Source organism: Lutra lutra, chromosome 1 (assembly GCF_902655055.1).
Source record: "Lutra lutra chromosome 1, mLutLut1.2, whole genome shotgun sequence".
Taxonomy (NCBI): domain Eukaryota; kingdom Metazoa; phylum Chordata; class Mammalia; order Carnivora; family Mustelidae; genus Lutra; species Lutra lutra.
In genome coordinates, this window is record NC_062278.1 from 13,287,813 (window position 1) to 13,864,528 (window position 576,716).

At 44.9% G+C, this 576,716-nt stretch overlaps 1 protein-coding gene across 1 annotated transcript; it reads left to right on the plus strand.

The window, feature by feature from the left end:
• Nucleotides 1–8,228: 8,228 nt before the first annotated feature.
• Nucleotides 8,229–391,839, plus strand: TIAM1 (TIAM Rac1 associated GEF 1). The gene is given in 31 exon segments (XM_047721169.1): nucleotides 8,229–8,395; nucleotides 85,454–85,502; nucleotides 247,943–248,120; nucleotides 258,300–259,273; nucleotides 273,674–274,121; nucleotides 279,408–279,580; nucleotides 296,577–296,801; nucleotides 298,585–298,770; nucleotides 304,722–304,868; nucleotides 307,630–307,704; nucleotides 310,192–310,362; nucleotides 316,340–316,444; nucleotides 323,555–323,636; nucleotides 329,237–329,323; nucleotides 334,427–334,651; nucleotides 349,108–349,211; nucleotides 359,572–359,676; nucleotides 360,621–360,689; nucleotides 361,014–361,139; nucleotides 366,195–366,303; nucleotides 370,179–370,358; nucleotides 370,452–370,570; nucleotides 375,592–375,700; nucleotides 380,388–380,446; nucleotides 381,008–381,110; nucleotides 383,215–383,302; nucleotides 385,626–385,798; nucleotides 389,305–389,440; nucleotides 389,442–389,526; nucleotides 389,528–389,566; nucleotides 389,568–391,839. Coding segments are annotated over 28 exon segments (4,698 nt in total). The 5' UTR covers nucleotides 8,229–8,395; nucleotides 85,454–85,502; nucleotides 247,943–248,120; nucleotides 258,300–258,310; the 3' UTR covers nucleotides 389,775–391,839.
• The last annotated feature ends 184,877 nt before the right edge of the window (nucleotides 391,840–576,716 follow it).

Consider the following 576,716-nt stretch of genomic DNA (forward strand, 5'->3'; position numbering starts at 1 on the left):
AGAGAGCGAATGGTCAGGGAGAGGAGCAGAGGGAGAGGGACAACCAGATTCCATGCTGAGAGACAGCAAAGCCCAATCTGGGGGTCAGTGGACTTGAGCCAAAATCATAAGTCCAATGCCTAACTGACTGAGCCACCTGGGTGCCCCGGGCAGTTGTTTTCAATGTTGTTCTTCCTCTCTGGTGGCTGTCACATTCGAAAAAGGCTGATGTACTTCCCCAATGTTATGTGAGGATGAGTTACTTGAGGATTTTGTTATGACGTAGATCCGGATTCGGTGTGTCTGCGATGGGGGCCGGGACCCAGCCCTCTGACCCCCGCGGAGAATGCTGCTGCTGGTTTACGGAGCTCGCTTGGAGTCGTCAGGTGTAGAGAAACACTGAAGGGTTGAATGGTTGTAGGGGACACTACTGGTATGTGTTTTAGTCAAGGTTCTCTAGAAAAAGAAAGCAATAGGAGATCTTCACATATTCGGAGACCGAGAAAGAGAGAGAAACATGTATGGGGAGGCGGTTTGTTACATTATAGGAATTAGTTCATGTGATTACAGAGCCGAATGAGTCACATGCTCTGTCACCTGCCAGCGGGAGGCCCAGGAGAGCCGGGAGAGCCAATGGTTTAAGTTTCCATCTGAAGGCCCACAGGCTCAGATCCAGGAAGAGCTGAATTTTCCGTTTGAGTCTGAAGGCAGGAAAAAACCAGTGTCCTAGCTTATACAGTCAGGCAAGAGGAAAGCCTCCATACAGAAGGGTCAGCCTTGGGGTTTTGTTCAGGCTTTCACCTGATTAGATGAGGCCCACCCCTTTGAAGAAGAGCCAAACTTAACTCAATCTCCTGATTCAAATATTCATCTCCGGCAAAACACCCTCATAGACACACTCAAAATAAGGTTTGTCAAAATATCTAGGCACTCTGTGCCCCAGTCAGATTGACTCATAAGGTGAAGCACTATAAGGTGAGAGGGGGTATTCTTCCTTGGGGGTCTTCATGGCTCCTGCGTGGTTTTGCTTATCTTCTTGGAATTCTTTGGTCAGAAGATCCAGATGTGTCCCTTGTCAGCTGGTGTTTGTTGATGCACGGGATCGACATGCTCTCAAGGGCAACTCCCCACATAACACTTGGGCTTGACCCATGAATTCTGGCATAGAAACAACAGATGACCTTCACATTTATGTTGAACCCTTTAATATGGTTGTCCTGGGTGCCTGCTGTGTGAAAGGTCCAAACTGGGGGTCACGGAGGACCAAGAATGAGACCCTCTCTAGTGTAAGAGGTTTGGGAAGGACGGGCTCTGTAATTTGTGAGCCCGAAGTAAAATGAAAATGCAGAGCTCCTTGTTCAAAAATTGGGATGGGAAAAAATTAGGATTTTTAAGACAGCAATAACAGAGCACTAAACCAAATGTGGAGCCCTTCTGAGTGCAGGACCCCGTGGGACCGCACAGGTCATACGTCCCTTGGGCTTGTCCTGGGTAAAGTTGGCTCAGGAGCCAGATAGGGTTAAGTGTCCTGATGGAAATTCTGGGGTATTGATTGGTGCCTCTTTTTGTTTTCCTTCCTACTTTCCTTTCTTCTTTTCTTTTCATTTCCTCCCTCCCTCCTTCCTACCAGGTAATTTCAAAAGCCTTCTCACTTTCAATGAAATAGTATGTTCATCATCCATTATACTTCTCATTCCAGACATTTATAAATTAAACCAGTTTGTATCACTTTTATGGCACTTGTAAATCCCATTAGAGTGTCTAGAGTTAGAGTCCTATCTACTAAGTCTGTGTTCTCTGGATGGGTGTGGGGGTATTGTAGGTCCGAAAGGTGGGGCTCCTGGAAACACTCAGCCCAGGTTTGGAAGGGGTTTGCCAGCTGTGCGTCAGAAAACCCAGCAAAGTTCTAGAGGAGTGGACCTCAGAAGAGAACCTCTCTAGCAATGGCTTCCTAAATTCAGAAGGCAGAGGTTTACCCTCTCTGGACCTATTATCAGAAACCTGGAGGGGGCGCCTGGGTGGCTCAGTCGTTGAGAGTCTGCCTTTGGCTCAGGTTGTGGTCCCAGGGTCCTGGGATCGAGCCCCATATCAGGCTCTCTGCTCAGGAGGAAGCCTGCTTCTCCCTCTCCAACTCCTCCTGCTTGTGTTCTTTCTCTTGCTGTGTCTGTCTGTCAAATACATAAACAAAACAAAACAAAACAAAAAAAACTTCGAATTCATTAGTTACCTGACTGGTTGGCTTGAGAATATCTCAGAAAGGTTAAAAAAAAAAAAGAGGCCAGTAAGATAGGACTAAATAGATTTTTTCCATTTTATTTTTTAAAAGATTTTATTTTATTTGAGAGAGAGAGAGAGAGAGAGGGGATCTCAAGCAGACTCCCCGCTGAGCGTGGTGCCCACCTGGGGCTCCATCCCAGGACCCTGAGATCATGACCTGAGCTGAAATCAAGAGTTGGATGCTTAACTGACTGAGCCACTTGGGTGCCCTAAACTTTTCCATTTCAGATTTTAGCCTTATCTGCTAATCTCTCTAACTCAGGAGTAGGGGGATTAATGGGCTAAAGGGGTCTTGGCAAGAGACTGACAAATTTATCAACAGATGCTTCAGGAAACCAAATTCTCATCTCTCTCCTGGTGGGTTTCAAGTAAATGAGAACTCAGCCAGTAAGTGCTTCTGTAGCAAGTTTTTATTGAACACAGGGTTCAAGCTCCAGGAGAGTAAAGCATACCCTCCAGAAGCTTAAATTTGTTGGAGACAACACTACTCTAGTGGTGCCCTCTTTCCCATGGGGGAAGCCCAGCTAGAGAGAGGTGTTCTTATGGGCTGCCTCTCATTCTTTCCTAAAGAGGGCCACCACAACTAAATGACAAAAAAGAAAATATTAAACTCCTCGTAGTGGGGAGTTCAAGAGGCTAACCTCTGTTCAGTCCATGAACCTTGATTGCTTTCTATGGGCCAGGCTCTGTTCTAGACACAAGGGGTACAACAGTGACCCAAACAGACCCCAGCGGTGCCCCTAGGGAGCCCTGTTCAAATGGAAGGCCAAGTCAGGAACAGAGGTGACACAAGGCTGCTGGGAGTAAGGATGTGGGCTCATGTCTGTGCTGTAGCCTTACTAAGGAGGGCCACTTGGAAGATACCTGCCTTTGTATTTTGTGAGGCTTTCGGTCAACAGCAGGGGAGAAATGTTGACTTGTGGCTGGAGTTGAGGTCATGTACTAGAAACGTGATTTCTGCCCGTTATCTTATCCTAAACCCTTATTCTGCCTTTGACCACTCCATTTTTCCCCTTCATGCTAATGCTGTTTTCTTCAGATGTCAAGAGTGTCCTCCGGAGATGGGAAGCCAGAAGACTCTGCCAGATGGCATTTGTCTGTGTTTTAATCAAAATGCCCCCTTCTCTCCGCCACAGTGGGAAGCAACCAGAAATGTGTGAAGTGGACAAGAAACGGCACAAAAACCTGCAGCAGCTTTTGAGATCAAGAAATGTAGCCAAAGCAGGGCACCTGGGCGGCTCAGTGGGTTAAGCCGCTGCCTTTGGCTCAGGTCATGATCCCAGGTCCTGGGTTCAAGCCCCACATCGGGCTTTCTGCTCAGCAGGGAGCCTGCTTCCTCCTCTCTCTCTCTGCCTGCCTCTCTGCCTACTTGTGATTTCTCTCTGTCAAATAAATAAATAAAATCTTTAAAAAAAAAAAAAAAGAAATGTAGCCAAAGCAGGGCACCTGGGTGGCTCAGTGGGTTAAAGCCTCTGACTTCGGCTCAGGTCATGATCCCAGGGTCGAGCCCCACATGGGGCTCTTTGCTCTGCGGGGAGTCTGCTTTCTCCTCTCTCTCTCTGCCTGCCTCTCTGCCTACTTTTGATCTCTCTCTCTCTCTGTCAAATAAATAAATAAAATATTAAAAAAAAATGTAGCCAAAGGCGGGATGAGCTTAATTCTGTTCATCTCTGTGGCAGCATCATGACAGTGGGAAAGTCTCCTGTGGTCGGCCCTGAGCTGATTCGGAGAGCCCAAGCCCTGATGTGTTGATGTAGGTGGGGCTTGGGGAGAGAGTGGATGATGGGAAGAGCCCAAATGGTGGTTTCCTCTATACCCACCTCCCCTTTATGGACAGGGCTAAGCCTTTCTCATAACGTCTCATTCAGGGTTTTCAACCACTTAATGAAATGTCATTATTCCCTTTTTAATTTCATTTCCTCCCTTCCTTGCTCCCTCCCTCCTTTCTCTGTGCCCACTGTGGGGCTTGAATTCATGATCCTGAGATCCAGATTTGCTCACTCCACCAACTGAGCCAGGCAGGCGCCGCTCACTATTCCATTTTAAAGATCAGGCCACTGTGACTCAGAGTCTTTAGTTAACTTGGTAAAACCCAAGAACTAACTTTTATGAATGCATACGGTGTGCTGTGCGTGACCTCTTTTTAACCCCCTTAACGTCTTTACGGGTTAGGTGGTTACTCCTATTTTATAGCATGAGAAAGTGAGGCTTGCAAAAGATTTAGCATGGTGCTCAAGGCTTCAGAGCTGGAAAGTGGTGGAACTTGGGTCCAAACCAGCCAGTCTAACTCCTGAGTGCTCTTAATCGCTTTTCAGATGTCTTAGGAGCATCAGGAGCTATGCCCAAGGATACCAGATGGCCATTCAGGATTCATCTGATGTTCACCTTGCAACAATGGCACCTCCTTAACAGCAGGGCCAAGATGGCGGCAGCCCTGAGCAAGGCAACGCAAGCTCGAACCGGCCACTGACACAGGAGGCCTCAGCACGTGCCACCCCATGCATCTCCAGTGGAAAATGTTTGTTTGTTTATGTATTTTTTTTTAAAGATTTTATTTATTTGTCAGAGAGAGAGAGAAAGAGAGAGAGAGATCACAAGTAGGCTGAGAGGCAGGCAGAGACAGAGGGAGAAGCAGGCTCCCCACCGAGCAAGGAGCCCGATGTGGGACTCGATCCTAGGACTCTGGGATCATGACCTGAGCTGAAGGCAGCTGCTTAACCAACTGAGCCACCCAGGCGTCCCTGTTTATGTATTTTTAAAGATTTATTATTTTAGAGAGAGAGAGCATGAGCAGGGGGAGGGAGCAGAGGGGGAAGGACAGAATCTTAAGCAGACTCCTTGCTCAGCATGGAGACAGACTCGGGGCTGGATCTCACCACTCTGAGATCATGACCTGAGCTGAAATCAAGAGTGAGACGCTTAACCGACTGAGCCACCTGGGCACCCTGGGAGATGTTTCTTTCATAAACATTGTTTAATATTACTATGTGCCAGGCACTCTTCTAAGCTCATGACTAATATGAACTCATTCATCCTCATACCAACCCTATATGGTGGGCACTACTGTCATATCAGTTATAAGGATGGGGAAACCGAGGCACAGAGATGTAAAGTAACTTGCCCAGGGCACAGCTAGAAAATGGTGGACTGTGAGTTGAGAGTAGGCAGCCCCACTCCAGAGGATGGCCAAATGCACTTCTTAACATACTTGGGGGAAAACATTAAAAAAAAAAAAAATATATATATATGTATGTATATATATGAATGTATGTATATATTCTTCCAATATGATGACTTGTAACCACTTAAGAAATTGATCTTTTCTCCTGAAATGAAAGTTTTGCCAAGGAATGATTGATTCTCCATTGAGAAGCTTGGGCAAGGTATTGGCTGAGATGAAGGTAGTTTTTTGAAATGGTGTCTTTTGGAAAATCTCACAAACTTCACTCGGAAAGCTCCCTGTAACACCCATCCTGGCACCTGGTGGACATACCACTCTTTTTTTTTTTTAAGATTTTTTTTTTTAAAGATTTTATTTATTTATTTGACAGAGAGAGATCACAAGTAGGCAGAGAGGCAGGCAGAGAGAGAGAGGGAAGCAGACTCCCCGCTGAGCAGAGAGCCCGATGCGGGGCTCGATCCCAGGACCCTGAGATCATGACCTGAGCCGAAGGCAGCGGCTTAACCCACTGAGCCACCCAGGTGCCCCATTTTTTTTTAAGATTTTATTTATTTATTTGACAGAGAGATCACAAGTAGGCAGAGAGGCAGGCAGAGAGAGAGGAGGAAGCAGGCTCCCTGCCGAGCAGAGAGCCCGATGCGGGGCTCGATCCCAGGACTCTGAGATCATGACCTGAGCTGAAGGTAGAGGCTTAACCCACTGAGCCACCCAGGCGCCCCCACTCTTGATCTACTATCCTAACCATTTTTTTCAAAACGGATGCCTTAGAAGCACTTCAGATCTTCCAAGCTCTTACCTCTAATTATAGCTCCTCTCTAGTTATTGATTAAATATTTTTGAGTGCCCCAAATATTCTGAGAACTGTGCTAGGCATTGGGAAACAGCAGAGAACAAGACAGATGAGATTCTGGATGGAGTGGAGTGCTGTGCTGGTGGCAGAGGACATATTTAACTGGCAATTTCAGCCCCAATACAGGGGGAAGTGGGAACCCTGGGGGCAGGGTATGTGGGTCTCTAACTTTGACTGGATACAGGAGGTTTCCAGTGTCTACAAGACCGCTGCACAGTTGGAATTCAGCAAATGTCTACTGCATGGACGCATTGCCTGCAAAACTATGTTCTGAAGAACGGGTAGGAGCTAGTTACATGACGGGAAATTAGAGGGGCCAGGAGGGGGTTGGTATTCTGGACAAAAAGTGAGGAGCCCAACGGTGAGGGAGCAAAAATGAGATTTTTCTGTTTAGAAGGATGATTCTGCAGAGGGGATACTAGATTTCAGGAGGGATGGGGTAGAAAGACACTGGAGGCCTTTGATGTGGTCTGGCAAGAGAAGTCCGGGGGAGGGCATGGATTTGGCAAGTAGGTGAGAACAGAGAGGAGAAGGGGGAGGGAGAAGTCAAGGATGATTCTTAGTTTTCCGGTCAGGTTTATTCTCTAGGACACAGGCAATGGCTTTTGTTTTCAACCAGATAACCCCGGGGAGTCCAGGCCCCCCCACTCCCCCGTTAAGGAATATTCACCCCAGGCTTTGTTCTTTTTTTCTTTTTTTAAAATTTATTTGACAGAGATTACAAGTAGGCAGAGAGAGAGAGAGAGAGAGAGAGAGAGAGAGAGAGAGAGAGGAGAGGAAGCAGGCTTCCCGAGAGCCCGATGAGGGGCTCGATCCCAAGACCCTGGGATCACGACCTGAGCTAAAGGCATAGGCTTTAACCCACTGAGCCACCCCGGCGCACCCGCCTCTCCCGGCTTTGTTCTTAATGGTGAAGTCCAAGCTCTTAAAGGGAGGAGGGGGCACCGTCCCCATGTGGGGAAAGCTTTGTTAGTCTCTACCGTCACGTCCCGACTTCTGTGTCCCCCACAAGCTTGCGAAAGGTAAAGGGCAAGCATCATTTCCGGATTTTGCAGAAGGGACCAGGAGTTCTGTGTGGACCTTGCCCGTCCCGTATTCTCCCCAGTAGGTGAATGTAGGGCCCAAGCCCCGCGCTGTGATTTTAAGTTCACTCGCTGGGTAAGGTGAGTCACCTTGGGGAGTCCAGGGCTCCCCAGGATTCGGTTAAGGCCACCGTGCCCCACCTGGAGCCCGGCTGGTTATAACATACCCCAGGATCCACAGGGAAGGATTACGTTATGGTTTTTCTGCCTCCCGTAAAAAAGTTCCTGTCTCCCCCTAGAGCCAGGCACACGCCTCCCGAGCCAGACCACGTGTCGCAGGTACGCTTTTTGGCTCTTCCCCTCCCCCGTTCCGTTCCCCTTCCCTCTCAGCCTTAGGTGGCAGGAAAATCCTTTACCTCCGACCAATCCCACTGATGCCGAGCCGCGCGCGCGCGCCAACTCGAGCTCCTTCTCTGTACGTCATTGGCCACCTCCACCTATGCAGAGTGACAGGCAGCTTCGCCGACCTATAGCCGGAGGAGGCGGAGGCCGCTCGGCCCTCCCGAAGCTGCTTTGTTAGGGCTCCCTCGCCGTTCCCCAGCCCGCCGCGCCTCGGCTGCTTTCCACTGCTTTCCCCAGGCCTCGCCGCCGGCGCCTTGCGGGGTGGCAGCGCCGGGACGCGCGGCGCCCTCATCCTTCCAGCCGGGCGCCACGGGCCGGGATGCAGCGCGGGTACCCAGCGTGCTCCTGTTGTCACTCTCCTGCCCAACTCTGAACGCCCCGCTCCTGTATCCGCCGCCTCTGATTGGGCGTCTGGAGGCGGAGCGATTGTCAGGCGACCCAATCGGAGCTCGGTTTCCCACGGGCTCCCGTGGCTCCGCCCCCGAGGCCGCCGGCAGAGGAGCCCTGACAGCTCCCATTGGCAGACGGCGAGCGGGCCGGAGAGCGGCCGGGCCGAGCAGCGCCGCCGCCGTCGGGCGCGCAGCTCTGCAGCGCCGCGAACGCCTCGGCGCCCGCAGCCTCAACAGCCCGGCGTCCCCGCATTGTCCGCGGCCCCGTCGCGGAGATCCGGGACGAGCGTCGCGGGTGAGTACCGCGCTGGAGGGCGCGGGCCGGCTGTCCGAAGCCGCCCCGAGGGACCGCGGTGAGGATGCCCTGAGCCGCTCTGCCCGTGGCGGGCACGTCCTGACCCCCGTCTCCCGCACACTGGGGCTCCCGGCGGGTCCTAGCTCCCCCCGATCGGGCTTTACTCGTATTGTTTTCGTGTTCACACACTTGGAAGGTGAGGAGCTGGCGACGCGGGAGGCTGGAGGAGACATCCCTCGCGCGAGGGAGCTGTCGGGAGGGAGATGAGCTCGAGGCGCCCAGGTGCCCGGTGCCGAATGAAAGTGACAGTGTCCAGACGTTGGCATTCGGTCCTCTCGGCAGCAGGAGGTCGGCGCTGACCTGCGGCGGCGGCGGCACTTTGTATTTGTCGGCTGATTTTTATCAACTTCGGGGAGGGCGTGCGTGTGCGTGCGCGCGCGTGTGTGTCTGTGTGTGTGTGTCTCCGTCCCTGACTTGGGCACCTCCAGGCCTGGGTTTTCGGCGACGTTGCCGGCGCTCACCTTGGCGATCCGCGCCGCCCTCAGGGCCGGACACCCGGGGCGGAGAGCCTGGGGACCGGCACCTAGGGCCGGGGACCCGCGGCTGACCGGGGAGGAGGCATTTAAAGAGACATTCTGCGCGCGCGCAGACAATGGTCCGGGTGCGGGCCCCGGGGGCTGTGCGTGGAGTCCCGGAGCCCGATCCTGATCCCGCCTCGCCCTCTCGCGGGCTCTGCTGCTCCGCTGCTGCTGCGCGGCGCGGCTCATCGCCCGGTGGGGGACCCGCGTGGGGCCCGCTTTTGTTTACAGACCTCGCCATTGGGCTAGAGCCGCGCGCTGCGCTCCCCCGGCCGAGGCTGCAGCCGCGCGCCCCCTCCGAGCTGGGAGAAGTTGGTGCGTGCTGTCAGGTGACGCCCCCTCCCCTGGCCTCCGGGAGAGATGCTACAGGGAAAAGACGACTAGACGGCGCCTTCGCGCCCAGTCCCGCTGCGCGCGGCGACCCCAGGCCCCGTGCACCCAGAGGCGCCTGGTCCAGGCTAGGAGCTCTCCCAGATTGACGGCCGTCGGGGCGCTGACCGAGCTAAGCTCACCGCCCTCCTAGTAGCATCCTCTGGCGTTGCCTCCGGATCAGCCCAGGTTGATTCCGAGCCTGCCTTTTCCTGCGTGCTGGCAAGTCTTGAAGGACGCGCGCGAGCCCTTGGGGACACTGGCCAATCCATGCCCGGTTTTCTGGTACCCACGCGGCCCCGCGGAGCAGCTGTGGGCATCCTTGAGTCCGGGCGGTAGCGATCGGCTTACCCATGCATGCTGACTCCCTGCACACTTTGAGCTGAAGAGGTTGAGAGCCTGGGCGCTGAGATCTGACAAATTCGGGCTTCAGTATCTGCTCAGTGTCACTCGCAAACTGAGTGATCCAGGCCGAGCTACTTAGTCTCCCTGCGTCTCAGTTTCCGAGTCTGTAAAGTGGGGATAATGTGTATTCCCCTTTGTTGGAGGGATGGGGTTGGGGGTTTGAACGACCATAAAAATCGTCAGTTTAGCACACCGACGGCCACAAATGAAACACTGGAATGTTGCTTCCCTTTAGAGGGAATCTTTTCCAGAGGATAGACCGCTGTCTTTCCCTCTTCTGCTGTTCTTTCCTGGCTTCTATTTTATTTTAGAAAGCTCGAAGCACTGTTTTCAGCCTCAAGGATTGTTTTACTTGGCCTCAGGTTTAATTATAGTTATCTAATCGCTTTCAGCTCCTTTTTTCTGTGTTTGAATTTCCATTAGGTTTCAGTTGTTTCTTCTTCCCTCCTTCTTCTGGAGGCAATGCTGAGGCCCAGGCCTGGGTTTGGAGGAGGAAAACTTGTCTAGGTGGGACTCCATTGCCGGTGTAACAAACGAACCAATGGCAGCCGAGCAAAGCGTTCAGCGCCCGGATGGAGGGAGGTTTGAACAAAGAGATACCTGGAGGCAGGGAGGGAACACTTCCTGGTAGAAGTGAAATTTGAGCCAGGTCTTGCGGCAGAAGTTTAGTAAATCTTTGCTTTCTAGAAAATGCTCTTTTGTACCCGGCTGTAAAGAGCCCGGCCAGGGAGGTTGTCTTTGCCTGTAAACACCAAAGTTGCTAAGTAATTATCTTTGAATAGAGGAGAAGTAAACCCAAGGTGGAGGCTGTGGGCTAACCAGGGTAGGTAGAAGGGCGAATTGATTTCATCAAGTGTCTTCAAAATACCATCAATGTGTTTTGACTTGTATTTCCTCTGCCCACCAGCTCAGCCTTGCGAATCTTTTTTTAGGGCAGAGAGGAGTCCGTTTCATACAGAAAAAACAAAAGCAAGAAAAACTCCTCTACAAGCCCTAATGAGAGAGTTGCAAAGAGACAATCTCAGGCTTTAGCTACAAAGTAAGTATTGAGAGAAATGTTTCTAGTTTCAACACCCTTTTGCTGGTTGGGGCAAATCACTGAGCTAGGTCCGGTAACCTGTCCTTTGAACATGGACTTCTGGGGTCTTAGATGGCCCAGAAGAGCATACAGACCAACAGAAACCAGGTGAGGGACTTGTAGTCTGTCCAGGGGGTGCGGGAGCCCCCAGGGAATTCTCCCGATGCCATTCTGCTCCCTGGGCCTGCCTCAGTCACCCCAAGGTGGTGGACTCCCTCTGACAGAAAGAGCCAGTAACGTTATTGCTAGTTATCAATTAATATACGAGATAACCTATTTAATGTTCTCCCAGTGACGATTCTGAGCCTTCTTGCTCTTGTTCTGGGAATTCTCTGGCCCGGAGGGATGCTGAAAGGCAGCTGTGCCCCCTGCTGCCGTCGGGGGATCAAATCAATTGGGGGCCTAGACTTAAAAGGGAGCACGTGGTTCGGAAATCTCATTAGCTGACAATTTAACTCCTCTCTAATGCTCATCTGAGGAGCTGGGACAAAGACTTCCTCTCCTTTCCCTCTGTAAGTTCTCCCTCCCAGCTTCCTTCTCCTCCCCTCCCCCCAGACCTGAAAGGAAGGGCCGCCCTGGTCCAGTCTCCTCCCTGCCAAAATTTGCCAAAATTCCTGCAGTTTCGGGGTGGACTCCTGAACCCCAGGGTTTTATCAGCCCCTGGCCAGAAATCCCTTCCCCAGAGCTTTGTTGAGGGCCTTCTGGGTGTGCTGGTTGGCCGTTGGTTCTTTCCACAAGGAGCTTGTGGTCTGCTGGAGAAACATTTTGTGGGACTGGGCTTTCGTGGACACGAGGAAGGCAGGTGAGGATATAGAGATCGCGTTGAAACTTCCACAGAAGTCAGGGATGGCAGGATGTTCTGTCTGAGCGCGGGAGGGGCGAAGGTGGGAAAGGGAATTCGGTTCCTGTGGGCAATGTCCAGATTCCTGAACAGCGCAGGTAGAGAAAGATCCTTATTTCCACCGTCTCCAGCCATTAGACTCTTGTGTCGAAAACATTGCCTCATGGGGGCCGTGTGTGTTCCTGTTTTCGCCTCCCCGACGTGTGTGTCTAGATACATACACATTTTCCTTTCTAAATTAAGCAGATGGGTAGAGTGTGTGTTTCCGAGTATGTCTGTCTTTTTGTTTATATTTTTCTCAGTACAGGACCAGGAAGAACAGGCCTCAGCAAAATTTTTCAGTTTTTTACAATTCCAGACTTCAGGTCATTTCATCCCTAAGTGTTCAGTTTTCTATAGGTAATCACTCCTGTGTTTCACCAAGAAAGTTCTCATCATGGTAGGCCAAATCACTTACTTAAAAAAAAATTTTTTTTTTTTTTTGTGAAAGATTGAATAAAGGAGGCACTGAAAGATAAAGCAGTCCTCAGCCAGGAACAGAGTGTTTTGAAAATAAAACAACACTCCAGTGTAAAAGGTACGGGATATTAATAGGTAGGTGGGTTTTTTCCTTCTAGCCCCTTCCCCACGCCTGTCCCTTCCTTCCCAGCCCTTCCAGCATAAGACTTTCACTGTTCCTGAAGTCTCCAGGGACCTCATTAAGAAATTCATAAAGGTCTAGACTGTGGTTACAGAAAGATTCCTCCTGTGCTTGTGTGAGATTCTTCTAGAAGACCTTGGAGCTCTTTTGCTCGCTGAGGAGGCTCCTCCCTGGTGGGCCGAGGCTGAGCCCAGAGGCTCGCATTCCCCTGCAGGTGGGGTCTCAGTTCATTGAAACGGTAGCAGAAGTGAGTGGAGGGGTGCCCCACACTGTCACGATACAGGACGCGGACAATTGTTGCTTCCAAAGCGTGTGGAACAGAGTGATGATGCCGGGAGGAGCTCCGTGGGAGGAAGGTTCTTTTCAGCTGAGTGCATGGAGCGTTACAGAATGGGCCAAGGTCCTTTGAGTTCTGGTGCTGTCACAGAGTTCCTTTCCCTAGAAGGACACTTGGATGCTATTGGGGGGGTGGGGGTCCTGGAATCTTGCGGCCTTCCAGCAAAACCCAAGTGTGAAACGAAAGGCACTGTATGCTTTTCTGCCCAGCGCCACTATGGATTTACGAATGAGGGGGGTTTTAACAAAAGCCACCTGTATTATTTAACTTCAGTATCTGCCCTCACAGAACGTGAATTTATTAAAGACCAACAGATCGGGGCGCCTGGGTGGCTCAGTGGGTTAAAGCCTCTGGCTTCAGCTCAGGTCATGATCTCAGGGTCCTGGGATTGAGCCCCGCATCCCCGCATCGCATCCATCGCATCCATAGCATCATCCATAGCATCGGGCTCTCTGCTCAGCAGGGAGCACCCCCCCACCTGCCTCTCTGCCTACTTGTGATCTCTGTCTGTCAAATGAATAAGTAAAATCTTAAAAAAAAATAAAGACCAACAGATCAGTATGCAGATGTGAGAGGAATTGAGTGGTTGGAAGACAGTGGACCTGGGTGCTCTGCCCCCTCCCCCCATTACCACCTGCTTTGGTCTGGGATGGGCTGAGAGATTAGGCTATGGAGGTTCAGTTGCTTTTCCTTAAAAACCCCAAACACTGTTATGTCCACGGAGGAGACAGGATATTCTGCAGAAGGAACCTGTCTTGGCAATCCTGCAGCCCAGAGCTGTCCTGTCTTCCCACTTGCCCTCGCCCTCCTTCCTCCTTGGCCGGGAGCTGCTAACCTTGTAAATAGAGATCAGTTCTGGTTCCTCTTCCTGGATTCCTCTGTCCTCTGCCAAGGTGATAATGACTCTGGAAGGCCACCAGGTCAGCTCTGGGGGAGGGGGAGGTTGGGGTCCCAGAATGGGTCTGGGAATTCTCTTTGTGAAATTATTGGGACCATGGACATGGAGTCTGGAGTTTCCTACCCTTTGCTTTTCAGAAAGAGAGTGGAGGTGGGGTTCATGGCCACAGGTTGAATCTGAGGGGCCCTGAGGAGGGGGGGTAGGGTCTGTCTTGCCTTCCCTTTCCCCCAGCCACGTTGGAGGCCTCCGACATCTTTAGGATTCCAGCCCAAAGCCTGACCAGCTCAGGCGTCTTGGGATCCAAGGGATAAGATCTCTTGACCCCACCTTGTCCCCTGGGCTGGGTGGAGAGTGCGGTCCCTGGCGGGTGAGTGAAGATACCCAGCGGAGAGGTCTGGGAGCCTGTGGAAGCCTCTGGAACTCATCAGCCAGGTTTGGGCAGCATTCTAGAGACTCAGAACTGTGGGTTTATTCTTGTTGTGAACTTCTTATGTGGATTTTGGGGTTTTTGGACTTAAAAGGAGCCTGACCCAACTGAAGTAACGTGTTAGTTTTTACCTTTTTTTTTTCCCCCCAAATGTGCTTGTCCTTCTCCTCCCAGGACATGAGGATGTCCTTGGTAAGTGAGGACACTGAGCAGGCCGTAGGCCCCCTGGGTTCTGAGACCTGCGGGGGCCATGGGGACCCCTTTCCCTGCTCCCCGGGTCCCGAGGACACTCCTGTTGTGCCTCTTACCTATGGTCCTGATCAGATTTACCATCTGATACCCTCATAAGCGCTCTACTTTAGCTATCCAGAATCAAGTCCCAGGTGTCCGAGTTGTGACTCTTGTGATGTCTGAAATCACAAATTCTGCTGCGTTCTGGAGGTGGGCTGTGTGTTGACCTTCACTCTTCCGCGATTAATGTGTGTTTATTTATTTTTTATTTATTTTTATTTATTTTTATTTTTTTTTAAAAGATTTTATTTATTTATTTGACAGAGAGAAAGATCACAAGTAGACAGAGAGACAGGCAGAGAGAGAGGGGGAAGCAGGCTTCCCGCTGAGCAGAGAGCCCGATATGGGGCTCGATCCCAGGACCCTGAGATCATGACCTGAGCTGAAGGCAGTGGCTTAATCCACTGAGCCACCCAGGTGCCCCTATTTTTTATTTTTTATTGTTTTGAAGATTTTATTTATTTGACAGAGAGAGAGAGAGAGAGAGAGGAAGGGAAGCAGGCTCCCTGCTGAGTGGAGAGCCCGATGTGGGGCTCGATCCCACAACCCTGAGATCATGACCTGAGCTGAAGGCAGAGGCTTATCCTATGGAGCCACCCAGGCACCCCCAATGTGTGTTTAAACAGGGGTCCATTGTTGGGGGGGCATGGAGAGTTCCATATGTACTTTCTTTCATCTGAAATGTCCTTTGGATCCCACTGTTCTTAGGTCTTTTTTTTTTTTTTAAGATTTTATTTATTTATTTGATAGAGAGAGAGAGAGATATCACAAGTAGGCAGAGAAGCAGGTGTTGGGGGGGAGAAGCAGGCTCCCCGCTGAGCAGAGAGCCCGATGCGGGGCTCGATCCCAGGACCCCGGGATCACGACCCAACCTGAAGGCAGAGGCTTAACCCACTGAGCCACCGAGGTGCCCCCATTATTAGGTCTTTTGAATAGTCTTGCCATGGGGAAGCTGGGACCAGAGGATGGTTCTTACGCTCTGCCGTCCAGAGGGCTGGGGCTTTGTATGCGTTTCTTGTTCTCTCAAGGATCTAACATACATTTCCAGTTTGCTTTAATCTGGATGCAGTCTCTGGCTCAAATATATTTAAATCACAGTTTTACTCAGCGATGGGAGTCCAGTTGTAATTTTTTCCCCCGCCGCCAAGCGTATTCTTCTTTCATCCATGTTCTTAAACTCTGGGAATATGCCAAGTTTGATTTCTTTCTAAAAAACGAGGTGTAAATAACTCCATCTAGCACTGACGAACTCCTGGAACAGGCGAGCTTCCACGAAAAGCGTTTTGTTCCCATCCCTTTCTGCTCCCGCCCACTCCTGTACTCTCCAGAAATGATCACTTCTTGTTCACTTTTGTTTTTTTGTTCTGGTCGCTGTCTTTGTATCTCTAAATAATGTGCTAGTACCGCTTGAATTTATCTACTCTCTGCTGGGATACAGGACCCATTAGCTGCTTCGTTGCTTCCTGCTGCCTTCCTTCTTTCTCCAGATTTTTGATGGTTACATTATAGTTCTTATGTTGATCATTCTTCAGGCTCTGTTACGCCTGTAGATCTCTAATTTAGCTGCGTCAACTGAAGACTGACTTTTTTTTTTTTAAGATTTTATTTATTTATTTGACAGACAGAGATCACAAGTAGGCAGAGAGGCAGGCAGAGAGAGAGGAGGAAGCATGCTCCCTGCCGAGCAGAGAGACCGACACGGGGCTTGATCCCAGGTCCCTGGGACCGTGACCTGAGCTGAAGGCAGAGGCTTTAACCCACTGAGCCACTGAGACGCCCCCCATGTAGAAGCTTTTAAGTTTGATATAGACCCACTTTATTTTTGATTCTGCTGCTTGTGCTTTTAGACGCGATTTCCAGAAGATCATTACCAAGCCCCATGTCAAGGAGCTGTCTTACTTATGTTTTCTTCTAGGAGTGTCGTGGTTTCCGCCTTACACTTAAGTCTTTAATGCATTTCAAGTTAATTTTTTTTAAGGATTTTATTTATTTATTTGACAGACAGAGAGAGATCACAAGTAGGCAGAGAGGAAGCAGAGAAAGAGAGGGAAGCAGGCTCCTTGTAGAGCAGAGAGCCCAATGTGGGGCTCCACCCAGAACCCTGAGATCATGACCTGAGCCAAAGGCAGAGGCTTAACCCACTGAGCCACCCAGGTGCCCCTCAAGTTAATTTTTGAGAGTGGTATAAGAGAGGGGTCAAGTTTCATTCTTTAGCATGTGAATATCCAATTTTCCCAGCACCATTTATTGAAGAGACTGTCTTTTCTTTCTTGAATATTCTTGGCTCCCTTTGATTTCACACTTAAAAAAAGAACAATAGTCTGTTTACTTAAAAAACTCTGTGTATGATTCAGTCATTTATTTATCAAAGCTACATGAAGGAAATATATGCAGAGTAATTAGAAAGTGAGCTGTCTTTGGGCATCAGCTTTTGGGCTTAAATTTCTGCTGGGTGATATTTCCTATTGTGTTATATGTTAGGACAGAAGTTCTTAACTGAGGGTGGTTTTGCTCGCCAGGGGACCTTTGGCAATGTCTGGAGATATTTTTGGTTGTCACGTTGGGGAGGTTATACTGGTATCTATCTAGATATAAGGAGATACTGGGCATCTAGAGGCTGACCCTTCGTGATGCACAGGACAGTCCCTAGAAGAAAGAATTATCTGGTTGGTAGTCAGTAGTACTGAGGTTGAAATTCAAAAGACGCAAATTCAAAAGACACAATACTGCATTCAAAAGACACAAAAACTATGAACACATATTCAAATTTCTTGGGAAAGGAGTTTAAGTTTCCTAGATATTTGGAAACGAGATGTCAGATCAATAATGAATAATCTGAAGCATCAGGTTATTTTGGTTATTATTTTAGTTGGAATAAATTAATAAGGTATCCTTTTTAGGATAGAAGGGTCTTTTTGTTGTTGTTGTTGTTGTTGTTGTTTTTTAGAGGGAGGAGAGAAGGGACAGAGGGAGAGAGAATGAGAATCTTAAGCAGGCGCCACGTCCAGCGATCAGTCCCACAACCCTGAGATCAAGACCTGAGCCGAAACCAGGAGCTGGGACACTGAGCTGCCTGAGCCACCCAGGCGCTCCTAGGATAGAAGGTTTTAAAAATTGGATAATAAACAGATGAAGACTGCAACCCAAGAAAGAAAATTGGATAATAATTTCAGGGGTTTTGAGCTTCTCAGTGATTGAGAAATTCACCCACTTAATGACTGCCTAGTAGTGCTAATAACAATGTAACAAACGGCTTGTCCTTAGCCCTGGGCTTGGCGGTGGTTAACCTTACGGGAGGAGCAGTCTTCGCAGTCTGATCATTCCAGTGTTACTCCTCCTAAGTAAAGCTCCTAAGTTCATGCAGCATTAAAGACATTTTCAGAAGAAAAGTCCCATGCAAGATCCACTGTGACATTTTAGAAAAATTTTTTGAATGTTAGAGTAATTAGCTCATCTTGAAATCTCTGATTAGAAATCATCATTTCAATCTATGAATATCAATTGAACTTTAACATGGTGTCGTAATTAAAAAATGAAAACCTCATAGCTGGTTTTCATTAATTAATAATTTAATAGTGTATTTTTTTTTTTTTAAAGATTTTATTTATGTGAGAGAGAGCATGAGCGGGGTTGGGGGCGGGTAGGGGCAGAGGGAGACAGACAAGCAGACTCTCCACTGATTGGGGGGGGCTCGATCCCAGGACTGCAAGATCATGTCCCAAGTCGAAGGCGGATGTCTGAGCCACCAGGCACCCCAACAATCTATTGTTTTTGAGTTGATTTAAAAAAATTCATCCTGGGGGCGCCTGGGTGGCTCAGTGGGTTAAAGCCTCTACCTTCGGCTCAGGTCATGATATCAGGGTCCTGGGATCGAGCCCCACATTGGGCTCTCTGCTCAGCGGGGGGCCTGCTTCCCCTCTTCTCTCTCTGCCTGTCTCTCTCTGCCTGCCTCTCTGCCTATTTGTGATCTCTGTCTGTCAAATAAATAAATAAAATCTTAAAAAAAAATTATGAGTTTTTTTTTTTTTTCCTCTTCCTTTTCCTCCCTCCTGACAGTTAAAGTTTAATGTGGGGATTGAATCTGCCTACAGCCTTGGTCCTGGGCAAACCATCCAAATTGCCTTAAAGAAAAAGATTGCTGGGAGCCTGTCATTACGGGGTTTCAGCTTGCTTTGAGTAAAAACACCCATGATGTCGGGGTCCTGGGATCGATCCCCACATGGGGCTCCCTGCTCAGAGGTAAGGATGCTTCTCCCTCTCCCACTCCCCCTGCTTGTGTTCCCTCTCTCGCTGTCTCTCTCTCTCTGTCAAATAAATAAATAAAATCTTAAAAAAAAAGTTAAAAAAAAAGAACACCCAGATGTCCTCTCTCTTCGAGGAAATGGGGTTTAAAACCAAATGGACGTATTCATAAGGTATTGCTAGTTAACATTAGGAACTTGGAGTCTCCTTGCCAAAGACAGAGGGATCTAAGTTAACGGCCCATTCTTTATATCAGGACTAGTTAACAGCTTATTAGAGTGAGAAGGGCTAAAATTATGGACAGCCTCTGAATTTTAATTGTGCTAATCCATGCCGTCTCAGCCTGTGATACAGCGGTTCTGGGTCCCAAGTCAGGAAGAGTGAATTTATGGTCCTCCTAGCAACTAGCATCTAGCAATGTAGAGTGCCTGAACTTTATTAGGGGGGCATGGAGCCTGCCCCCCAACATCTGGGGGCCCAGCCCACAGCCACGACAGCTAAGAGTCACAGGGGCTCGGGGAGACGGGTTCCAGGAGCATAAAATATGGACTTGGTTGCTATGTTAAGGTTGTTAGAAAACCATACATGATTCGGGGGAAAATGGAACTCTCTCAAGGAAATATTAAGGTACAGTTTTTCCTTTTGGAAAGTTACTTTCTGGAACTCAGACATGGAGAGCTTAATTAGGACTCGAGGCAGGTTGCATAGTTTCATATCCTAAGGATTGCAACAGCCTCTGTGGGTCAGATCTTTGAATTTCCTCCTTTAATGAGAAGAATATCTCTGACATCTAGCTCTGTTGAAATGGTTAATGGCTTTTGATCACCTGGGTTCATCTTTTTTCATTTTTCCCAGACAGTCCATGGGTACCCCCCCACCCCCACTTTTTTTTGGTCTGTCTCTGATTCTTCCCAAATATCTCATCAGTGCCTTTTTTCTCCTTTTAAAAAATTTATTATTATTAATTAATTAATTTGAGAGACAGAGATCATAAGTAGGCAGAGGGGCAGGCAGAGAGAGGAAGGGAAGCAGGCTCTCTACTGAGCAGAGAGCCTGATGCGGGGCTGGATCCCAGGACCCTGAGATCATGACCTGAGCTGAAGGCAGAGGCTTAACCCACTGAGCCACGCAGGCACGCCCCCCCGTTTCTCCTTTAATTACAAAGTATTTCTCTTAATTACATCGGGTACCAATAATGAAAACTATGTAGCCAAAATACCAACAAGAAGTATCTTTCAGTATTGACATTGGAGAGAGACTTCCTTTCTTATGAAGCTTTTGCAGTGAGTAGGGTTCCTTTGACAATCAGAAAAACCGTGCTGATTAAATCCACATTCACCTTTGGGTTGGTGGTGGGCAGTGGGAAACTTAATCTCCCAAGTCATATTTTCTTGTTCCATAATCCACTTACACATGGGGATTAATAGCAAAGTGCTGCTCTCTAGGACCTGGACAATGGGAAGAATAGAGAATATTGTGGATTCTGGCCGGAGTGAGCAAAGATGAGAAAGCCTGTAGGGCGGCCCGAAGCCCAGTGATTAAACATCAATGGAAGGATTAGCCCCATTGTTGACAGATCCTTTCAGGCTAGGATTGAACCCAGACCCTCAGTCATTAGAAAGTTGTTGACTTTGTAGTGGACCGCATCCCTTTCTTTAGAAGGCTTCCCCAGAGACAGTGGTCTTACAGCCACAGTTCCCAACATGGCTGTGCCTTTTGACCTCAGTTTTTTTTTTTTTTTAAGATTTTATTTATTTATTTGACAGACAGAGAGAGATCACAGTAGGCAGAGAGGCAGGCAGAGAGAGAGAGAAGGAAGCAGGCTCCCCGCTGAGCAGAGAGCCCGATGCGGGGCTCGATCCCAGGACCCTGAGATCACGACCTGAGCCGAAGGCAGAGGCTTAACCCACGGAGCCACCCTGGCGCCCCTTGACCTCAGTTTTTTCCCCTACGATTGCCTCCTTGTCCATGAACTGTCTGGTCTTCTCTGAAGGGTCCTAGCAGGGATGATTTTCAGGTCAAGTTTAATTCGTGTCTGTGTTCGTATTTTAGGGCTGCCGCAAGAAGTCCTTCAGACTGGTTGTCTTAAGATGGTAGAAGTGTCTTGTCTCATAGTCTGGTTGCTAGAAGCCCCAAATCCAGGTGTTGGCGGGGCCACGCTGCGTCCAGAGGCTGTCAGGGAAGGGTCTTTTCTTGCTTCTTCCAGCCTCTGCGGGGCCCGGGTGTTCCTGGGCTTGTGACAGTATGACTCCCAATCCCAGCCTGCTTCTTCACACAGCGCTTGTGTCTTGGGGCTGAGTGTCTGTGTCTAGCTCTCCTTCTGACTCTCCTTCTGTCTCTCCTGACACCAGCTATTGGATGTAGGGCCTGTCCTTGTCCATATGACCTTATTCTCACTTGATTAGATCTGCAAAGACCTGGTTTCCAAATAGGGTCCTATTCATAGGTGCTAGCGGTTAGGACTTAAAACATGTCTTTTTTTTTTTTTTTTTTGGGTGGGGCGGGGGGACGCAGTTTAACCCACAGGAGTGTCCACGCAGTACTGCATGAGACTGTTCAAAGCAGCGAAGGACACGCACTGTGGATGTGCACTTACTGCTAAGACATTAGGTTTTCCGAAGCTGATGTGTCACCATGTATCTATTATTATCTATTAATCGATTGATTATTTACCAAAGTAGACTCTATGCTCTACGTGGGGCTTGAACTCAGGATCCCAAAATCAAGGGTGCCTGGGTGGCTCAGTGGGTTAAACCTCCACCTTTGGCTCAGGTCATGATCTCAGGGTCCTGGGATTGAGTCCCGCATCGGGCTCTCTGCTCAGCAGGGAGTCTGCTTCCCCCTCTCTCTCTGCCTACTGCTCTGCCTACATGTGATCTCTCTCTCTGTCAAATAAGTAAATAAAATATAAAAAGAAAAAAAAAGTTCCCCAAATCAAGAGTCACATGCTGTACGGACAGAGCCAGCCAGGTGCCTCTGTGTCAACATGAGTGCAGACTTTTTTTTTTGGTTAAATATTTTGTTTATTTATTTGTCAGAGGGAGAGAGAGAGAGAGCGAGCGAGTGTGCGCGCACAGGCAGGGGGAGTGGCAGACAGAGAGAGAAGCAGGCTCTTTGGAGCCACCAATGCATCCTGAGTTCAAATTTTTTTTTTAAAGATTTATTTATTATTTATTTTGACAGAGAGAGATCACAAGTAGACAGAGAGGCAGGCAGGCGGAGAGAGAGAGAGAGAGAGAGAGAGAGAGAGAGAGAGAGAGAAGCAGGCTCCCTGTCAAGCAGAGAGCCCGATGCGGGACTCAATCCCAGGACCCTGAGATCATGACCTGAGCCAAAGGCAGCGGCTTAACCCACTGAGCCACCCAGGCGCCCCCTGAGTTCAAATTTTCAAAGGTCCTTTGGTCCCAGCCCTGCTTTCCCCATTTCATCTCTCAAGACTGTTTTCCTGGGGCACCTGGGTGGCTCAGTGGGTTAAAGCCTCTGCCTTCAGCTCAGGTCATGATCCCAGGGTCCTGGGATGGAGCCCCGCATCGGGCTCTCTGCTCAGCCAGGAGCCTGCTTCCTCCTCTCTTTCTGCCTGCCTCTCTGCCTACTTGTGATCTCTGTCTGTCAAATAAATAAATAAATAAATAAATAAATAGAATAAAAAAAAAAAAAAGACTGTTTTCTCAAATAGTTTGAGCCAGTGAAACAGAAGTCCCTTTTTTCCTGGGTTATATCCTATCCTATCCTTTTTCCTTCCTTCCTTCCTTCCTTCCTTCCTTCCTTCCTTCCTTCCTTCCTGTGTGTTGCTCCCGTGGTCTCTGCATCTGGGCCTTTCCCATTGTTACTTGTCAGATCTCCCTCTTCTTCCAGGTCTGGTTGGAATCCACCATCTTCATGCACTTTCCTTGGTGTCCTAATGCCCAAGGGCTCTTTCAGACGTATTTTCAGAGTCTACCTTGTGTCTCAGTGACCTCTTCTTGGACTGCAAACTCTTCGAAGTTTGGCTCTCAACCGAATCTATTGTGGCTTTGACTGCAGCACCACTGTGGAGCAGCTTGACTATGTTTGGATAAACTCGCCCCCGGGTTTCGGCAGCAGCAGTCAGTATATGGGCACTGTGCGGGGGTCATTGCCAAGACGGTGGGCCGTGGAGGGTGGCCGCCAAGACATAAGCCCAAAGCAAGAAAGGTCTGTACTCAGGAGAGACGGGTGACAGGCAAATTCTGTGAGGATCCACTGGCAAGAGGAAGGTGTCTTAGTTGCTGGTAAGCGGTCTTCTGCTGGGATGACTCTGATGCTGTCGTGGGAGCCAAAATTAGACAGCCCGCGTTCTGGGGCAGGGGAAAGATGGGTGGGCTGGTGTCTTCGTTCAGGCCACGGTATAACGAAATGTCACAGACTGTGGATTAAACAAACGTCTATTTCTCTTAGTCTAGAGGCTGGAAGTCCTGAGATCAGGGTGCCCTCGTGGCTGATTCATGGTAAGGGCTCTTCTCCTGGTTACGTCTTCTTATACTTCCCTCCTTTCCGTGGTGCATGCATTCTCAGAGAGATCCCCCGTTTCATTTTCTTTTTATTGGTTCCTCTGAGGGGCCTCTACCCTCCTGACGTCATCAAAACCCGATAATCTACCCAGCTTCCAAATACCATCCCACTGGGGATTAGATCTTCACCACGTAGTTTTTGGAGGATGCAGACCTTCGGTCCATGGCACTGAGCAGGCACCCAGGTACGCAGTTTGGAACCAGGAGAGAAAGAGAAACCAGAAAAGCCCAGATCTAAGAGCCTTGTGCCAATATGCCTTTGATTCCAAGGTGAGGTCTTGGGGACCTGGGCTTAGTTAAAGCGTACTGGGGTTGGGCCTGGGCAGCCCAGGACCCCGTAGCCTGCAGGTGGATGGGGAGAATTTGTGCCTGGAAAATCATGGAAGATCTAAGCAGTGGGGCAGGGAAAACAGTGAAGGGCGGAAGTGTGTGGTCTTCGGAGAATGCCCTTTGGCTGGTAGGTAGGATTTCTCAAGGACACAAGCCCAGAGGGATACCGAGAGCGGAAAGGCGATCTTCATGGAGGGGGCGATCTTCACGGAGGGGTGCCTTGGAGCTTGGTTCGAGGCTTGTGGTGGGTGTCGGGTTGAGGGCACAGTGTTCAGTGCATGTGACCCCAGAGGGACAGATGAGGGCGGCTGGTTCCGGGGAAAGTGAGTGCGTCACTGGCTGAGATGTGAGGAGGGTCCTTGAATGACTGCTTCGGCATCCTGGAACGACTTTTCTGGGCATGCGACTTTTCTGGGCATGCGGGGCTTCTAAAGGGAGTTTGCAATGCAAACAGATCAGATTGGTCTTTAAAATGCCTTTTTATTGGGGTGCCTGGATGGCTCACTCGGATAAGCATCTGATCCTTGATTTTGGCTCCCGTCACCATCTCAGGGTTCTGAGATCAAGCCCTGCATTGGGCTCTGCGTCGGATATTGGCGTGTTCTCTCTCTCTCCCTCTGCCCCTCCCCCCTTCAAACAAATTAAATAAAAGAAATAAAATGTATTTGTATTTACTGCATGATGATTGTGAGAACAAGCAAGTACATTTAGAAGGAGACATTCTCCCACATTCCTACTGTAGGAACACGTTGGTTGCTTTGGGTTTTCTCTGTTCCTTCTTATCCGTAATTGTTGCATCCTTTTTACGTATTTGTAACTCTTGCTTAGATACGGCTTTGTATTTTGTTTCTTTTCACATAATCCTGTGTTGTCAACATGGGCAGTTTCGAATGCAGCGTCCCCAACTTGTCATTTACGGTGATCACACACCCCAGCGTGCCCATCATTTACTTAACATTTTCCTATAATTGAATATTTATGCTGTAGCTTTTTATCACTATTTTAAATGCTTTTTTTTTGAAGTTCTTTAAGTATATAGTGCTTTTCTTTCTTTTTTCTCTTTTAAAGATTTTATTTGTTTGACACACAGAGATCACAAGTAGGCAGAGAGGCAGGCAGAGAGAGAGGAAGGGAAGAAGGCTCCCTGCTGAGCAGAGAGCCCCATGCGGGGCTCCATCCCAGGACCCTGAGATCATGACCTGAGCAGAAGGCAGAGGCTTAACCCACTGAGCCACCCAGGCACCCCTCTTTCTTTCTTTTTTAAAACTTATTTTTTTTCAGGGTAAATTCCCAAGATGTGGTATTTGTATTAAACACTACATTTAAAAGAAATGCATTGAGCTGCCTGCTCAGCCGAGAGCCTGCTTCTCCCTGCCCCGCCCCGCCACTCCCTCTGTCAAATAAATAATTCATTTAAAAAAATGGCTGTTAATTTGAATTGTCAAACTGCCTTCCAGAAGTCTTGATCTGTTCATATATATGAGCATATTGGACTCACCACAGCCCAACCATCACTGGCTCTTAATTATTTATTTTGTTACTGTTCTTCCAATCTCTCTCTTCCCTCTGCTTTTGGAAGGGTGGACTTTTTGCATTTATTATTTCCAACATTGTTTTAAACTTTTAGAAAACACTGTTGTGGGCTTCTCTGTTAAATCCTTAGCACACCCTGGGACAAAACAAATAAACAAAATAAAACGAGGAATAGCTTCCTTTGGATGCCTCCTCTGTGAGACGGTGAGGTTGAAGGTCTCCGTAGCTTCCGGCGCCTGGAGTCAGACATGATTGTTCTGGGTTGGTTTTTTCTTTTCTTTCTTTCTTTCTTTCTTTTTTTTTTTTTTTTTAAGATTTTATTTATTTCTTTGACAGAGAGAGAGAGAGAGATCACAAGCAGGCAGAGAGGCAGGCAGAGAGAGAGGGGGAAGCAGGCTCCCCACTGAGCAGAGAGCCCGATGCGGGGCTCCATCCCAGGACCCTGAGATCATGACCTGAGCCGAAGGCAGAGGCTTAACCCACTGAGCCACCGAGGCGCCCCGGGTTGGTTTTTCTTAATTGTGTTTAGAGACTTTATTTATTTATTTATTTTTAGAGTTGCTTTAGGTTCACGTCCAAATTGAGCAGAAAGTTCAGAGAATTTCTGTGCCTCCTGTCCCCAGATACGCACAGCCCACCCTGGAATCAGCATCCCCCAAAGGACTGTGTTTGTCATGTTTGTTGCCCTTGATGAACGGGTGCTGATGCCTCTTGGTCACCCAGGGTCCGGAGTTCACATTTCGGTTCACTCTTGGTGTTGCGCGTTCTGGGCTTGGACAAACGTGTAACGATGTGTACCCCATTAAAGTATCGGGCAGAATAGTTCCACTGCCCCGACAATCCTCCATGCTCGGCCTGTGCCTTTCTCCCTCACCCCCTTGCCCCTGGCCACCATGGATTGTTTACCGTCTCCACAGTTTTGCCTTTTCTAGAATGTCATGCAGTTGGATTGCGGCTGGTTTCGAGGAGGCATCACTCTTAGAGTCACTCCTTGGGAGTTTCTCCCCACTGTTTCCTGCCCTTCCATCGTGGTTGCCTCTAGACTGGGACTTTAGTCAGAAGGTGTGATGCAGCCCTGCAAACCAGGACTCCTCTGTGATACCTGGGCTGAGGAATGTCACCTGAGCCTTTGCTGTAGCTCTCATGATGGTGCCAAGAGAAGGACAGGCGCCCGGCATCTGAGAGCCTGGGTTCCGGCCTCCACTTTTGAGCTGGTTGACCTTGGTGTATCCACTTCCCTTCCTGAGGCTGACCTCGTCTGTTCCTTCGGTGGGAAGCAGGGCCCACTCTCGGCTTCTAGAGGTGACATAGATACAAGGTTGCCTGGCCTTTGTCAGTCAGCCCCAGAGGAAGGCACAAAAGTCCCTCGGGAGATCCTGGACAGCCTTCCTCTCGACGGAGAAGTGAATTGTTGGGGAGTTGCTCCTCGAAGGAGATGGAGGTCGGCCTCCCCGAGTCTCCCGCTGATGGCCCCTGGGGCCTCAGAGTGTGACCGGATTTGGCGATGAGGCCCTTAAGGAGGTGGCTAAGTCAGAGTGACGCTGTCCCGTCGGCCCTAACCCAGCCGGCCTGAGGCGTCCTCATGAAGTAGAGGGAACGTGGACACAAGAAGGCAGTGGGATGCTTGAGCGGAGGACAGACACCATGACCAGGCCTCTAGCTGCCAGGTGAGGCGAGAGGCCTTGGAGGGAACCAGGCTGATGGCCCTCGGGCTGGGGCTGCCGGCCTCCAGGACTGTGAGGATATAAATCTCGGTTGCTGAAGCCTTGCACTTTGTGGGGTTGTGTTACGGCCGCCCTGGGAAGCGAACGCGGGACGAGAATATGCATTTATCCCCCCTTCCCCACCTCTTCTCATTTTCTGTGTCTCTGCACTGTCCCTTCTGAGCATTTCTTAAATTTTTTTTTTTTAATTTATTTATTTGACAGAGAGAGAGATCACAAGTTGGCAGGGAGGCAGGCTCCCCGCTGAAGAGAGAGCCTGATGCAGGGCTCAATCCCAGGATCCTGAGATCATGAGCTGAGCTGAAGGCAGAGGCTTAACCCACCGAGCTACCCAGGCGCCCCTGTTCTGAGCTTTTCTTATTGGACTTACCCCGGGGAGTTCATGGGACGTGCGGATTGGCCGCAGTCTTGAGTTTTATACTCTCTTATGGGCCAAGAATGAGTAGTCTTTTTTTTTTGTTTGTTTTCTTTACAAGTCAATAATTAATACTTTCATAAATGGCATCTATGACTGACCGTTATCCTGGCTCCCTTTTATCCATCCTGATCCTTGTGCTGGGCCTTTTTTGCTACTTCACACGTTTCCGTTCGAAAGTCCCTGCAGGTGGGCGTCACCGTCCCATTTTACAGATGAGAGAGTAGGGAAGCGGCGCGAGCAGATGGCGTGGGCAAGGCCACGCGACGTGGGTCTTGTGGCTCCCTGAAAACCAGGCTCACTGGCTGATGATGGCACCTGGGTGGCTTGGGGGGTGGGGGGCCTGGGGATTGGCCAACTGCCCCCACGTCCCCGTCCCAGGCCACTGCCTTCCCCACCCCCTCTCCTGAGCAGCTCGGAGTGCCCACGTGACCCCATTCCATGGGAGCAGACTGTTCATGGAACAAGCCCCCCCCCGCATTCGCTTTTCTCCTCTCATTTAATGCAATCCAATAGCTCCGAGAACTCTGTCAAAGGTATTTTATTTAGGCCAGGCCATTTAAGAATGGGAGAAATTTCCTGTTGAGAGGTTTTATATATGTGGTGTGTGTGTGCTCCTGCAGGCAAATGGGTGTTTAAGTGCGTGTGAGGCGAAGTACAGCAGACTCCGGAAGTCTGGGGACCACTTAGGTCTGTAACCCTCACTCTCACACCAGCTGTCCAGCTCTGTGAGGCCTTCTGGGTTTCCCATTTACGGGCCCTTTTACTGTTATGACACCTGTTTAAATCTGGTGTTGCCATCACGGGAGGCCTGCTGGGTGGCTGCCTCGAGCGGCCCGACGTGGGCAGGCCGCAGCTCCCGCCCCTTCTTGTGGAAAATCCATTTTTGGTGTTCTGTTTCAGGGAGAAAGGCATAAAAAATATTTTCTAGGACTCCTCCCCCCTTTCCTGCTTGCGGCTAGGATTTCAGCCTTTGACAGTGGAGGCCAGATCTCGCTGGAAACAAAGGCAGCACTAATCGGAACGTTGTCGTCTGCGCATTTCTTTTTGGAAACAAGATGGTCTTTTAAAGCATGTAACGTGGACCTGGTTCCGTGAAATTCCTTGACACTGAATTTGCATGGCAACAGAGTTCCGTGTCATCGCCCTTAGAATTGGTGACCTCCTTGGGGCCGGGAGAGCTCTGCAGACGGGGCGATCTCACCCGCGTTTTGCAGGCGGGAACGTACCGGCATGGGTGTATGTCACTGCTCATTTATTGAAAGGGAAGTGCACCACGCGTACAGAAAAGCGTACCTTGTTGGAAGTGTCTGGTGTGACAGATTCTCGCCAACCGCATGCTCTTGGCTATAACCAGCACTCAGATCCAGACCCAGAATGTGCTGAGACTCCAGAACCTTCCTGGGTGACGAGACGGGAAGGAGTCTTCCCCAGAGCGTCCCGATGGAGCACAGCCCTGCCCGTGCCCTCATTTAAGACTTGCCTCCGGAGCTGCGAGACCTACCTTTCCGCCGTCCTACATCCGTCTGTTACAGCAGCTCCCGCTGACGGATGTGCTCTCCTTCCCTCTGTCCTGGCCACATCCCCCACCCCCAGCCCTTCTCCGCAGTCGTGTTTTACTTTGCATTTCATCTCTCCCTGGAGGTCGGCCACCCATGTCTGATGGTGTCAGTCCTGCTTTAGAACCTGTCCCAGTTGCCCCAGTGTTCGCTGGGTGAAGCCCAAGCTTCTTGGCCTGGTGTCTGGGCCCTCCTCCACCCCTCCCGCCTCCTGCTCTCCCCGGCCTTGCCCGCTCAACCCTGGGCAGCTGCCGACAGGTGTGTGTGTGTGTTTGCGTGTGTGTGCGAGTGCACACACGTTGTATCTGCAATGAAGAGTGCTGGATGGGACTTCGAATCTGAGGCATGTCGGAAGCTCTTCTGGGCTCCGGTAGTCCAGCACTGTCTTCCTGATTCTGTTCAAAGGTTCTTGTGTTTATACTCCCTTCCTGGCCTCTGGGGCGTCCAGATTACAAGCATCACGCACACGTCCACAAACACAGCGTGCTCCCACACGGGCCGGTACAGGGGTGTCGTGGTCGCACCAGTGCTTGCTTTGCATCGTCTGCCTGACCACTTACTAACTGCATAACCTTGCTCTGTGCCTCAGTTTTCTTTTTTTTTTTTTTTAACCAGAAAAGATGATCTTTATTGTAGGTAGTATTAGACTTCAATTAAAAAAAAAAGGAAAGGAAGAAGATATTTTGGAAGTAGTACAACCTCTCTCTCATCCCCAGTGGTCCACAGAGAGGGTGTGCCTCAGTTTTCTTATCTGTCGAATGGGGACACTACCAATAGCTACCTGGTAGGGCTGTTGTGAGGAGAAGTGAGTTAATTCCTGTAGATGTTTCCAGTGGCTTGGCACCCGGGCAAGAAGTTCCAGAAGCGTCGGCCCCAAACCCCTCTTCTTCTTCTTCTTTTTTTTTTTTACGATTTTATTTATTTATTTCACAGAGGTCAAAAGTAGGCAGAGAGGCAGACAGAGAGGGAGATAGAGAGAGGAGGAAGCAGGCTCCCTGCAGAGCAGAGAGCCCGATGTGGGGCTCGATTCCAGGACCCTGGGATCATGACCTGAGCTGAAGGCAGAGGTGCAAACCCCTCTACTGAGTAGGGTTTTCTCCCCTTCTGGTTTATGCTTGCTTACCTTTTTAAGGCCCCAGGCAGGCACCATTATCTCTAGGAAGCTTTCCAGGCTCTTCTCTGCAGGCATCATCACCCATTGTCTCCTTTTAATCTGTGTGGGTGCTCCTCTTCCCGGGGGGCCCTGAAGTTCTTGAGGGCAGGTCCAGTCTGGATCCTGTCCTCCGCCTCCCTGGCGTCGGGGCTGGCACCCCGGAGGCCTTCAGTGCGGTGCTTGCTCAGGAAAAGAATAAATAATGACCTGAGTGCCCTCACGAGTATGGGGATGTGCCTGGGCTGGACCTCAGACCGTCCTGTCAGCTGCGGATGTGGTCAGGTGGCTGTTCTCATCCCATGGGGAGGTGTGGACAGTTTGGGCCCCACAAGCAGTCAGAGCAGCAGGAAGGAGCACAAGACGCGGGTGGAGAAGCAGCCTTGGGCTGACTTCACAGTTAGGGGGACCTGCTGCTCTCCACGAGCTCCTGTGGGACCTTGGGGTGGACGAACGCACGTATTTCCTGCCTCACGGGCCTCACACGGAGTTGTTTCCCCACTAAGCCCTACAAAGCTTCGTGTCCACACCTTTCATGAATTTTTTTTAAAAGATTTTATTTATTTATTTGACAGACAGAGATCACAAGTAGGCAGAGAGGGAGGCAGAGAGAGAGAGGAGGAAGCGGGCTCCCCACTGAGCAAAGAGCCTGACGCGGGGCTCAATCCCAGGACCTTGGAATCATGACCTGAGCTGAGGGCAGAGGCTTATAACCCACTGAGCCACCTAGGCACCCCCCTTTCATGAATTTTAATCAGAGTATTGAAATAGCTTTCGTTTTAAGGTAGAAGGAGAAAAAAATTGGGTTAGCGAGAACTTCCCGGATCAACTTAGATCAACAGAGACGCCGATAAGAAAACGTCCAGCACCGTAGATAGTCTAACCGTGATTGTTCCTCTAGGGTGTTTGGGGTGGTGAAGACCCCAGGGACGGGCAGGCAGAAATGAAGATTCTTACGAGCTGATTTGGGATTCTTTGGTTTATCCTGGGACTTAGAACAGGACGGGCCATGAACTCAGGGACTCCGTTTCCTGTAGTTAAAGACGTTTGCCTTCCCAAAGCAGGCACTGAGATTTAATGACTTTTTAATAAGGCACGGGGCTCCGCAAAAGAAAACATCCCCTGGCTGGCGTGTTGGGGGCTTAGACGTTAATAGTGAGTTTGGACACGTTTTTGTTTCAGCCCCTAGCGTGGTTTTTCTTCCTTAGGAGGAGCTCAGTAAATATTTTGTGTTTTCCATTATATTGAGGGTGTTAGGTTTTTGGATCTGAAACTCAGGACCGTGAAGGGGTTCTCCTGATTCCGGGAGAGCCGGGAATCAGGAGCTCTTTCCCATAGACCAAAGGGCATCTTTGTCCCTTGAAAGGACTGTGAGAGGAAAGCTCAGTGAGTCCTGGAACTGGGCATATACAAGATCAGGAATCCCTCACGCTTGGAAAATTCTGTGTCGAACTTCATTTCCTCCTGGCCACACATTACAGCCAGAGGGGCTCTAGTGGTACTGACCGCTGTGGTGACCACTGGCCACATGTGGCTATTGGGCCCTTGGGATGTCTGAATTAGGATGTGCTGTAAGCGTGAACTATAGACCAGATTTTTTAAAGACTTAGGAAGAAGGAGATATAAGTTATCTCAGTAACTTTTACTTCAATGACCTTTTTTTCATTGAAACATTTAAAAAAAAAAGATTTTACTTATTTATTTGACAGACAAGAGATCACAAGTATGCAGAGAGGCAGGCGGGGCGGCGGGGTGGCGGGGGAGCAGGCTCCTTCCCCTTCTGGTCCCACTTTTCTCTATTTCTTTGGTGCTTTTTGTCTCCGTACTGCCTGCCTGCCTGCCTTCCCTTCCTTTTCCTTCCCCACCCTTCCCTCCCTTCCTCCCTCCCTCTTCCCTTCCTTTCTTCCTTCCTTCCGCTCTCTCTCCCCCTTTTTTTTCTTCTAAGGTATGGGTTACAAGGAGAAGGCCTGTAAAACACATGTTCACCTGGCCCGTCTGTACCCTTTCTTTTTCTAATAAAGCCTTGCCTTGGCTGACTGTGACTTTAGACTTTTCTTTGCCCACCTCTGTCCTTCCTTCAGCGTACCCTCCTCGTGCAGGGGGCCCCAGGGGTGGAAGGGCCTCACGCGGTCCCTGGCGGCTGGCTCAGCACAGGCTTGCCTTGGACAAGGGCCAGACCCAGGGCTGGAGCGGGGCAAACGCTGTTCCGCCGGGGAGCTGATTGGACGGGGGCCCAGGGTGGAGTACCCCATGGGCTCAATGGAGGCCTGCTTTTACTTAAGATATTCTGAAGAGTGAAGGGGGAAGTAAACAGTGTGCTAATTAAATCTGTAGGTGGCCGTAAATTTGGAGGTGTTGCAAAGCCCTCTGCACACAGAGAGGACGTTGGGAAAACACAAAGAGCTATAGAAAGGTGAAGCAAGGCTCGGGGAGAAGAGATTCTGCCTGGAAAAGTACAAGCCACCATCTGGAGAGCAATTAGGCATGGTAGTGTGCTCTGTGGGGCGTAAGTCAGTGGCGCTGTGGCTGACTCGGAGCCAGCACTGTTAAGTCCTGTTTCTTGTTCTTGATAGTTAGTAGCCCTCGTTTATTTATTTATTTTTAACCCCTAAGTTTATTACTCAGGAATCGAGCCAGTCCTACTATACTCAGTGTGTATGAGGCTTGGCCTTGCAGGGTGAGCGGATAAGAAAGAAAGCGTTCCGTAAATCGTTTGCCCCTCTGCTTACATTTCCCTGGGCTGTGCGCCTCTTGGGTGACCGGGGTCTAAGGTCTTGGAGGTTGGTTCTGAACGCTGGAAGTGCATGGCAGCTGGCCAGCCGGTGGGACCAGTGCCTGCCTGGTGCAGATTGGAAGGGGTTCGAGGGGTTGGCCCACCAGGAGGACACACACAGTTTTACAGAGTTCCATCAGCCTTTGTGGCCTTGGTTCCTCCTGGGACTTTCATAATCCTACAAATAGCTTCAGCGCTCCCGAGCTGGCGTCCACTGGCGGGTGTGGACCAGAGAAGCCATCTGGTAGTGATGGGAGACACGACTGCCTCGAGCCCGAGGAGCCGGGTTTTTTGGTGTTCGATTTCTGTTTGGGTCTGTGGGCCACCTTGGCCACCTTGGCCACCTTGGGCCACCTTGGGCCAACCTTGGGCCAACCTTGGGCCACCTTGCTTGATTTTTTTAGCCTCCATTTCCGTATCTGTCGAATGGCCACCGTAGAGTTAAAGAGATGTTCCAGATGGAGAACTCACGGGTCAAGTTCGGCTGGATGGACATTAGCCACACTGGAGGAAAGTGCGGGCCGGGCATATTCAAGACCTTTTCAGTATATGCACGTCTGCATGCAGCTGCGTTGTGGCCACTGCCAGCCTCTGCATTTGAGGAGGGACTCTTTTGGGGAAAAGGGTGGGGTAGTGGGGGACCTGATTTGTTTCCTTTGTTCTCTTCCGGCCCAGACTGGGCAGGTGGCCCTGACCCCACAAGGTCTCAAACTGCCTGAAAGGAAATCCATTTGCAGATAGAGAAGATACACTTAGAGATAAAGGAGACAGTGTTTGCTTTACGGCTTCCTCCTCTGCCTGGCTGGCTCCAGGTATGAGAGAGCTGGTGACTGGACCATTCTTTGGGGTTCCTGAAACCTTACCCTTGGAACTCAGATCAGACTGTAATTACTCTGGTAATTGCCTCCTCATTGTTTTATCCGCCTTCTTGTTGTCTCTCCAACCCAGTGGGACCAATGACCCTTTGAGGACAGACTTCATGACCTCTCTGTATTTCCCACCATGATGGGACTCCCTAAAATTTCATTTCTGTAATTTCTGTCCTTCCTGTCTCCTAAAAGGATAAGATGAATGTATGAATTTTTACCTTGGGAACTATTTTTTTTTTTAAAGATTTTATTTATTTATTTGAGAGAGAGACAGTGAGAGAGAGCATGAGTGAGGAGAAGGTCAGAGAGAGAAGCAGACTCCCCGCGGAGCCGGGAGCCCGACGCGGGACTCGATCCCGGGACTCCAGGATCATGACCTGAGCTGAAGGCAGTCGTCCAACCAACTGAGCCACCCAGGCATCCCTTTTTTGTTTGTTTTTATCTTGAGAAATATTTTATGTATTTTTACTATTTCTAAAAACTGTTTTAGAGGAGCACGTGAGGGAGTGTGTGCGGATGGGGGTGGGGCGGAGTGAAAGAAGGTTTAAGCAGACCCCCTCTGAGTGCGGAGTGCGATGACTTGGGGCTTGGGGCTTGATCCCCTGACCCATGAGCTCATGACGGAGCCAAAACCAAGGGTCGGATATATAACTGAGCCACCCAGGCACCCTGATCTTCAGAAATATTGGAAACTGGTTTTTAAATTGTTTATTTATTTATTTATTTATTTTTGAGAGAGAGAGAACGTACAAGGGCGGGGTGCAGATGTAGAAGCAGACTCTCCACCGAGCAGGGAGCCCTGTGATGCGGGACTCAAACCCATGACCCGAGCAGAAGGCAGACAGATGCTTAACTGACAGAGCCACCCAGGTGCCTGAGAAATATTTATTTTTTTATTTTTTAAAGATCTTTATATATTTGACAAAGAGAGAGATTACAAGTAGGCAGAGAGTCAGGCAGAGAGAGAAGGGGAAGCAGGCTCCCCGCCGAGCTGAGAGCCAATGCGGGGCTCGATCCCAGGACCCTGAGATCATGACCTGAAGCGAAGGCAGAGGCTTAACCCACTGAGCCACCCAGGCGTCCCCCCCAAGAAATATTTTAAATGAAGCTCATGTTCTTAGTGTACTGATGCCCCTGCCTGTCCTGGAAGAAATGTCATTATTGATTGTCACCATCCTTTCTTCAGTCCCTGGTGGCTCCCGTTATCTGTTCCTCTCTGTGAATGAATGACTTGGTGTTTAAATACTGTGGTTTCCTCCACCTCCTTGTACACTGGGAGGCTTAGAGGCACCACCGCTGGGGGCTTCCCATCTCAGATATATTAACGTGTGTGTCAGCACCAGCCTGCTGGACTTGCAGAGTGACCAGACACGGAGCTCCCACTCCATTTCTGTTTGTGTGGAGCAAAGGACACTCTCCCTTAGGGGGAGTTTGTATCAGAAGGGTGATGGTGGGCTTGACCACAGGGAGACTGTGGACCACAAGTGGTTTAGGAGCAAGGGGGCTGGCAGGTGGGAGATGGGGAGGCGATCCCAGCATTGCATTGGAACTGGTGACCTCTAAGGTCCTTTCCGTATCTTACGGTTTTGAGATAAGTGGCAGGGTGGGGTGTGTTGCGGGGAGGTGGCTGACACATGGGGGACAGTAGCCCAACCTCTTCTGAGAGTCCTTAAACCTCCCCTGGTGTAAATGATTAACCTTGGGAGAGTCGCTCTGAATTCAGTGATGCTTTAGGGCAAATGAGCAACTGGCAAAAAAAAAAAAAAAAAAAAAAAAAAATGCGTTTTGCTGCTTTTTTCTTTCCTTGCTCTTTGTCTCATTGTCCTTGTCTCCATCCTTGTGGATACTCAGTAAGTGTTTGTTATTTAAATAATAAATTGTTTGCAGTTTAAATTGTCACTGCCTTGGGGCGCCTGGGTGGCTCAGTCGGTTGAGTCTGCCTTCCATTGAGATCCTAGGGTCCTGGGATCGAGTCCCACATCGGGCTCCCTGCTCAGCGGGGAGTCTGCTTCTCCCTCAGCCTGCGGCTCCCCTTGCTCGTGCTCATCCTCTCTCTCTAACAGATAAATGAAATCTTAAAAAAAAAATGAAAACAGTTGCCTCTGCCTGAAGTCTTTAGGACGTACTTTTAGTGCTTCCCATGAGGCATGGAAACCATGGCCCAGGCTTCCTGCAAAGTGGAGGATGGGTAAGCGTCCTTCCGTGTTGTGCCTTCCCAAAGGATCTAAGAACCTGGGTCTCCCCCACCCCCGTCTGCCTTCCGGGAACATGCCTGTGTGTTTGCAGGAATAAGTTCCTGTGGATATGATGATGGTTGCAGTTCTAGATGCACTGCAAGGAAGTGCCGGCTGCCGGGTTAGCAGACGCAGGAGGTGGGGTGAGTTTTTTTGAGGGGGGTCTTCCTTGGTATGCAGACTTTCCAGCTCCAGCTGTTGCCGGGGTGACTGTGTTTGGGGAAGAGTGTGTTAAATTGATTGTCTGTGCTGGAACCCACTTCTTGGGTGTCTGCTCTTAAGTGGGTGGCCCAGGCGTCTTTGGGAGTTCTCGGAGGTTTGACAGAAGACCAGGAAACAGAGACCACAAGCTTTTGAGAGTCCTATAGATAATCCACGAGGGGAAAGTAGGTGGGGATCTATGGGACCCCCAGACTCACTGAAGGTGGCATTGGAGGTCTGGGTAAGATTGGGAAGCACTTTGTTGTTTATTTATTTATTTAGCTTTATTTATTTAGTTGTATTTATTTAAGTAATCGCTACACCTGATGTAGGGCTTGAACTCACAACCCCGAGATCAGGAGTCCCATGCTCTGCTGCCTGAGCCAGCCAGGCCTGCACCCCACCCCCAGCCATTGTTTTAGAGTGCAGGGGAGACCTGGGGCCTTCCCCATGGGACTTCCTCTCTGAGTGATCCCCTGAGCGATTCTTTTTCTATCCACATTGATGTAAGGGATTGAGAAGGTCATTAATTTTCCAAATGAACTCAGCTAGTAGAGCCCCTGGCCGTGGACATATAGTTCCATATAAGGGGAACTAGAAGTTTCCACCATGTAGTCTGGGTTCATCGGGAGTCCATGGAGACCGGTGATTGGGCCTTTGGGTTCTTTCGCTGGTGTTCCCTGTTCTTTACTGCCCCTCCTTGCTTCTCGTCCTTCTCTTCCCAGTCTGCTGCTGGGAGTCCCTGACCCTGTTTGGTTCCTTATTTGCCCAGAGCCAGCCAGGGGCACCATGTGGGAGCACACCCCTACCAGCCAGGCCCCACAGGACAGCACGGTCTGAAGGCCCAGGTGCTGAGGCCGGGCAGACCAGGTTGGAAGCAAGAACGTTCACGAGGCTGAGGTCCTTAGCATCTGCCCCCATCAGAGTCTTTTTTCCTCTGCAACGTGGCAGATAGTAAGAGCCCCTCATGGAGGGCTTCATAGCCCAGACTGGCATCAAACTGATTGGGTTTGAATTCTGGCCCCACAGCTGCTACTCTGTGACTTGGAGCAAGTCCCTGGACCCTCCCTCATTCGGTGCATCTGCAAAATTGGGTACAAATAGTATCTGTCTCCTTGGGGTTGTTGAGGGTGGTAAATGGCTCCTGGATGATCAAAGTCTAGAACAAGGGCAAGGCAGACACCAAGTGCCGTGTAGCTTTTTTGGTGAATGAACGACCTAAAGGGACGTTGCATAATAAAATGAACATAAAACACCTGGACACAGTACGGGCTCAGTGCACTTTAGTTCCTCTGCTTATTAACCTTGGCAGAGCGTGAACCCATTATTCCTTCCGATTTCTAATGAGAACTTCCATTTTCCCATTTCAAAGCTCTTGGGATCAAAACCATCAGCAGCGCAGAAAGGGAAACCTTGGTGCTCCCTGCACCTAGCAAGGAAGAGCATTGGCCTTGGAACTGGAATTGACTTAGGTAGGGGTCTGCCCTACCCTAACCGTGGAACTTGATCCTGTCTTGGCTTTTTTTTTTTCTTTTTTTCTCCCATCCGAGTGATGGGGATTATGATGCCTGGAGGGTACGTTGGGTATGTGTTATCGTCTCTACCTGACTGAGGACCAGACTGGGCATCAGAGGTTTGCCCACAGCCCTACGGTTCCTGAAGAGCTGACTGCAGCCTAGAGGCTCGTCAGACGGTGTCCGGGATGTCCCAAAGTTCTGGACCTGCAGTCCTGCAGCTGCTGCTCTGAAATCATGTTCTTTTTGTCCTTAATTTCAAAGTCTAGACACCTTCCTTAAAGAAGTCCTAACTGGGGGCTTCCTCTGACTTTCTCCTTCCTTTGAGAAGTTCTTCTGTTTCTATCAATGCATTGTGTTCTGCAGACCCCTTTTAATGGCACGATTTTTTTTTCCTGTAAAAGCATTTAAGTAATGAACTGTTCTGAAGTTCATTAAGCCCTATTTGGCAAATCCCGCACCTCATAAAGTTTCCAGGGACCCTTTTCATGTCTTGGTGTGGCTCTGTTCTTTCCTAACATTCGTAAAGAGCATCAAATGCAACAAGGCGGTTGGTTTGATGTCCTTCTCTGTGCAGGTCCTTTTGTAGGGTGTGAAAGGTGGAGAAGAGGAGTCTTCTTTTGCAGAGGAGTTCCTGTCCTTGGGTGCCATGAAGAAGCTGTCTCTAGCCCTGAATGATGATGGCCTACTGGGGATGCTGGAGAATTTGCTGAGGTTCCTTCCACAGATAGTGAGTTACGATCTTTGTGGTTGTCACTGAACTACTTGTCACGTTGAGATACTGGGTAATATTAGGTACCATAGCAGAGAAACGGAAGTTTAATTTGTTATTTAAATTGGTCAGTTCCAGGGGCGCCTGGCTGGCTCAATAGGTAGAGCATGTGACTCCCGATCTCTGGGTTGTAAGTTCAAGTCCCGTTTTGGGTAGGTGTGGATATTACCCAAGAATACGAAATCTAAAAGTAATTAAGTAAATGAATGGGTCAGATCAAAAGACCCTTCCTCCCCGTTTTCAATTCTTTTTGTTTATTTTCTTCCCACCACTTACCACCTGTTTTTGGTTTCTAATATGTTCGTGCCAGTGATCCCATTTGGATAAAACTACTGGCAAAGGACTGCTCGAGTTGAGAAAAATGGGAACCCGAGGTCCCGAAACAAAGCTTCCCTTGGAACATAACTGAGAAGATTTCATAATTTTGTGGGAGGGTCATGACAAATAGTTTCTGAACAGTTAAGAGTCTTTGCTCACCTTTATTCCTTCAAGAGGCTCAGTTGTGCGTTTTTTTGTTATCGACTGTGACGTGAAGACCAGAGCTCCCAGAGGTGAAGTTATTTGCCCAAGTTCACGCACCCAGTGAATGCTGGAGATTTATGCTCTCTGGGAGTTGAGAATATGATCTTTAAGAAAAGCTCTATAAAAACTTCTGATTGAGGGGCACCTGGGTGGCTCAGTGGGCTGATCCTCTGCCTTTGGCTCAGGTCATGATCACAGGGCCCTGGGATTGAGCCGCACATAGGGCTCTCTGCTCAGCGGTGAGCCTGCTTCCCCCGCTCTCTCTGCCTGCCTCTCTGACTACTTGTGATCTCTGTCTATCAATCAATAAATAAAATATTAAAAAAAAAAAAAAACCAAAACAACTTCTGATTGAAATGAAGACTTCCAGTTTGATTTTTTTTTTTAACCAACTTTTTGTCATTTCCAGACCATACAGTAGAAAGCCAGCCTCATCAAGAATTTTAGGATGAGGGTACGTATTAGAGAAGGTGGTGCAGTTGTGGTCACTGAGAGGAAACCAAGCAGTCTGTCCGTCCTCAAGTTCAGGAAGCAAGCCTGGGGCTCTTGATGCGTGAGTTGGTAGTCTTGTGGAAGGCCAGGAGGCAAGCCTGGATCATTTATTAAGCACCTGCCCTGCGGCCGGCTGTGTTCTTTCACTGGAGCTGTGGGTAAAGCCCTGACATTTGTAAGCCATGGGTCCTTTCCAGGATTCACTGTCACCCTATGAAGCGGGTGCTGCTTCACCTATGGAAAAGGGGGCGGATGCCTGGAGAGTTTTTAATGGGTCCCGCAAGGGGAGTCGTTGGGTGAAGCCAATCTCGAATTCAACTTTGGATCCCAGACCAACCTTCTTCTCCTGGTCCATGGCTCAGGTTACATAATGTTTTTTTATGTTTATATGCAGTATAAATCTCTAATCGGATGGCTGGGAAGTGCTTTTAGCTGGCTTTGTTGCTTCAGCTGCCTGAAAGGAATGGCTTTCGTAAACATGGAGAGGGAATTGGATTTTTACTTTGTGATAATTCATATTGCAGAAGTGGGAACAGTCATTATCACGGGAATTCCGTTAATCCCTGAAGCTGTGGGTCTGAAGTGAGTTGGCCTGCCCTAGGACAGTCACATTGTTTTCCCTTTTGATATTTAATACCACATATGCCCCCCTCCTTTTTTTTTTTTTTAAAGATTTTATTTATTTATTTGACAGAGAGAGATCACAAGTAGACAAAGAGGCAGGCGGAGAGGGAGAGAGGGAAGCAGGCTCCCTGCTGAGCAAAGAGCCCGATGTGGGACTCGATCCCAGGACCCTGAGATCAAAGGATTGATCAAATCAAATCAAAGGATTTGGCCCGAGCCGAAGGAAGCGGCTTAACCCACTGAGCCACCCAGGCACCCCACCCCCTCATTTTTTTAAGGAGAAATTTCACAAATGAAAATACTTTAGAACTCAAAGGAAAAATAGAACCCTCACCCATAAACTTATCAATCTGAAATAGCTATTGTAGTGTTTCTGGTCTTCTATTGTGGTAAAATGTATATAACATAAAATTAACCATTTTAACCATTTTTAAGTGTTCAGTTCAGTGGCATGAAGTATTGTCATATTGCTGTGAGATTTCGCAGATGAAATTTCCATACCCATCAAACACTAACTCTCCATGCCCTCCTCCCAGAGTCCCTGGCTGCCCCCATCCTACTTTCTGTATCTGTGAGTTGACCTCTGTAGAGATCTCCGATGTGTGGAATTGTGCAGTGTTTGTCCCTCCATGGCTGGCTTATTTCACTTAGCATCATGTCATCAAGGTTCCTCTGTGTTGTAGCAGGTGTCAGAATTTCTTTCCTTATTGAGGTTGATAATATTCTATTGTGTGGGTAGACCCTGTTTTGTTTATCCAGTCTTCTGATGATGGGCGCTTGGGTTGTTTGCATATCTTGGCTATGTTGCTGTGAACTTGGGTATACTAGTGTCTCGAGTCCTTGCTGTCATCTCTTTTGTGTATACACCTGGACATGGAGCTGCTGGACCCGGTGATGATTCAGTGTTTCATTTTTTGAGGAACCTCCATACTATTTTCCACCGTGGCTCTGCCATTTTGTATTCCCACCAGTGGTGTGCAGAGCTCTGATTTATCCACAGCCTCATGGTTCCTAGTTTTCTGTGTTTTGTTAATGGCCGTCCTCATGGGTGTGAGGTGGTATCTCATTGTGGTTTTGGTTTGCCTTTCCCGAAGGATCAGTGACGTTGAGCATCTTTCCATGTGCTTATTTTTAGTACTGAACAAATTAGTATACCTCCTGGTGTTTACCTCAGCATCTGGTTTTGTTCATGCGTGTAATTGTCATTTACACAAAACTATGTTAGGTATCTTCTGTATTTTCCACTAACCAACATCATCGACAGGTTTAGTCTTGCAGTAGAGGGTGAAGGTATATTTCAGACTCACCTGATTGATAAATTTAGTGATAATTCCCACCACCCCAAATTCTTTTCCTTAGAAAACCTGTGATCATTGGTTTTAGGAGCCCTCTGTTGGTGCTACCACAGGGCCATGTACGTTGTGACATTTCGGGTGGACAGGGCTGTGGGGTTTAGTACGGAGTGTCAGGAGCTTGAGGGCGAGTTACAACTTTTCTTGAAATGCTGTTGCCCAGAGGATAGAGGGCACTTGTCTGCTTGTCTGTGACGTGTATGACCGCGCAACTCCGACCCTTCAGTGAATGGGTTATTTGCATTGCTTCCGTTTCTGGGTGGAAGACTGGTCTCTGGGATGAGCACCCTCTTCTCCCTATGGCAGTGTGCTTAACTTCCTCTTGTCTTTTATTTGGAATCTGGAGAATGTTTTTCATAGAAACAATGTTACCGGGGTGACTGTTTCCCAGGTTACTTCTAAAGGCCACGGGAACCCGCATGTCGATTTGCGGGAGCCAGCAAGGCATGGTGGGAAGATCTGATGGATGGACGTGGCACCTGGCTTGCTCTGACCCCGAGTGATTGGGAGCCCACTGTCCCATCCTGCTGAGCCCAAGTTCCCGTGTCCATAGGATGGGGGATAATACCGGCTAGCGTGAGAAGCAGCAGCGGATTCACGAGTCCCTTAGTTTCCTAAGTCACACACTTGGTGGCTTAAAACAACACTCATTTATTCCCTCCCAGTTCTGCCGGCCGGAAGTCCATCAGTATCACTGGCTGAAATCAACATGGTGGGCGGGGCCTCGCTCTGAGGCTCTCAGGAGAACCTGTCCCTTGCCTCTGGCAGCTTCCTGGGCCGCTGACGCTCTGTGGCTGGTGGTGGTGGCGTCACTCAGGCTCGGCCTCTGTGCTCCCATTCCTTTGTCTGTGCGTCCTTCTCCTCTTACGTCTGAAATCTCCTTCTGCCTCTGTTTCATTAGGAAACGTGTGATCGCATTTTGGTTAAGATCCTTAACTCAATCGTATCTTTTCTCAGAGGAGGTAATAGTCACAGGTTCTGGGGATTAGGGTTGGGGGAGAGCTTGGGGGACATTCCTTCCAGGGTGAGGGAAAAAATGCATAGTGTTCCTCATCAATGTTTTTATGTGATGGGATTGCCTTTTTTTCCTTAAAGATTTATTTATTTACTAAAAAATTTGTTTACTTAGAGAGAGAGAGAGAGAGACAGAGAGAGTGGGGGGAGGGGCAGAGGGAGAGTCCTTCAAGCAGACTCCCCACTGAGCATGGAGCCCCATGTAAGGCTCGATCTCCTGACCCTGAGATCATGACCTGAGCTGAAACCGAGAGGTGGACGCTCAGCTGACTGAGCCACCCAGGTGCCCCTGTCTGAAGTTCTTCACGTGGATACCTGAGATCAAGTGATGGAACAGAGACTTGTGGCTTTACCCTCACCCTTGGCATAGGGCCAGGCCGAGACAGAAGCCCAGTACCACTGACTTACAGTTCTGAGGATGTTCTGCTCTGCTGCCCTGACTTTCACTCATTTTTATTCTAACTTCCTTTTGTTCATCTTCTCCTTCTCTTTTACTCCTCTTCCCCCTTTTTTTTTCCCTTTCAGACCCTGTGTGGATGCCCACGGCCTGTTGGGTTTTGCCCCTAGCAGGTGTTGGGACTTGGGGTCAGTAGCTCTGATGAGGCAAGAAGATGTCATATCAGATATTGTAGGTTGGTCGCACTTAGGTAGGTCCCACCCTTGGGGAGCCCAGGAGGGGGAGGCAGCTCTGCTGTCCCCATGGAGCCATCGAAGACCCCTTCTGGGACGCAAGCAGGTGTTGTTCCCAGCATTTCCCGAGTGTGCTTTGACCTGCCCAAGGCAGCGAACCTTGTACAGTGGCCGTGCCTGGAAGCCTGGCGTTCATTTTTCTTAAGTCCCTTGTTCTGTGAGAGTTCGGACTGACTGGTTTTATTCTCAAGGATTCCCAGGTGTTGCCGCCAGTGCGTGCCTGAACATGGACATGGAGATTTGCTAGCCTGTGAAGTTGCTGATTACACACTGCCCTTTCCAGTTCTAGAAGAAGTGCAGTAGGTTAATTCAACGAGCGTGTGTTTCTTGGGTGTCTGGCTGGGGCCGTGCTCTGCGGGGCTTACAGAGACGAGGCTCCCAAGCCAAGGCAGTGGAAGGGGAATAGCGTGTGGATCAGGATGGTAGCAGGTGGGGGCCAGCGTGAGCGGGCATTGGAACCCCCGGACAGCTCGTTGGAGGGCGGACCGCTAGCTCACAGCTTCCGGGGTGGACTGCAGGAATTCTGGTATTGATGCTGCTGGCTCAGGGACCACACTTTGAGAACCGCCATGCGCTGGGCTTGTGGAGGACAGGGCATCTAACTCAATGGGGAGGCCAGGAAGGCTTCACAGAGGTGGGTGTTTTCTAGCTGGGCTTGGGATGAGTCTGATTTTCCTAGATGGACGGAAGAGGATGGGGCATTTCAGGCCAACGTGTGTGTGCGCGCGTGTGGCGAGGTAGGAAATGACACGGTGGGTCATGATTTTGGAGGGTTTGTCTGTGGCTAGATTGTGAAGAAATGGGGAAAATTAGAGAATAAAGTGTAAAAGGCTTTTTTGGTTGAGGGCACAGGAATCTTGGGTTTCTGTCAAAGTGTAGTCATGTCTCTGGAAAGCTAAGAAGGAGTGACCCAACGAGGTAAGGACCTTCTGCTTGCATCTTGTGTTGGAAGGAACCTCGAGATGAGTTTGGAGACTCCAGGGATGAACACTATAGAAACGAGGAGAGCTGGAAGCAAGACGTAATGCGGCGCAGTCTCCCTTCCTGTCTCTCCCATCTCCCATCTTCCCGTCTGTTCCATCTTGAACAGAGTTGGCTTTGTCCTGTCGTCTCTCCCAGCCTGTCTGGCTGCAGGAGGCCCGTCTTCTTGCGGGGAGAGAGAAGGCAGCTCAGCCACTCTGCGGGGACCACACCCAGGCCTATAGGCACAGGGTCTGCAGCTCAAATCCTGAAGGATTTAGGGACTGTAGTTGTTTCAAAATTGGAATCAAAAGGAGTTTTTATTTTCTTTCTGCCCAGTCACTTCTCATTTTCAGCATTTGCATTCCTTGCCCTAAGCAGCTGGTGGCTCACCTTCCGAAGCCTGGAAGCCAGAACCTGGAATTTGCAAATTCTCCCGTTCAACCAGTTTGGTTAGATACTTGCCTTTTCAGCTGAAAACGGTTTTTACTTTCTTTAGTGCTGGGTTTGCATTACACTTTGGGGCAAATAACTTTGATCCTATAGTTTGTTCTTTTTCTAAAAAAATATTTTATTTATTTATTAGAGAGAGAGAGAGAGAGCGCGCGTGTGGGCACATGCAATACCTGCGAGCCCTCGTGCATGAGTCAGGAACGGGGAGAGGGAGAGGGAGAAGCAGACTCCCCACTGAGCAGGGAGCCTGACATGGGGCTCCATCCCAGGACCCCATCATGACCTGAGCGGAAATCAAGAGTCAGGTGCTTAACTGATTGAGCCACACCACCCAGGCGCCCCTCTATAGTCTGTTCTTAATTTCAACTCTCAGAGATCATGCGGTGGAAGGAATTGGGGATGGGGGGAAAGGGTGGGATCAGAGCAGCTTTTGAAATACAAGGGGATTCCTGTGGCGGCCCCCCCAAATGTCCCTCTATTGCAGTCCTTTGGGAGAATGTGCCAGAACCAGGCAGATCTGGTTTGATGTAAAGAAAACAGTCGATAGGCATGATTCCTATACAGGAGACTCCTTTAAAATAAATTTAGAAATTTAGTCTTCTTTTTTTTTTTTAAAGATTTATTTATTTATTTATTTGACAGACAGAGATCACAAGTAGGCAGAGAGAGAAAGGGGGAAGCAGGCTCCCTGCTGAGCAGAGAGCCCGATGCAGGGCTTGATCCCAGGGCCCTGAGATCATGACCTGAGCCGAAGGTAGAGGCTTGAACCCACTGAGCCACCCAGGCGCCCCAAAATTCAGTCTTCTCATAAAGTATGATTTGGTTTCTAAGGAGCTTATTTTGGGAGTATGATTGTTCTGCTAAAGAAGAATGGCCAGGACAGAGAGGGTGAGAGCTTGTAAGTTATCTCCTTGGGTGCCTGTGCTGTCCTGATTAAGAGTTTGGATTGTGATGGATGTTAATTACACTTAGTGGGTTGATCATTTTGTAGCATATGCATATATTGAATTGTTATGTGTATACCTGAAACTAATGTTGTATGTCAGCTGTATCTCCATTAAGAAATTAATTACTTAAAGTTTGCATTTTTTTGAGGTAAAAGCATCGAAACTCAATAGGGGCTCTGCTTAATAATGAACATGGCATCTGAGACGGAAAATTGAGAGATCAATTAAAGCAGCGTAGTCTATGGGCAACTGGGTGGCTCAGTCAGTTCAGCATCCGACTCTTGATTTCGGCTGAGGTCACGGTCTCAGGGTGGTGAGATCAAGCCCAGTGTGGGCTCTGCGCTGGCTCTGAAGCCTGCTGAAGATTTACTCTCTCTTCCTCTTCCTCTCCCTCTGCCCCTTTCCCCCGGTTGCACTCATGCTCTCACCCTCTTAAAAACAACAACAACAACAATAACCCCAAACCAAAAGAAAACCATAAAGCAGCATGGTCGGTGGGTAAGAGCACGGAGCGTAGTTTCAGTTGCCTGGACATGAACAGTGGCTCTTCACTTTGGGGTGGTGGCTTCTCATGGTCTTTGTTTCCTCATCTGTAAAATGGGCATAATATAGTTCATCTATCTCATAGGGTTGTTGTGAAGATTGAGTTCATATTTGTGAAGATCTTAAAATAGTGCCCGTGGCATGGCACTTGTGTATGTATGGCACACATGTGTACATGCCTGTTAAACAGAAATAATTCGTAGAGGATAAGAATGATAAACAAGAGTAAATGTTAGATTTCACTGACTTTCTAGAATGGACCTATTAGGGCTCTGGAAACCTGGCATAGTCTTAATTGTCCAGGCTTCTGCGGTTTGTTCGAGAACATTCAAGGTTCTCTGAGTTTAGAGAAGATTATTGTAGACTTTGGAAAAGAAAAGGAAGTGCTGAGAGTTTTCTTTAGAATTTAGTTTCTTAAGTTCAATATTTGGGGAAAAAAAGAGCAGGAAGAATCTTGCAGAGGGTCATGTCCCTGGTTTTCAGACTGGGTCACATGGCATTTGTTGGTTTATTTAGGGCTGTTGAGATAACTTTTAAAAAATTGCAGTAGATGGGCGCCTGGGTGGCTCAGTGGGTTAAGCCGCTGCCTTCGGCTCAGGTCATGATCTCAGGGTCCTGGGATCGAGGCCCGCATCGGGCTCTCTGCTCAGCAGGGAGCCTGCTTCCCTCTCTCTCTCTCTCTCTCTGCCTGCCTCTCTGTCTACTTGTGATCTCTCTCTGTCAAATAAATAAATAAAAAAAAAATTGCAGTAGAAAAGAAAATTTCAACGCATCCTACGTAAGGAAGGCAGGTGTCTGGTAAGACAGTTTTTTGTGTTACATACCTGGGTGTCTGTAGCAGGTCGCCGTGTGACATTTCTTAGCGTTGGACCTGCCTTGCTAGCCGCCTCTGTATCCGCGGGGCTGGGATAGTGCCTCTTGTCTGCTTCTGCCAGTCACTGTCAACTGCTCATCATTTTCGGATGGATTCTCAGATTAGAGTTTTCATTCTTCCCTCCCTTACTCCCTTTCTTTTTTAAGAGAGAGAGTGTGTGTGCAAGCATGAGCAGGGGCAGGGTGGGGTGGGGAGCAGAGGGAGAGACAGAATCTTAAGCAGGCTCCATGCCCAGTGCAGAGCCCAGTGCTGGGCTCAGTCTCACGACTCTGATCTGATCATAACCTGAGCCGAAATCAGGAGTTGGACGCTCAACCAACTGACCAACCCAGGTGGCCCCTTGGATACATTTTCTTAATATTTTCCCCTTGCCCTAGCAGCCAGGTGTAGGCTTGGGGTTTCGTTTGTTTGTTTGTTTGTTTTTTAAATTTTAAAAAGATTTTATTTATTTATTAGAGAGAGAGAGAGAGAGCATGAGCAGGGGGGAGGGGCGGGGGAGAGGGAGAAGCAGACTCCCCGCTGAGCAGGGAGCCCGATGCAGGGCTCCATCCCCGGACCCTGATACCGTGACCTGAGCCAAAGGCAGCCACTTCACCAAAGGAGCCACCCAGGCGCCCCTAAGCTTGGGATTTTAATAATTTTGGAATATTTCATTAGTACTATTGAATTTTTCTTTTTGCTCTTCTTTGCTTGGAAAATTTGGTAGATTTGGGGTTGCACAAGATCAGTCCGGGATGGGAGCCGCCCAAAGAAGGGTGTTTAGGGATGTTACGGACAACCAAGAGAAGCATTCCTCAGCGATGTAACTGTTAGGACTGATGACATCCCTTTGAGGCTTGGAGTCTCTGTGCCAGGCACATGGTACTTTATAATAGACCTCATTTGATTTTCATAATAGTAATAGCTGGATATTATTATCACTACCCTCGTAAATGTAATGGCCCTGAGGGCATGACTTGGCCAGGGTGGGGTGGCTGGTGAGTGACAGAGCTGGGATGGGACCTGAGCCCAGGCCTTCTCTGCCTGTGGATACAGAGCTGATGGTCACCCTTTACACGAGGTTGTAGATCAGATTCTGAATTTTATTCAAAGCTAATAATTTTGATTGGGCCTTTCTTTCGCTAAGAGGCTTCAGGGACCCTAACCTTCCGTTCTACCAAACCGCTCAGGCTGGGCTGCTAGGCTCTAGTTCCCTGGGGTTGCTAGTTAATAAGCTACCGCCCCCCGTGGGGGAGTTAACACAACACACCTGTATTGTCTGCCAGTTTGGGAGACAAGAGCTCCACGATCTGAGGTGTTGGTGGGCTTTGCCTTGTTCCCCCTGAAGATTGTAGGGTTACTGTGTTCACGCCTCCCCTAGATTCAAGGTTGCTGGCAGTCCTTGGTGTTCCTGGAGGCACGTCACTCCCGTTTCTGCCTCGATAGCCACATGGCCTTCTCTCCTCTTGTCTCCTCTTAAAAGGAGACTAGTCGTGTGCTTGGGCCCCCTTCCCTCCAGTACCTCCTTAGCTAATGCATCTGCAGTGGCCAAACGGTTTCCATACAAGGTCACTGTCTCGGGGCTCTGTTCCCCCTCAAAGTCATGTGTTGAAGCCTTAACCCCTAGTACTTCAGAAAAGGACTACTTTAGAGATGGGACTTTAAAGGGTGGCTCTTAGGGTGGGTCCTGATCCAGTCTGATTGGTGTTCTTATAAGCTGAGGAAATTTGGGCGCACACACAACAGGTGTCAAGGACACGCTTACACACACAGACACCTCAGGAGAAACCCATCCTGCCGACACCGTGGTCCTGGACTTGAGCCTCCAGACTGTGAGAACCTGAATTTCTGTTGCTAAGCTCCTGTATGTGGTACTTCGTGAGGGCAGCCTGAGCCAACAAAGTCACATTCATAGGTGGGAGGGGTTAGGACGTCAATTTTGGGGATACAGCTGAACCCATAGTACCAGGGCTCGATTCCCCCGCTCAGCTTGGGACATCCTCTGATGACCCTGCCTTGGACGATGCTAGTTCTGGGCTGGGGTTACATGGAGGGGTGGCTGTGCCCCCCTTTCCTGCCGGGGCGCTAATATACCTGCCTGAGAGAAACACACACTGCCTGCGGGATGTCGAGGGGCCTGGCAGCCAGGGCAGAGAGGGTCCGCCAAGTCACCCCGCAAGTTCGCAGGGTTAGAGACACCGGGAGCTTGACGACTGGAAGAGCTGCCCTTACAGATAGTTCTCCTGAGGGAGAGGGACAGGTAGTGCTCCTGTAAGGGCAGAGCCTCTCACTTTTGTCCCCTTTAAAGATGATCCTCTGATGGCTCAGACAAAGCACTTGGGGACGGATCCAGAGCTGCTTTTTGCCAGTCTCTCCTCGCCCCGCCCTCTCCTGGCCCCGCCCCTCCCTCCTTCTGCTTCCTCGCTCCGCCCCTCTCCTTGCCCCGACTCTCTCCTCCTGTCCCCTCCCCTCCCCCTCCTCTCCCTTTTCCCTCCCTCCTCCCGCCCCTCCTCTCCTCCTGGCACTCTCAGGTCCTCCTGGGGAAATGGGAGAGGCACAGCTCCCCTGGGGACGGGGACGGGGATGAGCCATCGCTATGAGACGCCTGGTTATTTTTGCTTCCTGCCTGGGTGTGGGCGTTTGTGTTGACAGTGGCGGGGGAGGCGGTGACGGGTGCTGGAACAGTTGGGTGCCCGTGGAGCGGGTGGGAGGTGGCGCCTGTGCCAGGCAGGTGACTTGGCACTCACGTGGCCCCGGGGCTTTGCAGGACTCTGGGGGAGCTGGATTTGCTTCTCCGTGTGCGGGGGTCCCATTCCCTCCATGTCACACGCAGAGGGGGCTCCTGGATCCCACCCCCAACACGCCCAAGGGGTGCAGTGGTGGCTATTTTCACTGGGGTGATCTCCATCTCAGCAGGAGGGTTCGGTGGCAGTCCTGAAGAATCTTGCCCAGTGCTCTCCATCCCCTTATCTCCGTCAAATATGCTCCTAGTGATTTGAACATAAATCCTGGGCTTACCCTGACCGCCCCACCCCCACTCCCACCCCAGCATGGCTCTCAACTCAGCACTGGCTGCACTAGAAATATGTGTTCATCATGGGGGGGCGGGAGAAAGGGGACAGAGTGAGTTACTAGCATTCAGCCCAGCTGGCTCAGCTAAGGTCTTGCAGTACGTCCCGTGGCCAAAGGCCAGCAGTTTCTCCACTGCCCTCCTGTAGGGACCCTCTGGAGCTGCCCCACCGGGGTGAGTTGAAGAAGACCCTAGGAATGTTGAAACCCCGAGCCCTTCAGGGTTAGCGGCACTGATGTGGCCCGAGGCACCTACTACGTATTCTACAGGTTTGGAAACGGAGATTCAGGTCAATGGGCCTGGATCAACCTGTCTGGATCATACGTGCCTCTTCGGTTAGAAGTTTTGAGATCAAAGTCTTGTGCTCTGTTTTTCTATGTTTGCTCCCCCCACAAGAATCCTAGTCCAAGGCTTTCCCCAGGTCCCATCCTGGCTGGTTTCCTAGGGCTGTGGTCACGAAGTAGTATGAGCTGGGTAGCTTGAAAGTAAGATTTATTCCCGCATGGGCCAGGAGGCTAGAGCGTGAAATGAAGGTGTTGGCCGAATCTCGCTCCATCAAAGACTCTAGGAAGGAATCCTTACTTGCTTCTTTCTGGTAACTGGTGACCCTGGCATTCTTCGTGTTCTCCCGCCTGGAGCCCCGTCATCTCGGCCCCTGCCTCCATCTCCAAGCTCCCTCCCCTCCTGTCTATCTCCTTCTCTAAATTTTCTCTTATAAAAACACCAGCCCACCCAGATGAGGGCCCCCCCGAATCTAATGTGACCTCATCTTCACTTGCTTAGTCTGCACAGAGACCCTATTTTCAGATGAGGTCACAGTCACAGCTACCCCAGGGGTGAGACTTCACGATATATTTTGGGGGGGGGTCCTAGCAGCCCCTCTCGCCACGGCGGCCACGGCGTTGCTGCTCTTCCTGGCCTTCCTAGCATATGACTGATGTTAGAGGCGCTGCCTGCTTCAAGTTTATTATCTTCTATCTGTTCCCCTCTTCGTTTGAGCTCAGAGTTCTCCTTTCGACTCCATGTCCCCCTTGCCTCTTCCCTGATAAATCTTTTTTGTCATTCTTCTCTGCCTTGTGAGGTCTTTTTTTTTTTTTTTTTTTTTTAAGATTTTAATAATTTGAGTGCAAGTGGGGGAGGGGCAGAGGGAGAGAGAGACTCTCAAGCTGCCTGCCCACGGTGCGGGGCTCGATCTCACAACCGACCCTGAGATCACAACCCGAGCCTCCGGTGTTCAACTGATTGAGCCACCCAGGTGCGCCTCTGTCAGGTCTAGATGACAACATACTTCTGTCTGGACATTTCTATTTTGTGCCTTTCTGGGGGACGTACACACTCTTCCTAAGATCCGGCGTAGCGCTCATCATGGAGCCAAAACAGGTTTTTGTTTTTTTTTTTAATTTTTTTTAAGATTTTATTTACTTATTAGTCAGAGAGAGAGAGTAGAAGCAGGGGGAGAGGCAGGCAGAGCAGGCAGAGGGAGAAGCAGGATCCCTGCTGAACAAGGAGCCCAATGTGGGACTCAATCCCAGGACTCTGGGATCATGACCTGAATTGAAGGCAGCCGCTTAATCGACTGAGCCACCCAGGTGCCCCCCAAAACAGGTATTTGCCAGTATCTGTCTGTCACGTAGATTGCAAACCCTAACAAGACAAGGGACCATGAGTTTAGCTCCTGACTGATTGTACCCCTGGTACCTAGCCCAAGGTCCAGCATGTGGCTTGTGTTTTAAGATATTAGTTGGATAGGGTCGCCTGTGTGGCTCAGTCAGTAAAGTGTTCGGCTCAGGTCATGATCCCAGAGTCCTGGGATAGAGCCCCGTGTTCAGCTCCCTGCTCAGCAGGGAGTCTGCTTCTCTCTCTCGTCCCTGCTCATGTTCTCTGCTGCTGTCTCTGTCTCTCAAATAAATAAGTACACAAATAAAATCTTAAAGGTGATATTCATTGGATAAAAAAGAAAACTCGCTTTTCTATTAATTGTAGTTAGGGAGAAGCGTGTTATAATTTTTAAAAGATACATGTGTTGCCAAAGCAAGTTAAAAATAGAATTACTGTAAGATCCAGCCGGTCCACTTCTGGGTATATATACAAAAAAGTTGAAAGCAGGGACTTGAAGAGGTGTCGGTCCCCCCATGTTTGTAGCAGCATTGTTCACAACAGCCAAAAGCTGGAGGGAATGTAAGTGTCCCTGGACAGGTGAATGGATAAAATGTATATATTGCAATGCAATATTATTGTTCAGCTTTAAAAAGGAAGGGAATTCTTTTTTTTTTTTTTTTTAAGAGACATAGAGAGAGAGAGAGAGAGAGAGAGAGAGCACACAAGTAGGGAGGGCAGAGGGAGAAGGAGAGAGAATCTGGAGTCCAGCATGGGGCTCGATCTCATGACTCTGAGATCATGACCTGAGCCAAAACTAAGAGTGGCATGCTTCCCTGACTGAGCCCCCTAGGTGTCCCAAAAAGGAAGGAAATTGTGGCACGTGGATGAACTTTGAGGACATTATGCTAGGGGAATTAAGGTAGCTACAAACAGAGAAACACTATATGATTCTATTTTTCTGGGGCCCCTAGTCCAATTCAGAGAGACAGGAAGTAGAATGGGGGTCGCCTGAGACTGGTGGGGCAGGAGGAGATGGGGAGTCAGTGTTTCCTGGGAATGGAGTTTCAGTGTTGCAAAGTGGAAAGAGTTCTGGAGATGGATGGGAGATACGGTTGCACCGTGGGAGTGTACTTCAGGCCATGGAACCATTTACAAATGGTTAAGATGATCAATTTTATGTTCTGTGCAGTTGGCCACAATTAAAAAACAGATACGGAAGCATGCACACACACACGCGTGCAAAGATGCGTGTATATGTTCTGAAAGGGAGAGGATGGGTTTCAAGAGCGTGCTCTGGAGGAAGGGAAGGGAGATGGGAATGGAGAGGCTGCCGGAGGCGCTGGGGATGCCTGCCGGGAAGGAAAGTAGCTGGGCTGGGGGAAAAGCATCAGGGTAGTTATCAGTGTCTGGGGTTATAATCAGAGCTCTGTCTCCAACTAGCTGTGGGATCTTGAGCAAATCAATGGTTTCCCATTGTGGGCATCAGCTTTTAAAAGGAGCTGGAATAGTAACCTCTGAAGATCTTTCCAGCTCAAAGCTTCAGAGGTTTTAAGCCTCGAACAAGGCAATGCTGATTCACTGGTGTTTTTCACAGTTCTCTGCAGTATCTACGCGCAGCGAGTGCTCTCCTGATTCTGGCTCCAGAGTATGTCTGTTTGAAGCAATCCTCTTTCCGTCAGGAATTCCTGGATTTTTAATGGCACCAGTTAGTTTGGCTTAAGAAGAATACATTCAGTTTTTTTTTTTTTTTTCTTGATCTCTCTCTGCTCATTTCCATTTGCCAGGTCTTCTAGCTTCAAAATTACGTTGGTCCTTTTTCTTTCCTTATAACATTTGTACATCTTGATCTTGTATTCTTATTATGCTGACAGTAGTGTCTCTTGGGCGCCTGGGTGGCTCAGTTGGTTAAGCATCTACCTTCGGCTCAGGTCCTGGGATCGAGACCCGCATTGGGCTTTCTGCTCAGCGGGGAGCCTGCTTCTCCCTCTGCCCCTACCCCCCTGCTTTTGCGTTCCCTCTCTCTGAAAAGTAAATAAATAAATAAATAAATATTAAAAAAATAGTATCTCTTTGTATGAATTATGTTGAATCCTTATGGCAATGCTGGGAAGGGGATTCGAGATCTCTGTTTTATAGATGAGGAGGCGGAGTGGTTAAGTACTTTGCTTGGCCTTGACATCACCTGGCTGGTCTGTGGTTGGGCTGTTATTGCCCTTGGTTTGTCCCCAGCTCTGTACCACAGGATACTGCCCCAGGCTCCCGCAGTCCCTGTTCCTTCTGTATCCTGGATCCTTTCATGGTGGGGACCATTTCTTTTTTTTTTCTTTCTTTTTTTTTTTGGGTACTTAGAAGGTCTCCTGTACTGGCCTGTCAGAGACTAACAACATTTTTTTTTTCAAAGGTAGCTCCCGGATGTCTTTTCCTTAAGAGGCATCATTCTTGTCTCCCTGTGTCAGGGAAGGACTCTCTGTTGTGCTGAGCAGACCACAGGTCCTTAGCTACTGGGGAGAAGAGTTGGAGTCCTCGGAAATTTCCTTTGTGGATGGAAGAGCAGTTATTTATTTATTTTTTTGGCAAAGATTTTATTTATTTATTTGACAGAGAGAGGTCACAAGTAGGCAGAGAGGCAGGCAGAGAGAGAGGAGGAAGCAGGTTCCCCGCTGAGCAGAGAGCCCCATGTGGGGCTCGATCCCAGGACCTTGAGATTGTGACCTGAGTGGAAGGCAGAGGCTTAACCCATTGAGCCACCCAGGCTCCCCGGAAGGGCAGTTATTAAACAAATTATCGGATCCAGGGAGTGATGAAGGCTAAGGAGCTGCTCCTTTAACACCCGAAGAAGCAAGGATCACCCCGGGTCTGGGCAGAGAGAAGCCAACATGTGTTCCTGCGTATGTCTTCCGCTGCAGAACTCATCAGCTCCTTTTGATCGCAAAGACACCCCCAAGGAGAACTAGCTTTACATCCAGTGGTTTGAGCTAACTTAAGAAGCAGGAGGTTTCCCAACTTTGGGAGTTTTTATGGCACAGTCTTTACAAAACTAGCAGAGGACGACCCTGGATCCTGGCCACCCATACCGCTTTCATTTCTTCCAACTGGCATTTTTGAACTTGGAGGGGTTGGGGGCGGGGCACTGTTCTCCCAGCAGCTTCTGAGAGGCCAGGTAGAGTCACCTTTTTTCGGACAGAGTGGCAGCCCCTCCTTGAAGAGTATAAGGTGAATGAGTGACCCCAAAGGGTTAGATTCTTTGCCCTAAGCGGACACGCCCACTCTTAGGGATCTGTATCTGGCCTGCATCTGTGCGAGGACGAAGTCAGGCCTCTCGTTCACCTACAAATGCCGCTCAGGTCGGGCTCAGCGATCGTCTGAGCAGGACCCTGCGGTAATACAGTGGAGGCTGCTCTGTAGCGCATTTGTAGGCGAGCAGGAACCTGTAATTCTGCGAGCAAGTCAAGACAGACCAAAGGCCAGCCCTCAGCTCACTCCCGTCTCGCTTGAAAAGAGGTCATGCTTCCCTTGGAAGATCGGGGCCCTTGTTCACTGTCGGACTGGCCCTGGTGTGAGAGGAGAGACAGGGACTCTTTTAGCCATTTGTAAGGGTTACCTGATAAGTGTTGAAGATCCGCTCTCGAAAGTGGACACGCTGGGCTCAGCTCCTGCATTAGACTATCTGGAGATGCCAGCGTGTTGGATCGTTCTTTGAGTTTCTCTGTTGGAAGGGGCCGTAGTTGGGCCCTTACATCTGATATTTGAGAAAACATCAGCGCTCCAGCACCTTGGCCCCAGGGGTGATCTTTCGTGGAGTGGCTGGGTTAAACGCTTGCTCTGTGTTCTTCTGTCTTTCTCTATGTTCTACACCCTGTGCTGGCTTTCTTCCCATTCTATACCAGCAAGTGTCCTCAGCCCCAGGGCCCCCAGGATGGAAAGATGGTCTCCCGGAGACTTGGGCAGGGGTGGGCAAGAGATACGCTCATGAGTCAGATGACATGGCAAGTCCCAAGCTGGTGGTCCTCCCGCACTGGGGCCCTTGGGTCACCTCTGACATTTGCTTCGTGCTCAGGGAGCCTTCGTTTATGGGACAGAACCTGGGATCGGTCATTTGAGGTGTGATGTGTGGAGTTGCTCATTCAGAGGGTGTGTTCACACTCCCCAAACTCAGGAGAGCAGACCTGGCAGGGTGAGGGCTGGGAACACTGGGAACAGAGGGAGTGAGGTAGCCCGCTTTTCTGTGTAATTGATTTGATTGCTTCCTTGTGTGACTGCACGTGATCAGGACTGGACGCTTGTACTTAGATAGGACCACAGCTAGCAAAGCCTGTTGCAATGTTCATTTTGTCTTTTTTTTTTTTTTACATTCTATTTATTTATTTGACAGAGAGATCACAAGTAGGTAGAGAGGCAGGCGGAGAGAGAGGAGGAAGAAGGCTCCCTGCTGAGCAGAGAGCCCGATGCAGGGCTCGATCCCAGGACCCTGGGATCATGACCTGAGGTGAAGGCAGAGGCCTTAACCCACTGAGCTACCCAGGCGCCACTCATTTTGTCTTTTGAAGACTCACCTGGCATAGGTTTGGGGCTGAGTTCTGGGCAGGCCTCCTGGTATACCCGTGTGTTCGTGGTTGCAGATGGGGCGGTATGGGGAATGTCTTGCTGGGGACCGAAAACCCCGTCAGCCCATGAACAGGAACCATTTTTGTGATTTTTGGCCCATTCTCAGTGCCCCAGTTCTCTTATCTATAAAATGAGCAGAGAACCCAGATGATCTCCAGTAATGAGATACTCTGATTCCAAGATTCCAGGGCTCTCCTTTCTGAGATTTTCTTTGTCCTTGTCTTTTACAATTTTTTCCCCCTTTTTTGGATTGACTGCTACCAAGATGAGTCCCGTCATCTTAGCTCCACTAAGAGGTTTGACTGGGAGGGGTTCCTTGCCCAACTGATTGCCTCTCCTGAAACTTCCTTTGCCCTCCCTTTGCTGGAGATGCTGCTAAGTTGTGTGGCCCACATCGGAGAGTTTGATCCTTGAATAATTAGGATCCGAGTGTACAGGGAAACTATGGAATGCATTCAAGGCCGCCCTCCAGGGTCAACCAGGAAACCGAAGACAGATGATCTGGGCAACAGACATCTTAAGGGAGCTTCCTAAATGGAGCAGAAGCTTCTAGAACCCCCCTGACCCCATTTATCTCAGCATCACAGTTTCCTCTTACCTCCAGCTGAAATCCTACTCTTTCTTCTGTCTTCCGCCCTTGGGCTTGGTGCTGCCCTGGTTTCGGCGGGTAGTGCTGCTGCTGGTGGAGGTAGAGACCAGCGCCTTCTTACACTGCTGCCTTCCCAGCAGGGACTGTGGGTCCTCGGGAGTCCTCTGCCTTCACTGTTCTCTGAGACATGTTGCCTGGTGGACTGGTTTGGTAGCTTGTTATTAGGACCGGCCCTGCCGAGTCATTAATTCTGCAGGTGCATTCCTGACCCTGGCAATTTCCCTGGGGGCTTCTAAACATCTGGGTGGAAACTGGAAAGTCTGGGGAGACTAAAGTGATGTCCAAAGCCCACTTGTATAGTGGTTACTCTTTTTTTTTTTTTTTTTAAGAGATTTTATTGAGAGAGTGAGAGAGCATGAGCTGGAGGGGGAGGGGGAGGGGCAGAGGGAGAAGCTGGCTCCCTGCTGAACAGAGAGCCCAAAGCGGGTTTCGATCCCAGCACCCTGAGATCATGACCTGAGCCACCCAGACACCCCTGTGGTGGTCACTCTCAGTGAGCCTTCCTGCAGTTGAATCTTACCGGGGCTGGTAACTGGGCGTATAGCCTGTTGGACGCACGTATGCAAACACATGGCCTCTTTGTTACGGGTGAAAACCACTTTGTGGATTTTGTGGCTTCCGGCGAGAATACCAGTTTTGTGTTGATGGAGCAGCAGCTTGTCTTGGTCCGTCTGGGCAGCTGTCCTTGGCTCGAAAACGATAGACATTTGCTTCTCAGAGGCCTGGAGCTGCTAGTCTGAGATTGGGGGTTGGCACGGGCAGGTTCTGCTGAAGGGCTGTGGGTGCTTGCTGCTGGCTGCATCCTCATGGGGTCAATGGGGCAGGGAGCTCTGTGGGGTCTCTTGGAAGAGAGCTCATCCCCTTCTTGGGGGCTCCAGACCTAAGCACCTCCCAGAGCCCCACCTCCTAATTCTATCACACTGGGTCTTAGGATGTAAACAAATAAATTCTGAGGGACGCAAACATTCAGAGCAGAGCACACGCCACGGGTAGAGATGAAAGTCCTCACGAAGGGCGTGGACTTGGGGGACTCTGGTTGGGTGAGTCAGGGTCAAGCATCACTTTGCTTCCTTCTAGCCCCACAGATTTCTAGAAATTCGTTTCCTGCATTGGATTGACTCTGGCCCCCCTCTCCTTTCCACCCTGCTCGACCCATCGATTACGGTTATCAGACTGTTTAAAAAAAAAAAAAAATCCAGTGCTTTCCCTGCCCCAGCATGGCTGGTTGTCTTCCTGAGGGGTCATGTTTTGGGGTTTCCTGGGAGGTGGGCTGTGTGTGGGGAGCAAATGAGCCTTTGCACTGGTGGGGCTTGTGGTCCTGACCTTCTGAAGAGCGTTAGGTCATTCTTTAGCCGTATCTGCATTCCTCTGGGAGGTGTGAGGAACCCCGATTGGGGGCTGTCCCCAGTAGGAAAGGGGCAGGGAGGAAAAGGAGACAAAAAGAAAAAAAAAAAACCCAAAACACAGGAACCAGGAAAACACTCCTGCTCTTTCTTCTGCAAGGCTCATGACGGAAGGTCCCCTTTCCCCGCACATTATTTGTACTTGTAGAAGTGTCCTGTTACCTCAGGGAACTCAGGAATCTCATTTTTCCTTAAAAGAGTGGGAGGAGAAGAGGAGTCGATCATTTTCTGACCTGGCCTAACAAGGCACCACGAAGCGGGTGGCCCACAACGACGATTTAGTCCCTCACTAGAAGACCGGGGACAGGGTTTCAGCAGGCTTGGGTCCTTCTGGAAGCCCTGTGGGGCGATCTGTTCCTTGCCTCTTGCTAGCTTCTAGCGGGAGCTGGCAGTCCTGGGAGTGCCTGGGTGTGTAGGTGCGACTCCCCGATCTGGACCTCTGTGGTCCTGTGTCTCTGTGACTCTCCATGGCTTCTTCCTCTGTGTCGTTCTCCTTCTAGAAGAACACCTGTAGGACAAGATTTGGAGCCCAGCCTCCTCCAGTGTGACCTCATCTTAACCAATTACATTTGCACTGGCCCTTTTTTGTACCAGGTCATAATCTAAGTTACTGGGGGCTTAGGATTTAAGCAATCCAACCCGTAACAGAGATTTTCTGTACTGAGCCTAGATAAATGGGTGGGAGAGACTCGCCTTGTTGGCCATGGGTCTGCTATGTGGCTGGTGCTATGCTTGGCACGTTCAGCTTCTCCTGCGTGAATTAACTGGTTATGACAGTTGTGAAGGTGGGTGTTGTTATGTCCATTTTATGGATGAGGCAACTGAGTCCCAGCAGTTAAGTGGCTGCCCCGTAACGTGCAGCCTGTCCAGAGAGCGCTGGGCTGGAATCCCGGTTTCTGATGGCGAGGTGCTCTGGGCATTTCCGGCTTCCTTGAGTCTCTGCTGCCGCTCATCTCTGTTCACATGTGTCCCCTGCAGGTGCGCGTGTCTTCTTTGAGCATGGAGCCGCACGCCAGGTAAAGGGCGTGAGTCATCCTTACGTTATTGGTGACTAATATTGTCTCCTAGTAGGCCGGGAGTCATTGTCTTACATTTCTGGGGGAGAAGGATCCTCTTTTACTGAACCTGTACCCTCCTCTCTGACTATCCCCTTTTCCCTATTCAGAGGCACTTGTCAGTTAATTTTCTGATTGCAGTTCACGTGGCAAACAGCCCCCCAGAGCACTGGACTGGAGCTGTAGTTTTCCTGAAAGGAGAGAGAGATCTTGTGGGGTTCCTTGCCTGGTGTTCCGACAGCCAGGAAGACAGTGAGCTCGCCGCATTCACAGCCTGGCTTCTCTGGATGCCATATCTTCTTCTTCTTCTTCTTCTTTTTTAATATTTTATTTATTTATTTATTTGTCAGAGAGAGAGAGAGAGAGAATACAAGTAGGCAGAGTGGAGGCAGAGGCAGAGAGAGAAGCAGGCTCCCCACTGAGGAAGGAGCCTGATGTGGGACTTGATCCCAGGACCCTGGGATCATGACCTGAGCTGAATGCAGTATCTTAACCGACTGAGCCACCCAGGTGTCCCCTTTTTCTTCTTCTTCTTTTTTTTAAAGATTTTATTTATTTGAGAGAGAGAGAGACAGAGTGAGAGAGGGAGAAACAGACTTCCCATGGAGCTGGTAGCCCGATACGGGACTCGATCCCAGGACTCCAGGATCACAACCCGAGCTGAAGGCAGTTGCTTAACCAACTGAGCCACCCAGGCAGGGGCCCTGGACGGCATGTCCTCTTATCTTACTACTGTTGTCTTTGAACTTGTTCAGTCCCTGTGAAGTTTAACAGAAGTTTACCATTAGGCTGGCAAGGAGGTCCACGTCCCCCTTCTGACTTGCCGACACTGCAATCCAAGCACGATCATCTCGGAAACTCTTACATATGGTGGAGATCCAAGAGTGCCTTTACTTGAGAGGCACAGCCCCTGGAGGGCTTGCTGGTCGTTATTTCTGAGGAACGGTGGCTGCGGGTGGAGGCAGGTGGAGGCTGTTTATCTTCGGGGCTGTCCTGCTGAGGAGTGGGTTTCCACCAGCTCCCAGAGCGATCACCAGGGCTTAGCAGGTTGCGGCAGTCAGAAGCAGGACAGACGTGGCCATGTGTCAGATGATTAAATCTTAGAACGAGGAATAGGAGCTCGGGGAACAGGGCTACGGGGAATCATCTGTTGTAAGTAAGTCATGCCGTTTATTTTAGGGGAAATTTCTATCCAATTTAGGCTGAAACTTGATAGAACGTGCTTTTCCAAGCCCCCAGCTCTACTTGTCTGGAATGAGCCCTTTCTAAACAGGCAGCTGTCCAAGCACAGCGGCCCATGGGGTCATATCTGGGCAGCACCCTGCCAAGTGGCTGTGATCCTGTTCGCTGTGTTTCCCTGGTCTAAGTTACCCCAAACCATATGCTTGCGTGGTTATTTTCCTCGAACGTTTTTAAAGGTCATTTGATTTTATTTACATATTTGACTAGGTAATATATTCACATGGTTCAAAATTCAGAGTATGTATATAAGAGTTTATAATGAAAAGCTTCCCTGCCACCCAATTCCACGCCTTTCTTCCCAAAAGAGAAGCTCTGAGATGTTTCCAGTTGCTTGTGAGTTATTTATAGGTACATTACACACAAGTGACTGCGTATGTGTGGGTGTGTATCTATAATCTGTCTACGCACACACATATATATCTTTTCCCCCTTTTCCTCTTACACACATGGTAGCATTCCATACATTCCATTCTACAGGGATTTTTTTTTTCACTTAACAGTGATTTTTAAAGATCTTATCAGCATTCGATTGCTTCCTCATTCTTGTAACTATTTGTTTTGCTTTTAGTTCAGACTTACAGAAACGTTGCAATAAGAGTATAAGAATATATGTCCTATATGTCCTTTACCCAAATTCACCGATGGTCTGTATTTTGCACCATTTACTTTCATTCTTACTCCACATGTGTGAACACATAGCATACACATTTACACCGGCACACATTTAGCCTCATGCGCGTTTATATATGCACACACACAGATTTTTTTTCTGATCCATTTCAGAGCACGTAGGGAGCATCATGTCCCTTTGCTGTGTGACTTCTTCAAGTGTGTCATTCCTAAGAGCCAGGACGTCCTCACACAGACTCAGCCTTTTTATTTGCATTTTCCTCTGAGTCCTATTTTATATTTATATTTTATGTTGGTTATATGGGTATGTGTTGTTTGTTAATTTTTAGGACCAACTACCATGGCTTTTCTTTTGTAAGAGTATAGAGGAATCACGATGTTTTTTCTCATTGAGTGGATGAGGTGTTCATTCTTTCTTGGATCTTTGCTGAGCTGCTTCCTCCGGGAGAAAGAACATTCTTTTTTTTTTTTTTTTTTTTAAAGATTTTATTTATTTATTTGACAGAGAGAGATCACAAGTAGACGGAGAGGCAGGCAGAGAGAGAGAGAGAGAGGGAAGCAGGCTCCCCGCTGAGCAGAGAGCCCGATGCGGGACTCGATCCCAGGACCCTGAGATCATGACCTGAGCCGAAGGCAGCGGCTCAACCCACTGAGCCACCCAGGCGCCCGAGAAAGAACATTCTTCTTTGGGAATGGGTAGAGGGAGGGCTCTTGATCCTGTGGGCTTGTCAACTCTCTGCCTCCTGATGGAACCGCTCGGAGAGGAAGACAGGCGGGAAGTGCTCCTCTTGGACTCTTTGGATCATTCTTGGGTGCCTAATGTGCATTAGGAGCCTGTCCAAACTACAGGGAAAAAATCAGCCCCAGTCCCTTCCCCTAAGAAGTCTAACTCAGTTTAACAAATATTTGTAGAGTGGCCTCTTGTGTGGCAGCTGGGACGCCAGCCCTGGGTCGACACTCCATGCTTCTGCCCGAGTTCATGCAGAAACCTCCACTCCCCCTTCTCCAGCCCCAGCCCTCCCCAGCCCTCCTCACCCACGGCTGCTTGAATCCCTTCTCTAAAGGGCAGCTCCACTGGGTCATGGCCGCTCGCCTAATTCCCATCCTTAAGACTCCGTTTCCGATGACACCTCTCTGGTGAAGTCTTGCCTGATCTTTCTCTTTTAAAGTCCTCTGCCAGCTCATATCCCTTTAAACTTTGTGTGCCTTAAGGTAAATATTTTTTTTTTTTACCCCTCCCATGCCCCTTGTTTTCTCATTAGATTACCCTCTCTTAGAGGGGTAAATCCATTCTCCTTCCCACTCTCCCTTATTTCCTGTGTTCTAGAAAGAGTCCAGTGCCGCCTGGGCTGTGTCTGAAACATAGCAGTGCACCTGGCACACAGTTGACCTTCAGGTATTTGCAGGATTGAGCTTAATGGAAGTAAGATGGTCATTAAGTGGTTTTGGTAAATTTATAGTTTCAAATACTGGAAGTGTTTGGGAATGTTCACATATGCATTAACAGCTTAATTAAACAACTTCATTAAAAGATGTACGTACATATGCTGTCAACGTCATTAAAAAGGCCACTTCATTAAAACACACCTTAAAAAAAAACCACACCTTAAGGTTATTTATGTACCCAAATTCACTGTTTTGTCTTTTTGTTGGGCATCTGTACACTTTTGTTCAGAACACACACACACACACACACACACACACACACGTATATATGTATACGTATATGTGTATATATATATATTGTGATACCTGGATTTTTTCTCACTTAACTTTTCATATATACATATTCAAGTTATTTTTTAATGCTTAGTTTCAGGAAACTAGTTCTTAAAGAATAAATTCGCCGGCAAATAGCAGAGAGATTTTCATTCTAGTCAGATGATGTTATCACTTCTTAGATATCAGTTTTCTGACGGTAGAGAGCCTTCCATGAAATTCATAACTCTAGCAAGATGATTTATGTACTGCCTATTATCTACCACTTACGCCACTCACCAGCCTCCATTCCCGAACAAATTGCTTTGAAAATGTTCCTTCCCCAAGTCTTACAGATTCATGAGTCAGTTTATTTAAAGTCTAAATTTGGGGAGGCCTTTTAGCAGCTGGTAGTCTATGATTTGCTAAAGCAGAAGAGAGAAATGTGTCAGGTCTTTGGAATTCTGGCTTGCAGTGCTCTTCTTGGGTGGCCACAGAACCCCCAGTTCTGCCTCATGAATATGTCTTACAGGATCTCAGCTGTTTACCCTCGGTGGGAGCGGACTACGGTCAGGGTACTGAGGATGCAGGAATGGGGACAGAGTGGTGATTGACAGGAAGTCATAGTGAAGGTTCCAGTCACCTGTCCTCTCACGGACTTGTCTGGGAATCTGGTCTCTTTTGGTATTAAGGTGTTAGTATGATCCCGGACTCCTCGTAGTGAGTCTTCTTATAGGATTCTATCAGTTAAGATATTTTCGAGCCAGAAACAAAAGAGCCAGCTCAGAGGATCGTAAACATTTAGTATCTCACATGATGATTCCAAGGTTAATTCAAAAATTCAGCATTGAGTTCTTTATGTTTTTCTGTACCGCCGTCCTCAGGGTGTTTGCCTGACCCCTGGGCTTATTTCCACACAGTGGCGCGGGTGGTAGCTGGACTTGGCAGCAGTGCAAGTGGGCGCAGAGAAACCTGGCCCCCAAGTAAAGCCCTCTCCCCACCTTGCCTTTTTTCTGTCTGCGAGGAAAACGCAGACCCAGAACCGCCTTTATGGCATGTCCTCTTCTATTGGCTAGAGCTCGGTCACATGGCTAGCGCTGACCCAATCACAGGCAAGGAGCGGTGGGACGCTCCTGATTGGTTTGTGTCGCGCCTCATTCAGGCTCGGAGAGGCTGTCCTGCTTCAGTTGTGGCCCGGATCGTGAACTTGAGTGGTCCCCGTTCTCTTGGTGAGGAAGGAGGCTCCCAGCAGCGGCTCTTGGCAATGTACTAGGGATTTATTATTATTATTATTATTATTATTATTATTATTATTATTGTTTATTTTAAAGAAGACTTTATTTGTTTATTTGAGATAGAGATCGAGCCTGAGTGGAGCGGAGGGGTAGAGGGAGAAGCAGACGCCCTGCTGAGTAGGGAGCCCCATTGGGGGGCTCGATCCCAGACCCCAAGATCATGACATGAGTGGAAGCAGATGCTTAACCCACTGAGCCACCCAGTTCCCTGGAATTTGTGTTTTTTAAGAATAAGTCTACGTGGGGGATGCCTGGGTGGCTCAGTTGGTTAGGCCGCTGCCTTCGGCTCAGGTCATGATCCCAGCGTCCTGGGATCGAGTCCCACATCGGGCTCCTTGCTCAGCGGGAGCCTGCTTCTCCGTCTGCCTCTGCCTGCCACTCTGTCTGCCTGTGCTCACTCTGACAAATAAATAAATTAAATCTAAAAAAAAAAAAAAAAAGAATAAGTCTACGTGGGTTAAAGTCTCTGCCTTCGGCTCAGGTCATGATCTCAGGGTTCTGGGATCCAGTCCCGGGTCAGGCTCTCTGCTCAGCAGGGAGCCTGCTTCCCACTTTCTCTCCCCCTGCCTTTCTGCCTACTTGTGATCTCTGTCTGTCAAATAAATAAGTAAAATCTTAAAAAAAAATAAAAAGGAATAAGTCTAGGCTGGCTGATGGTCTAGCAAACATTATTTTATTCTTTGCCTTGCCCAGTGGTGACGTTTGGACATTTTGAATTTCTGCATTCTGGGGTGTGATATCTTAAACTTTAGAGATTCTTCCTGAAACTTTAAGATAACTGCCATCGTTTTTTATGACCATGGAACACCTGTGCATTTTACACAAGGTGGAGTTAGGGCCTCACAGTGGCCCCAAATCATGGTGAGGGGAAGAATAAACACCTTTTTTTAAAAAGTCAGGAATAATAACGTGCAATGGAATAAAAGGTGCAATGGATAAAGGGTGTCTCCGCAGAGCGTAGGTTTTTATGGTGGAAACGGACTTTAAAATAGTACAAAGACAAATTATATGGGGGAAAAAACTGGAAAAGTAGACGTTTCTGTGTATCTTAGAGTTCTTTTTCTTTTTCCCTAAAACAAACGTTCACATTAGACCCGGGATAAAACATTCTTCTTTTTTCCTGTCACTCCTACAGGTTAATAAACCCGTTGAAAGGAAATTTTAATGAGCTGGAAACCTTATTTTTCTGGAAGTTGTCTTTGAGCATTTCCGGCATGGAAACAGTCAAGCGTGGCGGGGGGTCTTGACCTCGTGCCTCCACAGCTCTCCCTGTCCCCGTACTCTCTGCTGGGAGATAGATGAGCAGCTGACAGGCTGTCTCAGGTTTGGGGCAGTGTCTGTCCTCAGGAGCAGATCCCTTGCAAGTGTGCTGCATGCATGGCCTCCTAGGGATCACTTCCCCACACGGGCTGTCATCAAGGCAGTGATGGGCCCAAGTGACCAAGGGTGTCCCCTCATGTCTGCCAAGGGGGTTCTGCATCTCCTTTCTAGCACAGTTTTTGGAGAGAGAGAGAGGATGAGCAGGGGGAGGGGCAGAGAGAGAAGCAGGCTCCCCAATGAGCAGGGAGCCCCACGTGGGCCTTGATCCCAGGACCCCGGGATCATGACCTGAGCTGAAGGCAGATGCTTAACCCACTGAGTCACCCGGTGCTGACGACAGTCTTGAAACCTGTGCCTGGCAGGTATTTCTGTTTTGCTGACCATTTCTTTTCTGTCCATAAAAGGCATTTTTGTTGGAGAGAATGGAGAAATACAGAAAGGCACAGAGAAGAAAACAGAAGATGCCCAATTCCCACCACTTATAGATTATGGTTGTTCATGTTTCCATCCATCTTTTTCCTTCCCATGCATTTCTCCGCCCTCCCTCCCTCCCTTTCTGTCTTCCTTTCTCTTTTTCTTTCTTCCGTCGGCATGTAGGGAAGACCGCCTGTGATGGAGATATAACATTGTACTTTTTCTCCCAGTTACTGCACGGTGTGGGATCAGACCGGTCAATTCAAACCCCCGGTCCCCTTCTGAGCAGTATGTGATCTTTCTGTGCCTCAGTTTTCCTAATCTGTAAAAGGGGGTAATGGCTGTTGAGGACTGGTCGTAAAAAATCTCGGTGGTTTGCCCAGTCCAGGGTCCAGCATTGATGTCTTGGCAGGTGTTCCCTTGTGTTTCGGTGACCAAACTCTATCCCACCAGCCACCCCCACCCCCAGCCCTGATGCCTTGCTCAGCATTAAAGTAGGGCTGAAAACCTAGTTTTCAGAGAAAGGAAAGCAGGAGGTCCCAGGTAGCTTAGGACATGGCTTCTTGCCCTTGGCACCACTGACCTTTTGGGCCCTGTGCTTTGTGTGTGAGGGACTGTCCCATGCTTCCTAGGGCTCTACCCCCTAGATGTGCCCCTCCCCCAGCTCCAGACATTGTCAGCACTGCCTTGGCTTGAGAACCACTGGGCTAGACTACTCAGGATTTGTCACCCGCAGCTACCCATGGCCACCCTGAAACTGATAGGCAGCCAGGATGAGTCCCCTTGAAGGTCAAGCATGGGCTCTTGACTGCCCACATTCCCAGACTCCGAAAATCAGGCATTTTGTCTCAAGGTGCAAGCTGTAGGATCCAACTGTCCCAGGTAGGATGACTCCAAGGGAAGATCTACCCCTGGTTGTGTCACAGACCACTGCCTGTCCTTGCTCGACTCCAGGGGGAGATGCCTGCAGTCCTAGTGAGTTATCAGGGGAGTGGGCCACACAGCAGGAGTTCCTGAGCAGTGACGTAATTCCCCTTCTGTCCCAAGTTGTGGTGGGCAAGGTAGCATCCCACAAAGTGCTTCTAACCCCACAGACCCCCAAATCAACAACCATTGGGTTCTCGTGGTCCTTGGATGTCCCATGAGGAAGGGTGACTCAACCCCTTCCCTTCTCAGAGGGAGACCAAGGCAGCAGCAGGAACCCTCCCTCCGCTTGGCCGGGCTGCTGAGCTCAGTGACGAGGACTAGTCAGATGGAACCCTGCTCGGTTCCAGTGCACGGCTGAGCTCAGGGCGGCACCTGAGGACACAGGCCATTTGTCAGATGTAAACCACGTGCTTTGTAGATCTTGCTTCTGTGGGCTGCCCGAGCTGCTGGAGACAACCGGGCCCCTGTTGTTCTGACCCTCAAGGATGGCCTGGCCCAGCTGGATGGCCACTTCTCCCACTGGTGCTTCCCTGCAGAGGACTGAGCCGTGGCACGGTGGCACTGCGGACTGCCAGGGGACAACGGGGGGTGTTCTGAGGCCACCGGCTGCTGTCAGAGAGCAGGGACTTTCATTCTTCCTCAGAATGAACCGAAGTGGAAAATGGCTGGTAGGCCAGTCTGGATGGGCTCCCTGGGGCTGCACGATGCTTCCCGGTACACTCCAGGTTTTAGGTTTTATGATGACTAGAAGCGTCTTTGAATTGTAAATCTCATCATAGAGAGATGGGGTGGGGGTTGCCATTGATTGCTACTCATTGACGGACAGCTTCTTCCTGAACCCACAGAGGCCTAGATGATGTGGACCGATACCGTTCTGGGGGAGGGTCATCCAATGGGAACCTCTTGAACCTCTGTACGGTTAGGTGGCTGAGCAGGGAGGACAGGCTCCTGAGAGGGCTGTGACCGGCACTCACCAGCTGTGCGACCTTGCCTGGGGCACATGTCTCTGTGACTCAGCATCCTCATCTGCAAAATGGGGACGGCGGCAGCACCTGCCTCTCAGGAGTGTTCCGAGGACTGAGTGTGCCTAGACCAACACGTGGCCCGTGGTTAGCATTCAGTAACTGTTGTCTAAGTTGTCTACTCTGTGCGCATTCTTGGGACAGAAGACATGCAAAGCCCGTCCCGTCAGGAGGGGGTGTAGGCAGAGCGCAGGCTGTCTTTGGGGATGTGGGAGCAATGTGGAGGTTCCCGGTGAGGTCCCGGCTGGTAGAGTCCCCCAGGGGGACTATGGCCGCTCAAGGTTTGAGATTCTAGGTGTCCCTCTGACTTGTAATTCTAGAGTCAGCCTTTGGCTTCTCCCTGCCCCCGTCTCCCCCTGCTCAGGTGCCAGTGGTATTAAACAGCTCTTAAACAGTAAGCTTCTCTGCCCCTGGATGACCATTGGGATTTTATAGGCTCCTTGGAAATCCCCATGGATCCTACAGTGTTCATCCAACAGCACAGCCTCTAGAAATCTGATTCATTGCATGGCCTCTGCCGGAAGAGATGAGGCCGGCTGGCACCCGAGAACCACCCACCGAGAACCTGCCGGGGCTGCTGTCCTAGACCAGCTGGAGGGGCGGGCTGCACGTGAGTGGTGGGGAGGCAGCCGGGAGCATGGACTTGCTCTCGGCTCTCTGCTCCTCTGTGGGGTCATTATCCCCAGGGTGGTCTTTGTGCCCCACACAGCCTGCCTCTCCACTGGTGGGCTTTTCTCTGTCTTGTAGAAGCTGTTTTACCTATAGGCTCTGTTCCTGGGCCACGAATGGCAAAAGAAGGAAATAGCTCTGTCTAGCTCATCACCTGGCCATAACTGGCAGGGGTTGGGGGTGGGGGGGCTTGGAACATGAAGATTACGTGGCTGGGGTCAGGGTCCTTGGTGGTATATAGACACCCCCCCCTTCCTGGGAATCTGAAATTTCAGGACATATAATGCTGTGGCCTTCAGGGGTTGACTTACGAGTAGAGCCTTGAGCAGGTCTACCCGGGTAGAAGGTGGCAGATGAAGGATTGGAGACCCCCAGTGTTTCACTCCTGCGGACTTCCCACTGGATCCTTCCTGTTCCTCTCCCTGACGTTCACGCTGGTGGAGAAGAGTCAATGATCGGGGGGCGGGGGGTGGGCGGCGGACACCTGGGGCTGGAGCCACTCACAGATGTCAGGCCCAGTGAGCTTGATGAGCAGGTACTAAAGCCTTGATGTATCGAGCTCGTCGTACCTGTTGGGTATGTGCCCTCCGATGGAGCAGGGAACAAAGCAGACACAGCCCCCACCCTTGCAGCCACAAGGCCATGGCGGTGGAGGGGGGAGATGAAGACCAACAGGTGTTGGGGGACAACGTGCTTGCTGTGATCAGCCTTCTGGAATGCCTTAGTTCACTCCCTCCCTCCAAGGCTTTCCAAGGGTCTGCAGGTCTTGTGCTGGACTCCACTTTCCCACCTGCGGGGACAAGGCACGTGGTCCATGGGCCTCTGTGCGGATTTGCTAGGCTCCTGTGCTATCCACTGGGTCTGCGTTCATCTCCCCGCATTCCCCGGCTATGCGGTTCTCTCGAACGCTTGCGCGACCCACCCCGCGGCTGCCTGGGCTAGAGCAACGGATCTGTGCCCTTTGGGAACCCAGTGCAAATGAAAGAGGCTGTCACAGAGCAGCTGCTTCTCCTAGGAGACATCCACAAAGCAGGGAGTGAGTCCCACCACGCTGAAGCTGCGACATGTGTTTGGAAATAAAGAAGTTTTAATTAGAAGGAGCACTTCTCAGCCTCAACCTGGTGCTGGCTGTCTTAACATCGAGACGGAAATAAACTTGCTCCAGCTTCTTGGTACAAGACCCACTCTGCCATTTACACGCTGACTCCAGGGTTGCAGCGTGTGGCGCGTGCATCTTTTCGAGAGCTTGGACTTCATAAAACAATGGCGAGGCATGGAGTTGGCCCCCGGGATGGTGGGGTCTGGAGCACCGTTTGCCCTGGGACCCATTGGTGTTGGCCTCATTGTTTCACTTATGTTCGTAAAATGCCTCCTTCTGTATAAATGGAGGAGCCAGGAACGGCTGCGGGGCGTGGTGCAATGCCGCGGCTTTTGGAGCTAGCCCTGAGCTCATAGTCTCTTTTGTCTGCCAACCGTGTGTCCTCGGGTGGGTGGTTTAGTCTCTGAGCTTCTGTACGGTTACTGCAGAACTGGTGTAGCACCTTCTTTACCAGTCCAGCAGTGGGGATTCTAGATTATATCCGCACAGTGCTGAACGGTGCACATTATTATTACAAGTTAATGGTGAATGCTGTTCTGACCTTGCTCTGGGTCATGGCCAAGGTCTCCCACAGAGTTCTCAGCATTAGGGTGGCCTTGACTGCGGATGCTTCTGGCTCGTTAAGGATGGGCAAGCCTGAAATTCACCATGTCAGATGCATGGGGGCCAGCAAGTGGGTGTGTCCCTGAATGTCAGCCTTCCATTCGTCTGCCTTCTGTCCTCCCCGTGTCCACGGCCCCGCATTCTCCCCACCTGCCTCCCAGCTAGAGCCATCACACATGCACAAACAAAATCAAGTGGCTAAGCCTAGGGAATAAAAAAATAAGCCCTTAATAAGCCCTTTCTTGGTTTCCTTATGCCAGTGCCAGGTGATGAAAAGGCTGGGTCTTGAGGTGTGTGTGTGAAGCAGAATTTCCAGTTAAGATACATGATTAGCGGCAGGTCCCCCCTTGGGCTTTAGGTTGGATTTTATTATTGAGCTGAGGAGGTTATGATGGTCATTCAAACTCACTTTCTTCTTAATGAAGGATTTCCATTCCTGCCCCCCCCACCCCATCCTTCCTGCCCCCCCACCCCAGGATCCTTTTAAAAACATCTCTGACCTTTCTGCCTCTACCTGTACCCCCAAATACCACTGGACAACCAGATTCTCTCACAGAGCAGTCCCTTTCCAATCTTTGGGGGGCATCTCTAATTTTAACTTGCCCTGAGCTGAAATCCCTCTTCCAGTGACTTCTCTGATGGCCTGATAGCCGGCAAGTATCTGAAGGTCATTGCTGTGTCTTGCTTGTACCTCTCTTTCAGGCTGAAATTTTGCCATTTTCTCAAGCTCTCCGTCCCTGGGCTTTGTTTTTAGACCACATGGGGCTGTTCTCCAGATTGTCAAAGACTCCCTTGAAATGGCTTCCATTTCCTGTAACTAATCCCATTATTCCAGCCGCGCTTTGACCATTAACCTTCCATTCTCTAGATGCATTTTATTTTAAATTTATTTTTAAGTAATCACTCCATCCAACCCGGTGCTTGAACCAGCAACCCTGGTCAGGATCTGCATGCTCCGCTGACTGAGCCAGCCAGGCGCCACTCTCTAGATGAATTCCTAGCTTTTTAAAAAAAAAAAACAGATTTTATTTTATTTATCAGAGGGAGCACACAAGCAAGGGGAGCAGCAGGCAGAGGGAGAAGCAGCCCCCCCCCCCCGCCAACCGAGAGCAAGGAGCCGGATGCAGGACTAGATCCCAGGACCCTGGGATCACTACCTGAGCCGCAGGCAGACGCTTAGCTGTCTGAGCCACCCAGGCACCCCACCTTCTTACCTTGCACAGCATGCCTTTTCCTCTTTTTTCTTTTGCAGTCACATGACCCTGTTGTCTCCTTTAACTTCCAGTCACCGAGACCGTGGGAATCCCATCTGAACCCGTCTTCCCAGCCTTTGCCTGCGCTGTTTGTTGGTTGCCCTTAAACTTACAGGTAGAGGTTTGCTTAGATCTAGAAGAAGTTTTCAGTGTGTCCAGATCTCGTCATTGCTTCCGTCAGGCAAAAGTTAGTGAGTCAGCAGCCGTGGTGTTCTTTTGTTCTGTAGTTTGGGCATAGGATGGTTTCTTAAGAAGCCATTCATCTCAGAGTTCTCCCACGTCTTTAACCTGGAAGTTCAACGATGCAGGCTGCCACCAGCATGTCTAGACCACTGGTGGGTAGAAGAAGGAAGAGAGGAAGAGGAAATACGGATCTTTTGGGGCACCTGGGTGGCTCAGTGGGTTAAAGCCTCTGCCTTCAGCCCAGGTCATGATCTCAGGGTCCTGGGGTTGAGCCCTGCATCGGGCTCTCTGCTCTGCGGGGAGCTTCCTCCTCTCTCTCTGCCTGCCTCTCTGCCTGCTTGTGATCTGTCTCTCTCTGTCAAATAAATAAATAAAATCTGGAAAAAAAAAAAAGAAAAAAAGAAAAAAAATTACAGATTTCTTGTGGAAAGTGGAGAGTTCCCACCATCTTTTTTTTTTTTTTTTTTTTTTTTTTTTAAATAACAGCAGCTCCTTGGAAACTACAGGCCAACAAGACAGTGGCCATTTCCTCATAGATCTGGGTCCGCGCTTCTGCAGGACTGTACTTGAACCCATCTCACAGTGAGCCTGTTGTAGCCAGAGCTTCCCCAGGATGGAGAAGCTGTGCCTCCTGGTGTTTGCTCGGGGTGGTGGTGGTGGGGTGGGGGGGGGATGTGGCTGAGTCCTTTTTGTCTTGCATTTGCCCAGGCGGACTCACTTCTGATAGTTTTCCTGGGTAACTCCCTGGATCTTCCCTTCTTTCCCACCAAAGATCTTTACCAAAGACATGCCCCCTAATTCCCTATCTTCTTTTTCTTGTCTATTTGACCTGCTATAAGTCAGAACAGAGCTTTTATTTTTATTTTTATTTATTTTTTTTAAGGTTTTATTTATTTGACAGAGAGAGATCACACGTAGGCAGAGAGGCAGGCAGAGAGAGAGAGAGAGAGGAGGAAGCAGGCTCCCTGCCTAGCAGAGAGCCGGATGCAGGACTCGATCCCAGGACCCTGGGATCATGACCTGAGCTGAAGGCAGAGGCTTAACCCACTGAGACACCCAGGCGCCCAGAACAGAGCTTTTATTTTTATTTTATTTTTTTTTTAAGATTTTATTTATTTATTTGACAGAGATTACAGGTAGGCAGAGAGGCAGTCAGAGAGAGGAGGAAGCAGGCTCCCCGCTGAGCAGAGAGCCCGATGTGGGGCTCGATCCCAGGACCCTGGGATCATGACCTGAGCCGAAGGCAGAGGCTTTAACCCACTGAGCCACCCAGGCGCCCCCAGAACAGAGCTTTTAATTGAAGGAGCGTAGGATTCGCTGTGAGAGGACCCGGCTTGGACTGCCCAGTGGTCCTGGGGAAATGGCCATGAGGCACAACCCTCATGAGCCTGGGCTCCCTCCTTCCCTGGTACCCGGAGTGAGGTGGCAGTGGCATGAGATCCCAGTGACAGAGGGATGCGTAAGGCGCTGTTGGGTTTTGAGGGGGGATAAGTAATCACCCCTTCTCTGGGTGGAGAGCAGGCTTAGCGGTGAGGAGAACCAAATGGGCTGGCTCACCGCTCTTCTCGGCTTGAAGGGCCGACCAGCGCTGGGAAAGGTGAGTCTGGAAGACGATTGGCTCCGGAAGAGTCCGGAAGGCTCGAGGCATGCATTCTGTGTTTTCTTCCAATCCACCAACCGGGAAAGTCCTCTTCTCCCTTGGTGATGTTGAAAGAGCACTTGTCTTAGTTTCCCCGGGGTCCACCATAACAGAGTAGCACACACAGGGCTGGGGGTGGGGGGCTTATGCATGGGAAATTTGCTGTCTCTTGTTCTAGAGGCTGGAAACCCAAGATACAAGTTTTCTTCTGAAGGCTGGGAGGGACAATCTGTTCCATGCCCTTTTTCTGGCTTTTGCCAGTTTGCTCAAAGTCTTTGGTGCTCATTGGTGTTCCCTCGCTTATGGAGTTGTCATCCCGATCTGTGCCTTTTTCTTCATGTGGGTGTTCTCCCGGTGTGCCCATCTATTTCTAATCTTCCCCTTTTATATAAGGACACTATTCTCCATTGGCCTTTATCTTAACGAATCACAGGTACAATGGCCCTATTTCCCAATAAGATCACATTATGAGGTATTGGAAGTTTGGGCTTTGACATATGAATTTGTGGGGGACACAACTCAACACAAGATTGAGGTCTGGCTTTTTTCCTTCCAGGAGAGGGGAGAGAGCGTCTGTCCCTCATGAAGTGTTTTCTCTCCTTCTCGGTAGTTCAGTAGTTTTCTACCTACCTTTCTACCCAGCAGATGCTCAGGAGTTCAGTAGTTTTCTTCTGTTATGGACTGGATTGTGTCTCCCTCCTCATTCCAACACCCCTACCTCCTAAATCACAGCGGGGCTGTGACTGTATTTAGAGATAGGGCCTTTAAGGAGGTAATTTTGGTAAAATGAGGTCAAAAGTGTGGGGGGCCTCATTCAACTGGGACAGTGTCCTTAGAAGAGGAGGAAGAGGGGTGTCTGGGGGGGCTCAGTCGGTGGAGCATCCGCCTTCTTCTCGGGTCACAATCCTAGGGTCCTGGGACGGAGCCCCCCACCGCCCTCCAGAGGGCTCCCTGCTCAGTGGGGAGTCCGCTTCTCTCTCTCCCTCTGCTGCTCCCCCTGTTTGTGTTCTCTTTCCTCAAACAAATAAATAAAATCTTAAAAAAAAAAAAGAAAGAAGAAGAAGAAGAGGCACTAGAGCTCCTCTGTGAGCACATGCTCGGAGGACACACGAGGAGCCGGCCGCCGGCTCTGAGCGGAGGAAGACAGGTGTCTCTAGAAGCCAACCCTGCGGACACCTTGCTCCTGGGCCTCCAACCTCCAGAGCTGGAGACAACGCACTGTGGTTGTGAGACCCCCCCCCAGCATGTGGTACTTTGTATGGTGGCGCCCTCCCCCCCACCCCCACAGGGTGACTGAGACGCTTCCCTTTCTTCCAAAGGCAACAGCTGTGTGCGGCTCTGTTCACAGTAAGGCTGGCAGTGCGGGGGTCACCGCTGGGGATCCTGCCTGCTCTGGCCCAGGGCAGGGCCGTGGCTTCTCATCTGGGCCAGTTCCGGGCCCTGTCTTCATGTAATGGATGGGCTAGCTCAGGATGCGCAAGTGGACAGCGTCTTCTCAAGCCACTTTAGCAGATTAGGCGGTGAACCCGAGGGTGAATCCCAGTGCTCCCCGAGCGCTCTTGGGTAAATCCAGGACAAATATATTTAATTCCTTGTTTAAAAATGCAATTCACAGTGACGTGTGGATGTCATCGAGTGGCAAAGGAGTGAAACAAAGTGGGTCAGTGACACACTGCGCTGTGTCGTGATGAATGTAGGCTAACTGATTTAATGGAAAGCCACAGTCAAGGGAAAGTGGACTTGAAAAGCTTAAGCCCTCGAAAAATCTCCAGCTACCCACGTATGTCTGGGAGAGAGTAGTGCAGTTCTTTGAGCCTGAACCTTTTATCAGTAAATTCTTTTGTTCCGCCTTAGGTTAAAACCGTTGCTTTCATTTGAAATAGATTAATTGGATGGCGATGATGGGCCTGGCTCTTATGGTCCAGGGGCCCACACGGTCTTGTAGGTGTCACCTGAGAGGGCAGAGGGAGGTGGTCACAGCATGCTGTGGGAGCCCACTGCGGGAGCACGGTGTCCCGCACAGACGGAGGGTGGACAACAGGGATGGCTTTCCTAAAAGAGGGGAGACTTGAGCCAAGTTTTGGGCCAGCAGTCCTGGTTCTTCAGGCAAAACCGAATAATGGTCTTGGAGGCAGAGAAAGCAGTAAGTAGATCAACATGGAGATGTGGGAGGGCAGCCCACTTGGAGGACTGTGTGCACCCAGACACTGCCTCTTCGTCTCTTTTCTACCCTTCTCTTCTTCTTCCTCCTTCTCTTTCTTCAGTGGTGTTTTGGTAAGCTGACTGCAGAATGAATAAAAAGGCCCAACTCTTGGCCAGTTTCTGTGGTGTAAACATTCCCTCCATGACTGATCCCAAGCTACCAGCATGGTGTTAAATGGTGCCCCCAATTTCTAAAACTATAGCAACTGGTCACAGCCTGTACAGTCCCATTCAGTAGACCACTGCCCCCCATCCACCCGTCATTTGTCCATTCATCCATCCATCATCCATATTTCCATCACCCATCCATACATCATCTGTCCATTCATCCATCTATCCATTATCTATCCATCTACCCAGTATCTATCCATCCATCCATCCATCCATCCATCCATCCTTTATCTGTCCATCCTTCCCATCCCTCATCCATCCATCCTTCCCATCCCTCTTCCACCCATCCTTCATCCATCCATCCACATCCATCCATCCATCCATCCACCCATCACCCATCCATCCTTTCATCCATCATTCATCATCCACCCATCCATCTGTCCAGCTGTCCATCCATCAAATCCATCCATCTATAAATATATAGTTTTAACTAACAGAATCTTAGAAATAAATCATGTTACAGATTTTAGAGTTCCTTTAGTCAAATCTTCTCATTTTATAGACAAGAAAACTGATATCTAGAGAGAGGAAGTGATTTTTTGAAGTCTATTTGTAGAATGTAGATTAGGACTGTGGTCTTCAGAATTTAGGTCTGCAGCTGCTTCTCTCGAGTAAAGAACGCACAACCTCAAATATAGCTTGGTAATTTCCAAGTTGGAGCAATGTGGAATCCATGTTGTACACACCACAGTTCTGTCAGTCCCTGCTTTTCTGTGATAGTTCTAACGCTCGTCAAAGTCTTTTTATTGTTCCTTGTCTCTGTCGTTCCCAGTAGGCTCACAGTTTCCTTCACGGGGGTTCAAAATTGCTGAGCTGTTGAAATTAGATTCTCTCCCAGTTTGTAGCGGCGAGCTTCAGAATGTAATTTAGCTCTTAGTTCTCGATATTTATTCAGTCTTTGATGTTTCTGGATTTCATTGGCCTCCCTCTCTCTCTTTTTTTTCCTTTTTGGTGATAGAGACATCTCTCCTTTGGGACTCCCACCTCAAGCCACCCAATCGTGGTTTTAGCTAGGTGGCTTCTGGGGACTGCCGTTTGTGCCACGCTGAATTTCTGTGGACATATCTGGAGTTGAAAATAACTTTCCTCATTCTTGGGCTTCCCGCAGTGTGTCCTGGAGCTCTTGGGAGATGAATAGTTGACCCTGCTTTGGATGGTCTTTAAATTGTTGTTAACTCTGAGAGAGGAAGGGTCACTCTTACTCTCTAAGAAGCTTTATTTTGAAGTCATGGACTGACCGGCTGGTGAATTGAATGCTTCAGAGGACTCCGTCTAAAACGAGCTTCTGTGTTGTAATGTTGAATGAGAGGAGCCAGTTGCTGAAATAATGCATAGGACACTACTTTTGTCCAAGAGTGATAAGCAGAAGATTGGCCGTTATGTTTGGAGGGTGTTGGAAGGTAGAAATGAGTTGGAGAGAAAACTTGAACCTTTTAACTTTATATATTTCTGTTTTATTTATTTTTATGTTTAATTATAAGTATGTGACATAAAGCCAACCCAAACTAAACAGTCTACTTATATTTTAATAAGGCTCATCTGGGCAAGGGCAGTCAGCTTTCTCTTGCCTTCTCACCATAATTCGCCATTTGCCCAATATGAAGTTTACAAGTGTCTATAGTTTATAAATTGTAACCTAATAATTTTAGATACAATTAATCTTGGTTGCTAGAAAGTGGTACATACCTCGGTATTGAAACCTGTTCAATAAGGGTAGAATTTAAACCCAAGCTTCCCTGTGAATTCTCCCTTTACCTAATAATTTTTACCAATTCTTTCCTAATGAGGTTAATCATCTACTCGTATGCACTGCCTAAGCTGGTCATTATTCAGGGCTTCCAACAGAGATTCTGAAAACCTCCTGGAGACATTCTGTGAGCTGACATAGGGTCATTATTGTTATTATTTTTTTTTTCCACTGCTCCTTGAGTGTGGTGCTCTCAGCTGTCTTGGAAGGGGAGAGTCATTAGATTTCACGGGTTCCCAGGAATAGCATCGCGTTCGAGATACCAGCGAGCCTGCCTTCTCTCCTCTGTCCCCTTAAATGAACTTCTTTCCTTGTCTTTAGAATGTCCTTTGGCATTCCTGTTCTCAGATTGGGAAAAATAAATTTAGTCCCACTCCCTGCGGCTCGGAGCATCTGAAAAGGCAGGAAGGTGTGGATATTTACAAGAAACAGATCAGTGTGTAATAGTCTAAAATGGAAAAGTAAATGTGACTTCTTGCTTGGGTGTTCGCAGAACGATGCAGGTTGCCTCTGCCAGCTGTCTCTTACCAGAAGAATTTTCAGAACCATGTGGCCTGGGTGAATGCTGTGTTATTGATAGGAAGCACAACTGTGATGATGCCCAGCGGAGGAAAATAATCCCTCCGTTTCGCTCTCTGTGCGGACCTCTTTTAAGTTATTGGGTTGACCCGTCTGAATTGCCAAACTGAGCTGCTCCAAGGGCAGTTTCGTCCGGCTCAACCTAAGAGAGCCTCTCTGCTGAGTCGTTAGGCAAGGGAACTAGCTTCTGCATTAGGAAAGGCACGGGACGGCCGTGCTTTAGGGATACCGGACATCCTTTTTTCATTTGAACCTGTCTCTTACGGTTAGTGTTCGCTTAGTTGACACTGGGTCGTTGCGTCACTAGCTTTCAGAAAGTATCTAGAGCAAAACTGGTTGCTTAGCAACCTGCTCCAGCCCAGGAGGGTTAGAGAATGGGTCAGTGATGAACAATTATGTACAATCAAGTTTACAAATGCAGAGCAGCTGCAACATTCACGCTCTGACCACGGGAAAGTCTTTGCGTGCCGCTGGCCGGGCGTGTGGCTGTTGTATGTGAATTTATTGCAACCGTGGTCTGGACCTTATGCCTGCGATCCAGAAACACTTTGCTCCGGACGGAAAGAGGTGGGTGGTGCCCCTCTATACGCTGATCCATTTCGCGGAAGCATCTGACACCCGTCATTCGGTTGGCTGCCTATCTGGACACTCATCCCCTTGGAAAGTGAAAAGAGAAAAATGAGGAATTTGGGTATTTATGAATGTTGTCATCTCAACAAACTTGGCCCCCATTAGTGAGTCTGTAATTTGCCCAAGAACAAGTACACACAAAATGACTGACAATGGCTCACTTAGCCCGAATCCCTCTTTCCAGAATTACGAATGCTGTGCAAAATGTTCTTCCTGAAATGGCCCCAGCATTTAATCGTTTCTCTTCTTTCCATTCCAGCAAAAGAGAAGACAAATTTTGCCTAATCCAGTCCTTACTTAATCTTTCTGTCAGCACAAATATCGATGGTGTAAATCCTGAAAACGGCAGTAAAGCTAGGAGGCATTTTTATAACTCTGGCAAAGCTAATAATGCACATTTCTTTGTTGAGAATCATTGAGTTTAATTGGCTAATCAATTTTTAGGCCCTTTCCATTTGTATTTTGTTTAATCAACAAAAATAAATTGCCCTGCCAACCTTGAAAGCTCCAAGTCGGAGAACAGTGGCAAACACTTCGTGGGTCCTGCCAAAAGTGCTTTCCAACAGAAATGTCTTAATTGAAGATGATTTATATTCAGAAGCGCGGATGTTTTATCATTTGTCTGAAGAAGGAAAGGAAAAAGCTGCGTAAGCAAGCAGCATGCAGCCGTTTTAGGCATTGTTTTTGACATTTATCTACTCTCTTTATCCCTCAGACGTTTCTGTATAAACGACCTTCCCTAGTCCTTCTCGCTCACCATTCAGGCTCCGTGTCCTGAAGTAGTAGCTGTCAGGTGCTTTCCAGAACTTCCTGGTGGTTTTTGCCCAGAGCACTTCGAGAACGAAGGTCTTTGCTCCTTCCTCCTGGATTTGACTGTTCCCCTGACTCCTGTCTCTGGGCCTCTGATGGGAAATGGCTGACTTCCTGGTGCTGGGAACTGGGAAGTGGGCCCTGCCTTGCTTTGTGGACGGGAAGACCTTGGGAGCCGTGGCTGGCTGTGGGGTCTCAGTATATGGGGGTTGGGGGGGGGCTTTGAGCAGGGGTAGGTGACAAGCTTTCCCGAGAGTGGCAAGAATTCAGGGTTTGCTTTTGCTGCCTTCTCCGCACTCCGGGAAGGGAGGAGAGATGACCAGAAGCAACATTGGTTTCATGCCCATGTGACGTGTTCCCCTTTCTTAACAGCCCTGTGTGGTAGCTTAGCCCCTTAGGTTTACACGAGGTACCAAGGACGTCCGTAACAGCTCGTGTGTGGAGTGGCTGCACCTGCCATCCGTTTCCAGTTGTCTTCCCACTTCACTGGCTGCTGGAAGTTGGAAAAGATACCCCCGCCCCCGCCCCCCCAAGTATCACTAACCCCGAGTTTCCCCAGCAGGGATCCTGGGATGCAAGTACCATATAGCACGATGGTGGCCACGGTTTGTAGCCGATTATTGCGTGTCTGTCAGTGTTTCAAGAGCTTCACGTGTACTCATTCATTTGACCCCACTGCCTATTAGCTACTGCTACCCTCATCTTACGGATGGGGCACGGAGTAGTTGGGGGACGGACTCTAGGTCCTTGGCTAATCATTGGGGACACCGGGATTTACATCTGGGTAATCTGACCCAGTGCGCCTGCTCACAGGGGTCTTCTGTCCCCTGGACATACCCTGGTCCGTTCAGTGTCCTCGTGCCTCCCGCGCAGGGAGGAAGGAGCTGAGATGAAAGATGAAGGGAGGGTGGGGTGGTTTGATGGACCTGGCCTTGGACTTTGTTTTGGACAGTGGGAGCCATTGATTGGCCGCCTTGATTCTTGGCTCATTCCTTCATCTTCAGCCGCTCTGCTACCTCTTCTCCATTCTGAGTTGCCTTTTAGTGCCTCTGCCAAGGGCCCACCTTCCAGGGGGCCCTCTCTGACCGATGGGAGGCCACGTGTTCCCTAGAGGACACCAAGAAACCAGCATCATCCCGTTATCCTGTGGGCAAAAACCTTGAATAAACCCAGGGTCCGATCCGATGCAGGGGAACAGCTTCTCCATGCTTCCTGTAAGTCGCTGGTTCTGGGAAGCCAGCGGATGGGTGGAAACCGAGCAGCCGTGCCGTGCTCCCTCTGCAGCCTCAAGCCACAGCATCTTAGGGTACCAGGATTCGAGCGATCCCTGTATCAAGGAGGCACGTTGGAAGGACCGTCCTAGTCGGTCGGAGCGGGAAGTCCAGCACAGGTCAGATCGTTTACTGCCCTGATGAGGATCCTACCTGCTGAGAACAGTTTCTGACGCCGAGCCCTGTCCAAAGGGTTTCACATAAATTAATCATGAATTTTCCATCCATCCCATTAGGGAGAGGCTGCCATCCTCATTTTACAGAGGAGAAAATCTGCAGTGTTAAATGTGCACGTGTATTGTAATTTTAGGAACATTAACATACAAAACACAGCTTCGAATCGCGGACATATGGTGCTTGGCTCGTGGGCTGGTGGAGCCGATGTTTGGCTGCTCTGCGGGGCACAGATGCCTCCTTATTAGATGGGCCTTGGAAGCTAGCTTAAATGGGCAGGGTATTACCGCTGCCAGCATTTATTGAGTTCTTACTGTATGCCAGGCACTATATTAAGAACTTGGCCTTTTTTTTCCCAATCCTCACAGAAAGAGAGCTATTAGGATTATGATTGTACCTGATATATACATGAGGAAACTAAGTCAGAAGGGTAGTTTAACTTGCTAAGTCAGTACATAATGAGGCTAGGAGTCAGTTGAAGCCTCTGAGCTCAGGCCCCTGGTACTGGGGTGGGGGGTGGGGGAACCGATGGTGGCCTGGGGGAGGGGCACAGCTCTAGGGCCCTGTGTGGTTTAGAGGCTGCGTGATCCCGATCAGGGACCCTTGCCCACGTGGCTTGTCACTGTCTTGGGGCATCTTCTGTGCTGTGGAATCAGAGGTTGATTTCCTCAGTCTTTTGTGGGCTTCTGTTCTTTTCTGGCCACGACCATCCCAGTAGCCCATCCCAGTAGAGAAGAAAATTGAGAAGAGAGCTCTGATATGAATTATAAAGCATCCCTGGGAAGGCATTCCGAGTGTTGGATGCACATTTCCTCATTGACCCCCATGGCAGCCCTGTGGGGTTCGTACCCAATGGCTGTCTCCATGAGGGGAAAAGTGCCCCCTCCCCCAAGGTAAGGGCTGACTCCACGTGGGGGGGGGGGGTCGTCCCCTGGCCTTGGGATGGGTCATCAGCTCTGCTGCTTTTCCCCTCCTGCTTTGCCGCCCGGACTCCTGCTCTCCTGTGCCTCAGTGTCCCCAGCTTTTCAGAAGAAGATGAGATTTTCCCCAGCCCCTTACTGTTTTTGCTTTTGCTAGTGCTTCCGAACACCTGCTGGGCTGATGAGCTTTTGAAATGTCACTTGGCTGTTGGGCGGGTACACACCATCCCAGCTGCGTCTGAGGAGGGGGTGGTGGCCCCTCCCACAGCCCACACAGGTCCCATTGTCCACCTGGTCATTTTCGTCTGGCCAGAGGGAGGCTGTTTCTGTGCTGTGTTTCTCTGACCGCACTTGGCTCTGTATGTTGGGGGTCAGCTTCTGAGAGTGCAACTACATTACTGACCTTTTCCTTTCCGGAGTTTGCTTTTCAGAAAAAAATGCATGTCTCCCTTTATGTATAATTGTGGATGTAAATTCTGGATTTTCATTGGCACTGTCACATGCAGAGCCTCCGTAGCCATATCCTACCTTCCCTGTTCATCCCACGCAACCTGGCTTAAAATTTGGGTTTTCCAAAAAAAAATTGGGTTTTCCTTTATCTTTCCACTACTCAGTTGCAGGCAAGTATGGCAAATTAAATTTTTGATTTTCTGCCCTCCTTCTCTTTCCACTGTTGTCAGTCAGAGGCCCGGTGGGAAAAGACGTGGCACACTCAAAGAGCTGAGAGAAGAGGGCTGGATGTGGCTGTCGCACAGGGTCAGGGAGCAGAGGGGGAGTGAGGTCCTGGGGCTACCCGAGGAGGCCCTTGTGTCTCCATCGGTTCAGGCTGCTGTGACAGAATGCCACAGACTGGCAAACGTACACACGACAGAGACTGATTTCTCCTACTTCTGGAGCCTGGGAAGTCCCAGACTCTGAAGGCACTGTAGACTGGGTATCTGGTGATGGGCCACTTGTGGGTTTATAGATGATTGTCTTTTCCTGTGTCCTCACGTGGCAGAAGGGGTGAGGGAGCTCTCTGGGGTCCCCTCCTTTTTAAAAACGATTTTATTTATGTGAGAGAGAGAGGGAGCACAAGCTGGGGGAGGGGCAGAGGGAGAGGGAGAAGCAGGGAGCCTAAAGCAGGGCTTGATCCCAGGACCCTGAGATCATGACCAGAGCCGAAGGCAGATGCTCAACCCACTGAGCCACCCAGACATCCTTCTCGGGTCCCTTTTATCAGGGTAGGAATCTCATTCATGGGGGCCTCACCCTCATGACCTAATCACCCCAAGACCCTACCTCCTAATACTACCATATTGGGGTGCAGGTTTCAACCTATGACTTTGGGTGATGTATTCAGTCAATGGTACTCTCCAGCCACCAGAACTAAGGATGGGGGAGAGAGTTGCTGAGCAAAGCTGTGACCTGTGGTGGAGAGACCTCCAGGGACGCTGCAGGGAGGAAGCAGGGGGATACGTGCTCCTTCTTACCCTCCTCCTCCTCTCCTGGCTTCTGCCGGTTACCTGCCGCAGGGCAGGAGGGCAAGGGGACCTGGCTGATGCAGACCGGGGAGGTCAGCCTCCCAGGGCACAGAATCTGGTGGAAAAAAGATGGGACCCAACCAAACGGTACGGAGCACCGTGACCCTTCAGATTCTTTAGTACCTTTTATCCAGTAGATGACACTTTCCAAACTGCAAAGAAACAGCTTTGTCATCCTTAAATGCTCTCCTTGGGGGATCTGGCATTGGGGGAAACTGCTTAGCTGTGCTCTGGGTGTTTTGTAATCCTGTCCGGGATTGGAAACTTCCTGTTTTTATTCAGATGCTTTTAAATCGAGGCTTTTAGGTCTTTCTTTCTTTCTTTCTTTCTTTCTTTCTTTCTTTCTTTTGTTTTCCTTTTCCCTATTTTATTTGTATGCCTATTACTACAAGGCTGCTTTGAAAGGCTTCAGTGTGCCTCCTGATAAGGACTCCATGTCCACGGTGTCACAGGGAATTCTATATATATATTACTCACATGGGGTCATGTTCAAATGTACTTTTCTCTTACATGAGAGTGGGATGTATAGAAATGGCATTTTCAGATTTTTGCAAAACAGAGATTGTAGGTGGGGAAGCAGCTGGGCAATTAGACGGTGTTGGGTAGTGTCAGGGACGGGGAGGCAGCGGGTGGAGCCGACACCACCTGGCTTGGCCCTTGGGGGTCTGGGATCTGCTCCTGGCTCCTGCTTGCACCTTGGGACCTCGGATACCATCTCTGGGTGCAGCGTCTCTATTACAAGGTGGCGCTACTGTCACTGACAGTGACCCTTTCCCTAAGCAAACTTAGGTCAGGGTCCTCTGAGCCCCCTCTTTGATTAGACCTGGACCTTGCAGGGTCCCTGTCCTGTCTTGGCTTGCCCAGCCCAGTCGTAACAAGATTCCTACTAAGTCAGCTTAGAGAGAATCCCGCACCCTGTGTGTGACCACCTGGGTAGGCAGTATCTGGTCACCCTGGGGCTGCCTTCAGCAGGAATACTGTTTTCTGTGGCTTTAGTAACCCAACCTTGCCGTGTCCTCTGAGTAGTGATCCCCTCACTCTGCTGGTTTGTCATTCCCGGGGGGTCTTTGCTGCATTCAGAGGTGAGCTCCATCCCTCCTCTGTTGCAATAGTCCTGAATAAAGTCTTCCTTCCCATTTCTTAGCAAACATCATAATTTTTTTTTAAACATTACACCCCACAAAACCTTGGAATTGTTTGGGGTCCTCCAGAACTTCCAGTCCAGCCCACCCAGCACCGAGAGCCAGGTGGGGCTGACTGCGAGGCACCTGCTCAGCCGCTTGGGGGCGGGTGCTCCTTGCTAAGAAGCCTGGCTTCAATCTCAAGTTCGAAACTCGCCTTCCTTTTTACTCCTTGATCTCAGTTCTGCTTTTGTTTTCTCCCTCCTTAAAGGAAGAAAGGTACTTCTTCTTTTTTTAAAATTAACATATAATGTATTATTTGTTTCAGGGGTACAGGTCTGTGAATCGTCAGGCTTACACAAATCACAGCACTCACCATAGCACATACCCTCCCCACTGTCCATCACCCAGCCACCCTCCCCCTCCCCCCATTCCCTAGCAGCTCTCAGTTTGTTTCCTGAGATTAAGAGTCTCTTATGTTTGTCTCCCTCTCTGGTTTTGTCTTGTTTCATTTTTCCCTCCCTTCCCCTATGATCCTCTGTCTTGTTTCTCAAATTACACCTGTCAGTAAGATCATGGGATAATTTTCTTTCTCTGATTGACTTATTTCACTTAGCATAATACCCTCTAGTTCCATCCACATCATTGCAAATGGCAAGATTTCATTTTTGATGGCTGCATAGTATTACACACACACACACACCCACCCACACCCACATCTTCTTTATACATTCATCTGTTGATGGACATCTGGGTTCATTCCATAGTTTGGCTATTGTGGACGTTGCTGCTATAAACATTCAGGTGCACGTGCCCCTTCGGATCCCTACATCTGTACCTTTAGGGTAAATACCCAGTAGTGCAATTGCTGGGTCATAGGGTAGCTCTATTTTCAACTTTTTGGGGAACCTCCATCCTGTTTTCCAGAGTGGTTGCACCAGCTTGCATTCCCACCAACAGCGTAGGAGGGTTCCCCTAAGAAAGGAGCTTCTTAAGTTGTAACCATGTTAATGGAAATAATGGTACAACCAGAGCGATATTGACCTTCTTGTTTCTTTACCAGCATCCTGAGCCCGGGTGGAACTGTGTCACGGATGTGGGGATATTATTACTGTAGGAGGCTTTTCGAGGGGACTGTCCCTGGGGGTTGGTCTGTGTACACTCTGTCTTTGTTATAAACTCCTGGACGGCTCTGGTCCTCTGCTTCTAATTTTGAGTGTTCTGCTTTTCCCCTCGGCTGTGCATTCTCGATGCTGCCTTGTTGGTTACAGTTTTATAAATGACATGCTTCTTTTTCTTGCATGGGATCAAGTGCGTGGGCTTTGGGAAATCTGTTGGCCACTCAGAGGTTTTTTTTTTTTTTTTTCTATTTCCAGATGGCCGTGTTCCAGATATTAACATTCTCAGAAGCCTGACCTCCGCACGGTGAGCAGTTTATACTCTCCTAAATGCTCTGAAGGACTTTCTAGGTGCATCACGGGTATATCCGTACGTTTGCTTTTTCATTTATTTGTTTATCAGAGGGACCTAAATCTGTGCCCGGCATTGGTGGATTTTCAGTGCTTCTTCTTTCTGCATCCCCTTATTTACGGGTGTCTGAGAAACAGGGGCTTCGTTCGGATGGAAACAACCGAAGTCCTCGTCTTGAAGAAGAATTTTAAGATGTGGATTTAAAAAGGAAATCAGATTTATTTTTAAATATTTCTCTATGATTCTGAAAAGATAGGTTTTTTTAGTTACACCTGGACACACTATGATCACATACAAAAGAAAATTAGTTCATTTCCTAATATCACTGAATATGCACATTCAGATTGTCAGAGAAAGTAGTTTTTCACAGTTAGTTAAAAATCCTGTAGATTGTAGATTGTAGATTGTAGATCGGGATGCCTGGGTGGCTCAGTTGGTTAAGCAGCTGCCTTCGGCTCAGGTCATGATCCCAGACTCCTGGGATCGAGTCCTACATCGGGCTCCTTGCTCGGTGGGGAGCCTGCTTCTCCCTCTGCCTCTGCCTGCCACTCTATCTGCCTGTGCTCACTCTCTCTGTCAAATAAATAAATAAAATCTTTAAAAAAAAAAAATCCTGTAGAGTCAGTAGAAGACTTAAAGTCTACACGTGGCATTCAGTTGATAGTCTCTTTAGTGTCTTTTAACATGTAAATTTCCTGTCTCTGTTTTGTTCTCTCAGTGTATTTGGTCAAGAAGCTGGCTCTTTTGTCCTGTGGCATTGCCACAATGTAGACCCTGCGGCCGGGCATCCCTGTGTTTTCATTAAACATGTTTTATTGTCTCCATAATGTCCTATAAACTAAAGACTTTATTCGATTCAAGTTCATATTTTTGGGCAGAAGTAGTTCATGAATGACTAATGTAACTTCACCAAATAACATATTTTGTATCTTTCTAAAGTGTTAATATCGGCAGGTGCCGTGAATGTGATCATCCCTTAGTAGGGGCCCCAGCAGCCACTGACGGCTCGCAGTGGATGCCTGCACCAGCTTTCATTTAAGGTGTTTCCAAAAAGGTGATAATCTCATTCCGTCTTTCTTCTGCATTTATTAGCTGGAACATTTTTATAAAGAACTTTAGTTCAGTCTTTTAGAAAAATTACCCCGAGGTATTGTTTGTATATAAAAGGCAGAATAATGGCTTCGTTCTTTAATTTACCAGAATAATGAATCGATTCCATATTGTCCTTCAGAGATGATCAGGAAGTTTTTTCAAAAAAGAATGTTATTGCAAACTCTTGGGTTCTTTGCGTATTTGATACGGGAGTCAGGATTTGGTAGAGATAGTAATTAAAAAAAAAGCCTCTGTTCTTAAACATATAAATCTACTTAATAAACAGTTCTGGGTAATAAAAGAAAGAAGGGAAGGGAAGATGTGGAGTGTAAAAGGAAGAAACAGGAATCTGTAAGCATGATTGAATGAAGGTGAAAGTAGGATGAAAAATAAAGATGCTGGGGCGCCAGGTGGCTCAGTTGGTTAAGTGTCTGCCTTTGGCTCAGGTCATGATCCCTGGGTCCTGGGATTGAGCCCCACGTCAGGCTCTCTGCTCAGCAGGGGCCTGCTTCTCCCTTTCCCTACTGCTCCCCCTGCTTGTACTCTGTCAAATAAATAAATATAAATCTTAAAATAAACAAAAAACAAAGATGCTAAAAATGAGGAATGGAAGGGGGAAAAATGGAATAGTCTGAGATACTCCAGGGCAGATAAATAGAAGGGGATTAATTTATTCAACTGATGCTTTTTTACCTCCTGCTGCATGCCTGTCTCAGTTCGAGACACCAAGGCCAGCCAAGGTCATAGTGCCTACCTTCTAGTGCGTGTGAAGTCTGAAGTACGGCACAGCATGTCCGCTGCTGATTCATGCTTTGGGGAGAAACCAAACGAGCAAGGGCAGTACAGCAGTCCTGGAGGTGGGGTTGGGGAATTGGACTGTGATTTCCACAAGATGATCAGGGAGGATCTCTTTGAGGACACACTTGAGCAAAGACAGGAGGGAGGCGAGGGAGGAAGCCAGGTGCCTTTCTGGGAGAGAGTGTTCCAGGCCGAGGCAAGAGAAGAGCAGAGGTCCTGAGTTTCAGGTGTGTTTGAGGAACGAAAGGAGCCCATTGCACCTGTTACAGCGTGAATGAGCAGGAGAGGACTAGGGGGTGATTATGGGCAATGTGGGCATGTGTATTGGGATCTAGATTACATAGGGCCTTGCAGGCCATTGTCAGGATTTTGGGGACCATGGATAGACATGATCTCACTTAGTTTTTTAACACGAGAAAACTGTTTCGGGGAGGAGGCAGGATCCATGGCAGAATTAGTAAGACCAATTCGCAGGTGGCTCTGACTAGAATCCTGGTGATGGGATTGGTGAAAAGCAGCCCAATTCTTGCTACATTGTGAAGGGAGAGCTGATAGGATTTGCTGGTGGTTGGGGTGCGAGGTGTTAGGGGGAGGTGTCCAGAGAAGGAAGAGCCATACGTATTGGGGGAGGAGAGGTGACATTGGTGGACCTCGGCCACTCCAGGCTCCCTGGAGCCTTCCCGGCCATTCAGCAGGTGGAGGAGTTCAAGGCCAACCGTGGGAAGACCTGCCTATGGATGGTCTTCATTCTTGAGTGCTCTGTGAGTTGCTGGACAGGGGAGATGCTTGTATCTGAGAACAAAGATTGTGGCGGACCAGTTCCTACCTTGTGTGTCTGGATGTGATTTTGATCTTGGAAAAGTACTTCCGGATATGATGGGAAGAATAGTGTGGGGCTCAGTGTCTTCACAGGCGGGTTCAGATCACTTCTGTTTCTGCTTGTTCCCGCCCCTTTCTTACCGGAGCCTTGGAAGGGCGCCGTTTCACTTCTCCTTCCCCACACCCTGAGCACTACACGGGGCGGGGAAGGCAAATTATAGCCCCCCGGCCTGTTGTTTTTTTTTTAAATTAAATTTAAAATTTTAATTCCAGCATTATTAACATACATTGTTCTGTGAGTTTTAGTTATACAGTGTCGTAGTGATCGGGGAGTTCCGTGCGTTACACAGTGCTCATCCTGCAAGTTCTCCCCTTCCTCCCCATCACCTGTTCCCCGCCCCCATGACTGTCAGTTTGTCTCTAGAGTTAAGAGTCTGTTTCTTGATTTCTCTCTCTCTCTTTTCTCCCTCTGATTGTTTCGTTTCTTAAATCCCATCTATGAGTGGAATCATATGATACTGGTCTTTCCCTGATTGACTTGTTTCACGTAGCATTGTGCTCTCTAGCTCTGTCCGTGCCCTTGCAGATGGCAACATTTCCTTCTTTTTTATGGTTGAGCAATACAGGTTATAGACACCGAGTCTTCTCTACCCAGTCTTCAGCTGATGGACACTTGGGCAGCTTCTGTACCTTGACTGTTGTGAATGATGCTGCTATAAACGTAGGGGTGTGTGTATCCCTTTGAATTAGTGTTTTTGTATTTTTTGGGGAAATACCTAGTAGTGCGATTGCTGGGTCGTAGGGAAGATCCATTTGCACCTTTCTAAGGACCCTCCCTGCTATCTCCCAGAGCGGCTACACCAGCTGGCATTCCCACCGATGGCGTAAGAGGGTCCCTTTCTTGCATATCCTCTCCAACACTTGCTTCTTCTGTTTTTGATTTTCGCCATTCTGGCAGGTGTCAGATGGAATGTCATTGTATTTTTGATCTGTAGTTCCCTGATGATGAATCCATGGGCCTGTTTTCATAAATAAATTATTATTTATTTATTTATTTATTTATTTGACAAAGAGAGAGAGCGTAAGCAGGGGGAGTGGCAGGTAGAGGGAGAAGCAGGCTCCCAGCTCAGCAAGAACCCTGAGATCATGACCCGAGCCAAAGGCAGATGCTTAATCAACTAAGCCACTCATTAGCCCTGTAAATAAACTTTTAAAGCCTCCATTCCTTTTCTTTTACTTTTGTTTTAAAAAGATTTTATTTATTTATTTGAGAGAGAGTGAAAGTTATCACAGAGGGAGAAGGTAACTCACTGCTGAATAGAGAGCCTGATGTGGGGCTTGATCCCAGGACCCTGAGATCATGACCTGAGCTGAAGGCAGAAGCTTAACTGACTGAGCCACCCAGGTGCCACCACTTTTTTTCTTTTTTATTTTCTGTTTTTAAAGATTTATTTATTTAATTTTGAGAGAGAGAGCACATGTGCAAGTGAGGGGAGGGGCAGATTGGAGCGGGGTGGAGGGAATTCTCAAGCAGCCTCCTCACTGAGCGCAGAGCCCAACATGGGGCTCGATCTTCTGACCTTGAGAATATGACCTGAGCCGAAATCAAGAGTCAGCTTCTTAACCTACTGAGCCACCCAGGCGCCCCAGTAAATAAATTTTTATTGGAACACAGCTATACCGCTTCTTTACTAGTGTCTGTGGTTGAGTTAGTGCTATGTTGGGGGCAGAGTTGAGTAATTACCTGAACAAAACCTGAAATATTTACTATTTGGTTCTTCACAGAAAGCAAATTTGATGACCTGTGGACTAGAAAATAAGTAAAGGATGAATAAGGCTATCAACATATGGATCTTACAAAAATCCTCCTTGCTTGTCACTGAAATGCCACTCAGCCTTAGTGTGTGGGAACGGGAAATTCTATGGCTCACAAACTGTGGCTTAAAATTGTTCAAATCTTACTCTTCTCTGTTCATTCTTCTACAGGTTAGATGACATTATTTTTATACTTCAAAGGAATTATAATTCAGCATGTGTAGTTTCTCGTTTAATAACGGTGTCATTTTACTGGACAGGATGAATGTTAGTATTCAATTAGTTATTAGTCCTGAATACTAGTGTTGAACACTTAGTACTCCCAGAGTTTAGCATTGAGTCCCTATTTGCCATGCCCTCTTGGATGGTAGAGAGCTTTCTCTTCCATATGAGTGTACAAGTGTATGTGATTTTTTTTTTTTTTTCTGCCTTCCTGTGATCAAGATTTCTCCATTGTTTCAGTAAATGCCAAGGGTTCTCAAAATAAGTAGACTGGCATTTTCTCCCCCTAAATGGGACTCAGCTAGTTTTATCTAAGTTGTTCCTTTTGTCTTTCAGCTATATTGTGTGCTACCTTATTGGGGAAGGCTGTGGAATTCTTGATGTTAAGAAAAAAAAAAAAAAGAATGCAGTAGATTTAAAATATAAAGGACTTTTCTTTCTTAATTGCATCTTAATGTAATAAAAGCCAGAGAGTAATTATTAAAAATGATAGAAGAAAAGAATTAAAATAATAAAATCGCTTAGCAAAGATCCTGTTTCATAATGCATTCAGATATAATTGGTATCATAATGTGTAATTAACAATCTTCCTTTGAAGTCGGAAGCGTACGTTTGGGCAGGCAGGGACGTCTGAGGATGTGGTGACATCTGAATTAGTTCTCACCACAGCTCTCCTGAATCTTGGCACAGATTGTGGCATCTTGCTTCCTTCCTGCCTTGTTAGGTGCTTTTTGTGGGGGAGAGAGAGATGATAAACTAAGGACTAGGACAGAGGGTCCCCTAACCCTTGATGGGCAGCCACCCACGACCGCCCGTGGTTGGTCGGGAGAGAGAAGACAGGCTCCTGAGTACAGACTGTGGTTTTGGCTCAGACCGCAGGGTAATTCCCTGGGGTAGATCAGGCGGAGGACCCTCTTTGTTCTGGTGTCAGGTTGGCCTGGAGCTCATGCTTTCAATGGGCCCAGAAGCCTCCTTCTCCTCATTTTCTAGACCCAGTCCCATCCTGGCCCCATGGATCTTATGGTGGATGTGACCAAGAATAATGAGTCTAAGGAAAAGTCCCCTGAGGAGGAAGAGGGGGAAGGTAATGGATTCCCAGGCTCAGAGCCCGAACCTAACTTTCTCCCGCCTCCCCCCACCTGGCTCCGGCTGACTCCTTGAGGACTGGGAGACCAGAACACTCAAGGACGGAAATGAAAGTACTGGAGAAAACAGTCCAGGCCGATCTGAGCTTTTATTTGCTATTTCTTTGGTGTTAGAATCCCTTGCCTACCAGGCGCCATGTCTAGGCTTCTCAGAGAGGCAGTGGCGGCGGTGGCGGCGGCGGTGGTGATGGTGGTGGTGATGGTGGTGGTGGTGGTGGTGGTGGTGGTAGTGGTGGTGGGTGCTCTTCCTCGCCCCCTGGTGGGCATTGTTGGCTCTGCGGTAAAGAGGCTGATGTCAAAACATGTTTTGAAAGGGGTCCTGTGATGGGAAGGGGAGGCAACACTGCCCAGTACTTATTCGAAAGAGACAACCACTCATCAGAGGGGCCCTCTTTGGAAATAGCTTTTAGAGCCTGGGGCATGTTCCTTGGAATACCTTCCTCAGTGGCAAGTCTTTCTTTTTGGTGCGGGTGGGTGGGGGGGGGAGTTTGATTTTCAGTAAAATTCTTAATTCAGTTGCCTCTCAGTTGCCTTCTTTTCTCTTTTCTTTTTATTTATTTTATTTTTTAAAAGATTTTATTTGTTTATTTGAGAGACAGAGATCACAAGTAGGCAGAGAGGCAGGCAGAGAGAGGGGGGATGCAGGCTCCCTGCTGAGCAGAGAGCCCGATGCAGGGCTTGATCCCAGGACCCCGAGACCATGACCTTAGCCAAAGGCAGAGGCTTAACCCACTGAGCCACCCAGGCGACCCTCTCTTTTCTTTTTAAAAGATTTTACTGATTTATTTGTTAGAGAGAGAGAGGGAGAGCACACAAGTAGGGGGAGTGGCAGGCAGACGGAGAAGCAGACACCCCGCTGAGCAAGGAACCCAACATGGGGCATGATCCCAGGACCCTGCGACCATGACCTGAGCTGAATTGAAGGCAGACGTTCAGCTGACTGAGCCACCCCGGCGTCCCTCTCAGTTGGTGTCTACTTCCGTTGTTGTCTGCATGATGTCCACTCTCCACAGTATATTCAGAAGGATCAAAACGGCAATTGGATCTCATTACTCCTTTGCTTGGAACGTCCAGTGGCTTTCTGCTAGCACGGGTTTGAAAACCAGACTCCCCACATGGCTGCATGGCCTCAAGTGATTTGTCTCCCCCGCCCCCCATTGCCTTTTCATTTCGGGTCTTTCCCACACCTCCTTTCTGGGACTAGAATATAGCCAGTCTCAGGCCTTGCTCCTGCATGCCAGGGATGTACTCCTCTTCCAGCTGGCCTGGTCAGTCCTTGACTTCCTGCAGGGCTGTGCTCACAGGTCCCCTTGCCAGACAAGCCTCCCAGAGTGTCCAGTACGAAGCATCCTCCCTTCAGCCCACGGTGTCCCCAAGTGCCTCCTCTCCTTGCGTTACACTGCTCTGGCCTTGTCATGGTACGGGGGGCCACTGGAACTCTGGCTCTTACTCACTGGCCTGTTTATTCATGGCCTGTCCTTCCTTTCGAGCCAAGGAGGGCCAGGGTCCCTCGTGGCTCATGCCCTCAACGAGGCTGCCACAGCGCAGATGCTGTCATTCCAAGATAAGTCAGCTACACATGGCAAGTTCTTCAGTTGGGGGATGTCTTCTAAGTAATTTCCCAAGATGACTACATTGAGGGAAGAGTTCAGATTCAGAAATAGGTGTTCTGATTTATCTTGATCACCGAACCAAGCCAAGCCAAACCAAGCCAGTGTCTTGATCAAACCTCATGTGTTGGAGTGGTCTGCGGTGGAGCAGCTTGTAACACAGGGTGTGTATCCTGTGGTTTTAGAACTTAGCAGCCTCCGACTGAAACCGCGGCACGGTACGGTTTCGCTTGGGTAACTCAGAGACTCTCTTGGGGTTTCTCAACCTCAGAGCTGTTCGCACTTGGATCTGGATGCTTTTTTGTGGACAGCACGCTGTTCTGGGGGATAGTTCGCAGCCCCCCCAACCCCCGCCCGGGCCTCTGTGACAGCACACCACCCCAGCTGTGACGCCCAGAGTGTCACCAGACATCGCCCAATATCCCTGGGGAAAGGGTAACAAAATGCCCCCGGTTAGGAACCACTAGTCTAGAAACACCATGTACCCAAGATTCTACCATGAGTCTTTCGTACCGTCCTTTATCGTATACCCGTTAGTGTGGCTCAGATGGGAAACAGTACCATGTTGTTCAGATGGGGTTTATGCTGATGACGGAAGTTTTGTTTCCAATCAGCATCTGTGATCTTCGTTTCTTCGTTGTTACTGTCCCATTTATGAAATCTCTCCCCCAACCCCCCTACAAAGGAGGGGGGTGTTCTTTGCTAACACATTGTATGAGTTTGATACTTAAAATCACAGACTTGGCTGGAAGGACTCTTGAAGGATCCTTGGGTGCTAAATGCCCAGTTAATGTCAATGTCCTCATTATGTTGTTCATCTTTGTAATTTAAAGATCTTATTTATTTGAGAGAGAGAGGTAGAGAGAGCAGGAGGAAGAGCAGAGTGAGGGAATCTCCAGCAGGCTCTCTGCTGAGCACAGGGCCCGACACAGGGCTCCATCCCAGGACCCCAAGATCATGACTTGAGCTGAAACCAAGAGTCACGCACTCAACCAGCTGGGCCACCTGGGGGACCCTCATCTTTGAATTTTAAAGATGAGGAAAGTAAGGCCCAAGAAGGACAGTAATTTACCCAGGTTGTGGCAGTTGCAGAGCGATGCCCACATGAGTGCTTTTTGGGGAATTTTCGTGCACTTTTGCTTTCTGTGTGGGTTGATGGTGTGATTAGCAGAGCTCTTGGGGGTGGGGGTGGGGAGCTCTTACCTCCTCCTCTTCAGGATCCCTGCTGGAGCCCGAGCATCGAGCATCGAGGACCACCGTCCTAGGAATGACCAGGATTTACCGACAAAGTAATTTTTAAAAAGATGATCGGGGTGGGGGGAGTTTAGGGGAGTCAGAGAGAGGGAGGGATAGACGGTTAGCTCTGCAGGGGACACGGAAATGCAAAGGAAAGAAATAGAGAGGAACAAGGAGGAAGTCCTGAATAAAGGGAACCCAAGAGTCAGCCAAATGCAGCGTATGGGTCCTGTTAGCTTTTGATTTGAACAGACCCACTCTGTGTGCGTGTATGTGTGCACGTGTGCACGCTTGCTTGTGTGTGTGGGGGAGAGAGAGAGAGAGAGAATATCACAGACGTTTAGAAACTAAATGGACAATTCGTAGCCCAGAGGAAAATTTGGCATAGAAATAGTGTTGTGTTGATGTTTATGAAAAAGGTCCTCTTTTAGCCATATATGAAGTATTCATGGATGGCATGATATGACGTTGGAGATTTTCCCCAACATAAAGAATCTGGTGTGGGAGGGTTAGAGTGAAACAGGATTGAACAGTTGAAGTTGGGTTATGGGGACATGGAAATTATGTAACCATCGTAAAAATGACCGCAGTAAACATTTTTTAAAAAATTGGAAGCGGATCAAACTTCAGTAAACTGCAAAGTTCTTTGCAGTCAAAAAATGTAAATACAGTAGGAGACATTTGTCAATTTAGTCATCTTGTCTCCAAGACACTCTTCCAAGCCCAGCAGATGCTATCAGTTTCGCTGGCAAAATCCCTTATTCTGGAGCCACAGGGGGATGTGGGAACCGGAGCTGGAGGAAGCTTGTCCTCACCAGGTGGACAGGGCGGCTGCCTCTGCATCCTTCGTCACCAGGTCTCGCCCTGTCTGTGCCTGCAGTGTCCCCAGGGAGCGGTGGTGACGCAGGGTGGCCGGGTCTGAGGACCCAGAGGGGGTCCCACAGGACTGCCCAAGAGGGTCCCTGGCTTTACGCAGGATAGACATCAAATGGGACCTGAGGAGGGGTGAGCACAGAGTTCTCTGAAGACGTAGGGCCGGTGCGGAGCGTCTGAAAGACTCAGACAGGGGAGGAGAGTGAGTGTCATCTTTGCTTGGGCTCTGGGGTTTTCACTGAGGATTAAGGTCCAGTGTACGTGTCATTTCTGTGGACCAATTCCGCCCCCCCCCAAATACTTTATTATTTAAATATCATATAAAGAATACTTTTTTTTTTTTTTTTGGGTATAAACCATGCAGAGTGAAAATGAAAGTTCCTTTCCTCCGTTTCCCCAGCAATTCCATTGCCCTTTCCAGAAATAACCATTTAGAATAAAGTGATGAGTATCTTTTTAGGTTTTTTGTTTTTTTTAATATTTCTTTTTTTTTTTTTTAAGATTTTAAAAATTTATTTATTTGACAGACAGAGATCACAAGTAGGCAGAGAGGCAGGCAGAGAGAGAGGAGGAAGCAGGCTCCCTGATGAGCAGAGAGCCCGATGCGAGGCTTGATCCTAGGACCCCGGGATCATGACCTGAGCTGAAGGCAGAGGCTTTAACCCACTGAGCCACCCAGGCGCCCCTAGGTCTTTTTTTTTTTTTAATACTACGTTCAAGACAAGGTTTTTATTTTATTTTATTTTTAAAAATAAAAAAAAAATTTAACAGTGCTAAAAACAAACAAACAAAGCCTGAAGCAGTCATAGAAAGTGGGGAGTGTAGTCCAAGGGTGCTTCTCCTCTGCCCCCCCACCCCCCGCCTCCTGACAGATGCTCACTGTCCTGGAATTCTTTAGTCATCTTTCCTACAACCACAAGGACGTCAGGAAATCAACCCTGACACGTGACTACCTCCTAATCCTCAGACCCCAGTCAGACTGCGCCTGTCCTCATCATGTCCTTTATAAGCCGAAGGATCCGTTCCGGGTTGTATGTTGCATTTCCTTGTCATGGCTCTGAGTACCTGTTATGAGCTGTGCTCCGCTGTAAACCCTTGGAATTTATCAGCAGAAGATACAGACAGAAATCTGTCCTTGTGAGGCTTGCATCCTAGCAGGGGAGACAGAAAAACAGAAAACATAACAACAACTACTAAATCTAGTCGAGTGGCAGCAGGGGGGCAGATGCCCGGAGGGCCAGGGTTAAGGCAGCTTTAAATACGCTGGGTGGGAACTGCCCTGATGACGAGGGGCTTCTGAGCAAACACCAGGCAGAAGTGTGGGTTTCGAGAATGGATATTCTGGGAGTAGATAGGAAGAACGGGTGAGGAGGCTGTGAGGAGGGCTGTCCCACTGTTTCTGAGTGAGGAGGCCCTGTACGATGGGCCAGGTTGTTCAGTCTCAGAGGACAGTTAATCCCGCCCACCTCCATCCTTTTGGGCTGTCTTTGGTTTATTTTATTTTTTAAAATATTTTATTTATTTATTTGAGAGAGAGAGAGAGCATGAGAGGGGAGAGGTCAGAGGGAGAAGCAGATTCCCTGCCGAGGAGGGAGCCCGATACCGGACTCGATTCTGGGACTCCGGGATCATGAGCTGAGACGAAGGCAGTCGCTTAACCAACTGAGCCACCCAAGCGTCCCTGTGTATTTTATTTTTTTAAAACAGATTTTATTTATGAGAGAAAGAGTGTGCACAAGTGGCGGGAGGGGCGGAGGGAAAGAACCTCAAGCAGACTTTGTGCTGAGTGTGGAGCCTCATGTGAGGTTTGACCCCGTGACCCAGAGATCGTGACCTGAGCTGACATCAAGAGTTGGGCACTCATCCGACTGTGCTACCCTGGTGCCCTGGGCCATTTTTGTTTTAACTCATGGAAACTCCTTCGTTGTATGGCTGCTCCTCCCCTTCTTCTACCAACACTCTCTCTTGCCTTGATGAGTGAGGCTTTGGACTGTGACTTTGTTTACCCTCTTGGCCATGTTCTTTCTGACTCTAATTTTGCTTTTGGCCCATCTTCGTTCCTTCCTTGCTCATGGCTTTGGCTTTTGCTTTGCCTTTCTTAGCACATTCTGCCTTTTTTTTTTTTTTTTTAAATTTATTCATTTGAGTGAGAGAGAGCATGAGCGGGGGGGGGCATAGGGAGAGGGAGAAGCCAGCTCCCTGCTGAGCTTGGAGCCCAACGTGGGGCTTGATCTCAGGATCCCAGGATCATGACCTGAGCCAAAGTCAGGTGCTTAACCCACTGAGCCAGCCAGGTGCCCCAGCACATTCTGCCTTTGAGGACTTGACGCAGCCCCTCTACCCCAGCGGTGCTCACCCTGGAGCCAGTATTGTTCTGGGTGCTAAGAGGTTCCTTGGTAAGGTAATCGTCAGTAGTAATCTTGGGCAATGGGTGCCATTATTTTCCCATTTTATGAATGGAAGAATTGAAGTACAGAGAGAATCCATAACTTGCCTACAGCCCCCCAGCTAGGAAAGGCTGGGGCTTAATCCCAGGCATTTGCTGCCAGCACGCAGGCTCTCACATACTGGGTTATGGACACAGGTCCATACCTGACCTGTGCCCTGAACTTGAGCCCAATCACTCCAGTCTGAGAGATGTGTGACAAGTAACTACAAACTTGGGGTCTTAAAACAACACACACTTATGATCCCACCGTTCCATGAGTCAGGAGTCTGGGCACAGTGTAGAGGGTCTTAAGGCTGTAGTCAAGGTGTTGGCTGGCCGCATTCTCATCTGGAGGCTGGCCCGGGGGAGAAACCGCCTCCGAGCTCATGCACCTGGTGGGCAGAATTCATTTCCTTGTGGTGGTGGGACCGAGGGCCCTGGGTTTTTACTCGTGGCTGGAGGCCACCCTCCCCTCCTAGCAGCCATTCTCATTTCCTGCCACGTGGCCCGCTGTAGAGGCCCTTCACGCCTTGCACTTAGCTTTCTAAGGCCCTGCCTGCTAAGACAGGATCTTCTATAAGGAGATGCAATCGGGGTGACGTCCCATCGCCTTTGCTGTAAATTAAATTAAATTAAACTCACAGGCCCTGCCCACAATTGAGGCGGGGGGTTGTGCAAAGGCTGGGGTATTGGGGGTCCCCCAAGGCTATTTCCTCCATAGAGCGGCTCACTGATCTGGGAACTTCAGCTTGAAACCAGACTCAACCATTTCTCCTCTTCCAACTCCCAGATGTCTGTTAGCATAACTGCAAGTCTTCCAGCCACTGGATTTGTATCCTGAGTGTTGGTGTTGACATCTGTTTTTGTCATTTTATTATCTGTTCACTTACTGAGTCCTTAAATTTTCCCTGAAAGGCCCTTTGAAATCTGTCTTCCTAAACCCTGACTTTCGTATCCCTCTGTCTCTGTGTGTCTGTCTGTCTTCTCTCTCTCTCTCACACACACACACACACGCGCGCGCGCGCGCGCACACACACACGTTGAGCTTCCCCAGAATCTGGTGTTAGCCTGATTGTCCAACCTTTTCCCGACGAGCAGTTGCCTCATTCCCACATTTCTGCCCGGATAGTTCGGAGCTTGTCTGTCCCTCCAGGAGAATCCTCAGCAGCCCCTTCCCGTTAATGCTCACAAGACCCCCCCCCCCCCCGCCCATCCCAAGCCTCCTGGATCATTCCTTTCTCTGAATTCCACTTACACCTGGTGCTTTTCACCAATTCCCCTCCCCCCACCCCACCCCGCCATGTTGAAATCATCAAGGTCCCTCGAATTGGATTATTCAACCATGTATAGACTTGGCTAATAACTTCCTTATACACAGTACTTTTTTTTTTAATTAAAGTAATGTTGGGTGAATTATTGGAATTAAAAAATTCATGAGAAAAATATGATTTATTAAATCCAGTCTGTTCTTTGGCAGTCTGAGTTGCCTACCACTCCCGTCCCTTTTGGCTGGTGGTGTCCGTGGCCCGGCGTCCCAGCCAGTGGCAGGCGTGACTGATGGCCAGCGGCGGAAGGCCTGTGGCCCACTTGACTGGCCGTGCCTGCTGCCTGAGGCCTGATCTATGCTCACCTCAGAGCTACAGATCAGCACAGATGACAGGGTGAAATGCAGATGATGGGGTCTGTGCCAGCACGTGGGGCCTCCGCCTTCTCCATCTCGCACGCACCCTTTTCCTCGAAAGTTCTCAGCGTCTCAGCTTCATCAGCTTGTGGGTTGAGGAGGAGCTCTCCGATGATGTCCGAAAGCCCCGGGGATTGTTTCCATGGACTCTCAAGCAGGGAGAGGCCCCCGTGGTCCCCGGGGCCCCTCTGCGGGTCGGCGCTACTCTCTGGGATGCCTGCTGTGTGTGCTCTGCACTTGGCAATGGCCCGGGAAGCAAGAGGCAGAGAGGAAGCACGCGTTCTGCCTTGAAGGAGCTTAGGTCTGGGTGGGAGGCAGCGGAGGAAGAGCTGCCCCGGTCACACAGGACCTGCTCCTCACAGAATATGAGGGGACCTCGCTGGACAAGTGTCTTAGGCTTGCTTCTCTGGAGTAGGAGAGAGTCCCTCTTGTTGGTGATGGGGACATCGGAGGGGTCCCTGTAAAAGGAGATCATTGTGGGGGATTATGGTTCTTTCCTTGGGCCGTGAAGTTGTCTGGGAAGGGGAGGGAGTAGAGTCCTGTCTCTGGGTCATGACATCTGTTGGGGAGAAGGACAGAGATGCCCCGCAGGGCTCAGCGGCAGCCTTCTTGTGCGTATCCTTCTGACATCCCTGAGATTCTGCTCCCGGGCAAGGGTGAGGCCAGTGGGCAGGCAGTTGCTGCCTGATAGCAGATCCGTTGCCCAAAGGAAGACCCCCCCCCCCCCCCGCCGCCACACACACCCCAACCCCAGGCACCTTCCTTCTTCATCACAGCCTGCCGGACATGGGCATTTCTGTCTCATGCATTTATGCCCATGTGTGTGCTTCCTGCTGGCTCTTGGTCGATCCAGAGGGAGCCCTCCCGGTGCCAAACCCAGCCCGGCCCAAGACAGAAAGGGGGGGGGGGTTGTGACAGTTGCCAGGCAGTTTCTTTGTGGAAGTAAACCGGTATTTTTCTGAGTGGACACTTTGTGGAGGGCACTAGTGGTGAACGAAAAACAAAACATCAGCTACTGATTTATTTATTCATTTTTTTTTTTCAGCATCGACTATGTGTCCGGCATTGGATTATATCCTGACTGTCCACTGCTTCATTTACTCCCCAGAGCAATCCACATAGGTGGCTGCCATCAGCACATTTGCTGTCGCAGATGGGGAAACTGAGCCAGGGAACGGTCAAGTACCTTGGTCACAGGGATCCTTAGGAGTGGAAGCTGGGGGACTCACCTGGGTACAGTTGGACTCTCGTACCCACAAAACTCATGGCCAGAATATGGGGATTTTTCAGCCCATCTTGTCTTAGTTGTCTGTGCCTTCTGGGAGTGGCCATAGTTCTGGATGTGGAGTCCTGAGTGTTGGGGAGGTGGGACCCTCATATAGGAGGTTGTGTTGGGATGAAGGTTTCTTCTTCTTCTTCTTCTTCTCCTTTTATTTATTTATTTGGCAGAGAGAGCGAGAGATGGGAACACAAGCAGGGGGAGCAGCAGGCAGAGGGAGAAGCAGGCTCTCTGCTGAGCAGGGAGCCCAACGTGGGGCTCGATCCCAGGACCCTGGGATCATGACCTGAGCCGAAGGCGGATGCTTAATGACTGAGGCACCCAGGCGCCCCTTTACACCGTACTTCTTTTTTTTTTTTTTTTTTTTTTGACAGAGAGAGAGAGAGAGATCACAAGTAGGCAGAGAGGCAGGCAGAGAGAGGAGGAAGCAGGCTCACTGCTGAGCAGAGAGCCCGATGCGGGGCTCGATCCCAGGACCCTGAGATCATGACCTGAGCCGAAGGCAGAGGCTTAACCCACTGAGCCACCCAGGTGTCCCTCTACACCGTACTTCTAACTTAGATTCTAGCCTCTAACCTTGGCCAGGGAGGATGTTTTAATAGTGACCTGTGTTTCTCATGTGTTTATATTGGGGCCTGTCATACTTTCAGTGTTGTGATGGTTATTTTATGTATCAACTTGCCTGGGCCACCTGGTGTCCATGTATTTGATTTGATTTGATATTTTTCTGAGGGTTTCTCTGGGGACTTATTATTATTTTTTTTCTTAAAGATTTATTTATTGGAGGGCACCTGGGTGGCTCAGTGGGTTAAGCCTCTGCCTTCGGCTCAGGTCATGATCCCAGTGTCCTGGGATCGAGTCCCACATCGGGCTCCTTGCTCAGCGGGGAGCCTGCTTCTCTCTCTGCCTCTCCCTGCCACTTCGCCTACTTGTGCACTCTCTCTCTCTCTCTGACAAATAAATAAAATTAAAAAAAAGAGATTTATTTATTGGAGAGAGAGTATGGGGTATGGAGCAGAGGGAGAGGGAGAGGGAGAGAGACTCTTTTAAGTGGACTGTGCACTAAGCATGGAGCCCGAAATCGTGACCTGAGCTGAAACCAAGAGTTGGATGCTTAACCAGTCTGAGCCACCCAGGCGCCCCTCTGAGGATGTTTGTGAATTGAGGGTCTAACTAAAGCAGATTGCCTACCTAGTCTGGGTGGGCCTTGTCTAATCAGTTAAGGAACTTGACTAGAACAACAACAAAATGGACCTTCTCCTAAATTAGGGATATTTCAACTGCCTGACTACCTTCAAAGTGGGACTTCAGTCTTTTTCCTGCCTTTGGCCTTGGACTGGAACTATACCCTCAGCTCTCCTGGGTCTGCAGCTTGCCAGTGGCAGATCTTGGCTCTATCAGCTTTCATAACCGTGTGAACCAATTCCTTAACAAATTTGTGTGTATGTGTGTATCTATATATCTAGATACATGTATATATATGTATATACTTGTATATGTATGTATATATATATATATATACACACATACACACACACACAATTAAAAAAAAATTTCTAAAAGTTAAAAAGCTCTTTTCTCTCTGGAGAACCCTGACTAATATAGTGCTCATGCCGGATCACTGTCCATCTCCTCCTTTCTCGAGTCCACAGTCATCCGAATGCATTTCCCACGGGTACTCCAGGAAAGCATCTGAGCCAGAGCTCTCTACTTCCATTTGGTTTACCCGCCTCCTTTATCTCTGATCCCACAGCTCAGGTTTTAACACAGACATCTCACCCTCACGTTCCTCCTCCTCATCCGATTCCTTTGCAGTGACTGTAGGAACATTTCTTTCCTCTTTTTCTGCTCACTCCATCTTCTCTGCTCTTTTCTCAGTCATTTTTCTCCTCTCTTTTCCCCTTCTGCTGGCTTTCCGTATTGTCCTATTTAGGATCTACACTGTCCCTAATAATTGTGGTTTATAAGTGTTCAGCATAGTATTGGTATCATTATTGTCACCTGACTTTTTTTTTTTAAGATTAAAAAAAAATTTATTTATTTGAGAGAGAGACAGACAGAGATAGTGACAGAGAGAACAAGCAGGGAGGAGAGGGAGAAGCAGGCTCCCTGCTGAGCGGGAATCCGGACGTAGGGCTCCATCCCAGGACCTTGGGATCATGACCTGAGCTGAAGGCAGGTGCTTAATGGCTGAGCCACCTGGGGACCCCTTCACTTGAAATTCTTGATAATAGTCTCAGGCCACTCCAGAATTTCCAAGAATGACTGGCCACCCTGTTTTTTTCTGATTCAATCTGCTTTTCTTCAAGCACCCGCATTTACGATGAATAACGTATTCCTTTTGATCTTTACTGTTTTGCTTTTGTTGGACGGCAAGATTTGCAGCTTTTCTGTTTTTAGCATTTTTCATCACAGATACGCAGCACATCTGGATTGAAGGGGCCTCGGTGGCTGGCTGGGAGTGGGCCAGTGCTCCGGTGAGGTCCGTCATGGGAGCAGAAAGCCTTCGTTGTCCCACGTCCTGACTGTGGTGGACGGACTATCTCCCCCGGTATGCAGGGGACGCTCCGTGTTTCTTCTTTGCCTTTTTCTCATTTACACTTCGGCGCTCCCTGGTCTTCACCGGGTGGGACCCATCATCTTGCTCTTGGTCATACGGTGCAAACTTCCCTTGCCGGCCGGGTGAGCTCTGTGTGAGAGAGCTGGCCTGGAACGTGCCGCCTCTGCCCTGGGAGGGGGCCTCGGAGTTACAATGCACAGGATAGCCAGACCTTATGTCCCAGTCTTCAGTAGGTAACCGCAAGAGGTTGCTTATCATCTTTAGCTGTAGAAATTGTGCAGAGTTAGTTTAAAAAAACTAAACAGCCACCAAAAAATCCTCCTGAAGCTACCCTCCCCCATACTCAGACCGAAAATGCAACCGGCAGACCTCCAGTCTCTCCTTTGTTGCCCTCCTTGCCCTGGCTGCCTTGGTTTCCCTGGGTCAGGTAGGGCTAATTGATAAATTCAATGGATCTATGCCAACTCGGGAGGTAATGGGTGATGGTGTCAACTCTTGGGTTTTTTTAGTAAGGATTTGGGATATTGTAGTCCTCTTAGGAAGAGAACATATTTTTGGTGTTGGGAGGAGTTCGAGTGTCTGCATTCTCTGCCAGGGAGGTAGCGAGGGGCCATTGTGTGTGATAAGAGTTGGGATTCTGTGGGGCACCTGGGTGGCTCAGAGGGTTAAGCCTCTGCCTTTGACTCAGGTCAAGATCTCAGGGTCCTGGGATCAAGCCCCGCATTGGGCTCTCTGCTCAGCAGGGAGCCTGCTTCCCCTTCTCTCTCCACCTGCCTCTCTGCCTACTTGTGATCTCTGTCAAATAAATAAAATCTTTAAAAAAAAAAAAAGGAGTTGGGATTCTGTGTAGTTGCTACAGGTCTGAGTCTCCGTTAATTGGAGTCGTAGGCGACATCCAGAATGGCAAGGGGAAGCTTAACGTTTCCTTGATTTACTAGACCATTTTCCACAAAATTTGTACCTTCTATGAGGAATCTTCTGGAGCGAGCATTGCTCCTCCTTCAACAAACCCAAAATGTAATATAATAGAGCTGTGGTAAAAGAACATTCTAGAAGACACTTGTACTCACCACAGTAAGGCTTGTCGTGGCCTTATAGAATGTGAAAGCTCACAGGGGCATAGTGGTAAAATGAATTTATTTTATTGTACAGATTAAGAAACTGAGGCCCTGGACTTTAAGTGTTTTGCTCAAAGTCCGTATCTACTCATCCCTGTAGACTTTCTCACACTAACCTGTGACATTCGATGCATTCCATATGCTAGGTGGCATTTCCCACAGAGATGTTACCTTGTTGTTACTGATCATAAAATTGTCTATAGCAAGAGCAGTAGTTGAATAAGTATTCTCTTATTCTTAGAAAAGGTTGCTGACATCCATTTATTTTACTGTTAAATATTTAATGGCAGACTCCAGTAAATTCGGATATTGGATCATTATTTATCCGAGGTTCTGATAAACGGTCCAGTCTCATTTTCCTCCAGCTGCCAAATTTTGCCTCGATGCTTGTGGGGAATGTAAATATGCCATTAATATTGTAGCAATCAGTCATCTCTCCTGAATTTTTCCCTTATAAACTCCCAGAGCGTGAGCAGGAAATTGATTCGTCGTGACCCCCTGTGTTTTAAAACCATCGTGGTGGTGTGGACATGTTTCACTCCTCCTTTGGGATTTAATGCAGTACGGAATTGAGTAGCAGCCTGCCTTTATTAATCTGTTCCTTTTAAATCAGGAAGCTGTATTCCTCGGTTGCTGTTTTCCTGTGCGGGTACACGCTCTCTCTATGCTTTCGCACATCAAGAAGAGCCAGTGCAAAACCTTCATGGTAGTGCCTCTGCTTTGGAGACTGAATTAAAGTCATTTGACAACTGCTGTTGTTAATTTCTGCTGTGGTGTCTTTTACACTGTCTGTATCCGTACAGGTCCTGTTGCTGGGAGCTAAAGGGGTTAGGATTGATTTTCCTGGATTTTGTTCACTTAATGTGATCTCATCAATTTCCATCCTCCCGGCTGTTTTAATTTGTGACCGAGGAGGGTCCGGGGATGAATGGCTTAGAGACTGTGACTTCTCTGGCTTTTTGGGGGGTAGCGCTGCCTGGGGTCAGCTGTCTTGAAATATGTTGTAAATGCCTTGCGTAGGAGCCAGCTCTGTCCAATGTTTTCGATTATATAACGGGTCAGATTTATGTGGCCTTCAGTGAATTACAAAGCCTAGTGTTTTAGGGATTTGCAAGAGGGGTTGGAGCACAGTTCATCTCCTGGAGAATGAAAACATGGAAAACCGTAATAATTCAGGGCTCAATGGAGAAACCATGGCTATGTAGTAGGGTTTTTAAAAATTTTTTTTCTTTTTGTCCCAGATAAGCAGGTCAGAAATTATACTTCAAGAGCTGAAGGAGATTCACAACTTGGGCCATGAGAATCTAAGGTCTGGGAATTTTATGCCAGTGGTGGTGGTGGTGGGTCAGGTGAATTTCTTACAAGAGGATATTTAAACTGGTCAAGCGGGGCGTCTGGGTGGCTCAGTTGGCTAAGTGTTTGTCTTTGGCTCAGGTCATGATCCCAGGGTCCTGGGATCGAGCCCCATATATATATAATATGTATATAATACGTTATTATATATATTAAATATATATTACTTATATATTTATATATATAAAACTGGTCAAGCAAGGCTTGCTGGTCTGTTAGATCTTCAACGGGCCACTTGGCAGGCGGGGGAAGAGGCTGGAAGCAGGAGAGGGCACCGAAGGAATATTAATGCTTAACTCTGCATGATTATTTGTGAAAAGCCAATTTCAAAGAAATCAACCGCTTTTTCAAAGGGCAGAGCAGTAAACTGGTGAGGATATATATACACAGAAGAATGATGTCATAGACTCTGACTTCAGTTCCGAAGGGTTTGGACTGTGGGGGCACGTGGCTCTCTAAGGTGAGGGTCTTGTGAGAAAAGTTGCCCCCCCCCATTGTTTTATAACATCTCGGGAGCTCGCCCTTAAATGTCTGTTCATATTCCTCACCCATTACTGGAGGGTCTAATTACCCCTAATGACTATAGGCAGTTGGGGAATCTGACAGGCCCAGCCATGCCCCACATCAGGCTCTCGTGTAACCCGTTCCTTCCCATACTTCTCTTTCCTTTGTTCTTCAGGGGTAAAGCTCAGACACCAAGGGGAAGAGTCCAGGATTTCCACTTTTTAGGTAGGGATGCTTCCTGATTAAATTGCTCTAAGGTAGTGAAAAGTTGCGCTCAGTCCGGGATAACGTACGTATAGAGGGACACAGTCGAATTGGGTATTTTGTTCATTGAAACACTACATCGAACCTGACTGATACCTGGAGACTTCTAGTCCTGGCTCTGTCGGTATCTGCCTGTGTGGCCTGCTGTCGTGGGGTACTTCTCGCCCCTCAGCTTTTTTTTCCTTTCCACATCTCAAGGAGGTTGTTAAAGTGCAGAATTCCTGGGCCCTACCTTGACAAAATCTGTCTTAATTGGGCTTGCTTTTTGACTAGGCCTTGACCTTGGCCCCTAGTTCTCTCTTTGTCCTGCCCAGCCCAGCCTAGTCTTCTGTGAAGAATCCTGCTAATTTATCCCCACCCTTGATATCTGACCAAATTCCTTGTCCCCCACCTTTTATATCCTGGGCCTGCCTTTAACAAGAATCCCGTTAGGCCAGTAGTGCAGGAATCCCCCTGGTACTGATTTTTCTGTCCACCGCCCCCCTCCATCCTTTGCTATAAATCCCCACTTGTCCTTGTTGTATTTGAGTTTGACCTCTCTCCCTTATTGTGATACTCCTATTGGTGCTCTCCCCCCCACCCAACTATGTTAGACTTTATTTATAGTCAAGTTAGTTAATATATAGTATATTTTTGGGACGCCTGGGTGGCTCAGAGGGTTGGGCCTCTGCCTGCGGCTCAGGTCATGATCTCAGGGTCCTGGGATCGAGTCCCACATCCGGCTCTCTTCTCAGCAGGGAGCCTGCTTCCCTTCCTCTCTCTCTGCCTGCCTCTCTGCCTACTTGTGATCTCTCTCTGTCCATGAATAAATAAAAATCTTTAAAAAATAATAAAAAAATATATATAGTATATTTTTAGGGTCGGGTAGAATTTAGTGATTCATCAGTTGCTTATAACATTCAGTGCTCCTTATATCAAGTGCCCTTCTTAATACCCCTCCTCCCAATTACCCCATCTCCCACCCACCTCCCCTCCAGCAACCCTCAGTTTGTTGCCTGAGTAAAGAGTCCACTGCTATTGATAATCTCAAATACGGTCTTCCTTGCCATTTTAACAGCTGTAAGAATAATTTCTTCTTCAACAGTCTCTAGATTCTTACTTGATATGTTTAAGACAGGACCCTGTCTATGTGTTATTAGCTAGGGAAAGGTGACTTTCTGAAAGAAAATCCAAAATTACAGTGGTTTAATCCAACAACAGTTTATTTATTTATTTTTAAAGATTTTATTTATTTATTTGACAGAGAGAGAGAGATCACAAGCAGGCAGAGAGGCAGGCAGAGAGGGGCGGGGGGGAAGCAGGCTCCCTTCTGAGCAGAGAGCCCGATGTGGGACTCCATCCCAGGACCCTGAGACCATGACCTGAGCTGAAGGCAGAGGCTTAACCCACTGAGCCACCCAGGCTCCCAACAGTTTATTTCTTATCCAGTCAAAGTTCTCTCCCAAATGTGATTCCAGGACTCAGTCTCCTTCTGCAGTGTGGCTCCGTCATCTCCAGTGTGTGCCCTCCCCTGGTGGCCATATTCCTAGGAGTCAAATCATGGGACGGGAAAGAACACAAAGGCTTGTAGGAGGGGGGCACATTTTTTCCACTCACATTTCATCGGCTAGAATCAAGTCACATAGTCACATTTCTCTGAAAAATGTAGGCTGGAGGAAGAGGGAATAAGTCTGTTGAACACCAGCCCACCCATCTTCATTTTCAGTAAGTGTCCATGTAATTCTTGGGCCACACCTTGAGAAACAACATAGGTAATGATTGCCAAGTGTCTTCTAGACCCAAGGTTCTGGGGTCCTGTCATGCTGGGATTAATCACACAGAAAAAAAAAGTGAGTCCTTGAAAGGGGACCCTCCTACACTGTTGGTGGGAATGCAAGCTGGTGCAACCACTCTGGAAAACAGCATGGAGGTTCCTCAAAATGTTGAAAAGGTAGAACTACCCTATGACCCAGCAATTGCACTACTGGGTATTTACCCTAAAGATACAAACGTAGTGATCCGAAGGGGCACGTGCACCCGAATGTGTATAGCAGCAACGTCCACAATAGCCAAACTATGGAAAGAACCCAGATGTCCATCAACAGACGAATGGATAAAGAAGATGTGGTATATATACACAATGGAATACTATGCAGCCATCAAAAGAAATGAAATCTTGCCATTTGCGACGACGTGGATGGAACTAGAGGGTATCATGCTTAGCGAAATAAGTCAATCGGAGAAAGACAACTATCATATGATCTCCCTGATATGAGGGAGAGGAGATGCAACATGGTGGGTTAAGGGGGTAGGAGAAGAGTAAATGAAACAAGATAAGATTGGGAGGGAGACAAACCATAAGTGACTCTTAATCTCACAAAACAAACTGAGGGTTGATGGGGGGAGGGGCGTTGGGAGTGGGGGTGGGGTTATGGACATTGGGGAGGGTATGTGCTATGGTGAGTGCTGTGAAGTGTGTAATCCTGGCGATTCACAGACCTGTACTCCTGGGGATAAAAATATATGTTTATAAAAAATAAAATTAAAAAAAAAAAGTGAGTCCTTCCACAGTGAAGAGAGAAGTTGACTGAGCAAACAAAATTCAGTTGATTTTTCTGCCCATATTCAAAGTTTGGAAAAATGTGTTGACCTGTTCTAACCAACTGTTAAATGGTCAAGGTTATCATCTCTTTTTCCCCATGGGCCATAATCATCTTGCTGACACTCCTCTGCTTCAGGAACATACTAGGATGCTACCTTCTGGTGCCTTCTTACATAATGGAGTCCTGGGGGCCAGCATGGGGAGCACAGGAAGTATGCTTGTTTCCTTTATTTATTTATTTTTAAATTTTATTTATTTATTTGACAGAGAGAGATCACAAATAGGCAGAGAGGCAGGCAGAGAGAAAGGAGGAAGCAGGCTCCCCGTTGAGCAGAGAGCCCGATGCGGAGCTCGATCCCAGGACCCTGAGATCATGACCCGAGCCAAAGGCAGAGGCCCCAACCCACTGAGCCACCCAGGAGCCCCTGTTTGTTTCCTTTAGCAATGAACTATAGCGGATGGTTTCTGTCTTTCATTTGCCTCTTTGAAAGCCATTGAAGACAGAAGGATTTTCTTAACTTCTTCTGCTTAGAATCACTGATCTAGGACCGTGAAAACTCTGATGGGATCTGCTATTGACTTGATCATTTGTGTTGTGATTTTCTAAATGGGGCAAGTTTATTTTATTTTTTTGTGTCAGGAATCAGGTAGGGGCAAAGACGGGGCTGTGGAAGGACAGTGTGTCATGATCTGTTTTCCTAAACTCCAGCAAGGAAAGCCTGTGGAGTGAGAAAAAATAATTTGGATCTGTGTGAGCTTTGGTTTGGACAAATTGCAACTGTAAGGGGAAACGAGATGGTGAATACAGAGGCTCTGAATGAGACTCTTTTGGGTTTCTAATTTCTCAGTACCATCTGTTGCTATGCTACTGGCAAATATGACATAGGCCCGTGGATGCTTTCTAGATTGAGTATTAGCTCACATTGATAGTCTACTTACTGCTTTCAGTCCTGGTTATTTATTATTATTATTCTTTAAAGATTTTATTTATTTATTAGAGAGAGAGTGAGAAAGCGCACAAGCAGGGGGAGTGGCAGGCAGAGGGAGAAGCAGATTCCCCACTAAGCAGAGAGTCCTACATGGGGCTCGAGCCCAGGACCCCAGGATCATGACCTGAGCGGAAGGCAGACACTTAACCCACTGAACAACCCAGGCAACCCTATAGTCTTGGGTATTATTTGCTCATCCTAACAACACTAGAAGGTGTTAGTGTGATTTTATCTCTGTTCTACCAACTGAGGGAAACTGAGGCTGTGGCCCAGGGAGTTCAGTAGCTGTGCAATGTTGCACTGTGGAGAATCGAGACCCCACTCACAATCAGAAGTCGAAGTAACCCATGCTTTTCGTCTTTCTCCGATGGATTTGTTCTGCATTAGACTTTATATTCTTGTACAGCCAATGGCTTTTGGAGTGAGCCTTCTCTCTTTCTCTTTCTTTGCACATAGATTACACGGTGTGGAAGAAAGTGGTTCCATTTCCTTTGGTGAAAATTATGGTTCTGGGGTTAGCATTAGATCCCGCCAGCTTTCTGAGGCTGTGTGAGCAGAGTCAGCTCTGTTTCTTACAGCCTTGGATAACAGACAGCTTGCTCAAGTAGTATAGGAAGTTTATAATGAATGACTAGTCAGTTATGTTTCTTTTGGGGATCATTTCATAGGATGTTAGCAGTCAGATGCATCTTAAAGAATAGGATGCATTTAAGGTTTCTTGTTATTTTTCTTATGGAGTCAAGGGCAGATGGCACTGGGTCTCTTCGAAGGCAAGTCGTAAACCCTGGGCCGATCCCCACCTCCTGTCCAGCTGTTTTTGGCAAATTAACGGAGGCGGCAAATACCCATTCCCAGCCCATGGCAAACAGCTCCAATCAACTGTAGCCCTTTTCCCTGGCCCTGTCATCAGGTGAACACTATCAATCAGTCATAGTCAGCAAAGGAGTTGAGACCAGATTCCCACTCCTGGTTGGTCACCCCCCACCTTTATTATCAAATAACTACATGGTTAATTTAATCAGTGGTTCTCAACTGAGTTGAAAGTTGCCCTCTGGGAGACATTTGGCAACGTCTGGAATTAGTTTGGTTGTCATGGCTTGGGGGTTTGCTACTGGTGCCTACTGGGTGGGGGCCGGGGATGGGCGTTGGACCCCCCGCTACGCTACATTCCCCATGTCAAGGGATTAGCCGGCTCAGAATGTCAACAGTGCCAAGGTTATGAGATTCTGATTTGACCTTTGGAGGGCTTCTGAACAATTAGTAGGGAGGAAGGAGGAGGAAGAAAAGGAGAAAAGGAGAAAAGGATTTTACGCCTTAACTTGTTAGCTTAAGGTAGGTCTGTGCACGGAACTCTCCCCTTTGCCCTGTTTGAGAAACACAGCATAGCGTGTCAACTCGTGGAGAGGATCACAAGTGCGTATGTGTGGCTTAGTGACACGGTCACCTCTTGGGTCTTTTTGTTGTCTGGTGCTTGGGGGGTTCGTAAGGACTAGATAATGAGGGTAGCTGTGTCTTCACTTCTAAGTGGTGGCTCTTTTATTAATAAAGCAATCTGAGATTTGGGCAAAGATCTACCCATTCCAAGCTACTAGAAGTCATCTTACTGTCCAAACATGAAGAAAATGAGGGAGGCAGGCTGGGTCCGAGGACCCAGAGGGTCCCTTAGGACCTGTCGAGAGGGTCCTTGGCTTCACGCAGAATTGAAATTAAGCTCAAGGCAGGGGGAAGTGAGGGCAGAGTTTACTGAGCAGTGTGGGTGATAAGTGTGGCAGACAAGGGTGTCTGGGAGACTTGGAAAAGGAGAGAGACCCTCCCCATCGTGTGGGGGTAGGGGTTTATTTGGAAAGGGGTCCCGAGTACGTGACCTTTCCGGCATCCAGGGGAGGGTGTGATCAAAGCTGTCATGTGTTACCCCATGAGTTATCAAAGGTCATGGGACTGACATTGGTGTAGACCGAGGTTTGTTTGAAGCCGACGTCCCAGCATGCTCGGGACCTTGTTCTTCTTAGGTATTATTAGGCGTATGGGGGGTCTAGGAAGAAGCTCAGAGAGTGATTAACTTTCTTGCCTTCACGCTGGAGTGGGAACATAGCCTCTGGTCTTCTCAGATGCAGGGTGAAATACGGAACATGAGTGGATAGGACCTAGCAGAGAAACAGCAGAAATGGAGTCTTTCTAAAATGGAGTCCCTTCAAAAACAGAAAAGAAATAAAAAATAAAATAGAATAAAATGATGTCCTTTTAATTTCTCTATCTCAAAATCATTAAGTAAATGATAGACTGTCCATATAACATAATTTAAATAATTTTTTAATGACATGGAGACGTTTTTAGGATATGTTAATAATGTATATAATATGATCTTAACTTGGCTATATTTATACCAAAAATGCACTTGGAAGGCTTCCAGGTTCAATCGTAAAGGACTGCTTTCCCTATAGTTAGATGTATTTTCCAGATTTTTATTTATTTTTTTAAAAAGATTTTTTGTTTACATTTTTCAGATTTTTAATGAAGAGGTTACTTTTGAGATGAGAAAAATGTAAATGTTTTAATGTTAGCTGCTGTGATGAAGTTTGTTTATTTATTTATTTATTTTTGAAGATTTATTTATTTATTTGAGAGAGAGAGAGCGAGCGAGCCCGAGATGGGGCAGGAGCAGGGGGAGGGGGAGAGGGAGAGTGTCTTGAGCAGACTCTCCGCTGAGTGTGGAGCCTGACGTGGGGCTCGATCCCATGACCTTGAGGTCATGTCTGAGCCAAAAATCAAGAGTCAGATTATTAATCGAAGCTGGTCATACCAGATGCAGGTACGTGGATGGAAAGATTTCACTACCGTGGGCCAAGTGGTGGTGTAGGGATGGGAGTAGGGTTCTGTGGGATTACAGAGGACAGTGTAGCCAAGCTTCTTTATGAATGAGGGAAGGCTTCATGGGCGAGGTGGCACGTCAGAAGGGTCATGATGGCAGATGAGCGGTTTATAAGGCGAAGGAGGGCTGAGAGACCCCAGGGCACTTTTCTCTTCGCTTCTTGGACTGTGGATAGCATTTGCCTGATCCGTGAGTGGCAGTTACTTTATTTTTAGCACTGTGTGTAGCAGAGATGGGTGAGACCCGGGACATACTTCCCACTGGTCCTTTCCATGTGACAACTGGATTGATCAATTCCCCTGAATTAATTACAGTTTTGTTGCCTTAATTGATAAGGTACTTAGTGGCCCTATGGGCACCTATCTTATAGAGTATTACATTCCTGGGGGCCCTGGAAGAAATCCCCTTTTTTTAACCTGTTGCATGATCTTGTGGCTTTAATCTCTAGGACTAAGCGCCTTTCAAAGGCTAACTTGAATGAAGTTGGATGTTGGTTTTAAAGACAGGAAGGCATGTGGGTTCCACTGTTCTCTCCAAACAGGTTCAGTAGAGGCCTGACATTTTGGATGGAGCTTTGGTTAATCGCCCAATTTAGTGAGGAAACTGGAATTAACCCGCTCGGAACTGATGGGTGTCTAACTGGTCTGTTCAGGTTGGCCTGAACATGAATCGGTTATGAGTTTAGAAAAGGAGACACATGCTGCTTGGGACTTTTAGTCATCATATTTGATTCATTCACTATGAATGAACAAATGAATCCAGTAATTCTTCATTTCGTGCCCCCTGTCTGCAGGGCTGGAGGTCACCTGTCTGGCAAACTCTACTCCCTGGAGAGTGGGAAAGGCCAGGCTGTTCACAGATGCCCCAGCGGAGCTCCTGGCTTCCTTCTGGAGCCTGCAGGTCTTGCCCTGAGTCCGCCCCCTTCCCCTCATACCATGGTGTTTGGGAATCAGAAAAAAACAGGAGATGCAGCGAACCCTTAACTGTGATGGAAACACATCTTCTGGGGGCTGATGTTGGGGTGGGGGGGCAGCCACCTGTTAGAAAGAGAGGAAATCAGAAGTCATGGTGAGGACTCACCTAGATTTGGAGTCTAGCAGTGCTGGGAAGAAGACTTCCCAGCTACTGACCGTGGTCTTCACAGTGCTAGGGGATAGTGGCATGTGGGTGACCATTTGTCGTCAAGAAACACGGGGTTCTGCATTTGGTAAGCGCTTTGGCAGGCTCATTTCAAATGGCAAGGGGGCAGTAAACCATCAGAGCATTGTCTTCTCCACTCTCCTGCCCCCCACCCCACCACTGGATTTCCTGTCCTGGGCACTGGAAGGCTCCTGATGTTTGTATCTGGTCCATTAGGGGCCACTGTTCTGCACTCCTGTTCTCCAGCGTCTGAGAACCTTTGTTTCATATATTTTGACTGTTTCTTTTTTTTTTTTTTAAAGAAGTTATTTTATTTTATTTAGAGAGAGAGCAAGGAATAGTGGCAAGAGGGAGAGGGAGAGCATCTCCAAGCCAGCTCCATGCTCAGCACAGAGCCCAATGTGGGGCTCGATCTCACAACCCTGAGATCACTACCCAAGCTGAAATCAAGAGTTGGAGGCTCAAATGACTGAGCCACCCAGGCACTCCTGTTTTGATAATTTTTTACAATTATTTCCGGAGGGTGGATACTCCCGGCCCCTGTTATTTTGTCTTGGCTGGATGTAGAAGTTCTGTAATAATTTGACCATGTTTTCTCTCTCTTTCAAATGAGATTTTAAGAAAATGAAAAAAAAAAAGTCTGGACATTAGGAAATATTCTCTAGTTGCGTGGTAAGTTCATGTGTGTGGAGTAGCGCGTTCCCTGACAGTCTTTGATAATTAAGTTGTTTTGTGCATATGAGCTGTGCTTTAAGATAGATGGGAGTGTAAGTCAATTATCACCTTTACCTTAAAGCATAATTAAAACCTCTCTTAGCCATCAGGGAATCAGTTCCTTTCTTAAATCTGCTGCCTCTCCTTCGTATGTTTTGAGAAAATTGTTCTAAAAGAAAAGCCTGAGTCTCCAAAGTTCGGCAGGCCTTGCCCTATCTTTTTACTAGAAGCCTGGACTATGAAACAGAATTGCAGGTCAAGTGTAAATGAAATTGCCTGATCTGTTTTTCCCGAGATTGTGCTCACAAATGGCATAACTGATGTGTGTGTTTCTTCCTCTTTATACCCAGTATGCTTGCTTAATCTCCTGAATGTTGTGAATTTGGGGGTAAGGTGCATTTCTGAAGACTTTGGCTTTTAAATAAAAAGCAAGGTAAATTGAGCACTTCTGCCCAGTCTCCGATGATACCAGCAACTATACGTGGTGTTGTTCCCTCCTAGGGAAGTCTTTGTTAATTGCCCTAGGCCAGATTTGTACCCTGTAACACTTGCCTGTCTCCCTTGCTCTCAAGGGGTCTGGTTCTTAATTAGTCATCGACCTCGCTTAAGTTGTTTTTGACACGAGCTGAGATAGAAGGAAAAGAGAAAATAAAAGGCCTTTACTTTGGTGTTGGATAAAGACGTATGTCTACTAATTTTGGTTTGTATCCTGTTCCCTTTTGCAATTTCGCTCAGCATTTCTTGGATTACCAGTCAAGCAGAGCACATGTCCCCCAAGGCCCTTTTCCTCACTCATTCTGCCACCAGAGTCATGTCTGCAGTGAGTGGGTCCGGTCATTGCCACTCCCCTGTGACGGGAGTTCCGCACCCAGATTAGAATCTGTTTGTGACATGGCTTTTTGGACCTCCCACTGTCTGACCCCAAATTGTTTGGATCGTGTAGGACATTTCAGCTGTAGGGCAGGCGTCTTGGTGTTTCTGGGACATGCCCTATGCTTTAATGCCTCTGTGTTTGATTCCATTGTTTCCCTGGAAAACCCTTCTCCCTGTGCCCTCTTCTCTCAAGTCACACATGCCGGGACCTTCCCAGCCTTCCCAGGAGGAGTTGCTTCCTCTCTTGTCTAGATTCCTAGAACTTCCTCCCAAACTGGCGTGAGGGTATGTCTGGGAAGGTGATGTCATTCTTATCAGGAGGGTAATTTATAAGCCTGAAGGTCAGGTTGACTGAACGCTGCTGGTGGATTTCACGCTGCCGGTCAGCCGTATAATTGTGCAGGTAAGAGAGGAGGGACGGAAGACAAAATATAGCAGGGCATTTGGGAAAATGGCCTAGGCTTTACCATTGAGAATTTGGGAGCAAAATGACAGCCAGGTGTTCTCTGTCCATCTCCGATTTCTGGCTTCGTTTCCTGTTGCCCAGAGCAACAGAGGAAGGACAACAGTTACGTCAAGCATGGAGAGCTTTTCACAAAGAGTGGGTACAAATAAAAGGAATTTTTGGATTTTTGACATTTTCACCTCGCGTTTATAAAGGTCTCTGGATTTCACAAAGATACGAACAAGAAAACAGTTGTAAGATTTTGTGTAACTCTTCACATTGTGTTCTGTTGCATCCGAGTGATGGATCCAATATTATTTTATTGCATCCGATATTATTTTATTTCCAATATTATTTTATTATATATATTAAATATATATATTTATTATATAATATCCGATATTATTTTATTTTTTACTTTTTTTTAGATTTTTATTTATTTCTTAGACAGAGAGATCACAAGTAGGCAGAGAGGCAGGCGGGGGGGGGGGAGGGCAGTCCCTGCTGAGCAGAGAGCCCGATGCGGGGCTTGATCCCAGGATGCTGAGATGATGACCTGAGCTGAAGGCAGAGGCTTAACCCACTGAGCCACCCAGGTGCCCCTAGCTGTATTATTTTAAACAGTAAAATAAATAAAAAATATCTTTAACCCATTCTGAGCACCTGCTCAGTGCCAAGTGCTGTTCTTGGGCCTTTGGGACGCTGCAGTGAATAAAGCACAGTACCCCCCTCCCCTCTCCCTTTAAGGATCTCCGGTGTTTTCACAGTGTGGTCCCCGGACCGGCAGCATCGGCAGCATCTGGGAACTTGTTAGAAATACCCATTCTTGAGCCCCACCCCCAGACCTACTGAATCAGACACTGGGGGGTAAGGCCTAGCATTATGAGTTTTAACAAGCCCTCCAGCTGGAGAGATGGACACATTCCATGCGGTCTGGCCAGAGAGGTTGGACTCAAGTTGAGTCCACTGAGGGATACCCAGGAAGAGGAGGTTGATGCCCCTGGAGAGTCAGGTTGGGGGGAGGTTTTCAGATGAAGGAAGTTCAAATGAAGCCTGAATTGGTGAGTGGTTCTTCTTCAGATGGATGAAAGAAGAATGGAGAAAAGAAGAGCGTTTTTAGGCCGAGAGAACCACATGTACGAGTGTAGACCAATCCAAGGGATCACAATTATTATTATTGTCATTACGTCATTATTACTGTTATTCTTAGGGTCATAAGATGAGGTCAGCTGGCAGGATCAGTAGCTGAGAAGTTTGACTTCTCTCCTGGAAAATAGCTGGAGAGTTTTTTTTTTTTTTTTTTTTAGCAGTGAAAGGAATAATAACAGATTTGCAATTCTGTTGGATAAACACAAAAAACTAGGGCCTTCTTTAAGTTGGAAAAAAATTCTTGGGATATATTCAAAACCTAACTGAAGGAGGGAAAAAACATCAAGAATTGGGAATTCAGTTCTTACTATTTATAATAATTCTTAAAGAATTAACAATCTTTTTTTCCCATAGAGTATTTGCTATAGCAGTTGTGGGCTCACAGCAATATTGAGCAGAACGTCCAAGTTCCCCGTTTACCCCTTCTTTTCCTCACGCCCCTTACATGGCCTCCCCCTTCATCAACACTCACAACCAGAGTGGTACCACATTTCGTCATCCAAAGTCTATACTGTGCACGTAGGGCTCACTCTTGGTCTTGCATATTTAATGGGTTTGGACAAATTTGTAATGACATGGATTTACCATTCTAGTTATCATATGGAATAGTTTCACTGCCCTAAAAATCCCATGTCCTACCTGTTTGTCGTTCGTTCCCTCCCCCAAGCTCCTGGCAACTCTGATCTTTTACCACTTCCATAGTTTGCCTCTCATATGTCATGGAGTCAGACTCAGTCCGTACCCTTTTCAGATTGGTTTCTTCCGCTTAGTAATATGCATTTACGTTTCCCTCATGTCATTTGGTGGCTTGACAGCTCGTGTCTTTTTAGCCCTAAATCATATTCCATTGTTTGGATGTACTACAGGTCATGTATCAGTTCACCTGCTGGAGGATAGCTGAGTTGCTTCTTAAGTTTGGGCAGTTATGAATAAAGCTGTTGTAAACAGCTGTGCAGATTTTTAAATTTAATTTTATTTATTTTTATTTATTTGACAGACAGAGGCCACAAGTAGGCAGAGAGGCAGGCAGAGAGAGAGGAAGGGAAGCAGGCTCCCTGCTGAGCAGAGAGCCCGATGTGGGGCTCGATCCCAGGACCCTGAGATCATGACCTGAGCCGAAGGCAGAGGCTTAACCCATTGAGCCACAAGGAGCCCCGTGTGCAGATTTTTGTGTGGACAGAAGTTTTCAGCTTCTTCAGGTAAGTACCTAGGCATGGGATGGCTAGTCTGTGTATAGTAAGAATTTTTTTTTTTTTTAAAGATTTCATTTATTTATTTGAAAGAGAGAACAGGAGAGAGAGCGAGCACGGTGGAGGAGCAGAGGGAGAGGGAGAAGCAGACTCCCCATGGAGCAGGGAGCCTGACATGGGGCTCGATTCCAGGACATTGGGATCATGACCTGAGCCAAAAGGCAGACACCCAACTGACTGAGCCACCCAGGTGCCTTGGAATGCGTTTGGTTTTATAAGAAACTTATAGTCTTCTGAATGGGTGTACCGTTTTGCATTCCCCCCATGATGACTGAGAGTTCTATTGCTCTACATCCTTGTCAGCACTTGGTGTGTCTGCTCAGGACTGCCGCCCTTCAAGTAGGAGTAAGTGGGATCTCCTTGTTATTTTAACTTGTGTTTCCCTGGTGGCAGATGATGTGTAACGTCTCTTCCTTTGTTTATTTCCCATCTGCTGAGGTGTCTAGTAAGGTTTTTGGCCCCTTTTTATTTATTTATTTATTTATTTTTCAAAGATTTTATTTATTTATTTGACAGAGAGAGATTATAAGTAGACAGAGAGGCAGGCAGAGAGAGAGAGGGAAGCAGGCTCCCCGCTGAGCAGAGAGCCCAATGCGGGACTCGATCCCAGGACCCTAAGACCATGACCTGAGCCGAAGGCAGCGGCCCAACCCACTGAGCCACCCAGGCACCCTGGCCCCTTTTTAAAAACTGGATTGTTTGTTTTCTTATTGTTGAGTTTCAGGAGTTCTTCTCATATTTTGGGTAACAGTTCTTTACCAGATGTGTCTTTTACAAGTTTTTTCTCCCAGTTTGTGACTGGTCTTCTCTTTCTCCTGGGATTGTTTTCCACAGAATAGAAGTTTTAACTTTTAATCAAGTCCAGCTTATCAATTATTTCCTACATGAATTGGGCTTCTCATGTATCTAGTGAGTCATCGCCGTACCCAAGGTCATTGAGATTTTCTCCTATGTGATCGTTCATAGTTTTTGTTTGTTTGTTTGTTTTCATTATGGTTTTTGCATTGTACATTTAGGTCTATGACCCATTTTCAGTTAATTTCTGGGCAAGGTCTGTGTCTAAATTCTTCTTGGTGCACGTGGATGTCTATTTGTTCCCAGCACCATTTGTCATAAAGGACCAAATTTTCTCCATTGTGTTTTCTTTGCTGCTTTGTCAGAGATCAGTTCACTCTAAGTATGCAAATCTGTTTCTGGGCTCTCCATTCTTTTTCTTTGATCTGGTTTTTTATTTTTATTTTTTAATTTTTTTGCCATTTTGTTCTTTTGCCACACTGTCAGGATTACTGTCGTTTTATAGAAAGTCTTAAAGTTGGATAGTGTCGGGTCTCCACTTTTTTCTTCTCCTTCAATATTACTTTGTTTATTGGGGGAGAGGCTTTTGCTTCTCTCTATAATCCTGAAGAATTTTAATTCTAAGAAGATACAGGGGCACGTGGGTGGCTCAGTCAGTTAAGTGTCTGCCTTCAGCCAGCTCAGGTCATGATCTCAGGGTCCTGGGATCGAGTCCTGCATTGGACTCCCTGCTCGCCAGGGAGCCTGCTTCTCCCTCTCCCTCTGCCTGCCCTTGCCCCCTGCTCATACTCACTTTCTCTCTCTCTCAAATAAATAAAAAATCTTAAAAAAAAAGAGAAAAGTATAAAATTAGAAAAAACTCAAAAAAAGAAACAAAAGCTAATTCCTAGTTCAGTCTAGATCTAACTACTGTTTACATTTTGGGTGTACTTTAATGTTGTCTTTTTTCCTCTTTGGTTTTTGTTTATGCGATAAAGCATGAATAATATTAAATTTTAGCTTGATATTTCCCCCCATTTAGTAGGAAAAGTGGTCCTTTAATACTTCGTAAACATCTGTTTTAACAAGTGTTTACTATCCCATGGAGGGCTGTACTGGGTTTACGGAACTCTCGTATTCATGCATTTTGTGCCTCATGTTGGGTTTGGTGAGTGTATTAGTCAGGGTTCTCCAGAGAGAGACAGAGCCAATAGGATATATACGGATATATGTATATCCGTTTATATCCATAATCGTGCAGTTAGGGAAGCCAAGAAGTCCCATTATCTGCCTGCCATTTGCAAGCTGAAGAATCATAGCCAGCGGTGTCATTTAGTCTGAGTCCAAAGGTCTGAGAACCAGGGCCACCTGTGTCTGAGGGCAGGTGACAGGTGTACCAGCTCGAACAGAGACTTTGCCCTTCCTCCACCTCTTTGTTCTATTCAAGCCGTCAGTGGATTGGACGATGCCCACGTGTGTTAGCGAGGGTGGTCTTCTTAACTCAGTCTACTGACTTCAGATGCTTTCCCAGGAGCCCCCTCACAGACGCACCCAGAAATCACGTCTTACTGTCTAGGCATCCTTTGGTCCAGTCAGGTTGACATGTTAAGATTCACCATCACCGTGAGGGATGTGGAAGAGGGGTTTACCGGGAGAATTTGGCTGGCCCCATGCACTTCTGGGGGCTAGAAGTCTGTGGAAGGCAGTTGTCTCTGCCCCTGGGTGGGCGTGTTGTCAGGAAGGAAACGCAGTCGGAGCCTGAAGAGCCCTGTGGCACTGCAGCTCAGTCTGTCTCTCACCACCCTCCCACCTTGATGACTTCGGGGGACATGCGGAAGACCCCACGCCCTTGCCCTTGGAAATCCTCACACGCCTGCCTCCAGAGCTGGAACCGCCCTAACCTTGTCTGCTTCTCCACTGCTCCCGGGCACACTCCCCTCATGGCTGGAACTTGGGACCCTCCAAGAGAGGGGGTCCTGGGAAATGCAGTCCCCATTTAGCTACAGCGACACAGAACAATTCTTATTGTATATTACCAAAATACCTTGGTGGCCATCTTTATTCCATCTGACACCTTTTCTAAATTTTCAGTCATTTCCTTAGGGTAGATCTGCAGGAGAGGGATTACTGGATCAAAGAGTCTAAATATTTTTATAAAGATTTTTATTTTATTTAGTTATTTGAGATAGAGTGAGTGAGCACACAAGTGGGGGCAGGAGTCGGGTAGGAAGAAGCAGGCTCTCTGTTGAGCAGAGAGCTCAATGTGGGGCTTGATCCCAGGACCCTGACCTGAGCCGAAGGCAGAGGCTGAGCCACCCGGGCTCCCTGAGAGTCTAAATATTTTTCAGAGTCTTCATGTGTTACGAGTTGATGCAGAAAAGTTTGTATCAGTCGTAACACCAGGCTGAGTGTGAAAAGTCTCATCTTACTGCAGTGGGGCTGGTCCTGAGCACTGTGTTCTCTCTCCTTCGCTGTCTTGAGGTTTCCTTCTGAGTTGTTTTTTCCTGCCCATTAAAGTAAAGCCCCCCACCCTTTTTAAAAAATTAAATTGGCATTGCAACAGGCGAAGACCGGTGGAAGGTGTGTGCTTTGAACCTTGAGAGAATCACTGAATGGATATTGTGAATCAGAGGTAAACTACCCTCTCCTGTTTCTGGGTCTTGCTAATCATCATGGCAATAAAATGAAAGGGCTAATTAGTTGACACAGGTAGGGGAACGGGGATTGGCACTTTTGCAATGAAGCTCATTTGGTGCAAACTTGCAAATTAGCTACAGTTAGTTTCTACAGAATGTTTTGGGATAGTTTTTGATGGCAAGGACTTTCTCTGTTTTAAAAAGTTTTGTTTTCTCTGTACAAGAATAGCTTTAATTTTCATGGGTGACTTCTAACCCTAAAAACATAATCTGTCATTTTCGTTTCTCATTGTTTGTCTTTCCCTCTGTATCATCCGTCCTATTGATCGCAGACCCTTAGAGACCTCGTGTCATTAGTGTTCTGATGACTTTTCTTCCTCGTTAATTTTCACTGGAAACTGGCATGCAGCCAAACCTTCATGGAAACCACTGTCGTCTGTGATTCCGTGTCAAGCAGAATGTCTGGGCTCTGTCCGCGTTGTGGCTCTTGGCTTACTGAGGGTCAAGTTTGTGAAGCAAATGTTAGCCCACATTCCAGCAACTTCTGAGTTTTACGTCTGATTTAATACTCCCTTTAAAGAATGCATCACGGTTGGTGTCTTCCCCAGCTGCCCACAATCAATCAGGCAACCTACTGACCCAGTTTTAACGTAAATCAAACTTAACATTTTCATAAATCATAAAATTAGAATGTGGATGTTTTCTGACTCACACAATGAGCTGAGACTTATTGGTTTGTGGCCGTATGCTTGGTTGTCCTGAAAATATAAGATTCCACGGCGCCCCAAGCGCTTGAGGGTAGCTTCTACTGCGGGGAAAGGAGGGTGGGGTGGCCTTTTGTCTCTTCCCTGGCCACCTGAACTGTCAAAGGGGGTCCCCGGGACCAGCATCACACCTGTGTGATCTGGGCACTTGCTAGAACGGCAGAACCTCAGGCCTCACCCAGGTGCACTGGAAGAAGTTGACCCCATGCTTGATTGCTGTGCTCGGTGCAGGGTGGGGAGCTCTGTCCTGCAGAAGGCGATCTGACCTGCTCTGCACCCATCGCTAGCTACCTTTTGCAGCTTCCTGGTCACATTCTGGCCGGGCTTTGCTCCGGGAAGACCCAGACCTCTGGAGTGGCCTCCATTTTATTGATCTGCATACTGAGATTTGTTTAAATTCTTGGAGTGCCTTGGAAACAGTGGCTTCAGTCCCTCTGACTTCTCCGTTAGTGACGTCAGACGGAGCAGAGCCTGCTGTCCTCACTGGGGCGTCCAGCTGAAGAGTGTGACCGGGACAGGAGTTACCGGGGGCTTGAGGTTGGATCTCTTGTTTTTGAATCGGAAAATATGCAAAACATAACATTCATCATCTCAACCTTTTCTTTCTTTCTTTTTTTTTTTTTCGATGTTTTTATTTATTTATTTGACAGAGGGAGACACAGTGAGAGAGGGAACACAAGCAGGGATAGTGGGAGAGGGAGAACAGGCTTTCTGCTGAACAGGGAGCCAGATGCGGGGCTCGATCCCAGGACCCTGAGATCATGACCTGAGCCAAAGGCAGACACTTAATGACTGAGCCACCCAGGAGCCCCTCAACCTTTTCTAAGTGTACAGTTCAGTAGAAACAATTTACCTTTTTCCTGTGCAACCAATGTGCAGAGCTTCGTCCTGCAAAACAGAAGCTCCCAACACGTAAGACGGGCAATGCTCACTCTCACCTCCCCGCACCCCTGGCCAGCACCTTCTACTTTCTGTCTCTGTGGACTTGACGACTCACATCGTATTCGTCCTTTTGTGTCTGGCTTCTTACGCTTAGCATGACGTCCTCAACGTTCATCCACGTCCTAGCACGGGTCCGACTTTCCTTCCTTTTTAAGGCAGAATAATATTCCGTTGTATGTATGAACCCCATTTTGTTTACCTATTTGTCATCCTTCTGTGGACACTTGGGCTGCCTCTACCTTTATGATGAATCCCTGAACTTAGGCAACCCAGTTTCCAGTACTTTAAAAATAAGAAACACAGACCTGATGCTTTCACACATTTTTTGGGAAAATGATTTATTTATTTATTTGAGGGCAGTAGGAGCAAAGGGAGAGGGAGAGAGAGAATCTCCCGAAGACTGTGCTGAGGGCAGAGCCCAACTCGGGCCTCAAACCCACGACCCTGAGCTCATGACCTGAGCTGAAACAAGAGTCGCACACTTCACGGATGGAGACACCCAGGCGCCCTTCAAGCATTCTTTTAAACTCTAGTTACTGGATACTAAATAAAATAAAATCTGCATCTGTTCATAAAAAACAAAAGTATATGTCATCTAAAAACTTTCACGGTTTCTCCTAATGATATCATTCACTGTTCTTGAAGAGACTTCATTTTTTTTTTTCCACTTAGAAAAAAAATCTCTTCACCCAGCGTGGGGCTCAGACTCATGACCCCAAGGTCAAGAGCTGTGCGCTCCACTGACTGAGCCAGCCCCGGGCCCCAGCAGACCTCATTTTTGAATATCCGTAACAACAGAACTTCGAAAGCTGGTTTTGAACAGCTTTATTGATCTAATTCACTTACTGTGCATTTCACCACTTAAAGTGTAGGATCCAAGGATTTTTGGTATGTTTTCTGGGCTGTGGAATTATTACCACAGTCAATTTCAAAACATTTCTGTCACCGCCCCCCACGCCCCAATCCTGTACCATCAGCATTCACTCTCCTAATCCCTCCACTCTCCCCTCCCCCTTGTGTACTTTCAGTCTCTCTGGATTTCCTCTTCTGGACATTTCGTATTAATATGACGATACAGTATGTGATCTTCGGTGACTGGCTTCTGTCACTCAGCATCATGTTTGCAGGATCTCTGTAACCTTCTAGGATGTCAGCTGATCCCCCCCGTGAGAGATTTGTTTATCCCCATCTGGGCGTTCTACTGGCACGAGCAAGGTGCGGGGTGGGCCGCAGACATCCGGCAGTGACGACCAGCCACGTCTCCTGGCCGCACCGTGCTCTCGGTCTTGTGGGCACGATGGGCATTAACTGGGTCATTACACAGATACAAATCACCGGGGTTGATTTCTGTAATGGAGAAAACTTGGATACTTTGAAAATATGTAGCGGGGAAGGTGAGGGAGGCTGCCCTCCGTTCCTGTTTGCATCTTTAAGATGGCCCTGTCCAAGGGCACTTGGGGGGCTCATTTGGTGAAGTGTTTGACTCTTGGTTGCCGATCAGGTCATGATCTCAGGCTCATGAGACCGAGCCCCGTGTTGGGCTCTGCACTCAGTACGAACCCTGCTTGGGATTCTCTCTCTCCCTTTCCCTCTGCCCCTCCCCTTGCTTGTGCGTGCTCTCTAAGTAAATAAATGAATAAATACGTAAAATCTTAAAAAAAAAATAAAAAAGACAGCACTGTCCATGTATCTCATCGTGAGAAATCCCTTCCATCAGTGTTTATACGCGGTGACTGGTGGGGAGCGATGACATGGTCAAGAGGGAGACTCTGTCTGTTTGCTTGAGGAGCTCACCCCATCGCAGGGCCGACAGCCATCTGTGCCTCGGGCTGGTCGGCGTGATGCCAGGCCATGGGCCAGTCTCTCTGAAGCATTCAAGGGAATCTTTAGGGAATAGTGATGAGGATGTTTGATTAGATTTTTGGAAAATGAATAAAATTTGTTTCGGAAGCCAGTAGGTGCACGGGGGGAAAGCAGCATCTCAGTAGAGGTCGTGAGCATAAGTGTGAAGGTGCTCGGTGGGTTCGGGGTTGGGGAGGAGCATCGAGGATCCGCTGTGGTCGCAGCGTGGAGAACGCCACAGAAGGCTGGAGGGTAGGCTGCTTCCAGCTGTGAAGTACCTTAAAGCAAAGGTTAGAAGCTTGATCCTGGAGACCTCAGGATTTTGACCTTGAATTCTGAGTACTCTTGTTCCCGTTTGAGTCAGTCGGCGCATTCCCCTCCTAACCCTGACTCGCCGTGGGTGCGAGTGGAGGTGGCAGATCCTGGAGAGTCCGTTCTAGAAGGCCCCAGACTCTTCTGGAGGGAGACTTGGAAGTGTCAGCGCAGAGGGCATCAGAGCTTTCCTAAGCAGGAAATGATCAGGCCAATCTGATGGGTTCACTGGGATGTAGATATGGGTTGTCGGGAGACAGGCTGAAGGGGGTTGGATGGTGCCAGCAGCTCCAAGGTATAGAGGTCCTGGGCCCAGACTTCCGGGTGGAGACGGCTGCCGTGAGCTGTCCTGTATGGGCCGTCACCGTCATGCTGTATGGCCTGTTAAGTAGGAGGGAGACTCCGGACGAGCCCCTCACGGCTGTAGGGCCCATTTCATCACACCAGGTGACATCCAGGCTTCCACGGGAGGAGGGTCAAGGCTGAACGTCCCAGCCTGCAGGGTCCGGCCACGCCTATCTCAGGGCAGTCTGTCCTCTGTGCTGGGTTTTGGTGCATCACTGCCCAGGGCCGTTTGCAGATTTGTTCCTTTATTGGCCCACGTGACGTTTGTTGTAGCCCCTGGCTCCAGTGGGCGTGCATTCAGAGACGGATATCACTGGCACGTGGGGTCCGCGAGGTCACGCTGGCATTGATAATTAAAGCTCCCATCCTTGTCCCTCTGCGGGCCTGCGAACGTGTGTTCACTTGCAGTGTTTCCCTCAGGATTTCTGCAGGTTCCCCCAGAGTGGGGTCCAGTGTCACTGAGGCTGGTCACGGTTGGTCACAGCCTGTCCTTCCTTTCTTGGCATGCCTCCGTCTGTCAGCTCCACGCTCTAGGAGCCGCTCTGAAGGACTGTCTTGCTCAAATCTTTATAATGAGCATATCCAAGTCCGTGCCAAGGGGCGAGTTGCAGGCAGAAATGCTGGAGAATGGCTGTCTGCCCCCTGAGATGTTGTCATCGGGGAACCGAAGTGACAATGCTGGGTCCCAAGACAGGTGAAACCTCAGGACACAGCTCCTTCAAGGTCTCCTCTAAGTAACGCTCCCCATCCTATGATATCTATCCCGTGAGAGGGTACCCTGTTAAATATGGATTTTCCATGTAAATTTTCCTCATAGGAATTTTCCGTATGAAATCTCCTCATTTTCCATATGAATTTTTCCATATGGATTTTCCTCATAGTATGTGCTAGAATCTGAAATTGTCTCATTTATTTCACAGTGATGACCTTTTAATTACACTCTTAAATGCATTGATTGTCTCAGTGACTGCGCAGCTTGTCCCGGGACCCAAGGCCAGGCACTCTGGCCAGGGTCCAGCTCCTAGCCACCACCCATATGTTTATTTTGTCTCTGTCAACAAGAATATCAACTCTGTGCACCTTGTCTCACAGTACCAACAACCTTCATGCTTAGTGGGCTTGCAAATGATGGCGACCAAATGAGTAAGAGATCAGTGAGTGGCCAGGGGGAGCTCCTTGAGGCAGGGAGGCATGGGCTGATGAGTGCAGGGGGCGGGGGTCGCACGTGGAGGTGTGGGACATTTCTGGAACATTCTTGGATGGTGTGAACTTGGCACAAAGGGATCGGCTACTTTGGGGTTGTCAGGGAGGAAAGTGAGAGAGACCCACCTGGAGAGGTAGATAGATGGACTTCTCCAAAAGATGTTCCTATTATATGGAGAACTCCCAACGGAGTCCTTTTAGGTATGATTGGGAAGCCAGCTTTGTCAGACTGTGGGGGTACTTGTTAAAAACATACCATTTATTGCATCAGCGTCTGGGATTGGGGGGCTGGTGATCTACATTCTAATGCTTTTTTTTTTTTTTTAAAGATTTTATTTATTTGAGAGAGAGAGAGAGAGAGCATGAGAGGGAAGAGGTTAGAGGGAGAAGCAGACTCCCCGCCAAGCAAGGAGCCCAATGCGGGACTCGATCCCGGGACTCCAGGATCATGACCTGAGCCAAAGGCAATCACTTAACCCACTGAGCCACCCAGGCACCCCTGCATTCTAATGCTCTTGCCAGGAAAGGCTTTTGCACACTGATGCTTGAGAACCACTGCCCTGAGAAACAAGGAGACTTCTAGTAAGATCTTAATTTTTATCTTGCAGGTTTTCTTCGAAAGCCCTCTTCCCCTAGCCCTCTCCCCAGCACTGAGTCTGAAATGGAGCTGTAAAGAAATACAGACCCAGGCTAACACGGGAAAGTATGATAAGGGTCTGTGGCTGGCTGGTTGAGTTCCTGGTGGGACCCTCTTCCTGGTTTGTAGAGGGACAGCTTCTGTTGTATGCATATATGGTAGAGAGAGAGAGAGAGAGAGAGAGAGGTCATTGCTTTCTTGTCTTCTCTTACAGGAGCACCAGTCCTGTTCCTGAGGGCTGCAACCTCATGACCCAGTCACCTCCCTAAAGCCCCATCCCCAAATACCATCATGTTCGGTGTGAAGACTTTCAGCATAGGAGTTTTAGGGGAGGACACAAGCATTCAGTCCATGGCCGTCCTTTGTGTGTTCATCTTTGTGTGTGTCTTGTCTTTCGGACTTTTGCTTGTAGGTTATAATTGTTTTCTAGGGCTCCTGTAGCAAATCACCAGCCACCTGGTGGTTGAAGCAACAGAAGTTTATTCTCTCACATTTCCGGAGGTCAGAAGTCCAAAATCAAGGTGTTGGCAAGTTCCTACTCCTTCTGAGGGCTCTAGGGAAGATTTAAGCTTCTGGCGGCTCCTGGTAATTTCTGGCACTCCTTGTCTTGTCTTCCTTGTCCAGTTTTCTGCCTGTGTCTTCACGTGACCACTTTGTCTGTGTGTCCTCTCTTCTTGTAATGCACCAGCCGTTGGGTTTAGGGCTTGTCCTAACCCATTGTGAATTCATCTTAGCTTAATTATATCTGGAAAGACCCTACTTCCAACCTTCTGGGTAAACATGAATTTTAGGGGGACAGTATTTGACCCACTACCTGTAAGGTTTGGTTCTGAAGGCATTTCTGCTTTGTGGATTGTTTAAAGGGACCTCCACCATGAACACTAACAACAACAACGCAACAAGTTACGGGGCCATTTCAATTCCAAATCTCGATTCTAAACCTGTCCATTGTTTTGGAGAATCTTACATGCTTTTCCTGAGACCCGATATCAAATTCATTTATCTTCAGAGTCTTCAGAAAGACTAGTTGATTGCATATGAGTTGCTGGAAAATTCTTTCATGGATATCCCTTAAGTCAGCTTCCCTTAAATAGCTCATTCTTTATGCTCAGTTTCTGGAGATTTCTCTGGAGCCTGTGTTCACACAGGGCATCCAGGAGGGAGTGTAAAGAAGGTGGGAGGCTCTGGCCCATGGGTCCCTTCCACAGCCACGGTGGCTGATGTGAACATCCTGGGCCGTGTGTGTTGGCTCTGCGGAGTTTTCTTGCTTTCCAAACTCATTTTCTGTATCATGATGTATTCTTTCAGAAGAGAATCGGGAATGTGCTTCTAATCCAGTTGCTAATCCAGCTCTAATCTGGTTACCAGGTTCTCTCCTAACATATTTTTCCTCTCTTAAATTAAAATTAAATTGAGTTACCCTCTTTTTAAATTGCGCAGTAGTTTCTTAGAAGGACGTAACATGGTTAGTTTAGCTGATTCTTCTGGTTCAGGATTGAGTTTTCCAGTTTCTGTTTTACTAGTTGTAGGGCTTATGAACTTCCTTATGTATAGATTTTCGCATCTTTTATTGTATCTTTAGGTATAAACCTTTGTATCTTTTGTTTTGTCTTTAGCTCTGTTTGTGAAGGATCAAGATCTTGGGGATGGTGACGTTTAGCTCGAGGCGGGTTTTCTGTACGTTTAAGATGATTCATCATCGGGGCGCCTGGGTGGCTCAGTGGGTTAAAGCCTCTGCCTTCAGCTCAGGTCATGATCTCAGGGTCCTGGGATCGAGCCCCGCATCGGGCTTTCTGCTCAGCAGGAAGCCTGCTTCCTCCTCTCTCTCTGCCTGCCTCTCTGCCTACTTGTGATCTCTGTCTGTCAAATAAATAAATAAAATCTTAAAAAAAAATGGTACATCATTACTGAAGATGTGGGGTGCCTGGGGAGGCTCCATCAGTTAAGTATCTGACCCTTGATTTTGGCTCAGGTCGTGATCTGAGGGTTGGGAGATTGAAAGCTGGGTGTGGAGCCTGCTGGAGATTCTGTCTCTCCTCCCTCTGTCCCTTCCTCACCCCACACGCTCTCATGCTTTCTGTCTCTCTAAAAGCTTTGTCACCATCCTGCTTCTCATCACAACTGTTTAATGATGACATATTTTTTGCTTATTGGTACCAGTGAGCATTTCAAGGATTTTACTTTGCTTTCAATAAAATTTCTCATGCATTCTTGGACAGGTTAAGAGAATTAGCAGGAAAAACCCCAAGAAACGCTCCCCTCTGTTGAGTGGCGCCCTTTGTACTGTGTGTTTTCTTGCATGGTCTCATTTCATTGCCGCTGCCCAGAGGAGAAGGGGGGAGGCTAGCGGCATTCCGTTACATATCCAAGGTCTCATGCACAGTGGGGCTGAGCTGTTTCCAGAGCAGAAGCTCCTGCCTAGGACATGGTGGGGACTGGCCAGCGCGGCTGTCCCTGGCCCTGTGTGAGGAGGGAGGAGCTCTGAGACTGGTTTGCTCGAACCTTCGCCTGTGGTTACCAGGATAGACCGCTCAGTGGGCAGTCAGGAGGCCTTGGACAGAGCTGGGCTTCAAACTGTGTAACCTTCACTCTCCTTTCTTCTCCATCAGTCGCAGTTAGAGAAAGGACCGTTCTGTCAGGCCTTGCCCCCCAGCGAGGTCCGAAGGGCCGTCTTTGAGCTTTGAGCCGAGTTCTGTGCAGAGGCCTGAGCCGTGGGTGTCTGCGGGCTGCCTTTCTACTCTGGAGGTGTGTTCACCTCCACATTCCCATGAGGGCTCCCAGGAGAAGGCTGTTTTTCAGTTTCCTTTTCATTTGGGGTGACCCCTCTGACTTGTTTAAAGCTAGGCTGAGCGTTCTGCTCACTTTCTGACCAGAGCTTCGCGGCGGTGGTTCTGAAAGCTGCAGAGGGCTTGCCTCTCGTCTGGAGTCTGGTGCTCTCCCTTGCTGGGCCCTGCGGCCTGGCTTCTGCCCGCGGCTGCTGGGTCGGGGGAGGGTACACCCAGGGGTGTCCTCACATCCATTTTGATAGCTGGTGCATACACCTGACTCAGGATGCAGCTGCTCTGTGGGCGTTTGGAAGCCACAGAGCCTTCTGCCCTGGACTCCTGCCCCGGCTCCTGTATTGGTCCCTCTGCTTTATTCATTCATTCATTCACTCACTCACTCATTCATTCATTATTTTGAGAGAGAGAGCACACAAGCAGTGGGGAGGAGCAGAGAGAGAGGGAGAAGCAGACTCCCCGTTGAGCAGGGAGCCCAACTCGGGGCTCAATCCCAGAACCCTGAGATTTTGACCCTAGCCAAAGGTAGATGCATCACCGACTGAGCCCCCCAGGCACCCTGTGGGTCCCTCTGCGTTTGTCTTGCCCTCTCACCATCTGTCTTGAGCCGGTAGCCAGAGGGCACCTTCTGGCTAGTGTTGCTCTGCTCAGAACCTTTCTGTGCTTTTCAGCCGCCCCGCATAAGCACCAAGGTATTCTCAGTGGTTTCGGGGGCACAGCACGGCCCTTCTGTTTTCCCCTCTCCCTCTTGCATACTGCTCTCTGCCTGTTGCTCAGAGGTCTGGGGCAAATGCCGGCCGCACTGCCTTAGTGCTGACTGTCCTCCACCTGGAGGACTCTCCTCTGGGGAGCCCCATGGTGGGCCCCTCCACTCCTCCTGATGTGGGCTCTATCATGTCTCCATTTCAGTGAGACGGTCCCCAGTCCTCCTGTGGGAAACCACCCCGAACGTGTCCACCACATCCCTGACCCCATAGAGAGAATGTGGCCTTGAGGGTTGGACACGTCCACGGTGACTGTAGGTGTGAATTCCCTGCGAATGTTCTGGAAAGTACATGTCTGTTCTCCATTTGATGGCGGGAGCTTTCTTCTTGTAGAAACCCTAGTAGCCACCATGTGTTTCATTCCTGTGACTTGTGGGATCTTTGCTTGGCTCGTGTGAAATGCAAACTTGATTCACTTGAGAGGTCACTACAGGGTGCCCTCCCATGGTCCCCTGAAGGGCAGTAGTGTCAGAAGATCTCTGCATTTCCAGCTATGTAAGGTCCTCTGGCTGTTATGTCGGTTGGTAGAATTTAACTCTTAATTAGTAATGGGTTGCGAGACACTCGCGTGCAAGTAAATCCTCAGGTTTATCTTGGCTCGATGGGAAGTATTAGGTCTTGCGAACCAACAGGTTAGTACTCTCTGGTTCGGGCGCCTAGGTTGCAGACAGAATGAGAACAGCGCTGTTGAATTTCAGCAGCAGGCTGATTGTTTCGAAAGTCCTTACTGTGCTCCAAGCAGCTCTTTTCATGCGGGGCTGATCCGCTTCCAAGGTGGAGAGGAGGGTCAACATGGACTCCCCACTGTTTCTCAGCATTTTAATCGAATGTCCTCATTTCCAGTTTCCGTATGTATCTGTTCATTGTTTACTGCGTGGGAAGCAATGGAGTTGGGTACTGGGGCTCTTGGGGATGATTCCTGTCTTCAGGGAGCTTATAATTTGCTGGAGAAGGTAGACATGATCATCAATACTTAGATTATACAAAACTTGAATATGCATCAAAATATAAGCAAAGATCACTTTGCAGGATGGACAGCACCTGTGGCGCAGTAAGTGGACTTTCAGCAAGAACTGGGAGAGGGCAGGGCTATATGGGGTGGGGAAGGTGTGCAGGGATGGGTGAGCTGCATAGGGGAGATGGTGGAGTGAAAGTGCAGGGCTCTGGAGCTGGGGAGGAGCTGTCCTCTGGGGCGGGCATCTCGGTTTGTGAGGGGCCGTGTGGGAGGGAGAAGGGAAAGTGCATTTGGGTCACGTTACAGATACCTTTTAAAAAAAAAAAAAGATTTTTATGTATTTATTTGACAGAGATCACAAGTAGACAGAGAGTCAGGCAGGGAGAGAGAGGAGGAAGCAGGCTGTCTGCGGAGCAGAGAGCCCAACGTGGGGCTCGATCCCAGGACCCTGGGATCATGACCTGAGCCAAAGGCAGAGGCTTTAACCCACTGAGCCACCCAGGCGCCCCTACAGAGACCTTTTTAAAGGAAGCACCACATTTAAGCTTCAATGTGACTAGCAGAAGATGGGTGCCTGCTGGAAGTCTGCCAGGAGGGGAGAGTGAGATCCGTGGTCTATTAGAGAAACCGTAGGGTGGCGTCGGGAAGGCTGGTTGGTTGGGGGTGCTCTAGGCGACGGGGAAGCTTGTTAGGAGCTGGTTTCCATGACCAGGTTTGAGAGGAGCTTGAGCTGGGCGGTGGCTGAGCTCAGTCATGGAGGAGAAGGGTGGAAGAGACTGTGTGTGGAAGGCGTTCTTCTGGCTCTGTGGCCCCAGACAGAGAGGCCAGTTTTCTCCCAAACCACTCAGGAGCTCCAAAGAACAAAAGCTTGGGGCGCCTGCCTGGCTCAGTTGGTGCAAATGTAGCTCTTGATCTGGGGTTGTGAGTTCAAGCCCCACTTTGGATGCAGAGATTACTTAAAAAAAAATATATATATATATTATATATATTATATATTATATTATATTATTATATATATTATATATATTAATATAATTATATATAATTAATTATATATTAATATAATTATATATAATTAATTGTATATTAATTATATAATTATAATTATAATAATTATATATATAATATAATTATAATTATATATATTATATAATATATAATATATTATATATAATATAATTATTATATATATATATATCTCTGCGGAGCAGAGAGCCCGATGCGGGGCTCGATCACAGGACCCTGGGATCATGACCTGAGCCGAAGGCAGAGGCTTAACCCACTGAGCCACCCAGGCGCCCCTGTGTTAAGCATTTTATAAGTGTGTCTTTTTATAGAATGCTATAAGGATTCTCTTTCTTTGGAGCCTGCAGGGTAAGAAGACTCTCTAAAGTCCCTCTTCCCTCGTTTATTTCATATCGAATGCTTTTTTTGAGCTTCCATTTTAGTTTTCCAGGTCGAAGGAGACACTTATTTTTTGAAGGATGACACAGGACATTCCCCATGTCTCAGGGGTGTGCCTTTTCTCGCGGCTTCCTGCCCACCTGACCACAGAGGGCTTTCTGGGGGGCCATTGGCAGCCGGACTTCTCAGAGTAACTCAGAGTAATTGGCTGTTTCGAACTGGCGATTACTTTCTCCTCCTCTTGTGGCCGGTGTGTGTCCGCCCACACATTCTGGGACTCTCCTGGTTGGGTTGATAGATTTGTTTGGACGCGACCTTTCTCAGTTCCTCTTTCCCTGGGCTTTTGCCTGCTGAGGAAATGATCCCCGGATCCCATCCATCTGCGATGGTGGCAACAGAAGAGAGAATTTCTCTTTCTTATGGTCCAGGTCCAACCGCGCGGACACCTGTTCTTTGAAGGCTCTCAGCGTTGTGGTTGGTATCCCTTCCCGACGCAGAGACTTTTTCACTTCCTGCTTCTGGAAGTCATCAGGTTGGACGTGGGACAAGGAGGAGGCGCTGGAGGGCCCTCGGCTGACCTGGGATGCTTTTACGGGTTGCACCCTGGACACAGAGGAAGAGCCGGTCTCCCCCCACAACCTCCCTCCGCAACCTGGCCCTGTTTGTGGTTTCCCGTTTGTGTTTGATTCATTCGGCGAGCTTCTCATGCCCTTGGGGAATGTTCCCTGTTAGATATGAGAGGAAAAAGGACACTTCTCTTTTAAGTCTGATGAAAACCATGTGAGTAGGACCTGGGTCCATATGTTGGAGACTAATGCTTTTCTTCTGGGCACTCGATGACTCCCTTGGCTATTGAGGAAATCCGTAGGAGGAAGGGAACCTTGACTTTGGGACTCTCAGATCGTGTGTCCTCATGTTACAAAGAAAACGAATTCTGTCCATTTTGGAGGCTTGTCAGAGTTCTTTCTCTGCAGCTCTGGAATTTTCTTTCTGGTGCTTTCAGAGCGGCCAAATCCATGGGCTCCCGGGACTCTCGCTCCGGAGAGATCCACTGATGTGGGATGAAATGCAGAGCAGAGCCAAATCACAACTCTTGTAGGCCTTTGCCAGCTGCCCAATGTCATGTGTGCCGTCCCATGAACTTGGAAAAATGCTCCCCGAGCCCTGCTCCCATCCGCCAGGGTCGTTCTATGGATTTCCAGATGTTGAACTTGCACAGGTGACGTAACCCCAGCTGGTGTTGCGGGGTGGGCGTGGGGGGCTGGCTGCGTCAAGCTCATGACTTTGAGATTGACCCTCCGTCTCAGTGAGTGGCAGCAGTCCTGTGGAGGGACATGGTGCATGGTTTGTCTGTTAGCATGTTCTCTGCCTGGGCCTTCCCCCCAAAACCAACATCTGCACCTGGTGTTGAGCATGAACACACCTGTTAGTATTGGAGGGGACTGGCCAGCTCTGGATGATACATTTCATTTTTTCCCCCCCAAGAAGCAGGGTGATAATCCATTTTTATAGTGTCTCCTTCTCAGGGGCACAAAGATGGGGGCTTAGTTTCGGGGGAGAATGGAGTAGTCTGCGACAAGATGCATGAGGAGGAGATAGATTGGTACGTGAGCTGGGCTTTCCCATCCGGGCTCGGAAGTCTCTGAGGAGGGAACATCGGCTCATTGACCATCCTCTCGCTTCTTGAAAAGAGCGGATGAGCTACACTGTCTAGTACTTGACTTGTCCTGTACCGCACATGTACTTGGTGGGCGTTGGCAAATATGGGCCATGGGCCAAATCTGTACTGTCACCTGTTTCTGTAAATAAAGTTTTATTGGAAGATGACCAGGCCCGTTCCTTTATCCTAGTGGCTGCTTCCCCTCTTCAGATGGCAGAGTTGGCAGAATGAATGACCGCTGAGGTGTGAGATCTTTCCTCTCTGGCTTCTTACCGTAAGTTGGCCAACATTTGCCCTTTATCCAAACAGTGAAATCTCGGACATCTGTCCCCTTTATTTAAGATCTCTAGTTTTTCGTCTTTGCTGCTTGAAACCCAACGCATAGCTTCCCCTTGTTCCTCTCCTCTTGGTCCTCCGATTATTTTCAGAGTGCATTTTTGGCGGGATGCTGTTTTCCTCCTGGACTCGTGGGGGTGGTGCCACCACAGGCATTGGGAGATATGCCCCCAGATATGCCCCCAGACTGCGGGACAGCCTGACCCCACATGTCAGGAGCACCGTCCCTTTGAGCATCACTTACCTGGTTTTAGTTTCTGCCTATAAATCTTTTCTGCGGATCTCTGTAACGTCTCTCCCAGTGATGAGATTGTCCTTAGTGCTTTGCACTCCAGAGCGTTACCCACATTTGCGTCCCTTATTTTAGTTGCTTCCTGACACAGGAAACACGGGTCATTCAAGTGCCTGCCAGTAGCATGGAGAACTCACTCTAACTTCTCTGTCTGTTACACACACACACACGCGCGCGCGCGCGCGCGCGCCCCTACATCTTCAGTGCTGCAGTGAAGCCTTCAGTGACTCCGCTTCAGTCAAATCCCAGGCCAGGAAGCTTCTCTCATTTCTCAGGCTGCTGGAGAAAACTTGGATCTCCTGTTCCCTCAGAGGAATCACCAGTCTTTGTAACTCCTGCCTAAAAAAATAAGTAAATCACCGTCTTCTTCGCTTCCCCCTTCACCTGGCCCTCATTGCTTCTGGGGCCAGGCTTACAGCTTGTACTCAGAGGAAGCTGGCTGGGCTTCCCCACCAAAGAGGGAGTCTCTGTGGGAGACGGATGTTTCCTGCAGCCCAGAGATAGCAGCCAAGCCTCCCAGAGAGGTGGAGAGAGAGGGGCAGGGCTGCGATTGTGGGAGGGAGTGGGATAGCAGTGGTCCCAAGGGGAGCAGTGGAGTCCGTGGTGGGGAAGGCTGATGTGCTTGGCCTCCTCGGAGCATGAAGGAGCATGAAGTCAGTGCAACGTGACCCGGGGCTGTGGACCCTGCGTGCATCTAGACATGTGGGAGAGTCCCGGGGCCCGAGGCAGGTGGCCTGTGACAAACAGCCCGCTTCTGTGACTTCCAGGGAGACCTGGAGAAAGGAGGAAGTCTGAGTTTCTGCCACTGGGGGAAAGGGGGCGATGGACATGGGTGGGGTGGGGGGGGCAGTGTGTTTGAGACATCCTTAGGACCACCCACCTGGTGAAGCCCAGGGGACATTTGTGTGATGCAGATGGTGGGGTTGCCATGGCCTTAGAGCGCTGTGCTCACTCTTAAGCGCATGCTGGAATCGCACAGAAGACACATGCCCCTAGGGGTTCCGACCACGTAGGTTTTCATTAGGGCTCCAAAATTTGCATTTTTAACAAGTTCCCAGGTGATGCTGCTGCAGTTCTGGGAGCCACACTTGAGGAAGCACCAGCCTCACATAAAAGAGATAAACAGGGCACCTGTGTGGCTCAGTCCATTAAGCCTCTGTCTTCAACTCAGGTCGCCAGCCATCTCAGGGTCCTGGGATCAAGTCCCGTGTGGTTCCCTGCTCAGCGGGGACCCTGCTTCTCCCTCTGCCTGCTGCTCCCCCTGCTCACACTCCTGCTCTCTCTCTCTCCCTCCCTCCCTCTCTCTTCCTCCCCAACTCAAATAATATCTTCAAAAAAAAAAAGATAAATAGTGAAGTGAGCCCGTTCATGTCTGCAAAATGAAACTGAGCTAGGAAATGATTATAAGATGGAATAGAAAGCTAATTGTGTATTAAGAACAAACATTTGGTCCCCATTGGGTTGATTACTGTGTCATAATTTCTAAGTTCTAGAAAGGCTTATGCTGGTTGAGCAATAACATGATAGTAGAGACTTTCATTAAAATCTAATTCCTGTGCATTTGGGGAATTTATTCACTATAAACAGGAAGAATGTTTCAAAACTGAGTTTTGGCTCTTTGTGATTTTGAATCCTTTTAGCTGACTCAGTAAAAAGAGTCCCTCGTTTGAACATTTATGAAAGAAGATAATTCAAGGGCCAGAGCGGCTCCCTTCTTTTACTTTCTGGGTTCGTCCTCTCAGTTTCAGGAGGAACATTTGACGTCAGTGGACCTAAATTTTCAGCTGACAGACCGATTTTTTCTCTTTTAATTTCTGAATGTAGTAAAGATTGATGGAGGATGTTGGCCCCAAGTATAAAAATAACTAAAATGCAAACCAAAGAGTACAAGACAGACATGTAACATACAGTGTAACTATATGCTTTGAAAATATCCTGGTGCTCACTTCGGCAACACATATACTAAAATTGAAAATATCCTGGATGCTCTGGAATGATCTGGAATGAATGCCAGGTCTTTCAGAGCGCTGATGGCTGTGCCTGAGTTAGGATTTACTTTCTCTAAGGGGGAAGTACATCACACTGGCCAGGAGCTTTTTTAAAATGCAAACGTGCAAATTTCTGAAGAGTTCTCTTCTCGGTTCACCTGAGGAGGGTTAGTCATTCATGGAGCCCTCAAAAATCCTTGAAAGGATTAATTTGACTGCAACCAACTACTTTGAAAAGGAGAATATTGGAAACCTTGACCTTGACTTTGGCATTGGGGGCTGCTCCCGGTGCCTCTGGCATTGACTCTTCCCAGGGGGTGCTTTTGGTCCTGCCTCAGCCCCAGTGGTAGCAATAGGGCTTGGGGCTGAGTAACACTCTGGGTCCTTTAGAGCTACATTTATTAACAAGTTGTTGGGATTTCGGCCAAGGCTCTCTGACATCTCCGTGTATCCATCCCGCCATCTGTGAACCCTATGGGCGGGGTATAAATTAATAAAGTGCTTTTAAGGTGCCAAGAGGAATCATAATAAATAATATTAAACAACTTCAGGGATTTTAGCAATATTTACAGTTTTGGCTTTCACACGCTTAGGGATTTGGAATCGTTTTTATAAAACCGACTTGAAAATCATGCATCGGGCTTCCTTTATGTGATTGGCAACGTTTCAGAAACCACAAGGATCCCTGCTTCTCAGAGTTGTTCTGTGCGAGTCCCGTCTGTATGGGATGAAACTCTGCCTCCCTGTAAGGCATTTCTTTATGGGAACTGCTCTCTTGATCGCAGGGATGTCGGTGGTGGTGGTGAGTGAGCCGGGATGTGTTTGCGGCAGAAGAGGGACAAGCAGGGGAGAGAATGGTGTGGCTGGCAGTGTCGGTGTTATTGGCGTGGCTGGTGTTTTAATAAAATTATCTGCGGAGCTCGAAAAACTTGCCTGACTTGCTTGGGCTTTGTGAGACACAGTGCGCTGTTTCAGGAATTTGTTGATTTTTTAAGGTGAAAGGTGAATAAGGGAGGCATAGGGCCATACATACCACTGCTGCTCCCACAAGTTTGCCCTGTTGGGGTTTTGTCGAAGGTTTTAGATTTCTCAATCTTAGAGCTTTACCACGCGTGACTCATAGGTTCTGTGTTAATTCATTCAGTTTAGAAACTGAAGAAGTGGTTCTTTGGGCTGGGGATGCCAACTGGGTCTGCTCCTTTCCCATATCTGTGGATTCTTCCGGAATAATAGTGATGCCATCTCTTACCTTGGATTTGTAGTTTGGGACCTGAATGCTCAATAAATTTTCTTACAATTATAACAACAGCAACAACAACAAACATAATAATAACAAATAGTTAATAATAATATTATTAATATTAATAGTAGACAAATATAATTATTAATACTAATAGACAAAATTATTGCATCAATAATAATAATAATAATAATAATGGACAATACTTTAGGGTGCTTGCTGTGTGGCAAGTGCTGTTTTGAACCCTTGACCTGTATTCACTTTCTACAAAAAATTAGATTTTATTTATTTATGACACAGAGAGACAGTGAGAGAGGGAACACAAGCACAGAGGAGTTGGAGAATAAGAGGAAGGCTCCGTGCTGAGCAGGGAGCCCGTTATGGGGCTCGATCCCAAGACCCTGGGATCATGACCTGAGCCAAAGGCAGATGCTTAATGACTAAGCAACCCAGGTGCCCCCACTTTTTTTTTCTTTTAGATTTATTTATTTGGGGGTGGCAGAGGGCACAGGAGAGAGAATCCTAGGCAGACTCTGCCCTTAGTGCAGGCCAATGCTGGGCAGATCTCACCACTTGCCGGGCAGATCTGACCACCCTGAGACCACGACCTGAGCCGGAACCAAGAGTCAGATGGATGTTCAACCCACTGCACCCCCCAGGCGCCCCTTGTATCTGCTTATTTAATCCTTGAGAGAATCTTGTGTGGCAGGATCCTGGTCCTATTATCATGTCCCTTTCATAGCTGGAAGCTGAGCCACTGCGAGTGTAAGGGACTTGCTGAAGGTGATTCGTGTGGCAAATGGTGGGCTACGTATCCAGGTAGATGCTACAGGGATTTGATCCCTGAAGCATTAGGTTCTTGGTTCTTCCTCATTGCATCGTACACCCAGCACCAAAGTTCTCACGAATTTAATGTGTTATGGAGATGCTTGGATTTTTGTCTCAGAAACAGCTCGCAAGTATCAGCATTAGGGCTGATAACATTTTCTTTAAAGACCCTAACTCTGAAGGCAGGGCTCTCAGTTGATGTTTCGTGACCCAGGTGGGCGAGGGGCTGGAAAATGAGCTGTACATGTAACTCCTAAGGAGCCACCCCTGGGGGGGCTTTGCATGTTGGTGTGTCTTCAAGAAGAGTGAGGCTGACCACCTTTTGGAGTATTTCTCGTGTTTTGAATCACGGAGGAGCTTGGTTCTTTAGACTTTTCTAGCCAGCTGATGATTGCAGTTCATTCGTGTTCAGTCTTGGGAAGACAGAGGTGAATTCTGTGGGTGAGAGAGTCTGCTGGGTTTTGCTTTTCTTAATGCCGTGTTTAAACGCCCCTCATGTGTGTTGTGTGTGTGTTGGGGGAGAGGCTGGGGAGGGGACGTCAGCGGCAGAGCAAAGCAGGGAGCTCTGTAGGGAATCTGTCCATGGTGGAATTAGGCGGAGGAAATCAACTCTCTTGGACTTTGTGATGAGAATGGGAACTCGGACGGAAATGCTTCTTTTTTTTTTTTTTTAAAGATTTTTATTTATTTATTTGACAGACAGAGATCACAAGTAGGCAGAGAGGCAGGCAGAGAGAGAGAGGAGGAAGCAGGCTCCCTGCTGAGCAGAGAGCCCGATGTGGGGCTCGATCCCAGGACCCTGAGATCATGACCTGAGCCGAAGGCAGAGGCTTTAACCCACTGAGCCACCCAGGCGCCCCGGACGGAAATGCTTCTTTCTGGCTGCCCTTTCCAGGACTGGGGTAGCATGTTGGCAGAATTGTATCTGCAAGTTTTAAGGCTCAGTGTCAAAGAGGAATCTAGGAGGAAAAAGGAACTGCTTGATACGGACAAGCCCTGCGAAGCCAGCTGTGAATGTGATGAGTGGCTTTTCTTTTTGACTTAAATAATCACAGACTCACGAGAAGTAAAGAATACAGAGAGGTCTTGTGTACCCATTGCCTAGTAATGACATCCTGTTTGACTCTAATTTAGTGTGCGTCAAAACTAAGAAATCGATAACGGGCATGATGCAGTTAACAAAAATACAGAGCACAGTGGACTTTCCCTAGTTGTTGCATGTTACCTGTTTTATGTTTTTGATAATCCTTAGTACATATAATTTGACCAGTGTTTCTTGGTGGGCGGAACCTCTGACTAAGACTGTCATAAATATTTTACAGACACGTGATTTTTAGTTTAATGTCTAAGTGTTTTTTTTTTTTTTTAAGATTTTATTTATTTATTTGACAGAGAGATCACAGGCAGGCAGAGAGAGAGGGGGAAGCAGGCTCCCTACTGAGCGGGAGAGCCTGATACGGGGCTTGATCCCAGGACCCTGAGATTATGACCTGAGTCGAAGGCAGAAGCTTAACCCACTGAGCCACCCAGGTGCCCCGCCTAAGTGTTTTTAACACAGCAAACGGTGGAGTGGAATGAGAAGTCCAGCAGCCGAGTTAATGGACTAGAAACCAAACTGGTTATTTTCAAGTATGGTCTTGAACTTTTTGGGGATGTCATCTTCATTTTTGGTTGTCTTTTCATAGGGAGGAAGCTATCTAGAGATAAAGGATAATTCAAGGTCAATGTGTCATATTAAGAGCTCTTGCGGAGAATGATAAACAGATGCTGTTATCCCTGGAAAATGGAGAGATTTTGATTAATCAGATAAAAGGTATGGATGTACTGGTGGGACTCAAAGATCCTGAATGCCATTTCGTGATAACCGTTAGAGTGGGTATACTTTGAAAATGAGAGCCCCGTATGAGGCAGGCTTCGGTGCTGGCTACCCCACTCACCGTGATGGATTGCTCCTGGCTCCTCGGTCCCATCATGCTTTGTGGAGACTTCCCGTTAGCCTCTGTCGCTGTCTGCCCTGGATTCGAGCTATTTGTGGGGGTCCCTGTTGTCTTGGCTAGACTAGGAATTCTTTGAGGGCAGGGGCTAATTCACTTCACTTTTCTCTTTCTCCTTTTCGTCCAGTATCAAGCAGGATGCTTAGAGGATAAGGGATCTCTAGTCCTCTGCCTCTGGTAATTTCCAGACTATTCTTTATCCTGGCTTCATTTCTTCATGTGTTTAACTGGGCATTTGTCAGCATCTTCTGTGTATTTGAAATCAATACAGCTTAATTCAGCATAGATTATTGTGTAATTTGGGTCTATCATGAGACATGCTGGCCTTGTTCTCTAGTGTTACTGAAATATCATTAAAACAGCCTCAGAGCTTGGTAGATTTTCTCCTTGAATAAAACAGTAGAAAGTTTTTTTTGTTTTGTTTTGTTTTGTTTATTTGTTTCTCTGCAGCATAGAATTTTTTTTCAAAAAGTTAATCCTCTTTTACACTTAACTGGTAATACCTGGGATAATGATTTAAAATTCTTTGACTGCTGACTGCATTTTGGGGCTGGGTGTGAAGGATGTTGGCCATCATCTATGCTTATGACCTCTCCAAAGTGTCAGTGGTGCTGTGGGGCCTTGTCTTGTGTGAGAACTTTAGGAAGGTAAGTTTTTCAGTCACTTTTTCGAATGCGACGGTCACAGGGAGAGGAAATGCTGGGTCTTTGGGATCATTTGGCTACAATGTAATGGAAAGAAGTTCTCAACTAAACCTCCATAAAAAAATGGCACTGCTGAAGCAATATGGCGGAAGGTCGTGGGGAGCCAAGGATGTGTCCCTGAGGGGATGGGAGCAGGAGAATCAGGAAGGGATACCATCCTCCCCTATTTTTCAGAGGCCCATCTAGTCTGTTGTTTTGGCTTTTCTTGGAAGGCGTTGCCATTCTCTTGCCTCTGCCTGCAGATTGGCTTTCTTGCTTGGCTCTGGCTTCTCAGGTTCTCAGATTCACCGAGAAGCCTGCCAGATGGCTTTGACTTGGTATGAAGTCCTGTAGTCCAATACTATAAGATCTTTCCTTGAGATAGCTATCTTGGTCTCTCAGTATCTCAATTCCAAAATTTTAAGTGGGAGTCTGACCCATGTTGAGTCATGCATCCAACCCTGGTTTCCCCTAGCTGTTGCTGGGATGAAGGGGTCAGTTTGTATGTCGGGAAGTCCTAGACTCGTCTAGGCAGGCTTTCAAGAAGGTGGAGTTGGTGGGAGGCTATGATTGGCATGGCTATCATATCCCAATCAAGGAACAATTCACCATTGTTTGTATTTGGCTCCAGATTGCGTTGGGAAAGTAGGACCCATTCCTCTTTAGCCTGGTCTTGGCCTCCAACCTTTCCCAGTTGGAATTTCAGGTCTAGGCTTTGGGGTGAGGGAGAGGTACAGAGGTTCTGTAGTGTGTTTGTGGATAATGAAGAGTGGGTTCTGAACACTAAGAAAAGCAGGGGTGACTGGATACAGTGTCACTGGTCAGTATTTAATCGAAAAGATAGTTTAACTCATGCCTTGTATTAAATTAATGCATTTGAATTCTTCATTCTACACAAACTTGTTTACCTTCTGAGTTCTTAACTTTGACTTAAGGCATCCATACTCATCACACAGAGATTCGGCCTTCACGACCAAGAACTTCTGTTGTGTGGCATAGTCATTGGATGATGGGGGTACAGTGACGGAAGGTCCAGAAGAGGAGTCGGGGGGACCTGAAGGCTTCCTTTTCCCACTAACAAGCTGTGTCATCTTGGTGACTGTAGTTTTTTGCACCTCGGTTTCCTTATCTGTAAAATGCAGTAGGGAAAGTATCCACCTCAGAATGTTGTTGAGAGGGGTCAGTGGGATAATATCCAAAGGCCCCACTCGGGATGCAGGAGCGAACCAAATCCATTGCCGTGTTGTCCTCCTAGAGCTTGTATCAGCCTGTTCTGCCACCCCTTGAGCTTATAATCCAGAAGGAGTAATATCCTTGTATATCCTTCCAACTTGATGAAAAATTAGGTCTTAAAAACACAGGACATCATAGGGGGTGGGCGGGCTTCTTTGTCTTGTGAAAATTAGAGTATGTGAGTGCACGTGTGTGCCCATGGGCAGGAACCAGTCAGAATCAATGCAGATGTCAACATTCTTTGAAAAGGGTCTATTTTTCAAGGCAAACATGAAATGAGCTTTATTTGAGTTAAGAGAATAAATAAAACTTGCCAGAGACGTTTTATGAGCTGATATCTTGGCTTTGATGACCTAGAGAAAGACGTTCCTCCTTGTGCAGGGGTAACTCATTTTGCTTTTCTGAAATCAAAGTTAAAATTCTTAATGGATTTTAGTAACCCTAAATGTCGTATTGAATTTAAATTTGGACAGTTTCAGGTAACACATCTTTATAGTTGCTTTGGTTGACTCATCTCTTGGGTATAGCACACAACTCAAGATATAAAATCTTTCATTTTTAAAAGAATCTCACATTTTGCAAACTTTGCTATTGTGAAATAGAAACTTTTGGGGGAGACAGGCTCTTTTAGATGGGAAGAAATATGTATATTTTCCCCCAGTGGATCCAGACAGATCATTCTACCAGCCAATGGAAACAATTTCCTTTCTTTGCCTTGGGATTTGAAGCAATAATATATTGTATACAATATTTAACTCTGTTGACCTAAACTTTATTCTTTGTTTAGCATTTATAGATTGTTGTACACCTTAAATCCAAATGATTACAGTTTAAAATGGTACAAAGAATGTAAGGATACGCTGGTTGAAATTTTCGAGAGAGACTTTTTATCCAAGTCAGTACAAAACATAACTTCATTGCTTTACAGATGAATTATATGAAAATATCTGTGGGGTCATCGATGTCACATTTCAAATGTTAAAGCAAGACCCGTAATAATAGAAAGTTACTACTCTGCATCATACATTGTTAGTATTAATGAGTAAAGCCACCAATTCTTTGTAATTTCTTTTGGATTTCTGGCAAAGGATGTCTTTAATTGTTTGGGAAGAGACAGCTTGGAGACGAGATGGTAGTATTTACGTTTCTTTTCATCAGTTTCACAGAATGAGTGATCGACTCCGTATTTTCACATCACACCAAGTAATTCTCTAAAATGGCCAATGTTGTTATCACTGGCCATGAATTCTCCCCTTCACTGAAGGAGCAGGGAATGATCTTCAGACCCAGGAACAATGAACGTTGCTGTGAGGAGGGTGAGGTTGTGCTGGGAGCTGGAATGTAGCAATTTAGCAAGGATACTTCCGCCCCTTGTCCCTGTGTCTGGCTACACGCTTACACGCTTAGGTACTTGGATGCGAGGGACAATAACAAGATGTGGCTCCTTCCAAGGGTTGTATTAGTTTCCATTTTTAGTGGATTAAAATTATGCGGTGGTTTATTGTAAAAATCTGCACATTTCCATCAATAATGTAAACCATTACTCTCGTGTGGGAAGGCGGCCAGGGCTCCCCCAGGCCCTTCTCATCCACAGCCATTCATTCAAGAGGACGGCATAAAAAGTAAGATTGTTTAAAAATTTTCCACGCTGTTCTGAAAACAGGTGCTTCCTTTGTGAGTTCAAGTTAGTGAATTTATATGGTCATTTAAGCCCAATTTAAACCGTCGTTCTAAAGAACAAAGGCATTTTCTTTGCCCTGAAGATTGACATTTGCTCGCAGAGATTGGCCACTTCCTGTGACCCTGGGGTCCCATTCTGCTGGTGCAGTCAGGGGAGGTCAAAGGGAAGGCAAGCCCACTGGTGCGTGGTGTTCGGTTGCAGCGGGAGGCGCTCCGAGTTTGTGCGGATCCGCAGAGAGGCGGGCTGGAGCTTGCTGAGATGTTTATCGGGTACTTGATGGGGCGTCCATTCTGGAAGTTAGCTGCGAGAAGTCTGCAGTCCTTTTGTTCTCAGAAATGGTCAGTGCTGCAACCTGTCGCCTCTGTCCCTCTGATCTCCCCCTGCCCTTTCACTTTTCCCGGCCAGAAAGCAGCCCCAGCATCTTCACATTCGGACTTCTAGAGTGGAATGAAAGAGGTTCTTTCTGTGTAGAGAGGTTTGTCTGACACAGAGCTGCCTTTGACAGGCAGGGCTCCCCCCTTGCTGATTCAGAACCTACAGTGTTGGCACCAGGCCAGAGAGGACAGTCATAAATAGTCATTTGAACGAGGTTTCAGAACGTCTTTGTCCTGCCATCTATAGTTCTGGCGGGGACTGCTGGGCACTTCGTTAAGCCGAGTCCTGCTTTGGCCGGTGGGATTACAGTACTTTAAATTGTAGACTCCACATTGAGAACGGCAGTGTGAGATGACCGTGTTCAGCCGGTTAGCGCGGTGTCCTGAAGAGTGGGAAGAAAGATTCCCAGTTGAGGTTAAGGGATGCTTTTACTTTCTATGAAGCCCTAGCTTTACAAGGAGCAGGATGTCTTTGCCAGTGCTTTCTTCGTCCTGTCTTTGAGTAAAAGGCTAGATGATGGGATGTCTGGTTCCTTTTAGAGAAAAGGAGAAGGAACTTTCTTGGGAGTTTTTAAATTTCTAGTTGAAAAAAAAAAAGGTGATCTGGAACCAGTCTAACTAAAGGTAAGTTGTTTATTTGGAGGGATAGCTATAAGGATGTTTGTATATGGAGCTCTGCTTTTCTGATTTTTTTCAAGAGAAAGGCAAAACAATAGGAGGGATGTGGAGGAGAGAAAAGAAGGAAGAAAGCACAAGGAATCATGAAGGGTTAACAGTGCTTTTTGATGTCGAGGGACCTGTGTGGGCATTTGGGACAGTAGGTGTGGCTCTGGCCAAGCCAGCTTCTCTGCCTCTGTTTTTGTCATTTGCAAAATGACATTTATAAATGGGCATGGTAGTCCTTTAAGAGATAATATTTCTTTAAGAGCCACACAGGGTGCCTAGTACATTAAAGATACCTCCCCCGTCTTCGTTCCCTTCATTTCCATTTTCATAGTTGCCTCCCAGATCTTTGGCCCAATCGTTCGGCAGACTTTTGTCTGCCTCGTCTTACAAGTTCGGCTACATTGTTATTCACTTATATTTAGTGATATATAGTATCACTAAAGATAGTGATCCAAGCATCTTACTAAAGAAGAGATCCAAGCATCTCTTCCTTTTTAAAAATTTTTCCTCTACCATAAAAAGGTGGTAGGTAGGAAAGGCGATTCCCATTCCCCCGCCCCCCCACCCTTTCAATTTAACCATATTTATCAAGGACCAGGTCAGGACCAGGCTGGATTCTGGGAGCTGAAGGAAGGAATGGGAACAAGATGGACCAAGTCACTGCTCCCATGGAGCAGTCGGTCCGGAGGGAGACGGATGGTAGAAAACCAGTGTCAGGTGGGGGGAATGGTTGAAGAAGACGAACGTGGGGTTAGAGACTAGACATTAAGGAGTGGTGGTGCACGTGTCTGCTTTAGACAGGGAGGACTGGGAATCCTCCGACCAGGTATCACCTTGACGTCTGCACAGAGGGAGGGAGCAAACCTTGTAGAAATCTGGGGGAAAGAACACCTTTTCTAGAACATTCTTCCCGGAGAACTAGGAACGTGTTGAAGAACGGCAGGAGGCTTGTGTGAGAAAGGCAGGAAGGAGGAGCGCTGGGGCCAGATCACCTGTGGGACGTTCTCCCTGGGATGTGACTGGCGTGACATGGGAAGCGACACAAGTCAAACCACAAAACTGGCTGCCCTGCTCCTCTTCAGAGACTTGGCTAAACGTGTTTTGCAGAGAAGATGGAAAATAATAGTGTATCTGGTCCTTTGATTACAATTCCCATCATATAATAATTAACTGCTAGCTGTAATTATAGGACTTCCTCTAATTTAGTTTAGCGCCCTTGGGACCTCTATTAGCCTATATCCCAATCAATTTCACAGCTAGTAAGAGGGAAAAATGCCGTATTTCCTGTTGAAATGTTAAATCTGGCGGGAGCACGAGCTGCCTATTTGTTTTCACTGTGCTGGGCTGTTGTATTTTCTTCCAGTGCACTAAGGCTCCCTCCCGCACCCCCCTTCAAGCCCTCTCCTCTGGCGAGCTGGTTGAGGCATGTAGCATGTTGTTTTCCTAATTAGGATCTACTTTCACAGATAGTTGTTAATGAATTCCATGCATCTCACGTCCTCTCGGTAACCTCTCCGATTGGTATAACAGAAATTCTCAGCTGCCAGCCAAGGCAACATGTGTCCCCTCCTCTAGATGGATGTTTTAGTCAATATTTATTCTCACGTCTAGCACCTTTTCCTACCCTCACGTCCTCCGCATAAGCTCATTTATGGACAGAAACGCGGCCACCTCCGTTTTCTCGGCCGGGTTCTGCACTAGGTTGTCCGGTCGTAGAAAACACCAGGGGGATGGTCCTTTTTGCCTCTTCAGTGAAGTGGGTGACTTAGGGCGTCTGCGTGACCTTGGCCTCCGGGGGCTCCTCGCATCCAGTTTTCTCTGCTGCTCTGGTGCCAGAAGCTGTCTCTGCCTTCACACGTCTCTGTGCAGGTGGGTGCTGCCTGTCCCTGCGGACCCTCCTCTGTGGAGTTAGGCAGCGGGCTCTTTGTGACTTGACCAGAGGTAGCCCCTTGACACAGGGTCGTCTTCAGACAGCTCAGCCTCGTTAGTTTTGAAATAAAGCCCCCATAGCTTGTGCGTAGGAACTAGATCATTCCGTACTGTACAGGAAGAAACCAGGGATTTGCAGGCGAGGAAGTGGAGGGAGCGGTTGCCCAGGGCCGGCAGCCAAGTCATCACAAACATGAGCCCTGAGTCTGCTCACGCGGGTTCCTGCAAGCTTGTGGGTGTGAATACATGGATAGACCATTTTTCTTTTAAAGATTTTTATTTATTCATGAGAGACAGGGAGAGAGGGAGGGAGGCAGAGGGAGAAGCAAGCTCCCCAGGGAGCAGGGAGCAGGGAGCACAATGCAGGACTTGATCCCAGGATCCTGGGATCATGACCTGAGCGGAAAGCAGATGATTAACCGATTGAGCCACCGAGGTGGCCTGGATAGACTTTATTTTGAAGAGTAGTTTTAGGTTCACAACAAAACTAAATGGTAAGCACAAGGAGATCCCATTTACCCCTTAGTACCCCCCAGCCTTTCCTACCCCCCCCCTCTGCGAGCCTACACGGACTCATCATTATCACTCAGGGTCTGTACAGTAGGGCTCACTCTTCGTGCTGTGCATTCTGGGAGTGTTGACCTATCTATGTCCAGTGACTGCTACCATCATGACAACATCACACAGAGTAGTTTCATGGCCCTAAAAATTCCTCTCTGTGCCCCCTGTTCATCCTTCCCTCCCCCTTAACCCCTGATTTTTTTTTTCTTTTAAGGATTTTACTTATTTATTTGTCAGAGATCACAAGTAGGCAGAGAGGCAGGCGGAGGTGGGGTGGGGAAGCAGGCTCCCCGTGGAGCAGAGAGCCCGATACGGGGCTCGATCCCAGGACCCTGAGATCATGACCTGAGCCGAAGGCAGAGGCTTTGACCCACTGAGCCACCCAGGCAACCCATGATCTTTTTACTGTTTCTCTAGGTTTGCCTTTTCCAGAATGTCATGTAGTTGGAATCATGGAGCCTTTTCAGGTTACTTCTTTCACTCAGTAATATGCACTTAGGATTCTTCCTTATCATTGCTTTTTGGGCTGACTAACGTTCCATTGTATGACGTACCCTAGTGTGTTTATCCATTGCCCCCCCCCCCCCCCCCCCCCGCCACCACCACCGCTGGAAGGACATCTGTGTTGCTTCCAAGTTTTCGCAATTATGAATAATGCCTCTGTCAACATTCACGGGCAGATTTTTGTGTGGATAAAAAATATATATTATATTCCTGTCTATTATATATATTAAGGAAGTTTCGTTTTTTTTTTCTGTTTATGAAAAAGCATGTGCTCAGTTGTGTGACATTTGGAAAATATAAAACAAGAAAAGGAAGAAAAATTGAAAAATTCAGCCCGAGTCTCTGTATTAATTTAGTGTAATGAAACACATGAAATTGGAGCTGTCCTGGTAAATGCAGAACACACGGTTATTTCATATTAGAACAGTTGCTAGTAAAGGCAGGAAAGATGTAGAGCATTCCCAATGCTGGTTCTGTTTCCATTAAAAGTGCTTTTTAAGTGACTCTTTATGATAATCGACATTCAAGCAGTATCAGCTTTACAGAATAGCTAACTTAGAAGTCTCTCGAACAACTGACCTCCAAGGAGAAATTCTTCCCTTAAAAAAATACAGAACTTGGGGCACCTGGGTGGCTCAGTGGGTTAAGCCTCTGCCTTCAGCTCAGGTCATGATCTCAGGGTCCTGGGATCGCGTCCCACATCGTCCACATCGGGCTCTCTGCTCTGCAGGGAGCCTGCTTCCTCCTCTCTCTCTCTCTGCTTGCCTCTCTGCCCACTTGTGATCTCTCTTAAAAAAAAAAAATAAACAACAACAACAAAAAACCCCAAAAAACAGAACTTAAAAAAAAGAAAAAAAGAAAAGAGAATCCAGAACTACTTTAGTGATGGTTCTTAGTGCTTGCCAGTGGACGGAGTCCTGTCATTCCTGTGGGATCCCATGTTTCAGGTGCACACATGTTTTATAATGCCTGATGTGGCTGCTTTGGGTTATAGGAGGCTTTATTTGTGTGGCTCTCTGCTGGGTGGAGAGAGGGAGGGGTCTGCTGGGGAGGGGGGCACGGAATAGTAACACCTGAAAAGCAACTCCAGAAATAGACTGAAGTTGACCTGGGCATCTTTTTCCTTTTCATTGTTCTTTTTTTTTTTTTTTTTAAAGATTTTATTTATTTGACAGTGAGAGACACAGTGAGAGAGGGAACAAAGCTGGGGGAGTGGGAGAGGGAGAAGCAGCTTCCCGCTGAGCAGCGAGCTCTATGCAGGGCTCAATCCCAGGACCCTGGGATCATGACATGAGCCGAAGGCAGATGCTTAAGGACTGAGCCACCCAGGCGCCCTTCGTTGTTCATTTTTAACAAGGTAAACAAAACCTAACTCAACTCGGAAATATTTTTTCATGATTTTTGTGAATGTGAGTATATGCCTAGCAATTTTTTTTTCTTTTTTCTTTTTTCTTTTTCTTTATTTTGAGTAGGCTCCATGCCCAGCATGGAGCCCAGATGGGGCTCGAACCTGCAACCCTGAGATCAAAACCTAAGCCTAGATGATGATGCTCAACCAACTGAGGCACCCAGGCCCCCCCCCCCCTTTTTTTTGAGCTGTAATTTCTCCACTGTCTCTTTCTGGTGAAACAAAGCAGGTCTGGGACAAAAGTAAAAATGAAGGCTCATATAACCTATGTCTAAATATAAAGAAAGTTGTAAATGAGGTTAAAGTTGTAAAATAAACTGTGTTTTATTCTCCTACCTTGACAAATAAACTTCCTAATGACCTAGAAAGCTGGATTCAGATATAGAATGATTAGGGCTCCTTGAAATACCACAAGGAATTACAGAGGGGAGGGAAGCCATCTCCCAGCCCATGGCCATTTTTCTCCTCTTACCCCTGGCTCCTTTTTGGACCATATGAGGCTTCATGGACCCTACAACCACACAAACAGACTCCCTCTATAACCCCAACAAGTGGCTGCCCTTGGCCGTAAGAGTGCACATGTCTCCTCCCCGCCCTTGGGCGAATAGGGCTAAGGAGGTCTTAGGGAAGGGCTTGCATGTGGGGACTAGGGCCCCAGGGTAGGAGAGAGTCGACCTGGCCTCTGTGCATATGTCTGCTTGTTTTCCATGAAGGGCATGGCTGCTGGACAGTCAGCTTTGGGGATGATTCTAGAAAAGAAGATCCAGAGTCCTTTGCTACTAGGAATCTTATAGCTTTGGTTTTGATCTTGGAAAAGTTAGCCATTACTTTTACCATAACAAAAGTAGAGTGAGAAGCATCCATTCCCCATAAACACAGGGGAACTCAGCAGTGTGCAGTCCAAAAGTTGTTGTTTTTATTTATTTTTTAATTTTTAAAAAAGATTTTGTTCATTTATTTGAGAGAGAGAGAGAGAGAGAGAGCACAAGCTGAGGGAGAAGCAGGCAAAGGGAGAAGCAGGCTCCCTGCTGAGACTGGATCCCAGGACTCTGGGATCATGACCTGAGCTGAAGACAGTCACTTAACTGACTGAGCCACCCAGGTGTCCCTATTTCTTTTTTAATTTTTTGGGGGAAGATTTTATTTATTTATTTATTTGACAGAGATCACAAGTAGGCAGAGAGAGAAGGGGAAGCAGACTCCCTGCTGAGCAGAGAGCCCGATGTGGGGCTTGATTCCAAGACCCTGGGATCATGACCTGAGCCGAAGGCAGAGCTATAACCCACTGAGCCACCCAGGCTCCCCTCTTTTCTAATTTTTTAAAAAAGATTTTTATCTTAATTATTTGACACAGAGAGAGACACTGTGAGAGAGGGAACACAAGCAGGGGGAGAGGGAGAAGCAGGCCTCCCGCTGAGCAGGGAGCCCAATGCATGGCTCGATCCCAGGACCCTGAGATCATGACCTGAGCTGAAGGCAGATGGTTAATGACCGAGCCACCCAGGTGCCCCTATTTTTTAATTCTTTAAAAAGATATTTATTTTGAGAGAGAGAGAGAGAGAAAGAGTGCAAATAGGAGGGGCAGAAGGAGAGGGAGAGAATCCCAAGCAGACTCCACAGTGAGCCCAGAGTTTGATTCGGGGCTTGCTCTCACCACCCCAGGATCATGACCTGACAGTTGGACACTTAACCGACTTGTACCACCCAGGCGCCCCAAAAGTTATTGTGTTTAATAGATGACTATATTGTGTTCTGGCATAGGTTCATTTAGAAAGCTCGAGGCTCAATCTACCAAGGAAACATACAGAACATTTATACAAGTTTCCCTCCCCCCCAGAAGAACCATAATAAAGAATTTCACTCTTCACTTTTCAAAAACCTTAATGGAGATTTAAGCATTTGACTCTTAATTTCAGGGTTCAAGTCTAGGACCTTGAGATCATGACCCGAGGCGAAATCAAGAGTAGGTTGCTTAACTGAGTGAGCCTCCCAGGATCCCCAGAAAAATTCTGTAGAAAGCACAAAGACTTTCTGGAGCAAGAGTCTGCCTTTCTGCCTGTTCCTCTTCCCCCCCGCCCCAACTCTCATGCTCTCGCTTCTGCTCTCTCTCAAATAAATAAAATCTTAAATTTCCTTTTTTTTTTATCTAATAAGAATTTTTTTTTTAAAGATTTTATTTATTTATTTGACAGACAGAGATCACAGGTAGACAGAGAGGCAGGCAGAGAGAGAGAGAGGGAAGCAGGCTCCCTGCTGAGCAGAGAGCCCGATGTGGGACTCGATCCCAGGACCCTGAGATCATGACCTGAGCCGAAGGCAGCGGCTTAACCCACTGAGCCACCCAGGCGCCCTAATAAGATTTTTTTAAAGTCTGTTTAACCTGACGAAGCTCATACAGAAAAGGGTTGTGTTCCAGAGTTTTTCCCCACTGCTGAAAATATTCCTGATTATGGAATGTAATGAAATAAATTTGTCATGTTGGACATAATAGCATGGCAGAGCACGGAATGAAGAGCCCAAAACTCACAGTGGAGGCCTGACATTTATAGTTATAAATGTGTGCCTTAGGAATTGATTTATAAAGAAGAATTTCAGTGCTAAAATAGATAAATTGAAGCTTGTTCTCACTAAGTAGGTTAGATAGTTCATCAAATATTGGTTAAAATCTCTCTCTCTCTCTGAAGGTTGACAGTAAGAAATTAAATGTCAGTGTCCAAGGCAGGGGCCTTGGAGAGTCCAGCCGACTGGTCTGTTCAGGTGAAAAGAAAATGTTGTTGGGCAAATGCATATATGCCTGGTGCCCAGCACGTGGGTAAGCAACTGAGGACCCAAGGACCCAGTCCAATCGCTACCTCTTTTTTTTTGGTCCCTGTGCTAAGAATGGGTTTTTCAGTTTTTTTTTTTTTTTAAGATTTTATTTATTTATTTGACAGACAGAGATCACAGGGAGGCAGAGAGAAGGGAAAAGAGAGAGAGGAAGGGAAGCAGGCTCCTTGCCGAGCAGAGACCCCGATTCGGGACTCGATCCCAGGACCCTGGGATTATGACCTGAGCTGAAGGCAGAGGTCCCAACCCACTGAGCCACCCAGGTGCCCCTGGGTTTTTCATTTTTAAATGGCAAAAAAAAAAAAAAAAATCATAGGAATAATATATGAAATTAAAGTTTTAGTATCCATGAATAAAGTTTTATTAGAACGCAGCTATGTTCATGCATTCATAGACTGCCTATGGCAGAGACCATCTACCCGGAAAGCCTAAAGTATTTACTATCTCTCCCTTCGTAGGAAACATTTGCTGAGCCCTGGCACAGTGGAAACAGAGATAGATGCCGCTGACCAGCCTGTGCCCTCTGTTCCCTCCCCTTATCTTTCTTCTGTTACACGAGTGAATGGGTACTCAGTTATAACGATAGATAACACAGAGTGCTTACCATGTTCCGGTTTACTTAATATCATAACTCTGTTATACAGAGACCATAATTATCCCATTTTACAGATAGAGAAATCAAGGCATAGGGAACATAGGCAACTGCACAGATCAGTTGAGATGGACTTTTGGTGACTTTTTGTCGACTCTGATTTTTAAATTGAAAACACACTCAAACTGTACAGTCCCGAAGTACAAGGTGAAATCTAAGAATAATTGAAGGAAGCGGGACCATTAAAAAATAATCTAGACATCTTCCTTCTTGATCCTTGAGGCTTTTTTCATTTGATGGTGTTTGTTTGATTACTTTTATTTCCGGAGTCCCTTCAGATGGGATGTATTAGCTCGAATATCCTAACTGTTAGATTCATTCATTCAACTCCGGCTGACCATGTGCCCAGCGCCGCGAACACACAGCATCCGGGAACACAGCAGGACACACGGCCCCGAGTGAGTTACAAGAACATGGTCATCCGCCAGCAAATGTCTTCAAGCGCTCTACTTAGATTTTAGCAATTTGTATGGCTCCTTAGGTGTTCAACTGGTGTGTTAATTTTGAAACAGCAGGTCCCAACGGAGAGCCGAGCAGCTGTCAGATCAGGAAACCTGTCCATTGCCCCAGATTGTTCTGATGACTTGTGGCGTCACCTTGGAAACATCGTTTCATTTTCCATTCCAGATCTTCATTCTGGAAAGTGGAAAATACCTACAAATTAAGCTGGTCTAGTGCCCCATGTAAGATAATGTCCTCTGTGTATATATTTCTCATGATTTCCTTGTTTACATGGACACAGTTTGGTGGTGTATAGCCTTAGTGTAGAGATACTGTTGATAAGGAGATAAATGCGTACATGATACTTACAATGTGATCTAGATACAAGAACTCTTGTTTCCCTGGGCATACTTGGAACTGCTCTGGGAGACGACTAGCCTGAACTAGTTTGGCGTGCAGTGTGGACAAGGGCAGAGTTAGTTTGGGGAGTCGCTAAAGGTACTTTTGGAACTTGCTTATAAGGCACAGTGATGAAACTGTGGATGTGTGAAGACATTCTGGAAAGGATTCATCCTATGAATTTTTGAGTTCCTGGTGAATTAGATGTAGCCCAGGGAAAGGCGCAGAATAGGTGCTCAGTAAATGCCGTTCCGCACAGTCTTTATACTGCTCGGTGGCCCCAGCACTTAGGGAATAATCATGTTTTAGAATAGAATATTATTCAGCCATAAAAAAGAATGAAGTATTGCCATTTGCAACAACATGGATGGAGCTGGGGAGTATAAGGCTAAATGAAATAAGTCAGAGAAAGACACATACCACATGATTTCACTCATATGTGGAATTTAAGAAACTGAAAAGAGAGACAAGCCAAGAAACAGACTTTAAAAAATTTTTAAAAAAAATTTTTAAAATAAATTTTATTTATTTATTTATTTGACAGCGAGAGAGAGACGGTGAGAGCTGGAATACGGACAGGGGGAGTGGGTGAAGGAGAAGCAGACTCCCTGCCGAGCAGGGAGCCTGATGTGGGGGTTCGATCCCAAGACGCTGGGGTCATGACTTGAGCTGAAGGCAGACTCCTAAGGACTGAGCGGTCTAGGTGCCCCAAGAAACAGACTTCTTAATTACAGAGAACAAAGTGATGGTTCCCAGAGGGGAGGTGGGGATGGGTGAAATAGGTGGTGGGGGTTAAGGAGTGCACTTGGTTTGATGAGTTCTGGGTGATTAAAATAAAAACATACAAAAAGGACACACACACGAAAATGAAAGTTTATTTCTCAGTATCATAATCACTTTGAAAATATAGAACATAATCACCATTTTTATAGACTTAGAATACCTAACAGAATAAAATGTTTTAATCCTAACCTTCTCAATCGAAAACATGGTTCACCACTTTTTATTATTGATTTCTATATGTTGACCCATCCTTATCACCCCAGGGATAAATCCTACCTGCTTATGTTTAGTGATCCTTTTAATGTGCTATTGAATTTGGTTTGCTAGCATTTTGTGGAGGATTTTTACACCTCTTTCATCGGGACATTGGCCTTTTAATTTTCTTTTCTTGCGGTGTTTTGTCTGACTTTGGTGTCAGAATAATTCTGGCCTCATAAAATGAGTTTGGAAGTGTTTCTCCTTTTCAGTTTTTGGAAGAGTTCAAGATGGATTGACATTAATTCTTTAAATGTTTAGTAGAATTTACCACTGAAGCCATGTAAAAAGACTTTGACTTTTATTATCTCATTTTAATATTACCAATTGACTGGCAATCCTTTTTAAAAAAATTTGTTTACACAGTTTAAAAAGAAAGAGCATGGAAACTTCAAGTCTGTTTCATTTAGTGTGCTACATTCTTCTTATTGGCTATTCTTCAGAGAACAGTGTCACTGGAATTATTCCATCTTTGGGAAGAAACAGACCATAAAGTTATCAGGAGGTTGTCAGGCTCTGGGATAATTTATTCTTTTATGTCTTTAAAGAGATACAGAGGCGTCTAATAGCTAGTGGTCGGAAATGTTGAGATTGGAGATTTCATGTATTTGATCTGCTATTGTGACATTGTCAAAATATGCAATTAATCTCTCTGCTGTTCATTTACTTGTGCCCTTAGTTTGAAACTAAATAAGGTATGAGCCTCCACAGTCATGCTTTGTGTCACCTATGATTTTAGGCGGTGTTTTTTTTTTTTTTTAAGATTTTATTTATTTATTTGACATAGAGAGATCACAAGTAGGTAGAGAGGCAGGCAGAGAGAGAGGAGGAAGCAGGCTCCCCAGTGAGCAGAGAGCCCGATGCAGGGCTTGATCCCAGGACCCTGAGATCATGACCAGAGCTGAAGGCAAAAGCCTAACCCACTGAGCCACCCATGTGCCCCAAAGGTTTTTTTTTTTTTTTTTTTTTTTTTTAAATTTTGTGCATTTATTTGAGAGACAGAGCAAGAGTGGTGTGGGGAGGGAGGGAGAGGGAGAATCAGACTCACTGCTTGCTGAGTGGGGAGCCAGACAAAGGGCTTGATCCCAGGACCCTGGGAATGTGACCTGAGCTGAAGGCAGATGCTTAACCCACTGAGCCACCCAGGCGCCCACCCCAGGCAGTGGTTTCCATAATTCTTTGTGGTTCTTCATCTTGTTATACAATGTGCTGGTGAGTGCTGTTTGCGTATGACATGGCAAAACATTGCATGTGAGAAGTGCTTATGATTTTGTTCCATTCTTTCCCCTTTTCGATCTCCGATTCAGGAATTTGCAGTTGACCCAGTTTAAGTGTCTTCTTCTGCACAAAAATCTCATAGTGTTTTACTGATCTGCTTGGCATCACAGAGAAGGGGACTATATTATCTGTGTCCTTTCAAAAAGCTTGTTCATTGCACATAAGTGCTTGTCAGTTTTGTTGTTAGTTTTATGTATGTGTGTGTGTGTGTGTATGTATATATATATATATATATATGTTTATATATTCCTAAAGTTGGTATTAGACTGCTGGTCTGTGCCAGGTACTTAGCAGTTTTTAGAAGTTATTTTATTCATTTTTGACAACAACCCACTGGGAGCAGCACTGTTGTCTTCCTCTATTGTATATGAAGAAACTGAAGCTTGGAGAAGTGTAGCAGAGTCATTCAAGGTCATTTAACTTGTGAGTGATAAGGTTGGGATTCAAACCTAGTCCTGATCCCCAAACCCCTGTTCCTAACCCATCCGAAGGAATGCAGGTTGTATGGAATTAAACGTGTAGTCTGCTCTAGGAATGTTGTGTGTATGTCACATTCAGGATTTTGACCAACATGTTAATGAACTAGAAAAACTAGGGTACCAAGTACATTTCTTTACTTTAGACCATGATCGGCAATGGGATTGATCATATTCCGACGGGGTTTTCTTTTGAACAAGTTTAGTGAGTGTAATTCACATATCATACAGTTCTTCCATTGAGTAAACACTTCAATAGTTTATATATTTATAGTTTATATAGTTTAGTATATTCACAGAATTTTACAACTACCCGCACAGTCATTTTTAGAACAAACGAAACTCTGCACCCATTACCATCCTCTTCTCGTTTCTGCCCAGCCGTGCCTACCCACCCCGTCCCCTGCCCACCGGCATCCATTAAGCTAATTTGCCTCCAGATTTGCCTGTGCTGGACTTTTTCCTGTGAATGGATTTATACAAAGTAGGGCCTTTTGTAACTAACTTCCTTGACTTAGCATGATGCTGTTTTCAAATTTCGGCTATGTTGTAGCACGTATCAACACTTCATTTCTTTTTATTGCCAAACAGTATTACATTGTATGGGTGTACTGGATTTCCTTTATCCATTCATCAGTTGATGGACATTTGGGTTATTTCCACCCCTTGGCTATTACGAATAACGCGGCCATGATACATCTACGGACAAGCTTTTGTGAGGATGTGGGCTGTCATTTCCTTAGGAACGGAGTTGCTGGGTCCTGCGGTGACTCTAGGCTGTCTGTTCTCGCAACTACCGGACTGTTTTCCAAAGCAGTTGTACCATTTTACATTCCTACCAGGGGCATGAAGTTTTCTGTTTCTTCACACCCTGGCTACCACTTGTTATCTCTCTCTCTCTCTCTTTTTTTTTTAAAGATTTTATTCGTTTATTTGACAGAGATCACAGGTAGGCAGAGAGGAAGGAAGAGAGAGAGGGGGAAGCAGGCTCCCCTGCTGAGCAGGGAGCCCGATGCAGGCCTCGATCCCAGGACCCCGGGACCATGACCTGAGCCAAAGGCAGATGCCCAACCGACTGAGCCACCAAGGCTGCCCCCGTTATCTCTCTTTTCGATTACAGGCATTCTGCTGGGCGTGAGGTAGTATCCAGTTGTGGTCTTGATTTTATTTCTCAAATGGCTATTGCTGTTAGTATGCATTTTTTCACGTAGAACGGAATTTTAAGTATAGATTTTGTCCGTGTGCGCTTTCTGAAGTAAGGCACGCCTGTGCCGGCAGTGAAATTTTTCTTGATTCCTTCATTCTTACCAACCTGAAGTCGAGTCTGGAGTCCGATATAACTTGCTTCAAGTCCAGCCTTTGTGAATCTTTGGCTAAGGGCACGGCACAATGTTTTGGAAGCAGAAATTATTCATTACTTCATTAATGTATTAGGTAATGCTGTTGGCCTGATTGTATGGCTGTAGGAGAAAGACAGGCTTTGGGGAGTAGGGGAAGCCAACTAAAGATGAGGGGAAAACAGTTTGAAGTCTTGAGGGTTGGGTCGCCTGGGTGGCTCAGTCGGTTAAGTGACTGCCTTCAGTGGAGGTCGTGATCCCGGAGTCACCGTACTGGACCCGGCGTAGGGCTCCCTGCTCAGTGGGGAGGTTGCTTCTCCCTCTGCCCTTCACCCCGCTTGTGCTCTCTCTCTCAAGAACCTCTCTCTCAAATAAATAAGTAAAATCTTTAATAAAAAAGTCTAGAGGGTTAAAAAGTTAAAATGTCTTGGAAAAAGCTTAAGGTGTGAGTAGGTTGGATTCGACGCTGGTGGGAGCACACAGAAAGAGTTAATGGGTTAGTTAACCCATAGTTAATGGAACAGTACCACACTGGGAGGATGTATAGTTTATCCCACAAATTGTTCAGTACCTAAAGAGTAGCTGGCTGATAGTGCGTGGGACACTCATTCTGTGTAGGAGCATATGGTCTCTGTGTTTCTAGGACTCCTATTTGTAAGCAACAGAAACCGACCGAATGAAGATCACGTCAGGTTTTGTGTGTGTTTGTTTTTGGGTTTTTCGGTTGCTGTTAGGGCACCTGGCTGGCACAGTGGGTTAAGCCTCTGACTCCTGATTTCGGCTCAGGTCGTGATCTCAGGGTCCTGGGATCGAGCCCCGTGTCGGGCTCCCCGCTCAGCAGGAGTCTGCTTGAAATTCTTTCTCTCCCTTTCCCTCTGCCCCTCCCACTCATGCTCGTTCACTTTCAAATAAATAAATAAATCTTTAAAAAAAAAGAGGTTGCTGTTAATTTTTTTTTCTTAAAGATTTTATTTATTTATCAGACAGATCACAATTAGGCAGAGAGGCAGGCACAGAGAGAGAGGGGGAAGCAGGCTCCCTGCTGAGCAGAGAGCCCGATGTGGGGCTCGCTCCCAGGACTCTGGGATCATGACCTGAGCCAAAGGCAGAGGCTTTAACCCACTGAGCCACCCAGGCGCCCCCAAGGTTGCTGTTAATTTTTATAGACATATAGAATGCTTTGTAGACATCATGGATAGTTATGTATCTTTCTCGAAATTGTGCCGGTTGGGAAGGCCATCACAATTTGGGATTCCCTGGTCTGCTTGGTTCCTCTTGTCTTTGCTAATCTTTGTTATTGTTCTCTCTCTTGCAGCATTTTATTTTATTTTAATTTAATCTTATCTTTTTAATTTTTTTAAGTAGGCTTCATGCCCATTGTGGAGCCCAGCACAGGGCTTGAATTCACGACCCTGAGATCAAGACCTGAGCTGAGATCAGGAGTCGAATGCTTAACCAACAGACCCACCCAGGTGCTCCATCTCCTACAGCCTTTAATTATTTTTTTTTCTTGTTCCTGAATTGACGCGGCCCAAAATGTGGCTACCCAAAGTTTTTGAACTTGAGTATCACGTCTGGCTGGGAGACCTGTGGGGCTTTCGGGACAAACTCAGGATACCAACCTCAGCGGCCCAGGATGGCAGGCAGAGAGACCTGTTACACAATATTTAAAAAGCAGAATGTAATGTCCTACATGAGTTTGGGGAGAATAAGAAAGGAGAAGAGGGGGCACCTGGGTGGCTCGGTTGGTTAAGTGTCTGCCTTCGGCTTGGTTCCTGATCCCAGGGTCCTGGGATTGAGCCCTGTGTTGGGCTCCTGCTTGTGCTCTCTCTCTGTCAAATGAATAAATAAAATCTTAAAAAAAAAAAAAAGAAAAAAAATAGAAGAGAGTGTTGCTCCCATCTAGAATGGGGAAGGTAGGACTTGGAGCGATGTGTATTGGAAGGCGTGATGATGTTGGTCAGTAGAAATAAAGGAACCCATTCGTGGGCTAAGGGAAGTGTTGTGTCCTTATCCCACTGGATGTCCATCCATCCAGCCAGCACTGGAGGACTCTCTCGAGCTGTTCCCTGACCACAACTATAAAGAGGACTTTGAGAAAGTAGATTAGTCAGAGGAGCAGAACCAAAATGGTAACCTACACATGGAGGGCAGCTGCACCTGGAGGCAGGAGCAGTAAAGGTGAGACAAGACCACTTCCTTCTGCTGTTTGAAGGGCTAGTGTGCAGAAGGGGAGAGATTTGGTCCGGTTTCTCTAGCAGATGGGAATTACAGGGAGGCAACTTGGAAATTCATCTAAGAGAAGACTGTCTTCAGTCTTAGAAGCAGAAGTTGCCTATAATTTTGTGCTCCCCAGTTGGGGCTGTACTGCTTACCCCTCTTCCAGTGTATTCTGGATCAAGAAGTCACTCTCTATTACCTCTGTACTTTATGTACCATTTGAGGCTTTGTAGCTGGGCCACCTTGGTGTGTCGTCTATAGATGGCAGCTGTGTGAGAGAGGCGGACGTCCATGCTTGGGCATAGATTGTCTTTTACATGAACAACTCTCAGAGCTGCAAATTTGGAAAATGCCCTCTCTGTCTTGTTGAGGCCTATGTTCTGTTTCCGCCCAGAAAGCCTTCCAGTTGTTCTGTCCTCCGTAGCCTGTGTGTGTGCTGCGGGGAACACGGACTAATTTTGACGGTAGCCTAAGCAGAATGTAGTTAGGGAACGCATCGGTTCCCGCGTTCGCCGTCATTAGTGTGCATCATCAGGAGTTTGCTTTAAACACCCGATGTCCTTTCCCATGAAAAAATGAAGAAGAGGGGCGCCTGGGTGGCTCAGCGGGTTAAAGCCTCTGTTCCGGGGTCCTGGGATCCAGCCCTGCGTCGGGCTCCTGCTCAGAGGGAGCCTGCTTCCTCCTCTCTCTCTGCCTGCCTCTCTGCCTACTTGTGATCTCTGTCTGTCAAATAAAATCTTTAAAAAAAAAATGAAGAAGTGAGTGTGCAGGAGGCGTGGTTACCCTCCATCACCGGACTTCGGGCAAGGAAGTGCATCTTCCTCCAAGAGCACATGGGGCTCAGGGACAGACTCAAAACGTGTGTCTTCAGAAATTGTGTGCGAGCCTGCACGTGTGTGTGTGTTGACTGGGTGGGCTATTTTGGTACCAGCGTTTTTGTGAAACTTGAGATCTTTAGTGTGTGGTGTTTTCTTGTTTGTTTCTTTTTATTTTTATTTTGTTTTGTTTTTTGTGTTTGACATAAGATGAATGCCTGTTGAAAACACGTAAATCTTGTATCTGATAAAAGGTAAAGTCATTTATTTTATTGCCTATTTGTGACTGATAAAAGTCAGCTCATTCTTTGATATTTTTTTTTCCATTCTTTCTTCTTTGTTATTTGGACATACAGCTGGGGGTCTGTACAGATACACACACCCATGATGTACATTTTTGCCTACAAATAACCTCAGTTTCCCGAATATCGATGATGATGTATGTTAGTGATTTTTAGTCTGTTCATGGTGACTAAAGTCGCCTTTTCTATTAAACATTGATTTTCTGATAGCTTGTTTTTCTGAAATATTAAATTTGATCCCCAATTATGTGCTTTTTAGAATATTATTTAGTAGCGAAGAATATAAGGAATAAAGAACCAAAATCAAGAGTTCAAAAGTGCGTGCATTTCTCCACTTGTGTAGAAAACAGAACTCTGATTTAAGGTCAAACGTGAAAGCATCTATTGCACTGATAACAAAGTATAAACCATGGTTTTCTAATGGCCAGAAATTTTGCCCTTTCTTTGGCATTTTTGGCTAAGTTGCTCCCTGCTTCCCCTTACCTCTTAAACCTAGGCCAAATTTCATTTTTAATAGTTTAAACTAGAATATTAGTCTTTTTTTTTTTTTTTAGGAAGTGTGGGGAGAGCATAAAATACATTTAAAATAATTTAATGGCCAGAGGAATAATGAATTTTTTTTTTTTGAAAAATACAGGCCAAAATTATTAGTTGGCTGGTGGTAGCTTTGGTCCTAGAAGTCGACTGTATAAATTGTGGGAATCAAATCTTGTCCCATGTTACTTTGGGAAGATATTTCTCCGTGCCGAGAACTTAATGTTTTCCTTCTTGCTCAATGGGGCTTTGACAGGATGGGCTTCTCTTAATGGAGGCAGATGCAGAACCTGTATCAGAATGTCCTGGGCAGTCTCAAGATATACTGCTTAGCTCCCTCCTCTCCCATTTTTTTTTTTTTTTTTTTAGGTTTTATTTATATAAGTAATCTCTACACCCCACATGGTGCTTGTACTTATGACCCTGAGATCAAGAATCACATGTTCTGGGCGCCTGGGTGGCTCAGGGGGTTAAGCCTCTGCCTTTGGCTCGGGTCATGATCTCAGGGTCCTGGGATCGAGCCCCGCATCAGGCTCTCCACTCAGTGGGGAGCCTGCTTCCTCCTCTCTCTGCCTGCCTCTCTGCCTACTTGTGATCTCTCTCTGTCAAATAAATAAATAAAATCTTAAAAAATAAAAAAACGAATCACTTCCAACTGAGCCAGCCAGACACTCCAAATATGTGACTTCTTTCTTTCTCTTTCTTATTTTCTTCCTTTCCTTTCCTTTCCTTTCCTTTCCTTTCCTTTCCTTTCCTTTCCTTTCCTTTCCTTTCCTTTTCCTTCCTTCCTTCCTTCCTTCCTTCCTTCCTTCCTTCCTTCCTTCCAGCTTCCCTCCTTCCCCTCCTTCCTCTCTCTCTCCCGCCCTTCCTTCATTTACAGGCTCCACACCCAACATGGGGCTTGAATTCACAACCCAGAGATCAAGAGTCTCATCCTTTACTGACTGGACCAGCCAGGCACCCCCCATTCTCCATTTTGATTCATCACTTTTTCCACCCTGAATTCTGGTCCGCTTAAGGAGTGTGTCAGGCTCCCTGGTTCCGAGTGGGGAATAGGGTGTGTGCGTGAGGTTACAGAGGGATCTAGAAGCTATCAGTGTAGGGAAAGGACAGGCTCCGGGGGCAATCGTATGCACGCACAGGGAATATTTGAGCACGAGGTGTACGAGGTGGCACAAAGAAAGGGAGCTAAGGGAGTGTGAGAAGCAACGGTCACAGCTGTAGGAGAGAGGACGTAGACCCTGGTGGTGGACGAAATTTCCATTGTCTACACAGAGTTTGTTTCCCACCTTCTTCTCACCCAGTACATGGTTGGCGCCTGCCGGCCCCGCCGACTGAGCGCTCCGTGCGGTTGGGCAGGAGCGGATTCTACACCCAGTTCCGCTGTCCATCGGTGCACCGAGCACGGATCACATCGGGCCCAAGCGCACAGGACATCTCCAGTACTCACCGCAGAGTTCTCCCGAAGAGGCTTTTCCTGAAGGAAGGTGGCTGCTGGGTTCAGGTGCCCCGCAGATGCTGAGGAAGGCGAAGACCTTTCAGAGTGAACACTGGGGCAGTGTCTGGTGATTTGGGCTGGGGTTATGCACTAGCAAGGAGAGCAGAAGCATCCAGAAAGAGCGATTGTTTCTATGACTTTGACTTTGAGGGGGTAGGGGGTGAGCAGTGACTAGAGGGGTTGTAGGACCAAAGAAGGGGCTTTTATTTTATTTTATTTTAAAAGATCTATTTATTTATTTTAGAGGGAGAGTACGCACACATGTGAGCAGGGGGAGGGGTAGAGGGAGGGAGCGAATCCCAAGCCGGCTCCACGCTCAAAGCAGAGCTGGACGCAGGCCTTGATCTCATGACCCTGAGATCATGACCTCAGCGGAAATCAGGAGTCAGACGCTTAACTGACTGAGCCACCCCAGGCGCCCCGAGGCTTTTATTTTAAAAAGATAAGAGACTGGTAAGCACATTTAGGTAGAGGAATAACTACATAGGATCATTTTTTTTTTTTTTTTTTTTAAAGATATTATTTATTTCAATCTCAAGTAGGTGGAGAGGCAGGCAGAGAGAGAGAGAGAGAGAGAGAGAGAGATAGGAGGGAGCAGGCTCCCTACTGAGCAGAGAGCCCGATGCGGGGCTCGATCCCAGGACCCTGAGATCATGACCTGAGCCGAAGGCAGAGGGTTAACCCACTGAGCCATCCAGGTGCCCCAGGATCATTTTCTTGAATCGTCCCAAGTTTCTTCTGCCCATTAGACGTCATCTCAAACCTAGCGTCTCTCTGAATGAAGTTTCCCTTCTCATCTCCGCTTCTCCCTTTTAGAACAACAGCCACAGAGTCCCACCACCACCCTGCTTCTCTTTGGGTGTCTTCTCCTTGTTCTCTTCTGCTCCCTACTGTACTCTCAGTGTTTGGCATAGTACCTGTCCCTTGTTAGGTGCCCGAGAAATATTTATTGTGTGAACAGAATAAAGGTTGTTTTATATCCTTCTGTCCTCTGGCTCTGCGGTGTGTCTCGCTACCCAGCTTCCCAATCCGCTCTCCCCCCTCTCCATCCCGTCTCTTCTCTCTGGCTGCCTGGCAGTTCGGACTTTAGTCCTCCCTCCTCCCATGATGCCCATGGCTGTTTCCCACAGCGCTCAATGGTTCTCAGGTCCTGGCTGAGCAGGGGTTGGCCGTAGATGGTCCCTTATGTCTTCAAAGCCTCTGTGTTTCATAGTGGGGTTTCACTTCAGACCTTTCCAGCTTATAGCGGTGAGGAACAAGGGATGAGTCCTGACCCTTTATCAGACTAATGTAGCATAACTGCTGATGATCGGTCCTAAAGGCTTTCCTCAAGTCCAGATGCTGAGAAAGCTGCGGAACCCCAGCCAAGGGTTGTTGTGGTGCCTTCTAGACCTTGGACAGGAGAAGAGTGTTGCTAACTTGAGGTATGTGGAGGTTATGAGGAGGTGAGTGAGGCGTTCCAGCATGTGAAGCGTCACCAGAGGACGACAGGAGCGCCCCACTGGAGTGCTGGGGGTACGGCTCGTATGCCACAGTCAGTCTCTGGGTTGCAGTTTCTTCTTTTGACGTGTTTGTGTTGAATTGATTAAATTCAACAATACACTGTTGTTAATTGGGTTAGCTCATTTTGCAAAGTACCCAAGGTCACGGAGAGCTGGATTTGAGAATATGGTGGCCACTGTAGGACTCCGAGAACTTCCTTTGACTCAGACTGGGGGAGCTGGGTCCAAGGAGTAAAGGAACCTGAGAACTATTACAGAGAACCTAGGATCCAAGTCTTCAGAGATCCCGAGGAGTTAGAAGGACTGACCTTTTTGTCTTGTTGCTTGATGAGAAGACAACTGTATGTACAGGTGAAGAATGTTGGTCAGGTGTTGGGAGATCTTGTGAACAGTCATTCCACACAGAATGGTCTATCAAACAGGAATGTTAGAACCCAAGCGCTTCAAGATTCTAGTCAAGGTTCAAACCTGTCTTTCTAGAGAAACAGTGTACTAGAAAAGTATTTTAAAGGGACGAAAACCACATAGGAGCAGATTGTTGTCCAGTATCTGGAGCAGATCTCACTCTACGTTTTCACCCCCATCCCTTCCTCTGTTGAACCCTGGAAAATGGGTAGATGAGTTACTCAACTTCCATTGGCCTGACCCTTGGCTGTAAGATGAGGGGGCAGGTGGGGAACTAAAAGACCTCTCAGCTCCTTCCCGTCTGCATGCTGGGAGGCTGGAGTAGGACAGAAGCCAGTCCTGTTGCCTGAGTGATAGGGAAAGGCAGCAGAGCTGGCCGGAGGTCCCCAGCCAAATCAGCTACAAGAGTTTTCTTTCGCTCTCCATGTGTTTCCAATCACTGCTTTGTGTAATATGAACTAGAACTGTCCAAGTGCTTGTCTTGAGGAACTTTTGGTTACTGTTCAGAAAACAAAGCTCTAGTGGTTTGGGCTGATAGTGGAACATGGTAATTCTGGAGCCTCTGGCTCTCGTGTTGGTGCGCTCTTATTGCTCTGCGGAGCCCTGTCCCCTGGGGGCCATACTCAGATGATCACAGACTGGGGTGGGGGGGGTGCTGCGTATCTGTGAATGGGTGCCGGGGAGACGGAGGGTGGTGGCAGGCCGTACTTCGGGGCTTGTTGCTGTGGACCAGGGTTGCCAGACCTTTCTGCTTTTCAAGAGAAGTTGAAAGTTGATTTTTATATGAAACCTTCCTATTTTTAAGTGTTGGATCAAAAAGGAAAAAAAACAAACCACTTTTTTTTTTTTTTTTTTTTAAGCAGTCTCACAATCCAAACAAAATATGTCTGCAGGCCACACACACCCTCAGGCCACCCGCGGCCTTTTCTGGGCATACAGACCACATAGTATTTCTTGTACATACCAATGTTTAAGACCCTTTTTATTAGGGATAATTTCAAATATTTACAAATGACAAGAATAATATAGTGAACCTTCTGTAAACTCTTATGGACCCATTACTTTGCTTCAGTGATTTTCAACCCAATCTGTTTTTATCTACAACCAACACACACACACAGAGGCACACACACACACAGAGGCACACACACACACACACACAGACACACACACCCTAGATTGTTTGGATGTGAATCCCAGACACTGTATTATCTCATCTGTAAATATATCAGTATGTGTCATGAAAAGGTAAGAACATTAAAAAAACCCACTGACCTTAATATTATAAAAACTTTTATTTATTTATTTATTTATTTAACACTTTGATTATTATAAAAACACTCCTGAATATTGTAAAATACCTAGTGACTTTTCAAATTTACCCTCTTGTCTTATGTTTTTTTTTAAACAGCTGATCTTTTTGGATCTTGATCCAGGTGACACCCACACGTTGCAACCGAGGGAGACGTCTTTCAGTGTTCCATAATACCCTCTCTTATTTTTTTCCCCTTCTACTTTAGTTGCTGAAGAGCTTTAAGTCTTTGACCTGTGAAGTTTTCCCATATTCTGGATTTTGCTGATTGAATTCCTAGTGGCTTTGTTCAAACTTTATATACTAATTTAATATCTTTAGTTTTACAGAAGAGAGGAGTCTAAGCACTTACGTTTTAGCAGCTTTTTTTTTTTTTTAAAGATTTTATTTATTTATTTGACAGAGAGCACAAGTTGGCAGAGAGGCAGGCAGAGAGAGACGAGGAAGCAGGCTCCCTGCTGAGCAGAGAGCCCTATGCGGGGCTCATCCCAGGACCCTGGGATCACGACCTGAGCTGAAGGCAGAGGTTTTAACCCACTCAGCCACCCAGGCGCCCCTTGGCAGCTTTTTTCTTATCCTCCTCCTGAAACCGCAGAGTGTGTAAGTCTCTGTTTTATAGGCCTTTTCTCCTGATAATATCATACTGTTAAATGTGTGCCTAACATCCTTCTGCCTTCTGTATTACTCTACATAATAGTAGAGTGGAGATGACCAGATCGAAGATCTTGTCAGCCTGTAACAGGCTTTTGGGATCTGTTCATGGATCTTTTTGAAGCCTGCTCGCTTCCCCGAAGTGCTGTATGCTGCCTTGTGATGTGAAAACCTGGTTGCTATTTTTAGCTTTTCAAACTCCTGGAAGCAAACAGGAAAGCCTACCAAATCATTTTGGACTGGGAAATTTTGGACTTGAAATCAAGGCCCACTGTGGCACCCTAATTTAATGCAGTGGGTATGTGGCTCAGCTCAAACAGAATTTGTGGAACTCCGAACAGTAGCCCACTGCAGAAGTGATTAACCTGGAATTTTAAGAAAGGTTATTTGGAACACTCAGGATCAATTTTTTTTTAAATTTATTTTTAAAATTTACTTATTTGTCAGAGAGGGTGAGGGAGAGAGCATAGGCTGGTGGTGGGAGGGGGAGTGGTGATGGACGGCGGGCAGAGGGACAAGCAGGCTCCCCGTCAAGCAGGGAACCCCATGTAGGACTCGATCCTGGGACCCTGGGATCATGACCTGAGTCAAAGGCAGGTGCTTAACCCGACTGAGCCACGCAGGCATCCCTAGGATCATTTATTTTGAAATGTTAACGATCTTTTAAGGATGGAGCCTAAGAAATAACGTAGAGAGTTTAATCTAATATCAACCTTAAATGTTTTCCCTTAAAATCTTTCAGGAAGTTAAAAAAAAAACAAACTGGTGAATTGCTTCTGTCACCTTAACCATCAGGTTGCTTCATGTCCCTTTAATGTAGTGGTATTAAGCTTGAATTTGAGGAGTGTTTCAATGTTAATTATTTTTATAGGAATCTTTGCACGCAGTGTGCCGCAGAGCCCGCTGCGGAAATGTATAGACAGCTGGGTCGGCTTTTGCTGGAGCTCACCGGTCGGTTCCCTGGGGCTCAGCCTCCAGTTCTGTTCGTCGGGCATCCACTTGTGGTCTGCCCAGTGGCTTAGAGAAGACAAGTGACCAGTAAAGTTACACGATAATATGACTCACGTGCAAATGTCCTTTGAAGTACAATATTGTCACCAGTGGCCCATGCAGGTGCCGAAAGTACCAGCACCCAAGGACAAACGTGTCAATGACGTGAACCATGAGCCGATCTAAGGCTGCGACTGACGTGAGGCATGCTGGGCGATTGGTGCCTTTGTGGGGAAGCCGGCGGGGGGCCTCTTGGTTGTCTCTTAGTCTGCGAAGAACGGGTGAGGTCTGTCAGGTTCCCTGGCTCCTGGGAGATGTGCTGCGCCTTTAGGAAGAGGAGACCCGTCCTGCCAGATTCACTGGGCGGGTGAGCTTGGACCCAACACCAAGGTGTTCGGGTTTAGTTGTTATGGAGATTCCTTCACAAAGAAGAAGAATACAAAATGCGTAAGTGATGAATAAAGAAATGCATCACGTGATTTTGGTCTGCCTGCTGAGGACTTCCAGGTCCATCATGTTGACGAGGAAGCTAAGTCTCAGTGCTGTTTGATTCAGATCTAGCAGAGACTGGAAGACCTCGAATAGGAAAGTGGTGTCAGCCTTGTCCAAGTTTTGGCCCTGTTTGCTCTTCATACTTGAGTATCTGTAACCCTAGAGTACTAGTCCCTCTAGAAGGGCCAGGATGGCTGGCGGTCGAGGGGGGAATGCTAAACCAGCCTGAGCTATACCCTTGGCATCCTCTCTCCCTTCTTCCCTCCCTCCCCCCCTCCTTCTCTTCTGTCCTTCCTTCTTTCTTGCTTACCTGTCTACCAGCCTGCCCCCCTCTGAGGACATCTCTGGAGCTATACTTCAAGATCTGTTCAGATCTGAATAGTCCCGCATCATTTCTGCACAGATTTTCTTGTGGTTCTTTGTATTCCCTTTGTAAAAAGATGTGATGCCTGACACACTGCTATTCAAGCTTTCCAGTGACGTATTTAAAATAGTCCTTAGCAACATCCTGTTATAAATGCTGCCTTCCCAAGAAACATGCAGAGAGTGTAGACGAAGCCTGTGTGCTGGTTATAGCTACACAGTGCTCATTTGGAAGATGACATTGAGCTTCCTTCCTCATGGGTGGATGGATGAGAGAGGAAGGAAAATGCTGGAATGTGTTCCTTGCACATTGATCTCCAAACTCGGGAGGCAAGGGTGGTGACTTTTTTTTTTTTTTTGTCCTCTGCTAATGCAGGGGCATGCTTCCTTCCATTTGGGACAGTGTCTAATTTAAGTAACATCCATGAGACCATGGCAAGAACATAAAGTATTTTCTGCTTCGTTTCATGTGACAAAACTAAGAGTTGCTTTTGGCTTAAGGGCAAAATCCAGCTTTAGGATAATGGGTATAGTTTCCTTTCTGCCATCTTTGTCAAGCGTCCCAAGAGAATAATATTCCTGGCTATGATATCAGGCAGTGGGAGGCTTGGTAGTTGGGGTGTCTGTCCCTGGATTGCTTGGGCATGTCGTACTTGGATAGCAGAATCCTGCGGTGTCAGGGAATATGACTTGATTTGGGGAATTGGAAATATACAGAGAATGCAGAGTAGAGAAATGTCTGCTGTGTTGGCATCTCCTGGAGAGACTCCCTTCTGGTCACTGTTCTGAGTTGTGTGCTTGGAGAATGGATCCAGGATCCCTGAGCTACAATCTGATGACCAAATTCTGCGTTCTTCCAGTTTTGGTGACCCCCTTATAGTTTACATTTTTTAAGTGGTTGGGGGAAAAAAATCACAAGAGGTATAATAGATGATAACATTTGAAAGTTATATGAAATTCAGATGCCAGCATCCACGAATAAAGGGTTATTGGAATGAGGCCCTATTGTTTGCTTCCATATTGTCATGCGGCTTTTCCTTTAGAGTGGCTCAGTTGAGTCTCCCCAGAGAGACCAGTGCTCGCTCTGTGAGTCTACTCCACTGCCGTAACAGAGGACCACAGACAGGGTGGCTTAAACAATATAAATTTATTTTCACGCAATTCTCAAAGTTGGAAGTTTGGGATCAAGATGTTGATTCCTTCTGAGGCTGCTTTTCTTGGCTCGTGGATGGCTATCTTCTCCCTGTGTCCACACATGGTCTTCCTTCTCTAGGTGTCTGTGTCCAAATCTTCTCTTTTTATAAGGGCACCAGCCCTGTTGGATGTAGGGCTCACCCATAGGAGCTCATTTTAACTTAATTTCTTCTTTAAAGACCCCATGTCCATATACAGTCACATTCTGAGGTACTCAGAGCTAGGACTTCAACATCTGAATTTTGGGGGACTCGTTTCAGCCCATAACACCCACAGTGCCTATCTGGCCCTTCATGGAAAAATTTGTCCACTCTAGACTGTGCTGTTACTGAATTATGCCTGTCCTCCTTCTTCTCTCTCCCATCAACATACACCCACTTTGTTGTGACCATCGCCGTTCTCTTCTCAGTCCAGCCATCTGTCCCATCTGTTCATCCAGCCACCTGTCCATCCATCTATCCATCCATCCATTTGTCCCATCTGTCCATCCATCCATCCATCCATCCATCCATTTGTCCATCTGTCTGTGCATCCATCCATCCATCCATCCAACCAACCATTTGTCCTTCTGTTCATCCATCCCTCAGTGGTTTTTGGCCATGATGGTATCAGCTGCTTCAGATCTGTAGAGAGAGAGAATGTAGAACTCTCACCAGCAATTCCTGTAGGTTGAACTGTACTTTCCTCTCCAACCATGGCCGATGCTCTGGTATCTTCTCAGTTCCACCATTGCCCTCTCAAGCCTAGCTTCCTCAGCCCTCCAGCACCAACACCAGTGGCAGGCTGTGAGGCCCGCAGCGTGAGTGATCAGCAGAAACCTCTGAACCACTTGTGATTTAATCACAATCTCAGACTGAGAACGGGAGCTCCTTCATTGAGCTGTGAGAGAACTCTCCACAGGCACTTCTGTTTTCAAACGGCCCTTTGCTTAAGAAATTCGCTCTGCCCGGGATCCTTTTAATTTTTTGTGGCCCATAGAAATGTAGAACAGTGCCTTGGTGGGCCTCTGATCTTGTCTCTAGTAGCCGGCCACACGGGGAGGCTCACTGTGGAATTAAGAGAGTGATCGGCTGGTGTAACTAGGCATGCACTTTTACCTTCGGGTAAAATGCTGGGACGATGCTGTTCCTTGTCAAGGTAAAGGAGAGATGTGTGACGTCAGTGCAAGGACTCCCGTGGCCGTGAGTGTTTGCATGTGTGATGAAGCTGTTGTGCTGGACCCTTTCCTTCCTACCTTTGCTTCCTTGAAATTGAACACTGCTGATCTCTCTTTAAGAAAAGTGCTTCAGAAAATACACAGGAAGAGGCTTTTTTTTTTCCTTCCTTTCTGTGGTTGCCTTGCATGTTGTGTGGGCTCAGAGGTACTTCCTCTGGCTGCCCCAAGCCTGGGGTTTCCTCAAAACCAGAGAGCTTGCTTTTGGAAGGACTCGAAAATCATGATCTGGAGAGAACAGAAGCATCTCCATCCAGCCACTGCTCCCTGGTCCCGTCTTAATGTGGGGTGATCTGCATTCTCCCAGAAGAGAGAAGAATCTAAGACATTCACTCTGGGGTCATTCAGCATTTTAGAAGGGGGGAACAAGGGTGAAATAAAGAAATAGAAGAAGTAGGCAGGGAGAAGACATATCAAGTACATTTTTAAAAAGTTTTTTTTGTAGGAGAAGAGTAAATGAAACAAGATGGGATTGGGAGGGAGACAAACCATAAGTGACTCTTAATCTCACAAAACAAACTGAGGGTTGATGGGGGGAGGGGGGTTGGGGGGGGGTGGGGTTATGGACATTGGGGAAGGTATGTGCTATGGTGAGTGCTGTGAAGTGTGTAAACCTGGCGATTCACAGACCTGTACCCCTGGGGATAAAAATATATTATATGTTTATAAAAAATAAAATTAAAAAAAAAGTTTTTTTCTTTCTTTTTTTTTTTTAAATTTATTTGAGAGTGAGACAGACAGAGATAGTGAGAAGAGAGCACGAGTGGGGAGGAGAGGGAGAAGCAGGCTCCTGCTGAGCAGGGAGCCTGAGGAGGCGCTCCATCCCAGGACCCTGGGATCATGACCGAGGCACCCAGGCGCCCCAGGTACAGTTTTAAAAGAAATAGAAAGGGGAAGCTTAGTGGCTCATAGAGAATTTTTTCACAACCACGTGCTGGGGTTCCCAGGGGCAGCTCTTTGCTTTTTACCCCAGTAAAATAGCAACATCAACAGCAAGACCATTCAGAACCAACCAACCAACCGAAACAAAACCCAGAAAAAAAAAAAAACCCAACCCTGTTAGTGTAGACCTTTTGTTGCGAGGGTTAGAAACCCCAAGTTGATTTTAGGCCAAAGTGGAAACAAATTGTCCCCTGTAAGGAACAGGATAAAGCCGGATGTAGGGGACAGTTGGACCTAGAAAAGGCAGCACATCAGGTTCTCCTTCTGGTTTTCATCTTTGGTTTTCCCTCTATCAGATTAAGTTTTTCTCAGTCTGGCTTGAGCCTAGCCCAGGCAAGCTGCCAGCAGCTCGAGGCTGACATTCTCAGTTTTCAAAGTTCTCTCATTGGCCCCGACAGATCATTAACCACCTGAGGACCAATCACGATGTCCGTCGTCTTGACGTTCCGTGATTTTCCTTGCCTGGATCGTGCTCATCTTTGTGGCTAGGGATGGCAGAGAAGAAAGTGTGAAGGTGCTGGGCAGAGAAAAGCAGTCACGAATAATGGAAGAAAGCAAGGGTCCCCACCACCCGAGTCAGGCAAAAAAGACATCCGAGAACTTGACGTTCCTGTTAGAGAGGGTGTGTACTCATCAGAAAAGAAGCCATTCACCTGCCTCACAGTGCAGGTCAGAAAGATGAGTGCTCATTGCTCCAGGAGGTGATAGACGGGCGTTTCTTTCAACATAAAAATAGAACATATTCATGGGTAATGGATCCATGATTCATCATGAGGAGAAAGACAGTACTGGGTGGATGGCTGGAATCTTTGGGTTCAATATGGGGACAACCACCACACTTTTTCCATTTCCTTTCTGGTGCCCCTGGATTGTAAGCATCGTGTCCCAATGCTCATCTGGTCCAGTGACACCAGAGAAGGGAGGAAGGGGAGGGGTGCACTGAGCCCACTCTTTTTTTTTTTTTTTAAAGATCTTATTTATTTATTTGACAGAGATCACAAGTAGGCAGAGAGAGAGAGAAGGGGAAGCAGGCTCCCCGCTGAGTAGAGAGCCCGATGCGGGCCTTGATCCTAGGACCCTGAGATCATGACTTTAGCTGAAGGCAGAGGCTTAACCCACTGAGCCACCCAGGTACTCACTGAGCCCACTCTTAAATGCTGCTTTCATTTTTAAATAGAGTCATGGCAAGGGGTGTCTTCTGAGGCTGGCTACATACATATTCATGTGTATATAAACATGTGTGGGTTTGTACCTACATAAATATATACATACTTTTTCTACCTTCCCTCTCCTTCAAATCAATTATCTCTCTGACCATATTCCTTCGAGAACAGTCACCTGACTCTATAACCATATGATCTACTATGAGTTAACGGTTGGAGGAGAATGTCTTCATGAATTCGGTATCTCCTTTAGAACAAGTATTTGATCTTGTATGTCATTGACTGTCTTATTCATTGAACTTTACAGAGATTTACTGTAGTGCTGTTTCTATGGGATTTTCTATCTAGAGTCTAAATTGAGAGGCTTTCCTATTTGGGAAGGAGGAGTTAATATTTGGTGGGAAATACTTTTCTCTAAGATAGTTTCATGTGATTTTATTCACTTTTCTGGACTTGGGAAAATGCCACCCCATCTAGAATAGTCCACAGTACTTAAATGTGTGGCCTAACAGGCAGCACAGTCATGGTCATCACCAGCTCGAGAAGTAGGACATTCCCGGCCCCCCAGAAGACCTCTCTTTCCGTCTTCAATCCTCTTCCCACCTCCTAAGGGTGACAGCTGGGCTTGACCTCTATGGAATGGTGTTTTTGCTTGTCTTCACAGTTTTTTTACTCAAATATGTATCTCAAAGCACTATCGTTTAGTTTTGCTTGTTTTCAAACTTTATATGAACGGAAATATTTTATTTAGTATTCTAGATCGTTTCATTTCCTCACCTTTTTAAGAAATCAGATTCATGTGTTCTGTGTATAGCTCTGATTTTTCCATAATTGTTATTATACAGTCTTACTGTGTGAATAGACCGTAACTGATAGAGTAGCCATTTGTCACTGATGAACACTTGGGTGAGTCCGAGTGTTGGCTGTTGGGCATGAGGCTGCAAAGGATGTCTTGGGATATCTTCCATGGAGCAGCTGTGCATGCGTTTCTTGGGGTGTCTCTAGGACTGGACTTGCTGGTTCTTCTTCTTCAGTGGGTAAGATAGTTGACCCGGTTACACTGTCCCTGGGAGCAGAAAGAGTCCCTGTTGTTTCAGGTCCTCAGGGAAACCTCATTATCCCTCATTTGAATTCTCGCTTTTCTGGTAATAAGTGGGTTTCTTGCTTTTAATTTACATTTTCTTGATAATCAATGAGCTTAAGCTCCTTTTCATACTTTTTTTTTTTAAGATTTTATTTATTTATTTGATAGAGATCACAAGAAGGCAGAGAGGCAGGCAGAGAGAGAGGAGGATGCAGGCTCCCCGCCAAGCAGAGAGCCTGATGTGGGGCTCGATCGCAGGACCCTGAGATCATGACCTGAGCCAAAGGCAGAGGCTTAACCCACTGAGCCACCCAGGCACCCCCACTTGTCATTTTCTATTTGGAAGTTGGTCTTCTGATTTGAAGTGTGTGTGTGTGTGTGTGTTTAACATATTTTGAATAATATGCCTTTCTTGGTCGTGTGGGTTGCAAATATGGTCTCCCAGTGTGGCTTGTCTTTCGTTCTCTTTATTTATTTTTTAAATAAATAAATACATTTCCAGTCTGAATATAATCAGATATTTGTCCTATTTAAATAAAATCTCTTTTTTTTGGGGGGGGGGGAGATTTTATTTTTAAGTCATCTCTCTACACCCAACGTGGGGCTTGAACTCACAAACCCTAGATCAAGAGTTGCACGTTCCTCTGACCGAGCCAGCCAGGTGCCCCTAAAATCTCTTTTTGGTCCAAGTTGACCCACTGTTATATTAGATTACAAAGTCTTATAAAAATTGTTACTCTTTCCTTCCCCGATAATACAGGGCAGTAGAATATTTGATCTCCTTTTACTCCCACCTAGTATAGAGGATATTGTTATGACATGTCCTTTTTTCTTCTATATCGCTTAAAATCTCCTAAGATGTTATTATTTTGTCTCTGTTCCAGGTGGTCTTTGTTTCTACTCAGTATGGAATCTTGGGTTGGTGGTTATTTTCCTTGAACACTTGGGAGATAACAACTCATCCTCTTCTGGTTCCTTTTGTTTCTGTTGGGAAGTCAGTGGCAGCCCAAGAGATGTGCCTTTGTTGGCCATTCCTCTTCCTCTTGCTGCTTGTACAGTTTTTCTCTTTGGCTTTTCCAGTTCTGTTGTGACATGTCTACGTGTAAATATCTTCTTATTTCTTCTGTTTGGGGTTTGTAGGACTTCTGGAATCTGTGGATTGGTGTCTCTTGTGCATTTTGGGAATTTGCCAGCCTGGATCTCTTCTGTCTGATTCTTTCTTTCTTTTTTTTTTTTTTCCTTGCCTGTTTCTTTCTCACTGTGTTTTCTCTTTTACTTTCCCCTTCTCTGTTTTTCATTTTTCTGTTTTATTCTGCCCACTAGTCTGAAAAGGAGATACTATTTTATTCTCTCAGGAGTTGGTAGTTTTGGTCCTTCTGTGTGGTGGGTATTGTCCCAGGTTGTTGGGGAACTTCAGTGAACAGGAGAGGCAAAGATCCTTGTCTTTGTGAATTACCATTAAATAACAAACAAATGTTTAATTAGTTACTAATAGTCCATTATTTTAATTAGTTAACTTAATGCTATAATGTGCCAGAAGGTGGTAAGTGCTATCTGAAAAAGGAAAAGTAGAGCTGCTTTGGGGAAGGAGGCAATTTTGGGGGGGAAAGTGGGGCCTGTTTCATGAGAGGGTATCATTTGAATGGGAAAGGTACAGTCATGAGAAGGTACTGTTTGAATGAGGACTTAAAGGAATTAGCTAATTGCATATCTGGAATATTCCAGAAAGTGGGAATGTGTCTGGAAAGCTCAGGGAACATCAGAGAGGCCAAGTGTGGCTGAAGTGGCATGAGCTAGGGGAGAAGAAGCAGGAGGTGAATGATGACAGACAGGCTTTGTAGGTCTCTCCAGGGAGTTTGGCTTTTACCCCTTGATTTGAGCAGAGGGTAGTGTGATCTGATTTGCACATCAAAGGGACCCCTCTGGCTTTTGGGGTGAGATCAGACTGTGTAAACAGGGAACCTTGTTACCGTGTTTTGCTCTAGCTCCACAGAGAGTAGATCATGGCTCAGAGTATAGTGGCAACCGTGGGGGTGTTGAGAGGTGATTTGGAATTAGAGGAAAAAAGGCCTCTCTTCCTACTGCTGGGGATACTCCAGGAGAGCAAGGGGGATTTGATAATGTAGAGGGGAGAGAGGGGAATTGCTGGGATATTGTCCTTGAGGCAAACTAGGGTCTAGTTCCAGGAGGAAGGTTGGATTTTAGATGGGGTGTGGATAGTTCTCTGTGGTCACAGGCAGGAGGTAAAGTATATGGGTACAGATGGAGGCTTGTTGGTGAGTACACACAGGCTTGGGAGTTGTGGCAGCCCTATCCGATTGCTTCAGTCTCCTCAGAGAAGTTGGACAAGAGATCATCAGCTGAGAAAAAAGATGAGGAGAAATTACTGGGCATTTGGGATGAGAGGAGTAGATAGGAGCGTCAGAAAGGGGTGAATGGACGGGGGGCTTTGGTATGTGGTCTCTAGTTTCATGTAGGGCAGACTTGACATTAGCGGTCGAGAGTTTCAGAGAAGACCAGTGGACTGTTCAGCTGTTTGCGGGCAGGTGCCACTGGGATTTAACGGGGTTGGTATCTTTTGCCAAATGGACATGACCAAGTGATGGAGGGGCCAGGGAGATAAGGAAGGGAACTCAGCGATAGACCAGGGAGGACTGCAAGGCGGCATGGTTGTGAGGGCTACTGGAAGGTGGAGGGGGTGGGTGGGCTTGAGGTCTGAGGGGTTTGGTCTGGACAAGTGGGAGGTGGTGAGCTGGGAGTGGGATGCGTGCTATTGACTGTATGGAGAGATTATTGGTCTTACCCCTTTTTGGTTCACAAAATGCTATTTCGGAGATTTAGCATGCTGGCTCTTGAAAATTCTTGGAAAATTCTTGAAAATTCTGGGTCCAAAAGCCCAAGTACTTGTGCATTATTGGAATAAGTATATATTTCCCTCCTCGTTCCCTATTTCTCTTCTTGGTGTTTGGTGTTCAGAAGGAAGTGGCAGAGGACTTCATTTCTGTAGTTTCAGGAAAGAGCTCACGCTGCATGGTTTTGATCATACTTTCTGGTCTTGGTCATCGTCATGGGGGTGCATTTGATCGAAGCCAACAAATATTCGTTGAGGGTCTACCCTGTGCTAGGTAAGCTCTCTTGGCAGTCAAGATGGAGTTGGGAGAAGAATGGATCAAAATCCTTGCCTGTGTGGAGCTTCGATTCTAGTGGGGGCGAGAAACAATAAATAAGGCAAATTGTAAGATAGGAAAATGTTGAGTGTGTATTTTAAAGAGGAAAAAAAAAAGATAAAGTAGGGAAGTGAGAAAGGAAATGTGTCAGAGAAAGAGGTGGTGGTATAGGGGTGGTGGGAGCGGCTAGGAGGACCTCACTGAGAAGGGGAGAGTGAACAAAGACCTCAAGTCTAAGGTCATGTGTATACTCAGAATAACAGTAAGTCCCAATGGAAGCAAGTAACACGAGGTGGTGTGCCAAGTCCTTATGAAAACCAAACCCATGCTGATACCAAAGGCCAGGAATATTGTTTTGGTTTGAGATTGAATGAGCCCGTGGGATTTGTGTGTGTGTGGGGGGTCAATATGTGTCTGAGACTGTGGAAATGGGCAGTTCATTAACAGCTCTATTTGGCTCTTTTGTTGGGGGGTGGGACGGGCTGCCTGGGGGGTGTTCCTCCAGGAGGTGGTTGATCTGAGACCCAGCCAACCTGATTAACTTTGGCCCAGTGGAAAGTTATTCAGGCAAGAGTTTACAGCTGTTCTTCAACCGGCTGAGTTCATCTGCGGCCAGAGAAGAGAACAAAGGCTCTTAGGATCCTGGGCTTTGGCAGGAACCACAAGTCTGAATCATAAGCCCAAGTCTAAGAAAGGTGAGCGAATTTGTTGGCGCAAGAAAAGTGAAAGTCAGAGACGGCTTGTCTTGGTCATGGCCAGGCCTCAGCGAGGATTCCTTTCAGTGGGTTGGCCTCGTTGGGACCCCACGTTGGGATCTCCCTTTTCTCAGAACCCAGACGGCTGGGAGTGGAGGGCCCTTGCCTTGGTGTTTTATAGGATCCGGTGAGGTTGGTCAACCTGCTTGGGAGGGCCTGCCCCACACCGGCTGGTTGGCGTGCGTAACTCTTGGGACCTCGCCAAGAGCAGTGTGTCAGCCTGTGAGTCACCTGCCATGGTCTACTGGGGAGTCTGGAGCGAAATTCTGTGCGTTATGTATTTCTTTTGATTGAGAACCACCGCTGTAGATAGTTGAGTATAAAATATCCACCTGATGGTTAATTGTCTCAGTCTAGACCTTAAACTTGCCGAATGCAGAGAAACTTGGCTCTGCAAAGGGCCCCGTGAAGATACTTACGCGATTCCTACACATACATTATGCATATTCTTTGACTGTTGCCCAATTTAACTTGCTCATCTGGAGATATGTGTTCAGCTTCTTTCTCAGAGCGATGATTACCTGCCAGGAACGTCAGGACAAACCCCGATGTATGTCGCTCGCTTGCTACATTTGGTCTTGGGAGGGGGATGAGGTAGCCCATAAGTGGGTGTAGGCTTTGGGAATGAGGCTCAGCTCTCTGGCTCGGTGAGCCCAGAACCTGTGACTTTTAAAGGTGATGCTAATAAAAAAACCCCATACAAGGTGCCAAGACGGTGGGTCACATGGACCAATGAGATGATGGAGGGCTGTGGTCCCAGCCACAGAGAGACCAGGTTGGAATTTCAGACCCGACTCCCACTGGTCAGGCGGCTTTGGGTAGTTGGTGTAACCTCTCGGAGCCTCAGTGTATTCATCTGTAAAATGGGTCTAGTTATCATACTTTGTTGAGTTGTCACGGGGACCAGGCTCAAAGATGGGTGAGCAGCCCTCAGCCCTGTGGTTTGCACCCAGCGCTCAGGAAATGTGATTCATCCTTGAGAAGCATCACAGGTGAAATACTATTATAACCCACTTTACAGATGAGACATTGGGGTTTTATAAGGATTAGATGATGGGCTTATGACAGAAAAGGAATTCCTGGCAGGTTCAGATCCGTTAAATGTGTAAAAGGTGGTTGTTGAAATGTGCACCATTTTCCCGTCTTCAACCGGTAACTTGAGTTTGGTGCATTTCTCTCTTACGGTGCTGGATTTACACCCAGCCCTTTCCGTTGCTTGATCTGCTTTGAAATTGGGGACGGGAACAGGCTGGGGGAAGCCGACGTACAGCGAGGCATGTTGGGTACAGCTGTGACACCTGGCATACTGTGAAAGCTTTGCCTGGGAAGAGGTGCGCGTTGTTTCATCTTTATAATTGGAAAAGATTGAATTTTCGAGGTGAGACAATCCCATTTTATCTCTTACAATCAGAGAAAATCGCCCCTTTAGGTATGTGATTAAGATCATGGTAATGTGACAGGGAGAGCAGGCACATTTTAAAGCTGGTTAATGTGCTTAGATTGAAGTTTTGATTACTTTTGTTTTTAGCGGCAGTATTTTGTGAAAAGCTCTGTGGTCCTGAGCCAATAGGTTGCAGATGAGGTGTTGTTTTGAATCTTTTCAAAAAGTTGTAAAGATCTGTGGACGAGAATATTTGCCATTTTGACCATCTTTAAGTCTACCATTACGTGGCGGTAATGACATTCACCGCGTTGTACAAGGATCACTGCTCTCTTTGTCCCAGACTCTCTCATCGCTCACGCAGCAGCGCTGTAACCATTAAATGGTGACTCCCCAGCCCCCCTGTCCCCCTAGCATTTGGTAACCTCTAGTCTCCCTTCTGTCTCTTTGAATCTGCCTCTTCTAGATACTTCTAAGTGGAATCTTGCCATTGTCGTTCTTTTGCGTCTGACTTCACCCTTCGGCGTTGTTTTCAAGGTTCACCATTTGTAGCCTTTTTCTGAACTTCATTCCTCTTATCGGCTGAGTAGTCATTCGTCCGTTGTACGGATGGGCCACATTTTGCCCATCCGCTCATCTGTTGATGGATGCCTGGGCTGTGGACGCTTTCTGCCAATTGTGCCCTGGGCTGCGGTGCAAATTCACGTGCAAGTGAGAAGATGCTGTTTTGCAGCGTCCGTAGAGACATGTTTTCGTTTCTTGGGGGGAAATTGGAGGAAACTTGCCTTTGGCCAGAGTGCCCACATGACCCCTGGGGCATGTAAGAACCATCCCACATCCCCCCCCCCCCGCAGGCTTACCCGCAGTCTGGCCTGGCCTAATAATTTGTTCGGGAGGTTGCTGGCTGCTGGTGAATCAGACTGCCTTCAGCCATCCTGGCTTACTGTGTCCTTCTGTCCGGGCCTCTGAGCCTCTTGTTTGCTCGTCTGGGGCTGAGCCAAGATATTTTTCACGTACCTCGTCATTATGGTTTGCTTATTAGTTTTCTATGAGTTCACTTTATATCATCTTTTAATTTATATGTGCCTTTTGTCCTGTGTTGGGGCCCAAAATTATATATGCATATACTGAATTTAATGTTTATATTATGGATTTTTTTTTCCCCCCAGGGAGGGATAATTGAGTTCGCAGGACATACAGCAGATTTGTCTCCATAGATCTGGGTTCTAGACTGAATCTACCATTATTTTATTATGTGAGCCTGAGTGAGTCCCTTAACCCTGCTGACCTCAGATGGGTGAGTGACTAATCAGACCCCTTCTTACTCTTAATGTGTGTGGGTCTGCGACTCTTTGTGTGTCTCTGACCTGCCCCAGGTCCCTTAATACTTTGAGATATAGGCTTATTGTATTTTCCGATTGAAAATACTCTTAGCAAGAGGGTTCCCCTTTCTCCAGATCCTCATCAAACATCTGTTGTTTCCTGACGTGTTAATTTTAGTGATTCTGACTCGTGTGGGGTGGAATCTCATTGTGGTTTTGATTTGTATTACCCTGATGATGAATGATGTGGAGCATTTTTTCATGTGTCTGCTGGTCATTTGTATGTCTTCTTTGGGAAAATGTTTGTTCATGTCTTTTGACCATTCCTTGACTGGATTTTTTGGGTTTTTTGGGCGTTGAATTTGATTAAGTTCTTTCTAAATGTTGCATACTAGCCCTTTCTCTGATAAGACATTTGCAAATATCTTCCCCTTCCCCTCTTCCACCGTTGGTGGGAATGCAGACTGGTGCAGCCACTCTGGAAGACAGTATGGAGGTTCCTCAAAAGGTTAAAAGTAGAGCTACCCTACGACCCAGCAATTGCATTATTAGGTATTTATCTAAAATATACAAACAGTGATTTGAAGGGGCACTCACACCCCAATGTTTATAGCAGCAATGTCCACAATAGCCAAAATATGGAAAGAGCCCACATGTCCATTGATAGATGAATGGATAAAGAAGCTGTTTTGTGTGTTTGTACACACATACACACACAATGGAATGTATGTGTACACACACCCACAGGAATATTACTCAGCCATCAAAAGAACGAAATCCTGCCATTTGCAACCAGGTGGATGGAACTAGAATAGAGAGGGTATTATGCTGAGCAAAATAGTCAGAGAAAGACAAATATCATATGATTACACTCTTGTGTAAAGAACAAAACAGATAAACATAGAGGAAGGGAAGGAAAAATAAGAGGTAAACAGAGAGGGAGACAAATCATGAGAGACTCTTAACTACAGGAAACAAACTGAGGGTTGCTGGAGGGGAGGGGGGTGGGGGGATGGGCATTAAGGGGGGCACGTGATGTAATGAGCACTGGGTGTTCTGTGCAACTGATGAATCACTGACCTCTACCTCTGGAACCAAAAAAAAAAAAAAAAAAAGAAAATACTCTTTGCATGTTGGATTTTTGTTTACCTTAGGGAAAATGGCACCAATGTTCCAAGAGGCCATAAAATCTAACGTCTGTTGTTCTTAGAAAGGAAAGACAAGTGGATTCTCATTTGCATGTTTCCTCTGACACTAGAAGTCACTTAATTTTCCTTGACTCTGTGCCTGTCACTAGCAGAGGACTGTGTACGGTGTCAGGCGTTAGAAACACATCTGTGGGCGTGGTCCTTGTCACTTCCCTATTGGTCCCAGGTGCTAGGTGTGTCCCTTGCTGTCTGCTTCACATTCCCACCTACCCTTCCTCCAATATGCTTTGGTCTGTAAATTCTAGAATGATAGTTTCCATATAAAACAAAAAATCAAATCCCTCAATGACAAAAACGAGTGAGTGTCCTGTTGGTTTTCCTTGGTGAGTGCCGAGGGCCTGTGTGTCTCACCGTGGCGAGCCTCACGAGGGGGCCTGCTGCTTCTCTGCCATCGGGACTTGGGGAAGGGCTCAAGAGGTCTCTCTATGACCCCTGAGCCTGACTAGGCCCCCCACTCTCCTACCTGCTCCATAACTGTGTTTCTCTCCATGACTAAACAGCAATATCAACACGAAAACCTTGAAAACATTTAAAACACTAACATGATTGGTTGCTTATTTCCTAACTGAAAACTGTTTTTGTCCACGTAGGGCCCCTAGTTTAGGGGCAGTGTTGGGTATGTGCCCTATATGAAGCCCGTTCACCCATGTAGTCCCTTGGATTGTCAGTAGGCGTTGATTTCAACTCCCCATTTTACTGAAAGGGAAGCCAGGTGGCTCGCTGTTAAGTTGTTCCCCTGGTGGTGGGCGGGACTCGAACAAGGCCTTGCTTCACATCCTTGCTTCTCCCTTGTCCAGAGGAGGCCTCCTCCATGGGACAGCCCTCGGAGCCCCGGAGGGAACCCTCCCTAGGGCTAGATGGAGGACCGTGAGGCTGTCCCGGCTCCACACATTCTCTGGAGAGAAGGCAGGACTGAAATTAGAACTTGACTTCTTATCTTCTTAACATTAGTTATTCAGCATGATCGCGCTTTTAGTGCCAATAATAATTATTATTGTTTATTGCCGCTGAGTAGAGAGGTGTCTAAAAGAGCCCACACCAGGGAAAACCCAGATGCTCTCGCCCCCACGAACCACATGTACCTCTTGTGCAAAGCTCCCAGGGCCCCTGGCACCAGCCGCCTCACTGTGTGTGTGGGCAGGACAGCATCTGGCCCCATATGGATGATTGCGAGTCAGTGTGCGAAGGGTTCATGGACTTTTCCTTTGGCTTCTTTGTTACCTTTACCCTCGGGTTGCACTTCCTGCCTTTCCCCCTTTCCCTTCCAGTTGCAAGCATGGCTTCAGTTACAAGGGTGAGAGTCCGTCCTGAAAGTCTTGACTCTGGCATGTTTCATAAATGTTGTGTGAGCAGTTGTCATTTGGGGCACAGAAAGCAATGGGAGTTTTAAAATTGAGGGAACATACGATGGGAAGATAGCACTAGGAAGCCAGACAGTATTAGTGGGCTATTACCACCTCCTGGTTGAGGAAACCGAAGCCTCTGGATTATAAGGGACTTGCCTCACCTTCAGTCCCTGCAGGGTATTTTGGATCCGGTTGGTATTTAAAGGCTCTAAGAATTTTCAGGGGCATCTGGATGGCTCAGTGGGTTAAGCCTCTGCCTTTGGCTCTGGTCATGACCTCAGGGTCCTGGGATCGAGCCCCCCATTGGGCTCTCTGCTTGGCGGGGAGCCTGCTTCCCCTTACCCCCCGCCTGCCTCTCTGCCTACTTGTGATCTCTCTCTCTCTGTCAAATAAATAAATAAAGTCTTTAAAAAAATTGCTAAAAAAAAGGCTATAAGAATTTTCAGACTCCATATTTTTCAGGATGACTTCTGCTTTTTTATTTTTTTATTTTTATTTTTTTATTTTTTAATTTTTTTGAAGATTTTATTTATCTATTTGACAGAGAGAGATCACAAGTAGGCAGAGAGGCAGGCAGAGAGAGAGGGGGAAGCAGGCTCCCGGCTGAGAAGAGAGCCCGATGCAGGGCTCGATCCCAGGACCCTGAGATCATGACCTGAGCCGAAGGCAGAGGCTTAACCCACTGAGCCACCCAGGCGCCCCCCTGCTTCATTTTTAGGCGTTCCGTTTTCAGATGGAGAAAACTCTGTTCAAAGTCACTAAGTGTGCTGGGGGTGAGGTTTAAGTTGTAAAACATTTCTTAAAAATTTTTATTTATTTATTTATTTTTAAAAAGATTTTATTTATTTATTTGACAGACAGAGATCACATGTAGGCAGAGAGGCAGGCAGAGAGAGAGGAAGGGAAGCAGGCTCCCTGCTGAGAAGAGAGCCCGATGTGGGACTCGATCCCAGGACCCTGGGATCATGACCTGAGCCGAAGGCAGAGGCTTTAACCCACTGAGCCACCCAGGCACCCCCAAGCTGTAAAACATTTTTGCATCAAATCAAAGTGAACGAGGCTCTGCCCTTGAAGACAGCGTCTGAAAGGGCGAACCTTGGTTTTTCTCTCAGAGAGAGGGAAGGCCTTGTCCAGGGGGGTGTCAAGGGTTTTCAAACACGTCCGCATTCTTGGTGAACCTCAGACCACCAAGCGCGAGGGTGGGTGGGGTGGATCCACATTTAGACTTGTAATCCCTTTCAAATGTGAAAAATTGATTTTGGCCATCAGTCTGGTGGCCAACCACAGAATGGCTTCGTAAAAAAGCTTTTGAAGTTCTTTAGCGATACTGTATGATTTTTTTTTTTAAAGATTTTATTTATTTATTTGACAGAGAGAGATCACAAGTAGATGGAGAGGCAGGCAGAGAGAGAGAGAGGGAAGCAGGATCTCTGCCGAGCAGAGAGCCCGATGCGGGACTTGATCCCAGGACCCTGAGATCATGACCTGAGTGGAAGGCAGCGGCTTAACCCACTGAGCCACCCAGGCACCCTGCAATACTGTATGATTAATGGGATCTGGGTTTGGGTCTGCGATGATGCCGGGGAGTCCTCGCTTTGGTTCAGATCATCTGCGAATTCATGAACACCCCTGCCGGGCTTCACCTACTCGAGGAGGAGAACGCTCTTTCTCTCCACCTGTGGTGCTGTTTGCTGTTGCGAGGTGACAGAGGGACGGTGGGTTGATGTGGGCGCTTGTTTGCCTTGTGCCTGGGAACCCACCTTACTGTCTCCGTGAGCTGGGAAAGGGAGGGACAGGTACGCTCCTTAGGTGTGGAGTTGCTGGTGTCCACATCTTGGACCTTGTCCGCCCAGCGGATGGCAACCCTTTTTCTGTTTCGCTGCCCTGATCTTGGATCCGGTTGGTTCTGAAGACCCTTGAACAGAAATCCAGAAGAGTCTTGCTGTAAAGAAGGCATTGGTGTCATTGAGAACACAATTTGAAAGGAATTTTACGAGTCAGTTCTTGTAGGACAAATTTATAAAACAGTAAGATAAAGCCTGAATGAGAGTCTACGGGGAAAAAAAACTCGTCATAGTTTTTTGTTTCTGAGCATCAGTTCAACTGACAAAGGGAAGGAGAGCCGTCTGACCCTTTCTGAGTTTCCCCCCACGTACCAAATGTTTTCCACCATATATTTATGTATTCATTATATAGTCTTATATCTGGGTAGCTAGCTCTTGTGTAAATATCCACGACTAGGACAAATGCCTTATTAAGGGTGTCATGGCTTCGAGTTTTTCAAAATATTTTTCCATAAATCATTTTATTTGTGTTAACGTTTGGTTGTTTTTGTGACTTGCGTCATTTAACATCCCGCCCCCCCCTTGGGAAATTGCAAAACACGAAAGTCAACTGTGCTCCCTCTACTGGTTGCATTTCTTCGGAACAGAAACACCGTACATTTCTGATTAAGTGCATTGCTTTCGGTGAGACTCGTAGCTATGCTCACATTTTCTTTTCCTAAATTGCTTTTAAGAAGCAAGACCTAATGGCATTCAGAGCCGCAGATAAAGAAGCTGGTGACCTGAAGAGGGATAGGGCGTCCTCTGTCCCTCCCATTTGTTCACAGGTGTGCAGAGGGGACCCCCAGCCTGGCGTCCTTCCTTTGATGCCAAGAGCAGCTCCCCTGGGAGGCTGGTGGCCGCTGCCTGAGGACCTCTTGGGTCCTGAGGTTGTGAGCTTCAACCGATGTCAGCTGTTTCGTGGTCTGTCTGCCACTGAATGGAACCAGCGGGTTTTCTGTGGGCTCACAGTTGGTTCAGCCTCTTGAACTCGAGGTGCCCTGTGGATTCCTCCAGAAGCAACTATAGGAGAGTCTTTACTTACTGGCCCGAGAGATGGGCAATGAGGTGAAGACTGCTTCCGTTCCATCCACGTGCATTTATCCCCTACTGACTATCTGTGAGGCTCCGAGGGAGTTCGAGGGGAGCAAACCCACTGTCCCATGTGCCCCGTTTTGAGAAACACTGAGCAAGAACAAGACTTCTCTCAGCATTCTAGAGTTCAAAGAAACACTTCTTAGGTAACGATGAGACCAGAAAACCTGTAGAAAAGATGTGTTCACTTTGTAGGTTCTTAACCCTGCCGGGTAGACACGGGAGGGCTTGCCTCCCCTCCCCCCCCCCCAAGTGATTTGTAACTTTCTTTTCAATAAGCTGTAATCAGATTAAACATCCTTCCTATTCTCAGTGGAGTGTCTCCCCTGCTTGGGACTGTCAATGGAGAAATGACTCTTGGTGCCTTCGATAAGCAGGTTTTGTCTGTGGATCTTTCCCAGAACCTACCCTGCGCCCTCCCCCGCAGGCATGCTATCTGTGATTCTAAAGCTGATACACACCCTCCCCCCTTATGTCATCTTCCTCCCCACCCCCTTCTTGATTATTTCCATCTAAATTTGACACAGGTCCTTAGCTTCTCGAGTGCATAGGCTCGAGGCTGTGCCCTCAAGCCTTAATGGTTTCCTGCTTCTGACTCCAGTGACCACTATCTCTGATCCCACGCAGGTGGTCCAGCCCTCATCAGATGCTGCACAGTGGAAAAGGAGGAGAAACGCTATTGTATATCCTTATAAGTCCCGGGAGAGTCTCCTCTCCTGCTGTTGATAATCATATATGGAATGAATCCATTCACTGACTGTTGATAGTGAAGTCTGTCTCCCGGGGCTTCTCATTAGCCAGCGGTATTGGCATTTGGGGGCTGGATAATTCTTTGTTGTGGGAGGCCTTCCCAGGTAGCATCCGTATCTTCTGCCTGCTCGATGCCAAGAGCTTCTCCCAAGTTGTGATGATGACAAATGTCTTCATGATTGTTGAATGTTCCCGCTGGGCAAAGTCACTTCCATTTTCCTGCTGATTTCATGTATCCGGTCTCTTCACTCTGTTCCTTCAGAATTCTCTGTGGACATTCTTTTGTTCATTGGCTTCATTCACTTAATTTTCTCCTTATGCCAGCCTCTGCTCAAGTTACTGGGAATATAAAGATGAGCTAGGATCTCCTTCTTCATATATATATATATATATGAATATTTATATGAGTCAGTTTTGGGTGTATCATGGTTTCCACTATTTTGTGGAATCATCATTATGTTATCATTAATGTTTTATCATCATTTTCTTGAAAGTTCCCTTTTCTGAGTGTTGCTCCCAGCCTTCAACTCTGGCAGGCATTTGAGTAATTAGGACTTCTTTAATGAATGTTGTATTTCTGTTTTTGCAGTCTGGGTTCTTGAGGAAAGCCCCTTGCAAGTGTGGGTCAGTATCCTTGGCCTTGACACAGCTATTAACCTTGTAAAGTGACAATGTTCTATTAATCTATCGATTTCATCCATGAATGCTTCACCTGTTTCAGATATGGCCTCCACTTGTCATTCCAGATCTCCTATTTTCTTATATTGTGATTTCCTTAATTTTCTTTAACCGGCCACCTGAGGCTTCATTTAACGTGTGTGGTCATTTTTTTAGTGTTATTTAATGAAACTTCTCTTTTGGAATCAAGGTCAGTGCTAGCAAAGGGATGGTCGTTGGATTGCTTTTGGGTGGACTTTGAAGTTAGCTGGTGTCCTTTACAGTGCCTAGAAATTGTGGTATGAATATTGCTCATGGGAACTCAAGTTTATGGCAGCTATTTTTCTAGGGGGAGGGAGAGGGGGATATATTTCAGGGAGGAGTTTACTGATGCTCCAACTATATTGGTAATTAAAATTTTTTTTTTCTGTATAATGGATACTCGAGGGTTCACTGTCTGATTTGCAAATGTATTTTTGCATGTCCGAATTCTTTTGTAGTAAGTTTTAAAGGAACCATAGCCAGTTAGAGGTTTGCTTTTTGTTTTTCTGCCCCCCCCCCCGCCTCCTTTTTAGTAGATATTTAGGAATTAAGTTTCTACTGGCTCACCTGCCCACATTCCTGTCTGTGCAGAGGGGGCATCCTACAATTATTTAAGATTTCTAGCTTTTTAAATAAAAGCCTTCTTGCCCTGTGCTGCCACCAATAAATAAAATAAAATAAAATAAAATAAAATAAAATAAAATAAAATAAAATAAAATAAAATAAAATGGTTCAGGCCTGTTAGGAATAAAATTTCCCCCAAGGTTGTGAGGAGCTCAGAGTCTGGAGGGACAGCCAGCCTGAGCTCTCGGTCTCGCGAACGCTGAGGGGGAGAATTAAATTGGGGAAGGAGGTGGAGAGGAGGGAGGCGACGGTGGGTGGGGAGGAACAACAAACCCTCTCCAACACACCCAAATGACCAGATTCATCACAGCACGAAACTTCACAAGTTACGCCCACTCCCGCTGCCAGGAGCCGGGGAAGGCGCTGCTTCCTCATTTCGGCGGCTGGAAGTTGGGAGACGTGCGGCGAGACCGGGAGGCATGTGCGCCCTGCGGAGCGCTGGTGAGCGTGAATTTCAAGCCCATTCTTTCGGCCGCCGAAGGTCTTTGTGCTGGTAGTGAGGGCGCGCAGCCGGGGTGGCTGTGGCCGGGGAGGCCGCTGGGGCCCCGAGCTCGGCGGCGGGGCGGCGGGGCGGCGGGGTGGCGGGGCGGGGGGACCCGTGCGCCCGGAGCCCCGCACCCGGCGGGATCGGTGAGCGGCGGCTCCACGCTGTGCTGGGACACCCCAGGGGCGCCGCCCGTGTGCCTTCTGGCCCCAGGGTGAAGGGTTGGGGCTTTGCGAGCCCTTCACCTTTTCCTTTCCCCCCTTGCCTTCCTATCCAGGGATCTTAAGGGGTAGGGCGGGAGGGAGGCTGCGGGATCAGGTCACTCACCAGAGGTGTCCCCGCTGTCCCCGCTGTCCCCGCTGTCCCCGCTGTCCGGCTGCGCGGTCCGGATCCCCTGAAAGGCTTGGGAGTCAGTATTTCCAAGGGAATGTTTTGAAGCCCGGGCGCGGGACAGCCCCTGGGTGGGTGTGGGAACTCTATGGGGAGCCATCAGAAGTCTTGCGTTTCTCATTAATGGGGTGTCTGATTTAGTTCAGCTCAAGACTTCCTAGTACTGAGGTATTACTCGTGTATCTGGAACTTTTTTGAAAAGAGTACATTTTTCTGTGGCAGCTGCTTTATCTGCAGGTCGATTGCCTAAGTCAGATTTGGGTGGGGTGGGGAGAGGAAGTTTGGGTGGAGGCTGGCACCCTGGATCATTGCAAGTGACGCTTAAGATAGGTTCCAGCAAATGATGAACTTGGCTGAAGGTAAAGTTGCCGGCAGACAATTTGTAGGTTTTATTTGAAGCCCCTTTTAGAGCTTTGTATTATTCGCTCACTGCATGGGGATCTGATGGAGGCTTTTGGGCTAATTTACCTGTTTTACCTATTTTATATCCAGTCAACAGGTTAGTATAGAGAAGTGGGAGCTGCGTGTTTGAGTGTGTGTGTGCGTGTGTGTGTTGTAAACTAATCCCCCCTATGAATTTTTAGAGAATTGTCTTATTTTTAGGACACCTTCGTGGAGGTAAAGAAATGGGTGGTTGTTACTATGTTTATAGAAAATCAGATTTCCTTTTCTCTCAGATCCGGGGTGGGTGCAATTAGGAGGGTGAGCAGAGCTGGATTTTAGCATGATCCTGATAATCAGAATGGCACAGGGGACAGGGTGCTGTGGCCATAGTTGTACTTAGATTGCCTTCACCTTCCAGCTTTCCTGAAGTTAGTGAGACAGAAGTAAAACGAAATAAATGACTTTTAAGCCAAAGCAGACACGTCCCAGGGAAGAACAATAGGTTGCATGGTTTAGGCTGTCACAACAGCCAGAGCCCTGTGTTCTAGCTCCTTGAGGATCGAGACAGAACAGGCCATGCAGATGTGAACTTGATGGCTGACCTGAAGTGTGTGGCCCGCTTCCCCCACCCCCAAGAAGTCTGTAGCAACTCACTCAACAGGAAAGACAACCAGACTGGATCTCGTGATGGTGCCGGTGAACTCACTAATAGACCCTTGCTCACAAGGAGTTTTATGGAACCATAATCCTTTGCCAGAGAGAGGAAGTATATTACTAATAAAGGTATCTAGACTTGGTCACATGGGACTGTTTCATGCAGACATTAGAAATTGGATTAATTCCGCTATATGAATTAGGTAGGTGCAGGTAGGTGTGAGAGAATATTATAATTTTTGTCTCACTATTTTTTTCTAAAGGACTCCTTACTTTCCCATAAATATCCTGGTTTGACCCTGATTTTTGTTTGTTTGTTTGTTTGTTTTCGAAGTTACAGATTCAATTTGTTTAACAGGAATAGGGCCACTTAAGATTATCTTGTTTTAGTATTTTTTTTTTTAATAGGAAGTTTCCTAGTTCATGTAAATTTTAAAATTTATTGGTATGAAGTTGTACAAAATATCCTTGTTTAATATTTTAGAAGACTGTAGAAATGTTTCCTTTTTCCTTTCTTTCTTTGGGTGGGGAGGGGCAGAGGGAGAGAGAGAATCTTTTTTTTTAAAGATTTTATTTATTTATTTGACAGACAGAGATCACGAGTAGGCAGAGAGGCAGGCAGAGGGAGAGAGAGAGGAGGAAGCAGGCTCCCTGCTAAGCAGAGAGCCTGATGCGGGGCTCTATCTCAGGACCCTGGGATCATGACCCGAACTGAAGGCAGGGGCTTTAACCCACTGAGCGACCCAGGTGCCCCTTGGGAGAGAGAGAATCTTAAGCAGGTTCCACACCCAGCACGGGGCTCCATCTCAGGACCCTAAGATCAGGACCTGAGCCCAGATCAGGAGTCAGATGCTTAACCAACTGAGCCACCCAGGCGCCCTGAAACGTTTCCTTTTTCATTCCCAGCATTGGCTATTTGTGCTTTTCTTGTTCTTGATCAGTCTTGCTAATGTATTAACAATTTTATTGACATTTGAAAGAACCAACTTTGGTTTTTGTTTGTATTTTAAATGAAACAAAAATACTGCCTCTTTTCTTAAGTTTACACGCATTTAAAAAGTCCTGTGCTGTGGAACACTGTCAAAAAAGATTTTAAGAGCCTTTAAAACTAAGTAACCGAGTCTCCTAGCTGTAGGGAGACAGACATTATGTATTTATTTTCTGTGTCTTGGAAATCATGTTTCTTGGTTTTATTAAAACATACCTTGTGCTCTTCGAGTTTCATACCCAATGGATCGAATTGTTCTAAGGTGGGTTTGGGGGAGTCACTGGGGCACACCCTGTGAAATTGTTGTGGAAACATCCAGCTAGAATTTACATAAGATTTACTGGTAATTTCCTGTGAATTGTTGTTGCTTTCAACCTACAATACAGATTTACTTTGTATGAGGGTAGAGCAAATTTGCTGTAATGACTGAGGAAGAAAGTTGCGTTTTGGTTCATATTTAATGCATGAGTCTTGGCTTTTTAACGTTTTCTCAGAAAAATCTTTCTGAGTTTGTGACAGTATAAGAACAAGAATTTTAGAGTCAGAAAGAGCTGGGTCTGAATTCTTTTTGCATTTTTTTTTCAGAATTTATTTAAGTAATCTCTGCATCCCAGGTGGGACTTGAACTCGTGACTCTGAGATCGAGAGCCACACGCTCTACTGACTGAGCCAGCCAGGTGCCCCTGGATCTGAATTCTTGCTCTATCACTTTTAGCCCTAAAATTGCCTAACCCCTCCGAGCTTACATTTCCCCTCCTGTGAGGTGGAAGTAAGGAAAACTGCTTAGGGGGCTGGTTGGTGCAATGTCTTACCTTTTTTTTTTTTTTTTAAAGCTTTATTTATTATTTAGAGAGTGTGCATGTGCATAAGAGCTGAGGGAGAATCATCAAGCAGACTCCTTGTTGAGCTCTGAGCTCTGGGTTCGATCTCAAGACCTTGGGCTCCTGATCTGAGCTGAAATCGGGAGTTGGACTCTTAACCAACTGAGCCACCCAGGCGCCCCTGTTGTGAGATTTCTGGCTGAGTATTCATGGCAGGCACCTGTCTTGTGAGTTGGACAAAAGCAGCACTTAATACACTATAGGACATTGCTCGTTTCCGCACCCTGCCCTTTCTGGTTGTACTTCTGCCCTCACAACTCCTCTCAGTGCCTTCCTTCCAGAAATGGGAAAGGTTATTGCAACAGAGTAAGACAAAGACACTTCTCCCATCTGTTCTCTCTTCATTATGGGCAGTTGGGTTACTAGGGTCACTTTCCATATTTCCAGTATTTTCGTCTTCTTATCCCAGTTGATTGGTAGTATTCTGGCTGTATTTTTTTCCACTCCCATTTTTACCTTACCTTTCCGGGATTATTATTTTTTTTTTCCTTCAGTTTATCTCACTTCCTTGAGGGTCTCACTGCTCTATTATTTCCTTCCTTCCTCCCTCCCTCCCTCTGCTCTTCCCTTCCTCCTTACCCTCTCCCTTCCTTTCTAGCAATGAAATGAGTCTGCAGCTCAAAACTTGGCAGAGACTGGGATGTAACTTAGTGGGGTTGTTTCTGTGAAGGCAGCGCTTGTTCGATTTAGTTACTCCAGAATTCTCGTGACTCTAGAAAAGATGCTCAACATCCCTAGCCATCAGGGAAAGGCAGATCAAAACTACAACAAGACACCACCATCTCACTACCCAAAAGACAAGAAATAACAAGTGTTAGGCAGAGGAGAAAAGGGAAGCCCCATGCAGGGTTGGTGGGAATGTCAACCGGGAAACAGACGGTGCTAATCAGAACCGTGTCTGTTTTCTATGGCTGTTGCATTTTCTGAGAATGTTTCTGTAGCGCCAAAAGTTCTTCTGTCCTTTGGGGGAAGTGTGGATGGTTGAAGGCTACGGCTGACCTCATAACCAAGAAGGGAAATGAGAGACGTGGGGCAGAGGGGTTCGGCTGGGTACTACTCCAGGACTGTGGCATTATTGAAGTCATGCAACTTTAAGCTCTTCGTTCTCCCTGGGGTCTGTCAATTGAAAAAAGGTCCTGGGCTATATATGGCCTCATTAGTGAATGTTTCTTTAGGTGTCTGATTGTGTAAGGGGCAGAGTGGGCGAGGGGAAGGGGTTGTCCACCGGGGAAGGCTTGGCACTGCTCTGTCCAAGGAGTGAGTGTTGGTTTCCATTTTGTGTAGTGAATCGGCCTCAGCTGGGAAGTGATTTTCGAAGATGGACAGGTTGACTACCTGCGGTCTGGCCTGTCCGCTCTGACCCGGTGTGCTGAGTAACTGTGCCGCTGTTTGTCCTGGTTGGGGCTTTTATGAGTGGGGAACAAGGAGGCGTATAGTCTTTGTAAGTGTTTTGCAACGGCACGCCTCCGGTTTATTTTGATTCTGTTGCTTGAAAACAAGTGTTGGCCTGGCCTTCATTGGTAAAACTTGGGGGAGGGGGTGGAGAGATCATGGATTTTGGAAAGTTTTACTCGTTTAAGGGCTGGGGGTGGGGTTGGAACGGGGTGGGGGGGTGTTCCGTGTAGTGAAGCACGTGATCCGTTAGAATTGTAGGCTCCATTGTTTGAGATTTCTGACTTGTGTAAATTCAGAAATTCTTGTGGGCAGGAATAACCATGGCCAGAGTGGTTTCTACAAAGCTGTGGTTGAATAAGGACCTGGTAAATACTTCTCTGATTATTGACATACGAATACTAAATAGTGATTTATCGAGTGTCTGTAACACACAGTTCTTCTTGCGTGTTATCCCGTTAATGTTTCAGAGGACAATCCTGCAGCCTCTAGAATTATATAAAAAAATGAGGACAAAACCCATTATTTTCCTGTGTCTGCTCGTGTAGGTAGAAGCAGTGTGGACTGAATGAGGCCCACCTTTCTAGACCTGAAAGCCAGGAGGAGAGGAGGGTCGGTACATGGGGTGTGAAGCTCTGAATGCTATCTCTTCCTGGGACATGAGCAGCTCCTCTAGATGGTCCATTTGGAGATCTTGAAAGAAGCTTCTTCCTTGTGGGATGGGGTAATAGGGGCATTCGCACAGGGTTTGAAAGAAGGACTCAGACTTTTAAAGACCTTCTCCCCTTGGGACTCTGCTCAAATCCTCCTGTCCAGGGACAACAGGAGGTTCATTATATGTGACTGCTGTTTTCATGGAAACAGGGTTTGCTGATTTGCCCCATTCGCAGTTTGAGGCTTTGAAATTGGTTTCCTGGGAACCTTTGGAGGAGTCGGGTCCCATTGTTGGGTCATTCCATGGACAAGCCAGTCCTTCAGGCTTGACAAAGAGGGTGTAGTCATGTATCTCCCGCGGCAGGGTCACCATGGGTGGGTCTGCCCCCTTGTAAATGACCACTGACTTGCCTTGATTCCTTATGCCTTGACTTGGGAGGAAAAAGATTCCCTTTACATTATTCTCAGATTACATTATTTCAGACACTTCACAGGGTAATGAGCCTCTTACCTTTGTCTTCCTGGAATCTCTTTTGTCTGCCTTTATGATACCTGAAAAGGAGAAGAAGGAATTGTTTTGGACTGCACTAGGGGAAACTTGGTATCAGAATGGGCTTTTTCAGGGCTTTTTCAGGGGCTGTTCAATGTGAGCTCATGTTACTTTTTTTTTAAAGATTTTATTTTAATTTAATTTAATTTATTTATTTGACAGAGAGAGAGAGAGAGAGAGAGATCACCAAGTAGGCAGACAGAGAGAGGGAAGCAGGCTCCTTGCTGAGCAAGAGAGCCTGATGTAGGGTTCGATCCCAGGACCCTGAGATCATGACCTGAGTCGAAGGCAGAGGCTTAACCCACTGAGCCACCCAGGTGCCCCCCTTTTTTAAAAGATTTTTAAAATCTTAAAATCTTAGAGCAAGAGAGAGAGAGAGAGAGCAGGAACAGGGGGGAAAGTCGGAAGCAGGCTCCCCGCTGAGCTGGAAGACAGGGAACTTGATCCTAGGACCCAGGGATCACGACCTGAGCTGAAGGCAGATGCTTAACCGACTGAGCCACCCGGGTGTACTGAGATCGTGTTATTTTCAGCAGGCAGGGAGAACCTTTGTCTCATCGGTGAAGTGGGTTTGGATATGGGGGAATAAGTACTGTGTGGAGGGCTCGCTCAGATTGATGCTCTCAGACTGGTGCCTTCGTGGCACAACAGGCAATGAGCTTCCCGCTGAAAGGAATAGGCCACAAACATGCCACATGTCAGGCATTCAGGGCAAAGAAATAACTCTACCCCCGGCATGGCTGAGTCCCAGGAGGGGTTGTGTGTGCTTTAGTTTCCCGTCTGCCAGGTGGGGACAGCGGCATGTCCACCCTCCTTTACTTCCTGGGGAGGAGAACCACTTAGACCAACGGGGCCTTTATAACTCTACAGACTTGGAGTGATTCTTCCCGGATATGCCTTCTGCCCATGAACAAACCCACCGGAGCCTTCTTAGTTAGGTAGCACGCCGCACTGTTTTCGTCCTTTACCAGGGTTGGGTAGGAGGCTGGCCCCTCCCGAATTTGAACAAAATAGGCGACCGCTGACTTGATGGGGAGGAGGAATCACAGATGTTTCCTGATGTACCATTCCTCCCCAAGTTGTTGTTTACTTTTGATTTTACTGTACTAAGAGCACTTTGCCTGAGACCCGCCCTCTTGTCAGATCTTTAAATGCACAACACGGTGTGAGTTGCTGTAGGTACAATATCTTAACGGTGGCTCTCCAGAACACAGTCATCTGGCATGACTGAAATGATGTCCCCAGTGATTAGCAACTTCCCCTTCCCTCCCCTTCCCTCCCCTTCCCTCCCCTTCCCTCTTCCTGGCAAGCCCCACTCTGCTCCCATTGAAGTTAGATGGTTTTAGATTCCTCATGTAAGTGGAATCCTGTGGCATTTGTCTCTCTGTGACTTTCTTTCTTCCTTTCTTTCTTTTTTTCTTTTTCTTCCTTTTCTTGATTTCATTTATTTTGACAGCACAAGTGAGTGAGAGAGCAGGGGAGGGGCAGAGGGAGAGAGAAAGGGAGAAGCAGGCTCCCCACTGAGCCGGGATCCTGGGACTCAACCCAGCATCCTGGGATCATGACCTGAGCGGAAGGCAGATGCTTAACCGGCGGAGCCACCCAGGTGCCCCCGTGACTGGCTTCTTTCACGTAGCAGAATGTTCCCAGGGTTCATCATGTCGTTGCGATATCGCAGGACTTCCTTCTTAAAGGCTAATACCATGTTGTGCGTCTACACTGCATCTTCTCCCCATTCATCTGGCGCTGGACATTTCAGGCGGATTTTGCGTTTTGGCTGCTGAGTGCACAGGGTTGGGGAGGGGTGCGACCACCTGTTTGAGAGCTGCTTCCTTTTCTTTCCCATGCACAGCACGGGGCAGCGGGCTGGCTGGATCCTGTGGCCGGTCTGTTTGTAATTTTCCAGGCAGTGGCCGTGCGGAGTTCCGGGGCCGTCGCGGCCGCGCTCCTGCGCCTCCCAGCCGGCGCTGCAGGCCCCGCTTTGCGGATCGTGCCTGGACTTGTGGGTCGCGTCTTACCTGTTGCTCCTGAACCAGACCAACAGCCTCTGCCCCTCCTTTCTCAGCGGCATCCTGGGGACCTCCCTCTCAGTATTTACATCTCCTGGTGTTAGCATGATCGGGTGATTTGCCTTCTTCAGGACGCAAAAAATGATGGAAATGATAACAGTTCAATAATGACAAAACGGCCCTGAGACCCTGGGAGCACAGGCTGGCCCCGCCCTTTGCTCCGCCCCCTGGGGGCTCCCCTTTCCTTCGCGTTTGCTCCCTTCCTCCTGCTTTCACTCCCCTGCACCTCCTGTGCTGGGCAGCTGCCCTCAGGGCCGGATCCCCGTATTCCCCAAGGAAACCCTGTTCCTCCAGGGCAGCCCTTAGCCAGCACTAACCACTGGGGGCTGGAGGGGGGGTGGTGAGGTGCGTGTGCGTGGATTTTAGGACAATTCTGAGGTTTCCTCTCTCCTCTTTCCAGAGACCGTTTCCTTCCCCTGCTCCCCAAATTGGTGTTCTCTATAAATGAATTCTCATCTGTGGCTAAGTAACTTGTTTAAAGGAACAGAGTTAAAAAGTAGGGAGCTAGTGTTTGGACCCTGGTCTTCTGTCTCCAGGGTCTGTGTCCCCCACCCCTTTTAAAAGATTTTATTTATTTGAGAGACAGAGAGAGCCAGCATGAGCCGGGGGAGGGGCAGAGGGAGAGGGAGAAGCAGGCTCTCCACTGAGCAGGGAGCTGGATGCTGCTTGATTCCAGGACCCAGGGATCATGACCTGAGCCCGCCCCCCCCAGGTGACCCCAGCGTCTGTGCTCTTAACCAGAATGCTCCCTTGTGTTTCTCTGAGGCAGGGCTGCCTTTCCCTTTCCATTTGTTTGCCTCAGTGTGTGTTTTGCGTTACACTGACTGTCTTGGGGAGCTCTGGAATGACCCGTGTAATGAGGGACTGCCCGGCTGCCCGCAGGCTGTTCCCCCAGTCAGCCTTACTGGGTCCCTTTCTGGGCATTTGTCCCCCCTGTTTTCCCCATTAAGATGACCTCCTCCTAGCCTTCCTTCAGTATCAACTGAAGCTCACTTCCTCCTCGCCTCCTTTGCAGTCTGTCCCAGCCTACTGTCCTTTTCCCCCCCAGCACCAGTGACACTTGTCAGATGTTGCCTTGGACAGCGGTCTCCTCTTATCTCTGGTTTCAGTTACCCACAGTTGAGGGTCAGCTGTGGCTCACAGGCAGGGGATCCTCCTTCTGACGTATTGTCAGAAGGTCAGTAAGAAACCACGAGAGACTCTGGACCCTGGGAAACAAACTGACGGTTACAGAAGGGATGGGGTGGGGGAGATGGGGTAACCAGGCGATGGGCGTTAAGGAGGGCACATGTGATGAGCACTGGGTGTTACATGCAGCTAATGAATCGTTGAACACTACCCCCCAAACTAATGATGTACTGCTTGTTGGCTCACTGAATATAATAATGATAGATAAATGAAAATAAGGTCACTAGTAGCCCAACACACGTCACAGTGCCCATGTCACTCCCCTCACTTCATCTCATGACGTCAGCATTCTATCATCTGCGGTCAGCATAAGCAGAAGGGTGAGACCACATTCAAATACCTTCTGTTACAGAATAGCATTACCGTTGTTCTGTTTTCTTATCAGTTGTTGTTAATCTCTTCTATGCTTACTTTATAAAGTAAACTTTATCATAGGTGCATTTGTATAGGAAAAAACACAGTATAGGTAGGGTTTGGTGCTGTCCGCGTTTCCGGCATCCACTGGGCGTCTTGGAACGTACCCCATGGATGAGGGGGGTCTGCTGTACATCTTCTCTTTGCCCTCATTTGATTGTAAATCCTGGGGAGCTATGACTGTGGGCCCTAACCACGGGGTAAATGTTCAGTGACTTGATTCTTTGGAGATTAATCAAAACCTAGTCAGAGCTATCCAAAGAAATGCCAAGGTTGTTTCCAGGTTCTGTGAATGAAGGGAAATAATGCGGTCGAAGAACAAAATTGAAAAAGAAAAAGAAGCCAGGGGCAAATCTAGAAATTGTTAGCCTGTTTTGTGTGAGCCTTTGTGTGCATTTCACTCCACAGCTGTTCAAGTTGAATCACAGAGTGGATGTCTCATGACTTGGCTTCAAGCACAGTGGCTAGTCACCCCCCCACCCCAGGGGGGATTTTCAGCAGATTTATGTGATGAATAATGTGGGTTTTCTTCCAGTGCTTGAGATGTAGTTTGACAAGCTTTATGTGAAGAGTAGGTAAAATATGTCAAGTGTCTCCCCCTCCCCACCCCATTTGGAAGATAACAAAGATGTTCCCCAGCAGAGTCACTGTATTGAATTTTGCTGGTGGCTGGCTGCCTGTCCACGGTGACCTCCCTTTTTTGGCCAACTCAGACATATTTTGCCTCCTGGGTGTGCTCCCACCATAAGGTCCAGGAAGGAGGGTTAATCCAGAACTGAAGATGCAGAGAGGAAGAGACCATATACACTGTGTGCTTGGTGTTCTGCTAAGTGTTCTTTAGCAGAGTACGTGACTAATCCCTGCTGCCAGCCACCCTGGGGTGTGCCATTCCCCTCTCCAAGTCCAGTCGGTGGAACCCACATGACTTCACTAAAATCACACATTGTGGTGACCCTGGATTTGAGCTGTGTTTTATTTGACTTCCAAACCCACAACTCTTCCGAGATGTAAACAGGTGTTTAGATAATGATTCTAGTGGTCATATTAATTCTAGAAATCTGAGACTCTTGGGTTCTTTTCTGACCTGTTCCTTTTCTATCTTAGCGGATTCCCCCTTAGCACTTAAGGGCTTCTGAATTTGTTAAAGTCAGTATTGCCTGAAGTACCATATTTAGGTGGGACTTTCGGTGAGTGGGGAGTCCAATATTCAAAAAACTGCAAGATTAGGGATCTGACTTTATTTTTAGCTACCTATCCACACATCCACACACACACATGCACACGCACACCTCTCTGCAGGTGAAACGTATCAAGCCCATTCTTTGAACACTCTCAAGAAGGCTAAATAGTTTTAACCTTTGTAAGAAGAAGGAGCCCCTTTAGCTGGACCGGGGACTTTCTTGTCATTGTCTTATTCTATAGCACATATAGCCTGAGATGTTGGTGCCCATGTCGGATGCAGCAGGACACCCCAGGTCCTTTGGCTGTTCTGTCCCCCTCCTGCCCACATTGCATAAACATTGGCATGGCAGGGACAGATGGCCACTCAGGAGGCTCCTTTGATGTCACATTTGGTTGCCTGGGTAGGGGGTAGGGGCGGTTGCAGCCAGTCTCCGAGGGAAGAGAGGCTGCCTGGGAAATGCCTCCTTGACAGTGGGTAAACAAAAGCTTAACTCCAGAAAGGCTGGGTACCCTGGTCCGTCCGCAGGCTGGGGCAGTGACGGAGCAGGTTGACATAAGTGCATTTAGCTTGGGACAAAGCCAGTTGGCGCAGAGCAGAGCCTTTTCTCTCTGCTTCTAATTGATGCTTCCTGAAGTTCTGTTTTCTTATGAGAGAAGGTGAATGGTCTGGGATTGGGGTGGGAAGAAAGTGATGGGATTGCAGATAATTACTTTCAGAGCCGGAAAGAAAACTCATTCCAGAGGACTGGGTTAGCTTTGCTAGCGGCTGAGGAGAAAATACCTGAGGGCCCAGTGACGCCGGGCGAGAGCTGTGGGGGCCCTTATCGGTGGGACTCTTGGTTGGTCAGGCAGCATCGTGCTGTGTAATGGCGACCTGAAGGCTTTGGAAATTTCCGGAAGCATGGTAATGAAGAACACCCAGGCAGGGAGTGTGTGAGGCAGCTGAATGGTGCCTGAAAGGAAAATCCAGAGTTGACAGTATGTGACCATCCAGCGGTTTTTTGGTGGTTTTAGTTTGACAGGGAACACTGGAGGTCATTACAGTCGCCCTCCATGTGTAGCAAGCATGGAGTTTATCACAGTGGAAAAGCCAAGAGCCACAAAGATTGATGGAAAGCTTTTCTGATTCTAGCCTCAGAGTAATAATAACTGTTGCTCTTTGTTTTTCTAGTGCCTTTTCAGAAGTCCCGACAAACCAGAGTAAGGGAATCTCTTCACGTTAGCACAGTGATGTCTAGTTTTTAGGCTTCACACTGACTGGGAAGGGGGAGGACAGTTAGTTCATTTATTCATTTATTCCCCAAGCCATTTGTTGGGGAGGGGCTCTGGGTATCATTGTCGGAGGTGTTCTGGGGGTGGGGGGCTCAGTGAGGTGTGACCCACAGCTCGAACTCCCTCAGGGAGCTTACAGTGTAGAAGGGAGGAAGAGAGGATGCAGGGGGGGGGGCAGTGGGAAAGTTAACGGGCCACGGGAGCACTGTCGTCTAGAAAATCGGTACATTTGAAGGGTCACGATGTGAGCCATTCAGCGGTGGGATGGTGGAGTGATCGGCAAAATTATTAATGATATTACTAATTTCTGTTGCGCATTAAGAGCTTACACTCTGCCTAGCATGGTTTTAAATGCTTAACATGTATTAACCACATTTCATCCTCCCAGTAACCCAGTGAGCTGTTATCATCCCAGTCTCCCAGCTGAGGAAAGGGAGGCAGAAAGAGGTAGCCATGATATAGCCCCTCACGGCCAAGTCCAGGTAGACACACCTGGGCAGTCGGCACTCCCAGCAACCCCTTGCTTCCGTGGTTCTTCCCATTTCTCATTTTCCTGTGTTACTAGAACTGTCAGTGCATTTGTAGTATTTCTTTCTTTTTAGGAAACCAGAGACAGGGGCGCCCGGGTAGCTCAGTGGGTTGAACGTCCAACTCTTGGGTTTCAGCTTAGGTCATGGTATCTGGGTCCCGAGATGGAGCCCCGGGTTGGGCTCTGTGCTCAGTGGGGAGGCTGCTTGGGATTTTGTTTCTCCCTCGGCCCCTCCCCATCCAATAAATAAATAAATCTTCTTCTTCTTTTTTTAAAAAGATTTTATTTGGGGGGCGCCTGGGTGGCTCAGTGGGTTAAGCCGCTGCCTTCGGCTCAGGTCATGATCCCAGGTCCTGGGTTCGAGCCCCGCATCGGGCTTTCTGCTCAGCAGGGAGCCTGCTTCCTCCTCTCTCTCTCTCTGCCTGCTTCTCTGCCTACTTGTGATTTCTCTCTGTCAAATAAATAAATAAAAAATAATAAAAAAAAAGATTTTATTTGGGGGCGCCTGGGTGGCTTAGTTGTTAAGCGTCTGCCTTCGGCTTGGGTCATGGGATCAAGCCCCGCATTGGGCTCCCTGCACCACAGGAGGCCCGCTTCACCCTCTCCCACCTCCCCTGCTTGTGTTCCTTCTTTCACTGTGTCTCTCTCTCAAATAAATAAATAAAAATAATTAAAAAATATTTTATTTATTTATTTGGGACAGAATGAGAGTGAGGGAGAGAACAAACATAAGCAGGGGGGACAACAGGGAGAAGGAGAAGCAGGCTCTCCAGCAGGGAACCTGAAGTGGGACTCAATCCCAGGATTCTGGGATCATGAGCTGAGCCGAAGGCAGACGCTTAACCAACTGAGCCACCCAGGTACCCCTAAATAAATAAATCTTAAAAAAGAAAAAAAAGAAAGAAATCAGGGGGCAAACATCCAATGTAGGTGTATTTCTGTTCCACTTCTTTTATCTTAATTTTTTAATTTTTAAATTATTATTATTTTTTAAAGATTTTATTTATTTATTTGACAGTCAGAGATCACAAGTAGGCAGAGAGGCAGGCAGAGAGAGAGGGGGAAGCAGGTTCCCTGCTGAGCAGAGAGCCCCATGCGGGGCTTGATCCCAGGACCCTGAGACCATGATCTGAGCCAAAGGCAAAGGCTTAACCCACTGAGCCACCCAGGCACCCCATCTTAATTCTTTTTAAGTTTTTAATTTAATTTCTTAATTTTTCTTTTTTTAATTGAAACCCAGGCTACACTCAGTGTTCCATGAGTCACACATGGGCAGTGTAGTGATTGGACACGTCTACGTTATGCCATGCTCACAAGTGTGGCTCTTCTCCAGCTGGTCCATTTTTTCCAGCGTTTGGAGAAACCTAACTTGTGCTGATGCCTGTTGGGCCATTTAGTCTTGAAAAGATCTAACCAACCCGACTCTTTCTTAGGTCCTTGGAGGGTGATTTTAATTATCATATAAATAACATGAATATGAGTGTGGGAGTTTTATTACTCAGTTCCTTGGTGGTGGTTTGAAGGCTTTTTTTCTGGGTGGTTCCTGTGTCGATGTTGATACTGCAGGAAACTGTCGCTTGCCTCGGGCATAGCGATTTTTCCGTTTTGGTGAATTGTGTGTGTGTGTGTGTGTGTGTGGTGGTTAAATTAGGTGAGGGAGGTCAGTAAGTGCAGTCATTTGTATTTAAGCAGAATGGTTATCATTAATTGCCAGTTGATGTTTATTTATTTATTTTTTTAAAAAGATTTTATTTATTTATTTGACAGAGAGATCACAAGTAGGCAGAGAGGCAGGCAGAGAGAGAGGAGGAAGCAGGCTCCCTGCCGAGCAGAGAGCCCGATGCGGGGCTCGATCCCAGGACTCTGAGATCATGACCCGAGCCGAAGGCAGCGGCTTAACCCACTGAGCCACCCAGGTGCCCCTGATGTTTATTTAATAAAATGGGAAGCAGAGACGAGCACTGGCCTGAAGTCTGGTGAACCCAGTGTTTCTGATGTGCTCTTCCTAACTCTCTCACGGCAGGGGAGCTAGTTGTTGGGGCAGCAAATGACGTGGTAGGGTCCTGGGTATGTCCGTGTATCTCCTTCTATAGGGCAGTCAGAGCCTGTGATAGGGGTATTATGTATCAAGACTCAACTTTTTTTTTTTTTTAAGATTTTATTTATTTGTTTGACAGAGAGAGATCACAAGTAGGCAGAGAGGCAGGCAGAGAGAGTTGGGGAGTGGGAAGCAGGCTCCCCACTGAGCAGAGAGCCCGATGCGGGGCTCGATTCCAGGACCCTGGAATTATGACCTGAGCCAAAGGCAGAGGCTGAACCCACTGAGCCACCCAGGCGCCCCTCAAGACTCAACTTTTAACTCCGTCTTGCTATACTATTTATTTAAATGTGTTTCTTTCAGACCCAGATGCTGTGGGCTGCATTTTATATATTTGGTGTTCTACTTAAAACATTGTGTCACCCTCTGGTTGTGTTTTCTTTCCTCTCTTTCCTTTTTACTCCGGGGAGAGGGGGTTTCATGTAGGACGAAAATGGAAACCAAAGAAGAGGCAGAATCTGGAAGTAATTTTCAGCAGCAGAGAAATTAAACAAAATGAGAAAACACCCCCATTTTGTTGCGAGTCGGGTGAAGGGAACATAGGAGCGTGTGCTTGCTTTTTTCTTGGTGATTGGATACGTTTTATGTGGGTGCCTTTTTCTTTGGGACTGTATAGTTAAAAGAAAGCAAAAAGCAGCTCTGAATGCTAAATATTTCCATCTTCTCCAGAGCACCTCAAGTTGGCATTTAAACTCAGATCGCCGGCCTCTTATTTCTGAGGTTTGAAATTGGATTACAGTTCGGCAAGTGGGAGAACCTTAGTTCAGGTGACCCTGTCTGTTTATCCCTCTGGCCTTCTCTGGTTCTCTTTTTAACTCACAAATGGGAGTGGGTAGGAATGCCCGGGAATGCTTCGAATGTGGTAAATACAGGATGTGGGAAATTCATCTGCGAAATGTCAGCCTGCAGTAGACATTGTGTGAATGTCTACATGTACAAATGGAAAAAGGAAGGCCCGCTAAAATGCCTCGTGATCTGTTTGGAGAATTTAAAGCTGGCTTGGCCCGGCTGGGGAGTCCCAGGCTGGAGTAGGATGGCAATGTGCGGTCTCTGACACTAGGAGTGCATTTCGGTTTTAGAGATGTTGACAGTGAATTTTGATGTAAGCCATCATTGAGAAAATGGTTTCTAGTGTAGTGTATCATAAAACATGTTTGGGTTCTTGGATATCATTTTTATCACACTTTGTCCGAGAGGTGGCTGGTAGTTCCTTGAGCAGTTTTGGGCTGACCCCTGCAGTCTGTTTGGATGTGGCGAGTTCCCCTTTTCCAAGACATGGATCTATCTGACTTGAGATACCTGCATTTCTTATTATACTTTTCGTTTAGTAATTCTAAGTGGATTTTGGCGGATTCGGTTGAACGGATGCTTACTTTCCTAATTAATTTAGATACCTGTGCGGGGACTTTTATGAATCGTTGTCTTAAAATTTGTCACGATCTTGGCTGAACACTTGGTTCAAAGTTTGAAACACACTTCCCAGGTGTTTCGCACCTGCCGTGGGCTGTGCTCAGGGAGAGGCTCGTGGAATTCAGGCCCGGAGATGGCGCTCAGCCACAGGCCGATGGTTCCCGTTGAGAAACATGGGCTCGGGGTCCTGGAATGGACAACGAAGTCCCACAGACAGGGTTCCTGAATAGGGACAAAAGAAAAAACTCAGAACACTTCCCATTTCTGAGTTTATAAATCTATTCGAAGGGCTTGAGAAAACCACAGTGTAGGGCATGGATGCATGTGTGTATGAAATTAAAACCCGACCTCTTTGCCAATGTCATTTCTCAAAAAGGTTCTTAGAAAGGGGGACTTTCCTGAAGAGTATGGGGCCTGTTTTGGCTTTCCCTCCTGAAAGCTGTGCTTTCCATTTCTCTCTCTCTGTCCTTTTGCTTCCTGAAAATGCTGGTGAAATCATGCAAAGACGTGTACTGGACCCCACACGCAGGTGTCTACAGTGGCTTTTGTCATAAGTGCCCCAACCCGGAGGCACCCGAGATGCCCTTCGGTAGTAGGGGAAGGGAGAAGGAAACGGTGGTTATCTGGATGATGGCGTGTTATCCACCGCTCAGAAGGAATGAGCTAGCAAGCCACGAGAGCCATGGAGGAACTGAAGAGAGGTGATCTAAAAAGCACGCTCTCTGTGATTCAACACTGTGGCATTCTGGAAAAGGCAAAACTACGGAGAAAGGAAGAAGTTCGTAGTTGCCAGGAGCTTGGTGGAGGGAGGCAGGCATGAATGGGATTAAAATCCTGATTTTCAGGGCAATGCAGCCACTTTGTATGATCGTTATAATGGGGGATACGTGTTCTTATACATTTGTTAAAGCCTGCCCAATGTACACAGCCAAGCTTGCCCCTTGAGGCAGACTCTGGATTTGGAGGTGATGATGTGTCGATGCAGGTTCACCACGGGTAATAGATGTACTGGTCTGTGGGGAGATGTCGATCATAGATGACGCTCTACGGGTCTGGGGACAGGACGCACTCAAGAACTCTATATTCTGCTCAGTTTTGCTTGTGAACCTTAAACTACTCCATCAGATAACATCTCTGTAGCAACATACAACCTGGAATTGAGGAAAATGGCTGTGAATTCCCTTCCTGATATCCAGTCGAAGGTCTCTTGAGCTAGATTCCTTCTCAGAGTCCTTTGCAAGCCCCTCTGCGTGGGCGGCCGCTGGTGGGGACAGCGCGGAAGATTCCCCATTGAGCGGGAGGTCCTGATGTTCCGAGAGCTGGGGTACGATGAGGAAGGGAATCTTTCCCGGCGACTTCCTAGCCAGCAAAGCATTGACTTCAAGTTCATGTTTTTTCTTTCTGATTCTGTATTGTGCCCATGTTGTTGGTACCAAGGATGCAGCTTTTGATGACTTACTCCTTTGGTGGATTCCATTTAGTGGGACTTTTCTGCATTGGGCCTGGGTAGGGAGGGGTTGACTTCGGTAGTATTTAAAAATACTGTGGCCTGCAGACCAGACATCGTCCTGTCCTGCCTTGATCTTGTTCCCTTTCCCAGGGGAGTTCCCAGGGGAGCCATGTGCACAGGGCCCATGACGTGGGACTGAGCAATGACAGATTTTTCTGGAAGTTTATACCAGTGTTTCTCCTCGCAGGTCATCTGTCCCTTTTCCAGAGTCACCACTCATGCCTTCAGCCCGTATTTATCGAGCATTCCCTTTGTGCCCAGCCCCTTCTAGGTCCCGGGGCTGCAGGAGTGAACAAGACCAGAAAGAATCCGCATGTGTGTAACTGTGGGAGTCGGACAGGGAACAGTGGTTGGAACATGGGGTATGTTGGGGGTACCTGGGTGGCTCAGTGGGTTAAGCTTCTGCTTTCAGCTCAGGTCGTGATCTCAGAGTCGTGGGATAGAGCCCCGCATCGGGCTTTCTGCTCAGTGGGGAGCCTGCTTCCCCACATCCCCCTGCCTCTCTGCCTACTTGTGATCTCCCTCTGTCAAATAAATAAATAAAATCTTAAAAAACAAAATACAACATGGGGTATGTTGGCAGGTTATCACTGCAGTAGGGAAATAAGAAGCCAGGAAGAGTCAGGAGTTTGAACTTTCGAATGGGGGTGAAGGAAAGGACCCCCGCGGGGGTGACTTTGGAGCAAAGATGCTAAGCAGTTGAGAAAGTGAGGTTATTTTTAACAGATGGAGCGATCGGCAAAGAAGCATGGGGCCCGGCCTGCCGGAGAAGTAGCTTGGAGGCCACTGGTGCTCAGGTGGAGAGAGGGTTCTGGAGAGCTAGGAGGTGAGACGGGGAGGAGGGTGACAGGGTGGGGCTGGAGGACTGAGGTGGGGGGAGGGGAAGCCCTCCAGGGCTTGTGGGTGTGGTTGCCATCAGACAGGATCGGAGTTGGGTTTCAGGCGTTGGGCTTCAGGCGGTGTGGAGAGCAGGTGAGACCGCTGGATTCCAGCCCGTGGCCGGCAGTAACCCAGAGTGTGAGCTGTGAGGGTCGTGTCATTGCTCCCACTGGTGCTGTTGGGCTTTATGAATAAGGATTTCTCTTTTCACCTTCTGTAAGGACAGATCTCTTTCTTTAGAGCGAGTGAGGAGAGGGACTTTCCTTGTGCATGTGTGGTTAGCGGAGATGAGTTCAGAACGAATTCGGAAGTGCCCAGAAGGGGCCCCTGGGTGGCTCAGTCGGTTGAGCTTCTGGCTCTTGATTTCAGCTCTGGTCATGATCTCAGGGTTCTAGGATTGAGCCCCGGATCCGACTTCGGCTCCGGCTCTGTGCTCTGCCGGGAGTCTGCTTGGGTTCCTCTCCTGCTGCCCCTTCTCCCGCTCTCTTCCGAGCTCTTAACTAAATAAATGAATCTATATCTTTGAGCCTTTTTGCTTTTTTTAACGTAGGGTTCTCTGCAGCCCCGTGTTTTGTTTACCTTCAAAATAGAAAAATTCCCGTCCCTCCATTTGGCTCTGTTTTTTGCCTCCGGGAACCTCCTTCTTGCCTGTAACCAGATTCGACTCTTTCCATGATGTCACCTGCCCCCCCGCCAGTCCCTTTTTGGTTCCGGTGCTCATCGGGGTCTAGGTTCTGAGAAAAGTGAAGTGCGTGTCAGGTGTGCTGCAAGGCACCTAAATCATGCCCTGCCCACAGCTGGTGGGTCTCTGAGCCTTTCAGAAATCCAAACCTGAGTTTTTTTGGCGTTTGACCCTTGTTAGCCCGTTTTAAGTGGCATGCAGTAAATTTGCACACAGATGTTAGTTTACCAGTGGACTTTGAACAGAATAATAATAACTTTCACATCTGGTCCCCTTTTCATCTAGGGATCTTAAAAACCCCAAGTGCACATTAATTAAACCTCACATCACGGGAAGGTAAGGAAGGCGGGGGGGAAGGCCCAGTGCTTTAATCACCGCTGCAGAGAACATAGAGGGACAGCCTGTGGGCCCGGCACTAACAGGCATTTTGCATTTCACCGGTGCCTTTCATCTGGCTTCTTAAATACTGGCAAGTATTACCTGGTGGGAAGGGCATCATTATGCACATCTGCAGGGAGTGGGGACTCTCCTGGGACACGGAGACCTAGCTGCTTTCAGTGGGATCATTGCCGAGGACTCCTTCATTTCTGGTTCATGGGTTCTTGTGATGGTTTATTGTGGATTATCTGAGGTCTCCTGCGGTGGACAGAAGGATGGTAGAGTTGACTGGTAAGGTTGTTTGCTTTTTTTTTTCCCCTGTCTTTTTGGTTTGGTATACAGAGAGGGAGGGAGTTTCTTTGTTAGTTTCAGCCACCTTCCAAGCTGGTAATGGGTAATTCTCATTTAGGGCCCTGGGACATCCCCTACACCCTAAGTGTCTCACTCCAGAAAGTCCCCCAAGTGAACTGGAACAAGAGAAAGGCAGGGGAGAGGCTCCCCCAGAAGATGCTGCTCTAGTCCATTTCTGGTAAATGGGGGCATCGATGTAAAAAAACGGAACAGAAGGAAAAAAAAAAAAAAAAACCAAAGGAGAAAGTGTTGTGGTCATGTCGATAATAGGTAGAGAATTCCCCTGCTAACCTGTGGGAGGGAGTCAAGGATCTGGTTCCAGCTGAGGTCAGAGTGTTTATAGGCAGAGCCCTAGTCCTTCAGTACCAAGGGCTGGGTCATTCCTCAGAGGGACACTTCGTGGCAGGCCTTGGCAGGACACGAGGATGGTGCATGATACACAGTTGGTTTGCAAAAGCATGGGTTCTTTCGATTTTAAATAGAGTACTTAGGCCTATTCTTTTTTTTTTTTTTTTAAAAGATTTTTATTTTTATTTATTTGTCAGAGATAGATCACAAGTAGGTAGAGAGGCAGGCAGAGAGAGAGAGAGAGAGGGAAGCAGGCTCCCTGCTAAGCAGAGAGCCCGATGCGGGACTCGATCCCAGGAAACCTGAGATCACGACCTGGGCCGAAGGCAGCGGCTTAACCCACTGAGCCACCCAGGCACCCCTACTTAGGCCTGTTCTTTAAAATTCCCCAATACCAGGGTAAAGTATGCTATTGATTTTATACTCAAATACTGCGTTTATTTAGAATTGCATGTGGAAATAAACAATATAAAGGAAACAGGTTGAGAAGTATGAGTTGTTTGAATGCCTCCTCCCTGTGACCCCTCGAACCCACTGATTCCTGGTCTCTCTCTCTGACTTACAAGGTAGAAAGATACCTGTATGTCTGCAGATAAAAGATAAACATTTATATATTATTTTAGATGAAGACCCTTCGGAGTAAATTCTAAAAGCCCACCCCATAAGAATGTATCCATTCAGGATGCTTGTGTAATTGTATTGAACTGTAAAAAAACAAAACCAAAAAACTTTCGTTCTTTGACAGTGTTGATGTGGTTTTTGCTTACCTTGGTGCAAATCTAGTGGGAAGATCATCTGTTCTTCTGTATGGTTGTGGGTTAGGTGTTCACTGTTTCCTTGTACTATGGGAGCTCTAGTTGGCAGGGACGTCACCAGACTGGTCCTTTCATAGATGAATAATTGGAAGTTTGACTAGTTAATCGCTTTGCTCATGGCAATGTCAGGGGCCCTGTGGATGGAATTCCAGAATGCTGAGGTAGCTTTTTTTTTTAAGAAAAAAGATCTATTTATTGAGAAAGAGAGCACGAGCAGGAGGGGCAGAAGGAGAGGGAGAGAAAGACTCTCAAGCAGATTCCATGCTGAGTGTGGGGTTGGATGTGGGGCTCAGTCTCACAACCCTGAGATCACCACCTGAGCCGAAACCAAGAGTCGGACGCTCAGCCGACTGTGCCATCTAGGCGCTCCCCGAGGTAGCTTTGATGCCATCTGACAGGAGTCTGACAGCTGCACATGGAGAATAAAACATAGCTCTACTGTTTACTAGCTGTGTGACCTTGGGTAAGTCACTTAACCTCTCTGTTCTTTAGATTCTTTCCATATAAACTGGGGATAAGTACTTTCCTTCTAGAACTGTTAGAAAGAGTAATGTCTTTCTCTGGTGTCTGATGCATAGCACATCCCACGGAGTGTCAGCTTCTGTTGTTAGTGTCATCATTGGCATTGTGGCCATCATCTCTCTGCCCTTAGGCTGGAGTCAGTATTGGAGACTTTTTTTTTTTTTTAAGATTTATTTAGTTTTTGAGAGAGAGAGAGAGAGAACAAGAGGGACAGGGAGAGAGAATCTCAAACAGCAGATGCCGGACTCGATCGCTTGACCCCGAGATCATGACCTGAGCCTAAACCAAGAGTCAGATCCTAACCCACTGTGCCACTCAGGTGCCCCAGTACTGGAGTTTTAGAAAGATATCTCTTCTCTACTAAACCATTGTAAGACGGTTGGTTCCCAGCTGTCCCGGGAGCTTCCCGGGTGTAACATGAATCCGGCCCCTTACTCAGAGGAAAGGTTGAGACTGAAGGAAGAGGCTACTCCAGGCTGGTAGGTTGGCTCGTCGGGGGCAGCAGCGAGATGAATGGTTCCCTGCACCCGCCCTAACACCCAGTCTTGAAAGGGGACAAAGAGGCCCTCCCCAGGTTCAGTCACGTGTACCACACACGTGTTCTCAACACCACATCCCTATCTCCACGCATGTCCTTGGAGCAGCCTCTGGGCACAGGAAAAGCAAGGGAACCCACCTTCCAAGGACAGGGGAGGGGGTGACGAGCCTCCGAGGGCCTGGGTCCAGCTCACGGGTCTGTCGGCGGTCATGTCTTTCTGATGCCACACCGCAACAAGGCTTTAACCATTTCTGAGGCTGGTTCCCTCCGTTTCCTCCCTGTGGAGCCTGGACTCTCATCTCCATTTTCCACGGCAGGTGGCCATCCTGAGATTCGAAATCTGTTCTTTCTTGACTTTGTGGAGGCCCAAAGTGTACATTCCTTTTCCGTGAACTTCACCTGCAAACGCAGATTTCCCTTGAGAGAAATTTCACGAGCTGCCTCGTGGCTGAGGGGAACCTGCCTGAGGTACCTGGGAGAACCATGAATCTCGCTCTAATTATCAGTGGCCGCTAATCACCCTTATGGAAGCAGAAATGGAGACCTGTATGTTTCACGAGCAAGGACTTTAGTGTTGGACATAACTCAGTTCAGTAGATGACTAGACACCCGACCAGGGGATGGATCCTCCCAATGGGGATTCATGGGACACGGCTTCTGTCTCACAGTGTGGCAGCAGGGACAGGAGAGCCAGTGCCTAGTGACAGAGCAAGGCAGTGATGACCCCAGGACTACATCTAGGAGAGGGCAGAGTGTTGAGGCTAAGGGTGGGGGTTCAGGGGCAGGAAACCAGCCTCGTTGTGATGGAGATCATGACTGGACTGTCTGTGGGCAAGTTACTGTCCTTTTGTGGCTTCCGTTCCTTCCCCTGTGTGGTGGGGGGTGCGTGGTGCCCTCTTCCTAGAGCTCTTGCGAGGAGCAGACACATGACCCTTTGTAAGGACTGAGGGGAAGTGCCCAGGACACGCACACCTTCCGCACATGGGAGCTGGACTCCTCTTGGGCATCATGGCGGGGCAGGTGGACACACAGGGCTGGGGGGGTGGCATGGCGGGGGAGGGAGGAAGCAGCCAGGGGAGCTTAACTCCAGGCTGGCCTCTTCTTTCTCTAGTATTTTTAAACTGTCCTGCACATTCCTTACAGGGAGATGAGAACGTATAGATAAGCAAGGAGAAGGCAGTCAGAACTCCCCTTGGGCCTGCTTCCGGAGGTGCCCACTCTTTTAACAGCCCATTTCCTCCTAGACTTCGTTTTTCCTCCCCTGCTGAGTGAGTTTCTGAAGGATGTCAGGGAGGGTTAATGTTTTCCGGCATTTAGTTCCACCAATTTGGTTTCCTACGTGTTATGTAAGGAGCAGCTTTTGCTTGCTTTTAGAGTTCTAAAACGCAGACGAGCATGGTTCACAGCACGGACCAAGGGGCCAGCGTCTAGCCTGATCTCAGATTATGTGGAGAAGCCCGCAGTCTTGGGAGCGGGGTGCAGGCCGGGGGACGCTCGCTGAGGTCTCCTCTGGCTGGTCCCGCACCAAGTGCTTCAGGTGGGTAACTTCCCGTATCCACACAGTCACCTTCTGGGTCGTTCTTGCTCTTGTTCAGCTCTAACTAAGGAGGCCCGGAGAGGCTGAAGGATGCGCCCACCGGTGCGTGCGCGGCCGTGCAGACCTGGGACTGTCATGTGAGCCCAGTGCCGCGTCACCTGCTTGCCCTTTCCTTCTCACACCTGCCTCAGGGCCGTCCTTGCTCAAAGCTCCTTTTTTTTTTTTTTTTTTTTGGACGAATTGTATTTAGAAGTAGAAAGTGAACAAAACCCTTTTTGGGTGTGTGGTAAGATAGACACAACACAAGATTTACCATTTTCAGCATTTTTTAAGCGAACAATTCAGTGGCGTTAAGGACATTTGTGATGTTGTGCAACCCGGACCACTGTCTATTTCCAGAACTTTCTCATGCTCCCCGGACAGAAACTCGGTGCCCACTAAACAGTAACAGCCTCCCCACCCCCCATGTCTGTTCTGCATTCTGTCTCTATGAATTTGCCGAGTCCACATAGGCAACTTCTCATATAAGTGGAATCATACAACGTTTGTCTTCTTGTGATTAGCTTCTTTCACTTAGTGTAGGGTTTTCGGGTTCATTCATGTAGCGTGGATGAGGAATTCATTCCCTTTTGTGACTGAATAATACTTTACTACATATACAGACTACATTTTATTTCTCCGGTCATCTGCCCTGGGCATTTATGTTCCTACCTTTTGGCCGTTATGAACAGTGTTGTTAGGAACATTGGTTACACAGCTCAGCCACCACCACAGAAAACAACCCCATTAAAAAAGTGGGGCCTTAGACTTTACTGTAGAGAAGATAAACGAATGGCCAACAAGCCCATGAAAAGATGCCCAACATCATTAGTCATTAAGGAAAGGCAAATCAAAACTACAACGGGATGCCATTTCATGCCCAGTCGAATAGCTATAATAATAGTAAAAAAATAAGGAAAACAACAAATGTTGGTGAGCCCGTGAAGAAATTGGAACCCTGGTACATCGCTGTTGGGAATGTAAAAATGTGGCAGCTACCGTAGAAAACAAGTTTGGTGGTTCCTCCAAATGTTAAACATGAAACAACCATTGGACTCGGCAATCCCCCCCCAGGTACACCGTCCCGAAGAATTGGAAGCAGGGACACAACAAGATAATGAGCCCGCTGGGGTTGTGTTATTATTCATCAATTTATCCTTCTTTTTTTTTTTTTTTAAAGATTTTTATTTGTTTATTTTGACCAAGGGATAGATATCACAAGTAAGCAGAGAGGCAGAGGGAGACAGAGAGAAGCAGGCTCCCCACTGAGCAGGGAGCCCGATGCGGGGCTCGATCCCAGGACCCTGGGATCAAGACCCGAGCCAACGGCAGATGCTCAAGCAACTGAGCCACCCAGGTGCCCCCAATTTGTCCTTTTTAAGGATGATTTACTTTGTTGCCACCCACTCTTCTAGCATGGAGAGCAGCAGGGGGAAAACCAAACCGAACCGAACCAAACCCTTCCACATTTATGCTGAGGTAATGATGCGAAGCCACTTGAGAAACACAAAGAAACACAAATAAAGAAACACAAAGAAAAAACCCCGGAAGCCACCTTGTCCTGTCAAGACGCACAGGAGACATCCTGAATATGAAATGAGGCTCAATTAGGTTTTTTTTTCTTTCTAGTCACATCGTCAAGATGACGACAAGCAGATGTGTATATGAAACTCTTTTCTCTCCCAGCCTCAGAGCCCAAAGGGTTTATTTCCTAAGTAGGACATTTTGTTGGATACCCCATGACAAAATTGGCAGGTGTTGCTAATCAGAGTTGGAAGGAGCGCACCTAAGTAGGAAACAACATTGGTTTTGGATTCTTGGATAGTTATTCTGTCTCCGCGAGGTGAGTCTGTAGACCACCTACTAAACCATTAATAATTCTACCAGAACTTTATTGTTACCCTTAGGGGTGTATCAAAATACTCACACTGGAATATTTGTTACTCTAGAAATTCACTCTGAACAGTAGAATAAAATACTCTTTCTGTAGAGACCTGGGAGCTCTAATTGTCCAAATTCTTATCTCCATAATCCTGCCATTAGTTCTGTCACTGGGCAGTAATGTAGAGGAAAGTACCTTCTTTCTGAAATCCTCTCTCACGCTGGGACTGTGGTTATAGGCTTTGGTTTCTAGGAACTTCTTTGCTGGGTGGAAGCTCCATCAGATTGGGGATATGCATTATGGTTGTCTACTCAAGTTAGGCCCGTGTAATCTAAACTTGGAAAGTAACAACTAAGTCAAGCATAGTGTTTGAAGTGATAGCCCACCTGAAGTTTAGAAGATGGAGAAGACTGAGCTGGTTGGGACTGGAGAAGCTCTTACCCTCTGCATGTTCTGGACCAATGGGGAGAGACAGAGGAGTCAACAGACCGAGATCAGATGATCCCCTCTGTTACCGGTACCTGTAGGATTGGAGGTTGTGATGTGGAGACATAGCAACACTTAAGATTCAGGAATGGAGTTCCGTGCAGACCAAGCACTGGGCACAAGGAGGCCTCTTCACAGTAGGTAACTCTAGAGGCAGACCCTCTAGAGTTACCTACTACATAATCTCGAGCAGAACCCAGACCTTGGGTTCTCTGTGGGCCTAGAAGATCCCAAAGACAGGGGAAGTGGGGTCTTGAGCTAGGCACGTCTGGGTCATTCCCCTAAACTAGGTGTATGACTCTGCCTCCCCAGAGCAGCCAAAGGATCAGAGAGGCCAGGATGCTTTCTGTAGTTGAAGACATTTCCTGTGGGAGAAAACCTGGGGCCCAGGACATGGCACAAGGTATTCCATCCAGTTGAGCGCTTTGTCCCGAAACACAATTATTTTGTCATCTTTGATCTGATGAGACATCCTGATGAGTTTTTAGTGAGAGGGCTAACAGAGAGGGTGAGAAGAAGTTTAAAATTATTAAAAAAATTTTTTTAATGAAAAGTGGACACCTTTATTTATCTGAGGGTGCCACATTTCATGATTGTTTACATGTGGTAAACCTTTTCTTGACCCATTTTGGCTGACAGTTAGGAACAAGCAATGATGAAGCAGTGATTTTTTTAAGTAATTTTTTTTTTAAAGATTTATTTGTTTGAGGGAGAGAGAGCACGTGTGTGTGCGCGCACACACGCAGGTTGGGGGGAGGGGCAGAGGGAGAGAGTCTTTGAGCAGACGCCCTGCGTCATGCAGAGCCTGGCATGACACAGGGGCCAGTCCTACAGCCCATGAGATCGTGACCTGAGCCCAAACCAAGAGTCAGATGCTTAACCGACTGAGCCACCCATATACCCCTAAAAGTAATTATCTTAACATTCTGCCAGTTCTGTGTTAGAGGTGGGAAGTATAGGTAGGTGACAGTATTCAGTTTTGCAGATTTAGATATCAGAACCTTGGTGTCCTAGCAAGGGACCCTCGACTTAGTTACCCTTGGTGGGCACTTGGTTTTGTAGAGTAAATGAATGGATGTCATGTGTACGTTTGGTGAAATTGCTACTCACGGCCAGCTTGGGGTGGGATGCTCTCCCCTCCTGGCATGTTAATTTCATTTGTATGTAAAAGTTTTATGTGGTTTTGTTACCAGGTTCAGTGACCCTCACAAAATAAATACATTTACATGTAAAACTTCTGTGGGTTCCTCTTATTTGAAAAGCAGGTAAAAGCCATGAGTCATTCCTCATATAGGTGTGGAGATGACCACATACATAATTTTGGATCCAGTTCCAGAAGGTTCAGAGGCCTTTGAAAGTTCTCCAGGGATCCTACCCTAAAAAACCTTTGTATTAGGTCAGTTCCCAGTGCCTATTGCAAAATTGCTAAAGGTAGCAAGTCTGCGTGACCCCCCACCTTTTAAAAGCTAGATGTTTTTTTAGATACTAATAGCTTGTAATTTCCAGCTGGACAGTGTTGGTTTGTTTTTGTTTTTGTTTTTGTTTTTAAATGAGGGTTGAAACCCTTTTGGGGTTTATAAAGTAATTTTAGTGGTTTGGAGCCAACATGACCAAAACAGTATAATGGAGTAGAAAAGAAACCAGGCTGTATGTCTGTACATCTGTCTGCTGGGTTGAGATATGGTCCCAGTTTGAGAAGAATGATGTCCGCTCTGCCTTTCTTGCTGTATATTTAAGACTATGGGAACAATGTAAAGAAATGCATTCTTTCGTTCCATTATATGTTAGATTACATTGGCCCCTTCTCTTCCTTATAAAAAAAATGTTTGGGAGTCCCGTGGTCCCACTAACATTTTTATATCATAACATCCTCTTCCAAGCGATGACTTAGTCAACAGTCTTTCTGGGGACCTTCTAATGTCACTGAACTTAAATCCTACGATTGAAGGTTCTCCTGATTTTCCTTAATATTTCAGTCATTTTTTTCCCCACTCCAGCTAAGGATCTGTGGGACCCCCACCCCGACATCACATACCACCACAGACAAGAGGTTTCGTGGTTCCTGGCCTCTGTGTCCTCTCTGGAAAGTGGAACTGATAATGATAATCTCCTATCCTCAGGATTGCTGGAGAGACTAAATGAGCTTATGTGTATAAAATGCATAGCGTAAATCATCAATAAACACGAATCAGTGTTCTTAGTAGTAGCTGAACTGTTCACTATACCATGTAGGAATCACATTTGTGACTTCCCTTAGAATTTCTCAGAATCTGTCAATCGTCCATTCTGGCTGCATTTAACCAAGCAGATGAGCCTTCCATAGCAGTGTTCCTCTTTTAAAAGCATCTGTTTAATTTTCTTTTATTTTTTTTTTTTAAGTGTGGTCTACTTAACTCCTGATTTCTTGTATAAATTATTTTACCCCCACACGTCCTAAGTGGCATTAAAAGAACAATCTTTCTTTTCTCTATATTATGAACCAACATTCTGTTCACTTACAAATGTTGCAAATGTTGATTATTTGGAACCCAGATGGGAGTCTCCTAGAAAACTCTGAATACCACTGAAACTCAACTGCCAGGATCTGTTATTAAAGTAAATGTGGTTAAAAAAAAAAAAAACAAAACCCAAAACCACCAAAAAAAACACAAACCACCAAAAAACCCCACCAAACCAACCAAACAAAAAAAACCACACACCACTCCCCCCCACACACAGCTAAGTAATTTTCCTGGTGTTTTTTTTACCCCTCAGAAGTACTCTTTGTAGGCATTGTGTTAATGTTAAAGGAAAGAAGTTTATCGAATTTCCAGGATTATCAGACATACTCAAAGCAAATGTCTATCCCAAATAAATGTATTCAAATTCTTAGAGAAGATAATTTATGCATGAAAACCTTGCTTTTCCACTGCTCTTAAGAGCATTGCAAAAAGATTGAAGTTGGAGCTCGCTGTATCTTGTAAAGTAATACGTAGGACATACTCTATGCATATAAACCCGTTTTTTGTACCAGGCTAGTGAGTAGCTAGCTAGTGAGTAGCTGCTATAATTTAAGGGTTGCGTGTGATGTGGGTTTGAGAACATGGCCCGGCTGTCTCCCATAGGGCTGCCCGCCCTTTGTTAAAATGGAACCTCCTGACACTCCCTTCTGTATCATTCCCTGCCCCTTTCGCTCCTCCTATTTATATGATGTTTTCCTGTTCTCTTTTCTCCCTTTCACTCTCTGGCTATAAAAACGTTCCCTTTGGAAGGAATCTAGTTGCTAGTATCTGGCAGAATTCTGTGGGAAAGCGGCATATGTCTAGGGCCAAAGGGCCTTGGTTGGAATTTCTCCTCAGCTGCTTCCAAGAACTTGGGGGACTTAGTTGCCCTGTCGGAGCCTCAGTTCGCTCATCTGTAAAATGGGCTGCCTGTCATCACTGGATTCAGTGAACAGTTTAGGTTGGTAAGTTTTGGGTTTACTTCTTTAAAAGGTATACATTTCTTAAGAAGAGAAATAATAAACATCTGATCGGTTGGGTAGAGAATGCATTTTGTGAATAAGGAGGGTATTTTTGAAATATTTTATTTATTTATTTAACAGAGAGAGACAGAGAGACCACAATGAGGCAGAGAGGCAGGCAGAGAGAGGAGGAAGCAGGCTCCTTGCTGAGCAGAGAGCCCGATGTGGGGCTCGATCCCAGGACCCTAAGATCATGACCTGAGCTGAATGCAGAGGTTTAACCCACTGAGACACCAAGGCACCCCAAGGAGGGTCTTTTTAGAACCCTTGAAAGTCTCAACTGCATCTCACTTTTTCTGTTTGTGAGAGTTCTAACGTAACATGCTGTGTAATTCACACGTATGGTAACAACGTTTATTAATCACCTTTTACGTTTCAAGTCTGGCATTATATGCGTTTGCATTCTAGTGCGTTATCCTTCCCGTTTCCCTTGGGGCTGAGGTGGTAACGGTGAAGTGTTATTAGGAAGAATGCTCTGAACTGATTTCTCATCATTTACGGAGGAGAAATTGAAGCCTAGTTATACCAAAATGCCAGTAGTCTTCCTGGCCAATCACGGACCCATCTGGTTCTCTGCAAAGAGAAGTCCATGGAGGTGAAAGGACTGGTGAGTGAGGGGTAGGATTTCCCTCCCCGATCTCGCCATTTGTGGGCTGCTCCGCATGCACCAATCTAGTCCAATGTGTGGAGGAAGTGGAACTCTTGTGAAATTTTTGCATTGACCCAGAAGTGAGCGGATGAGTCTTTTATGAAGAAATGCGTTTCGTTGAGGCTGGTGGTAAACCACTTCTCATTGCCGTTTGGACCCAAACCTAAACCCCACGTTCCTAGGAACCTTGGTGGGCATCTGTAGAGTGATTTCCCTGCAGCCTTGAGAGCGTTGGTCTTTCACTGGGTGGTGTCACGAAAGAGAAGACAGTGTCTTAGTAAAAGGAGCCGTTCCCGAGGTGGAGTCCCTCCACTCTTTAAGGAGCTGGCAGCTGGCAGCTAATATCAGCTAGTATTAATTGCCCTCTTGAGTTAGCAGTTTTGACTGTATTTCTCTTACTGCACCGACAGACAAGTGTCAGAAAATGTTTCCTGACAGTGATGACACTGGGTAGGACGATCAAGGTTTTTCCCCTCCGTGGTGCGGGGGACATGCGCGCGTCCTGGGGGCTCCCTGTCCACAGGTTGTGAGAAGGTCCCGTCGAACCAGTGCAGGTGTCGGCTGACTTGTTAAAACAAGTTGACTCTCTCCTTTCTCTCCAGAAAATTGGGAGGGTGGTCCTTGCTCACAGGATTGCATAGCACGAGTCACTGGGCTACATGGAATAATAGAAAAATGTAAATTATCCTTTGCTCCAGAAATAAACATCTTGGCAGGCTGCCCTAAACAGCTTTCCTCAGTGAGTATCGTCAGTGCTGTCCTCCTCCTCCTCGCACCATGTGTGCTCGGTAACCCTTTGGGGTTGTTGGCTGCGATATGCTGAGCACACCTGAGCCTGGCTTGTCATTTGGGTGTCACTGATTTGGTAGAAGGGAACGCCACAGCTAGGGATTTCCGTTTGGGACTTCTGACTCTGAACGGTAGCTGGGAGTTCAGGGTTTTTGGGAGTTCAGTGTGTCCAGGCTGTAAGTCTGTGAAGTTAATTTAACCCCCATGGTGGTAAATTTCCAAGATTTCTCTGGAGCTGGTCGTTTGATGTCCATCCAGGAAATTCTCAACTAAAGTTGATTAACCCAAGGCAGATAGTCTGACTCCTTTAATGCACAATCCCAAATTTCCATGGTTTCATACATTCGGAGGTTTACTGATTGTTCTCGTCACAGTTACCATGCACTGGCGGCAGGAAGGGGTGGTCGTTCCTTTTTCTCCCCACGGGATTATTCAGGGACTCAAGCTTGGAGTTTTCTCCTGGCTTTTCCGTGTTTGGTGTATAAGGAAGAGGAGAAGGTACCTGTAGGGTCTCCAGACAGGTGTCAGGTAGATTCTGGAAGTGGCCAGTGAGCCCACATTCCATGGGCCATGACACAGGCACGTGGCCCTCACATAGGGGTGACTGGGCTGGGAAGCTCCATTTCCTTGCTTCTCAGGTGAAAAAGGAATTGATTAGTGTCTCTGCTACAGCTGAGTATTTACTTAATCTTAAGGGTTTCTGAAGATGAAGTATTAAGTTAGGAAGACCTTAAAAGAGGAATTTAGTTGCCTTGGTAGCTAGGTATTGGGTCTGAATTCTAGAGTCATTTTTACGTTAGGTGTTTATGAGCGTCTCGTAAGTGGAGAAGAAAGGCTTTTTTCATTTTATTTCATATATATATATGAAATATGAAATAAAATGAAAAAATAATATGAAAAATAATATAATAATAAAAATAAAATATAAAAATAAATAAATAAATAAAAATAATATAATATAAAAAATAATAAAAAAATAATATGAAAAATAAAATGAAAAAATGAAATATATATATTATATATATATATAATATATATATTAAAGATTTTATTTATTTGACAGAGAGAGAGAGATCACAAGTAGGCAGAGCATCAGGCAGAAAGAAAGGGGGAAGCAGGCTCCCAGCTGAGCAGAGAGCCTGATGCGGGGCTCGATCCCAGGATCCTGGGCTCATGACCTGAGCTGAAGGCAGAGGCTTAACCCACTGAGCCACCCAGGCACACACCGCCCCCCCCTTTTTAAAGTGCTGCATCGGGGATTTTTCTCTTTGCCTAATGATGTGTTTATTACTTGCTCGAGGACCCAGGATAAATGTCTGGTCATGCATGATACATTCTAGGTATAATCAAATTTGGATTTTTCAGATAGTTCCTCTGGGGATCTGTGCTAATTTTAGAGATGTTCTGAAGTTTGTCTTTGTACCTCATTTTTCCTGGAGTTTATCACTGACCCTGGCTTTTCAGGGTGAGAAGGCCACGTCTTTGTATTTCTTTTGAGAGACCACTCTCTTGACTTTGCAGGAGGACTTCTTCAGCTAGATTTTCCAGTCTAGGAGTGCAGAATTCCAGCTCTGTTTTTTTTTTTTTTTTTTAAAGATTTTATTTACCTATTTGACAGAGATCACAAGTAGGCAGAGAGGCAGACAGAGAGAGGGGGGGGGAAGCAGGCTCCCCGCTGAGCAGAGAGCCTGATGTGGGGCTCGATCCCAGGACCCTGAGATCATGACCTGAGCTGAAGGCAGAGGCTTAACCCACTGAGCCACCCAGGCACCCCCCAGCTCTGGTTTTTCCTGATGGAAGATCCACACCCCCACCCCCCTCCCTCAATTCTAAATCTTTTCATTTTTAATAGTTTTGGAGTCATTTAAAATTTTTCATACCTTACCAGTCATGTGCAACAGAGTCATGTTGAACATCTGTTCCTCCTCAGGTGATTTTTTTTGTCCCACAGAACCGGTCATTGTCTTGCGCAGAGGTTGGTAAAGGAGAGGTTACTGAGGTTGGAAGGTGCAGGAGAGTGAGGCTCCAGAGCTTGTCCTGCTGGCTTCATTCCTTCCTGCCACATCTGGTGTGGTTCCATGTCCTTCCTCCTCTTCCCTACCAGCCCTGCTCCCTCTAACTCTTCCTGCTGTTAATTTACTGCGGGCTGTCAGACCGGGTCATCAAGCTTGTTAAGTTGAGAATCAGTAGGCTCTAAGTGAGGACTACGACACAGGGACTCCCATTACCGATGGAATCAAGTTCAAGCTCCTCACCGGGCGTTTACGGTCTTTGGCAGCCTGCTACGATGGCCCTTGCTGGGTGACACAAGGTACAGCAACCCCCACCCCCATCTCTCTCTCTCTCTCACACACACACACACACACACACACTGCACCCCCTTCCTGAGCCACACCAGGTTATAATCACCATAATCCACATGTGCTCATAATAAATATTGTCAAGTGCTTATTGAGTACTTACTATGTGCCAGGATCTCTTACAGAGTATAGTAAAACCTTTAACCCTCCTGAAGGCCAAAATGATTAGATTATATTGAGTAGAGATTGCATTTCCAAATATTTTAAATAACCAACAGTTCTTGTTGTATGTAATTAATATAGTCTATAGCAACAATTTAATAATGAAGTATAGATTTAAATGTTCAATGTAAGGGACTGTGGAATATGTGAAAGCCTTTAATCCTTCCAGGGATGAGCTGGGTCATGTTATTGTGTCCCTTTCACCAATGAGAGAAGAAGACGCATCAGACTTTCAATTCATTTCTTTATATCAAATGGGTAAAGGTATGCAGGTTTTGTAACTTGCCCCGGGTTACCTAGCTAGGGGGTGCCAGAGCTGGCTGATGCCTAGAATGGGTTCCGTGATGCTACTTGACTCATCCTGTTGAACTTCCTTCCCTGTCCTTTCATTTTTTTTTTTTTTTTTAAGATTTTACTTATTTGACAGAGAGAGAGGAGGAAGCAGGTTCCCTGAGAGAGCCCGATGTGGGGCTTGATCCCAGGACCCTGGGATCATGACCTTAGTGAAGGCAGAGGCTTTAACCCACTGAGCCACCCAAGCACCCCCCTCCCTGTCCTTGAATGCTACTTGGAGGAACCCTTAATTTCTGTCCTCAGAATTGAGTGGGGACTCTTCCTCTTCCTGTCACTTGCCCTTAGCGTACACTCTGTTCTCCCTGAATGGGGTCAAGTCTGTGCCTACAACTGAGACCACTTCTCATGACACCCGTCTGTAAGCCCCTCTCCCTCTGCTGGACGTGAGCTTTTTTGAAGACACGATCAGGAATGTTGTATTAAATGCTAGTGGAATCCATCAGCCTGAGAGATTAGCAGGCCCAGTGTCCCACTTTGCAGATGATAGAATCAGGGCCTGGGAGTTTCCATCACAGGTGTCTGGGGTATATCTCAAACTGGATCCCACAGCCTCAGAGTCTGTGACAACATGGACTTAGAAAGCAGGACGCTTGGCTGTAATTTGGGTTCTGTTCCTTCATTCCTGGCAGTGCTGTGGGTGGCCCACTGGGGCTCTGAGATGGGGGAGATGAGTCTGAGCATCCGCGTATTTAATGTGTACTTAGAATGTTAACAGTCGTGGGAGTGGCTTGGCACAAAAAGACAAAGCAAGGCCTCGAATTTATATAGACCTGCTGACTCATGTCCCATGTTCTCGTGAACAGAAGAGCCTATGAGCACCTGTGGCTAAAGGGGTTTTATTTTGTTTCTAAGTTCAGACTAGCCCATTTGATACTTTTTCATTCATTCTCCTATTTAATGTAATAAGTTGCTTGTTAAATTGTTTCAGTTTCATGATACAGATGAGCCGTTACTCTTTTGTATCTGTGTGTATGACTTAGAATAACTAAGCTGTCATGCTTCAAATTTTGTTTTATTTGAAATTGCCACAAGCTTGGAGAAAAGTTGACAATACAGTATAACAAATTTTATTTTCTGTAAATCATTTGGGGGATAAGTTCCTATTACCCCAGACAGGAGGGTTTTTTTTTATTCCTCTGGGTAGAAGAGAACACTTTTCTATACAACCGTGCCCCAGGGCTCAGAATCACAGAATGAGTGGATATGTTCCCACCAGGCACTCCTCACACCCCGTTGTAGCTTTGCCATTTGTCCCGAGTGCTGGAAGGGTGGTGCCATTTTATTTTCTTTAAAAAAGATTTTATTTATTAATTTGAGAGAGAGACAGAACACAAGCAGGGGCAGAGATACAGGGAGAGGAAGAAGCAGACTCCCTGTGGGACAAGGAGCCTGACATGAGACTCGATCCCAGGACCCTGAGGTCTTGACCTGAGCCAAAGGCAGATGTTCAACCCACTGAACCACCCAGGTGTCCAAGGATAATGCCCTTTTAAACAGTGTGTGTGTCTAGTTAGAATCATGTGTTGGGTTGTCATGTGTCTTCAGATTAGACTCCTATCAGGAACTCCACCTCACGCTTGATTCTCATGACCTTGATACTTCTGAAGAGCTCTGGACAGTTTTTCGGTCCAGTGTCCTTCCATTTGTTCTTACTCAGTGTTTCCTCCAGATCAGACTCTTCTTCTGCATCATTGGCAGAGAGAGCTGAGGTGTGGTTGGTGTGTCCTTCTTATGGTATCGTCCCTGGGAACTCCCAATTTTGACCTGTTCAATTTCTCATGGTCTCCCCTCACCCTGGTCTCTCGGTTCGAAGATGCCGTCTGTCAGCCTGATCTGCTGGGAGGTTACTCGTTGCACCTTTGTCATTAGTAAATGTTTTTGTTTTTTGTTTTTTAAAATTTTTCCACACCCAGCGCTCAAACTCACAACCCTGAGATCAAGAGTTGCACGCTCTGCTGACTGAGCCAGCCAGGAGCCCCAGTAAATGTTTTTTATAGAGAGATATTTTGAGATTATGTAGATCCCCTCTTTCTTATAGAACTTTCAGTCGATTTATTTATATCTGTGTGCACTCGTGGCTTTTTATTTTAGTCAGTGGGTTGTACTCTCTTCATAGTAGTGTTTATTTTGACACTCTGGTCACTCCTGATTTGACCTGTGATGGTCCCATCAAGCAGACTCCTCTGTCCGTTGTGTTCCCCCATCCCTCACTCTGCTTGGATTCTGAAGCACCCTGACTGCTCCCCTCTATGGGTACCTTACCTCCCACCCCCAATGCTGGGACTCTCACACCCCCATGCCAGACATCCCCTTGGGTGGATGCTCTCCTCCCTCTAGTTGCTGGTTTTTTTATGCTTATCTTGGGGGTCAGTACACCATAGTTATTTTTAGGAAGGTTTAGGGGAGAATTGGTTTTGCTGTTACACTGAAAAAAAACAATGAAGCCTGTTTAGAATTTGTAAGCTGGCGGGGGTTGGGGGGGGTGACCCTGCCTCTGGGCACTTTTTTAACACAAATTATTCAAAGGTTTAGGAGAAGTTCCATCTTGTTAAACCCAAGTTTGAAACTTTTGTCATCAGCGGCACCCGGGTGGCTCAGTCGGTTGGGCATCTGTCTTCCACTCAGGCCAGGATCTCAGGGTTCTGGGATCAAGCCCCATGTCCAGCACTCTGTTCAGCTGGGGAGTCTGCCTCTCCTGCTCCTGCTCCCCCTACTTATGCTCCCCCCCCCCAGTCAAATAAATAAAATCTTTAAAAAAGTGTCACCTTTTCTGTCAACACCAACAATGGGGTGTTGATGAGATTTCTAAGGTGTTTTGGAAGGGTTACTTCTCAAGGAAAGCCTGGGCTGAGGCTGAGGGACAGGAGGGCACTCTCCTGGCTGGAGGCTGTCGGAGAACTCTGTCAGCTGTTATCCGTGGTCCTGTAAGGAAGGACACAAGTTGGGAGCGCACTTCTCTTTATCGTGTGTGCTCGCCTCTCTTCTCTGCCCTGTCCTCTTCCATGCTGCACTTCCGTGGACCCTGCGAACCCTTTTGCTCAGCTTTGGAACCAAATACTCATTCATTACCACTTTCTTTTCTATACAATTTATTATGATTTGCTGCTCCAAAAATAATCAGCTGAAATTCTTGGCTCCAAATTTAATTTTTTAAAAATTGTTCGTAGATACATGTTTTTAAAAAGGCAGTATTTTAGAGAAGCGGTGCTCATAATGAACACTTCTGGTTGCACATGCCTGTTAAGCAAAATATTTAAAATCTCTGTCATTTATTTTATAAATATATCTTCTCTCTCTGTCCCCTCCCTCCCATACACATGCACGTATGGACCAGTGTGACAAAAGATACTTATCTGAGACCGGAGTTGGGTAAATTTAGAAATTCCAATGTGTTGATGGTGTAATATCCCAATCTGTTGTCAGAATTTGCTAGAACCGGAAAAGTTCTTTTTGTCCTCTTGAATTTTAAGAAACCATACCTACATGTAAAGAGATCTTGACCATGTCCTCCCTACAGTATGTATCCCTCTCACCTTTGACATGTGCTACGTTCTTGGCTGCATTGAACTGGGTCCCCACCTTTGAGGCCGGTAGGATGGATTTCTTAGAAACAGATTCTGTTTCAAAATGATGACTGTGCGCCACCCCAACCCCCACCGACCCAGAAACACAGAGCATTTGAAAACTCAAGACTAGTATCTAATGGCTTATCCTGATTCCTTTTGCAGTTTAAGCTTCCAAGATTTTCTCTTTTTTTTCTTTCCTTCCCCTCCCCCCTCCCCCTCTTGTGTTCTTTCCCTTCCATGGTGCTGTCTACCATTTATCCTACCTCTAGTACTAACTTATATAGGGAACCCGTAGGTCAGTCTGGAGTCTGAGGAAATTGAACAAAGGGCGTTTTTGAACATAGCTGTAGCTTTCACAGCCAACTAGAGACCATAACTCTTAAAGAGTCCCACCAAGCCGATGTCTTACATTTCATTGCTTTTGGTGACTGGCAGCGTGGAGTAGAGTTTCATGTGTATTTACTCTATCGTTTTCTTTCTGTTTTATCCTACTCATTTTTTTGCCAGAGTGGTTTTTTTTTTTTTTTTTAAGTCCTTTCCTGTTGTTGTTGTTGAAACAATTATAAATCATTTGGATGCTAATGATCGTGAAGGCAGTGCTGCTGTATAGTCCAGACCTAAACCCAGAGGTTACTTTGCATTGGCTGTGGATACCTTGCAGGACAGTGTTGCAAGATATTTGACATCTCAGTTTCAGGTTGAGTAACAGTGTTTCTATTCTCAGAGCCTAATATCCCACCTGGATAGCGGGAGGGTGGGGGGGGGGTAGGGGGTGAGGTGTGGTGGGTGGCGCTGGTGAATTACATTTGTCTAGTGTACTTTGATTATTTTACCTAGGGTGTAATTCCTAGCTGAGTCCCTTTTTTATTTTTCTCAATCCCAAGGGTGTCTTCATTTAATGCCCTTTTCTGTATCCCATAGCTAGGGATTATATCATAAGAGGGTCTAGAGAAGAATAAGAAATGGAGCCCAGGGTTTTTACTGTACAGTGTTCAATTCCACTCTATTAATCTAGCCCTCATGAACTGAGCCCTAAAGAAATAGGCCATTGGTTTCCAGCCTTGGGCTCCTGGTCTGGGTTCTTCCTGGCTGGCCAGAGAGGGTAGTCAGACCTGTGTCATAGGCTTGATGGAATGCCCCGCCTTCTCCCCAGTCCTGAGCACTGGGCACATAGTATCTCATACATAAGAACCGTGGCTTATACTTGAGTGTGAGCGCGTGTGTGTGTGTGCACACGCACACACACAGTCTCACTCTCTAGAGAACTCTGCTCTAAAACTCACAACTCAGATCAACCCTTGTTACCACCTGCATGCGTACCTGGGAGTTATCTACTCTGAGTCAGACTTTTGGAGCTGGATGTCCTGAGTCCATTTCGTAGCAAACACATTTTATTATTGCCTCCTCCTACTGTGAGATGTCAGGAATTTGTGCTTTAATGCCTTAAAACTGTGACCTTTTAAGTCAAAATACTAAACAAGTAGTATTTTGGCATATCTGTAGTTGAGGGTACTTAACATTTAGTAAATCTGATTTGCTTTGTGCATTCCTGACGCATTCTGTATAACTGAACGTGCATTGCCACTGGTGATCTTCTTTCCAAGACACTTACATTTTTGTCTCTAGTTATCTTCAATCAACAGTGGTTATATTTAGAAGATGAAGTTTCTGTCTTTAATTTTGGGTAACAATAATCTTTTCAAAAAGCTTGTGATAGCATAAAAGAGCTGAAGATCTGGTGTATTATTTTATAAGCTTGTGGTCTTTTGAATTGTCATTTCTCCTCCTAACAATTTATCAATGAGGAGGATATTGGATGCCCCTCCTGAGTATTCCATGTGAAAGTGTCATGAGTTTTCGTTGCAGTCCATAAGGAATGAGATTTCAAACACTTGCGTACCAGTTTCACAGATAATCTTTTCATACTTGCTTATTTTTTTGAAAATGTCTAATTATGGTACAGGAGCCTTGACATTGCAATTACTAATCAATGTCTGGATATAGTGAACGATCCCATATTGACCATCTGCTGATCCACTTCTCTGGGTCAGAAAGTAGTCGGTCACGTGGTTTCCAATGGATTGCTCATTTACTGTTAATATTTCCATTTTACCAACGAAGAGACTGAGGCTTGGTGCCATCAACAGACTCTCCACAACCATTTAAGTCTTCAGAAGCAGAAGCAAAATTCCCACCCGAGTCCGTCTGGCTCTAAAGTCCATTCTTTGAGCACGAATCTCAGGTCCTATCACTTACTGGCTAATGCAATGCAGTTGAGCTCGAGAAGGTCTCCTGTCTGGGAACAATTCTCATTTTGACGGGTGCTGTTGGTTGTCTTTCACAATTGCTCAAGACCTGTTCATGATCTGTTTCAAATCTCATTTTGAGATTAATAATGAACCCTTAAGGGCTTTTCCCATTGTGTCAAGTTCAAACAAAAGAAGCTGACAGACTCCCATCATAAATCGAACATACGTAACAAACAAACAGCACAAGTCCCAACAAGAAATGTTTGCTCTCCTGAAGCCTGGGCCCATGTCAGCAATTAACTGTGTTTCTCGGAAATGTCATGGAATCGGGGAGGGCGGTGGCATGGATATGCGGCTGGGCTTCCTCCCTGAAACACGGCTGTGTTTTCCTTCCTTCCGAGAAGCAGGGAGCCGATTTGTTTTTGCTTGAACCCCAGAGGGAGATGGTGGAGTCTTCTTGATTAAATGGGCATGATGTATTACAAATTATTTTTGAACAGGTCGTTGTTACATCTTCAAGGTGTCTGGATGCTCTGTGTAGAAAACAAAACAAGCCCACAATGAGAAGTTTTGGCTCCTGGTTGATGGTTTTTGTTTTAATTAGTGGGAAGAAGCTGTTAATTCTGAATCTGAGTATTGCTGCTGTAGAGAAATCACCTGCAAAACTCGTACTTTCCTCCTGCAATAGTATTTCACGCGAATATCTTTTTCTGACTCATATATCCCAGGCCTTATAAGAAAAGGGCTTTCGGGGCACCTGGGTGGCTCAGTGGGTTAAGCTTCTGCCTTCGGCTCAGGTCATTATCTCAGGGTGCTGGGATTGAGTCTGGCATTGGGCTCTCTGCTCAGCAGGGAGCCTGTTTCGCTTCCTCTCTTCTGCCTGCCTTTCTGCCTACTTGTGATCTCTGTCAAATAAATAAAAATCTTAAAAAAAAAATAAAAATAAAATTAAAAAAAAAAAAGGAAAGGGCTTGGGGTGGGGGGTACACATACTATTGTCCTTCTTTTGATTTATCTTAAAGCCCGCACTGCAGTATGGGATAACATACACATGTGTGCCTACCCCACCACCTCTCGCCCCCACCACACACCTGAACCTGGCGTGGGTTTGACCCATGCCCCGTGAGTAAGAAGCCTGAGCGCCAAGGATGATGCCTGGTTAGTCATTATTACCTCTCCCATGGTCTGTTTTATGGTTGATGGAGAGGTCTGGATAAAGAAACATAGAAAATTGAAAGGGAGCGCTGCCGGACGTGGGTAGTGCTGGTGATGATATCGAGAATTGGCTGCCAATTAAGTAAACACCTCAGTGACTTGGCTCTGTATTTGGCAAGAAGACTGAATCTGTAGTAATAAAAACAAGCCCATTTTTGTTAGATGGTTCCCCACAATTAGAACCCACAAAACACTCAGGGTCTCACAGGCCATTGATAGATACTAGAAAAAAAAAAAAAAAAGAAAGTTTTCATGATGAAGAAAGTTCGAGAAGTTGGTTAAAAAAGCGAAGGGCAAGAATTCGGGTTCCCTTCTTTGACCATGGAATGCATTTTTCTTCAGGCACCTGTGAACATTCCCTGTGTTTCTACGGAGTGTGTACACATATCGGAAGACGGGGTAGAGTTGAGAAATGAGCGCAACACGTTTTGGAAGATGCAGACCTGACTTTTGATCATGGTCAAGTTTCATGCTCTAGACAGTAGACATGTTACTTACAATTGGAAATGTTTCCTTTTTTAAGGATGTAAGCAGTCTTCTGGTTACAGATTCAGATACCAAAATGATCATCATCTTTTTCCCCCTGACTAGTCATAACACTCAGCTTAAAAAAATCACAGTCCCATTAAACTGCCATCCTGTCCTGTTGTGTACAGTCTCATAATCTATTTTTTTTTAACCTTGCTCTGTGAAGAGCATATATTCCGTTGTAAAGAATATGAAGGACATGAACATTCTCTTAGCACAAAGAATTTTATTTAGTCACACCTTCATTTTTTGTGTACTTTGAGCTCATGGTAGGTACTTAGTTTCTGGGTCTTACATTGCATTTTTTGGTTTTTGTTTCATCCCCCCCCCAAAAAAAAAGGATCTTTAGGGCTGTTTCCGGAGCCTGAAGCCTTCCCCATCTTTGCATCCCCGTGAGATCTTGAACCAGCAAGGGAGGGTGCTGAGCACACACTGATCTGTAGTCCTAAAAGCTACAAAAAATTGAGATCCATCTCTGAAAGCAATAATCGGAGAGATTTTTTATTTTAGATGAGAGACGTCATGATCTTATTTACCTTTCTGGAAAACTGAGCCGAGCGGGTACTGCACAGATGGCAGTCTGTTCCTGTGAGTGTGGGGACGGAGTGAGAGAAACAGAACAAAGCAGGTGGCTCTGGTTCTGGCCCCGCTGGTGCCAACATTAGTTCAGGCCACACACAGTCCCCACTTCCCTGAGTTTGTTCAAGTGAGACATTGGTGGAACCAGAAGGCTGATATTATTTTGGTCATCGAGCTCTATTTAATGAATACACTTGATAAATCCCCTCTTCCTTCTCAGGGATGCTATTTTGAATGGAAAATCACTACTGGAAAAGCAAATCCCTACATCGATGATGGACACAAGACCTTCCCCCCGCTCCGTTATATCCTCTCCACCCCCAACAGGTTCCTCTTCTGCGTTTTGGAAGTGCTTATTAGGTGCTGAATTTTCTTTTTTAAGTTTTATTTATTTACGTCATCTTCACGCCCACCATGGGGGTTCAGACTTATAACCCCTGAGATCAAGAGCCCCATGTTCCTCCTGCTGAGCCTGCCAGGCACCTGCTCAAGGTGCCGAATTTTACTGAGGAGGAATAAGAAGCCATAGAGAAATTAACTGATTTGCCCCAAGTTGTCAAGTTACCCTGGTGCTCACAGAGGACTGTCCGTTACCTACCTACTGTGAGTGCTCTTTGGTTTGGTCCTTGAAAAAAATCCAGCTTCCTACCCTATGGAAAAGCAGAATTAGGACGCCCAAACCAACTCTCTCAGCTTGTTTTCTCTCAAGGTGAATATTTTCAGAAGGGGGCATGCTTAGGGGTTGGGAGGGCTGTAGTGATGCCTGAGCCTTCCGACGGTTGGTTTGGTTTAAATGTGGCCCTGTCAGTTCTAGCTAGCTCGGAGGACTTGCTTTCCCAGTGTGATGCATTAGTCATGAGCAGGGCGTAGGAGGATGTTGAACAATCATTCCGACCCTCCTCCCCATCACTGGGTTTTCAAGCTCAACTTCAAGCCCAGCTGCATTAGAACTGAGGACATGCTGGGGACACCCCCCGCCCCCACCCTGCTGTGTGCTTGAAGTCTTGGCTCAGGGGTGGGAGAGGGTGGTGATTTCAGATCCAGGGCTAGAGCAGAAATGTCACCATGGGGAAGCTTGTGTACCCAGGACCTCCATAATTTATGTATCATGCAGTGGGGTGGGGGATAGGAGAGGATTAGAAGTGTGGGGGCCGGTGTATTTGTGTTTTCCAGTTTGCAAATAATATTTTGATACTGTTTTCCATATTGAAGAAAAAAGGAAAAGAGAGCCATAATTCTTGATGATGTTGGCTACCAGCAGACATAAGCTCAGAGGGACACAGTTACCTAGAAATCTGTGACAGGGGCCCCTGGCTGGCTGAGTTGTTAGAGCATGTGACTCTTGATCTCAGGAGTGTTCAAATCCCACGTTGGGTATAGAGATTACTAGAACAAAATATTCAAAAAATGTTCTTAGAAATATGTGGCAAAGATGACATCAAGAAAGTGGGGCCACTGTTCTCAGTGACCCCCTCATGCCTTGGAGCTTGGGGCTACCAGGAACACTGTCAAGTAGATCTTTTAGAGCTCAAATCTGGTGGGTCGGTCAAGAACAACTACTGGAAAGGCTGTTGTAAACATTCTTGGTGGAATAATTTGAATCCTTTCTGTTCCTTTGGTTGATATTGATGCCACTACTAGGTATTGGAGAAAAAGTCTGTTGGACACATGATAGTTAATATTGTATGTTCACTTGGCTAGGCTGTGGTGCCCAGTTGTTTGGTTAAGCACCAGTGTAGATGTTACTGTGAGGTAAATTTTAGATATGATTAGCATTTAGATCAGTAGGGATTGAGTAAAGTGATTTTCCTCCATAATGTAGATGGGCTTCATCCAATCACTTGAAGGCCCTGTAACAGTAAAGGCTGAGGTCTTCTGGATGGAAGGAATTCTGTCTCCAGATGCCTTTGGAGTCAAGACAACAGCAGCATCTCTCCCCTGGGTCTCCACCTTGCCAGTCTGGCCCACAGATTGTGAGCTGGCCAACAGCTTCAGTTGCATAGCCAATTCCTTAAAATACCTGTCTCTCCATCCATCGATCCATCCATCCATCCATCCCTCCCTTCCTCCTTCCCTCCATCCATCCCTCCCTTCCTCCTTCCCTCCATCCATCCCTCCATCATCCATCCATCCATTTGCATCCTACTGGTTGGTTCCCTTTCTCTAGAGAACCCTAACATAGGACACGTGTGCCATGGAACATCATGTCAGAAAGTGATAAACTGTAATCCCTTCCTCAAGGAACTGGTGATCCTCCTAGAAGAGACGGATTAAGACAAGTGTTCCAGTAACTGATAACTGGGGATTCAGAGAAAAGTGGTGAAACTAATCTCGGAAGACCAGAGCTTTGCATAGTTTTCTAGTAAAACACTCCAACATAAAAAGAGAATTGACTTCCAATCACTCTATGAGCCATTTTATTTTGGGGAAAAGATGGGTATTTTCACCTTACAAAATCCTAGATATTGAAAATTTTATTCCATTATCAACCTGCCCCAGCTCCTCTGCCCTCACTAACCTCGTGAGTAAATCTGTGAGTCATGTGACTCTTTAGAAAGACTCCCCTTTATCCCGATGGATAGTCTCCCTGCTGGCTGTGCCGGGGGTGTTGGTATGTCGGGTAGCAGAGCAGGGATGCGAGGGACTGGATTCTGGAAGGACACTACGTGCCTCTTGAATGTGTGTTAGTTTGGGTTTGCAGTGATGAGTGCACTAGGTGGGCAGCAGAGAGGGATATTAGTGATGGGGATTAAAGGCAGGGAGACCTAGTATGAAGGATAGAAAACAAAGGAGCAGGATATAGAGAATACTTCAGGTACTTTGGAGGAAGAGGGGGAAGAAGGAAAAGATGGAAAGAAAGAAATGGGGACTCCTGGGTGGCTTACTTGGTTAAGTGTCTACCTTTGGCTCAGGTCATGATCTCACGGTCCTGGGTTCAAGTCCCACATTGGGCTCCTTACTTAGCGGGGAGCCTGCTTCTCCCTCTGCCCCTCCCCCTGACTTGTGTGCACGCGTGTGCACGTGCTCTCTCTCTGACAAATAAATAAAATCTTAAAAAAAAAAAAAAAAGAAAGAAATGAATGTTTGTGAAGTCCCAAAGAAGTACCAAGGAAGAGTGTTTCCAGATACATTCCCTCACTCCTCAGTACAAACTCTCAAGGCAAATTTCCCATTTTGCGGATGGAGAAAGTGGTATACAGGGATGATAGGTGACCGGTTCAAGGTCACAAGGACATTAGATGGCAGCTGAGGGCTAGATCTGACTGAACCCAAAGTCTGTGTTACATTGATAAATCACACTACCTTCTGGGAGGAATCCTAAGTGTGGAAGGTTTTGACCCTAAATAGTGTGTCAGGTTTGAACTGTCACTGGTTAGTCCCATGGAGGGGTCCAGAAGGGGGTTACAAAGGGGGATGTGTGCTGAAGACCAGGATTCAGGTAGCGAGGAGGGTGGAAGGAAGTGAGTTTATTAAAGAGAGAAAAGAGAAAAGTTCTCCATATGGAGAATTTGGTAGAAGGCCACTGGCAGGACCTATGATTGGGGTCAGGGGCATATCTGTAATGTGCCCGGAGTCCAAGGGAAGGAATCGTGTTTTGATGGCAGGCGGCCGGGGTTGGGGGTGGTGGGGTGTGGATGCTGATGGGAGGCCAAGGCCATTTGAACTCATAAGTGGGAGCTCCTTTAGCTACAAGTGGTTTTCTGGATGGGAAGCTGGCCAGACAGAATGAGGATTTCTTCCAGAAGATGAAACCTTTTCTTCCCACCTAGGAAGACCGAAGTTTCATTCAAAATTATTTCAAAAATGAGTTTTTGCTTTGTGTGTTGTTGTTGCTGGCCTCCCCCCACCCCCCCCCCCCCCCCGCTTCTAGACTATGTAACTGATACTTATTGGCTACTTATCCTCCTTATCCTACTTATCCTGGCTCTGAGATCCCCCACACCAAAAAATGCAGCCATGCTTGGGAACCTGTTTTTGCTTATTGCTTTTTGGCCAGTCATTGTGTTGTCTTGTTGGGGGTGGAGATCAGCAGGTTGCAAAAAGGAGTCCCTCCTTCCTGTATCATTTTACTTTTCCTACACATGGCATCGTTTTACCAAGCACTGCTGAAGGGATATTACCTGACGTCTTCATTGCAGGAAACACCATGTAATGGCCCCCAGGGACAGCTGGTCCTGTCAGCCCATAACTTCAGAGCAGCCTCAAGTTCTCACCTGAAGTTCTTCCAGAAGATTCTGGGAGATTTTGACACTACTGTGTTGTTGCTCCACAAGAAGGCTAAGCTGTGGGGGGAAATTTAGATTGTACAGTTGGGGAAACTGAGGAATTTGTCAACTAGGCTTATAAAACAAACCTTACCAACAGATTTGGGGTTAGTTTTTGTTGCTAATTTAAAAAAAATTTTTTTTTCATCATCATCATTATTTTTTATCATAATGACGTTTCTTCTGCTTCTGGAGAGTTCCGTCGCAGCTTGCAGACCCCACCTGTCCACCATGCCCCTGGAGGAAACCGTAAGCTTGGACCAAGTTGGAACAAGACGGGAGGGGGCGGGGAAAGGAATAGGTCCCCCAGGTGGTTTTGTTCAAGCCAGGATGAGGTGGCCTGGCCAGGAGGCATTCCTGTGAGCTTCCCACATGCCGTCTTTTCTCAGTTTCCAGGTCAGTGTTCTCTGGGTTAGACCAGTAGTCTCCAGTGTCGTGTGGATGCACAAGATGCTTTCCTTGGGGCGTGAGAAGGAAACTTCAGAATCTGTCTTTCTCTCTGTCTTGGGCACTTAAATTTTTGCGTGTTTCTGTTGGGTTCACATGAAGGATGCACATTATTCACACACACACAAAGGTAAAATGTGCATCGTTTGTTTGAACAGTAGCTCATGCCTGTGGCCGACGCGTTAGTTAAACGAGCGAGGACACGCGCCCATGCTGTTTGAGGTAGGCATGCTCAGAACCATTTTGCTGAATGAGGTTGCCCATAAAACCATTGGCACACTAGTACCCCGGACAGGAGTGCGCTCGCTAGTCCTTAGAAGGCAGGCCGGTGTCTGTTCTGCTTGCTTTGTGTGTGGTCTCATAGATACGACTTGGCAATGAATGTCAAGCTTTTTAAGCTAGTTGCTGTCATACGAGAAACAGATTTGCTTTGCGATTTTATGTATCGGTTTTTCTGCACGGGGTCTTTGATGTATCGCTGTTTCACGGCTGTTCCCATGGTTTCCCAGGAACCATCTTTATGTGAAAGGGGCTGATTATCCTCTTTTGACTACAGGGAATAGTCATAAAAAAGTCATTTGATTTTTTTTTTTTCCCCTTCTACTTAAAAAAAAAATCAAGATTGCAACCATTTCATGTGCTTTTCATTTCCCTCCCAATTTTTAATTCAGTTAGGATGAATGTTGGTCGTTATTCAGCCGAAAAGATCTTATACCAGTGTTTGAAGTAAGAATTGGTTGTTCCATCTTGCCTTTCTTTCTTTCTCTTTCTTTCTTTCTTTCTTTCTTTCTTTCAAGATTTTACTTATTTATTTGACAGAGAGAGAGAGAGAGAGCGAGCACAAGTAGGCAGAGCGGCAGGCAGAGGGAGAAGGAGAAGCAGGCTACCCACTGAGCAGGGAGCATGACATGGGGCTCAATCCCTGGACCCTGGGATCATGACCTGAGCTGAAGGCAGCCGCTTAACCCACGGAGCCACCCAGGCGCCCCCCATCTTGCATTTCTGGGGCCAAGCTCACTGGCACTTTTTGCCTTCATTGCATCATGTGTTTACTGGAAAGAGACTCTCATGACGGTTCCAATGATGATGCAGGTTTTAACTTAAGCAGGTTAACATGGAGTTCCTTTCAAGTGTAAGGTGGGCAGAAACTTCTAGAACCATCCTCTTCATTTAAAGAAATGGATGGTCAGGAAGGTTGGATTGACTCGAGTTGCTTGTGGCCCTAAAGTGAGTGCATGTCTTTTCTGCCATGGCTCTGAGCCCACTATCACACGTCAGACCCCAGGGTTCTCCAGTGTAACCAGACGGTAGCTGGAGGCCTGCAGTCCGCTTGCCATCTCACTCTCGTGTGGAAGGGGTGGCAGTTGTGCTCAAATGTTCCATTTGCGCTAGTGTCTGATACATTGCTGTGTGAGTCCCACACTCATCTCACTGTGATCTGTGCGGCTTGGGGGCCTCAGCCTTGCAGTTGGCGATCTTATTTAAGTGGTAAACCTAATCTCAGGGCGAGTCAGGAGCGTGGTGGGTGTCCTGGGGACCTGGAGAGTTCTGGGGGCTGAACTCCAATCTGATTTACATTTTAACTTCATGGCACAGAGCCCGAGGCAACATTTTATTTTTGTGTTACTGATGCTGTTTCATCCATTTATTATTATAGCCATTGGCTGAGTCAATAGAAGGCGTACTTGAGATAATGGTTTAAACTTTTGGCCTCTCACGGGTCATCAGAGGTTGTGTGTGTGTGTGTGTGTGTGTGTGTGTGTGTGTGTGTGTGTGGTATGTTTAAAGTTCTTCGATTATACAGTGGAATTGGCCAATATTTGTGTCTCCATAAATCCTTCCTGATCTAGGCTTTTTGGCAGCGTCTCTACCTTCTCCCTCCCTCCTTCCCACCTACTTCCTTCTGCCTTCCCCCTTCCTTCCTTCCTTCCGGTGCCGTGCTCATGTGTTCCAGCCCTGTTGCTCTGTGTCTGCATGGAAGGGACGCCATATTTCTAGTATGATCACTGTGCATTCCCACCTCTCAAGGGCAAAACTTCGGAATCGGGTGCTCTGTTTGACCTCATGGTGGAAGGTGTTACTGTCAACCTTCTTTGTCAGTTACCAAACTAGAAACTTCAGAAGCATCTCTCCCTTCTTTTTTCCCTGCCCTCCCCATTTTTGATGGATAAGTGTGTGGCCACTGAGTCCCGGTGACTTCCGCCCGCCATCCTCCTCACCTCGAGGCTCTCTCTCGCTGTCCCAGTTTAAGCCACCTTATCTCCAGCCAGCCACTGGCTGATTGACCCTTTGCAGCAAGCCTCCGCCTTCTCTTCCGTGCTAGCCAGGGTGGGCCGGGAAAAGTATTGGATTGCTTACCTCTGCTGATAAGATCCCATCGCAGACTCCAGTACACAGAAGGTCTGATTCCTTTGTGCAGTGTCCCTCGCCAAAGCCCATCTGTTAAGCCTTATCACCTCCAGCTCCCTTCTGTGCATCTGCCTCTGTGCAACACTGGACTGATGCTTTTAGCGAACAGCCCTTTGCTCTTTTCCTGGAAAGTTCTGCCCCCCACCCCACCCCACCCCCCTTTTTTTTTCACACTTCCTTCTGTCCCTGTTTATTTCCTCCCATCCTCACAAGCTAAGCCAAATCCTATTAGCGCAACAGGACCAGGCTCAAATGACAGCTTCTTCTGGCCAAATTAGCCTGTTTCTTCTTATCATTCACTATTGACAAGGCCAGGTGAGCCTTGACAGCTCCATGTTTGAGTGGAGAGGTGACCATTGTTTACTCAGATTTGGGGCATCATAAGGAAAATGGTCTCTTTCCGTATCCTGGGCATACGGTAGGTGCTCAATAAATGTTGGTTGAGTTAGAAAATTGTGTAGGCTCTTCTATAGACCGTTCACAAGGAGTTTTTAGATAGCCGTAAGCGTAACTATTTAAGATCTACTTTTATATGCTCTATTTCATAAGATGCTGTCTGTTTTGAGGCACACCACTGTTTTGTGTACCTCTAAGAAAGAAAATGGCGCCTGTGAAACCACACCGCACCATAGCCACCGTAAGGCACATCGAATTTCAGAGATATTCAAAGTGACAAATGTGTTTTTCTTAGAATTTTAGAATTTCTTAGAATCAGTGAAATAAGGAACTGTGTTTTATCTGCCGGAGCTTGTGTAGTCTTAGTTTTATAACTGCCAAAGGGTTGGAGGTGATGTGCAGATAAAAAATTGAGGTCATTTTAAATGTGGGTTTTTTTGTTTGTTTGTTTTTTGTTTTTTTTTTTACTTTAAAACGAGAGAGTAGAAGAGCATTTCGTGCTGAGTAGCCTGGGACTACCTTGAGATGTCCTGTCAGTCTTGTCTCATGAATGAGCCCTCGTTTCTTCCTTTTTATTTTTATTTACTTATTTTTTAAAAAAGATTTTATTTATCTATTCAGTTGCGAGATCAAGTAGGGAGGGCAGGGGAGAGGGAAGGAGGGAAAAAAGTAGGCTCCCGCTGAGTGTGGAGCCCTTCGTGGGGCTCGATCCCTGGACCCTGAGATCATGACCTGAGCTGAAACCAAGAGGCGGACGCTCAGCTGACTGAGCCACCTAGGGGTGGCTAGAGGCCCCTGGTTTCTTCCTTTTTAGAAGATGGGGACTTACAGGTAAAGAATCAACCCCATTTTGAAAATCCTTAGGAGGAATGCCTTTAAAAATTTGTCACAAATCATCTTCTTTGACATTGAAGTGGAAGATTCTTCGCTGCGCTGAAATGTTTTCCTTAGCCTTCGGTTAAAATTCCCTGTTACCACCTAAACGCGTATCAGGATCAGTATTCCTGATATCCCCTTCCCAGCGGCATTGCACAGGACCTGTTCAGTGTCCCTTTTTCCGTAAGGCAGCTGTGTTTCCTGCCGTCATACTTGCTCACTGAGTTTTGGTCAATGTAATTAACAATGTAATTAACAATTACATTGTTAATCTAATACGTACACATATACATTCTTAATATTTTTAGTTTCTCTTCCTTCCTCTCCGTCTTTAGTATCTGGTTTACTGAAACCTCTTTAGCCATTTCATCTGGGAGGATTTTGCCATCTCAGGCATGCCTTCTGCCGACACAGATGCCACCAGCAGCAGGAATGGCTACCAGCTGGGGGCATGATTCTTTCTGATGGTCCCTTTAGCCTCGAGTGTGAGGGACCAACAGTGCAGGTTTGGGGTTTCCCGGCCTGGTAACGTCTCCACAGGGGCTTTTGTGGTATTTTCTCTCCCCTCTGTGTCAAAGGCAGTCCCGGGCCCTGTTGCTGGCAGGTGTAGTTGCTGCACGGCTGCTGGGGTGCGTGGCCTCAACCCAGGGAGCTCTTCCCTGACTCACAGAGTGGCCCTCCCATGCAGTGTAGGGGAGGCTGCTCAGTTCACAGAACTGCTGTGCCTCTATGGTAGCAAATGGGACCAAATCGCCAGGGTGACCACATCGAGCTCTGCTTCCTGATGAAGAAGGAGGACCCCTTGACAGCTCGATTACATTTCGGGCTGAAAGACTTCCCTCCAGGCTGCTCAGTGAGAGAACAGGTGAAGAGAGAGGCCAGGTTTTAGGGGTTGGAGATCAGCAGGGGAATGGCAGGTTGCCCTTTCACAATGCTGGGTCACCTGGGAGGGCCTGGAGAAGGTGGTAGAGTCAGCCAGCAGCGGTTGAGACTGAAAAGTCCCTACTCTTGGGATGCCCTTCTGGTCAACTATGTCCTTCAGAGTGGAGGACTGCTCTCCAGTCAGTCTCCTGGTTATAAACAGCAGGCGTGGAAAGCCAGAAAGACCTAGAACCAAAGTCCCCCTCTGGAGCTGCAGTCTTTGACAGTGAAAGAGGAGCTGCCCTAACCCACACCCATTGTCCCAGTGTTTTGGGATCTGGGGCTTCTTCCTGTCCCTAGGGAGGCTTCTATACAGCTGGTGTGGGAGCAGGAGGCAGGTCTGCCCAGGGAGAGGGACTTGGGTGGCAGGACTTTGGAAAAGACGTTGTTGGAAATCTAACTAAGGCGATTGATGTGTTTTGGAGAAGATAATTCTGGTGTGCAGTTTAAGGATTGTACGCTCTGGTGGGTCTCACAGGGGGTGTGGAAGCACTTTGAATGGAGTACTGTCCTCTCCCACTGTCCTCTCATGGGGACCTAGTTCCCTCACTGGAACACGCTGGTAAGTTAAGGCCCAGCATGGCGGAATGCTGAAGGACAGATTTCAGCATTAGCCGTTAACTGTGTTCTGCTCCTCTTCCATGATCCTTGGGGATCAGATGTTTCATTCTCCCTTATAGTGACATGGGTGTGCTTTTTGACATGACTCAAACTTGAAGTTGAGAATTTGGGATCTGGGAGCCTGGAGCTGAGTGGGCTCTCACAGCACATGGTCACTCCTCTTGGAATGTTGGGTGGATTTCTCAAGTGTTTGGTAGCTTTGCCATTTCTTAGTGGGAATGATACTACTTAGATTTTTGAGAAATTACATGGCTCTCGTGGTCAGTCCTGGGGAAGCTGTTAAATCCACTTTGGTCAGTTGGGCCTTGTTTGGGCCCTTGTTGGGCCCAGCCGTGGGGGCGTTTGGGAGATTGGATGGCCAGCTGTGGAACACAGCCCTCTGGGACTGGCAGTCTCCAGACTTTCTTGGATGAAGCTGGGAGGGAGCTCCGTAGCGAGTGATGCAATGTTGGAGTTGGATGCATTGGCCGTTGCCAGTGTCCAAACGTAGCTGCAAGACAATAAACACCAAGAACCGAGGGAAACTTAGAAGAGTGTTTTGGCCTCAAGCCTCTGACACCCTGCCAGACAGATAGTAAGCATTCCATAAATGGTAGATCGCGCTGAGTTGGGGTAGAACGTGTTACTTCACTTTGAAACACACTGACTTTACTCCTATGAAATATGGTAATGTCTGTCCCTGCTGAACCTGTTGGTTAAGTATTGCCAAAGATTCACTGTTCTAAAATTAAAGTTATTATTTTAGTAGAGCTTTCTTGACTTATAGCTGGCTTGAAAATACTGGTTCTTTGAACATGTTTCCTCAGTTACCTTGAGATACACTTGGATATACTAGGAAACAGCATTGCTCAAAACTAGTGTGGTGTTGGGATATGGGAACTTTCAGGGATTTTGTTCAACTGATAAGGGTGTCTGTTTTTACCTGTCGCAAAAACACTGTTGGGCCAAAGCCATGTCATCCACGCTCTAGGGAGTAGGAATTTGGAGCCCCCGTCATCACCTGTCCATCTGTGCTAAACATCCTGCTCCTGTCTTGAGTCCTCACATGGTTCTCCTGGGAGGGAAGGTGTGGCACATCTTCTCTGGGGTAGAGTCTCAGTTTTCACACAGAGTGGACAAGCTCTCTCCTGGTGGATCCCTCACCTCATGCCAAATGAGGGTGGCCATTCTGTAGCATGACCCAACCCTACTTGGGCATGAGCCAGAGATCCCTACCTTAAGTTTCCAACCCCTCAGGACTCTGGAGAGCAAACAGGGATTAAGGACAATTTCCTGGAGGGTTATGTAGCCTCTCTACTCTTAAGCAGTTTTCTACTTCTTCAGAACTTCTGTTACTGAGTTGTGGTTTTCTTTTTTAATCATTTCTCAAGAAGACACATCACTGTGAAGTGTGTCACTGAGCCCATGTGGAGGACATGGCCCAGAGCAGTGCTTATCATCACAGTGACCTCGGAGAACCACTGTGGAAATTTCTGTCTGGTCTTGGTACTAAGAACATTCATCCTTCTTCTGACCATTTGATTAGGAATTGTGAATTTTACAACTGCCATGTTTTCTCAGTTTGAGTTGGCTGTTACAAAGCTTACTATAAATAGAACTGGCTGGGTAGCTTGATAGGGTATGATGGTTACCCTTATTCCCTCTATCCTTTGGGTTTCTTTTGGGTTTTTGGGGGTTAGTAATTTCTTCTATTTTAGATTATGTATCTTTTTTTTTAAGATTTTATTTATTTTAGAGTGAAAGAGTGTGCACGCATGAGCAGGGGGAGGGGCAGAGGGAGAGGGAGGAAGTATGGAACCTGATGTGGGGCTTAACCTCATGACCCTGAGATCATGGCCTGAGCCAAAACCAAGAGTCGGACACTCAAGTGGCTAAGCTACCCAGGCGTCCCTAGATTGTATATATTTGAAAGTCCCTCACTACTGAGTCCTTTGTTGAATAAATAGTTAAAAAAATATGTAAAAAAGATGACCAGTGAATTTTCTTTAATTTTTGAATCATGTAAAATTTTTCAGTGCCCTAGACCGATCCATCCATCCATCCATCCATCCATCTACAGATTTTTAGACTTAAGTATGAATAGTGAAAACTAAATTTTTTTGGTGCTAATTACTTTTAAAATAAACATTCAGAATTCTGACTTGTTCAGGATTTTGGTCCAAGACCTCTAAGCCCCCTTCCCTCTGCTACTCATTTTTAAGGTTCACGGTAAGGGGAAACTTCCTGATTCTCATTATTTCACTAACTGTGGAACAGTTTTGGGCAGTGAAGTCATAATGAATAGAATTAAGAGTTAACATACTTAGGTAGCATTTTATAGTTTGTGTAATGGTTCGTGTTGATTCTGTCTTTTAACAATCTTTTTAGGTAGGTAAGTAAGGTTGATAATCTTACATCCTCATTTTTCCTATTGATTATACTTGCCCAGGGTCACATAAGCACGAGAGCTTGGTGCACGAGCCTGGGTATTTTAAGAGCATGTACAGTGTCCCTTTTTCTATATACTTTGGTCTCTGGAACTTGCTAGGACTTAAAAATGACAGGATGTTCCTTAGGAGTGTTTTTTTGAAGGTGAAAAAGGAAGTTCTGGTCTGGGAGACTTTTTAGGAAAAACTATGGGTCCACTGTCGTGGACACAATATTTCTGACATCTGTCATATTGTCAGCTCACCTCAGACTGGAAGGTTGGGGCCGTGGAACCCCTCCGCCTTGTCCATTTTTGCAAGTATATGGAGCCAGAGATGAGTTTTGGTAATTCCTTCCCCCACTTCCAGCACTCATACTTCCCTGTGAAAACTGCTTGACACCTGACCCAGAGATGGACTGTAGGAGTTGACGGTGAATCAGAATGAGACTGAAAAATGCGGTACAGTCAGCGTTCATGCCCCATGAGTGTAACATAAGCAGGCCGCTGGTGTTGCTGGATTGCATCACAGTGGCATGTGCGCACCGTGACGAGTTGAGTAGATCCCATCTTCCAGCTGCGTCAGTCAACTCCCTTGTTGCCTCCCAACAAATTTAAGGTGACTTGTGTCATCCCACTTATAACACGGACCCACTTTCATTGAGTCAGACACCCTCTTTGCAGGAAGTCCCAGTAACAGTGGACTCTTACGGTGTACGTCTTACAGTTTACAAATGCCAAGTGATGGTGGAATCGTAGCTAACGTTTATTGCAAACTGAGGGCATGGTAGGCGCGAAGCTAGTCAAGTGACACAGATGATCTTCAGTGCTCTTGATACCCCAGTGGTTTACGAGCTATTCTGTTGCAGAGGGGTGATATGGAGAGTTTGCCCCCAGATCACCAAAGTGAGTGGTGAGGCCAAGATTTGACCTCATGCAAGCATTAAGACTGAGGCTCAAACCCCCAGCCATGAACTTGGTGCATAGCTGCCTTCCATTGAACCTGAATTCTTTGCAGTTCTTGAAGAAAACTCCGAGTCTGCTAATCGTTCTCAGGGGCCATGGTGGAGTCAACCACTCTGGGCAAAACGAGTACTGCTTGGCACGTTGCAACCACAGCCTTTCGGCAGATTGCAAAAAATCCATGAGGCTCTTCATTCATCCACGTCACAGGTCAATTCCACTGCTGGGGTCACAGGGAACATCCCCCCCCCCACCTATATCAGACAAAAATTCTACCAACTCAATTTTGTTTTCCTGCAGTGTTTTATAAAAATAATTTTAAAAAATGCCTTGTAACTCTCATCTTCTTCCCCATATTGTTCTTCTGCTCAGGAATTAGAAGGCTGTAGATGGAGAAAAATTATAGTTCTGGAAGGTAGAACACATCCTTCTTTTAAAGTATAAGAAAATGCATTATCAGCTTCTGGGGAGCAGGTGGAAGGGCAGCTGCCCGCGGGCTCCCATTTGCCAGCAAGAATCCAGCCTTGCAAATTATTGACAGCTGGCACCGTAATGAGTCCATTTCAATATAAATGGGCTGTTGCTTATTAATTTCTGCCAGTTCCTAGGCAATTCAGGAACTGCTTTGAAAATTTGAAAATTCGCAGAGAACAGCTTCAGGAGGATGCCTAGGAAAAGAGAGAGAACAAGCTAGCAATGGGGGAATTCTGGAAAGGGCACGTATTGTAGGGTAATAATGGGGTATGGCTGAGGACGCGGGCTCCCTTCCTTGCAAAGCGTGAGTCACCCACTTCAGGTTAAATAGTACGTTTTCTGAGATAAGGAAGAATCGCAACTTCTCTGATTGTTCTGTTCTCTGTGGATGTGTGCATTTATTTATTGACTTCTTCTGTGGGGCTGCCTTCCACAAAGTAGGCAGTTTTCTCTGGGTTCCTGTTCAAAGCGTTGGGCACCCCAGGCTCACACCTTGCTGGAACCAGCAGCAGTGGGTAGCGGCAGTGGGCAGCCCCACAGAGGGATGTCCGGGAGGAGGGCGATAAGGTGCAGTACCCCCTCACTACGGGACCCCCAGATTGTCTTTCTTCCTTTGTATTTGCAGTTTCATCTCAGAAGGCAGGCTTTTTTTTTCCCCCTTAAAAAAAAATACCATTTTTTTAATCATTTTTTTTTTTTTAACACTGCTTGTTCCTGGAGCCATCCTTGTCCATGTATCTTCTGTGCTAAAAAGCAGTTTAGGTATTTCACTAAGTTCTTTTCTGTACATATTCTTCATGACTTGCCTCTGAATTTGATGTCTGGCCAGCTGAGAACGTGTATGCCATGAACTCTGTGTGTTTTGCGTTTTTTTGTTTTGTTTTGTTTCACTGTCTTTTGATGTTTTCTTCAACCTTTGTCATAAATGTAGCTGTTTTGATAATAACCAAGACTCCCTTGTTTGCTTTTATTGATTATCTCTGTTCGTTGAGACCTTTTGAAGATGAAGAAGGAGCCATGGGAATCATTCCACAGTAACCCGTTTCTGTTAGCTGCTGCTTTTCTCCATAGAAATAGGGGGAAATGATAATTTGGTCTGTAGGACTGGTTCTTACCGTAAATAAGGATATGCTTGTATTTATTTAGGGATCTGATTATGCCTGCACTCTCTACCTGTAGCTGAAGATTGTGCTGTTAGATTTGGGGCTTGGTATCACACACAGAATGGATGTCAGAGAATTAAGGAGAATGGGCTCCTTGGAAAAGGCCCGTGTTCTGTGTTCTGGCTGACCACTTCCTTTCTCTTTTCCGTCCTTTGCAGGTTTTCGGCACATCCTCAGACACTCACAGGAGACGATGATGGCCTCCCCGAGGGGCAGGTGCTGACACTTTCCCCAGTCCCTGCCGCTGTTCATCCTGACGCCATTTCCCATCTCAGTATCTAAATGCCACAGTGCTCTTGGGGCAAGTTGGGCTGGGAACCACTGTTGCCTTGTAAGGTAGGTTTGTATGAGTCGTTTTGAGCCCATATACATCCGCATGAATCAATGGAAACACTTCCAAAGTGGTGGGACTGATACATTTTAGTGTAATTGGAATTGCTGGGTTGCATGTAGCTCGTGGGAAAAAGAATTTGGAACCACTTCTTTGGATTAGGGTTACACCCAGCTAAGAATTCAAAAGCATTAGCATTCAAACTTAAAAAAAAGAAAAGAAAAGAAAAGAAGAAGCCGGTACCTATGAGATCTTTTCTCTCCCCTGTGAATTGCCCTCAGGGTCTTTTAAATTTATCCCTGAGCTTTGCCATCTTTTTATTGGATTATTTTGAAAAAGACCAACCTAGCTGCATATCTGAACTTCAAAACAATGATATATTTTGTTTCTGGTTTGGGTGATCTCTAAAAAGCAAAATAAATACAGTCAAAATAATAATCTTTCTAAATCAAAGATCATCTTTTATTTGTTGCAAAACTTTCCTGTTTAGTCTCTTGTGTTAGGGGTGTTTGCGTGTGACTTGGCAAAACACTTCTCATGGGTTTGTAAAGATTGAGCAAAAACTTTCAGAACTTTGTCTCAGTTTAATCTTAGCTCCCCCCCACCCCCTACCCTACCCCTGTCTTCAAGCTCAGCCTCCAGTAGAGAAAAAACAGGCTTGAAACCAAGACCTCCCACTAGAAGCTAATTTTAAATTTGCAATCTGTTGTCTTGTGATTTTCGCTTCAAATTTAACTTTGAAATAAATACATTTCATCCTTTCTCCTGCAAATTTGGAGGTCTGTTTTCAAGTCATAGAAGGGTGATCATTATGTTTATTTTAATAAGTTTTTAAATACCTCGGGGGAGTGAAAAATCATATTATTAATAATTACAATTTCTGTGCATCATTCAATGCCTTATGCTTGGATTTCGCAATGTCCTCACCAATGACTGAGGAGCCTTGCTTTGGGAGCTCACTTTTGTCTTGAATGTGATATGAATTGGGTCATTTTGGGCCCACTAATGAGCTCTGATGTTTTATATATTTGAAGAGCCCTTGTTTTAAGGGATTCTGCATGGGGAACACTCCCGCTGAGGAGAGCTATGTATTTAGGTGACCAAGATGGGGGTGGGTACGGCAGGGTCCCTGCCATTATACTAAGGTGGGAAGGGGGTCCATACAAAGCAAGACAAGTGTGTCACTGTACAAATAACCACGCAACAGACGCCATGTAAGGAGGTCAAGCAAAGTGCTGTTGAGAAAGCGTGATTAAATCCAAGCTAGATAGTATTTTCTTTACCTTAGGTAATTTTTCCCAGCCATCTGTTACGAGTTTGGGTTTGGTGTCGTTTGTTGTAGCTGTCAGCACAGTGCCCACATCCTCACTCTCTTCAATTATCCAAAAAACCCAGGGACTTAAAGCATGTTAACATGTTTTATTTATTTGCCTTTCCTTAAAATCAATTACCGGTTCAGTGCAGAAACTTTAGAAAATACCACCCCCCCAAAAAAAGTATAAGTTTTGAAAAATTGAAATTACCCACAATCACTCTATCCAGAATGATTGCTTTTAAAATTATTATACAGGTCTAGCACGTGTGTGTGCGTGTGTGTGTGTGTGAGAGAGAAAGTGAACATATTATTAATATTCTTAAAATTTTAACCTGCTCAAGGTTGAGATTGTGCACCTCAAATAGAAGTTTTTTGTTTTTTTTTTTAGACTTTATTTATTTGTCAGAGAGAGAGAAATAGCACAAGCAGGGGGAGCGGCAGACAGAGTAGGCAGAGGGAGAGGCAGGCTCCCTGATGAGCAAGGAGCCTGATGTGGGACTCGATCCCAAGACCCCGAGATCATGATAGCCAAAGGCAGATGCTTAACCACTGAGCCACCCAGCCATCTCTCAAATAGAAGTTTTTACTTCTGAGAGTAAGAAGATTTTTGCTCCACTGATGTTTGACCCTTAGTTCTCAAGGTGATGAGGTTATTTCTAGTTCCTTTGTATCTTCTTCTTTCTGTCGCTGTTTTCCCTCTGAACAGTCTGAAGTTACAAGAATATTTTTGTTTGTTCCTCTCTGCCCAGAGTCCTTGGCCATGGGGTGGTTTTCTATGAACTAGAAAGTTTTCTCATGTAATATGGAGAAAACGTAACAGTGTGATGAGAGACATAGTTTGCGTGATTTGTGTTGGGTCGTACAGGTCTTACCTTTCTTTTTTATTGGTGTTCTGTTTCTCTACTCCTGTATAATCATTGATGTTCATAATGATTTTGTGTAGACATTGTGAGCAGTTGAGCTTTTCATTTATTTCAAGAGTGCTTACCTTTACTCGGGGAACATAGTTAGAGTAGTGGCTTTATTTTATTTTATTTTTTGGAGAGGAAATTTCTAAAGAAAAACATTTTACTTATTATTTTTTTTTTTTTAGAGAGAGTGCACTTGTGTGCCGCAGGAAAGGGGCAGAAGTAGAGAGAGAGAGAAGAGAGAGAGAATCTTAAGCAGGCTCCATGCCCAGTGCAGAACTGGACACGGGGTCTTTTTTTATGACCTTGAGACCATGACCTGAGCCAAAATCTAGAGTCAGATGCTTAACCAGCTGAGCCACCTGGGGAACCCAGAGAAAAAATTTTAATATTGAAGAATTTTTTCCCCACTTCATCGATGAATTTGGGTGTGCTTTGCGTACATTTCCTAGTATGTGAGTCCCAGAATATATTGGCCTGCAGTTTCAATCATGTGATAGCTGCTTTAAAAGTCTTTGCTATTCCAACATCTGGGTCACTTTAGGATCGACATCTATGGATTGCCTTTTCCCTGGAGAGCTGGTTAGAATTTCTGGGTTCTTTGGAACACATTGTGGACATTTTAAGTGTCATATTGGGAGACTTGAGGTCCTGTTAAAATCATCTGGAAAATGATGGTTTTCCTTTTTTGCTGTTTTAGCAGGCAGTCCACTCGGCCAGGTCCAGATTGCAAGTTGGGTTTCCCCTTCGGTGGGTGATGGCTCAAGCATCCGTTCTGTCCGTCCCATCTCTCAGTCTTCACTGGGCGTCTTTGGATTTGTCCCACACATGGGCCACTTGCTTGGCAGTCTGGGAGGTGGGCTGTGGTTTTATGTAGTGACTCGGTTCCCAAAGCCTTTACCGTCTTGCTTGGGTCGGTCTGAGGCTGGGCATCTGAGGGGCGTGAGCCTGGGACTTGTATGGATTCATACACAGCACTGGTGGATTGGCTTCTCCAGCTCTCTTTCCTCGGAGACCCCCCCTCATTCCTTGGTTGGCAGGAGCCACTCTTCTTGGTTCTTTGGCCAGAACAATGGGGTGCATCTTGGGAATTTTTGCTCACCTGTGTCAGAGGTGTACTTCTGCATAAGACTGGGAGAGAGGAACCAGGAAACTCACTCTTGCACGAGCAGCTTCTGGTTTTGACTTCCCCACACAGCATGCTTGTGTTTGCACTTTGGAATCTTTGGGCAATTGCTATTTTCTTTGGCCCCGAGTTCTTCAGTCTTTTATCAGTCAGAGAAAGGTCCGTTCTCGTGGCGAGTTCTGTTTCGTTCATTACTTTATGGAGACTGAAGCGCTGCCCCAGTTAATCAGCTCTACCTCTCTGTTTAACCTCCCTTTGGACCACTGGTTTGTGCTTACTTTGTGTTTCCTGGTAAGAGATGCTAGGTGATGCTCAATGCATGTGTATTTTTTTTTTAAGATTTATTTATGTATTAGAGGGAGAATAGGGGGAGGGGCAGAAGAAGAAGGGGAGAGAGAATCTCCCAACAGACTCCCACACCCAGCACAGAGCCTGATGCAGGACTCGATCCCATGACCCGGAGATCATGACCTGAGCTGAAATCAAGAGTTGGATGCTCAGCCAACTGAGCCATCCAGGTGCCCTGATAGCACGCTTATTTTTTATTGCCTGATTTGTTGAGACTATATTAGAATGTTTTAGATGTTTTAAACTATATTAGAATGTTTTAGCTATAAAAGCAGATTTTAAAATGTTTCATCTTGAAGAACTCTCACTTTTATTTTTTTTTGAAAGAGAGAGCAAGCGTGTGAGTGGAGAGGGGTGCAGAGGGAGAGAGAGAGAGAGAGAGAATCTTAAGCAGGCTCCATGCCCAGCAAGGAACTCAACTCAGGCTCAGTCTCACCACCCTGAGATCACGGCCTGATTCAGAATCAAGAGTTGGACACTGAACTGCCTGAGCCACCCAGGTGGCCCTGAAAAATTCTCACTTTTAAACAGAAATTCCGTTTAAGCAGACTATTTCGGGTATTTAAGGCTTTGCTTTTTAAATTTTGAAATAATTAGAGATTCACAAGACATTGTACAGATGATGTACAACCTAATGGCTGTTCTTACTGATAAATTTCCTTAAGATACCTTTTCACTTACTCACTGTGTATTTAACTTGGTGGATTTCAAGGAATGTACTAGGATTACCTGAAAAGTTTAACTCATTGCTTTAAGAGAAAGATCATGGTGGTAGAAAAAGCCACACTGCCTCTAGTGTCTAGAATCTCGATAACTGACCCCGCACCACTGTCAGGTGACCCCCTACCCAGCGTGCCACTATGCCACCATGTCTCCCTTGCCTCCATTTTGTCTGGGTCCTCTGAGGCCGAGTACGTCTACACTGTCCACCTAGACAATGGGGAGGGGTACCCTCTGAACTCTGAATTCTGTAGGGACAGCTCTCAAAAGAGGAGGCAGGGAAGAATTGAGGGCAAGAAGTAAAATGAGGCAGAAAGCAAGGCCTTCATTCTTTGGCCAGGTAATTGGGGGTGGGGAGCAGAGTGGAGCAGGGGCGAGTGGTCTGGGATGAGGGACCTTCAGGTGGAAGGGAGCCAGAGTGACAGGCATGTTGATGACCACTGTGTCCTTGAGACATCTGATGGAAGGGGCTAGCATAGTTAAGTCTGACATTGTGGTTTTCTCTAGTCCACACTGTGGTATTGTTCCCTAATTTGTGTCGTGGTCCCATTCTCATCTCCTTTTTATTGTGGTTGTATGAATTTCTGCATTCTAGGTTAAAGTTTAGTTTGTCATTCACTCGTTCAGTGTTTTGCCGCTGAGCACCATTTACCTTTCAGGCGGTGTTCTAGGCACTGAGGATGTAGCAGTAAATAAGACAAGCAGAACTTTTAGCCCTCCTGAAGCTTATGTTCTGGTGGGGATGGACAGAGAATAAAAAAGTTAAGTAAGTGAAATATATTGTGTGTTACGGTTGTGATAAAGGCTAAGGAGGAAAAGAAAAGAAAAGGGGTAAGGATTGAGCCCTGTTGGTGGGGGGCTGTCATTTTGGATAGAGGTCAGGGAAGATCACCCTGAGAAGACAGTATTTGAGTCAAAGTCAGAATGAACTGGAATGTGAGTGAGGTAGTGAAGGATGGTTGCAGGCAGAAAGAAGAGCATGGGCAAAGGCCCTGGGGCAGGCTCAGGTAGCCAGAACTTAGACCTTTGAAAAGAAAGTATGAGAAGCCAGATTTGAGGTCTAAATACTGAGGGTTGTTCTTGTGATAAAATCTTGCCCAATACCTCTTACCTAATCCCCCTCCCTCTAAGTGCTCCCTGAAAATGTAATTTATTTGGAACCACTATCATGCTACATAAGGAAGTGATAGTTTTAATAAGTTTAAAACTGGAGACAGTTTCTGGCTAGAGGTTGAGTACTCTTATTCTGACACTCTTCTTTGTAATTTCTTTTTTTTTTCTTCTTTTTCATTTCTGTCCTGTTTTTTGCATTTCAGTCTGACCTTGATCTCTGTTTTCTCACCTCGTGACAGTGTGATGATCTCGTTGGTGAGGTACTACTGATCACTCACCTTCTGCTCTGTTCCTAAAATGCATGACCGCTGACTGTCTCCCTGTCCGGAGTCGAACACTTCTAGCCTCCGTAGAGGCTACTGAGGAACTGAAAGCTGCTTTCTGCCCCGAAGTCCCTTCCTGACTCACGGGAACAGACTGGGTGCGGATGTAAATTACGAACTGGGTTTTTTGTTTGCAATAAAAGTCAGTGATGGGGTTAAACAGAGACTAGGGAGGTATTCAGATGATGGAAGTCGCTGGCATTTTACCTTTTTGTGCAGGCAGAGGATTAGAACTTCCAGTTCGCCCGTGTTCTGGAGGGGCACAACATTCCCATGGGGCAGAGATTGTCTCAGAAAGAGGAGATTGTGTCTGTTGAATGCCATGAGCAATTTTATTTATTTATTTATATACTTTTTAAAGATTTTATTTATTTATTTGACAGAGAGAGATCACAAGTAGGCAGAGAGGCAGGCAGAGAGAGAGAGGGAGGAAGCAGGCTCCCTGCTGAGCAGAGAGCCCGATGTGGGGCTCGATCCCAGGACCCTGAGATCATGACCTGAGCTGAAGGCAGAGGCTTTAACCCACTGAGCCACCCAGGTGCCCCATCCATGAGCAATTTTAATTTTTCATGCTTCTGTTAACTTCTGCGTCCCCCCACCAACGCCACATGAGCCCTTGTGGTTCTCACCAACCTTTCAGGAAAAGTTTTCAAATTAAGGGCTATTTCAGCAGGTCCCCAGCAGCTGATTTTTCTTGACTTGCTTCAGACTTCCTGCCGACTCTGTTTAGGTCACCCCGTGAGAATTTCTCTTGGTAGGATTTAGGAGATTTGGCATTCGTCTCTAAATTCTAGTTCTGAAGATAAAAATGGCTTCTTTCCTACCTTGGCCGGCTGGAAAGAATCCTGCTACTAAAAATGCTATTAATATAACAGGCCCGTCGGAGTGATGCATTAGGTGCTGTAATTCTTGAAGGTTGGGGCCATTTCCTTTAGGAAACCTCTCCTGAGGCTTTTAACTTGATTGCTTTTCTGTTGGCAGAAACGAGCCTCACCAAAAAATGTGTTGTTGGGAATACGCCTGTCAATTTATATTTGCAGGCTTTTAATACGTAGAATAGAGAAGGGTCCTCTTTGTGGGTGTGAGGAGACAGTTTTGCTTGTCTTACATGCAGTTCTGCCCCCATCATTCTTTTCCTTCTTTTAAACTTGAACCTGTTGATTTTTTTTTCTTTTTTTCTTTTTTTTTTTTTAAAGATTTTATTCATTTGACAGACAGAGATCACAAGTAGGCAGAGAGGCAGGCAGAGAGAGAGAGGAGGAAGCAGGCTCCCCGCTGAGCAGAGAGACCGATGTGGGGCTCAATCCCAGGACCCTGGGATCATGACCGGAGCCAAAGGCAGAGGCTTTATCCCACTGAGCCACCCAGGCGCCCCTAAACCTATTGATTCTTAAAGTGGAACCATGGCTGACACTCGTTCTAAGCTTTTTATTATTTATTGGCAAAACATACGGATACATAGACACATTCAGTTGTCTCACCATGTACTTTAAAAGATCAAGAACTCTAAGGAATTGGCCATGGCCTTTAGTTATTAAAATGCTTATATGGGGGCTCCTGGATGGCTCAGTGGGTTAAAGCCTCTGCCTTTGGCTCAGGTCATGGTCTCAGGGTCCTGGGATCAAGTCCCACATCGGGCTCTCCGCTCAGTGGGGAGCCTGCTTCCCTTCTTCTCTCTGCCTGCCTCTCTGTCTGCTTGTGACCTCTGTCTGTTCAGTAAATAAATAAAATCTTTAAAAAAAAATGCTTACGTGTCGGGGCATCTGGGTGGCACCTTCCGTTACGCGTTTGACTCTTGGTTTTTGGCTCAGGTCTTGATTTCAGGGTTGTGAGATCGAGCCCCGCGTTGGGCTCTCTCTCTCTCTCCCTCCCTCCCTCTCCTCTGCCCCTTGCACTCACATGTGTGCTCTCTTTCTCTAAAATAAATAAATCTTAAAAAAAAAAAAAAGAAACGCTTTCTTATTTATTTGACTTTCAAAACGTAGCACACAATATTCTTCAGGATATAGATCACAAATGGTCGTGTATGGATAGTGGATGTTTTTCTTTCCCCTCTAGTGAGTTGAATTGTTGTTGTTGTTTTTTTTTCTTTGCTCCTTAAAGACGCCAGCCAGAGAGGCAGGAGCTTATTAACTGCTTTGAAATATACTTGCTGCCAGGAAAAAGGAGATTCTCCTGCTTGGAAAGTTCCCTCTGAGAATCACATGACGTGTGACCCGGTGGGGAATATTCCAGTATGGGAAAAGTGTAATATCTGGTGCCTGTGTGAGTTACCTCCGAACTCACTGGAACATGAAATGGAGGTTTTCCCTTCCTGTGGCCACCGATTTGGTTTCCACGAAGATGGGCTCGTCTGAGTCGATGGAGTGTTTTAGATGGAGTGTGAGATTATAGAATGATTCTGGATCAGTGTGAAGGTGTCTGATAGTCCTGACTCTTTGTCGTGGTCCTGGTCAATTCGTTCTCTGCATCCCCCCTCGTACCTTTCACTGTTTTCTTGTCTACCTTTCTTGGCTACAGTATCCGTTTCTTGAGAGTTGGGAGTGTGTCTCTGTTGTTTGCTGCTGTGTCTCTGGCTTCTACAGCATGGTAGGTGCTCATGTATTTTCTGAATGAATGACTATGTAGGTGGTTGGAAACATCAGCGCAGGAATATATACAGCTACTATATTTTCCCTCTTTTCCTTTCTGGCCACTTTTATGTGTGTGTCTTCAGCGCATACAATTTGAATGGTACAGAGAAAGAACAGAGTAAGGAGAAGAGGCTAAGAGAGTCACAGTCGCTGAGCTTTGAAGGTCTTTCTTCTTTCCCCCTGTGGGTGACAGTCACCAGGCCAGGGAGAGAGACCGGAAAATGGGAAGGAAGGGCTTGAATTAACCTGGGTAGCCCCAAAAGGCTGAATCACATTTAGTGGTTTCATAATGTGAATTTCTGTGTGCAGGGCACTCTGTACCAGATTAATGTTCCTGGTTTGGATTTGCTCCCAGAAATAAACCCATTAGTCTGCTGCTAAGCAGAGAGGGGGGTTTCTTTTGGTTTTGCCCATTTCCCTCTCCCTGCCTCCCACTTCATGCCCCCTCTGATATACCAAAAGTTAAGGTTTTCAGAATGCCAGGGCATTGAATCGAATTTCAGGTAAAAGCCCATTGTTCCTTTTGACCTGGATGAACTAGGAAGAGTTGATCGGACTTATTAATCTCTTGAGTGTTTCAAGTTTTGATTGATTTTTTTTAAAAGATTTTATTTATTAATTTGAGAGAGAATGAGTGAGAGAGCATGAGAGAGGAGAAGGTCAGAGGGAGAAGCAGACTCCCCAAGGAGCCGGGAGCCCGATGCAGGACTCGATCCCGGAAGTTCGGGATCATGACCCGAGCCGAAGGCATCGCTCAACCAGCTGAGCCACCCAGGCGCCCCTGATTTTGAAATGTAGATGGGAGTCCGGATCAAACAGAAACATTGGGAGGGAGGGAGGTTGTCAAATGCTCCGGTGAGTTTGGTTACTGCTTTTTGAACTACATTATCATTTCCAGCAGAAAGTCCGTTTTGGGGTGCCTGGGTGGCTCAGTGGGTTAAAGCCTCTGCCTTTGGCTCAGGTCATGATCTCAGGGTCCTGGGATCAAGCCCCGCCTCCAGCTCTCTGCTCATCAGGGAGCCTGCTTCCCCCTCTCTCTGCCTACTTCTGATCTCTGTCTGTCAAATAAATAAATAAACTCTTTTTTTTTTTAAATTTATTTATTTGAGAGACAGAGAGAGAGCATGAGAGGGGAAGTCAGAGGGAGAAGCAGACTCCCCATGGAGCTGGGAGCCCGATGTGGGACTCGATCCGAGGACTCCAGGATCATGACCTGAGCCGAAGGCAGTTGCTTAACCAACTGAGCCACCCAGGCGCCCCAATAAATAAACTCTTAACAAAAAAAAAAAAAAAAAAAAAAAAGAAAGTCCGGTTGTGCTTTCAGGGTTTTCGGTGTCTGGAGAGAAGCCGAGTTTGGTAAGCCGAGCTGGAGGGAACCACGAGGGTTCGCAGCCCTGTGAAGGCAGCATGGCAGCGGGCCCCGTGGGCAGCTAGCTACCCTCTGGGCACAGACACGTTTAATTCTCCACATGTCTACCTGGGTTCTCATTTCACATCGCGGGGGCCCGTCTCAGTGGAGGTGTCAGTTCTCACCTCAAGTGTGTCAGGGCCCAGGCACCTGCCAGGTGGGCAGAGGATCGTGTCCTGTCGCCTTACCAAGCTCTCTGCCTGCCCCGCACCCTGAGCTCTTTCTGTTAAACTACCCATTTGTGACTCACTTATCCCCTCCTCTCTTTCCTCCCACCCCCCATGCTGCAGACCATAAAACCATGGGAAACGCAGAAAGTCAAAATGTAGAGCATGAGTTTTATGGAGAAAAGCATGCCAGCCTGGGCCGTAAGCACACATCCCGCTCACTGCGCCTGTCACACAAGGCTCGGCGGACGAGGCACGCGTCCTCGGGGAAGGTGATCCACAGGAACTCCGAAGTGAGCACACGATCCAGCAGCACGCCCAGCATCCCGCAGTCCCTGGCCGAGAATGGCCTGGAGCCCTTCTCCCAGGAGGGTACCCTAGAGGACTTCGGCAGCCCCATTTGGGTGGACCGAGTGGACATGGGCTTGAGACCTGTGTCGTACACCGATTCTTCTGTCACTCCCAGCGCGGACAGCAGCGTCGTCCTCACAGCCGCCTCTGTGCAGAGCATGCCAGACTCGGAGGAGACCCGGCTCTACGGGGATGACGCTACGTATTTGGCTGACGGAGGCAGGAGGCAGCATCTCTACACATCCAACGGGCCCACTTTCATGGAGACGGCGAGCTTTAAGAAGAAACGCTCCAAATCTGCAGACATCTGGCGGGAGGACAGCCTGGAATTCTCACTCTCCGATCTGAGCCAAGAACATTTAACAAGCAACGAAGAGATCTTGGGTTCCACCGAAGAGAAAGACTGCGAGGAGGCTCGGGGCATGGAACCCCGGGCGAGCCCCCGGCAGCTCAGCAGCTGTCAGCGTGCCAATTCCCTGGGTGACTTGTATGCTCAGAAAAACGCCGGGGTGACGGCAAACGGGGGGCCCAGGAGCAAGTTCGCAGGCTACTGTCGGAATCTGGTGTCTGATATTCCCGATCTTGCAGACCATAAGATGCCACCAGCTGCTACCGAAGAGTCTCTTCCCTACAGTAATTACAACACACTCCCCTGTAGGAAGTCTCACTGTCTTTCTGAAGGTGCCACTAACCCACAGATTAGCCATAGCAACAGCATGCAAGGCAGAAGAGCAAAAACAACTCAGGTAAAGTGGTTGAAATCTGTCTCACTATTTTGGAAATGGTGCATGAGTTCAAGTGCATGTTTTTGCTCCTGCAAGGTTCCCATCTTTGAGTGCCTGGTGGCTGCTGCTGCTGCTGCTGTCCCCCCCCACCCTCTCCGGGGCGGGGGGGGATTTGTCTCAGCTCTGCTTTGCCCATCTTCCAGTTCGGTGCCAGGGGTGGGATGAAGGGAAGAGTGTGCGTGTGTGTGTGTGTGTGTGTGTGTGTGTGTGTGTGTGTGTGTGTTGGGGGGGTGATGTGGGTAGGAGTGAGAATAAAGCTGATAAGTTCATACTTGGGACCTGCTGCCTCTCCAGCTCAGCTCTCGAATAGCATCTCGCTTCTGCTGAGCCTCCTTCCTCTCCCCGGACAGATGGGCCCCAGCGGGTTGTGCACTCTCGGGGTGTCTCTCCAGTGCCGCGGGTGGGAAGACGGGTTAGTCGGAAGCTCCTTGGAGGAGGCATCTTTGATTCAGGGCGGGCTCTGGTCATTGGTGAGCTTCTCGCGGAGGTTGGCAGGCTTCCTGCCTTACCAGGAGCCATTTCAATTTCCTGTTCCTTGTGATGCCGGCCAGCCCTGTCTCTGGAGGGAGGGGTAGCGGAAGGAATAACATGGGCGGCTTCCAGTTCCTACTTTGCAGCCAGCTCGTTGTTTGACCTTGGGCAAACCCTGACTTCTAGTTGCTTCTCTGAAAAATGGGAGTGAAAAGGGCTCAACTCGCCTGTTCAGGGGTCTAGGGCAGGAGAGAGATGGCTGTGAAGGCGTTTCTTTTAAAGATTTTTTTTACAAGTGCCTTGCTGATGAAAAGAGGTCACATCGCCTTCATTGGTAGTGATACTCCCAGGGAGCCTAAGAGCCCACCTCGCACTCCTGCATGCCCTGGTCCTTTTCTGGTCCTGCTGTTCCCAGTTGCTGAGTTCCGGGCGTCCTGGCTGGTGTTGAGGATGGGTTCATGGTTTAACAAGACAGTGCTTCTGATCAGAGATCCAGTCAAATCCATTTGCCTCGAAAGGCACATCAGCCTCCAAGGTGACCAGCCGACAGCACCGTGGTCAGCGGGAAAGCGGCAGGTGCCCTCTGAGCTGACCAGGCAGGGGTGGTGCTGTTCCAGTACGAGTCAGACAGGCATTTTGAGGTTTAGTTCTCTCGGAAAAGGGGTCTAAGTAAAATAGGCAGATGGTGGGGAACCCAAAGAGGGGGCAGAGAAAATGGGCACTGTGTTCTTGCTGGAGGGCAGATTTTTAAAATTGCCCTGATCTCAGGTTTCTGATTTTATGTTGGAATTTTAAATTCTCCTGTACCAGCCATCAGGGAAGTCCTCGGTGTTTTTTGTTTCTTCTCCTACGCTAGCTTTCTGTATTAGAATAATTAAAACTTTCTGTATGTTCCTCCAAGTTTATATGGGTTAAAGGAGACCGTGTTTGACTTCTCCCCTCCTTTTCTTTCCAAAATCATGTTTGACTGTGATAAAAATACACATGACATTTACCATCTTGACCATTTTGAAGTGTGTAGTTCATGTTCACGCTGTCGGGCACCCATCACTACGTCCATCCCCAGAACTCTTTCCATCTTGAAAACCTGTTAAGCAGCAACCTCTCCTCTTCCTCCCCCAACATCCCCCCCACCCCTGCCCCGAAGCCCCAATTCTGTTTTCTGCCTCCATGAATTTGACTACTCTAGGGATCTCCCATAAGTGGAATCAGGTAATAGTGGTCTTCTTGTGACTGGCTTCTTTCCCTTAGCGTAATTTCCTCAGGGTCCATCCATGTTGTAGCTGGGATTTCCTTCCTTTTTAAGGCCGAGGAATATTCTAGCATGTGTGTGTTTGCCGCAGTTTTCTTTTATCCATTCATATGTCGGAGGGCAAGTTGTGCTGATGATGTCCAAGCCAGGCATCGGGGCTCCACTCCTCGCCTGGATGACTTGGGGCAAAAAACTATCAGATGCGGGAATAATAAGTAAGGCCTTTTGAGAAGATGGAATGAAGTGACACAGTGCCCGGTACTTTGGCAGCAGCCGGTAGGGGAGGATTCGTTAGTCGTTGGCTGTGTTCCTTATTAGTGGCAGTGTAGGACTTAAAGGCCCAGGGTGGTTCGGTGTTTCTGTCAAAGTCTTGTGTCTTAGAAACAGTTGTTAAAGACGTTGACTCTACAATCAGAGATGAGCCTGAGGTTGCATCCACATGGATACCTGAATTTTGTACCGTTCTCTTCTCGGGGGCGAGACTCACTGATGGGAATGATGGAACAACCTTCCCTGCGAGGGCTGCTCCTCACTGTCCATTTGGTAAGTGGAGAGACCTGTGAGATAGGTGACCTGTCCTGTGACCTGAAAGGGGCTGAAGGCTTGGTCTTGAAGGCACGGCTGGAATGGCACTGCAAGTCTGAAACGAAGAGAGGGGCTCCTGGCCTTCAGGATTCAGAGAAGGGTGCGTTGATGCAGACAATTGAGAAAGGAACATGACCTGTGATCTGTGACTGTCCCTCTTACCTGGAACAATGCCACCCAGGACTTTTTTTTTTTTTTAATGGTGGGGGCAGAGGAAGAGAGAGACTCCACGCTGAGGGCGGAGGCTGACATGAGGCTCGATCCCACGACCCTGAGATCATGACCTGAGCGGAAATCAAGAGTCAGAAGCTTACCCTACTGAGCTTGCCAGGTGCCCCACGTTAGCTCACATTCTGTATGAGATCTAAGAGGGGTGCCTGGCTGTATTCTGGCTCTCCAGCTCCATGTTGTGCACCCCCCCCCCCCGTTCCCCAGGCTGGGGACAGCTGGACCTCTGGTTCAGCCCACCCCCCACGGATGGGGGTTTGAGTCACAGCTGACTACACCCAGAAGAGAGGGGCAGAGCAGTTTTCTCCTGCAGAGCTGGTACCACTGTGAGCTCTCACGTGTCATTGCTCTATGGAATTTCCATCTTTGGCTTAGCGCCTTAGGAAATTGTTAATATATGGAAGTGAGATCATCTAAATGTGGTGTCTCAGAAAGTCACTGCCTCAGCAGCTTAATGTGATGCAGAGAGCAACGGACTCGCAGTCCAGAGGCGTCCATTTACATCCTGGCTGGCTCCTCGCTGACCGGTGACCTTGGGCGAGTCACTCCCGTCTTGTGTGCCATGCAGGCTCCTTCTCTGTCTGCGGCGAGGGACACCACCCTCTGATAAGCACCCTTAGGGGAACCCGGCGGGCACCCAGCATGGACACCTGTTGCAGAGTCCATAGAATGAACAGAAGAATTATTTTCGTATTGACTTTATATGTTGAGCGAGGATCTTTAATGACTTGAAACAAACCCCAGAATTATGCACAACAGTCCCCATCCACCCACGCTTCCTAGTCTAAGTTTGGCGTGTTCATCCAACGCGATTTCTTGAGAACCCACTATGTTCCAAACAGTGTATTTTAAGAGACAGTGGGTGTGGAAGCTTCCTTGAAAAGAATTCCTTTTTTTTTTTTTTTGTTCTTTTTTTGTTGTTGTTGTTGGTAAAAGTTTCTGACCCGGGGGATCTCTTCAGCGAGCTTGGATCGGAGATGTTAAAGTTCCTTCATCCTGCTCTGGTGACGTAGTTGAATCTGTAACTGTCAGCAGTTTACTCCCCAGAAGAAGAGTTTCTGGAAGACATTTGGCCCCAGAGTGTGGGGATGAAATGAGCCTGGGATGAAATACACTTTATCTGAAACAATGGGAACAACTTCATTGGATTTGAAAATGATCGGAAAAGAGTCTGACTGTTTTTCCTTTTTTTGTTGTTTGTTCAGTAGTTGGACATGTTACTGAAACATGAGGCCTTGGAGCTCACATGTAGTTTTTTAAAAGTAACACCTGTTTCATGCCTGCCACGCGGCGAGTGCTGAGCAATTATTTAATTCAGTAGGTTTGAGTGTGTGTGTGCACGTGTGTGTGCACGCACACAATGTGCATGAAAATTTGTGTCGCGACTGTTTTGTATTCCTTTGTTGGAAGGGTTTATCTGTATCGCTTAAAGCAGAGTTTACTTGCATTGATGTCTGGAGAAAGATAAGAATAGATTGGTCCTTGATTTGATGGATACATTATTGGTCTTTTGGACTGAACTTGACTGTCTCCGATATTCCCATGGTTAACACTCAGAGCTGGGGAAGCCTGATATCACGTAAAGACGTTCTGAAATCCAGCAGAGTCGAGCTCGTTGGTCTGAGCCCTGTTTCTGTTGGTTGTGTAACCTGGATGGACCTCGGTGCCTCCTGAATGGGGCTGATGGGAGTTCCGCACGGAAGTGAGTACGAAGCTCCTGGCACGTTGTCTCTTCACGCAGGAGAAGCTCAGTCGGTAATGGTTATTAGTTGTGATGGGAATAGTTCGGCTTCCTATTTCAGAGCTCAGCCCTCCTGTGTCTCAGACTTCCAGTGGGTGAGGTGGAAAGAGAGAACTGCCAACTGATGGAGAGTCTTGGAGCCAGGCTGTGTATTTCAAAGGGAAGCTTTGGCTTGGGGCCATTGTATGGGACTTGGGAGGAGAGCTTCATTCATCCACTTAGGAGATGGAAGAGGGGGAGCTGCTCTTACCAAGAACTTCTCAAGGAGCCACAGCCTGGAGATAGCGAGGGACCCCCTGCTCAGAGCCCCCTTGTGGAGATGGGACACTGATGATGGGTTTGTGTGTTTGTGCAATTTCTGACCACCTCTGTGTCCCCAGAAATCTTCATACCATAGCGGATGGAGTCAGAACGAGGTAAGGCAGAGCTCTCCATCCGTTTCTGGCCCCCGTGGGCCATTGACAGATTCTTTTCAGCCTGATTTCCAGCTCACAGATCACCCCTATGTCCAGCCCCCTCACTTTGCGGGGGAGGAAATATATCTAAAGAGATGAGGTGACCAGGTCTCGCAATTAGATTAAAATCTAGGTCTCCTGACTCACTGACCAGGGTCGTTCTTCAGAAGCCCACACCCCCACACCATGACTTCCTCCTCATTCTCAAACAGATTCCAACTTATGTGTCCTTAGATTTTAAGATCAAATTCCTCAGTTCTGGGCCGGAAGCGAAAAAGGGTGATTGACTGAAAAGAATGTAGGAATGTTCAGACTGTAGCCCAGGCACAGTGGTTCCTGAGAGAGGTGTCCACGGCAGGGTTCAGAAGAAAGCCTTACTTTCTTGTTTGGAAAGGCAAGTCCTAGATCCATGATTTCAGCAACAAGGGGTGTGCAGTGTTCTTGGAAGAGGCTCTTGAGTTCCTAGCAAAATTGCGTTGGTTTTTATAAAATTTTGTTTTCCTTTACACTTAGTTTAAATGGCTTAGGAATAAGTATGTTCCCCAAGCTGAAAACCGACATCAGCATCCAAGAGATTCTTAACCTTTGGTCACAGACTCCTTTGAGAGTTGGATGAAAAATTTGGACCCTTTTCTTAGATAAACACATGGACCACCCTTCTGCCTTCTATTTCAGGGGCTCCATGGGTTCCCCGAAGTCCATCTAGAAGCTTCTGGTTAATAACCCCAGGTTAATTCTTCATGAAACAATATATTTTCATATAAAATTTATTTTAAAAAAAACAAACCCCTTTCCTTGCCTTTTCTTCAGACCATTCGATGCTTCTTTTTTCCTTTTCCCTTGATCTTCCTTTTTCTGGCATCTAAGTTAAGCAATGAGATAGTGTTTTGAAAGCAAGCCCAACCATTTTCAGCAGGAGTATCTGCCTCTTGGCCAAGATCTTCTTTTGGGGAGTGAGAGGGTGAGTAGGTAGTTGGGGGATGGCTGTGTTGTTAGTTTCAGACCCTTTCTACTTGTAAAAAGTATGGTGGACTCCAAAGGGCTTCTGTTTATGTGGCTTCTAGCTATAAATAGTTATCACACTAGAAATTGAAACAGGAAAGAAAAAAAAAAAAAAAACCAAAAAACCCCCTCCAAAAAAACCACCCAAAAAACCAAACCAAAAAAAAAAAACAACCACTTGTTGATTCATTTTTAAAATAGAACCAATAAACACATTATATGTTCACAGAAATGACTTTTTATTTAAATTTTTTTATTTTCTAAAATTTAAAAAATTAGGGAGGAGAGAGGTGTTAATTTATATTTGACAAATCTCTACAGTTTCTGGCAAACAGGAGACCCTAGAGTCTCTTCTCTGCTTCTGCCTTCACTCTTTTGTGGTTGTGTTGGTTGGTTGGTTGGGGGGAAAATGTGACTTTGCCCAGGTAGCTGGAAAAGGCAGGGCATGATAGCCCCCCGGAAATTACCTGAGGATCCCTGGTCCACACTTTGAGCTGCCCATCAAGGCTAATACAGGCTGGGGAAGTTTAGGCCTTCGAAATTCCCATTTTTATTTTAATGCTTGAAGAAGAGGAACGTCTGTGTTCATTGATGAAACTGCTGGTTTCTTAGCATCACTGAGGAGGAGGAAAGGCTGGAATTGGGGGCTTAGAGCCATTCCAGAAGCCTGCTATGAGGGCCTAAGAGGGCCTCCATGGAGCCCAAGGTAGAACTTAGGAAATAGGATTTTCATTGTCATATGGGTGCAGTTTACTTTGGACGACTGTTGGCAGATTATCTAATGTGGCCCATAGGACAGCCCGTCCTGTCTTTTTCTAGTTTAAAAAAAAAAAAGTTAAAGAAAACACTTTAACTCTGGTTATGTCTATAAATGACATAATAAAACCGGATTGTTTGAAGATTGCAAAGTACAGCTTGACAAGTAGGGCTCACTTCTCAGTTCAACCGTAGCTAGGCTTGAGCTGAGCTGGGAGATGAGCAAACCTTTAAATCAAACGAAAATGTAATCCATGAGGAACCGTTCTCCTTGTTTGGAGATTATGGTGGAAAATGAATAGCAGTTTATTCACGGAAAGGTGGGTTTATTTTTATTTATTTATTTATTTATATTTACTAAGATTTTATTTATTCATTAGAGAGAGGCACGTGCGTGCACATGCGCACACATGAGTGGGGGTGGGGCAGAGGACGGGGGAGAGCAGCGAGTCCGACGTGGGGCTCCATCCCAGGACCCCGGGATCATGACCTGAACCAAAGGCAGACCCTTAACTGACTGAGCCACCCAGGCGCCCTGCAAAGGTGGGTTTATTTTTCTGAAGTGTCTTGCCTACTCCACGCCAGATACTGTTAGTACTGCTTTGGGACCTGTCAACAGGAAAAGGTCCCTGAGCTCATGGAGCTAGTTTGAGGTGAAATGGGGATGTGTAGGCAGAAAACAGCATAATAAGCGCTCGACATGCTATGGAGAAAAGAGCAGGGCAGGGCAGACAAGGCAGTGGGGGATGCGGGAGGCCATATGAGATGGGGTGGTCAGGCTTGACCCCCTTGAAAGGGTAGACTTGGGAGTTGGTCATTGATTTGGGAGGTGGGAGTGTGCCCTGCGTGTTTGAGGGAGCAGAGCTGGTGCAGGGGAACAAGATGCTGCAGAGAATTTGGCCTGGCAGTCGGAGGAGGGAAAGAAGTCTTTTAGCTGTGGAAAGGGGGGAACGTGAGTTGAGCCTTAAAGGATGAGTATTCCTGGAAGTAAGAACAGTTGGGAGCATGCGCTCCCATTGCACTGACTGGTAGGTCCGTCCTGCGCTCCAGTGTGAAGGCTGGACGTCTGCAGGGGGCTTTGCAAGGCAGGCCGAGAAGCCTTCCACATGGCTCCTGGGAGGTCTGCCTGGCTGTGGTGTGCCGGGTGCCTTGAGGAACGTTGAGGGAAGAGAGCTTGTTGAGGAACCATGGCCGTGGCTCTGAGAAAGGAACCCGCAGGTCGGGTGATAGATACATCGTGGGTAGTGAGGAGGGGAAGGATGACTACAAGGTTTGAGGCACCTACATAGAAAAAAGCAGATAAAAAGAAAGAAGATGATTCATTAGCTCAGATGTTGGCAGTCCCCAGTCTGGAATTACCTGTAGCAACATTTCAAGCACTTGCCAACATACTTCTGACTCCTTTTTAGCAACTGTAAGAACTTTGGGTTGAGAGAAATTTTGAGTCACTCCCATTGGGGATCATTAGAGAAGGAGGGAAGACGTGTTGAAAACATAAAGAGGCATGGAAGTGTTGTCTTGGGAAAGGGAGAAGGGAGAACTAGAGCTGGGTTTTAGAAATGCCTCAAATGGAGGTGGAACATGTGCAAGTGGGGCATGATAGTGGGAAGCCCAGCGGGTAGAATTTACAAACTTCAGAATTCAAAATGCAAAAAGGCACTGGATATTTGGTTAGAGAGCAAGAGAGAGAGGGGGAACAGAAAAAGCCTTACAGTGATGGAAGAGTAACACTGCAATATTTCTAGCAAATCAGGAATGGCAATTATTAGTAACAGTGTGCATAGTTATTAACAGTGTAGAAAACATCACCATTTTGGGGCGCCTGGGTGGTTAAGCATCTGTCTTGGGCTCAGGTCATGATCTCAGGGTCCTGGGATCGAGCCCTGCATCAGGCTCCTTGCTCAGTAGGGAGCCTGCTTCTCCCTCTCCCTCTGCCTCCCCTCCCCCCTGCTTGTGGCCGCTCTGTCAAATAAGTAAATAAAATCTTAAAAAAAAAAAGTAGAAAACACCATTTTCCTAGGTTATGATGCTATTTTGCGAATGTCAAAATAACTTAAAAGGCACTTCTAGGCTCATACCAGCTGTGGTCAGCCCATTTTCCCCAGTTTCCTCAGCAGCACCCTTCCACATTAGGCACTAGTGAGCGAGGTCAGGCAGTGCTTCTCTCCTTGGGCCAAGATGAATTTAGACCGAAGGTGGAAATGACAGTAATCATAGTTAATGCTTTTAAGCAGGTACTATGTGCTGGCCACAGTTCTAGAAACCTTTGCTGGGTTAACTCAGTTTCACAGCATCTTAACAGTGTTCTAAAGGGGAGATAACTGTTGTCATCCCCATTTGACAGGTGGGGAAACTGAGGCACAGAGTAGTTCAAAGTAACTTCCCCGGGATCGATATTGACCATACTGAGATTACCAAGGGAGAGTATCCTAAGAGTATATCAAGTGTACCAAGGAGAGAACACTGGGAGCCAAAAACTATTCATGTGTGTGCGTGTGTGAGAGGGGGCACTTGGCAGTTTGGGGGATAAGAAGATGGTAAACCAGGGGAGGAGTGTTTTAGAATTGAATAAGGCTAAAGTTGTTCTAATTCAGAGCTTCTGCAAGTCGAAATTTCCTCAACCCCCTGAAAGTCCACGAACTCTCTATATTTAGCTTTTCTGTATAGCTATGTGAAAGCAAAGCTGGATTCATGGGGGGAATTAAATAACCAAGGAAATAGCTTCTAATTGCATCAGACTGATAACTACAAATGGCTGATTGATCTTACTGTCCTTGAAGTGTCCCAGGGCCCTTGAACTTTGTGGCTGATTACCTTTTCAAAACTGTGTTCACCTGTCACTAACACAGAAAACCTGTCCCTCAGAGGATTTGTAAGTTGCCCAGCAAAACCACTGGAGCCTTGTTACAATGTATCGTTAGCCCCCTTTCATGCCGCCTGACCCTTCAGTTTGCCAAGGCAGTGAGAACCGGCTTTACATTTGCTGCCTGCTGCCTGCATTTGAGTACCTGAGCCCATGTTAGCATTTGTGGTCCTGCTCTGGTGACCTCGATCACCTTGGCCTGGCAGCTGTGGTGTGCTTTGGGCTACAGCTGGCCACTTGTGCACCCGGTAGGAAAGTGCATATGTTTGTGCTGGGAATCTGCCAGTGCCGTGGAAACTGGCGAGCGCTCTAGAAATCTGGTTTGGGAGGATGTGTCCAGGGAGACCAGGCTCTGAGAGCCTCTGTACCCCATGAATGTTGTGTATAATCAGAAGCCTTTTCAGTGGAGTGTTTCTAACACGGGGAGTATATTTTGAGTAATTTCCAGGAAGTCTCTGAGTAGATTATGCATCACGTGGGAGTCACTTCTCTGTGTCGCTAGGGTCTTACCATCTCCCCTGATCTCCTTTGACTTTTAAATTAGAGCTTGGTATATGATGAACTACTAGGACCTATCAGAGGCTAAGAGACCTCACTCACTGTGAAGGAACATACCTTGTGTTTGCTACAGACACTGCTTGCTCCCGTGAGATTCTGCCCTGGGGTTGGTTTTTGGATTTTTTGCTGCTGGGAAGAGTCGGGGAGGTTCTGAGTATGGAAAGAATCCATTTTCTCAGGTGCCAAGCCCTTGAGAGTGAGGTGGGAAGGAGGAGGAGCCCTCGGAAGGATGACCACCAGGAACGTTCGCTTGACGGTGGCACTCTTCCTTCTGAGCTCTTGGAAGGTGCATTGCAGTGATAGGCATCCTGACGTCGGAGGGTGATGGGCATCCGGGATGCAGCCTCGGAGGGGTGGATACCTGCGGTTTTCCAAAGCGTGAACCCAGTGAGCAAAGGGTGATGTATGGAAATGTTTGAATCACTGTATTGTACGCTTGAAACTAATCCAGCACTGGAAGTTAGCTAACTGGAATGAAGATAAAAACAAGAAACAAAGTGGGAACCCAGAGCCTCTGTGTCGGAGTGTCTGGCTTTGGTTTGTGCTAGAGATTCTGAGGTGGCGCTTAGGCATTTGGGGAGTGGGGTTCTACAGATGATTCTGACCCACACTGAAGCTGGAGGTTGCTGGTGCCCGCGAGCCTCTTGTGGACCGTTGCAGCGTTGAATAGTGCCTCTGGTTAGGTAGTCCTTATTTCCTGTGATGCTAGAGCCTGGGGCCTCTGGGTATTTGGGACATCGCAATCTTCATGACCAAGTCGGGCTGGGTCTGGGCAACCCGCATGTTTCCCAACAGGCTGGGTCACATATCAGTGGGGGCCATCTACCACTGAGCCTGCTTGGCCTCATGTGGAGACAAGGTGGAGTCGGCTTGGACAAAAGATCCAGAACATTCCCCAGCGGTTACTCGGGTTGTGTGCTCCAGGGCTATGCCGGCTCAGCTAGGGCTGGCAGGCCTCTCACCTGGGGTAATCACTTCTTTGCTCAGATCAGTGGCCATCCCAGAGCTGGGCACACAGAGCCCGGGCCATGATGAGCTGATAGCAGCAGTTGGCATGAGCAGATGTTCAGGCCCGGCAGAGAGGTGAGTGTCTGCCAAGCCTTAATGCTTAGTTTCTAGAGAGGCCCGTAAAGGGGTAAATGGTTTGTGGGGAAGTCGGAGACTATTAAGACACATGCTCTTGAGGGTTTGGTCTGTCTTGTTTCTGCCTCTTTCCCTCCTCATTCACCTCCTCCTTCCTCTTATCCCCACTCTGAGATTTGAGCTCTTTGCCTGGGAAGTCAAGGCAAACAGATACTAGCTTTCGCTGGGAAAACCTAGAAAGGGCCTTGTTGACAAAAAAGGGTAAAGCATAGAGGTGCCTGTTTCGGTAGAACCTGGCCGGGTGCTACTTGCAACTGAGCAGTGGGGCTGCCATGTCATAGTGGAAAAGGTAGTTGGAAATGTGGGTTCTGACTCCCAGTCAGCCAGCAGCCAGGGCTGTGAATTTCTGAGCCCCAGCATCCTCATTGATTAATCAAGAGGATTGCTTTGCAAGGTCCCTGCCTATTCTTGAGCTCTGGGAATTAACAAGATGCCTTGAGTCCATTCTCTCCCTGGTTCTGAGGTCTTTCTCTTACAGACCAGGGAGGTTACCAGCATAGCAAATCTCTCCCTGACGTACAGAGATGCTTCTCACCTCTTTGCATCTTAGAGGGGAGCTTGGCACTGATGCCTTCCTTTCTTCAAGGGAAAGACTGAGATCCATGAAAACGAATCCAGATGTTTAGGAAATTCACACACACCTCGTCTCCCATCACCCAGGGTTGTCTTGAATCATCAGTCACGGGAAATTTTACTTACTGTCTTTATTGACATGGTCAATATTCCTGCCGGGAGAAGTGGGAGTTCTTTACCTGTGTTTTCCTTTTTATATAGGGCATTTTTACCCACTGGATCTGGGTCCTTCATGGCCCCGGTGGGATAGCAGATAGCAGAGTGATGGGACTGGTAGTTGCAAGGGTATGCCTTTAATCCCCTTGAAATCCCAGGGGTCTGAACTCCTTTGGAAATGCAGCTCGCCCTCTGAAGCTATCCTAACTCCTTCCTGCTTCTGTCTTCCCTCCCTGCTTTTTCTTTTCTTTCTTTCTTGAAGAACAGTTTTAGGTAGTAGAGAGAGGTTCCCAGTTAACCTTGAACACCTGTCAAAGGTAGTATTGGCCAGATCCATTATTTTCTTCCTTTTTTTTTAAAATATTTTATTTATTTATTTGACAGACATAACAAGTAGGCAGAGAGAGAGGAGGAAGCAGGCTCCCTGCTGAGTGGAGAGCCTGATTTGGGGCTTGATCCGAAGACCCTGGGATCATGACTTGAGCCGAAGGCAGAGGCTTGAACCCACTGAGCCATCCAGGCGCCCCTACTTTCCTCCTTTTGCATACTGTTCTCTTTATTGTGGTTTTTTTTTTTTTTTGAAGGTGCATGGTGTTCTGATTTAATATATGTATTCATCGTGAAATGATTACCACAATCAAGTTAATTAACACATGCATCACCGCACATAATTACCTTTTTGTGTGTGTGTGTGTGTGTGTGTGTGTGTGTGTGTGTGTGTGTGGTGAAAACACCTAAGATTACTCCCTTAGCAAATTTCAGTACCCACCATGCTGCACATTTGATTCCTAGAACTTAACTTTTCTTAATAAAGATTTTATTTATTTATTTGAGAGAGAGAGAGAGAGAGCACAAGTGGGGAGAGAGGCAGAAGCAGACTCCCCGCTGAGCAGGGAGCCCGACTTGGGGCTCGATCCCAGGACCTTGAGACATGCATGACCTGAGCCAAGGGCAGATGCTTCAGTGACTGAGCCGCTCAGGAGCTCCTAGACATTATAAAGTTTTATAACTGAAAGTTCGTACCCTCCTTTGGCCACCATCTCCCCCTTTTCCCCACCCCCCCACCCCTGACAGACACTGTTCCGCTCTCCATTCTATGAATTCAACATTTTTGGATCCCCCATATAAGTGAATCATACAGCATTTGTCTTTCTCTTGCTTGTCACGTCTGTCTCTGCCCATCTTTTAGTCATTCGCTTAGTGTCTCTTGATGACGAAAGTGAAGTGAATTTTGAGGCCTTCACTTAAGAATTGACCAAGTGAGATGGGTAGAGATAAGGTACAGCAGCTGTCCAGGCCTCGTCCAGGACCGTGACACTGTGTGGCTTGGTTCATTCTGCCCCGTGGCCTCTCAGCAAATATTTGAGTCCAAAGATTTTATTTTTATGCCAACTCAGAATAGTCTGTTTTTACATTTGTGAACAATAATTGGCTGCTTCTGAGACTGAAGGCTGAAAAAGTGGTGAAATCCCCAAACCGTGTGTTACTTTGCCGTCTCTTCTGTGTCATGCCCATGTACCTGTTCTCTTCCATTGAGAAGAATCAGTCTGATTTCTTATCCATAAGACCGTTGAGCTGTCCTGTCCAATATTGCTGTCATTATCCCTCCTTGATTACTGCCATTATTTAATTATTGTTTATGGACATGCCTGTAGCACTTTGGAGCAATTAAGGTTCTGATTTGAGAACAGACCTGTCTCTGTCCCCGAAATGTTAGGCTTGAGAGCGGGGACAGTGCTTTGGAACTTCCAGATGTTTTTAAACTGGGAATTGATATCCCGGCGTGCTGGCAGTTGCTGGAAGCTGTCACTTGGCCCAGGGGCAGTGAGTAGCCTGCTTGGGGCTCCGAGCTTGCTGGCTTTGAAAGGGCAAGGTAATTGGAGAGCCTGCCTTGGAGCCGTGGGCCCCACAGACTTATTTAGCTCAATGCAGAGTGAGAGGCTGCTTGTTTTCGAGAAGGGACGCTGATTACAGCATGAGGACTCTTGCCTGTTCGTGGGACCTGGGTCCTTGCTGGGTGAGTGGGTGATGCTGTGTGCTGGTTATCTTTTGAGTCGCCACATTATAAAATAGACTCCTAACTGAGTTATTTATTTATTGATTTATGGAATGGTACTGGCTGCAAAGACCTTGTTACCCATTGTTACCCCCTACCTTTGCCACGGCTAATCAGCCTGCAGAATTTCCTGGAGTTTGGGGCAGGCTGATGAGGGTCAGGGAGCTGAGCTCTCTCAGCATGGCCGTGGGAGCATCTATAGCTAATCTGCCAGTTAGTTCATTATCTAAGTCAGATAAATGATAAGCTCTTGGAAGCGTTCCTTGGTTTTTAATACATATTTCTTGAATGCTTGGGATGGTTCGCATTCATGCCGGGGCGGTCCCCCTCCAACTACCCTCCCCAGCCGCTTTGCTGGCAGGTTGGGTTTGTGCGGATCTGGGGTTTGGGGAGGAGTTGGTCTGGGCCAGGCTGGGGAGCAGCGGTGCCATGTGGGTTCCCTGCAGCTCTGCCGGCTGCCCAGTCCCCGGCTTTCCTCTCGTCCTGATGCATGTCTTCCTCTTGTCCCTTTCTGCTCCCAAGGATGTTAACGCCGGCGAGGGCAGTGAGTTCGCGGACAGTGGGATCGAAGGGGCCACCACCGACACGGACCTCCTGTCCAGGCGATCCAATGCCACCAACTCCAGCTACTCGCCCCCCACCGGCCGCGCCTTCGTGGGCAGCGACAGCGGCAGCAGCTCCACCGGGGATGCGGCCCGCCAGGGGGTGTACGAGAATTTCCGCCGGGAGCTGGAGATGAGCACCACCAACAGCGAGAGCCTGGAGGAGGCGGGCTCGGCGCACAGCGACGAGCAGAGCAGCGGCACCCTGAGCTCGCCGGGCCAGTCGGACATCCTGCTCACGGCCGCGCAGGGCACGGTGCGCAAGGCCGGGGCGCTGGCCGTCAAGAACTTCCTCGTGCACAAGAAGAACAAGAAGGTGGAGTCGGCCACCCGGCGGAAGTGGAAGCACTACTGGGTGTCCCTGAAAGGTAGGACCGGGAGCGCCCCGCCCCCCTGGGCCGGGGAACCTTGCGCGCCAGGGTGCGCCTGCGCACCCGATGGTTTATGAGGACGTGGGGTGTGCATTTCATACCACTTTTAACCAGTTGTGTAAGTATGGGAATACTTAGCATGAAATCTTCCCTTAAAAATTTAGGTGTATTTGACCCTGTCGTGGACCATAGGGCAGATCTCTAGAATGTGACCATCTCTCTCTTTTTTAAAGATTTTATTTATTTATTTGACACAGAGAGAGATCACATGTAGGCAGAGAGATGGGTAGAGAGAGAGGGAGTATACAGGCTCCCTGCCGAGCAGAGAGCCCAACGTGGGACTCGATCCCAGGACCCTGACACCAAGACCTGAGCTGAAGGCAAAGGCTTAACCCTTTGAGCCACCCAGGTACCCCGTGATCATCTCTCTTAACTGAAACTGGTCTGCGCCTTGATTATCGGTAACTCCTCACTTCCCCCGCCCCCACCAGCGCTCTTTTGTTTTCTTTCCTTTTTCACAGTTAAGCTAGAGGAGCATCCCACATCTAGTTTCCTTGTATAGACAGCTGCTTCCGAGGACAGCTCATTTGAGGGACGTGTTCCAAAAGAAAAGAAAAGTCATTCAAGTTAGGGAAGTACCTCCTAAAATAACTATTTTGGAGGGAAACATTCATTTGAATCCTGTGAAATGACCATTTCTTTAGGCTAAAAATGCTAGAATATCACTAATTTCATGAGGCTCAGCCCAGTGCTTACTAGAATGTCTGAGTTATCCTAGGTTTGTGAAAAAGTAACTGTTTTACGGTCACATTTGACTACATGAGAGAGAGAGAGAGAGAGGGAGTGTGTGTGTGTGTGTGTGTATAGATACATACACATGTGGAGACATGGCTGCCTTTTCATTAGTAAGTGTAATGTAATGCTTTTATATGTTGCTATTCGTTGTCCTACTTCAGAAGTTCATGCACATACTATTGTGCATGCCTGCATGTGTCTCCATAGGAGAAAAGCTCCCATTTGTGTGCTCCGTGTCTGAGAGAGTACTTGGAGCCGACCCCTTAGACCTTCTGTCACAAACCAAATTTGAGACCGGGTTAAGGTACGGCAGGACAGGTTCGATAGGTTAACAAGCATGAAGGACGAGCACAGGGGGACGTCTGGGCTTCCCAGGTGTGGTGTACCCTCTAGACCATTCCATACTCCATCTCCTTAACTGTGGTTAGAGGAGAACATCCAATCCTAGAGGCATAGAACATTCTAGAGTCTGCACAGTGATGCGCAGGCCACCCCCTGAAGGACAGGCGAGGTGTGGGTCGGTCCCATTACTGCTGGTGCCAACTGTTGCTTCAATACTTCAGTGAGACAGGAAGGGAGCTTGTTAATTAGACTGGACGTTTTTACTGCATGTCCCAGAGACCCACAATGATGGTACCTGAAGTGAGATAGAACTGAGTTCCCTCCCGTCCACCATAGGCTGAAGTTATGGTGATTCCTTCCTGTGAGTCATCCAGGTCCCAGGTTCCTTCTGTCTCCTTGCTCTGTTGTTCCCAGATCCGGTCCCTGTGGTCAAGGTAGCTCACCACCAGGCCCACGTTCCCACAGAAAAATGAAGGCGTATCCCTCTGCCCTGTATCAGGGCCATGATAACCAAGTACCACAGACTTGAGTGGTTTAACCAAAGAAATTTATCTTCTCACAGTTCTGGAAGCTGGAAGAGATCAAGGTAGAAGTGGGGCTGGTGAGACACCTGTCTCCTTGGCTTCTAGATGGCTGTCTTCTTCCAGTATCTTCCCCTGGCCTTCCCCATCTGCCCGTCTGTGTCCGAATTCCCTCTTAGAAGGTTAGCAGTCAGATTGGATTAGGGCCCACTCCTCTGACCTCAGTTTATAAAGGTATTTGTAGAGATCCTAACTCCAAGTACAGTCACATTCTGATTACTGGATTAGGACTTCAACAGGAATTTGGAGCGAGATAATTCATGACAGGCCCATGATAGGCCCTGAATCTGTGTGTTAAGTACGCTTCCCAGGTGATTGCTACAGTTGAGACACCAATGTTAGTGTCGTAGACTAACAATAATTAGGTGATTTTTCACTTGGGACATGGAAGAGGGCATCGTTTGGTTCCGCCGTTCCCTTAGAGAATAAAGGATACTCAAAGCCTGGGTGTGCCATCTCAGAGCAACAGCTCCAGAGCCCGTTAGAGGAGGGAGCCTTCACGCTCTTGGTGACCCAGATTTGAATGACACAGTCTGTCAGGCTCCAGGCCCAGGACACAGAGTCACTGAGCCCTCCGTTTCTTAATCCTGACAGGTTCCCATTATAGATCGACATGCTTGGGCCTGGTCCTTGCCTGGTCAAAGGCAGAGTGTGCTGCTGTGTTTTTCTTGGCAACTCTGGGAGATCGAGAAATAAAAAAGCAGAGAGCACCTGGGAGTTGTGGGGGCAGATTTCTCTAAAGAGTCTGCCACTTTAGGCAGAGTAATTAATTTTTTTAAAAAATGATTTCATTTAGAATTAATCTCTGGAGTGTCTCCTTCGGCAAGTGCTGAGCATACAGGAGACGTCCAGGGGTGGGTGAAGGCCGATGGACTGCTTTCAGGAAGCACGTGCTTCCAGGATTTGCTGCTTCGTGTTAATCTTCACACCAAAACAGGCAGGAAAGAGAGTATGTTTTAACGATTTTAACCAAGTTTAACTACCTACTGTCAGGGGTGATTGTAAACCAATGTTGCAAAATTATAAAAACAGCAATTTGAGAAGACCATAAAATGTCCCGCATTTGCACATGCCAGGGTCTGTGGACATCTCCTCTTCATGATCCTTTGGCTTCTTTCTCTGTCCACAGCCCACGGTACAGCTGTGTTGTTCCTTGTCTGTTCAGAGTCTGCTAATCATTAGTCATGTTAGTCCTAAAGATGAGAGCAGGGTTTCTCAACAGGGGCACTATTGACATTTTCTGGATAATTCTTTGTTGTAGGGATGCTCTCTGGGGCTCAGCAGGATGTTTAGCAGCATCTGTGCCCTCCACCTGCAGGATGCCAGTGGCACCTGCCCCATTCCCCCATACCCAGTGACAACCAAAAATGTCTCCAGATGCCACCAGATGTCCTTGACCTCAAATGGCAAAATTGAGGGTGTTTCCCACCTCAGGAACCTCCGATTTGGAGGAAAATAGCATCCCCTTCCCATTTTCTTTCCTATATTATCTCTGAATCTGTGCTAGCTTAAGAAGTGAAAATAGGTACAGACGATTCTGCAGTGTGTTGTATGTGTTTCTGAAAAGACCTGAGATCTTCAGAATAACAGGGACTATGGGAAAAATAGGGTTGGGACAGACTCCTTAATAGGTACGTCATTAAATTATATGTTTGTGGGGCGCCTGGGTGGCTCAGTTGGTTGAGCAGCTGCCTTCAGCTCGGGTCATGATTCCAGGGTTCTGGGATCGAGCCCTGCATCGGGCTCCCTGCTCAGCAGAGAGCCTGTTTCTCTCCCTCCCTCTGCCTGCAGCTCTGCTTACTTGTGCTCTATCTCTATCTTTCTGTCAAATAAATACATAAAAATCTTAAAAAAAAAAGGGGGGCCCAAAAAAAATTATATGTTTGCAACTTTTTAGCCCAACACTAAATAGATAGATAAGATAGATGGATAACTAAATACCCTGCTAAAAATACTCAGTAGTTCACATCTTACTTTTTAACAATGACTGCTATGGAAAACGTGGGACTTCACCTTTAAAAACAAAGTAAATATAACTTATGGGTAGAAAGAAGAATCAAAACTCTCTAATTCTTGAGACCAGGACAGTGATGAAGAAATCCTAAAGCTCAGAAGCACCATACGACAGGACTGGTAAGGAAGGCTTTGGGGAAACCCTGCCAAGGGAAAATTGTGATGTGAGTGGACACGGCATTCAGCTGAGTTCAGGGATTTGCCTTCAGCAGCTGTTAACCTGCAGATGTGAAATACGGTGGGCTGGGAGACACTGCCTTTGAACTCGTGGGACTTCTCCACTGATCCCCATCATTCTACATTTTGCTAATCACATAGAAGCAAATTTACTTTATGAAAACTCGTATGGTAGCTGCACTTTCAAGGACTTCACTGTTCACCTAAAGTGTGGCCCTTGCTGGTGGTTAATGTTGAAAATTGACAGAATTAAGAAAGAGTCATAAAGTGGGGCCCAGGCTTCCCTGAAACTGGTTTTGATGAGTTGATGGTAAATGTTCAGCTAGTAATTACTATTAAAGTGAGCCTCACGTTTAGGTGACGATGGAGAGTGTCTCCTAAACCCACCTTGCCACAAATTTTGGAGAGGTTTTTACTGTGACTGCCTCACTAGTTTCGTGGTGCAAGTAAGTGTGGACCAGGCTTCCCGATCTCCCAGCCCCTCATACGTGTGCCATGACATACCTTCTTTCAGGAGGAACGGGGACATGATTTATTTCTAGAAGAACATTTTATAGAACATACTTGAGCTTGAAAAGCTATCATGTCTTGCCTTATCCTTAAAACACCTAAAGCTAGTATTATAAATGGTTTTCTCCAAGGGCAGAGCCAAGAAACCCAATTAATTGTGTCTCCTGGTTATACATCACGGGAGCTATCTTGAAGGGACTCCAGTGGTTCCCTACTGACTGGCGGGCCTCACACTGTGGAACTTGCGGTTCTGACCTGTGGAGCTAGGGTTCTAGCCGCCCCCACTGGCCAGAGGAGCCATAAGAACCCGCTGTGTTACAGACCCCATAGTCTGTAACAGAGCAGTCTAAAACAGAAAGTGAGGGTCTTAAAGAAGTTGAGGATGTGTGTGGGTTGAGAAACTGTGATTTAAGAATCTTTGCCTTTTGAGGTGCCTGGGTGGCTCAGTCGGTTAAGCGTCTGCCTTCGGCTTAGGTCATGGTTCCAGGATCCTGGAATTGAGTCCTGAGTCAGGCTCCCTGCACAGCGGGAACCTGCTTCTCCCTCTGCCCCTCCCGCCACTCATGCGCACACACACACACACACACACACACACACACACACACACTCTCTCTCTCTCTCTCTCTCTCTCTCTGTGTCTCTCAAATAAAATCTTTAAAAAAAAAAAAAAGAATCGTTTCCTTTCTCTCAGTCCATCTAAGATTTCAGTACAAGCAAGGCCCCTTTCTGCATACTCTCTGGGTTTCCACGTGCTTTAATTTCCAGCCCTCCCCTTTTGACAGGACACGAGCAATAGTTTCCACCACTGAATTTCTCATTGTACAGGCACCGACCACTCACATGGACCCCTGTTTTGTTTTCTTAGGGTGCACACTCTTTTTCTACGAGAGCGACGGCAGGTCTGGAATAGACCACAACAGCATCCCCAAGCACGCTGTCTGGGTGGAGAACAGCATTGTGCAGGCTGTGCCTGAGCACCCCAAAAAGGACTTCGTCTTCTGCCTCAGCAATTCCCTGGGTGACGCTTTCCTCTTTCAGGTTTGTCGGGCACTTCCTTTTGGGATGTTTCAAACCTCTGAACCAGACATCTTCCTCTCCTGCCTATGTGCCCCACCCTGTTTTTCTTTCAGTGCTGGGTTTTATCATTTTTTCACTATAGAAACAAGAGTGATCAATGACAAAATACGCATTTACATTGAAATGAGAGAACTCACCCAGAGTGTTCCAAGGAAAGCCCGGGGAGGGACGTGAGTGGACTTTGAGAAACTTGCCCTGTTTGTCACTTGCCTGTTGAAGGATTTGTCGGTGTAATCTCAATGCTGTTCGTGTAGAGCCTTAGAAAGAGATGATGAATTCCTTAATTTAGAAATTATTTGAGCTGTCAAAATTTTGTACCATAATGTTCTCTTCTAATATTACTCATAAAGTAAAATAATGACATCCCAGAAATGACTAGCTTACCCAGATAATTTCTCTTCCTCATCTTATCAGAAATTTGTACCCAGTGTTCCTGAAGTTTGCATGTTAAATGTGTTAAAAAAAAAAAAAAAACTAACCTGCTAATCCCTTCAGTGTTAGCATTTAATTTTGTAGGGAATTATTTGGGTTTGGTTGGTTATGATGCACTCTACCAGAACTTTTGGTTGTGTTAGTTAGGAGGACTTCCTTCATGTGTTTCCATGATGCAGGAATTCCTCCAACTTTTACTATCTGTTTCCTACATGCTTCACACAGTGCTATTGAGAACAAGAAGATTTTGATGTAGTTCCTACTCTTAAAATTTTCCCATGTGATGTGGGAGAAAGACACATGGATAGATTTTTGTAGGATAGGAAAGCCTGACCATTAATGTTAAAGGGTGGATAAGGATGAATTGGTTGAAATGGATAGTGAGAGTATTCCATGCAGAAGACAGATCTGGATAAAAGGCATGGAAAAGAGTAATAGGTTATTTCATTGAGTTTTTGGATTTGGCCCTTAAGTTATTTCCATTTGGGTCATTAAAGTAAGAAGGTGGTCTTTTGTGAACAGGCAGAGAGCATGTTTTCTCTTGCTTTAAATCAGTGACATAAAACATAAAGAAGAATGTACAAAACATAAATGTATTGCTCAGTGAAGTATCACAGAGGAAATATGTACTACCACCTGTCACAAAACAAATTTCTAACACCCTATAAGCCACTCCCCCACCCACATACACACATGCGGGTTACTAGTTGGGTAGAGGGAATATGTATTTTATCATCCAAGCGAGGACACTTTTGTTTATCTGGGAATGTCATTTCTCCTTCATTTTTGGAGGATAGTTTTACTGGGTATAGAATTCTTGATTGACAGTCTAATTGGAGTGTTTTGAAAATATTATTGTACTGCCATCTGGCCATGGATTCTGATGAGAAATCAACTTTGACTCTTAAGAGGATCCCTTGTATAGATGAGTTGCTTCTTGGGACCACCTGGCTGGCTTAGTCCATAGAGCATGTGATTCTTACTCTTAGGGTCATGAGTTCAAGTCCCAAGTTGGGGGTGGAGCCTACTTAAAATGAAAAACACATGAATTAGATGAGTTGCTTCTCAGTTGCTACTTTTTATCTTTGTATTTAAACAGTTTATGGTATGTCTCTAAGTGTTAATTTCTTTCTCTTTATTCTACCTGGCATTCATTGAGCTTCTTGGATGTTTGGATGTTTGTGTCCAAATCACATTTGGAAAGTTTACGGCTATAATTTCTTTGAAGACTCCTGTCCATTTCTCTCTCCTTCTGGGACTTTCATTATGTTTATATTACTTGAACTTGATAGTGCAAGTCTCTGAGACCATGTTCATCTTTCTTCATTTCTTTTTTTGTTCTGTTTCATGGGCTGGATAATTTCAGTTGACCTACTTCAAGTTCACTGATTTCTTTTTTTGCCAGTTCAAATCTGTTGTCCAGCCCCTCTGATAAATTTTTCACTTCAATTATTCTACATTTCAACTCCAGAATTTGTATTTGGTTCTCTGAAAAAAAATTCTTTAAATTTCTCTATTGATATTCTCTATTTGGTGAGATATCATTCTGATAATTTACTTCATTAGACATGATTTCCTTTAGTTCTTCAGATATATTCCAAATAGTTAATTTAATGTCTTTGTTTAGCAAGCTACCATCTGGATTTGCTTAGGGACGGTTCCTATTGACTGCCTCTTTTCTTGTGTATGTGCCATGCTTTGTTGTTTCTTTGCATGTTTCATACTTACTTGGTTGAAAACTATATTTTGGAGAATTTAATGTGGTGACTCTTGAAGCCAGATCTTCCCACCCTCACCCCCAGGGTTTGCTGATATTGATTGTTGTCACTGCTGCTTGTTTGTTAAGTGACTTTCCTGAAATCTACAAAATATTTATTCTTTGTCATATGTGGCCACTGAAGCCTCTGCTCTCAGTTATTTTATTTTATTTTATTTTATTTATTTTTTAAAGACTTTATTTATTTATTTGACAGAGAGAAATCACAAGCAGGCAGAGAGGCAGGCTGAGAGAGAGGAGGAAGCAGGCTCCCTGCTGAGCAGAAAGCCCGATGTGGGGCTTGAACCCAGGACCTGGGATCATGACCTGAGCCAAAGGCAGCGGCTTAACCCACTGAGCCACCCAGGCGCCCCTCTCAGTTATTTTAGTAATCAGCTTATGATTAGAGAGATTTCCTTAGATTCCTGGAAACAGACTTCCAGTCTTCCCCAAGGATCTCCATGTCTTCAGCACTCAGGGAGCTAATTAACAACTCTGCCTTAGCCTTCGTATCTGCTTGCACAGAGCCTCCAGGTCAGCTAGAGGGGTGAGCATAGGGCCTTCTCAGGGTTTTGTGGATGTGTCCACAGTCCTATACATGTATGTGACTTTCTAGACTCCCTAAACTATGGATATCTTATGAATTCATATCTTATTCCCCAGCTTTTTAAAAAGTTTCTTGGTCAGCTACCTCTTTTGTCTCAACTCTCATCACGGGCTCAGGCAGTGATGATATTAAACAGTTGTTACTGATTATTTTTTACAAATTCCCCTTGGGATAAAGGCTATCTGCACATGTGAGTTCTGAGGTAAAATAGGAGCAGGCCCTGTGAATGTGAATTTCCTGTGAACTATCAGGTCAAATAATGGTAGTTCCCTGAGAATGGTGTTTTGTGGGAGCTCATCACCCCACTCCACCGCCCACCCCCCTGCCTTTGGTGATTGCTAGACTGCTCTTTTTCACCTGATTGTGTAGGTCGGGAGTTGAAGATGGGAATATGGCAAGCCAGAATGCCCTCAAAACTTGCTATTCTTACTGAGATTCAGCTATCACTTTTTTCCAGTAGAAGTACCTAATATTGTTACAGCAAGACTGAATTAGTTGCCAGAGCTCTGAAAAAATTGATTTTGACTGTTTTTGCTAGTGTTACTGAATTTACAGAGGAGCAGTTTTTTTACTCTTTTTTTTTAATTTATTTTTTTTTAATTTTTTTATTTTTCAGCATAACAGTATTCATTATTTTTGCAGCACACCCAGTGCTCCATGCAATCCGTGCCCTCTACAATACCCACCACCTGGTGCCCCCAACCTCCCACCCCCCACCCCTTCAAAATTCTCAGATCGTTTTTCAGAGTCCATAGTCTCTCATGGTTCACCTCCCCTTCCAATTTCCCTCAACTCCCTTCTCCTTTCCATCTCCCCTTGTCAGGAGCAGTTTTTTTAAGGTCCTTACTCTCCCATTTCCACTGATTAAACTCATCAGGACACTTCAGAGACTAGATGGTTTTGAGAGAGATACCAGCTTCATTAACAATTACGCCAGGATAACAGGTATAAATTACAGCAGGTTCAGGCTAACTGGGATGTGTAGCAACCTTTCCATAGGTGCATTTGGGTTGATCCCTATTTGGGGGAGGATAACGAGCAATGTTGTACTCTTTTATCTGTGTTCAGGATATGTTTGTCCACATTTCTAGTGGTATATACCTAGGATTGGTATTGCTGTGTCATGAGCTAAATGTACACATTCAGGTTTAGTAAATACTGCCAAACAATTTCCAAAATGATTGAAATAATTTATGCTCCCATCAGTGGCCTAGGAGAATTCCAGATGTTCCTTATCCTTGTCTAACACTTGTTATTGTCAGATCTTTTTTTATTTTTCATTTGTAAGCTATTTGTGTGAAGCTGAGTGCATTTTTGAGGGTTTAATGACCAATTCAGTATCATTTTTGTTAAGTGCTTGTTTCAAGTGCTTATTCCTGCCTATTTTCCTGTTGGGTTGCCTCTCAGTGACTCATAGCAGTTCTTTACATATTTTGTGTTTCAAATTCTTGTTGATTATATGCATCGCAGATCTCTTTTTCTACTCTGGCTAGCCTTTTACTCTGTTAAAGGTATGCTTTGTTTTACTGACTTTTTAAATTTAATGTACCTCATTGCTCAAATTTTCCTTAATGGATAGTGCTTTGTGTATGCTGTTTAAAAAAATCTGCTTTTTGCATCTGGCATAGCTTCTTATTCATGATTTGGATATCTTATATATGAGGGAATGCCTAACTCTGCTAATAATAACAATCAATAATAACATGTGATAGCAGCATCTGTCTTCTATTGAGCCTTATTGTATGCCACCATCTGGAAAGTCACATATAATTCTTTAGAAAATTTTTTTCTTAACTTAAATATAGTTGATATACCATTTTCTATTAGTTAAGGTGCACAGCAAGGTGATTTGGCGATTCTATACGTAAATGTAATTATCATTCGTCACTGTACATTATTACAGTATTATTGATTGTATTCCTTATGCTGTACTTTTCGTCTCCATGACTTATTTATTTTGTAACTGGAAGTTTATACCTCTTAATCCCCTTCACCTGTTTCGTGCCCAAACACCATGCCCCCCCGCCCCCCCGCCCCCGACCCCAGGAACCACCAGTTTGTTCCTGGTATTTATGAGTCTGTTTCTGGTTTTGTTAGCTCATTTGTTTTCTTTCTTCAGTTCCACGTATAAGCATAAGTCACATTTAATTCGTACAGCAATCAGTGAGTTGGATTGTATTATCCATATTTTAACCAATTGATGTGGACTGTGTTCCCCATTTGGTGAAGCTCGGGCTTTTACAATGGGTAATAATTAGATGCCAAGTGACAGTTCCTGAGTGTTGGCTGGATTCATACCAAGCCTCTCTTTCTCTAAAGTCTTTTAGTGTCTAAATATACTATTTATCCCATTTCTGTTACTATTTAAGAAGAACATGGGCAGGAGTCACTGACCAGAGTCAAAAGGCCCTGTTTCTCATTCTCAGAATTAAGCCACTCGTTGGGAATATTTCAGTATTTCTGCCATTCTTGGCTAATCTGATCGGTTTCAGGATACTCTCCTTTTACTCACACACTGCTGATGTGAATTCCTTTTGAAAGGAATGCCTTCCTGGCCATAAAATTGCTGGTACAATCGAAATATCCAATAGGTCACATTGAATAAAATTCTTTGGTGGCAACATAGGACCTTATTCATGAAAACCTCTATGTCCTCTTGTTATGGGGAAATTTTTATACCACTTACGTGGGATAGAGCACAAAATGAACCTTTTCAGAAGAAATTCCTGCTGTTCAGGATCCATGAGGGCATTTTCTACCTTCTACTTATTGTAATCCACATGACTCTAGAGGGGCTAGGTTTGAAAGAAACCCGTGTGTGTGAGGGGTGAGGGTAACGCAAGGGAGATCAACCACGATTATGGAAATAATTTGTAGTTATTCCAGCCCTGGGGCTCAATTCAGGGCGCACAGTTGACAGAGCCCACATGCTGCTGATTTGGTGCTGTTTTTCAGATCCGCCCATGGTAAGGAGATTCATGTTACCAGTGAAAGCAGAAAAGGGGTTTTGTGTGTAGGATGGGGTTGGGAATGGACCTGAATATTAGAGCAGCTTAGGTAGAAGAATTGCTGTGCTGTCTGCAAAGGGAGGCAACGGCTCCTGCGTTTCAACTTTTCTAGAGATTTCCCCTCCAACTGGAAGCCGGAACCAGCGCCTACCACCTACAAAGTACAATTTCGTTTTGGACCTTCCTCTGTCCATTACTGGTGGATGTTACATACAGTTCCAAAAAGCTCAGGGGCTTTTATGGTAAGAATGATGCCTGATTGGAAACAAAATCATATGCAGTGATGTATCTCCAGAAGTGTAGAAAATCTCTGTTAGGGGTCACCGCCTTTCCATAGAAGGTTTTCTTATCATTTAGAAAGTCACCTGGGGCTGCCTGGGTGGCTCAGTGGGTTAAGCCTCTGCCTTCAGCTCAGGTCATGATTTCAGGGTCCTGGGATCGAGTTCCGCATCGGGCTCTCTGCTGGGCAGGGAGCCTGCTTTCTCCTCCCCCTCTCTCTCTCGCTCTTTCTGCCTGCCCCTCTGTCTACTTGTGATCTCTCTCTGTCAGATAAATAAAATCTTAAAAAAAAAAAAACCCAGAAAGTCACCTGTAGGTGGATATAGCATGGATGTTCAAAAGAGATTAGTGAAAAAGGAATAGTATTTACACCATTATGACGAATTGGGGGTTAGATGTAATAATCCAAGTCAGATGTCTTGTAGGTAGCAAATGCTCATTGCATGTTATGGTTCTCATTTTAATTATAAGGAAAAGTGTCTAGTGCCCTGTACGCCTCTTAAGTAAGTATCTTTACAGAAGGTGAGTGTGGCTTTCCGGTGACGAGGCTAAGGCTTTGAGTGTTACTAGGCTCTTAGGCTCCAGACAGTTATTTTGAAGTACCACATCTGGTTCTGTGTAGACTTGATGAAGGTCATTGGCACACATGCCCTGAACCAGGGCAGCCAGATTTGGGGAAAAACCTGGAAATCATCTTCCACAAGGAGGCATCAAGTGGACTTGGTAGAAGAGACTCCAAAGGTGATTTAGCATCTTGAACTTGAGTAGATTAAAGCTAGCCTTGCCTTCAAGGTAGGCACTGTCTCTGCGGAGCCCCTGCTAGCTGGTCAGCCTGCCCACTGCATGACAACCTCCATCCCTGGGAAGCTTGGAGCTCTTCAACCATCTGCTTTGCTCGTTAGCTCCAAAACTTATCAAGTTCTTTGTTGTGTTGAGATAGTACTTTATGGTGACTTTTATCGTTTTCCTTTGTTTCCATATCTTTTCCAGGTCTAAAGCAATTCTTCCTCTTCTTTCTTCTAACCTTTTATACGCTTGAAAACAGCTCTCATCTGTCTCCTGCCATGTCTTCTGTTCAGGCTTCCCTGTGGAAGGTTTCTGAGCCATTCTCCCTACGATTCAGGTCTTTGGTGTTCTTCCTTGTAAATAGTTCTGGAACCCAACACTCTGTCCCCTGTGAGGTCAGTCCTACGCAGTCTACCCACAGTTTGGTTCCTGCTTCTTCCCATTTTCTCCACCACGCTAGTGTCAATTCCTTAATTTAGTAGGAACCACACCAAACTGTTGATTCATACTGAGCTTGTGGTTTATCATACCCACAACATTAACTCTTACAAGTTCTCTTCCATCTTCTTATAATCGATGTTTCAAGAACTCAAAATCCAGAAGTTAAACATACTTCTTTGAAATCTTATGTTTGTGGTTTCTGGGCTTCTGATGAACTTGTTGAAATCTTCTTGGATCCTAATTTGATCTTCCCTCTTAACTTCATGCTCCTCTGCAGATCAGACAAACTGGATGTTTTGTCATTGTTTTCTGTGTTGGTTTAAATGTTGCCGTAGTCTGTAGCTAAGTCCTGTTTTCCCATTGCCATAGATCATCTCCCTGCCTCTAGCTAGCCACTTTAGAAATACTTACTGTTGGTTTTGACATGGGTTAGTTGTGAAGGTGGGTAAACTCCTAAGATGTCTGGAGCCCCAGGCAGATTTTATCTATATAAAGAATTTGACTCACCCCAGATCAACTTCGTCAACACCATTCTGGTGGCCCATCTCATGTAGTCTAGTGAAAGAAATACCAGATAGGCTGATGGGAACAACCCGCTAGGCATAGACTCATCCAGGAGCTCCTTAGCCTATCTTGTTGATGCTACCTATGGGATCCAGGGTCAGAAAGCTCCCTGAAAGGGAGAAGGGAGGGGTGTTCCTCCTGGACCCTGTCCTTTTCAGGCATCAGAAGGGGTTTTTCCAAAGTACGGGACCCCATTTGCTTAGCTCTTAGGAGGGTACTGATGGAGAGTGTGGATGTTGGAGTACAAAATGAATACACAGGGCTGGTAATCATTTATGGCACATGCCCTACTATTACTGTATTCAGAGGTCTCCTCACATATGTCAAAAGTACAGTGCAGGTATATAATTGTGGCTGAGCTAGATTTTAGTATATAGTCTGTATACTATTATGTATTAGCCAAATAATATGTTACTGACCGTATTTGTCTTCCTTTTTACATTATTTTAAATTTGTATGAAGTCAATATGAGCACATAGTTTTAAAGAATTCAATTAACCTTAAAAGGCTTAGAGTGAAATTCTCCTCTCATCCTCTACCTCTACCCCCAGCCTCAGGTCGGTCCCCAAAGCACCTAGGCTCAGTTATTTTAGCTGGGTTTTTTTTGTTTGTTTGTTTGGTTGGGGTTTTCTTTTTTTTTTTTTTTTTGTATTTTTCTTTTTTCTTGTATTTACCCGCATTTCTCATTAACATGTTTATAGTATTTCTTAATTGACTTCAGACGTCAGCTACTGACTTTCTGTGATGACAGATGAATATTCAGCTGTATTATATATGAATTCTCCTTTCTTCATATTTGTATATTATTATATGAACATTTAGGATTAAATCAATAATCTCTGTTATACTGTTAAGGTTTTTCATGCTGCTGTGACCATATAAATAATATTAGCTGCTGGGCCAAATAGGGTACCATCATTTTATTTCCTTTCTTGAATAACTTTTTGGGTTTTTTTTCTATAGTTAATGCCTGCCTGTTATTTTCTGCTTCATTTACTTATTTTTATGCCTAATTAGCAGTATTTTCTAAATCTCCAACTTATTATCTAGTCACTTAGTACTATATTGTGTCCTGGAGATTGCCTTTCCCTGGTCCTTTACCCTCCTGCTCCAGTCTGTCTCTTTTCCTGGCCTCAGGCATAGTAGTTACCCTGGTTTTCCCCTCATTACCGTAGTTAGATTCTTGGATTGCACATCTTCCTTTTTTCTCCTTCCTTTTCGGGAAAACAAACAAACAAACAAACCTGTGATAACTTCCTACAAAATGGTTCATATTTGAGAATATCTTCATTCTGCCTTTTACTTGAATTATCTTTGAGTAATTTGGAATTTGGTTTGAAAAATATTTCCCCTTTATTCACTTATAGTCTCATACCAGTCACATTTTGGATTATCTTGTGTGTGCTTTATTTTCTCTTTTGAAGTTTTAGAATAATTTTCTATCACCAGGGTTATGATTTCTTAAAAGGGTTTGCCTTCTGTTGAGATCTTAATTGTCTTTTTATTCCTAAAAGCTCCTTTTCTCTCTCTCCCTCTCCCTTTCTCCCTCCCTCCCATTTTCTCCCTCCCTTCCTCCTCTTCTCTCCTACCTCTCCTTCCTTCCCTTCTCTCCCTGTCCCATCCACCCTCCCTTTCCATTTTTCTCTTTCCTCCCTTCCCTCCCTCCTACCCTTCCTCCTCCTTTCTTTTCTCTTTCTATCCTTCTCTCCCTTTTCCTTCCTCATTGTTCCTTTTTCATTGTAACCTGTGCATTTGTTTATAGCCTTAGATTATTTTGTGTCTCTGTCTCTGGGGATGTTACTGGATTTTCAGGGAATTTTCAGGGCTTCATGCATTATTTCTCTTTCTTCGAGATACATTGGCTTCTAGGCGCTTTGGTCTCTGGCTTTCATGCTAGAGGCGTTCATCAAATGTCTGGTGGTCCTTGATTATCTGATTATATTTAAATGTGAGGTACCAAAAAACTGCTCGGATATTGTTTGTGCCATCTATGGGGGGCTTTTACAGCATGAACAGATGGTAAGACTTTTTTTGGGGGGGGTGTCCGTTTGACAGTATTTGTTGGTCTTTTCTGCGGGGCTCCTCAGCTTTGCCAGAGATGACTTCTGCCCTTGCATCTACTGGGCAGCCTTCCATTGATTCCTATTTGCAGTAAACAGTTCCTCCTTTTGTGCTTGTCTTCCTAGAGTCTGGACCCTCTCCTCTCCAAAGAATTTACCTTAGGTGGGTGGGGGGGTAGGGAGAGGAGGAAGTATGAGGTGGGGGGGTGGTACCCAGTTTTATGACTTTGTGCAGTGGACGAGGAGAGCCTCATATTAAGTTCTCTTTGCAGATGGTAAAGATGATACTGGGATCCTGGGACACCTGGCTGGCTCAGTCCATAGAGCATGTTACTCTTGATCTTGGGGTCTTGGATTTGAGCCCCTTTTTATTACTTAAGGAAATTTTAAAAATGACAGCTTATTTAAGTCTTCTATAAATAAGATTAAAAAATAGAAAAAAAATAAAGACTTTCAAAATTCACACAAGAACTTCATTCCCTGCTAACCTCTTAAAAACACCTAACTTTATTCCCCTTTTCTTGGTTCTTTTTAAATGGAAAAAAAGAAGTTCAACCTACTTGACAATTATTCTCATGCCTCTATAAACTCAGATTATCTGAAATTTTAGTTTCCTAGATCTGGCATATATTCCCTAGTATTTCTCTCGTTTAAAATGAATTTCCCTTTTCCTGCCACTCACGTAAACCATTGATTATCTGAAATCACTGAGTATCCTCCATTCAGTTGGGTAATTGAAGCTGGAGCTATTTAAGTACATAATGAAGCCCTGAGCTTCATCTTAACTCCGCACTCAAAGGGGCTCTTATGCAAAATGCATTTTTTGCTGATTATATTCCTCTGTTGGCAAGAACTTTGCTTATTCCCTTCACTGAACTTTGTACAGTATTTATAACATCTCCAGAGGGCAAAGGAAGCATCACGAAATTCAGTTTTGCTACCTGTCTGCTGCTGTTTGTTTAATGGAGGCAGATGGGTGTGGGGGAAATCACAACCGTGGTGATAGGAGTGGGGGTGAGGGGGTGTCTCTCCTTCCTGCCCTTTGACCCCTGGATTCTGACAGAGGGCCCTTGAGTGGACCTTATGTCCCTAATCAAACTTGCCTGCTTCAAGAAGGCAGTGCAAAGGTAGCAGCTTTGAAAAGCTTTTTCTAGCATGTCAGATTTTAAGTCCTGGGAAACAGTCTATCAAGTTAGTGGTCTGCCGTGACCAGCTCTGCAGACTGCCAGGAACTGTTAACAGAGTTTTTCTGCTTTACTCGATGTGGACATCAGTCAGGGTGGGCTTAGCCCACCCTCTCCTGGACACATAGCTCTGGGTGTGCCCCTGGGAATGGACCGGCCCTTTCACAAAGCTGGTTTAGGGAACTGTGCTTCTTAGAAATAGACTCTGCTGTGTTGTTGAGACGGGACAGCAGGAGCAGAAGTTTTCTCTAATGGAACTGCCTTCAGCCACCGACAGTTCCGGAGAAGCTTGGAGGCTCGAGGCATACTTAATGGTTAAAATTCCTGATGGATACATTTTCCTAAAGCTGTAGGCAGACTTGTCTCTCTCTCTTTCTCTAGGCTGTGGGGCTTGGTGCTTTTGTGTATTTGTTTTTTGAAGATTTTATTTATTTATTTGGCACAGAGAGAGAGAGAGAGAGAGAGAGAGAGTGCAAGTGTGCACAAGCAGGGGCAGTGGCAGGCAGAGGGAGAGGGAGAAGTAGGCTCCCCACAGAGCAGGGGGAGTCTGATTTGGGACTTGATCCCAGGACTCCGGGATCATGACCTGAGCTGAAGGCAGATGCTTAATCAACTGAGCCACCCAGGTGCCCTTGTGTATTTCTCAAAGTCTTAATTGCGGTCAAGTACACATGATATAGCTTCTTAACTGTCTATAAGTGCGCTGACATTTGGTGGCGTTAAGTACGTTCACATTGGGGTGTGTCCATCACTGCCGTCCATCTGCAGACTCCTCTCATCTTGCAGACCTGAAACTTGGAACACGAGTTCCCGCTCCCCTCCTCCCCAAACCCCTGGCAACGACCATCTTTCTTTCTTTAAATAAATTTCAGGATAGCTGCTCTGCCAAATTTAAATATAGATCTTTCAAAGTCTCCTTCGCTTCTCGGCTAGTATCGGTCTTTCTTTCCACTTCTTTTTTTTTTTTTTAAGTAATCTCTGCACCCAGCCTGGGGCTCAAACTTAGAACCCCGAGATTGAGAATCGCGTGTGCTCCATTGATCGAGCCAGCCAGGTGCTTCCACTTCCTAACGGGGATGCAGACATAAACTCTCTGGCATCAGAATAGGGGGTGTGTTGCCCTTGGCTGAGTTTGGCAGAGACCCTCAAAGGTGGAGGGAAGAAGGGGTCCTGCTTTCATTAAAGAGAGGAAAAGGCTGTTGTTGTATAGAACCTATCAGATTATGGCTCTCCTTGTGGTTAAAAGTGTGTTACATAGACTCTTCGAGAAGCATTGAAGTGGGATTTTCACTAGTATCAGTCAGGATGGTTAGATTATTCTGTAGGAAGGTGCAGCCCTTTTCATTCTGCCACGTGTCTGACAGATACTGGTCTGAGGCCGTATTTGTCCCGGACCCTCTGGAACCCAGGCTGACAGAAGGTTCATCCTGACACATGGCTTCCATGACTGTAAGCAGAGGGACCAGAATGGGAGTGAATCAGGCTTGTGTTTAGTGATGACACATGTCCCTTCTCCTCAGATTCATTGGCCAAAGCCATGACTTGGCCACACTGAACTTGAAAGGGAGCAGGAAGGTTCCATCCTCCTGTGTGCCCAAGGAGAGCTCAAAATGTTCCAATTGCAAAACTAATGACACCACAGGGGGCTGGGTTCAGAGGAATCGATGAGAAGTAGGGGTTCAGGAGCAGCGTGGCATGTAACAAAATGATTTTCAGCACGGGATTGGTCAAGATCAAGGTTTGTAATAATAAATTCCTGTGTTATACCCAACTTTTTCTGGGCTTTGGTTTCCCCATCTGTAAAGTGCACCTGGGCCCCTTCTAGGGGAATATATTTTAAGTAATATATTTAAAAGATTTAATATATTTAATAGATTTAAAAATTTTAAATCTCTAACTTAAATTAGCAGAGCCTGTATTAGGCGTTTGGAGATCTTAACCATTAATTCTTCAGATCTGCTATCAGGCATGTAGGTTTCCTTTTCTTGCTCCATGGGGTAAGGCGGGAGGGGCCTGGGGGTGGGGGTTTCTCACGGAGGTAGGAGGTGGCTGAGGAGCCTCTGGGGGAGACAGATGCCCCCCTCACAGCAAGCATCGTTGATGTGCCAGGTGTTTCTACAGCAGACGATCGGAGCCTCTCCTCATGGCACGTGCTGCCTCCCCATAGATTCTGTCTGAGACGCTCCCAGCGGTGTCCTTTTGAATAGGTGAAAATGCCAGCTCCCCTAAAGTCTGAGCGCTCCCTGCATCCCCTGAGCTGCACACATGAAGGAAAACGCATGCTTCGGCTCAAGGAGGCAGCTGCTTATCCGATGACCGGGGCCCCGTTGAGAGGATCAGGCTGCTTGGAGCTTCCCTTGCAGTCTTCTAGGGACAACTTTTAAAGGAAAAATGAAACCTGAAATCTATTATTTTTAGGATAGTCACAGAAAAATTCTGTGTAAATTTAGGGTACTGAATTTTAGAATTTTTTTTTTTTTTGTAAACTTGCTATTAAAGTATAATTTCTACATAGGAAAGTACACATTTTGATGGCATTTCAAAAGCTCATACCCCCATGTCGTACGCATGTGTAACCAGCACCCAGACCAGGGAGCTGAACATGGCCAGTGCCCCAGACACCCGCTTCATGGTTCCTTCCAGCTGCTTCTCCCTCCCCAACTCCCACCAAAGCTCTCCTCTTCTGACTTGTAGCAGTACATCTGGTTTTGTCTGTGTTTGTGCTTTAGACCACGAGAATCGTAGTCTCTATTCTTGTATGTCTGGCAGCTTGTCCTCAGCGTTACGTGCGTGAGGTGTATTCACGTTGTGGTCTTAAGTTCTCCGTGCTGTAGCGTACTTCATCGTGTGATCATACCTCACGTTACGTATCCATTCTGCCGTGGGCGGGTGTTCGGGTGGTTTCCAGTTTGGCCCATTGCAGATGATGCTGCTGTAAACATTTTGGTATAGATGTTCTGGTGAGCGTGTGGATGCATTTTCGTTGAGTGTATACCTGGGATTGTATTTTTGGGGTCACAAGGCATGCACGTACTTAGCTTCTTTTAGGTAATGTCCTGCAGCTTTCCAGAGCGCTTACGCCGGTGGTATATTTCCATCCAGCAGCAGCCGGCAGAGCCTGGGAATCCTAATTGCACCATATCTTCACCTGCACTTGGTATTTTCTTCCTGGAAGCTTTTTTTTTTTTTTTTTTTTTTTTTAAAGATTTCACTCATTTGAGAGAGAGAGAGCACGTGCATAGAGGCAGAGTGAGAGAGAGAAGCAGACTTCATGCTGAGCAGAGAGCCTGATGCGGGGTTCAATCCCAGGACCCTCAGATCATGACCTGAGCCAAAGGCAGATGCTTAACTAACTGAGCCACCCAGGCACCCCCCCCCCTTTTTTAAGATTTTATGTATTTGAGAGAGAGAGAGAGAGAGAGAATGAGCACGGGAGGGACAAAGGGAGAGGGAAAAGCAGCCTCCCTGATGAGCAGGGATCCTGACACGGGCCTCCATCCCAAGGTTCTAGGATCATGACCTGAGCCAAAGGCAGAAGCTCAACCGACCGAACCACCCAGGTGCCCCCTCAAAGCTTTTCTTTTAGAAAAGAATCCTTACTAGGTTGTTTTTCCATCTGAGCTAACTTCGCCCTCCCTCCTTCCTTAGCTCCCTCCCTGGACAGATAGATAGTTAGTTAGTTAGATAGATGAAAAATAACTCTACTTGGTAACATACCCACTAATGCCGAGGCACTGAGAGACTCCAAGGGTCAAACCCTGTGCTCTGTACCAGGCAGGAACAAGCCTGGTGCATTTATCACGTATGGGAGGACCTAAAACTGTATTTTTCTGGAGTTACTTGAAAGTAATATATAAAGATAAAATGTAAGATAGTGACTTTCCAAGAGGAGATACACCTTAACAGTTTGAAGCAACATTAAGCATTTAAAGGTGAATGTCCCATACAGACCCGCAGGTCCCTACAAGTATTTACCTCGAATTTCCGCTGTCACTACCTCCTCTTCTCCCCCTCAGTTTCCACAAAGTGATCCCACTTGCTTCGATCTGCCGCTCCTCTGAGAACGTCCAGCTCCCTGACGTCTTCATCAGGCGCAGGCATATACTTCTCTCCAAAAGTCACAACTGCTGGGTTGTTGAGGTTTGCCCGACAGGTGGTGGCTCGGTTGGCTGTGCCATGTTGCAGTTCCCTCTGTGGGACACCGCACTGAGGGGATTCAGAAATCACGTGGACACCTGGGTGGTGTTTGGTTGCTGGGGTGCAGAGTACCAGGCAGTGGGGGCCCGTGACTAGAATTTTGTTCACCAGCCATCCCTCCAGTAAGTTTGGAGACTAAGAAGATGCATCAGGGAGGGAGGGGGAAAATCAGTGTCCTGTGCGTGAAAATGATGTTGGCTGTTACTTTAGTACTCAAGTGGCCGAATAGACCTTTTTCTTCAGTGAGCTAAATTCCGAGTGTTTATTAAACCTCTCCGGGCTTCAGGGGGTACCTGGAAAATTCTAGCCTGTCCTCACTTAGAAATATCCGTTGACTGAGTTCCTGAAGTATTTGTAATGGTGGTTTCGTGCAAATGAGCTGTCTCCCCCAGACTGTTCTCTGACTTTCACCTTTCAGAGCCCCTTGAGTCGCTTTGAGTTGCTTGTCTGTTGCTGGGGGATGGCCATGTTAAAGGAGAACGGAATGGGAAAAGCTGTTCCTCGCTGCTGGGTGGCTCCACTTCCTAGAAAACTCCCATGTGTCCCCGAACATAACGCTGCTTCTGGCTGCCTTGAGCTCCTTCCGCAACCCTAACTGTGTCATTGCTGCTTGACTCTGGCACGGGGCCTGTGGATTTGGGTCACGGCAGCTCACCGGGGGCAGGGCTGGTGTGTTCCCTGGCCAGTGATGTTCCTTGGCCTCATTCTCGACCTTGGAACTGACCAGCCCTCTCTGAAAACTGACCTTTGCTTCAGAACAACCCTCTTTGCTAGAAACTAAGCTCTCCATAGTGTCTTTTTTTTTTTTTAAAGATTTTATTTATTTATTTGACAGAGAGAGATCACAAGTAGACAGAGAGGCAGACAGAGAGAGAGAAGGAAGCAGGCTCCCTGCTGAGCAGAGAGCCCGATGCGGGGCTCGATCCCAGGACGCTGGGAATCATGACCTGAGCCGAAAGTAGAGGCTTTAACCCACTGAGCCACCCAGGTGCCCCTCCATAGTGTCTTAAATTTGGACTGCTGTTCACATAAATGGACAAGTAAATAAATAAATAAATGGGTGGCTTGTGAGCGATAGATTTTATTTCTCACCTTCCGGAGGCTGGAAGTCCCAGATCAGGGTGGGAGCATGATTGAGTTCTGGGCAGACCTGCCTCCTGATTCAGAGACTGCGTCTTCTTGCGTGTCCTCCCTTGGCAGAAGGGGACTAGTTAGCTCCCTGGCCGCTTTTTATAGGAGCGCTAATCTGCTACAGGAAGGCTCCACCCGCATGACCTAAGCACTTGCCAAAGGCCTCACCCCCTCCTACCATCACACAGTGGGGTTAGGATTCCAGCATTTGAATTTGGGGGAGACAAATTCATTCCGTCACAACAAATGAGTTCTGAGCAGACACAGAGACTCCTATCCCACGCAGCTCTTGGAGGCCGGGGGTGGGTGTGGTGTCTGACCCAAGACCACCTTGTTTCAGTGTCTCTGCAAGGGGAGGTCGGGATGGTGAGCCTGACCCAGGACATATGCAGACCTGTCACCCTGACTCCCGAGGCCGTGGCTTTTCTAGAAATGCGCTGGTTCCCTGCTGATAACCTAAGAGGCGGCTGTTTCTTCTCGGCCCCCACCTCCCCACCCAACCCCCCCTACAGACCACCAGCCAGACGGAGCTGGAGAACTGGATCACCGCCATCCACTCCGCCTGCGCAGCGGCCGTCGCGAGGCACCACCACAAGGAAGACACGCTCCGGCTTCTCAAGTCTGAAATCAAAAAACTGGAACAGAAGATTGATATGGATGAAAAGATGAAGAAAATGGGCGAGATGCAGCTGTCTTCAGTCACTGATTCAAAGAAGAAGAAAACTATATTGGACCAGGTACTCGTTCTTCTGCATTGGGACTTGGGTGGGGGAGTGGTAGGTCTCCCAAGTTCTTGGGCTCCTTGGAATGACAGGATCATCGGTGATTTCGTTGTCAGCCTGTCATCCGGGTGGCTGAATTCTTTACTGTGACAGTCACTGTCCCTCACCCACCGTTCTCAGCTGATTGTTGAGCGGGAGGGAGCAATATTACATGGAAAGAATCTAATAGAGGAGGCTTCTCACTCCCACTGGTGCCACGCTCCTTCTAGGGCATTTGTGAAATTGCTGAGTCTGCAGTTTGCCCCCCTCCGCCGCTCAGGTTGATGAGGGGCTCGGCTGTGGTGGGACACACTCCCGATTCCTCAATTTAGAAAAGGTAGAGTGTCTTTTAAAAAAATGTGTTGCAGTGTTGGAGCAGAAGTATAAAGAAAGACTGAGCAAGGTGACAGAGAGAGGACACGTTTGCCTTCTACTCAGTTGTTTCCACGCCTGTGATAGCCATCTAGTCATGCTTTGAAGCTTTGTCTTAATGTTTAGGAAATAATTATGTGGGTAAGTGAATTTAAATCACTGAGCGGTTGATGGCATGGTCCAGCCTGTGGTGTCCCACGGGTCTCGCCCTCTGTTACCTGACACGGTATTTATTGTCATTGACACGAAAGTCACATGGCATACAATGACCCATTTCAAAGTGTCCAATTCTGTGGCATTTCGTTCATTCACAGTATTGAGCCCCCACAACCTCTGTCTTGTTGCCAGACATTGTCATTCACCCCAGAAGGAAGCCCCATTCTTGTGAAATTGCTCCCCCCTGCTCCCGGCGGTCTGCCTCAATGGATTCACCCATTTTGGATATTTGGTGGAAGCGGAATTACATAACATGTGACCTTTTGTGTGTGAATTCTTGCTGTTTGTGTCATGTTTTGGGCTTGATCCACATTGTAGTGGATCTTTGTACATACCACGGTTTATCCGTTTGTCCACGGGTGGACATTTGGACTCATTCCATTTTCTGGCTATTGTGAATAGTGCTGTGGACATGTACGTACGCTAACACTATATTTCACATCAAAGTAAAAAGTCCATGTCCACCATTAGTCGTTATCCAGATCATGGCTAACATCACTGAGCCCTCGCTGTGCACCAGACCTTGTACTGAGTCTCATTCTTGCATGATCTCCTTTAAATATCACTTCCGTCTTAGGAAGTAGGTATTACTTTGGCATTTTGAAAAACAAGGACACACACACACACACAAAAGAAAGAAAGAAAAGAAAAACGAGGACGCATATCTTGGATATACCCTGTGGTCGGAATTCTATTCCAGAGCCTCAGTCTTCACCTTCTAGTGTTTTCTGCTTCCCACCCTGTACTGTCTGCCGTGCCCTCTTCCCAACAGCTCCTGGTCTCTTTGCCTGTGATCTTTAATTCGCCTCACTTTTCCTAGAATTTTCGAGTGGTAGAAATCCTACATTTGGGTTTGTGGCCCAAAGCTTGGAGCTGATGGGCTAGAGTGGCCCACAAATGTGACATCTGTAATGGGAGGACACAGAACAACTAACATATACTTTCCGTTTACCAAACTGATATATGACTGTAGATCTTTGTGGGGGGAAAAAACACTAAGTTATGAAAACAGTAAGACTTGAGCTGCTTTTCCCTAGGAAACGTAGGGTACCTGTTGTTTACCCCTTACAAGTGTGATCAGTACCTTGAGAACATAGAGATCTGTACCGTTTGTGGAGGATAAAGTTGTTAACGTTTGTTTTCCCTTTTACTCACCTTTTCACCACTGTAGATCTTTGTTTGGGAGCAAAACCTTGAACAGTTCCAAATGGACCTATTTCGTTACCGCTGTTACTTAGCTAGCCTCCAAGGTGGGGAGCTGCCAAACCCCAAAAGGCTTCTTGCTTTTGCAAGCCGACCAACAAAAGTGGCGATGGGCCGTCTTGGGATCTTTTCTGTATCATCCTTTCATGCCCTGGTGAGTAGAAGCTGAGGTGTGTTTAAGAAATATTTATCTTGACTGTTAATCCTGAGCAGGACTCGACAAGAGTGTCGGCTGTGTTTTTCTAGTTTACTGCTATGTGTGGATGTCTGACGTGTCCCCTCCCTCTTTGGTGGGTACAGATCTTCGTTTGAATCTGTTCTGAAATTTATTACTTAACGCCTGTCTTGTTGGGCCCTAAATTACTGTGCAAAGAAGACATGAAAGTTATTATCTTAAGAGATTTCTGCGTGTAGTGTTTGTTGATAAGTTGTGTCATCTTTAGGCAGTGTCCTGGTTTTTATCCAAATACAGATTTTTTGATATTAACCTCGTGGAAATGTTAAGTGGAGAGCTCTCTCCTGCATAAATGCATTAGACACACATGCACAAAATCATATAAACCATATAGTAAACATAGATCTCTTTGGAGATCATCCTTCTCACTCTAATTTTAAATATTGTAATTTTGGAAATCAGTTCTGGACAGTCATGACTAGCCAATGCGTTCGAGGAAGGTAAAGATCTTCTGTGATTTTCCAGCCCGACCGACATAACGTATTTGCTCCGGAAGGAGAGTGTTCCCCTGACCTCCAGAGTGGCAGATTGCCTTGTCGTGTTGTGTGTTTGCAGTCTGTAATTTTATGTGCTTGCTAAATTGCGAACAGCTTTATGTACTTTTGGCTCCTTTCTTCTCAAAAATTGCTGTGCGACTAACACGGTTTCAGCCCATCCAGCTCAACACCCACTTAACATGTACTGCACCTTTAGCACATTTGCTGCGGAATTAAATGTTAAGGCTCAGGTTCCAGAAGCAGCTTTGGAAGACCTTGGCTGTGCTGCTCTTGGCTTGCCGTGTCAGCTGTACCCTTCAATTGAGTTCAGAGCTGTAATTCAGTCAGAGGCGTTTGTATTCTTTATAAATAGATTAGCGTCATCATTCAGATAATTAGGGGTAGATTTACATTTTTAAAGAAGTCTTAAACCAATTTCTGGACTTATTAAAACTGGCATCCTGATTTGTTCTGCTAATTACAGCTCAGCCCTTAGTCTCTCTTGGTCTCCCTGGCTACAACCTCTCCATATAGTTATTAAGTCCTTTTTTCTTTTCTTTTTTTTTTCTTTTTCTTGCTTTCTTTTTTTTTTTTTTTTTGGTAGGGATGGGTCAACATGCTGTGATGTCTAATCTTGCAAATGGTTTTTAGTTTGAGGCTCTAGGGCTGTTTCTCTGAGACCTGGACGTCAATTTTAACTTGACCAAATCTCAGTTTGCCTATTGTGCAAAAAACAAAACAAAACAAACAAACAAAAACCCCAAATTGGGATAAAAATTCTTGTTGGCTGCATTGCAAGAATGTCAAGGTGGCTTTTGTGTTACGGGAGCTCATGACATCCATGGTGCAGGTCCCGTATTAATTCTAAACCCCAAGCATCCGAATGGCCTTTTTCCTTTTCCTGGGCTTGATTAGGTTTCTTAGAAGAAATAATTCTGCGATCTACCTAAAACTTCTTTGCCTTACTTTCTTCAAAGCCATCAGAGCTGACTTCTCTGAAACAAGGAAGTAAATCACTGTATTGTTACCCTTCTGTAGTTTATCTGCCGACTGTCTAATTTCCTCTGCCTCACTACCTGTGATTTGTGTATCTTTTTCTTTTGATGGGCAGGCTGTGACTGTCTGGCCAGTTCAAGATGGGAGAGTTAGTAACTTAGGCTTTTTGGTCAGTGATTTTATTTTATTTATTTATTTTTTAAATAAAAGTAGAGAGAGGCAGAGAAAGAGAGCTAGTGCACAAGTTGGGGGGAGAAGCAGGCTCTCCGCTGAGCAGGGAGCCCGATGTGAGACTCTTATCCCAGGACTTTGGGATGGTGACCTGAGCCGAAGGCAGACGCTTAACCAACTGAGCCATTCAGGCATCCCTGATCAGTGATTTTAAAGAATATATATATATATATATATATATATATATAAGAGACCTTATTTATTTATTTGACAGAGAGAGACACAGCGAGAGAGGGAACACAAGCAGAGGAAGTGGGAGAGGGAGAAGCAGGCTTCCTGCCATGGAGCAAGGAGCCCTATGCGGGACTCGATCCCAGGACCCTAGGATCATGACCTGAGCCGAAGGCAGACGCTTAACCATCTGAGCCAGCCAGGTGCCCCCAAAGGAGGATATTTAATTCCTTATGTGCAGCTTTCTCTTCCTTTGGTGTTTCCTCCCCGCTCCTCCACAGCTGCATCTGCAGTGTGGATCTGGGTGCCCATCTGTCTAGGTGCCCCTGCAAACTTCTCTTTTCCATGAGGGGTTTCGCTTCAGACAGAACCAGTTAGGCAAGGCTGTCAGGTATCTGTTCCTGTTTGCTGCTCCCGTTCCTGTAGGAGATCCCGGGTAGGGAATTTTACAGTCTGATTTATTGGAGACTTATTTTTTTCCTCCTCTCCTTGTCATTTGACCCCAGGGAATTTTTTTTCCTTGGGATTGAAACAGGCTTCAATTTAGCTTTTGTCCAGACTTTTTTTTTTTTTTTTCTTCTTCTTCTTTTAAGGTGGGGGGTGCGTGGGAGGAAGAAGTGTGAGGGCAGCCGGGCAGGGGGGCAGGGGGGGGGGACGGCGAGGAGATTTGGGCTACAATTTAAGTCCCATTCACCAGGAGGGCTTCCCATAATGCTCAGTGATTTGCAGTAATTAACTGAAGGGTCCCCACTGTACTCTTTGAAAGAAGGTTATCATTGTTCTTGTTTGCACAGATGAGCAGAATGATAGAGTAATCAGGTTCCGGCCACAAAGGGAGGCATTGTCTGGGCAAAGATCATTGAGAAACTCTTGAGCTCTCGTCTGCTAGTTCTTTTGCTAGCTCCCCCTACTCACCCCCAAATCCCTGAGCTTGTTTTGGGTCATTATTGTGTTGGGGGTTGTACTTAGTTCAGCAGTTTCTAGGGCCCCTGTCCCCTCGGGGAAGCACCCATTGGTTAAACAGACTAAACCAACTGGTCAACCGGTAACGGAGAATATTTATGATTGTAGGAGTTTCTCTTCTGGGGGCGCCTGGGTGGCTCAGTCAGTTAAGCGGCTGCCTTCAGCTCAGGTCATGATCCCAGGGTCCTGGGATCGAGGCTCATATCGGGCTCCCTGCTCAGCAGAGAGCCTGCTTCTCCCTCTCCCTCTGCTGCTACTCGTCCGGCTTGTGCGCTCTGTCAAATGAATAAAATCTTTTTTTTTTTTTTTTTTTTTTTTTTTTAAGAAGTTTCTCTTCTGGGCTCAGTTCTTCCAGAATTATAAACTAAAGAGTTACTGTTGGAACCATGTTATGCAGGATCTCTGGTTTTGCTTTGTGACATTGGTTTATTTTCTCCATTCAGTCAACAAGTACATGGGAGGCCTGGCATATGTCACTTATTTTTCTGATCAGGTTTCTAGCAGCAGACAACCCAAAGTTCTTTTCCTATTGGAGATTATATTCTTGTGGGGGGAGATGCAGAAGAAAGAAGCAATTAAATAGACATGGTAGATCCAGTATTGGTGTGTGCCCTAAGGAAGTAATCAAGGTAATAATACAGGTACATATGAATATAAAATCAGGGTAATACACCGGCCCTATATTTACATACGGCTGCCTGTATGTGTGTGTGCATATATCTATAGGTGAATTTATCTTTTTTCTTTTTTTTAAGATTTTATTTATTTATTTGACTGCGAGAGAGAGATCACAAGTAGGCAGAGAGGCATGCAGAGAGAGAGGGGGAAGCAGTCTCCCTGCTGAGCAGAGAGCCCAATGCAGACCTCGATCCCAGGACCCTGAGACCATGACCTGAGCTGAACGCAGAGGCTTAACCCACTGAGCCACTCAGGCGCCCGTAGGTGAATTTATCTGTTAATAAGGAGGTAGATAAATATGAGGCCAAATGGGCGCTTTTTCCCCTCCAGGATTTTTAACTTTAATACCATTTATTTAGTGGTTCTTGGCCTCATTTTGTGATGATAAGCTTAACTGATCACTGAAATAGTCACACGAGCATGGATGTTTGTGAGCACACTATAAGCTTATTCTTTTTACAACTTGTGTTTACCTTTAAGAAAGTGAGGAGAATAGAGAAAATGTTTATCTGTTTTAAAGTAGACGTGTGCCTTTTGGTTTGTGATTTTTTTTTTTTTTTTTTTTTTTTTTTTTTTTTTTTTTTTTTTTTTTTTTTTTTTTTTTGGTCCCCCTCAGCACCTTGAGCATAATAATCCTAGATTAGAGCTGTTTCTGTAATGTGGTGTTGGATGTGGGATTTTTATCTGCCCAGATCTGAGTTTTCTTCTTTGCCAAGCTGGGAAAACACAAGATCTCATCTTCCTATTTTCACTTGGGACCAACACCTTCCCCGATACCCATGCAGAGAAGCTGTTTGGGTTCCTGTTTGTAATGTCTTTGCCAGCCCGCTCATGGAGCTTCTAGGGGACTTAAAAGCCCAAAGAGGTGTGCCTTCTAACCACCGTGCTTGATGGCTGGGGGGCCCCGAAGTTACCCAACGGTGTTTCATCCCCTAGACTGCTTCCAGTTGGCAGTCATCACCCTGGGAGTGGCCCGTGTGGGAATCTATGACAAGGAGGTTCCAAGACTCATCTCCAGTAACAAAGAATGGGTGGGGAGGTTTCATTTCAAGTCTGACTTGCTGTATCTCCTGGCACTCCCTTATATGAAAGGAAAGCCTGTGGGTGGCCTAAGTGAGACCTCACTTAAGCTCCTGGGACTTCGCTTATAACCCATAGGATACACTTCAAGCTTGAGCTTGTGCTTGGGAAGAACTCTGGAGTCCTCACTGAGATGCGGCGTCTCCTTGAGCCATTGTCCCAGAGGCAGATTTAAACTTGGTGGTGGGGGGGGAGGGGGTCGGATGCCCTCGGAAATATTTATCTGGGCTGCTGGCATCTGGCAAATATCTCAACAGAGTTTAGCTTCCCTTTATTTGTTTATTTTTTTTAAAACAAAACAGAATTTTTATTCCCCCTTTACCTAAACATAGGACACGTAAGGCCAGTAAGGGGGCTTTCCCACTTTCACGGACCCAGGTCCCTTCCATCCGATTGTCCTGTCGTCCTTGAAAAGGGTTCTGTCTGAATGTCCTAGACTAACTAGTTCGCATATGGACCTTCCTTTGTTGAGGAGGGAAGTGAAGGAGAAGGGGAAAGTTGCCCTCTTCTTGAGGATGATTCCTGCATCTTGGTATGGCCCTTCTGCTTATCTCCCATTGTCCAGGACTTTGCCACAAGTACATGTCCTGCTATAAAGGAAAAGAAGTCAACTCTGGGTAGCCATGTGCTCAGCTACCTGGGGACTTTCTCTAGCTGAGGCAGAGGGAGAAGGATACTGGGGGACCGCTGTCACTTCCCTAAGAAGGGAATTATGGAATTCTTGAGAAAATCAGTGAAAGAGTGGGTTAAGTTTAGATTTTTCACATGGAATCACAAGAGCCAGTGCATACTGTTTGCACTGTTTTTCCCGACACTCAGGCACTGTTTTTCCAGAACGTAGAAACAGCTCTGTGGCATTCGGGGAGAATCTTAGTTAGCTTAACTTACTGCTCAAGGTTGATCCTGTGACCAGAAGGGCACCTACTTCTTGGAAACAGAACCCATACATTCTGTTACTGTCTGTTTTCCTGTGATTTCAGACCGTTTGCCAGCCTTTCAGTTCTATCTTAAATCCACGAAGGGCCTTCAAAGTCCTCATGTATAGGGGTCAGAGATGAAATGCTTTGGTGATGGGGTCAGTGTTAGCTTTTTAAAAAAAATTTCTATGAATTTGAAGATCTCATTGGCTTTATTAAGTAATTCATGAATCGGGCAGCGTCCCATCCAGCACGCAGAATGATGCTCCCTCGAGGTGTGGCGTAGTGGGGACCCCTTGGAGCCGGGGAGCACTCCTGACACCTCTCTCTTATTGATGTCGTTCCTCACTGTTTTCAGGTGGCAGCTCGCACTGGTGAAGCTGGAGTGAGACGTCGTACTCAGGCCATGTCCAGATCTGCCAGCAAGCGGAGGAGCAGGTTTTCTTCCCTTTGGGGTCTGGACACTACCTCCAAAAAGAAGCAGGGACGCCCCAGCATCAATCAGGTAGGAAGCAGGGCCAGGTCGCTTCCCCGGCCAGCTCCCACTGGGCCTTGTGAGGGTGTGTGTGCGCCTTTATTGATCCTGGCTGGTCCTTCACATCGGCTGGTTGACACAAAGATGTTGCTTGCACTAGACTTTTAATAGATAATGCGTACGCCTGACTTTGAACTCTGCTCTTAGTCTATCACCAGGCTCCTGTGTCCCCACCTGCACCCTTTCCGAACGCTGGTTAATTATAGACCTCCTGAAAGTGCACAATTCATCCTGAGTCTTCAGAAAAAAACAAGGCTTGTTGATGAAGCCAAGTGGGCACCTGAGCACAGAGTTTTTTAGTCTGCCTCTGGCACGGGATCAAAGGCAGCCGCTGGGGAAATTGGACTGTTTCTTTGCCCTTGGCTTTTTTGGGGTTGACATTAAATGGGCAGCTCCTTTGCCTTTCGCCCAGATGCTGGGGCTCAAAGGGGACCTCGGTACATGGTGAACGGCACCACCAAGAAGAGTGGTGGGGGGGTCAGGCCTCCGACAGATGCTGTCCCTTGTCCCTTATACCCCTTCTCGCCCAGACCGCCGTCCTACTAGAGTCACTTCTAGGAACCTTGCCCCATTGTCATTGTCATCCTCCTCCTTTGGTTTTGTGAAACGAGTGGCTCCAGGACCACTCATTTGGGTTTTGGGGACTGAAGGAACACGGTTGTTGGTCTAGGCGAAGGAGAATGTTGGATTCGTGGATGATGGTGGCTGGGAAGGGAGGCAGTGAGCATTTTTGGAGGGCGCAGTTGGATTGCCTATTCACTCTGTGCCCTCATGCAAAGTGAGAAGCCAGCCGACCACCTTCATAAAAAGATCCCTCATTATTCGTTCTGATAATCCCAGCCTTCAGCTGGTTTAAGAACTGAAGTTTAAAAGAGACGTCAATCCTGAAAACCGATGTCCTGCGTTCTTCACTGACCACCACGCTCACCGTTTAAGTGCGGGTTATCTGTATCCTTGATGGAATTTGCAGGAAACCAGAGTCGCAAATGATAAGGTAGCTGGGACCCCCTACGGTCTGTTCTGTGGTCTCTGGGGAAGGCAGGATATCGAGTTTACTACTAGGGAGTTCACTTCTGTGTAAATCTGAAGAAAAAACAGGGGCGCCTGGGTGGCTCAGTGGGTTAAGCTGCTGCCTTCGGCTCGGGTCATGATCTCAGGGTCCTGGGTTCGAGTCCCGCATTGGGCTCTCTGCTCGGCAAGAAGCCTGCTTCCCTCTCTCTCTCTCTCTGCCTGCCTCTCTGTCTACTTGTGATCTCTCTCTGTCAAATAAATAAATAAAATCTTAGAAAAAAAAAATCTGAAGAAAAAACAGTTTAGGGGAGAGTCATTCTTTCTTTTTTTTTTTTTAAGATTTTATTTATTTATTTGAGCAAGAAAGAGCAGGGGGAGGGGCAAAGGGAGAGGCAGACTCCCTGTTGAGCAGGGAGCCCAAAGTGGGGCTCAACCCCAGGATCCTGGTCCTGAGACGAAGGCAGATGCTTAACCCACTGAGCCACCCAGGTGCTGCGGAAAGTCATTATTTCCTCCATCCAAAATCACACAAGAGACTTGGTGGCTCTTGCCTAAACTCACCAACGGGGGACTTTCACAGTCAAGACTCCCGCCTCCTTCAGGGAGGTGGTGAGGTGTTGTGTGTGAATCCCGTGAGGGCCGAGGGCTCAGACCACCACTAAAATATATGCCAGGGCTTTGCGGTTGGCAGCTTGGCTTGACCTTCTTTTCTATCAAAAGCCTTGCTTCATCTGCTTCTAATGTGTGGGCGCCCAGTTGTGTTACATTCCCATCACTGCCGAAGTAGATGACTCGCGTTAACCCAGTCCAAGAGGATGTTTTAACGTATTTCAAAAATCAAAGGGTGATGCCACGTCTTCCAAGCAATTCTTGTTGCTTTTTCTTAAAGAGTTTACAAAAACTTCTTGCTTAGCCATAAGCACACCAACAGAAATTTACTTACTAATTCAGTACTTTGAAATTGACAAAAATTGTCTGTTTCTGTCGATCTCATTTACTTCGGGAGAAAGACTTTTTCTTAATCATCTGTACGGTCCTGATAGTATCTGATTGGTTTAGAGCCAATGTGTGTTATTTCTCCTGTCTCCATGTTTAGATTTTGATGCCTTAGCAGAATTCATTTAATTTTGAACAATAGACAAATTTCTGTTTGTTTTTTTTTTAAATTAAAAAAACAAACAAACAATCTTTTCTGTGTTGTAGAAGGTACTTAAAAGTACGTTCTCGGGTTCTACCCCACAGAGTATGACAAATTAATTATTGATAAACATTTGATCACGTCTAGGAGGGAATTGCAGAAACTCTCCAGTGTGAACAAACCTAGATCACTGCTTTAGCAAATGTATTGTCTTTAAATCTAAATGAATTATCCAGATCTAAGAGCTAACTTTCTCTTTTCTTCTTCTTCTCTTTCCCTTTTCCTTCTTCTTCTTCTCCCTCTTCTTCTCCTTCTTCTTCTTCTCCCTCTTCTTCTCCTTCTTCTTTTTCTTCTTTCTTCTTCGAGTTGTCAAAGATAATGGGAAGTGATCCAGTTAGAGGAACGTACTTTCCATGGCCTGCTACCATGGAATTGTGCTCCCTATTTACGGATCTGATAGAGGAGTAGTTGGAAGCTCTGTAATGTTTTCTAAGAGCTGTGTCCATTTTCCATCCCCCTTCCCATGCCTTGTTTGCCCTCCTGCCCATGGTCTTTTTTAAGATGATTCTTTTATACGTGCAGGTGTTCGGTGAGGGAACGGATGCTGTAAAGAAATCTTTAGAGGGAATATTTGATGACACTGTTCCAGATGGCAAGGTAAAAATAAACACGTTCCTTTTCTAAAAGTACCACAAATGTATCAACATCACACAATTCATTGGTTTCCTGGGATCCTAAAATTTAAGTGGACTCTGTTAAATACCGAAATGATCAGAGCTTCAAAGTTATGTAACAGGTCAGTAAAACTGGAAAAGCCTTTTATGTGTAAAACTTGGTAACAATGAGAACACGTTCCTGCTGCCATAACATTTTCAATACTTACCATTTGGATGTGTAATTTCCCATCTAGAATTTAAGACAAAATTTGGGTTCTGGGGAGCTGAGTATTTTATGACATTGCTGATTCCTTTTATATCCGCCCTCCATTCCCAAGAAGTGAATTCGTACTGCCCTCCCTCTCTGCCCACACATGCTGTTTTGTTCCCATTAATTTCAAAGAACTGTTCCGATAGTATATTCTTTAAACAAAAAATACTGCATTTGCCTCCTGAAAGACAAGTATTCAATTAAAGATTCACAGACTTGTTCCAATCTTGTGCTTGGATTTAAAAGGGGTTGTCAAACTGCTCTGATTGAAAGCCCATAAAGAATATTGATTTTTTTTTTTTTCCCTGGGCTAGTTTTTTCAGCCTCTAAATAAATGGACATTCCCGAGTTTTAAAAACCCTTGTAGTGATACCAGCAACCTCTTTGTTCGGGGGTTCTGATGTCGACAATGTGACCTTGGAAGGGTCCTCTGGTTCTCGGACTCTGAATCGATATGACAGAGAGTTTAGCCCTTGGTTGCCATGCAACCAAGCAGCCGCGGTCAGCAGCCTGGCGTTCTAGGTGGAGCCAAACCTCTGAAACCAGAGTGCGGTTGGGGGGGAGGGTCGGGCCACTGGAGAGGGGAGGAGAGGCGAGCTGCCACGGGCAGACCTTCTCTCACTTTTGTGCTCGGACTGCTCCTGGATTGTGTCATCATGGGTGCAGAGGCAGCCGTCCTTGGAAATACCCAGCCACAGCCCTCTCTTTGAAAGACTCTCTCTCCCTCTGATGAGACCTGGTGTAATTAAATCGCTGTACCTACATTCGATCCAAGCATAGTTTTTGATATTAATGAAGCCATTTCTGAAGTTAGGTAACTCATCTTGCATACAATTATTAGTTCACTTTTAATGTTGGGATATCCTCTCCAGGCACAGAGATCCTGGAACCCGTAAATGTTTTTCCTCTGGATTTCTGTGTCCCTTTTGTTTTTCCGTTTCTTGGAGATACTTCTTTATTCCGTTTCTTGGCTAGAACGCCTTGATCTCAAAGAGCAGTTTAGGTGCAAAACTTGGACCGATCCATTGCTAAGTGTCATTTTTTTAACACGGTGCATGGGGACAGTAAGGAGATTCCAATTTTAGTTACTGGGATTTAACCAAGTTGATTGCTTTTTTTGCCGATCCTTCCTTGGGGTTTAGTTTATCTGCACGTGCAACATCATTCAAAGCCAGAGCTGAAATTGTTTTCTTGAGTGAATTTAGCTCAGTAGCCTTTTCAGAAGTAGGTCCCCCACTCTGGGATTCGTTCTTTTTGTGAATGGAAGTTGTTACGTTACCACCTGTCAGCCTTTGTTTGGAAATCTGTTTCTTCTTGTCATTTGTTAATACCAGCCTTGTTCTTGGTAACCTGAAGATATGTATTTAGTAATTGGTGACCTGGTTTTAAACCAATAATCAAGTCTTATCAAAGCACATCTTGCCCATCAGTATTCTTTCTCCATTGCTGAAATCTAACATCATTCTTTGTTTCTTTATTTCAAAGAGATTAGACCCCTGTTTCATTGCTGTGGAGGGTTTAGCTGTCCGGCTTAGATTAACCCAACCGCTGAATGCACGCATATCCCATCCTTACAAACCGGGCGCTACCCTCCAGCCTCCAGCAGAGTGGTGGGGAGGATGGAGTGTGGCAACAGCCTAAGAAGGCCGGAAAGATCATGCCTTGAGGTTCCCTGAACCTCACCTGGGAAATGGAGCCATTTCCCTCCCAGAACTGTGCTGGAGGTCAATGCAAGCACAGAGATGATGGTCCCCGTAAATACGAGTGCTAGAGCATCATCTTTTCTTTAAGAACGTCCCTGGGGCCTCACTGTTGCCTTGGAACAGAACTCACACGTAGATATTCTTGCTGCAGGAATTCCCTGCTCTAAATTAAGGCGGGTTGGTGGAAGAAATCCTAGCAAGAACACTGAGCTGAATGGATGAGCCATTTCTCTCTTTCTTCCAAATTTCAGTGCCCACTCACTCACACACGGCCCACCCGTGGATGCCGTGGACCAGGTGTAAGAAACCATATCTAAGAAATTTTTCCTTCCTCTATTAAAGCTCTTCTCTCAGTAGCTTCTTCCTGTCTCTGAATGTCCCTTTCTTCATCCAGTGCCACCATCTCTGCTCTGGGCCATGTTCACGGGAATAATTAATCCCTGTGTACGATCTGGGGATCAAAAAGAGCAAAGCCTGACTACCGTTGCCTGGCTAACTTGATTTCTTACCGTAGAGGGAAAAAGAAATGGTGTTGCCCAGCGTCCATCAGCACAATCCCGACTGCGACATTTGGGTCCATGAATATTTCACTCCGTCCTGGTTCTGTCTGCCAAATAACCAGCCAGCCCTGACCGTCGTCCGGCCTGGGGACACTGCCCGGGACACCCTGGAGCTGATCTGCAAGGTATGAAGTTACTCGGGTCGTTTCCTTGAGAAGAGCGGAGGGGCCCGGAGGAATTTCCCACGGCGCACGTGGGAGCTGGGAGGCGTGCTGGAGAGGCAGGCATTCCCAGTATACCTCCATTTCCCCTCGGAGCAGCTTCGGAATCCTTTGTGATCATATGCATAATAAGCAGAAGCGAATTCTTTGGCTTTGGGAGGAGAGGGATTCTTTTTAAGTAGCTTCTTTCAATATGTGTATTTCATAGAATTGTAATGAGCGTATCACACGCTCATTGCAAAAATCGTAGACGATTTGGGTAAAGAACAAAGCGAGTGAAACCCACCCTTCCAGGATCTGGAAGTTATGCTGTAAACAGTCTGGCGTTTGTCTTCCCTTCTGTTTTCCACACGCACACACACGCGTGTATTTAATGGTATCGTGTTTTGTGCGCTGTGTATAACCTGGTTTTTGACAGCAGCGGACACGCCGTTGCATCTGGGGAGGGAAAAACTGAAAGAAATACGTGTGACCTCTAGAATGGGAAACTCCCTCTCCTATAAAACAGAACATTAGCCTCTTTTTGTGTGAGTATGTGACAGATGCCTGAGCTCATCCTCTCTGCTTTCACTTGAAGCTGAGAAACTTCCTAATCTTTTTCAAGGTCAACATGGTGTTATTTTTTTTCACCTCTGACGGGCAGCCAGTTGGAAGTCCCTTGAGTGAGGGAAGCAAAGAGGAAAGCAAAGAGCTTTCCTCATGGGCCCGTTTTTACTTTCACACAATTGATAGCACTCATAGTCCTATTTAGTTCTGTCAAGTCTGAGAAAGAGCTGATGCCCCCCACCCATTACACAGATGGAGAAAGTGAGGCCCAGACAGCTGTAGCTCCTGGCCCTGGCCTCACATCACAGTCAGTTTGCAAAGGAGGGATTGAATCCACATCCACCTGGATGCTCTAAGCCTCGGTGTACCCTCCGGCCCCAGATCGCTCATCAGGAAGGGTGGGATGTAAGGGTCAGAAGAATCTAGAATCGATTCTTGAGGCAGTGTGATGGTTTTCCCCAGGGCCACGAAAGGACAAGTAGAGACCCTTCTGGCATAATTTTGCCCTGGAAGACACTGGATGGAGACAGTGACCTTTTGAGGACCTCCTCACTCAACACAATGGTTTATAAATACTGCCCAGCTTTCTGTCCCATAGCAAGCACCTCAGTGCTGTGTGTAACTCTGCAATCAGCAATTTTTGAATTTGTTAAAGAAAACAAATCACTAGGGCCTTTGTAAGGGGGAAAAAATGGCTCTTTCTATGAGTGGGAGAAATGAAACAGTCTGGCTCAAATAAGCCTTATGTGCACGAAATGTAGAAGGACCATTTGTTTCAGGACAAAGCTAAAACCAGCCCCCATATAGGTGTTAAAAATAAATGATACTGTTACATGCTTTGAATCCTTCATGTACATGAATTCCAGCTTTTTGAAGATAATGGTATTTCTGTTCACATTTTTCATTTTAATTACTTAACAAAATTGGCCTATTGAGGATTTCTGCATTCTTTTATTTATAGATTAGCACGATTCTTTAGAGACCCATTAATATTCTGCAGAGCTGTGGGAGTTATTCTCAGAACTGCAGCTGAAGGTGTCAAAAGTAGGACTCTTGTGCTTTTTTTTTTTTTCCCCATAAGCCAAACTTACTTGGCATTGCTTTAGGGCCTCCTGTATCCATCAGCCTCAGACACAATTAGGGATCGGAGGGTAGGTCAGTTTTCCAGTGACCATCGATGGGTGGAAAATTGAATAGTGAGTGGGGAAAATAATGATGGGCCCAATTTGAGATACTTTTCAAGCAGTTGCCTTGATAGAAACCCAAGGAATGAGGAATAGTAGTGTCACGGCAACTAGAGACCATCTCTACAAAGATAGTTGGACCTGTCCCCCTATGAAGTGTTTATTTCTATCGCTGGAAAGGCTTTTCATGGCATCATGAGGACGGAAGGTCATCCTGCCCAATTTTCCTTGGATCCTCAGCTCTTTTTCCCAAAAGTAGAAATAAAGACAAAAAACAATATGGTGTGGGACAAGCTTAAGTGTCACGAGTTTAAAAATGGAAAACTTCTGTGTGCACTTTAAGAAATTGATGGTCTCTGGAAAAACACCCATGTAGGATAAATTATATAGTGTGCTGAGAGCCAGGTGCCTTCTAAAGCTGGCTGCTTCTCTGGAAAACACTTTATTGTCATTAGTGGAGCCGGTTTTATTCTTAAGAGGGAAAGAGATAATGGGGAAACAGTGCTACCTGTTATTAATGATCTAATTAATGGTGAGTGTTTTTTTTCTGTTGGAGGAGGGACTGAAAAAGAAAGGTGATTGTCAGAATGTCTGTCTTTTATTTCTTTATTGTCATTCTCAACGTGGGTGATGGATGCTTTTTCTGATATTTAATAATCAATCTCTTTCTTCTGTCTCTTGCATTCAGCTCATTCTCTTTCCTATTCTATCTGATCCACATCATTTCCCATCAGTTTGTCATCTGCCATCCGAGAAACAGTCAAGTTCTGGTATAGTAAATGTTTCAAGATCTACATTTCATGTACCGTTCATGTTATGGATGTTACGAAAAAGATTGTTGCTAAATATAGCAGGTAACCACGTTGGCCTCTGGGTTTTTGATATATTCTGATCAGTGCAATTACCAAAATAATTGCAAAAAAATTCATTCATCCATAGTCACTGATCTTATTCACGTTTGGCCCTGGGATAACTTTTATTTCATGCTGTCCCTATGTTGGCTTATGCCTTTGATTATTCTATAACCATTGGCTTAAAAAAAAAAAAAAAAGGTCACCTTGAAGAGGAGGTTAAATATCTTTGGAAATTCCATGGTAGTTGTGTGCATGTGTGCGTGTGTGTGTGTGTGTGTGTGTGTGTGTGTGTGTTTGCATGGATTTCTATATGTGATAACTGCACGCTTTTATGTTTCCCTGAGAAGTTAGACCAAAATGGAAGAGCAATCCCATATGGATTGAAAGGTCACATTATTATCTATTATAATTGGCTCAGACTATTTACTGAAAAAACCTGCATTGTGTTTTACTACTTCATCCTTTGAAGTAGATGCAAATTAAAAAAAAATATGCCAACCCGGCTAATACTTGTTCTGTGGTAATATTCATCTTCGGGTATGACGTGTGGCTACATGGCCTCAAAATGAAATCAGATGGTCTCTAAGTAATTCAAGTAAATGCACTTTGGAAAACTGACTGGTACCACTTAAATTTTTCCCTCACTGATTTTTCTCTTGAGTTAGAAAGCTTTCTCTTGACTGTTTTACAAGTCTACAGCAGGCCAAATATTTAGAATTGCCATGTTAAAATATTTATTGATGTTTGGAATTCTTTTTTGCACAAAGATGTATTGCGAACATGGTAATTTGCTCGACCTGCCTTGGTATTGACTAGCAGATACTCGGGGAGCATAAAATTCTTCTTGAAAGTTCTGACGATCTGATTTAATTCATTAAGATGAAGAAGTTCATTGGTTAATTCATTAGGATGAGTATTAAAAATTTTGTTTGTTGCGTATGCCATTTTGTTTTACAAAATCATCAGGACATTATTGTACAAAGCTTCACGAAGTTTGGAAAAGGTGGTGGGGGAGGGTTGGCGGCAAGAATCAGCCTCATCATCACTGTTGTCTTTGCTGTGCTCCTTGAAGTGAGGTACCTTGACAGCTGTCATTTTTCATTCTCTGTACATCTGTGTAAGTGTTTCAGCACTTAAGGTGTGCTGAGAATCTCCAGTCTTCATCAGGACCATCTTAAGATGTTTGGTGCCTGATAGTGGGGCATCTGTCTCACACTGAGGGTTCAGGAACCAGAAATTTCTTAGGTGAGGTTGCTGTTCAGGTCCGACTTCCAGAAGACCGTCTGACTAAGTCACAGCCTCATTGCGAGTATCCGCAAAGTGTTTATTAATGATGACAGTAGGGTTGCCAAGTAGACTTGTTCCTTACCACGACCCGATGGAATTTCATTTCTGTTTCCTTCCCACCTCAGTCAGAAACAGATGGTGAACACAAATTTTTTTCTTCTACTTAAAGATTTCAGTGAGGACCTGGGTAGGTGGGAAGCAGTTGCAGCTTCTGTCTCTGGAGGGAAACTTTCCTGATCCTTTTACCCTAAATATTATTATTTCATGGATGTTTGTCTCAGCAGCTCTCCCACAAGCAATAGATCGCACACTTGAAAACTTGCCCGTTCTACGCTTCTGTGCTTCTCTGGATTACCCGTACACTCGTGTTGTCTTAGACACTGACCATCTGGGTCGGTGAGACACTGAGCGTTTGACCAGTGGTGCCTGTGATCACACGGCGGGCTTTAGACTCTCACTTGACTTGGGAGAGGATACATGTTGGGGGTTCTGAAGAGTCACCGATAGAAAACTTCCTAATCATCGTGCTAGATGTTCAGAACACACTTATTTGCACTCTCTGGAAATGTGCAGGATGGAAATTGCGGTCTCTGGAAATGTGCATAATGCAGGATGCCTGTCTTGCCTGTATCTTGATTCAAAAAGCAAAGGCACCACCCCACCACCTTCCATTTTCTGCACACCCTTTCTCCACAGCCATACACACGCCTAAAGGCTTCATTTCTATTTCTGCAGTGCCTCACACAGGGTCGGGGACACTTACAAGTTTATTAGATGTGATCGAATGACTGTTATTAGAATAATTGTTGGCATGATCTTAGCTTGGCCCTTGAGAATGTTTTTGGGGGGTGGGCAGGGTAAGCAGGAGGAGCTTGAAAGCAGTGAAAAATCCATTTCACTTATCTTTAAATAATTCTCACCATTGGAGCTTTTGGTGGGAAGAGATTTTATATTTACGAAAAATGTCAGACTTATGTAAGAGTAGAGAATCATGTCATAAACATCCTGCATGTCATACTATCACCAAGGTCCTATGATTACCGAAATTATGTTTCGTCTGTTTACCAACTCCCTTCCCTGCTCTGAATTGTTTTGGAGGCAAATTGCAGACATCATATCTTTATCTCCTAGTACTTGAGGATGAATCTCTAAAAGATAAGGCTTTAGAAAAAAATGACTCAATTGAAACATTTTCTAACAATCATTTTCAGGCTGCCATGTAACTTTTGAAGAACATTTTCTTGTGTTTTTCTCTGCATCTTCATGAATTTAGGTGGAGGGTTAGTCATAAAACCACATTGCCACTATGGCTTTCCCCCACCTGCAACGTTAAATTGAGGATGACTTTCTAGGGGGGAAAAATCAGTTGACCCATTCTGGACCAAAGGAGAAGGCCTGGATATTTCAATCCTTAACGATTTTAGAATTGTTTTCTTTGGGCAAGTCATTCAGTGTGTTTCCAAAGCTGGACCTGTGCCCATCTGCACTGCCCCCAGAGGGAGTCTCACTCGGGGTGTATATAAATAACTGAAATCCAAATGCCTTGTCTTCACACTGACTCGCCTGCAAATGAACTGTTAACAACTGTCCCAGTGTCCCCATGTGGTTAGAAAAACAACTTTGCTGGGCACAGCTTTTCTCTACCACTGGGAGTACTTCCTTGCCTTTCTGTTACTTTGCTTCTTTAATCACCTTTGTGTGTTTGGAATTATGTGGAAGGGCTTCTTTGATCTGGTGGGTTTTGTTGCAAAACCGGTGTTAAAGGGTATGACTCAGATCAGCAGCAGTGGAGAAGCGACTCAGTTATTTCCATGGAATCATAAAGTCATAGCTACCCCTGGGATATTATTCATCTGTTGAATGAAAATGCTTTTAAGGTTTGAGTTTTCAACGTAAACCTTCTAAGAGGTATAGAAACGTTACCCCCCTCTGCAGTGAGAAATCTTTAGAGTCTAGAAATCTCTAGAACTCTCTAGAATTCTTGGGATGGTAATATGTCAGTGGGCGCTAATTATTCCTCTTTACTATTGAACAGACATTGTCTTTTCTTTTTCCTTTCTCTTGTCCCAGACACATCAGCTGGATCATTCTGCTCATTACCTGCGTCTGAAATTCCTAATAGAAAACAAAATGCAACACTACGTTCCAAAGCCCGAGGAGGACATTTATGAGCTGGTAATGTTTATGACTGTTGTCCAAGTACATTCTGTGGGAGATTATTTTTAAATTATATGTGTGCTCGTGCTAATTGTGGTTGGTGAAGAGGAACGAATTCTAAAATAAATGAGCCTCCTTCAGCGCTCTGAACTTTGTGAAGGTGGCCTTACTTCTCACAGTGTGTCTGCCAAGTAGAAATGCCACCTTTGTGCGATCGTGAAAGATTGAAATCCGGAGCTGCCCCTGAGAATTTTAGTTGCTTTCCTTGCAGCTTTTGCAGTCCTTTGTTTTGAATTGGTGACTCAGCGATCAGCTGGCTGTTGTCGGGGGGAGAAAACCCTAATTCCGTGTTGACTGACTCCTACCTGTGTATGGGAACCGATGGGTCGAGTCCCGTGGCATGAAAAAGCGGCGCTGGGATTGTATGTCCCCGTCTTTTGTAACTGTCCTTACAGCAGTTCCTGGGGACATTTACATAGGTTCGAGCCTCATCACGGGACATGGATTCTAAACTCGAGCTGGGTTTTATGTTGGCCCTACTGCTTACTCATTTTGTGGTATTGGCAAAGGAAGAGGTGCTGATAGAGTTGACCTCTGAACAGTGCAGGGGCCCGGGGCATTAACTGCCTGTACGGCCAAAAATTCAAGCGGATTTTTGATTTCCCTGAAACTGAACTGGGGAAATCTCACCCATAGCGTTGACAGTCAATGAACGCCTAGTTTGTATGTTGCATCCATTATGTCCTGTATTGTTGCAATATGTAAGCTGGAGAAAAGAAAACGTTATTAAGAAAGTCACAGGAAGAGGGGGCGCCTGGGTGGCTCAGTTGGTAAAGCAGCTGATTTCAGCTCAGGTCATGATCTCTGGGTCCTGCGATTGAGCCCCGCATTGGGGTCCCTCACTCATCACCAAGTCTGTTCGTCCCTCTCCCTCTGCTGCTCCCCCTGCGCGTGCTCTCTCTCTCTCTCTCTCAAATAAATAAATAAAATCTTTTTTAAAAAGTCATAAGGAAGAAAAAATACATCTACAGCCCTCTAAAAAAAAAAAAAAAAAAAAACTATGTAAAAAATGGACCCATGCGGTTCAAACCCTTGTTGTTCAAGGGTCATCTGTGCTTAATTTCGAGGATTTTGCAAAGATTAGACATCAGGATGCACATAGTAGATAGATACTCAGTCACAGGTGGTCCCAGCAGCAAGACGGCGACAAGTTCCTTTTTTGTTAGGCGAGTGATACATTTTTCAGTCCCAGGAAGAGACGTTTGAGGAGCAAGGCGCCTCTCTGTTGGAATTCGTTCTTCCCTCTCTGCACTTAGTCATTCCTCTGGGGGCCACCGTGCTTCTTGCCACGGAAACACGAATGATAACAGCATGACTTCAGACACGCTTGCACCACAGAAAGCAGAACTGGAAACTTAAACCCCAGTAGTCTCTCTCTCTGAAAAGGAGAAGCGTGATTTAAAATTTAGTGGGGAATTTTGTTTCCAATCCAGTGTTTTTTTGACGTTCACTTCGTGTACGCTAGAGCTCAGCAAGTGAGAAGCATGCAGTTCGAGGAGTTTGAACCAATGTACGCGGTCCTGCTTCCAGTGCTACGGCCCTAAGTTAGAACGTTGCCATCATCCTGAAATGTTCCCTCGTGCGCCTTTAAGTGTTGCTAATGAAATCGGAGAGGGAGTGTGTCCGCTGCGCTTTTCTGAGCCATGCAATCAACAGAAGAAGGTCAAGACCAGTCTATTTCCAAGCATCGCCTAAATAATGACTGTTAACAGAAGAGGGAACTTTTAGCGGAGAGTAGCTGATTTGTTTTTCCTCCCTCTGGCATGTGGAAGAGCCTCAGCTTTGTTCTCTGTGAGCAGAGGAAAGAAAACCGTGTTCCTTACGTAACAAAGGAAAGCGTGTTGGCAGTAAGACTGGAATCGCCGACAGATCACCCATGTGTTTGCATCTTGGTGGTTGTGACTTTCCTATATGGCACCTGACCCACTTCCGTGTCCCTCATCTCCCACACATCGCAAGTGCTTGAGACACATCTTTTGAAATTACATAGACTCAATTACTGTTTCTGAGTCTTGGCCATTGTGTAGTTCATCTAATGTAGGAGACGGAGGTGTGCCAAGGTTAGTCTGTCTGTATCTACGGTTGCTGGACAGATGTTCTAATTATAATTTTTTAAATTATAAATTATATAAATTCTAAAATGTGAACAGAGTGTGGTATTCTCTCTTGCTCGTTGCGAAAGGTCTCCAGCTCGGAGATCCCTGAGGAGGCAAACGCCGTAGACTCATTAATTTTATTGTTTAAACTGCAAGGGAGTATTGCTTATTCACATCTCTGTTTTTACCAGATTCTGAACTTTTTTGTTCTTTTTTTTCTTAAGATTCTATTTATTTGAGAGAGAGAGGCAGAGAAAGAGAGCATGGTTGGGGGAGGGGCGGAACGAGAAGGAGAAGCAGACTCCCCGGCTGAGCAGGGAGCCTAAGACCAGGAGGGGCTCGATTGCAGGACCCCGGGATCATGACCTGAGCCCAAGGCAGATGCTTCACTGACTGAGCCCCCCAGGGGCCCAATCGTAAGATAGCTTGGGCAACTTGGTAAAGCCTGTATGAAATAAAATACGTCGGCTTGCCAGTGGCCTAATTATGTTGAAATAATTATCAAAAACAGTCTTAAAATTATAGATAATATATGTGCTTATTTATTGGGTCATTAAATAATAAGACCTAGCGGTAAGTCTGATAGCTCCCGCTGTTTTGAAGTCGTGATGAGCGTGAATAACACTTTGAGGTAGTAGTGGCCACTAGAAAAAATGTGACTGGGAAATAACTAATTTTTTTCTCATGACAGGTCACAGCGGCTGCTAATACTCCTGTATTTGTTGCCTGCATGTATTTCTGATTGGAGATTTCAGTTGCTTCAAATGCTAGGTGTCAGTTACTGGTTAATGAATATAAAGATGGCATTTTTTTTTTCCCACCATGTAAGTTTACACCCCACCTTGAATTCTGCCCAGGGGTTCCTGGTTTCCAGTCCCTGGTACAGGCCATTAACTGGTTCTGATGTCCTTCTGAGGCAAGGGGTATTTGAACCCACAGTGTGCCTGGAGGCTCTTTGAGAGTTTGCAGATTTCAGCGTGTTGCCCCTTACTGACCAAGCATCAGACCAGTCATGCTTAATTGGTTCCCAGCGCCCACCTCCATTTTATTTTTTATTTTTATTTTTATTTATTTTAATTTTTAAAAAGATTTTAGATCATAAGCAGGTAGAGAGGCAGGCATTGAGAGAGGGGGAAGCGGCTTCCCGTGGAGCAGAGAGCCCGATGCGGGGCTGGATCCCAGGACCCTGAGATCATGACCTGTGCCCAAGGCAGAGGTTTAACCCACTGGGCCACCCAGGCACCCTTATTTTTCTTTTTAAAGATTTTATTTATTTGTGAGAGAGAGCGAGTGCACTCACAAGCATGGGGAGTGGCAGGCAAAGGGAAAGGGGGAAGTAGGCTCCCCGCTGATCAAACAGCCCGTTGGGGGACTCGATCCCAGGACCCTGGGATCATGATCTGAGCTGAAGGCAGGCGCTTAACCGACTGAGCCACCCAAGTGCCCCTCCTCCATTTTATTTTTGACAGACCAGGGAAGCTCATGGATGTGCAAAGTGGTTTCCTCAAAAATAACTCACTTATAGATGACTGTCCCATTATATCATCTATAAACGATTCTCTGACATTGTTTTACCCACCGTTCTTTCGTAGGAAAGCTGGTAGTTATTAGGAAAAGTGTGTACCGGATTTTAAAGACTTAAGGGGTCTGGCGTGTTCACTTGGTGGCTTAGGGGATCCTCGTGCTTGTGAATGGCTGTAACGCGTTGGTGACCTGCTCGTCTGCTTGGCTGTTTACGTTCCGATATAAGTGCTATTTCCTTGGCTACTTTTTCATATTTGGTTGTTGGGTCCAGTGGATGGGATGATAATGAATGAGAAGCACTGGCTTTTCAAAACCCATTTTAAATGTGTTTTTCTTGAAGTGACGGGGGAATGAAGAGTTTGCAGAAACACTGATTAATTGATTTCCTAACCAGTACATATTTATTTAGCACTTCTGTGTGCCTACCACGACTACAGCTGTTCCAGGCACTGGGAGACGTCATCAAAAATCCTTCCTCCTAGGGACGCCTGGCTGGCGCAGCCCACAAAGCATATGATTCTTAATCTTGGGGTCATGAGTTCAAGTCCCACCTTGGGCGTAGAGCCTACTTTAAAAAAAAAAAGGATGGAAAAAGTCTCCATTCTTCATGGAACTGATATTCAAGTTTGTGAAGACAGATATAAAAATATATGATTTTTTTTTTTTTTTTTTTTTTTTTTTTTTTTTGCATAAAGACATGTAAATGCACACTTTCGGAGGATGTCAAGAGCTTGGAGAGGAAAGGTTTGGTCGAGGGGACAGAAAGTTGGGGCATCCGGAAGCTGAGGGTGCTGCTCCTTCAGCTGTGTTTGGGGTGATGTGTGAACAGGAAGTGAAGTGAGACAATGAGTCGTGGAGGTATTTTGGAGGGAAGTGTTCTAGGCTGAGGGAACAGAGGGGGTTGAGGCCCTGTCAGGGGGCAGGTGGCGGGAGTGGTGGGAGTGAAGGTGGTTTGCTTGCTGTGTGAGGAGGGCAGTGGGTAGGGTAAGTGAAGGGGCTGGGGAGGGAGGCTTGAGGGTATAGGAGAGGAGGGAGTCGGAAGCAGAGTAGGCCATCTGGGGTGTGCGGGAGAGGGGAAGCCCCAGGGGAGGAAGGACATTAGCAGACTTCTGTTTTAGTAGGCTCACTGTGGCTGATGGGTGGCCAGTGGACCATGCCATAAGAGAAAGAGCTGAGAGCAGTCAGGGGGCTAGTGGGCAGCGGTAGCGGGGGCGGTCGGTGATGCTGGCTTGGACCAGGGCTCCCAGAGGAGCTGTGGAAACAGATGATTATGATTTCACGATAACTCGAACACTTGGTAATCAAGTTTTTTCTTAAATCTGATGACCTTTTTAATCTGGTGTTTGAAAAGCAGGAAAGCGTGAGACACCGTTGATTTAATCAAATAAAGGGAATGTCTGTGATGTTTCACTGTTGAAGCTCTTTGTATAAAAGGATACAATTTTAGCATTTCTAGTTTCATGTATTGATTGTGCTTGCACTAAAAATATATTTTAAAGTTCAGACCCTTCTTGAGATTTCGATATGTTTTATTAGTGCTTTTTACTAAACACGATGTTAGTCTAACTACCCCCAGAAAGGACTGTGGCCAAGGGGCTTACCTAGATTACACTAAGTTATCGTCTGATGCTGGTCAAAGACACAACGGCTTTCACACCAAATGCAAAGAAAAGTAGGAGACAATAACAGGAAAGAATAGGAAGATTATTCACAAAGATATGGTCCCACCTGGTCTGTGGAAACCACTTGGAACTTTCCGGAGATGATTGGAACAGTGGCATACTGCCACCTAGGGTAAGAGTTTGGCTCTCAAGAAAAATTTTTAAAAGCATGGTGTGAAGAGCACTGGGTGTTACAGGCAACTGAGGAATTATTGAACACAACCTCTGAAACTATCGATGTGTACTGTATGTTGGCTAATGGTTTAAATTTAAAAAAGGGGGAAAAAGTAAAAACTAAGGCTCAAAGTAAGTTGAAAGGAACATAGTTCATGGCATTTTATTGACCAGTCCGTGATGTTCTCAAATAATGGCATAAAATGTTAGTATATTTGGTAGTTTTGACTTTGGTGACCGTACCTTCTGAACTAAAGATCGGTTTTATAACTGATTTCTTCTGATTCGTAGAAGGTATTTGTATGAACATTTTTCTGAAATATAAAAAGAAAACACATGAAATTACACCCCTAACACAGGGCATTTGTCGAAAGTTGCATGAAGTGAGCGTGTTCTAGAGGACCCCGGCAGTGTGGTCGGTGGTCCCTTTATTTCAGGCTCCCTGAGTCCCAAGCATCAGATGCATCTCTCCCACCTGTCAGCTGCTCTAAGAAAGGGAAGAAAAGGAAATTACCATTATTTTCTACTTGCCTGAATTACATTATTTCTGGAGGAATCACCATGTGGTCAGAGATGGGAGCAGGTTTAGATAACCACCAAGATTTCTTTTCATGCTAAGAGACATCCTTCTCTTATTGACTTTGGCACAAACAGATTTTCAGTTCAAAACTGAATGATAGTTTTTAAGTGCCATATGAACTTTGACACTTGTTATTTGTTTTTAGAATATTTATCATAATTTTGGAAATGGCCTTTGGCTTGCTTACCTAAGAAATAAGGTTTGGTACCTCCAAGTGAAAATGAATTAAACTAAATTCAGATAAAGTTTCTGGTATGTGACCTGCAGCTTTCTGTTGTCTTTTCCCCCTCCCAAGATTTCTTGGGTTTCTGGAGAACTGATTAATTTACATGCTTTAGTTTCCTAGCTAATTTGGTATAATCCAGTGGCTAAACGAAAATACCCTCCATTTATATAATTTGCTGTCCATTTCAGTTCTTTAACTTGTCCTCTATTGTGCTACCATGAGCCCTTTGGACAAAAATGGTTTGTGAACAGAAGAAAATGGAAGCACAGAGATTTCTCCTTATTTCTAGAAATCTCTTTCTGATTTTAATAAATTGTTTCCCCAGTACTGGAGATTTGGGGGGGAGGCAGAGGAAGAAGAAGAGAGAGAAATCTTAAGTGGGCTCCAAGCCCAGCGTGGGGGAAGGGGGCGCCATCAGACGACCCCGAGATCATGACCTGAGCCGACGTCGAGAGTCAGACGCCTTAGTGACCGAGCCACCAGGTGAGGCGTTGCGAATACTGGAGATTGTTTATGACTTTAGCAAATTCATTTCTCAGTTCTGTGAGAGATACCAGGTGGGAGAAGACACACAAAGTGGTGGTGAGGGCTTATTTAGAAACTGGAACCGTAGCTCAGTTGGGGAATATGAGTTTGACATTTCTGCTGGGGTTCTTAATGAGTTCAGTTGGATAAAGAGACTGGGATGTGATGAGACTTTACTTCCAAGTATCAATTGCGAGAAAATAGAGCTACAAAACGATGTCTATTCCTAGTAAGTTATTTATAATGAAATCCTCATCAGACTCCTCTTTGTCAACTTTTCAGCTGTACAAAGAAATTGAAATTTGCCCAAAAGTCACTCGGAACATCCAGATTGAGAAGTCAGATACGGCCAGTGATAATTATGGTACGTTTATTTTTCTTTGATCTTTGGTGTTTTTCAAGTTAAAGCAATTCCTGGGTAAACATGCACTTATTTACAATTCAATAAAATGCCTTTGGGGCCTGTTTAGAACAGATAGCACATCTGGCTTCTGTGCTCTGCAGAGCAGCCAACGTCAGGAAAAAAGAGATATTTACTGTGGGTACGGGGAAGGCTTCAGCGTAAATTTCATAACCTTAATCAGCAGGATTCAACTGTCGTACAAAGGAAATGCCTGTATCGGGAATAGATTACTTTATCTTGTGGTATATGCTTAGTAATGAAGAAATGATCTTTTCACACCTCTCTCCCTCAGATATACTCATTATTCTCCCTTCTCCCACAAATCATGTGAAAGGAACTCATTTTGGGGTTGAATCGGGGGCTCCCAGGATCACCCCTAGAGTTGCTGATTCACTAACACGACCCAGAGGACTCAGCATATAGTCCTACTCATGACCATGACTTATAACGGAGAAACTAAACAAAGCAACATCGATAAAGGGGAAAGGCACACAGTGGAGTTGGAGGAAACCCAGTTCAAGCTTCTGAGAGTCCTCCCCCAGTCACACAGAGCATCCTTAATGTCCCCAGCAACAAGTGGACAGTGCCTGGGAGCCGTGGTCCAGTGGGGAAGCTTGTTGGGAGACTCAGTGCCCCGTCAGCCACATAGACACCCTTGCCTAGTATGCAACAGAGGCTCAGACTCCCAGGCAGAAAGCAGGTGTTGGGCGTAAACCATATTATTTGCACACATTCGAGGCCCAGGGAGCCCTGTGAGGGCAATGGGAACCCCAAATCCAAGTCCCCGGATGCCAGCCAGGGGCCAGACGTGTGTGCAGGCCTTTCGAAGACTAGTGCTCAGGGTTGCTATGATAACGCTTCCCCCTGCTGTCGCCCACATCCTGGCGTCGTTGACTAGATCATCCCTTCCATATGTTTCTGGCTGCTTAGCATCACGCCGTGTGATTGGAAAAGCAGTGGAGCTGGTGCTTCAGGAAAAGACGTGGGGAAATCCATCCCGCCATGTTAGTCAGGAGCGGCGGGCTTGGCTGTGAGGTAGCTCCAGACAGGGAAATGCCTTCCTAACTTCACCACGCATCCGTCGTGGGTTGGCTGGGGCGCTCTGTGTGGTCCTCACTCCAGGACACGGGCCCTCGGCCGCTGCCACCTGGGGCATTGTCCGCATCTTGGCAGGGGGGAAGAGAGGAGGTGGTAAGCCAGGCACCGTGCACCCCAGCTTCCTCCAGGGGGCAGGGAAGCGTAGCCCTGCTCTGCGCAGGGAGGAGGAGAACCTGGAAAGCCGGAGGGAAAGACAGGAGCCTACGCTGTATGCTCATTTACGGTTTCTCCCTGAGTTCAGTTTTTCAGCTTTTTAGCGTCTGAGCATCTTCAGGTCCTTTCCTGCACAGCGGATGGCTCGGTCCTTCCGCACTCACTTCTACAGGTGCCCGGTCCTCGTCTCCGAACGCTCCCGAGGCCACCTGGCTTAACGAAGAGAACCTAATTTTGAACCCCGGTCACTGGCATGACACCTTCCTGCTGTTTACCTCTTGACCCTAGAACTAAAGATGTCGTAAACCCGGAGGATGTTTTTGATGGCAGAGGATAAATGTCTGTGAAGGGCTTATTATGCCTCAGAAGCATGACCTTGGTCATTAAAGCAGTTACTGGGAGCGGTGCTATAAAGAAGCATCTGGGTTCTTCAAAGGAAGATGCACCGTGCACTCTTTTCTCTTCAAGCAGCGAGAAGCAGGAGAGGGCTGAATTTCAAACTCCTGATATGGAACTCTAAGGTTGACTGGTACTTGGACTCAGAAATGGGGCATAAAACTGCTGTACTTGTTTTATATATATATTTTTATTGACATGACTCAACCCACTTGGATTTCCATGCTGAAGGTGTTATAGCGCATCAGACATCCGCCTGGAACGTCTTGTCAGCCGCGCTTCTCAGACCGTCTGATGTCTTCAGAAGCAGGGTTTTTGTTTCGTTTTGTTTTCCTGTCCCCCGTGGACCACTGCTGCTTTTGTAAACGCATGGAGGTGTGCCAGGGTCACACGGCGGGGTTCTCAACGCTTAGTCTCAGTTTCTGTCCTTACGCGACTGTCAGCAGCCAGCTGCACTGGGATCCTGGATTGCACATTCTAGAACCTGCTACAGGGGCTACTCTGAGTTCACGTTGGCATAAGGTCTTCCAACCGCGTATTGATTGAGAAGTTAAACAGTCCCCCAATCCCGAGAGGCCTGGTTGCCTCTGACCTCAGAACCACCAGCGAGTGTCTAAATTCATCGTATCTGTATTGAACCCCAGCATCCAGGAAGGGTGCCTTCCTGCTGTGTCCCGAGCTTGGTATGTGTGAGGGTGACTAGCGCGCGCCAGCGTACGAAAAGCTAGCTACAAGCCACATGCTGCCCTCTGTCTTAGAGCACTTCAGGGAGGGGAATAGCACCTAATAATCCAACTGATGGAACCACTGGGAAGATTCGACGCTTCCTTAATACCTCCCGGTTGCCCTTCCCACCACCTCGGGCTGCAGGGTATTTGCAAACCTCGTTGAAATCAGTTCAGATAGTTACGAGATGAAACATGATCTACTCGGCTGCCTTGAAATCGCCTCGGATGCCTCGACGCATCGTTTAAGGAACATTCGTTCCTTTTTCTCCGGGGACTTCCGCTGGTGTGTTTCCGGTCGTGTGAACCGTTTCTGTCAGAGGTGCCTTCACTTGACCTGTTCTCTGAATTTCACTGTACCCTGGAATCTGATTTTGGGAACTTCCCTGCTGTTTCTGATGTTGTCATGATATTTCTTTGGCTATAAATTTTAGTATGAGGAACCTTCTGGTTGGTTCTCACAGGACTTTGTCACCTTGGTTTCTTTTCTTAGTTTTAATCACTTCCTTCATTCTCGAGAGCAGTACGGCACTCGTGGTGCCTCCTCGTCTTTGTAACTGACAGCCTTCCGAAGGGCCGGGTATGTTGGGCTTATATTCTGTAACTCCCTCTGCCTCCTATCGGCAGTCTTTTGGAGCTACTTTACATTCATCTGCTGGGAATTAGATTGTTATTATCCTCTTTAAAAGGAAAAAAAAAATCTCGACTGTACTGATTAACTGTTAAAATCAGTGTTCTTTAGTGACCTCAGAATAACCCAGCTGTAGGATGTACCTTATTTTCTTTGTATCTGTCAGTGTCGAAGATGGGTATAAATCCCTCCTCCCCCGAGGGTGCACTTCACTGACATCTTGAAATGGAGGCTGCTCTTGGGGACTCTGAGAGCCCGAGGTAGGGTCTGCTGTGCAGCCGAGTGAGGGGAGAGCTGCCTTTCTGAACGCTGAGAGGGGCTGCTGTTTGCTTAACGCTAAATGGGTGTCTTTTGATAGGAATTCCAGCGCAGAGCTAAACTGCTACTAACTTTGTGCACATTGGTTTCCATTTGCCTGATCTTCCAGAAAAAATTGCTAAAGCTTTCCTCAGCAATTCTATCACAGAGATTCCCCACCAACTTGGGGTGTCCGATCTGTTTCGCAGAGCCTTATTTGCCCAGTGCCAATTTCATGGTCAGCTGAGTCTTTGTTATTCTCTCTTGGTTATTAAAAAAGAAGACCAAGAGAAGAGGGAATGGGGCAGAGGAACAGCTCAGCCTTCTCTACTGACTTTGGCTTAAGGAGGCTTGGATCCTGTTCTCCACCGTCCCCTGTTCTGGTAACTTCCATTCAGGCGGCTTCTCCCCTAGCACCTTGGCATTTGTTGCTCACTTTAGTTTTTTTTTTTTTTTTTTTTTTTTTTTAAATATATTTGACAGAGAAAGAGAGATCACAAGTAGGCAGAGAGAGGGGGAGAAGCAGGCTTCCCGCTGAGCAGAGAGCCTGATGTGGGGCTCAATCCCAGGACCCTGAGATCACAACCCGAGCCGAAGGCAGAAGCTTAACCCACTGAGCCACCCAGGCGCCCCATCACTTTAGTTTTAATAGAAAAAGAAATTTGACCTCAGAACTTTACAGAGTCACAGCATTTCAGAAAGGAGATTCCTGTATTTAATGAATCTTATCCATTCTTTCTCTTGACCTAGCCCCCGGTTCTGCATCTATTCTAACAGATAAGGGAAAAAAAATCCTCTCCTGAAGCACAGATAGATAGAGCTATTTTAAGGCTAATGTCCACGTCAGTAGCTCATGTATAAAATTGTTTTTACTTGAGTGAGGCTTCTTGAACCGTAATCGGAAAGTTGCAAGTGGCTGTAAGAATGGAATTAAAAATAGGAGTGGAAAGTCCTCGGGGTGTGGCCTGTGTTGTCCCCATCTGAGGGAGTTATGGTACTGGAGTGGGCGAGGACAGTTGGTAGTTTTGCCCGTGTGTGGGTATCTATTTCCTGGTCCTGTGAATGAAACAGAAAAATACATATTTGTTATAACATGGCCTGAAAAGTCTTGATGACTCCCGGGGTCCCCATCCTGTAATTAGTTCTTCTGTTGTTGTTATTTGCTTATTTGTTCTTTAAAACCAACGTGGTTTTTTTCAGCCTCAAGGTAATACCTATATAATGGAATTATTTTTCACCCAGACCTGAATGATGTCAGATCTTTACAACTGCATTCATTCCCATGGCTCTTTTAGGGGTGTTCGTCCGAGTTTTACTTGAGGGAAAGGTGGTACTGGTTGGGACCTTGCACTGGTGGATCAGAAGGAGGGTCGTGTGTGTGTGTGTGTGTGTGTGTGTGTGTGTAAGTAATCTCTACACACAACGTGCCTCTCAAACTCAAGATGCCAGGATTAGGAGTCAGCTGCTTCACTGACTGAGCCGGCCAGGCACCCCGATCAGGAAAGAGTTGTAGTGAGACTCTCTAGAAACAGAGGTGACCAGGGCTTTGGGTCACAGAGGTGATCCAGTAGCCCCAGGATCAGGAGTGTCTCAGATCCCCTCTTTCTCAGAATGTAACAACCCCAGGATTAATGAGCTAATGGGCTTTGGGCTCTGGAAGACTGGACAGGTAATAAGGCAATGTTAAGATCACACATTAGTAGAATGTGAAATCAATCCATTTCAGTATAAAATAAGATTTGTCAAGTGAGTTGCTACTTAATCCCATTTGCAGAATTTTATTAAACTAGTTGTCAGTACAACAATACATATGGTGGAACACATACCGTACAGTTGTCAGGTGTAATGTATTGTATAATGTATCGTAGGACAAGGATTGGCTAAGAAGAGTCAAGAGGACCCAGGTGAGATAAGCTCATCATTCTGTTTGTGCTGGGGGGAGACAAGGAAGAACAAACACTGGCATTTACTAGCGAGCAAGGTCAAGGAAAATAAAATCGTCTTCCATTTGAGTTGATAGGTAGTTGGTCTGAGGATAGACGTACCTGGTAAGACTAATTTTTACAAGTAGTGACTTTTTTTTAGAGTTTTCCAAAAATACATTTTTCTGCTTTGCAAAAATAATACGAACAAGGAAAAACAATTGCTCCAAACTGTAACCAAAAACATTCAACATACGTCTTTCACAGCGGGTACTTCCTGCTGTTTGGTAAACATTCAGAAGGTGTGAGCCCTACCATTCTGGCTTCTGTGTTTTCTAGGGTTTTCACTTTCCTCTGTGGAAGAAGATGGTGTTCGAAGGCTGTACGTGAATAGTGTAAAGGAAACCGGTTTAGCTTCCAAGAAGGGTAAGTCATTGGCTGTCTTGTCTGTTTGTCTGTCCGCCTCTCCTAAATTCCCCTTGTGGTGTCTCTGGTGGTGCAGATTATTTGAACCCTGTGTCATTGAAAACCCTTGGAGGAATATGGATTTTATTCTCTAAACTCAGGTGGGTAAGAAATGTCCCGTTCTTGGATTTTAAATCTGATTCTGAGCCCATGTCCTTGGGGCAAGTGGGAAATTCCATTCTAGTCTGACATGATTGTCTTTCTCTACCAGGCAGGATGGTGTGGAAGTCCTAGGGGGTTTTCCTGAAGCAGCATTTGGGAACAGCCCCCTGTGCTGGCCCCTCCTGCCATTGGCTCTGTTCTGAGCCTGCAGATCTCCTTCAGAGTGGATGTTGTCTTGCTCCCATTCATGGAAAAATCTCAGCAGATGTTGGGAACCTAGGGGTTCAGGATCCCTTCTTCTTGCCCTGCACAGAGAGCTCTCCTCCGCCCCACCCTGCCTGCAGCCCTACAAGGGCTCACTGGAGTCCGGGTTACTTGTGAAACCTCAGCTCTCTTTCCTCTTTGTGCTCAGAGAGAATCTTTTCAGCCTAGACTTTTTGCTTCCTGTGTTAGTTTCCTTGGGCTACAGTAACAAGTTATCATAAATCGACTGATCAGAAACAACAGGAATTTATGCTTTTCTAGTTCAGGAGGCCTGAAGTTCAGAATCAAGGTATGGGCTGTTTTCCTTCTGGAGTCTCTGAGAGAAAAATCTATTCCCTGCCTCGTCCTTGCTTCCAGGGGTTGCTGGCGGTCCTCGACATTCTTTGGCTTGTGGCTGCCTCCCTCCAGTCTCTGCTCTGTCGTCCTGTGGCCTTCTTCCCTGTGTGCCTCTGTGTCTACTTGGCCTTCTTAGAAGAATACTGGTCACTGGTCTTAGGGCCCATCCTAATCCAGGATGATTTTATCTCAGCTCAGTTACATCTGCAGAGACCCTGTTTCCCCCTCAGGTCACATTCTGATATTCTGGGTGGACATGAGTTTTGGAGGACACTTTCTAGCCCACCGTACTTAGCATAAACACATCACACAGGCAGGCAGGGCTCAAAATCCACCTTTCTTTCATTCTTCTTGTTACAGAATTCTTAGTTTCCATCCAGGTGGTGGCAAAATCATACCTGTTGAATGGAGAAGACCAAAACATCTGGGTCACTTGGCCTGAGACGTAATGCCTTGTGTCTGCCCAGTTAGAGCCGCTGAGTGGGGCGGCCAAGGAAATGGTAGAGTGCCCTCCCTTGCCACCTCCTTCCATGTCTTGGCACAGATTAGCTCTGGTTGTTCATCATTTACGAGCCACCCGTGCAGGTTACCTCGCCCTGTGCTGTAAGCCAAGGATGGCGGAAGTGTGACAAAGGGCAAATAAAGTCAAAGTCATTTATCCACTGTTCTCATGGAGGAGGATTTTCCTTCCATACTTTTCAAGGCCAAAGGCAGCCTGGAGGCCAGGGTCTGCAGGCCAGGGCTTGAGCTGTAGCTCAGCTAAGAGTAGAGGTGGGTAGGGTTCCTTTACCTTCAAACCCAAAGGCTGATTGTTATCTCTTGCAGGGCGGAGAGTGTGCCTGTTGGCGTCAGTGTGGGGGTAGGGAAATGTGCCGCCTCGGCCTCAGTCACTTCCTGTTTTAGTTCTTTGAATCCAGGAGCCCTAGTGTTAGATAAAAACAAATGGTCCTCTGCTCCAGCCCACTGGCCCCGTGTGTCGCCCTGTTCTCTGTAGATTGAAGAGTGATGGCCATTTGGCCACCTGGGTCACGAACACCATCCTAATACCCACTCGTAGAGAGCAATCTCAAGAAAGATATTTAGGTGAAAGGTTTTTTTTTTCTGTTATTGTTGTTTTTTTAATGTTAAGTCTAGCCTCTATGTGCAGACCTCTGGGTAATCACAAAACATTCTCCCCCTTTAGCGTCTGATCCCTGTTTTACCTCATTCTTTTTTTTTTTTTTTTTTTTTTTTTTTTTTTTTTATTTGACAGAGAGAGAGAGAACACAAGTAGGCAGAGAGGCAGGCAGAGAGAGAGGGGGAAGCAGGCTCCCCGCTGAGCAGAGAGCCTGATGCAGGGCTCCATCCCAGGACCCTGAGATCATGACCCAAGCCGAAGGCAGAGGCTTAACCCACTGAGCCACCCAGGTGCCCCTCCCTCATTCTTTTTAGACTGTGCTGGATGCCCATCACCTTCTAACTAAGTCTTATTTATTTTTGGGAGCCACTTTGGGCTTTTGGCTTGTCTTGAGCTAAGGGTTCATCCCCCTTTAATACCCACCTACCCCTCTGCTGGATCTCGCATTGGCTGTACTTACAGAATTGACTTTTTGAACCGCAGTATGTTCTTCTAACACTTCTCTCTGTTCACCTCAGACCTGTCCTTCTACTCTTCGGGTCACCCGAGGCTGGGATCTCGCATCTCACCGGCTGCCATCGACATGTTTTTCTGATGGCTGCACAGCACAGGGCCCAGTTGAGAAAGCCACGTGTGTCTTTCTCAGCATCTTCTAGACGCTTCATTTTGCCACAGCCAGTTACAGGGATTGTTTCTGAGAAGGCCCTGGTTTTCTGTGAGCGAGAAGAGCTTTCCATTTTCTTCTACTGTGTATTAATGAGAGTTCGCCTCTATTGAAATAGATCCTCCCTGTGCTCGATGCTGCTTAATCTCACTGAGCTCATTGTCACTTTTACTTAGGAGGAAACTGGGACTGGGAGAGATTCAGTAACATGCCAACGATCGCCGAGCAGTTACATGGTGACATTGGGACCGAAGGACCCCAGTGGGGCACACCGTGGCTCACTCCTGCTGGGCTGCCCGCAGTCATGTGTTAATACTGAGAATAAGTCATTCAGCCAGCTGCCTAGAGTCGTTTTCTAGGGCTGCTGTAATGACCACGAACTTGCGGGGGGGTGTGTAAAGCAATAGAAATGTATTCCCTCCCATTCTGGAGGCCAGAGGTCTGTGTTCTCTCAGAAGTCTCTAGGAAGAGCCCCTCCTTGCCTCCTCCAGGCTCTGGTGGCTTGGTTCCATGGCCTCCAGCCCCCGTAGCTGCCCCTGTCTCTACCTGGCCCTCTCCTTTCTGTGCGTCTTTTCAAAGGACATTGTCACTGGGTTTAGGACCCACCAGAAAATCCAGCTTGGTCTCTCTCAAGATCATGTATTTAATTACAACTGTGCAGATCCTGTTTTTAATAAGGCCCCATTCACAGCTTCTGGGACATGGGTATATCTTTTGGGGGGGGGTCCCCGTTTATCCTACTACACACTTTGGTTCTACCATTCATAGTAAACCTGGAAGGTCTTTGAAAGAAACAAACTTGGGGCACCTGGGTGAGTGAGTCAGTTAAGCGACTGACTTTTGATTTCGGCTCAGGTTATGATCTCAGGGTCGTGAGATCGAGCCCTGCTTTGGGCTCTGTGCTCAGTGTGGAGCCTGCTTGAGATTCTCTCTTTCTCTCTGTCTCCCTATGCCCCTCTCTCTCTCAAAAAAATAAAAACCCAAACTCATAGATGTTTAAGTGCTTTCTTCTGTTCTTTATATCACCTCCTCTTATATCTAAGCAAAAGGGTTGTCTCCAAGAGAAGACTTCAAAAAACCAAAAACTAACTACCTTTTGCATGGGGGAAATTTTGTATTTTCAACTCAAATGCCATGATGCCAGAATCTTTTACCTAAAAATGGAGTGGTTAGCGTCCCAGAAGCCCACCTTCATACGGGGAAAAGTATTGTCCTTCCCCTGCCATTGCCTTCTCACTCAGAATATCTCTTAGAGTATCTTTTTTTTTTTTTTAAGATTTTATTTTATTTATTTATTTGACAGACAGAGATCACAAGGAGGCAGAGAGGCAGGCAGAGAGAGAGGAGGAAGCAGGCTCCCCGCGGAGCAGAGAGCCCGATGCGGGGCTCAATCCCAGGACCCTGAGATCATGACCTGAGCCGAAGGCAGAGGCTTAACCCACTGAGCCACCCAGGTGCCCCTCTCTTGGAGTATCTTATGATACAAGACAGATGTCAAGTAGTTTGGAAACCTGAGTACAGATGACCAGGGGGTGTGACTTGGTGAAGCTGGGGAGTGAGAATGTCTCTGGGGAAATACTTTCCCGTGGCCTCAGACATGGGATCTGTGGAATCTGCATGGCTTCTCATTTCTGCAGCTCATTCCTTACCTTTCCCTTCATTCACTCCCTTTGTCGAGTTTGCTTTTCCACCTGAATCTATAAAATAAGAATTGGACTCTTTTTTTCCTTCTTAGCTGAAACAGTACTTCGGCTCTTTCCACGTTCCTGTCTGCCCTCTTATTTTCTCAAACTGCTGACATGTTCTCTTGACATCAGGTTGAAATCCCCCAGGGAGGGTCCGTCACAGCCTCTTGTTCTTTGGGTTGGGCTACTTCACGGCTGCTCCTTTGGGTCCCCAACTTCAGCAGCTCTCCCAGCGTGCTTTGCAAAAGCAGCAGAACCTTCGGGGACCTTCCGAGAGATACGCACTCCGAGGTCCTGGTGTAGTTCAACGAAGGGAGGAGGGCGTAAAATGATCCTATTTGGTTCATAGATTGTGTTGGGGATCGAGTCAATTTCTGTGGTCGTGGCCAGAAGTGACTCCCCACATGCTGGTTCCCAAGCTCATTCCAAGGTGGTGATCAGGAGATGTTAGCAGGCTGTGCCACATGTGTGCGCTGTAGCACGCGCATGTGCAAAACTTACTGATTGCAGTGATCAGAGCATTTCTGCTTTCTCCCCCTCAAAACCGAGGACAGTGGCCAGAAGTAGCATTTGTGAGGAGGAATTGGCCGATGCCCAAAGCACAGAGATTTGGGAAGGAGTCAGTGGGTTTGGTCGGTGTGTTCAGGACAGGTAGGCATGCTGTCACATCCGAGTCCAGAACCTTTTGGAACCAAGGCCCTTGTGGTCTCCTGACGCTGGCTGTGGAGGACGAGCCCCCCCATGGACACCAGCGCCGGGGCTGGAGGGCCCGTGACTCGGGAGCCCTGCGTGCCCTTTCTCGGGGCTTCTGTGCTGTCGCGATCTGACTCGTCCCCGCTGCGGCGGCTACTTTAATGTGCATGTGAAATGAAACATTTTCCGTCTCGCGTTGGCAGGCCTGAAAGCGGGAGATGAGATTCTCGAGATCAGTAATCGTGCTGCAGGCACCCTGAACTCCTCTGTGCTCAAAGATTTCCTCGCACAGCCGTCCCTGGGCCTCCTGGTGAGGACCTGCCCTGAGCCCGAGGGAGGCGTGCAGCTGCTGGACTGCCCGCCCCACCGAGCCGACGGCCCCGTGGACCCCAGCGAGAGCCCCCTGGCCTTCCTCAGCAGCAACCCAGGTATGGCTGCGACATGGACCGTGCGGGGTGTGAGTGTGTGTGAGTGTGTTCCACCGGACTGGGGCCAGCAGGCCCAAGATGTGTGAGTGAGATGAGCTGCTTCCCGAAGGCGCGCTTCCTATTAATTTCCAAGGTTCAGGGGACTCGTGTTCTCGTGAAGTAGGTGTCTGGTCCCCAGTCAGCCTGTCCTACACGGACAGCTTCAGCGTACCACTGGCGTTTGTCATTGTGGAGAAAGTCAAATGGGTAGAGACCACCATCTCTTGGCTGTGGATGGAGATGACAGAGACAGAAGGGCCAGGAGGCACTGGAGCTCTGGGGCCCAGCTCTGTCCTCCACGTCACTGTCCCCCAAACCATTTCCCTTCTGCGTGAGAGAGGCCGTAAGTTGCCCAAAGTGGACATGCATCAGAGCTCCTAAGGTCGGCTTCTCTTGGGGTCTCCCGATGTTGCGTGTGAGTGTGAGTCCACACGCAGAACCATCCTGGCCCCAGTGTTGCTCTCTCTGCTCACAGCTTTTCTCCCCATCGCTTTGTAACCTCACGCTCCTCCTAAAAGAAGCAACCAGAATGCTACCTGCCCCTTGAAGCCTTCCTAGTAGTGGGACCTACCAGATCTAGTTCTCTCCTCTGGGTCCCTAGGACCCTCCAAAGACATCTTTCAAGTGCCCTGATCCTATGATACTCTTCTTACTGGCTTGTCTCTCCCTTGTCCCGAATTTGTTTCCCAGGACGAGCGTACATCTTCTTCCTGTGCTTCCCAGGTGCCCCGTCCTCGTTGGGCGAGAGTCAGTGAGTGAGCGCACCACCGGTCAACAGCATTATGTCACTTCCTTCCTTCCCCGTGACCTGATTGTAGAATTGGGGTTGATTTTAGTAAGTTAGGGTTTTGGACTTATTTTCTTTCTAAAACTTGAGTTAAATTTAAAAAAACAAAAAGTCTTCAGTTTCAAAATCTGGGGGTAGGTGCTTGGATTATTCTCGCCCTGCCTGTTGTTTTCAGATTCTCTTCTGAGGTTTGGCTCCATGAGAGTAAATCACTGGCAGAACCCTTGTGAGAGTTTTCTTCTGCTCAGTGGCTGTCACAAGAATTTGGCAAGTTGAGGCTTCAGAAAATTGATGGCACCTATTTCCGTTGACTTCCTTGAATCATTATATCATTTCAGTACCCACATCCCCGTCATGTGTGGGTTTTTGTTTTTTTTTTTTAAGATTTTACTTATTTATTTGACAGAGAGAGAGACACACAGGGAAAGAGAGAACACAAGCAAGGGGAGTGGGGGAGGGAGAAACAGGCTTCCCACCAAGCAGGGAGCCGGATGTGGGGTTTGATCCCCTCACCATCCCCAGACGATCCCTGGACACTGGGATCATGATCTGAGCCCAAGGCAGATGCTTAAGGACTGAGCCACCCAGGCGCCCCGACCCCTATCAGATTTTTAGAACAGGACTCCCACATATGCTTAATGCGGAATGGAGACCACGAAGGCTGTCCTTTTGTGTGACCACGAGATGGCAGCATCGATCCCATAAAACTCCATTTGAGGAGAGCGGTTTCTCTAAGACTTTGAATGAGGTATGTGGTGTTAGGTTGGGTTACTTAAAGGATTTTTTATAAGATCTGGATGTACATACTATGAAAGATAGTGTGTGCACTTTTTTTGAAAATTTTTTTTTCTGTCTGAGCCCTTCCGGTGGGTTATGGATATAAAGCAGGGGTTGGCAGACTATAACCCATCAGTCAAATGCAACCCACAGCCTGTTTTTGTAAATAAAGTTTTATTGGGACACAGTCATGCCTGTCATTTATGTCTTGTCTCTGGCTACTTTCTCACTGCAAAGGCAGAGTTGAGTAGTAGTGACAGGGACCTGTGGTCTGAAAAGCTGAAAATATTCACCATCTGGCCCTTTACAGATAGTTTCCTTGAGAGAGTGTGACTGGAATTGCTCACAATTGGCCCCTTTAAAGGTCATCACTATTTTAGGAGTGTTTCTTCTTTTAAAAAAATTGTGCATGTATGTGTCTATGTGCATTTTGCAAATTTTTATTAAAATTGTTTTACATAGGGGTGCCTGGGTGTCTCAGTCATTTGAGCATCTGCCTTCGGCTCAGGTCATGATCTCAGGGTCCTGGGATTGAACCCTGCATTGGGCTCTCTGCTCAGTGGGGAGCTTGCTTCCCCCTCCCCCTCTGCCTGCCTCTCTGCCTGCTCGTGATCTCTCTCTCTCTCTCTCTCAAATAAATAAATAAATAAGCAAAATCTTTAAAAAATTGTTTTACTTAAAATGTATTTGCATACAAGCATTTTAGAAATACTTGAGTATAGAATATAGAGTATACATATATCGTAGGTGTCCCATCTTTTATATGGTATTTTATTTTATTTTTTTAAAAGATTTTATTTTTATTTATTTGACAGAGTTCACAAGTAGGCAGAGAAGCAGGCAGAGAGAGAGGAGGAAGCAGGCTCCCTGCTGAGCAGACAGCCCGATGTGGGGCTCGATCCCAGGACCCTGGGATCATGACCTGAGCCGAAGGCAGAGGCTTCAACCCACTGAGCCACCCAGGCGCCCCCGTATGGTGTTTTAAACCTGACTACTGACCTTTACATACTGTGTATGTCCTCCTTTAGGCCAGTCACCTTTGAAGGCCGAGTGCTAAGTCCACTGAACATACCGGTGTTCAGAACATGTTAAAATTTCCAGTTTGGAATCATTCTTAGAAGATTCATTGATTCCTTTGCTTTTTTTTGGTTGAACGATAGGTTGGCTCTAACATTCGTTGAGTGAGGTGCTGAAAGTCATTATGGTGACTGGGCCATGACTGTGTTCTCAGTCTTAAATGTTTGTGAACGTTCTGTTTTTTAATCGGTTCACCTTTTAGTATTTTGCCATGATCCAAAATCCTTCAGAACAAAGTCTTCTGAGTCCAAGTCAGATCACCAGCCTGGCTCAAGACAAAAGCAAGAAAGTCAGGTCATCGTGTTAGTTTTCCTGTCAGGTCTCTAAGTTGTCTTCAGCATTAATAAGTTCCAGAAGAATTCTCAAATGCTCCGGGCCATCGCAGCCCCGCTGGGGTGGCTGGAGGGGGAGCCTGAGTTTCAGCCTCTCTGCCTTCTGGTTGCTACTATTTCCTAGTTCCTGTTTAACCGTGAAAAATAAAGGAGGCAAGTAAACAGGATAAAATCACCTGAAAGATGGCTCCATAATGAGGCCGAGATAAAGCAGTGTCTGCCGACAGCTGCGGTTAAAATAGCAAAGAAAACCACTAGCAAAATGGTACAATGGGGAGGCTGCACTATAGCCTCAGTCTAAATTTAGAAGTAGCTAAAAATAAACATCCTGAGTGGCCAGTTTGAGGCCTGATGCAGGGACCATCTTAATGGTGGTCACAGTGCGTGACTGGCAGCCTTGACGGAGGGCCTGGCAGTGTCTCAGGGTCCCGGGGGTCCTCGGGAGCCCTGACAGGTGCCTGTTCACGGAAGTCCAGCCCGGCTGCTCACTCCATCCTTCAAGCCCGAGGAGGCAGGCTTGGTCCAGTCCCGCCCTCAGAACCCTGCCTGCAACAGGGAAAGAGCTTTCAGGGCTGGATTAGTTCTGAGCCCCTTTTTCTCATGGAAAGGTTTGTTTCCTCTCTGAAGGTATCACACCCGAGTGGCTAGGAACGGGCTCTGGGACCAGGTTTCTCGGGACTGAGCCCTGTTTTCTTTTTTTTCTAGCGTTTATCAGTTTCATCTCTCCAAGCCCCAGTGTCCTCATGCATCAAATGGGGATATTGCCACAGTCCTGTCTTGCTAAATTGTCATGAGGATGAATTGAGTTATAAAAGTAAAGTGTTTAGGTCTTAGGAAGTGCTCGATAAATGTTACACATTCGAAGCACGATCCCTTAGGGGGATGTGAAGATTTCCTGGCTTGTAACCAGAGGCTGCTCACGTCGGATCTCACCGGTCTCTGCCTCGCCCACCCCAGTCTACAGCGGGTGAATTACCTGATGACTACATTTATGAATACCTTCCTTAAGTATTTTCCTCTCCCCGGGGCAGGGGGAATGAGAGACATCTGGGCCCCTTTTCAGAAATGTGATTCACATGGCCTGGCCTGAGGCCTCTGGGTGCATTTGTTGTGGTGGTTGCTTAGAACTCGGATTCTAACGTGCAGCAAGAACTAGGATCCACGACCGTGGGTCAGCAACTCTCCTTTGGTTGGTGGTCCCCTTTTTGTTGTCTTGGTGGAATGTTATAATCCCATGCAAATCATCCGTAGTGATATCTGTTGATACCACGCTGTGGTCTGAGATTTTTTTTTTTTTTTAAGATTATTTATTTAAGTAATCTCTATACCCCACACGGGGCTCGAGGAGAGGACCTGGAGATCAAGAGTCACATGCTCCATCCACTGAGCCAGCCAGGCGCCCCTGAGATTTCTGTAATGCAGATCTCTTAGGCGATGTGGAATGCATCTCCAGCCTCCTCGCCCTGTACGGCAGGGAAGCGTGGTTGCACGGGTTGCTGTGTTGGCTGAGAAAACCAAGGACCTCAACCGAGTTTTCTCTCTAAGACTCAGTTTCCCCCTGTCAGTCAGTGACCATCCATGGGTCCTTGTTGAAATCTTTCTTGAGCTACTTTGATCCTTTTTTTTTTTTTTTTTTTTTTTTTTTAATATTTGTATACTGGCATACTGATAAGAAAATGGAGGAAGGATGTCTAGACAAAAAGTCCCTTGAGTAACTGTTGTTACAGAAAGAACCTTGGAGCAGAGAGGAGGAAGTTGCAAAAACTGTTTGTGCGAGGTTTCCAGAAAGCCTCTTGAATGTTCCTGTGTGGTTTATTTTGAATACTGAGCTCCTCTGGGGCTACGAATGTTGGGGGCCAGATAATTCTTTGCTGTTGTGGGGGGGCTGTCCTGGGCACTGATGTGTACCAGCATTACCACAGACCACTGTAAGTTAGGGAGTAGCCCCTTCCCCCAAGTGGGGCCAGTCAGAATATCTATATGTTGCCAGATGTCCCCTGAGCAGCAAAATCTCCCCCATTTGAGAGCCTGATTTATCAGAAGGTAAACCTGCCTCACCCAGTTAGGGAACTAGTCACAGCGAACATCAATATAGGAAAGCAAATACAGATCTAAAGTCATTTTTAAAAGTTTTATAAAACATTTATTGAGGGAATTCCAACACAGATACCCCTTTCTGTCATCTCCCTCTCCCTCCCCCCCTTTTGAGTCAAGGGAAGAGCAAAGAATAAATAAATGCTTAGTTTGAGGCCTTTCTTGCAAATGTGAGTAAAACTGTTCTGGCAAAAGATTTTTTTTTTTTTTTTAATTTTTATTTATTTATTTGACAGAGAGAGATACGTGAGAGAGGGAACACAAGCAGGGGGAGTGGGAGAGGGAGAAGCAGGCTTCCTGCCAAGCAGAGAGCCTGATGTGGGGCTCGATCCCAGGACCCTGAGATCATGACCTGAGCCGAAAGCAGAGGCTTATTAGCTTAATGACTGAGCCACCCAGGCGCCCCAGCTGGCAGAAGATATCGATAACTGAGGTTAACTCCTGAAGCAAAGGTAATTTCATTCATTATGCAGAAGCCCACATTTTATGTAAGTTGTAAGATTCCATGCTGGTACCATGGATGGTATCTTTCCAGGGTTTCGGAATATCTGTGGTATTGTTCATTTTAAATTCTGCCACCGAGGGCTCACATCCATTCCATTTTTATCGTGACTAAAGCTCTGCTTCATCTTCCCTAAAATTCCTCCTGTCCCTCACTATTCCTGTAAAAATGCCAGCGCTCAGCAAACTGAGGTTGGTTATTGTTTGAGAAATGGCCATTCCGGAAACTGAGCCTGGGAGAGCCGGGCATCTGCACCCCACCCTGGCCTGTAGAGTTCAAGACAACTGGGGCCATCGTTGGGTTTGGAGATTCAGTCCCCCCTTGATAGACCTCAGGCACATGTGTCTGATGCCACGTGGAACCCTGGAGTCTGTTTGGAGTGCAGAGCTCCCTCCTGCAGGAAGTAGATTAAGCAGTGTTTGTTGTAACAGGAAAAGCTTCTGTGACAGCGGGGAGAGGCGAAGGCACCTTGGTCAGGGAAGGAATGGTTGGGCGCCCCACACGGACAGCATTTTGATCGGCGGGCAGGGCATGCTTCCCTACCTGCAGTGCCTATGAAGTGAAGCTTTCTGTTCCAGACTGCTGTTCCATGCAGACTGTCTGGAGCCTGATTCTGAAAACAAGACAAGCAGGCCGAAGAGAGAGGCAGCAGGGAAAGAGGAACCACACAGATTTATCTCCCTACAAATATGGCCCCGTCCTTCAGAGCTTAATGTCTCATAGATACCAGGAGCCCGGGGTCCTCTGTTGATAAAATGTGGAACTGTGTGCATTTTGTAAACTGTCTGGGTTTTGTGCCTTTGTCATACAGCACCTGGCCTGCTTCCTAAGGCCCTGCTGGGGCCAAACCCCTGGTCTTCACTTCCATCTGCATTGGGTCAATGACACCCGTCAGATCCTGTGACGGGGGAGAAATGTTTGAGAATGTGAGAGCCTCCATTGGCATATTTTTAAAGAACACGAATAAACCTTACATTATTTCACTTTCACGACCAAGTAACTGAATCAGTAATGCCTGTATCTGTAGTTTTCGTGTATTTAAAAATTTCTCTCCATAGCGAAAGAGATGCTGAGATTTTGTGAAATTTGGCTGGAAAGATGTTATTTGCTAAGTTAAAGTTGGAGGATTTTTTCCATCGTCCATATTAAGCTCTCCCTGATTCTTTGTTTTTTCTTTATAATTATTTTTGTTTCTTGGGTTTGTTGTGGAGAGGGTGTTTGTGCTGATCTTACATATATTATGAAGTGTTTCTATGGAATTCTTAATAGGACAGTAAGAAGACTGAAAAGCAAAATAAAATCCTTTCCTAGTGACTAAATTTCATTTCAGCTTGATGTTTTTATTGCCAATATCTAACTTTTTCTTGCCCCGCATGACCCCTGTCCTCAAATCATTTTTTTCTCACAGAGATTTAAACCCAGGCATTAATCAAGGCTTTCAGAGAATCAGTGTTCTATTCGGTTCTTCTTCGGCAACGTTTGAATTAGAGAATCCGCTTATTTAATAACCATTGTTAAGGCAGCTCGTGAGTGAAAGAGTTTTATCTTCTTTCTTTAAGTCCTGAGTGGAATTGGAGGGAGTCGGGGGGAATGTGTCTCCACCGAGTAAATTAAAGAGAAATCTAAATGTCAGGCGTCGATGTGTCTGTCCTGCCGCTGGTGAGTGGGACGTGTTAGTCGCAAAGGTTCCTTGGTCCCAAGACCATGACTGTGACGAGAAAACCAGTCTGAACAGTGAAGAAACCATCAGACCTGTTTACAAAATGCGTGTTATTCGTGGTACCCGTGGATGTGGCCCAGAGGTCCTGTCCCGCCCAGCCTCAGCCCTGCTCTGTGTGTCCTCGTCCTCTGGGGCTGCTCCCCCTCCCCCCAACACCCTCACCCTCCCCCACACCCCTCCCCCACCTCCAGTCTATCCTTTGTCTCTTCAGATTTGGCCCCGCTTCCTTGTGCTCCCAAAATGGCGGCCAGGCCCGTGCTCTGTGCTGGACATTGTGCAAAAGATGGGGATGGAGTGGAGGTGAGGCTGTGGTTCCCTTGCTCTGACCACTTCGTCAGCCACCTCTCGGCCTTATCCATGGCTTTTCCTTCTCTCTGATGGTGAGCAGAGCCATATTTGCGCAGGTGCCCTGGTGAGGAAAGGGGCACAGCTCCCTCCTGGACAAAGAGGAGGATCCCTTCAGTGTTTCCTGTTAGAGGAAAGTGTCTTGTAGTGCAGAGCTTGGGAAGCTGCATTGGGGTTGCCAGAAAACTTCGCAGTGTTGTTCCACCAGATTCATAGGCTAGGGGGCCTTCCGAGAAGCTATCAGTTCCCGCCTCTCTGGCATTCTTTGAGGGCTAAGTGTCCCCCTCACCCATTTATTGGTTATCTTCTGCTAAGTATCAGACCACCTCAAGACAATCATTCTGTTTGCTCATTTTTTTGGGCTGGGTGCTTGCTCTGCTGCCCTTGCCTGGAGTCGCTCATGTGGCTGTGTCATCTGGTGGCTTGACCGGGGCTGGATCGAGACGGCCTTGCTTGCATGTTTGGTGCTTGGTTGATTGGACCCCCCCCCCCCCCCCCCCCCCCCCCCCGCCTGAGGCCTCTCATCCTTAGGAGGCTAGCTTGTGGTTTCTTTGCATGGTGAGTGCAGAGGTCCTAGAGGTGAAACCAGAAACTGCAGGGACACTTGCAGTCTTAGCCTGGAATTCGTGTCTCCCCATCTATGTCACATTCTGTTGATTGAAGCAAGTCACAAGGCCAGCCCCAGTTCATGGGATGGAGGAAAAGTACCACAAAAATCTATGCCCAGAGGGTTGGGTAGAATTATTACTTTGCAAACTGTCTTCCACAAGCTACATTGCTTTTTCTCTTTCTTATTTTATTATTTTTTGTCTTCAGCTAAGGGCAGAAGCATTGGAGTAGAAGTATTGGAGTAAAAGAGAATACATGCTTTAGAATCAGACAGACCGGGGCACCTGGTCAGTTGAGTGTCTGCCTTCAGCTCGGGTCATGACCTTAGGGTCTTGGGATTGAGTCCCACGTGGGGCTCCCTGCCCAGTGGAGAGCCTGCTTCTCCCTCTCCCTCTGCCCCTCCCCTGCTCATGCTCTTTCTGTCTCTCTCAGATGAATAAATAAAATCTTTAAAAAAAAAAATGAATTGTATATACCTATAGATACTGATTTGTAGAACTTCCCTTATATTCTAAATGTTAACATTTTTGCTAGTTATATGTTGAAGATAACTTTAATCAGTATGTGTCTTGTGGCTTTTGATAGAGAAGAGTTTTTAATTTTAATAAAATCTGATTTTTTTGTCTCATATGATTTGTACTTTTTATATCTTATTTAAGAAGCCCTTCTCTTGCCTAAGCTAACAGACGTTGTCTTCTGTATTTTCTTGTGAAAGATTTTATACTTTGGGCTATTCACATGCTTCTGATTTATACCTCCCAGGTATTTGATTTTTGTGAATGGTGTATGTTACGGTGCGACTGTATATTTTTCCATCTAAGTAATTACTGTCATGACAACGTTTATCAGATATACCAGTCCTTTCCCCGGGATCTGCAATGGCACATCTGCTGTATCAGGAGGCAGGAAGGCTGTTTCTGGGCTTTTTTTTTTTTTTTTTAAAGATTTTATTTATTTATTTGACAGAGAGAGAGAGAGAGCGCAAGCAGGAGAAGCTGCAGGCAGAGGGAGAGGGAGAAGCAGACTCCCTACCTAGCAGGGAGCCTGATGTGGGGCTGGATCCCAGGACTCTGGGATCATGACTTGAGCCGAAGGCAGACGCTTAACCCACTGAGCCACCTGTTTCTGGGCTTTCTGTTCCATTAGCCTGTTCTCTTACTCATTCTCCATTGCTTTAATAATTCTTTGGTGTTTGTTGAGACTTATGTTGTGGTCTGATGTGTAGCCTGTTTGCAGAAATTGCTGATCCTTGGGGAAAACGTACATTCACAAATTCTTAGGAGCAGTGTTTGAAATATATTCATGGATCAAGCTTAATAATGATCGATACATTTTCATATTGTACCTAAACCTGCTTTGTCTGACATTTGTCAAGTTTTCTTTAGGTTGGCTGACTATGTTTTCCTCCTCCTTTTACTTTTAATCTCCTGTGTCTTTGTGTTTAGATATCTTTCTTGTATATCGCTTGTAGGTAAGGCTTTGTTTTTTATCGTTTTGGTTTTTTAATCTAAACATAAAGTTTAAGTATCAAATTTAGTTCACTTTGCATTTATTTAGAAGATCCATGTCTTTTGACTCATTTCTATACCCTCATTTTGCTGGCTTTGTCTTTGCTTGTTTTTTTCTTTTCTTTCCGGCCCTCTTTGGGCTTGGATTTCTAAATTTCACTCTCGGTTTTATATAATCTAATGCTGTTATAGTGGTCGCCCTTAAGATGTTAGCATGATTTCTACCATAACAAAGACCCAGGTCAGTCTTTTTACTTCCCTCTTGAAGCATAAAATGGCCATGAAATGCTTTAAAAATAATCACCCACATCACTGTTTTAGTTGCGTCTTTTTGTGACCTACAAAGCCCCCCTCCCCAACCTTTTTTCGAGTGTGTGGGGTGTTATTTTACAAACTAAGACTTGCACATGTGTATATCAGCTCTTTACTATTTTATTGTATATCAGATTGTGTGTGTGTGAGTGTGTGTGTGTGTTCCCAGCTGAAGTACAAACATACCCTATTTTATTGTGCTTTGTGGATATTGTGTTTTACAAATTGAGAATTTGTGGCAACCCTGCCCTGAGCAAGTCTGTTTTTGTACCACATTTCCAACAGCATTTGCTTACTTTGTCCCTCTTTGTCACATTTTGATAATTCTTGGAATATTTTAGGCTTTTTTTTTTACTATTATTTGTATGGTGATCAGTGACCAGTGATTATGACTTGCTGACAGCTCAGGTGACTAGTATTTTCTAGCAATAAAGTATTTTTAATTTAAGGTACGTACTTTTGGGGGCACATGACTGGCTGAGTCGATGGGGTGTGAGACTCTTGATCTCAGGGTTGTATGTTAGAGCCTCATGCTGGGTGTAGAGGTTATTTAAAAATAAAATCTTAGGGGCGCCTGGGTGACTCAGTCAGTTAAGCATCTGCCTTCAGCTCAGGTCATGATCCCGGGATCCTGGGATCGAGCCCCGCATCAGGCTCCCTGCTCAGTGGGAAGTCTGTGTCTCCCTCTCCCACTCCCCCTGCTTGTGTTCCCTCTTTCGCTGTCTCTCTGTTAAATAAATAAACAAAATATTTTTTTAAAAATCTTAAAAAAAAAGATATGTACTTTTTTTTAGACGTAATGCTGTTGCATGTTTAATAGACTGCAATGTAGTATAAACATAACTTTTACAAGCACTGGGAAACCAAAATATTCATTTGACTTGTTTGCTCTGATAGTCACTGCATTGCAGTGGTCTGGAACCCAATGCACAGCATCTCCTAGGTATGCCTGTATATCCTTTTAGAGAGTTTTTTTAGGGAGGTTCTGTTTATAGTGAACTTTCTCACTCTGCTTCTCAGAGAACATTATATTCTTCTTATTGAATATTTTAGCTGGAAATACAATTCTGTGTTGGTAGTTTTAGCATTTGAAGGTTTCTGTGATTTAGGGAGGTCTTGTCTTCAGATAGACCTTTTTATTATTTCTTGAACTTTTATTTTTATCTTTTTAAATTTTTTTTTTACTTTTTTTTCATTATTTGGAGAATACTTTATTAGTTTCTGTAATCAAACCCATGTAGATAAGACCTTACATATTTAATACAGTGCATTACCCCTGTACAAATGGAAAAAATTATGTTTCACATTTATAAACCAATATGGCTGTTAATTTCTGTACAACGCCAACCCAACACGGTACAACTGGGATACTTTTCCCAAAGTTGAAAGCACAGCTAAAGTTTCCAAATTTATAGTTTTATTTTTATCTTTTATCTGTTGAGTGCTTTTTATGTTTTTAATTACTTATTTGTTTATTTGAAAGACAGCATGAGCACGGTAGAGGGGCAGAGGGAGAGGGAGAAGCAGACTCCCCACTGAGCAGGGAGCTCGATCCCAGGACCCCGAGTTCATGATCAGAGCCGAAAGCAGACACTTAACCAACTGAGCCACCCAGAGGCCCCTTGGATTTTTTTTTTTTTTTTAAGATTTATTTATTTATTTGGGGCACTAGTGTAGCTCTGTCAGTTAAGCATCTGCCTTTGGCTCAGGTCGTGATCCCTGAGTCCTGGAATCGAGTTCCGTGTCATGCTTTCTCTCTCGCTACGCCCCCCCCCAAATAAATAAATAAATAAAATCTTTTAAAAATTGTTTATTTATTTGAGAGAGAGACAGAGAGAACAGGGGGAGGGGTGGAAGGAAGGGAAGGGGGGGTCAAGCAGACTCCGTGCTCAGTGCAGAGCACGATCTGGGACTTGATTCTTGGGAGTTGGGGTCTTTGGGAGGTGATTACGTGAGAGTAGACCCCACGATGGGATCCGTGTCCTTGTAAGGAGACAGAAAGAGTGGAGCTCACTCGTTCCTCACACGTTCAAGGGAAATGTCATGTGAAAACATAGGGAGATGGTGGCCTTCCACCAGTCCTCAGCCAGAACTGAATCTGCGAGCCCCTTGACCTTGGACTTCCATCCTTCAGAACTGAGAGAGGGAGAAGTGTCTGTCATTTAAGCCACCACATCTGTGGTCTTTTGTTAACAGCAGCCCAAGCAGACCAAGGTGTGGAGTCTCCTGGATGAGTCTCGAACACCCGGGGGGCCAGCCTGTGGTTGTCACCTTTGACGACCCCTCCCCCTCCTTGTTCCCTCCTGGCTCTTCTGTCCTAGAGTGTGGGCAGAATCAGACAAGCTTCCTTTCCTAAGTTAGCTCCCTCCTCCCCTCCCCTGCCCTCCTCTCCCCCTCCCTTCCCTTCCTCTAATGAATACTTTTTTCTTTTACCTTTTTACATCTTTTTAGACCAAGGGTGTGGCCCTTCCTGGCAACCATATGAATGTGGGAGAATCAGTTCTAAATCTCCAGCCCTTACAGACCGGACGCCTTGTTTTCAGTGTCATGTCTTTATAGTTGAAACCAGAGTCTCCAGGGCACCGGTTCCCAAGCCAGGATGGGGCTGCTGTGGGGAAACGTGTGGGTGTATTTTTCTTAGCGCAGAGACCCCGGGGTGCTAATTGTGTTTATAGCCACCGAGTTAACTAAACTTCTTTCTTTGACTGCTACTACCAGATGATAGAGGGAGCAAGTTACTAGAAAATCCTAGAGCCGGGGGCACCTGGGTGGCACAGTCAGTCGGGCATCTGACTCTTGGTTTCTGCTCAGGTTGTGACCACAGGGTCGTGGGAATGAGCTCTGTGCTGGTCTCTGTGCTCGGCGCGGGAGTCTCCTTAGGATTCTCTCTCTCCCTCTCCCTCTGCCCCTTCCCACTGTGCATCCCCGCCCCCCAATAAATAATAAATCTTAAAAAAAAAAAAGAAAGAATGAAAAAGAAAATTCTAGAACCAGAGCAAAAGGAGGACATGGATGGAAACTTCCATCTAGGTTGTATTCCCTTCATTGGTGCTTCGTTGCAGAGCAGGACAGGGGACTGAAGGATGCAGCGTTGGAGCCCAAGTGTGTGCGTAGAGGTCAGCTTCCTCCCTGTTTTATGGCCAACTTTGAACCTGGACAGAAAGTGATGCCAAGCAGAGGATGACTCTGATAGTGTCACTGGAGAAGGTAGCCTGTTCGCAAACAGGCTTTCCTCCAAAGAATCAGAAAGTGGCTCCTTCTCTCTGGTTTTTCTATCTTGCCCCTCTGTATCTCAGTGATGTCGTCCCTGATCTGGATTTGTAAATGTCTTGGAGCCTCGCTAGTCCACGCGTGGTCCATGCACAGTGTTGACTGGTATCATCTTGGGGCTTATAAGAAATATGGAAGTTTCTCCAGCCCCAAACCTCTTGAATCTGGATCTGCAGAGCGTGATCCCCTGAGTTTAGATGTTCTTTACATTTGAGAAGCCCGCCGGAAGACAGTGACTGTGATGTTCTTTTCCTTCACCTTTGCATGGAATATGGTGGGAAGTATGGAAGTCTGGTATTAACGTTTACAGTTTGCCACACTATTGCAAATACAGACCTCACACACACTAGGACTGAATGTTTATTGTCCTTGGGTCCACCTCCAAATACCATCACGTGGGAGGAGGTTAGGGCTTCCACATATAATATAGCTATGTATTAGAAAATTTATTTGTGGGCGCCTGGGTGGCTCAGTGGGTTGAGTCGCTGCCTTCGGCTCAGGTCATGATCTCAGGGTCCTGGGATCGAGTTCCGCATCGGGCTCTTTGCTCAGCAGGGAGCCTGCTTTCCTCTCTCCCTCTCTGCCTGCCTCTTTGTCTACTTGTGATCTCTCTCTGTCAAGTAAATAAATAAAATCTTAAAAAAAAAAAAAAGAAAATTTATTTGTTTTTAAGATTTTATTTATTTATTTGACAGACAGAGATCACAAGTAGGCAGAGAGGCAGGCAGAGAGAGAGAGGAGGAAGCAGGCTCCCCGCGGAACAGAGAGCCCAATACGGGGCTTGATCCCAGGACCCTGGGATCATGACCTGAGCTGAAGTGAAGGGAGAGGCTTTAACCCACTGAGTCACCCAGGCGCTCCTAAAATTAAAAAAAAAAAAAATGTACTGTCATATAAAAATAATAGTAGTAACAATAAACACAGCAACACACGTACTGAGCCAAGATCGTGGAGCTCACACTTGGAGGGTCTAACAGTGTATACACGTGTCGGGGGCCTGACCCTGGGCCCCCCTTGCACAGGCCTGGCGTTTGGCAGTTGCTCTCCATGCTGACCCATGTTTTCTTCCGATTTCATATTGCAGGACACGGGCTCTGCAGCGAGCAGGGCAGTAGCGCCGAGACCGCTCCGGAGGAGACCGAGGGGCCGGACTTGGAATCCTCAGATGAAACTGATCACAGCAGCAAGGTGAGAGATTCTCATTTTCACGTCCCACGTGTCGAGCCCCCGAAGAGTCACAGCTGACATGTCACCTTTGCAGCTGTGTATGGTTAGAAGGCCTCTCCATGGGACCGGGCGCTTTTACCTCTGAGATGTCACTAAGATATGAAATCCCAATTACAGCCTCGGTAACCAACCTATTCGTGCAAATACAGGGCAGAAATCAGCTTTAATGAGTTCACATCTCGTTTCCCCTGTTTCCCTCTCACATTTCCGTTTGTTTTGGAAGAAATGGCATCCAAAATGTGTGTGGCTGGGCCAGATAGACTTTTTTGCCATGCATGGTTTCTGTATGATTTGTGTTTGGTTCTCGTAAAACGTGAGTGGGTTTTACACGAAAGAGGAAGAAACGATCCTTTTCTTTTTTCATATAGCATGTCCCTCTGTTGTTCGAGGCCTGTGAGAAAGCCCTTCTTCTCACTCTTTGGTGGAAGGCCATGAATTTGTTTTCTGTAATTCATCGTGCTTTTATCCCCCTTCACAAAGAGTTCTGTGGTTCCGTAGCCTGTTCTCAGCGCACTTTCCAAAGTACAACAGTTTAAAAACTTGGTGTTACCTTCGTGCAAAGACCCTTCCCCAGCAAAAGTAATTGTACGTGATTCTGTTTCTTTTTCTTTCTTTTTTTCTAAAAGATTTTATTTATTGGGGCGCCTGGGTGGCTCAGTGGGTTAAGCCGCTGCCTTCGGCTCAGGTCATGATCCCAGAGTCCTGGGATCGAGTCCCGCATCGGGCTCGCTGCTCAGCAGGAAGCCTGCTTCCCTTCCTCTCTCTCTGCCTGCCTCTGCCTACTTGTGATCTCTCTCTGTCAAATAAATAAATAAAATCTTAAAAAAAAAAAAAAGATTTTATTTATTTATGAGAGAGAGAGAGCATGAACAGTGGGGAGGGGCAGAGGGAGAAGCAGGCTCCCTGCTGAGTAGGGAGCCCAGTGTGGCTCCATCCCAGGACCCTGAGATCAATGACCTGAGCCGAAGGCAGCCGCTTAATGACTGAGCCACACAGGGGCCCCGCGTGATTCCGTTTCTGTATTTATTCTCCTTTCCCAGCGTTGCTGGCATATGTATGTGGAACCCTCTACTTACCTTTTTTTGGTTTGACATTTACCACTTTCTCTGATCAAATCGTTTAACTTTAAATTACACCTTTGTTTTCCCTCTTGCAGTGTCAGAGTGATTCTTGCTTTTGCCCAGGGATTGGATGATGGGGCGGGTGGGGGTGTCAAATAACATAACTTAGGAGAGCATGTTGGTCATGGAAATGCGCTATTCAAATATGAATGATTATTTTTAAAACCTGCATTTCTCTCTGTGTGTACGCCTACGCCACCCTTCTCTGTGTCCTAAGTTGAGCACGATATAAAATTTAATATTTGAAAGTAATTTTGATAATTATATAAGGCTTTTATATTGTTGGTTATTAATTAAAACACAGATGAATGGAAATGTACACATTTCATTTAAAGCCAAAAGAGACAAGCAGAAACTTGCTTAAACTTATCTTTTAGGTTGTGTGACCCTTACTTTACTTTTAGGCACTTGGGGGAGGGACAGCCCCCCCCCCCCCCCCGAGAAATTCAGTATTTCCAAACTGAGGTAAGAAACTTGGAAGGGTATTTATTAAGTCATTTTGTTATTGAACTTAAAAATGTTAATTCTCAGTTTCTAATTTAATTTAGGAGTACAGCTATTTTTCCTATACCTAAAACCTTTATTTCTGAATACTTTTTAAGTTGGGTCATTTTTACCTCGCTGTAATAGGCCAGTGTTCTCATTCCTTGTGGATTTTGAGATTGTTTTCATTTGAAATTTTGTGAGTCATGAGGTCCTAAACAGGGTCCTCTATAATATTCGGTCTGGCAGCAGAGAGGAAAGAGGCGGCCCCAGAGTTTTGTTGAACTGCCCTTAGATACCTTTCTGGCTTGGTGGTTCTTTCTCCAGAGAATAGGTCTAAAACACATCTGGAGCAGACAGGGTCAGATGCAGAAACAGAACACCCTGTCCCTGGATTTCACCGTGGAAATTCATGGTGGCTCTCGCAAAACAATGTCTTCAAAATTGTCGTTGACAAGTTTGGTGATGATCAGTACTTTTTTTTTTAAAGATGTTATTTATTTATTTATTTGTCAGAGAGAGAGAGAGAGAGAAGGCGCACAGGCAGACAGAGAGGCAGGCAGAGGCAGAGAGAGAAGCAGGCTCCCCACTGAACAAGGAGCCCGGTGTGGGACTCGATCCCAGGACTCTGGGATCATGACCTGAGCTGAAGGCAGGGGCTTAACCCTCTGAGCCACCCAGGTGTCCTGATGATCAGTACTTTTAAAGCTAGTACAGTGACCTGCGCTAAAACCATCAGTTTGTTTCATTTTCACTAGCTTGGGGAGCACTGATTCTGTACCCCCAAATACTCCCAGTTTTGGTTGGACTCACATTTTATCTTCTTTATTTGAACTACTTTGTCATGCAGCCAAGTTAGTTAACTAAATTGTCCTTCAATGAGTTAATGTCTCACTTTGGATATTTGGAAGCAAAAAACTTATATTGAGCAAGTGGTTCTTGGAGTCTGGGTCCTACTATGTTTGTTTGTTTGTTTTTTTAAAGATTGTATTTATTTGAGAGAGAAAGAGAGCTGGCGGGGAGGGGCAGAGGCAGAGGGAGAGGGAGAAGCAGACTTCCTGTTCCTGGATCCCAGGACCCTGGGATCATGACCTGAGCTAAAGGCAGGTGCTTAATGGACTGAGCCACCCAGCACCGCGCCCCTATCTCCCACCCCGCCCCACTGTGTATTCTTGATAGTGAATGAGAGCTAACACTTACTTAGTATCTTGTATATGGTGGGCACTATTCATATTAACTTATCTCATCCTCATAATACCTCTGAGAGAGAAGTACTATTACTCCCTCTATTTCATAGGTAATGACATTGGATCAGAATGGTTAGCAACTCAGTGAAAGTCACACAGCTCTGAGATGGCAAAACCAGGCCTCATGTTGTTACTACTAAAACTAACCTTCTGGCCAGATTGGTTAAAGTCTGGTGTTAAATACCAGGTTTCGGGAAAATGAAGAATCAATTAGTGCACTATGTAAGTCAATTAGACATGTACTCATGAACCACTTACATATTTTCTTAATGCATAACCCTTCTGGGTGTATTTCTTTTATGATTTAAAGTAAGAGCAAGCACATATCTTGAATTTCTTGATCAAGATTAAATATATTTTTTAAAATTTTATTTATTTATTTGACAGACAGGGATCACAGGTAGGCAGAGAGGCAGGCAGAGAGAGAGGAAGGGAAGCACGCTCCTTGCTGAGCAGAGAGCCTGATGATGCTATGATGGGGGGCTCAATCCCAGGACCCTGGGATCATGACCTGAGCCGAAGGCAGAAGCTTTAACCCACTGAGCCACCCAGGCGCCCCAAGATTAAATATTTTTGACACATCTCCTAGATCAGTCATTTTTCTTGAGAACAAACCGCACATTAATTTTTAAGTCACGAGCTACCTATAGCCAAGGAAGGATGATTTAGCCTTACTTTGAATGTGCGTAAAAGTAAATAAATAGTAAAAGTAAATAAAGCAGACGGATCAAGGAGTGAAATGAAATAAACAATCTTTTTTTTTTTTTTTTTTAATCCCTGCTGCATCTGGGAGGCCTGTTGAATTTTTTTGTTTGTTTAATATTTTTGCTCTTCTTCCTAAATGAGTTGCTTTATGAAGGCATGGGCAGAATTAAGAGAATGTAGGTTGGAGCATTATATGCTTTTTGACTTTTTTTTTTAAATAGTGGCTTTTGCTGCTCCCAGCCTTTTGAGGTTCTGCAAGTAGGTAATTGCAGGTTTGCTGAAAGAGCATTGGTGGCCCCAGAAAGTGGCATCTGTGGGGTGGGGGTGGGGCTCCCACCCTGCCGGGGCAGTCTAGCAGCCTTTCTCTTTGTGAGCCACCTCCTTTCTCTTGTGACCGCGGGTGACAGCCTCCAAGGGGCCTCCTCCACTCTGGTCACTTGTTTCTCTGCTTCTAATCGAAAACTCTCGGCTCTGAAAATGAATGCTAATGAGCTCTCCCGGCTGTCCTGTTCTGCATTCCAGGCCCCCTGGCAGCTGTGATTTTGTTTTCTACTTAGCAAACGTATTAGAATAATTTTCAGAACATTTCCATTCAGAAAGCCATCTTTTTTTCTTTTTCATCCAAATTGGGATTGTCTCAGAAATGTCTGCTTTTAGTAACAAAGCATTAGCGGAAAATGTGAAAACATAAACTGTTCAAAAAAAAAAAAGCGTGTTTTGATTTTATTTAATGTTATGTTATTTTTCTTAGCGCCTGCTCCCGACTCAGCGAGGGGTGTCTTCCAAGTTGTCGGAGCCGGCGGGGGTTAGTTATCCCTGTGCAGTGGCATGACGCTGGCCAATCAGCTGATCTCCGTCCGCAGAGCAGAGACGCTCCCATCCTGGGCAGGCTTTTTCTGCTTTGTGTTCTGGTCTCTTTTGGTCCTCCCTTTCTGGAACTTTTGTTGGTGAGCCCAGTGACATCAAAGCATGAATTTTTGTCCATGAGTTAGCCTTTGACACCATCCCAGAGGCCACTGCTGGGAGGGAGGGCGGGCGGGGCTGGGGGTGCTCTGCGGGGCCGCTGTCCTGTCCGTGTTGAGATGCTGCAGGAGCCAGCACGGGCTCTCTGTATGAGAGGATGCTCCCTTGGGGACTGGAAGGCGTTTGGCGCTCTCGGGGTATTTTAAGAAACTTCTGCTTCTGTGCGGAACACGTCAGGTGGTAGAATTACCATGAGAATATATTCCTGACGATGTCTGCCCTGTGGAAAATAAAGCGCAAGCCCAGGATCGAAAACAATGACAAGTCCGGTGACTCTGTGTATCAGACCCTTCATCTGGTGAGCACGTTTGAATTCTGTGTTGCTGACCTTGTGTGTGTGACGACTTTCTAGCTGAATTGCTTTTTCCAGTCCAGAGAAGGGTGATTATACGTGTCCTGCTTCCCCCCGATTGCTTCCTTTTACCTTCCGGATCCCCTTGTTGATAAAGGATAGATAGTTCAGCACGGGGGAGGGGTGGGCATCGGTCGTTGGTGTGAAGTCGAATTTGACTAGAACCTTCACGTTTGTCTCTTTGTTCATTCTGAAATGGCATAAAGATGGATGATGTATTTCTGAAACTGAGGAATTCTCCTTTCTTTCGGTGGTTGAGATTTTGAGTGTGTTTGTATGATGTGTGTGGCAGATCTCCCCGATCCCTGCCCCAGCCTGGGTCACCTGAAGGGTCAGCAGGCATTTCTGGGAGAAGGACGTTCACCGTGGCCTCCTAGAAAGTTTTAAGTGTTTTTGACTTTATTTCTGCTTACTTGAGAAGGAGACGGGGCTAGAAGTGTTGGCTCAGGGGTTGTGTTCATGGTTTAACGTCCACTGACTTGGATTGTACATGTCAGTCCCTAGAGTAAATGCTGACTCCCTGGTCAGAAAATCTGGTGGGTTAATGACAAGGAATAATTTAACCAAACCCAATGAAACTTGTTAGTGGCTCAGTATTAATATTGGAGTCCGTCTACCATTCGATTTTGTGTCATAATGAAGCTTGAAATTCGGCAGTGAGTACACCTAAGCCTTCATCCTTCCTGGATGTTTCTTCTTCAACATCTGTTCCAAAGGAGACCAGAGAAGGGGATGGAAAACGATAGGGACTACCAGCAGTGGTCTCTGAAATTAACAGAAAACATGACTTTGGTGTTTGGCTCCCAAAAAGCTTAAGTAAAGGTTTTAAGAATTGAGGCCACTCTGGCCCCTTTTAAATCTGTGGGATGTGTTAAATCGGTCAGACTTAAAGGACAGTTTTAGAACTCTGAACTCATCTCGGGATAGAAATTGCCTTTAGTGGTTGCATAACAGGAAACCTTTAAACAGCTGGGTAGCTTGAGTCAATAGTGTGTCCTTAAAAGCACCCCCCCCCCCTTTTTGTACTTTCTTTTCATCTTCCACAGGAAGAAAGCGATATTACAAACACGGAGCTTCACGCTGGCCTCAGTAAAGTGGCCCATTTCCTCCTGTAATCGTGTACTCTTCTCTGCACGTTGGTGGGATCCTTCTTAGGCCTGACCATGGAAGGGCCCCGCTACCTCGAACGGTTTTAAACCGGCAGCGCTCAAGGGCCCCAAAGTGCTTTTCTGTTTCCAGGGTGACCGATGGCTGTCCTCCCATGGCGAGAGGTTTGCACTTCTCCCATGACAGAAGCCTCGACCATCTCCTCCTTCTCAGCAGCATTTCACGGTCTGTCCCAGTTCCAGGAAACTTGGCTTTGAGGAGTGTGTGGAGAACCTCCCACGGCAGCCACCTTTCTAGGCCTCTCTGGCTGCAGAGCTCGGTGGAGAATAAAGAAGACAGAGCAGAACGCTCTGCCACCGAGTAGCGGGGAGAGCCCTGTGCCCCTCGTACGCCCTCCATCATGGCCAGGCTATCCAGAGAAGGTCTCCGCGGGTCTTGATGCAAAAAAGTCTGGCCAGTTGGGACTTACAGGTTGGGGCCACAACAGGTAAAATCTCTGCATTGGCGCTATTCTAGAAGAGACCCCGCATTTCATACTTTCTTCATACTTCCTTCCTGCATCTCATAGTTCCTTCCAGGGAAGTTTTTTGGGGTAATAGTTTAGTAAGACAGAATTCTCAAACTTGATGACATCATTTTAATGGTTTCCAAGTAAAAATTTCATTAAGAGCCTTGCAAAACATGCTGTGACAGTATGCATTGTAGCTTAGAATTCTTTTATTCTTTATTTAAATGACGTGTGATCGAGAGTGAGGAGATTATGTCCCTGTTAAGATTCTGTGTGTGTTCCTTGGAGAGTTTAATACCTTGGGGAACAGGGTTGCCCATGTTGAGACTGCTTTGCCTCATCTCCATGTAAGAGAGCCCCTGGCTAACTTTATCCTGACTTTAGGATTCTGTCTAATAAGGAAAGGATGGCTAAGGCTTTGAACTCTCAGAAGAGGGTTTCAGGGAATTTGGAGGTATCCCTGGGATGCTTGGTTATGGGTTGCTTTTCCTACACTCCAGAACTTGGCTCAGAGAGGGAGAACGATGAGCAGGCTGGATGTTTGCGAATGAGGTTGGGTAGGACGTGGTTTAGGTTTAGAGCACAAAAGCCCTAGCCCACATCCCACTGACCTCTAGCTGTCCCCTTGGGCTGCTTAATGAACATAAGGATGCCGGGCCTTAGAAGTGGTGAACTTCACACAAAGTCAGAAACTCTACTCACGCTCTTACACATGGAAACCTCAGAGCACTAATGGTGAGACAGAGGGAATGAAAACCTAGAACATCCATCCCATACCTTCCACTGTTAAACACAGATACAGGTGAGGATGGCAGCAGGTCAGCGTGATGAGAATTAGGAGCGCAAAGAGAAGCATCTTCTGGAATTTCCTGCCTTTGCTATGTGCGCGAGTCCCCAGATTGTAACTTTGGCCCATCCTGAAAGTATGGGGGACCCTTTGTGTACTGCGTGAGGACATTAGATTTCCCAAGGCAACTTGTCGAAATGATAATACCGTAAAAAGGCATATCATGTCTCCAATGGGAATGACGTAGTGGATTTATTTATCATGAGGAGTAGCTTTGATGTTCATCTGCGTATACAGATGACGAGAAAAGCATTGTGTAACTGAAGGTGCCAGTTAGATGTTTGTTGTGTTAGGTTCCTTCTCAGGATGTGGAATCGAAGCCATAAAGGACAGCTGGACAAAGCTGGGGGCCAGGGCTGTCAGTTGTCAGTCATTCTCATCAGCTGTCCACGGGATTTTCATTCTGGTGAGGGTTACTGTGCCCCTCTCCCACCATCATCATGTCTATGTTATAATGCAGTGACCTATTGTAGTTATCACTGGATCATTTAAAAGATGTGTGTGCATTTTTGTTACGACGGGTCACGGGTCTTCCGTGCCTGTGGAATTTGTAAGACCGAGCCACGTTTCACCGTATGTTTAAGAGTGACAAGCTAGTAGAATACTAACATAACTAAATACAACTGATTGATTTCTACAGCACCAAGCTTGGATGAAATTCTTTTTTAGCAGCCTTATTGAGATAGAATTCACGTATCATACAATTCAGCCCATTTTGGTGAGTGTTTTTGTTAGCCACCAAAGGGAGAATTCTGTGTGGGGATGTACGATGTCTGGAACGCTGACTCCATAGACAACAGTGATCAGTGCCCCTGAGAAGTGACTAAAACCTTCTGGTGCATAAACTAGGGTTAGTGCTAGCAACGCAGAAGCTGTGGTCGTTGTAAGAGATCTGAAACAGGTGCGCCTGGGCGGAATGGTTGGTTGAGCATCTGCCTCTCGGTTTCAGCTTGGGTCGTGATCTTGGGGTCCTGGGATTGAGACCCGCGTCGGACTCGATGCTGCATGAGACTCTCCCACCGTCTTCCTCTGCCCCTCCCCCCAAGAAATAAATAAATCTTTAAAAAGAAAAAAAAGACAAAGAAATAACCATTGGGGCACCTGGGTGGCTCAGAAGGTTAAGCCTCTGCCTTCGGCTCAGGTCATGATCCCAGGGTCCTGGGATCGAGCCCTGCATCGGGCTCCCTGCTCAGCGGCGAGCCTGCTTCCCCCTCTCTCTCTGCCTGCATCTCTGCCTCCTTGTGATCTGTGTCAAATAAATAAATAAAATCTTAAAGAAAGAAAAAGAAAGAAAGAACCATTATGTGGATTTGGGTCCTGGCTCTCCTCCTTGCTGTCATGGCATTGTTGTGAATGCGTCCTTGTTAGGTTCTGACTTCCCAAGTCCTTGTACTGCCTTGGTTCCAGGCTCCGTTCCCTTTGAGATGTGCCACGGAGGGGAAGGCATGTTAACGCCGGCTGCCTTTTTCCTCTGTGACTAAGGGATTGCCCCCCACGGAATTCCCTTGGTTTTAGCCTCTCTGCTCTGCCTAATGCCGGCCTTGACTTTCGGCTCTGGGTAGCAACTGCTGTTTTGGGGAGGATGTTCTCATGTTCTTCCTGGGGAGGCCAGTGGGGGAAGAGGTAATTTTTCGCAGCCGTGTTTGCTGGGAATGCTCTGTGCGTGGGGACGGGTTAGATGGTGAAAGTGAGGGAGAGGAGGTTGAGCAGGCCGCCTGCCTTCAGAGAGCTATCCAGCGAGCATTTGTAGGGTGGTACATTTGGGCAAAGAGTAATAAACCAGACTTTGTGCCATAAAATGGCCTCTGCAGGCATCCCAGCCAGAGCTTTAAAAAGTTCTCGGGCCCGTCCCCTCCTGGAGGTCCTGGCTGGGCTGATCTGGAGGGCCCGCTGGGACGTCTGCCAGGTGTATATGCTGTACGCAGGCTCGAGGACTCAGGCTCCAGGACTAATTCCTCGGGGTTTTCAGCAGCCTGCCTGCCACCGTGCCTTGGAGAACCCTTTTGCATAACTGGGAAAGTGGCAATTTTAGAATCCTAGAACCCGAAACTTCTACCTGAGTCATCCTGGACAAAGATTCGGTGGAGGCTGAGCTCCCCGACTGAAGCCTTGTTCAGGGCCCCGCAGCTTTTATTTCCAGAGAGAGGAGGTATCTTTCTGCTTAGAGAAGCTGGAGAGACAGAAACTGGGTTTCGTTTTTTTCTTTTTTTCCTTCTTAAAATATATCGGGCTCTACCATTATCTACAAAGTCGCCTTTGGGCCAGTTTTTAACAAAGCCAGAAAGAATCTTAGCTTCTAAAATCATTTTCCACCATTGCAAAGTAAGTATAGTTTACTTAAGTGGGGACTGTGCTAATTAGCCTTGTATCTGGGGTGAAATGCGTTTAATTTTTCGGTATCTCCATCTCCTTATTGTAAGCGTCTTGCAGGGTATTTATGAACACAGGCTTTGGTCCACACTGCCCGGTTCGAATCCCAGCTCTGCCATTTTCGAGCTCCGCAAGAGCTGTGCAATCTCAGATGAGTTGCTTAACTTCTCTGGGCCTCCTTTGTCTCAGCTGTTTCGCAGGAATGCTAAGAGCCCTTACTTACCGTGTGGGAGGATTAAATACATCAGACAAGTGGCTGGCATGTGGTGAGCACTCAGATTATGTCAGCAGTAGTCCTTATGGGTGTTTTGAGCGTTCAGTGAGCTCTCCTCCATGTGGAGCCGTCTGGGGGAAGGCGCGATGTAATTCACGTGTGGCGGCTCATTAACCAGGAAGGACACCTTTAGGCGGAACAGATGTCAGCTGGGTCTCTCTCCTGAGAGGTAACTTCATCTGCCTTGCCTTTTAAACTGTGCTCCGAAGAGCACGGAACAGGTGGCCGCGTTCTGCCGCAGTCTGCATGAGATGAACCCCTCTGACCCCAGCCCATCTCCCCAGGACGCCACCGGGCCTCAGCTGGCCACCATGAGGCAGCTCACAGACGCCGACAAGCTGCGCAAGGTGATCTGCGAGCTCCTGGAGACGGAGCGCACCTACGTGAAAGTACGTCTCGCTGGTCCACCCTCCCTCCCCGCAGGGTCTGCCCTCGCGCCTCATTTTGAAGGAGGGGCGTTGTGGGTTACGCTGTGTTTGGGCTCCTGGGGAATCTGGCGTTTCTTCTGAACGTTCGGATCTCCCGCATCGTAAGGAAGCACATCAGTTCTTAGAGCAATTCCTTGACATTTGTAATTGATCGACCGGGAAAGGAGATGATGGTGAATATTATGTGAGCCTCTGACCTTTCTAAATCCGTTGTTGAGCTAATACTACAATTGAATTTAGGTTTTGAAAGATTTAAAGGTATTATTTTCGGTATCTAAGTTGAGTCTAGGCAGAAGGGTATCCGTTTTCTTTTAATTCTCCCTTGTATTCAGGTATTTAGTTGTATTCCTGTAACTACGTAAGTTATTCCTGTGTAATTCGTAATGTCTATATGATACATATAACTAATAATGCATGCTTTCTACATAAATTATAATGCATACATTGTAATACATTCCTAGGACTGTAATAATTATCTATTCCCATAACTATGTAATTTAGTTATAGGTCACAACAGTGTGATCTGTTTTTAATGATCTATTTTAGTCTTGAACTCAGGAGTCAGAAAATTCTGGCCCTGAGGCCAAATCCAGCGTCCTGCCTGTTTTGACAAATAAAGTTTTATTAGAACACAGCCACACACATTCATTTATGCGTTGTCTGTGCTGTAACAGGAAGCAGTTTCCCTGTTACAGCAGCAGAGTAACACAGTTGTGACAGAGGCCACATGGCCTGCAGAGTCAAAAATTGTTCCCGAAAAGGTTGGCTCACTCCTGCTTTAAGGAAACTGAATGACCTAATGACTGTAATGTTAGCATTTGGGACATAGTCTGGTTTTTTTTTTAATCCTTTGCTTTCCTGCTAGTCTTTTAGAGATGCTAATGAGATATCCTTTTGACCCGTAGGACTTAAACTGTCTCATGGAGAGATACCTAAAACCTCTTCAAAAAGAAACTTTCCTCACCCAAGATGAGGTATGGTGGAAATTGTCTTAACTTTGTGTGTCGTGCTGCAGCTTGACTTGGTGAAGAGGAAGGAATGGGGCACACGTGCAGGACTGAAAACACTGGGAATTCGCTCAGTTGTAATAACTAGATCAGATGGTTGCGAGTGACGCTCTTGGCTTGTACCCTGAGAGTAAGGAGCATCACCACCCCCTGCCCTGCACCCTCCCCCACTCCGTGGGCTCGTGATCTTAACTGCCACTTAGTGATAGAGAAACGTCGACATCAGAAGCAGATAAGGTTTCTGAACACCAGTGAAATAGGGGGTGGCTTAAATTCTTCTTCATTTTCCAGCTTGATGTGCTCTTTGGAAATCTAACCGAAATGGTAGAGTTTCAAGTAGAATTTCTGAAAACTCTAGAAGATGGAGTGAGGCTGGTACCCGATTTGGAAAAGCTTGAGAAAGTTGATCAGTTCAAGGTAAGTCCTCCAATGGATGTCAGGCTGCCTCCTCCTGTCATGGGTGGATTATTCTGTAGGTCAAGTGGAACCTCCGAGAACACATCGCGGGGGGCAGAGGCTCTCTCTGGTACATTCTTGTGCTCGTGGTGTTGGGTCTTCATTGGACCTCCGGTGGGGTCCATTCCTGAGGGGATTCTGAGATGGGAACCTTGTCTGGCTAAGGTGACACTGGAACTTGCAGGAAACTGATGCCCCTGCTGGCTTCTACTCTGGAAGGTAGACCAACCTTGACCTTTTGCTCAGTTGATGTGCGGCCCTTTAATTCTTGCTATTAGCAGATGAGACTAGCACCCTCGGTTTCCTGGTAAACAAGTTAATTTATCATGTTCTGGAAAACTTTGCCTAATGGAAATGCGTATCATGATCCAGGAGGGAGACAGTCTTCCAGCACACAGTGTCCTCAGAGCGCTAATGAGGATTTATGGCTGGTACCTCAGTGAGGATGCTTAGAGCTTACTTCCCCCTCCTTGGCTGGCTCTGCTTCATCACAGATACTTCCTGTGGTGCACCTCCAACCGACAGAGCTCATCGACCCACACACAGTGGTGGTGGCTTCTCGTAGAGTTAAAAAAAAAAACAACTAAACACAAAAAATCAGATTAATTCAGATGTCAGGAGCTCTTTGTTACCACAAATTAAAGTAGTTTGCATTCTGGAATTCTCTGCAAGTGCAGTCAGGCAACGTATGCTCTTTTTTTTTTTAACGTGGCATCCTTTACTTGGTGGAGTCGGGCCACGTTCCATCCACATGGCTGCATATATGGCTCCGTGTGTTCTACTATACAGAGGGAGTACGCTTTGTGGCCCTTTCACCTTTCCTGGGCATTTGGGTTGTTTTCATTTTAGGGCAATTACAAGTAAAGCTGCTGTGCAGATTTGTGTATAAATGTTAATGGATATCTGCTTTCCTTTGGCCAGGTATCTAGGAGGGTGGTGGCAGTTGGATCATGTGATTATACCAGTGCTCATTCCCACCAACAGTTCTGTCTCACCCTCCTGAGGTCATGGTCCCTTTTTATAATTTTAGTCATTCCACTGGGAATATAGGGCACTCATCGTAGCTTTCATTTTAATTTCTCTTAGGACACAATGACAAGCATCTTCTAATGTGCTTATTTGCCTTTAATACACCCTCTTTGGTGAAGCTTCTGTTCAGATCATTTGCCCATCGACTGTTGGCTGGCTGTTTTCTTATTACGAGTCTTACGAATTCTTTCTGTGTTCTGAATATAACTCCTTTACCAGAACCAGGATTTGAAATTATCTTCTTGTCATACTGTGTCACTCAAAGATCCGAAACTTTAGATTTCGATGAAGTCCAGTTTTTCAACTCTTTTTCTTTTTTGAGTCATACTTTGGGCGCCATGTCTGTGAAATTTTTGCCTGAACCTGGGTCCTAAGGAGTTCCTCCTTTTTTCTCCCAGAAGCTTTGTAGGTTGGGCATGTGCATTTCGGCCTGCGATCTGTCGTGAATTAAATTCGTTAGGGTGCAATGTTGGAATCAGAGTCCTCTTTTTTCCATATGGATGTCTGATTTTTCTTGTGATTTTTGTCGAAATGACTATCCTTCGTCTTCTTCCACTGTATTAATTTTGCAGTGGTGTTGGACTCAGGTTCAGTTGTCTGTATATGTGGGACCCCCATAGACTTCGTAGACTTCGACCTCTCCTAGAGCTTGCCGAAATCAGGCTGGGTGCTGTTAGCACACACGTTTAGGGACTGAGCTGAAGGCTGCTCTCTATATGCTTTTGTGTGTCTCAGCCTCTCTGCAAAGAAGCTGTTCAGTACACACACCCACGTGCAGACACTTAGCATAAGAATTTATATATATGCTTAGATATTTTTATTTGGAGATAATTTGAGACTTAGGGAAAGTTTGCAAGAATAGTCCAAAGAATTTCTGGATATCCTTCACCCAGATTTCCCCAACATGAATATTGGACCACGTTTACTTCTTTATTTTCCTGTCTTTGGTGTGCGAGTGTGTGTGTGTGTGTGTGTGTGTAAAATATAATTTTTTTCCTCGAACTGTTGAAGAGTTTAGTTGTGGGCATAATACCCCCCACTTTTTTTTAAAGATTTTATTTATTTGACAGACAGAGATCACAAGTAGGCAGAGAGGCAGTCAGAGAGAGAGGAGGAAGCAGGCTCCCCGCGGAGCAGAGATCCCAATGTGGGGCTCGATCCCAGGACCCTGGAATCATGACCTGAGCTGAAGGCAGAGGCTTTAACCCACTGAGCCACCCAGGCGCCCTGCATAATACCCCTTTAATCCTAATTACTACATGCAGTTCATTTCCTGTATGTTCAAGTGCTACTTGGATGAGTGCCTTTTCTCCCCTCTTCATATTAAAGGTGTTAATCCTTCCATTTGAAATACAGTTTGGTTGGTTGGTTTCTGCTTATAATGATGATATGTGTTTTCTAAATGAGTACATTCATTAGGACAGTTACAAATTGTGACAAGGGTCGATAATTTGTTAGTTAATTAGAAAGTTGCTTAGCGAGGGTCAGAATAAAAATGGATACATTCCAGACATTCCTTGAAACGTTTGTTTGTTTGAAGATTTTATTTATTTGAGAAAGAGGATGAGCAGGAGGAGAGGCAGAGGGAGGGGGAGAAGCAGGCTCCCGGCTGAGCTGAGCAGGGAGCCCGATGCGGGGCTTGATCCCAGGACCTTGAGATCATCAGCTGAGCCGCCCAGAAGGCCTGAGACCCTTGGTTGTACTCTGAGACATCTAACATTGATTATATTCACTTAGCCGTCTCCTGCTGTGGGGCTGGTTGTTTGGGTTTAGTTCTGGTTAATCCCTTGAGGAGAGTTAGAGAGACAGAACTTGATGTGGACATGGCTGCATTATGAGCAGGGTTGTTCGGGGAGGGACTGGTACGTGGATTCTCTCAGTGAGCTCTTTCTAAAGGGTCGCAGTTCTAAATTCCACTCGAGTGGGACTCTCTTTGCTGACCTTCACTGTCCTGGTTTATGGCAACACCTGACAGTCTCCCTTCTGTCCGTAAGGCAAGACCAGTATCGTCATGGCCCAGGGGCTGGTTTCTAGCACATCTGAGTTGGCTTCTGGAATTGTCTGCATCTCCTCTGAAAACTGTGGCTGCTGGTTGCACCGTCCTACTTAGTTTAAATCCTGATTGTATATTTGGCCAAAAATACAAAAACTTGTTAAAATATTCAAACTGTGGGATGCCTGGGTGGCTCAGTCAGTTAAGCATCTGCCTTCGGCTCAGGTCATGTTCCCAGGGTCCTGGGATCGAGCCCCACACCAGGCTCTCTGCTCAGTGGGGAGTCTGCTTCTCCCTCTGCCTGTTTCTGTCTCTCTCCCTCTTTCTGACAAATAAATAAAAATATTTTTTAAAAAATATTCAAACTGTGTTGCTTAGAACGCTAGTCCTAAGGCAGTATTAGAAAAAAAAGAATTAGTTCTGAGGTCACGTTTTGATAAAATATCCCCATGGAAATTTGCGTCGTCCATCAGCCAGAGAGAGTGTCTGTGACATTCTCTGGAAATACAGTCTTTGTGTATAAACCCCTCATACCTGTGCACACTTTGTGTCCTGAGAGCATTTTTTAAGGCCAGAAGAATAAATGAATACCTTAATTATGTTTATCTGTGGCTGCCTGTATGGTTAAGCCCTAGGTAAGTAGGAAGTTAAACAAATGACCTAATATGGTTAATGTGAGGCGTTAAAGTTAGAGCTTTTTCTTCTTCATCTTTTCTTGTTGAATTATCGAGTCTGTCTCGAGGCATCACTGCCCCAGCAGAGTCAGACTGTCCCTGCTGGGACCCTCTCAGCCAGGGTGGTGAGGTTGGGAGGGGGTGGGGCTTGAAAGGGAGAGGAGGAGATGTAGAACGTGTAGGTCTCTAGTTACCCATTCTGGGTGGTTCCAAAGAAACTTCTTGTTTTAGTAGACAGTCTATCAGAATTCTGTGCATTGTTTGTTAGAAAAATTGCACATCGAAATCCAAAACTTTTTTCTTGGAATTTCACTTTTAATTCTAATCAGTCGTGTGCTCTCTCTCTGAACAAGACCAGATCAGTGTGAAACATAAGGGTATTTTTCTGAGACTTGTATATATATATTTGGGTATACGTGTATATATATATATATATATATATATGTATATACATATGTATATATAAATGTGTAGGATACAGAGCATCCTTAGGCATATTAAATTCTAGGTTTTTTATGTTTTTAAATTTTTTTAAATTCTGGGGTTTTTTTTAAGATTTTTTTTTTTTTTTTTTTTTGGAGAGAGAGAGAGCAAGTGCAAACAGGAGCAGAGGGAGAGGGAAAGAGAGAATCTCAGGCCAACTTAGCACTGAGCAGGGAGCCTGACACGGGATGGGATCCCAGGAGCCTGAGATCATGACCTGAGCCAAAATCAAGAATCAGCCCAGGTGTCCCAAGGCACATTAAATTCTAATAGATCCTTTTGAGGCAGAGGGTGTGGTCTGGGATAGGATACCTGACTCACTCCCAGAGTCAGGCGTGTTTCTCCCATTCTCACCTACTCCATGCTAGGATATGGAGCCGTGTTGGAGAGGACAGAGTTAGTGACCGGGGACGCGTGTCTTCTAATTTTGGGGTGTATGCATTTCCTGTCTCTACTTGGTGTGTCACTTCGACCTCCCAGCAGGAGCTAATGAGAGATTGCAGGAGCATTCTGCTTTTTTCCAAAATGCCATCGATATTTTCTCATTAACATTCATACATCCCAGCTGGGGCATTTAAAGACCCAAGGCTGGAAAAGCAGTGACATCTCCAGTGTAATTAGCGAGAAGGCCAGCTCCTGCACGGAGCACGAACACGTCAGCCCTCACCCTTTCCCGCGGGCAATTTCAGGCCATCGGTGAGCAGAGCGAGGCTGTGACAGGTGTGAATGGTGCTGATCTGTGGGGAGGGTCAGGCACATGTGAGCCCCCCGTGTCCTGCTGATATTTCCAGATGAGGATGAACGTGAACTAACTGCGGTTTTTCTCGTTAAATCCAGAAAGTGCTGTTCTCTCTGGGGGGATCCTTTCTGTATTACGCTGACCGCTTCAAGCTCTATAGTGCCTTCTGCGCCAGCCACACGAAGGTCCCCAAGGTGCTGGTGAAAGGTAGGCGGGTGAGGACTGGGTGGCAGGTGGGCGTATCTGGTGTAATTCACACCGCTATGGCTGGCAGTGCCAGGGGTGTTTGGACAGAGATCCAGGAGTCGTGCCAGATAGTTCCTCAAATAAGGGTACTGAGAAGTGACATGCACGACTGTCTTTTTTTTTTTTTTTTTTTTTTTTTTTTTTAAGTAAACTCTGTGCCCATGATGGGGCTCAGACTCACAACCTCTGAGATCAGGAGTTACACACTCTACTGACTGGGCCAGACAGGCACCCTGACATCCTGAACTAGCCGTCTTGTCAATAATTAATTAATTAACTAATTAATTTTAAAAAGATTTATAAAGATTTTAAAAGAGGAGCAGAGGGAGAAACAGATTCCCCCCTGAGCAGAGAGCCCAGTGCAGGACTCCATCCCAGGACCCCTGGGTCATGACCTGAGTGGAAGAGGCACCCCGGCACCCCTTGTCAGTTTTCTTGTAATGCAAGTTTTGACTAAGCTATCTGGGGCCAGAATTAAGGGGGCATTTTGCAATTATGCAAAAACGGGTGGGTGGGCTTTAGAAATTCCCTGCTTTATTCCTAATTTTCACTCATTTCCTTATAACTTTGTACACTTCATATATATTTTGGTGGCATTCCATCTTTCCTGCACCTTTTTTTTTTTTTTTTTTAAGATTTTATTTATTTGGTCGAGAGACCGAGAGAGAGCTCAAGCAGGGGGAGCGGGAGAGGGAGAAGCAGGCTCCCCCTGAACAGGGAGCCCAACATGGGCCGATCCTAGGACGCTGGGATCATGACCTGAGCTGAAGGCAGCTGCTTAACGGACTGAGCCCCCTAGGCGCCCCTTTCCCTCACCTACTTTTGTTGCTAGCTGTGTGATATTAACTATTCCCCCCGCCCTCAACTTGCATTTCTGTTTTGCGTAGAACAGAGTAGGGTTTTAAATTGGCAGGGTCCTTTCCCTCAGTGTTCTGGAGAAATGATGGATCATTCTGAGAGCCTCCAGGAAGCTGTTTTGCTTCCCTAGTTCACATGTGATGTTGGTGATAGGTAAATGGATTAAAAAACAAACAAACAAAAAATCTAACCAATTTCTCTGGGGAACAGTATAACTAGTAGAAAGTTGGTTTGCAGAGACTCTCTGGAAATCAGCCTGCTTGGTCTTGTTTTTGTTTTTGTTTTAAAGATTTTATTTATTTGTTTGACAGAGATCACAAGGAGGCAGAGAGGCAGGCAGAGAGAGAGGGAGAGAGGGAGAAGTAGGCTCCCCAGTAAGCAGAGAGCCCGATGCGGAACTCGATCCCAGGACCCTGGGATCATGACCTGAGCCGAAGGCAGCGGCTTAACGCACTGAGCCAGCCTGCTCGGTCTTAACACTTCCCCGTGGCCGTCGTCACACGTACAGCTCCTGATCCAGTCCCTGAGTACGCAAATAATTGATACATGTTATGCTTTCCTGCCAGAGAGAATGAGCTTGACTTAATTTAAAACCTATTAAGGAAATATTAGTACAGTGCAGGTCTCTGAATAACAGAAGAGCCTGCCCCAGATAATGACATACTTCATGGCAGAGATCGTTCATGCAACAGAATCTCCTCCAGCCCAGAAATCCGAAGAGTGCCTGGGAGTCTCCTTGTCCTGTTCTCTGCACCAGACAGTGTCTTCACATGCGCTGTATCGGTCCTGTCGCTCTGTGCACACATTTCTTTTTAAACTTTAAATGAACGCCGATGGGTAGGAGATCGTTAATGTAACAACTTCAGAGCACTTTGCTCTGCTGTAAAATTATATACGCGTTACAGTCCTTAGAGCAATTTGTGTTCTTTTTAATCACTCAGTAGATTAAAGGCTTCCCCTATAGGTTTTTCTTAATTCAATAACATTGAGGGTTTTTTTGCACCTGAAAAACATTATCGTGTCTTTCCAAACGATCCCATAAAACACGAGGCATGGCCTACATTTTTCTAATGGCCAGATGTGCCAAGAGGGTGATGAGAACGCTTTGAAAACAGAAAGTACCCGACTGACTCTTAATGGGCTCCCAGTGAGGCTGGATGGGAGGGACACTCCCTTAGCTCACAAGGAGCTGAGAACCGTGCCCTCTGGCGTGACATGTAGTTGAAGGCTTCAATGCTCATGGCCCTATTTCTGGGCTTGTGGACTGTGGGTGGATTCCTGCGCCCCTGGCAGATGTGGACGCACACCGGGATATCCCACAGAAGCTACGGCGTCCCTGTGCATCGGCTCAGGGCTGGGCCTCATTTCCCTGACACGTAGGCCATTCATTCCCAGTGTCCTTTTCTCTTCACACATTTCTTCTTTGAAAGGAAGAGAAATGGTGGCTGAACCCCAGGAGGCTGGTTCCTCTGAATGGTGCCAAACGGGGATGAAAAGACGGTGGTCTTTATGAAGCCGCCTTCCTGTGATTGCTGTTTTAAAGATAGAATAATCATTTTACAATTCATGATGTCCTTTGACCCCGTCTTCTGGTCTTGGCTCACACTGCTTGTCCCCGGAGATGGAAATACATTTTTATCAGAAGCTTTTGAAAACACGTAGGCCCATTGTTGGGTCACTTTGATATATTGTCCTTAAACCGCCCCCCCCTTTCTTGCACTTACTCCCTTTTCCATCTCCACCATTTCTTTGCACCTGGAAAGCATTAATTAGCCTTGTCTTCCTAATTCCCCACTGGTGGCCACCTCTCTGCTTGTCTGGGGACTCACAACTCTCCAGGGCTGCTTTTCAGCCCAGCTGGGACCCACATAAAAACTGGGCTGGTGAGGGAAGGGCTCCCTGAGTTATATGAGGTCAGGTGTACGTTTCCCTGGGAGAGAACTCCGCAGTCCTGGGCAGGAGAGCCCGCCCTCCAGATGCTAAGAGTGGGTAGCCCTGAATTAACATAGAACAGATCTGAAAAGGCGTTCACTGTGGGAGGGCCAGCCCTGCCCCACTTCCCAGAGCCCCCGAGCATGCTGCTTCTGGTTTGTGCTTTCTTTTTTTTTTTTTCCCCCCCTCCTGTCTTTTCTCCCAAAAAGAAGGCCCTGCCAGCAATGAAAGGCTTGAAAGAGACAGAGAAAACCAGGGTAAAGAGTGTTTTAAAATGCAGGCTTTCTGATGGTTCAGATACGGGAAACCAACGGATCCGAAGACAATGGCCATTGAAAAGATAGTTTGTTCCTTGCAGCTCCCACGAGGAAGGGGCATGACGTGCCCCATGGGGAAGTGCCAGGGCCAGTCAGGAAGCAGAAGGAGCCAGGGGAAGATGTGGGCGACTTTACTGCGGTTGTTGGGAGAAGGCAGGAGCAAGGCACGGTGGGCGGATTTAGGATTGGGTCATTTCAGTGGACTCTGGGATATCGGGGCTGGCCCAGGTGGTTTGGTACCTGGCCCTGAGTAGGGCAGGGCACAGTGGCCCAGAGTGAGAGAGCCCACTAGAAGAGGTCGGGGTGTGGGGTGTGGGGGCTCCAGATTGCTTGGTTTGCATATGAAAGGTGTGCTCCCAGGCTCCTTTACCACCTCTAGGAATTGGTAGCCCTAGGAGGAGGGTTCTTAGTCCCAGAGTCTGTAAGGCCCCTGATGTCAAAATATCAGAATACAAAGTCGCTCTCAGTCCAAGGAGGCTTAACAGCAGCCCCTGAAAACCCGCAGTGTGTAGGATTCACAAACCCTGTTATCCCTTTACTCAAACCCTGTATTGCCCCCAAATAAATAAGGCCCTTCCAGTCGTCTCCCTGGGGCCCCCACCTTCCGTCTCCCCATTGCCCACCCTCCACTCAGTCCTGGGGAAGGGTGCCCCCAGAATAAGTGAGGGGGATTGTGAGGAGGGGGCATTTTGGGGATCCACCCCGACAGCCTGTGTTTCTCTCTTCCAGCCAAGACGGACCCGGCTTTCAAGGCGTTCTTAGACGCCCAGAACCCGAAACAGCAGCACTCGGCCACCCTCGAGTCTTACCTCATCAAGCCCATCCAGAGGATCCTCAAGTACCCGCTTCTGCTGAAGGAGCTCTTTGCCCTGACGGACGCCGAGAGCGAGGAGCACTACCATCTGGACGGTGAGCCCCGGGCCCTGAGGTCCGTCCCCCTCGCGTGCGCCTCCAACGAGAGCCTCAAGACAACCTTTCCGTTTCCTGCCTGTTTTCTTCCAGTGGCCATCAAGACCATGAACAAGGTTGCAAGTCATATCAATGAAATGCAGAAAATTCATGAAGAATTTGGGGCTGTGTTCGACCAGCTCATTGCTGAGCAGACTGGTGAGAAGAAAGAGGTAAGGACGCCCGCTTCTCAGGACTCCCAGCAACGAAGCTGGGTTGGTTTCATTGTTGGGTGTTTTTTTTGAAGGTGTTATTTGTAAGTAAAATGGTTACGAAGCTATGGTTTCTGTTGGTGGAACTTTTGTCGTTTATCCAAGGCTGCAGGTGAATTTTCTTCCTGAGCTGAATTATTTCCTGATATAGGAACTGTGTTTCTGAGTCTCACCGCTTCCCCCTCGGGACCTCTGGTTCTGTTAAGTGTGAGCTTGAACTTCCAGACATAGCTGGGGCCACTTGTACAAGCACCGTAAAAGGTCAAAGCTACATCCCTGGAAATTTAGAACAAGGCTTGGCATATAGTAGGTGCTCAGTCAATATTTGCTGAATGAGTGACAGTTTCAAATGACTTCAAGAAATTTTTTTTTTCCAAGTCTTACCTAAAAACCTACTTAGAAGAAACAGTGACAGGAACGATACACGTGAGAAAAACTTAGAGCAAACCCTAAGTAGTGCCCGAGTCAATGAGAAGACTTCCCAGGACCCTGGGATCGTGACCTGAGCGAATAAAAATTCTGATAATACTGAGATGAATCCGAGGGCTCGGCATAGTACGTGGTAACATTCATCACTGCCTTTGGACATTCAACTGGAGTATTCTCCTCGGGTTTGCTTTCTGCCTTTAAAGAAAAAATAAAGGAAAAAAGCCAGGAGGAGACTAAGCAGAAAACACTCCTGCTGGGGTAAAGGGGGAGACTTAAAGGCGAGGGAGTGGCGGACGCTTGATTAGTCCAGCTGAGAGAAGAATGGCCTCGTCTTCAAGGTATACAGGGGTCCCATCCAGGTTCATTTTTATGTCCTCAGGGAAGCAAAACAAGTTTTCAGACTGCTCAAAGATAATTTTCAGAGACAGCTAAAATCTTGGCATCTCCTCTAGACATAAGATCCAACATATATTAAGAAATTTATTTTACTCATGGGGTCGGAGGGAGCCAGGCAGATGTCCTAAGGGTTTGTTGGAAAGGTTGGAACCGCACAGGTATGTTTATGAAGGGAAGAAATATGGCGAGGGTTTGTGAACGGAGGCACACTGGTTTCTCCCCAGTGGGAGGAAGTCGGTCAGGTCGGTGTCTGACCGGACATCCGCTGTCTGCACCTTGTAGAGAGTTTCCAGAGGTGCCCAGATGCCGCATAGAGGGCTGGGGCCTTCAGGCCTGGGAGGGTGTCCTCCAGAGGATGCGTCATTCTCTGTGGACGCACAATTTATTTTTTTCTGCTGCTGTGGCAAGCAGAACACAAGTGTGCTCTCAGTCTACCTGACAGATGCTTTCATCAGTCAAGGAGGGCAGGAAAGATGGGCGCTGCGACTCTGGAAAGGTGGATGGAGAGCTCTGGACGGAGTTCTCATTTTATAAAACTTCATTTTATAATGGACGGAGTTCTCATTTTATAAAACATGGTATGCTTATGAAAGGGCAAAACAACAGAAAAAGTCAAGAAGCAAAAAACCATTCTCCATCTCAAAACAAAGAACTTAACCACTCTTAATGTTTGGGTGTTTATTTTGATTAAAAAAGTTATATATCTGCATATGCTTGAAAATTATAGTATACCTTGTTTTTTTATGTTATTTTAAATTATTCAAAGAATCATTTAAATTATTGTGTAATAGTTCATTGTGTGACTGAACAATGATTAATTCCAATCGTTGGGTAATCCTCTTGGCTTCATTTATTGACTACGATGAGTAATCCTGCAAACATTTTTTGTCATAACACTTCTCCCTCCTGTATTTTAGTTTTTTTCCTTTTGATAGAAGTGAATTTTGTTGAGTCTTGGAAATGAACATTTTATTTTATTTATTTTATTTTATTTCATTATATTGTTCATTATCTGCCAAACTCGTTTCTGGATTTGAATGACCTTGGGAGCAGAGGGCATTTATGGCTAAAGACTAGAAGATGATGTGCACGGTGGATTGTAAAGCATTGAGAAAAAAAGATGAATATGGTTCAAAAGTCAGGAACTGTAAAAGGGACACGGCTTTGGTGAAACTGCCCGTTCTCTGAAATGAAATTCTGACCATCAAGCAAGAAATCTTTCCAGCAAGGAACAAAGAGACCAAGTGCTATACAAACTAGCCTCCTGTGAGCTGAAATTTTGTAAAAAGAAATGTGCAAAAGATGGAAGGAGGGACATTCGACTGCCTACCAGTGTTCAAGAAAAGGAAAATCCTATCTCAGTATTCCGATGACCAGAGTCCAGAAAGATCAAGGCTCGGAAAAAGATGCGGAACACAGCAACAGGAGATTGTGTTTTCTTTGGGACGCCTGGGTGGCTCAGTTGGTTGGACGACTGCCTTCGGCTCAGGTCATGATCCTGGGAGTCCCGGGATCGAGTCCCGCATCGGGCTCCCAGCTCCATGGGGAGTCTGCTTCTCTCTCTGACCTTCTCCCCGCTCATGCTCTCTCTCAAAAAAAAAAAAAAAGAAAAGAAAAGAATAAAAAGGAGATTGTGTTTTCACACCGTAAAAAGAATAAGGAAGAAATAGACCCCCAAGGCAGGGTAGAGGTATCACGGCCAAAGACGATTGATCTCTCGGGGGGAAGGACTTGGTTTCCACGCAGTCCCTCTTTGAGAATGGTCTTGTAACCGGAAGGGATAGAACGTCTTGATTTCACAAACACAAAACCCTGGGGAGAATGGCTTCCAGGGAAATAGTGCGCAGGTCAGTTACAATTCTGTCACACTGCTCACAGCGTAAGTTGGAACAATTATGGAAACCTGGAGGCAGGCAGGTCACGTGTCCAGATTTTCACAAAGGTGATTCCTGATCATTGTATTTCCCTTTTAATGGCAATATCCAGTAAAAACCTCGAATGGATTTATGAATGGTTTGTAAACAGTTACAGTTAGGAACAGTTATCAGTGTGTTTTGGGAAAGGTAGGCCACTGTTGAAATGGTAACATTCCAGGGATGGGGGTACCTGATCTCTCATCAGCCAACTTCCCTGCAGGCAGATACGTTCGCAGAGAACAAAGCGGGCTAGGAAACACTGTGATGAAGCTAGGCCTTCAGCCTCCTAGTCCGTGGCAAACCCTGGGGAGCTGGACTGGATTGCACAGATCATTCCTTTTGCTTAGGTAGGAGGAGAAAAGGCCTCAAAAAAGAAGGGTTCAAAAGACCTGGTATGGCAGGACATCCCAGACCCCTAAGCAGAACTTAGTCTTCGGTTTGGGCAGAAGATTCAACAGTCTGTGGAAGGCCAAGGGGAGGCACTGTTGGCTGGAGGGGTGGCCCTGACCCCTTCTTTCATTTGCATGTGGAAACTTGAGGGACACCATGTGGGCTGGGACTAGATCAGTCCATTGTTAGAATGTAACAACTCAACATCTTCCCATGCCCTACAACAAACACAGGTGTGTTCTATTGAACAGAACTAGGCTTAGGCATGCCCTTTCCACAGCTGGAAGGGGGAGCTCAGGAGGGCTGGTGGATACTTGTTATGCCAAGCGCATGGCCCAGGGCACGGTGACTAAGCCCAGAGTCATCAGGGATTTGCCCGGTCGAGTGGGAGGTGCTCGAAAAATCACACAGCAGAGTGTGTTGGAAGGAAGAAGTAGAGTTTGGACAACCATCTGCTCTAATGACCTTTTCATGACTTTTAAAGACTTACCCCTAAGCCTGGGACCCAGAATGGTGGTACTGGGAATCTGACTTCTGTGTCTAATAAGCACCCTGTGTGGATGCTCGGGGCATGGGTGGTAGAGATGTTTTAGTTTCCTTAGCTGATACTGTCCTGGGAGGTTGGTTGGCTGGTTATTTTCTATGTCCAGGCAAACTAATACGATGGCTGAACTTTTTTTTTTTTTTTTTAAACCCTTGGCTATCCTACTAATAACACAGGTCAGTAATAGAGTAATTATAAACCTAACGATTCATCACTCATGACAGGGATGGCAACATCAGTGCGTTTTGTACTGCTGGAGCCACGTGGCCAGCATCAGATGGTGTCTGGCTTGGTGCCTCAGGAGGGGCACTGCCAAGTGGCCCTGGGTTCGGCAGAGGGCTGCTCGGTCGCCGCTGTATCTAGAAACCCCATCAGGGCATATGCAGCAGAACGACCCAGATCCTTGTGTCTTTTAGAAGCTCAACATCAAAGTTTAATATCTGAAATGCTGCCTTGAGCTTGATTCCTACGACTGCAGAGCCTACTGACCACTTACCGTATCTACCAGTGGGTGGACCGCGGTCTCTGATGGTTACAGAGCCTTGTTTTCTGATGTGGTTGCCCCGAGAGCAGGTCAGAGACCAGATGATCCTCCCACCGGCAAGTAGGCTGCTGAGTTGGAAGAAGGAGGAGACGTGGATGGACTTCCACGTGGGCCCTGGACTCCGGAGAGAAAGGCAGACGGGGCTGTCGAGAGGCACAGGCACTGGATTCCTGCGCAGGTGTGTCTGGATGGCTCTCCAGAAAGACTCACTGGGACGGGCTGGCCACTGGACCTCACGGTTCCTGCGGATCCCAGAGCACAGGCCGCACACACTCCAAACTCCTCAGTTGGCTTCTCTCTCCCTCCTCAAAAGTGAAACGAAATCTTTAGACAGAGCTGGAAGAAGAAAAAAATAATCGATTCCACTGCTTCCTGGAAAAAACTGTGGCTCCGAGGGGATTTAAACTCACAGGCGGAAAGGCCTGGTTTTCTGGGGCGGATCTCCGTGATGGACGGCTGCTCGTTTCTTCTTCGGAAATGGTCTCCATTGGAACACAGACCGATGCCGATTTCGGAGATGAGTTTTGGCAGAGTTACTGTGTGTGAATTTGGGGGCGGACCCAGTTTCTCTACCTCTTTGCCATTGTATTCTTGAAATTCTTGTAGACAGATGTGGGATAAAGGAGAAAAAATAGTGACCAGATGTTTTTAAGGACAATGTTTTCATGAAGTAAGATTGACATCAGCCTGCCAGATTTGAAAACGTGAAAATCGGTCTGTTTCTGCAGCACCTGGTAAGGTTTGCCCTGTTCCTGTTTTTCAGGTTGCAGACCTGAGCATGGGGGACCTGCTTTTGCACACCACGGTGATATGGCCAAACCCACCGGCCTCCCTGGGAAAGTGGAAAAAGGAGCCAGAATTGGCAGCCTTTGGTACGTACCAGAACGGGGTTGGGGCATCTGGGTGGTTCATCAGTTAAGCATCTGACTCTTGATTTTGGCTCAGGTCATGATCTCAGGGTTGTGAGATCGAGCCCTGCATTGGGTATGGAGCCTGCTTAAGATTCTCTCCCTCTCTCTCTGCCCCTCCCTGCTTGCTCACTCCCTCTCTCTCTCAAAAAAAAAATAAAATAAAATAAATAATAATAACAGGGTTGGTGGGGATAGCACAGAGAGGGAAGCTGGGCTTCCTTTGCAAAGTAAGAACATTTCTTTCTCAAGACCCAGTTTATTAACATTAAGTTCATTTCAGTTATCTGAATCGGTCTCCCTGGCCCGGCCACCAGCGTGTCCGAAATAGTGAGTGAAAACTTCCAGGTCCGTATGGACAGTGTGACCACCCCGTCACATAGGAGGGAGGGAATGGCCTTGCCGAGCCTGCCCCGCGAATCAGCATGTACGCAGGGAAAGGTTTTGTTGTCGTCGTCACTGCTCAGAATCTTTTCAAAATAACAGGTTAATAATAAGCCAAGGAAAACTTGTGTGAGACATGAAGACAACACTGCCTGGTTCTGAGAGATCTGAGCTCTTTCCTGGTCTCTCTGACTCCGCTGCATGGGTGATGTTGGGATTCGGGCCGTTGGTTCGCAGCTGGCCTGTTGGGGCAATGCTGGGGCGCCGTGATCACTCGTGGGCTGCTTCTCACTCGCGTGACTAATTCAAGCCGAAGCAGAGACGCTTGTGGATGATTTATTTTTTAATAAACTAGTTAGGCATTTTGAGACAGAAAACTATGGGATTGCGTGTGTAATTCAGGAAATACAGCTTGTGGTTGCAGGAAAATTCTTCTGTGGGACCTGGTTCTGTTTTACATCATGTCTTCTGAGCCCCAAACAGAAGACTCATTGGTAGGCACTCAATATAAAGGAAATCGAGTATTTTCCATTCTCTTACCTTACCTTGTGTTTCTAGGGGAAAGGGATGGTTGCTTATTGCTTCTTTAATGGAACACTTTTTTTTTCTTTCCCCCACGATGTGAATGGAGTATCCCCAAATGGAACATCCTTGTGGTGTTAAAATCAGAGTGTTGGACATCAAGACTGTCGAACATCCTGTTAGCTCACCCAAGGCTTCGCTGAAAAGCTTAGTGACGTTCCTAACAGTTTCAATGAGCCGCTAGAGCTAGAGTTGTTGATGCCATTTCCTTAAAAATAACAAAGTTGGGTAGAAGTGTGCAGGGAAAGCGTGTGACCAGATAGGACATACAAGAAAGGATTGGGATATGGTAACATGTTGGCAGTTTTTGATGGGTGGCTGCTTTCGGTGGGGGTAGGGATAGTTTTGTCCCCCCGTCCCCACCACACATTACCAGTTGTGTCTCTTATATTGTAATTGCTTCTTAGAAGGGCTGGGAGCTTTCAAATGCTTCTTGGTAGGTGGCTTCTGGGAAGTAAGATTCCAAAGTAAATGACCCAAACCGTCTATCTTCTGGTTTCTGATTCTGGATTACTGAAGAATGGTTCCAGAGTTCCACACTGGAATTTTTCGTGACTGTCTCCTGAATTGTACAGATTTCCTGTGATTAGAAATAAACAGATTTAGGGGCACCTGGGTGGCTCATTCAGTTGAGCATCTGCCTTTGGCTCAGGTCATGATCCCGCGGTCCTGGGATCGAGCCCCGCATCGGGCTCCCTCCTCAGCGGGAAGCCTGCTTCTTCTCCCTCTCCCCCTGTTTGTGCTCTCTGTCAAATAAATACATAAAATCTTTTTTTTTCTTTTTAAAGAAATAAAGAGATTTAAAAGAAGAAAAAATTTGGAAGAAAGGAGGGGTCGACCAACTTTCTCTGTGAAGGCCACGTAGTAAATACTTCCAGGTTCAAGGGCCACGAGGCCATGTGCAGTCAGAGGCAGACAACATGTAACCAAGTGGACTTCTGTGTTCACACGCTGTTCCCAATGGGCCGTGGGCCCCGGTCTGCCAACCAGTGGTACAAAGGGTTCCGGAAATGCTGGTTTTGAGGTTTGGGGTTTTATTTGGTTGCTTGCTGCCCAGGCTCTGATAGAGAACAGTGTGTGTTTCACTCTGCGTCACTCTGTTCCCTGCCCCACGGGTTGCTTCCTGGGGTTGGGAGGGTGGGCTGTCTCCCCAGATCAGAGCCCCCAACCCCTGTGCTGGGTGTGAATGGAAGCCGCAGCCCCCAGGTCCTGATCGGTGGTCACACTGCCAGTGGGTCCCGCGGGCGCCACAGTGAGGTGAGACGCTCCTGAGGCTCTAGGAGAAGCGGGAAGGATTCAAGCCAGGGTTGTGAGTAAGGGCAGACCGTCCTCACCATGATGAGATGAAATTCTTCGTAGGTTCCCAGTCCGTAAAGGTGCCACGTTGGGCCGTTGTGGTGGCATGAACAGAGCCTTGGAAACGCCCTTTGAAATCTGGAGTTATTGTTGTAAGGGAAGCAGATTACCATGGAACCGGCAGCATTGGGGTTAAAACGTGGTTGTCTCTTGTTTTGATTTAAATCTCTAATCTCAGGAAACAGTGCAGCTTTCTTCTGCAACTGAAATCGGTGTATTACACTCCTAGCACCTTGATATTTGCTTCCAGGACAGCTCATCTGAACTGAATGTTGATCATTACCTCAAAAAAAAAAAAGGAAAAGAAAAAGGAAAAGAAAAAGAGTTTGTTGAGGCTTCTGCCTTTTTGGGTATTAGAGGATCACCTTCGGGGTGTGGAGGGAGCGCTGGGGGCGGGCAGGGGTGGCTAGGAGTTTTGACTGAGGTCCTGTCTATGAGATAAGGACAACACTTGCAGTCAGTTGAGTGAGAATAGCCCCAGGGCCAGACAGAGCTTAAGGAGGAGGTGGTTGTAACCCCAGCTGAGGACCACGGTGGCCCTACCACTGTGATCCAAGATGGCTGAGGTCAAGGTCAACTGAGGCAGGCCAGCCGCCTTTTTGGAACCATGGCGGCCACCCCATTAAGCTGTGGTCCCAGGGACGTGGTGGGTCTTCTGAGACTAGGTCACTGGACAACCTCTCCCAGGGAGAGTTCCCTCAGTTTTAAAGGACGTGTTGTCCTGGCCACTGTAAGTTCTGGAGGCTTCCTGGTGAGCACACAGGACCTCTTCAGCTACTGAGCTCAGCCTCTGTGCAGAGCTGGTGCAGCCTCCTTGGCCAGTGGGAAATTGGGAGAGGGCACCTCTCAGTCCATCCTCTGGTATTCTTTTTTTTTTTTTTTTTAAAGATTTTATTTATTTATTTGACAGACAGAGATCACAAGTAGGCAGAGAGAGAGAGAGAGAGAGAGAAGATGAAGCAGGCTCCCCGCGGAGCAGACATCCTCTGGTATTCTTTTTTTTTTTTTTTTTTTTTTTTTTAAGATTTTTTTTTTTTTAAATTTATTTGACAGAGAGAGATCACAAGTAGACAGAGAGGCAGGCAGAGAGAGAGAGAGAGGGAAGCAGGCTCCCCGCTGAGCAGAGAGCCCGATGCGGGACTCGATCCCAGGACCCTGAGATCATGACCTGAGCCGAAGGCAGCGGCTTAACCCACTGAGCCACCCAGGCGCCCTCCTCTGGTATTCTTAAGGGGGCCCAGATGCGGGGAGTGCGAAGGGCCAGGGTCAGTCCAGACCCAGTGGCTAGAGTTGGTTTCTTCACGCCTTCAGGTTCTTTTCTGCAAGGGAGGTGAGAGCCATCCTGTGCTGAGGGGAGGCGGGGAGGCTGACTGATCCTAAAGCAGATGGGAAATGAACCAGACACTCTGGGTTGGTCTCCAGAGGGCCTGGGAGCCTGCCCCCACCCTATCCCAAGGAAGAATTTGCTGAACATTTATTCCCTTCGTAGTTCTGGGTCTGGTACACCAGGCGTGCCCCCTCCAGCTGCCATGGGACTGATGGGGCCCTGGCTCTGCCTTGGGCCAGGGTGTGAAGGGGGTTGGAGTCCCTGCCACCCAGAGCCAAGGATGGGCTCGCTCCGCTTCTAGTCCTCCGGGCGCCGCTTCTTCCTCCCCTGGAGCAGGGGTCAGAGTCACCGAGTGGTCACCGTGCTTAGCATTGTTCAAGGAATTCTATGGACTATGCCTAACTATTGTGTCTCCCCCGTCCCCCAAACACTGGGAGAGTAAACCGACCTACTCCCTGTTTCTAAATGCTTCCTGTGATTCAGTCTGTTTGGAGGAAGGGCACATGGCATTCTGCTCCATAAACTGATTTTGATTTCTTCAGGTCAGAAAGATGAATTCTGTCTCCCAAACTCTGAGCACTCTGTGCGTGTATGTGTGATATCAGCTTGGTTGGCGTGAGTCTACGTCACCGTAGACAACATCATTGTCATTGATGCCTGCCTGATTTCTTCTGGCCGCTGACCTAGCACGTCTCTGTGAACTTGTGTATCGCTGGCATTTTAAACTTGAGATGACACCATAGCTAAATGGTGTTTAATCTGAAAGTTTCCAGAGGGGTGAGGGGGGTTTTTCCATTTATTTGGGCTTTCTGTGTTTTTATGGAACCTGGAAAGTGCTGTCTCAGTAGGCTTGGTGAACGGTTGCAAGGTGGAGTCGGCGTGGGCTCGTCTCGCTGCCTTCTCCCGAGCTGTAGTGTCGATAACCCCACATTAGCGGTGTTCAGGGGAAAGCCCCACACATTACGTGTTGTAACCGCCTGTGTCTTTTTTTTTTTTCCCCAGTCTTCAAAACTGCTGTGGTCCTTGTATATAAAGATGGCTCCAAACAGAAGAAGAAACTTGTAAGAATCTTACTTCCCCCTTGGATCAAAAGGATCTCCTTTTCTGTCCGTTTCTCAGTTCTGCCTGCATAATGATCATCTTATGCCTTTGCCAGACACCAGCCTCTTAGATCTTTTTGCCTTTTTTTTTTTTTTTTAACTTTTTAAAACACATTTGAAGTGTTGCTACGGACTGGAGGAAATTGCCCATCCTGCCTTCTGTCTGGCGGGCTCACACTGGAAGCATGAAAGCCAATCGCTATCAGGCCTGCCAAGACCAGAACCTTCCTGACATTTGTTTGCTTTATCCATTCTCCTTCTGGGGTTCCCTCTTCTCCTCCTTCCTGTGTCTCTCTTTTACCTGGATCTGCTCAGCGAACTAAATTGCAGACCCCGTGCCTGCTTATCTAAACACTGCCTCTCGTTTTCTGCTGGATGAACCAAAGTGCCAAAGGGCGGAGGTCCCCCCGGACAAGCGTGGGGGTTCCAGCCTCACTGATCTGGGGCGGGGTTGGGGGAACCCAGTCCAGTCCAGGCCAGAACAGATGGTTCTCAGGCACCTTGTTCCTTCTCTTCCTGCAGGTAGGATCTCACAGGCTTTCAATTTATGAGGACTGGGACCCCTTCCGATTTCGGCACATGATCCCCACTGAAGCTCTGCAGGTTCGAGCTTTGGCGAGCGCAGGTAAACCCCGAACTGCACGTGTCCAACGTGTGTGTGAATTGTTGGTCTGAACCCACGCTCTTGGTCGAACCACCCTACCATTGTTTTCCTTCCTATATTGAACTCTCTTCCCCCCCAGCCTCTCCCCTGCCTCTTGTTTAACCCAGCCACGTACTATTTGAATGGATGAGTGACCTGAGTAAATGGATATGATGTCTCCGATACCGTTCCCAGGATTTCTAGTCATTCTGTTGTATACTTTAATATTATATTGACCGATGTCGGGGTGGCAGTGAGTCTCGTATTGCTGGAGAGACTTCTGGAGAGCATGAGCAAAGTCCGTGTAAAATAATTCACTGGCTTTTTTAACCGGGAGACCGGAAAAGGCCACCAAAAGCACGAAAAAGCCATTAAATACGTATTTGTGTGTGTGTGTGTGTGTGTGTGTGTGTGTGAAGCATTACAAATCTTTATGTTAGTCTGGAGGCCTTTGAAATGTCAGGCCTTTTCCTGCGATCCAAATAGTCGTGAAGCAAGTTGTCGGACAGCAAGAATATACTTATTACTATAAATTGGATGATGCCTTAAGCTCAAGACCCATGCACGCCAGCAGGGTACTGACCAAGAGAAGGAATATTTTTGTGACTCGGCGGCCCCGTTCAGGGCCTAATTAAAGGCCACTGTGGGGAGGAGCTGTCAGCAGTCGCTCTCCTGAGCACACCCCGGAGGGGGCACCTTGGGGGTCAGGTGGAAACTCTCAGGCCAGCAGCCGTCTGGTTGGCCAGAGAGGCCGTGGAAGGGACCACCACATATACACAGTAGATGCTATTTCTGTATCCTCTCTGGCATCCAGTGTGTCCACCGTGTGGCTCATCTTGTCCCCCTTTCTGCGTGTCACCTTGCGGTAGAAAACGTCAAATGCAAAATGCATTTCGGACAAACGTATTCAGGATGATCGTTTGCCTGAGGAAGGTTTCTTCCTGACTGTCCAGTGCGGAGATTTGCCCTGGCGCGTTTTTACGTAGCGATTTGATTTTCAAGACCCTGGACCTATTTTGCAATCTTGGGCTGCAGATTACCTAGTTCGTGTTTCCTGGTGCCTGGTTTATAGGATGGGAAGCTTACATTTATAGCAAACGGCAGGCTTCTCAGCCAGAGATTTTCCCTTCATGGAGGACTAAATACACACAGAATTTAAATTCTGACAAGAAAGCCATCTTTGTGATATACCATTCGATTCTCACTCTGCTTTTCATTCAAATCAGGCTTAAAACAATCAAGATAAAAGCTTGTTTTAACAGAGTTATAAAGACCAGCCAACATGTTTCTCGTTATGAGATACATTCCAGTAGATCTGAGAAATCAGAACGTGCAGTTGCTTGATTTTTTATCTTCATTTGGGAAGACCGGTAGAAATTTTGGCAGATGAGCCCTGGCTGGGATGAAACAATGTGGGCACAGTGAGGGTTTGTGGCCAGGGCTCGGACCACGGGGAAGGCCGAGACCTCCCCATGTGCGGTCTTGATGTTTGTAGTGATTGTTTCTTTCACAAACACTCTATTCAGGACCTAAAAGAATACGGTACTGCTGCATTGTAAGGCGTAGAGATGAAAGCCAGCTGTTCTCACCTTCTCAGCATCCCGTTTTTGCTTCCCTCAGAATGGGTACCTTGGGGGTGTCGAGAAAGTGAAACCCCATTTGTTTCCAGGACCTGCTTGTCCAGGGCACTAGGCCTGGTGGCTCATAGGAAGGGCTCCCGCCAGGGACACACAGACCTGCCTCTCTAGCGTTGGCCTGATCGAATCTGCCTTATGACTACTCGCTCAGCTGAAATCGTTCAGCCGTACAGGCTGTGCATCGACAGGGAGTGGCTCTTGCATCAGTGTGAAGGGCTGATGCCCTTTCAGACCACCGAGCTGGAGATTTCAGCACCTGGAAATTTTCCTTCACGTTAAGCCTTTCACTTTGTCTCTTTAAGATGACAAGGAGGGTAGCAAAGTACCTTTGGCCTTCAGAGGCTCTGCACTCTTGAATCTCACACCGAGGCATAGAAAATGCTTTTGTAAAAATGCAAATAAATCTCTTTGAGACATGCCCTAATTCATCCTTGTTCTGATTTGTCTAGATGCAGAAGCAAACGCTGTGTGTGAAATTGTCCATGTAAAATCTGAATCTGAAGGCAGGCCGGAGAGGGTCTTCCATCTGTGCTGCAGGTGAGCCTGGGGCCAGGACGGGCTGACCTTGCTGCCCAGACGGGAGGGGTATGACAGCTCGATGTTCCCCCTCCGCTCTGCGGTCTGTACGTCCCCCTGTACGTCCCTACATGCCGTGTGCTTTTTCTTGTACATTTCAGAAATGCGCTAACACTTTAATAACACTAACATTAAATAACACTAATTAGGGGCGCCTGGGTGGCTCAATTAGGCATCTATCTGCCTTCAGCTTGGGACATGACCCCAGAGTCCTGGGATGGAGCCCTGTGTCCGTCTCCCTACTCAGGAGGGAGCCTGCTTCTCCCTCCACTCCTCTCCCCACTCATGCTTGCTCTCTCTCTCTCTCTCTCTCTCTCAAATAAATAAATATTTAAAAATAACACCAACTGGACACATTAAACTGATTTTATCAGAACATAGGCAGTAACCTCATTAACTTCATATCCTTCTAGAAGGAAGTAGGAATTTTCTTGTGCGTGCGATGTTCAGATGAGGGCTTTTTGCCCATAGTTACATTGGATGAGAAGTAGATTTGAAGGGTGTGGCTGTCTTGTACTATTTTGTTTCGGTGTTTAGATGTGTTTATACTGTAGCATCTCTGAGATGAGGCAGATGGAGAATGAGGGGGGACGAGATGAGAGGGTGTGGGGTGTACAGGCGCTACCTGGGTCCTGGTCACATCAAGAAATTTTGGATGAGGGTTTGCCACAAGCTGCTCAGTTTCACCTACAGATCTTAGGAGGAAGCTGAGCTTAGAATATGGGCTTCTACTGATTACTTCTTTTCTTTTCCTTTCCCCCACCCCCGGTCCTTCCTTCTCCTCCTCCTCCTCCATGAGAATTTGAGAATTTTTTTCAAATGCAGCGAGTTCTCCCTCCCTCCCTCTCTCTCTCTCTCTCTCTCTTTTTTTTTTTTTTTTTTTTTTGCCTAACAGTGTCAAAATGAATAGTCCCGATGGCCAGTGTCTGGTGTATTTGGCTTGACATACGATCTATACTCAGGCTTTAAGCTGATCACGGGTACTCAGTGATTTACTCAGTACCTCCCCAGTACCCCACCCCTCGGGTAGTAATATGCTGTAATTTCCCTACGAGAAATCTGACAGAGTTGGAGCACCTGGGTGGCTCATGTCATTATCTCATTATCTTGGGGTCCTAGGATCAAGTTCCGCGTTGAGCTCCTTGCTCAGCGGGGTGTCTGCTTCTCCCTCTGCCTCTCCCCCTGCTTATGCGTGTTCTCTCTCTCACACACACAAATAAATAAATAAAATCTTTTTTAAAAAATTAAAAAAAAAAAGAAATCTGATAGAATCAATGTTGTTGGGCTTATTAGCAATATGTTTTCATGTTACTACTGCTGTCATAAGACGACCCATGAACCAACTATGAACTGTGCTAAACCCCTTTATGCGTTACTTCATTTAGCCTTGGCTTGGGGAGCGAAGGCTCATGGAGGGGCCTTAGCCTAAAATATTAGAGCAAATGAACTCCGAGTTCAAACTCAGGGAGATCTGACTCTGGAGCCCCTGTTTTGTGTATCTGCATCACCTATCTGTGTCGGTGACATATCAACGAAGGGCAGAATGTGGGAAGCTGCTGGGACTAGAATTGACACTTTTCTCACATGGTCCACATGTGGTTTGAGCACCATCTTTACCATTTGTGATTTGGTTGGTAAGGTCCGGGGGGTCCCGGCTGCTCCTAGAGAAGCCACGTTCGTCATTGATAAGGAATACCAGGGAGTGCTTACCTGGGGTGAAGATACCAAGAACTTTATGAGAAAAATGACTCTCACCCCAGAAGTACTTTTTTATTGTGGGAATTAGGACTTGGGAAGGTTGTTCGATTCTCTGTAGTGTAGCTTTAATACGGACTTGGTGAAGTGTGTCACGGGATATTTCGCAGAAGGACAACTTAAGAGAGAGCTATGGGTGTTGGTTGGGACATCAGATTTCGGGTGCTCTGCAGAGCTGAGAATCCCATGGTTCACTTGTCTGCAAAGCATTTTAGGAGAAAAGGCTTTGCCATAAGTGTCAAGGGCAGAATCTGGCAATGTCTGGGTGCGGGACCCGTCTGCTCATGCATGGGCTGTCTACCCCACATTGGCTGCAGGAGATGAATCAAGGAGCGTGAAGGGAAGGAAGTCCTCGTTCTCTATCACCAGTGAAGAAAACATAGCTCAGCGTAGAAACGAGTTGTGGCCTCATTCTCTATGACCTTTGGCCCTCAAGGATGTTTGTTGGGCTGCACCCGATGATATCAGAAGTTCCCCGTGTGTTCAGGACTTTGCCCCTAACACATGTACATCTTCTGTCTTCTTACAGCTCTCCAGAGAGCCGGAAAGACTTCCTGAAGGCTGTGCATTCAATCCTGCGTGATAAGCACAGAAGACAGCTCCTCAAAACCGAAAGCCTTCCTTCATCCCAGCAATATGTACCTTTCGGAGGGAAAAGATTGTGTGCGCTCAAAGGGGCCAGGCCGGCCATGAGCCGGGCAGGTACTGTGGGGATTCCAACGTTCAAGATCCCCGTCACCCCCGCTCCACTATAGAACTCCAGAGAGCTTGACGTTTTCGTCGAGCAAGAATTAGACGTGGCCTTGAGGGGGCTAACGTTGGAGTACAGCCCTTCCCTGGTGTGAGGTTCCTTGCCCGTGCCTCTTTCCCAGCAGCTCCCTGGGTTTTCTGCCCTTCATTTATGCCTCTTGCCCTCCCTCCAGCTTCCCTCTGCCACCCTCCTCCTTTTGGCTGGGGGCTCCTCTCATTCGCCACACCAGGAAGTGAGCGCATTCTCTTCCTGGAGGGCCTCTCTCAGCCTGCTTGCGGAATGGGAGTCACTGCTTTGCATGGCAGCCATCTTTGTTTAGCCGAAAGCAGTGTGTCATGTCTCCGCAAGGTCGTGGCCCACCATTCTGAGAACATGGTGGCCTCGTAGTCTGGAAACACGGCATTGCCTGTTCTCAGGAAGGATTCCATGTTTGGTAGACCAGATGACACATCAGATTTTTACCCTTGCCTTCGGCCAGCTACCCAATTTTTAGCTTCATTGTTAGTTTGGGGAAGGCTTGAGCTGCTACTAGTAAAGAGGAATGTAGAGTTTAAATGGTCCCAGAGTATATAGTCTCTAAGGACTAGAACTATCACGGTGGAGCGGGAAGGAAGGAAGACCCATAGTACCATCTAGAAACAGCAGTAAAATATATCTAGGAAGAAAGATGTTTTCATAACCTAGATGTATTGATGACATCAAGATATTAACACTTTTATCACTTGTTTCTTGAGAGGCAACCCCCATTTTTCAGGGATGCCAATAAAAGAGGCTTCCTTTGCAATTGCCAAGAAGATTCTGACCTTTCTGCCTATCCTCAGTTGTGTCGAAGGGTCATGGATAGAACTGTGAATGGTTGGAGGTTTTTGTAGACGTTGCCTATATAGCTTGAAAAGGGATATTACGTTCTTTAAGCACTTAAACTGAACTAATGTTGGGGCTTAGTTATCTTGAACCTATTCTCCAATCAGTTGATCATTGTTTACTGAAAACCTAGTGCAGTGAACACCCATTGTTCTGTTGGGTTCTCCAAGGTACCTGAAGTCTCACATACCTCTGTATCCACAGTTTCTCATGGAGGCCTCATGTTAAGAAAACTTCACGGATCCCTTTATAAGCTCAAAACAGAGCATTTCTCCTTAGAATTGTCCCACCTAATCCTTTTACTTGCCCGGGGATGCTTAAATTAGGATTGAGAATACATGTCCCAACCTTAGGAAACCCGCCTGTCACTGGCCAGGTTTCAGTTGTTACTCAAGGGACTCAAATTCAGAGCTGCATTTGCTTTGAAACTAAAGCCATTTTAGTCTGTAGGACCCTCGGAAGTTTTCCTGCTGACACCCCTTTGGAAAGAAACACAAACCGCACCTTACTCCGTCATGAAAACCAAGAGAAACCCCCATGTCAGCCTGTTGGCTTTGGCTGATTGGAAGATTTTCCGCGCAATGGCTCATTTTTGGCTGAGGAAAGTCTCTGCTATTCTGCTTTTGAAACTCCTCATTATCAGCGGGCTTTTTACATTAGATGATTTAAAGATGGTGTCTGAGTGGGTCAGCTAGCACTAGCTTGTCAGTTTTAACAGTGCACTGGAGATACTCAGACCAGAGATGGTCTCCCTGAACCCCAGAAGGCTGGCCAGGTTATTAAGTATCCTTTTAATAAGGGATAAATACTCAGGCTTCATTATGCGTTGTTACGAATACCCATGAAAAGCCCAATATCCTAACACAGTATTCAATCCTGAAGTACCACGTTTGCCAATCACCCAATTAAAATTTTTTTTGTTCCAACATTTTCTTATGAAAAATTTCAGATATACCAGCTGAGAGAATCACACACATAGAGAACCTACCATCTATTCTGTAATGGATATTTTTCTGTATGTTCCTTACATATCTATCCATCTGTCATCCATCAGCTCATGTTTTTGACACAGTCCAAAAATACAGACATCAACTCATTTTACCCCTAAACACTTCAGCATGGGGATCACGGGCGGATGTTTCCAAGTGCCCAGTTTTGCATTGAGGTAGTTCTAATACAATGATGGGAGAGAGCCAGTCTCCACTCTGGGGGTTTTGGGATAGAACTGACCAGAATGTCTGCTTCTTCCCAGTAGAGTAGACACAGTGGTTCTTTTTTTTTTTTCCCCTTTGTTCCATTTTTTCTGGAGATCTTTTTTCATTTCCCTTCCTTGATCAAGAGGGATGTCCATTTGTTCCGTATTTTCGTAGAGCACCTGGAACCATGATGGCATCTCAGGGGTCCGAGGCAGAGGATGGCTGGAATGGGAGCCCACGCACGGCCCTGGGACCTGCTGGGTTTGATAGTCCCTGGGGATACTCCTGTCACTTGCAGCAGCACTGAAGCAGTTTAATGGTTTTCAGGGCTTAAGTTTCAGGAATGCTCCTCCTACTTGGTGTCCAGGCTCTCCCCATCCAATGGAAACCCGACATTGCATTTTACCTTCTCGGCTGCCTTCTTACACAGCCGCCCTTTGAGTAGTGAGGGAGAAGCAGCAGCCTTTCCCCGTGTGTGTGTGTGTGTGTGTGTGTGTGTGTGTGGTGGGAATGTTCATTTGTCTGACTGGGTGGCGTCTTATGTGTTTGGAATAATTCTGGCTTCCTGGAAGGCAGGAGGGTGAAGGAATGAATTCGGAGATTTTTTTCTTAATTTGTAGTCACTTCACGCAGCACTCTGAGGCTTGGTGGCATGTGTGTCCTCTGTTATGTATTTCTCAGGCCATCCAGGCACCGATATTTTAATTGCTTTGTAGGAGAGAAATCGGTGAGACACAGAATGCAGTCTGGGGGAACTAGAGCTCCCATTTGTGTAGCTTCACCGTGAACATGGGGCTTTGGCAGAGAGAGGGCAGGGCGGTTGCTGGAGACTAGCTGTCATGCCCGTAGCTAACTTCCCGTCTTCCAGAAATGGTACATTTGGTTTTCCAGAAAGCAGTATAGCTTCTGCCCCCTTGACACATCGTGGTGTTGTCTACAAAGACAGTGGAACTCTAGAAGCATTGTCCACCCAGGGCGAAGTGGCCCTGGGACGGCCCCTGGGGGTCCCCAGAGCACCATGCCGTGGGACATCGTCAGGGTTGAGGGCACTAACCAATTCCAAGGTCGATGGTCTCTTTGGGGGCAGCACAGGATAGAGAAATGGATTGTTGCAGAGGGAGGTGAAGACACTTTTCCCCGTAACCAACACCCCTCCCTGTGTCCCCCTGTCCCCACTCTGCCCTTTGGCCAGTTGCCGTGCCATCCTCCAAGTCCAGACATGCGTGCGAAGTAAAGACTCTAAGACAGACTGATGAAATCTGGACTTGAAGCCCTGAACGACATCAAGGCACTAAATGAATCCCATGTAGTTGTTCCTTTGTTTTCTTTGCTGTCTGCATTTCATCGCAGGTAAAGCATGTGGGGGTTTATTTTTATATTTTTGTGTGTGTGTGCAGTGTCTGCCCCAAGCAAGTCTCTTGGGAGAAGGAGGCGGCGACTGGCTCGAAACAGGTTTACCATTGACTCTGACGCCGTCTCGGCCAGCAGCCCGGAGAAAGAGTCCCAGCAGCCCCCCGGTGGCGGGACACTGACCGTGGGTCGAGGAACAGTTTGATCTTGCTCAGTACGAGGAGCAGGATGACATCAAGGAGACAGACATCCTCAGTGACGATGATGAGTTTCTGCGAGTCCGTGAAGGGCGCCGCAGTGGACACAGACCCTCCGGGAGCAGCTTCAGGCTGCCTCCATCAGTCATCGGAGAGAGGCCGGAGAGCCCCTGGATAGTCACGCGTCCCGCATGACACAACTCAAGAAGCAAGCCGCCCTCTCGGGCGTCAATGGAGGCCTGGAGAGCCCGGGCCAGGAAGTCATTTGGGTTAGGCGCGAAGACTTGGCCCCATCCAAGAAACTGAATACTGAGATCTGACTGTCCCTTTCCCCCTAGAGAGCGTGTGTAGATACCGCCCCCTCTCCCCGCCCTGCCTCCACTCTGCCCCCCATCCTGTCCCCGCGAGGAGGAGAATGTTCCCTTAGGTCGCACTCTTGCACACATGGCCTTGGTGTCTGACTCTTGTTCCGAAGCCACATAGCCACCCGACGTCGTCATGTCTAGAGACATCGTAAAGAATTGCTCAGAATCCCAAATAAGCTTGAGTCCTATCTTCTGTATATTACTAAGGGCTTTTATTTATTCTCAACTAATCAGGGCCAGAAGAATTAAAAAATTAAAAAAAAAAAAAGATTCTACAGCACTGGAAAGCGAATGACCCCCCCCCCCCCAAGGAGTTTAAAGTATGTACACAGATTAGTCGAAGAGATAGCACACAAAAATAAAATAAAATTTAAAAAAACTAATAATAATAAAAATCACTCTATCTGAAATCAGACGAGGAGCCATCTCTTAGTTGGGGAAACCACCTTCAAACACAAAAACGCCACAAAGCAACTGTACAGCTTCACAGTGTTCTTACTCCTTTTCCCTCTTCAGTGTCTGAGAATATCTGTGTATTTTAAGAATGTGTGAGGAGACGGTGGAGATGTATGTTTTGATGAGCTGTTGTTTTTTTCTTTCTTCTTCTTTTTTTATTTCTCTCTTCTGTTTTGATCTATGGCTGGTCTTACTCAATGTCCGTGTTGGAAGTTCTAGTTTTGCATAGAGTTGTAAAGATGCCAAACTCTTTGAGAAGAGATCCAAATTTATCACTTGAAAAAAAAAAACAACACTATTTTTTGTATTTTACCTGAGGTGCAGAGGCACAAACAGATGAGAATTTTACAGTGTTAGTGTAACTGAGTCTTAAAAAAAAAATGAGGATTTTACCTTTTACAGAGAGAGTGAGGCATGGTGATTTATATTTATATACGAAAGGCCAACGAGATGCTTAGGAGAAATTTTTTTTCCAAGAAGATTTCTTTTTGTTCTTTTTTTTTTTTTTTCCTAATGTTTGAATCTCTATCTGAGATGGGAGCTTGGCTGGATTAAACATGACACCCGGATGGGCGTGTGTGTGTCTGTTGCACATGGCGGGGGAGGGGAGACTCCTTCTCAAGGGGTTGCCATGGTGATCATTGGTTTTCCCATTAAAGTTGCATCCTCATCCATAGATTACCTATCCCTTCCCTGACAGTCCATACCAAACCTCTTAACAAAACAGCCTCTTCAAAACCATCCTTTGTGTTTCATACTTTCTACATGCCAATGAAACAGGGTAAACATGCTAAAAATCTCACATTCTAAACAGATTTCCAAATAGGAAGAACAAAAACAAGTTAAAGCACTTTCGACTTTTTTTTTTTTTAAACGGTTTATAGCTTTTTTTTTTTTTTTTCTTCCCATTTCACAATGTCCACTTCCTAAGAAGGGTTTAAATAATATGAAAACTTTCTTTTTGGGGAAAATATCTATTTGGTGTTTGACACATCAGTAGGTACTTTAAAGACCTGAATTTTATAGTAGCTTTAGGAATTATATTTTATAAAAATCAGTTATGACTTTATATTTCCAGACAATAGAGAGTTCAGAACATCATGCTTCTATGCCCCTGCTTGCTTTACCCGCTCTCCCACCTGATATCCCTCCCCTTTTTGGGTTTCCAGGGCTTTGAGCTTGATCTTTTGAAAGTTTTATTCTATTAAATTTTTGCTATATCTTCTGATTTTCTTAAAAAGCTTTAGAATGATTTCTATACCCTTTGTACCACTGCATTGTTCCATACCTCCAGTTCGATGATGTCCGGATGGAAAACTGAAGCGAAGACTTCTGATATGTCACACTTACTAATCCCAGTGCAACACTTCCGTCTGAAAAATGCTGGAAAGTCTGGTGCTTGGAGAGGGTGCCATTGTCTCTTGTACATAAGGTCACGACGTGTCTATGTCAAAAGTTCTTATATATTTCTTTTATAAGCTGAAAGAAGGTCTATTTTTATGTTTTTAGGTCTACGAATGGAACGTTGTAAATGCCTGTCAAACAATAAAAATACTGAAAAGTATCTGTACAGTCCTGTGACTTTTTGGAAGGGAGGATGGATATGGACCATTGGCGGGGAGGAGTTCTGTGAGAGAAATTCTTGGGAATGCCTGTTTTGTTTTGTTTTCTTCTCTAGATAATCATGAGCATCTAGGAAAAGCTGACTTGGTAGAGCTTAAAGATTTTTTAATTTTTTTTTTCCAAATTGAGGTATAATTGAGGTATATATATATGTTAGTTTCGGGAGGATGACATAATGATTCGCTGTTTATATATAGTGCACAAGGGCCCCCACAGGCGTCCTCTGAACGTCTGTCCCCACACAGAGCTCTAAAGTTTTTTTTTCTTGTGATGAGAACCTTCAGAATCCACTCTCCCTGCTACTTTCCAGTATGTGTTACGATGTTTTCACTGCAGTCTCCATGATGTGAATGACTTCCCCAGGACTTTTCAGTTTATAACTGGAAATTGGTACCTTTTGACCCCTGTGGCCCCTTTTGTCCCATCTCTGGCAACCATCAGCCTGTTCTCTGTGTCCTTGAGCTTGGTTTTTGTTGGTTTGGGTTTGAGGAGTTGTCGATTCCCCATATAAGTGAGGTCCTATGGCATTTATCTCTTTTTGTCTGTAGAGCTTGAAGTGGTTTTTTTTTTTTTTTTTTAAGATTTTATTTATTTGTGAGAGAGAGCAGAAGGTGGGTAAGGGTGGGGGAAGGAGGCAGAGGGAGGAGAAGCAGTGAGCCTGGTGCGGGACTGGATCCCAGGACCCTGGGATCATGACCTGAGCAAAGGCAGACATTCAACTGACTGAGCCCCCCAGGTACCCTGAGCTTGAAGTTTTAACAACAACAACAACAAAATCAGCATCTTGGTCCTTTTTCTTTTTCTTTTTTTTTTTAGGATTTATTTACTTATTTTTAGAGAGAAATGAGAGTGAGCAAGGGGAGGGGCGGAGGGAGAAGGAGAGAGCACAACTTGACCCCACTCCCTGCTGAGTGCTTAGCCCAACAGGGGGGCTCAATCCCACAACCCCGAGATCATGACCTGAGCCAGAATCAAGAGTTTGAGACTCAGCCGACTGAGCCACCCAGACGCCCCAGCATCTTGGTCTACTGATTTGAAGACTAGGAAGTGGCACATATACATATGTCTATACCCACACTGAGCACTTTTCCAGTGCCCTGTGCCCCCCCGGAGGGGCAGGCTGAGAGGTGCCTGGGGAAGTACTGGTGGTCTGGCATCCCCATTTTGTCACTGGGGGTCGGCTGTCTGGGTCTTCACGGAATCAACAAATGTAAACGCGGTCTTGGGCTTTCCCTTCCCTTTCATAGTCTTGATCTCAGTCCCTTATGAACCTTCCCCAGTCAGTTCACCCCACCGACACCTGCCCTCCGGGTGAACACATGTTCTCCCGCCTGCCGGTGTGAGCGAGAATGTTTCCCGCAGCAGCCGGTGAGCACCTGCTCGCGGTGTGGTCGGTGCACCAGCAGCGCCGGCCTGGAACCAGGGAGCTTGCGAGCCGTGCAGAAACTACCCCACCCAGACCTACGGAACCAGAACGTGCGTTGTATCACGATCCCCGGTGACCCCACATGCGTGTTCACGTTTGAGGAGTGCTGGTTTGGCTGTATCCAAATGTTCTGACGTTGAACGATGATTTGAAACGCATCACACTTCTTAAAGTTTATCAGGGCTTGGCTGTTTCCATCGCTCAATTTTTGAAAAGTTCTAATGACACCATACGGCTTTCTTTTTCCCTTTTTTTAAAGACTTCATGTATTTATTTGAGAGAGCGCAAGCAAGGGGGAGGGGCCGAGGGAGAGGGAGAAGCGGGCTCCCCGCTGAGCAGGGAGCCCCCTGCGGGGCTCGATCCCAGGACCCGGAGACCCATGAAGACCCGAAGGCAGACGCTGAATGACTGAGCCACCCAGGCTCTCCGACCACATAGCTTTCACAAAACATTTACAAGAGTACCTGATTCCACCAACCACAAGATTTCATTTTTATGAAGACAAGATGAAAAGGAAACTAGTGCGCAGCGTGGTCTCGCCGTGAAGCCTCGTGCGGCTTCACCTGACCCGGAAGCCACTCTCAGCATCTCGGCACCAAACCCCCAGAGCTTTGAACTGTGCGATCGCCGTGCTTCATCTTGATTTATTGCGGGCATCTGTTACCAAGGTGCATCCTATGGTAATCAGAAAGACTCAGACATTTTCCCTTATGAATTCATGGTAAGTGCTTCTTTGCATTCCGACCTTTCGGCGTAAGAAAGCTTTCGCAGGAAAGCTCTGCTGGCAGAGAGCAGGGGAAACCTGCATGTACAATTTAAGGCACAGAACCGTTTCTTTTTTAAAAAAGATATTATTTATTTATTAGAGAGAAGGAGCATGGGCAGGGGAGGAGAGAGAGAGAGACAAGCAGACTCCCTGCTGAGCACGGTCCTCCCTCTACCCCCCCCATCCTACCCCACCCCCACTCTGTGACATGGAGCTCAATCCCAGGACCCTGAGACCATGACCTGAGCTGAGGGGGCTGTATGGGAGCAGGTGGGAGGTGAGGGCTATGCGTACAGGGTGTGTTGGGGGCTGTGTGTGAATATGAGGCTGTGGGGGCTGCTGTGTGGGGGGTGTGGGACTGAGGATGGGGGTGGGAGGGCCTTGTAGGCTGTGTGTAGGGAGGGCTGTGGGAGGTGGTGTGGGGAGTGGGGGGCTATGTGTGGGGGTTCATGTGTGGGTTTGTGTGAGTGTGGGAGGGTATGGGACTGAGGAGGGGATGTGAGAGGGGCTGCGTAGGGGGGCCTACGTGTGTAGGTGGGGAGGCTATGTGTATGGTTGTCTTGAGGGGCAAGGGGAACAGTGTAGACAAGGTCTTAATTTTTTCCAGACTCTGTTGACACCCAACTTTTACCTGAAGGCAATTCCACTTTCCATCTTGGCCCAAACCTATTCTGGCATAGGAAATCCCTGTAACAATCCCTCAGAAGACAGCAAGTGGGCAGGTAGGGAAGAGAGAGAAATGAAAATACAGGGAGAAAAAATCTTTTAAATACTCAAATATTCACCCACTGATTCATAAAGTCTCAGCATCCTAGGCTTTTCTAAAAGATGTCAGTGTTTGAAGAAAGAACCAAGAATATTCAAAACACAAATCATGACCATGTAGGATTCTGTGAAGAGGATGGAGCTGTTGGGAAGGGACTGTCTGCTTGCTGAAGCCGTGTCAGAACCCCCCTGCCCGCCCCAAACACATCCCTGGGGTCACTTTGTTTCCGTTGTCCTCCCTGCCGTCACCTCCCGTCCCCTCCCTCAGTATCCAAGAACACACTGTGTGTTAGACCTCCTACACTGACAGTGGATTATTCTGGCCTCTTCTGTCCTTCCTGTGGTAGAAGCAAATAAGTTGTCTTCTGTCGGAAGGCAATGTCTCATCACCCATGTCCTCGCCTCAACACGTGCTCGGTGTAAAGTGATAAATCGGACAAATGTGCAAATCTCCTTGTCCGTGCTGTCGAGAGCGGACTCTTCTACTGGCTGCTGGTCCCTACCTTGTCTAGGCCGGGAATATTAGTCACGTGCACACCTGGCGCCGTTCAGAGAGCCCGCTGCTCTCAGACCGAAGAGGCATGATGCTTTCCGGAATTCCCTTAACATTTTAAAAATCAGGATCCGCTAGGGAACATACTCTGTTAGAAGAGAATTCCAGGGGTGCCTGGGTGGCTCATGGGATAAGCCTCTGCCTTCGGCTCAGGTCATGATCTCGGGGTCCTGGGATCGAGCCCCGCATCGGGCTCTCTGCTCTTCAGGGAGCCTGCTTCCCCCTCTCTCTCTGCCTGCCTCTCCGCCTACTTGTGATCTCTCTCCCTGCCAAATAAATAAATAAAATCTTAAAAAAAAAAAAAAAAGAAAGGAAAAGAAAACAATTCCATTTTCCATGTTCTTCCAACATGCTGTGCGTCCAGGTCAAGAAAGTCAGATTTTCACCAGTGGGACCCTCGCAGCGTGGCCACCATCTGAGCCCCAGCCCCACGGTCTGAGGCTTCGGGACTTGGCGCATTTTCCTGGAAGCCACCAGGGGCTTCCGGAGCCCTTCCCAAGAGTCCGTTGGTCTCTGAGTTCTGAGTCTCCGTCTTAAACAGGACGTTCTGTGTTCTGCTGTGCTCGGCTCTAGGCTTGTGTTTGGTGCCTGGTGTCATCGCCTTGTGCTCCAGACATTAATGGTTGGTTGGTTATAACCCTTCACTTTTTTTTTTTTTTTAAAGATTTATGTATTCATTTCAGAGAGAGAGAGAGAATATGAGCGGGGGTGGATGGGGGAGGGGCAAAGGAAGAGCAAAAGCATCTCAAGCAGATTCCTGAGCACGGAGCCCAACGTGGGGGTTGATCCCAGGACCCTGAGATCACGACCTGAACCGAAACCAAGAATGAGATGCCTAACCCACTGAGCCACCCAAGCGCCCCATAATTCCTTCACTTTCAATCAGGATGTTAACATTTTGGCTCATGTCCTTCCTGACCGGTTCCTCAAATACATGTGTGGGTGTGCATGTGTGTGCAAACACACACACACAGACAAACTGGGCTCATGCTATTTTATTGACACATACTTTTGTATTAACCTGATTTTTACTCTCAGTGCTACAAATTGTGGCCATTTGCCTAAGATAACTATATAGACATATATAGGTTTACATCACTCTGAGCCATTATTACATAGTAATCCATTTTATTGTTATTTTAAAATTTTTTATTTAAATTCAATGCCATCCATTTTAATGGGTAGACTATGATTTACCATCATTTATTTATTTATTTATTTATTTATTTTAAAGATTTTATTTATTTACTTGACAGAGAGAGATCACAAGTAGGCAGAGAGGCAGGCAGAGAGAGAGGAAGGGAAGCAGGCTTCCTGCTGAGCAGCAAGCCCGACGCGGGACTCGATCCCAGGACTCCGGGATCATGACCTGAGCCGAAGGCAGCGGCTCAACCCACTGAGCCACCCAGGCGCCCCTACCATCATTTATATATTCTATTCCCTGCTGATGGTCATTAAGGATTCTGGTTTTTATTATAAAAAAATACTGTGAAGATCTGTATCACACATTCTTGGAATATGGGTCCACTTATTTGCTTAGAGTATGACCATAAAAACAGCTTTAAGTGTATTGATATGCATTTTTAAAGATTCTGATGTGCATTTCTACATCGTAGGGGCCATATCCTGTTCTGTTTGGCTTCTGGTAATGGTCAGGATCCAATTCCCTGTCTGGTATCTTTACTTTTTCATTTCCTTTTTTTTTTTTTTTTTAAGATTTATTTATTTGAGAGAGAGAGTGTGTGCGCGCTGGGGGGCAGAGGGAGAGAATCAGATTCCCTGCTGAGCACAGAGCCTGACACGGGGCTCGATCTCACGACCCTGAGGTCAGGACCTGAGCTGAAAGCAAGAGTCGGGCGCTTAACCGACTGAGCCACCCAGGTGCCTCTGGTGTCTTCACTTTGCCTTCACAGAAATGCCTGTGGCCATGGAGACTGGCATTTTTACCTGCATTTGTATTTGAGATTCTTGGGTCGGATATGCCTAGTGAGCTGGGTCTCCTCCCAGTCCTGTCCTCCATTCTACCCTCAGTTTTGCTGGAGCATTTGGCCATGAGGCTCAGGATTCAGGACTTCACGTACCATCAGTGGAACATCCCTGCACAGTCTCCCTTTCAGAACTCCAGGATTTTAAATAGCCTGACTCCTTACGTGCTGCTTCTGGTTTCATCCCCAGATTTAAATGAGGGCTAAGGTCTTACAGTAGCGGTCAAATCAGTTTCCAATCACAGACATGTTTGGGCAATCTTCTCCTCTTCCCAATGTGCTCTTATACCTAATGAATAAAGTGGCCTTTTGAAACAAAAATAAACATTGATAGATTCTTATATTTTTTCGCAAAAATATCAGAGAAAGTCAAGGTGGGGACAAATGGTTGGGATGAAATTTATGTTTGAAACAAATCTTGACGTCTTTTATTAAAAGCCGTTACGGAAAAGAAAGATTTTTGTAGAACAGAGAGAGGGACAATGACTGGTGGGTTTTCAGTAAACTCTTAAAGTCTCGGGGAGTTTCTCACCACCAGTGAAAGGAAGATGAACCAGACTCACAGAGTAATGATCCTTGAGCCAAAATGTGACTCTGCAGGAGGCTCAAGACACAGATAGTGTAACGGGAACCCACCTGCCAGTTTCTTTCCTCACCTTCGTCTGCCTGGAACGTGCTCATAAGTAAGTTTTCTCCCACCCTTGTCAGAATCCTCTCCCTTTCTCTGTAAGACAGACAGACTCTTCTCATCCATCGCAGAGTGCACTAAGGAGCACGAACCTCTGGGACCTCAAACAGACACAGAAAAATAATCCCCGGAGAAAGCGAATGACTCTAAAGACCAGGAAGCTAGTCCTTTCGCAAGTCAGCCGGTTTCAAATTTGCTTTCAATCACTTCGAAGGGGGAACGCGTCAAGTTGTCAGGTGATTAATCATCCAAACAATGATCGATGATATCGCTGATTTTTGGCGTAGAACTCAAGAAGATGAGGAATTGAGTGGGAGAGCCATAATGGAGCCACACTCTCTCCCATCCAGTCCAAATAGGGCTTCTCTGTCTTGCATCTATGAAAATGAAAACAGAAATAAGAAAGTGCTGAAGTCTATGGGCAGCTAAAGTAGGATCCCTTCTGGATACATGAACCAATGGAGCAAAGGACCCAAACACTTCCGTGTCATTAGGAGGTCATTTCCGATGAGATGGTACCTCTCACATCTAATAATTTTTTATCTATGTATTTTTTCATGTTGCTCAATTGTACCAATAACAATCATAATCCTAACTCAGTCCAAAAGTGGCTTTTAAATAAACAGTTGGAGCTTTATGATCATAGGAAATGCTAAAACTTTTTTTAAAAGGATTTTATTTTATTGAGAGAGAGAGAGAGTGAGCACATGAGCAGGGGGCAGGGGAGAGGGAGAGGCAGGCTCCCCGAGCAGCAGGGAGACTGACGTGGGGCTCCATCCCAGGACCCTGAGCTCATGACCTGAGCTGAAGGCAGATGCTTAACTGACTGAGCCACCCAGGTACCCCGGAAATGCCAAAACTTTTAACAAATTTATGTAAATATTTTTATTATAAAGCAGAATATTAGGGTGATGGGGATTAGAAAAATAAATCTAAAGGAAAAGAATGAAGTGAACATTTTGAGTTGTAAAATGTATTTTTAGGGGCACCTGGGTGGCTCAGTCGCTTAAGTGTCTACCTTTGACTCAGGTCATGATCCCAAGGTCCTGGGATGGAGTCCTGCTTGGGGCTCCCTGCTCGGGGGTGAGGGGAGTCTGGTTCTCTCTCTGCTCCTCCCCCTGCCCTTATTTTCTTCTGCTCATTAAAAAAAATAACTTAGAAGAGCCGGTGTGGTTTTATTTATAAAGAGCTGTCTTATGAAGGCAGAAATGTGAGAATTTCTCGTGTTTCCAATTACACATTCTAGCCGTATCCCCAGTCCTGGGAGCAGAGTCACTAGACTGCCATGTCCCTCTAGAGGAACTGGGATGGGGTGGGCTCCCTCCGTGCCATAGGTCTTGTTTTCATAAGTGAATAAGTAGCAACGGTTTTCTTCAAGGAAATGTCCCTGCTGGACCTTCGTGGACGTATGTGTAAGATATTTTGACATTACAAAAATAAATTTCCCTCGGGTAAGTGGTAGCAAAGCACACATGTCATATTGGAAAAGCCCAAGTTGTTTGTCAGGCTCTGGACAGACAAACCATTCTGCTTTATTGCTTCCCTGAGAACTGGATGAGAGACAAGGAATTGGCCAGGGGTGGGGGTTCCGAGAGAGAGAGGGATGTTTTAAAAAATGACTTTTAAGGGGTGCCTGGGTGGCTCACTGGGTTAAAGTCTCTGCCTTCGGCTCAGGTTGTGATCTCAGGGTCCTGGGATCGAAACCCACATCAGGCTCTCTGCTCAGCAGGGAGCCTGCTTCCCCCTCTCTCTCTGCCTGTCTCTCTGCCTACTTGTGATCTCTGTCTGTCAAATAAATAAATAAAATCTTTTTAAAAAATGACTTTTAAAATTGAGGTGTGACCTATGTATGTACATGGGGCACCTGGGTGGCTTAGTCAGTTGAGTGTCTACCTTCGGCTCAGGTCATGATCCCTGGGTCCTCGGATTCCAATCCTCCAAGGAAAGCAAGGCAGGTGCCTCCAAGCAAGGTAGCAGGCACCTTGCTCAGCTGGGAGCTGAATACCTCGGTGAGTGTTCCAAGGGCACACCCCATATAAACACCACTCAGAGTAGGGTTTTGAACACTCCCGGCTCCCCATAAGAGGCCCCGTACCTCTGCCAGTCAATACCCACCCCGTTCCCCAGGTCACTAACACGACCTCCATTATTGCTATGGGCAGAATGTTCATGTTCCCTTCCTCGCTGAAGCCCTAAGCCCCAGGGTGATGGTCTTAGGAGGTGCGCCTTCAGGCAGTGACGAGGTTGGGAGGGAGGAGCCCTCATGAGGAGGATTAGTGCCCTTATAAGAGACAAGGGTGACCTGGTTTCTCTCCAGCCTGTGAGGCCACAGCAAGAAGGTGGCCATCAGCAAACCAGGAAGCAGGCTTTCGCCAAGCACTAAAACGTCTGTCATCTTACTCTCAGGCTTCCTAGCCTCCAGAACTGTGAGAAGTAATAAATAAATAAATTTCTGTATTTTGTGTTGCGGCTATAGTTAATGAGACTGTATAGCATATTTGAAAGATCCTAAGAGAAAGATTGGAACTGTGTGAAGGACGGATATTAACTAAACTCACTACTGTTATTCATAAAATATACATGTAGCAAATCATTCTATTGCACACCTTAAACAATGTTATATGACAATTATATAGCAATAAAACTAAGGATAGAAGAATTTTACATAATTTTCCCATGTCAGGAAATATTCTCCTTTTAATCTTCTCCATTCATTAAAACAATGCAAAAACTACAAAAAAAAAATTTCTCTTGTTTAAACCACCTGAACAAATAAGCCACCTCATCTATGATATTTTGTTGTAGCTTTGCATGGGCGAAGACAGTCATTCCCAACTAGCTCAGCTCACTTTTGAACTTGACATAAATGGGATTGGGAGGTATGCACTCTTCCATGGCGGGCTTCTTTCATTCCCAAATCTGAGATTCCTCTGTGCATCCTAGTAGTACATTATTTTTGTTGTTGTATTTTTTTGTATGAATAATGCAAAATTTGCCTATCCGTTGGATGACGGGTCTTTAAACAGGCTGCCCAAGGGAGGGGATGGCTCTCACCATCATGGCTACAAAGTGACTGATGGGACCAGACGCTGTTGTTTGCCTGGGACAATTTATTCATTTATTCAACAAATACGTATGAGCACCTGCTCTGTGTATGACGCCCCCAGGCATCATGTTCTGTGTGCTGGAGGGATCAAGGGGGCTCACGACAGAAGTCCTTACCTTCATGGAGCTGACGTCATAGAGGGAAGGGATGGATCTAGCTGCTGGGCCTCACCTATGCCAAACCAGTCTTAGCGGTGGATGGAGACTGCAGGAGAGGGCTTCCCTGGGAAGGCTGACATTTTCCAGGATTAGTACCGTGGGGACTTCCTTGAGGGGAGAAAGCCACCTCCCCAAAGTCAGGAGTGATGCACCGAAAGCCACACAGGGAGCCCATTCTGAAGAGCCTTCCTCCTCCTTTCATAGATGCAGACTGAAAAGGAGCCCAGCTCGAACAGGAGCTGGACTTTCCATCCATCCTGGCAGTTGGATCAAGTCGGGGAGGGTTTGATTTGTTCCGAGTATAGACAACGTTGGCTCCCCAGGGCCAAGAGCTGGAGACAATTCCCAGGATAATTTCAGATGGAGTCACAGGTCAGATCTATGCAAAGGTCAAAACAGAACACAGACAGGGGTTTGAAAATCAGTCTTTGTAGTTTATTTTTAACTTCCCTATTTATTATTTTTATTTTCTCTTTCCTCGTAGCAGCAACAACAACAAAAGCTCATTTGCACTTGATTTCTGGGGGCAGCAAGAGGGTGAGGAATAGTTACACGATGACAAGCGTCTCACCAGTAATACCTAAGAACTGAATGTGGGACGCAGCTGCAATGAAGAGGATGGTCAAGTGGGCAGAGTCCCTCGGCCCTTTGGAAGAAGGAGTCTGTGGTGATGCCAGACACTGACCAGACTCAGCAGGTGGAAGCCCTCTGCCCCTGCCATCCCCATCGTGCTCTGTGGGTCACTTACACTTGGGGGTTCCCGCAATTCTGGAAGAGGCTGGCCCTTCCTGCAAGGGAAGCACATGATAGCTTAATGTGCACACAGACACCTTCTGATGGTAACAAGGAGAAGTAATTGGAAAATCTTAATGCATCAGCAGTACTCAACCCCGAGGAGCTCTGAAAATACGATGATGTCGGGACCCACCGCGGACCCGAGAATCACAATCTCCGGGTTAGCATCCGTGTATTTTTTTTATGCTAGACTATATGAAGCCCAGCTTTTATTCACTTCATGTGAGTGAGTAGAGAAGCCCAGGGTTTTTGTCAATTTTTAAAAAGCCTAATGAAATGATCCATCCACCTTCAAATAGGGTCTGAGACAGACTTAAACGCTACATGTCCTGACTCTGAACTGCACTCACAGTAACTAGTGAGCAATCACGCTTACACACATGCCAGGCAGAATGATGGGTATATTTCTCTACCTGAGATACATATTTATAAAATCATATGTATTGATTAACAAAATGCTCTTTGGGGGCCAAAGAAAATCCTTCGAATTCTGAGGTGTCCCCAGTAAGGACAGAGACACAAAGTGGGGAGGGTATCCATGAGAGGGAAGTTTGAATTCATGTTTAAAACCCCATAACACATGACGGAACGGGTTAGTAAATTAAGAAGCATAGAATCTGGCTCTTTGGTTCTGTTTCTGTATTTTCCGTAAACAGGATGCCCACACCCTACCCCGCCCACAACCAGGGAGACCCTCCTAAAAGCCAACCAGCAGAAGAGACACCCAGAACTGGAAGACCCTCAAAGCCAGACAAACAAGTGTTGAAGACAGAGAGGATACCTGTAGGCAAAGAGAAACTGGTAAGTATCATTTGGTAAGCGCTACTCTCTCGGTGTGTCCATCTCAGATACAGCTGGAAAAATGAAAGACGGGGCCCAATAGTAACTATTATAACCCCAATTATGGACTGAAGCTCTAAGTAATACTATCTAATCTATTTCTAATTGTTTCTTATATAAAACTTTGCTTTTAGGAAACAGGTGTTTGACATTCTCACCCAAGCAACAGCTGTGTGTACATATTACAGGACTTGCACTAGCAGCAAATACATAGATGAGAGACCGAGGTATGGAAGAGTTAAATAAATGGTTCATACTAGAGAATTTTACCAGCAGTTAAAAAAAAATAGGGTAGCGATACCCGCATTGACTTTAGTTTATTTGAAAGCATCCAGGTGATTCTAACGTGCGTGTAGAGCTGTGAACTATAGCACGCCTTCAATCACAGGCCATGCTTTTCTGGTTCTCTGTCTTGTAATTGGACTGAAAACTACTGGATCTAATTTAGCTTGGAAATTTGAAAGTCCATACATCTAATTAACATTTATGGAGCACCTATGATATGATGAGAGATTGGGGGACCGAGGCAGATAACCGTAATTCTTGACCCACAAAACTCACAATTTGTCAAAATGAGTGCATGAAATGCCCTGATACACACATTGTATAGAATTTCTGTTTACGGAGAACTGTTTTTCTTCCTTCCCATGTGCTTCCTGAGAAGGAGCTCGGTATTTGAGACAGGTATAGAGAAGCTTAACGCCACATGAAGATGTTCAAGGATGTGAAATATAAAAATCCCCTCATTGTTGGAAATACAATTCACTTGAATTTGTTTTTGTGTATTTATTTTTAAATTTATTAAATTAATGTAAGTTCAAATGTATACGATTTTATTTATGTTAAGATACATCAATACTAAATTAAAATAAAGGGAAACCCACTGAGTTGTCCCATTAGCTCATTTCTGTTTCTTTAGTCTGAAAAATGACTGGGGGAGGGCAGCTACACACAGTAAGTCTATTTTGTCCAGCCATAACCATTGCTTCCACGGGGTACTGCCTTCCATTTCCTCTGGCTTTCTATGTATATGCATATCTATGAAATATACGGATATAAATATATCCATATTTAAAGGCAGTCATATTGTACCTTACTGTACTGTGGTCTGCTGAATTTCACTTACACGTAATGAACAGCTCCCCGTGCCATTAAGCATCCTTTAAAAACAGTTTCTTTTCTTTTCTTTTTTTTTTTGTAGATTTTATTTCAGATAGACAAAGAGAGAGATCGAGAGAGAGCACAAGCAGGGGGAGGGGCAGAGGGAGAAAAGCAAACTCCCTGCTGAGCGGGAAGCCCAACATGGAGCTCGATCCCAGGATCCCAGGATTATGACCTGAGTCTAATTTAACTGCCTTAACCAATATAGACACCCAGGCATCCCTTTATTAATAGTTCCTAATGGTTACAAAGATTTCATTTCAGTGGACACACTGCAGACCCTTAAATACTTGCTGACAAATGAGGGTCTCAACTTCAATTCGAGAATTTTGGATGTTTGGATTATTTACGCTTTTGGCTAATTGTACATAAAATACTGCCAAGCTACCCCTCACTTCTAAATGAGTTTCACTGGGCATTTGCAGCCTCGTACCCCCTCTCTCTGACCCTTACAAGATCCCCTGGGATGGGCTGCACTGTCATCCTAATCTCCATAGTAGACGAGAGAAAAGAAGGCTCGAAGGAAGTGTGACTTGCACCTTGGCAACTTTTCTGTTGGTGAATGACAAGGATGAGACCCCACACCAGTGACCAGGATCAGACCCCACACCAAGAAACAGACTGGGGAATCCCAGCATTTCCAGCAGGAAAAGTCACCGATGGACTATAACGACAGGATGCTAGAATTACAAGGATCAAGACACTGTCCCCGCTTCTTTGAAAAAGAACGAACGTAATATTCTCGTATTTTCTTTATGGGTTCATGCCCTCGACCAGGATGAGAAGGGAATGGCTCTGCGCTCGTTACCACCATCCAGCTTTTCGCCCGAGCTGCTCTGAAGGCGCCACGTGGACACGAGTGCCCCCTGCTGGACACCTGTCGCATGGTCTCAAGTTTCTCTCGCGGGGTTGACACCGAGGGGAACCGAGTTTGCAGGAGGTGGGGGGAGGCGAGCCCAACCGGGGGTCCGTCCCAAGCTCCTTCCTTAGCTGTGGCAGCGTCTGACTCGGCTCTGGGCTGCGATCAGTATCTTTTAAGGCAAGCAGGCGATTTTAATGAGTCCGAGCCGGGAACTACAGGTCGTATCAATCATGGGCAAGAAAAATCCTTTTCTCCTTGCCTGTCTTATAATTGGACTGAAAATTATTGGGTCTAATTTGCTTTGAAAATTCATACATCTGTCTCCAGCTCTGGCAATGCAGAGCAAGCAGTAGGATGCTTTTTACCTTAATGAAGCGGTGAAGAAGATAAAGCTGGCTCTTACTTTCTGAACGTTTTTTCCTACTTAACGATCTGCCCGAGTAAGGAGCATTTGGAAGGATCGTGTCCCACTGCGACCCGCCTAGGTGCCCCGCTCGGCCGCGGGCGCTTGTCCTGCCCGGGAGAGGGCGCCTCTCTGGTGCCTCCTGGTGGTAAATCGGCGAAGTGCCGCGTCTTATTTAGACCCAGAGCCCAGTGTGCACCCTTAGAGGACCCTTAGAGATCATCTTTTCTAATCCTCTGATTGTACAGATGAGGAACTGAGGCCCTAAATGGTGAAGAGGACTTCCCAGCTCATACACGATAGTGATGAAGTATATTTTACAAGTTCGCACACGTTAGTAACTGGGGTCTAGCGGGGGGCGGGGGCAGTGTTCAGGGATAGGAGAGAACCACTCAGGTCTTCAGAGGAGGTCAGTCTGAGCAAAGCTTGGAGATGAGAATCAGCTGATGGTGGGCAGAGTTGGGACAGCTGCTGGTGCCATACACCAGGCCCTCAGGTGACTGTTGGTGCCTCTACCTGAGCCTGAGAATCTGGAAAATTCTTTGAACCTATAGACTTATAAACCCTTCAAGCTAAGTGTTTCCAAAACCGGACTCATCATTTCCACCCCTCCTTTTTCTTCATCGTATCTCATCCCAGTAACTGGAATCACTTTCTACAGGGTTGAGCGAGCTGGACAGCTAGTCACCCCTGTCGTCTTCGTCCATCACAGAGCCCTGCTCTCGAACCTTCTCTCCCACCAGTGCTTACTCTTGCCTTTTGGCTGAAAGAGCCTTGGCAATGGACACCTGCCAGACAGCTCGGCGGTAGTATCGTTTGAACATTCTTGGGGCATCTGGATAGGGTCTTACCGTGGAAGGCTTGTCCTGCCTTCTCAAGGGAGAATTTGGGACCCTTCCATCCGTAGCCCTTGCCCACCTCCCTTCCAACTGGAATGCAACTGTGTGTCCCAGATTTCACCAATCCAGGGCAAATTCAGCAGGTCGCAGCATGAAGGTGAGCCATGCCATGGGGGCTGGGGCTGTTCATCAAAGCTCGAGTGTCCTGTAGGACATGATGGGAGGATGTGGGAGGACGAGCGGCAGGGGCGCAGAAGGCCCATGAAGAGAGAGGAGATGTTAGATGATTTGAGGGGGCTGAAATGTGGGGCCATGACCTAGTGTGACCCAAACTGATGCACGGTGATAAATTAGGTTGTCATCTCATTTGTAAACATTGCTTCGTTGTGGTAGAATGATCTAGGACTCCAAGTAGGAGTGATGAGCTAGAGAGGCTGACAGAGAAGCTCGGGAATGTGGGTGCTGAAGAACTGGGCAGGAGCAGAGTCTGGCTGGAAGCAGATCCTCACGTGTCAGACAGGGGAGCAGGTGCAGTGAGTGGTTGTCAAATAGGTAGAATGGTTATTTTTTTCACCCCAAAACAAGGTATCACCAAATGGGACAAAATGGGCAAACTGGACAAGAAGAAACAGATAAGCTGGACTTCATCAACATTAAAAATGTTCATGCATCAAAATATACCATTGCGAGCACCTGGGTGGCTCAGTCAGTTAAGTGTCTGCCTTCAGCGCAGGGCATGATCCCAGAGTCCTGGGATTGAGTCCTACATCTGGCTCCCTGCTCAGTGGGGAGTCTGCTTCTACTTCTGCCCCTCACCCCGCTCTCTCTCTCTCTCTCACTCTTTCTTTCTCTCTCAAATAAATAAAATCTTTAAAAAAAGAGACACCATTGAGACAGTGAAAAGACAACCCTCAGAATGGGGGAGAATATTTGCAAATCATGTATTTGATAAGTGTTTAATATTCAGAATACAAAAAAAGAACCAACAACTCAACAACAAAAAAGACAATCCAATTAAATAAATGGGCAAAGGGCTTGAACAAACATTTCTCCAAAAAAGGTACACAGATGGCCAATTAGCACATAAGATGCTCAACATCTTTAGTCATGGGGCAATGCAAGTCAAAACTGTAAAGAGGTGCTATTTCACACCTGCCAGGATGGTGATAACAGAAAAGAAAAAAAATCCAGAAAATAACAAGTGTTGGTGAGGATATAAATACGTTGCAACACTTGTATGTCAAGCATAGGAATGTAGAATGGTGAGGATGTTCTGGGAACTAACTTGGCAGCTTCTCAGAAAGTTAAACATAGAATTACTGTGTGACCCAGCAATGCCTTTCCTAGAAGCATTGAAAACAGGGACTCAAACAGATACTTACACACTAATATTCCCAACAGCATTATTTACGATAGTCCAGAGGTGGGAGTCACTCAGGTGTCCATCAAAAGCGAAAAAATGAGCGGAAAAAGCGAAACGCAGGAACGTGCAGTGGAATATTATTCAGTTGTAAAAAGGAAAGCAGTTTTGATATATGCAGCAACACAGATGAACCTTGAAAACAGAAGGCTAAGTGAAATAAACCAGATGCGGAAGGACAAATATTGTATGATTCCACTTATGTGAAAAATCCAGAATGTGCAAATTCATAAAGACAGAAGGTAGAGGGGCGCCTGGGTGGCTCAGTGGGTTAAAGCCTCTGCTTTTGGCTCAGGTCATGATCCCAGGGTCCTGGGATCGAGCCCCGCATCGGGCTCTCTGCTCAGCAGGGAGCCCGCTTCCTCCTCCTCCCTCTCTCTCTCTGCCTGCCTCTCTGCCTACTTGTGATCTCTGCCTGCCAAATAAATAAATAAAATCTTAAAAAAAGACAGAAGGTAGAGTGGAGGTTATCAGGGTTGGTGGGGGGGGAGGAGAAGGGGAACGGGGAATTGTTTAGTGGGTATGAAGTTTCGAGGTGATGAAAATAGTTTGGAAATGGTGGGGATGGTTGCACAAACCTGGGAATGTAATTAACACATGGTTAAAATGGTTTATGTTTTGCGCATTTTACCGCAATAAAAAAATGTAAAAGAAATTATCTTCAGTTTTTTAAGAGTATAGATGTAAACGTGGAAGAGCTAATACACAAAGGTTGGATGTGTAGTTTCACTAATGAGAGGCTGTATTGTGCTCAGTGACAAGGGTACCACACAGACAGGGCACGAGGGTGCCACGATTTCTCCGCCTGTTTAGTGTTTCATGCTCTCTCGTGGACTCCTTGGAAAAACCATGAAAGAAGCTGTCCCCATGTTCATTTTCCAGTTGGGAAAACAGACTGTTTGGTCTTGGCCCAAGGTTGCCCATTTTTACAAACAAATTTAAGTCTATCCTTCTCAAAATGGATCCCAAATGGGGCCACCGTGACCTCACACATCCTCCCACTTCCTGTTACTTTAGAACAGTGGGTGTAGTCTTTGATCCTGGATTATATTTTGGAGAAGTCGCCTCACCCTAAGAGGGTACATTTGAGCTGCTTTGCTTAATTTAACTGGGGAGGGAGGTCACTGTGAAGGATAGATCCTAAGATCTTTAAACATGCCTAATTTCTCACTGGACTTTCTGGAACTCATCACTCTTGGGACACTGACCCTGAGTTGAGTTTGTTAGTTTGTGGGGTTCATTTTAGTGCACAATGGCAGATTTATTAAACTTTGAATGCAGTTCTTTTTCAATGTAGTTTAATACATCTGCCATTTTTGAATCATCCATCTTTGAAATTTAGTGGACTTTGGTTGAGAGAAGTCCTTGAATTTCCTCAATTTGACCAGTAGAGGTCGCTCTTTCACTACGATTTTTTTGAAAAAAAGGTTCTACGGCAAGTCCACACTGAGGCCTTGAACAAAAATTATTGTCCTTACCCTCATTCTCTGTCTCTTTTTCCCTCCTTCTGTTCCTGCCTCTGCTTTTCCTTTTTAAAAATTTCTCCCCCCCCCTTTTTTTTTTTAAAGATTTTATTTGTTTGTTTATTTGACAGACAGAGATCACAAGTAGGTAGAGATGCTGGCAGAGAGAGAGAGGGGGAAGCAGACTCCCTGATGAGCAGAGAGCCCAATGCAGGATTCGATCCCAGGACCTGGGATCATGACCCAAGCTGAAGGCAGAGGCTTTAACCCATTGAGCCACCCAAGCGCCCCTCTCCCTTCTTTATTCCAATCAGTCAGCCTAAGATATGACAGCAGGGGAGTGATGTTTTTGCTTAGCAAGTTCTGGGGACATTCATCACCGCCTGCATGCTGAGTTCTATGGTCCCTACTAAGGACAAACTCCCCGAGTACAGGCACCAAATGGCAAAGAGAGTTAAACCTCCCCTTTATCAGCTTTTACCAGATGAAAATGGACTTCTGTTTTTGTGTGTAGATAAAGTACGGTCACATAGCGGGGGTTCTGTGTTCCTTTCCCCAACTATTCATTTTCTGGGGGTCTTACCTGTCCTGGCCCCAGAGAGGACAACAGGCGCTATTCAGAAAAATCCGTTGTCAAATCTGGGAAGCACTGAGATTTTGACATTCGATAGTTTAAAACTCATTTTCTGCCCGGAGACTGTATAGCTTTCCAGTAGTTCTCTTCTTTGGCTGCTGACAGGAACTTTAGCTTTTATTATTTTCTTAACTGATCACTAATAAATTATTTCAGAAAAAAAAGTATTTCTTTTTAGTGTTTTCAACTTCTCTGTTCCATATCTTCCTCTGTGTTATTCGGGAGAGGTATCCATGGAAGACTTTTTTTTTTAAATTTTTATTTTTTTATTAACATATAATGTATTATTATAATGTATTATTAGCCTCAGGGTACAACGGAAGGCTTTTAACTGGGAGAGTTAACAATCAAAATCAGATTTCACCAATTAGAAAAAAATTGATCAAATATTTTATTTTTTTAAAAAAGATTTTATTTATTTACTTTTCAGAGAGAATGCAAGCAGGGGGAGTGGCAGGTAGAGGGAGAAGCAGGCTCCCCACTGAACAAGGAGCCTGTTGTGGGACTTGATCCCAGGACCCTGGGATCATTACCTGAGCGGAAGGTAGATGCTTACTTAACCAACTGAGCCCCCCAGGCACCCCTGATTTAATATTTCAAAACAAAGAACTCTGTAGCCTGAGAGACAAGGGAAAACGTGTGTGTGATGAGGGGTGGGAAAGGAGTGCTGCAAACACGATGACTTCTCTATTTTAAATTACTTTGGTGTGGATAGAATTCTTTAAGTGTGGGGTGATTTAGAACCTCAAAGAAATGGTGCCCTTCTGCAGACATGCCTCATTCCACAACTAGGTTAGTGAGAAGTTTGCTGGAACCTGGTATTTGCGCCTTGGACTCCACGGGTTTTAAGGACCTGAAATGTCCCTGGGAGGTCGAGAAGGAGATAATCTACCCTGTTCTCATTTACATTACCCCGGCTTTTCCTTCTTGGGCAGCCTATTCAAATTAGCGGGAAGGAGGTGACATGGGCTCTCTCATGGAATTGGTTTTGACTGAATTTTCTGTTGCTTGTGTCCCCTTGAGCCAGTTTCTTATTCTGTCCAGTTGTTGGCTGTCCCGGTCACAAAATAAGATGTAGAGTTAATGTTTGTCTGCTAGGTGTTCCTGATTTTAGTCTTTGAGGCTCCATGGTCTGGCTCTGATTTATCTGAAGATTTTATTTTTATGTAATCTCTGCACCCAACACGGGATTCGAACTTCTACAACCCTAACATCAAGAGCTGTGTGCTCTACTGACTAAGCCAGCCAGGCATCTGCCCCCAGCTCTGATTTATTATTTCAGTTGTATCGGTCAGGCTTCTCTAGAGAAACAGAAATAACAGAATCCACACACACACACACACACACACACACACACACACACACACACACGTTTCCATATATATATAAAATCTGAAGAGATTTATTGTGAGGAATTGGCTGGCATGATGAACGAGGCTGGGAAGTCCTATGAGATGCTGTCTGTAGGTTGGAGATCCAGGGAAGCCGGTGGTGTAATTCAGTCTGAGTTGGGAGGCTTGAGAACCAGGAGTGCCTATGTCCAAGGTCAGGAGAAGATGGGTGTCTAGCCCACGCAGAGAGAGTGAATTTGCCCTTCCTTTGCCTCTGTGTTCAATACAGACCGTCAGAGGACTGGATGATGCCCACCTATGTTGGGGAGGACCAGCTGCTTCACTCGGTTCACCAATACGCGTGCTAATCACTTCTGGAAATACCCTCAGACACATCCAGAAATAGTGTTCTGCCAGCTGGATCTGGGCATACCTTACCCACTCAAGACAACACATAAAATTAACCAGCACACTAAGCAACTGTCTCACATTCTGATAAAGGTAGAGATAGTCAGTAATCACAATATTTGTATTTGTTTTTCTCTTGGTTCCGAAACCCCCCCCCCCTTTTTTTTTTAAGATTTATTTATTTATTTATTTGACAGAGAGATCACAAGTAGGCAGAGAGGCAGAGAGAGAGAGAGGAAGGGAAGCAGGCTCCCCGCTGAGCAGAGAGTCCAATGCGGGGTTCGATCCCAGGATCCTGGGATCATGACCTGAGCTGAAGGCAGAGGCTTTAACCCACTGAGCCACCCAGGCGCCCTCTGAAAAATCTTTTGATACAACTCTGAGCCTTTATTTGGCCAGGAATAGGAAAAAGGGAAAGTGAATCAAGAAAGTGAAGGACAGGGGCGCCTGGGTGGCTCAGTGGGTTAAAGCCTCTGCCTTCGGCTCAGGTCATGATCTCAGGGTCCTGGGATTGAGCCCCGCATTGGGCTCTCTGCTCAGCGGGGAGCCTGCTTCCTCCTCTCTCTCTGCCTCTCTGCCTACTTGTGATCTTTGCCTGTCAAATAAATAAATTAAAAAAAAAAAAGAAAAAAGAAAATGAAGGACAAAGAACGAGACCTCTGGGGCCCACCTACCTGGGCTGTAGTCCCAACGCTGTTACTTACTAGCTACTTGGCGCAAGCTTTGGAAATGCTTTTTGTTTCCATTTTCTCCTCTCAAAAGCTGGGATAAAAATAGTACCTGTCTGGTGGGATTGTTGAGAAGAATACATTATTTAAATGTGTATGTTTGTGCCCCATAAATGACGCTACCACCAAATAATTATTGTTCCTGCCAACTTTCAGTAATGTTTTCTAGGAGATCAGCTTCATTCCTTGCCTACTTGTGACCCACTGACAAATGTGAGGGGCACTGATTTTTGTGAAAAACAGTGTTCCGGGCCCAGGTTCCTGCCCTCATAGTATTTACCATCATGTTGAAAGGTAAGCCCAACATATCAGTAAAATCTTTTTTTTTTTTTTAAAGATTTTATTTATTTATTTGACAGAGAGGTAGAGAGAGAGCACAAGCAGGCAGAGTGGCAGGCAGAGGGAGAGGGAGAAGGAGGCTCTCTATGGAGCAGGGAACCCAATGTGGGGCTCGATTCCAGGACCCTGGGATCATGACCTGAGCCAAAGACAGACACTTAACTGACTGAGCCATGCAGGTGTCCCAACATATCAGTAAAATCTAAGTGGTTAGTCTGACAGGTGGCTGTCGGAGGAAGGTGCTTCCAAGGTCACACGTCATATTTTGGAGTCTTCCCTTCGGGTCTTTTTGCTGACACCCCTTCAGAGAACCAGAACTGTCCTGTTGGTGGGAAGAAGTGTTGGGACAATCTAATACACCTGTATTATAGGCTGAAAACCACATGCCAAGATGGGGAAGAATCATAATATATATAATGTAATTATAATAGACATATTACATAATATATAATTATAATATATTATAAAACATATACATGATACAGGATTATTATATGTGATTTATAAATCAATAATAGGAAAAACTCAAAACAGAAAAAGGATAAGATTTCCAACCGTTAATTCACAAAAGATGAGAGTTAAATGTGTAGTAAACATGAACCCTCACTAGGAATCAGAGGTATACCAATTAATACCACAGAGAGATCATGTTTTGCACCATTAGTGGAGCAAAAAACCAAGACAAACAATACCAGGTGTTGACAAGGGTCTGGAGAACTGGGAATTATCAGTCATGACTAGGAGGACTGTCAACAGAGTAACCGCAGAGAGAAACTTGTTACTATTTAGTGAAGGGAAAGATTCACATTCTCTTGACACGGTAATTGCACTTCTAGGCAGGAACGATACTGGATGTCTTTAACAACCCATGGGGCTAGCGCACCTCCAATCGGAGTGAAGGCTTCTCCTACCCAGCAGGGGCACATGTGTTGCTGAAAACATGCTGGATACCAGCCCCGCTTCTAGCAATTTTCCCTAGAGACTTCACACATTAGATAGGCAAGTGTGTAAGAATATTTATTGCAACATTGTTTGTAAAAAAAAAAAAAAAAGAAAAGGTAATAACAAAGCAATCCAACTCTTCAAGAAAAGGTGAATAAATACGTTTTGGTTTATTGTCCAATAGAATAATCAGTGAAAAGGGATGAAATTGAACTATGTGTATCAAGTGGGTAAATCTTGGAAACCTCAAGTTCAGGGAAGCAGCAATGGCAAAGGACACGTACTATAAAATGTCATTTATGTATTTATATTTTAAAAGTAATCTCTATACCCAGTGTGGGGCTCGAACTCACGACCCCAAGATCAAGCATCTCCTGACTGAGCCTACCGGGGACCCCTAGGAGATACCATTTAAATAAACTTTGGAAACAGTAATACTACGGTTATGTGTAATAATGGTGGGAAGAATCCATGGGAATGACCCTCCACATTCAGTATATTGGTTATTTCTGGGGAAAGGAAGAAAGGAGGGAGGGGTTTCAACTTGACTCTTTTCTTTTCTTTCTTTCTTCTTTCCTTCTTTTAGATTTTGTTTATTTATTTGACAGAGAGAAACACAGCAAGAGAGGGAGCACAAGCAGGGGAAGTGGGAGAAAGAGAAGCAGGCTTCCTGCCCAGCAGGAACAAGTGACGCCTTCTCCGTGCAGCCCACCTGGTGGGTTCTGCGGTGCCCTTGGGCTGACCTCCGACTGATGGACATTGCCCAAGTAAGATTTACGACTCCTCTTTGAAGCCTGAGGCTCAGGAGGATGGGACTGAACACAGGTGCCTCAAACAAAAAAGGCAATTACATCTGACTTGAGGCACATTCAGCAGCTCTAAGATGTTGCTTAAAGACACTAATTTCTTCCAGAGATAACCCTTCTCACCCCACTTCCAGTAGATCATTTAATCTGTTCTCTCCTTTCCCGTGAATCTTAAACTTCGCTGTGCTCCCGACAAAAAAACGAACACCGACCAGAGTCCATTTCTTGAATTATTGTAATTTAAGGATGGGAGCTTCAGGGTGATTGGGTACAACTCAGTTGCAGAATTTCTGACTGGAGGTGGCAAATCGGAAGAAGGGACATTTGTATTTGGGAATTCTCTGGACCCCTTCCCCAGCTCCTGGGATGAGGGAAGGGAACTGGGCGTTTGGGGCAACGTGGTCTGACAGACCACACTCGGGCTCTGCAGTTAGTCAGACCTGGTTTTGAAGCTGGCTATGTGACCTTGGGCCATTTATTTTACCTCCAGAGCTTTGATTTATTTCCTCAGTGACAAAGTGAGGGAGGTGATGCCGGCCATGAAGGAGCTGGGAAGTTGACGGGTAAGGCAGCTTGTGCAATTCTGGGCACCTGGCTCATTCTCTCCTTTCCCCCATATGCACAAACACCCCTAAATGCTCTGTGTCCTGTAGCTTTTATTTTAAAGAGGGAAGTGTAGAAAGAGAGGGAGAATTTTTTTTTTTTAAGATTTTATTTATTTATTTGACAGAGAGAGAGAGAGAGATCATAAGTAGGCAGAGAGGCAGGCAGAGAGAGAGAGGGGGAAGCAGGCTCCACGTTGAGCAGAGAGCCTGATGGGGGGCTTGATCCCAGGCCCCTGAGATCATGACCTGAGCCAAAGGCAGAGGCTTTAACCCACTGAGCCACCCAGGTACCCCAGGGAGAAAGAATCTTAAGCTGAGTGGGGAGCCTGGTGCGGGGCTTGATCTTAAGACCCTGCGATCCTGACCTGAGCTGAAATCAAGCATCAGATGTCCCACCGACTGAGCCACCCAGGCACACCCGTGTCCTACAGCTTTTATTCCCGTCCTCACTTGCATCCAAATCTGCTCTTAGGAAGGTTTTGATTTGAGGTCTGGTGGGCAGAGGTAAGGGAGGTGGGAAGGGGGAGGCTGCTGGGGAACCAGCGGGGGAGGTGGGTTTGGAAAAGAAGTTTGCCAGTGAATTTCTGCTTAATGTTACTCTTCCCAGATTTTTTTTTTTAAGTTAATCTTGAGTTATAAAATCCAAGGGTCTCTTGCTGCCATTTCTGGAGTGGTGAGATTTGGGGTGAGGGAAGCTCCTGGGGAGGGAGGTCTTTCCCAGCTCTGGATTCATACCCTAGACTTGCTGCCCTCCTACCCAGATCTTTTATTAGCCACCTGGGAGACAGCTCACGGGATGCAAAGCTTCATTATTCTTCAATGGAGGCAGAAGTAGCAATTTGCAGATTCGCCAGAGTGTTACACTGGTTTTAGGGCCACTGGCTGTTTCGCTTAGAACAAGTGTCTGGACTTCCCTGAGCCTCACTTTACTCATTTGTAACAGACAATGTATCCTTCTGTTCCCGCCTACCATTGGGGGTATTAAATGTAAGCATAGAGGGGGAAAGCACTTCAAAAACCATAAAGTGCTGTACGAATCTCAAACATCATTAATATCCTTGCCAACAGCCTGGACAGAGGTTGCCTTCGGGTAAGAGAGATGTAAATTGGTCATTGTTTCGAGCAGGACACAAAGCAATATCTTTACCTAGTTAACCTGATGTTCCGTACATTCTGCTCCTGGTTTTTTTTTTTTTTTTCCCCCCACATCAACAAAGCTATTATGTTTTCCCCAGTTTTATTGAGAAATTATTATCACACAACACTATTTAGGTTTAAGGCACACAGCATAATGGTTTGAGTTATATATTTTGTAAAATGATTACCATAATAAGTTCAGCTCACATCCATCTTGTCACATAAAAGAAAGAAGAAAAGAGTGTAGGGAAAAAGGATTTACTCTCTTATCACCTTTCCTATAGGTCAGGCAGGACTATAAGCTATTGTCCTCCTCTGTTCATTGCATCTCTAGTGTTATTTATCTTATAAATGCAAGTTTGTATATTTTGACCACGTTCTTCTAATCCTCCCTCCTCCCACCCCTGCTTCTGATGGCAAATGTTATTGCTTTTTCTTTGAGGGTTTTTTTTTTTTAAGGTTCCCCATATAAATGAGATCATACAGTATTTGTTTTTCTCTGTCTGACTTATTTCATTTAGCATAATGCCTTCAAATTCTATCCATTATCACAAATGGTAGGATGACCTTGGTTTTTATGGTTGAGTGATATGCCGTTGTGTCTATATACCCCAACTTCTTTATTCATTCATCTGTTGTTGGACACCTAGGATGTTTCCATGTTGTGGCTTTTGTAAATCATGCAGTTGTGAACATGGAGGTATGGATTTTTTTTTTTTTTGAGTTAGTGTTTTTTGTGATATATTATCAGAAGTGCAATTTCTGGATCTTATGGAAATTCGATTTTTGATTTTGTGAGGATACTCTGTACTGTTTTCTATAGTACCACTTTGCAATCCCACCAATGGTGCCTAAGAATTCTCTTTCTCTCCATCCTGGCCGACTTTTGTTCTCTCTTGTCTTTTTGATGATGGCCCTTCTATCAGGTGTGAGATAATATCTCATTGCGGTTTTGATTTGATTTCCCTAATGACTAGTGGTGTTGAGCATCTTTTCACATAACTACTGGCTTTTTGTATATCTTCTTTGGAGAGATGTTTATTCAGATCCTTTGTCCATTTTTTAATTGAGCTCTTTTTTGCTTTTGAGTTGTATGAGTTTTTCATATGCTTTGGATATTAACTCCTTATCAGATAGATGGTTTGCAAATATTTTTTTTCCCATTCCATAGATTGTGTTTTCACTTTGTTGATGGTTTCTGTTGATGTATAGAAGATTTTTAGTTTCATGTAGCCACACTTATTTTTTTTTATTTTATTGCTGTGCTTTATTGCAAAAAAATCATTTCATTACCCAGACCCATGTCAAGGAGCATTGTTCCTGTTTTCTTCTAGGAGTTTCATGGTTTTGGATATTACATTTAAGACTTTAATCTATTTCAGGTTAATTTTTGTGAATGGTGTACAATAGGGATCCAGATTCATTTTCTTTATATGTAAATATCCAATTATTCTAGCACCATTTGTTGAAGAGACTGTCTTTTCTTCATTGAGTATTTTTGGTCCCTTGTCAAATATTAGTTAACTGTGTATGCATGGGTTTATTTCTGGGCTTTTGAATCTGTTCCATTGGTCTATTTGTTTTTATGCCAGTACCATACACTTTTTAATAAAAGTTTTATATATATATATATATGAGAGAGAGAGTGAGTGCACAAATGGAGGGAGGGGCAGAGGGAGAGGGAGAGAAGCAGAATCTCTGCATGGCATGGAGCCTGACACAGTGCTCAGTTTCATGACCCTGAGCTCATGACCTGAGCTGAAATCAAGAGTTGGACACTGAACCAACTGAGCCACCCAGGTGCACCAAATACTATACCCTTTTGAAGACTATAGTTATATTACAGTTTGAAATCCGTAAGTGTAAAACCTCCTGCTTTGTTTTCTTTCTTAGGATTTCTTTGGTTATTCAGGGTCTTTTGTATTTTTGCGTAAATTTTAGGAGTATTTTCTCTATTTTTGTTAAAAAAATGTCTTTGGAATCTTGATAGGTATTGCATTGAATCTATAGATGGCTATTATCAGTACTGACATTTTAACAACATTAATTCTTCCAATCCATGAACATGGGATACCTTTCCAATATGTTGTGGTTTTCTGTGTTGAGGCAAAGCTTTCAGCCTTTCACCATTGAGTATGATGTTAGCTGTGGACTTATCATCTATGGTCTTTATTATGTTGATATATGTTCCTTCTATTCCTAATCTGTTAAAAGAGTTTTTATTATGAACAGATGCTGAATTTTGTCAAATGCTTTTTCTGTGTCCATGATCATAGGATTCTTTTCTTTCATTCTATTAATGTGATATAGCACATTGATTGATTTGTGTATGTTTAACCATCCTTGCATCCTGGGGATAACCCTGCTTGGTCATGGTGAGTGATCTTGTTAATATCATGCTGCATTCAGTTTCCTCATATTCTGTTGAGAATTCTTTCATCTTTGTTCTTCAGGAATACTGGCCTGTAGCTTTCTTTTCTTGTGGTGCACTTTTCTGGTCTTGGTATCAGGCTAATGATGGCCTTATAAAGAGTTTGAGAGTGTTCCCTTCTCTTCAGTTTTTTGGAAGACTTTGAGAAGGATTGGTGTTAATTCGTCTTTAAGTATTTGGTAAAATTCATCAGTGAAGACTTTTGGTCCTGCACTTTTCTTCGTAGTGAAATTTTTGATCACTGATTCAATCTTGTTACTAGTATTTGTTCTCTTCAGGTTTTCTATTTTTTCCACAATTCAGTCTCAGTAAGATTCTAAGACTTTTTCTGTTTCTCTCTCGGTTGCCTGGTTTGTTGGACTGTAATTGTTCAGAGTAGCCTCTTATGAACCTTTGAATTTCTGTGGTATTAATTGTAATGTCTCTTTTTTATTACTAATTTTATTGATTTGGGTCCTTCAATTTTTTTTCTTGGTTAACCTAGCTAAGGGTTTTCCAATTTTATTTATCTTTTCAAAGAACCAATTCTTTGGTTAATCTTTTCTATTGCTTTTCTGTTCTCTATTTCATTTTTTTCTGCTCTAATCTTTATTATTTCCTTTATTCTGCTAACTTTGGACTCAGTTTGTTCTTCTTTTCCTAGTTCCTTAAGGTTGTTTATTTGGGATCTTTCTTGCTTCTTAGTGTAGGTGTTTATTGCTATGAACTTCCTTCTTAGAACTGCTTTTGCCACATCCTGTAAATTCTGGTATGTATGTTTTAATTTTCATTTGTCTCAAGAGACTTTTTAATCATCCCTTTAATTTTTTCTTTGGTCCACAGGTTGCTCAGGAGAATGTTGTTTAATTTTCATGTGTTTGTGGATTTCCCAGTTTTTCTCTTGTTACTGATTTCTAGTTTCATGCCATCATGGTCTGAGAAGGTGCTTGGGATGATTGCAGCCTTCTTGAACTTGCTAAGACTGTTTTGTGGCCTCATATCTGGTCTATCCTAGAAAATGTTCCATGTGCACCACAGGAGAATGTGTATTTCCCTGTTGTTGGATAGAATGTTCTGTATATGCTTGTGAGGTCCATATGGTCTGTTGCATTTTTCAAATTCTCTTTGTCTTTATTGATTCTCTGTCTGGGTGACCTAGCTATTGTTGAAAGTGGGGTATTAAAGTCCCTAACTATTATTGTATTACTGTTTATTTTTCCTTTTAGCTCTGTTAGTTTTCGCTTTATATATTTAGGTGTTCCAATGAACAAAGCTATTATTTTGTACAGCATTTCCCTGAAGGCTGGAATAATGGTTTAGAGATACTGGTAGGAGGCAAGATTTAATCACCTACTCTGAGCTGAAAAGATGGAATAACTCAATGCTTTAGTAGTTAGAACAGAGACAAAGTCATGGAAAACTGTACCAAGTAAAATAAATGTATTTTTTGATTTGTTCTTTCATTTTTCTCTTGGTCTAATTTTAAAACCTCAAAATGATAGGAATTATTACTCAAATGAATATTGGCTTTCAGGTTATTCTCACAGAAAATCTCAATTATCATTTATTTTCTTGGGAGGTCTGTGATATTTTGAGTCCAGAATTTGTCAGTTGTAAGTGAAAGAAAGTTAACTCAAATTAATTAAAAAAAAAAAAAAGACATCTTTAGCTCACTTAACTGAAAAGCTCAGGGGTAGATTAGCTAGATTCAGGGGCTGCATGTTTCAGGACCTGACATCTTTTTGGCACTGCTTTGTCTCAGCCTGATGTCCCTCTGTGGTCCCAATATGGGTTTCAGATGACTTTCGCCTATCTAGGGGTGGCTGGCTGCTCAGCTGGTAGAGCATGTGACTGTTGCTCTTGGGATTATGAGTTCAAGCCCCACACTGGGTGTAGAGATTACTTAACAAATAAAATCTTTATAAAAAGAAAAGGAAGCCCTGTTTAGTCCCTGATGGTACTGAAAGACTGATAATTGCTTCAGATACACTGTGGACCATTCCTTATAACCCTGTCTCACAAATAGACTGACTCACAATAAGAAACCATGTAAACTCCTTAGGGTCTCCAGGGAAACTGAGGTTTCTGTAAAAGTGCAAAGCTTGGGGCACCCAGGTGGCTCAGTCAGTTGGGCATCTGACTCTTGGTTTCAGCTCAGATCCTGGTCTCCAGGTTGTGGGATCAAACCCCATGTTAGGCTCTGTGCTCAGTGGGGAAATCTGCTTGTTCCTCTCAATCTGTGCTCATGCTCTCTCTCTCTCTCTGAAATAAATATACAAACTAAAAAACTTTGAAAAGGGAGCAAAGTTCATAAGCCTATTATTCCTATAAACATTTATATGTTTAATTTATAATAAATTTTATTTTCTCCCATCCCAGCCTTGGTACCATTTCTGAGAGTTGCTAATGTCACCGGATGAAAAGATAACCCACCAGCTCACAGGTTTATACTGGTGAGAGCGGAGAGGCATAATGCCATGTTGCTGAGGAGCAGGTCACCTGCATTTTATTTTGACTCAGCCACTTGTGCTGGGCTCAACTGCACTCCCGCTATGACTGTGGTTACTGTTGCTGCTTCTCCCAGCACCCTGTGGTCTGTAATAATTAGCAAGAGCACATGGAAAGTTCTAGGAGCTTCTTGAAAACCAAAATGCTAAGGGCTATTACTCTGTGACTAGAAAGAAGGGGTGGAGAATAAACCTGACCCCTTGTGCTCCTTCCATCTTTGGGAATTGGCCCCTTAGACATAATGAACTCAAAGTTTCACACTCACCTGAAGCATTGGGGTGAGTGAGGTCCCATGGGGAGGGCTTTGCAGAGGTGTGTGTGTGTGGTCTGCTCAGAAAGATGAAGGAGGGACCAGGCTCCTCTCGGTCACACTGGTCCATTTGTGACAGGCTCCCAAAAGAACTTCAGGTCCTTGTTCACTCTGCTGTCCACTTGCAAGTTATCAAGTTACACTGTCCAGTTTCTAGACAGTGCCATGGCTTCTTTCACATGGAAGACAGAAGTCCAATACTTTTCCCTTCTCTTGGTATCTGCCTCTCTTCTTCACACCACTCATAGGCTTATCTTCTAAAAATGTGTATGCATGTCATTCCTCTACAAAATCCTTCTCTGCGGGCCTCAGTGTCACTGAATAATGGCCACACCATCACCCTACAGACTGGCTCTAAAGACTGTCCTGGGTTTGGGAGTTACTGACCTCTTAAAAATACCTTTTTCTTTTCTCCTTAATGAATTGTCTACACTCCCACATGTTCGGGCTCTTTGAACGACCTTTCCCAAACAGTGTGTCAGCTTCCTTAGTTGTGTAAAAGAATAGTAATGCTTCTCCCTCCCAGACAGAACAGGAGATTAAATGAAATATTTCATGGAAAGAGTCTGAAGCATTTATGTGATCACAAAATGGTGGTTGTTATTGTTATAATCTTTCTTTCACGGCTTAGCCTGAGAGCTGTTTCTTTTCCGATGTCTTTGTCCTTGGCCTAGGGGACTTTTTCTTCCCTTGAAATCCCAAAGCACTCAGTCTCCTTATCATAATTTGGTATTATATAAAAAATATTATGTACTTGCGGTTTGTATCAAGTCCAACTTTATGTGCCTTTCTGATTTGCTAATCTTCAGGTTCGCCTGTGCTATACCTCTTCTTTCTTGCAGGAGCTCTCTGGACATCTGCCAGCTGACCTCATGGCCTCAGGCTTCTCTCTTCCACATCACAAAGCAAGGCTATGACAATGTGGTGTGGCTGCTGTGACCACCATTGTGCTCATGGAAGCAAGAACCACAGCAGTTACAGTGTTTAGGGCATGCAGAGTCTTGGCCCTGTGGCCAAGAAGGGACAAGGTGGAAGCACAACATAATTTCCCTGGGGATGTCTTAGTTTGGTGAAGCCTTACATGCTGTCACCAAAGAGTGAGGCCAGGAAGGTCTGAGGCTGCAAGCTCCCACCAGGGTCTTTCCTGCAAAGGTGGCCTTAGATACAAGAGGTCAGTTGGCTTTGGATTTGGAGCTGACCAAAATTCAGTGGGTCTCTGGCCTTTCTGCTGCTTCAGGATTGAGTTAAAGGGCTATGCCTAAGGAGTGAGCTCTGACTTCCCAGTGGCTTCCTGGGGGTGCCAGTTAATACAACTTGGGTGAACTTGGCCCAGTGGGAGCCAGGAGACGGGAATGAGCCTACAGATAAGTTTCTCTCCTTTCTTCTCCTATCTGGCTCTCAGGTTCTGGTTTGCTTTCAGTTTCTTTTGGAAATGGTCCATGCAGGTGGGCAGAACGTACTTTATGCTGAGGGTGTGGGCAACAGGAACAAGTCCACCTTTGATTTGCTGTTTTCTACTCCGCTGTCCTTTCCCCCTCACTTTGGCTGTTGATACATTGCACCCCCCAAGAAAACAGCATGCAAGTTTCACTTACATATCTGTTTCTTAGGGAACCCTGCCAAGAAAATCTTAATTTACATCTCTGTCTTCTGTCTGGACTCTTCCCTCCTCTGCTCTCCTCTCTATTTTGTTCCAAGCAAGATCACAGAGAGTAGAATTTTTGTGAAGGATTCCCAACATTTCTTCCTCATTGAGGCTAATGCCTTATGAAATCATAGGGCAGTAACTTTCTGAGTGGGATTCAGGAAGCTCCGCTTCATAAAACAAATGTGGATGCATTCCAATTTTAAGTAATCCCTTGAATGAAAATTCTTATTTACTCAAAAAGATTAATTGAAAGGGTGATTATTTTCTTTACAAAAGAGTTTCACTTAAACGTCTATCACATATAAATAATGATTTGATTAATACATTTTCAATTGTCAATGAACTTTGCAGTTGTAACCCAAGTGTAAGAGGCCATGAGGAGGCTGGTTGTTGTTTAGGACGGCTGCCCGGGAGAGAAGACACGTACCCATGCTTCCCTGGAGGATTTGCCTTTGCTCTTTCACTGTTTCCGTGGTGGGAACAAGCCTAAATACTCCCCAAACCCTCCACCTCAGCACTAGGGTGCTTCATAAATGCCTGACATGGTGACATAGCTGTGTGTGTGTGTGTGTGTGTGTGTGTGTGTGTGTGTGTGTGTGTCCATGCGTGCACGTTCTGGGAGGTGGACAGTAGGTAGAATAATGGCCTCCCCAAATGCACATGTCCTAGTCCCTGAAACCTGCAGATACATTACCTTACATGGCAAAAGGAATCTTTTCCATGTGATTAAGTTGAGGGTCTTGTGGTGCGATGATTCTCTTGGATCACTCAGGTGCCTCCTCCTGCAGTCACAGCTGTCCTTGTAAGGGGGAAGCAGGACTGTCACTCACAGAAATGTGTGAAGATGGTGCCCACCTGGTTTTGAAGACAGAGGAAGGGGCTATGAGACAACAAATATAAGACACCTTTAGGAACTAGGAATCACAAGGAAATGGATTTTCCCGCTGGGCCTACATAATGAACACAGCCCTCCTGACATCTTGACTTTAGCTCGGTAAAATTTTGACAAACAGAATGGTAAGATAATAAATTTGTATTGTTTTCAGCCACTACATTAGCGGCAATTTGTTACAACAGCCATAGAAAACTAACGTAGGGGATAAAATATTAATTTTTGAGTTACTCATCACTAATCATTTAAATAATTTTTGAGCTTGTCCTTGGTGTTAGGCACACTGGTCAATAACATAGGCATGGCCCCTTTCTTCTGAGAGGTTCCAGCTTAGTATGGCAAGGATGCTAACATCCACTTTGTCCACAACTTTATCAAAGTGCATAGTGTATTTTTTGGTTTTCTCTTTCTCTGTATGATTTTCTTTTCATTAAGAAGTCATTTCTTTCTTTTTTTTTAAGATTTTATTTATTTATTTATTTGACAGAGATCACAAGTAGGCAGAGAGGCAGAGAGAGAGAGGAAGGGAAGCAGGCTCCCTGCTGAGCAGAGAGCCTGATGTGGGGCTCGATCCCAGGACCCTGGGATCATGACCTGAGCCGAAGGCAGAGGCTTTAACCCACTGAGCCACCCAGGCGTCCCTAAGAAGTCATTTCTAATTTAAGCCATCAAACATTTCACATTTTCATTTCACATTTCACACTACGTAGAAGGCATGGCAAATGGGTACTAGGGAAATAGATTCTTTTCAAGAAATTTCCAATCCATTTGTAAAACTGGAAAAAGTCCAGTATACAAAAAGTATACAACTAATGGTACAAGGCAGTATATGATTTTTGGTAGAAGAGATACGGCCTGGAAGTAGAACTGAGGGCTCCTTGATTCTCCCTCAGTTGGCAACTCTGTTCTAGATAGATACCACATTGTCCTTGGACTTGCAGGAGAGGAAAGCCTATCGCTTATAGACCTAGTGTCTCTCTATCCCTGCTTGCTAATCGAAACTACACTCAAATCTCCCCATGTCCCTTTCAATGTGGACTTACTCTAGAAGCAGGTCAAGGTTGTACCAGTTGCTAATATTGACCTGATAATTTTTTTACCACACACGGGAAGGAAATTCTTTTAAAAGCAAACCACTCACATCATTTTTATTCCTCCAGCTAAATATCTCCCTCTTGTGCTCCGTCAGCAGTGGGGTTCAGTTGTGTGTCACTGCTTTATTGTATCCTTGGACCTTGCCAGGACCTAAATGGGAGGAGAAGGGCCTTGAGCTCTCCCAGAAGTCAGAGTATGCACAGCTAGCGATGCTAAGTGCCTCAAGAGACTCCTGGAATTTCTGGGTATGAATGGATCCCAGGGGAGGAATGCATCAGGAGGTCAGTGGGCCACAGACTCTTTCATGGAGGAAGGGAACCATCTATGCCTCAAAGGATAGGGATGATTTAATAGAGCAGAGAGTATGGAGTGTCGTCCAACCAGGAGCCCGGAGTGAACAAAGCAGAAGAGTGGGACTCTAGTGTTTAGGGTACAGATGCTACGCTACTTCGACCTGACTTTGTAAATGCAATTTCAGTTGTCTGATTTGAGTCTTTCTCAAAATATAGCTGGTATTTATAGGATAGTGCGGCAGCTGAGGTTCTTAGATGGAGTAAAGTGATGATGCGGAGAGATCGGGGAAGCTTAGGACACGGATTTTTTTTCTTAATCCTTTTTAATTGGAAGCCCCTGAGGAAACAGCGGTGTCTGGCCCTATGTTTACCTGCAGATTAAATGAAACAGAAGTTACCTGGTAATTTCTCTTGTCCTTGGTTCAAAAAGCCTACTTCAGAGAGGAGCGTAACAAACAGTCAATAAGATGCTGAGGATGGTTGTAGTTTCCTACTGTTTCACTATTGGTGTGCAAAGAACAGGTCAGCAGCAAGAGATAGCACGGATTATAAATCCTATTGATTTACCCCCTGAGCAGTCTGCAGGGAAACCTGCTCCTCATGGTGAAAGGGGTAGATGATATCTTTTTTTTTTAAAGTAGATTTTTCTTTTTAAAAATTGAAATTAAACTCCAATAAATCTGAGTGTGGAAGTAACCAAACATAAATTGTCATGGTCTTAGGTTACAATATTCAACAACTGGTTAATTAAGAATCTCTCAGATTTTCTAAGCATAAGATTCTGTAAATTGTGGAAATATTCTAGGGCAGAGGGTCCTGGAGGACACTGTTCAGACAACATTAATTATTATGGATTATTCTAGAACAGGTTTCTAGAAATCTTTTCTAGAAAAATCTATCATAAGTATATTACTTTTACATTATTTTACTTAGCATATGTGTGATCTCTTCAGTGGAGTCTCACTCCTCTGTGTCTGCAATGTTTTCTAGGGTTTCCCACTGAATTAAAATTTCTTTCCGTAGATGATACAATTTGAAGTATTATCAGTCATGACTATTTTAGATGGCATTAGTTGCTTATAGCAAATTGATCATAGCAAGGGCACATCCTGCAAATACAGACATCCAGGAGAGAAGGAACCCTGGAGCCCCATGTTATGATTTGCCAAGGGCAACTTGGTTTATCATTTCAGGTATTTGGGTTGCTGGTGACAGAAACTGACTCTAGTCAATAAAGGGGGAAGAAATAAAGAAATATATGGAACTGAAGGAGTAGATGAATAAATGAAATAAGCACAAGAATCTGGGCAGAGCTGAAGAAAGAATGAGCAGAGTGTGATGCCTTTGGGATGTATTTATATCAGTTATTTTCTCCCTTTCAATCTCTGCACAAAATCTGAATCTTGGGTGGGTGTGGGGAACATTCAGCCTTGGTTTATCTCCCCTTGGTCAGGAAAAGGGAGGGCATATTATTGTTGTTCTTGCTTATTTTTTTTAAAGGTTTTTATTTATGTATTTATTGGGGTTGGGGGAGAAGAAGGAGAGGGAGAGAGAGAACCTCAAGCAGACTCTACGTTGAGCTCAGAGCCCTAAGGGCTTGGTCCCAGAACCCTGAAATCATGACCTGAGCTAAAACCAAGAGTTGGATGCTTAACTGACTGAGCCACCTAGGCGCCCCAGGGGAGGGCATCTTCAATGACAGACAGCTCTATTGAAACCATAAATGAGGAGAGTGGTTCTATGCAGGAAAGGCAAGGGGTTGTTTTCAAAATCAAGTGAGTTGGGTTTCAGGTCCTGAACAACAATAGACATCATCTCCAGACAGCTAGAAAGTTCTCTAATGTTTTCAAATTGGGAGGACAGTTTTTTCTATTCACTTTCATTATAACCTCCAGGGTTTCCAAACAAGTTTGTCAAGATTTAAACACAAAGGTGCTTGTAAACTAGGTAATAAACACTGGAGCAGAGGGACAACTGGTAGATGCTGCAATAACTTCATTTTCATTCTGAAGCATAAAAAGGTATGTGATATCTCATATAACTAGTTCCATGTTTCTAAAGGAAATTTTCATAATATTGTAGGTAGCATCAGTGTAATATGGTGGAAAAAGCCTGGACCCTGAACTGGAGGAATTTATAAACTTGAGTTTTGTTTTTTGTTTTTGGCAATTCTCTCTCTCTCTCTCTCTCTCTCTCTTTTTTTTTTTTTTTTTTTTTGTAATAGGGAACTAGCAATATCTATCTCAGGGTAATTGCAAGGTATGTGAGACTCTTGATGTATATTAAACCCTTAATAAATGCTAGTTTCCTTCTTCCCACTGTGTGTTGTGTGTACTTTTTGCTTTTTACATGAATCATGTTCTAATGTAGATTACGTTTCCCTGTAATGAGCTGAAAACCAATTCTCCTTCCTTCAATTTTATTTTTCTGCTTTGGAGCTGGTGTTGGTAACTACAGCAAACAGCAGATAGGTCTGTCTCTATTCCGAGGTCCATTTTACAAAAATATCATCATCTTTCCCTTAATTGCAAATGGGGCAATTTATATACCAGGTTGTCTTAAACATCTCATCTAGCAATAATCAGCTATAGTTTGAAGGCAAAATGAGATCCTGTATGGGTCTGAATCATAGCTTGAAGCAAAATCATCCAGTTATGAGTGCTTCGTTGAGCAAAGAAAAAGGAATATCTTACAACACCGAAATTGCAATGGATGAGAGTAGTATGTCATTCATTGCAATTTAAGTATTCTAAAATATTTCTTTTTCTCTGCTCAACCAATTTCTCACATTGAAATGCTTTGATGGGGTGAGTCTTACTAATTTTTAAATGAGGCTGAAAGTAGGAAGTGGCACAGGAATAAATAAGAAACTGTTTTGTAACCTCTGGAGGGGGGAGAAGATAGATCTCAGAACGTGTGGAAGAAGGAAAAAACCACCTTGGAAAATACACAGGCTTCCCGCCCTTATCAAAAGTTTTGCTTTCTGTGGCTTCAGTTACCTTCAAGTAACTGAGAACAGGTGAACCTTTTTTCTGACTGATTGTCAGAAGGTCAATAGTAGCCTGCTGCTACGTCACAGTGCTTACGTCCCTCACCTCACTTCATCTCATGGGCATTTTATCATCTCACATCATCACAAGAAGAAGGGTGAGGACCATACAATGAAACATTTTGAGAGGGAGAGAGAGAGAGAGAGAGAGACCACATTCATATAACTTCTGTTACAGTATATATTATAATTGTTCTATTTTATTATTAGTTATTGTTAATCTCTCATTGTGCCTTGGTTATAAATTTGTCTTTATCAAAGGTATGTATCGATAGAGAAAAACATAATATATACGTAGTTCGGTACTATCTAGGATTTCAGTCACCCACTCGGGAGCTGGGGACGTATTTCTCATGGATAAGGGACTCTATTGTAGTAGACAGAAAACCATCACTCCTACCCATTCCTCCCCCCATAGAACATGGAGAATGGGCTTCAGGGTCAACCAGAATAGAATTAGAATTCCATCCCTGCCCCTGCCTAGGAGCCATTGACTTTGGAATCGTTTCTCAGTCCCTCTGGTTGTCAATGTCCTCATCACGTCCCCATGTAAAATGAGCCTAAATAATGACTCTCTTAGCAGGGTTACTGTGAGGGTAAAATGACAATGCAAAGCACCTTGGAGTGATTGGAACCTACAAAACATTCCATAGATGATATCATGCTACTGGTTTAACACATGTAGTTTAAAAAGTGTTCTAAACTATATATTTAAAATATGTCTTCATCAGGAACATATCTGAAAATTATGCTTTTATTTATGGTTGATAATATTAATTCTCACATTCTAAGACCAGAATGTGATGGGATATAGTGTAAAAGAAAACACGACTCTGGGGTCATGCGGATTTTAGCTTCCTCTTCTGGGGAGCTGAGATATTTGGACAAGTCACTATAGCTTGCTGAATCTCAGCGTCTTCATCCACAAAATGGGGATAGTACACTTTACCTCTTGGAGTTTTGGGAGCCTTATAAAACAACCAATGAAAATTGCCTGGCATGTACTAAGCCACAAACACTGGTTCTATTCCCTTGTGGTATTATTCTGAGACTATCATAATCCTGTTACACCTCACAGTAGCTTCAGAATATGGGCAGAATAGAGAATCTTGGCATCACAAATGGTATATATTATAATGGAATCATAGAATATAAAATTTGAAAGCGAACCTGATACGAATGAAGTTTCAATATTGGTCATTGGTGTGCCAGTGCCTTTTGGAGCCTCCTTGGTAATTAAGTTGCTGGTTAATTTCAGTAGGAACTAGTCCCTCACTGGGTTAGAGTAAAGAGGCCATTCTATTTATAGGCAGCTTTAACTTTGTCAGGAAGTTCTCTGTGTTGAACCAAAGCCACCTCCTGGTAATTTCTCCTTATGGGTCACAGTTCCTGATCCCGACAATCTTCCCATCATAGCCCTTTGTTAATTTAGAGTGTGCTCTCACAGAAGAGGCACCTGGCCTGGAGCAGGCCTCCACCAAATACTTCCTAAATGAATGATGGAGTGACTGAAGGACTGGGACGAGAATGAGAACCATTTAACAGAATGGATGTTTAACTGTCTATGCCGAAAATGTTAGCACATTTTCACCTGTGTTAAATTATCATATATCACTCATGGTATAAGAGGGAATGCAGAATCATTATGGGTTTTATAAAATAAGATTTTATAGAATAAGATATATTGTAGGATCACAGCCTTCCACAATTACAGAAGAAGCTGGAAAAGTAGGGGATTGAAAGGAGTTGCAGGATCAGGGAATCATCACCAGCCAGCCCTTCTGAAGCAGTAGTGCAAGTGGACTAGTGGGTGAGCAATATGGGAAGGCAGGGACATCATCTGAGGGGTAGGACTGGGAAGGAAATGTGGTGATGGGGGTGGTCTAAGGAAGGTGGTGTGTTCTGCATGTGGTTGTTAGCTAGGAATGGCTATCAGTCAGTGTATTAGTCAGGGTTTTCCAAAGAAACAGAACCAATGGGATTGATCTATCTATCATCTATCTATCTATGCATCCATCCATCCGTCCATCCATCCATCAATCTGGATGCCTGCCTGCTTGTCTATTATCAATGGAATTGACTTACATGATTATGGAGGGTGGGAAGTCTGAAATCCGCAGTTTTGGGCCAACAGGATTGGTACCTGGGATTGCTGATGGCACAGTTCCAAGTCTGCTGGAGAATTTTCTCTTGCTGCAGGAGGCCAGTCTTTTTCTCTCTGTTCAAACCTTCAACTGATCGGATGAGGCTTGCCTACATTATGGAGGGCAATCTGCTTTACCCAGTGTTTGCCAATTTAAATGTTGATTGCATTGAGAAAACACCACCTAGGTTGACACAAAAAATTCACCACCACAGTCAGTAAGGCTGGCATTCAAGGAAAGTTGGGTACAGAGGAGGGAAGAGCAGGGACGAAAGCCAGAGTCTTCCAGTACTTCTGTCTCTGTCCCTCATTGCATCCAGCCATGATGCTTGTCAAAGAAAAAAGGGCCCCCTGAAGGAGGTTCTGGGACTCCAAGAACCAGTAGACAGGTTGCCATAGTATAGAACTAGGACATTCCAGTCCTAGTCACGTCAATATGCACCTTCTTTATCTATATTTAACTTTCTAACATAACGCAACTAACACGATGCAATTGAACTTTCTAACATGATCAGTCAAACAGCCTAAAACATGGTAACTCTGTCTTCCAAAGTATACAAAGTCTCATTTGTCCCTTCGTCCATCTCCAGTTGATGTTATCCCTCCCCAAGCTGCGTCGTACTCTTCCTTTGATATCTTAGAATTTCAATGTGGAGCTCCAAGGTTAACCAACCATTAAAAAGTCTGAGGATAGATAGAATAATGGGAGGGGGGAAGAAGAGAAACATAACTGACTAGCATATACATGGATGTTCTCTATCTCAGTGGAAGAGGGTGGTCAATTGTCCCAACATGACAAGTGGTGGGCTTGGGACATGACAGCACATCTCATCTACCTTCCACCCAGCGCAGTGCTTCCCTGGACTGCAAGGACAGCTCAGTCCAACTTGTGTGGTCTGTGAACGTGATCCAAGATGTTGACAAGACTCTGATATTCCTGTTTGTGTTCATTTGCTCAGGCTGCCATAATAAAACATCCACAGACTTCAAGGAAAGAGATGTGTTTTCTTACAGTTCTGGAGGCTGCAAGTCCGGGATCAAGGTGCTGGCAAGTTTGGTTTCCCCTGAGGCCTCTCTCCTTGGCTTCCTTCTGGGTGTGTGTGCATCCTGATATCTTTCTGCATGTCTAAACTTGTTCTTTTTTTAATAGATTTATTTATTTATTTTAGAGAGAGAGAATATGAGCAGGAAAGGGAGAGGGAGAGAGAATCCAAAGCAGACTCTGCACTGAGCATGGAGCCCGATGTGGGGCTGGATCTCACCACCCTGAGATCATGACCTGAGCCAAAACCAAGTGTCAAATGCTTAACTGACTGAATCACCCAGGTGCCCCTAAATTTGTTCTTGTAAGGGCATTAGTCAGGTTGGGTCAAAGCCTATCTGAGCAGCTTCACTGGACTTACCTTTCTAGAGGGGTCATCTCCAAATATAGTTGCATTCTGATGTATGGGGGTTAGGGCTTCAACATATGCATTTTGTGAGGAGACTATTCAGTCCATAACCATGTTCCTACTGCCAGAGTTGGGCAGCAGGTGATGTAAGACCCACTTTAGAAGGCACAGTGGAACCCAAAGAAAATAACAAATTCCCTCTGTTCCCATCCTTACACATTTTTCACACCGGGAAAGTTGATGAAAATTGACAAACAGGGAAGAGTTGAAAGATCCATTGAGAGGAGTAAAAGTCATTTGATAGAACCACTTTCTCCTCTCCACCACCCTCTGTTGCCTCTCAGAGGTGCTTATTTACTGATTCCTCCTTCATTCGTGTGTTCCAGCACCACTTATCAGGGCCCCTCCTCTGTGCCGAGGCACCGTGTTAGACACGGAAGATATGCTTGTATACTTCAAGGTAGTACTGCCTCTGCTTGCATGAGGCTTGCCCTCCTGTGGGGGAGACAGGAGGTAGACACAGTTATCATACACAGATGCAGTAGAAGCAAAAGTGACTGTGATAGGTGGGTGCCGGAGGGGTTTGAGGTCAGATGGTTGACAGTGATATATAGGCAGAGACCTGAACAATGAGAAGAAGTAACCTCATGAAAAGTTGAAGGAAGAGGTTTTAAGATAGAGGAAATCTTTTTGCAAGTGCAAAGTCCTTGATCAGGAAAGGAATGTTCTAGAAACTGAGACGAGACCAGGGTGGCTAGAGCAGTGTGAGGTGGGAGAGAAAGTAGGACAGCACCCAGAAAATTTTCGCTTTGGCAGGAGAATCCCAAATGGAGGAACTATGACCCTTTCATGAAACACATGTAAGAAGTGTGAGCCTCAGGCAGAGCTGGCACATTCTAAGGCAGATTAGACCTAGTGCAGTAAGATTTGGACGAAGGACTGAGTTGGGGAGGTGGTGTCCTCACTGGAAATTCTAGTTCTCACAATCATGAGCATCTGTTTGTAGAGTCTGCCATTCTACTGCTAGAGAATCCTCTATCTTTCAGATACCTTTGCTCTGCATGGGAAGAGACACCTGTTTAAGGGCAGTTAACCCTGATAGCTGGAGGGGAGCAGCTTGTTGGAGAATGAGCTACACCCTGGGCTCTGCCTGCTCTGGCTCCGACTTCGGAACTTGCCTCTTTGATGACATCACTGCCTTTTTTCCTTGAATATCTCTGACATTCTTTTCCCTCTATCTCCACTCACACCTGGTCACCTCTCCTCAGACTGCCCACCCCTCTTCTGTTGTCGTAATCTGTCCCCACTCCCTCCTGATCTTTAGCTCTGCACACCGCCAGGACTTGTCATGCCCACATCATGCCCTCCTTTCTGTCCCAGATTTCTTGCTTTGGGAACTTCCATCACACCCATAATACAGACTCCAAAATCTTAGGCAATCAAATTATTTGCTTTCTCCATCCTGACTGGTTTCTAAGACTCACTGAAGAACATCTTGTCACTTTGCCGATTGGCTTTGAGATTCCCCCCACGACATCTTCGCCAGTTGGACCACTGTCCTTTTTCCCAAGTTGACGTCATTGCTGAACACATTTCTTAAGTCTTCTTAACAATGTGCAGAGAAATAACCCGAGCTTTGGCATCACAGCCTAGGTTCAAAACCCCTCTCTGCTCCTTTACTTACAGCTGTGTTTTCTTGGTCATGTTATTTTGCTTCCCTGAGCTTCAGCTTCCTTACCTCTAAAATACATTTAATAAAAGCTATTTAATGTGCTGTTATAAGTTTGGATGAGTACTGTGGCCAGAATGGTCATAGATGACAAGCAATGTCAATGAATTTCCCTTTTCCTTCTCAATGTTCAAAGAGCAGATGTCACATAGGTGTAATATCCAGATCCCACCCCCCCCAATAATGCAGTCTCTTCAGATGAAGCCTGTCCGTGAACCGTTTGTGATTGTCAATGTCAGAGGGAAGGTCACATGGGCTTTTTCTTTTTGGTGGCAGCCCTGCTCTCCAGAGCGGTGTCCCATCTCCAATCACAACAAATCATGTTGCAGCCTCATAAATTCAAGCAACACGGCTGAATTTGCCTTTTTATTCAAGGCCAAAGTTCATGTTGAATTTAATCAGGACTGAAGTGGCAACAGGAATCCGCAAACTGCAAGATATATGTGTGACGACTACTGAACGCGTCTCCGTACAGCTCCACTGCCTGGAGAGGAGGAACAACCACAGGAAAATGACAGCCATCAAAAGAGGAAAAATAATTAATGACAACAGAAAGAAAATGATTCCAAAGTAATCAGATTGCTCATGATACACAGGTTGGAAAAATTAATTCAAAGGGCATTTCTCCATTTCTTCTGAGTAGGTATCAAAGATACAATACAGTTAAAACAATGGAAGACATCTTTTATTATAGCTATATGGTCAGCTCTATTCTTATGCAAAGGTGAAATACAATTAAAGCAACATAGGTCATTTCAAGTGATAGCTATAGGGTCAACTCTAAACTTTTCTCTTTAGTGCAGGAAGGGAGGTGGTTGAAGACAAAACAACTTGATTTAAGCAAGTAAGTATTTAGGGCAGACGATGTGCCTTGAGTAACTGAATGACCTCTAGGTTATAGTACATGAAGAGGTTGAAGGCGGTACCCTATTAAGATAGAGAATGAGTGTCCTTGAGCTTAGTTGTTGCGATCAGGAGACGTTTTGAAAGTGGGAACCCAGAAAGAGCTATGGCAGCCAGGGAGAAATGAGGGAGAAATTTGGAACCAGGTTTCTGACTGGAGAGTATTTTTGTTTCTTTCTCAAGCTAAGGAAGACTCCCAAGTCCATCTTGCCCCTGAGAAAATATTGTAAGAAAGAGAATTCCAGGTAGCTTTTTAAATATATTTTTTAAGATTTTATTTATTTATTTGAGAGAGGGTGGGGGGAGAGAGAGAGAATAGCAGACTCCCCGCAGAATGGGGACCCCAGCATGGGGCTCGATTCCAGAACCCTGGGATCATGACCTGAGCCAAAGGCAGATGCTTAAGTAGCTAAGCCCCCAGGCACTCCTTTCAGGTACCTTTGAACTGAAAGGCCATATACAGAGTGATCTCTTTAACATTCTAGCCTTATTTGATTCAGACCAATTCGGTTGGTAAAGTATTTATAATGAAGGAAGACTACCATAATAGCAGTGATGAGGAGGACAATGTGAAAATAGTAATTCCCATTTATTGAGCTCTTGTTACATGCCAGACCCCTAGCTCTACACACTTCCTAGCATGATCCATTTCATCCTTTTGGGATTCTTAGTCAGAGGCCCTTAATCTCTTTATAATTTCCACTTAACCTCAAGATTTCTGTTTCTCATCTGAGAAATGAGGGCATTACACGAGACAATGGACAGAAAGCCTTTGGCGCAGTGTCTGTTACTGGGGAAGTATTCATTGAGAGTTGTATTCATTCTTGTGACTATTACAGGGAAACGTCCAAAGGCACGTGCCCAAGGGCTCCCATGACCCGGCTCGCTCTGCATTCACTTGTGTCTGTCACTCTGCCACCGCAGGCGTTTTCCTCAGCCTTACTCACTTGTCACCGGTACAGACTGTCTTCCCTCCTCCAGGCTCAGTCTCTTAGGCTCCAACCTGACTTAGGCCATTACGTAGAAGTATCCTGGAAGGTGTTATTGACCCCCTGACACTAATCACACCACATGACTCAGTGGTGCCCTAGTCTGTGCTTGAGGGAAGCTCCCAAACACTTCATAAGTCCTGGTTTTATAGTATCTCTCCCAGCCTTGCCCTGCTTTCCCTTTGGTGACCAACATCACAAAAGCATGAGGAAGAATGGCTTCAGGTACATTTCTGTTAAGTCAGTATTCTCCAGAGAAACAGGATATTTATATATCTATCTGTATCTATATATTCTCTCTCTTTTTTTATAGGTAAATAAAATGAGATTTATTATTAGGAATTCGCTCACACAGTTATGGAGTCTGAAAGTCCCAAGATCTTCAGGTCAGGAAGCTGAAGTCCCAGGAGAGCCAATGGTGTAGTTCTAGTCCATAGACCAGCAAGCTCAAGACCCAGGAAGAAACAATGTTTCAGTTTGAGTCTGAAGACAGGGAAATCCCAGGTCTCAGTTCAAATGCAGTCAAGTAAGGGTCGTTCTCTCTTATTTTAGGGAGAGTCAGACTTTTCCTTCTATTCAGGCCTTTAGCTGATTGAATGAAGCCCCCTTCCCCCTACTAGGGAGGACAATCTGCTTTACTCAGTCTATCCATTAAAATCTTAATCTCATCCAAAACACCCTAACAGAAACACCCAGAATAACATTTGATAAACTATCCTTCCCCGTCAAGCTGACGCATAAAATTAACCATCATAATTCCCATCCTCTCTTTTCAAGCCCCCTCCCTCATCCCGTCAGTAAAATGGCCTTTTGCTCAAAGGTCCCAAGTAATTTAAATTTTGCCCACCAGGGTGAATTTTTTTCTCAGGGACAAGAGATGGGAGGGATGGGATGGGGAAGGAATGGCAGGAGTAATTAAAAGTAATTGTTATAATTGCTTTTTGTTACACCCAACTAATTGGCAAGAAGTAACAAGGAGGAGGTCATTATGCAAATGTGTGGCTGCTTTGTTCTGCTGGAGGTAGGGGTATCAGAACAGAGGATGGGTACCTCTCTACTTGTTAGTTTCTTGAGGGTCTTTTCATTAGACTTTGTTGTTCTTCTTTTTTTAAAGTTTATTTATTGTTGTTGTTATTATTATTATTATTATTATTATTTAGTACTCTCTACACCCAACATGGGGCCCAAACTCAGGACCTGGAGATCAAGAGTCATATGCTGTTCCGACTGAGCCAGCCTGGTGCCCCTATACTTTCTTCAGTAACACTTGGCCTCCACAGGATAGGTCTCTGTGATCTTGATTTATTAACTTTTCTCAGCCTAATCCAAACAGGCTGTATTCAGAGTGACCCCTGGCCCTGAATTCATGCCATTTGCCTCTCCGTCATTAACTACCACCATCCTTTTGATGCATAGGTTGGGTCTCATCTTCTCCTTGACACTGTTCAGTCCTCAGTGTCTTTCCATTTCTCTGCATTCTTTTCTTCTAGCCTCTTCTGTACACTGACTCCTGTCATTTGGGAAGATAAACCTGTATGACCTCAAGTTATTAAGGACTTTTCCCTGTTATCTTCCCATCAGCAGAAGGCAGAGCAAACAACCTCGAGATAAAGCTTTGGGTCTTGTGTATCTCCATTAGCAGCTGCAGGAGTCCTGAGACTCAAGTCCTGCTAAAAAAGTAGTCATCACTGCCTCTCTGCCTACTTGTGATCTCTGTCTGTCAAATAAATAAATAAAATCTTAAAAAAAAAAAAAGAAAAAAGTAGTCATCAGGGATGCCTGGGTGGCTCAGTTGGAAGCGGCTGCCTTTGGCTCAGGTCATGATCCCAGTGTCCTTGGATCGAGTCCCAAATCGGCCTTCTTGCTCGGCAGGGAACCTGCTTCTCCCTCTGTCTCTGCCTGCCTCTCTGCCTACTTGTGATCTCTCTCTCTCTCTCTCTGACAAATAAATAAATAAAATCTTAAAAAAAATATAAAAAACTAGTCATCAATTTTACAATAAGTGACTCCAAAATGTAAGTCAAATGTCATAACTCCTCTGATCAAAACTCTCTAATGACTTTTTATCTCAATTACAGTGAAAGCCAAGCCCTACCACAGTTGACAAGGAGTAGCTTGGTCTAATCCTCTGTCCCCTCTGATCTTGGCTCCTACAATTGTCCCTCTTGTCCAGCAGAGCATCACCTAGAGAAACCTGTGTCAGGAAGGGCCCTCAAGCACTGGGTCTCCCTTGCACTGTAAAGGCAAAGACAGATACAAATAAGATGCTTAATTCTCTCTTTGAAGATAAGGGAGGAGACTTCCCATTTCTTCAAGCAGTTCCATTAGAAAACTCATAATTGTAAATTCTTTCCCTCTTTGAATGTATGTAAATCTTTTTAAAAGCTCAATAAGCCTCTTGTCAGGTTTATGACCCAGAAATGTCTTTCTCAAGTGCTCCATCTTCCGGTTTCCGTGGGAGGATAGGGACCTGACTTTGGCAGGTGACTCACTCCAAACCATTCCTGTCATGAAGATGTGAGAGGTTTATTTTTCCTTTCCATAAAGCCAATTAGCAAACACAGAGGGTGACCTCAGTTCCCAGGTGACTCTGGGATGATCTCTGTGTGACAAATGGTGCTGTCAGGTCCCATTATAGGGGAGTGGTTATTGTTTATCTTGAGAACATGCATGTAATTGGTTTTATCTGCTTGGCTCCATAAAATGGTAAGAACCCCCCCCACACTTCTTTGCAATCTCTTTGCGGATTGCCTGTGATACACAGCATATTCTGATTTAATGGTTATTCAGTGATAGAACAGTTTTATTTCTCTTCTATCTTTTTCTGGGTCAGGAGAGATTTTGTTAATTACATTGCAATTACAATTACAATTACACTACCTGCCTGGATGTGTCCCCCACACTTCTAGGTCCCTATGGCTCCCAATTTCTACCTCCACATTTTCCTCTTCTACTTCATTGCACCAAACAGTGGGTTTTCCACTTTCTTTTCCTTCTAGGAAAGGATTTCCCCATATTATATTTTTCTCCCCACAGCACTGATCTTTACAGACCAGACTAGACTGGAAAATCTCCTTCATCCGAATCTTTCAGGCATGTTTTTGGCTGTGGAAACTCTTTTGTTTGGATTCCCCCAGCGGTCCTTAGACAAAGACTTGAGTGCAAGTAGTTTATTTGGGAGGGGCAAGGAACACCGGTGGAGGAGCAGGGAAGTGAGCAAGGAAAAAGAAGGGCAACAATGGGTGAATTATAATTATTGCAGTGGATGATGGGAGCTTAATCTCACATGGAAACTTGGAGAAGGGTCAAACATGCACATTGGAATTACATCATGGAGGAGTCAGGAAGCTGGGGTATTTATTCACCCCCGAGAGTCAAGGCTGTAGGTAGTTATTCATTCCCTGGCACATCCAACCGGTCTTGCTTGTGAGCAGAGTTGCCCTCAGTCGCTCAGCAAGAAGCCAGTAGGCGTAATGATGTGGATTCTGCCTGTGCAAGAAATGCCCACATTGGAGGTCAGGGCAGTAAAGGGCAGGACACAGCAGCATCTGCAATGGGAAGCTGCAGTAGGACGCTGAGTGGACACAGGAATGCGCAGCCCAGATGCCTTCATCTCTGGGCTAGGATCCAGCCACTGAGCGTATGGCGCCCACATGGCCTTCAGCCATCATTTCCTTAGGATCAGCTCAGCATTGGAGTGTGTCCAAGGTCATGCTCATATCTAATGACTGATCTGTATGGGAGTATGAAGGTCAGGTCACATTGGCCCTACTTGGCTCGGGGCTAGAGGGCTGTTCCAGAGGCAGAGGCCACGTGGGTCAGCCCAGGCTGTGTCAAGACAATATCATGGCTCTGCTTCTCCTTCTGCCCAGCTCTGCTCCCTGCTGCTCCTTCCCTTAGGGCTGGTCCCAGGGCTCTGCTTAACAAACCACCTGCCCTCGAAACCCCTTCCCCAAGTCTGCATCCCACACAGCCCCACCTGCTTTAATGTGGAAGCAGCAATTCTCATGGATGAAAGCACATTGGCTCAATATTCTAAGATTATCATCCCCTGCTAAGCGACGGTAAAGGATCTACATACCTTAGTTCCTCCACAATAAGCAACAGCAGGCCCTTATAAGGGCAATGGTCGTTTTTAATAAACAATTATCTCCATTCTTCTCAGGGAAGATTCTCTTCCAGTTTGGGCTGTCTTCTTCATGCTTTGCATGGTTCTTGTATTGAGACCTCTTTTTCTTGCTTCAGGGATTTCAATTCTGTCTTTCAAGGTGGTTCTGGTCAACAATTCCAACTTCATCAACTGGTTTCTAAGGAAATATCGATTTCTCTGCAGTATCTGCCCAAAGCCGGTTGCCACCTTAAAAGAAACATTGGTGAACCATGAGAGACTATGGACTCTGGGAAACAAACTGAGGCTTTTAGAGGGGAAGAGAGGTGGGGAGATGGGTGAGCCCAGTGATGGGTGTTAAGGAGGGCACAGATTGCATGGAGCACTGGGTGTTACACACAAACAATGAATCATGGAACTTAGGTATGGTGACTAAGATAACACAATTCAAGAAAAAAAAAAAGAGAGAGAGAAAGAAAGAAAGAAAGAAAGAAAGAAAGAAAGAAAGAAAGAAGAAATATTGGCCTGAGGTTGTAGCTCTGGGTGTCACTCACCTAAGTGCTGGCAGTCTGTGTTCTCCCTTCACTTGCTGCATTCCTTTTTCCTGCAAAGGCACTAGGAGCAGGGTTTGAACTTCCTGATCAGTGTCCAGGTTGCGGACGCACTCCCCCTGTAGAAGCTTAGGGCACGTTCTGTGATTTTGCGAGCCAGCCCTTTGGCAGATGCCAAAGATCACATGATATCCAGTTATACCCTACAGCTTAAGTATGGTCCATCAATGGAGAGAAAACCAAAAGAGGTATCAGAGGTTTTGTAAAATAACAATTTTAATTTTTGTTTTTGTAAAAAAACAAAAATGTGGCTTTACATTTTTTCTATATGTTTTCATAATTCGTTCTTGTTTTTTATAATACAGAGCCATTTTTAAAAAGATTTATTTATTTGAGAGAGTGTGAGCATGTGCAAGGTTGAGGGGGGAGAAGAGCTGGAGGTTAGAGGGAGAGGGAGACCAGGAGACTCCGAGCTGGGGAGCCCTACACAGGGCTTAATCCCAGGACCCTGGGATCGTGACCTGAACTGAAATCAAGAGTGGGGCACTCAACCAACTGAACTACCCAGGTGCCCCTAGAGGCATTTTTAATTCGCCCAATAAGTATCTTAAGGCTCATCCTAATTTTGGAATCATGGTGTTTGTCTATACACCTTGCTTATACATGAACACAGACACACAGACACAGACACAGTTTGGGTGAGCATCTCTACACCTGGGTATAATTGTTATTTGTCCCAGGAGCTGAAAAAAACCTCGACAGCCCCATAGCTGAGAAGCACTCTGTATGCACCCTCTTACAGAGTCAGGCATAATACCTTGCAATTTGCCAAGAAACATTAGTTAAAATTGTTTGCTATCCAGGCAAGCCACAGGGAGGCAAATGATATTTGCAACATATATAACTGGCCAGTGTGTACTCATGGGGACTACTAGAAACAACCCAAGTGTCTATCAACAATAGAATGGAAAAGTAAATTGTAGTACATTCTTGCAAAATAATACCACACAGTAACAGTAAGGACTAAACTACAGTTTCACACCCTGGATAAGCTTTATATTCATAATGTTGGGTGTCAGATCCAAGCATAAGAGAATACAGCAGGAACCTATTTACGTAAGATCCTAGATAAGAGCAACTAGATTACAGGGTTAGAAATCAGGGTAGTGATTCCCTTCAGGGAGCTACTATTAGGGAGAGGGCCTAAGGTGGAGACTGGGGCTTCTGGGGGGGCTGGCAATTTTCCATTTTAGTTGGACCTGGGGGTTGGTCAAATGCTCTCTCTGATAAGTCATTGAACTGTTAACTTATTTTTGGGTGTGTGTTTTCTGCCCATTTGCCATATTCCAATTGAGAACACTCCATGTTTTAAAAAGAGTCAGCTAAAAACAGAATTTACCAGACATTTTTTGAGTACCTTCCATGGGTTCTGTAACAGGCTAGGGCATATGTGGGTTTAAATGAATAAACACATTGCTTTTAGTGTTAAGAAACTCAAAATCCAGTCATTTATAATAGGGGTATATTTGGGGGAGGGGTTGATGAGTCCCTGTTCTTCTAGGATCAAAGTCAGAGTCTGGGAAGTTTTTCCTAATGCACCCAGGCTCCATCAGGGTATCCCTGCATTACTAGCATCTCTATGTTAGTCCTAGAGCTAATCATACCTGAAAGAGGATGACAGCAATTTCAACAGGAACACCAAGAAAATCAAGTGAAGCACCTCAATTAAGAAACTTGCTTACCTGTTGGTTTTGCTTTTCAGCTTGTACAGCCAATGTTTCCTGCTCAATGAATACTGAGTGTATCTGTTATAAAAAGGAAGACATGAGTATTCCTCTGGGATTATAACTAGGAAATGGGTGTTGTTAGCAGAGAAAACGATCTAGCTAACCATTAATCCGAACTTCAATGGGAATTTTGATGTCTGAAAATTGTCCTAGAATTTTTGAAAATTATACACTGGCTAAATTACTCCTCAGGATATTATATGAGAAAAATTGTTACACAACATGAAATATATTAAGGAAAATGGTGTTTGTCATTTCTTGAGTTAGTTTATTTATGCTATTAAAGATGTTTGGAAAAGTAAGGACATAAAGTTGATGTTCTTTGTGTTACTAAAAGATATTTTAGTTGGGCAACGGTATTAATGATTTTCACATAAAACCTTCAGTATTTCAGTAGTCTGCCTGATGGGTCTGGGAGGGCTGATCAGAGCTTTAACAAAACTGATGTGAATATCAAACATTCCTAAGGCTATTAAGTATGCCTGAAAAATATATACAGAAAAACAATGATACGGTAACGAGGAGTTACTCATGAGGACTGTTGAACTTGGAGATTGGCACAAATCTTGGCCAGGCAATTGCTTTTATGACCCCATTGCTGACTAGTATCTTCTACTTGACAGAAATAATATACCACACACGAGCCTCTCACTAAATTCAGCTTTCCCTGAATGTTCACTAAGATTTATCTCACATAAGATGGATTGAACTTTCAAGGCTTAGGAAAAACTGCACATTTGTTTCCAACTCACCAGCTAAAAAGTATGCCAACCTCATGTCACACTTGAAAGGAAGGCCTCAAGGATCATTCTGATGCCCCAGAAAGGGACAGCATTCCATGTCACCACCTAACATCTCAAGACTGAAGCTATAAAACCACCCACTTGGGCTGAAACCCAAGTTAACATTAAGCATCTGGGCTATAATAAGTTTATGACCACCTGTTAAGAATAACTTTTCAGTGATGCTTGGGAATTAGCTTTTTCATTAAGCTATAGGGTGTGTACTATCTAGAAGTTGCTTAGAAATATAGTTTGCTCTTGGACAACGTGGGGGTTGGGGAACCAACCCCCTTGCCGCCTAAACTCCACATATGACTTTTGACTCCTCAAAAAAGTAACTACTACTAGCCTACTGTTGACTAGAGCCTTATCTGTAACATAAAGTCGTATTTTGTATGTTGTATGTATTATGTCCTATATTCTTACAATATTAATCTAGAGAAAAGAAAACAATTTTTTAAAAGATTTTATTTATTTATTTGACAGAGAAACAGAGATCACAAGTAGGCAGAGAGGCAGGCAGAGAGGGGGAAGCTGGCTCCCTGCTGAGCAGAGACCCCCGACTCGGGGCTTGATCCCAGGACCCTGGGATCATGACCTGAGCTGAAGGCAGATGCTTAACTGACTGAGCCACTCAGGTGCCCCAAGAAAATAAAATGTTATTAAAGGGATCATAAGGAGGAGAAAATATACTGATAGCACTGTATCTATTAAAACAAAACAAAACAAAACAACCCTCACATATAAGTGGACCTGTGCAGTTTAAACCCATGTTGTTCAGCATAAACTGTAGTTAAAAAAAGAAAAAAAAATCTCTGTAGATTTTGTAAATGTTCTTGGTTTATTGCTTATCTAATTATAAATGGGCTATCAGTGATAAACATCTAAAATAAAGAAGCAAGCTTTTGCTAACTCTTCTGTAGGTCTAATTTCTTGTAGAACGGTTAAATCCCAGTTGCCTTCAGACCAAGGAATATTTGTATTTATGGCTTGAAATAGTGTTTTTGTATTAGGATAGCTAGACTATGCTGTGGTAACAGATACCCTCTCAGATCTCCGCGGATTCATCCAGGAAGGTTTCTTTCTGACCCTGTCTCTGTCTTATTCAGGTCAGGCACCTCTCCTTGGGGAGGCTGTGGCTCGGGGATCTGAGCTGCCTCAGTCTTACTGCTCCCGTGTCTCATTGTTCCAGTCAGGCTGAAGGACGAAGGAAGAGGAGACAACATGCAGAAGACATAGCAGCTCCTACGGCTTTGGGTGGGATGTGACCTACGAGTGCTCTTCCCTTTCCAATCTGCGAGGACACAGTCATATGTCTCTGCGCACCCAGGAAGGGCAGAATTGGTGGTCTCGGCCGTGGCTAATTTCCTCCACCAGAACTGTATTGTTTTGCACATCTCAGGGGCTCTTTGCTCCTTTCTGTGCCCACCCCATGCTCCATTTATGTGTTTAACCCAAATATAAATACAATGGAGAAATGGAAAGATCAAGGGTGAACTTTCTTCATTTGACATAGGACATTCTTTTCCAGGCTAACATAGTTCCTTGCCACTTTAAATGGTACAAGTTGCGGGCGCCTGGGTGGCTCAGTCGGTTAAGCATCTGGCTCCAACTCGGGTCATGATCCCAGGGTCCTGGGATGGAGCCCACATTGGGTTTCCTTCTCATCAGGGAGCCTGTTTCTCCCTCTCCCTCTGCCTGCTGGTCCCCCTGCTTGTGGCCTCTCTCTCTCTGTCAAATAAACAAATAAAACCTTTAAAAAAATGGTACAAACTCTCTTCTTGGCATTCCAAGACTCAAATAAATATGTAAATTCATGTATCTATCTACCTCTCTATGTATGTTATGGGCATAAAATCTACAAAATATTCTAATTTGTTTTCTTATAAGAATAAACAAAAAAGTTTATATTTTCTTATGGAATTTTTAAGGGGATTTTAATGGATTATAGACATTTGAAGGGATTAGAGGTTATCTAATAATTATTAGTTAATTTATTTAATCAAGACCTCATTTGGGGCTTCTTGTGCTTCAGCAATTCTGATAAAACATTATTGGTATTAGAATAAGTTCAAAGTGTCTTTTTCCCTTACTTCCATCTCTGACTACTTAACATCCACGTACGCAAGAGCATTTGGAGAGATTAGAACCTTAACTGACATTTTCAGGGCAGAAGGGAGGCATAGAGAAGTGATCATATGAGATAAGCTAAAGAAATACCTTTACCATCTTGTCTAGGAGCTCATTCATACAATCTAGCCCTCCCCAACTCACACCCTCCATATGTGACCCGTTCATGATAGGAATCCTTGCGAGAGGAGACCTGTATCCCACTCCACGGAGTTTCTGAGAGAACAGTCCCCTCTATTCTTCATTGCCCAAAGAAAAATCTGCTTGTCTTTAGGTCTCCTGGATTTTGGAGCATAAAATTTTCTTCATCTTGTTACACATTGCTATATCCTACCTACTTCTTCTTTCTTTTTAAAAGATTTTATTTATTTATTTGACAGACAGAGATCACAAGTAGGCAGAGAGGCAGGCAGAGAGACAGGGGGAAGCAGGATCCCTGCTGAGCAGAGAGCCCGATGTGGGGCTCGATCCCAGGACCCTGAGACCATGACCTGAGCAGAACGCAGAGGCTTTAACCCACTGAGCCACCCAGGTGCCCTATCCTACCTATTGCTTAAAAAATTTTAGATGACTTACAGTAAAAACCAGTTGCAATAAAACTATGAAGCATGAGAGTCAAAGGAGAAGACCTGAATAATGAAGAGGGACAATGATGCTAGTTACTCCAGACTGAGGAAAAACCATTGTGATTAACTTGGAAACCTAGCTCCAAACTTTTTGGCTAAGGTTATTAAGGAATCTCATTAATTTTCATCTCACTTGATTTGGTAAGTTTCTTTTTTCGGTTTGCCATGATTCTTCTTGATTTGGGCTCTGTCATCCGATGTCTGGCTCACCTTACTTTTGCTTATTTCTTTAACGTGTATTCCTCGTATGTCCTCTTTCATTGATCCAAGTCAATTTGGGCCAATTCAAATTCAGTGACTAAGTCAATGAAAAAAAATGTTAAAAAAGAGGACCAAATAGAGCTTTGTGGTATGTTTTGGAGATAGCTTTCAGTGTTAACTCCCATTCATTCAACGTTTCGTTCTCTCAAATATTACCAAATGCTGACATATTCCAGACACTGTGCAAAGCATATGGGAAATAGTTATTAGTTCTCCCTGCTCCTAAGAAGATTGCAATCTGATGAAAGTAAAGCTTAGAGGGGTTGAGCAACTTATCTGAATTTAAACAGAGATCCAGTCAAATTACAGTGCTGGAATCTGAACTAACTCAGTCTTTATCAAAATCCATGCTCTTAACTTTTATCCCCCTACTTCCTCTGTGGTAGGCAGAATTTCCACAATTCCCTCCACAAAAATGTCCTTTTCCTATCCACAGAAGATGGGAAGATGATGAAATATCACTTCTATGGTCTCATTATGCCATCTGGCAGAGTTAGCCTCACGATTATTTGGGTGGGCCTGCCTTCCTTCAAAGCAGAGAGCTCCCACAACTAGTAGCAGATGAGGAAGTCTGAGTTCCAAGCATGAGAGTTTCAGTATGCTGTTGCTGGCTTTGAAGATGAAGGGGGCCATCTATGAATGAATGAGGTTTCTCTCTAAGAGCAGAGAGCCCCTATTAGCTAACAGCCAGGAAGGAACTGGATGCCTCAGACCTACAGCCATAACCTAAATGAGTTTAGGATTAGAGTCATCTCTAACGCCTCCAGGTAATAGCCCAGCCTGGCTGACTCCTTGACTTTGGTCTTGTAAAACCCTAAGTAGAGAACCCAGTCAAGCTTCCTGGGTTTCCTACCTACAGAATTGTGAGATCATGTATTTTTAAGCTACTAAATTTGGGGTGGTTTTTTGCACGGCAATGGAAAACAAACACACTTTCTTAGATTAAAAAAAAAGTCATCTCTCTACCTTCTTTGGGTAACTGATCTGTGAATCACTGTGAATCAAAACAGATGCATCCTGTCTTCTACAAGAACTTCTTAATATTTTCTTAAATCATGAGAAAATTCCAGGAAAACCGATCGTAGCTGTTCAGCAGATGCGTACTTTGAGTGGTCGTTCATATTCAGTGAGGTGCTTTCCTATATATTTCTCTTTGGAGGACCAGGAGTGGCAGCTGTCTCTGAGTGCATTTGCTCAGTAGGGAAACAGTCTCTGAGGTGAGAAGGCTTGTGTAATGTCACACAGGAAATAGGTGATGGATCGGGATTGTTTAAATGTGTTTTTCTTTATTTTAAAAAATCTTCTTTCCTTTAGGCAGCATGATTTCTAAATCTGACTCTGGGCCAAAATTACCCCTAAAGGTGGACTTAATGTCTGATGCAGTTGTGACATTTACATAGGGAAATATCTTATAGCTGGTTTTTCTATTTTCATTTTTAGACGTATTTCATCATCATAGTGTCTTGGGTTTTGCCAGCAAAATGTCTTTTAGTGACCTCAATTATATGCTTTTGATTTGTTTAAAACATGCTATTTCCATTTCAGTAGTGATCCAACTGCTTGGCATTCGACAGAACCTCACATCCATTGTTGTATGAATAGACACCAAAAATAATTTTGATGCAGAAAAGGAAAGCAACTAAGTTTAGGTTACTAAAGGAAAGTCAGACTGAACTCTCTGACCCTGAGCCCCAAAGAGCACAGTATAAATGCTGGGCAAGCTATTTTTGTCCTCTGCTTTATAAATGAGTTCTTTTCTTTTTCTGTTGACTACTGTCTGTCACAGCTGCTGTTTTCAGAGCATAAAAGAGATGGGAATCGTGAAAGCACGGAAATAAAACCTTGCCTGAAACATGTTAGCCAGTGAATCATGGCCTGTCTCCCCCATGGCCTGCATAGAGCCTCTAAGTCATTTGTGAATCAAGGAGCGTAGGTTAGTGATGGCATCAACAAAAGGAGTTAAGACAGGTGAATTCTATTTCTGGTTCTAAACTGATGATAAAATGACTTCAGAGAAGTCATGTTAACTTTTTCAGGCCTCCTACCTATGAAATAAGAAGAAAACTTTTTTTCTTGAAGACAATATAAAGATCTTGTTTTCGCAGCTGGATTCTCTCAAGCTTCTCCCTTGCATTCAACCCTGCACACCAGCTCTGTGACCTATGCTTTTTCTTCGTGGGGGGGAATCCCAGGACAATAACTCAAATGACTCAGTTTTGATGTTGGTTCTCTTGGAGTTTTGAGCTCTGGTTGGGTTCTGGCTTTAGTTCTCGACTCAGCGGAAACCACTCTGCTGACATTTATGTTTATTATTCTCTAACTCCTTCTCCCCTCCCCTGATTCGTGACCCAGATGGTACCTCCCTAAATGATATATTGTTCAGTGTTATGTGTTTTTGAATTTAATATAGACAAAATTAAAGTATATGTCTTAGGATACTTACCTTTTTAGTTCCACATTATATTCCTGACATTCATCTATGTTTTTACATGTATCTGTAATTCATTAATTTTCCCAAGAACACAGTGTCTCATTGTATGACTTTCGTGCAGTTTATTCGTCTCTTTTACAGGTGATGTACATTTGGGTTGTTCTCACTTTTCTTTTTATTGCAAAAAGTGCTTTTATGAATATGCAATTGTCTTTTAGAAGTAGTTGCTGGGTGATAATGGTTTTCAAAGATGCTTGCCTTAATTTACAGTTCTATAGATGAGTAACTCCAGATCCTTGCCAACTTTAGATTTTGCCAGAATTTTAAAATTTTCTCAGTTTGACAGTTGTAATGTGGTACCTCACTATGGTTTGAATTTTTATTTTATTGGTGATTCACATGGCTGAGAATCTCATTTATATTTGTTTGGCCATTTGGCGCTACTCTCCTCTGAAGACCTATTCAATCTGTTGTTTCAGTTTTCTATTAGTTGTTTGCTTTTTTACTTAATGATTCATTGAAATACTTTATGTATTCTAGATAGTACTGCTTTGTCAGTAATACACCTGGCAAAAATTTTACAAGTTTGTGGTTTGCATTATCTTTTGGTGAACTAAAGTTCTTACCTTTTTTTAAAAAAAAAAGATTTATTGATTATTTTAGAGAGAGAGAGAGAGAGCAAGCAAATGGGAGGTGGGAGGAGGTAGAGGGAGAAAATCTCAAGCAGACTTCCCACTGCGCATGGAGCCTGATGTGAGTCTCAATCTTTTAATCCTGAGGTCATGACTTGAGCCAAAATCAAGAGTTGGACGCTTAACCAACTGAGCCACCCACGTGCCCCCAAAGTTCTTACTTTTATTTATTTTATTTTTTGTTTTTAAGATTTTATTTATTCATGAGACACAGAGAGAGAGAGAGAGAGAGAGAGAGAGAGAGAGAGAGAGAGAGAGAGAAAGAGGTAGAGGGCAGCGAGCCCAAGGTGGGACTCAATCCCAGGACCCTGGGATCATGACCTGAGCTGAAGGCAGGCACTTAAGCAACTGAGCCATTTAGGTGCCCAATTTTGCATCTTGGTTTAGAAAGAATGTCCCCTCTCCTTAATGTCACAAAAATGTTGTTCCATGTTGTGCCTAAAAATTTTATAGTGTTGCCTTTTGTGTATAAGTCTTTAGTCCATTTGGAATTGGTTTTTGTGCATGAGATCAAGAAGAGCTTTGATTTCATTTTTTCCACACAATAATAATTGTTCCAGTCATGTTTATTAAAAGCCTATCTTTCCCCTGCTCTTGACATAACAAGTTTATATTCTGTTTTTTCCCCCACATTTTTATTTGAATTCCAGTTAGTTGACATATGGTATAATATTTGTTTCTAGTATAGGATTTAGTGATTCCTCACTTCATTCAATAGCCGGTGCTCATCACAGCAAGTGCCCTCCTTGATACCCATCACCCATTTAACTCAACTCCCCACTCACCTCCCCTTCAACTCTTTCTTCCTCTACTCTGTTTCATTGGTCTATTTATTTGTCTTTCCCTATAATAATAGCATCCTACTTGTTAAAGCTTTATAAGAATTCTTTTTTTAATGAATAAGTACCTTAATCCATATCACCTACCCCTTGACTTCACCTCTGGCAACCACTAATCTGTTCTTTGTATCAGGTTGGCTGTTTCTTTTTGGATTCCACATATAATGTGGGATTCCACGATATTTATCTTCCTCTGTCTGACTTACTTCACTTAGAATAACCTTTTCAAGTTCCATCCATGTTGTTGCAAATGGCAAGACTTCATTTTTATTTTTTTGATGACTGAATAGTGTTCCACTGTATATAGATATCACAACTTCTTTACCCATTCATCGATCAATGACTCCTGTGTTGTTTCCATATCTTGGCTCTTGTAAATAATGCTACAATGAACATGGGGGTGAAGATATCTTTTTGAATTAGTGTTTTTGTTTTCTTCAGTTAAATACCCAGGAGTGGAATTGCTGGATCATATTTTTGATTTTTTGAGGAAGCTTCATACTGTTTTCCATAGTGGCTGCATGAATTTACATTCCTACCAATGGTGCACAAGAGTTCCCTTTTTTCCACATCTTCACCAACACTTGATATATCTTATCTTTTTGATAATAGTCATGTTAATAGTTATGAGGTAATATCTCATTGTGGTTTTGATTTGCATTTCCCTGATGACTAGTGATGCTGAACATCTTTTCATGTACCTGTATATCTTCTTTGGAAAAACGTCTGTTCAGATCCTCAGTCCATTTTTTGATTCAGTTTTTTTTGTTATTGAATTATATGAGTTCTTATATATTATGGATATTAACTCTTTATCAGATGCATGATTTACAAATATTTTCTCCCATTCAGTAGGTTGCCTTTTCATTTTGTTGATGAATTCTCTGGTGTGCAGAGCTTTTTAGTTCGATGTAGTCTCGTTTGTTTGTTTGTTTGTTTATTTATTTATTTATTTATTTTTGTTGCCTTTGCTTTGGGAGTTAAGTCTAAAGAATCATCACCAAGACAGATGTCAAGGAGATTACTGCCTATGTTTTCTCCTAGAAGTTATGGCTTAAGGTCTTACGTTTAAATCTTTGTTTTGAGTTAATTTTTGTGTATGGTGTCAGTTAGTACAGTTTCATTCTTTAGCAAGTGACTGTCCAGTTTCCTCAACATCATTTATTGAAGAGATTGTCATTTACTCATTGTATATTGTTGGCTTTACTGTTGTAAGTTAATTGCATCATATATGCATGGATTTATTTCTGGTCTTTCTACTCTGTTCCGTTAATGTACGTGTCTATTTTTATGCTAATACCATACTGTTTTGAATACTACAGCTTTGTAATAGAGTTTGAATCAAAGCCTGTCATGTCTCCTGCTTGGTTTTTCTTTATCAAGATTGCTTTGGCTATTTTAGGTCTTTTGTGGTTTGATACAAATTTTGGGATTGTTTTTTCTAGTTCTGTGAGAAATTCCACTGGAATTTTGGTGGGAAAAATTCCACTGGAATCTTGAATCTGAAGATTGCTTTGGGTAATATGAACATTTTAATTTAATTTAATTTTTTTTCAGTGTTCCAAAATTCATTGTTTATGCACCACACTCAGTGCTCCATGCAATACGTGCCCTCCATAATACCTACCACCAGGCTCACTCAAACCCCTCACTCCCCTCCCCTCCAAAACCCTCAGTTTGTTTCTCAGAGTCCGCAGTCTCTCATGGTTCGTCTCCCCCTCCAATTTCCCCCAACTCACTTCTCTCCATCTCCCACTGTCCTCTGTGTTATTCCTCATACTGCACAAGTAAGTGAAACCATATGATAATTGACTCTCTCTGCTTGACTTATTTCACTCAGCATAGTCTCTTCCAGTCCCATCCACGCTGATACAAAAGTTGGGTATTCATTCTTTCTGATGGAGGCATAATACTCCATTTGTATATATGGACCACATCTTCTTTATCTATTTGTCTGCTGAAGGTCATCTTGGCTCTTTCAACAGTTTGTCGACTATTCCCATTGCTGCTATGAACATTGGGGTACAGATGGCCTTTCTTTTCACTACATCTGTGTCTTTAGGGTAAATACCAAATAGTGTAATTGCAGGGTCATAGGGTAGTTCTATTGTTAATTTCTGAAGGAATCTCCACACTGTTTTCCAATGTGGCAGTGCACCAACTTTCATTCCCACCAACAGTGTAAGAGGGTTCCCCTTTCTCCACATCCTCTCCAACACTTGTTGTTTCCTGCCTTGTTAATTTTGGCCATTCTAACTGGTGTAAGGTGGTATCTCAATGTGGTTTTGATTTGAATGTCCCTGATGGCTAGTGATGATGAACATTTTTTCATGTGCCTGTTAGCCATTTGTATGTCTTCTTTGGAGAAGTGTCTGTTCATGTCTTTGGCCCATTTTTTGACATGCTTATCTGTTTTGTGTGTGTTGAGTTTGAGGAGTTCTTTATAGGTCTTGGATATCAGCCCTTTGTCTCTAGTGTCATTTGAGAATATGTTCTCCCATTCCGTGGGTTGCCTCTTTTTTTTTTTTTAATAAAGTTTTTTTTTTTTTTTACATTTTATTTATTTGACATAGAGAGATCACAAGTAGGCAGAGAGGCTAGCAGAGAGAGAGGAGGAAGCAGGCTCCCTGCCAAGCAGAGAGCCTGATGCAGGACTTGATCCCAGGACCCTGAGATCATGACCTGAGCTGAAGGCAGAGGCTTAACCCACTGAGCCACCCAGGTGCCCCTGCCTCTTTGTTTTGTTGACTGTTTCCTTTGCTGTGCAGAAGCTTTTGATCTTGATGAAGTCCCAAAAGTTCATTTTCGCTTTTGTGTCCTTTGCTTTGGAGTCATATCTTGAAAGAATTTGCCGTGACTGATGTTGAAGAGGTTATTGCCTATGTTCTCCTTTAGGGTTCTGATAGATTCCTGCCTCACGTTGAGGTCTTTTATCCATTTTGAGTTTATCTTTGTGTATGGTGTAAGAGAATGGTCGACTTTCATTCTTCTACATGTAGCTGTCCAATTTTCCCAGCACCATTTATTGAAGAGACTGTCTTTTTTACACTAGATATATATTCCTGCTTTGTTGAAGATTATTTGACCATACAGTTGAGGGTCCATATCTGGGCTCACTGGTCTATGTGTCTGTTTTTGTGCCAGTACCATGCTGTCTTGATATTCACAGCTTTGTAGGAAAGCTTGGAATCAGGCAATGTGATGCCCCCAGGTTTGTTTCTCTTTTTCAACATTTCCTTAGCAATTCGGGGTCTCTTCTGGTTCCATACAAATTTAAGGATTATTTGTTCCAGCTCTTTGAAAAATGCCGGTGGAATTTTGATCAGATGGCATTGAAATTATAGATTGCTCTAGGCAGAATAGATATTTTAACAATGTTTATTCTTCTGAACCTAGAGCATGGAAGTCTCTTCCATCTTTTTGTGTCTTCTTCAATTTCTTTCATGAGTGTTCTGTAGTTTTTTGAGTACAGATCCTTTACCTCTTTGGTTTGGTTTATTCCCGGGTATCTTACGGTTCTTGGTGCTATAGTAAATGGAATCGATTCTCTAATTTCTCTTTCTATATTTTCATTGTTAGTGTATAAGAAAGCAACTGATTTCTGTACATTGATTTTGTATCCTGCCACATTACTGAATTGCTGTATAAGTTCTAGTAGTTTGGGAGTGGAGTCTTTTGGGTTTTTCCATATAAATTATCTTATTGAGAGAGTTTGACTTCTTCTTTGCCAATTTAAATACATTTTATTTCTTTTTGTTGTCTGATTGCTGTTGCTAGGACTTCTAGTACTATGTTCAACAACAGTGGCAAGAGGGGATATCCTTGTCGTGTTCCTGATCTCAAAGGGAAGGCTGTCAGCTTTTCTCCATTGAGGATGATATTCACTGTGTGTTTTTCATAGATAGATTTTATGAAGTTGAGGAATGTTCTCTCTATACTTGTACTTTGAAGCATTTTAATCAGGAATGGATGCTGTATCTTGTCAAATGCTTTTTCTCCATCAGTTGAGAGGACCATGTGGTTCTTTTCTCTTCTCTTACTGATTTGTTCTCTCACACTGATTGATTTGTGAATGTTAAACCACCTTTACATCCCATGGATAAATCCCACTTGGTCATGGTGGATAATCTTTTTAATGTACTATTGGATCCTGTTAGCCAGGATTTTGTTGAGAAACTTGGCATCCATATTCATCAGGGATGTTGGCCAGAAATTCTCCTTTTTGGTGGGGTCTATGCCTGGTTTGGGGATCAGGGTAATGCTGGCTTCATAAAAAGAGTCTGGAAGTTTTCCTTCTGTTTCTATTTTTTGAAACAGATTCAGGTGAATAGGCATTATTTCTTCTTTGAATGTTTGGTAACATTCTTCAGGGAATCTGTCAGGCTCTGGGCTCTTGTTTTTTGGGAGGTTTGTGATCACTGCTTCAATCTTGTTACTAGATATTGGTCTATTCAGGTTGTCCATTTCTTCCTGATTCAGTTTTGGAAGTTTATAGGTTTCCAGGAATGCATCCATTTCATCTAGGTTGCTTAACTTATTGGCATATAACTGTTGATAATAATTTCTGATGATTGTTTCTATTTCTTTGGTGTTAGTTGTGATCTCTCCTTTTTCATTCATAATTTTATTTATTTGGGTCTTCTCTCTTTTCTTTTGGATTAGTTTGCTCAATGGTTTATCAATCTTATCGATTCTTTCAAAAAGCCAGCTTTTAGTTTCGTTGATGCATTCTACTGTATCTCTAGTTTCTATCTCATTGATCTCTGTTCTAATTTTGATTATTTCCCTTCTTGTATGTGGGGTTGGCTTAATTTGTTGTTGATTCTCCAGTTTCTTAAGGTGTAAAGAGAGCTGGTGTATTCTGGATTTTTCAATTTTTTTTTGAGGGAGGCTTGGATGGCTATGTATTTCCTCCTTAGGACTGCCTTTGCCATATCCCATAGGTTTTGGACCAAAATGTCTTCATTCTCATTGGTTTCCATTAACTGCTTAAGTTTTTCTTTGATTTACTTGTTATCCAAGCATCCTTAAGCAGGGTGGTCTTTAGCTTCCAAGTGTTTGAATTCCTTCCAAACTTTTTCTTGTGGTTGAGTTCCAGTTTCAAAGCACTGTAGTGTGAGAATATTCGGTGAATAATCTCCATCTTTTGGTATCAGTTGAGCCCTGATTTGTCACCCAGTATGTGGTCTATTCTGGAAAAAGTTTCATGTGCATTTGAGAAGAATGAGCATTCTGTTGTTTTATGGTGGAATGTTCTGTATATATTCTGAGGTACATCTAGTCCAATGTGTCATTCAATGTTCTTGTTTCTTTATTGATTTTCTGCTTGGATGATCTGTCTATTACTGAGACTGGGGTATTAAGATCCCCTACTATTAATGTATTCATATCAATATGACTCTTTATCTTGATGAACAGTTGTCTTATGTAGTTCACTGCTCCCATATTGGGGGCATAATATTTACAATTGTTAGATCTTTTTGGTGGATAGACCCTTTAAGAATGATGGTCCATATACACTATGGAGTATTATGCCTCCATCAGAAAGGATGAATACTCAACTTTTGTAGCAACATGGACGGGACTGGAAGAGATTATGCTGAGTGAAATAAGTCAAGCAGAGAGAATCAATTATCATATGGTTTCACTTATTTGTGGAGCATAACAAATAGCATGGAGGACATGGGGAGTTAGGAAAAGGGAGTTGGGGGAAATTGGAAGGGGAGGTGAACAATGAGAGACTATATGGACTCTGAAAAACAGTCTGAAGGGTTTGAAGAGGTGGGGGGGTGGGAGGTTGGGGGAACCAGGTGGTGGGTATTAGAGAGGGCATGGATTGCATGGAGCACTGGGTGTGGTGCAAAAACAATGAATACTGTTATGCTGTAAATAAATTAAAAAAAGACTAAAAAAAAGAATGATGTAGTGTCCTTCTTTAATTCTGATTACAGTCTTTAGTTTAAAATCTAATTTATCTGATATGAGAATCACTACTTCAGCTTTCTTTTGAGGCCCATTAGCATGAACGATGCTTCTCCATCCTTTCACTTTCAGCCTGAATGTATACTTAGGTTCCAAATGAGTCTCTTGTAGACAACATATGGATGGGTCCTGTCGTTTTATCCAATCTGCAACCCTGTGCCATTTTATGGGAGTGTTTAGGCTCATTCACATTGAAAGTGATTATTGAAAGATGTGTTTTTATTGACATCATGTTGCCTGTGAAGTCCTTGTTTCTACAGATTGTCTCTGTAAATTTCTGTCCTATGACACTCTTGGGTTCTTTCTTCTTTTATAGGACCCCCCTCCCCTTTATATTTCTTGTAGTGCCAGATTGGTGGTCACATACTCTTTAAAACTTTGCCAGTGTTGGAAGCTCTTTATGTCTCCATCCATTTTGAATGTCAGCCTTGCTGGATAAAGTATTCTTGGTTTTATGTTTTTCTCATTTAGTGCCCTGAATATATCTTGTCAGCCCTTTCTGGCTTGCCAGGTTTCTGTGGACAGATCTGATATTATTCTGATGGATCTTATCTGTACATAAGGAATCTCTTCCCCTTAGTGTCTCTCAAAAGCTCTTGTCTAAAATTATGATTCATCAGTATTGCAATCAAATGCCTTGAGGTCTTTCTAGATTCGTTCATCTTGGGGGGTGTTCTTTCTACCTCTAGGACAGGATCACTGATCACTGGTTCCATTCCCCAGACTGGGAAAATTTTCATGGACAATTTGTTCAACTATATATTCTAGTCTTTTCTTTCTTTCTCATCCCTCTCAGGGATCCCAATAATTCTGACATTGGAATGTTTCATGACATCATTTATTTCCCTAGTTCTGTTTTCATGGCTTCTAAGCTGTTTGTTCCAGGCTTCCTCCTGATCCTTTTTCTCTATCACTTTGTCCTCTAGATCACTAATTCTATCTTCTGCCTCAGTTACCCTAGCTGTTGGAGTATTCAGATTAAATTGGATCTCATTCACAGCATTTTTAACCTCTTTCCAGATGGCTTTCACTTCTGCCCTAATCTATTCCATGTTGTCACTAATGGTTTTCTCCAACCTAGCCATTGCCTGGATAATTGTTATCCTGAATTCCCTTTCCCAAATACTGTTTATGTCCATATCCAATAGTTCTGATGGAGAGGGAACAGTCTTTGAATTTTTCCTCTGTGGGGTGTTCCTCCTCCTAGTCATTTTGGTGAGAGATGCTTGATGGGATGTGTAAGTGAATATATCAACCGCGATCCAGACAAGGTGCACCCTGGTAGGCTTATGAGCAATCAGAAGTCACCACCAAAGAGAAAGAAAAAAGAAAAAAAAAGAGAGAGAAAGAGACAGAATAAAAAGGAAGTCCCAGCCAGAATGGGTCCCAAAGGTAAGATTTATAAGGTATACAAACGAAAATGGACAAACAAGAAGACCGACAAAAGTAAATGACAAGAAAAAGAAAAGAACCCAGCCAAAATGAACCCCAAGGATGTGATTTATATAATACCCAAACAAAAACAAATACACTGAAACACTGGCAGAAGAAAAAGATGGGACGGTGGTTATAAATCCTCAATTTGGGTGAAGAAGGTTATTTTGATTCTTCCTGGCTGTGTCTTGATATCTTTATTAAAGGACTCAACTTTCCAGAGATAAAGGGAGATTAAAACTGGCTTATATATAGGGGTAGTATTGATTAGGGAAAGAGGATTACCTTGAAGCTTATATCTATATGCATATTAAAAAAATAGAAAAGCAAAAGAAAAACTCAGGTATATGTATGAAAAAAGTTCAAGTTAAAAGGTTATTATGGAATTTGTTGCATTGAACCTCTTGTTGTAATGGTAAATAGGTTAAAAAAATTAAGAAGAATGAGAATAGTGAGAACAAATTAAAAATAAAAGTTGTATCTATGAAGTATACAGGTTTTAGGGCACTACCAGGAGCTAAATACATTGTTTTCCCCTGATACTGGGGTTTTACAGTTTTATGGGGACCCTGTGGTTGTCCTCTCATTCTTTGGGATGGTTTTCTGGGGGAGGGGTCTGCCACATTGTTTTTCAGTTAGTCTTGCTTGGGTTGACCCTCTCAAGGGTCTGGGCTCTGTGGAAACAAGTTTTTCAGGCTTTTGTTCTCTGGAGGTTTTTGTTCTTTGGCAGCTTTTTGCATCATTTTGGAGTTTTTGTGGAAAGCAAACTGCACCCAGAGCTTTGTCTGTGAGAGAAGCTTCGATTTGCTCCCCTCTGGGTTGTCCAGAACACACAGACTTCCTCTCTGCAAACTCCGCTGAACTGTGCAACCTCCCACAGGCAGTGCAGGTCCCCAGCCACCATGTCAGGGGTTGTCCGAAGTGCAACCCCAACAAAACTTGTCTCTACACCCCCGTGCCACTGAAACCGTGAGTGATATTGGTCCAAGGAGCCTATTTCCTGTGACTGCCTTTGCTTGCACTGCTTTCTGGGATCCAGACCTCAGGCTACCATGGCGGGAGATCACACTGAGTTCCTCCAGGCCCCAGCTGGGAGAGTCCAGACCCTCGGCGGGTCAGAGGGAATGCTGGCTAGCTCCTGCACAGAGCTTTATCAGGTGCGGTGGGGAGTGGGTAAGACCCTGGTCATGCAGTGCACAAAAGTTCTAGGGAGCGCAGGCTGGTGCTGTCACCAGATTCCCTCATGCGGGGCTGAGAGTGTGCCCAGCCAAGCCATGATGCAAGTCACAGAACCCTGGGAGCTCTGCCACACTATCTCTGGCACGGGTGGTCACCAGTGGTGGCCGTCCTGGGTCCGTGGGCTTAGGCCCGTGCCCATGGCTGCCTGATTCCACCAGTTGCCCTTTAAGATCTTTTGCTCTTTTTGAATGCTTTTAGCTAGACTCTAAGTTAATGCTGTCCCCAAGCACAAGGCACTCTCGTATTGGGGTATTACCTTCCAATAGGTCGCTTCTGGTGGCTCCCTCCCCCTTTTGTTTATCTTCTGATATCAGTCCCAAGTTCCCACTCTGCTTTCTTTATCTGTCCACTGGTGTCTTCTGTCCCCGTAGAGATCCAGAAGTGTCTAATCCTACATCTCAGGCTGGTTTCACAGGTGTTCAGAGTTTTCTGGTAAATAATTAGCTCACTTTAGGGGACTGGTTGAAACAGGGTCTCCTACTTCTCCACCATATTGCCCCTCCTAATATGAACATTTTAACATTATAAGCCTTCCAACCAGTTAAAATGGACTATCTTTCCACTTATTTCTATGGGTCCTCTTCAATTTTTTAAATGAAATTCTTATAATTTTTAGTGTGCAGGTCTTCCACCTACTTGGTTAAGTGTATTCCTAGGCAGTTTATTCTTTTAGATGCAATGGGAAATGGGGTTGTTTTCTTGATTTCTCTTTCTGATAATTTGTTGTTTGTGTATAAAAGCACAACAGATTTTTGTGTGTTAATTTTCTATCCTTCAACTTTACTGATTTCATTTATTCATTCTTACGGTTTTTTTAGATGGAGTCTTTAGGAGTTTTGTATATAATATGTTATCTGGAAATAGTGACAGTTTTACTTCCTCCTTCTCATTGGGATGTCTTTTATTTCTTTTTCTTGCCTAGTTGTTCCGGCTAGGACTTCTAATACTATGTTGAATAAAGTAGTGAATATAGGCATCCTTTTCTTGTTCCTGATCTTAGAGGGAAAGCTCTCAGCTTTTCACCATTGAGTATGATGTTAGATGCCTTCATTATATAGAGGCACATACCCTCCATACCCTTTTCAGAGGATTTTTGTTTAAACGGATGTTGAATTTTGTCAAATGCATTTCCTACATCTATTGAGATGATTGTATGACTTCGTTCCTTCATTTTGTTAATTTGGCACATCAAGTTGATTGATTTATGGTTGCTGTACCAGTCTTACATCCCTAGAATAAATCCCATGGATCATCACGTATGATTCTGTTAATGTATTGTCCAATTTGGGTTGTTAATATTCTCTTGAGGATTTTTTCATCTACGATAATCAAGGATAGTGGCTTCTAATTAATTTCTTCTAATTGTGGTGCTTAGTCTGGCTTTGATATCAGAGTAGTGCTGGCTTTGTAAAAGAGCTTGGAATTCCTCCACTCCTATTTTTTGGAAGAGTTTGAGAAGGATTGGTATTAAATCTTCTCTGAATATTTGGTAAATTTAAATATTATGTATACATATATGCACACACACATATATGTTTGTATATACACATCTATAATTTTTTTACATTGTATCCATGAATAAGACTTATCTGTAATTTTCCATTTTCATAGTGGTTTTATCAGTTTTTAATGCAAGGTTATGCTAGCTTTATAAAATTACTATGTCTCCATTTTGTTTTGTTTTTAAAGATCTTATTTATTTATTTGACAGACAGACATCACAAGTAGGCAGAGAAGCAGGCAGTGAGAGAGGAGGAAGCAGGCTCCTTGCTGAGCAGAGAGCCCAATGATCTTGATCCCAGGACTTGATCCCAGGACCCTGAGATCATGACTTGAGCCGAAGGCAGAGGCTTTAACCCACTGAGCCACCCAGGGGCCCCTGCTTTGTTTTGTTTTTAAGTAAACTCTAGGCCCAACTTTGGGCTTAAACTCACGACCCCAAGATCAAGAATCACATGCTATACTGACCAAGGCAGCCAGGTGTCCTTGTTTTTGCTTTTTTTTAAAGGGAGACTTTTGACTGATTACTTTTTTAAAAATGTAAATAAACATATTCATTGTTTTTTTTAAATTATATTTTTCAAGGATCTGGCCATGTCATCTAACTTTTTACATTTATTGGCATAAAGTTGTTATTATCTTTTTAATATTTGTAACACCTGTAACTTTGTTTCATTTTCATTCTAATATTATTCATTCAGTTTATCTGTTTTCTGAAGCAGACTTGTCCAGCATTTGTCAATTTTATTATTCTTTCAAATAACCTAGTTTCACATTACCATTCCCCTCCATTGGGTGTTTGTTCTCCATTATTTCATGTTCTTATCTTTATTTTTTCATCTTTTAATGTTCTCTGGGTAGTTAGATTTTCAGTCTTTTAACTTTTCTATTATAATCATATTACATTACACATTCCACTATAAATACTACTTTGCCTTTCTTTTACAGGGTATGAGACATATGTACTATTTTTGTTATTATTCAAACTCTAAATATTTTATAATTTCCCTTAAGAGTTGATCTGAGAGTTATTAAATTTGTGTTTTTAAATTTTCAAACATATGGGGATTTTCACGTATAGTTTTGTATTTGTAAATAATAATTACATAACTGTTTTATAGTTAAAAATGTGATCTACATGATATCAACTTTTTGACATTTTTGAGTTACTTTAACTTTAGACACGGTTCATTTTTATAAATATTTTTCACATTCTTGAAAAGAATGTATATTGTGAGGCCATAGTGTTCAATATACGTGCATTAGATAATGTTTTTGTATATTATTCAAATCTATATCCTTGTCAATTTATTTTGTGTTTAGGCTATTATTGGGAAAAATATGTTTAAGTATTGCACTATGATGGCAGAATTGCCTTTTTTGGAGTATTTCTGCTTATTTTTGCCTCAAGTATTTCAAAGCTATATTACACGGTGTCTTGCTGCATCCTAATACCTTCTTTTGACACTGATGTCAGGAGGATCGAGTAAATACACCTGGCTAGATTAGGGTTGATTTTCAAAGAACGTTCCTCAGCTCTGCCGAAGATCTTTCCTCTGTCTAAGAATTTATATCAATATGCATTTCAGATGTACAAATAAAAGAAAGCATTAGATTAGTGGACTGTGTAAATAACACCAGCAGGATTTGTGTAAATTATTATTGCTTTTTGGTAGTGTTGGGGAAGCTGAGTTTATATTTCTTTTGTTGGATTCATTAAATAGGTTTGCCATCACTTCTTTTCATAGTTGATACATTAACTTGTTCTTGACTCTCTGGGTTTATTAATCCCCTGAGAGGAAAAACATGATGCTGAAGGCCATGAGTCAGTGATGGAAGAAAGATGGGAAGGAGCCACAGAAAAGGATCCAGTCGGTTAATATCTATCTGTCTAGAGTCCTCTCAGTATCTTCCTTCTCTTTTCTAGCTTCTGGGCTCCTTGAGGGGGCAGAAAGGAGATGGGCTTTTAGAATCTGCTATCCCAGTTTCAACTGTCACACAAGAAATCATTAACATTATACAGAGTGTGGGCCCGAATAACATTAAACATTGGACACCTAGACCAGCATTTTTGAAATCTTAGTTTCATGGCACCATTTAAAAAAAGTCCAAGTTAGGGGCACCTGGGTGGTTCAGTGGGTTAAAGCCTCTGTCTTCGGCTCAGGTCATTGTCCCGGGGTCCTGGGATCGAGCCCCGCATCAGGCTGTCTGCTCGGCGGCGAGCCTGCTCCCCCCTCTCTCTCTGCCTGCCCTTCTGCCTACTTGTAAACTCTGTCTGTCAAATAAATAAAGTCTTTAAAAAAAAAGTCCAAGTTACCTTTAATCCTAAACATATTCAGAGGATGATAGCAATTACCCACAATTTTGAGAGATATGCAAGACAATACAGTTTTGAACCGTATAGTTTTGACAGAGCATACTTCCTTTTGAAGTGCTTTATCAGGAATGAAAATGATGAAGAGTGCTGAGAATATGCAAATACATTCAAGTGCACACAATTAAAACCCTGAGATGCATTGATGATAAATCTCTTCACTGTGGTTGCAAGGATTCGCAATAGGAATTCAAATTGATAATTATGATTATATGATTCTTAGAATAGCTAACAGTTTTCCATTTTCATCTGCTCTTCGAAATAAAAGGAAGTGTATAATAACAAAAACCCATCTATAATAGGCAGATCGCATTTCGAATATATGGGAACTCTTTCTTCTCTCTGGCAGTCTTATAGAGAAGTGCCTTGAGAAAACAAGTAGAAAAAAAAAGGCTGGTCCTATTCCCTAGGATCTCACATTCCCAACCTCAGAACAAATCTCAAAAGTTTTAGTTCCAGAATTATGTCCAGTAGAGGCCTTCAAGAATGAGAGCAGGTGCTCTGTGCACCCATGACAATGCAGATGTGTAGTTCTGCAGTGTAAAGCACTTCTAACCAATCCTTTTGCTGAGCAAGCCTGGATGGGTGGAACAACCTTATGAAGGGAATGTGTGTGAGGGTGTGTTAGGGGAGGACTACTGTGGTTTCTTATCATCTGCACCATTTTTTTTTCCTCCGCTTTTGTGTCTTGCTCGGCTTGGAGGGATGAGTCAAGCTGAGCAGACATTCTTCCAATTCAGAACCCACGTTGATTGCATGTGCGATGGCTTTGTAGAGGTACAGGAGGGCTAGCTTGGGTGGATGCTGGGATCACTGGGCTCTTCCTGGAGAGCTAACTGGGTGCAGCAAAATCAGCTCACTTCCTCCTGACACGGGATCTTCCCTAGAAAGGAGACTAGTCTGACGTTCTCTCTCATTTTTTGTCTGTCTGGACCCAGCTTATTCCAATGTTTAGTTTTCAAGTGTGCTGATTTGAAAATGTAGGTTTTATTATTATTCAGGTATGATGGGGCCAACAGATCAGGAGATGGCTGCCATTGAAAAGACAGTATGTTACTCATGAACTGTTTCCTGGGATTGGGGGATGAAGGCATGCCATACCCCACAGGCCACACAGGGAAGCACCAGGGCCAGTCAGGAGACTGATGGAGTGAGAGGAAAGCATGGGCAAGAGCCTGTGCTGGGTTTTCTACAGGAATATGATACCAACAGGGTACAGGTATCATTGGATTCATTGGTTTGCGTTTCAAAGGCAGGCTTGGTGGTGCCGGGAGGGGCGGTTCCCAGAGTTAGTAAGCCCTCGGGATGTCAAAGCATCGGAGTCTCATAGTTTTATACAGTGTGGTAAATGACAAGTGCCCCCCTTCCCGTGGGGACTTCTCAAGGCTTTGCACAAGTGTCTAATAGTGACTGGACTCTGGGTAGACCCATGACCCAACTGAGAGAGCCTGTGTGCACTGACAGCACATTCCGTCTGAGTTAAATTCACCTTCCTGCCTCCGACATCTACCCTGGGGTGGCAGATTCTGCAGTGGACTTTGACTAAGACATCCCTGAACCTCTCTCAGTTTCATCTGGGAACCGTGGGCAAGGGCAGTCTTATCTATTGAGAGTGAATCAGAAAAACAGACATGAAAGGGATTTAAAGCTTTAAAGTACCTGCTGTACTGTACAAGAATGATTCATGATTACTTGGTAGGGAAAAGAAGGAGATACCTCGAAAGAAACATGCACTGAAATAGAAATAACATAACATACTACCAACAATGCGATAAAGTCCGTCTTTTAAAGTTTGATTTAAAGCTGACACAGTAAGCATGAGCTCCATTTGGCATTCCTAAACTCAGAGTTTTGGCTCTGAGTTGAGGTAATTTATAGAATCTGGCAACCCTCTAACTCACCGTGGAGATGTTGGCCAAGTCTTGCAATTCTTAATCAAATCATCACAGCACAGTATCTGTGTGCTCTTGTCTACTTCTTTTGAAGTAAGATTTGGGCAATTTCCCTGTAGGCCCTTAAGCTTTCAGGTTTCCTCAAAACAGTTTCCACAAAACCCGTTTCCTTTATGTCTGTGACAAAGTCCTAGAGAGGCTTTGATTATACTGTTTGCCAATCCCGTTGAAAAAAGGCTTTCTCTTACTGGCTGGGGATTCTACCAGGAGGCTCGGTTTATTTCCTTACATGCCTGGTGTGTACTAATAGCAGCTGCTTAGTGTCCCAGATTTTAAAGGAGAAGGTGGTGAGGCTTCCTGTAGGATGATGGAGGTTCTCAAGAAGTAAATGTAAAGAAGGCAGAGAGAAGGTGATTACATTGTGTTCTGAGGATCTCAGCAAGCTGACAGAATTGAAACAGACCATCACCAGAGAGGAGAGGGAGAGACATGTGAGTTCACAGAGCAGGATTAGAAACTGAGTTACCGGAACAATAGACAGGAAGCTGGGAACTGGTGTGGAAATGCTAGCTCTGTTGGCGAGAAACCTGTTGTTTCCATTTATTATCTGAAAAGTAGGACGAGCCATCTCATTGTAGAAGAAGGCCACAGGCACAGCGGATGATACTGGAAGCCCACAGAAGCTTCGAATTTCTCTGGAAATGCAAAAGAATGCTTTTTCATGCAGACAGTAAAATAATTATGATTGCCAATGCACCAGCTTTAAAAATACATTATGAACTTTCATTTCTGGAACAATGAATGTCTCTCAGTGGAAGGTGTTGTTCTCAATAAATAGGAAACTTAAAATGCAAAAAACAGTGATAAGATTTACCTTGTTTAAGGAGGAGAAAAAAAATCACTTGTAAAATGAAGATTAAAAACCTCATGGTCTCAGGGTACCTGAGTGGTGCAGTCCGTTGAGAGTTCAGCTTTTGGTTTTGGCTCCTGTCATGATCCCAGGGTCATGGGATGGAGGCCCACTTTAGGCTCCATGCTCAGAGGGAAGTTTGCTAAAGATTCTCTCTCTGTCTGCCCACACCCCCACCCCATGCCCTCTCTTTGTGTGTGTGTGTGTGTGTGTCTAAAATAAATAAATAAATCTTAAAAAAAAAAGAAAAGAAAAAAGAACAACAACAACAACAACAAAACCCACATGCCCTGTTTCTGGAAATATAGACCAGCTCCTACACAGTAGATCTCAGGCTGAATGATGTAAACTCTTCCACATTGCTAACTTCCCCGTGTTAGCCCCTCAGGCCCCTTGAGGGATTTTGGGAACCCCTTACTTTCAGAGTCCTTTGGAAGCTCATATAGTTTGGGTCCCGGGGGAGGGGGACTAGCACAGAGTAGGTATCTCTGGGTTTAATATCAGATCCGGCTCTCAGCAGAAGTGGGCACGTGGGTTCAGCAGCGATATCTTTCCCATCTGCCAGGGTTTCCCAGAGCTGGAATTTGGGACTTTCTCCTTTCCTGACATCTTGTACTCTGGTTCCTGCTGGGCTGGCTCTGCATTCTCACGGGCACACCTGCTCCCACGGTTCCTCTCTGTTGTCTGAGTTTTTGCTCCCTTCCACCTCCTTTGCTTCTCGACTCAAGATGGACCCCAGGGCCCAGTGTCTGCTAATTCCTCATTCACACTGCAGCACCCCTCAGCCCGTATAGTCTTCCACTGTTCTCACTTGTCACATCCATGCCTGGATAGGGACACTTCCTCCTGCTATTCCCAGGTCCCAGGAATTGATAGAGGAGGGTGAGGAACTTCTGAGACGTCAGTCCGCAGCTCTCTTCTCCCCCCAGGAAATTCTCCACTCTTACTTTGCTCAGACCATCAGATCTGTCTTACAGGGACCCTTTTATTTCCCCTTATATCACATCTAAAGTTCTCTGAGTGGGGGCAGAATATTTTTGAGATATTAACCTATATTAATTAATTCTTCCAGCATTTCTTCTTTTCTCTCCCCATGTGTAGAAGCAGTGAATTGGCTCCATGTTCATGGTCTCAGCATTGGGATGGGATGGGGGAGGAGGGGTCTTACTGGCTTTGGTTGCAGAAAAACCTTGAGCTGAGAAAAACCCTGAGAATTGACCCGGTGTTTGGATGAAACAAGAAAGGAGGATTCTCGTCTCCACCCCTCCTTAGTCCTTCCCCAGAGTAGAATTCTCTGGGATGGTGGGGAAGACAGAGACTCAGTGAAGCCTGGAGAGAGGGAACCCACTGCTTTCTTGTTCAACAGAATTATAGGGAGAGAATGGAGTCATGGTGTTTAAGTAGATGGTGCTTAGTGTGGTAGAGATCCCTGCATGCCAGGCGTGGCACAAAAGCCACAGCAAGAGTCTCCTGCCGCTGGAATGACATGGAAATGGCAGAGAGAGCCTCCAGACTGCAGGCACGTCTTAGTGGAAATCCCTGACCATGTTTTAGTGCTCTGAGTACCTTGACAGAGCCGTGGGAAAGGAAGTAGGGTGGGGAGAATCAACTAGGATAAAATTTCCACCAACCCAGTGGGTCGAGGACTTAAAATGCAGATTAAGTTGAGTTACAGAAAAGACTGTTTATATTTATTGTACACTTGAGTGAAAGACTGAGGTTCACTGAAGGGGCATCTGCAGCTCAATGTTTATAGCAGCAATGTCCACAGTAGCCAAATTCTGGGAAAAGCCCAGATGTCCATCGACAGATGAATGGATAAAGAAGGTGTGGTAGATACCTATACCGTGTAATATTACTCAGCCATCAGGTAAATGAAATCTTGCCATTTGCAATGACGTGGATGGAACTAGAGGGTATTATGTTAAGTGAAATAAGTCAATCAGAGAAAGACAATTATCATACAATCTCACTCATATGTGGGATTTAAAAAACAAAACAGAGGATCATAGGGAAGGGAGGGAAAAATAAAACAAGATGAAACCAAAAGGGAGACAAATCATAAGAGACTCTTAATCATGACAAACACACTGAGGCTTGCTGAAGGGGAAGTAGGTGGAGGGATGGGGTTACTGGGTGATGGGTATTTAAAGAGGGCACATGATAGAGTGAGCACTGGGTGTTGTATGCAACTGGTGAATCACTGATTTCTACCTCTGAAACTAATAATATGCTATATGTTAATTAATGGAATTTAAATTAAAAAAATAAAATGGGGGAAAAAAGACTAAGATTCAGACCCACTTCATTGCCTTCTGTTCCATTTTCACTGTAAGCACACCACGCCATCATCCTGAACTATTGTTTAACATTTTCCAACATCTACCAAACCTTTGTTGTAACATACAGCCCTTCTCCTATTAGGTTATTTTAAGTCTCAAGGGACAGAAGTCAAAGTGCCTAAGACAAGAAGGTGAGTCTGTTGGTTCATAGGATCTGAGGACATGTTAAATGGGAAAACCAGTGGAAAGGCAGTACTGTAGCCATGCCTTAGAAATAATTGGAACTTGGGTCTAGCTTCCCTTAGGGTTCTTTCTCTCCATTTCTTCCATCCACTTCTCTCTGAAAAGCAGAATTATCATCTTTCTTTGCAGATTGACTGGCTTATTCTAGGAGGGAAGAAATATGATTGCTGACAGCACCAAAGTTTTTCATGTTAAAATTTCTGCTATGAGGAAAAGACTGACTCATGCTTTCTCTTTGATACCACATTTAGAAATCCACATTTCTGACATTCCTTATGTCAGCTGCAAGGTTCAAGGTGGAGGTAGAAATAGTTTACAGAAAGGGCTAAGCCAGGGATGGAGCAGATAGAACAATAGACGTCCATGGCCCATCTTGAAGGAGGTAGGTAGTTAGTAGTTACTGGCTGTCATTTAGGTGGGTGGTGAGCACCCACATTCAGTCACAGCAAGTAAATACTCACAAAAGAATGGGAGTATATTACCTGTATTGTTTCCACTTCCTTACTGCTCACCCTCTTCACTTTCTTGCAGTTTGCTTCCTGTTTTGAGCACCATGAAGAAATTCTCTTAAAGGTTACTGTGAGCGACCTCATAATTCTCCAATTCAACTACCTCCTCTTTTTTTTTTAAAAAAAAAAACACCCTCTTTAATCTTTCTCTAGTAGTTGACTCTGTCCCTGGCCTCATTTTGCCAAAACACTTTTTTCTCAGCCTGACTTCATGGGCCCATTTTTACCTGGTTCTCTTCCTGTTTTCCAGACAGTGTTTTCCGCGCCCTTTGCTGATTTTTCCTTTTTCTTTCTGCTCCTTAATTGTAGGTAATCATCACATTTTGGACCTCCATCCCATTTTTCTCTGCTCTCTTGCCTACTGTGGTTGGAAGGCTTCAGTAGCTTTTTTATTTTCCACAGTATAAAAACAAAAGCACTAAAAGCCTCAAAAAGCTAAAGCAAAGTTAGCATTTCATAATCATAATGTGATGAATGATAATAGTAACAGCAAGGATTGACAATTATTGAACATCGATCGCTGCTCTAAGCACTTCATTGAATTAAGCCATTTGATGTTCATCCTACAAGGTGAATGTTTTTTTTTAACAGAATGTGCATGGCATGTGCACAGGAATGTGCACAGGCAAGTGCAGGAATTAAATACTCGTCCAATGTCAAACGGTGAGAAAGACAATGTTCATGCTTGGGGAGTCTCCTAGACATGCCTGCAGCTTCTTGGAATTCTCACTTTCGCTCCCCATGATTGGCTTCCACGCCACCATTAAATGTTCTGCTTCACTTTCAAGGAATAGATTCCCAGATTACTCCTTCTCAGCGCCTAAATGATTCTTTCCCACCTTTGAACTCCCATGCTGTCTTGCTTATAAATTTGTGACTTTATACTCTAGTTGATGATTTAAAATATGTCAGCTGATTTAATAGACAGTGATCACCTGTAGGTCTGTGTGCTCCCCACCATTTCCAGTTTTCCCAACATCATTTGTTGAAGAGACTGTCTTTTGTCCATTGGATATTCCTTCCTTTTTTGTCAAAGATTAGTTGACCTTATAGTTGCAGGTCCATTTCTGGGTTCTCTCAGTGCTTTGTTTATCACAGATGTTCAGTTAATGCTTATTAAATGAATAGATAAGCCATTTGTCAAATAATAAATACATAACTGAGAATCTTTTGTATAGACCAAAGCTGCCTGCAGGTTGGTACTCTTCCTAAAACTATTTGTTATGTTGAGGTAAGGAGCTTGGATCTGAGTGTAAATCAACACACAGCTTTCTTCTTTAAGAGATTCTTGCTAATGGGGCACCTGGGTGGCTCAATGGGTTAAAGCCTCTGCCTTTGGCTCAGGTCATGATCTCAAGGTCCTAGGATAGAGCCCCGCATCAGCCAGCCTACTTCCCTTCCTCTCTCTCTGCCTGCCTCTCTGCCTACTTGTGATCTCTGTCTGTCAAATAAGTAAATAAATAAATCTTTAAAAAAAAGAAATTCCTGCTAAGGATATAAAATCCATGTGCAGAAGTCTGTTGTATTTCTATACATCAATAACACAGCAGCAGAAAAAGAAATCAGAGAATTGATCCCAGTTGCAATTGCACCAAATACAATAAGACACCCAGGAATAAACCTAACTGAAGAGGTTAAGGATCTGTACTCTGAAAACCACAGAGAACTTACGAAAGAAACTGAAGAGGGCACAAAGAAATGGAAAAGGATTCCATGCTCATGAATTGGAAAAGCAAACATTGTTAAAATGTCTATACTACCAAAGCAATCTATACATTTAACGCAATCCCTATCAAAATACCACCAGCATTTTTCACAGAGCTAGAACAAATGATCCTAAAGTTTGTATGGAACCACAAAGGACTCAGAATAGCCAAAGCAATTCTGAAAAAGAAAAACAAAGTTGGAGGCATCACAATTCGGGACTTCAAGCTCTATTACAAAGCAGTAGTTGTCAAGACAGTATGGTACTGGTACAAAAACAGACACACAGATCAATGGAACAGAATAGAGAACCCAGAAATGGACCCACAACTATATGATCAACTAATCTTTGACAAAGCAGGAAAGCATATCTAGTGGGAAAAAAGACAGTCTCTTCAACAAATGGTGTTGGGAAAACAGGACAGTCACATGCAGAAGAATGAAACTGGACTACTTTCTCACATCATAAACAAAAATAAATTCAAAATGAATGAAAGACCTAAATGTGAGACAGAAAACCATCAAAATTCTAGAGGAGAACACAGGCAGTAACCTCTTTGGCCTCAGCTGTAACGACTTCTTACTAGACATGTCAATGGAGGCAAGGGAAACAAAAGCAAAAATGAACTATTGGGATTTCATCAAGATAAGAAGCTTCTGCACAGCAAAGGAAACAACAAAACTAAAAGGCAGCCTACAGAATTGGAGAAAATACTTGCAAATGACATATCTGATAAAGGGTTAGTATCTAAAATCTGCAAAGAACTTATCAAAATCAACACCCCAAAACCAAATAATCCAGTTAAAAACTGGTGAGCATACACGAATAGACACTTCTCCAAAGAAGACATCTGGGTGGCTTAGAGACATATGAAAAGGTGCTCAACATCACTCATCATCAGGGAAATACAAATCAGTACCATGATGAAATACCACCTCACACCATCAGAATGGCTAAAATTAACAACACAAGAAACAACAGGTGTTGGAGGGGATGTGGAGAAAGAGGAACCCTTTTGCACTGCTGGTGGGAATGCAAACTGGTGTAGTCACTCTGGAGAGCAGTTTGGAGTTTCCTCAAAAAGTTAAAAATAGAACTACCCTATGACCCAGCAAGTGCACTAGGTATCTACCCAAAGGATACAGAAATACACATTTTAAGGGATACGTGCACCTTGATGTTTATAACAGGATTATCAACAATAGCCAAACTATGGAGAGAGCCCAAAGGTCCATTGTCAGATGAATGGATAAAGAAGAAGTGAGATATATATCTGCATATCTATCTATCTATCTATCTATCTATCTATGTAGATAGATCTATCTATCTATCGAGATATCTAGATTGACCTAGATATCTCGATAGATAGATAGATATCTCCATCAAAAGGAATGAAATCTTGCCATTTGCAATGACATGGATAGAGCTGGAGTGTATTATGCTAAGTGAAATAGTCAGAGAAAGATAAATACTATCTGATCTCATTCATATGTAGAATTTAAGAAAGAAAACAGGTGAACACATAGGAAGGGGGCAAAGGAAAAAAAGGAAAGAGGGAAACAAGTTATAGGAAACTCAACAATAGAGAACAAATTGGGGGTTGATGAAAGGAGAGGTGGGTGGGGGATAGGCTAGATGGGGAATGCATATAAGTGATGCGTCACTGTATTCTACTCCAAAAACCAATATTGCACTGTATGTTAACTAACTAAAATTTAAATTAAAAAAAGTCCTGGGGCGTCTGGGTGGCTCAGTGGGTTAAAGCCTCTGCCTTTGGCTCAGGTCATGATCTTAGGGTCCTGGGATCAAGCCCCGCATCGGGCTCTCTGCTCAGTGGGGAGCCTGCTTCCTCCTCTCTCTCTACCTGCTTCTCTGCCTACTTGTGATCTCTGTCTGTAAAATGAGTAAATAAAATCATAAAAAAAAGTCCCGCTAAGAAAAAAATATTGGTTGAACTAAGCAGTATGCAAATAAAACAATATATAAAAAATAGTTTGAAGATCTGTATTTTGAGTAGCACAGCTCTAGGGGATAGAAGACAGGCATGATATGACTTCTACTCCGGGGGACTTACTTTCTAGTTGAAGAGCTATAAAACAATATTTTAAAATAAGAATAACAACAGCTAAATCACAAGATGATGAGCATGCAGGTGAGTAAAAGGAATAAAGGAATTAAAGTGATTCCGAACTTTTGGCTCAACTCTCTGATTGTTGCAGATCAAGAAACAAAGTCTCCGACAGGCTATTATAGGCAAGTCTTAATAATGCAAACTGTTGCCATGGAAGGAAAAAATGAGAAACACAATTCAAAATACAACCAGGTGTTAACTGTGATATGAACATTCGTTACAGTGACAGGGGATGTGGGTATCACAAGAAAATTCTCTGATCTTTATCTGTAGAGACAATAAAACCCTTAAGTTTGTGTGATGAAATATGACAATTGGGATGTAAATGATTTAAAAATGTACTTTTGCAGTCTTCCTGTCTTTGCTCTACTTAAAAATTCTAAATTTATCTTGTTAAAAAAACGTAAATACTTAAGAAAGCACTTTGTGAGTGGCTGTATTTTCTTGTAAGGGCTTCAAATATAGTTGTGTGCAGCAAGGCTTTCAAACATTTGTTTGTTGGTTACGAATACAATTTTAAGTAGTCTGACAGTCATCATTTTTTGGGGGAAATATTATCAACCAGCATAGACTTACTGAACCAGGCATTATGCCCAAAGTAGAACTGATTACAAATATTGGGTTGAATGTGCCAGATTTCTTGAACAGTCACTTCCTAGAGATGTGTGCTTTAAATCAGCAGATTGCTACAGAAATAGAAAAAGAAATCGACACATCTTAAGGAATAAAATATATAATCTGAGCATAGAAATTTATGCTGTTGTAAAGGAGAAAGAAAAATCTCTACCCCAGGACAAAGTTAATACTGTTGTGGTTCGTGTGCTTCCTGACAAAATATTTCATCTGCCTGGGCACACATGAGACGGGGCTCAGCTGGCAGGAGGTAAAGACAGATTCTAGCACAAACAGTCCAGTGCACACTTATGAAGGGGTTATAAAAACCATCTGATTTACATTCTCTATTAGCTCCATTCCCATCACTGAACTGAGGAAACACACACATGGGATTTCATTTTTCATCAAAATGAAATCCAATTAAACCAAAGCAAAATGTAAACAACAACAACAACAATGACAAAAAACCCTGAAAAAGATAGAAGTCCTGTGTCAGTAGGAACTGTTGATTAATTTTGCTTAAAAGCTATTTAAAGATAAAGAGAGCAGACCAAGAAGGAGGAAAATCAAGACAGAGCGACTTTCAAGCTTGATCACTAAGTGATCTTTATTAATGAGGGATGAATAGCAGGTTCGTTTTTGCTTGGCATTTTTTTTATCCCCTCCAAGATGAGAGAGAACACAGAGGCTGTTTTCTTCAGACACTTACAAGGCTCAGGCTGAGAAGTATTGCAAAAACCTGTATGGAGCTTTATTCTTGTTACGGACTGAACTGTGTCCTAAATTCATATATTGGAACACTAACCCCCAAAGTGACTGTATTTGGAGACAGGGCCTTTAAGAAGGTAATTAAGGTTAAATGGGGTCACAGAGTGGGGTCCCAACCCAATAGGACTGGTGTCCTTACAAGAAGAGAGAGAGAGAGACATCAGAGATGCTCGCACATGAAGAAAAGACCAGGTGAGGACAGAGAAAGAGAGCAGCCATATGCAAGCCAAAGCCAAGAGACCTCAGGAGAAACCAAACCTGTTGACATCTTGATCTTGGACTTCTAGCCTCCAGAACTCTGAGAAAAGATTTCTGTTGTTTAAGCCACTCAATGCATGGCACTTTATATAGGAATCCTAGCAGGCTAAGACATTCTAGATGTATTCTACTCAAAGTATGGTTAGAGCCAGTCTCTGAAGTATATGTTGATGGTAGGTTAAGTCCTGAAATTGAGAGTACGATTTAGGAAACTTCAAACAAAAAAACAAACAATTTGACAGATTTACCTTATGTCTCTTGAATCAAATAGTACAATATTGAGACGAGTGATACATATTCTTTTGAAAAATTTCACTTTTCTAATAATGTATTCCTGCTGTGTTTGACAAAAGTATCACTTTGTGATGGACTGGAAAAATAATCTGGTCCTTCAGCATAGGGACAAGGCTTTCAAGGAAACTCATTCCCTCATTTCCCATCTGTGTTTCGAATCTAAGACAGATGATTAAATTTTGTGATCTCTGAACGGCTGTACGTCTCAGGAATCCAAGAGAGATTGACTTCCATCTTCTCCACTCAGATTCCCATTGAGAAATGGCCCAGATTTTTTTTTTTTTTGAATGAAGACAATGTAAACTGGAGGGTAGGGCCCAAAGAACATGGTTCTTACTGTCAGAACTTACCAGGAGCTCCTTGTCGCTTCCTCTGATAGCTGAAGAATACAAGAATTGCCACACACAGCCTAAATGTGATCCACCCAGCCTAGAAGTGGCTTTATTGTGAGAATTCTGGAGCTTTCTCTGGGAAATCTGGGATGACATCTGCCCCCCAAAGCCTCCAACCCCAAATGTTCTCAATGTCCAGCATGAGTATCTCTAAGCGCAGAGTCTCCATAATTCAGAAGAACCCTTCTGCAGTATGGCCTGAGAAGAAGAAAAGCAAGTGGGAAAGATAACCATTGTTTGCGGAAAATCTATTTTGTAACAAGGCCCTGTGATAGGTGCTTTTATGTTGAACACTCTCGATGCTCTCAACAACCTTATGAATTTCCTTTTAATTTTGTTTTTTAAGATTTTATTTATTTATTTGACAGACAGAGATCACAAGTAGGCAGAAAGGCAGGCAGAGAGAGAGGGGGAAGCAGGCTCCCCGCTGAGCTGAGAGGCCGATGCAGGACTCGATCCCAGGACCCTGAGACCATGACCTGAGCCAAAGGCAGAGGCTTAACTCACTGAGCCACCCAGGCGCCCCCTTTTAATTTTTTTAAAATTATTTTTATTTTTTAAATTTTTAACTTTTTTATTTTTTGTTAACATATAATGTATTATTAGCCTCAGGGGTACAGGTCTGTAAATCGCCAGATTTACACACTTCACAGCACCCACCATGGCACATACCTCCCCAATATCCATAACCCCACCACCCTTTCCCTACCACCCCAAGCCCTAGAAAACATATGAATTTCTAATGAGGCAACTGAGAACGGGAAAGGTCAGAGACTGTGCCTAAGGTCACAACACTAATAGGGGGTGGAACGGAATTGCTCTCTCTCTCCTCCACTGTGTTCAACTCACAGCTAAATCCTATTGGTTCTGCCTCTTAAGCAAGTTTCAATCAGTCCCATCTCTGCCAGTCTTCTGACCATAAGTTTACTTCAATCTGGACTATTGCAGTGACCCCTTAACTGGCCTCTGTACTTGTCTTCCTACCCCTCTAATGGCCCAGATTTGATGATCATGTATCTTGTGTTAAACGGTCTCTTCCTTGTGTGTTTTTTTTTTTTTAAGATTTTATTTATTTATTTGACAGAGAGAGATCACAAGTAGGCAGAGAGGCAGGCAGAGAGGGAGGGGGATCAGGCTCCCCGCTGAGCTGAGAGGCCGATGCAGGACTCGATCCCAGGACCCTGAGACCATGACCTGAGCCAAAGGCAGACGCTTAACCCACTGAGCCACCCAGGTGCCCCAAGGTCTCTTCCTTATGTTGAAAGGGTATCATGTGAGAATAAGCTGCTGATTAGTTTCCTCTTAGATCAGATATTCTGAAGCTTCCTTTAACCTCAAAGTAGCAACAAGTTGAACCCAAGAGAAGAATTCCTTACAGAGTTGTTTCAGGCCCCAAGGAGAGGGAAACACTAACGGGGATTCGCTTTGGAGGCATCAGTCAAAATGATCCAAATAATAGTGACTTGCGTAGGTCACTCTTGAATGACGATGAAGTCTTGGTAGGTAGTCCAGAGTCCACAGAGTAGCTCAAGGACGTCCAGATCAATTTATTTAATTCTTTCGATTCTCTCTCACTGTCAGCTGTGATTGACTATTGTGGTTCCAGTCACCACAGCTGCTTTTCAGGTGGGGAGAAGGAGGGAAGCACTGAGGCCAGACTTGCCCTGTGTCAACTGGTTTTATCACCCAGAGGGGCTTGCTGGAGGCTCCAGGTAAGAATTTCCACTTGTCATTCACTAGAACTGTGTCACATGGTGATTTCTAGCTACAGTAGATGCTGGGAAAGGAGGGGTTTTTGTCTTTGTTTGTATTTAACTGGGTTCAGTGGGCTCTGTTTGTAAAGGACAGGCTGTCTAGGGGCGCCTGAATGGCTCAGTCTTTAAGCACCTGCCTTTGGCTCAGATCAGATCCTAGGTTTCCCAGGATCGAGCCCCGCATTGGGCTCCCTCCCCAGCAGGAAGCCTGCTTCTCCCTCTCCAACTCCCCCTGCTTGTGTTCCCTCTCTCACTGAGTCTCTCTCTGTCAAATAAAACAAACAAAAAACACCCAGGCTGTCTAGAAGGCAGTCATCAGTCTGTGCCACAGATTAATGCAAATCCTCTAAGGGTGCATCCTCTCATTCAAGAAGTGAGCAGCTTGGCTGAGTTGCTAAAGGGAGAAATCCTCTGGAGCTGGTTACCTTATGCCCACTAAATAGGGTGACTGGGGAGCAAGCAAGGAGGGCCAATATACATCTTTTCAATGAGACCATCCTATAGCAGGAGAAGTCTTTTGGAAATTCCATTCTTCTAGGATAAGAGTTTCCCCCCTCCTCTTTATCTTTGGTTTTTAGTAGCTTTTGCCATAATGTGCCTAAATGTGGTTTTCTTTGTGTTTGTTTTATGTAAAGAGCATTTTGAGTGCATGGCTTAGTGTTTTTCATCAGTGTTAGAAAATTCTCATTCATAACCTCTTAAAATATTCTCTCTTCCCTTTCTTTTTGGGATCTCACTTACACATGGTTTGAGCCTTCCATACTTTGTTCCAGACAGTCAGTCTGCTCTTAAGCATTTTCTGTCTACCACCCCACCCCACCCACATGCTTCATTTTGGCTATTTTTTTTTTATCTAGCAATATTTTTTAGTTCATTAATCCATTCTTCTATTCATCTAATGTGATGTTAATCTTATTTCTTTAGTTATTAATTTCAGCTCCGGCATTTTTTATTTAAAAAAATTTCCATTTGTTTTTTTCTTAATATATTTCAGATCTCTGATGAAATTTACCATCTTGCTATCTATATTCTTGACAGTATCAGTCACATTTATTTTATTTATTTATTTTTTTAAGATTTTATTTATTTGACAGACAGAGATCACAAGCAAGCAGAGAGACAGGCAGAGAGAGGGAGGAAGCAGGCTCCCCGCTGAGCAGGGAGCCTGATGTGGGGCTCGATCCCAGGACCCCGGGATCATGACCCGAGCCGAAGGCAGAGGCTTTAACCCACTGAGCCACCCAGGTGCCCAGTCACATTTATTTTAAAGACATAATGAACTATTGGTATGTCTCTGTTGTCCAGTTTTTCTTCCTCTCTCTCTCTCTCTTTTTTAAAAAAGATTTTATTTATTTATTTGACACAGATAGAACGAGGGAGAGAGGCAGAAAGCAAGCAAAAACAGGGGGAATGACAGGCAGGGGAGAAGCAGGCTCCTGGCGAGCAAGGAGCTCGATGTGGGGTTTGATCCCAGGACCCTGGGATCATGACCTGAGCTGAAGGCAGATGCTTAACCAACTGAGTCATCCAGGTGCCCCTCCTTTTTTTCTTTTACTTTCTTTTTTTTTTTTTTTTTTTTTTTTTTACAATCACTTGGTCCTATTTCTTGACATGCTTGCAATTTTTGATTAAATATTGGATATTACATATAAAAAATTATGGAGGATTGGATGATACTATCTTTCCCCAGGGAGGCCTTAGCTTTCTTCTGGAAGGCAAGTGCAATAAAACAGGTCATCCTGATCTAGTCAGTTTTCGGAAGGTCCGGGTCTCATTCTGGTCTCCTTCACTCCTAGTGTGTGGCCTTACTGACTTGAACACCAACTTTTTTCTTTCAGGCACTTTGAGCCCTGCTTAGCTTTTTGGACACTCAGCTCCCAGTTTTTCCTTGCCTTTTAGCCCTCTTCCTTGCTACTGAGAAGTTGGTAAACAGCTGGAGGAGAAATGCGGCAGAGAATCAAAAGATCACAGCAGTGTATTTTCTTTTTCTCTTGATCTTGACCCATTAAGTCTTGGCTGCCTTCTTGATCTCTCATGGTTTCAAACAGCTACTTTGAACAAGATTTCAGCTTTTATAGTTTATTCAAGGGGAAATTGGTTTGCTATAAGCTGTGCTCTCATTGCCACAACTTGAAATTTCACGATTTATTTAACTTTGTGTGAGGGGAGACTCACTCCACATGAGAAAACACACTTTAAGGCATCGTGAGGATACAAAGAAGGCTTCTCACCAAACTTGAGCTGGGGAAGACAGCACTCCACAATCCTCTCCCCTTGGCGGGGCAGCACTCTGCTAAAACATGGCAGCAGCTCTTGGTGACGAAACCTTCCCGCTAAATTGCCCCCTTTTACACTTTTCTATCCTTGGAATTGGTGAGTGGAGTCAAGAGTCTTGGAATAGTCTTTAGCCCTCATTGTAAATTTTCTCTGGAAGTCCAGGTGTCACAATCACACCAGTTTTGTTCCATGGTGCCCATGTCAACACCGAGAGGCAGGAAAGCCACATCCTGAAACCCTGTTGCACTTTAATATACAAATACTGGCTTCTGCTTGGCATTTAAAGAAAAATGAGAACTGAAAGAGGTTTTAAAAATTATTTTCTCTTTTGGGGGGCCTGGGTGGCTCAGTGGGTTAAGCCTCTGCCTTTGGCTCAGATCATGGTCTCAGGGTCCTGGGATCAAGCCCCACATCGGGCTTTCTGCTCAGTGGGTAGCCTGCTTCCCCATCTCTCTCTGCCTGCCTCTCTGCCTACTTGTAATCTCTCTCTCTTGGTCAAATAAATAAATAAAATCTTAAAAAAAATTATTTTCCCTTTTGAAGTACATGAACCCTTGTTCCCAGGACCTCAAATTCAGCTTTGTCTTTGGAGCATGGCAGTTCAGCGATGTCATGGATGAAACAGTTTTGTTTGTTGGGACCCACGTAGGATTCTGACTTTCATTCATAATATTGTTACCGATGTATAAATAGCCCACAGAATATAATCCATGTGGAAAGTGTGGATTGCCTTTGTTAAACTTATTAATTCAGAAAGTTAAAGATTTGGAAAAGGGAAATGGGCCCCTTTGGAGAAAACTGTGCATTTTCTGAGGTCATTTTCTCCATAACCATTTGAATGTGGTATTATTTGTGCCTTCTTTAAGCTGCAGCTAGATAAGTGAAATAAAAAGAAACATACATTTTTTAATCCTGGTTCATACAGACTTCTGGATACCACACAGAGGAGCAGAAGCTATGTTCTGGAGTACGATGGCTAACTGTGTGTGTCACCTTGAGAGACTAGACCAACATGATCTCTGGGGGTGTCTGGGAGGGGGTTTCCAGATGATACGAGCGTCTGAATCCATGGATGCAGGAAAGCAGATGGCTCTCCCCAGTGTCGGTGGGCATCTTCCAATCCATGGAGGGCCTGCATAGAACAAAAGGTGGAGGAAGGAGGAATTCATCCCTTTTTTTCCTGCCTCACTGTTTGAGTTGAGACACTTCATCTCCTCTTCTCCTGTTCCCTGACTGGGATTTAAATCCCAGGCTTCTGGGCACCTGGATGGCTCAGTAGGTTAAGCATCTACCTTTAACTCAGATCATGTTCCTGGAGTCCTGGAATCGAACCCCTGCATCCGGCTCCCTGCTCAGCGGGGAGTCTGCTTCTCGCTCTCCCTCTGCCCCTCCACCGCCCAGTCCCCTCTCCCACCCACCTGTGCGCTTGCGTGCTCTCTCTCTCTCTCAAATACATAAATGAAATTGTAAAGAAAAAATAAACCACGGGCTCCTTTGGTTTTCAGGCTTTCAGCTTGGACTGAATTACACCCAGTACTTTCCTGGGTCTCCACTTGCAGAGGGCAGATTATGGGACTTCTCATTCTCCGTAATTGCCTGAGCCAGTTTCTCATAATAAATCTCTATCATTATACACATAAAGCTCTATATGTAAATGAATATATCCATTTACATATATCCATATATATATAGTATATATCCATATATATATATCCATATATAAAACATGCTTATATAAAATGTATATCTATCTAGATAGATAAAGGAGATTATACACATACACATATAGTTAAAGATTTATTTATTTATTTGAGAGAGAGACAGAGAATGCTCATGGGCTAGCAGGGGAGGGGCAGAGGGAAAAACTCTCAAGCAGACTCCCTACTGAGTGTGGAGCCCGACTCAGGGCTCCATCTTATGACCCCAAGATTATGACCTGAGCTGTCACAAGAGTCAGACACTTAACTGACTGAGCCATCTAGACACCCCAAGGAGATTATATAAAGGGTATATAATGTGGAGATGTATATTATATATATATATATATATATATATATATATATATATTATGTATATTATATGCTATTATATAACAGATAGGTAATATTGATATATTCCCTATTGGTACTGTTTTCCTGGAAAACCCTAATATGCATAGTAGCATAGGAAAGTCAGCTATATATATATATATATATATATATATAATGTATATTATATGCTATTATATAACAGATAGGTAATATTGATATATTCCCTATTGGTACTGTTTTCCTGGAAAACCCTAATATGCATAGTAGCATAGGAAAGTCAGCTATATATATATATATATATATATATATATATATATATATTATGTATATTATATGCTATTATATAACAGATAGGTAATATTGATATATTCCCTATTGGTACTGTTTTCCTGGAAAACCCTAATATGCATAGTAGCATAGGAAAGTCAGCTTCCGAGCTGGGACGGCCAGTGGTTTTGAGCTCAGCTACGTAAACATTCTCGGCTAACACTTGGAAATTTCAGATCAGGGAAGCGACAGAATTTCTAAGAATTTCTTCTGTGTTTTGACGTGACTGTAGATGAGTGAGTTTTGGAAACGTGCGGCCCTTTTAAAGGTAATTAGGTAATTTACTCTGATGCTGTTTGCTTGAGTCTATGGGGAGAGGCTATGGTAGCCATGTGACTCTGAGAGGTCATTTGTCACATGTCCTGGATAAGGCAGGCCAGGGGTAAATCAGAGCAGACGTATGCACGGGCTACTTTGACTAGCTTGTTAGAGCTGCTGTAACAGAGTCCTACGGACATTTATTGTCTCACAGTTCTGGAGGCCAGAAGTCCAAGATCTTGATGTAGGCAAGCTTGTTCTTTTAAGGGCTATAAGGAAAATCAGTTCCGTGCCTCTCTTTCAGCTTCTGGTGGGTTGCTGGCAATCTTTGGTGCTCCCCGGCTTGCAGACACATCACGTCAGTCTCCTTTTCCATCTTCATATAGTGGTCTCCCCGTGTCCATATTTGTGTCTGAATTTCCCGTTTTTATAAGGATGCCAGTCATGTTGGATGAGGAGCGCCCCTACTCCAATATGACCTCATCTGAACCAGTTGTACATGCAAAGATAAATTCTTTCCCCACATCATGTCACTTTTTGGGGTACTGGGGGCTAGGACTTCAACATAAGAATTTTGGGGGACACATTCAAGCCATAAGGCTTGTGTTGGCTTGAGATTCCCACTCTGCTCCTAGCCTGCCAGCACCTTGCCAGTGAGAGTTAAGAATCTATGATACAGCTCTTCACATAATTAGCTATCATGATCCACTCTGGGCGGGGGGCATTAGTTCCAGACCTTTCTGGTAGTAGGAGGGTTAATCTATTATGCAGTGAAATCATCCTGAGGGCCACCATTTCCTGGAATCAGGAACCTGCCGTGGGAAACTTTTATCAGGTGTGCACAATTGTGTTGATTGATCTCCTGTTTTTAGAAACTAGCATTTTGCAGCCATTCATTTTCAATCTGGTAATCAGGCTGATTAAACTTTGACAAGCATAAAGGGGGAAAAAGGAAATAATAACTCTTCTGCTAAATTTTAACTGGAGAAGAAAGCTGACAGCCCTAGGAGGGAGCAATGATGGGTATTTAAAAAATAAAATTCGAAAAAACAATCGGCATCTGGAGGGTCCTTGTTAATTAAGATACTTGTTAAAGTAACTAGTGAGATAAAGCTTTGAATCTCAAATCCTCTCCATTTTTTTTTTTTTTCTTTTTAGCTTGATTACACAAAGTGTCCAGAAATCAGTCATGAGGTTTTGGGTTTTTTCTTCTTTTTCTTTTCCTTTTTCTTGTTTTTTTTTTTTTTTTTTTTTTTTTAAGATTTTATTTATTTATTTGACAGAGAGAAATCACAAGTAAGCAGAGAGGCGGGCAGAGAGAGAGAGGAGGAAGCAGGCTCCCTGCTGAGCAGAAAGCCCGATGTGGGGCTCGAACCCAGGACCCGGGATCATGACCTGAGCCGAAGGCAGCGGCTTAACCCACTGAGCCACCCAGGCGCCCCTGTTTTTTTGTTTTGTTTTGTTTTGTTTTGTTTTGTTTCGTTTTCTTTCTTTCTCTTCCTTCCTTCCTTTCTTCCTCTCTCCCTCCCTCCCTGTGTTTGTTTCTTTTCTTCCCTTTATTTCTTTCTTTCTTTCTTCTCTTTCCTTCCTTCCTTCCTTTCTTCCTTTTCTTTCTCTCTCTCTTTCTTTCTTTTTCTTTCTCCATCAGCTCCTCACCACTGAGCTGGGATGACTTTCTAATCACTTTGCTCTTTTCCAGTGATTCCCCACAGGAGGCAGTTTTGCCCCCCCAGGGATACTTGACAATATCCAGAGGTGGTTTTGGCGGTCACAGTTTGGGTGGGCACTGCTACAGGCATCCACGGGACGGAGCCTGGAACTGCTGCTTAATGCCCCATGATGCCTGGGTGACACTAAACCCATCTTCCCTCCTATTGTCTTTTCTTTCTTTTTAAAAATTAAGTAAACTCTATACCCAGCATGGGGCTCGAACTCACAACCCTCACAACCCAGAGATCGAGAGTCAAGTGTCTACCAACAGAGTCTGCCAGGCACCCCTTTCCTTCCATTATTATTCTCTCTCTGTTCCCTCCTCCAAACCAGAAGTGGAAGTTGACCTCCCTACTTTTTTATACTCATGAAAACCTTCTTATGGAAGGCATTAGTGTAACAGACATCGCTGACTTTTTCCCGTTTTTGTTTCTTTCATTGTTTCTTTTTTTTTTTTTTTTTTTTGGTGTGTGTGTGTATGTTGAGGGGGTGGGTGGGAGGTAATATCTTATCTTGGAGGAGGGAATTTATTTTTTGTAGTCACACGAGAACAGTCTATGAAAATTTCTTTTGTCATCCCTACGTGTTGCTTGGCCATCTTCCTTCTCTTCCACAATCCCCTTCTGTAGTTTTACAAAACCTCAACCTGCAGGTTCTGCAGTGAAATCCAGTTCCCCTGGACTGAGCAGAATAATTTCGAATTCCAGGTCCAGCTTGGCTCCGGCCCTTCCTCTGCGTACCTGGGACTCCTGGCTGAGCGTCGCTCTGCAGGGGGCCATCCCCCCTAGATCCTGCTTTATCTCACAGAGATCAGTTGAAAGCTTTGACCTTCTGACTTCTTCCTTTCTTGGACTCAGACCGTTTCTAAAGGAGACAGAAGAAATAAAGAGAACTGTGTGCCCCGCTTCTGCAGACTGTAGACTTGACTTTCCACCTCCTCCCACCTTTTCCCCGTTGTTTGCAGAACTATTTGACCCTGGGAAAATTACACAATTGTACAGTCAAAGAAAGTACAGCCTGAAGAAACCCTAGAACACACCCATTGTGAGCTTTTCAGTTTAGAAGTAAGGGGATTGTCTTGGATTAAGCCAAGGCTAATTAGTGGTATTCGGTTACTGAATCCACGCATCTGTTTCCTGACACTGTCTCACCATGATGACTGGGAGGAAAAGACCCAATCCCAGTTTCCAAGGAGATCTCTGTGTCACCCTAAGCTTCCCTATCCTTGCTGAAAAAACCCAGGAAGGGGTGGAATTAGAGGATCTCTCAGGTCCTTTTCACTACAAGCAATCAAATAATTATCAAAGGTAGTTTAGAGATTCTCTGAACATCACAAATTAGCAAAACCAACAAAAATGTTTCTTCAGCCGTGATGAAAAGCTTAGCTTTTCACCTGTGTGACATTTTAAAAGAGACCTAACAGTATAAATGGATAAGAGCACCTAAAATATCTGGATGGGATTCCTGGCTCAGCCTCTTACTAAACAGGCTGTGTGATCTTGGGCAGGTCCCTTAACCTCTCTGTGCCTTTGTTTCATAATCTTTAAAATGGTCGTGCTAATCAGAATGCCTATCCAAAGATAGCTCTGGGGATTTAATGAGTTTAGGAAGGCACTTAAACAGTGACCAGCACATTTAAGTACCATGTAAGTGCTAACTCTTATTGTTTCAAACACCTGCAATTGGTAGGTTACAGATCATGAAATAAAATAATTAGGTCAGAACAGAAAGATTACAGGGATACACTCTCCACTTACATATACTTCTTTTCTTGCATTTTAAGAACCAAAGAGAACTGCACCAATTTATAAGAGGCTCTTATAGTATTATTTTTAGACCGGAGAGGAGAAACTTTTAATCATACTCTCACTGGAGAACACAAATTATTCATGTCATGACAACGTGTCAGCTTTGAGGGTGGGTTGCAAACATCAGGATTGTGCTATGTAAGCACTTTGGCTTGTGTTGTTGGGGGAGGCTCTTTGGAACATGTTACAGACAGTTTATATTTCCTGCAAAAATCCAGAGGAAAGCCAAATGTTTTGCAAGCTGGGGCTTGATAGCATTGGGTTTTGAATGCCATTTTTCTAATCCTTGCCGTCAGAAGAGACGTGTTTTGCTTGGGGAGGCCCACCTGCATTTAAGTTAAATTATTTTTCATTAGTTTCAAATTATTTTCCTGGGAGGTCTTAGACCTGAAAATTCTTGCTCTCTCTCTCTCTCTCTCTCTCTCTCTCAATAATCTCATTCAGAAACATCCAGTCAGACCTACCCACCCAACCTTGGGCAAGAGTTTATCCCAAAGTCATTTGGCCTTAGAATATTTGCCAAATGAGATCCAAAGGTGGTAACAGCTTGGGGATGGTTCTGGAACAGAAGTCCCCCCAGCGAGGGCCCTGCCTGATCCAACACCTGGTGACTGCTTCCGTCAGGTGTGATGATGGAGGCGCCTGTCTCTTGCCTTCCTCCTTCTGCAGTTTGGAGAGGAGGCCCGAGAGCGGCAGAGGTGGGGAGGTGAGCACTAACCACCAGCGGCCGCAGCCTCTGCCAGCAAGTCGAGGGGCCAGCAAGCAGGTGCCGTGAGTCACAGGTGCAGAGTCACCAGGCAGGCAAGAAAGAAACGTTTCGGGTTTTACTTGGGTCCTCTGTTGACAATGAAGGACAGCCAAGTCACAGGGTGTCACCTGTTCTGCTGAGACAATTTATACATAAATCAGGCCCCGTTAGGGGTGAATATCAGATGGAAAATGTGCCAAACCACTGAGTCTGCTCATTGTTGGGCCAGCTACGAATCTGGGGCTTAAAAAGAAAAATCCGAGCCCGCAGAGAAATGTCAAAGCCAGAACAAGGTGGCTCAGAGGGAGGGCCGGGCTTCCCAAAGTTTCTGAAGACTCTTCAAATGTTCTTTCTGGTGTGTTAACTTCTGGAATTCCTGTCCTTCTTTCAGAGGCCAATGGCTTCGTGTTCTCCATGTATCCAGAGTTGTTCGTTTCCATGGTGATCGAGGGGCTGCACGTCCCAGGCTCCTTTGCCCTTAATGCTCACATTCTTTCTATGTTGGACCCTGATTTTGATCCTAGACCCTCTTTTGCAATGGCATTAGCAGACCACTGTGGCTCTGTGGAAATACCCTCACGTCCCTAAAGATAAACCCACTGGTCTAGCATGACCCTTCGAGGATCCTTTCAGAAAGACATTTCTTTTCTTTCTTTCTTTCTTTCTTTTTTTTTTTTTTTTTAAGATTTTACTTATTTATTTCACAGAGAGAGATCACAAGTAGGCAGAGAGGCAGGCAGAGAGAGAGATGGGGAAACAGGATCCCGCCGAGCAGAGAGCCCGATGTGGGGCTCGATCCCAGGACCCTGGGATCATGACCTGAGCCGAAGGCAGAGGCTTTAACCAACTGAGCCACCCAGGCGCCCCAGAAATTGCTTTTCTAAACTTGGATTCCAGGGGTGTTTCCAAGGCTTTTCTGGGACAGCTACGGAACACCATGGAAAGAACAGGGGCTGTAGGAAATGGAATCCTGAGGCAGAAGACAAGAAGCTGAGCAGGGCAGGAAGTTGATCTGAAGACTTGCCAGAGACCCCCGAGGGATGAACAAACTTGAAGGAGTTCAGATGTTCCTGGACCTTTCGATTCTCCAGCAGATTATATCATTTAATCCTGAATGTAACATATGGGAATTATGTACACCGTTTTTATAAATCAAAGAGAAACTCAAGAGTAGATGGGACGTACCCAAGTGTGTTCTACTCCCTGGGTCCCTTGGGGGGGGAAGGGAGTGAGAATAGATTCTCTCCCTTCTGAAGAACATGGCGTGAGACTCTCACTGACTCCACCCCTGCCTCACTGACAGCTCCCGATGCTCCAATCTGTCCATGTCTGTAGAGCTTTGGTCAGTGCTGCTGGGTGGTCACCCACCGCTCCGTGGGCCCCGGCCATGCTCAGCTGCCCCTGGTACTGTGTACTTGCTTTTCTTAGAGCCACCGCGTGTGGCAAGGCTTTGCTCTGCTCCTTGGTCTGCCACCATGAAGGTAAATCCTTCATGAACTAGAATTGTACCCTAGCCTTCTCTGTGTTTATCCTTAGGCCCCATATGGTACCTGGCATACAGTAGGCACCATTTGTCTGTTCCATAAAAACAAAGCTATTCCTCATTTTCCATGAAAGCTGAGATCTTGCCAGCATTAATTAATTAATGCAATTCACTTTAAAGTTAACATTTACTTTGAAACATTCTCATTTTTGGGGGGCTAGGGAAGATAGAATAGATTATAATAATGTGCTGAATGCTCAACACTGGGTAAAGTGCTTCTCTAGCAATATCTTATTTAATCCTGAATTTAATATGTGAGAATAATTTTCACCATTTTATAACTCAAGAAACAGAAACAAAATAGAAGGGGCACACTCAAGGGAGTTATGGGGTTCAGTTTCAAAGCTAGTTCCTGCTAACTCCAAAGACTGAGTTTTACTATTGTCCCATAAGTACAGTGAAGAATTTTCAGTGCATGATTTAGTTAATCCTGAATCAGACTTTTCTAACTGGGCAAGTCCTCATTTCTAATTCCTGCAAGAAACTGCTTTCAGCCTAAGAAACTTAGTATATGTGTGCAATATACTTCAAAACGTACATGTGTCTACAGAAATTCATGCCTACAGTGCACAAAGCTAGGGCATTTCCTAAATGAAATTCTTTTTTTCCCCTCTATTTAAAAAAACAAAAAACTTTTTTTCTCTGAGCCAAGTTAGAAGCAGAGTAGAAGGGAGGATCTCCATAGTAGACCATTAGTTAGAGGAGAGTCATTTGTCTTCATTAGTATTCCACTTTTTAGTATGCAAATTGTATGCACTTTTTCTTTCTGTTATTTATACCAGTGGCAAATTGTAATTCACTCCCACTGAAGGAATGTCACTGAAAATGAAAAGAACCTAATCTTTAAAAATTAGCCAGACTTTCTCTGATTTAGGTGGGTCTGTAGTGGCCTGCCTCAATGCATGGGGTCAGCTGAAGGACTTTTCAAAGATTGTTTTCTGGTCTAAGAGCCATTTAATTATTCTGGTTCCCTGAATTTTTTCCCATCTCACATTTTAATATTTATCAAATCAGATTTTTCAAGAAAATTTTCATCAATTTTTTTATTGACATATAATGTATTATTTGCCCCAGGGGTACAGGTCTGTGAATCATCAGGCTTACACACTTCACAGCACTCCCCATAGCACATACCTTCCCCCATGTCCATAACCCAATGATCAGATGTTTAAAGTGTTGATATTTCTTTACTTCTCCCCATTTCTTTGGTTGTGTCTTATAACTGATGGCATCTTAGAATTGAGCAAATCTAGGAATCTGTAGGGGTACATCCACGAGCTGTTCTGATTCTCTGTAACCTTCTCTCCCCCCAAGAACTGGAGGACTTCCTGGAATGAGGACTGCTCTGGTAAATATTTCCTTCCAAATTTTATCCTGGGTAATGTCACAACCCTCTATCGTCTGTTGGTTGCTTGCCTAGTAAACAATATATCCTGATAACTTGCCGTATCTGACATTTTGGAGTTCTCTTCCTTTGTTGAATGTGCAGGATCTGTGTAATTTGGAATCTTTTCTCATCTGGTGATGCTGAGGGTGAAGAATTCAAATGACAAATCATAGAGACGAGCCACACGAGATCCTTGCGGCTCCGGAGAAGGAGAGCCCCAAGCACAAACATCGCCAAATTGGGGCCAGTCCGACTCCTCCTGGTTGTCTTGGTGGTGGGAGGCGGCTAAGGCAAGAGACAGTTTGGGAATGGGTGGCCTCACTCAGGGGCCAGGCTTGCTCTGTGAAACCCACTGGAGACTGAAGCTTACGTCAGATGAGCGAGTCAGGTCTGCAGGAATCATTTAAGAAGATTCCTCTTCTTACTACTGAAACTGACCAAAAAGCTCTCTTGTTTGCCCAAGACGCCATCAAGAAGGGGGAACAGAGCTCAGCCAAGGCACGTTGGAAATAAGGGACCTAGGAAAATAAAGCCTATTCCTGATGGAGTCTCATCAAGGTTCGTTGTTCAGTAAGCTGGTCACTCAGCTGAGGTCATGGACGTAGACGTTAGGGACAAGCTGTCAACCCCCACAGCATTACTTTCCTGAACTGCACCCACTGTTAGGGATTTAAGGGGCTGCATCTTCATTCAGAAGCTCCTCACATTGGCTGGTGGGACATCATTAACCTTTCTTGGAGTAAGAAATAGAATTAGGAAATAATTATGAGAAATTATGATAACATAAAACAAATATTATGATACTATAATAAGAACTGATATCTGACAATATCGAGGGACAAATCTGGTTGTCTACCATGGGGTGGAGGGGAGCTTGGTTCTCCTAGCATCTGGGGTATAGAAACCAGCAACGCTGTTCACTATCTTACAAAGCACAGGATAGACCTCTCAACAAAATGTCAGTAGCACTGAGGCCGCAGAACCCTGCATTAGGCCCTCATATGTTTATCACAGGGATGTAGCAATATTGCTATATTTAAAATAACCTTAAAATTCAGAATAATAAAATTCAGAAAATTCAGAATAATCTGAATAAAATTCAGATTAACAGAAGAGTTGGAAATTCAGTGCAGGGAGTATACCCAGCGTGTGTATCTTCTATGAGTACAGTACATTTATCACAATTAATGAGCCAGTATTAATACATTATTACTAACCCATTGTCCATACTTCATATAGCCTTAGTTTTTACTATTATCCCTTTTCTGTTCTAGGATCCTATGTTACATTGAGTTGTCATGTCTCCTTAGGCCCTTTATTTAGACTGCGGTAGTTTTTCAGGCTTTTCTTGATTTTGATGACAGTGACAACTTTGAGGAGTCCTAGTTAGGTCTACTGCAAAGTGTCTGTAGTTTCGGTTGGTCTGAGGCTTTTCTCATGGCTAGAATGGGGTTTTAGGCTTTTCGGAGGAAGACCACAGAATTAAATGTCATTCTCATCACATCGTCTCAGAGGTACCTGCTGTTCACAGGACTGGCCACCGTTGATGTTAACCTTGATCCCCTGGCTGAGATAATACTTGTCAAGTTTCCTTGTGCAGTTCCTCTCTCTACCTCTTTCCATGCTGTATTCTTTGGAAGAAGTTCACTACGTGCAACCCACATTTAAGGAGAGGGGAGTGTACACAACCTCTTTGCAGAGGGAGAAGCTATCTATATATGTTATTTGGAATTTTAAACTCTAAAGATTTGCCTACCCTCCCTTCCCCTTTATTTATCTATATATTCAATCATTTATTTATCAGTTCAGTGGATTGAATGGCGACCCCTAAAAGAATCTACCCACATCAGCCCATTTGGAAAAAGGGTTTTTGTGGATGTAATTAGGTAAGAATCTTCGGTGAGATTATCCTGGATGATTTGGTGTGTCCTAAATCCAATTTTTGGATTGGCTGGTCCAGTTTTATAGTGTTTCAAGTGTGCAGCGTAGTGGTCTGACATTTGTATACACTATGAAATCCTCACCATGATAAACGATAAGTATTTTTATAAAGAAAGAAGACACAGACACAGAGAAGAAGGCCATGTGAAGACAGGAGCAGAGGTTGGAGGGAGGCAACCACAAGCCAAAGACCGTCTGGGGCCACCAGAAGCTGAAAGGGGCCACAAGTACATTCTCCCAAAGATCCCCACATGGAGAACGGCCCCACTGACATCTTGATTTCCAACTCCTGGCGTTTTTAGAACAGTGAGAAAAGAAATTCCAATTGTTTCAAGCCACCCAGTTGGTGGTCACTTGGTATGGCAGGCACGTTTTATTGCTCAAATTGTTCCAGCTCTGGCCACGGGGAGCTCTTTCCTTTGGCTGTGGAAGCTTTTCCAGGGCATCCCTACTTCCTGTCCTGTGTTTGTCACCGGTCCTCTGAGCACCACCTTGGAGGTCCAGGGCCTGATCCTGCTTGCAGAGCCCCTGAGTTAGTTCTGCCTGGAATCTGGCCGTCTCCAAATCCTAACCAGAAAGTGACCTTAATGCTTTATTACTCTTTAATCATTCTGCCACCTATCAGTGCACCTAGGAGTTTAAGCACCATGTTCCAGAAGGCTTGCCAGAGGAGGGAAGAATTAATCAAGAATGCTGGTACTTGCATAGCATTAAGGAGAGGAAGCAGAAGCAAAAATGTGCTTCGAAGTTGGCCTGTTTAACGGCTAGGTTTTCACAAGAAGACGACGGGAAGGAAAAATTTTCTGTTGGCAAATTTGAAATTTCAGGGACTTAGGTCAGGGGCATGTATGTGTTAACTGAGGTGTGTTTAGCCAGCCTAAATGAAAGCCAGCCTCCCAGTTTCCCTTAAGGATTTCCTTACCGATTTTGAGGATTACGATTGAAGTTGCTCTCCAGATGTAATATGAAAACAAACAACACACCTTTTTTTAATTTTAGACTTCCTCTCTTTCTAAGCTGGAGGGGTTTCGTATCTAGTTGCTACACATTTTGTAGGATTGTTATGTACATCTCCTTCACAGAAGACTGGTTTGTTCTGAGAACTGGAAGTGAGAGCAAGAGTGGAGATGGTGCTGGGAGGTGATGGGAAGGGCCAATCTTTGTTCGCCCAAACCTGCACCCCTTTAGTTTCTCATGTTCCTAAAGGCTCCTGGCTCGTTAGCCTTGAACATTGGCTGTCACCTTTGGCCACTGCCTTTCCCTGCTCCTCCTTCATTCTCTTTCTGCCCCAAGTACGGGCACCAAGTACGGGCCATTTGTCCTTCTCTAAGTCTCCTTTACCTGTTTGGTAATTTTACTCAGCACCATCACCCTCATCTAGACCTTTATCTCTTTATTTCTGTAATGTTAAGACACTTTTAATTCAGTTACCTACTTTAGGCTCTCCGGTATGTTCCCCTATGCACACTAATGCTTAACTGGATTTTCGAAACACAGTCTTGTGTCTTGTTACGCCTCAGCTCATTTTCCTTCAAAGCTTCGTCAATGCCTGAGCAAGAAGGTGCACGGTCTTTACAGTTGCTTTGAAGGTCTCCCAGATCCCCAGCTTAGTGAGCCTGTCGAACGGTAATTCTTGTAACAACAATGGCGTGAAATCTTTGTGCTCACTGAACTGATTATTGACCCTGGGAAGATGCCGATTCTTATTATAATTTTTTCTCATTATGCCTTTTCTTCTTCTTTTCACAAAGTAACCCATAATTTAGATGCCCGGTCCTAAACCTGTGCTCCTCTCTTAAGGGTCCACTTGTTGTCTCCGCTTCATGTGATGGCTTCCTTCTTTAAATTCTTGTTTTCTCAGTGGCCATTCCAATATTTTCCAAACAGAGCTCTGCAGAAGCATGCTATGGGAGTGGTTCTCAAACTTAGGCATACATTAGAATTACCTGGATGGCTGCTGCTACTGCTTCTTCTCTTTCTTCTTCTTCATCATCATCATCTTTTTTTTTTTTAATATTTTAGTTATTTATTTGGCAGAGAGAGAGAGCACAAGCACAGGGAGCAGCAGGCAGAGGGAGAAGCAGACTCCCCGCTGAGCAGGGAGACTGATGCAGAACTCGATCCCAGGACGCTGGGCTGAGTTGAAGGGAGCTGCTTCACCAACTGAGCCACCCAGGCGCCCACCTGTATGGCTTCGTAAACAGAGCTTGCAGAGTCCCTGTCAGAATTTCTGGTTTCATAAGTCTGTGGTGAGACAGAAAATGGGCCTCTCTACAGAGACCCAGGTGCTTTGCGTGCTGCCGGTCTGGGGACCACACTCACGGAACTGCCCTCCTATGGTCTTAAATTTTTCATGTCCATCAGCATCCCTTCCAGGGAACTCACCTTTAGGGTCTGGATTGGGTCAGATCTTTTTTTTTTTTTTTTTTTTTTAAAGATTTTATTTATTTATTTGACAGAGAGAAATCACAAGTAGGCAGAAAGGCAGGCAGAGAGAGAGGAGGAAGCAGGCCCCCTGCTGAGCAGAAAGCCCAATGTGGGGCTTGAACCCAGGACCTGGGATCATGACCTGAGCCGAAGGCAGGGGCTTAACCCACTGAGCTACCCAGGCGCCCCTGGTCAGATCTTTTTTTAAATCAGACTCGGAATAATTCTGATCCAGGTGGTCTACATGTCTGCCTGAGAAGTCTTGTTATGGAGAATTCAGGAGTTCTCGTTTCTGAGAATAGTGATGATCCCACATGGCTTTTACCACTTAGTGTCTTGGAGTGTTTGGTCTATTTTTCAATTAGAGCTGGTGTCTTGGGAAGAGTTTCTTTTTATTCTCAGGCTCTGGTGCGATTGTTCCCAAGGGATGGATTCTCCAGACAAATATTTTAGATTTCACTCAGAAAACATACGTGTTGTGATTATTCATTCCTATGAATTCTTTTGACATAAGTAAGTAAGAACTAAATTGCAGGTGGGGTGGAAAGGAGAGCTGGGGCTGGGCTTTGTGCCAAAGACTCAGGCCATTTTGAATTCCTAGGCGTGCCTCCACTTTCTGGATGTGGGCACCTGAAGGCCCTGCCTCACAGCTCTATCGCTTGAGGTGAGAACCAACTTGCCACTCGCCTGTGATGAAGGCACATTCTGATCTCAAAGTTAAAACCAAGCCATTTTGTCATGTGCTTTCAGATAGTTTCTTACAAATGATAAACTATAAAAAGTGAATCCAAATGTTACTTCTCTTTCAGCTTTAAGAGTAAGAAAGATTGAGGGCACAGGAGAAGTAAGGAAGGTGAATTTTTACATCTGTCTTGAGTGATGGCTTAATGTTTGATCAAGAACAAGGTAAGTGGGATGAAGGGGTTTGTGGAGAGGGAGCGACAGGAGAGCTGGTATCACAGTCTGTTATCTGTCCCATGATGCTGTGTGCATGGTAGAAGGTTTGGAATATGAGGTTCTCTCTTTCTGGCTCTGGCCAGACTGCACAGGCATCTCCGTGACTTAATGGAGAAGGTGGGGGAAGAGATCAGGAAGTAGTCACCTTCACAAGGAAGTCAGAATTTAATAAAATGATATGGTTAGTTTTAAACAGAATTTTCCCAGGCTTACTGTGGTCATTAGTTGCATTTTCCTGGACAGTCATCCCCAGAAGGGCCTGTAGAAAATGTCTGTGCCAATGTACATAATGACAACTGAATTTCTGAGTTATAGTGATGGAAGTATGCTGGCACTTTTAAACCCTTATTTTAATTATTTTAAGGGAGTTAAGGAAGTCTGTGCATGCCCTGTTTCAAAGAATAGTTTTAGGACATTCTGATGCTCCTCAGGAATAGCACAATGCTTTTAAGTTCAAATCCAAAGTAGTTTTAAGAAATTCAGTTAAATAAATATTTATTATTTTGACCCAGAATTTTTTTTTTTAAGAACTGAATTTTATTTTAGGCGATTTTCAAATTTTAGAGTTGGGGGGAAGCTTCCAGTTGCAAATTGAGGCCCAGATGAGTGGAGTGGAACAAGCTTGAATGTTCACAGGTAGGAAAATGTGGGGGAAAAATAACATCATGTACTAATGCAAGGGGATCTGACACATGCATTCCAAAGAAGGAGAATGAGTGAGAAGGTGATTGGAGGCATGCTCCTTATGCATTTTGAGTAAAAATGAAGAAAATTACAAAGCAATATGTATAGTAAGATCTCAACTTTGCAAAACAAGACAACACCAAAACCCCAAAACAAAACGAAAAGCAAAACCACACGTGAATAAACATGTTTTGATAGGTTTGAGCGTCAGATAAAGCACGAAAGGATATTTCAAAAGGTACTGGTTATTGAGGAAGGGGTGAGAAGGAGGCTTCAGTGTTTCCTTTAAATGTTTCTGTGTTGTTTGCTCAGGGCACTGACTCTATATTGCTTTTGTAGATAGATGGAAAAGTCAATAACATATTTCTTTTAAAAAACATTCAAGAGAGGGAGGCCTCAACGTGTTCCAAAATATTTTGTTAGAAAAATGACTGTTTTTTCCCCCCTCCCCTCTAAGTGAGCCAGCATGAGCCATCAACTGTGAAGCAGGCAAGATCTCAGAAAGTTCTTGGACGCACTTGGTTTGTCCCCAAGTATGGAACGTTCTTCCCTGAGATGTTGAAATGGTTAACCTGTGTTGTGAAGGGGGACTTTCAAAGCAAAGGTGAAGCTTACTTAAATGTCCCCTAAATTATCTAAAAAATTGCTTGAAGTGTTCTGAATATTGAGGTTGGAAATGTCTAATTAGATGATCCCATGTTAGAGCAATTTCATAGCACAACGAATCTACTTAATGAGTGTTATTGTGTTAGTCCCAGAGGGAACCCAAAGCAGTGGCCTGAACATTGTCCTTGGTCTCTAGAGGGTTTATCACGGAGAAGAGAAGACTAAATGCACATAAAAATTAGAGAATGTAGTGAGACAAAATATAATCTATCTGTGCATTGTTTACTGTCAGCACTGTAGACATTCAGAAAACGGACAGATCAGTGAAGGCTGCTAGATTTGGATGAACATGACAATGCAAATTTTTGCATAACTAGAAATAGATAAAATAAAAATCTGAGTTTGTGCAAAATGCTACAATTCCTTCAAGGAAAAGGATTCATTCAAAAAGCCAAGATATAAAGGAATTGGAATTCCCTTTAAAATTGAGCTAGTGGGCAATATCTACCATTTGACCTTCTTGAAGTCCTTCTTATTCACATTCATTGTGATTATGAAGGTGACTAGTCAAGTGCTGAGCGTCTGATATCATTTAAATATGTCTCAGTTTCTTCTAGGGGCTCGGAAGGGGACCACTTCTGTAAATGTACACATGAGATTGGTGCTGCAAATATCCATTAAGGACGCTCAGTGATTTCCCTGGTAATGTTTGTGTCTTCTGCGGAACTCCCAGAAATCATCTCAAGGCTTTGTAGGCTTGCCTCCTTTTCTGGGCAGGCATCCAGCTAGGGCAGGGACTTGAAACATTCAGTGCCTAGCTCTTTGGACGCTAGTGTTTTCCCTGCCAAAGCTGTGTGTGTGTAAACTCCTTCCCGGATGTTGTGATTACCTAGAGCACCATTTGCAATGATAGGTACTCATGTAGTCTTCTCCATTTGCAAAGTGCTTTACACTGGTATTCACTTATTATTTATTAGATGTTAATGCTTAATTACAGGATGCCTTTGCCAAGCCTTAGAAGGGAATGAATGTGGGCTCATCCAGTGTCCCTTCATCAGCACAGCACACCACCAGCCCCTTGTGTGTCTGTGCCTTGATGACAGGAGACGGGAGAACAAAGAAGGGAAAACCTGACCTGATCCTGGGCTATGTTCAGTCCTTCGGCACAAAGTTACCAGCTTCTACTATGAAGTTTGGGTACTTACGATTTTTCTCAGCAGCAGGGCCCACCTCCTTCCCTTGATTCTGAAAAATCACTTATGATTGCGGTCACTAGGAAATAATTCTCCTGTCAAAAACATATGGATAGTTTAAAGAGTATTTTTTCATATAGTGGAGGTACTTACTATACTGCAATGTATATTTTGTGGATGAATGTATATCTTTTCTAAAAGGGGCCATTTTTCCTCTAAATAAACAACCCTTCCTCTTGTCTTATTATCTATCCACTTTCTTATTGCTGCAGAGTTGAAGCAAAAGGGCTCCGCACACCTCTCTCCCTTCATTACTAAAGTGAACATGGCCATTTAAGCCTTTCCTCCTTTAATGGAAGCCTAATCGTCTTGCTGTCCTCCGTCATTTTCCTACACTATCCAAACTACCACAGCTTAGTGGGACCAGAGTGCCTGCGTCACAGTTCCACGGAAAGGATGTCAGGAGATGATGTGGACCTCAGTTTCTTCCTCACTGGTTTCCATTTTGGAAAGACTAAAAATCCTTGAAGAAGTGAAGTACAGTGTTATTCCTCTATGAAATGGGATTGACCATGGGGCAGTTTATGGCATATAGTTCCTGGAATCATAATATTTCATGATGTATTTCCTCTCTAGTGTAATAGTGATATCTATATTTATTTTGCAATTTCTTCAGAAAGGGGAGGCATCTCCACATTGGACATTAATCTGAAAATTACCTCTAATTTGGGGAAAGTTTAAGATTAATGGAAGTAGAACCCTGATTCCCAATGACAAAGTCTTCCAGGGACTGTTCTCTCATTCCTTAGCATCTAGGAAACAGGTATTTGACCAGGGCCAAGCTTACTGTATTCTTACCTTAGACATTAACTCTGGGACAGTGGTGCAAAGAAATGGGTGCTGGGCGTGAAAATTTTTCTTGTACGTTTTAAGTTTCTTCTAGCTGGTCTAAGAATTACATTGACATGAGACAGATTAACAGGAGAAAAAACCTCAAAGTTTAATTACATGCACATGGAAGCCCGATAATAAAGTTGAGACTTAAAGAAGTGATCAAAACATGCAGTTTTTTTTTTTTTTTTTAAGATACAAGTCGAAAAATCTCTTTTACTGAAGTGATTTTAGATAGACTTGTTGTTCCTCTATTGAGTCCATGGGAGAATTGAACCCATTTAAAATGTATAAGAAAGAAGATACATTTTTACAATTACAAGATGTTAGAAGATATTATTCCAGCAAAGGATTATTGGTCTATACTTCAAAGTTCATAGAATTAAAAAAAAATATGTAGAATTTTAAAAGGGAAAAAATGCAAAAAACAAATTGCGACATTTACAATGGAAAATTATAACCTATGATGTTCTTCCTAATCAGTACTTCTAATAAATATTTGTTATCAACTAACTAAAATTTTTTAACTGTTAATAATTCAATTTAAATACTGTTTCTCATTTATTTGAAGAAACTCAGTTTCATTTGTAATGTCTTCTTAATCAGATCACTAAAATTTTACAATTTTTATATATTTGACATTAAAGTTAAAGGCATAATAAGTACATGTTTTAAGAAAGATTTTTTTAATGTTTAATGGAGTTAACATTCATAATCAAATTTATGCCCTTTAATGTTATTTTTCTTTCTTTCTTAAAAAATTTTATTTTTTATAAACATATATTTTTATCCCCAGGGGTACAGGTCTGTGAATTGCCAGGTTTACACACTTCACAGCACTCACCATAGCACATACCCTCCCCAATATCCATAACCCCACCCCCCTCTCCCAACCCCCCTCCCCCCATCAACCCTCAGTTTGTTTTGTGAGATTAAGAGTCACTTATGGTTTGTCTCCCTCCCAATCCCATCTTGTTTCATTTATTCTTCTCCTACCCCCTTAACCCCCCATGTTGCATCTCCTCTCCCTCATATCAGGGAGATCATATGATAGTTGTCTTTCTCCGATTGACTTATTTCGCTAAGCATGATACCCTCTAGTTCCATCCACGTCATCGCAAATGGCAAGATTTCATTTCTTTTGATGGCCGCATAGTATTCCATTGTGTATATATACCACATCTTCTTTATCCATTCGTCTGTTGATGGACATCTAGGTTCTTTCCATAGTTTGGCTATCGTAGACATTGCTGCTATAAACATTCAGGTGCACGTGCCCCTTCGGATCACTATGTTTGTATCTTTAGGGTAAATACCCAGCAGTGCAATTGCTGGGTCATAGGGTAGTTCTATTTTCAACATTTTGAGGAACCTCCATGCTGTTTTCCAGAGTGGTTGCACCAGCTTGCATTCCCACCAACAGTGTAGGAGGGTTCCCCTTTCTCCGCATCCTCGCCAGCATCTGTCATTTCCTGACTTGTTAATTTTAGCCATTCTGACTGGTGTGAGGTGATATCTCATGGTGGTTTTGATTTGTATTTCCCTGATGCCGAGTGATATGGAGCACTTTTTCATGTGTCTGTTGGCCATCTGGATGTCTTCTTTGCAGAAATGTCTGTTCATGTCCTCTGCCCATTTCTTGATTGGATTATTTGTTCTTTGGGTGTTGAGTTTGCTAAGTTCTTTATAGATTTTGGACACTAGCCCTTTATCTGATATGTCATTTGCAAATATCTTCTCCCATTCTGTCAGTTGTCTTTTGGTTTTGTTAACTGTTTCCTTTGCTGTGCAAAAGCTTTTGATCTTGATAAAATCCCAATAGTTCATTTTTGCCCTTGCTTCCCTTGCCTTTGGTGATGTTCCTAGGAAGATGTTGCTGCGGCTGACGTCGAAGAGGTTGCTGCCTGTGTTCTCCTCAAGGATTTTGATGGATTCCTTTCTCACATTGAGATCCTTCATCCATTTTGAGTCTATTTTCGTGTGTGGTGTAAGGAAATGATCCAATTTCATTTTTCTGCATGTGGCTGTCCAATTTTCCCAACACCATTATTGAAGAGGCTGTCTTTTTTCCATTGGACATTCTTTCCTGCTTTGTCGAAGATGAGTTGACCATAGAGTTGAGGGTCTATTTCTGGGCTCTCTATTCTGTTCCATTGATCTATGTGTCTGTTTTTGTGCCAGTACCATGCTGTCTTGATGATGACAGCTTTGTAATAGAGCTTGAAGTCCGGAATTGTGATGCCACCAACTTTGGCTTTCTTTTTCAATATTCCTTTGGCTATTCGAGGTCTTTTCTGGTTCCATATGAATTTTAGGATTATTTGTTCCATTTCTTTGAAAAAAAAAATGGATGGTACTTTGATAGGAATTGCATTAAATGTGTACATTGCTTTAGGTAGCATAGACATTTTCACAATATTTATTCTTCCAATCCAGGAGCATGGAACATTTTTCCATTTCTTTGTGTCTTCCTCAATTTCTTTCATGAGTACTTTATAGTTTTCTGAGTATAGATTCTTAGTCTCTTTGGTTAGGTTTATTCCTAGGTATCTTATAGTTTTGGGTGCAATTGTAAATGGGATTGACTCCTTAATTTCTCTTTCTTCTGTCTTGTTGTTGGTATAGAGAAATGCAACTGATTTCTGTGCATTGATTTTATATCCTGACACTTTACTGAATTCCTGTACAAGTTCTAGCAGTTTTGGAGTGGAGTCTTTTGGGTTTTCCACATAGAGTATCATATCATCTGCGAAGAGTGATAGTTTGACTTCTTCTTTGCCGATTTGGATGCCTTTAATTTCCTTTTGTTGTCTGATTGCTGAGGCTAGGACTTCTAGTACTATGTTGAATAGCAGTGGTGATAACGGACATCCCTGCCGTGTTCCTGACCTTAGCGGAAAAGCTTTCAGTTTTTCTCCATTGAGAATGATATTTGCGGTGGGTTTTTCATAGATGGCTTTGATAATATTGAGGTATGTGCCCTCTATCCCTACACTTTGAAGAGTTTTGATCAGGAAGGGATGCTGTACTTTGTCAAATGCTTTTTCAGCATCTATGGAGAGTATCATATGATTCTTGTTCTTTCTTTTATTAATGTGTTGTACCACATTGATTGATTTGCGGATGTTGAACCAACCTTGCAGCCCTGGAATAAATCCCACTTGGTCGTGTTGAATAATCCTTTTAACGTACTGTTGAATCCTATTGGCTAGTATTTTGGCGAGAATTTTTGCATCTGTGTTCATCAAGGATATTGGTCTGTAGTTCTCTTTTTTGATGGGATCTTTGTCTGGTTTTGGGATCAAGGTGATGCTGGCCTCATAAAATGAGTTTGGAAGTTTTCCTTCTATTTCTATTTTTTGGAACAGTTTCAGGAGAATAGGAATTAGTTCTTCTTTAAATGTTTGGTAGAATTCCCCCGGGAAGCCATCTGGCCCTGGGCTTTTGTTTGTTTGGAGATATTTGATGACTGTTTCAATCTCCCTACTGGTTATGGGTCTGTTCAGGCTTTCCATTTCTTCCTGGTTCAGTTGTGGTAGTTTATATGTCTCTAGGAATGCATCCATTTCTTCCAGATTGTCAAATTTGTTGGTGTAGAGTTGCTCATAGTATGTTCTTATAATTGTCTGTATTTCTTTGGTGTTCGTTGTGATCTCTCCTCTTTCATTCATGATTTTATTTATTTGGGTCCTTTCTCTTTTCTTTTTGATAAGTCTGGCCAGGGGTTTATCAATCTTATTAATTCTTTCAAAGAATCAGCTCCTAGTTTCGTTGATTTGTTCTATTGTTTTTTTGGTTTCTATTTCATTGATTTCTGCTCTGATCTTTGTGATTTCTCTTCTCCTGCTGGGTTTAGGGTTTCTTTCTTGTTCTTTCTCCAGCTCCTTTAGGTGTAGGGTTAGGTTGTGTACCTGAGACCTTTCTTGTTTCTTGAGAAAGGCTTGTACCGCTATATATTTTCCTCTCAGGACTGCCTTTGTTGTGTCCCACAGATTCTGAACCGTTGTGTTTTCATTATCATTTGTTTCCATAAATTTTTTCAATTCTTCTTTAATTTCCTGGTTGACCCATTCATTCTTTAGAAGGATGCTGTTTAGTCTCCATGTATTTGGGTTCTTTCCAAATTTCCTCTTGTGATTGAGTTCTAGCTTTAGAGCATTGTGGTCTGAAAATATGCAGGGAATGATCCCAATCTTTGGATACCAGTTGAGACTTGATTTAGGACCAAGAATGTGATCTATTCTGGAGAATGTTCCATGTGCACTAGAGAAGAATGTGTATTCTGTTGCTTTGGGATGAAATGTTCTGAATATATCTGTGATGTCCATCTGGTCCAGTGTGTCATTTAAGGCCTTGATTTCCTTGTTGATCTTTTGCTTGGATGATCTGTCCATTTCAGTGAGGGGAGTGTTAAAGTCCCCTACTATTATTGTATTATTGTGGATGTGTTTCTTTGATTTTGTTATTAATTGGTTTATATAGTTGGCTGCTCCCACGTTAGGGGCATAGATATTTAAAATTGTTAGATCTTCTTGTTGGACAGTTCCTTTGAGTATGATATAGTGTCCTTCCTCATCTCTTATTATAGTCTTTGGCTTAAAATCTAATTGATCTGATATAAGGATTGCCACTCCTGCTTTCTTCTGATGTCCATTAGCATGGTAAATTCTTTTCCACCCCCTCACTTTAAACCTGGAGGTGTCTTCGGGTTTAAGATGAGTTTCTTGTAGGCAACATATAGATGGGTTTTGGTTTTTTATCCATTCTGATACCCTGTGTCTTTTGATTGGGGCATTTAGCCCATTAACATTAAGGGTAAGTATTGAGAAATATGAATTTAGTGCCATTGTATTGCCTGTAAGGTGACTGTTATTGTATATTGTCTCTGTTTCTTTCTGATCTACTACTTTTCGGGTCTCTCTTTGCTTAGAGGACCCCTTTCAATATTTCCTGTAGAGCTGGTTTGGTGTTTGCAAATTCTTTCAGTTTTTGTTTGTCCTGGAAGCTTTTAATCTCTCCTTCTATTTTCAATGATAGCCTAGCTGGATATAGTATTCTTGGCTGCATGTTTTTCTCATTTAGTACTCTGAATATATCATGCCAGCTCTTTCTGGCCTGCCAGGTCTCTGTGGATAAGTCTGCTGCCAATCTAATATTTTTACCATTGTACGTTACAGACTTCTTTTCCCGGGCTGCTTTCAGGATCTTTTCTTTGTCACTAAGACTTGTAAATTTTACTATTAGGTGACGGGGTGTGGACCTATTCTTACTGATTTTGAGGGGGGTTCTCTGAACCTCCTGGATTTTGATGCTTGTTCCCTTTGCCATATTGGGGAAATTCTCTCCGATAATTCTCTCCAATATACCTTCTGCTCCCCTCTCCGTTTCCTCTTCTGGAATCCCAATTATTCTAATGTTGTTTTGTCTTATGGTGTCACTTCTCTCTCGAATTCTCCCCTCGTGGTCCAGTAGCTGTTTGTCCCTCCTTTGCTAAGCTTCTTTATTCTCTGTCATTTGGTCTTCTATATTGCTAATTCTTTCTTCTGCCTCATTTATCCTAGCAGTGAGAGCCTCCATTTTTGATTGCACCTCATTAATAGCTTTTTTGATTTCAACTTGGTTAGATTTTAGTTCTTTTATTTCTCCAGAAAGGGCTTTTATATCTCCCGAGAGGGTTGCTTTAATATCTTCCATGCCTTTTTCAAGCCCGGCTAGAACCTTGAGAATCATCATTCTGAACTCTATATCTGACATATTACCAATGTCTGTATTGATTAGGTCCCTAGCCTTTGGTACTGCCTCTTGTTCTTTTTTTTGTTGTGATTTTTTCTGCCTTGTCATTTTGTCCAGATAAGAGTATATGAAGGAGCAAGTAAAATACTAAAAGGGTGGCAACCACCCCAGGAAAATATGCTTTAGCCAAATCAGAAGAGATCCCAAGTCGTGAGGGGGGAGAAAGGGGATAAAAAGGGGTTCAGAAGAAAAAAAAAAAAAAAAGAAACTATTAAAAAAAGAAAGCCGATAAAAAATATAAAAAGGAAAAAAAATATATATATTAGATAAACTATTTAAAAAATGTTAAAAAAAGAAAACGGTAAAAGTTAAAAAAATTTAGCAGAAGAAAGGAAAAAAAATTGAAAAAGAGAAAAAAAAATTAAATTAACTGCAAGGCTAAAAAATCATGGGGAGAAAGCCATGAGTTCCGTGCTTTGCTTTCTTCTCCTCCTGAATTCCGCCACTCTCCTTGGTATTGAAACTGCACTCCTTAGTAGGTGAACTTGGTCCTTGCTGGGTTTCCCGTTGATCTTCTGGGGGAGGGGCCTGTTGTAGTGATTCTCAAGCGTCTTTGCCCCAGGTGGAGTTGCACCGCCCTTACCCGGGGCCGGGCTGAGTAATCCGCTCGGGTTTGCTGGGCTTGCTTTCGGGAGCTTTTGTTCCCTGAGCGCTTTCCGTAGAGTTCCGGAGGACAGGAGTGAAGATGGCGGCCTCCCAGTCTCCGGCCAGGAGGAGCCGAGAGCCCGGGGCCCCACTTCTCAGTGCGCCCTCAGAGAACAGCGCCCAATGACTCCCGTCACCCTGGCCTCCGGCCGCGCTCCGAGCTGACCGAGGCTGCGACCGGTTCAAGGCAACCCCGAGCTGAGAGTCACTCCTCGGCTCTGTCTCTGTAGCCGGTTTCCCCGTTCTAATACCTGTAAGCTCTGCGACACTCAGACACTCCCGATCCTTCTGTGACCCTGTGGGACCTGAGGCCGCGCTGACCCCGCCTGGGCTTCACCCCAGTTAAGCCTCTGGAGCGATGTCCCTCAGCGGAACAGACTTTTAAAAGTCCCGATTTTGTGCTCCGTTGCTCCGCCGCTCGCCCGGAGCCGGCCCCTCCCCCCGCCGTCTATCTTCCCGTCGCTTTGGATTCACTTCTCCGCCAGTCCTACCTTGCAGAAAGTGGTTGATTTTCTGTTTCTGGAATTGCTGTTCTTCTTCTCTTCAATCTCCCGTTGGATTTGTAGGTGTTTGCAATCTTTAGATAAGCTATTTAGCTGATCTCCCGCTACCTGAAGTAGTCTCAGCCTGCTACTTCTCCGCCATCTTGACTCCTCCCCCTCAAAGCATGCAGTTTTTATGCCTTTTAGATGAAGAGACAATAAATCTGTGAGGAATTGATGGGGAAGATAAAAGTTATATTTGGGAGCTTCAATTAGTGAGGAATTCTAAACAAAATTTGGGGTGGGGTATTAAATTAGTATTAAGTAACAAGATTTGTTTGAACACCCTTCTCAGCTCTAAATTCCCTATCTCTATCCCATGTCTCTTTATGTCCTGGTATAGGGGAGGTGCCTTCCACAAGGGAGATTTCTTTCCTGCTTTCTGGAGACAAACCTGGGGTCAAAGTGTTCTTTTTATACTGGTGGTTTCTTAAGTAAATTTTAATTAAAAATAATATGCCAAAATGGTAGATTTTTGGGTGACCTGACCTTAGCCCTGTACTGGGGCATTCTAGAATTTATCTTAGAGGAATGGTTGTGGCTTCCAGTGTCTAATGGCATCATTCCCTGTCCAGGGCCAGCATGGGCCTGGTAAAATGGGGTCACAGTATCCTATGCAGCGTCTTGATTTTGCTATGATTTTGGCTATGGCACTGGCCTCCTTATTTTGCTCACTTTCTGTGCCTGGTTGGCTAGCCTTTGTCTGAATCTTGTGATCTATCCCACATCCTTCAGATAAATTGCCTTATGCCTTCAAGTCATCAGAATTAGTTTCCATTGTGGAGCCAAGAATCCTGAATAGCACCGTTGCTCTGGGCCCAGGATATTGACTACCAGGGTTAGTAAAATCTATCTTGCTCAGCACCTCTTTTTAACAATAAGAGAAAGTATTCTTTGACCTTGGGAGTGAGAATTTGTGTCAGCGAACATGGGTTCCAAATTAAGTCTCTGAAGCAGAAAAGCCTTTAGACGCTGTGTTTTTATTATTTTAATGTTTGATGCTCTCAGTGACTAAGTGCATGTTGTACACAAATGCCGATGGCACAAAATTCCTCCAGATTCTTTGTGCTACAGGTTCTGCTAATGCCGCTTGTGGCTAACCCTGCTGCAGCTACCTATGAATTCATGCTGTGATGAGAGGAATTCTACAAATATTCCTGGCTTTAGGAGGGAAAATAATTTCTAGCGGAGGGTTATCCAAAGAACATCTTCACCCTTGCTTTGGAGATGTATTCTTTGATTTGTCTGACTCCCAAACACTCATCCGGATTCAACAGTTGAAAACGGTCTACGGTGTTTCCCTAGAGTTTGATGCCCCCTCCATGCATATTTACAAATGGATTCTATTTACTTGACATTTTTGGGAACTTTTCACAGTGCTCATTTCACATGACAGATGCTCATTCAGCGAACGGATATTATTTGGGTCCATGTGGCACAGTGTTTCTGGATTAGTCTTTAGGGACAAGGCGGTATGTTCATTGTTTTACATTCAGGTGTATAGAATTCCTTTTGTATTGTGATGTAGATTCTCATTTAAATTAATATAACCCTATTAAAATATACAAAAATATCCGGAATTATGATTTGAATTAACACACGATTGTAATAGGAATTGAAAAATAAACTCTCTGAATAAGTGATACTTTTTTTTAAAGATTTTATTTATTTATTTGACAGAGAGACACAGCAGGAGGGAACACAAGCCGGGGAGAGGGAGAGGGAGAAGTAGGCTTCCCTCTGAGCAGGGAGCCCGATGTGGTGCTCGATCCCAGGACCCTGGGATCATGACCTGAGCCGAAGGCAGACGCTTAACAGCTGAGCCACCCAGGCACCCTTAAGTCAAACATTTATTCAACCAGTTTTTATGATAGCCTCTTACCAGGTACTAGGCTCTTCGAGCTGAGCAGAAGCTAATATGCATCCCACCTTTGAGGGAGTATTATTTCAACTGAGGGAATTTACAGTTTCAATGGGAAACTTATACTCTCATGGCAATTATGGATTGATAGTCAACCTACTACTATGAACCCCTTGTTGGTTTACAGGTTCCTGACAAATCTTTGGAAGTGGGCATTTGGACACAGAAAGGTAATAGCCTTTCAAGGCTTTGGATCTCTAAAACAAAAGTCCTTGATATTTCAAAACTGATATTCTATGGCTGACTTTTCACTTATTTTCATAAACAGGTTAACAGTAAGGTTTTGAAAATCCGAGGCCTAATGAGAATAATAATAGAGAGGAAATCAGAGCTACTTTGACTAGTTTGTACAGGAAATCTGACTTGATCCCTTTGGTTTACCGGGAGTCCTGGGTTTCAGTTTTTTAAAATCATTTGTATGTGAGAAACAACTAAGGCAAATCTCTTGATTTTCTTTCTTTCTTTTTTTTTTTTTTTTAGATTTTATTTACTTATTTGACAGAGAGATCACAAGTAGGCAGAGAGAGAGAGAGGGAAGCAGGCTCGCTGCTGAGCAGAGAGCCCAATGTGGGGCTCGATGCCAGGACCTCGAGATCATGACCTGAGCCGAAGGCAAAGGCTTAACCCACTGAGCCACCCAGGCACCCCTCTGGATTTTCTTTTCTTTCTTTCTTTTTTTTTTTTTTTTTTTTGCTTCCAGTCTTTCTCCCTACTCCATTTTATTCTTCTGTCATACTCAAACAGACTCCCTAGGGCTGTTTTGTTTTTCAAAGATTTATTTATTTATTTGACAGAGAGAGAGACAGTGAGAGAGGGAACACAAGCAATAGGAGTGGGAGAGGGAGGAAACAGACTCCCCACTGAGCAGGAAGCCTGATTCGGGGCTTGATTCCAGGACCCTGGGATCATGCCCTGAGCCGAAGGCAGAAGCTTAACAACTGAGCCACCCAGGCACCCCTCCCAGGGACTGTTTTAATTTAGAATAGAAGGCAGAGATGCCAATACTAATTTGGAGACATCCACCATGGAGCGAATTAGGACACAGACTACCTCTTCCTACTGATGCAGCAGCCTTGTCCATGGAATTCTTAATAACTATAGAGCAGTGTTTTCCTTCTCTGTAAAGGGACAGAAAAAATATTCTAGATTTTGTGCACCATTTGGTCTCACTCGCGGCTACTTCGCCCTGCCCTTGTAGTGAGAAAGTAGCCATAGATGATACGCAAACAAACAAGCATGGCTGGCGGCCAATAAAGCCATTTATAGAAACTGAAACTTGAATTTCACATAGACTTCACATGTCACGGTTCTTTTCAACCACTTAAAAACAAAGTCACTCTTGGCTCACAGTTTGTTCAAAAACAGGCAGCAGGCTGGATTTGGCTGGTGGCCAGCAACATGCCCGTGTTGAAGGGAATCATTATGGAATGTCTCGTGTATGTACCCTGATGAATCCAGTTAGAGTCGGTGTTCAAAGAAAACCAGCAGAATGAAGACATAATCATTTTGACACTAACTATGATCTCAGCATTTCCGGAATCCTTGTTTTTCACATTCCTAGATTTAGAGATGATTGGTGGTGGCCCAGACTCCTGCACAGAGTGACCCAGCTTCCCATGTCCTCTGTCAGCCTCTCTCTTCTGTGTTCATTCTGGTATCCAGAGCTGCTGAATTGTGCCCATATTTATTTCTGCACTAAAAAAAAAATTCTTCTTCTTATCTTTCTTTCGCCTCCTATTTGAGATTCTCCTCGGGTGATGTCTGTCAGCATTTGGGGAATGCGGATGCCTGCTCGTCTGAAGGTCCCTCAATCATCAAGGAAGCTTCCCAGGGGAGAATTTGGCATGGAGCTCCATATAAAGGTGTGACCACGTAGTTGTTGGCAGGCTTTCAAACTGCTGAGTCATCTCTGTGTCATCCTTTATAGGTTGCTGTCTTTATTATAAGGCAAATACGAGGGTGTGTGAATTTACATACACTTTATAAGATCAAAATCATGATACATTTGCCCATAGCTTTATGCGGGGTGGATCAAAGTAAAAAATCCAGAAGCCTAGAGACTGAAAGAAAAATCAGATTAAGATTTCGTCATGATCCCAGATTTTAGCCTGCACTTCAAAGACGTTTGTTGGGCTGGCTTCTTTTAAAAACATGCTGAAGTGCGTTATTATATAATTTATTTCCCAGAATGAGGATTGTAAGTGCTGATAAACTAGAGACATTATGAGAAAACCAAATTTTGGTCTTTTTTTTTTTTAAATTTATACTCAAATAAAAACATTACCAGGTAAATTTAAATGTGTGAGGCCAATTGTATGCCTTTGACGAGAACTCTTATCTCATTTTTTGGCTGAGCCTCCAAGGTAATTAAGTCTCAACTTCTCCCATGTTCCAAAGTGAAACACTAGGCTTCCTCATCAGGACTTGCAAAGGAGGGAGGCAAAATCCCATGTTGTGACCTTGAACTGGCTACCCACTGCAGCCTATGAATGGCTCATGGACTCTGAGAGAAGAACCAGGAGCTTGGAGAGAATTTATTTGGGAAAAGCTGGGCTTTGCATTTCATGTTTTGCCCATGGTTTATACCCCTGCTACCTTTTCACCTCCGAACATGAAAGGGATTTTTCTCTCTCAAGGCAAGAGAGAGGGCTTTAAGGAGCTCATTTGCAGAGTGTGATCTGTGAACCTTGTAGTTAATTACCTACAAGAAAGCTGGCATGGTGAGAGGCTGGCTGGCCTGGCCTGTGCTTAGCTGGCCTCATCACAGCAACTGCAGGTGAAGGGTCCCCAATTTCGAGATGTTGTCCGAATAACCCAGAAAGCATCCCCCAATAGAATCGACTTTAAACACCAACTAGAACCATAACTAAAGCACCGGGGTGCCAGTTAATGGTTTCTTCCCCCTTTCCTTACCTTTCCTCACTTCTCTTGCTCCAGTCTGGGTGCGGGGAGCAGCCACAGTGGAGAGGGCCTGGGAATTGATGGTAGAGGTCCTTTCTCCCTTCACCTTCAAATGAACTCCAGAATCCTAGCTCCTGCCTCACCACAGCATCCCCAGAGCTGTCATTGGACGAAGTTGTCAGAAAAATGGTTTTCAGAGGGACACCTGGGCGACTCAGTTGGTTAAGTGTCTGGCTTTGGCTCAGGTCGTGATCCCAGGGTCCTCGGGCTCCTCACTCAGCAGGGAACCTGCTTCTCCCTCTGCCTGCCACTCTCCCTGCTTGTGTGCATGCACGCTGTCTCTGACAAACAAATGAATAAAATCTTTAAAAAATGGTTTTTAGAAAAAAAGTAATTTCATCAAAGTAATGAAAAATGAAAACAGTTCAAATAAACAAGTAGAAACTATATACCTGAACAGAACTTTCTGTTTTTATTGTTTTTAACTTTGCCTCACCAAGGCAAGATTTTATGGGTGACAAGGAAGGCAGAAGCAGACAGGTGAAAGGATGTCATGATGGGAGAAGTCTAACTGTGAATATTTTAGTATCAAAGTGTGAAAAATAACTTGGAAGCCTAAGTATGGGGATTATGACTGTTGAGAAAAGAGAGAACAAGTTCTTCCTCGGGGAGCAAGCAGAAGCCTGGAGACAAATGAGACAGTGTGTAGGTGAGATAAACTTATTTCATGCTTCTTCTTTAATTTTCCAGATTCAAACTGGAACTTTTAATAAAAGGAAAAACATGCAATGAATTAAAATGAGGAAAAAAGAGCATTAGCGCTGGTGGTACAGGGTGATTGGGATGGAGTTTCCTATACATTTTTAGCTACTGTACACAATTTTTTTTTAAAAAAAGATCTATTTATCACAGAGAGCAAGTGAGAGCGAGTATGAGCAGGGGGAGGGGCAAGGGGGCAAGGCTGGGACAAAACTGCATTATATTAACAAACTTAATAGAAGGGAAGCAGACTCTGGGCTGAGCGCAAGTCTCAATGAGGCTGGATCCCAGGATCCTGAGAACATGACCTGAGCCCAAACCAAGAGTTGGCCCCTTAACGCACCTGGCCCACCCAGGTGCCCCCACACAAATTTTTATCATAAAAAACTGAGCCCCATGATTTGAACTCAGATAATTTCTGATTATTATGAATAATCAAACTTCACAGGATCTACGAAATTTAGTTTGTAGTTAAAATTGAACCCGTAGTTTCAATGGTCATCTTTGCCATACCTTTCCCTGAACTCAGAAGGACTAATACTAAACAGTTAAATTTTATCTTGTCATTTTCTGGAATATAAAATTTCCCTTTCAGGACCCATCTGGATCTCCCTGAGTTCACTGGAGTACTCTGAGTCTGCCAATCACCTGTACGATGGGCTGGCAATGTTTTCTCCAAGAGCCAGGCAGCACAGGCTTAAGACTTCGTGAGCTGTTACTTCTGTCGCAACTGGTCAGCCCTGCCTTGTGCCATTAGGGCGGCCACAGACTCTGTGTAAATGGATGAATGGGTGCTGCTGGGCACGAGTTACACTCACAGATGCTGACGCTTGCATTTCACATAATTTCCATGTGTCGTGAAACAGCATTCTTCATTTTTTTCCCCTTCAACCATTGAAAAATGGAACAGCCATTCTTAGCTTGCCAATTGTACAAAAACAGGTCGTGGGCTAGATTTGGCCTATGGGCTGTTCTTTGCTGAGCCCTGACTTGGAATCAGGAAGGGAAAAAAAAAATGAAAGTGATTTTTATCATGGAACTGCTTTAAAAATTATTTTTTGTCCTTGAGGGATCAAGAAGTAGAATTTTTTTTTTAAGTTACTGTAATGGTAACAATAGTTAATACTTGTGTAGCCCTTTCTATGTGCCTGGTGCTTTTTGAGGTACTTTATCTCTATTTACTAAATTTTCATGAGAAGGCAATGAGGTAAGTTCTATTATTACTATGCCCATTTTACAGGTAAGGAAACCGAGGCACAGTGTTTAAATAATTTGCTCAGATTCTCAGTGTTAGTAAAAGCAATAGGGCCAACATGGGAACCCAAGCTGTCATGTTCTAGCATGGGTGCATTTGACTCCAATAAACCCTTGAACAATGTGGGGGTGAGGGGTGTCCACTCACCTCCCCTGACCTTGTCAAAACTCTGTGTATAAGTTTTGACTCCTCTAAAACTTAACTACTAGAAGTCCGCTCTTGACCAGAAGGTTTACTGATAACATAAAGTCAATTAACTCGTATTTTGTATGTTTATGCATTATGGTATTCTTACATACGGTATTCTTACGTATGGTATTCTTACGTACGGTATTCTTACAGTTAAAGTAAGCTAGAGGAAAGAAAATGTTATTAAGAAAATCATAAGGAAGAGAAAATACATTAACGGTCCTGTACTGTTATTTATTGAAAAAGAAAATCCACATGTAAGTGGACCCACACAGTTAAACCCTGTGTTGCTTAGGGGTCAACTGTACTCTGTTTTGTACTTATTTCAGTCACATACCCAGTGAAGCCTTGTGTTTCTCAGCTTGAGTATTCTTTGCAAGGTCTGGACAATTTAGTAGGATATTATCATCTGGAACCTGTCTTAAAGGTGGTCTCTGAAGTCAGAGGGATAGAAAAATGCTGAGCAAACTTTTATTTCAAGCCAATATATATTTTAAAAAAAATTCTTGCCTGGGGCACCTGGGTGGCTCAGTGGGTTAAAACCTCTGCCTTTGGCTCAGGTCATGATCCCAGAGTCCTGGGATCGAGCCCCCGCATCAGGCTCTCTGCTCAGCAGGGAGCCTGCTTCCTCCTCTCTCTCTCTCTCTCTGCCTGCCTCTCTGCCTACTTGTGATCTCTGTCTGTCAAATAAATAAATAAAATCTTAAAAAAAAATCTTTCCTAAAAAAATTCTTATAGTGTTAGCAGATAAATCAACCATCACAAGGAGGATTCCAAAATTTTTAAAAAAATGAAAATGAAAAAAAGCAAGCTTTCTTGGATCAGTTAGTTAATTGCTACTGAAGATAGGGCAGGCTTCAAGGGTTTGTGTGTCTATTATTTGAATTAATAATAAAATGTTCTGTTGATGTAGGATCCACTGGGAACTTGGTGGGGAACTTGTCCTTGGGGGATTAAAACAGGCCCTTTACCAGCAGAATGTTTTAATTTCAATCAAGTTGCAAGTTGATGAAAATAAAAAGAACTATAGGCTATAAGGAGAAAATTGATAATTGAAGACCCCAGGTCTGTGAACATTTTTTCAGATATATGGCAAATTATAATCAGTTTCTGAAATAAGCTATGTCTTAGGGGTGTGTGTGTGTGTGTGTGCACACTTGTGGGGAAAGACTAGATGTGCCCCGTGGAAGCCTGTTGGTGCCACTGAATTCTAGCTGCACCACTTTTGAGTTAACATTTGGTCAATTCCTTTCCCTCTCTAGTGGTCAATTATTTCTCTGAAAAATGAAGATGAGAATATTACAAAACTCCAGGCTTTCTGGAGAGATTGAATGAGATAATGTATGTACACTGTAAACTATGAAAGAAATATATATATCTTTTAATAAAGCCAGTAGAAAATGACAAATTGAGCTGTATCTTTGGTTTAAATGCAAAGGAACTGTATTGCTTCTTGCATCAGCAAATTCAGATAAGAGATTTGCTATTTATTTATTTTTTCAACAAGAGCTGGAATGCCTTCTAATGATACAACCCCTATCGCAGATGATTTTGGAGATCTGTGAAACTGGAGAGACAATGTCACTTCAGAAATGTCTTAGGGGATAGATATTATTGAAATATGAGTTTTACATTACTTTCAATGACAAACATTTTTCCAGTTTTGCTCTAACCTTTTAGTTTTTTTTTTTTTAGGGAAGTGTTTTGTATATATCTCTCTCTTTATTTATTTATTTTCAGTGTAACAGAATTCATTTTTTATGCACCACACCCAGTGCTCCATGCAATATGTTACCTCCATAATACCCACCACCTGGCTCCCCCGACCTCCCACTCCCCGCCCCTTTAAAATTCTCAGATTGTTTTTCAGAGTCCATAGTCTCTCATGGTTCATCAACCCTTCCAATTTCCCTCAACTCCCTTCTCCTCTCCATCTCCCCTTGTCCTCCATGTTATTTGTTATGCTCCACAAATAAGTGAAACCATATGATAATTGACTCTCTCTGCTTGATTTATTTCACTCAGCATAATCTCTTCCAGTCCCATCCATGTTGTTGCAAAAGTTGGGTATTCATCCTTTCTGATGGAGGCATCATACTCCATAGTGTATATGGACCACATCTTCCTTATCCATTCGTCCGTTGAAGGGCATCTTGGTTCTTTCCACAGTTTGGCGACCGTGGCCATTGCTGCTATAAACATTGGGGTACATATGGCCCTTCTTTTCACTACATCTGTATCTTTGGGGTAAATACCCAGTAGTACAATTTCAGGGTCATATGGAAGCTCTATTTTTAATTTCTTGAGGAATCTCCACACTGTTTTCCAAACTAAACTTTTTATTTTTTAAGAAGAGAACTCAATTACTCAAGTTAAAAATGTGTGTCGTGGCCTCTTGGAGGAGAAGGGATGCTATTCATGAAAAATCTCAATACTTTAGGTAGTTCTTAACCTAGGGTTAGCATTCAAGAATAAATTGATGTTTGATCTTTCTTTTTGGTTTTTAAAACTGTCTTGTTTATTGCAACATTAGTTGTACTAGCCAAATTATGAAAGCATAGGGAACAGTCCATGTCCATTGATAGATGAATGGATGAAGAAGGTGGGAGATACACACACACACACACACACACACACACACACACACACACGTATATATCTCTACAATGGAACATTACTCAGCCATCAAAGAGAATGAAATCTTGCTATTTGCTATGCAATGATGTGGATGGAGCTATAGAGTATCACAGTAAGCGAAAGAAGTCAGTCAAAGAAGGACAAATACCATATGATTTGACTCATATGTGGAATTTAAGAAACAAAACATATGAACAAAGAGAAAAAAATGAGACAAACAAGAAACAGACTCTTAACAATAGAGAACCAGCTGAGGTTACCAGAGGGGAGGTGGGAGAGGGGATGGGGGAACTAAGCGATGGGGATAAAGGAGGACACCTATCTTGAGCACTGTGAAACATACAGAATTGTTGGATCACTATATTGTACACCTGAAATTAATATAACACTATAAGTTAATGACACTGGAATTAAAATAAAACAAACAAAAAACAACAAAACTGTCCATGTTGCTTTTTTCCAAGGTCAATTATTATTTTTACTAGCCCAATCTGCCACATCCAAAATTAAATTATTGGCTTTCTTCAAAATTCTCTTATATTTCATTGGATAAAATATGCCTTTCTGTGGTTTCAGGATGGATAGGGTATACATAGGATTTGTGTGTTATTTAGAAGTGTAGCTCTTTGGGGGCAAGGATGGCAATGAGTGATTTCTGCCTTGGGCAAACACATACAGAGAAGAAAGAGAAATGTGTTGCACACCTGTATGTTTTAGCTCAGACTGCCATAACAAAATACCCCAAACTGGGTGGTTTAAACAGCAGACATTTCTTTCTCATAGTTCTGGAAGCTGTGAAGTGTAGGATCAAGGTTCATGCCCGTTTTGTTCCTAGTTAGGACTTGCTTGCTGGCTCGTAGATAGTTGCCTTCACAGTTCTTATTTTGTCCTTGCATGACAGAGAGATGGGGGTAGGGGGGATTAGAAGTGGGGGGTTGGGGGGTTGGGGTTGGTGAGAGCACAAGTGCTCTATTTTTTTCTTATAAGAGCACTAATTCTGTCATGGGACTCTACCCTTGTGACCTAATGATTTCCTAAGAGTCCCAGTTCCGAACACCATCATATTGGAGGGTTAGGGCTTTAACATATGAATTTTGGTGGTGGGGGGGACACAATTCAGTGCCTCGCACTGTAGAGGCAGCTTCTTTGCAGCAGATCCTCAAATGGAGTCGTTCCTTCTTGTTTTGGAGACAGAACAAAAACAATTATTCTAAAGCTAGTTGAACAGTCACCACAAATTGAACTGACGTGGAGAAACCACATAAAATTTCATTTACAACTTTTGACCACAAGCTAAGTGGTCCTAGGACTCCCTTGATACAGGGATGATTTGGGTAGACAATGGCTCGTGAATCCTGGTAAAATCTCATTTTAATAAATTTGAGGGAGTTGCAACTAGCTTTGTTACATTCCAATTATATTTAAATGGAACCCATTAAACAGAGCAGAGAGGTAGTGTTATTTACTTGATTTAGTAAAGCAGACATTTCATGTCTAAGTCCTGGTTTTGCTATCTCTTTTTCTAAATAATACTTTTTTTTTTTTTTTTTTTTAAATCTCCCTTCCTCTGTACCATATTGAGGTACCTGCCTTGGAAATATTCTGTCCCTGACCTTTAGTTCTGGCAATTTCCTCACTCTCATTCCTTCCCAACCTTCTTTCCTCCTCTGAGACCCTAATATAACAATACTGTAACAGTATAAAGCACTAATTCTGAACCATAGCAGTGTTTTCATTAAACAGATCAACGGCTATGTGGACAGGGACTTGTGAACACATCTGTTCTACAGGATTTTTCATTTAATATAATTTTCTGAAACCACATCAGCAAAGTACTATTATAATAAGCCATCCCCAAAGACATGGATGTAGTTTTGCTAAACAGAAATCTAAATTAAAATGCTATATAATCATGGGGTTCTGCTCATATTCACTTGCTGCCCTCCTTGTATGAAGGTAAACTCTGAGCTAGTGTTATTTAGATACGGATTTCATGTTTTGTTCTCATCGAGTTATGGGGCTGGGTCTCTGTGGACTTACTTGTTTTCTCTTGCAAGTTCCCTCTGGATCATTCGGCGCACAATGGCAAGGCTCTGGGGCTTGGTTAGGGAAGAAAACTTGTGGAAGAACAAACGTTTTTATGCCAAATATCTATTAACTGGTCGCATATAAATTGTACCTGTTTTAACCCCATTTAATAAAGTTATGATTGAGTTTACAAGAGCAAGAACCAAAAACGGAACCCATATCACTTCAATAGTTTTCCACTGGTTGGCTTGATGGATAGCATTATTTCTTGAGTAATACCCCTTATTCCTTTCCCTAAGTCTTATAAAATACCTCTTAGATAACAAAGGTTTCCCATGAGAAGAAATTTGACTCTAGGTGGGCAGTCCCTGAAGTCTTTGGGATGGATTTTAGCCATGTCAGTTGAGATCCATGGTTCTTTATTGGGAGTAACTTTGTTCCTTTCCTTCTCTGCAAGGGACATTTGGCAATGTTTTTGGTTGTTGGAATCAGGAGTGGTGGTGTATCTGGTGAGCAGTGGTCAGGGATACTGCTAAACAGCTGTAATGGACAAGACTGTCCAGCACTGTGAAGAATGGTATGACCCAAAATGCCCATAGAGCTGAGTTGAAAAAAACCCTTGTTTTGAGAAGGAACTCGTTTGAACCTTAGCAGTCAAAAGGCTCAATAGCTCTGACAGTTCATGCTATGGACTGTAAAATAACTATTGAAGAGTGACTTAGATCCATATGTCTTAATCTATAGAGCTGTGCGTGATGTATGAAGTGAACCAAAGCAAATTATCAAGTGATAATATTAATTATTACAGCCAATCTTTATGGAGATGTTTGTTACTCTTGGTCAGGCATTGTGCTAAATGTTTTCATTACATCGTCCCATTTAATTCTTCCAGCAATATGGCAGAAACATTATTAGTAATCCTGCCTTATAAATGAGGTCATGGAGGCATGGAGAGATTTGATGAAGTTACCTAAAATCACACAGATGGTAAGGCCTCCAGAGTTCATGTACCTTATCTCCTCATCCATATGCATGGAGTCAGTTAGATGGTACCAAAGATCTTCTAAAAAGCAATAGTCTCTCCCCTACCTCTCTCTAAGCAGGGATTCCATTCCTCAGAGAAAGTCCTTTAATCATTTTTGTTTTACTTCTGTTTCTTAAGTCCAAAACTCAAAGTAGTTACTTGATTAAAAAAAAATTTGGTGCGGTTTATTGATTTATTTACTCCTATGATGAGAAAGGTTTAGATCAGTCAGACAATGTGATCCCCTCTTTCCCCTCCTCACAGTATTTTTGTGTACTATTTACTTCTATTGGTCATCGATGTAATCTTAAATTTTAGTGGGGTATTTCATTTTTGCATTCCGTAAACCTTATCACACCTCCCCTCTCTGTATAGTCTGTATTTTAATGCTCCAAACTTTCCCCCAACTTGTTCCCTGGTCTGCTCACATAATTGCCAGGATATTTAAGTTTTATGTGGTTCTGCAGACATCATGTTCTCCCCCGGTGTCTGGAAGTTAATGTGGAATGGTAAAAGCCACTAGCTGGAGTTTACAGAGCTGTGGGGAGGAGTTATTCCTGACCCTTGCAGAGGCTACATTACATTTCCCTCCATGCTCAACTTCTCAAGCCTGTCAGGAAGGGAGTGACTAGGATGCCAACAGGTGCTGTTCTGAGTAAAGACCATTAGAGAATCCCCAGTTTTCAACCATTTTCTTACTCCTGTTCACTCTGCACTCATATCCGCAGCCTCCTGGATTCCAAAAAGCCAATCTTCCCCAAATGTGTCTGTGGTCTCTTCATGGGCTTAGTGCTTTCAAAAACTCTATAGAAATATGTATTTTATTTTCTTTCACTAATATTTTATTTCTTCACATTTAAATTATTTAATGGATAACAAAGTATGTAGAAGACAGCTAGATTATAGCCTCCCAGAGGGGAGTTTGGATGTCTTTTTTGTCTTTGATTTGTGAGCCCAGCATGGTCCTTTTTATTACTTTGGAGAGAATTCCTCAGGGTCCTTTTGAACTTTGAAGAAGTCTCTGTGGAGACTTGACAACCACATTTCTAAGATCGCTGCTCTTGGCAACCATTAAATTAAAAGCTGGAGTGTTCCCTTAAGATAGTAACATGGTGCTTCAGAAGATTCCCAGGTGAAGGGGATTTGGCTCTGTACAGGAAGACTGTGCTTGAAAGCCTTGGCATCCACTGTGCATCAGTTCTGACCTTGGACTAGTCTCCATGTAAGCCGTGTCATGCCCTGCAAAGTGGGAGGAAACCACACCAGGAGGAGACCCCTGGGGTTAGCTTTTCACAAGCTTCCCTCTCAGAAACAGACAAGCAGTCCTAAAGACTTCTGTAGGTTCTGGAAAAGGAGGCTTGAGAGCCCAGCTATCCTAAAGTGGATGACTGTAGGTGTGGGTGGGGATTTAAACTGACTGGGGAGATGTTTCTGTTCCTGCTCTTCCACCCCGGCTTGTAAAGAATCCCCTATAATGATTCATAGACTTTCTATCACAGTTAAAAAAATTAAAAAACCCATTCTATCCTAATTCTCCTGATGTGCAGACCTTGAATAAGTGCATTTAGTTTTTAAAAAAATATTTATTTATTTGAGAGAGAGAGAAAGAGAAAGCATGCAGGAGGCGAGGGGCAGAAGGAGAGGGAATCCCAAGCAGACTCCACACTGAGTATGGAGCCTGACATGGGGCTCTATCTTATGACCTGAGATCATGACCTGGGCCAAAATCAAGAGTCTGATGTTTAACCTACTGCACCACCCAGGCACCCCAAATGCATTTAATTTCTATTCAGAAAGATTTTTCAAAAGGTTTCCTAATATATAGTAACTTTTTCATCACGGTGGTGGTGGTGGGGAATCTGACAATGATGTCTCTAAATGGAACATTAGGATGAAATAGCATCTTACTTCCTAGTTTATTTATCTAGACAGCACATAGTAAACTGTCACAAATAAGCACACACACACACACACACACACAAAGAGAGACTGAGAATAGAACACAAATGATGTACTGTGACCATGCCGAGCTCTGGTCTCTGTGGCGAAGGAGGTCTCTCAGCCCTGGGAGCAGCAGAGGAAGACTCTTGTTGACTTCATTGAGAAGAGCCAGCCACCATCTTGGGGGAGCTGGGAACCATTCAGCAAGACTGACAGTTATACGAGGACCAGGTCATCTGTGGAAATTTCCAGAGTGACATCCATGCATCAACATATCTCCTCTCACTTTCCCTTTACATTTTCTTTTAAAGTTGTAATCCTTTGGAGGAGTTTTGGGACACACTTTCCAGTCATCAAAAATCCTCTAGTGAGAGGGCCAGGGATAAAAAGGAAAAATTCTCTCACCTTATAATTTTAACTTTTAGCATCATGTAATTAAAAGGCCTCTGGCTTTGAAAAGCCATTTTTCCCATGTTTGAGGTTAAAATCCTTTTCTTAGGCTCCTGGAAAAGGAATTTGGATGGAAGCTCAGAGTAGGTAGTTACCTAATCTGATTGAACATTCCAAGGAGAGTTTATAAGCTTTCAGAATGACTCCTCCTGATTCTGCTTCTTGGTAAGACCACACTGGCATGTCCCAGAACAATAATTTTTTGACCTGGCTGCTTATCAGAATGACTAGTGATATTAACAGAATTCTTAGCTTGAGATTGCACCTGAGACCCAGACCTACTGAATCAGAATCTCTAGCTCATAGGGCCCAGGAATCTGTACAATTTACAAACTCCCCAAATGATTCTGAAGTGGAGTTGTTTGTAGGTCACTGTCTTATATATTAATCCTGGTTAGCAATCTTTTATAAGCCTTCTAAGATCAGGATACTATTTGATGAGCTTTTGAATTTTATTTACTCTGAGCATCAGGACTGACTACATAATTCGCAGGGCCCAGTGCAAAATGAACATATGGGGCCTCTTGCTTAAAAAGTTATTAAGAATTTCAAGATGGGGACAGCAGAGCATTAAATCAAGCACAGGGCTTGAGGCAACTGTACAGGTGGCAAGCCTATGAAACCAGTGCTGCTAAGCATCTATTAGCTGGTGATGATCATAGGAGGCATGAAGGCTGGGATTAACTATACTTCCAAAATTCAATTATCAGCCAATCTGGAAGGTGAAGACCATTTATCCATGGGCCATTTCACAGAAGATAGCCCCCGCTGTGTGAGTGAGAAAAGCATTTGGCTAAATCAGGCTAGCAGATAGAGATGGGTAGGTCTGCTGTGCATAGCTCTAGAAGACGTCAATCTGTGTGATGTGTCATCCATCCCCTTGTGTACACAGTGCTCAGTCACATGTGACAACCCTAAAGATAAATACTGAACCATAAGCAACCTGTGGGACATGGCTGGGAAGAAAAATGCATGCACATCTCTGGTCAGGGTTTTGGTTGATTGATTATTTAAATTATTTAACCAAAGAGGTAAAGGATCTGTACTCAAGGAACTACAGAACACTCATGAAAGAAATTGAAGAAGACACAGAAAAATGGAAGAGACTTCCATGTTCATGGATCGGAAGAATAAACATCGTTAAAATGTCTATACTGCCTAGAGCAAAGTATTCTTTCAATGCCATCCAATCAAAATTCCACTGACATTTTTCAAAGAGCTGGAAAAAACAATCCTGAAATTTGTATGGAACCAGAAGAGACCCCTAATTGCTAAGGAAATGTTGAAAAGAAAAACAAAACTGGGGGGATCACGTTGCCTGATTTCAAACTTTAGTACAACGCTGTGATCACCAAGACAGAATGGTACTGGCATAAAAACAGACACATAGACCAGTGGAACAGAGTAGAGAGCCCAGATTTGGACCCTCAACTGTATGGCCAAATAATCTTCGACAAAGGAGGAAAAAATATCCAGTGGAAAAAAGAGAGTCTTTTCAATAAATGGTGCTGGGAAAATTGGACAGCTATGTGTGTAGAAGAATGAAACTCGACCATTCTCTTACACCATACACAAAGATAAACTCAAAATGGATAAAAGACCTCAACGTGAGGCAGGAATCTATCAGAATCCTAAAGGAGAATATAGGCAATAACCTCTTTGACATTGGCCACAGCAACTTCTTTCAAGACATGTCTCCAAAGGCAAAGGACACAAAAGTAAAAATGAACTTTGGGGACTTCATCAAGATCAAAAGCTTCTGCACAGCAAAGGAAACAGTCAAAAAGCAAAGAGGCAACCCATGGAATAGGAAAACATATTCGCAAATGACACTATAGACAAAGGGCTGATGTCCAAGATCCATAAAGAACTCCTCAAACTCAACACACACAAAACAGATACTCACATCAAAAGGTGGGAGGAAGACATGAACAGACACTTCTCCAAAGAAGACATACAAATGGCTAACAGACACATGAAAAAATCTTCATCATCATTAGCCATCAGGGAGATTCAAATCAAAACCACATTGAGATACCACCTTACACCAGTTAGAATGGCCAAAATCAACAACACAGGAAACAACAAGTGTTGGAGAGGAAGTGGAGAAAGGGTAACCCTCTTACACTGTTGGTGGGAATGCAAGTTGGTGCATAGCCACTTTGGAAAACAGTGTGGAGATTCCTTAAGAAATTAAAAATAAAGCTTTTCTATGACCCTGAAATTGCACTACTGGGTATTTACCCCAAAGATACAAATGTAGTGAAAAGAAGGGCCATCTGTACCCCAATGTTCATAGCAGCAATGGGAACAGTTGCCAAACTGTGGAAAGCACCAAGATGCCCTTCAGCAGACGAATGGATAAAGAAGATATGGTCCATATATACAATGGAGTATTATGCCTCCATCAGAAAGGATGAATACCCAACTTTTGTATCAACATGGATGGGACTGGAAGAGATTATGCTTAGTGAAATAAGTCAAGCAGAGAGAGTCAAGTATCATATGGTTTCACTTACTTATGGAGCATAAAGAATAACACGGAAGACATTGGGAGATGGAGAAGAGAAGTGAGTTGGGGGAAATCAAAGGGGGAGACAAACCATGAGAAACTGTGAACTCTGAAAAACAAACAGGGTTTTGGAGGGGAGGGGAGGGGAGTAGGGGTTGGGTGAGCCTGGTGGTGGGTATTATGGAGGGCATGTATTGCATGGAGCACTGGGTGTGATGCATAAACAATGAATGCTGGAACACTGAAAAGAAATAAAATAGAATAAAATGAAAAAAATCATTTAAAGTCACTATTTATTTACCTCTCTGTGAGATAATTAGCCAAGACTTCATTGAAAATGATTACATCTCCTTCAACCTTGTTCTTTTAAAATCTGACCAGATGTCTAACAGGAGCCTATGGAAACTTCCTATAGTTCCTATAGGAAACTATGAGGGAGAGACTGAGCTGGAGTCAAGACCTACAGTTTCTTCTAAAGAAAGTCCAGTACTGTGCTCGAGGTGTTTTGGAAAGGGCTTCTGCACTAATAATACCAATTAGCATTCACATGATACTTTCAGGATGTTCTTCTCTTAGACCATCTTACTTAATTATATTCATATTCAGATTTGCCACTATCTCCTTTTGATAGATGAGCAAATGAAGGTTCAGAGAGGTTAGATGTTCAGCAATGTCTGGAGGGGCTCTGAAGCGAGCAGGTGGGGGATTTGGGGAGGGACCTGAGATCCCCCGATATCAGACCCACTTCCTTCCTTTTCAGAGATTCTAGATTTTTTTTCAGCAAAGGCAGTCGTCTCACCCACATTAAAATAGCAGATCATTCAGAAGAAACTGGATAGGACCTTGGGAAAAATCTCTTACCATGAAAAGAGATTATTTAGATCCTATCCAGAATGGTGGATTTCAATCCTTGCCAACTTAATTTATTCTAATTTAGAACCCCCCTGGCATAATCCTCTCAGACTATATACGATTGTACTTTATGTCTTAGTGCAGGCTGCTATACAAAATACCATAGGCTGGGTGACTTAAACAACAGACATTTATTTCTCACGTTTCAGGGGCTGGAAGTCCAAGATGGAGATGTGGACAATGCTTTGTTAGGTGAGAAAACTATTTCCCTGTTTTGCAGACCTTCTCACTGTGTGGTCACAGGTCCTTTCCTCAGTGCACACACATGAACAGAGATAACTCTCTCTCTTCCTCTGCTTCTTAGGGCACTAATCTCATTGAGACGGCCTCACCCTCATGACCTCACCTATATCGAATTATCTCCCCAAAGCCCCATCTTTGTCAAATATCATCACCTTGAATTTTTTTTTTTTAATACCATCACCTTGAGGGGTAAGGTTTCAACATGAATTCTGGGGGGGGTGAAAACATGAGCACATAGCACTCGGTTCATACACACACACACACACACACACACACAATTTCTGATTCCAAAATTGCCTTATCTACATTCATTTTTGCTTACATTACTGAGGGCCAATATTATGATAGAATTTTTTCTTTAAAAAATTTTTTTAAATTTAAATTTTAGTTAACATACAGTGCGATTTTGCTTTCAGGAATAGAATTCAGTGATTAATCACTTATATACAAAACCTTGTGCTCATCACAAGGGCCCTCCTTAATTCCCATCACCCATTCAGCCCATCCCCCACCCACCATCTTCCATCAACCCTCAGACTGTTCTCTATCCTTAAGAAAGAGTTTCTCATGGTTTGTTTCCCTCTCTCCTTCCCCCCACCATATGTTTATCTGTTCTGTTTCTTAAATTCCACACATGAGTGAATTCATGTGGTATTTGTCTTTCTCTGACTGACTTATTTTGTTTAGCATAATACACTCTAGCTCCATTCATGTAATTTCAAATGGCAAGATATCATTCTTTTTGATGGCTGAATAATATTCCATATTATCCATATCCAATATCCATATCTGTGTAATAGCATATATTATATATACCCGTCTTCTTTATTCATTCATCAGTCAATGGACCTTTGGGTTCTCACTGTAGTTTGGCTATTGTTGATAATGCTGGTATAAATATCAGGGGCCATATACATCTTTGAATCCGTATTCTTGTATCCTTTGTGTAAATACCTAGTAGGTACACTTGCTGGATTGTAGGGTAGGTCTATTTTTAACTTTTTGAGGAGCTTCCGAACTGTTCTCCAGAGTGGCTGCACCAATTTGCACCCCCAACAATGGTGCAAGAAAGTCCCCCTCTCTCTGCATCCTCACCGACACCTGCTGTTTCTTGTGTTATAAATTTTAGTCATTCTGACAGGTATGAGGGGATGTCTCATCATGATTTTGATTTCAACTTCCCTGATGATGAGTGAAGTCAAGCAGATAGATGTTTTTCTTAAGTACTTCATGCACATAATTCATTTTGTCCCCATGACAAGGCTGTGAAGTAGTTACCATTATTACCCCCACTTCAAGGATGAGGACATTGAGGCACACAGATTAAGTGACTTGCCCAAAGGCATATAGCTAGCAAGGGTTTGAAACCAGGATTGGTACTCAGGCAGCTTTTAAAAGCATGTATATTAACACTGCTTCAGAATCACTGTCAATAGAGACAATCTTTCAGCAAATCAATTTTCAGTTTTAAAGAGCAGAGAGTAGTGATTTGCAACTTTGGCTGCACATTAGAATCCTTTCAATAGTTATTAAAAAAGACCTATGCTGGTGCCTCACCTAAGATTAAATCAGAATCTCTAGGGTCTTAACCTTCATTTTTTTAAATACAAAATTTAAATAATTGGAATACCTGTTGGATTATTGGATGTATGCACACCCCATTTAATGTCTCATTTCATCCTCTTTAAGCGTACCTGGGCTCGGTTCATACACACACACACACACACACACACACACACACACACACACAATCATACAATGGAAGAATATAAAAGCATCTGAAGGTAAATCACCTTGTTTCCTGGATCCCTGTAAATTAATACATTTCTAACTTGAATATACATACAGATCACCTGGGGATCTCATTAAGATTCAGATTCTGATTAAGAAAATCTGCAATGGGGCCTGGGATCCTGCACTTCCTAGATGAATCTGATGTTGTTGGAATCCATAGCAAACTTGTAACCAGTTTTTGCTGTTCTACTTCTAGTCTTGCTTCCTCTGATTCATCAGCCCTCTTTCCGCCTTTGTTTGGCTTCACACTTGAATTTCCATTCTCTAGCTGTTCTATGTTATTGATGAGCCTGTTTACACTTGATACCCCTACAATATTTTCATAGCACGTAAATTCTAATATAACCTTCTGGTTTTAACAACTTACGAGGCGTATTATTAACCTAACCTCACGGTAACGTGAGGAACATCTTGGACACTATTTAGCTCCCCAGGCCTGCTTTCCATCAGTTCCCAATGGGGAGAAGAATGGCTCCACCAGAGCAAATAGGGATACAGACATACTTCTTCATGCTGATGATCCAATTTTCATATCTTGATCTACATCAATGTTATTGATCCTGGCTGCACATATGAAATCACCTGTAGAGCTTTAAAAATGCTTGATGCTCAGTAAACACTAACTGGTCTGAGGTGAGGGCTTGGTGGTAGTAGCTGTAAAAGCTGCCCAGGCAATTCTATTGTGCACTCAGGGTTGAGAATCGCTGGTCTATGCAAAGGTTTAAGAAGCTACTGAACATTTGGGCTTATTGTCAATATATCCATCAGCTACTGCTGTGTAACAGACAACCACAGAATCCCACAACAATAAGCATCGTCTGCTCATGCATCTCTGAGGGTGACTAGATAGCCCTTGTGGTCCCAACATAGTTGATTGGGCATGGCTTCAGACCATGGGTTGACTTTGTCTTCAGTTCATGTGACTCTCACTCTTTGGGGATCTGCAGGCTATCCAGGGCACACTCTCTTCATGGCAATGACAGAATTACAAGGGAAGTGAGTAGAAAGATGTGATGTCTCCTAAAGCCTGTGGTCTGTATTGTCACACTTTCATTTCTTCCCATGTTCTTCTGGCCAGAGTAAGTTATATGACCTAGCCCCACACCAGGGGGCTCTGTAAGCTAATAGTATCCTTAAAATTTTTTTTTATTTGAGAGAGAGAGAGCGAGATAGACAGCACACACGAGTTGGGGGTAGGGACAGGGAGAAAATCCCAGGCAGACTCCCCGCTGAGTGTGGAACCCAACATGTGGCTTGATTCCATGACCCTGAGATCACAACCTTGAGATCATGGCTTGAGTCAAAATCAAGAGTTGGACGCCCAACCAACTGAGCCCTGTAGGCACCTCTAATAGTAATTTTAAACTACTTTCCTTGGTCATGGTTCTCACTGGAAGTATTTTGAGCAGAGTTAGAACTGAGTTATTATCTCAGGCTACAATTCTCTCCTGGGCTTAACAAGACTCCAGGAAGGCAATTATTGTTTCCTCCATCTAGTGAAACTTGTAATTTAAAAATAATCTCCCAAATCACCATCTTTCTACTGCCATGTATTCACCCTCTTTTTTTTTTTTAATATATTAATGTTAACTCTCCATTGGTCCTGTGCAAAACCATATTGGATCCTGAAGCAAAAGGAAAAAAAATTAGTAACACTAATTCTGTGTTCATTAAGCTTCTGATATTTTATCATGAACTTATTTTTACTACTTTTTATTTTTTTAAGCACTGCATTAAAAATGTTATTTATTTTATTCCTGAGTTTTTGGCTCCCCCTCGGTTTTGGCCCTGATCTTCAGAAATGTGAATCTGGGTGAACTGTGGCTTCCAGGCATCTGGCCCTAGTCCCTCTTGAGAGGATACTGCTGAGTATACCCAAGAGATTTCTTTCTACCCCAGCTTTTTACATAAACCACTTTTCTAGAACAAAACTCTGAAGTCTTTTCATTTGACAAACAAATATGTCCATGTGCTACAGCCTCCCTTTCTGTGTTAAGATTAGAAAGGACACCCTCCCTCAGTCACTGCAAGACTGACCTCCAGAAGTTCTGGTGTCTGAACTCAGGAATCTGGAAAACTCAGCTGTCAGCTGAAAGAGTTCTTCATATGTCCCTCCACAGGGCATCAGGGCATATGGTAGGTACAAATTAAACACAGTAGTAACCTGGATAGCTAATTATTCCCCAAGGCAAATATGTAGATCAAGCATGCTGATAACTCTGGGTATATACTGAAACCCTTTGCTATTAATTTTACAAAATATGTATAGAGAGAAGCTTCTTCATTTTAATAACCCTCAGAAAGGTGACTCTTGGATAAATAAAGTCCTGTGATATAATGACACAACATGGATTTTTGAGTCAGAAAGAGAAGCGTTTGTATCTTGCATCAATCAGGTATCAACTGTGTGACTCTGAGAAAAGTTCTTAACCTCTCTGAATCTCAGATTAGTGGAGATAATGCTCTTTCCCTTCGAGGCGGAGGCACACAGGTAAATAGCTCGTGGCATATATCGGAGCTTAAGAAATGATAGTTATGAAGTAACTGAGTTTTTTTTAAAAATATTTTATTTATTTATTTGACAGACAGAGATCACAATTAAGCAGAGAGGCAGGCAGAGAGAGAGGAGGGAAGCAGGCTCCCTGCTGAACAGAAAGCCCGATGTGGAGCTCGATCCCAGGACCCTGAGACCATGACCTGAGCTGAAGGCAGAGGCTTTAACCCACTGAGCCACCCAGGCACCCCAGTAACCGAGTTTTTGACTAGAAACAATATTGTTGATTTAAGCATCAAAGCTTCTTAAAAGTGTAACCTTTTAGATAAAAGTCCTTAAAAATTTATTACACAATTCGCATTCCTCTTACCTGGAATGGACTGAGTTTACTTATTTCCCTGCTCCAAGGCTGTTAATAAGCACAGCTGTTCTTGGGTTCTGATGAAATGCCCCAGGACTTATTGATTCATGAAGGCCAGTTTGTCCCTGTGAACGTCGCTTAAGATGTCAGTGTGCTTATCTGTTTTTTCTGCTCTTTGGCCTTGCTTGCTGTCTCAAGTCTGCTGTCACTTTCCTTGCTACCCTGTTTGCCTCTTTTCACTTGCGAGTCCTGACTTGTGGTAGGTTTGTAAACCCGATGGCTAACTTACAGACAGTTATAGGCACATAAAAAGCATTACTAGGCCCTGAGCAAGGACCGAGGAAATCCCTTACGAGGAGTTTGTTTCTTGGCTAAGTCCTAAATAGGTAAAGAGGTCAGGCACCTGGGTTTGGGGGGGGGGAGTGGAATTATAACATTTCATGTTGGTTTGAAGGAACGGAAGGGTCCCAGGGAGGTGGCTGGCTGCTTCGTGAGAGCCGGGACTCTGCCTTGGGTGACCCACCATCCTTCACGATGCCCAGCGTATTCTGTATTCATGGTAGTTACTAAATAAATAGTTGCTGCCTTAAAGTAGTTTTAACACACTTTTCTAGAAAAAAGTAAGTGCCTTCGAATCATATTAGCAGAAGGTTACAAAAAGCATAAATGTTTGAAAGGGACTTACTTCTTCTTTTGAAAAATTTAACAATGATTAAAGAGAAACCCTGTTTGGGAAGTGGTGTTTATGGGTACAGAGATGCCACCTCTTACCCGTGGTGTTGAGTTTGTTGCTAAGTGTACTGATTGATATGGAACAGCCCCAGGCAAGAGAAATTTTCAACTGGCACAACAGGGAGGTCAAATATCCTGGCCTTAAATCACTTCCTATATGTATTGTTAGAGGTGGGTAAAAGTGAGCTATTGAGCTGTCTTGGAATTCAGGTGGCATTCTGTGCCTAAGTACGCATCTACAGAAAATCATACTCCTAGAAGAGTTACATGCCTATAAGTGTTCCCAAATGGAGATTATGTAAATGTCCATCAGTAGTGAAATGGGTAAATCATGGTACATTCACCCAATGGCATGCCATGTAGTTATGAATATAACATGATTGACTTACAAAATAGAATATTGAAAAGTCACAGTCGAGTGTTCACCATCCTTGCTTTTACATAAAGATAACGGACAAGCATACGGAGCTGTATTTTACTACAGCTGTACTCACTGGTGATGAAGCTGTTTTGAGACACCGGGGATAGTGTCTGTCAGCCTACGCTCTATTCTCCCGCAGCTACCACAATCTCAACACTTCTGTGGCTTGAAGTAAGTTTTATCTCCATTCTCACATTGTGAGTGTCTTCATTTTAGGATCCACGTGGATATAGCAGCTGCCATATAGACCACTGCCTGAGGCAGAGGGAAAGAGACAGTGGAGAAGCACACACTGACTGTCTAGGCTTCTAGCCAGTCACTTCTGACCACATTTCATTTGCCAAAAAAGTGGCATGGACCAAACCAAACTTTGAATGCATGTAGCTCCAGTCCTGCAAAGTGGCTGAAAGGAGAGAGCCAGAATAATTGTGAGCACATCTGATGACTATCAAAGGGACGATTTACCGACAAGTCAACATACTTTTGAGAGGCTAGAAAGGAAATGCCACTTGGGAGGGGCATCTGAGGCCTTCTGATATAACTTGATGCTTGGTTTCTTGATCTTGATTGGTAAGTTTACAAAAAAGTGAGTTTAGGGCACCTGGGTGGCTCAGTGGGTTAAGTCTCTGCCTTTGGCTCAGGTCATGTTCTTGTGGTCCTGGGATCGAGCCCCACATCGGATTCTCTGCTCAGTGGGGCGCCTGCTTCCCCCGCTCTCTCTCTGCCTGCCTCTCTGCCTACTTGTGATCTCTCCCTGTCAAATAAATAAATAAAATCTTTTAAAAAAGTGAGTTTATATTTAAAAAAAGCTTTCTTTCTTGATCTGGTTGGTGAGTTTATTAAAAAAATAAAAATATTCTTTAAACTGTACGTATATATTTTTTCACATTTGTTATTTCTCTGCCATGTTTTGTAATAAAAGATAAACTATAAAAGAAGAACCATTTAAGATATATAGATTATATATATGATAATATAGTGATAGAAAGTATTTGGAAGTATTTAAGAGATACCGTCAACTCAAGGAGAGGGAGGAGTACTGGGAGATGAAATGGAAGATTTTGCATATCCTATCATCTCTTCTGTTTAAATTTCTTTCTTATAGTGTATGTAGTTTGCTTATATAATGAAAGACTAATTTCTTAAAAAAATGAAAAAAAATGAAGACATAGAATAAAAGTATGTTCCTGGTCTCTGTGTGAGACATGTATGTTTGCTCCCCAACTCCAGGTGATGATGGGCTGGAAGAAGAAGGGAGAGGTCACTGAAAGTTTTCCCAAAACGAAGAGGAAAGAGTGGACCATCCTCATAGTGGATGGGAACTTGCACATCAGCCACAACAGCAGGAAGAGGCGTGGATGTGATTTGGCACCGAGCCACCCTAGAGAGCAGACCTCTGAAGAACCATCGGGGGGTGGAGAGGGCGGGGGGAGTCACTGTCCAACACTTCAGAGCCTCACAAGGCCACAGGAAGCTGAAGATGAAGGTCTTGGTCAATTTGTGAGGACAGGCTTCTGAAAGGACAGTCTCCTCCGGGTTCTGGTAGAACTGAACTGCCTCTACAGGAAATTTCCCTACAGCTAGAGGAGCAGTGGATATATTATACTTGTAATTAGAAGTTAATTTGCATAGGGCACCTGGGTGGCTCAGTTGGGTAATCAACTGCCTTCAGCTCAGGTCATGATCCCAGACTCCTGGGATCGAGTCCTGCATCGGGCTCCCAGTTCCATGGGGAGTCCGCTTCTCCCTCTGACCTTCTCCCCTCTCGTGCTCTCTCTCTCAAATAAATAAAGAAAATCTTAACAAAAAAAGAAGTTAATTTGCATAAAATTAATTGAATCTGTCTTTGTTCTTGATTGTTGTGTAAATCTGTCAGGAGGAAAATTAAAAACAAAACCTTCTTTGAGACATTGACACTCAAACCCAGGTTGTGGAGAGCATGATGTTTGAATTATTCCTCGAGCTGTACATGGGTTTATTTTAGAGAAATGGGGTGGGCAGAGAACGCTAGTCAAGAAGATGTGGTGACATGTATGTGGGTTGTATGACAGGGACAGGGACTCCACTGTGGCTGCCCTCATGGGGGTCTGAGGACAAGTATAGAGAGAAGGAGTCCTTGGGTCCCTGTATTAGTTTCCTGTGGCTTGTGTAAGAAATTGCCACAAACTGGGTGGTTTCAGACAACAGAAGCTTACTTTCTCATGGTCCTAGAGGCCCGAAGTGCAATCTCATTTTATTAGGCTAGGGTCCAGGTGTGTACAAGGCCAGGCTCCCTCTGGAGGTGCTAGAGAGAATCTGTTCCTTGTCTCTTCCAGCTTTTGGTGGCTGCCCAAATTCCTGTATCAGGGGTGATGGCTGCTTGTACCTCCATCCCTCGGGACCCTGCCGGCCTTCACTCTGCCTCTCCACTCCGCACCCCATCTCCCTCCGCTTCCCACTTAGAAGGACACTTGCGATGGCATATAGAACCCAACCTGATCATCTCTCCATGTCAACATCCTCATTTTCATCACATCTGCAAAGATCCTTTTTCCTTATAATGTGGCATTTATAGGTTCTGGGGATTAGGACCTGGTGCCTTGGGGACCATTATTCAGCCTACTAGAACCCAGATGAGTAAGTGAGCCCTTAAGCTTTCCGTGCCTAGAAAATGAGGATTTGGACAATGCAAGGATTATGAACATTATTATGATGTCATCTGGTAAATAAATCCTTCTGTATCCACCTTGGACAGATATTTTCTAGTGGCTTACTGTGCTTGTCTTGTGTCTTTGGGCAACAACAGGTATGTGGTCCTTGGACCTTGTAACCCCTTCCAGTCACTCTATGCCTGGGAACGAGTTTTTATTTGCTAGCTCCTGGTGCTATTATTACATCTTTGGAAAACAGGGTGGGGGACATTCTTTTTAGACTGGATCGGGAGCCAGCTGGTGTGTACATTTAAATGAAAGGGCACAAATCTTTTCTGAGTTCAGCTTCCTTGTAAATGAACATGAAGCATATTTATTTAGAATCATAATTGTCTTCGTCACCAGAAGCACAAGGGCTGGTACAGGATGCTGGGAGGTCCTGGCATACATATTCCATTTATTTCTGTCCCGGTTGGGATCAGTAGTGCAGCTCACAAATAAGAAAAAAAAAAGCAATTTTGCTAAACATATTAGTATGGAAAGACAGTTAAGTGTTGAAAAAGAGAACAGAACAATTGTTTGAATTGTTTGTAGGCAGGAGCAAGTGATACATTTCTCATCGTGATCAATTTCTGATTCAGTAAAAAGTTGCTGCCTCTTCCACTATTGTTTCTGACGCCTCAATCTTCATTCTTTCTGGAAATAATTTTGTTCATCTCTCTGTTGAATGTCTTCTTGCAACTCCTAAAATATTATAGTTGGCAGTATTTTGTGTGTGGGGGAGTGTGGAGGGAGAAGATTAATAAGACAGAAATGAAATCGGTTCTTGTTTTCAGTGTTTCCTTGGTTACACTGGTTGAAAGTGCATTCCTTTTGCATTTTCATGGCTTTTGAAACACACACCAAAGACTGCAGATGAGACATTGCCGGTTAATACCACAGACCTTGCTCTCATGCAGCCCATGAGTGAGTGAGCAAGATAAGAGTCCGTGGGATGCCATGTGGATAAAAGGCCAACAGAGTGAAATGGACAGCCCTTGTGAAAATTACCAAGTCCCAGAAGATGTTGCACGTAGCAAAAGTATAAAATTAAAAAATGTTTCAGTATCATGGGAAAATAATTTTATTATAAATCTGCAACGGGAAAGAATACGTTTTTATTGTGTTACCCAGTTTATAAGTTTCTTTCGTATTTGTATATATAGTAATCTGAAATGTACATTCATCCAAGTCTTCAGTGGGTGAGTCAAGGTAGAACCCAGTGTTCTTTTCACTACATTACACTACTGTGATGGTGGACAAAACCTGCCTCAAAGACGTAGCACTGTGCACCTCCCACATACCTACCTTTATATTTGTTGTTTAAATGCTTTTTTGAAATGAAGATTCTATTTATTTATTTATTTGACAGAGAGAGAGAGAGAGAGAGACAGAGCACAAGCAGGAGGAGCAGCAGAGGGAGAGGGAAAAGCAGGCATCCCAGTGAGCAGGAAGCCCAACATGGGGCTCGATCCCAGGATCCTGGGATCATGACCTGAGTTGAAGGCAGATATTTAACTGACTGAGCACCCCTAGGCACCCCTGTTGTTTAAATGCTTTGAATAGAATGTACAACTTGGCCCAGTAAGGATGGCATGTTGTATCAGGGAAATGATCTTTGTTCCTTTATCCAAAAAGATATCAGGGCAACATTGCATCACATGATAAAGAATTTCTTCCTCTGGATGAGTACCCCTCACGCATTACCTGGGATTCTTACTAAACATGAAGATTTTCCCTTCTCATCTCAGATCTCTGAAGCAGATAGTAATGAAGCACACTAACATTTGAGTAGCACTGTCTTTGGCTATCTTGTTCTGTGGTTGATATAGATATTCTTTCTCTGTTATCTACAATGTCCATTGGAGACACCACTGTTGCTATGGCAGTGACTAACTGCAGACTTATTTTGCTGTGGGCACCCACCCCATAACTCCTTCATGTTTAACCAGTGATAGGAGAAGCAGTTGCAGTCCAATCTGAAAGACCTGCTGAGTGTGCTGGGTTATGCTCTAGACATCTGTGTGGCAGCACTCCAGCAGCCCCGTGAAGCACCACCTCCTGAGTCCATTTCTTGGGTGCATTCCACATAGAGGGTGGAGGTCAGACTTTGATGGGAGGGGCAGATAAGAGGGAGATTCTGGTAGTTATCTGGGGACTGAGGTCTATTTTGATTCTTACATATGCTTCTTGTAAGCAGTGTCCTTTTAGGCAAAAAAGATAAATTTTCTTTTGTTTATGTGACTTATGTTTGGGATTATAATTTTTTTTTTTCTATTAGAAGTTCTGCTACTACCTCCATTTCAGATTACCACCCCCCCACTTCTTGCCTCCCCTCACCCTTGTTAACCAAATGCTATTTCGCACAAGTTTCTGCTCTTCATGGGAGAACAAGTTTTAGAATCAACCTCAAGGGAGGAAAAATGGTTGGTCTAAGCCAATCAAGGAGGATCTGTGCTCCTTGCCAAAGACTGGCCCAGTCAAGGTCATGCAACATCATTCTGGCCAATGCCATACAAAGGGAAGTCTGTGGAGGCGCTTTCTGCAGAAATGTTTTCTTAATTCTCAAAAATAGATGTTTAGGAAGAAGAAGATATTTTCTGCTGCTCACATTTTTGTTTCTGCATGTGATGCTTGGAGCTGTGGCAGTCATCTTGGGATAATAAAGGAATCCGCTTGAGGAGACCATGCTAAGTATGACTGAGAGGAAATGTAGAAGGAACCCTGGGTCCTTTCGAGTTCATGGGGCTGCCTGATTGACTAAGACTACAACCTCCTCTCCAAACCTCTTGTCATATGAAAATCAATTCTGGTTCATGATCTGGGTTGGAAAGAATATAGCACCTACTCGCATTTGAACTTAATGGACACTGCTCAAAAGTTTGCGGAGACAACCTTTACTTTAGCATGGAGATTTCAGAGCAGTATTTTCAAAAATTTAGTATGTATTTGAATCTGAGGAACTTGTTAAAGCAGAGATATGAATGAAGATTTCTGGCCAGGACCATAAATTCTATGTTTCTTGTGTGGTCCCAGCAGATACCACTGCTGTTGGTCTACAGACCACGATTTCAAACATTGAAGGCTAAAAACTCATACAACTCAACTTTCCTCTACCAGGGTTCCTTTTGGGTCAGGCCACTGTGAGCCAACTACTACCCTGTGGGGGGGGAACAACCTTTTTTTCTTTTAAACAGAAAGTTTGAGATTGGGTTAAATGCTATTTAACTCAGAGAATAGAAATCTGAGAAGTCTTATTTTGATTTTACACTATTTTGTATCTGTGACAGAGCAAACTTCTCACCTCCCCAAAAGAGAAAGATTTTAAAAAAGTAACATCCTTTTCTTTCTATGCATAGAATGCAATAGGAAATGAGTGAGTACACACCAGCAATTGAGGGTAAATGTTTAGACAGCCATAACAAACCTAGAATAATTGATGTTTCAACTCTAAGAAAATATGTTGTTATTTAAACTCAAGGATAATGCCACCATCAGTCCCTAGGAACAACACCTTTTTCTGAGTAGTGGTGAAGGAATGACACAGAGTCATTTCATATGAAATCTGACTCGTCTCATAGAAGTTATGGGGGCATTGGACTGGTCAAGGGTGCAGACACTGTTATTAAGGAAAATGAAAGTTATGTGTCCATATGAATCTTGAAAGTGTGACTTCAGTCTCAGGAACACTGTGGTTTGAATAAATTATATCCCTTCATTTATTCATTAATTCATTGACCAAATATTGAGAATTTTCTATGTACCAGATACTGTGCTGGGGTTATAAGAAGATATAAACAGATAAGGTCTCTAATCTTGAGGAATTTAAACACAGTCTGTGAGAAAGGCTGAGATGGAGGCATGTCATAGTAAGTTATAGTGAAGGAAGCATTCAAGGCTGTCATAGGCGAGCAGCAAACAGTCCACAAGTTAGTAATGTTTGAGCTGTGACTTGGAAATGATTAGAACATGGCAGGCAGGCTAGGGTAAGAAGAAGGTTAGAGGAAGTCATTGTAGAAAAAGAGAAAATTGTGTGCAGTGATGTGTAGGCTTGAGGAAGCTGTATCCAGACAATAGAAAGTAAAGAACAAGGAGATGAGAAATTTACATGAAACTCATGCAAGTGCTTAGTTTTTATTATTTCTGTACTTTCTATAATATGGCACCCAGAAAAATAAGTTTAGTGATAGAAGTCTTAAATGTACATTTGAAACAAGCAGATTGGCACATGGGATGTTCATTGAATGTATTGTGTGAACTCTCCTGGGGCAGACAGGAATTGTGAGCTATGGGATGAGTTGGTATAAGGCAATTTGAAGAGGTAGAACCTGTGGGGTCTGGACAGCATTTGCCTCATCTAAAGGCACTCAGTGGAAATGAAAATTAAACTCTCTCCATCCCATACTGCACAGCACATCTGCAGCAGGATTTGGCCCATAGGTGGCTTATGTTTTGGCTCCTCTTTTGGCTTAATATTATTTTAAGGAGGAATATCCTGAAATTAATCCCTACTTTGCTTGAGGCTAGGAGCATTAGGTAGCTTCAGCCAGGACTTGGGGAGCCTATTTTGGACTCTGTGGTGAAATTGCAGTCTAGAGATAAAGCTGAGTGATCAGAAATCTTGAAACTCTGTTGGACTCAGTAGATTGGCAAATGGTATCATGGCTGCCAGTGGGCTCTTCAGAATTTAAGCTAACATTCTTATCCTCTTTGAAATAAATTTAATAACTCAACTCTCATCATCAGAGTTACTTAATAAAGCAACAACCGGCTTCTGTCACAGAATGTTTCAGCATTCTCCCAGGTAATATGCAGGATTTCTTAATTCTGGGTATCTGACTGTCCAGCTGATGTGATGGAGAAGGGACCCAAATGCCAAAGGGGTCTAAATCCTTCAGTGTATTTGAACAATGTTAGGGAGAGATCATAAGGAAAATGTAAGAAAGGACCTCCTAGTAAACAGTCTTTGGATTAGGAGACACCTTCAGTGTTTAATAGGTGATGGGGATTAAGGAGTGCACTTGTGGTGAGAGCACCAGGTGTTGTGTGGAAGTGTTGAATCACTGTATTGTACACCGAAACTAATATTGCACTGTATGTTCCCTAACTTGAATTTAAGTAAAAACTTAAAAAAGTAAAGAGACACCTACCACGGCAATGTGATTAGTTCATTCCACCACTTGCTACCTTTAGTCATGTGTCTTTAGGGACTTGAATCTGGGAGAAATTGTAAAATGTACTGGAAAAAGTAATTTTTTTCATCTTATAAACTTTGTTAAGACATTGGAACACAGTCACATCTTATATCCTGTGGAGTTGTAGGAACTAGGATATTAATCAAGTCCAGCAGGTTTTCACTATCCAAACCAGTCTTTGTTTTCTCTGAAGTTATCCCAGAAACCTGCAGGGCCATGATCCACGGAAAGAGGATCAATGCACTGCTGTAGAGTAGGGCTGCCAGATTTAGCAAATAAAAATATGAGACAGCCAGTTAAATTTGAATTCCAGAAAAATAATAATTTTTGCACAAGTAGGTTCTACATATTGCATAAAACCCCACTAGACTTTGGACTTTTGATTCTCCATGACATTCTTGTATTCTACAGAGTTCTAACTAAGAGAAATTGACCCGAAAGCCATTTTGACTTTGACTTTCACCTAGTATGGGAATTAGCTACCAAGAGGTTCCTGGAATTGTAATTACCCATTGTAAACCAGAGGGCTTTCCATCATTCATGTTCATAGAAGGAATAAACCTTTTATGCTACAGAGGGGTCTTTATGAAGGAGAGTTGACCTGACTTGTAGAAAGTGTAGGAGTCAGTAATTAGGATGGTTTTATGACCTCCTTTCTCAGGAAAGAAGAGCAGTTGACAACTTGGCTTCTGATCTCCATTTACAAAAGATGTCAGAAACTACTGTTTTGGGGTTTGTAGCATTAACAGTTTTGTAAGATTTCCAGAATCTTCGTGATTTCCCATCTCTTTTATTTTAGTAATCTCTGTCTGATTTCCCAGAGTAACTGGCAGTGAAACCCTTAACAAGATTGAAGAGTGGGTTTCTGACTCAGGATCACAGTGAAGCAGATAAACTAAAATTTTGCTACTACAATGCTCAAAAGTGTGTGGTAACATCTAATGCAAATACTTCTAAATGCATAGCTGAGAAAAGCAAGAAAATAAAATATCAGGTGTTGGAAACTAAGCCAGAGCTGAAAACCAGAGCAGAAAGCACAAAACCACAGCAGAATTTCTGTGGCTGACTGAACTGGGACTGTCTGTCTTGATGTTATGGCATGGATTTTAACAATTGTGAGGTGAGAGGGGATGAATGTTGTCCCTTTGTGAGGTGGGTCTTGTAACTTACACATCTGTCTTAAGTTGGACACTTAAGTGACCCACCTGTGGACTAGAAAATTATTGCCCCTGGGGCAAGCCAAGCACAAGGTATATTTCCTGTTTGCTGGGCTCTTGGTAAGAATTCAAAACTATAGATGTCAGTCTCCATCATTTAGGGGTTTGAATTTTATAACAGGTATAGTCTGAGACTTCAGTTTACTATAGAAGTGAGCAAAACAGATTTGGTGGACATTTAAGCAATCTTCTCTGCATTATTCTTTTACATTTTAATAATTTCTGAGTGTGGAAGGCCATTTTTATGTAAGTTGCAAAACCCGTAGACCATTAACTGAATTGATTAATTTAGCCTCATAAATGTAAAAACATATTATCTGGAAAAATCACCATAACTGAAGTCAAAAGATATGATTATTCTTAGAAAAATACAACTCATTTGTCAGAGAAGGGCCTAACTCCTGAATGTATGAAGATGGCCTGAATCAAAATAAAAGAATTATATCTATGTATTTTTCTAAGAATTTTATAGTTTTAGTTCTTACATTTAGGTCTTTGATAACTTCTGAGTTTATTTTTGTAGTGATGTGAGGTTGGGGTCCAACTTTATTCTTTTGCATGAGGCTGTTCACTTGTTACAGCACCATTTGTTGGAAAGGCTATTATTTCCTCATAAAATTTTCTTGAAATCTTTGTCAAAAATCAGTTGACTGTAATTATAAGCATTTAGTTTGGACTCTCAGTTTTATCAAATAGATCTATATGTCTACCTTTTTTCTAGTACCACACAGTCCGGATTATAATAGATTTGTAGTAAGTTTGAAATCAAAAGTATGAGTCTTCTAACTTTGCTCTTTTTTTTAAAAACTATTTTAGCTATTCTGAGTCCCTTGCACTTCTACATTCATTTTAAGATAGGCTTGTCCATTTTTGCAAAAAATATAGCTAAGAGTTTAGTAGGGATTGCATTGAAGGTGTAGATTGATATGGGAAGTATTGCCATATTAACAATATTAAGTCTTTTGATCCAGGGACATGAAATGTCTTTGTATTTATTTAGGTCTTTAATTTCTTTCAACAATCTTTTTTGTTTGTTTTTAGCTTTCAATTTACAATTCTTGCATTTCTTTTGTTAAATTTATTCCTAACTATTTTATTCTTTTTCTTTCTCTTTCTCTTTCCTTCCTTCCTTCTCTCTCTCTCTTTCTTTCTTTCTTCTTCTTTTTTTTTTGAAATGGAGAGTGTAAGCAGGGTGAAAGGGGCAAAGGGAGAGAGGGGGAGTGAGAGAGAATCCCAAGCAGGCTCCATGCCCAGTGTGGAGCCTGACATGGGGCTTAATCTCATGACCCAAGATCATGAACTGAGCTAAAATTAATAGTCCAACACCTGACCCTATTTTATTCTTTTTGATGTTATTATAAATGAAGTTGTTTTCTTAATTTCATTTTCTTAATATCAGTTTTCTTAATTTTTAATTTTATGTGTATAAAAATTCAGTTGATTTCTGTATATTAACTTACATCCTGCAAACTTGTTGAATTCATTTGTTAGCTTTACTAGTTCTTTGTGGATTTCTTAGGATTTTCCACATACAAGATCAGGTAATCTACAAATAGAGATAGTTTTACTTCTTCTGTTTCAACTGGGTAGCTTTTACTTATTTATATATTTACTTTTGCCTAGTTGCCCTGCCTAGAGTCTCCAGTACAATGTCGGATAAAATGGCAAGATTAGATATTTTTGTCTTATTCTTTAAAATTGCTTTGTTGTTGTTTTTTTAAAGATTTTATTTATTTATTTGACAGACAGAGATCACAAGTAGGCAGAGAGGCAGGCAGAGAGTGGAGGAAGCAGGCTCCCTGCTGAGTAGCGAGCCTGATGCAGGGCTCAATCCCAGGACTCTGGGATCATGACCTGAGCCGAAGTCAGAGGCTTTAACCCACTGAGCCACCCAGGTGCCCCTATTTTGTCTTATTCTTGATCTTAGAGGAAAACACTTTCAGTCTTTATCAAGTATGTTCTTAGTTGTTTTTTGGTAAATTTCCCTTATCAGGTAAAAGTCTCTTTTAGTCCTAGAATTTTTTTTTTTTAATCATGGAAGATGTTAGATTTTTGTCAAATGTTTTTTGCTGTATCTATTAAAGTGATCATATGGTTTTGTTCTTTATTAACATAATATGTGGCATTTGTTAATTTTTGCATATTGAACCAACACCCTGGGATAAATCCCACTTGACCATGGTGTATAATCTTTTTATGTTGCTGAACTCAGTTTACTGGTATTTTGTTAAGAATTTTTTCATCTTTATTTTTTAGAGATATTGGTCTATAGTTTTCTTATAATGCCTTTGTCTGGTTTTGATATTGGGATCTTCTATTCTTTGTAAGAATTTGTGAAAGATTGGTGTTAATTTTTCTTAAACATTATATAGAATACACTAGTGAGGCTATCCAGGCCTGAGCTTTTCTTTGTGGGGATTGTTTTGATTACTAATTGTTTCTTTACTTTTATGTGTTTATTCAGATTTTTATTTCTTTTTTGTATATGTCTAGGAACTTGACTATTTTATCTAGGTCATCTAAATGGTTGGCATATAATTGTGATTAGTATCTTATTTTCACAGGCAGTTGTAAGAGTTGCTGAAGATGCACTACAGGAACATGTGAAGAAAATAGCTATGGATGGAGAAAAGAAAAGAGAACTCACCAGAATTAATTTGTCTAAAGAAGATAGGGGGAAAAGGAAAAGTGTAATTCTAATATTTCAGAATGTTTGGGGATTAACATGGTGCTCACACGCAGTTGCCATGCAGTGGTACAGGTGTATCCACTGTTTACAGTGTGCATCCATGGGAATTGAGTTTACTTCCATTCAGATTAGTTAGTGTCTGCACTGTACCAATTTTAAATTTTTTAAATATGACTCCTGGGTAAACACTAGAAGCAAATGTAGGATAATTAGAATAACAGAAGTGTTCATTTAGTAGAATTCTTCTATACTATATGACATGAAGGACTAGACATTACAAATTCATTGCTGGACAAAATGAAAGTGCACAAAACATTAGACCACTGATAGAAGTGGGAGAAGCTACTGCTAGAAACTAGAGAAATAAGGAGCATTTAGAGTATGTAGCCTTGTTAAAGGGGAAAATAAACAGTCCCTAGAAAATGAGATTTTTGAGAACTTTAAAGAAATAAATGTAAGATGGTAAGTTAGTAGAGAGTAGATGTAATGGAGGCAGCAGAGCTCAACCTTGTTTTGTATGTTGATGAGGTTTCCCAAGTAGTGTTGCCCTTATATACTACACTTAGCCTTCAAGAAGATAAGAGTTAGATGGGACATTTGAAGTCATGAGACTCCTCTATCTCAGATGGACAATATATGGTTTTAGTTATAAAGACCAGCTCCTGACTTCCACACTTTCCATACTGTGTGAGGCAATGTGCTTTTGGTTCTCACCTGTGGTCGAAGGATCTATTAGACTTTTTGCTTTATGTTTAATATTTCTTTTCTTTGAATTTCTTTTCAGTGTTCCAGAATTCATTGTTTATGTACCACACCCAGTGCTCCATGCAATATGTGCCCTCCGTAATACCCACCACCAGGCTCACCCAACCCCCTACCCCCTCCCCTCCAAAACCCTCAGTTTGTTTCTCAGAGTCCACAGTCTCTCATGGTTCATCTCCCCCTCCAATATGTTTAGTATTTCTTAAGTTTTTCCAAGGGAAAAGCCATCTTTGCTGTGATTTCTGTATCTCAGTACTCTATTGAAGATTAACATATTACTAATTTTCTTACAATGAATTTAAGGAAGCTAAGAAAATGAACACAAAGCACTTTGTGATTTGTCCACTTCCTAGGATAGCTTATTTGTCTTAAATCTTGAAAAACTGAGCTACTACATGTAACTAAGTTTTCCCAAATGTTATTTGTTTAGGTATCATACCTTTTCATTTTAGCCGTATTGAACAGTATCTTTCTGAAATCTATTACACTTGTCAGCCTTGTTGAATAGAATATATAGAACATGGTTTTATCTTTTTTTTTTCAGAATGCTTTTATGATTATCTTTTAAAAGCCTTTTTGTTCACATCACTTAAAATTTATATATTATTCAATTGCATGAAAATTTATAATTTACTTAATAGTTTTTCCATTATTGGATGATAAGACTATTTCAAATTTTTTTTCCCTTTTCATGAATGCTGTTGTGATGAGCACCTTTATATAGGCTATTATTAAACACACATATTATTTGGTATTACTTAAAATCTGGTGCTTCCAGGTCACTGAAGAACACAGGGTTATTTGACACTACACTAAAAGGCATAGTATGTTATGCTTTTATTTTCATAATTTCCTGTTTTAATTTTTTATTTTCTCCCTTGGTGTCAGATTGTTCCTCACTCTAAGCATTCCTGCTTTGTTAAAAATTTCCCCTGAATTCTATTTTTCCATATTTCAAATCAGTTGTAAAATAAGAAACCAGGTAACCGAGTGTGCTATACTTGCATATGAAGAAAGGCAGGTATAGGGTAAGTACCTTGTAGAAGAAAATACCCAAGTTCTATTAAATAAAATTATTTACCCAGACCAGATAATTTTTTAAAAACAAAACCTCAGATTTGTTGGATGAAGTTCTTATTACTCAATTAAATTTTTAAGAAATAAATCTAAAAACAATAATAAGATTTCAGTTAAGACATGCCCTTGGTAACAAGTCCACTGAGATTTGTGAGCAAGGGGAAATATCTTATTTTTATGACTGGGTGAAGTGGTGTGGATTCAGGAGGGTTTAGGAAGGAGGGAAGCATTAGAATTTATGGATTTGAGGAAATGGGATGATCTGCTTGGTTGCATTCCAGCACCACTCACTCCCTAGACATATAAACTGCCACCCAGTTTAATGTGTTGTTGAATAGTCATTTCATCCAGGGCTCCATGACATTTATTCTATGACACATAGGCCTCTACCTGATCTATTTGGAATGTAATATATTATCAGTCATGGCGGCTCATGCTAACTGCTGAATATCAAAGCTTATAAGCTAGCTTCCACCTCTTAGGTGATTATCCCAGCAGTTCACAAGGGGAGGTACAAATGTACAAATCATGACACATGACTTTGAACTTGCTTGCAAAAACCCTGGGGTGGTATTTTTGAAGTCATTTTGGCTGAATACAAGGCCCAGAATTGCCAAATGTAAATTTGAAGATTGGATGCCTGGAGGCTCTTCATGGCTAATGGCACATAGAAAGCTTTTCCATGAGAAACCAGGACCCATCTTCTAGAATAGAGTTGACTAAAAAGGCAGGCTGGGATGGCCAGAGAGTTCATATGAAGTCTGTCTCTTGTCCTCAATAGGCCCCATGTTTAGCAATCTCTGTTATCAGAAGATGCTCCTAAATTAATTTGGGTGGGGATATGAAATATATAATGGTGTCTCTGAGTGGAAATGATATGAGAAAATGTTATGTAATAGGAGAAGACAGACTTTGGAATATTTTACTACGTGTGAAACACACATACACATATACAAATACACACACACACACACCCCAAACCAGGAGATTTGAGTTTTAGTCCTGGCTATAGAGATCATCCATTCTTTGATCTTAAGTCATTTAAATTTTCTGTGTCTCATCTATGATATAACTAGGAATGGATAATGGGCAACAGTTCAATTTATAATGTATTAGAAATTGTGTTAACCAGGGAGTAGGTGGAATCATTATAACAAAAAGATATTATTGGATTTACTTTAAACATTATTGGGGTGCCTGTGTGGCTCAGTTGGTTAAGTGTCCAGCTCTTGGTTTTGTGCTCAGGTTGTGGGTCAGAGTCATAGATGGAGCCCTTCGTTGGGCTCTGCATGCAGAGGGGAGTTTGCTTCTTTCCCTCTCCCCCACCCACTCCCTCCACTTCTCCCCCCACTTTATCGCTCTATATTAAATGAATGTCTTTTAAAAATTATGTAAAAACTTTGATTTTTCCAGACTATTACTTGACAAAATTCCATGGTGAACTACTCACTAGGGTGGTGGATTGTCAGTCTGACAAAATGCAGCAATCAGATATTCTTTATTGACCTTACGATCGTGCTATTCTTTTTTGCTTTTGTATAAAATAATAATGTTCACAGATTCACTTATCTTACTACATGCACATTTACAATCCATATTCATGTTAGGTAACCCTTTATGTTTGCATTGTTTGGAATTCTACCATTCATAGACTTGAAAAATATCTTCTTTTATATTCAAAGGGCCCTCCTTTGAGTCAATGATCCATGTATTTTAATTGGGGGGAAAATGTAACCTAAAGGTAATGATAAAATAAAAATTTACCCTCAAATAAAAGATAAGGATAGGACCCTCACAGCTGAGATGACCTGCATCCTGTTGACTAAATCTAATCTGAGGCAAAGTGACCAAACTAGTTCTTGCAGTGTATACACAACCTTTGAGAAAATGACAATTAAGTAATTAATGAGATGTCTGTGCAAATCATAAGTGCATTTACATTTGTAAAACATGGTTGAACAAAATAGTTTCATTGCCTTTCTCCTCTGAAACCACTCTTTTATCCACCTCAGTCTGGTTAATAAACACTAGTCTTCACATGATACCTTGAGACAAACAAGAAGAAGCATTGAAATCACTGTTATAGGTCACACGGTCAAGTCTCATGTAAACCAGCAGTTTTCAAACCTTCCTTCATGGCAGAACCCTGGGAGAGCTTCTAAAAATATGGATCCCTGAGCCTTACCCCTATCTTCTGAGTTTGAATCTTGGGTTGTTGGGTCGAGAAATCTGTACATTTTTTAGAGATGGGAGAGCTAGCCTAGCCCTTGTCTGCGTGTCTGCATGGGATCCACTATCCCAGAACTTTCTCGAAAGATAGGTATACACATTATTTAGAAAAATCTATAGGAATTTTTAAGTTTCCTCAGATAACTTTGGGGGCATGATTTCAAACATAACGACTCCTATAGTTTGGAAATTCTTTTTCAGATCTAACCCATATCCTTCATGCTCATTAAGTCTATTTTGTTTTTGGTGACTGAAGAACAACTGATGATATTTGGGCATCATTTACATGTGGGAGTCTGGCATAGAGCGAATAGCTGGCAAATAGCTTCACTATTTCTTTTCTTTAGATAACTAATTTTATTTCCTTTACTGTTGCCCATCATTTCTATTTCCTAACTTTTAAATTCTTTAATATTCTCTTCCAATTCTCATTCTTCTCTGGCTAGAGAGAAACAGGAGGAGTAGAATAAGCAAGGGACAAGACCCATAAAGCCTTCCATATCTGAGTTGCTAGCTATTGTATCTTTGTCAAGTCGTTCATTTAATCATTCATTCTTTTGAAAAATATACATTGGCTTGCTATTGCATAACAAATAATCACCAAAATCTCAGTGGTAGATAATGAAAAACATGTACTTGACTTACATATCCATGGTGACTGCTGATCTCTGCTGAGTTGGCTCATGTGCCTCTGGGTTGGTTCAAGATTGCTCGTGAGTGGCTGGGTCCAGCTGATGTGGTCCTGCAATACCTGTCTCTTGTCCGCCTGCCTGGCCCTGTGGACTGCTCTGGACATATTCTCATGGAGATGGTAGAGGGGCAAGAGAACTAATGGAAATATATAGTGTCTTTCAAATCTGGAATGGTGTTGAAACAATAATTTACCATTAATGTCTACTCTCTTCCAGGGCCATTTCCTTTTTTTTTTTTTTTTTTTTTTTTAATCTTCTTGAGTCCATATTTCCTATTTTATGAAACTGAGACAGCGATACTTACTGTTGATTCTCAACTTTGGAGGTTTTTTTTTGGATGAAATCTGAAACTGATCCGTGTATGCAGAAGGCAGGGAGAGACCAAAGAAAGAGACAGACCACTGCAGATCAGTAGGTAGCAGATTTTTTTTTTTTAAAGGGAGGGTGGAGGGAGAGAGAAAGACCAAGAGAGAAAGGGAGAGAAAGGAGGGACAAAGGGAGAGAGAGAATCCTAAGTAGGATCCACACCCAGTATAGAGCCTGATGCCAGGCTTGATCTCAGCCCTGAGATCATAACCTGAGCCAAAATCAAGAGTCGGACACTTAACCGAGCCATCCAGGTGCCCCTGTAGGTGCCCTGTTTAATAAGCAAGGAAGTTGACATCCAAGGCTTGTCTTTGGGGGCTGCAAGTGAATAGATGTCGGTCCCTGCCTGCCAGATCTTAAGTTTATATAGAAGCCTTGATGGGGTTCATTCATGTACACTGTTCAGATGAACTCAACAACATATTATTCTCTCAAAACTGCATCTTTGAAAATGGCTCCATCTGTGGGGATGGTAAGCAGAGCATACATTCCAGGACAGGACAAAGTGGGGTGGGGGCGGGTGAGGGGTGCCTGATTGCCTGCATCTGTGGGGATAGTAAGCGGAACATACATTCCAGGATGGGGAGGGTTGGGGGATGGTGAAGAGTGACTGATTCCCTGTGTCCAGCTCTTGGGTCAACCAGAGGTCAAGTCCTCTTGATATCCTCCTCCAACACCTGCTTTGGGAACTTCATAGTTTTGTAATAAGGCTTGGAAAAGATGTTAAAGAGCTTAGTCAGCTTTTAGTATGGAATCTTTGGGCTTTCCAGACCTGACTTCCAACAGAGACTGCCAAGTAGAGAAGGCAGAGCTGCCAGATGCTTGGTTGATAATGGTCAGGATGGAAGTTCCTGACCTCATGGAACTTACAGACAGACGCAAATCAGAGAGTCATTAAAGAAACACACACAGAATTTAAGGTGCCAGGAGAGTATGTGCTGGGAGTGATTGACCTCCCAACATAGAGAGGTCTGACTGACATTCTCCAGGCAATTGCTGGTAGAACTGAGCACTTGGAGTTATTTAAGGACTCAATCAGAAAGGTGGGCTGGGAGGGATGGGGACCATCTGGTAGAAGGGTGGTATGAGGAGACTAGGAACATGGGTGAAACTGAGAGGTGAGGGGACCACAAAGCATGAGGCCAGGCAGGTGAATTGGAGGGGGGAAATTCGAGGGATATAGATGGCCACCTTTTGGCCTGTAGTGTGAATCCTAATAGGCTGACTTTTCTAGACTGCATGCTGAGATGCCTTAGATTGTCATTATGGATTCACAGGGGCATCATATTTTAAAATTTTGAGGGAAACAGCAACATCTGTTGGGCACCATGTGAACTACTCCTCTGACTTATTTGTATTAATTACTTAATAAATGGAACACTTAGGTGTTCTTTTTGGCCTAGGGGCTCTGGAAAAAAAATGTTGAGACACAAAGTCACTGTGAGCAGAGCAATTTGGGAACCTGTCCTAAAGGTGATCTAAAGCCACAGAGGGTGACTTGTGTCCGAAAGAGGGTGCAGATCAGATTTGCATATAGAAAAGAGAACTCCAGCGAAAGGTGGGATGTGGCTTAGGAGGAACAGACAGATGTGGAAGCATAGGACAATGGGAGAGGAGAAAGAATGAGGGTGGCCTGGGAGTCCCCAAAAGCCAGGTCAAGGGTATCCTCAGCTTCTCCTCTATGGCCCAACATAAGTCCTGATTGTTATTAGACCTGCACAGAAAGTGTGTCCTAATATTTTTGGTTTTGATTTATAAAATAGGAAACTTTATCTTGGGCATTTTTTTGCCAGGTATAATCTGGAGTTGGGTCTAATTTGACTGAAATGTGTTTGCAGAAGTCCTAAGTGAGCTGGTGGAAGTTTCTATGGCCTACACACAATCTTCTTTTACCCACAGTAAGGAATAGGACATGGGGAATATAACATATTTCAGACCATATCACATGAATTGAAATTCCAGCTCTGCCACTTACAAACTCTGTCACCCTTGGGATGTCATTATCCTCTCGTGGCCTCACGCACTTCACGGGGCTGTTGCAAAGATAAGAAGACAGCCACTTGAATTGCTGAGAGCAGAATCTGGCACACTGTTAGGATTTTGCAAACGCTAGCCATTGTCATTGTTATAATCATGATTACCTCCCCTACCTGCCTCCTTAGGTCTCATAAAAATTCCAGAGACATATAGGGGTGCCTGAGTGGCTCAGTCGATTAAGCATCTGACTCTTGATTTTGGCTTAGGTCATGATCTCTGGGTCATGGGATCAAGCCCTGCATCGGGCTCCATGCTGGGTGTGAAGCCTGTTTGGGATTCTCTCCCTCCCTCTCCTTCTACACTTTCCTAACTCACTCTCTCTCTTAAAAAAAAAAAAAAATCCAGAGGCATATAACACCATGTACAACCTTATCCACAAATGAGAAATAAGAGTTTGGATGGATGTAACAAGGTAAGGGTACTGTTTTGGTTATGGGTTTTGGTACCAAAAGTACCAGGGCTGTCTTCCTTCTGGGCCAGATTGGGGCAGATTCTTCCATGAGTTTGTGGTGCCCACACACCACACTGTGGTAGAGGTGGCCATCAGGACCCCATGTTCACTGCAGTGTGGGCCGCACGTTTGGGCATTTTCATTTGGGCAGCCAGCTTGCTCAGCTCTGTAAGTATGAGACCATGAAAAATAACGTCTGCTGTTGTTGTGTTTTGGGAAAACATATTATTGCTTTGCTTCTGATCTGTGAGATTACAAAGGATGCTGTGATGTGTTCGTGTGATTAAATTAGGTAATTATGATGAGTGGAAAACACCAGGCTCCTCACACTCCCTATAAGGATGAATGGGGTTTGATTAGAATTTTACCCAAGCATCTTTACCTCCATCAATCCTTCCCCTAAACCTCTTAAAATAGTGGGAAAATAACATAAAGTTCCTGATACAAAAAGGAGCATAAATTCCCTTTAAGAATAAATCTCTACAATTGTTCTTAATATTTAGATACATGAGAGGTGTCAGATAAGAGAGTCTCAATATATTCCAGTCACAACGGGTGGGTTGAAATCTCGCTTTTCATTGTTTGTTCTTTGTTTATGACCTTGTGACCAAGATTAAATAGCGTAAGAGTCAGCAAATGCCAAGGGTGACATTTTGAGAGGGCTGGTCTGCCAGTGAAGAGCTCTCGTGCATCCTTTCACACTGTGCAGCTTCTCCTGGCCTCGGCCAGCTGCTTGGCTGTTAGATATTTTTCCTGTGGAAAAAAACCAAACAAATAAGCCTGACCCTTAGAATGGTAAATAGGAACAGGCGATCATTGAAATCGCAGCTAAAAAGAGAAACCATTTGAAAAAATTCCAGAAGAACAAATGACCTTGGACATACTCTCCTCACATATGGAATGAGGAGAATTATGTTTTTATTTTTTTTACTTTTATTTTTTAAATTATTTATTATTTATTTATTTGACAGACAGAGATCACAAACAGGCAGACAGTCGGTGTGGGGGGGGGCAGGCTTCCTGCTGAGCAGAGAGCCCGATGTGGGGCTCGATCTGGGACCCTGGAATCATGACCTGAGCCGAAGGCAGAGGCTTTAACCCACTGAACCACCCAGGAACCCCGAGAACTATGTTTTTAGAGTAATGGTTCTTCACCCTGGGGTGCAGGTTGGAATCATCTAGGAATCCTTCAGAGCGCCATAGTGCTATGAAGTCTGGGTTGGGGATGGGGGAGTGGAAGGGGAACAGGGTCATCAGCCTTTTTGTAAAAGCTCCCTGGGTCATTCTAAAGTAACCAGGGTTGGGTGCCCTTCCTAGTCCAGGAACGTTTATAGAAGAAAGAAATACATGGTAATAAGCCTCTGCCTTCGGCTCAGGTTATGATCCCAGGGTCCTGGGATCGAGCCCCACATTGGGCTCTCTGCTCTGTAGGGAGCCTGCTTCCTCCTCTCTCTCTTTCTGCCTACTTGTGATCTCTGTCTGTCAAATAAATAAATAAAATCTTTAATAAAAAAAAATTAGGGGCGTCTGGGTGGCTCAGTGGGTTAAATACATGGTAACAGAATGTGGAGCATCCCCAGATCTCCAACATAGAGAAGGAGGAGGCGTGGTTTGACCTTCTGGAGTCTAAATCCTTATTCAGCTGATTATTAGCTGAGTTACTTCGGGAAATCACCAACATCTGTTAGTCTCAATTTCCTCCTCCATAAAATGATATTAACTGGCATAAAAATGCCTATTCCAACAGGTTTTTGGAGATTTCCGTGAGATGTGGCCAGGGAAGTCTCTGGTCTCCCCCTCATATTCACCTCAAAGCAGGACTCTGGCATTTTCTGTACTTTGTTACACACCCAAAACAAATCTAAAGTCACATAGCATGAGCCAAGGGGAAAGATTTTGCTGACAGCCTCCTAGGGAGTAAGAATGATGTGGGAAACAAAAGCAAAAGAAAAATTAAATTTCCTTACTACCTACAGCCCACTGACAAGTCCTTGAAACAGGCAGAGTGACCTTCTTCTAGAAACTCAGCTGTCTTGATGTTAATACTTTGCGGAGGGCAAAAGGCAATCTTAGCCCGACCCCCAGGATCCTGTAAGTCTACTTTAACATGTAAAAATTCCTTTGGAAACTTCCATCCTCCAAGGTATATTTTGGCAATCATCCCCCAAGCATATGGCCCACAGATACATATCTGAAGGGTCTCATGACTGAGGTTTTATTAGATGGCAATAAATGACCATTCCCCAACAATAGCTAGCCCCCTCAAGGTTCTAGAAACCTTGCTTCCAAATTCCTTAGAGGCTTTTGCTATCCCTAACCCCCTCCCAACTAGAAAGTATATAATGGGCCACTCTTTATGACCTCAGTGCAGCTCTTGCTGTCCGTGGGTCCTGTCTCTCTGTGCTTTAGTAAAACCACCTTTTTGCAACAAAGATGTCTCAAGAATTCTCTCCTGGCTATTGGCTTCGAACACTTACATCTTTCCTGCATCAAGAAGATGTGGCTTTCATCTCCCTCACGCAGCAAAACTTACTATTAACTCCCATGTGACCTTTCTGACCTTCTCCAAGTCTCATAGCAGACCCACCTCGTTGACCGTCCCTCCTCCAGGAGCTCCCAGTCTGCTCCAAAGCCTCTCAGCTCTAGCTGTCTGCCCCACTCCCCACGCTCCGCATACCTGGCTGTGTGGGTTGTCAGCCTAGAATAAAAAAAATGTGAGGTACAATCTAAGAAAATGGAAGGCCTGAAGGTTTCCTCCTTCTATTCCTTAAACATCTGGGAGATGGAGAGGCATGAAGAACACATTTTTCCTTTAGGGTGTGGATTCTCAGCAGTGGCACTGTTGACATTTTGGAGTAGATAATTATTTGTTGTGGGGGCGGGGGGATGTCCTGTGTATTTGTGTTGGTTTTCTACAGCCCTATAAAGAGTTACTACAAACCTAGTGGCTTAAAACCACATCCATTTATTATCTCACAGTTTCTGTGAGTCAGAAGTGCATGTAGCTGGGTGTCCGCTCATGGTTCACAAGACTGAAATCAAGGTGTTGCTCAGGACAATTCTCATCTGAGGCTCTGCGGCCTCATGGTTGCGGGACTGTGACCTCTACTTCCTGGCTGTTGGATGGGACTTGCTTTCAGCTCCTCAAGGCCACCTGCACTTCCTGCCTTGTGGTCCCCTCTGTGGGCAGATCTCAACATGGCTCTTGGCTTCTTCAAGACTAGTAAAATCCTGTTAGCTGCTGCTTCTTATCTCTTAAGGCTCACCTGGTTTGGCGAGGCCCACGCAGGATATTTTCTCCTTTGCTTAATTCAAAGTCAGTTGATTAGGGATCTTAATTATAGCTGCAAAAATCCCTTTTGCCCTATTAAGACACAAAATTGCAGGAGCCATCCCCCATCATATTTGCAGGTTTTGCCCCTAGTCAAGTGGAAGGGTTGATGCAGAGCATATGTCCCAGTGGATAGAAACCTTGGGTGCTGTCCACCGTAGCATTCTAGAATGTTTAGCAGCATCCTCAACCTCTCCCCAGATGTCAGGAGCAACGCTCTCCCCCTTCCAAAGTGGGACAACAGAAGTGTCTCCAGACGTTGTCAAATGTCCCCTGAGAAACAAAATCACCTTAGGTTGAGAACCACTGTCACAGGGTTTTAACCTGTTGAATAAGCAAAGGATTCTAAAAACTCTAAAAGGAAATCACTTCCAGGATGTCCCCTTCACCAACCCTGGGACAGACTAACAAAGTGACTGCCATGGCTCAGAACGAGATGCAAATGGGCTGAGCTTTCTTGAAGCATTCATAGCAGGCACAGCACTCTGGATCTCTTGTCTGCTCCCACAGGGGATGTCACCACTCAGCCCCGTGGGTGGGGCAATGCCACACTACACCTGAGGCCAGACAATGCCTGGAGGGCATGGCAGAGACTCCAAGGTCTCAGGAGTCAGACAGTTCAGAAGTCCCATTAGGCAGTGACCAAAGCAAGAGGAATGAGAACTTGGGTCACACCAGCCACCAAATCCAGCTACAAATCCAGCAGAAGAACAAGGAACATTGGCCCAGAGACCATAAGGAGCCAGAAGACTCCTCCTTCATTGCCAAAAAGTCATATGAGCCACCATCTTCAGGAGAACAATGCTGAGAGACTTAGCACTATAGTTAAAGAGGCTGAGAAATCCAAAAGATGTGATTTAAATCAGCTTTGATAGGGATTGGACCCTGAACAAACATAACTGAAAAGAGACAGTTTCAACCAGAAAAGACCAAGTTGTTGATTAGCTGTTCTGATTTGGTCCTATGCACACAGATGTCATTGAGAAGCACAGGGGATAATAAGGAATAGGGGGCTTTTTGTGAATAGGCTTTTTGTGAAAAAATACAGATATGCATTTTTTCTGAAGTTTTATGTGCACTGTGATTAACTTGTGACCCTGTCACAGTGTGATAAGTATTGTTAGAAGAAAAGTTCTGTGTAATAAATAATGGACAGGTAACACTCCATTGAGATTTGATACCGTTGCTTATATTCATCAGGTATCCTTCCAGCTGAAAAAATAACAGAAAATGCACTAACAATGGCTTAAATGAGTGGCTTCCAACTTCACTTGCATCAGAATCAGCTGGAGGACTTGGTAAAGCTTGGAATTCTGGGTCCCATCCTCAGGGTGTCTCATTCAGCAGGTGTCAGGTGGTGTCCAGAGATTTGTGTGTCTGGTAAGTGGCCAGGTAATGCTGAAGCTGGTATGGGTACCTGACTTTCAGAATCTGGCTTAACTCACAGGATATACATGGTCTAATTAGCAAGAAGTCTGAAGAGGAGTGGTTCTCAGAGATGGCTGATCAGCTCAGTGAGGTATCCAGGACCTAGCTTTCTATGCTTTGAGTACCAGGCTTCATGGACTCGCTTTTCATATCACCCATATCCTGTGATGGTTACAAAAGAGCTGCCGCTGCGCTGGTCATCACAACCCTACCCAGCCTTCAAAGGTAGAAAGAAGGGAAAGGAAGTGAGAAAAACCCATAAATATTTTTCATCCTAGTTCCATGGATACAGTGTAATTGGAGATGACTAATGAGGCCATTTTGGGACTGGCAAATTATCACACTTTGGTCTCATTTTTCTGGGAAGAGAGGGTAAAATTGAGTTATTAGCTGATCTATGGCCACATTGCTTTTACGGAAGCTGCGTTTACCTCCCCTGCTATTGTCTTGGATTTATGAGCTATTGATATCCCCGAAGGGACTGACCCTGTCAGTGGCTTCCCATAAGTTGGAGTCTTTGGATCTTTTTAATATAGCCCTGAGAACATCCTTGAAATGCTATTTCTGTCCTTATCTTGAACAGACATTGATTGAATTGGGAAAATAAAACCTCTTTGAGAAAACCTCTTGATACATGTACTAAATTTTATCATATGTCACATCTTAATATCTCATGTTTTTAAATCAGAAATAGTCTCTGGCTTGTTTTGGTTTTGCTTCTGATTTTTCTTATCAAAACACTGTAAACATTTTTCTCTTAATCTGATCAAAACAGGCTAAGTCTGAAATTATAAATCTTGTTTTTATATTTTTGGAATGTCATAAAATTGTGCTGTAGGCAGAATGCTGTGGAGTGAGAAGATAAATCTGTTTGAGAGGGAAGGGAATATAGGGACTCTAGACTCCATCATTTAATGAAAAGACAAACTGACCTGTGCCTTTAAGATTCAGATTAATTCATAGGTTTCTCTTCAAAAATTTCAAGGGGGAAATGTGTCTTTGGGTCAGGCATTTTACTTTCTGGTTTGGATTATTGCCAGCTGGAGAAAATGCTGCTCTAGCAGTTTACAGCCAATTTGGAAGCATAGGATCTGTGCACTCTCCTGGGAAAGTGTTGTCTTGAAACTCCCAGTAGCTGGTATGCATTAAAGCTAAGAGAGGGACAGGAACATCTGGCTGGACTGGTGTGTGTTTCACTGCTGGTAGAGCCCAGCTAAGCTGGAGCCAACCACTACATGCTCCTTGGGTGCTCATGTGGGAACCCTGAGGAATTGGTGGTGGCCTTGTCTGGGTGCCACCAAGGCAGGGACTATACTGAATCCCAGTGAGATTTCTTTCTGTCCTCTCAGAAACCTTGCCGGCAACATTTCTTTAATGGACTCATAACATCTCCTATCTTGTGAGAGGGGAGGCCACTTCTGAAGATGGACTGGGAACTTGGCTTCTCATTTCTAGTTGAAGTCTTCCTTACTCTGATTCTGCTTCTCAGCTTGAGATGCAGACTCACAGACAAGTTTTGTCTTCTCTTTTGAGGAAATCTGGTTTTATTGGCTCCTGTGGTTAAAGACATTGGATATTGATTGAAACTATAGGGAAGAGGACATAATCCCAAACTCACAAACTGGTGGAGAAACTCGTTATGGGAGACTCGTAGAAGAAATAGGTAGGTCAGTGGGGAGATTTCTCTGGGGGAAATCTGGAGGAATGAGCCTAGTGTCCTTTCTAAATTGTATTTGTGGAATTAGAATCATAGGGGTGCTCCTTTAAAACAAAACAAAAAGAAACCCACAAAAGATCTTTGACCTCCTTCTCAGATTCACTTGATCAAAATGTGGGGGATGGAGACGAATGTGTTATGGGCTGAATTATGTCCTTCCAGAATTCATATGTTGATGCCCTGAGCCCCCGGACCTCAGAATTGGATTGTATTTGGAGATTAGGGTCTTCAGAGTGGGCATTAAGTTAGTTAAAATGAAACCATTAGGATGGGCCCGAATCAAAGCAATCTGGCTTTTGTCTTTATAAGAAGTAGTAAGACCCTGTGAGGACACCTTGAGAAGGAGGCCATTCATAAGCCAAGGGGAGGGGCCTCAGGGGAAGCCAAATCTGCCAACACCATGATCTTGGACTTCCAGCCTCAGAACTGGGAGAAAATTAAATTTTTTTTTAAAGATTTTACTTATTTATTTGATAGACAGAGATCACAAGTAGGCCGAGAGGCAGGCAGAGAGAGGGGGAAGCAGGCTCACTGCTGAGCAGAGAGCCCAATGTGGATTTTGATCCCCGGACCCTGGGATTATGACCTGAGACAAAGGCAGAGGCTTTAAACCACTGAGCCACCCAGAAGCCCCGAAAATTAATTTCTATTTTTTAAGTTATCCAATCTGTGATACTTTCTATGATAGCCCTCACAAACTATTATAGGTGGAAATGCATTTTTAAGATGTTATGCAAATGATTTCTATGCATACTAAATTTAGGTAATTAGGGGCACCTGGGTGGCTCAGTTGGTTAAGCATCTGCCTTCAGCTCAGGTCATGATCTCAGGGTCCTGGGATTGAGTGCCATGTGGGGTTCTCTGCTCTGCAGGGAGCTTGCTTCTCCCTCTGCCTGCTATTCTCCCTGCTTGTGCTATCTCTCTGTCAAATAAATAAATAAATAAATAAAGATCTTTAAAATAAATAAATAAAAGAATGAACATTTTAGGGTTTAGAAAATGGATTTGTGTTGAGTCCCACTTGTTTTTTAAATTCACTTAGGCAGCTGATTAAAATGATGAAGAAGAATAGAAAGGTGAGAAGGAGTGAGGTCATTCAAGCTCACAAATCCCTATTGAGTAAGGACAAGACAGGTCCAGGATTATTGGGGTGTTTTTGACCTTCAGTACCAAGAAGATCCAGAAATTCATAGACATGAGGCCCTGGTGGAACACAGAGGGGCTCAGCTTCCAGGGAGAGGGAGTCCCTGCCACCCTCCTAGACTCAACCAGATGCACCCAGCACTGCCTTCTTCATCAACGGAAATGAGCAATTGGCAGTGTCCTTAAAGGTAAATGGGTGAGTTCATGTTACACCGACTGCATCATGGCCTGGACCAGGATGGGACAAGCAAGTGACAAGGACACAAAATTTCAGAGTCAAGGTCGTACAAATGCTGGCCACTTGTGTATACAGCAGAGAGCTTGGGGGCATAGAATATAAGAAAGCATTCATTTCCATGGTTCTGCAAGTGCGGGGTGAGGCCTAATATGACATTGCCTCCTTAAATTGCAGGCTTAGTCTCTCCCTGGTCCAGGCCCTTGCACTCTGTGGTGTCAACTAGTCCATTTCCTCCAAAGATATCGCCCACTGTATGTTTATTTTTGTAGATAAGGAAGACAATGTTTCTGTCCTGTTGAGTGAGTCTCAGAGGGTGGCGGGGACACCATGTCCCGGAAGCTGAACCCCTTTAGTGTTGTGGGTCTGGCATCTGCTTAATCCCTGGTTGTTTTTGGAACTGAAGACCAAACAAACCTCAGCCTGCTTGTTGACTGGGGTCAACTTAAGTGAGGGCTGGGGGACAGACGGGGACAGACAGTCTCTCCACCCATTCTTTGTGCTTTGTCCTGGCAGCACCCTTGCCATCTCTCCTGCTGCGTTTAAGAGGGTGCAAACAAAGGCTGGCAATGGTTTGTTTGTTTTTTTTTAATCATTTTTTAAATTTATTTTCAGCGTAACAGTATTCATTGTTTTTGTACCACACCCAGTGCTCCATGCAGTCCGTGCCCTCTCCAATACCCACCACCTGGTTCCCCCAACCTCCCACCGCCCCCACCTCTAAACCCTTCAGGTTGTTTTTCAGAGTCCACAGTCTCTGTCTGGCAATGGTTTTTGTTGAGTTTCCTGTTGGCTGGGTGTGTTTCTCCTGCACCGTGAAGACTCAGTTAAGGATTATTCAGTCCAAAAACCAACCCCAAAGAACCTTCCAAGTTCATCTGGTCAGTTCTCAATATCTGATCCAACAGTAAATGCTCAGAGAAGTTTAAGGGGCCTTAAGGATAATTGAGCTGAACCCCTTATTTTGTGGATGAGAACACTGAGACCTACAAAAGAGAATCAAGATACCAGGGCATCATACGAAAAAGAGGAGCTGGTGACTGTTTAGACAGGCCAATATTTCCTGTACTCCACTAGGCCGAGTCAGACCGTGCAGACAGCCAGGTGGTTTCTTAAGGGATCTAACTGAGTTCTTTACATGTTAAGGCCCAAACAAGAGGGCATACTCAGTGCCTCCTTGATAGGCCTCAGATCCCCATGTCTTCTCATGGGAGGTGCTTCTGAAATACACTTGAATATGTTAATGTGCTACTCTCCTTCTCAGCTGTCACCAAATAGGTGATTTCTTCTAAGAATAAGCAAATGTCTTATTTCATAAAAAAGAGTGAAAGAATTACCCTGGGGATTGCCCTGAACTATTGCACCTAAAGACTCATGATCGCCCTAGAGCCAGGGGCCGTACCCCGCTGCAGGCAAGGAGCCTCTGAGCTTGCTGAGACTCTGGGGACAGTGCTGTGTGTGTTGCAGGCTGGGGTTCTGTTGGTAAATCTTACGCTTCAACTTGGCTGGGCTAAATGGTGGCCAGACAGCTAGCTGATGAAACACTATTTCTGAGTGTGTTTGCCAGGGAATCTTTGGAAGAGATGAACGTTAGAATCTGCAGACTGATAAGGATGAGGCAACACCATTGTGGTGGGTCTCCCCCAATCAACCCATCAAGGATGTGAATAGAATAAAAAGGCAGATGGTGGGATTCTCAGCCTCTGTAACTGCTTGAGTTAATTCTGCATAAAAAAAAAAAAAACAAACCTCTTTGTCCATCTCTCTCTCTTTATATCCTATTAGTTCTGTTTCTCTGGAAAGCCTGAGTAATCTACGTTGTTTGTTTCTTCCCATTTCCGTCCTCTTCATCAGCACTGAGCGTGCCTTCACAAGACAACGTGTCAAAATCATGCCACGAGTGGTTATTAACAGAAGCAAAGGAAAGGTTTATTTGTCTTGCGGATGTTTCACTCAGGAATGGGGAGGTGCCTCTCCCTGCCCCAGTGTGGGGACTCAAATTAGCACCCCTGGACCTGAAATGAGGTGCAAACATCCTCCTGAGCCCCAGCCAGGGAGGATGGCGCCAGTGGTGCAGTGGAGTAGAAAAAGAAGAAAATTCGACCAGGGGACAAGAGCTTCCTGGTGTCCATCCAAGGTGACCTTGCCTCTGATTGAAAGACTACTGGTTGGGAAGAGTAAGGAAAATTTTGCAACATTTTCTGAAAGCTGACTATGTTTGTGACTAGCTCTGCCACCAGAGAAAATAGTATGTTATAGTGGTTTCAGAGTGAGGAGCACAGAACTAGATCCATCGGGTCTGAATCCAAATTCTGCCCCTCACTAGAGACATAACTGGGACAACTCATCCAGCCTCTGTGTACCTCTAATTTCTTATCTGTGAAATGATAATGACTCTAGTACCCAGACCTCATTGGATTGTTCTGAAGCTTAAGTCAGGGACAACACAGAACTTGGCACATGAGAAGCAAACAAATATTGGCTGTTAAATTGCAAGGGACAGTGACATACATGCATTGGTCCTGAGAAGAACCATCATTAGCTCTGTAAAAATGTATAGTTTTGTCAGGGTTTGCACCCAAGTTTTTTTGTTTTTTTTTTTAAGGACTTTATTTTTAAAATAATCTCTATATCCAACATGGGGCTTGAATTTACAACCCAGAGGTCAGGAGGCACGTGCTCCCCTGACTGAGCCAGCCAGGCGCCCCTCCACCTCAAGTTTTCAAGTTAAATTACGTTATTTTGTGCCTCAATAAGGCAGTTTAGTTTGGTGTTTTAAAAAATTCTCATTCTGAGTAGCAAAAAGCATTAGAAAAGAGGCCCATTGTATTAACCAAATGCATTTTACTTTGTCCTCGTAACCTGGATTCTCTGAAAAGAGGAAAGTCTGGTGGCAAATTTAAGGGCTTATTTCTAAGACTGTTGAAGAGTTATTTCTCAATCAAGTTCTGGCAGCACTGCCAAAACCACTGAACTCTCCAGGGCAATTCTCTTTATCTTGCTTTTGGCCAGTGGGATGCCCAGTGGGCGGCTGACACGGTAGCACTGCCTCCTTAATCCTCCATAGAACTCCGTTCCTGTCTTCCCTCCCACCTGCAAGCACCAACTGGGATGCAGTTAATTAAGTTTGCCCTTTGGAAAACTCCAGAGGTCAGGGAATTTAACCTGCTCTCTCCCCCCTTTGTTCAGGTATGGAACCCAAGCTGCCAGGTTTTACAACACTGAAGCAGGTCACACCATACCACCTACTCCTTAAATGTCAAAACCAGCAGCAATGTTTACAGTTTTATACAACAGACACTCTCTAGCAACCCCGAAAGCAAATTTCAGGGCGTTATGTATCCACTACCAGGTGAGAAGGTTAAAAGACTAAGAACCACAAAAGTAAATATTTGGCTGTCTATGTGCACAGAATACAAAAATCCTCTTTTCTTCACAGTAGCAGTTTTAAACTGAATTTTTTTTATTGATGTTGACAATATTAAATGATATATTTCTTTGGTGTTTAATTTTAAGACATATAAAAAGAAAGGCAGTGTCCTGTATTTTGTTTTTATATAACAGTCTTGTTCATTTTCACCCTTTGCTTTAGGGCTGGGCAGAGTCAAGATAGCGCTGAAACTTGAGTAAATGAACACCTTTTCCAGGCTGCCTCTGGTTTATTGGTAACATTTATGTAATGAATAAATTCTAATGTTATTTGACCCAAGGAGAACATTCCAATTTTATGTAGTAAGTCTGTACATCATAGATGCTGTTGAGAAGGAGAACACCTGGGGACAAAAACAGGACAGATGTCCAGCCTGCCATCCTTCTGCATGGGTTTTGGGAGCCTGTAGGGAGTTGCCTAGGGCTGTAGAGCAGGTCTGGTGCTGGGGGCCCAAGGTCTGGTCATGCACTTACTTTACTTTTTTTTATCTCCTGGAGAGGGTGTCTTTGTTCTGGGTTGCCTGGACTTGGGGGAGTGTGAATCTATCAGTGAGTCCTTTCTTATTTCTGTTCTTCATCCCTCACCTGGAAACCTTGATTCTTATGAAGGTTTTTCCTTCATGGCTTTTGTTCAAGTTGATATTTCTGGGGCTTGGTGGTGGGGGAGGGAGGACGAGCCCTGGAAATTCCTATGCTGCCATTTTGCTCACATCACCCTGTACAAAAGATTTTTGGGAGAGTGTTGGAAGTGGAACTGACGTAGTCACAGGGGGTTTCATGGCAGAGGTGGGGCTTGTACCAAACCTTGAAGAATAATTAAGACTATTAAGGGAAGTGAAAAAAAATCTTTTGGACTTGAGATCAGCATGAAGAACAGTCTGGAAGCAGGAAAGAAGATAGAAGTATTTTTGATGAAGGCTATTGATTGAGAAGAAATTGCATCATGGGAAACAACGGCTGATGATAGATGACAAATAGCCTTGAACCATCAGGCACAGTTGTTTGAAATTGGTACAGAAGATAAAAGGTGCCATTTTGGGGTTCTTCTTCTTCTTCTTTTTTTTTTTTTTTTGTTTAAGGATTTTATTTATTTATTTGACACACACATAGAGAGAGAGATCACAAGCAGGGAGGCAGAGAGAGAGAGAGGGAAGCAGGCTCAGAGAGCCCGATGCGGGGCTTGATTCTGGGACCTTGAGATCATGACCTGAGCAGGAGGCAGAGGCTTAACCCACTGAGTCACCCAGGTGCCCCCATTTTGGGGTTCCTAACTTTTGGGGAGAGGTGAGAAATCTTGTATTTCAGGAAGAATACTATGAAAGCATTACTCAGAATATATTTCTAATGGAGGTGGTGGGGGAGGGTCTGGGATAGTGGGTAGGGAGACAGGTAACAAATAAATAAGCATAACATGTCTCCCCAAAGCAGCATTCTTCCCAGCCAACTAATTTTATCAAAGCGAGGTACTTTTACATCTTCTAGGCAAGAAAACTTGGAATCATATTTGCTTCTTCTCTAATCTTTATTTTCTGAATCAGCAGAGTAGCAGAGTCACCAAATAGTTTAATGTGGCACCTTGGCACATACATCCCTTTTTGCTCTTTCTTTCCCTTCCCAGTGTCCTGGACCACTTCAAAGTAGTTCAGTTAGGATGAGAAGTTCATTTGCAAGGGAGGTGACATCAAGACTGGATATTTAAATGGAGGCTCCTCTAAAGAGTTAGGAATATGAGGTGTAATTGTAAATGGTATTTTCACACAGGAGATGAAGATGTGGGAATCATCCCCACAGCTGCTGCTAGAGGAGTAGATACATTTACTGGAGGGTGGCTATGAAGGGGATATTTGTCCTGACAGACACCTGTACCCTGTACAAAAACTTGCGTAGAGAGGCCAAAGTCCTGGCAGAAAAAAAAAAGAGGAAGGCATATAGAAAAGTTAGAGGAATAGAAGGACAGTACAGAGAAAAAAGAAAGGGAAAAATAAATTAGAAATACATTTGATGAAAATGAAAAGGAAATCTCAAGAAGTTAAGCAAGAGTTGAATGTTTCAGAGAACTGAGGAAAGTGATGATTCAGGAAAGAATACTGGGTTTTAAAACAAATATGTTTTTGTTCTCCAGCAATGAACAAGGTAATTTGAATTAAATCTCACACGAAGAACAACTAGAAAATCTGGACAAAATGTTTTTAAAAAGTGGTTTATCTATTTAAAGTCATCACAGAAACAACTGGGTTGACTCATGCTAAAAGGTGAGCCTGTCATTTAGGGCTATTTTTCCTCAGACACATTTGCTAAATCTGGAAGGGATAATTGAGAAGCTGAGATACTGGGCAGAAATTTTGAGACCTTTTGTGATGAGGGACAAGAAAATTAAAGTTCAGAACCTTTTGGTAGGACATTGTAAAAGTTCTTCATTTGGGGTTAAGAACCCAAATGATTATACCGTGGGGGTCAAGGAGAACTGGATGTAGATCAGTTCTGGAAGGGACTGAAGTCATGCTTTGAATGATCTCAATTCTTGAAATTAAATCAAAGGCAATTCCATATGGAAATTAACTACATGGGACGTTGACAGCTGCAAAATGCAAAGTGAAGTATGAAGAGTTCCAATTAGAAACAGGAGAAGAGAGTGTTAACAGTACTGCAAAAAGGAATGAGCTGAAGCCCTAGGAGCAGGGAAGACAGATAATGGGCTGGAAGCACAGTACAATATGATAAAATCTGAGAGTTTTCTAAAGTTAGCAAAAAATGTTGTCACATATTCAATTATCTTTACAGATCCCAAGCAGGAGAACAACCAATAAACCAACCAACTTAGGTTCCTCAAAATATAACATCTGAGGGATGCCTGGGTGGCTCAGTCAGTTAAGCATCTGCCTTCGGCTCAGGTCATGAGCCCAGGGTCCTGGGATCGAGCCCTGCATGGGGCTCCCTGCTCAGCAGGAAGCCTGCTTCTCCCTCTCCCATTCCCCCTGCTTGTGTTTCCTCTCTTGCTGTCTCTCTGTTAAATAAATAAATGAATTAATTAATTAAAAAAATATATATATAACATCTGAAACCAAAAACAAAGAAGAAATCACAAAAACATCCAGAGCCAAACTACTCCCAAGGAAGCAACTATTAGAATGACAAGCTGACTTCAGAATAGAAATAATCAAAGTTCGAGGGTAATGAAATGTTATCTTTAAAGTGTTCATGGTAAGTAAGTGCTGCTAAGAATTCTGTAGCTAGTGAAAATATCTCCCAAAAATAGATAAATAGCATTTCAGACAAGTAAATACTGAAAGAATTTATCACCTGTAATCTACACCAAAGACAGAGAGAACATTATTCAGGCTCCAAATTTGAGATACAGGAAAAAATAAAGGACAGTGAAAATGAGAAACAGATGAACAGATTTAAATGAATAATGACTATGTTAAAAATAATAGTAGAACCTTATGAGAAAATATGTCAATATCATAGAAGAATAAGGGAAAAGAATACGATTAAAATCTTCAAAGTTTTTTGCATTGATCTGGAAGAGAGAAAAAGTACCAAGGAACCTGGCACACACACCTATACCTGACAATAATGCATTTTAGGGAAAAAACATAAACAAAATAGAGTGTTCAAAATAATAAAATATTCACTTCACTGAGAAGATATAAAGATTTTATTTCTGTGTATACCTAATAACAGAGACATATAAAGCAAAAATTAGCGGAAGTGGAAAAATTCCCAATCATAACTGAGAATTTTATGTTTTTATTATTATTATTTTAAAAGATCTTATTTATTTGAGAGAAAGAGAGTGGGGAGGTGGGGGGAGGAGCAGAGGGAAAGGGACAAGCAGATTCCATTCTGAGCACAGAGCCTGATGTAGTGTTCAATCCCATGACCATGAGATCATGACCTGAGCCCAAATCAAGAGTCAGTTGCTTAACTGACTGAGCCACCCAGGCTCCCCATAACAGAGAATTTTAAAATGCCTCACTCAAAAAGTGTTTGAGAAAGCAGACAATAAAAACGTAAGTAAACAGAATATTTGAAAAACATGAATAACTACTATACTAACTAGAGATATAGAAACTATAACCAACAGCTATGAAATACACATTATTTCTAAGCATGCATGGAAAATTTACATAAATTGATCATACATAGGGCCATAGAGCAAGTTTCAACAAATTTCAAAAGATAGAAATCATATGGAATATGTCATATTGAATACAGGGCAATTGAACTATAAAAATCAGTAATACAAAGTTAATGAGAACATCTCCAGTTTCGGGAATGAATACATTCCAAATGACTTACAGGTCAAAGATGTCATAAGGGAAAATAATAAATATTTTGAAATGAATAATAATAAATACACTACTTATCAAAATCTGTGCAATGCCATTAAAGCCGTATTTAAAGGATAATATAGAGCCTTAAACACACATATTAGATAAAAAGAAAGTTTGAAAGTCAATCACATAACAATTTCCAAAACATGTATCTGACAAAGGGTTTGTATCTAGAATGTACAGTGACTTCTTGTAACTTAATAATTAAAAAATAACTCTAATGTAAAATATTCAAAAGATGTAAGCAGATACTTCACAAATAAAAATAGCCAATAAGCACATAGGGAAAAAAATGCTTGATGCCCCAAGTTATCAGGGAAATGCAAAATGAGATTATCATACGTTAGTGGAATGGCTGAAGTTAAAAAGATCGACAATACCAAGTATTGGTGAGGATGTGGGACAATGTAGTTAGCAGGAATACAAAATTGGTACAAGTACTTTGGAAAACAATATGGCAACATCTTATGAAGTGAAACTTATAATTAACATAGGACTCAGCAATCCTATTTCTAGTTATTTATCCAAGAGAAATGGAACATATGTGTACATATTATGTACGAGAATGCACATAACAATTATTCATAGAGGCCAAAAAAGTGGAAACAACTCAAATGTCCAAGGTGTAAATGTATAAACAAATAATAAACAAATTGTGGTGTCTTTATACTATGGAATACTAATCAGAAGTAAAAAGTATTAAAATATTAATGCAGAAGAAAAAGTAGTAAAATACTAATGCTTGCAATATAGATAGATCTCAAAACTATTATGTGAATTGAAAGAAGTCAAACACAACTGACTACCTAATCTATTATTTCATTTGCTTAAAACTCTAGAAAAGACAAGACTATTGTGATATCAAAATTAAGATATTTAATAACCTAAGAAAACAAGAGTGGCATTAAGAAACTGAAAAACAAGAGTGACAGAAGACATATGTATGACTAATAACTGACAAAAGGCTTGTGTCCAGATTATACAAAGAACCACCACAAATCCATAAGGAAAAGAAGATCTCCAATGGCCAATAAACATAGAGAAAAGTGCTTTGCTTTATTATTTGCCAGGACATTGCCAATGGAAGGAACAATGAGATACAATGGGCACCGCAAAATGGCTAAAGCTACAGTAACTGACAATACCAAACACTGGAGAGTCCTTGGGACAATAGGAACTTTTGCGTGGAAGTAGAAATTAGTACAATTGCTAATTATCTATTAGTGTTAATAGGCGGTCCTGAAATTTTGCTCCTAGTTATTCAACAGTGATGTGTGCACATGTGCATTAAGAGACTGTACTTGAATACAAAAAAGAAAGACCGATAAGAAGGTTCATAGCAACATTATTATAGTCCAAACTAGAAACAACCTGAAAATACATCCGTAGAAATATGGGTACAAAAACCTGTGGAGTAGTCAGTCATATAGTGCAAATACCTGCCCAACAATGAGAATGGAGGGACTCATTCTTTACATACAGTGCATCCAATGGCATCGGTGAATCCCACCATCAGAATGTTGAGTGACATGAGCCCAACACCATTCCATAATAAAGCAGACACATGATTCTGTTCTTAAAAAGCTGAAAAGCAGGAAAAACTAAACTGCAGTGTTAGCATAAGGGAGATCTCTTTGCGGGGAAGAAGAAGGGATTAGTGATAGAGAGGAAGCATGAGGGATGCTTTTGGGATGTTGCCCAGCTGTTTTCTGTGTGATAAATTATTGATGTTTCATTTATGCACTATTCTGTTTGTGTTATACTTTACAATAAAATAAGGGAAAACCATAAGGCAGTCAGTCCTTGGTGATCTTTAAGAGAACGACCTCAGCAATGTTCCAGAGACAAGTTCATGTAGGGGAAGGCTAGGCAGGACATAGAAACAACAGTTAACAGATCACTGGTGTTTGGCTATGGAAGCAAAGGACAGAAATAAGATTTGCTATTTTCATTATCGTAGAATGTTTTAGTTCTTAGCTAAAAATCTTTTTTGTCCAAAAGTGGGAAGACCTAAATCTGCCTTCTTTTTTTTTTTTTTTTTTTTTTTAAAGATTTTATTTATTTATTTGACAGAGAGAGATCACAAGTAGACAGAGAGGCAGGCAGAGAGAGAGAGAGGGAAGCAGGCTCCCTGCCGAGCAGAGAGCCCGATGCGGGACTCGATCCCAGGACCCTGAGATCATGACCTGAGCCGAAGGCAGCGGCTTAACCCACTGAGCCACCCAGGCGCCCCTAAATCTGCCTTCTTAATTCCTGATACTTTTCCATGAAACCCTAATGGTGTTGGTTCCTTATCTTTTATTTGAATGTCTATACAAACTGCACTAATATTAGATTTTGGAAGAAGCAGACCTTCTGTTGTAAAGAGCTATTTTACATAACTTTTCTCATTCTATATGACAGCGGGGACTGGCAATTGAGGGAATGCAGGGGATATCTCAGCTGTACAAAAGAAAGATACCTGGTCAATTTTTTCCATTTTCCCTTTGAGGATTCCTGAAAGGACTCAATGTTCCTAGCCATGCATAGGATTCTCTCTGGGCAAGGAGACTTTGCCATATCCCATGGACCCTGAAAGCGCCTCAGTCCAACCAGCTGTCTAGAACAATCCACGTGCTGATAACAAGGGAAATTGAATAGAAGGGTGACTACTGCCTTTAGGGCTCTTATCACAGTGTATTATGTGAACCCCTTCCATATTTAAGTCTCAGAAAAAAAAAAAAGGTAACATCAGAGGTAAAATTGGTCTCTCAGCAGTTTCTTTGAGAAAGACTTCCATCCTGGCTTGAAGATAAAAACACAGTGGATCAAGAAGGAGAAGAGAAACGTCACTGAAAACCAGCCAGAACAGAACTGGGCGGGAAATGGGATAGAATTCTGAGGCCTCAACAGAAGAACTGTTTTCTTCAAAGTCCTTTTGGTTGGAAGGAACATCATTACCATGACTTTACTGTTTTGATCAGAGTCAGGAGATATGCAGAATCTAATCAACTGTCATTGAATTGTCTCTATGCGTCGTGGCCCATCCAGCCAGCAAGAACTTCATCTGACTGAACATCCAAATCAGGTGATTAATTTAAGAATTGTGTCAATGATCAAGAAAACTTACTACTGATTTTCTTACAAGAACATCAATATTAAGAAATTGATTTATTCTATCATTTCCTACAATAGAAACACTGATACCCTCCCAAGCAATTTGGGCTTCCTATTGCAGCAGATGAAAGTGGGAAATGCACTCTAAATTATAACTCAAAGATTTATTTAACCCAAGATATTTGGGTCATAAGCAACTTTTCAGAGATACAGTTTGATTTCAAATGAATCCATGCTAAGTATTCTGTGTCAAACATCAAACATCTGGAAGGAAGGGACAGAATTTGCTTCAAAAGCACTCAGTGCAGCTTGAGCTATGAGAACCCTTAATGCACTGATCTTCAATCACTGATGCATTCCTAATCATTACTGTGAGGAAATATATCTTTGATTTCTAATTTACTTTTGCATGTCATTATTTAGAATACTGACATACTTTGAAGGGCTGATTTTATGTTATCATTTCTGGGGATCTCACTTTGTTGCTTCCATGAAACTTGTGTGTCTGCCTCAAGACACAATCATGATTTTACTCTCACTCTTATCCAGGACTTGTTGTTTAGTGAGAGAATAATCTTGCATTGCATCCGATTAGAACAAAGATGTTTTACCACAATCTTATGTGTTGCTGAGTTATGAGCTAATTTTGTTTACCTACTGGTAATTAAATTTCATCTATTTGTAATCATAATTCTTCAGTGACTCAATTTCAACTGTTTTGGGGGTGAGTTGACCAGATATTTTCGTTTGAGTGAGTAGTTCTAGATTTTGGGGCCTCAATCAGGGATCAGGTGTGTTATAAAGTAATTGGCCTACTCAGGATCATGGCTCATCCAGCAGATGAACTGACAATAAAGGAGTATAATAGACTGATTGCATCAGTGGCCCCTATTCTCCATCTCTTTCTGTACCCACTCCCTTTGTCTTGTGCAATGCCCTCTGAATTGGGCATTCTAACCCACCCCTTGACTCTGGGCTCAGCGTGTGTCTTGCTTTGGACAATGGCATGTTAGCAAATGTGACACATTCCCCTCCACCCCCTGCCACAGGGAAGTCTCAACAAGCGCTTGTGTACTTTTCTTTGTTCTCTAGCTCCTCTGTGATTGCGGTGACCAGGTGCCTGACTGGCCTGCTCTAGGATGAGACATGGGGACCAGAGCCATGTTATTCCAGACATCCCAGCTTGAGGCCATCCTAGATGAGCCAATAGTGCTCTACCCCAGACTTGAGAGTCAGCCCAACTGACAAAAGATAGTACTGTCAACATTTGGTTGTTGGCTCCATTGGTGATGGACTCATTCATTCATTCATTCATTCACTCATTCATTCTGCTTACCTCATGGCCAGAGTGGGTGAGTAGGGACCTTCCACATGGTGGAAACTTAGTCACTTGGAAGGGCAGGAATGGAAGGCAAAGATCGCTTTGCCCTTTCTCAACCTCAGCTTAGTCCTGGGGTTGTGGGAAGGCGGGCGTCAAGTCAGGTGATGAGGGACTCCTCCCTGAAGCTGTAGGCTCTGTCAACAGCTCAGGGGCAAGTCCAGGTTAAAAGTGGTCATTCTTCCTTTGTGGCTCCACGTGCTCCCTTCTTCACTGACCTCTTTGCTTCACGCGAAGAGAAAACCACCAGGAAGCCTTTGAAATGTGCACATCATGTCTTTCCAGCTGCTAAAAAATGATTTCAGCTTGCTCAGCTCTTCATGGAGAACCTGGGACCTCATACATTTTAAGATTTCAGACTTTCAGAAAGATGTTTAATTCCATCACGATGTTTTTCAAGTGCAATGTGGAACACGGTACAAATGCATTATCTATCAGCGGGTTCTTATTTAATGATAATACTAATACTTATCTTATTTCCTTTTACCTATTAGCACCATAAAGCTCCACGTACTCATCTCAGTTAAAATTATCAGGGAGAAAGGAAAAGCAAAATCCCCAAATAACCCTGAGAAATATTGTTTGGGTGATTCTGCTCACAAATCATCTTATTTCACAAGATTCTGGAAAGCATCCTCACTCCCTGCTGTAAGTGGGCCATTTTTCAGCTTGAAGTTTTGAGGTGACTCACCCGCAAATGGAGCTAACGGCAGACTGAATGAGAAGGCTCAGCAAAATGACAGATGTGACGTGTGCGACTATACTAAGAGAAGCTGCACAGAGTGTTCTCTGGACCTCTCTGTCACTGCTTATCTGTCTGCAGGGCTGGTCCACTCAGAGAACTTTGGAATTTCTAGCTCATTAGGTGGTTTAAAAATATTTATGTTTTGACTTTCAGGTGATGACGGCTGTGATCGTTTGTACACTATGACACTCGTATCTTGACTGACCGAGTAACGGAAAAAATAGAAAATTATCAGGGATCAGACATCACCACTGGAAATTAGAAAAAGGAAATGTTAAAAAGCTGGGAACATTTCTTTTCTATTTAATGCAGATTTTTCCAAAAACGAGACAAGGCAAGGAGGTTGCAGGGTTGATTGATACTCTCAGAAATGTTCCACTAGTGGAACTAGTGAGCTCTACAGACCATGGGAACATTAGGGAAAGTCAGGTATGTCGACTAGATGCCTGGTCATGGTTGCGGAACCACAGCAGAGGAAAGCACTGTAGGAGGGAGACTTCAGAGTTCATGCAAGAGTCCCATTAAGCAGAAAGCTGCCAGTGAGGTGAAATTCCTTCCAGACACATTTTGCTTTCTATTTGATGTGGTAAACAGCAGCCCGGGAATGCAGATTGGGCAAGATTTTCCACGAACCTGGTGTTATGGATAAACCAAAGAGAAAAGTCCAGAAGCTGACCCTTAGCAAAGTGGATCACCGGAAAGAGTTTCTTCTCCATTTTCTCATTCTCTGAAACAGCTAGCTGCACGTGGAATTTATAGAAAGTAACCTTGCTGCCTAATATCTGCAAAGAAAATTTTAAGACAAATAGAAAAGTCAGAGAGGAGGATCCAAGGAACATAAACCATCCCTATTAACTATGGGTATACTGCGACAGAGCAGCTCAGCGTGGGACCAAACCAAGTGTTCTGAAGCCTGAAAGAAAGAAGATGCACATGTTTTATTTCTAAAAGAAATAAATTTCCATAGGAAGAAGAACAAATTCAGAATAGCTCTTTTTGTTTTCAGTAAAACTCTAGAAAATAGAAGCATGCAGTAATAAAACAAGAGATCCGAGGTTAAAAGGGGAGCCAGCTGGGGGTGGCTCAGTCAGTTGAGCAACCGACTCTTGGTTCTAGCTCAGGTCATGATCTCAGGGTCGTGGGATGGAGCCCCGTGCCTAAGGAGGCTCTGTCCTTAGCATGAAGTCTGCTCTAGATGCTCTTTCTCTCTCTCTGTGCCCCTTCTCTGCTCACATGCCTGCTCTCTCTCCCTCTCTCAATAAATAAATGAAATCTTAAAGAAAGGGGACAGCTAAGAGACAGAGCACAGAAGTACAACATGATTGGACGAGGTAGGGAAAGAAGAAAGGCAACTAACATGTAATAGCTGATTTAAAATCTGAAAATAAGTCAGACAAAGATAAATACCATTTGATTTGGAATCTGAAAAAACAAAGCAAATGTATAAACAAACAAAAAGCAGAATCAGACTTAAAATACAGAGAAGAACTGAGGGTTGCCAGAGGGAGGGAGGATGATGGGGGGGGGGTGGGCAAAATGGGTGAAGGGGAGAGGGAGGTAGGGCTTCCAGTTATGGAATGAATAAGTCACGGGAATAAAAGGCACAGCATAGGGAATAGTGTCAACGGTATTGTAATAATGTTGTACGGTGACAGATGGCAGTTACACTGGTTGTGAATATAGCATAATGTATAAACTTCTCAAATCACTATGTTGCACACCTGAAACTAAGGCAACATTGTGTATCCACTATATGCACATAATTTTTTTTTAAAAATTTGGCTGGGGCGGACTAAAATTTGCATTAGGTGGATTAAAATGGAAAAGCTTTTTCCATGATGCAAGGAATCATAATGGGGAAGACATATTTGAAAAACTTTTCCAGAATTCAGATAAAGAGGATAAAGGGATGACATTGAAGAGAGAGAAGATGATTTCTAGGAACACTGAATGTGAAACAATGTTTCATGTTTGAATGCATGTCCAGATTGAATGCACAGTGCTCATGCATTCTGGAGCTCTAATAGAAGGACCATGGTCTTTTGAATGTCCTCATACTTGGAGTCTTCCTTGAAACACAGACTGAAAGAAGAAATAAATGAATCAAGACTTTCAGAATTTTAAGGAAGAAATGTTTGTCCTGATAATTTTATACTTGAGTTTTCATTCAAATGGGAATGCAAAGTACATTTTCAGATATTAATTGGCTAAAAAATGTATACCACTCATAATGCACTCATTTTAAGCCCTGAGAGAGTTTAAGAAGATAGAAAAAGAAAGGCAAACTCAAATTTAGAATGGATTATTTTTACAAAAAAATAATTAATGGTAAATACTGAAAAAATTTGAAGCAATGTAATCTAAAGGATTATTGTGAAAATCAATTGAATATGTCATAAATAATTATTGAAAGATGATAAAAATTTTTTAAAATTAGAAACGAGGTCATACTAACAAAAAAAGATAGTAGGAGATGAGGATGGGGTATAGGTAGAAATATAAATGTTTTCAAGTCACATGTAGGAGAATACATAGGTATATATTTTCTGATGTAATTTTTTAAGATAACAGTTATATGGGAGATTATGTTTTCATTGTGAGTAGAACATTCTATACAGAATTGTGCACACAATAGATGTGAAAGGTTTGGTGCATAATTTTAATACAAATACCAGTGTAACCACCAGTCACTGAAGAAAGAGCTTTATCCCAGACACCCAGAAACTGGCTTCGGTCTCTGATCACACTTCCATTCCTCTCCACTAACTTCTCATCTGAACTTCTCTTGCTTCATATAAAATAGCATTGCCATCTACACAATATGGTGTCCTTTTCCTGTTTTTTAGCTTTATAGAAATAGAATATAACCATTATTTTGTATTTGACTTTTTTGGTTCAACAGTTTTTGTCATCCATGTTGTTGGTATAGCTGTTTGTTTGCTTTTATTGCCTTATAAGATTTTATTGTCTATTCATACAATTTCTTAATTCCTTCTAATATTGATGAACTTTTGGCTTATTTTCAGTTCTTGGCTTTTATGAGAGGTAGGTCTTTAAATATTTTAAGAGGCGATGACTTAGAGAATTGAAAATGAGATGAATAGTTAAAAAAATGAAACATAATTTATACATCAAAATAATGATAAAAAGAAAACAGCGAGAAAACTTAAAATAGGAGCTATAAAATGGGATGACAAATGGGATGACACATGGAATAAAAGAAAATGTTACCTTTTATTGAAAGGTCAATACTGGGATTGGTTTAAAATAGTATCTGAAGGAGAGTTCTGATCACGAGTACTCATAAAACGAAACAGTTTAGAAAGTCTGAGTGAAAGATTCGGAAAATCTACAGAAGCAAAAAGCAAACAAAACAACTGGAGTTACTGTAATAATATTAAGCAATTAGGATTCACTGTGAAATCATTAAATAGGACAAAGAAGGTCCATAACTTTTTAAAAGAGTATAGTAAAATTCTATGCTTTGAATTTAATAAAAACAAATTACATAAAAACCAAACTGTTAGAAATTCAAGAATAATTTTAAAATACAATAGAAGTAGAAGATGTTAATATGTTTTTCTCAGTACTTGACAGATGAAGTAGGAAATAAATGCCAAGACATATCTGAATAATAAAATAAATTCAGATAATTTATTAGATATATATTGAGTTATTTTTTCTATAACAAAGGATGAAAAGAAAAGATACTTGGTATAAAAGGTAAAGAATAACAAAATATAACTTACAAAGGAGAATGGAGAAATTATGCAGACAGCAAAAATTAATGAGGTTAGAAAACATAAAAAATAAAATAATTGATGCCTCACTACAAAAGAGAAGGACAGATATTGAGACATAAAAAATATAAGCAGACAATCTCTTCAACAAATAGTGCTGGGAAAATTGAACAGCCACATGCAGAAGAATGAAACTGGACCATTTTCTTATACGATACACAAAAATAATCTCAAAATGGATGAAAGACCTAAATGCAAGACAAGAATCTATCGAAATCCTAGAAGAGGACACCGGCAGCACCCTTTTCGACCTTGGCTGCAGCAACTTCTTGCTAGTCATGTCTCCAAAGACAAGGGAAACAAAGGCAAGAATAAACTATTGGGACTTCATCAAGATCAAAAGTTTTTGCACAGCAAAGGAAACAGTTGGCAAAACCAAAAGACAACTGACAAAATGGGAGAAGATATTTGCAAATGTTTTTTATCACATAAAGGGTTAGTATCCGAAATCTATAAAACTTATCAGACTCAACACCCAAAGAACAGATAATTCAGTCAAGAAATGGGCAGAAGACATGAACAGACATTTCTCCAAAGAAGGCCTACAAATGGCCAACAGACACATGAAAAGATGCTCAACATCACTCATAATCAGGGAAATACAAATCAAAACCACAATGAGATACCACCTCATACTGTTCAGAATGGCTAAAATTAACATGCCAGGAAACAACAAATATTGGTGAGGATACAGAGAGAGGGGAACCCTTCTCCCTGTTGGTGAGAATGCAAGCTGAGACACTCTGGAAAACAGTATGGTGTTTCCTCAAGAAGTTAAAAATAGAACTACCCTACCACCCAACAATTGCACAAGTAGGTATTTACCCCAATGATACAAATATAGTGAGCCAAAGGGGCACCTGCACCTTAATGTTTATAGCAGCAGTGTCCACAATAGCCAAACTGTGGAAAGAGTCCAGATGTCCATTGACAGATGAATGGATAAAGAAAATGTGGTAGATATATACAATGGAATACTACTCAGCCACCAAAAAGATGAAATCTTTTTATAGATATATAGATATCTTTTATATAGATAAAAGCTATATGTGATTAAGAATCTGCTACAATTTTAAGTAAACCAAAATTTTTATTTGGAAGAAATCAGACCCCCTTCAAAGCCTTGACTTAAAGAAAAGAGGAAGGAGAATGGAGAACGATTATTTCCTGGTTATCTAAATGTCCCAGGTATTACTTGATTTAACACTCACACAAACTCTATGTGGAAGGTCCTATTATCATTTCCATTCACAGATAAGGAGAGAAGTTTGGGGAGGTTACTGTCTTGCTCAAGGTCACACTGCTAGTTAAGTCAGACAGCCTAGTTTTTTTTTTGTTTTGTTTTGTTTTTAAATTTAATTGAATTTTGTGTGTGTGTGTTCCAAAATTCAGACAGCCTAGGTTTTGTATGTAATCTTCACAGAAAACTTTAAGATAATTTAGATAGACAATGGTTTTTGCTTGCTTCATCCAAATTACGGAAATGACCTGGATGATTGGGTTTTCTGTAATGGAAATCTGGAAAGGCTGTTGAAAACCTGGAATTTTCCCCATTTTTCCAGAAGCCCACTGGTTATCCTGAGTCTTACTGACTACCTTTGCTTTACGTGTGTGTGTGTGTGTGTGTGTGTGTGTGTGTGTGTGTGTATCATTGTATGGTTGCTTTTTAAAAGATTTTTTTCTTTTTTTTTTTTGTTCTTTATTTACTGCTAACTTCTAGCCTCACTCTGTCTATTACAGCCAAGACACTGACATTCACCAGTAGATCACGGCAATTAAGATACCCTCTTAATTGGAAGAGGGTGAATGTTAATCACTTGAATTATTATTATGATATTTTCAGTACCAAGAGTTCCCAGGAGGCTTTTTAATATGGAAATCCACCAAATGGTAATAGGAAAAAATTTACTTCTTCCCTGTGCAGTTATAACTTAAAGGTGAAAATAAGTACGATACAGCTAAATGGAATTATTAGTTGGTGTTAAACATTGCAACTTTACAAGCTATGAATAATGAATTTCCCCACAGCCTCCTCCTAAGCTGTTTGTGGGAAATTGAAAGACCATCACAGATACCTCAGCGTCACTTCTATATAAATTAGAATTTAGTTTTTTTAGATTCAATGTCCTCGACTATAAGAACAAACCTACCAGGATTAGCTCTTAATTTAGTTACCCGTAAGACATGAAAATCACGGCTCCAACTTCAGCAAGTGTAAAGTCAACACCAGATTTCGGTAGGTGGCTGAAGACTAGTGAGACTTCTCATCTATGGTTCTCTTGGACTGTATTCCAGTGGGTCATTTGAAAGTGGCACACTTTCTTCTTGCCAGGTCCCAGAGCCCAGAGTTTACTTGATGTCCCCCTCAGTTTTACCTCTCCTTGTCCTCATGTCACTGTAAATGACAACGTCAACGTAAATGACATTGCCAACTTCTAGAAACAAACAAACGAAACCAACCACCATGCATCAGCAGGGGCCCACCCTGGTTTCCTATCTTTTGGAGGCTTAGGATATTCCTCTCTCCTTCCTTGAAAATAATTGGGATGAAAATTGTTTGTCATGCTCAATGACAGCTTGCTCTCTTATTGTGCCTTTTATGTATGAATCAGAAAGCCTTTTATAAACCATAACTCCGTTCTTGCTGCTCCCCAGAGAGGCCGGTCCCATTAACACTGTTTTACAGATGGTCATGAAACAGGCCCAGGGAGTTTCAATGAGCAGCCTAAGGTCAGGCAGTGAGTCAGTGGGAAAGTCGGGGGACAAACTTGTGGAACTTCTCACATGCACCTCGAATCGGATGCCTCAAGAAGGGTGAGAAATTAATAAATGAGCAAGATAAAATGCTCCACTTGAAGAACTGTTTTGCAATAAGCAATCATTGTTCCGATGAAACACAGATTGTGTTTTAGCTCAAGTGAATCTGCAGTTGCAGAATATTTTCCCTGGCAACCCACCAGGGCATACAATATTTTGGTAAATTGACCTTTTGACTTTCGCGTTTAACTTTATAAGTATATAAACGGGAGGTCACAGCATCATTACTACTAGGGTGATATTTGGTGGTTTCTGTTATGTGATGTAGATAGCTAAGGAGGAAGACCTTTAAAACATGCAACAGTAGAAAATGCAGTGGGAAACAAAATAATTTCAAGTGATACAGTATAATATTTGGAGAGGTAGCAATGAACAACTAAGAAACTGGACGCTATTTTTTTTATACAGGTCATTTGGTCAGTCCAACTTCTGCTACACTTAAACCATTTTACTTAAAAGAGGATTCTATTTGCTAAGAGCACTCAGGGAAGGAGTACATCATTAGATAGTGCTAGAAAATGTTCTCCTAGTGAAACGTGTAGATCTGTCTGTTACAGGTAAAGCGAGTCGGTCATTGAGGGTGGTCGATGGGCTATCTGGATCGAGCCTGTTGTCTGTACTTCGTTCAGAGTCATCGGAGGGTCAAGGTCTGCTGCTCAACTTTGCACGCTGAGCCTTTTGGTTTTGTTAGTTTACCAAGGGTTAGCAGGCTCTGGAGGACTGAGTCAAGTTAGCCAAACCTTCAAGAGACTGATGTTTAACCATAGGGACCCATTTAATTTGCATGAAAATCAGATCAGCTTATTTGTGCTGGATACTTGGCGCATCCTATTTCTAATAGGCTAGGCCAATTGAAAAACCAAATTAATATCAGAATTCTACTTCAAGAGTCCAGTTCGAGAGCTGAATGATCTGAATGACATGTTTATTATGTCTGAAAAAAGATGTATTTGTTCAGTAGACAATGAGAACACCTGCTTGGCTCTCAGGTGCCTGCAGGTCTCTACCATTCTACAAAGACTGCATTATCCTTGATATGTTTGCATTAGTTGAAGTGCAGTTTCTCTAATGGTAATTATCATTCAGCCTCAGTGTAGAATTTGTAGAAGACAATTTAGTGTAAAAAAAAAAGTTTAGAAGCCATCTCTTCAAAAATTGCTTAATTCTGAAGATGTCCACACATTTAATTCTTTTTATCTCTTTCATTTTTGATGGATTCTGATTAAATTCTATTTCCATGCCCATCTTCTGAATTATAGCTCCAGATTCTGGGACAGCACCAAATTGGAGACTACTGTTATTCTTGAATTATACATAATACATAACCTAATTCCTCATATTGAAACTTAATCATTCCTTTTGGCTCTTCCTAGTTATTTTTTAGTTTTTTTTTTTTTCTCCTGTGCCCATTATCCTCCAACACATTAGCTATTTTTGTATCCCTTTTAGAATAATATCTCAATCTGAAAGCTACAGACTGAAAAGTCGTTTTGGCTGTGGAGACCCCACTTTCTTTGCCTTTCCAGGCAACGAAAAAAAAGTTAGTGGCTATATTAATATCAATAGGGGAAAAGGATGCTTACGTCAAGGGATGATGGGAAAGATGAAATTGGCGATCTTAGGTCTGG